This window comes from Kogia breviceps, chromosome 2 (assembly GCF_026419965.1).
Source record: "Kogia breviceps isolate mKogBre1 chromosome 2, mKogBre1 haplotype 1, whole genome shotgun sequence".
In the NCBI taxonomy this organism is placed as follows: Eukaryota; Metazoa; Chordata; class Mammalia; order Artiodactyla; family Physeteridae; genus Kogia; species Kogia breviceps.
The window spans coordinates 169,219,425-169,693,859 of record NC_081311.1 but is presented as its reverse complement, the minus strand read 5'-3'; the positions used below and the strand labels follow the sequence as shown (position 1 = coordinate 169,693,859).

At 36.6% G+C, this 474,435-nt stretch overlaps 5 protein-coding genes and 1 non-coding gene across 24 annotated transcripts; 2 read left to right on the top strand and 4 right to left on the bottom strand.

Annotated features, from left to right (window-relative positions):
* Positions 1-7,906: 7,906 nt before the first annotated feature.
* CYP20A1 (cytochrome P450 family 20 subfamily A member 1) lies at positions 7,907-75,790 on the bottom strand. 3 transcript variants are annotated; one of them, XM_067026604.1, is made up of 13 exons: positions 75,220-75,364; positions 70,848-70,897; positions 70,061-70,227; positions 67,391-67,533; positions 45,785-45,952; positions 38,711-38,789; positions 34,890-35,005; positions 33,999-34,053; positions 31,183-31,303; positions 26,691-26,802; positions 25,229-25,293; positions 10,086-10,175; positions 7,907-9,936 (listed from the first exon to the last, which is right to left on the bottom strand). In XM_067026604.1, exons 4-13 carry the CDS (start codon positions 67,514-67,516, stop codon positions 9,786-9,788), a joined length of 1,083 nt encoding a protein of 360 aa, XP_066882705.1. In that variant the 5' UTR covers positions 67,517-67,533; positions 70,061-70,227; positions 70,848-70,897; positions 75,220-75,364; the 3' UTR covers positions 7,907-9,785. The 3 variants fall into 3 exon arrangements, with proteins under 3 accessions (XP_066882705.1, XP_058909436.1, XP_066882703.1); XM_059053453.2 differs by lacking the exon at positions 75,220-75,364 and adding an exon at positions 75,451-75,790 and having other exon boundaries at positions 8,777-9,936; XM_067026602.1 differs by lacking the exons at positions 7,907-9,936; positions 10,086-10,175; positions 75,220-75,364 and adding exons at positions 19,051-20,281; positions 75,451-75,754.
* Positions 75,791-86,127: 10,337 nt separating this feature from the next.
* On the bottom strand, positions 86,128-267,019 carry NBEAL1 (neurobeachin like 1). Of its 8 annotated transcripts, none has more exons than XM_067026594.1 (56): positions 266,906-267,019; positions 265,510-265,789; positions 245,604-245,695; positions 240,927-241,088; positions 227,058-227,139; positions 226,364-226,491; positions 218,201-218,283; positions 213,707-213,792; positions 209,918-210,224; positions 207,920-208,026; positions 199,775-199,861; positions 197,590-197,673; positions 194,387-194,485; positions 193,720-194,300; positions 192,455-192,587; positions 191,715-191,834; positions 190,023-190,326; positions 187,505-187,590; positions 183,813-183,902; positions 180,494-180,662; positions 179,905-180,038; positions 179,277-179,436; positions 179,068-179,170; positions 178,310-178,466; positions 176,444-176,602; positions 174,854-175,013; positions 171,591-171,679; positions 168,698-169,273; positions 168,181-168,356; positions 167,194-167,347; positions 166,764-166,892; positions 161,674-161,979; positions 161,436-161,585; positions 148,091-148,248; positions 145,819-145,943; positions 142,954-143,080; positions 137,152-137,300; positions 136,436-136,569; positions 128,045-128,146; positions 126,532-126,627; positions 126,014-126,138; positions 123,717-123,857; positions 120,840-120,970; positions 114,114-114,223; positions 109,774-109,891; positions 108,611-108,708; positions 105,687-105,803; positions 103,144-103,233; positions 101,355-101,464; positions 100,530-100,702; positions 99,149-99,243; positions 95,952-96,068; positions 95,429-95,590; positions 94,611-94,759; positions 92,551-92,686; positions 86,128-89,620 (listed from the first exon to the last, which is right to left on the bottom strand). In XM_067026594.1, exons 2-56 carry the CDS (start codon positions 265,558-265,560, stop codon positions 89,519-89,521), a joined length of 8,169 nt encoding a protein of 2,722 aa, XP_066882695.1. In that variant the 5' UTR covers positions 265,561-265,789; positions 266,906-267,019; the 3' UTR covers positions 86,128-89,518. The 8 variants fall into 8 exon arrangements, with proteins under 8 accessions (XP_066882695.1, XP_066882693.1, XP_066882696.1 ...); XM_067026592.1 differs by lacking the exon at positions 266,906-267,019 and adding an exon at positions 266,643-266,775; XM_067026595.1 differs by lacking the exon at positions 266,906-267,019 and adding an exon at positions 266,634-266,657.
* Positions 144,314-144,386, bottom strand: TRNAK-UUU (transfer RNA lysine (anticodon UUU)). Its single transcript has one exon. It is a non-coding gene; the product is annotated as a tRNA-Lys (tRNA).
* A 47,531-nt stretch (positions 267,020-314,550) lies between the features above and the next one.
* On the bottom strand, positions 314,551-367,820 carry CARF (calcium responsive transcription factor). 7 transcript variants are annotated; one of them, XR_010839178.1, is made up of 18 exons: positions 367,751-367,820; positions 363,538-363,703; positions 350,765-350,876; positions 350,075-350,299; positions 344,424-344,544; positions 342,578-342,707; positions 341,568-341,652; positions 338,215-338,404; positions 333,383-333,503; positions 330,492-330,635; positions 328,605-328,838; positions 326,759-326,921; positions 325,728-325,791; positions 322,043-322,173; positions 321,286-321,655; positions 319,105-319,282; positions 317,019-317,047; positions 314,551-315,760 (listed from the first exon to the last, which is right to left on the bottom strand). XR_010839178.1 is itself a non-coding variant. In XM_067026600.1 (16 exons), exons 3-16 carry the CDS (start codon positions 350,831-350,833, stop codon positions 319,164-319,166), a joined length of 2,166 nt encoding a protein of 721 aa, XP_066882701.1. In that variant the 5' UTR covers positions 350,834-350,876; positions 363,538-363,703; positions 367,751-367,800; the 3' UTR covers positions 318,979-319,163. The 7 variants fall into 7 exon arrangements, 1 of the variants encoding a protein (XP_066882701.1); XR_010839179.1 differs by having other exon boundaries at positions 366,927-367,799; XR_010839177.1 differs by lacking the exon at positions 314,551-315,760 and having other exon boundaries at positions 316,102-317,047; positions 366,927-367,799.
* Positions 367,543-400,689, top strand: WDR12 (WD repeat domain 12). Its single transcript, XM_067026601.1, has 14 exons — positions 367,543-368,275; positions 368,371-368,626; positions 372,181-372,275; positions 375,366-375,460; positions 376,560-376,666; positions 377,587-377,702; positions 378,260-378,414; positions 379,717-379,762; positions 382,218-382,303; positions 392,631-392,771; positions 392,886-392,991; positions 393,154-393,286; positions 394,033-394,105; positions 395,166-400,689. Exons 2-14 carry the CDS (start codon positions 368,586-368,588, stop codon positions 395,241-395,243), a joined length of 1,272 nt encoding a protein of 423 aa, XP_066882702.1. The 5' UTR covers positions 367,543-368,275; positions 368,371-368,585; the 3' UTR covers positions 395,244-400,689.
* Positions 400,690-403,186: 2,497 nt separating this feature from the next.
* On the top strand, positions 403,187-474,069 carry ICA1L (islet cell autoantigen 1 like). Of its 4 annotated transcripts, none has more exons than XM_059053452.2 (13): positions 403,187-403,685; positions 432,838-433,006; positions 435,365-435,437; positions 440,446-440,569; positions 441,734-441,932; positions 443,684-443,809; positions 445,265-445,363; positions 446,624-446,709; positions 449,349-449,392; positions 460,632-460,706; positions 463,976-464,230; positions 467,174-467,263; positions 472,146-474,069. In XM_059053452.2, the coding sequence occupies exons 2-13, from the start codon at positions 432,845-432,847 to the stop codon at positions 472,259-472,261; spliced, it is 1,449 nt and encodes a 482-aa protein (XP_058909435.1). In that variant the 5' UTR covers positions 403,187-403,685; positions 432,838-432,844; the 3' UTR covers positions 472,262-474,069. The 4 variants fall into 4 exon arrangements, with proteins under 4 accessions (XP_058909435.1, XP_066882691.1, XP_066882689.1 ...); XM_067026590.1 differs by lacking the exon at positions 403,187-403,685 and adding an exon at positions 403,838-404,078; XM_067026588.1 differs by lacking the exon at positions 403,187-403,685 and adding an exon at positions 426,519-426,571.
* Positions 474,070-474,435: the final 366 nt, after the last annotated feature.

Below are 474,435 nucleotides of genomic sequence, written 5' to 3'. Positions count from 1 at the left end.
TTCTAAAATTAGCTACTTTTGTTCACATTTTGTCTTAAATTATGTTAAAGGTTCTATAGAGCATCAAGCCTCAAAATGTACTAACTAGGTTTTTATTACTGACAACTATCTTGACCTTCACTTAATAACATGAATTGCTAAGAGTTTGAAATATACCAGTTTTTCTGATTATGCTTTAATACCATTAGAACCTGTATGTTGAATATTCACTGCAGCATGTATGATTTTCAAAGCTGCTAACTTTTTTTTTATAACAAGCTGTTTCTTATCAGTTTCAGTAATATTGCAAACAAAGAGGTTATACTTTGACAAAATTGCTAACTAAACATCATGGTATATGGTAACAAGTCTCACTTGTATAGTACAAGGTTGCTAAGAATATCATTGACCACCGATTGCTATGTTCATGAAATGGAATGTAGAAGAGGTTAACAGCAAAAAAAGTGACTCATGATTTTCCTTGTCAAAGTAATTTTATGTAGCCTCTTGGAAAGAAAGGAGCAAAAGAGAATAACTTTGGTATTTTAAAATGGCAAGGAATACTGAATTTAACTACACTTAAAATACATCAGTAGGATTTCTTCCTTCCTCCTCCACAGGAATTAACAATATATTTCTCACAGATTTCTATTATCTAGATGTCCAACCATATGAATAAGTGAATGACTCATATCACTGAAATATTTCATAGGGTTTTATAATGATATTTCAGGGAAAAATCCCATTTTACCTTCCAGCAGAAAATGTTTGGCAATTATTAAAATACAGGAAAGTAAGAGCTCCATCAGTGAAATGGGGCTTCAGATAAGAGACTTTTAGTGTACTGTATCACTTTTGCAACTTTAATAAAAGTCTGTATTATGAAATTGCTTTTAAGTTTGGCATCTATTTGTTGCCTATTTTGTAAATAATTTTAAGACATCCTAGAGAGTTTTAAATTGCTTGATGATAAATCATGAAAAAGACATTTATGGGTATTTGCAAGGACAACTAGCATACCACCAGGGGCACAGCCCTCAAAAACCACTGAGTCACAGCACCATGCTGTGTAAGGTCAGATGTGTCCAGGGCTAGCTTCATGGGCTGCAACCAACGTAGTCCCACAGAAGCCCACACCTCAGAAGGACCCTATGTTGGGGTATAACACTTTGAAGGCACTGCAGTGCAATTCTCAAATTTTATTTGTGAATTTGTATTTTGTAAGTGAAGTCCAATGGGACCCTGGAGTATATGCCCAGGGCTTAGAGTTTACTTCCTTGCCTCCCTAGACATGTTCTCAGTTACCAGCTTCCTGCTCCCTGGTGCCCTGCACCCTGCCTGGCCTCCCTCTAACCATCCCTGCCCATTACCACTGCTGCCTTCTACCCAGAGCAGCAGTAAGATTGCATTAGGAGGAGAGTTGATGAGGGAGGCCCACTTTCTGCCACGTCACCCTCCAATGGGGGCCTGGGAGCAGGTGTGGGGAGGGCTGGAGTCCAGCCAGCAGTTTGCTCTGCAGCATCTTGAGGCAGGGCAAGGAAGAAGTCACCTCTGCTTTGGGCTGGCCACACCACAGTATGCTTACCAGGTAACTGGGCGGGGCTCCTCTGCCTACCCCTGATCCAGGTAAGCAACACTGTTCCAGCATGGAGACTTCAATCCCTTAGGGGTGGGGTGGGGAGGGGGGTCTCTCATCAACCACAGGTTAAAAGAGCAGACCCAACGGTGGAAGGGGGGAGACTGACTTCATCCCCAGCTAAGACCCCATATTTTCATTTTGCACTGGGCATACAAATTATGTAGTTGGCCCTGATTGTGCCTCTTACAATAAAAATAAGCCCCCAAACCTTTATAAACATCATAGCATGTCCCATCATAGATGGGACATCTCTTCTCAAGTGTTTGTTTTTAGGAGACTACCAGTTATCAATAGCATAGTATAGTAATTTAGGCAGTTCTTTTTGCTTAGGGGGCCTTTCCTTGGTTTTAAATTCATCCTTTAGAGAATAATATGAAACCAAAAGGAAATCACATTCTGAACAAGTTTGGGGAAAAAAAATTGTGCTGGCCTGGGCAAATTCTCATATAAACTAAGTTCTCTCAGCTTTCATTTCCCCCTTTTATAAGGCTATTGGATTAGAACATATCCATGGAGTCTCTTAAATGTAACATAGTTTTACAAAGTCTATTAAGAATAAAGTAAATTCAAAGCTAGCACATTAGTAGATCATACTTCTAATCTCAATTTAATTAATTATCGTCAGGTTCTTAAATTGCAAAAAAAAATCATTATTATTTTTTACTATACCACAGAGGAACTAAAATATAAAACACAAACATAGCTCTTTAGCAAGCATCTCAAAATCTCAGGCAGCCATGTTAAGAGATCTCAAATTCAAGTCATAGTTACCAGAAGGTACCAGTGACTACCCCCTTATTCCACTGCTTAATAAATTCATATTTCCAGAATTGAGGATGAGAATTCCTTCCTCCTAAACTTTGGGTGTCCAAAATCCTAGTACTCTTCTCCTGGCCCCTGACATGCAAAAGAGAGACTGATAGACAAGTGCATATGAAGTGAGGTAAAAGTGAGTGAAAAGGTCTGATAATGGTATCTCTCTAGGATTACTGGATTGGAGTTCAGGCCAGAAGGAGTCTCTGGGGTGTCTCTGTGCACATGGCTGGCCATTGTAGAGCTGTCTCTTGTGGTTCTGAGTCAACCTATACTATGGATTAGATTTAGATGATCCCAAGGAGACTGGATCAGTTTGGGGGCTATCCAAGAGATTTAGTCCAAAATTTCCCAAACCTCCTAGGGCCCTCGTACAAATTCCCCAAATATGAAAAAAACAGAAACTCAGAACAGACTCATGGTTCTATTTCAATCCAGAATTTCATCTTAGGTTTGAAGCCAGATCAATATGATCATGGAGAGAACAAGATGACATTTACCTTGGTGGGATCACCATGCTACAGAACTGCTCTGATGCTTGACTTGCATTTCTCAAAATTATATAATTCCCACAGGGCACCATCTAGATAGAAATACACCACAGTGCCCAATTCTTGTGATTAAACCCTGTATTGAGAAAGATGAAAACCTCAGAGACAGACATAAATTTTATACACACATTAAGAAAGGTTGTCATGGCAACTTCACTTGAAGATATGTATTTTTAAATCTAAGTAAATTTAACATTCAAAACACATTTGCATCTCCCTCAAAGGCTCTGTATCAAGAATATTAAACAAATTTTTTCCAATTCCCTTTGAATCCACACTTCCTTGAAAGCTTAACAAAATCCTATGAATATAATAACAGCATTGACTTAAGCACCTATCTTTGGAAGGCTATGAGAAAATCCAAAATGAAAGCCAAATAATGTTACTCTTCTACTCCCAGAGGCCCTAGATTTCCCCCTCTAAAATTGTAAATTGTGAGCAGGCTACGCTATATAATCTCTACAAGGCCCTTTTAAGCTCTAAAAATCAATTATCTATTAGCTGCTGACCTTGCAACACAGCAACAAATAATGAAAGATGAACACACCTAATGCTGCAGTATAATTGAAAAATTCATACAAATGACTATAATCAATATTACTCTTTAACTTAGTCAAACCAATTCCTAGCTTTGTTTCTTCTCACTCTGAACAATCTCCAGTATTTCTATTCAGCATCAATGTTGACAGTTTTCCTTGATAAGATACGTAGTTTAATTCTCTTGCTCATAAACTAAAAGTAACAAAAATAATGGTTTGACTCCCAACCGTTCCTTGTGCTTCTTCCGCCTCTACAGCCTGTAACTGAAGCCTTCTGTTCTTTGTCATGTAGTCAACTACAAGTTCCTTCCTTTGTCCCTTTCAGCCACTAATCTAAAGGGTCCTTGAGTTGCTTCCAAACCCAGGACCTAGAGAGCTCAAGTGCTAGAAAGTTAAGCTTTGGCACATGAGACTGGGGTTCTTCCTCCTGGGGTGCAGCACAGAAGAGAGAGAACACAGTAAATTCCATGTCTGTTTGGCTCAGTGCTATATCCCCAGCGTCTGGAATAAGATCTGACACACATTAAGTGACCAATAAAAAAGTGTTGCCTAACTAAATGGGTCACATTTCTTTGGACAGAAATGGAAGTCAGGAGAAGGAGAGAGTCAGGAGAGTAAGAGGGCTCTGTCCTCTGACAGGGAAAAGAGGAGGCAGTGAGGGAGTGAGAGACCATGGAATTCAGGTGCCTTGGTTCTAATATGGTCACTCCTAGTCTGGAGAATCTCTGGACCACGCATAGGTTAAAGAACTACCTAAGACAGATGTTTCTTTAGACTCCTTTTGTCTGTAGATCATTTTGGACACGACATCTATAGATCTACTGAACACTACATCTCCATGAAATGCTGGTTATTCAGGATAATAAGTATAACTTGGAAAAGGGGTACCTTCATCAAATACATTTGGAACACTCAGTGTTACACCAAGTTAAAATAGGTTTCCTTACACTAGAACTTCTCAGCTCTTCCAATATATTAATATGCATTCTGAGAAAGAATATATGTATATAAACTGAGAATGAATACTATCAAGGAAACTTTTTCTCAGAGTATTTCATAGGATAGGGTACCATGAGACACACTTTGGGAAATAATGCTGTTGCTAACCTAATAAAAAAACTCTGATCCTTAAACATTTCCTAGTTTTAATGATGATCTAAGTGATAAGATATAGAAGGAACAAAGGACTACTTGCTTACCAACTATTTTGGTTGATATTTTGTAGAACTATAGGCTGTTATAAACCTACATTCACACCTAATACAGGCATCACTGAAAGATGTCCATACAACAAAGTATTCTTAAAATACTTCCAGCAATGGGGTACTTAGCATATCACAAAGTGCTATTAGCATTAGAGGTAGTTTGGCTATCTGGAAATCTTTTTCAACTATTAAGTAACTTCAATAATCTCCTTTATTCTATATGCAGAGAAAACCTCAATGAAAATTTCATTCACTTATTCAAAAATATTTACTGATTGCCTTTTTAGAGACAGGCACATTACAACTTTATCTATGATATAGTTACAAAGCAAGTTTCATTCTCTACTATCATGTGTTAAAAATTAAAACAAGAATTTGCAAGTATTTTAGATGTATATAAAAGTAGATTTTTTAAAAAACTACCAAACAGGATTGTGACTTATTTGCTCCTGGCAGTTTATCCATGCTATAACAAGATCCATTCCCAATCTGTAGAAAGACAGCCACCAAGCTGTAAACTGACTGAATGGGAAGCAGACTGGAAGAAGGAATGTCATTTCCTGCCTTTTGTTTACTGTCTGGATATTTTACAAAATGGCTCCCAGCTCAAATTTTACAATTATCCATTCACTCAGTGTCATAAAAATAAATAAATCAAACATGAAATTGATTTCTATTGTATTTTAAAAGTCTACTCCCACCCCAAAATAAGACCTTACAAAACTGAAGTAACAAAAGAAAATGTCTGAAATGCATTAAATGAAAAGTAGACCAAATTGTTCTGATTGCAATAGGTAAAAATATACGTATGCAGGAACAGGAAAAAATTTAAACAGTTGTACAAGTGACAGTTGAGTTGGCAGTATTTAGTTTCCTTTGAGATTTCTTTAAATACTGCTGTTACATTACTCTTTTAATCATTTTCTTTAGCTATTATGAACTGTTCATCATTTGAAACTATTGCTTGGTTCTCTCTTAAATAAGAACAAAACCCCACTAAACCCCACTGAAGCTATTAAGATAATCTGAAGTTTAGATCTTTTACTGTTTCTTAGCTAGTATTTGCTGTCCTTATTTACAGTATTTCTTCTAGCAGGAATGAAGAACTATTTTAGTTAGTCCTACCTGTGCCTATTACTTTCTAAGGACTAAATGAGATGGGTATATAAAGAATTTGGTTTGTAACAAATGCTCATTCCAGTCCCTTGTTCTATTTTGGCAAGTTTCACTCTCACTCCTTTTTATCAGTGCAGATCACTGACAATGCTCAAAGCAACAAACACAGTATCCAGCGTTTTTGGCCATGCTGATTTTCTGACTTCTGCAATAACAGCAACTGCTTTGTTGTCACTGCCTCCCTTCCCCCAACTCCTCCCCTTCTACCTTCATCATTGGTCTTAGGAACTTAGGAAACAGGCACTGGACTGGCTAAGAAGAAAAATAAGGTCGTTAGGATCAACTTGACAGTATAAAAACCCACCCTTGAAAATACTGTCCGTTTCTCTCGCAGCTATCTTCTCACAGCTACTAAATGACTCCTTGATTCTACCGGCCATGTCTTCACTTTTACATACTCAGTAGAATTATGTTTTTTTAAGCAGTTTTCAATGTGTCAACATAACCGTTGCATGTGAAAAAAAGGTACATTTTATAAAGAGTAACAGTACTTTTTATGGGTCTGGAGAAAAAAATAAACATGTCTTCAGGGAAGAATTTTAATCTGTTTCCCCCAGAGTCCAAAAACAGCAACAAAGATTCCTAAAATGTCCTCTTAAAAGATGAAATGCTATCCCAATTTGAACTTAATTATATTGAAGAGTTTTCTTAGGATAATGGAGTAATTTCATTTCTTAAATGCTCATTGTAACTCCTAGATTATGCTAGGACTTTAGCAACTTGGTTCTACTAATATATAACTGTTTTGATAGAATAGATGGAGCAGTAAGGCCATTTTTAAAGTTGAAAAGAATAACAATATTTGAGAAGGGAAAGAGGCAAAGAAAAAGATTGACAAGTCTGTGCTTACATTCTGAGTGAGAAGAATAGTAATGTTCTAGCTGTGGAAAACACTACTGGTTCATAACATATTAAATGAAGAGAACAAGGTGTATAATATGTCTGTAAAAATTACATGTGGATTAAAAAGTAGAAGGATCCACCTCAGAAGCTTAACAATGCTTTAACACGGCTTAAGTTCAAATAGTGGTGATGGAGTTTCCTATTTTTGTGCTTCTATGTTTCCTAGATTTTTCTACAATAAACCCATATAATTTTCTAATAAAAAATAGAGCATTTTGTCTTTAAAATGCAAACATTTTAATATAAAGAAAACAAATAAATTTTGATATTGAGTCTATAAGTAAGATAGAATCTATTTATATAAAAAAATGAAACTGCACATTTGTGGGCCAAACAGCATGTGAGTTTTTCATTTTTCCCAAACATATGCACAGAATTGTTTTGAATTTTATTAGCACAAAGTGTGGAAGAGCCCTTTCATTCCATAAAAAATGCGTTGTGCTGACGTTTTTAACAATAAACTTCTGAACTATCAAAAAGAATGTAGATCAAAATCAGTGAAGAAATAGTTTTTAAAAAAGCCAAAAAGCTATAAAATTTAAGAGTCCTGCTGGAGCCATGCTATGAGCCATCAGTAACACTAAGGCTACTAAAATTTAGGTCATTTGACAAATACAAAGGGCCACATAAGAACAACAGTGAATGGATAACTTATTTTACATATGATTAACAGTAATTTTTATTTTTTAAAAATCCTCTAGAAAAATGACTTATTTTTAATGTTTCAAGTTATTTATGTAACTCTGGATAAAATGTTTATTTACCTGATTCTTCTATGCTTTATTTTCCTCAATTCCATCATTATTATACATTGTCTCACTTATTGGCAACATGCCAACACCCTGACTCTGGTTCAGTTACCCTGTTTTTGCCTTGATCATGGCTGATAAGGTCTCACTTGCTTTAAAATTCCACTGATCTCATCTGATTTTACTGACACTTGGTTTACATATCAACTGGCTACTCTGACCTTCCAGTGCCAATTTCCAAACCAATTAAGGTACTTGGATAACAAAGGAAGATGCTCTTTATACCCAAAACCATAGAATATGATAGGCGACAGGGAATAAATGTAACAACAAGCCTTTGTAGAAACATGATGCTAGGAACTAAGAATATATTTCACTTAAAGTTTCAGAGTTTAAATTATTCCATAAATTAAATGTTTTTGTCAGAAATAAAGGCTGCATCTAGTTACTTAGTTTCTATGTTTAACTACTTATTACTAGGTCTAAAATGTTAGCTATATAACCATAAACACAACATAAAATAACTCAATTAATAACTAGGGTAGGGCTTCCCTGGTGGCGCAGTGGTTGAGAATCCGCCTGCTGATGCAGGGGACATGGGTTCGTGTCCCGGTCCAGGAAGATCCCACATGCCGCAGAGCGGCTGGGCCCGTGAGCCATGGCCGCTGAGCCTGTGCGTCCGGAGCCTCTGCTCCGCAACGTGAGAGGCCCGTGTACCACAAAAAAAACCCCAAAAAACCAAAAAAAAGTAGGGTACATTCTTGAAACTAAAATTACAAGAGAAATTCAGCAGTGTCTAAAATAAGCCCATATGCAAATATTTATCACTATTCTTTCTTTCCTATCAGCACTTGGCATATTTCCTACATATGTCCTTTTATCTTTAAAAAAACATAATTCTTCAAGAACAGTATAACCAAAGAAAGCAAACTAAAATACAATGCTGTCAATAAAAAAGCATCAAATATAAAACCAGTACTAAAATGTAAATTTGAAAGATACTCATTTTTGAAAAAGCCCTAATATTTCTATGCTTACTAGTGAGACTGACCATTTTTCTAAAAGTTTATTAGCTGTTTCCCCTCATAAAAGCTGTTTTGTCCATTTATCTACTGTATGTTTTCTTAACAATTTGTATGACTCTTTATATGTAATATGGATATTATCCCTTTCTGTCATATATTTTGCAAATATTTTCACCCCTCTTTGTTTTCTTTCTTTTAAATTTGGTTTCAGTTTTTAGTTAATGCTCTCTCATTTCTTATGGTTAGGATATGACATAATAATAAATAAATTCAGGAATTTTTTTTTTCCACAAATGATGATTAGTTGAGTAATATAGTGCTACTGCAATTTCCAGCAAAAAAAGGACAGACAAGCCTCACTCTTAGTTTGCTACTTAGGAAGGACACCACTTCAAAACACATTCAGAACTAACTGTATTATTTTCCAAATGATTCAGAACTGTTCAAAATGATGAGCAATGTGTAAGTAATGAAATAAACACTGTTGTCTGGGAAGGCATACAAGCAAATACAAAGTATGTTATTCACTGAATTACTCAAACCTAATAACAATGATTAAACACAAACTAATTTATATTCAGAAAATAAAAATATTAATCCAATAAATAAAATTATATAAAGTCCTTTTTTCCTTTTTATGTAAAGTCCCCTTTAAGAGGATTTACTGAAAGTGTGAAAATGAGTTTTCTCTTTTATGAATATTTAAAAAACATTATTTTGAAAAATAATTTCTCTTCAAGAATATTAATTTTAGCGATCAAACTAAGGCTAAGAATATGAAAACAATGACACAGAAACTGATAAAACAAAAGTTAAAACTAGAAGTCCTCCCATTAAAATTAGCACTATATTGATGCAATAAATATAAAAGTATATGATGCGGGCTTCCCTGGTGGTGCAGTGGTTGAGAGTCTGCCTGCTGATGCAGGGGACACGGGTTCGTGCCCCGGTCCGGGAAGATCCCACATGCCACAGAGCGGCTGGGCTCGTGAGCCATGGCCGCTGAGACTGTGCGTCCAGAGCCTGCGCTCCGCAACGGGAGAGGCCACAACAGTGAGAGGCCCGCGTACCACCCCCCTCCCCCAAAAAAAACATGATGAAGTACTAATAGGTGTTTATATTATACAATGATGCTTGGCTTATAAAAGGATTCAATACATATTTTCTAAATGGTCATTTCCCTCAACAAGTTAAGTGTATACAATTTTAATATCTCTTTGAGACAGTGATCCAAGCTTCCTCCTTGGATGATGTTACCAGTTCATACTTAGTTTCAATAACTTGTCCCTCCACAGAAAGTAAGTGCAGTCTCCTCACCAGTACACTCAAAAGTACTGTGGTCACCATATATGCAAACCTAGTCAGGAAGAAAGTCAACTGGTTACTAAAGATTAACAACTATACTTTAACTATATAGATTGTTCATTCTCATCATCAGTGATGAACAAAATTATAAGTACAAAGTCTAGCATTTTTCCTTTCCTTTTCATTTCTCTATCATCTCACCTCAGCTCTGGGCATTCCTGTGTGCCTGAGAATCCAAGCAAGGAGAAAGTCTTCATTACCGATTCATCATCAAACCGCTCTGGATCAAACCTAAAAAGAAGATTTGGGCCTGATCACAACAGAGCTCCACTGGCACAGTACATATCTACACTATAAGAACACGGGTATGTAATAAAGTTTTAAAACTACTGAAGATAGAAACTGCTGGCACATTATATTTAACTTTGACCTTTTATGTTCCTGAACTATTGAACATATATTACATCTCTTTTTGCTTACTTTATTACTTCTATTTTATTTATTTATTTATTTATTGGCTACACTGGGTCTTCATTGCTGTGAGCAGGCCTTCTCTAGTTGTAGCAAGTGAGGGCTACTCTTAATTGTGGTATGCAAGCTTCTCACTGTGGTGGCTTCTCTTGTTGCGAAGCACGGGCTCTAGGTGCATGGGCTTCAGTAGTGGCAGCACGCAGGCTCAGTAGTTATGGTGCACAGGCTTAGTTGCTCTGCGGCATGTGGGATCTTCCAGACCAGGGATCGAACCCGTGTCCCCTGCTTTGGCAGGCAGATTCTTAACCACTGCACCACCAGGGAAGCCCCTACTTCTACACAATAGATGCGAAATACATTTCTCTAGAATCATCGAGGAATGAAACTGTAACATGCAACTACATCATTTATGAGATTTAAGGATAAATCATACCAAATCACATAATGAATATTTACATTTAAGAGTGTTCAAAATACGTTACGTGAGACCATTAGATCAATATGCGAGGCATTTTACATTGCCTCTTAAGTCAAATTTTAGTTCTTAAGAACGGAGACACCAGACTAAAAATTCTATTCATCAATTACATGAGACCCAGATTAATAAGTGAGGGAAATGAAGAGGCTAAGAAGGGTCTTTTATTGTACAGAGGTTTACCCTGTAAAAAGTAAATGGGAGCAATTACACTCTAATAAAGATGTTTTAAAAAGTCAATGGGGAAATGGATATATTAAATGAAAACAACCCACCCACCAAGGAGCATAAAAATTCCCCTCAAAAACAAGTGTTTTTAAAAGAGCTAAACTCTGAGAAAAAAAGAAAAGAATCCTGCTTTCATTGTCCTTTTTAAAAAGTGTAAATTACCTTTCACTTTTGGAATATACTATATATACATTAGTCCATATAAAAAACTGTATCAAATTTAATCAGCCTTTCCTTTTGTAAACTATCTTGAAAATTGAGACCCTAAATGTTTACTTGAAGATACCTATGTTTCCAGATTAAAAGAGAATCAAACTTGATTTTTCCAACTACTTATTTTAATCTTTATTTTATATTGGAGTATATAGTTGATTTACAATGCTGTGTTCAATTCAAGTGTACAGCAAAGTGATTCAGTTATACATACACATATATCTATTTTTTTAGAATCCTTTCCCATATAGGTTATTACAGAATATTGATTAGAGTTCCATGTGCTATACAGTAGGTTCTTGTTAATTATCTATTTTACATATAGTAGTCTGTATATGTTAATCCCAACCTCCTAGTTTATCCCTCCGCCCTGCACCTTTCCCCTTTAGTAACCCTAAGTTTGTTTTCTAAGTCTGTGAGTCTGTTTCTGTGTTGTAAAAAAGTTCATTTGTATCACTCTTTTAGATTCCACATATAAGTGATATCATATGATATTCATCTTCCTCTGTCTGACTTACTTTATTTAGTATGATAATCTCTAGGTCCTTTCATGTTGCTGCAAATGGCATTATTTCAGACTTTTTTATGGCTGAGTAATATTCCATTGTATATATGTACCACATCTTCTTTATCCATTCCTCCATCGAGGGATACTTACTTTGCTTCCATGTCTTGGCTATTGTAAACAGTGCTACAATGAACACTGGGTGTATGTATCTTTTCGAATTATGGTTTTCTCCAGATATACGCCCAGGAGTGGGATTGCTGGATCATATGGCAACCCTATTTTTAGGTTTTAAGCAATCCCCATACTGTTCTTCATAGTGGCTGTACTAATTTACATTCCCATCAACAGTGTGGGAGGGTTCCTTTCTCTCCACACCTTCTTCAGCATTTATTGTTTGGAGACTTTTTGATGATGGCCATTCTGACCGGTGTGAGGTAATACCTCATTGTAGTTTTGATTTGCACTTCTCTAATAATTAGGTATGTTGAGCATATTTTCAAGTGCTTTTTAGTCATCTTCACTAACAACGAAAGATCAGAAAGAGAAATTAGGTAAACAATTCCATTTACCATTGCATCAAAAAGAATAAAATACCTTGGAATAAACCTACCTAAGGAGGCAGAAGACCTGTACTCCAAAGACTATATGATGCTGATGAAAGAAACTGAAGATGACACAAACAGATGGATATACCACATTCTTGGATTGAAAGAATCAATACTGTCAAAATGATTATACTACACAAGGTAATCTACAGATTCAATGCAATCCCTATCAAATTACCAATGGCATTTTTTGCAGATATAGAACCAAAAAAATTTTAATTTGTATGGAAACACAAAAGACCCCAAATAGCCAAAGCAATCTTGAGAAAGAAAAATGGAGTTGGAGCAATCAGGCTCCCTGACCTCTGACTATAAAGCTACAGTAAGCAAAACAGTATGGTACTGGCACAAAGACAGACCAGGAGAGCAATGGAACAGGATAGAAAGCCAAGAAATAAACCTGAGCACCTATGGCCAATTAATCTATGACAAAGGAGGCAAGAATATACAATGGAGAAGAGTACTCTTCAACAAGTGGTGCTGGGAAAACTGGACAGCTACATTTAAAAGAATGAAATTAAAACCTTCTCTACCCCCATACACAAAAATAAATTCAAAATGGATTAAAGACCTAAATGTAAGACCAGATACCATAAAACTCTTAGAGGAAAACATAGGCAGAATACTCCTTGACATAAATCACAGCAATATCTTCTTGGCTCCACCTCCTAGAGTAATGAAAATAAAAACAAAAACTGACAAATGGGACTTAATTAAACTTAAAAGCTTTTGCAGAAAAAAGGAAACCATAAACAAAACGAAAAGACAACCCACAGAATGGAAGAAAATATTTGCAAATGATGTGACCAACAAGGGATTAATCTCCAAAATATACAAACAGCTCATGCAGCTCAATATCAAAAAAAGAAACAACCAAATCAAAAAATTGGCAGAAGATTTAAACAGACATTTCTCCAAAGAAGACATACAGACGTCCAACTATTTTATGAAATACCTCAGTTTTTTTTTTTTTTTTTTTGGTTTTTTTTTTTTTTTTTTTTTGCGGTATGCGGGCCTCTCACTGTTGTGGCCTCTCCCGTTGCGGGGCACAGGCTCCGGACGCACAGGCCTAGCGGCCATGGCTCACGGGCTTAGTTGCTCCGCGGCATGAGGGATCTTCCCAGACCAGGGCACGAACCCGTGTCTCCTGCATCGGCAGGCGGATTCTCAACCACTGCGCCACCAGGGAAGCCCAATACCTCAGTTTTTAAGGATTAAAAATAAAATTAAAATACAAATGAAAAATAGATAATTTGGCCTCAGATGCTGAAGGATTTTTTAATCTGAAGTTTTTCAGCTTTACTGATTTATAACTGCAAAACTGTAATACATTTAAAGTGTACAATATGATGATTTGATAAGCATACACATTACAAAAGGATTCCCACCCTCAAGTTAATTAGCACAAGTTAATTAGCACAACCATCACATTACATGTTGTTACCATTTTGTGTTTGTGCGATAATAATACTTAATTTCTACTCTTACCAAACTTCAAATATACAATATCGTATTATCAACCATAATCACCATGTCATACGTTAGTTAGATCCTCAGACCTTTTTCATCTTATAACTGAAAGTCTGTACCCATTTGTCAACTGCTCCCTACTCCTCACCCCCTACCATTCCAGTTCCTGGCAACAACTATTCTACTCTCTGTTTCTTTGTTGGAAGTTTTTTGTTTTTTTGTTTTTTCAGATTCCATATGTAAGTGATATCATGCAGTATTTGTCTGTCTCTGTGTGGCTCATTTCACTTACCATAATGCCCTCCAGGTTCATCCATGTTGTGCAAAAAACAGGATTTCCCTCTTTTGTGAGGCTGAATAATATTCTATTGTAAGTATATATACACTACATCTTCTTTATCCATTCACCCGGTGACAGACACACTTAGGTTGCTCCCACACTTGTGAATAATGCTACAATAAACGTGGGAGTTCAGATATCTCTTTAAGAAATCATTTTGTCTCCTTTGGATATATACTCAGAAGTAGCACGGCTGGATCACATGGTAGTTCTATTTTTAATTTGTTGAGAAATTCCATACTATTTTTCACAGTGGCTGTACCCATTTACATTCACACCAACAGTGTACAAGGGTTCTTTTTTTATCCATATCCTCTCCAACATTTGTTATTTCTTGTCTATTTGACAACAGACATCCTAACAGGTATAAGGTGATCTCTCATTACAATTTGATATGTATTTATCTGATTAGTGGTATTGAACACCTTTTCATGTACCTGTTGGACATTTCTATGTCTTCTTCGAAGAAAAAAAAAAAGTCTATTCAGGTTCTTTGCCCATTTTTTTTCTTTTGTCCACCACGCGTGGCTTGTGGGATCTTAGTTTCCTGACCAAGGATTGAACCCGCACCCTCAGCAGTGTAAGTGCAGAGTCCTAACCACTGGACCACCAGGGAATTCCCCTTCTGCCCATTTTTTAATTGGGTTGTTTCTTTTTTGTTATTGAGTTGTAGGAGTTCCTTATATAGTTTGGGTATTAACTCTATATCAGATATTTGCTTTGCAAATATTTTCTCCCATTCCATAGGTTGCCATTTCATTTAGTTGGTGGTTTCCTCTGCTGTGCAGAGCTCTTTAGTTTGACATAGTCCCATTTGATTAGTTTGACTTTTGTTGCCTTTGCTTTTGGTGTCAAATCCAAAAAAATCACTACCAAGACCTGTGATAAGGACGTTAGCACTATGTTTTCTTCCAGGAGTTTTAGGGTTTCAGGTCTTACATTCAAGTCTTATTCCATTTTGAATTGATTTCTGTGCATGCTGTAAGATAGGGATCCAGTTTCATTCTTTTGCATATGGATATCCAGTTTTCTGAGCACCAGTTATTAAAGAGACTAAATCTTTCTCCATTGTATATTCTTGCCTCCTTTGTTGGAAATTAGTTGACAACATATGCACGGGTTTATTTCTGGGCTCTCCATCTATGTATCTATATTTTTTTGATCTACATCTCTGTTTTCAGGGCACTACCATGTTGTTTTGGTTACTAAAGCTTTGTAACATAGTTTGAAATCAGGAAGTGTGATGCCTCCAGCTTTGTTCTTTTTTCTCAAGATTGCTTTGGCTATTCTGGGTCTTTAGTGGTTCTGTGAATTTAAGGATTGTTTATTCTATTTCTATAAAAATTGACATTGGGATTTGGACAGGGAATGTGCTGAATCTGTAAATTGCTTTGTCTAGTAGGGACATTTTAACAATATTAATTCTTCCAATCCATGAACACAGATTATCTTTCCATTTTTTGGGGTCTTCTTCTATTAACTCTCATCAATATTTTAGCTTTCAGAGTACAGATCTTTCATCTACTTGACTGAATTTAATCCTAAGTATTTTACTATTTTTGATGCTATTGTAAATGGGATTGTTGTCTTAACTTCTTTCTGATAATTTGTTGTCAGTGTATAGAAAAGCAACTGACTTTTTTATACTGGTTTTGAATCATGAAACTTTACTGAATTTATTTATTAATTCTAACAGTTTTTGGTGGAATCTTTAAGGTTATCTATGTAAAATATCATGTCATCTCCAAGTAAAAGCAATTTTACTTCTACCTTTCTGACTTTATTTCCTTTTCTTTCCTAATTGCTCTGGCTAGGACTTCTAATATCATGTTGAATGAAAGTAGTGAGAGTGGGTATCCTTGTCTTGTTCCTGATCTTAGAGGAAGACCTTTCATCATTTCACCCTTGAGTATGCTGTTAGCTATAGGCATGTCATATATGGCCTTTATTATGTTGAAGCGCATTCCTTCTATACCTAATTTGTTGAGTTTTTATCATGAAAAGATATTTAATTTTGGCAAAAGCTTTTTCTGTATTTACTGAGATGATCATACAGTTTTTATCCTTCATTTTGTTAATGTCATATATCACATTGATTGACCTGCATATGTTGAAGCATCCATCCTAGATTTACCCTAGGAGTAAAACCCACTTAATCATGGTGTATAATTCTTTTAATGTACTATTGATTTTGGTTTGCAAATATTTTGTTAAGATTTTTTCTATATATGTTCATTATGGATATTGGCCCATAGTTTTTTGTAGTGTCCTTTTCTGGCTTCCGTCAAGGGTAATACTGGCTTCATAAAATGAATTTGGAAATGTTCCCTTCTTTTCTATTTTTGGGAGGAGTTTAAAAAGGACTGGCACTAATTCTTCTGGAAGTGTTTGGTAGAATTTACCAAGGAAGTTATCTGGTCTTGGACTTTTCTCTGTTGAGAGGTTTTTGATTATTGACTCAATCTCCTTACTAATAACTTGGTCTGTTGAGATTTTCTACTTTTTCATGATTCAGTCTTCTTGGTAGGTTTTATGTTTCTAGGAATATACCCATTTCTTCTAGGTTATCTAATTTGTTGGCATATGGTTATTCATAGTAATTTCTTACGATCCTTAGTATTTATGTTCTCAGTTGTAATGTCTCCTCTATCATTTACAATTTTATTTATTTGAGCCTTCCCCTGTTTTTTCTTATTAAGTCTAGCTAAATATTAGTAAATTTTGTTTACCTTTTCAAAAAAACAGCTCTTAGTTTCACTGATCTTTTCTATTGTCTTTCCAGTTTCTGTTTCATTTGTTTCCACTCTGATCTTTATTTTCTTTTACTAATTTTGGACTTTGTTGTTGTTGTTGTTTTTTCTAATTCCTTGAGGTGTAAAGTTAGGCTGTTTATCAGATATCTTTCTTTTCTCTTAATGTCGGTGTTTATTACTATAATCCCCCCTCCTAGAACTGCTTTTGCTACATCCCATAAGTCTTCTTATACCATGTTTTCGTTTTCATTTGTCTCAAGATATTTTCTGATTCCCATTGGTTATTTCTTCTTTGACCCACTGGTTATTCACAAGCATATTCAGTAGATTGTTTAATCTCCATTTTTTTTAATCCAACAAAAAACTCAATTACTCCCACCCAGGATTTTGAAACATTTAATCAAAAAAGAATCTGGCATTTTAAAAGTTAGGTTTACAAGCTTGACACATTCTTAATATTAGCAATTTATCTATTTGTACGTTATCTAAGAAAATGAGGTCTATGAAGACATCAACAAGATATTTAAGAGTTCATTATAAGCTACAGTACCTTGCAAGTAAGTATGCAGTTTAACTGTAATAAACCACTATAAGTAAATTTAACTACATAAAAATATTAGTTAAATGCAATTCTATGGAAATACACATTATACTTACAGCTGTTTTTCAGTGAGATTCTTACTGCTTTCTTCCCCTTTGTGGTCAGAAAGATCTGTGATATGACTTCAAATTTCTTATATTTATTAAGATTTGTTTTGTGGCCTAACATATGATATATCCTGTAGAATGTTCCATGTGCACATGAGAAGAATGAGTATTCTGCTGCTGTTGGATAGGATGTCCTAAATATGTCTGTTAGTTCCATCTGGTCTACATGTAGTTTAAGTCCGTGGTTTCCTTATTGATTTTCTGTCTAGGTGATATATCCACTGTTGAAAACGGGTATTGAAGTCCTTTACTATTATTTTATTGCTATTTCTCCATTCAGATCTATTAATATTTGCTTTATTTAAGTTGGGTGCATAAATATGTACAAGTGTTATATCCTCTTGATGAACTGACCACTTTATCATTATATAATGATCTTCTCTGTTTCTTGTTACAGTTTATGGCTTAACATCTATTTTGTCTGATGTAAGTATAGCTAGCGCTGCTTTATTTTGGTTTCCATATGCACAGAATAACTTTTTCCATCCCTTCACTTTCAGTGTGTGTCTTTATAGCTGAAAAGACTCTCTTATAGGGAGCATATAGTTGTGTCTTGTTATTTTGTCCATTTGGTCACCCTATGTATTTTGATTGGAAAATTTAGTCCATTTATGTTTAAAGAAACTATTAATAGGTATGGATGTACTAATGCCATTTGGTGAACTGTTTTCCAGCAGTTTTGTAGTTCCTTTGTTCCTTTCCTCCTTTGTGATTTCATGATTTTCTACAGTGGGATGCTTTGAGTCCTTTCTCTGTATACACTGTATATTTACTCTAGGTTTTGCTTTGTGGTTACAAGGATGATTACATAAAATATATTATGGTTATAACTGTCTATTTTAATCTGATAACAGCTTAATTTCAAATGCATTGAAAAGCTCCACATTTTTACATTTCCCCCCAATATTTTATGTTTCTAATGTCACGTTTTACATCTTTTTATACTGTGTATCATTAATAAATTATTGCAGTTTTAAACACTTTTGTATTTTAACCTTTATACCACAGTTATAGCAATTTACCCACCACCATTACAATATTTGAGTATTCATATTAACTATATATTTACCTTTACCAATGAATTTTATACTTTTATATGTTTTCATGTTACTAATTAGCATCCTTTCATTTCAGCTTGAATAATTCCCTTTAACATTTCAGCTTTTGTTTGTCTAGGAGACTCTTTACCTCTCCTTCAATTCTGAAGGACAATTTTGCCAGATAGTGTATTCTTGATTGGCAATTTTTTTCTTTCAGCACTCTGAATATATCAGCCCACTCCCTTCTGGCCTGCAAGGTTTCTGTTGAAAACTCTGCTGAGCATCTTATGTGGGTTCCCTTGTACATAACATGTTGCTTCTCTCCTGCTTCTTTTAAAATTCCCTCTTTGTCTTTAACTTCTGACAATTTAATTATGATGTATGTCAGTGTGTGTCTCTTTGGATTCATCTTTTTTGGTACTCTTTGGGCTTCCTGGATCTGGATATCTGTTTCTTTTCCCAGGTAGGGAAGTTTTCAGCCATTATTTCTTTGAATATACTTTCTTTGTCCCTTTCTTTCTCTCTTCTTTCTTGGACATCTATAATGTGTATATTGGACTACCTGATGATATCCCATAAGTCCCTTAAGCTATCTTCACTCTTCTTCATTTTTCTTTTTGCTCCTCTGATGAATTCCACTGCCCTGCCTTTAAATCTGCTGATCCTGTCTTCTGCTTCATCTTATCTGCTGTTAAACCCCTGTAATGAATTTTTCAATTCAGTTACTATATTCTTAAGCTCTGTGATTTCTGTTTGGTACATTTTTATATTTTCTATCTCTTCAATGAAATTATCATTTTGTTCATGCATTGCTCTCCTGACCTTCGTGAACAATCTTTATGACCATTATATTGAATTGTTTTATTAGGTACATCACTTATCTCCATTTCATTAAGATGTTTCTGGAAATTTATCTTGCTCTTTTGTTTGGAACATAGTCCCCTGTTTCTACATTTTCCATGACTCCTTGTGTTGGTTTCTTTATATCAGATAAAACATTCTTCTACTTTATAATGCACTGTGAAAACTTGGAGAAAATGTCATTACTGGGCACCTTGGAACTGAGCACTTGTACAGGATGGAACATCTGTCGGCAGATCTCAGGAAACTGGAAGCAAAGATTTTTCTTAGGTTTAAGGTTCGTAGTCCTGATATTGTTCCTCAGAAGGTATTTCATAAGCCTCACTGTCAGGATCCAAGGGCATATGTTCCAGAATTCCTTCCTGGGGGGCTCCTTCTTCACTCGGGCTAATATGAAGGTGTCAGCAGGGCTGCACTTCTTTCTGGAGGTTCTAGAGTAGAAATCATTTCCTTGTGTGTTCCAGCTTCCTATGTTTGCCCACATTCCTTGACATATGGCTTTTCATGGAAAACCAGCAATGGCTGTTCCAGTCTTTCTCCAGTGTCACCACCTTATAGCAGACTATTCTATCTAATAAAATAGACTGCTGTCACAGTCTTGTGTAGGAGATGAAGCTCATTAATTAGCCCAGCCTGCCTTCCTGGTTGCCTCTTAAACTTCTGTGATTGTCCAACCTGCTGTCTTTGTTCACAGTTGCTCCCAGTAGTTGAGCATATGTCATGACCTGTCAGTGTCCAAAAGGAGAGGATCACAGTCAGCACCTATACAAATGCTGATTAGAAGATGGACTGCCAGGCAACAGGTAAGGATGTATGTAGTCAAACTGCTTCCAAGGAGAAACTGGGAGATGGACATTTTTATCTGCTCCCTCTGTGCTGAGCCTGGGTGTACAGCCACAGGGGGTGTTCCTGCACCCATTTAAAAATTGTTTGTTTCTTTACTATAATCTTGTGGAACTTGTAAATGCAAGTCCCATAAGCTATCACAGCTGGGTGATGGGGGCCTGTCCCTTGGGTGGCAGATATAAAAGCTGGACTGCTAGATGTGTGGACAAGCTCCTTCCTGGGAGATACTTGCAAGCTGGATTTATTGTTGGAGTAAAGTTGAGGGGAGAAGGTGAGGAAAGTACCCATCAGCTCTTCTGGGGTCTGGAAGATCACAATCAGTCAACACCTAGATGGTGGTAATTAGAAGCCAGACCCTCAGCCAACAGCTTGTGAGGTATATAGTCAAACTCCTTCCAGAGAAAGACTGGGAGATGGGCATTTTTGCCTGCTCCCTCTGCACTGAAAGGTGGGGGCTAACCACAAATACCTCCATGCCCATTAACATATGCTTCTTTGTTTCCTATAGTCCCATAGGACTTATGAATGCAAGACGTACTAGCTATCAGAGCTATGAGGTTTAGGGCATATCCCTCCCTCACATGGCAGCCATAAAAGCTGGGACACTCGGGCTTCCCTGGTGGCGCAGTGGTTGAGAGTCCGCCTGCCGATGCAGGGGACATGGGTTCGTGCCCCAGTGTGAGAAGATCCCACATGCCGCGGAGCGGCTGGTCACGTGAGCTGTGGCCGCTGAGCCTGCACATCGGGAGCCTGTGCTCTGCAACGGGAGAGGCCTGCGTACCACAAAAAAAAAAAAAGCTGGGACACTAGATGTCTGTGCAAGGAAGACACTGGCAACTTGGTTTTATTATTGGAGTGAACCAGAAGGATAAGGTTGGGGGTGTGTCCACTGACTCCCACAGGCTCCGGGGAGGATCACAGCCAGTATACCCAGACGCCTGCCAGTTAGAAGCTAGACCTTCAGGCAGCAGCTTGTAAAGTATGTAGTCAACCTCCTTCAGAGAAAGACTGGGAGACAGGCATTTTTTCCTGTTCCCTCTATGCTGAGCCCTATGGGGACAGCTATGATGAATGCTTGTGCTCACACTATGCTCCCATTAAGAACTGCTTCTTAGGGCTTCCCTGGTGGTGCAGTGGTTGAGAGTCCGCCTGCCGATGCAGGGGATACAGGTTCGTGCCCCGGTCCGGGCAGATCCCACATGCTGCAGAGCAACTAAGCCCATGTGCCACAACTACCAAGCCTGTACCCTACAGCCCTTGAGCCACAACTACTGAAGCCCACGTGCTCTAGGGCCCCTGTGCCGCAACTACTGACACCCGCGCACCTAGAGCCCATGCTCCTCAACAAGAGAAGCCACTGCAATGAGAAGCTCATGCACAACAAGGAAGAGCAGCCCTTCCTCGACATAATTAGAGAAAAGCCCGCATGCAGCAACGAAGACCCCAACGCAGCCAAAAATAAATAAATTAATTAAAAATTAGGGCTTCCCTGGTGGCGCAGTGGTTGAGAGTCCGCCTGCCGATGCAGGGGATACAGGTTCGTGTCCCGGTCCGGGAGGATCCCGCGTGCCGCGGAGCGGCTGGGCCCGTGAGCCATGGCTGCTGAGCCTGCATGTCCGGAGCCTGTGCTCCGCAACGGGAGAGGCCACAACAGTGAGAGGCCCGCGTATCGCAAAAAAAAAAAAACTGCTTCTTTGTTTGCTACAGTCTCGTGGGACTCATGAATGCCAGGCCCAGATGGCTTTCGGAGGTAGATGTTTTAGGAGCCCACTCCTCATGTGGGAGTCTTTAAAGCCAGGGCACTAAATGTGTGGTCCAAAGCCTTCAATCCTCAAGGAGAAGCTGAGACTTGGGGGTTCCCTCCTGACTGTATGGCACTGGGCTGGGGGTGGGCTTTATGGCAAGAATGTGTCTCAGTCTTTCCTACCTGTTTCAATGTGGGTATTTTCTCATTTGCCCAATGTGTAGGAGTCACTCAGCTAGCTCCTGGATTTTTCTCAGAGGGAACTGCTTCATGTGTAAGCTGTACATTCAATGCATCTGTGTGAGGAAGGAAATTCAGAAGCCTGCTATGTCACTATTTTGGTCCCAGTCCATACTGAGGTTTTGAATGTTTGTCTTCATTCTTTTTTAAAAAAAATTTTTATTTATTTATTTTTGGCTGCATTCGGTCTTCGTTGCTGCACGTGGGCTTTCTCTACTTGCAGCGAGTGGCAGCTACTCTCCATTGCAGTGTGCGGGCTTCTCATTGCAGTGGCTTCTCTTGTTGCGGAGCATGGGCTCTAGGCACACAGGCTTCAGTAGTTGCAGCACGTGGCTTCAGTAGTTGTGGCTCGCGGGCTCTAGAGCACAGGCTCAGTAGTTGTGGCACACAGGCTTAGTTGCTCCATGGCATGTGGGATCTTCCTGGAGGGATCAAACCCATGCCCCCTGCATTGGCAGGTGGATTCTTAACCACTGTGCCACCAGGGAAGTCCTGTCTTCATTCTTTTCCGTTGAGAATTCTATTTCAGTCTGGTTTTTTAAAGTTGATAATATTTCATTATTTGGTATAGAGTAATATTTACATTATGATCCATTTAAATCATAGAATTTGACCCAGGGTTTCTTCCTCTGAGATACTGCTAATACAATAACAGTAATAATGTATTTCCATGCATTTATTTCTGTAAATAAATCATATCTAGACATTTTTCTATAGGGAGAATAAGGTAATGTCAGCTACTCACTCAAAAAAAACTTATAAAAACCACAATGAAATATCACCACATACTTATTAGAACAATTAAAATAAAAAATAGTGACAATAGTTAATGCTATTGAGGCTGCAGAGAAGCTGGATATCTCAAAACACTGCTGCTAAGAATCTGAGAAAAATAGCCTGGCAGTTTCTTGCAAAATTAAATATGCACTAACCACATAACCCAGCAATTGTACTCTTGGGCATTTATCCTAAAAAATGAAACCCTATGTTCACACAAAACTTGTACTCAGATGTTTATAACAGCTTTATTCATAAAAGCAAAATATTGCAAACAAACCAAATGTCCTTCAGTGGGTTAAAGTTGAACAAACCCTGCACATCCATAGGATCAAATACTACTCAGCCGTAAAAAGTTATGCAACATCCTTTGTTGAACTCAAGAGCATTAAATACAGTGAAAAAAGTCAACCTCTTTATCTTCTTCTGTGTGACACATATCTAAACTGTAATTAATCAGTTCTCTCTACAGGGTCTATCTCAGTCTACGAACATTTTTGCTACTGTGAATTAGTCTCTCAAGGATCCTCTCAAGGTGCTGACACAAATGAATCTCTGGACTTTTCACAAGGGATGGGTGATGAGCTGCACAACCTAAGAAAGCTTCTCCTTGGTATACAACATTATTAATAACATTTCTTAAGTTTGACTGCATTTGATTCATAAAAATGATTTCCACACTTTAGCATATATTCCTTTCAGTATTTTCAATCTGTAATCTAGATTCTCTGAGTGCTCTGAGGATAGGAATAGTGTCAAAAGTTCCAGCAAAGTTCTTATGCTTTTCTCATTACACCTAAAGTTTATCAAAAACTTGGCATTTTTCCACGTGAAATTTTTTTAAGGTTTTAAAATTTGAAATTTTAATGTTTTATAATTATAAGCATACTTTTTTAAACCAATGTATATCTTTAATTTTGCTACAAAAGCCCCTTGTAATATAAAATTTACTTAATTTTTACAGAAGATTTTGAAGGACTGCTATTTCATTTATTAACAGATTCCCCTTTAATGTCATTATAATATTAAAAACTAAAATGATAGGAACACTTAAAATGTCCCATCCTTATATTCCAGAAGTAGGTTTTTCTACTACTTCAACCATGCCATCAACTCTGTCCCCTGCGTTTCACACAGCTCTTAGTCCCAATCAACTCAACATATAACCTTCTTCCAGGGCAGTAAATCTTAACCCATTTCTTTAAGGTGGACTTACCAGATGCCTACCTAGGAGGCAAACAATATCAGCTTTATTCTTCACCTTTTCCCTCCCTTGCTATTCTCACACATAACAATATACACAGAACACCTATTTTCTGCATTCAACTAAAGAGCTTAATAATTGAGACCAAAAGAAGGAAAACAAAGAAACTGCACAACCAATACCCACTTACCAGGGCTTCCCTGGTGGTGCAGTGGTTGAGACTTCTCCTGCCATTGCAGGGCACATGGGTTTGAGGCCTGGTACGGGAAGATCCCACATGCTGCGGAGCAACTAAGCCTGTGCGCCACAACTCCTGAGCCTGAACTCTAAAGCCCGTGAGCCACAACTACTGAGCTCACATGCCACAACTACTGAAGCCCACATGTCACAACTACTGAAGCCCACATGCCTAGAACCTGTGCTCCGCAAAAAGAGAAACCATTGTAATGAGAAGCCCGTGCACCAGAACAAAGAGTAGCCCCCACTCGCCACAACTAGAGAAAGCCCACGTGAAGCACCAAAGACCCAACACAGCCAAAAATAAAATTAAGTAATTAATTTAAAAATACCCACTTATTAGTAAAAGAACTCCAAAATACCATTGAAATTAAAGAATAATTGTAGAGATTAAGTAATTAAATAGATCTTAGGATAGAAGTGGTAATAGGAGAGACAACAGGTACCAGAGAGTAGACTCATGAAAGAAAAAGCAGTGAGCAGAAGATACACAGGGAAGACAGTGGCTTTCTTTTGTTATATGCTTGTTACATATTGAATTTTCTCCTCAAAACTTAAAAAGGAACACAAAACATGCAAACACATAAAAAATCAATTGCAAAGACAATGACAGAAATTTCATACTTGTATGGTGATGGCCAAGTACTGGGATCCTGAAGCACCACTCCAAGGGCATAAAGGACAAGGGTCTGCAAAAAAGAAATTACTCTAGTTATTCAAGGTCTAACAGAGACAAAATGCTGCCCAGAAAGCCAACTTATCTAAATGCTCTTTTAATATAGATAGTCAATACAAAATAAAAATATAAAATAATAGAAGAAAACACAGGCCATTATTTTGGTGATCTCATAGCGGGTAGGATGAGCATGTCACAAAATATCGAAGCCATAAAGGAATAACAGACTTCACTATATGAAAATTTAAAACCTGTATCCAGTAACAATAAAACAAAAAACACACCATAAAACAAGGAGAAGATAAATAACAGACAGGAAAAAAAATTTGCCATATAAGTGACAGAATTAATATGTATAATATACAAAAAGACATATAAACTCACTAGAAAGAATTTAAAGGAAATACAAACTGTTAATATATATATGAAAAGCTGTTCAATCTCTCCAATAATCAGGGGAAAGCAAATTAAGAGACAATTTTTCATGTAAGATTCATAAATCCAGATGTGGTAAGAATATGGAGAGGGAAAGCATTTTCATACACTGTTGCCCAAAGTATAAACTGCCCTAGAGAGCAATTAAAATTGTATACACATGTGCTGTTTGGTCCCAAAACTCCTTTTCTAAGGCTCTCCCAATACCAGTACAAGTATACAATTTGTAATAATGAAAAAAATTAACATCAATCTAAATTTCCATCAATGGGGACTGCTTAAATAAATTATGGTACATTCATGCAATGCAATACTATGCACCCATTAAAAATAATGAGTTTGGGCTTCCCTGGTGGCGCAGTGGTTGAGAATCCGCCTGCCGATGCAGGGGATACGGGTTCGTGCCCCGGTACGGGAAGATCCCACATGCCGCGGAGCGGCTGGGCCCGTGAGCCATGGCCGCTGAGCCTGCGCGTCCGGAGCCTGTGCCCCGCAACGGGAGAGGCCACAACAGTGAGAGGCCCGCGTACCACAAAAAAAAAAAAAAAAAAAAAAAAAAAAAAATAATGAGTTGGATCCATAGTAAGTGCCAGTTGTATCAATTGCCATGGTACACTCAATAAAAGAAGAAAATTAAAGAATATATAAAGAGTACTCTTTCACATATGAATTTGGTTTTTAGAATACATACGTATACATGTATATACACACACAGAGGAATACACATATACAGAAAAAGACCTACAAAATAAACACTAAACTAGTCACAGTAGTACCTGTGGAGAAAGGAGCCTTACTTTTATATTGTTTGAACTTTAAAACAAGCACATATTATTTTGTCATTTAAAACACTTGTCTTTGATTTAACAATAGGCAACACTTATTGGACACTTTAAACAATAAAATTTAAAAACACACACTAACAGAGTTGAAAAGAATTAACTGAATGGGTTAAGTATACCAAATGTTTCCTACCTCCCTAGGAATGATAAATTTGTCAATCTTTCCTTCAATATCTTGAAGCCGGGCAGAAACTGGGGTCAGTCTGGCAGTCCGAACAGTTTCACAAAGTACTTGCCGACAATACCTGTTTAAAAAAATTTTCTTTTGAAGGTCTTTATTTTGGGAGAGGCAGTTTGAAATGTATATACATTTTAAAGTGTCATCCAACAATTTTCATAACCTTCCTAATTTGAAACAGTCATATCATAATTCTTATTTGCTTAAAATACATTATATATTAGAGGTATATAAAGTCTGGGTAAGTAAGGATTTAAACAAATAAAAACAACTTTAAAAGTACCAGAAGAAAACTTGAAACAATATTTTTAAAATTTTTAAGTAGAAACATCTTTTATTTTTAACAAAGGATTTAATAAAAATTTTAATAAGAGTTTTCTACTTAAAAATTATAAAAATACTGAAACAATGAAGGATACCATAAAGAAAAACAAAAATATTGAATGATATGACTATGGAAGTTTTTTTTTCATACTTGCAATCATCATAAGTAAAACTAAAAGCTAAGTAGGAAAAATATTTACAGTAAATATATCCTTAATGCATCAAAGCTCTTTAAAAATTCATAATTAAAATGATCAAACACCCCAATAGAAATATGGACAGAAAATATAAAAAAGCAATCCACAAAAAAAAGAAAAAATGCAAATGGCCTGGAAACCTAAGAAATGATACTCAACCTCATTAACAATGGAAAGATTGCCAATCAAAGCAAATTTTGTTTACCTGCCAGATTAGCAAAGATGAACAAGAGTAATGTCACAGACAAACACTAACAAAAAATAAGGAAAAGGACATTCATATTCAGCTGGTGGAAGTATAAATTGGTACAACCTTTCTGAAGGATAACTTGGCAATATATATGAAAATATGAAGTGTGACTCCCAATGAGAATAAAAGCTAAAATGCATTGAAATCTTGTTATGAGCCAGTTCTGTTAAATACTTTCTATGCAGTGTCTCATTTAATCCTTATAAGAAACTCATGGATGCTATTATTTTTTAATTTTAAAGATTTTTTAAATGAGGCAATGGTTTAAAAGTGCACAGCAGGTAAGTGGTATTGGTAGGATTCAAACCCAAGTCTGTTACTCCATAGCCCCTAATAGTAAACACTACACTATTGCGTATACTCTTAAATAATTATCTCATACAATGCAATACTATGCATCCATTAAAAATAACGAGTTGGATCCACAGTAAATGCCAGTTGAACCTTATTAATAGAAATTATCAGAAATATCAGCAAAGATGTAAGCATAGGAATGCTGATTTCTGTAATTTCTAAAGGTAACAAAAACAAGAGGAAACATCCTTTCCTCTCTGAACAAATACTTTTGCGGTACCTACTACATTAGAAGCACTGCATTAGATATTGAGCTACAACAGTGAACAAGACAGATACCCTCAAAGAATTTCAAAGTCTACTTGGCAGGGGAAGGGACGGAGGAAGGGACATCAAGAATGAACAATTAAAAAAAAAAAAAAAAAAAAAAAGAATGAACAATTAAAAAGGCACAGTATAGGGCTTCCCTGGTGGCGCAGTGGTTGAGAGTCCACCTGCTGATGCAGGGGACACGGGTTCATGCCCCAGTCCGGGAAGATCCCACATGCTGCGGAGCAGCTGGACCCGTGAGCCATGGCCCCTGAGCCTGCGCGTCCGGAGCCTGTGCTCCGCAACAGAAGAGGCCACAACAGTGAGACGCCCGCGTACCACAAAAAAAAAAAAAAAGCACAGTATATTAAAAACGTAAATACAAAAAAGAAAAAGGCACAGTATAAAACAAATGTAGTTTATCATATGTAAATTATACTTCAATAAAGTTGATTAAAAAGATGGATGGCAAAGAAGTCAATGTCAGATCTCCTCAGCTTAGTTTAACATGGCTGTTCTACACAACCAGTTGAGTGTATTCCTAGAAACACAGCTTCTTATTTAGGGTGTTATAGTCAGGAAGGCTTTGAAATTACTAGTGGAGCTGCTCCATTCCAGAAATTTCTCTGATTGTTCTTTTTATTGACATCTGTTCTGGTTTCAGTGAATGCAATAGCTCGCAAATTATCTGATGATATTAATTAGAATTTTATAATAGTTCTCTCCAGCCTCTCTTTAACCTCTATTTCCTCTCTGGCCATAAAAGGTAAGTAAAAGAAGTAAAAAAAAAAAAAAAGGGGGCACAGTAACTGTTATGATAAAGGAAGTTCAGGGTGTTAGGGAACACATGGCAAGAGCACCTAACTAGAAAAAGGACTTTGCAGAGAAATAAACATTTAGGCTGAGACCTGCAGAAAAATCTGGAGTTAGCTAGAGGAGGGAGGAAGAGAGAATCTCGACAAAAGCGAGAAGATAAAAAAGAGTGCTCTACATTTGAAGAAACAAAAGAATTTCAGTACAGCTGAATCCAAGGGTATGAAGAGACACAAGTAATGAGATAAGGTGGGAGAGGAATGCAAGGCCTAGCTCCTCAAATGCCTTATAAGCTAAGCTGGTGAGTTTAAATTTTATCTTAAGCGCAACCAGAAGTCACTGAAGGATGTTTAGTCCGGGAGTCTGATCAGATATGACTCCCCAGATATAGAAAGATGACTAGCACAGTGATTCTCAACTTTGGCTACACATTAGAATCACCTGAGAAGCTTCTAAAAATTTCTGATGCCCAGAGATTGTTGGTTTGGGATTGGTCACAGGTTATGTGTATTTTTAAAGTAGCTGAAGCAATTACAGTGTATAGTCACAGGCTCCAACAGCAATCTGGAGAACGCACAGAGGGAAGCAAATCCAAGGCTGTTGAAATATCCCAGACAAGTTGATGGTGCTCTATGCAGCGGAGGCAATGGAAAGAACTAAAACTAAACTTCCAACTAAATGTTGTTTGGAAAGTAAAATCAACAGAACTTAGTCACTGGTTGGATGTGGAGTTACTACGTATAGGAACGCTGTCCACAGCACACTTAGAGGAAAAAATGCAATTTACAGAAGAGTTACATGTTTTGTATTTTTAAATGGTTTTAATTTTTTTGTGTTAAATACATATATATATATATATATATATATATGCATAGAAAAAGTCTGGAAAAACAATACAGATAGTTAACAATTATTATCTCTGTTACAAAGGACGGTCACCTTCTACTTAATACACTTCTGTATTATAAAAACTTCAAAAAACAAGTATGTGGGAGGGAGGGAGATGTAAGAGGGAAGCGATATGGGGATATATATATATATATATATATATATATATATATATATAGCTAATTGACTTTGTTATAAAGCAGAAACTAACACACCACTGTAAAGCAATTATACTCCAATAAAGATGTTAAAAAATAAAATATAAATTTTAAAAAACAAGTATGTATTACTTTTAAAATTGTAATAAATAAAGCTTCCTACATTTTAAAGAATTGGTAACAAAAGTCTCCCTGTGAAACCCATAGCTTCGAGTTCTTTCTAATGGCTGTATCCTTATCTTCTTTTCTATAGTTGAAAGATGATCCAAGGTAAGGTTGCTTGCTACCCAGTCTCAGACTTCCAACCCCCTAAGAAGTCACAGCTGCTATTCTAAAAAATCTTCTAAATTAAGGTATCACTTACATATAAAAAAGTATCTATTTTACCTGTACAGTTTGATGAATTTTAGTAATTGTATATAATTGTGTGAACACAACCACAAGAAAGATATAGAGCATTTCCCTCACCCTAAAAAACTTTCCTCATGCTCCTTTGTAATTGATCCCCTCCCCATTTCTGGCCCCAGACAACCACTGATCTACTTTCTATCACAATAGTTTTGCTTTTTCTAGAATTTCACCTAAATGAAACGTATTGTAAGCAGTTTTTGTGTTTGATTTTTTTTTTTACTTAGCAGATTTTTTTTTTTTTTTACTTAGCATAAAGAGATTTATCTGTGTTGTTGTGTGTATTGATATTGTGTTACTTTTCATTACTTGGTAACATTTCCTTGTATGGCTATAACACAATTTACCAGTTGATGAACATTTGGACTACTTCCAGTTTTTGCTATTATAAACACTATTACTATAATTGTTTGCATACAGGTCTCTGTGTGGACATATGTTTTCATTTCTCTCGGGTAAATGCCTAGGAGAACTGCTGGGTCATATGGTATGTTTAACTTCATGAGATCCTGCCACATTGTTTTCTAACAGAACTGTACCATTCTGCATTTGTACCAACAAGGTGTGGATGTTCCACTTATTAGATATCACTGATACTATTTTACACAGGCTCATGTAAAGGTTTCCCAAAAGTACCTTAAGATTTTAAAAAGCAAGTTAAGTTATCCATTATAATCTGTATGTAAATACTTTAAGTCCTGTAAAAATATACAGCTTTCCTAGATATTAGCATTAGCTTTAAATTAGATAAACCAATTCAAATTTACCCGTTAATGATCTCCTCTTTCCTTTTATTGTGTTCTTACCTGAGCTCCTCAATTTTCTCTGGAGTTACAGGTCCCTTCCCAAAAACTTGGTCTATCTCTTCATATAGTTTTTTCTGAACTTCTTCATAGGTGGTTAAAAAACAGACTGCCCAGGTGCACACTAAGCGAAAATTTATATTAATAAAGCAGCTAATTCATAGTTTGGGTGCAGAATAAGAAACAAATTTATTATTTTTTGGTATTGTCCTTTTTTTCTGATATAGAAGATACATAAATGCTACCAAAAGATAAAACAAGATTGTTCACAAGATTTGTACTTCACTGAACAGAACATGAATATTTACAGAATATTCCCAAAAAGAGATAGTGAAATCTAGATTTCTTTCTTAAAACTGGCAAGTAATCAAAGGCACTTAATACATTTTACCTTAGATAAAATAGTAATGATAATAAATAAACTCCACATCTGGGGAGGTGTTAAATGTTGATAACTGTGATGAACTGTTTGGTTCAATCGACCTTGTAAAATCAAAAAACTGATTTATCAATTTCCTCAGGAGCTTTAATTAAATGATTCATACAAATCAAAGTAGCAGGAGATTTACCTACAAATCATTACTCTATATTTTTACTTGTAAAGGTAGATACACTGGTTCAAGAACTGAGACTGATTATTGCTTAGGACAGTGGTTCTCAAAACTCTTCTGGGAGGTGGCTGATGGCACAACCCCACCATCCACAGATCCTGACTCAGTTGGTTTAGGGTGTGGTCCAGGGATCTATATTTCTAACAAATACCACAATTATTTTGATGAACACCAACACTGGAAGATCACTAGCTTATGGCTTACTTTTGCTTAAAATGACTATGGATTATAATCACTGGAGAAATCAAAAGGTAAGCGAGTTAATTACATGATGAACATAAAACAGAGGAAACAGAGTAGTTATATTCCCTTTAGGAATCCACTGGGATTACAACTGTTCAAATGGAACCATCCAGACACATAACATCTCTTTCCCTAGATTATGCTTGATATGACTCTATGTACAGCTCTACTTTTTCTATGTCAAGTACTTCTTAAAATGCATTTAATAATTTCTACTTCTGCTTATTATCTCTTTCCTGAGCTAAAGGGCTGGCTTAAATTTATCTCAAAGTTAATTTTTTTAAATGTTCGCCTAAGTCACTTATCCAATTCCAATGCATAGAAAATACATAATTCACTTTCTGCACTAAATATTATCAATAAAATCAACAGCTACCTCATGCTCAATTATTTTGATAATTTACTCACACCCAGAGTTCATAAAATGCATAGGAGTAGTGGACCTTAACTTTTTCCTACATATGTTTCTTTATTATGGCTTTTGAGTTAACTGCAGAATTTCTATTTCACAAGTGATATGAAAACTTACATGGACAGTGTACAATATGTACATGTATGCAATTTTAAAACAGTATGTAGTAATATATAATATTGAAAGATTTAGCACAAGGATTTGCATACAGTAGGCACTCATATACACTGATTGACTAGATTATCACTTAAAATTAATTTAACTGTATACGCTTAATAACCTCAAACATTGGTTCTTTTGTACGACTCTATTAAAGAGTATGACAGAGGGGATAGCTTTAAAATGGGATTTTAAGTCACTTAATGTTATTTAATTATACTATTGAACCAAGACACCATTTTACAGTTGAAAGATACCTTGGAGGTCACCCTTATTTTAGAAAAGGAAAGAAATGCAGAGTTCAGTATCTTGCTCTAGACTAAGACTTGCTAAGTCGAAGAGGAGGGGCTTTAATTAAGGTTTCCTGCCGATCTTGACTCTCAAAATTTCAGAGGTGCCTTAAAAAATAACCAACCCACATGCAAAGAAATAGCAATACTCTGAAAATTCCCCCTAAAAACTGCAAAAAAGATTAAGATATTAAATCAACCTTGGAAATGGTCACTTTTTATGGTACCCAGAGTATAACTGATTCAGATTTTTTGAAGGTCTTCAGCAAAGATATATTTTAATGTAATAAATTTTTAAACAAGTATTTAAAAGGTTTGATACATTATTTTTGACACATGCTTACCTAAATTCCATTTAATCTATACTATCTGGACATGTCTAGATATCAAAAATTTTACAAAGAAGAAATACAGAAGTTTACATTTATACTCATCCTTTTTTAAATTTTCTTAAACAGAGTTGTGAATGAAATCCTTCAAGTTAACATAAATTCTTTAGATTTTAAACTGATGTTTTAATACCTCCTTTAGCATTTTATGTCAGTATATTTTTATGGATATACAAATTTTTACAAATACTGTATAAACAAATGGTAGTCTGATAAACTAAAAACCAGTAAGGAAACTAGAAATATATCACCCATTTTAGAATTTTAAATAATAATCACCTTCAATTCCACCAGGAGAAGAGTTCTTTTTAAATCATGATTTCTGTGGCCTATATCCTCTGTTGGTAGGTCTTAATAATAGCAGACTAGATTGAAGACAAAGTGAAAAGCCACAGCAGGAAATTGAAAAGCTCACAGCTCTGGCTGGAAAGGTGTCAATACCAGTTCATTTTAAAGGCACTAACTAGAATTCACAATCTATAAACTGTGTCAAGAAATTTATGGCAATGTTCAGAGGTGGCACAGAGCATCTGGGGTTAAAAAAAAAAAGAAAAAAAGGTGCCTGTGTGAATCAAGCCTTTCAAACAAGAATAAAAAAAGAAGAACAAAGGGAAATTATACAGAGGTCTTGCAAACAGTGTTTCCTTTATTTTAGAAAAGCTTTATCCTTGTATATTTTATAACCTATCTCAAATAGAAATCAATTTATACTTACATTTTGCGGTTATTATGCAACTGGCCAGAGAAAATATCATACTGTCTTCTAGGATCTAGGAAACAAAACTAAGTTTAGAAAATGTGAAATGTAAGGTGGCCTATATTAGGCCCTAGTAAAATCACCTAGAATACAAAATGGGAGTTAAGGAAAGGGAAAACATGTTATTTCTTTATGAGGTTTTCATTTAAATAAAATCTATATAATGAAAAAACCAACTGAAACACTGCATTGCATTTTTGATAGAGTGAACACTTACCCAGTAATATTACTGGCTCATGATATATCAAACAAACTGGTTCAGTGCTATCATTCTAGCTTGGCCTAGAGCAGCAATGAAGACTCAGGAACAGTGAAGAGCCTGCCACTGTCCTGGATCCTGAAATAATTTCTGTACCCACACACACCCAGAAAACCGATTTTGTCTATGAGGACTTGCATGCATAGAGTAGGGCAGAAGATTCCCACATTGAACAGGCAGGTGTGGCAGTAACAGCTCCACTCCTGTCCTTTGCCTGACAATACCACAAACACACCATGTCCCAGTGATGTGCTGGGGTGACAGACACACACTGGGAACAAGCCAAGCTGCCACACCTGGTCATGTAGGCAAAGCAGCTTAGTCAGTACAGGCTTATCCAAGTCCTCTTCTTTTACAGTCAGAGAACTTTGGTTCAATATTTGCTTACTCAAATATTAAATACTATATAGCTGCTTCAAATAACTAAATAACAGGAGACTAAATACTAAATACTATTTATGGATGATGTACAATAAAAAAGAAAAAAGCCATTGAATTCTAGGAGGGCATCTGGGTTAAAGTGGATAAAAAGCACACTCCATAGATGTCTGATTATCTTTTGTTTCATAAACATTTAACAATTACATCACCTGTTGGTCATTAAGGTCCCCCTGTACTAAGGAGTCAATGAAAATATGTTCACTGAAGTTCCTTCCTTTTCGTTCTTTTATGATTTTCTTTAAAATAGATTCCAGTTGCATAAGGGCTTAGAGAAGAAAAACAAAAAAAAAGTTTAGAATATAAGCATTTGTGAGGATTGAACATTTTTCTGTATCTCTACAATGTTCCTATGTGCAGAATAAAACTTTCAAAGTTAAAAGTAGTAACCAATAATGCTTTAAAAGCTAATTTATGTTTAAACTCATCTACTTACTTTTCTTCTTTCTGCTAAATTTAACACATACCCCAAAAAGTGCATAAAATATACACGCACAATTTAACAAACAACTGTAAAGCAAACACCCAGATCGAGAAATAGAACAATGCTAGCCCCTTAGAGGCCTTTTACACATGTATCCCTCCCCTGGTACTATTCACCTTCCTTCTAAATTCTGTCCTCTTAACTCCACTGTTCTCCCAAATCAGGCATCACTCATTTAGAGACTGAAACAGATGTGAAATAATCAGAAAAGTAAATTTCTGATACTTGGAAGATTAATCCAACTATCAAGAAAATTATCCACAGGCCCCACCTTACTTGACCTTTCATAGCATCTGATGCTGGTCACTCACTCTGTAGGAAGCACTTTTTCATTTGGCTCCTAGGATTCCATACTCTCCTGAACTCCACACTTTCCTCCCACTTTACTGCCAGCTCATTCTCAGTATCCTTTGTCGATTCCTTCTCACCTCTAAAATTTCTTAAGGACAGAATGCCCAAGGTCAGGGATGTCTTTTCTTGGACCTCTCCTCTTTTTCTATTTATATTCATTACCTTGGTGATCACCATTCTCAAAGCTTTAAATACAATCTATGTACTGAACACTTCCTAATTTATATTTTCACTTAGGATCTCTTTCCCCTGAACTTCAGTTTCATATATCTGACAAGCAACATCTCCACTTCGACGTCTGAAGCACACTAAACATAAACATATCCAAAACTGAAGTCGTGATCTTTCGCCTCAAAACTGGATCTTTCTACAGTCTGTCCCATCTTATTTCCTATTAATTTCATTTTCCAATTACTCAGGCCTAAAACTCTGGTGTCTCCTTCTCTCTTATACCCCATATCTAATCTGGCAGTAAATGTCAGTGGCTCTAATCTTCAAAATACAGAATTAATCTCTCTTACTCTTTTAAAAAAATTTTTATATTTTCTGCTACCTGCCACCTAGTCCAAGCCACATTATTTTTCTTGCCTGGTTCATTGCAGTAGTCCCCTAATTAGTCTCCCTGCTTCTGCTCTGAGCCCCTTTATGACAGCAGCCAGAGTGAACCTTTAAAAATACAACTCAGATTCATAATTCTGCTCAAAATCTTCCAGTGGTTTCTTCCTATCTCATAATAGCAACCTAGTCATACCTAAGCCAGACAAAATCTGTTCCATCCCCCCAGTCTTTCTGGTCTCATTTCCTTCTATTTTTCTTCTGACCCATTTCACTCCAGGCACACAGCTCCCTGATGTACCTCAAATATATCAGGAAGAATCCTACCTCAAGGATTTTGCAACTACTTGCTGTGGATATATACATGATCTGCATGGACTGGTTTCCTTATCTCTTGCAAGTGTTTGCTCAAGTCACCTAATCTTGGTGAGGCTTTTCCTAATAATCTCCCCACCCCTAGCACTTCCTATCCCCCTTCCTGATTTAATTTTCTCCATAGCAACTTTCATCTTTTAACACACTATTCAGTTTACTTATTCAGATTCTCATCTGCCTCTTCCCACTAGATATGGTGCCATAAGGAGAGGAATTTTTGTTTGTTTTGTTCACTGACATGACCCCAGGACGGAAAACAAACCAGGATATTCTAGATCTTCATTATTTATAGAATTGAAGGAGTCTAATAACACGTTAGTGATTAAAATGAGAAACTGTTAACACTGTACTGCAATGGTTCACAAACTCTGCTTACATTACAATCACCTAGGAAGCTTTTTTTAAAAAAAAATCATAAAATATAAACCACACCTCATACCAATTAAATCTCAATGTTCAGGAGCAAAAGCCAAGCTTCAAAAAAGTTTAAAAGATTCAGTGTGTAGCAAAGTTTGGGAACTACTGCTGTACATTCTCAATTCTACAAGTACATGAGGATAATCTGGAGAGCTTTTTTTTTTTTTTTTTTTTGAGTTTTTCATGGAAATTTATTTTCACTTTTCTGACCATTATATAATTTTCCTAGCAATACAAAACAATTCCCTGCAGTTCCTCCCATTTACTTGTTGAAGTAGAAAAGTACATTAAATCTTAATTAGCCATACTACCTATAGTAGCATCTGGTGTTACTGAATTTTTGCAGGCATCTAAAAGCAGTGTAGTAATCATTCCTTACCTGGAGGAAAAGATTCCAGCATTTTTATAAAAAAAAAAAAAAAAAAAAAAAAAAAAACCAAATCTGACATCCAAAGCACCTCTATCCCATATTCTGAATAAACTGACTTAGGGTGGGGCTTGACCTTCAATATTTTTTGTTTTGTTCTAAGTTCCCAAAGTGATTCTAATGTACAGACCAGTTTGAGAATTACTCACTTAAACAGAAGAAGAAGGGACCCAGCCATGAGTTCCCACTCATATAAATACCAAAACATAATCATTTTCAATAAAAGCTCAAATTTGATCTATGCCCATGTTACAGTTCAAGGAGCATATCATACTAGACAATCTACTTTTATTTAGAATCAAAGAATATAAATTATTAATTTTCTTTGTATATTAATTAAAACCAATATTTGTAAAATACATTTTTAATTAAGGGTAATTAATCCAAATGCATCCATCAAGATAGTCAGAATGGTAGACTACCAGATAGCAGAAAACGTGTCCATTAAATTGGCTTTTCTTGACTTATGCTGGACACTGAAGGAATCACCAGAATGGTAAGCCCCACGAGGATAGGGATTTTTTGTCTCCTATACATACATAGAATAGTGCCTAGCACGTAGAGACCTCAATAAATATTTGTTGAAAGAATAAAGGAAGAGAATCTTGGAAAGCAATACTATTATCCATGAAAAATAATCCATTATTCCAATGCAGCCTATGTATTTTAATTTGCCCTGCTTACTTCCAAAACAGAAATTGCAGCAGCTCAGAATAAAGGTATTAAAGGATTATAATCATTAAATTACTGACAGAAAATATAATACAAAAGAAAAAAGGGGGAGCACAGGTTGAGGAGCCATCTTAAACTAAAATTGCTATTTTTCTGTGTAGATTTTATAAAGTTGTAACCAATGATAAATAGTTTTGAAAATATCTTTACTCAATGTTATAATGGCCAAGAATTTTTTTATGTTGCTACATTTCTTACAGATTTATCATGTTGATATTATTTCCTATATTGTTGGATATTTAGGTTTTATTGGTTTTCTACTTGTAGAAATAGCACTACAAAAAAATTCATGAATATTTTCTTATTTTAGATAATTTCACTCATTATTTATGACTCTTAACATGTATTTTTAAGTTACTTTCCCAGGATTGTACCCTGACACTTTCCATTAATCCTGTAGGCTATACCAGCTCTCCAGCACCCTCATTCTGCAGTGAGTGCTAGAGTTTATTTACTAATTCACTGCTTTTTCCTCTCTTTCAAGAAAAACTTTCACAATAGGAAATGTAGGAAAAAAACATAGAGGAAGAAACTATACATGACCTATAAGTTCATAAATCAGACATAGCCCTATTAAAATTAGGGCACATCTCCCTTAGTCCTTACGAAAAATTAATAGTGGTAAAACTTACCATCTTCATATTGTTTTTTCCGAGTTGTACTTTTATCAAGTGATCCATCTAGAAAGCCTTTTCCAATCTCCGACCAAACCTGAAAATAGGAAAACATATCTATTACCTAATATGTAAATTTCCCAAATAATATCAAGCAATCTAAGCTAACAGCTGGGGAACCTCTGTCTCACCAACAGAACTGTTAATTAAACTCTCCCTTTCAAGTGGGCTGCATAATCATTTACTCCATAGTCTTTAAGGACAGGGAACAAATATATTTTAATAATTTCATTCAAAGTACTTCCAAACTAATTATAATTAGAAAGTCAAAAGTTCCTTCCTTTCAAAGAAGTATATGCACAGGGAGGAAAAGAACATTACGGTAGAGTCAATTCTCAATTTTTTATTATAATGGCACCAGTGGATAAGTAAAATTCATCGGGAAGTCCAAATTTTTCCTTCACCTGCAATACTGATAAGCTTTGGCTGAGATCCAGAAAAAGGTTAAAAATTAGTCTAAGGTTTATAGAGTGTAAACAACAGAATAGACTTCCAATTATTTCAAAATTGGACAATTAGCCCTTAAAAAAAGTTCTGAAAGAACCTGGGAAAGGACAAAACACATATTAATCAATGCCAAATATTTTTAAAATTATTAATAGAGTTAAGAGTCCTCAAGTCTTATCTTACAAAGATATGCCTTTCATGTTATTTAAATGTAAAAAATTAAACTACTGGGCTTCCCTGGTGGTGCAGTGGTTGAGAGTCCGCCTGCCGATGCAGGGGACACGGGTTCGTGCCCCGGTCCGGGAAGATCCCACATGCCGCGGAGTGGCTAGGCCTGTGAGCCATGGCTGCTGAGCCTGTGCGTCTGGAGCCTGTGCTCCGCAACGGAAGAGGCCACAACAATGAGAGGCCCCCGTACCACAAAAAAAGAAAAAAAATTAAACTATTAAAAGTACTGTAGGGCTTCCCTGGTGGCACAGTGGTTACGAATCCACCTGCCAATGCAGGGGACACAGGTTTGAGCCCTGGTCCAGGACGATCCCACGTGCCACGGAGCAACTAGGCCTGTGCGCCACAACTACTGAGCCTGCACTCTAGAGCCTGTGAGCCACAACTACTGAAGCCCGCGTGCCACAACTACTGAAGCCCGTGCTCCACAACAAGAGAAGCCACTGCAATGAGAAGCCTGCGCACCGCAACCAAGAGTAGCCCCCGCTCTCCACAACTAGAGAAAGCCCGCGCACAGCAATAAAGACCCAATGCAACCAAAAATAAATAAATAAATAAATAATGAATTAAAGTATAGAATCTTTAAAAAAAAAAAAAAAAAAGTACTGTAAAAATGTAGGAATACCCTTAAAGTGAGAAAGAAGTTTCTAAGCACAACACAGAGCGCTGGGCAAAAATTCACGATGAAGAAGTTGAATTCATTTAGCTATTCCACCCCGAGAGCAAAAAGCTGAACAGACTGAGAAATCAACAAGTCTTCTTGGATCTCTGAGACAGAAGAGGACCCAGGGCAAACTGAGGCCCCCAAGACTGGAGAGACAGGTGAAACCAGGGAGTCACACTTTACTGGAACAGACATACAAGTGGAAACTACCTCAGGAACCCGCGCTGGGATAGGAAACTCTGAACTGTAATCGACAAATGGCTGGAGATTCAGTATGCCAACTCTGACAGTTAAAAACTCCCGGGGACCCAGACACAGGGCCCCCCAAGTAAAATTTACCTCTGGGAGCTTGACCAGGTTCCCACAGTAAATATAAGAGAAAAATCCCCTTAGGCTTCCAGCAGGGGGACTGAAAAAGGAACCCATTTAAAATAAGCCAGAGCACTCTGCTCTTCTTAACAAGGCCTGTCCTCAGAGGGAACTCATTAGCCAGTGTCTAACCTTCTGGGGCATTAACAGAGCTGGGAAAGGGATATTCAATCCCAGTCAAGTCTAGTCTTCCACGTGGGAGAAGGGAAGTACCGAACTCCAGCCTATTCTAGCCATCCTTTCCCACCTAAGGAGGGAGAAAAAAAACCGGGAAACACTTGTGAAGTTCACAGTCCAGATGCATAGGCTCACAAAAAGACAGACCTAATCACAGGATTATGGAATGCTTCCCCTTTCCCCTCACCTCACCACTGCACTGCTAAAGGCCTATATACACCAGTTTCTTTTACACAGTACATCATGTCTGGCTATCAAGGAAAAGTTACGAGGCATACGAAAACGCAAAAAACACAATTTGAAGAAACAAACCAAGCATCAGAATGGCAGGAATCTTGGAATTATCAGATCAGGAATTTAAAACAACTATGATTAATTGCTAAAGGCTCTAAAGGGTAATAGGCTAAGGGCTCTAAATGATCCTTAAGTAAAGGATAAAGTAGACAGCATGCAAGAACAGGTAGGCAATGTAAGCAGAGAGATGAAAATCCTAAGAAAGAACAACAACAACAAAAAAAAACTAGAGATCAAAAACACTGTAACAGGGCTTCCCTGGTGGTGCAGTGGTTGAGAGTCCACCTGCCCATGCAGGGGATACGGGTTTGTGCCCCGGTCCGGGAGGATCCCACATGCCACGGAGTGGCTGGGCCCGTGAGCCATGGCCGCTGGGCCTGCGCGGCCAGAGCCTGTGCTCCACAACGGGGGAGGCCACAACAGTGAGAGGCCCACGTACCGCAAAAAAAAAAAAAAAAAAAAAAAAAAACCAACAACAACACTGTAACAGAAATGAAGAATGCCTTTGACAGGCTTATTACTGATAGTACACTGGTTTTGGTTTAGGAAAGAAGGTGTGATCTACAGGATATATCCATGGAATCCTCAAACATAGTTTCTTACAAAAGAAAAAATACTCTTTCAATATGATCCAGCAATCGTACTCCTGGTATTTACCCAAAGAAACTGGAAATTTATGTTGACACAAAAACCTCCATAAGATATTTATGGCAGCTTTATTCATAATTGCCAAAATTTGTAAGCAACCAAGAGGCCCTTTAGTAGGTAAATGAATAAACTGTGGTACACACAATGGAATACTATCCAGCTAAAAGAAACGAACTATCAAGCCATGAAAAGACATGGAGGGGGAATTCCCTGGTGGTCCAGTACTTAAGAATCGCCTTCCAATGCAAGGGACATGGATTCGATTCCTCATCGGGGAACTACGCTCCCACATGCTGCATGGCAACTAAGACCGCATGCCCCAACTACTGAGCCCAGGTGCTCTAGAGCCTATGCACCGAAACTACTGAGCCCACATACCACAACAAACAGCCCGTGCTCCGCAATGAAAGATCCCAGATGGCACAACGAAGATCCCATGTGCCGCAGCTAAGACCCAGAACAGCCAAATAAATAAATAAATATTTTTTAAAAAAAGAACAAAAAGAAAAGACATGGAGGAAGCTTAAATATTAATACATATTGCTAAGTGAAAGAAGCCAATCTAAGAGTATATACTGTATTATTCCAATGTCATACAATATTCAGGAAAAGGCAAAATTATGGGTACAAGAAAAAGATCAGTGGTTGCTGAGACTGGGGGGACGATATTATAATGATGGATATATGTCATTACACATTTGTCCAAAGCCACTGCATGTACAGCATCAAGTGTGAGCCCTTACATAATCTATGGACTCTGGGTGATTATTATGTGTCCAATGTAGGTTCATCCTTGGCCAAAAATGCACCATTCTAGTGAATGATATTGATGATGGGGGAGATTATGCATGTGTGGAAACAGGGGGTATATGGGAAATCTCTGTACCACACTCTCAATTTTACTGTTAACCTAAAATTGCTTAAAAGAGAAGTCTTTTTTAAAAAGCACTATAGGAGACTTCCCTGGTGGTCCAGTGGTTAACGCTTTGACTTCCAATGCAGAGAGTGCAGGTTCGATCCCTGGTCAGGGAGCCAAGATCCCACATGCCTCGCAGCCAAAAAACCAAAACATAAAACAGATGTAATATTGTAACAAATTCAGTAAAGACTTTTAAAATGGTCCACATAAAAAAATAAGTAAAAGCAAATGAAAATTGAGATAAAAATAAAAAATTCTTACAGATTAGTAAGAAAAAGAAACACATTGATAGAAATATGGGTGAAGGACATGAGAAAGCATCCCACAGAAGATGAAACACAAGTTGTTCAGCAAAAATATTAAACAATGTTTAACCTCACAAACAATAAAAGAATTATAAATTTTAATCATAAAAAATCATTTTTTACGTACAAGATAGGCAAATATTTAAAAGACGCATAACTCTAAATGTCAAAAGCACAAGGGAAGAGCACGCTAATGTTGGTGGGAAAATAACTGGACAAGGTTTTTGGAGGGCAGTTCAGAAACAGTATGCAACTGGGTGTGAGGCGAACATTTTTCACATGTTAACACCTGTGAAATTGGTATGCATCTTATGACTGACAACATCTCCCAAGTGCTGTGAGCAAAGCAACAGTCATGGTGCAGCTGTCACTGCCTCTGCATTCACAACCTGGTTAGTGCTCCTGGTGGCATGGCTGGACAACAGCAGCCCCGGGGTGTTTCAGACATTAAAGATCATTTAAGGCAGGATTTTAAGTCACGTTTATGGTCTGAAAACTTTCCTTTGACAACTTCCAGTAATGTTAAGAAAATACCAGGGCTTCCCTGGTGGCGCAGTCGGTTGAGAGTCCGCCTGCTGATGCAGGGAACACGGGTTCATGCCCCGGTCCGGGAAGATCCCACGTGCCGCGGAGCGGCTGGGCCCGTTGAGCCATGGCTGCTGAGCCTGAGCGTCCGGAGCCTGTGCTCCACAACGGGAGAGGACATAACAGTGAGAGGCCCGTGTACCGCAAGAAAAAAAAAAAAAAAAAGAAAAAGAAAATACCAGATTGCTGCCAAAAAATACATAATTTAAATCAAGTCACACCCAAAAATATGTAATTTGAATCTAGTCAGACCCAAATGAGGGACAGTCTACAAACTAATTATCCTGTACTTTAAAAAAAATGTCAAGGTCAAGAAACAAAGAAAAGTTGAGAAACTGTTTCATATTAAAGAGGTTTGACCACTAAAAGTAAAGAAATCTGAATATGGCCTCTGGATAAAAGTATGGTATGAATGCTAAAGTTCCCAAGTTTGATAACTATGTTGTTGCTATTTGAGAGAATATCCTTGTTTTTAGGATATACAGACTGAAGTATTTAGCGGGAAAGAAGCAAAACATCTACTCTCAAATGGTTTGGGTAAGGAGAGGAGGAACGGATGGATGGATGGATGGATGGATAGATAGACAGAGAATGAATGACTAAAGCAAATGGGGCAAAATGTAAACAACTGGTGAACCTGGGTGAAGGATATTATGGGAGTTCCTAGTACTAGCTGCAACTTGTCTGTAAGTTTGAAATTATTATTTCTACTTTGAAATTCTAAGGAAAGAAAGGTAAAGAAAATGCCAGCATAAAAATACCCAGAATAGGAATAGGTATCAGTAGCTTGGAATAAAATTCTGGAAATAATAGTGGAGGTCCCGTTTTAAAATTGCTGTCTCAGCAACATGAAAAAAATCAGATATCAACAACTGAGTCAAAAATTGATTCTTCATTAAAATATGAAAACATTTTAGGAATGCCTTAGCCAATCTGTTTTAGCTGGGTAACCTGAGTAGTTTACTCTAGGAAGGGGAATTAGAGTTATTTTTCCAGCTTTATTTTTACGCTACTGAACATGTGAACGTTTTCTAAGAAATGTATATTTTTCAATCATCAAACACAAGTAACAAAACCATTTTAAAGGGAAAAAGGATAATATTAAACAGTGACAGAGTGTTAAGCCACAGTTCCTAGTGATTTTGTTTTACACACATTATACTCATTATTTAACCTGCTTTTATAGATTTGAAGAAAATAAGGGACTTCTCAGAGATCCAAAATGCAGTGAAGTAAATGACTTAAGTATGATTTGAAACAAATAAAGTAATATAACATTGAGACTGATTAAAATAGAGAATAATAAAGTCCATATATGAGTTCAGAAAAGGCAAACAGTAAGCCTGTTTTCAACTGCATTAGCCTTTCTTCAAATCATATTCATTTCATTAGTATTTTAACACTCCATCAACTTTAATTTCTTTCTATATAGGATGTAGTCTCTGTTAAGTATGGTTTTTCTCTTTATTCTAGAAATTAGTATTATTTTATAACACACTTGGTTTTCGGTTTTTTGCCACACCACGCAGCTTGCAGGATCTCAGTTCCCCAACCAGGGATGAAACCTGGGCCACGGCAGTGAAAGCCCGAAATCCTAACCGCTAGGCCACGAGGGAACTCCCGACATACTTGCTACATATAAAAAGAAAATTTTTTTAGTCATTCATTTTTTAAATTTCAAAGAGTAACTGCTTAGGGACTCCCTGGTGGTGGTTGAGAATCTGCCTGCCAATGCACGGGACACGGGTTCAATCCCTGGTCCAGGAAGATCCCAGATGCCACGGAGCAACTGAGCCTGTACACCACAACTACTGAAGCCCACGTGCCTAAAGCCCGTGCTCAACTAGAGAACAAGAGGAGCCACCACAAGGAGAAGCCCACGCACCGCAACGAAGAGAAGAGTAGCCCCTGCTCTCTCAACTGGAGAAAGCCCACGAGCAGCAATGAAGACCCAATGCAGCCAAAAATAAATAAATAATATACATAAATTTTTTTACAAAAAGTTAATTCTTGGGCTTCCCTGGTGGTGCAGTGGTTGAGAATCTGCCTGCCAATGCAGGGGACATGGGTTTGTGCCCTGGTCTGGGAAGATCCCACATGCCGTGGAGCGGCTGGGCCCGTAAGCCATGGCTGCTGAGCCTGAGCGTCCGGAGCATGTGCTCCGCAACGGGAGAGGCCACAACAGTGAGAGGCCCATGTACCACACACACACAAAAAAGTAATTCTTAAATTTTTTAAAAAGGCAACAATTAACCTTCTTGCATTGTTGTTTTTAGCCCCAAACAAGGAAATTCTGTACTACAGAATCTTAAACCTTCTTCTTAAGAGGCAAAGTATACATTATTCAACTATCCAATTTGATGAAAGAGTAATTTTAAATTTGGCCCTAGACTTACTGTGCCATGATTCTTCTGGAAGCGAATGACTTCTTGTTCATCTTCAAATGTACTACCCATTACCATCTGCATAACAGACTTCATTGCAAAGCCAAGCATATGCTGGCAGAGAGGGACATGTTGGGACTCTGGGTAGGAGAGCCATTTATCCAGTAATTCTTCCGAAAGCTGAAAGAAAACAGAAAACCACAATGATTTACTATTTCCTCCTACTAAATCTTAGAAAAATCCATCAAGTATACTCATTTCATAGAGTATACAGTTCAACTCCTTAATCAAAGCAAACATTCAGGTGTTTACTGACCTGTCAGGCTAACACTGGCTCCACCAATAATTACATCCCTAATAGTTTAAGTTCAGATTCTGTCAAAGGGCTGATTTGGAAAACAAAACAACCACAACAATGAAAACAGAAAATATAAGTTAAATGTTCAAAGGCTGGGAAAACCTTAAACCCAAAGGAAATTAAGATATTAAAGTCTTAGTATCTAATTAAAAATGGTAAAGGTTCCCCACAGACTGGCTGTGATATAGTAAACAATCAATAAGTATATGAATATGTAAAAGTCCCTCTCAGAGTCTCTTTGTCATTCCTTCATCCAACGAATATTTATCAAATCCCTTGTGGAATAAAAAACAATGTGTAGGGGCTTCCCTGGTGGCACAGTGGTTGAGAAATCCGCCTGCCGATGCAGGGGACACGGGTTCGTGCCCCGGACCGGGAAGATCTCACATGCCGTGGAGCGGCTGGGCCCGTGAGCCATGGCCTCTGAGCCTGCGCGTCCGGAGCCTGTGCTCTGCAGCGGGAGAGGCCACAACAGTGAGAGGCCCGCATACCGCAAAAAAACCAAAACAAACAAACAAAAAAACAATGTGTAGGGACTTCCCTGGGGGCGCAGTGATTAAGAATCCACCTGCCAACGCAGGCGACACGGGTTCAAGCCCTGGGCCGAGAAGATCCCACATGCCGTTGAGCAATTAAGCCCACATACCACAACTACTGAGCCCATGCTCTACAACTACTGAAGCCTGCGCACCTAGAGACCACGCTACACAACAAGAGAAGCCACCTCAATAAGAAGCCTGCACACCACAAAAAAGAGTAGCCCCCACTTGCCGCAACTAGAGAAAGTCCACATGCAGCAACAAAGACAACGCAGCCAAAATAAATAAATAAATAAATAAATAAATAAATCAAACAATCTGTAATAAAAAGATCAAAAGCTTTGGAGTCAGAAAAACCTTGGGTTTACTTCTGGCTCTGTCACTTAGAAGTAATGTGACTTGACTTTTCCAAGGTTCAGGTGTCTCAACAGTTAAACAGGCATGACATCTCCCACTTTTCACAGTTGCTGTGATAGGGATAATTGTACTTACATCACACAACACAGTGAGGGTTTTGTGAAGTAAAATATATAAAGCCCCTTTCATGTTAGGAACTCAAATTTAAGCTACTTTCCCATATCAACTCCATGAAAGTTTTGTCACAGTGTAAAGGACTTCACTGATCTACACATATGCCACTAACATAATTTTGAAAATTTATCATATCTATATAATATTTCCCATTACAGTTCTCTTCAAAATGTTCCAGAAGACAGACTGACTTCTACAATGGTTGAGTGAGGACTTTGGTGACCTCACTCTCTCTCTAAAACAGTGAAAATATGTGCAAAACAACTAAACAACTAACATCAACCATTTCAGCACTTTGGCAATTAACCAAAGCCCAGTACCCACTGAGAAGTGTCTATTCAACAGGAACAACTAAACCTTGGTAACATAGTGGGGTCTTCAGTGTTTTAACTTAAGGTTACTTCATTTTCCTTCTCTCCCCAGCTCAACAGTAGCCAAAAGTCAACAGCATTGCAGAAAACAGAGCTCTATTAAAAGCACCATCACCATTGGTCATCAAAATGGTCACTGAAAATGGAGGACAGGGAATCCCAAGACTCTAACCCTCCCCAAAAGCAAGTAATGAGCTGGCAAAAACTGTCAAAATCAACTTCTGAAAAACTCTGGAATACAGTCAAAGACTTACAGCAACCAGGGGAAGCCTTGATGAAGAAAGAAGCCGTTGCTTTGTGGTAAGAAAGCACTGTGGCATTTTAAACAGCCTGCCTATAATTCCCATATCCCAGAGAGGCAGCAGCTAGGAGAACAGCAGCCCATACTCCTGGTGCAAACTGCTAGGAAGCGATACAGACATTTTTGTCAAAAAATGGCTGTGGGTCTCAACCTGTCTAGCAACTCCCATCAAGGACTGGTGCAAAAGCTGCCCTTGTTTGGCCCAACTCTGAGCATTTCCAGAGCTAGGACAGGTTCCTAGGTGGCTTCTGCTGAAAACATGTAAAGGTGCAGGTATTGGCTGCAAGAGCTGGGGCATGAAACAACAGCTGGGACAAGCAATGAAAAGACCAAGAAGCCAGGGAAGGAAGGGGTTGGGAAAAGAGATAAATGTGGGAATGAGAGCTTTTAAAAGCTTCTGCAAATACCAGGGAATTAAGAAAGTCATTGGGCTCCCCTGGTGGCGCAGTGGTTGAGAGTCCGCCTGCCGATGCAGGGGACGCAGGTTTGTGCCCCGGTCCGGGAAGATCCCACATGCCGCGGAGCGGCTGGGCTCTTGAGCCGTGGCCGCTGGGCCTGCATGTCCGGAGCCTGTGCTCCACGACGGGAGAGGCCACAACAGTGAGAGGCCCGCGTACTGCAAAAAAAAAAGTCATACACGTGCCAAAGACCAGGATACATGCTCAGAAAAGGTCTGAGAAGACTAGGCTTTCACATCTGGGGTCTTCTGGCTCCATACAAGCAGGAAGTGAAAACAAAGGCAGAGCTTTAAAAAGCCTGGATAAGTGTTAAAGGAGAATTCCAACACAAAGCCAATCTGCAAACACTGGGAAAGTTTTTTTATTTTTCTTTTGTAAGCTTCAAGTGTTTAAGGTAAAATTTGTCAAAACACCAGCTGACCATTAAGCTAACAGAACAGATGCTTCAGTGGCCACACATGACAAAGAATACAGACTTTACAAAAACAGTTTAGAAAAGACTAAACAAGTGAACAACAATAATCCACAACAGATAGCAAGAACAAACTCTAAGGAAGGTGAAGAATCTGATTTCAAGATTGCATCCATAGGTGTGCCCCCTCCGGCAGAGTATGGATATCAGTCCTGGGAGCATGGGATCCTCCTTGGGCACTCTGTCTCAGCCCTAGAGTTGGTGACTGCTCCTTTTACCAGTTATTCCTGTATTCTTTAGAGTTATCTTTACTTCTGACTAGCTAATCTCTCATTAATCCAAATCCCCTGCTGTAGTTAATAATTCTTTATATTAAACTTTCCCTATTTAAATAATTGTGTGCTTTATCTCTCCTGACTGGACCCACACTGATAAACACTTTAAGAAACACTAATCAAGAAAAAGAGAGAGAAGGTACTAATGAGGCTAATGACATTAAAAATATAACAGAGGTACTTCCCTAGTGGTCCAGTGGTTGAGAATTCACCTTCCAATGCAGGGGATGCAGGTTTGATCCCTGGTCAAGGAACTAAGATCTCACATGCCACGGTGCAACTAAGCCTACATGTCACAACTACAGAGCCCACGCGCTCTGGAATCCGTGCACCACAACTAGAGAGCTGGTACGCCACAACTAGAGAGAAGCCCATGCACCACAACAGAAGATCCCACATGCCGCAACTAAGACCTGACACAGCCAAAAATAAATAAATAAATATTAAAAAATATATATGTATAACAGAATAATTGGCAATAAAGCATGAAAAGAAATGAAAGGTATTAGGATTGGAAAAGAATAAAACTGTCACTAATCTCAGATATCATGATAAACCATTAGAATTAATAAGGGAATTTGGCAAGGTTAATGACTACAAGGTCAATATGCAGAAATCAAGTAACAAACAAACAATGAAATTTAAAAACTGTAGTATTGGGGCTTCCCTGGTGGCGCAGTGGTTGAGAATCCGCCTGCCGATGCAGGAGACACGGGTTCGTGCCCTGGTCCGGGAAGATCCCACATGCCGCGGAGCAACTGAGCCCGTGAGCCATGGCCGCTGAGCCTGCGCATCCGGAGCCTGTGCTCCGCAACGGGAGAGGCCACAACAGTGAGAGGCCCGCATACCGCAAAAAAAAAAAAATAAAAAAAAAATAAAAACTGTAGTATTTATGATAGCATTTTAAAAATACCACCAAATATCTAGGAGTAAATTTAATAAAAGATGTACAAGATCTCTACACTGAAAAGAGAAAAAATTATCGAGAAAAGCTAAAGACCAAAAAGGGCGAGGGTATTCTTCCATATTCATGGATTGGAAAATTCCATAATATTGTGGACAATGAATGTTGCCTACCATTCCAGTAAACAACAAATGTTGCCGCAAACAAGCCATCAGCCACTGCCGTCCCTCCTCCCCACACGGTGTACCCTGAAGGGATTCAGAATGGAGAAAAACAGGATACTGGCCCTAGATATTTAAGATGTATATATAAGGAATAATTTCAATGAGCCCAGACTCTTACATCTTCTCATACATAGAAAAGCACTAAAATCACTAATTTGAGGTATCTGGTTTTTGCGATTACCATTAGTCTTCTGATGTTTGACTACACAGTTTTTTTTCTCAGAATATATAGGAATATATCCTGGCTCCTCCCTTACCTCTTCAGAACAGTTCCTCAGAGCCATCTGAGAGGCTATTTCCCAGGCTACTTTTCTCAGTAAGGTCCCTGAATAAAATATAACTCACAACTTTTAGGTTGTGCGTTTTTCCCCAGTCGACAATATGTAAAAGTAACTTTAGATACATCAAGTGACTGACACAATTACTTGGTTTTGACAAAGGTAACATTACAGTACAATGGAAAAAGGATGATCTTTTCAATAAGTTATGCTGGGTCAACTGGATAACTATATGGGAAAAAATGAACGTTAACTCCCTTCCTCATTCTTTATACAATAATAAACACTAAATAGATTATAGATCTAAGTTCGAAAGGTCAACAGTAAAACTCTCAGAACAAAACTTAGATGAATATATTCATGACATTAAGTTAAATAAAGATTTCTCATGTAAGATTTAAAATGCAGTAAACATAAAGGCAAAAAAAAGTTAGACTACACTAAAATTAATATCTGTTCATCAAAAGACAAGTTTAAGATCATATAAAATCAAGCCACAGTAGAAGATACTTGAGATATACACATATATAATATATATGCACACAGACATGCATCCAATAAAGTTCTTAAATACAGAATTTTTAGAAACCTCTTAAAAATCAATACAAAGAGAGAAAACCCAAAAGAAAAATGGGCAAAAGACTTGAAATAGCACTATACCAGAGTGACTATCCAACTGGTCAATAAACAAATGAAAAAATGCTTAATTTTATTCACCATCAGGAAAATGCAAATCAAAATCACAATGACAAGTCCCTCCTATCAGAGACCTTGCACAAGCCTCTTAGATAGCCTCATCCACCAGAGGGCAGACAGCAGAAGCAAGAAGAATTACAATCCTGCAGCCTGTGGAACAAAAACCACATTCACAGAAAGATAGACAAGATGAAAAGGCAGAGGGCTAGGTACCACATGAAGGAACAAGATAAAACCCCAGAAAAACAACTAAATGAAATGTAGATAGGCAACCTTCCAGAAAAAGAATTCAGAATAATGATGGTGAAGATGATCCAGGACCTTGGAAAAATAATGGAGGCAAAGATCAAGAAGATGCAAGAAATGTTTAACAAAGACCTAGAAGAATTAAAGAACAAACATAGATGAACAATACAATAATTGAAATGAAAACTACGCTAGAAGGAATCAACAGCAGAATAACTGAGGCAGAAGAACGGATAAGTGACCTGGAAGACAGAATGGTGGAATTCACTGCCACGGAACAGAATAAAGAAAAAAGAATGAAAAGAAATGAAGACAGCCTAAGAGACCTCTGGGACAACACTAAACTCAACAACATTCGCATTATAGGAGTCCTAGAAGGAGAAGAGAGAGAAAAAGGAACAGAGAAAATATCTGAAGAGATTATAGTCGAAAACCTCCCTAACATGGGAAAGCAAATAGCCACCCGAGTCCAGGAAGCGCAGAGAGTCCCATACAGGATAAACCCTAGAAGAAACATGCCGAGACACACAGTAATCAAACTAGCAAAAATTAAAGACAAAGAAAAATTACTGACAGCAGCCAGGGAAAAATGACAAATAACATACAGGGGAACTCCCATGAGGTTAACAGCTGATTTCTCAGCACAAACTCTACAAGCCAGAAGGGAGTAGCATGATATACTTAAAGTGATGAAAGGAAAGAACCTACAACCAAGATTACTCTACCCGGCAAGGATTTCATTCACATTCAATGGAGAAATCAAAAGCTTTACACACAAGCAAAAGCTAAGAGAATTCAGCACCACCAAACCACCTCTACAGCAAATGCTAAAAGAATTTCTTTAAGTGGGAAACACAAAAGAAGAAAAGGACCTAAAAAACAAACACAAAACAACTAAGAAAATGGTAATAGGAACATACATATTGATAATTACCTTAAACGTGAATGGATTAAATGTTCCAACCAAAAGACACAGGCTTGCTGAATGGATACAAAAACAATACCCATATATATGCTGTCTACAAGAGACCCACCCGCTTCAGATCTAGGGACACATACAGACCGAAAGTAAGGGATGAAAAAAGATATTCCATGCAAATGGAAATCAAAAGAAAGCTGGAGTAGCAATACTCATGTCAGATAAAATAGACTTTAAAATAAAAAAATGTTAAAAGAGACAAGGAAGGACACTACATAATGATCAAGGGATCAATCTAAGAAAAGATATAACAATTATAAATATATATGCACCCAACATAGGAGCACCTCAATACATAAGGCAACCGCTAACAGCTATAAAAGAGGAAATCGACAGTAACAAAATAATAGTGGGGGACTTTTAACACTTCATTTACCTCGATGGACAGATCATTCAAACAGAAAATCAATAAGGAAACACAAGCTTTAAATGACACAATAGACCAGATAGATTTAATTAATATTTATAGGACATTCCATCCAAAAACAACAGATTACGCTTTCTTCTCAAGTGCACATGGAACATTCTCCAGGATAGATCACACTTCAGGTCACAAATCAAGCCTCAGTAAATTTAAGAAAATTGAAATCATATCAAGCATCTTTTCTGACCACAACGCCATGAGATTAGAAATCAATTACAGGGAAAAAAACGTAAAAAACACAAGCACACGGAGGCTAAACAATACGTTACTATATAACCAAGAGATCACTGAAGAAATCAAAGAGGAAATCAAAAAATACATAGAGACAAATGACAATGAAAACATGACGATCCAAAACCTATGGGATGCAGCAAAAGCAGTTCTAAGAGGGAAGTTTATAGCAATACAAGCCTACGTCAAGAAACAAGAAAAATCACAAATAAACAATGTAATGTTACACCTAAAGGAACTAGAGAAAGAAGAACAAACAAAACCCAAAGTTAGCAGAAGGAAAGAAATCGTAAAGGTCAGAGCAGAAATAAATGAAATAGAAACAAAGAAAACAATAGCAAAGATCAATAAAACTAAAAGCTGGTACTTTGAGAAGATAAACAAAATTGATAAACCATTAGCCAGACTCATCAAGAAAAAGAAGAGGACTCAAATCAATAAAATTAGAAACGAAACAGAAGTTACCATGGACACCGCAGAAATACAAAGCATCCTAAGAGACAACTACAGGCAACTCTATGCCAATAAAATGGACAACCTAGAAGAAATGGACAAATTCTTAGAAAGGTATAACCTTCCAAGACTGAACCAGGAAGAAATAGAAAATATGAACAGACCAATCACAAGTAATGAAATTGAAACTATAATTTAAAAGCTTCCAACAAACAAAAGTCCAGGACCAGATGGCTTCACAGATGAATTCTATCAAACATTTAGAGAAGAGCCAACACCCATGCTTCTCAAACTCTTCCAAAAAATTGTGGAGGAAGGAACACTCCCAACTCATTCTACGAGGCCACCATCACACTGATACCAAAATCAGACAAAGATACCACAAATAAAGAAAATTGCAGACCAGTATCATTGATGAATATAGATGTAAATATCCTCAACAAAATACTAGCAAACTGAATCCAACAACACATTAAAAGGATCATACACCATTGTCAAGTGGGATTTATCCCAGGGATGCAAGGATTCCTCAATATACACAAATCAATCAATGTGATATACCATAATAACAAATTGAAGAATAAAAACCATATGACCATCTCAATAGATGCAGAAAAAGCTTTTGACAAAACTCAACACCCATTTATGATAAAAACTCTCCAGAAAGTGGGCATAGAGGGAAACTACCTCAACAGAATAAAGGCCATATATGACAAACCCACAGCAAACATCATTCTCAGTGGTGAAAAATTGAAAGCATTTCCTCTAAGATCAGGAAGAAGACAAGGATGTCCCCTCTCACCACTATTATTCAACACAGTTTTGGAAGTCCTAGCCACAGCAATCAGAGAAGAAAAAGAAATAAAAGGAATACAAACTGGAAAAGAAGAATTAAAATGTCACTGTTTGCAGATGACATACTATACATAGAGAATCCTAAAGATACCACCAGAAAACTACTAGAGCTAATCAATGAATTTGGTAAAGTTGCAGGATACAAAATTAATGCACAGAAATCTCTTGCATTCCTATACACTAATGATGAAAAATCTGAAAGAGAAATTAAGGCAACACTCCCATTTACCACTGCAACAAAAAGAATAAAATACCTAGGAATAAACCTACCTAGAGAGACAAAAGACCTGTATACAGAAAACTATAAGACACTGATGAAAGAAATTAAAGATGATACAAATAGATGGAGAGATATACCATGTTATTGGATTGGAAGACTCAATATTGTGAAAATGACTATACTACCCAAAGCAATCTACAGATTCAATGCAATCCCTATCAAATTACCAATGGCATTTTTTATGGAACTAGAACAAAAAATCTTAAAATTTGTATGGAGAAACTAAAGACCCCAAATAGTCGAAACAGTCTTGAGGGACAAAAACGGAGTGGGAGGAATCAGACTCCTTGACTTCAGACTATACTACAAGCTACAGTAATCAAGTCAATATGGTACTGGCACAGAAACAGAAACATGGATCAATGGAACAAGATAGAAGGCCCAGAGATAAACCCACGTACCTATGGTCAACTAATCTATGACAAAGCACGCAAGGATATACAATGGAGAAAAGAGAGTCTCTTCAATAAGCGGTGCTGGGAAAACTGGACAGCTACATGTAAAAGAATGAACTTAGAACACTCCCTAACACCATATACAAAAATAAACTCAAAATGGATTCGAGACCTAAATGTAAGACCAGAAACTCTAAAACTCTTAGAGGGAAACATAGGAAGAACACTTTTTTTTTTTTTTTTTGGCAGTACACGGGCCTCTCACTGTTGTGGCCTCTCCCGTTGTGGAGCACAGGCTCCGGACACACAGGCTTAGCGGCCATGGCTCACGGGCCTAGCCGTTCCACAGCATGTGGGATCTTCTCGGACGGGGGGGCAAACCCATGTCCCCTGCATTGGCAGGCGGACTCTCAACCACTGCGCCACCAGGGAAGCCCAGGAAGAACACTCTTTGACATAAATCACAGCAAGATCTTCTTTGATCCACCTCCTAGAGTAATGGAAATAAAAACAAAAATAAACAAATGGGACCTAATGAAAATTAAAAGATTTTTGCACAGCAAAGGAAACCATAAACAAGATGAAAAGACAACCCTCAGAACGGGAGAAAATATTTGCAAATGAATCAATGGACAAAGGATTAATCTCCAAAATATATAAACAGCTCATGCAGCTCAATATGAAAAAAACAAACAACTCAAACCAAAAATGGGCAGAAGACCTAAATAGACATTTCTCCAAAGAAGGCATACAGATGGCCAAGAAGCACATGAAAAGCTGCTCAACATCACTAAATATTAGAGAAATGCAAATCGAAACTACAATGAGGTATCACCTCACACCGGTTAGAATGGGCACCATCAGAAAATCTACAAACAACAAATGCTGGAGAAGGTGTGGCGAAAAGGGAACCCTCTTGTACTGTTGGTGGGTATGTAAATTGATACAGCCACTATGGAGAACAGTATCAGGGCTCCTTAGAAAACTAAAAACAGAAATACCATATGATCCAGCAATCCCATTACTGGGCATATACCCAGAGAAAACCATAATTCAAAAAGACCCATGCACCCCAATGTTCATTGCAGCACTATTTACAATAGCCAGGTCACGGAAACAACCTAAATGCCCATCGACAGATGAATGGATAAAGAAGTTGTGGTACATATATATAATGGAATATTACTCAGCCATAAAAAGGAACGAAACTGGGTCATTTGTTGAGACATGGATGGATCTAGAGAGTGTCAGACGGAGTGAAGTAAGTCAGAAAGAGAAAAACAAATATTGTATATTAACGCATATATGTGGAACCTAGAAAAATGGTACAGATGAACCGGTTTGCAGGGCAGAAGTTGAGACACAGATGTAGAGATCAAATGTATGGACTCCAAGGGGGGGAAAACTGCAGTGGGGTGGGGATGATGGTGTGCTGAATTGGGCGATTGGGATTGACATGTATACACTGATGTGTATAAAACTGATGACTAATAAGAACCTGCAGTATAAAAATAAATAAATAAAACAGAATTCAAAAATTCAAAAAAAAATCACAATGACATACTCCTATACATATGCCAATACCAATACCAAGGAATGGTCAGGATGCAGAAAAAGCAGAATTCTCATATGCTGTGTGGAACTGTAAATGGTAAAACCACTATGAAAGACTATTTGGAAGCACCTACTAATGTGTCAGATCATTTAATCCTTAACAGTATGTGACAAATAACTGCTATTGTCCCCATTTTACAAATGAGGAAATGTGTCACAGAAAATAAGTAACATGCCCAGGGCCACACAACAAAAATCACAGAATTCCTATTCCAAGCCAGGCAGCTCGATGAGGAGACCAAGCTCTCAACCACTATGCCTCTCTATGTGGAAGAAGGTAAAAAATGTATCTTTAGAGTAACCAACTATGTTCATGTTGGGTAAGAAGGAAACTAAAACCAGATCAGTGAAGTTCAAAAACAGAAGGTGTTCTAAGATTAAGGGTCAGGATGTGGGCCAAGAGTAGATTTAGGAGTGAGAGAAATACAAAGTGATAAGCAGTTTGCTGTCAGAAACTCAGAGTTTGAGACTGGTTCCAACATTTAACAAAAGGAATGTTTTTGATTAGCATCGCTCTAATATTTGGTTAAAGAGCCAGTACCTGATAACCATTAGACCTAAACCTTCTTGAGGGCTGCTTTTTACATTGGTAATCCTAGTACCTAGCAGTGTCTGGTAAATCGCAGGTGCTCAATAAATATTTAGTGAGTTTACCAACCGTTTTTTTAAAATGACTGTCCTGCCTCTACCTCAAAAAATAAGTTATGTTTCTAACAGACAGTAAGAACTCTCTCAAAAGTTACCACATACCTCTTTAAATATTCAATTCTGTCTTACTAATAATGTGTCATAACTGTATATGTAAAGTCATTGAACATTATTAATGCTTTCTCTTTATGAAATTTGGCCTTTTACAGTTTTGGGGTTTTAAAAAAGAAAAAAAAATCTGATTAAAAATACTGAACAGTACAAAAACAATAGCAGGGAACATCATTCTCCCCAAATCAACTCCTGCATATTAGCATCTTCCAGAAGAATAAAAGAAACCAAATACATAGTCCTAAAAAAGTCCATGAATAAAAGGCTTTGTTAGAGAAAATTAAATAAATTATGAATTTTGGTTTTAATTAGTCAATGAATTATTAAGCTTTGCTCCTAATGAAAATGTAGTGACTATTCAGACTATCACTGATAGCTGAGTGGTTCATTGTTTTTGACTTGTACAGTAATACAGGTTAGTGTAAAAGAAAATTAATATGTAGAAAACAATAAATAACTTAAAAATAAATGAAAATATAGAAATTAATTTAAATCACCCTAAATTCAACCCAGTAGCAGTAATTACTGATAACTTTTTTTTTTTTTTTTTTTTTTTGCGGTACGCGGGGCCTCTCACTGTTGTGGCCTCTCCCATTGCGGAGCACAGGCTCCAGACACGCAGGCTCAGTGGCCATGGCTCACGGGCCCGGCTGCTCCGCGGCATGTGGGATCTTCCCGGACCGGGGCATGAACACGTGTCCCCTGCATCGGCAGGCAGACTCTCAACCACTGCACCGCCAGGGAAGCCCAATAACATTTTTTTATATAGCTTTTCATGTTTTCCTATAGGTATGTGTATCCATGTATATGTGTACATACATGTGTGCATAAAGGTATACTTTGGACAATGTATTAATACTCTACAAACTGTCCTGTATACTGGTTTTTTCACTTACCAACTGTTATGGGTTGCATTGTGCCCCCCAAAAAGATCTTGAAGTTCTAACCCCCAGTGCCTGTGAATGTGACCTCATTTGGGAATAGGTTCTTTGCAGATAATCAGTTTAAGATGTGCACATTAGGGTGGGCCTTAATCCAATACCACTGTGTCCTTATAAAAAGGGGAAATTTGGACAGTGAAACACACACAACAAACATATACACACACAGGAATACATCATTATAAACATGAAGGCAGAGATTGGGGTGATAAATCTACAAGCCAAGGAACACCAGAGATTACCAGCAAACTACTAGCAGCTAGGAAAGAGGCATAAAACAGATTTCCCTCACAGCCCTCAGAAGGAACCAGCTCTGCTGGCACCTTGATCTTGGGCAACAGCCTCCAGAACTGTGAGACAATAAATTTGTGTGTTTTTTTTGTTTGTTTGTTTGTTTTAATTTCTGTGTTTTAAGCCACCAAGTTTGTGCTAGCTCTAGCAAACCATCTCTCCCCATGTCAGTAAATAAATGTCTTTGCCACCTTAATGTTTTCATTCTAATCCATTGTACGGATTTACGATCATTCAAATAATCCTCTACTACTGGACGTTTAAGTATTATCCAATTTCTGCTACAATAAACAATGCTTCCACAACCATCTCTGTACATACATCTATTGCCATTTGACTTCCTTAGATATGAAATTTCTGAGTTAAGAAGTAGTTTTTAAGCTTTTGCTTTATATGGCCATGCTGCCCTACAGAAAGCCTGTATCAGCTTACACTCTTACCAGCAATCTCAAAGTGTCCGTTTCCCATACTTTGGACCGTACTAAGTGTTGTCATTTTATAAAACCTCTGTCAGTCTAACAGGTAAAAAATAACTCAACATTACTTTAATTGGCTTATTTCGTTCTAATTATTGGTAGGGTTTAAACAAGTTTCAAATATTTAATAGCCATTTCCTTTTTTTTTCCACAATGTACTGCATGTTCACTTCTTTAGCCATTTTTCTACTGGGGCTTGTTTCTTTTCCTTAATAATGTGTAAGAGCTTTTGTACATAGCTGGTTTTTAAATGAAATCCAGGGTGTGTATTTCCTCCGTTCTAAGTGATAGGTAGTCAGTTTTCTGGTGACCTTTCTTCTGTGGGATATTACATGTTCAAAAAAAAAAAAAAAAATCTACAAATGGTATTCCTAAACATTGGACCTATAAATGGTATTCCTAAATTTGGACCGTTTGGGTCCAAATTTAGGACCCAAATGGTATCCTAAAAACCTATTAGGACAATTTGTGACTTATCAGAGATTTTAACTGTGACTATCTCCCCACAGTACCAGATCATTACTGATTATGCAACTAACCGAGGAAATGCTTTCAGCCTATGCTGGTAAAGCCTATTTTTTCCCCCTTTTCAGCCATGACCATAAAAATTTTATTATCAATACTGTCATTTGTATCACAGAACTGTGTTATGATTTGCTCATCCATTTTTTTTGCACAGTACTCTACAAAACAATGCAAATATTAGAAACGATCTGTGGAGGTTTTTACTCGACATACATATCTAGTATATCTGCTAGAGGCTTATATGAATCTCTTTTAGTTTATGAATCTTGACTATGTATATTAGATGGGAATTCTAAAAACCTGTTGATGAGCTTCACTTGATAGCGTTAAACCAACGAGTTCAATAATTTTGGCTATTATTACTAAGCTGTCAATTAAGAGGGTTCTGGAAAACTGCCGTAAATTCTAAAATCCAGAAAATACTTGTTAAATCAGAGTTTAACCCAAAAGTCATAGGAGCATACGGGGCTGAAGCACACAGAAGAGAGAAATTACACTCAGAGAACTAAAGTGGACGTTTACACACAGCCTTGAAGCAGAGACAGTCAGGGCAGGAAGGAACCAGAACTCACAGGATGAGGTTTGAGAGGATTAGAGAAGGGTCAGAATACAGAATTCAGATCTGGACCAAAATAAAAATAAAAAAGGCAAAAGATTTATTGTGTCAATATGAAGTACAGCTTATTTTGGAGTGATAACTCTGATAAACAGCCCTGTTCTCTTAAAGAAAAACCATTAGTAGGGAGGAAGAGGATGCTCTGACTACAGCCCTCTTCAATCATGTTCTTGCTGATTAAATACTAATTGGTAATTCTGACTAATGAATAAGCTAAGTAACTGGCTTGTGCTACGGGGTTGAAAACATAAACCTGAAACACATTTCTCATGTATGGACCCAGTCTATGAACCAAAGCTTGAAAATATGAGGGCAAGAAATGTGAAAACTGGGAAATAATTTTCCACTTTGATTTGCCTTTGATCAGACAGGAGGAGAAAAAAATGCAATACAGAACAGGGACAAAAAAGATTGAAAATTTGGGAAATAGAGCCTACTATAAAAGATTAAAGAAGTTAGAATTACTTAGTTTGAAGCAGAGAAGAAACACTAACTAAGGCTTCTAACAATAAAGATTACTGAAAAGCATAATCACTGAAAGCAAAGCAAAGAGAAACAGGTTAAAATTCCCTGGAGCTATACAATTAAATACAAAGATTCTTACAGACAAATGTTAGGTGTTTAAACAGAACAGAGAGAAAGGTTCTGGCTGGTGAATGCTTAGACAGAGGCAACATAACTGCTTTCAGGTAGGACATTCAGGTGTGACAGGACCAGCTATGACAACCCAAGCAGGCAGCCTGAGAGGCCCAGAGAACATGATGATGCAACACAGTACTGACTGGGACTTCTCTGGTGGTCCAGTGGTTAAGACTCCGCACTCCCAACGCAGGGGGCCTGGGTTCGATCCCTGGTCAGGGAACTAGATTCTGCATGCCACAACTAAAGATCCCGCATGCTGCAACTAAAGGTCCTGCACGCCACAATGAAGATCTCGTGTGCCACAACTAAGACCTGGCACAGCCAAATAAATAAGTATTTAAAACAAAACAAAACCAAACAGTAATGACAATAATGAGAAGGTGGAAATTTGATATACAGATCTCCTGATGGCCCTGTGAATAATGGCTATCAGTTAGAAATAGGAACTGGAAAGGAGAAAGACTAATCAGCAGCTGGCCACGGTTAAAGGCCTTGTTCGGTTAGTTTTTGGAAGCAAAACTGTGCAGAGGAGCTAACATGTTAATTAATGCTTCCGGTAAACTCAACAAGCCAGCCTCAAATCTTGAATGAAAAGTGTGAGCTTCAAACAGAATTGAAGAATAAGGAAAATATGGCATTAAGCATTTACTGAATGTAATTTTTAAAAAGTAGATACTGTAGGATGAGTCAAAATGGCATCTAACTCAAAAAAGTCACAAAAGTCTTATAATGCGCAGTCTGAACATTTTTAGGAGGAATGAACAAAGTTACAGAAGGTGAGAAGGAAAAGAAAAGAAACCTGACCAAGTAGCTGTTACATGCTAAATACTGTTAAGCCCTTGAAAAAGTATGTCCTCATCTGTATGATGTCTGGAATCTGTTTAAAAATAATCCAGAGAGAAAATAGGGGAGATAAGTAGGGGTATAGATAAAGTAAGATTGCGTCTAATTTGATAACTGTTAAAGTTTGGTGATAAGAATACGGATGTTCATTATACTATTCTATTTTTATTTAAATTTTTCATGATTTTTACACTAATTATTAGAGGAATGCAAATCAAAACTACAATGAGGTATCACCTCACACCAGTTAAAATGGGCATCATCAGAAAATCTATAAACAACAAACGCCAGAGAAGGTGTGGAGAAAAGGGAACCCTCTTGTACTGTTGGTGGGAATGTAAATTGGTACAGCCACTACGGAGAACAGTATGGAGGTTCCTTAAAAAACTAAAAATAGAACTACCATATGACCCAGCAATCCCACTACTGGGCATATACCCTGAGAAAATCGTAATTCAAAAAGACACATGGGGATTCCCTGGTGGCGCAGTGGTTGAGAGTCCGCCTGCCGATGCAGGGGACCCTGGTTCGTGCCCCAGTCTGGGAAGATCCCACGTGCCGTGGAGCGGCTAGGCCCGTAAGCCATGGCCGCTGAGCCTGCGCGTCCGGAGCCTGTGCTCTGCAGCGGGAGAGGCCACAACGGTGAGTGGCCTGCGTACCGCAAAAAAAACAAAAAACAAACAAACAAACAAAAAGACACATGGGGCTTCCCTGGTGGTGCAGTGGTTGAGAGTCCGCCTGCCAATACAGGGGACACAGGTTCGTGCCCCAGTCCAGGAAGATCCCACATGCTGCGGAGCAGCTAGGCCCGTGAACCATGGCCGCTGATCCTGCATGTCTGGAGCCTGTGCTCTGCAACAGGAGAGACCACAACAGTGAGAGGCCCGCATACTGCAAAAATAAATAAAATAAAATAAATTAAAAAAAAAAAAAAAAAAGACACATGCACCCCAGTGTTCACTGCAGCACTATTTACAACAGCCAGGTCATGGAAGCAACCTAAATGCCCATTAACAGACGAATGGATAAAGATGTGGTACATATATACAATGTAGCCATAAAAAGGAACGAAATTGGGTCATTTGTAGAAATGTGGATGGATCTAGAGAGTGTCATATGGAGTGAAGTAAGTCAGAAAGAGAAAAACAAATATCATATATTAATGCATATATGTGGAACCTAGAAAAATGGGACAGATGAACCGCTTTGCAAGGGAGAAATAGAGACACAGATGTAGAGAACAAATGTATGGACACCAAGGGGGGAGAGTGGGGTGGGGGGGTGATGAATTGGGAGATTGGGTTTGACATGTATACACTGATGTGTATAAAATGGATGACTAATGAGAACCTACTGTATAGAAAAATAAATAAAATAAAATTCAAAAATTCAAAAAAATTTTCTTTTCCATGATTTTTAAAATTATTTACCATATATAATGTGAAAGTCAGTGGGGGTGTATTTGTGTACTTGTGAGTGAATGTGGGTTTAATCTACATAGAACAGAAAGGACTCCTACATAACCCTCCAAATGGGACAGATATAGGCTCATCAACTATAAAAACCCTGCATGAAAGAAGGAACGCATTAACTAAATTGGAAGCATTAATAAGGAGGTGTAGTTTCAGCGGAGCAGGAAAAACGTAAGAAAGAAATTTTAGCAGAACAGAAGAACGTTGGGAGGTGGGGGGGAGCAGCAAACAAACAGCAGGAAAATCTACTTCTCAAACAAAGGAAGGAAAGGTATTTTTTTGAGTAGTTACTGTGTTCTAAGACCCGTTGTTAGGTACTTTACATCATGACCTCATATAATCCTCACAGCAAATTTGTAACGTGGATGCTATTATCCTCAATTTAAGATGAGGCAATAGGACCTCCCTGGCGGTCCAGTGGTTAAGACTCTGTGCTTCTAATGCAAGGGCCACAGGTTTGACCTGATTGGGGAACTAAGGGATCCCTGCAGAGTGGCCAAAAAAAAAAAAAAGAGGCAATTAAAGCTCACAACGGCCAAGTAACACACGAAGAATCATGCAGACACTAAATGACAGAAATAAGATTCAAAGCCTTTTGCCCAAGCTTAAAGTCTCTGCTCTATACAATACTACTACTTCCCAAGAAGCTGCATTAAACATACAACAAAATAAAAACTTTCTTCGAGGTACACAGATTAGAGGAAAGGGGAAGGAAAACACAATATAAGAAGGGAGATAAGAAAGTCAATTTAATTTTGTTATGTAAGTATGGCCAGGTTGTCATGGTAGTAAAGAGGGTGAATGGCAGAGGGTAGGTGACTAAACTGGATATTGGAAGATGAGTTGGCCAGGAGTTAGCTGAGGATAAAATAGCAAGAACAGACCCACAGAGATGAGAGAAGAGACTATGAACTGAGGACCTATAAGTTGGTCGGTATTCATTCACTGATTTAATAAATATTTACTGAGGGCCTACTCTACACCAAGACCCACGGATACAGTAGAAGTCAAAACAGAATAGTGTCTCTCTCCATGGAGCATACAGCTTAGGAAAGATTATTCAAAGAATTACACATAATATAATTACAAACTAGGACGTGTTGCAAAGGAAAAGCAAAGGGTGTTATGACAGCATCTAAAAGGGGGACCTTCCTAGGGACAGTGGGATGATCAGAGATGGCTTCCCTGGGGAAGTGACATCTAAACTGAGCTGAAGAATAAACATGCATTAACTAGGTGTGTGGATGGTTAGAGGAGACAATCCAGGCAACAGGAACAGCAATATACAGAGCCCTTGAGATAGGAGAGAACAAGGTATAGAACTAAGAGAAAACCAGGGTGGCTAGAGTATAAGCACAAATGAGAAAGTGGGAAACAAGGCTGGAAAAGTAGGCAGGTCAAACCACATACGGTCTTTAAGATTACATTCAAGACTTCGGAGTTTGTCCCAAGAAGAAAGGGAAGCCAGTGGAGGTTTTTGATCAGGGACTGATAAAATAAGAATTGTATTTTGAAAGTGTCTGTTCTCAGGGGTTATGAACATCCAGTCCGTAGATACCAAAGGGTCAGTACATAGAATCCAGGAGTCCATGAACTTGGATAAGGGGGGGGGGAATCTTTATTTTTCACTAACCTTTAAATAAAATTAAGCACTTCTTTCTGAATATAGGCCTTTTAACTTTGTCGCAATACAAATCTCAAATACGTTCACATTATATTTTGGTTATTGTAAAACTCTCAAAATAATGATTTTGTCTCTCATAACATCATTACTTTAAAATTGTGGAAGTTTGGGGAAGCACTGCTAGAGTTTGTTATTTAATACATTAACAATAAAGCACAGATATTATAATATCACAAGTTTTTAAAAAATAACACTTTGATAACTATATTGGTTTCCTTTGTAGTTACACATTTTCAAATGCTATTCCCCGAAGGAGTCTGTAGGTTTCACCACAACTGCAAGGGGTACATGTCTTAAAAAAAGCCTAAGAATCCCTAACAGAAGGTAGAAATTGGAGGAGAAGGGCAGAGAGAAGGCAGAGAAACAAGCAATCCACATAAGACCATGGAAGCTTAAACCAGGATGGGAGCAGTGCTGGTGGAGTAGAGCAATTTGAAAGATATTCAGAAGGTAAAAGTGACATTAGAGACTTTTCAAATGTAATTTTCTAAGAATATTTACTGTTATAAAAATACTTTTCATACAATGGTAAATAAAAATGCAGAGTCTAAAACTATACAGTATAATGCTGACTGAAATTCTACTGTGCACAGAAATGACTGGAATGATACAAAGTATTTTAAAATGTTAAACATGGTTATCAACGGGGAATGAACAGCAGTAAAAATGTTTATTTTTTTTCCTTAGGACTTCTCTAAATGTTTCCATATTTTATAAAGTGACTAGCAGAAAAAGCATAATTTTAGTTATTTTTGGAAATTTTCTTCTCTTTTCTTTTCTTTTTTTTCTTTTTGGACAAGCCACAGGGCATGCAGGATCTTAGTTCCCTGACCAGGGATGGAACCTCGAAGCCGTGCTCACCCCACCCTCAACCCACGCCCGCAGTGCAAGTACAGAGTCTTCACCTGGACGGCCAGGGAAGTCCCTGCAAAATTTTAATGATGGGGAAACGCTTATGATACGTTTTATAGTGAAAAAGTATATAAAATAGTACATATAATATCTCAACCATATGAAAAATCTATAGTCAAATTATGGGTGATTTCTTTATACTATCAGATTTTCCACGTTTTCTTCAGCAATCATATATTACTTGTATAAATTACATTATTTTTAAATGGCACGAAAGGATAGATTAGCTTTGGACAGAAGGAAGGATTCTTCAAGATTTAAAATAAGAAAAAAGAACCGAGGTTTGCGATGGACAGAGTGTACTGGTAGGGGAACAGGCTATTGAGGGAGTTCACACGTAAAGGACTCCATAGTCTCAGCAAAGCGGGAGGCTAGGACATCTACAGCAAGCAAAGGGGCTGGCAGGACTAGAATAAGGGTGAAGGTCTGCAACAGCCCTGTGGGAGCACAGGGAACTGTGAGGCAGTGCACAGGGCTCGGCTAAGGGTCTTTAGAAACAAAAAGGAAACGGTATGGATTAGTATTGTTCTCAACCTTTGTAAATGATTTGCTGAGCTTCTTAAAAATGTCAGGTGCCCCTTCCCAGTGATTCAGTTTGTCCAAGTAAAGGTCCAGTAATCTGCACCTTCAACAAGAGGGAGTGTTTCAGGTGAGTTCAGACCATATTTTAGGAAATGCTGGTTTAGAGTCTGGTCTGAAAACAACGGACAAATCTACTGATACATAAAATGTCCTCAGGTTCTCTCTGCTCCCATCATTCCAACTTACATAGGGAGTCTAGATGTTAAGATTTTTGTTTTGTTTTTGTTTCGTTTTAGAATTTCAGGAGAATAAAAATCAGCTTAGGGGGACTTCCCTGGCGGTCCTGTGGTTAAGGCTCTGCGCTTCCACTGCAGGGAGCATGGATTCAACCCCTGGTAGGGAAATAAGATCCCACAAGCCTTGCAGTGTGGCCCGCCCCCGCAAAAAAAGAGTAAAATTCAGCTAAGAAAGACAGGTAAGAAAAGAGTAGGAAAGACAAAGACACACTAATAGTTAAAATATACAGATGGTCCCCGACGTACAATTTTTCAATGTTACCATGGTGCAAAAGCCATAAGCGTTCAATAGAAACAGTCCTCTGAACTTATCTTGATCTTCTGCTGGGCTAGCATATGAAGTATGACACTTTGTGATGCTGGCAGCAACAGCAGCCGTAGCCCACAGCCAGCCTGCGCCCATGAGAGCAAACAGCCCATAAGCTTACAACAATTCTGTACCCAGACAACAATCTATTTTTCACTTTCTGTACAGTATTCAATAAATTACACAAGCTAGTCAACACTCTATTATAAAACAGGCTTAGTGTGAGATGATTGTGCCCAACTGCAGGCTAACGTAAGTGTTCTGAGTATGTTTAAAGCAGGCTAGGCTAAGCTATGATGTCCAGGAGGTTAGGTGTATTTAAATGCATTTTCAACTTGTGATATTTTTCAACTCATGATGTGTTTATCAGGACATAACCCCATCGTAACTCGAGGACGATCCATATACTATTATCTGTATGACAGAACTCCAGGCCAAACTACCTTACCTTTAGCAGGAGAGCAAAATTACTCCGCAGAGAATTAGTCACACCATTTTCGTACAATTTTTTCCTCATGAGGTTTTCACTCACGTTCCCACTATCAGACTGATACCTTAATAATGACTTTAGCATGGTTTCAAAAGGGTCCGCTGAAACAGACAAATTAAACATTTCAAAAGCAAAGTAATCACTCAAAAAATAAATAAATAAATCTCCAGCAAAACAACAGAGATCAGGGAGGTACGGGACTGTAGCCAAGAGACTATGAACTTTTTTTCACAACTCCCTTGTCTTTCCTAAATGTGAACAGTTCTAGAGGCAATAAAAATTGGCAAGAAAACAATATTCTGACTGGGCATTCCACTGTAAATCATTAATACTTACATAAATTTTCTACTCACATGACAGCAATGACAGCAATATCTTTCACGTTGTAAAAAAAAAAAAAATCACACCACTGATTTTTAAAGCAAAATTGATGTTGTGTATGTAATTGTCAAGTATTACAGTTAAAATTATTTAGCTGAATCCAAAAATTTCTTTCTTTTCTCCTTCATTCACTTTTAAGTGTTTCTTTTTTGGGGGAGGCAGCAGAGCTGTGAGGCTCACAGGATCTTAGCTCCCCAACCAGGGATCAAACCCAGGCCCCTTGCAGTAGAAGCACAGAGTGCTAACCACTGGATTGCCAGAGAATTCCCTAAGTGTTTCTTTAACGACTATATTGTTTCCACATACGCAAAAATATACTGTCATTGTGAATAATTAAAACAACATAGATACAAAGAAAATAAATTCATCTAAATCTCACCAAACAGAGATAGTCACTGTTAAATATCTGAGATTTTTTTTTTTTACAGCTGTTAATATTTCTTACCAGAGACAGAAAAATCTGTCAGATTTTGCAAAGAACTACAGTCCCCTTCTTTCAGAGCACATCTCTCAGTTCATTAGTGTGATCATTCGAACACCATTTACATGCTCCCCCACTTCCCCAGCACTAGACTATAAATTCCACAGGAGCAGAGGCCATGTCTGGTTTTACCCATCTTTGTATTTGTGAACAGAGCCATCCTTCCACAGTGAGGAAATTTTGTGATTGAGAAAACAGACCCAGCCCAGAGAGCCTAACTTCAAGTCCCAGCTCCATCACTAATTAGTTGTGTGACTTTGGGCAAATGACTTAGCCTCTCTGTACATTTTTCTCTTCTGTAAAGTGGGGATAATCTTAATATGTACTTCATAAGGTGTTCTGAGGATTAAATCAGTTAACGTGTGTAATGTCTTACAATAGTGCTGGCATATAGAAATTGCTATATGAGTATTTGAAGAACAAAATAAAATAAACCTATATCACCATATTAATGCCTGAATGTATCCTTTAATGCAGCCATTAAAAATTTTTAAGTTTTACGTTTTTAGTATGAATAATATGAATGTCTTTTCTCATCTATGTGATTATCAGTTTACGATAATTCCTTAAGATAAGTCAAAGGTCACTGCCAACCTTCTCTCCAGATAGTTTGTAAAACATTTATACTCCATGTTTCTCCGTTCCCTCACCAACAATGAGTTTTGCCAACATTTTTCATCTCTTTTAGTCAGATAAGTGAACATCTCATTTTTATTTGCATCCCACTGATTATTAGTGAGGTTGAAATCTTTTAATTTGCTTATTGGCTATTATTATTTCTTTTTTTTTAATTACCTTGTTTTTGCCCATTTTTCCACAACTGCATTTTACATTTACTTTCTTATTAGTTTTCATTTACTTTACATATATATATATATATATATATATATATATATATATATATATATATATGTGGTAAATAGTTCCCTCATCTCTCAAACTTTTTCATGGTACCTTTTTATTTTACAGAAATATAGTATGTGGCCAACATTTTCCTATCTCTCTTTTTCCTGGTGTTTTTTACTATACTGAAATTTTTTCATTTTTATGTAGACAGATTTACCCATCTTGTGATTGCTGGCTCTTAGATCTCATGTCATGGTACAAAAGGGCTTATCAACAACCCCCTAAAAAAAATTTAAGATTTAACCATTTTTTCTTCTATTACTTTTATGACTCCAAATTTTAATCATTTCTAATTTATTTTGATATAAAGAGTGAGACAGGGACTGAGATTTATTTTTTCCAAATAGCTAACTAGTTTTCCCAAACCATTATTACCTTTCCCCTTTATCATAAAATGCTACCTTTATCATATATTCATACTTGGTTTGTCTTGGTTTGTCCATTCCATCAATCCGTCTAGTCCTATCACAGTACAAGATTCTTTAAGTTAATCAAGTTTTATAATACACTGTTCGACCTGATGGTACAAGAATCTCCTGCACTAATGTTCTTTCTAGATGTTTCTTAACTGCTCTTGTACCTTTACTCTTTCAGACGTACCCTGGAACTATTTTTTCAGGTTCCAAAAAAATCCTGTTGGCATTTACACTGGGATTTTTTTCATACATATCTATAAATTGAAGGACGAAAATAATCATTTTATAATACTGTGTCTTAAATGAAGTAATTAATATAAAGACTTTAGCACAACATCTGGCATATAATACAAAGTATTTAATAAATGTTAGCTATTCCTAAGAACAATGTATGGATCTTCATTTATAGATATCTACTCTAATTAAAAAGAAAATTAAACTTACATGTCTTATTGGGGTTGATATGCTGCTTTAGCACATCAACAGTGCCCAAACTAACCACAAGGCGCCTGCCAAACCAGAAAGAGACCACAGGCCCATATCTCTCATGCAAATTAACCAGGAACTCGTGCAAACTTCCACTGTTCACAATATCTGGAAGATTACCATCTCTGAAAAAAGAGCAACATTTGACAAAATAATCAATTTAACATGGAAGAATCAGAAAAACAATACTAGTTGATTCTGAATTAACTGTGTCAACAGATGAGAGCAAATATACACAAAATTCAAATTACTGCAAAATCCAAAACTGAATTATATTTGACTTCTCTCTTTCGGTAGTTGTATTTGGATACGGATTTGTCTGATATTTTGAGAATTCATAACACTTCATACCAAATAAAAAAGCTACACGAGGAACATCTGACTTAAGACACTGGAAAACTATCCAATTTTTGCAGCAACTCATTCTGAGATAGCAATGGACACCGTCATTGGCTATGAAATCACAGGCTAATTTAAATCAGCTATGGCAACTTTTTCTTATTTCCTTCTATCTTAATCCTTTCTATTTTCAACACTCTCTGGCTAACAGAAGTGAAAGAAATTAAAGGTTTTGATTTATACAGGCTTCCTTTCTGTTCTTAACAAAGTTTAGGTAGTATGCCCAGAGATAAGTTTAGAGAAAACAAGGAATGAAATAAACTGAGTAATCTAAAGATATGGTTTAGTTTTGATCCAAAATTAAGAGTTGACTCTACTTGATTTAAAAAAAAAAAAAAAAACTCACTTTTCTTCTGTTGGAGTAATCCCTGGAATTCCTGCAGCTTGTCTGGAAGCCTTAGGGAAAAAATTTTAAAAAGTTTAGTATAATGAATTATCACATATCCTATTAAGTCAGATGTATTTTCCCAAGACATCTTCAGGACCTTAAATGATGGTTTTCCAAATTGGTTGAATCTCAGAGATTATACAACAACTGGATTCTTTGTATTGAAAAGAATTATCCTAATATTCCTCCTCTCTATCAATTAAACTAAGGTGTTTGAAGAATTTAACATCCATTTTTCATCAATTAATATATAATCAAGTACATTTTTCTTTGTTCTGAGACTATACATGGTCCCATCTGGCTTGGCTTTCAAAAAAAAATGTCATGATTATAATAGTTTCATTCCTAAAATAGTTCTCCTCTTTCTAGTCAAAGAATTTACCAAAATACAGTGTGATATTCATCATTTGCTTTAATGCAGTTATTATTATCAGGGTCATACAGAGAGGTGTCTGGTGTAGAAATAAATAACAAAATAATTCATAGCAAATTGTTAAAGTGACAACCTCTGAAGAATGAACTATGAAAAAGTTGGGGGAATTTTCATTTTTTACAATTTTGTACTGGGTTTACGGTCGCTGGGCTTAGAGGTTAGGAAAAATAACCTAAAATAGTCAACTCTAGAATCAATTCTGAATTTTGTCAATGATTTTAGCTAGTATTAATCAGAGTTTATTTGTCTGACATTCTGCCCTTTTCCCCCTTACTTAACATTATACAAATAAATGAATATTTATTTATTTGAACATTTAAGGCTAAACAGTGTTCCACTATGTATCCAGAATTGTGTAATCATCTTCCTGCTATAGTGTTGTAAAACATCTAGGCTATTTCTTTCTTTCATTTTCTCATTGTTAAAGGTAGTGCCATGAAAATCTTTGTACAACTTTACTTTTTTCCTCCTTTGGGGTATGTATGCCAAAACAGAGATACTAGGTTGAATCATGCTAACTGAAGAGTTTTACAGTTTGTACTAAATCCTATAAGAATACTATCTAGGGGCTTCCCTGGTGGTGCAGTGGTTAAGAATCCGCTTGCCAGGCTTCCCTGGTGGTGCAGTGGTTGGGAGTCCGCCTGCCGATGCAGGGGACACGGGTTCGTGCCCTGGTCAGGGGAAGATCCCACATGCCGCGGAGCGGCTGGGCCCGTTAGCCACTGCCGCTGAGCCCACACGTCTGGAGCCTATGCTCCGCAACGGGAGAGACCACAACAGTGAGAGGCCCGTGTACCGCAAAAAAAAAAAAAAAAAAAAAAAAAGAATCCGCTTGCCAATGCAGGGAACACGGGTTCAAGCTCTGGTCTGGGAAGATCCCACATGCTGTGGAGCAACTAAGCGCGTGCACCACAGCTACTGAGCCTGTGCTCTGCAGCCCGCGAGCCACAACTACTGAGCCCGCGTGCCACAGCTACTGAAGCCCATGCACCTAGAGCCCGTGCTCCGCAAAAAGAGAAGCCACCGCAATGAGAAGCTCGTGCACCACAATGAAGAGTAGACCCCACTCGCTGCAACTAGAGAAAGCCCATGCGCAGCAACAAAGACCCAATGCGGCCAAAAATAAATAAATAAAAATAAATTTAAAACAAACCAAAAAAAGTAGTAGTCTGAAGTGATAATCTTTCCAAAAAAGAGAATACTATCTAGGTAATAGTATGTGCAACTTGCATTTAACTGATGACAATGAAACCTACAACGTAAAATTTTGTCCTACAGTCTCATCAATAATGGAAACTTGTCAAGTTTAATATTATAAAAAGTGGGGAAAAGGATGGAAGGAACTCAATTAGAAAAAGTCAGTCATATAAAAAAAGCCAACTTTTTATTTTCTAGGCTGAAATTATTGACTGAAACAAGTTTCCTGACTTTCTTTAAACATGGTAGATCGATAATACTCATCAATTATCTCTTCCTGAAATCCCACAAAATGAAGGTGAAGATATAAAAAAGGAGAAAATATGGATAAAGAGAATGGGAGAGGAGACAACAGTGGACGAATAATCCAACCAATTTTTTTGGAAGTGTTAAGCTGTTGGAGCAGTGATTAATTGACGTAGTTGTGAGGCCTCCTCTGGGGGTCTGCAGAGGAGAATTCCCACAAGAAGCAATCAGATTTGCACTCAGTAACCAGAAAGGCAGGGTAAGACTCAAGATTTTAACAATTAGCAAAAAGCCAGTATACAGATCCCTCAGACACCATTCTTGTGATTAGCATCCTTCTGGAAAGAGACCTTGAGACTCCAGATTCAGGAACAACCGGCTGGTGGGTGGTGGCCCCTGTAATTCTAAGGGAAAATTATTTCCAACTCCGAATTGTATACTAAGCCAAACTATCATTCAAGTGTGAAGCTAGAACAGAAAGATTTTCACACAAGCAAGATCTCAAAAAATGTATTTTCCATGCACACTTTCTTAGGAAATTACTGGAAAATGATGCACTTGCAGCAAATAAAGGAACTGAACGAAAAGAGAGAGAGAGAGAGAGAGACTCATGTGGCACCTAGGAAACAGGGTATCTAACACAGGCAAAGAGAATACCAATTCTGATAGCAAAAGGACAAGAGCTACACAGCCGAAGGAGATGATAGGCACTACTGACTGGGGAAGGATGATGGAAGGCTCCATAATGGATATTTTCATGGGAAAGAAAATACAACTGATGTCTCTGAATACCTGAACGAGTTCACTGAGTGTTAACGACAGAAATGTCGAAATATCTGCCGAAAACTACTGATAGGCAGGAGTGAAGGACCTCTACAAATGTGCAAATACTAACTACAACCCCTCCTCACCGCACTAATCATGCTTCTACAGCTCCAGCAGCAGGCATGCAGAGGGGAGCCTCAGAAGTCTGGGCGCTTTGGATAAGAGGGCTCCTACACCAACCTCCACGCTGCAAGAGGAGAAATGAAGAGTGAGCCTCCGAACACCAGGCAAAATGCTGTCCTGCCCTTTACTATATCCACACCTTCCACATAGCTAAATTGATGAGATCCCCAAATTGGCATGCACCTGGCAAGACCCTGCCAAACTCCCTGATAATCGTAGCCTCACCACTATCATCTACCTTGAGACCATCCAGAACGTTACTATGACCTTTTTCCTTACCTACATTAGACACCACACTAAGCCCAGGACTACCATCCCCAGGTCTTCCCTCATGCCCCAGACTCCTATTCCTCCAGAAGTTTATCTTCTTTCCCGACCCATCTGTCCCCGACTCAAAACTCCACCTGATCTCAGCCTCTCATTCCCATGCTTGTACACTAGGTCTTGACATTACCAATAACTTCTCCATCTCCAGAGTTTTAACATCAAGCAACCAAATCTCCAAGCACCTCCTATTTTTCCTTTTCACTATTTTTAACATCTTGACGCCAAAAACTATTTTTACCCCAAAAGGACTTTTAACCCACCCACTCATATACTCATTTACCACTCTGTCCAGCTGAGATTCCATGGTCCATTATAACCACTCCCTTGCCCTGTATCCTTTTGTCAAAAGCACCTAGTAAAACACCAATTCTAATTAAACCCATTATTCTGTCAACTGCCCCTGATTCCAAATAGACGAAGAAAAACTGCTGGGGAAAAACACACCCATGCTGACTAGTCTTATATTAATTTCATGACCCTCAAGTGAATTGCCTGGAAATCTCATTTCCCTACTCCCGCACTCTCCTAATCTTCTAGATGGCTATTTCTCAGAAAATAAGATTAATTGAAAGTTCCAGATTGTGCAGTTGCAATACTCCAATCCAATCCATTTACCAGCGAGAATATTTAAAGTGTTCTGTCATTGCCAGTAATGTATTTGGCACTGTGCTGCTGCTTTACAACTTCTACAAAACCACCACTTTGCTTTGTAGATGATCCCTCATCCATTAGCTCCTTTGTTTTCAGAACCACCTTCTGAGGCTGAAAAAGGCAAGAAGAGAAAGAAGGCCGGAAGTAGATTCAGAGATAAAGCACTCGGCTAGGTGAAGCACACAGCTAACCTCCCCCTGCACAAAGCTCCTTCCACGACCCCTTTATTTAGCCCGTGAGGCCCTGCGAGGAGCAAGACCCGGTCTGGACCTTAAGGACTGTGGATTTCTGGAATGAAAGTCGAAAGACAGATGGAAGAGTAGACGACAAAAGAAACACTGGGGGAGAATCCTCGGGAAAGGGGAAAGGCGTGGAGCAGCCTGTGGGCAAACTTACTGCCCGAAAGCCACCAAAGCGCTTCAGACCCGCCCTTAAGAGTGGCGTGGCAAGGGCAGGCGCAGGGAGGCAGGGACCCGCGGACCAGCCCTCAGCCCCCGGCGGCCGCGCCCGCGCTGCTAAACCACCTGCCTGCCTCACTCGGCGTCGGAAGGCGGCCGTGCGGCCCGCGCAGCTCCGTCCTCAACGCCAGCCCCGCGCGCGCCCGCGAGGCGTCACATGCCCCGGGAGCCTGGCCCGCACGGGCCCGGAGCTGGACGGAGCAGGAGATTTCCCCGCCCCACCCCTGGGCCCGCCCCCTGCGGCCCGCCGCGGGCAGGGCGACGTGGATGCGGGCGAGACCGAGGCCGAGCCGGCGGTTACCGGGTAGAGGTAGAGCACCGCTCCCACCAACGCCAGAAAGAAGGTAACGGCGAAGATCGCGAAGTCCAACATGGCTCCTCCGCCCGGGAGCCACGTCTCGGTTCCGCGCTCTGCAGCAGCGCCTCAGCCTGCTTGACCCGCGCACCGGAGGAGTGTGCGGAGGCGCCTGCGGGACGAGCTAACTAATGGGCCGCTAGGGGCGTGGCCTGGGCCGCCAGGGCTGGCGAGGGGAGCAAGGGAGCGCGTAGGAGCTCTGGGAGATGGGAGCCGCGCCCCGAGGCGGGATTCCGGCGGACGCGACTGTAGACGCGCCCGAGACTCCAGACACGCCCACGACTCCGGGATCGAGTGCTGGGGGAGGAGGAACCCTGGCTTGAAGAAAACATTAGGAGTTAGCGTCGCTGTGCCCCGACCAGCACTTTTCCAAGTAGATTTAAAATATATATAATAACAAAATGTAGCTGAACTTCATTATTGCACATGTCTGGGTGTTCTATAATAATCTAGTGGTGTTTGGATCAAATATAAAATATAGATGCATAATTCACACATTATATATTTATTTCATAAAATTTATTTTTCTTCCCTTTACTTCAGAAGAATCTCTATTTTTAAAATCAAGATTTTTGACATCATTTGTCTTCTGTCTGCAGAAATGCCAAATTATCCTGTCTTCAGTCATTGTGGTTCTTGGATAGATTTTTTTTTAAAACAATCTCAGGTTTATTGAAGCATAATTTATATATAGAATAGTTTTTTTAATTCCTTCAAATTGAAGAAATTTTGCTCTGTTGAGGCAGTAGCAACTGGAATTGTCAATAAAATTTTTTAAGTAATCTTTAGCTTCAGAAATGAACAATGACTTTTATCTATTGTGTTCAACTGTATGTAGTTGTTGCATATGGTAACATTGTTATTGCAGCAAATATTATAAAACAGTTTAAATTTATCATAACAATTGTATCACATATTGTGATTCTCACCATCTCTTAAAGCGATAACTAGATCTGTAGGGTAATACAAAGAATTGATACCACACTTTACTCACATCATATCTAGGCCTACATATATATTATTTTAAAAGGAACGGTAATTTAATATGGAAAAGTGTTCCTAAGCTGCCAATTGCAACCACCGTGGTCACCACAATAATTGTTGAGTACTTTCAGTCCACTAATGGAACCCTAAAATAAGAAATAATGTTTCATTATGCAAAAATCTATTGTGTTTATGCTGAGAACAAAGATTGGCTAAAGTAATTTGTCTATTTTTATCAACTTGCTCAAGCTCAAATACTCTTTCCACTGTTATATTCTCCTCCAGTTTTATGGCAGCACAGCCTACAAAGCTTTATAGCATTTAGATGCAGTCACATTTTATATTTCAAAGATATAGAATGTGCAATATGAAGAATTTCCCTGGAGCCTGAGCAGTATTAGCTATGAGAGTGGATGTTAACAGTTTAGTTGACCACAAAATCCTGATTAACCACCAAATCCTGATTGACCATCGAATACTGATTTGCCCGTGCGTTCTTTAACTTTTTTATGGATTTGTGGTATGTGGAAAACTCCCAAGCATGGGCCTATCTTGCTCTGCTCTATAGGTGCTACTGTCCATATAAAAGGACACTTAGTGGGTTCCCTAGCCCTCTGATCCAAATTCTGGTTGGATTTGGCCAATGGGAAGCAGTAGCATAAGATGCGAGGATGAGAGGAAAGTAAAGTCAAGATATTCATTCTACTGGCTTTCATGCTGTGGACTCACAGTTTACCACAGCTCCTGTCATATGACCCTTCCCATACAGATACCCTTTCTAGGAAATGGAACTCCCTTCTTGCCACTTCAGGCTTAGGGTTGGTGATGGCTCACCTCTGCCTCTAGTCTTGGAGCACTGAAACCTTGTGATTTCCTTAAACCCTTCCCACACCTTCATAAATATTTCCTTTACTGAACTCTCTTTTAATTACTGGTTTCAGCATGCCATCTGTCTCCTGCTGGGATTCTGATCCACATGGTAATTATTATTGCCATTAAATTGCCTGTTTGGTGGGTGCAAATTTTTTTTCTCAATTCTAATGAATAAGGATAATCAGATAGAGGTTGCCTTTACCTAGTGGAGACAGCATTACACCATCAGTGTTTTACTCCAGGACTTTGTCAGTTCTCTGTGACATAATAAGATAAAATTTCTAATTATTTGTAATAGTATTCCACACAATATCTTGCTTTTCCATTACTCTGATGACATGCTATTGAGACCTGGTGAGCATAAAGTAGAAATTTCCTAGATGCCTTAGTAAAATAATACATGCCAGAAGTTCAGAGAGAAACCTCAAAAATTATTTAGGAGTCTGTCATATTGATAAAGTTCCTACAGGTTGAGTGGTATGGGGTACGTGCACATGTATCAGCAGAGTCTGAGATGGAGTTTAAGATGCAAGATATGTAGTAAGGATTAATACATGTGAAGGAAGGAATCTGGATTGGGCAGAAAGAGAAGTGGAACTGATGCAGGCCCAACAACTCCTAGACCAACCTAGTGGGGAGTTTGGAATGAGAATTACCCACGATGATTGGGCTTTGCTGGGCCTTTTTCTACACACCCACTTTACTCTCTTCCTGAGAAAAAACTTAGAAGGGAAGTTAGCCTCTGTAGTTTTTCTGAGGGCCACAAGTGATACTTATAATCTTCTTTCTCCACTATCCATGGTAGATTCTCTTTACTCAGCTACCAAGTGTTGAGGCTTGGTTAGTCTGGAAGAATGACTGGATTATTCTGAACTGCCTGAGTACTTGGTAATCATGTACTTCTCAGACTATGGTTTTTCTCTTTGCAGTCACAATTGGGCAAAGAAGTACAACATAGCACCCAAGTAAATCACCTGGGTTCTACACTATTACATATTCCATTATGTAATGGCAGCTGTATATCTTCCTAATTATCCAGGTCACATCAGCAAGCTATTCTGGTGCTTTATCTGGATGGCAGGTTGTGGGTGATGTATGTGATATGACCAGTAAGTGCCACTGTCATGGGCTTCCTCCAGCACTTATTTACTGTAAAGTGGGTCCTTTGGTCTGAGGTGATGTTATGTGGAATCCCTTGCCAATGAATCAAATACTCCACTGCCCTTAAGATAATGGTGCTGGGGCTTCCCTGGTGGCGCAGTGGTTGGGAATCCGCCTGCCGATGCAGGGAACACGGGTTCGTGCCCCAGTCCGGGAAGATCCCACATGCCGCAGAGCAGCTAGGCCTGTGAGCCGTGGCCGCTGAGCCTGTGTGTCCGGAGCCTGTGCTCCACAACGGGAGAGGCCACAACAGTGAGAGGCCCGCATACCGCAAAAAAAAAAAAAAAAGATAATGGTGCTGGTTAAGGCCCTGTAGACATAAAGGGCAAGCCATGTACATAAAATACATGTCTGTTCCTATGAGAATGAACTTGCCCTTCCAGAATGGAAGGGGCCCAAAACACATAACTTGCCAGCATGTGGCCCATTGGTCTCCTTGAGAAATTGGGCACTAAGCATTTATCTTTGTTTTTGGTAAATTGGACATTCAGTGGTGGCAATAGCTAGACCAGCCTTGGTAAGTGGAGGGTTCATGCTGTTAAGCCCATAGATAGTCTCCATTTTCGCCACTGTGGCTACTTTGTTCATGTACCTACCCATTGCACCGGCCCTGGAGTGCCCAGTACAGGGGCTGCCTGACATGAATTGGATTGGTTGGTTGGTCCACTTGATTGTTTAATGCCTCTTTCATGGTGGGTGCTAATATGTGATTCAAAGATTTTCATACTTCTTTCCCACTCTCATTATGTCCATGTACCTACCTCTATCCCAGACCTTCTTGTCTCCAATCTTAAAATCTTTTTCCATTCATGTCTCTCAGCAGCTGGCCAGGCCTTTCATCACTGCCCATGATTCCATATATATGTATATATTCTAACTTTGGGCCTCTTATCTTTCCACATCTTATCTTTCCACACCAAGTAAATGACATGGTGCACCACTAAAGATCTGCCCATTGAGGTGGTTTTCCCTTGCCACTGTTTTTCAAAACCACCCATAAGTAATAGCATTGAAGCTACCCATTTTTGGCTTTACCTACATACTGAGCCATCCCATCTGTAAATGAAGCTTTGGTCTTTTTCTTCCTCCTCCATCTGATCATACAAGATCACTTATAAAACCAAAAGTGTTAGCTGAGAAAGGGGCACTGGTATGACAGTGGTGGATACTCTGGGGATCTGGGCTACTTGCTCATGCAGCTTATGTCTTCCCTATGGTCCTTAAGACTTGGTGGTCTGACAAGGCCTAGCGGATGACAGGCAGTGTTGGAACTGAGTCCCTTAAGAGCAAGGTATCAACTGCCATTTTGTTCTGGACATATCTTTTCAAGGATGTTCGTACAGCAAACAACTTGGGAAGGCAGAAATAGTCTCCTTCTGGAATAGAAGGCAGCTTTGCTTACTCATCAGTATTAATGTTTCCCTCCAGGGCAAAGGTCAGGAAGGTGTGCTTGCAGCCCATTATAAAAGATACAGCTTTCCTAAACTCAGATTCTTTAGCTGTGACATAAGATTGTAAAATGTATTCTTATGAGTTCATTTGCAAGTTTATAGTTGTAGGTTTTACATTTAGGTCTATAATTCGCTTCAAGTTAATAAATAATCAGTTCCAGCACCATTTGTTGAAAAGACTGTTCTTTCCTCATTTAATTATTTTGGCACATCTGTGGAAAATCAATTCATCATATACATGGCCACATCTAAAGGCCTTCTATTTACTCCTTTTGACCTACATGTCTATCCTTATGCTGGATAATCCACAATGTCTGATTCCCGTAGCTCTAATTCTTGAAATCAGAGTGTGTTAGGTCTTCCAACCTTGTTCTTTTTCAAATTGTTTTGACATTGTGTCCCTTGCATTTCCCTATAAAATTTAGAATCAGCCTTTCAGTTTCTTCAAATCTATTTTTTATTCCATTTTTCCAGCCATATTCTGTAGTTTCAGTGTACATGTCCTGCAAATATTTTATTACATTTCCTCCTAAGTATTTAATATTTTCAAGATATTGTAAACTGTATTGTTTTGAATTATAGTTTTTGTTACTAGAATACAGAAATATGATCTATTTTTGTATTTGACCTTATATTTTGTGACTTTGCTTGGCTCATTTATTACATTACATAAGTTCTACTGTTTTGTGTACATAGATATCTTAGAATTTTCTACATGCTTGTTAACCACAAAAGGATATTTTTACTGTCTCCTTTCCAATATGTATGCTGGTTTTTTTTCTTGCATTATTGCACTACCTAGAGTCTCCAGTACAATGTTGAATAATAAAGAGAAAAGGTATTCTTACCTTATTCCTAATTTAGGGACAATTCAGTCTTTTACATTAAATATTATGTTAGCTATAGGTTTTTCATAAATATACTTTATTAAGAAAGTTTTCTATTTTTAGTCTACTGAGAATTATCTTAAACAGGTGACATTTTAAACATTAACCCAATCTTAAATTCATGGGATGAACCACACTTGGTCATGAGGCATTATACTTCTTACACATTGCTAGAAATGATCTGCTAATATTCACTTAAGGATTTTCGTGTCATTGTTCATGATAGATAATGGATTGTAGTTTTTTTATTTTAGTTTTGGGAAGATGAGGGTGAAGGGTAGAATTACATCTCTCTCAGTATTTTTCTCTCTTGCATGCAGGATCCTAAATCCTAAATTTCCCCCATTTTTTCCTCTTTCACCAACTAGTCTACAAAACAATTGCATTTCTACATTCTTCTTAAGAATGTCTTCTGAGATTGCCATGTCAAATCCTGCACACTAAGTCCACTTTTTGTATGCAGTACTCTGATCCTCTCAAACTCTTGTTCAGTATTTTTGCACTTAGGATGGGCTTTCTCTTTCTGGGAGTCTTTTTTTTTTTAACCTCAATCTTAGGTTCTCTAATCAACTACTCTCAAGTTTTTCTGGACTCTCCTTGCTTTCTCTAAAGGCTTACTATAGAAACATAAGAGATAGCTGTGTTGGAATTTGCTTTTTATATTTCTATTTTTAAGTAATTTGATGTTTGTCGTGTTATCTGTCTTCTTGATATCTTGAAGGCATGGGATTTTTGAGGATACAGTTGTTTTTGTTTATCTGTAGTTTTTTGGAGGACATGTGGAGAGATTTAGACTTAGGTACCTATGTTATCTTAGGCACCCTGTAAGTCTAGATTCATCCAGTTTGAATCCATTAATTTTCCACCTTCCAAAATTGTACTGATTATCTTCTCTATTTTCTTTGTCCTTTTAGGCTTATGCCCTCATCCTTATAGGTTTATGCCTTCACTGTTGTTCTGCCAGAATTTTAATATGGAGCAAACTAAAATACAGTTACTTACATTCAATCTGTTACCCTTATCCACAAATGTAAAGTGTATAGGATAGGAATAAGTCAACATCTAGACTGTCAAAGTTGATGAGTAAAAGATTTTAACTGTGAAAGGTAAATGTTTTTTAAAAAAACAATCTAATGTATTATTTGATTAGCTACAAATGGAGATTTCTAGCTCATAACCATGTTTCTGAGGTGAATTTAAAATGAAAAGCTTAATACCTGTTGTTATATACAACAAACATTGGTTAATTAACATAACATTTATCTTGTACACATAGGGCTACAGAAGAAATTCTGCTCATATGAGAAAGAAGCAGTGATCAATTTGCTGCTTAAATACTGTATTCAATCCCTTGTCTACTCAAATAACTTAGCCAATGCTAAGTTCTAATCAGACTCTATAAAATTGAGAATTACAAACCACCTGAAGAAAACATCATTTTTTATTTGATTCAAACCCATTTTCCTATACAAAGCTAAATTTATTATGTACAAAATAAATGCATATTCTTAAAAACTGTTAGGATACAAATTTCCAAAGGACTAAAAAATGTGCAAATTTTTCAATTATTACCTTCATTCATGCTGTACAGAAACAAATCAAACATTAGCTCATATACACACACTGGAAAATTTTAAAACAAAATTCAATGTTATAAAACAAAACATACATCTTATATATTTAATTTTAAAAGGATGAGAAAGGGAAGAATGTATTGCACCAAATTAACAGTAGCTTCATTATAATGAGAATACTAATCAAAATTATTTACACATCTTTATTAAGTCTAAAACTTTCTCAACTTTAAAAACTTTTTTTTGGCATACAAATATTCATTGAGTCACAGTTTGCACAGTCAATAATTAGATATAAATAAGGCTTAATATTCTTTTTCATGGTCAGTTCCAGTAGAACAAATGACAAGGAACACTTTACAATAACTACATAACTTTTTGAATTCCTTAAATATTTAAGTAGCAGCACGATTTGCAAGTATTTTTTTAAACAATTCCAATTTTTCATCTATCCTCTGAATTGACTATTGTGCGTGTGTGTGTGTGTGTGTGTGTGTATGCATTCAAGTCACTGTCACTTCTATGATAACACTGAAATGCTCCTATTTAATCTGGGTCCCAGAAAAACTGACATGAGACAAATCATATGTGTTCAATATTTTTCAGTCTTAATGAATTCACTTCTATAGCAATGCATCTGATAGAAAATGACTGGCTAGATCTCTCATTATTTTTTGCTAATTTTTTTGCTCTAAGTCTATAAAAGCAAACAGCTGGGGGAAGGAAAGCCATACCCGTTTGGAATTCCTGAAGAGAACAGACCAGCCATATGGTTAAAGCTAACTATAAAATAAACTGTAGCCACAAAAAATTTTTGGTGATGGTATTTATGAATCGGTGAGAGCAGTAAAAAGCATAATAGGAAAAAAAGTCAAAAATATAAAAGATCTTTAACAGTAAGATGTACTGTAATATGCCATAATTTTGGAAGAAATGTAGAAACTATTATAATACTTTGAAAAATATCCAAGAAAACCAGTTAAAATCCCAAAGGAATAAAGTTATTCTCTTTAATCCCTATATAAGAAACTAAGAGGTTGAAATTTTTTCAGTTAAGTCCGACAACTGACGTCTCCTTACCAGAACTACTTTCTAAAGTGTTTATTGATTAATATAATTTTAGCATTCTGAAGAGCAAAATATGTTTATCATAGGTAAGTTTTTTCCTCCAAAATGCAAAAGGAGTATTTGTTGAATTCGTAGGTTGAGCCCAATAAATCTTAAAACATATTGCTTAGATATTGTGGGGAAATGTTTCCAAGATAAGGAACAACAAAAATAGCATTTTAACAGTAACTATTTATTTAGTACACTGGCTACCAGAGAAACTCTAGTTTTATACACATTAAGTTGCAATAATTATTACAAAAATAAAAATTTAAAAGGTCCAGTTGGAATAAGACTTCTTTTTTAAATGTTTATATTTTAATCAATAAAATATAATTTTATTTTTCAATCCCACCTAAATCCTAACTTGTTTTCTTATTCTCAAATTACAATGCTATATTATAATAGTATTATAAATAGCTAATCAGTTTGTACACTCAAAAAGTTATCAATTTTAAATAATGAGACAGCCATCATATTATAAGTGAAAACACACACACCCACACAAACACCCAAAAGTCCACTAGCAGTCAACTTTGAAAATGAATGGGTAACTTTTTCAATGACAATATTGTGGTGTTATTATTATTATGGTAATATTTGCAAAATAAGTTTCCAAGGAAACATATTAAAACTAAACCACAGAAAACAAATGTTGAATTAGTGACTTTCTACTTGTTCTTTTCCTCTGAATTTTCAGTTATAAGATTAAAGGCATGAAGACAAAAGTAAATACAATTTTATCTCTGTCCTTTTATTTTTCACTAAAACCGTTAGCTTCATAGGTCCAAATCCTACAATGTGTTTAGAAATCACCCACATGTGAAAAATGTCAGTGAGATAATCTAAGAAGACGTATCTGATGAATTACTACAATGTATCAGAAAAGTACCTGATAAGACAGCCACTTTTACACAAGCTTCTTATAGTGAAGAAAAGCATAATTCCTATAATCTAAGATGACCTTATATTTTTAATGTAGAAAATTTGAATCATTTCCAGTACAGACCTAAATATCTTAAATGTTAATGCTTTATTTTTTTGTAATACGAAGACTTTCTATATGAAAAATTAAAGAGTATTTCCATACAGAGGCTATACCTACAAAAGTCCTCAGAAGTGCTTAGGGAATTTATCCAATGCTTTTAATTAGGAAAACTACTGATTACTAGCTTCAACACTGTAAGAGATCTAAGTCTACGTTTTAAATCTAGCATTTTGTTACTCGTGTTTTTTATTAATAGTTTAAAATGTTACCTAACTCAGATATGCAAAATATTCACTGACAGCCACTAGGAACTAATATAAGCAAACACTTTTTTGGAGGCAAATTTTAGTTATAATTTTGAAATGTGAAAGGTTTGAAGAGAGTTTATGATAAGAATAATGCAAACTGAAAAGGAAATTTGGTTGTTTCCACGGCATGCAAAACAAAGATAAGAAAGCCATTCCAAGCAAATTTTAGAAAAAATGTCTTCAAGGATAATGATTAAACCTATTTCCAAATAAGCCTGTGAATATCGGATCTGATTTATGAAAATGAATGGATATAATTTCTATAGCAGAAAATATTTTAAGATTTAATATAATAGCCCCGAGACCATTTTTTATCCCAAGAATATCAAGTAAAGGGATTCAGAGTATCCAGAGTAGTGCCTAAACTTCTGTCTATTTATAAAACTTCACAGAGAAGTCTGATCTACAATCTCAGTTAAGAAACAATGGCCTTGAAAATGCTAGATTCAAATTAAAGAAGTTAAGTTGTGGTCAACATTTTAATAATATTGAAATGATGACTGATAACACTATATTGTTGCCTAATATCATCAGAAAAAACACAACAAGGGCTCTGATACAGGAAAACTCTCTATAACAATGTTCTGGATGATCAAGTTTAAAGCAAATCAAATGTACATATGATAAATGAATTAGGCAAAAAGAACACTGAGAACAGTATTTGTTTAAAGTGATAAAAATGTTTAAGGCTGGTCACTTACTGGGAAAGAACAGTTTTAGCTGATGAGAGAAACAGTAATTAGGACAAGCTATGAGTCTGCCTGATAAAGGAAAACAACAGATTAGATTTAGAGAAAAAAGAAAAAATATATTTCATTTCTTATATCAGTCAAAAACGATATCCTAAAGACAGGTTTAAGAACTTATTTATGGATTACATATTTAATGATGTATTTTAAAAGACCAGCCTTCATATATACACACCCCCACAGGACATTACATATTATATAATATTATTTAATATTTATATAATATTTATATATAGTCCATGCACTTGCATCTTTTCATTGGAAAGGTGATAAAGACAGTGCTATTCACTTTATAAATATAAATATATAAAAGGAGCTAACCTCTTTAAATTCAATTAAAAGATTTCCAGTAGTGATTTCTTTAGTAATAGCAATAAAATATACTTAAAGGCAAAGGCCATGTGTCATGTGTCATCATTAAATAAAATTAGGGCATTAAGTTAACAATTTCTTCTGCTTACTCCTATTAAAGCAAAATACCAAAAAATCTTCAGTAAAGATTTAACTTTCAAATCTAAATTCTAATTAATTATGAGGGCACACTTATTCCTTCAGATGAATTAAACTGATTTTCAATAATAGTTCTGGAAGGATAATTTTTATATGCTTTACAAAGAGAAAAAAGGAATCCTCACTGTCATTCCTTGTTAATGACAAAAGAATACTTGGCATTTTCTCTCCTACAAAAGGATGTGACCTGCAAAAGCACTGTGACCTAAAGGAAACTAATAGAAACTGATTCATAGATGACATGAGCTTCACAGGCTTATAAGATTTTAAACAACTGGCCAAGCTTCATTCATGCCCTACTCTATTTTTTCTTCTCTCCTCCAATTTTATCTAAGTAATGACAGAATACTGATTGGGAAGAGTTGAAAAAATAAATCTTATAAAGTTTCTTTATTCTCTAAATGAGTACCTCTATTGTATGTTTTAATACTTGACCTCACTTTCTAAAAAAAATCATCTCCTTAGTATAAATTGCTCCACATCATCAGGATGCTGACATTTTTATTTCCAGCACGAGTGTCAAGAAACAAAAGCAGATGCAAAGTTCTTCAAAGACAACACACTTCATATAACAGCTAAGATTACATTCATCATCTGAAATGTCCACCTGTTACTGCACTTTAATGATACTGTTTATTTCTCCCATTATACAATACAGAAATAATTTCTATGGGTAACATGTAAATACACCATAATCCCTCAAGATATATCTTTAGAGTGATTTTTATCTAGTGACTTTTAATCAGTGGTCTAAACTGTTTAAAAGAGGAATTATTCAGCCAATGCTACTACTATATTTGATTATTTAACAAACTTTAAGTTCCATTCTTCTAGACTGTTGCTAATATTCTCAAAGATTTTCCTCAAAATTTTACATTTTGGGGGCTTCCCTGGTGGCGCAGTGGATGAGAGTCCGCCTGCCGATGAAGGGGACATGGGTCGTGCCCCGGTCCAGGAGGATCCCACATGCCGCGGAGAGGCTAGGCCCGTGAACCATGGCCGCTGAGCCTGCGCGTCCGGAGCCTGTGCTCCGCAACGGGAGAGGCCACAACAGTGAGAGGCCCAGGTACCGCAAAAAAAAAAAAAAAAAAAAAAATTTACATTTTTGGTTTTCACTTTTTGGAAAATATTATATAAGGGTTAAATCCCACTGCTCTGAACATCTACTGTTACTCTAGGTAGGGTATCTACTGTGAAAAAAGCATCTTCATATTTGTGCTATAAAATAAATACTGCTTGTTTAGCTCCTCCATCTAAACAGCAGCAAAGTAAAATACCAAAAATTTAGGAATTTTCCCCTAATAATCTAAGTTAAACTTTTTTGTAACTTATAATCATCCAAAATAACTTCCAAAACCAATATTAAGTGACCTTAAAAATAAACATCCTTACACCAAAATCTCTAAATAAATAGGCAAAAGAAATGTTTCCAAAGTTATGATTTAGAAACAGTTTTTTAAAAATAAACATTTAAAATACCAAAGCCCCATCATTTTGTTTCTCTTGACTTGAAACTTCCTAAAATATATAAGATAAAAAATGAAAACAGAATGAAAAAACTAACAGAAGAAATAAATCTTAATATATGATAATTATCTCTATTGACTTGTTTTGAGACATTTTCACCACTAGTTACTGAAGTCCTCAAAAAGGAAACCTTCACATTTGCATATGTTCTACTTTACACTTGCTGCATCAGTTTATTTCAGTGTGATTTATCTAAAACATAATGGGTTTTTACTGAATAAAACACAGAATTTTAAATAACTGGAAAGAAAATTCTTCTATAACTTTTTATAAGTCAAGCCAATCAAATCTATCAAAAAGTTTCCCTAAACAAAATCCTTTACTTCTCATAAATTTTGTACTCACTCATACGATTATAAAGAAGAGGGTACTAGATACCATGGGCAACAGGAGAGGATTGCAAAGGAAAAATTTCTCAAAGATTCAATTGAGAAGACAATTGGATATAAGGAAATCTATAATTTGTAGAAAAAAGAATATTATTATTTTTAAAAGGTATTGTTGTAAAAAGTCTTTTTTTCCCCCAATCGCAGACCCTTTTAAAGCCACCCAAACATTCATTCCTGAAAAAAAAAAAAATGCAGCTAACATACAGAATTTCCACACAATTTTAAGGGATTCATAAATTCCCCCCAACCTGTGGAATCTCAGATTAAGGACACTCGTAGTTGTAAAAGCTTTCTAACTCAAAATATGACCTTATAAAAGTATAAAGTTTAACAATCTCTTTGAATTCCAAAATAAATCTATCAGCCTTTTAGTTTAAAAGCATAATGTAACATCTAGCTATGTATAATAAAATTAATTGTAATCCTGAAAGTTATACATAACATGAAATAGAAACGTGTATTTAAAAAAATTACTATATCCAAATGACTAGTTTAAGTTATGCATATCTTTTCAGTTCATCAATCATACGAAATAAGTAAAAATGTAATATATTTGGGTATCATTGCCAACTCCAATAATTATTGGGGGAAAACACAGTGTTTAATAAAGAAAAAGCCAAGAAATTTCATACTTTGCACATATAAATTGAGCTGCAGATGCTACTTAAAGGACCCAGCTGTCAAAATCATAATGAGCATTTTTCCTTAACTCTACTACTAATGAAATATATCCACAAAATGTGTCTCTAGTTTCTCTTACTCCTACTCAACATTTATTATTTAAGGATAATAATACATTGCAATAAATTCTCATTAGTACTATGCTAAGTATTAGTGGGATGAGCCAATATACCAGTTTCAAAAGTCTTGTTTTCAACTTATCATGAAAACCTGTAATTTATACTGAGTTTTAAAAATCCAAGTATGCAACAAATGCTTTTAAAATATTACCTCCAATCAGAAGTTCCGTAATAAAATTGATGTATTTAGGATGATTTATTCAGTAAATAGGAGAATAATTAACTAAAGAATGTATTGAAAGCCATATCTCTCAACTGTCCCATTATCGCTACTCTTTTATTAGAAATACCTCAACTTTTGCTGTTTAGAATAAGCAAATTGAATTCAGCTTCTTTATTTTTAGAAGTTTATTCTTTAAAATGGATCTAATGATCTTTAGGAATAAGCTACTAAATCTAATCAAATGTATTTTCTCAAATTCATCTTAGTGTAGGCCAAGAATTAGTTAATAAGATAGATTCAGCGATGTTAACCAGAAATTTTTTTAGTGGATAATAATAATATAACCTACGACTTTATACACATACGATACCAAATTTTGGTAATCCCTAAATGATTTTCAGGGATAACAGCCCTGAAACATTTAAGATAGTTGAGAGATGTGACATTAAAGTGATTTAACGTCACATTTAATCTGTCACAGATTAAAGTGACAAAGCAATAAATAAAATTTCAGTTATCCATGACAGAAGGCAGAAATAACAATCACTTGGAATATTGAGGATTATATTCAGTCTCTCCAGCTGAAATCTGGCTGAGCCGCTTGCTAGAGCCCCACAATTTTCGAGAAAGCTGACCTGAGCGCATCTGTTTAAAGTAATCCAGAAAAATGAAGAAGAGATGTTATTAAGAAAGAAAAAAAAATAACAAATAAATGAAATTGATATACAAGACAATGATTCTGTAGAATGTACAAGAAATAGGTTTTGTTAGCAGAATCATTAACATTTTAATGATTCTTAATTAATAATAATCAAAGAAAGGCTTTTCTTCATTAGTTGTCTTTTAGTTGAGAAAGATCTAATACCAATATACAAATATTTAAATTAAATGTGCCACTATATCAAAATTACAAGACTCCCTTACTTTATATATTTACAAAACTACATTTCACTTAATTAAAATAATCTCAAATTATACTTAATCAGGCAACAAGACACATAGTTTTGGGGAATTTTCTCCTCTTATATTTGCAGTACTATTAATGACAATCACAATGATAAGAAAAAAGTAAAATAACATTTTGATGAAAAGAAAGTAACTTTTAAATAGTTTGATCTAAGAATGTAAAAAAATCTTTAACAATAGCATGATAAGTAATTTAGAAAATAAGAATAGCATAACATCTTGGAAGGTAAGAATCACATTTTTCCACCACTAAATTTTTTATCACCTAGCACACTTCTCAGCATATAACAATTATTAATCAAAATTAATTGAATCAGTGGGTTAATGCCCCTCTAAAAGTGCTTATACTTCTGCATAGGGCAACAAAACTCCACATGGGAAACATTTCTCAATCTAACCATATGCTTTGTTGGAATTACTTTCCCAAGAGCAATCTACTTTTTAATGGTGCTTCATCTGCTTCCCTTTTTTAATGGTTACTTTTCTAGGGTCCATTTATTGGAGCGATAAAAGATAAGCCTCAGGCAAAGACACTTTGGCATGTTTGCTCTGCATTTTCATTTCCAGATGTATTTCCAAAACCATTATTTCCATTAATCTAGTTCCACTTTAGCATCTAATTTATAAATATGGATTTTATAATGACAGTATAATATATAAAACTGATACATGATTTAAAAATATACATTAATCAGTATTTTGATATTTTAGATAAAAATAGATGTTGAAATAGAACTCTTTTCATAACTATTGATCTACACATTCACATAAAGTTGTATTTAATAATTATGCAAAATTCTGAGTACTCAATTAGATTTATTACTAAAGTAGATCCATAATTCAGCCAATGGAAAATGTATTTTACAAAGATATAAAATAGATAAAAAATACTTTTATTCAAAATCTATACACAATTCAAATTCTATGTGTTGTAGACTATACATAAATCTTTCAATGAGGACCAAAACTTATTTGGTAAATATTACAAAACACTGATTTAGGCCTATGAAATGAAGCTACGTAGGTATTTTTTTTTCCAATCAATTTTTTTTTAATGTGTGCACATAACGTCATTTCATTTTTTTAAAATTCAGTAAAATTGTAAACTTAACAAATTACCTAAGTTGGAGGGCAGGCAAATTTAAAGGCACTTGAGTAAGCCACAGAAAGTGAAACATACTCAAAGAGTAATGTCTAAGCAGAGTTCTCAAGTGATCATCACATTAGCAAAGGACAGAAGGGAAATCTTTACTTGGGAAATATATTAATCAAGAAATTCTACTACTGAATGTAAAAATGCTTAAAATGTTTTAAATGTAAGTGAAATATCAAGATAGAGACTTGCCGACGTTATTTGGGGAACCATTACACCTGAAATTAAATGTTGTTGCAATCACTTTAATTTTTTTTTTTTTTTAGATTTTTTGATGTGGACCATTTTTTTAAAGTCTTTATTGAATTTGTCACAATACTGCTTCTGTTTTATGTTTTGTTTTTTGGCCAGGAGGCATATGGGATCTTAGTTCCCCGACCAGGGATCGAACCCACACCCCTACACCGGAAGGCAAAGTCTTAACCACTGGATACCAGGGAAGTCCCAATCACTTTAATTTAATAAGGCCTCTCTTGTTAAAATAATATCCTGAAAAAGAGTATAAGGAACTAACAAAATCTTAAAATATTTATTTTAAAAAAAGGTTCCTATGATCTGTAATAGATTTATTATAACTACTGACAGTATGTTATTCAGTAATGTCTTCTCTTGAAATAACCCCTACAGAAGTCATATTTTAGATTTTTCAGAAAAGACCAATGATACCAATAAAAATTTATAATGCTTAAATATTAGTCTATGTAACAAAATAAATTTTCTAGAAGAATCACTAGATTACTTAGAGTATAGCCACTAAGTTTTCTTAGGAACAGTGTTACCTTTATATCTGAAGATTCAATAATTAATAAACCACTGGCAAATAAATTTATAGGAACTACAGGAAATTCATTGAGAATTAGCACATTTATATGCGGATATTTGTAGTTCCAAGTTAAAAAAAAAATGATGCTTTTTACAAAAGTACAACTGACATATAATCATGCTGAATATTTGTTGAAATTAAAGTAAGTATATAGTTTGGGGAATTCCCTGGCAGTCCAGTGGTTAAGACTCAGTGCTTTCACTGCCTGGGCCTGGGTTTGATCCCTGGTTGGGGAACTAAGATCCCACAAGCTGCGCACCATGGGCAAATTAACAAAATAATAATAATAAAGTAAGTAGTTTTGTTGTTTGAGTCTATATTTCATTTTTTATAAATGCTTTTATGTATTAAAAATTAAGTATGTGGTCTAAAATCTAGATTTAGAAAAACAGAATAAAAGAACTTTCTTCTTCATATAGTTATAAACTGTTAAATGTGTGATTTCAATAATATCATAATATAAACATCACTCTTGAATACTAGCTTTATCCTCTTTCATTTACTGTAGTTTGAAAAATCAAATTTGTTTTTCAATTTGTTTATCCATGATGGAGACTTCTGATTCAGCTGGAATAAAGAACCAAAGGAATCGCCAACAGTACGGGAAACTAAATTCTTGATGCTAGGTTTTACCTCAGCTGGCTTGCCAACACCCACGACAATCAATTTGCCATCTTCTAATCCTACAAGAATATGGCTATATTCTTTGGTTACATAAACACAGTGGATAGGCGATCGCATGGCTAATGGGTTGATGCTGAGATTCAAACTAGAAGAGAAATAAAACACACACACATAATTACATGGATATACAATGGATTCACAGAATTTTATACCTGGAAGATAACTTAATGATCATCTAATTCTGCATTCTAATTTTACAGATGTGGGAACTTAGGTTCAGAAAACCTGAGTGACACAAAAGCCCACATTTATAGCATTACTTAAAATACTTAATAGATTTTGTTTTTTCTATTTCCAACATCTGTTTGCCTTCTAACCATATATATGTGCTCTCACGAAATGATTTTCACCTTGTTGATTAATGAGCGAAAGTTGGATAAAAAGGGCAAAAGCTCAAACAGTGTGTGTTGGTTGGGGATAAGGTAAATAAAATTGGTATATTTGCTTTGTCTTAAAAGATGTAATATACAATATAAAATATCTTAGGGCTTCCCTAGTGGCGCAGTGGTTGAGAATCCGCCTGCCGATACAGGGGACACGGGTTCGTGCCCCTGTTTGGGAAGATCCCACATGCTGCAGAGCGGCTAGGCCCGTGAGCCATGGCCGCTGAGCCTGCGTGTCCGGAGCCTGTGCTCTGCAACGGGAGAGGCCACAACAGTGAGAGGCCTGCGTACCTCAAAAAAAATAAAAATAAAATTTAAATATGATATAAAATATAACACTCCATTATGAAAAATGCTCACAGCTTTTATGATTAGAGAATGAAGAATCTTAGGATGTACATACTATGGTCTAGACTAACCTGCTGAAAGATATCATTAAATTTTTTCTAATTTGGGATTCTCCTAACAATAACCTAAGACTAGGGCTGTAATACAAAATGTTGGAAAGACATTACTGAAATGTGGCCTCAAATGCTCTACCACATGAGAAAGAATGACAAAAATGAGAAGGAAAATACAAAAGCAGGGAAGTGATGTTGGTACAGAAGTGATTCTGATATGAATGTAATAACAGAACACTCTGGATCAGGAGATTCAGAAAAAAAGGGCTTTGGGAGGGGCCAAGATACTTTGAGGAGTATAAATATGTCACAGTAAGATTTTTAAATGAGAAGAAAAGAATGTATTGGGGCATGCAGGGAATAACAGTGCCTTGTGTATATAAGTTGGTAAACATGAAGAATACCAAACTTAAAAACATATCCATTTTTCAAACATCTTTTCCTTCACTGGGTGAAATAAGAAAAGATTCCTCACCGATTTTAAACACAGACTTACAAAATCATGAACAGATATGCTAGCCTTAAAAATACTTTATTTTAGCACAATTAAAAAAATTTTTTTAAACCTAACTTTAGTTTCTAAAAATTTAAACTATAATTGTACAAATTTCCAAATCCATAATCCAGGCTTGGCACTATGAAAAAAATTTTTCTGGCTATTTTAAAATAATTGTTTTAATTGTGGTAAAATGTACACAACATAAATTTTCTGCATTTTAAAAATGTACATCTAGGGCTTCCCTGGTGGCACAGTGGTTGAGAATCTGCCTGCCAATGCAGGGGACACGGGTTCGAGCGCTGGTCTGGGAAGATCCCACATGTCGTGGAGCAACTGGGTCCGTGAGCCACAATTACTGAGCCTGCGCGTCTGGAGCCTGTGCTCCTCAACAAGAGAGGCCACGATAGTGAGAGGCTCGCGCACCACGATGAAGAGTGGCCCCCACTTGCCACAACTCGAGAAAGCCCTTGCACAGAAACGAAGACCCAACACAGCCATAAATAAATAAATAAATAATTTTTTAAAAAAATGTACATCTATATTTCATTTACCAACCCAGAAATACTTCATCTTCCCCACTTTTTTCATAGTTTGCCAAAAAAGACATGTTCATAATAAATGATAAACAAAAAGATTAGAAATCTTAGATTATAGATTTTACTCTCTCTGGGCTGAAAATACTACCATCTTTTCCTAAGTGATACTTTAATAATTCTTATTATTTACCTGTGGAGATCTCTTATGGACAGAAATCCTTGTAAGCTGCCTGTGACAATGTGCTCTCCAATTACACATATATCTGATACTTGTTCCTTCAGGACTTGAGACCGCAGATACTTGCCATTTACAGAAAACAAATGCAATGCATTCTTATCCTGCAAAGATTAGTTGAAGAAAATTTAATGATCTCAAATTAAAACTATGACCATCACAGAATGATGACTGGGTTTAAAATTTTGGAATAAACAAATGGTTATACTTAAAGAGAAAACAGGTAGACAATATTGTTAAAGTGATTTCAGTCAGATTGCTAAGTAAATAAATATTAAACAAGTACTCCTCCTCTTCTTTAATAGAATTAAAAATCTCACCCCTCCAAAAGAATTTAAAATCTCATCCAGCAAAACCCACATTCTTAAAACAAAACTAAAAAAGTTCTCTTAATTTTTTAAAAAGCTTTATCACCAAAGGGAAATAAACATATAAAATTCACAGTTAGAATAAAAAATCACAGTTTATTTATATCCTGTCTTGTGCAAAAAGAATTTAATTCAGTTGTAATTTCCACCTAAGCTTATGAAGTCCCACATAATCAGAAATTATTTTTGAAGTCATATAGGGCTATGGAAAGCCCTAAAACAAAATCAAACATGAGGCTAATATTGTGATAGGGAATGAACAAATTGAATGATGAAAGGAAAACATCTTTTTCAAAATATGGTGTTCTTTCCTTCTTCAGAATGCCTCCTCATATGTACACAATGTGGGAAGGAGAAGACAAGCTTATAGATAGTCTAGCCCTACTACATGAAACTGTTATATACCTTGAGGGTGGTACTTTCTTCAATGCTGGAGTAGATGACAATATGTCCTTCCCAAGATATAGCCAAATTGGGAATGGTCAAGAGCAGAGAACTTTCACAAGGTGGTCGTAAAGTCCGCATATACTGACCTTTCTGAATGGTATGTATAATCACAGTGCCATCCTACACACAGAAAATATTAGAAAATGAGAAAAGAAAAGAAGAACAAAAAAGAAGAAAAGAAACTGAGCAAGAGAAAGATATATGGTAAAGGAACTAAGAAAATGATTGTTCTACCTAGGACACATGTACCTTAGGAAAAATTCCAATCTTGAAATTTCAAGTCTTAACTACTAAAGCCAGTAAAATCCCCAAATAGAATCTAGTCTCTTTTTTTCTGTATTTTTCTACTTTTTCAAAGTTCAAGACAAACACAGTATAAAATTTCTATGCTTTTACCAATTCTTCTAGAAAAAAAATTAAATATAAATATTACCCCTGAATTTGTATAAAGAAATCAGTATTTTTAAAGGTGAAATCTTACCCTTGATCCTGACACTGCCATGTCTAGCTCAGTGCTGATGCCAACACTCAATACCTCATCAGTGTGTCCGTACAGAATCTGAAACGGTTTAGATGCTAGGCCCACAGGAACACCTCCCTAATATAAAAACAGAAAAGCAAAGGTAATTTTCTTGTACGCTATTTTCTTTAAAAAGGTTTATACTGTATTTAAACTGTCTAATCACAAACTGACATTGCAACTAGTTCTTACCACTGAGTCTACTCATACAAGTACTCATTCTTGGGTTTCTCCTTGGATTCTCAAATTATTCTCAATCTTTTCAAGCTCAAAAACTTAATCTGAAGAGTTTCAAAGTTGATTGCTTTGGATTAGTTTTAACAGGTATATTATTTGCCCTTTTCATCTACAGAATTTTTCTTCCTTTACTTGAAAGAAACTTCTTCTATTACATCTCTGAATACTTTCTCTTTTTCATTTATTGGAGTCCTTATTTCAAGGACATCAATTATCTTTATGCTGACTTGTCTTTGATTTCTATAGCTATCATTCTTTTTCTAATTGCTTTAATCCTTTTGTTTTTTCATTTCTATTCACTTTACTTTAAATCTTTTTTCCATGCTAATAATTTGATTTTCAGTCACATCAAATTTGTTCCTTGATGCCTCTGCATTGGGTTTATAATTGTAATGGTATTGGTTTTAGTCTCAGCTTGATTCTTCTGAAATCTCCCATTTCATCTTATTATGCTAGTTTATAATTTCATATTTGAGTTCCTATTTTATTGAATGATATTCTTATTATATTCTTCTAATAGCACGATTTATTGCAGGGAATCTCTCTGCACTTGAGTTGTTTCCTTCATCTGTTTTTAGTGTGCTTTGTTTGATACAGTACTTTCTATGATATATAATGATAGAATGTTTAAGTAGTTTCCATGGTATTTGGTTTATGATTATCAGAGATAAATGCCCAGACCTTCTACAAGCATTATATAATGTAAATGAATTCTCCCTGACACTCTGTTACTTGGGTCACATTTGTCTTCCTCTAAGAGTATCAGTCTGAGTGCTTAGTCCACTCTATCTAATTTTTAAATATATTAAGTAATTCCTATATTATTTAGTCAATTCAAGTTACAGAGGAAGATGGACTCTTCTCAAATTCATTTTATAAAGGTTGCGTATCTTAATACTAAACATGCAAAGACAAAATAAAAACAGATTTATTTTACTTATAAGTAAAGAAATAATTAAAGTACTAGCAAATAAAATCCTGCAGTAAAATATAACTATATCTCATGAATTATATGGGTTTATTATAGAAATTCAAGGATGGTTCAAACCTAGGACACTTCTCAACATAATACATTACATTAAGAAAAAGTAAAAGTATAAATTAAAAAAGGAAGAGAAACTGGGAAAAATAGCTGTAAAGAACATTACTAGGACTATTGACAAAATTAGAACCTGGACTGTGGATTAGATTATTGTATAAATGTTAAGTATTTCAGTTTTGATTAACTGCACTGTGGCTATGTATAAGAATGTCTTTGTTCTTAGAGAATACACACTGAAGTGTTTAGGGGTAAAGGAACATAGAGTTTCCAACTTTTAAAATATTCAGAAAAAGAAAAGATATTGAGAAAAAGATTGGGAGAGAATGCTAAGACAAATGGCAAAAAATGTGCTACCTTTGTATCTTTGCCGTAAATTGAAATTTTATTAAAACTAAAAGCCTACCAAAAAAAAAAAAAAAAAAGGAAGGAAGATAACTACTGAAATAAAATAAATTTTAAAAAACCTAGTGAAACCTAACAGCAAACAATATACTAAATGGTACAATAGTGAAGGTAATTTCATCAAAATCAAACATAAGACACGGAGGCTCACTATAATTTTCTTGCTTTATTATATTTGCTAATAATGTAAGAGGGTTAAGAAAATGAAATAATTAGTATATTGGAAAAGATAAAGAAAATCACTATTATTTTCAGATCACATTAATGTATATCTACCTTCTTTTCAGAAAATCCAAGAAATACTAATAATTATGAGAGCTAGATAAGATGATTTGGTAAACTGATTAGATATAAGATAACTGTATAGAAATCAATAGCTTTTTTTTTTTTTACTAGCAATAGTCAGTTACAAATAAAAATAATTTAAAAATCCCACTGAAACAGTCATAAAAATAGGATAATTAAAAGTAAATATTACAAAGTACAGGATCTAAATGGAAAAAAATTATTTAAAAAATATTATCAAAGGACATTGAAAAAAGACCTGAAACAAATATGGAAAGACATTTCCTATTTTTGGATACGAATAACTATAAACATGTCAATCCATACCAAATAAATATATAAATTAAATATGATTTCATTAAGACTAAAATGAAGTTTTCTGAGGAGGATATAGTTAAAGTATTTTTAAAGTTCATACAGAAGAATAAATATTCATATAAGAATAGCTGTGGTTAATAAAGGAAACACAGTGAGAGGGGATTTGCCTTACCAAATATTAAACTACTAACGTAAAAACATTTTGGTGTTGACACAGAAATAGATAAATGTAAAAGAATGGGGAATAAAGAAAAAGATCCAATTTAGTGGGTAATTGTTTATGCTGGCAGAAATGACTTTCTACATAATTATATATCTAATATTAAATATTCTGTATTACAAAATATAGAAATGCATTAAAGATAGAAATTTTAAAAAATAAAACAAAAAAAGTGTTACAAGAACTATTTTAGATAATATTTTTATAACCTTGGAGTGAGAAAACGCCTGTTTACTTTTCTAAGCAAGGTAGAAAATCCAGAAGCCATAAAGAAAAAAGACACTTCCTTGTACCAACATTATCATGAGAGTACACAATAAGGTTGATGAAAATTCTAAATCTATAATTTCTAGTAGTTCCACCTGAAAGGAAAATAGGAATATTATCATGTTAACAAAGACAAGAAAAATAATTGTTTTCCTAGAAGTTAATAAGGAGCTATCTTTGGAAGGTAATATAAGGTTATGAATCAGACAATAAACCTAGGGAAAAAGTGGTGATTAAGACAGAACAGAATGAGGAGTAAAAGGAGGCAAAGGAGCTCAAATAATCATTCAGTGTAAGAGAAAAATTCACTATTCTATTAGAACATCTTAATAGTATACCCAGGGTGAATCTCTGATCTAAACCAAGAGTATTTAAATGAGTGACTACCTGTTGGGTTATCTGCCATACCATACATGTAGTATCTCTGGAACCAGAAATCAAATGTATTCCACAGTAATCTGTAGCTAAACAAGTCACAATATCTGTAAGAAAAAGGAATGTAAAAAATTAAATGGCATAGTTTCGCTGGAACAGTCATAAGGGCAATTTTAGGTCATGTTTAAACTATTACTAAATTAGTTGTTCTAGCAGGGAGAAATATAGGAATGGCATTGGAAAAGCACTGGGAAAGACTGACACAAAAAAGGAGCAGCACTAAAATCATGTAGGAGAGCTTTCTTTGAGGCCACCCTTCTTTGACGGTGAAGAGTAGATATGAGGCAAGGGAATGCCTGTCAAAAATCTTAGCAGGAGATTAGGTAGCTTTTAAATGGATCCCCACTTAATTTTGATATACTTCTCTGCTCCCTTACTCTCTCATCCCCATTCACCTTCTATTCCCCGTGGAACTGCAATCCTACAGAATATGTGTCTGTAGCCAAAACAGTACATATTACACTGTAAATTCACAACATAAAATACATTTTTCCTAAACTGTAAAAACCTGAGCTAAGTGACACCTTGGGAGTCACTGGCGCAGGATTAGTAACAGACTCCATTCCCCTTCCCTAAAGGGTTTATTAGGAAAAAATCTACTCAATCTTTTATTCTTACATTGAAAAGACTGAGACACTAAGAACACCAGGTTAGGGACTTCCCTGGTGGTCCAGTGGTTAAGAATCCGCCTTCCAATGTTGGGGACATGGGTTCAATCCCTGGTCGGGGACCTAGGATACCACATGCCACGGGGCAACTAAGCCCATGCACAGCAACTAGAGAGCCCACGCGCTCTGGAGCCTGTGCGCCACAACTAGAGAGAAGCCTGTGCGCCACAATGAAGAGCCTGTGCACTGCAACAAAAGATCCCATGTGCTGCAACTAAGACCCAACACAGCCCCAAATAAATAAGTAAATAGATAGATAAAGGTTAAAAAAAAAGGAAGCACCTGGTTAAACTATATTCAACAATTTTACCTCTCTCATGCTTTACTACTAAAGAAGTAATAGGACAGTTGATTTCTTATTCAACTATGACAGATTTTTTTTTACCATTTTTTCATAAAATTCTTATTCTAGCAACCAATTTTTTCAAAGACTTAGCCTAGCATCTTTCAGATACTATGAAGCTGTATTAATTTATATGGTGCTTAGTATAACCAAAATACATTAGACACTCTTAAAGAATATAATATTCATAACACAACTCTATCAAAAAGTTCACTTAGCTTCAAAGGTAAAATTTATGCTTTTTATAAGGAGTATGTACTACTATTATAGTTAGGAAAAAAACAGAAAAAAATTTTTATGGGGAAAAAAAGTTAATGCTTACCCATATGTCTGATATTGTGTGAAACAATTTTGCCTTTTGTAAGTGACATCACTTGAATGCTATTATCCCAGTGTCCAGCACTAAAAAGCAACTTCGCATCATGTGATACTATAAATAGCTTAGAAGTGATTTCCAGCCCTGGAGCAAAAGGTCCATTCATACTACGCTGAGTTCTGTAAACACAATTAAATATTAGACAATTCTTTAAAAGATCACTTAGACCGATATCAACTATCTTTTTAATCTCTCCCAAAAGAAATAAAAGATGTCTGTTCAACTGTTCACTTTGAAATGTCTATTAATAAGTGATAAATATATTCATAAACTACATTAATCTTATATTATTCATTAAACAATAATACATGTAACAAAACAGTCTCAAGGGTTAAGTGTAAAGAAGTTGAGATTGGTGAAGGTGTGGAAAAGATTTAAATCTTGACTTTCAAAGCCAATTTAGTAAGACTGTCAATTCTGTAAACAGCCTCAAAGTAGACAAGATAAGGGTATGCCAGGATCAGGAAAGCTGGAAGTTGGAAAGTTTAATCTATTTGCTTTTCCTGGCAATAAGGTACTAGCTGTACCTGTTTTGCTTTATTTATTTATTTATTTTTGCAGTACACGGGCCTCTCACTGTTGTGGCCTCTCCCGTTGTATAGTACAGGCTGCGGACGCGCAGGCTCAGCGGCCATGGCTCACGGGCCTAGCCGCTCCGCGCCATGTGGGATCTTCCCGGACCGGGGCATCTGCCTGCATCGGCAGGCAGACTCTCAACCACTGCACCACCAGGGAAGCCCCCTGTTTTGCTTTAAATGTTCACTTACTTACTTTGGATTTGTCACAGTTTGATCCCTGATAAATGTAAAGTAATTAGAAATGTTTCTGTCATAAGGCAGCCATCCATGGGTTCCAATAACGTAATTCATGCTTACTGTTATCTGGAAAAGAAACATATGAAGACAAACATTAAATAAAAAATTAAAGAAAGTGACATAGAATAATCAAACGCTCACATGATGTTAGCATTTGTCACTTAGGGAATAATGTGGGATTGTGTATTTAAAACATGAGACTCAGTAAGAAAGTCTTAAAATAATTCAAATGGTTGAAAAGCTCATTGTTATCCTACTGCAAGAAAAGCTGCCCCAATGTATCTTTCTTTAGTATAAGATTATTTTCCTCAAAAATTCTCAAAGTTTACTAGCATCTATTAGTTGGCAGTCAGAAGAAAATAAGGATCAAGTCTTACCATAAAAATAAGATACCTATCATTTAGAACATAAATCATAAGTAGATCTTATGAAGAATTATTAAGAAGGTCTCCCTTTATCAGGGACAATAATAGTGAATATTTGCATTAAAAAATGGAAAGCTTTATTCTCCCTTGATAAAAATAACAGACTACCAAAAATAAATTCAGATAACTTAAAAATATACAGGTATTAAAAGTGAAAAATCACAAGAATTCTGCCACTCAAAAGTACTGATGATTTTTGTATATCTTTCTAGATGTTTTTTCTAAGCAAACACACAATATGGATAATTAGAAAAATAGGTTTAACTCTGGAATCTCTACTAGTCACTGTGCTATGCTCAATTTTTATCATTTCTAAGTGACAGAATTAGAATCAGACAGACCTAGGTTTGGTCCATTTGCCAGGGTCCCTTGCTTGCTAGCTCTGTGACTGTGAGCAAGTTACTTCTGAGTTTTAATTCCTCATCTGTAGAAGGGAAATAATAATTGTGCCTATCTCACAGAATTGTTAGGTGGATTAAATGACGGAATTCATGTACTCACTAATATGTCCTGCATGTGGACGGACCTTTATCAATTCTGTATTATATCTCATTTTCATTATTCTCACTGCTTATGATAAATTTTAACATCTAGTAAGAATTTACATCACAATTTTCTTGTACAAAATTTCCTGGTATTTTCACATATTTATTATTCCAAATAAATTTTAGAATTACAGAACTAGGACTTCCCTGGTGGCGCAGTGGTTAAGAATCTGCCTGCCAATGAAGGGGACGTGGGTTCGAGCCCTGGTCCAGGAAGATCCCACGTGCCGCGGAGCAACTAAGCCCGTGAGTCACAACTACTGAGCCCATGTGCCACAACTACTGAAGCCTGTGCACCGAGAGCCCATGCTCTGCAACAAGAGAAGCCACTGCAATGAGAAGCCTGCGCACCGCAACAAAGAGTAGCCCCTGCTCACCGCAACTAGAGAAAGCCCGCGCACAACAATCAAGATCCAATGCAGCCGTAAATAAATAAATTTATTTTTAAAAAAAGGATTACAGAACTACTTAAAAGCTCTGTAAATAAAAGATACATTTTTATACTTGGTCAAATTAATTCTATTTAAAAATTTTCTCTTTTTTTTTTTGGCTGTGCTGTGCAGCATGTGGGATCTTCGTTCCCCCACCAGGCTACCAGGGATTGAACTCAGGCCTCCTGAAGTGGAAGTGTGGAGCCCTAACCACTGGACCTCCAGGGAATTCCCTTACCTATGCTTTTAAAAAAGACTTTAAAAAAGTTTTTATTTCCTCAATTTTTTTCATAAGTTGTAATGGGTATAGACATGGCAGTGTGAAAAAGTATAAGTCAACTTACCAGTAACTCAGGACTGCCTTGTGAAATAAAAGAACGAGACTGATTTTTGGGGACAATGGCCTTTATTAGTGGAATACCATCACTAATTCCCTATAAAATAAAGGACAGAGGTTTAGTGGCTGGTTCTACTATCTTTATTAGGTACAAATTATTGAAAATTTCTATTTCTTTAAAGATAAACCCTGAGATATAGCCTTTTACTCTATTAAAACATATCATCACTTAATCTTAAATATAGGAAAGGAATTATATACCATGTTTGAATGGCAGACTTGAAAGTTCTGAAACCCATCACCTCTTGTATTCCACTATGCTGCTGTTAAACAGGGATGTAGATTTCAAGGAGTGTCAACCATTTAAAACAGCCAGTGATTTAAAACCTTTCCTTTTCCCATGCCGTACTGACATGAATATAAAGTAGAAAGTACAGACCATATAAGAAAACATTTCTCAAATAAGTGAAATGGGAAAACTAGTTATATTTTATGGAATGTTCCTTTTGGGTTTAGCTTTCAAAAAATAGATCTATTCCATTACCTGAGGCCCTTCCTGAAAGCTACAACAAAGGACCAGAAAATAAAGACAGTCCTCAGAAAACATCCACCATTATCTTATTACAGTGTGAAAGAGAAAAACGATTTGAAATAAGTTTTTTGATGTGACAATAGTTCATAAATTACACCTAACATTTATTAGATAAATTATAACCTAACATTAGTGGGTACATACAACGTGCCAGGTGCTTTTCTAAGAGCTTCATATGAACTAAATAATGATGTATAACCAAATGAAGTTAATGTATATCTTTTCTCTTCATACTGTGAATTAATCAAGAGAAGACAACTGACATTTAAACAAGCATAAATGGAAATGGTATCTGAAGAAATCCATTTAATAAGCCCCTTGCTTTCACTGCTACGTCAATTTTCTTCACCATTTTAATACCTAGGAAGAGAACTAAAAGAGGCCTTCTCTTTTCATATGAGTAAGTGCGAAACACCTTCTTGTATGATGATGAAAAGGGATTAACAACTATTGGTACCCAAGGATATCTACTGTGTTTATCCTGCTCCAGACACTGGCCCTGAGGAAAGCTACCCTGTGACTTGGGGTGGGTGCAGAGAGGGGCAAATGCCACTGCATCTGCAGACAGAACTCAGAATGTATTGTACTATAAAAAACAATGCCACAAATGATTAGACATGATGAAAATACTTTTATCAGCATTACATAATAAATATCTTATTACATGTCCATCAGTTTAGGGGTCAAATAGGGTTTTGTGGGTTGCCCTATGTGTAGCAAAAATTTAACATAGCAGGACTGAGACTGCTCTCCTTAGAAAGGCTACTTGCAAGGTTGGCCATCGGCTGGCATCAGGGAACCTGGCAGGCAAAGACATCCTTACACTGATATAAAACTTGTCTTCAATAATACACGTGGCTCACTATGCCTAGACTATTTGTGCAAACATCGTCTGAATACAGGCTTTTCTTTTGGGAGTCTAGAATTTTGGAATGTGCTAGGCAGAGCTGAGTCTCTAATGAGCTTCCCTGGGAGACAAAATCATGTTGTCACATTTCATTACTGGAAGAATTAAGCACCTTCAAATTATATGTAGGTGCAAAGTCCAAAATATTTACGATCTGGCCCTTTAAGAAAACATTTACCACCCTTTGCTGTACGGCATGAGAGTTATTCCTTGTTCTATGCACATCTCCAATCTATTCTTAGTAACTTTTTATCATTTTGTATTCTTCCAAAAGAGTTAACATTATCTGTCCTAACCAAACTTATAGGTATTAATGCATTTCATATACACATTCTGAACTATTCAAAGAACAGCTGACCCTTGAACAACTCGGGGGTTTGGGACACCAACCCTCCATGCATTATTATATAATTTATAGTCAGCCCTCTGTATCTGTGCTTCCTCCTTATCTGCAGTTCTGCACCCACAAATTCAACCAATCCCAGATTATGTAGTACTGTAGTATTTACTATTGAAAAAGAAATCCATGTATAAGTGGACCCACACTGTTCAAACCTGTGTTGTTCAAGAATCAACTGTAATTCAATATGTATATTTAAACATGTGAATTTGAAGGTACTCTTTCAAGAACAGTATTAACTATCTATCTTGCTCCACTTGACTATTCCTTCTGACATCAATTTAACAATCTGACTCTTGGGCCGTATTTTATGTATGAGTAGACATTGTAATTAAAAGTTATTTTAAACTTCCTCTACGTATCATCTCAACTGACACAAAAAGCAATTTAAATCAAATTATTCTTCCTCTTTATGTTTCCTTCGGGAGAACGTGAAGTTGGAAGAAAGAAAGTCAAAACAAACATTACAGCAGCAAACAAAAGCTTTCAACAAGGTTGTTTTAAAAAAATCTAAGAACATATTACTGAAGTATTATTTACTATTTTGGATTAAGTATTAAAATCCACCCTCTCCATTAAAGAACAAAAGGAACAATGAAGTGTACAGAAATCACAGAGAAAATCCTTTGATATTATCAAGTTGGATATTACCTCTACAAAAAATGACTTGAGTTCAGGGAGGTGTTGAAATAAGTTAAAGGTTGAAGTGTCTGTTTTGGTTTGCTTCTGCACTGCTTCCTCTGCTGATAATCTAGAAGGGTGTGGTTCCTTCCAAAAAAAAATTAAGAAAAAAATAATTCCATAATTACATTAAAACATCTCTCACTATATTCCTTCATACATACCAGACTCTAGCTATGATGGATTACATACCATGCACTATTGACAACTCCTGGCTTTTGCTCAATTTCCTTGGCACAGTTCAGGCCCTCTTCATTCCTAGAGAAACCCTACTTCTACTTTAAAGTAGAAGTTTTTTTTCGTACTGATCTCTCTCTTGAATTTCTAAGTCAGAATTAACTATTCTATTATTTTTCTCAGTATACTACATTATTTAGTATTTTATTTAGTACTTATTTCTTCCTATGTTGGATTACATATAGTTGGTTATGGTCCTTCCCAACTAGACAATAGGTACCTTAAAGTCAGAAAATAAGTCATATTCATTTTTGGATTTTCAACACATAGAAAAGTATAAATATGGTACATGTTTATGTATATGTTTAGTGAAATTAAATACATTATTCAAAAGTCAAAATTTATAATATGGGTGAATCTTTAATTCCTGAAATAAGATTTGAATGTCAGTATTCTCAGAATCAAATTATAGATATTACTGCATTGCTTTTCCAATAAGTTATTATTATTCCTTACCTTTAATGTCAGAAACAAAAGATATTATCACCTTTTTAAATGAGAAAAAAATTACAAGTCAAATTATATTCCAATGCCACAGTTAAAATGCATAATAGAAATCTAGCTAAAGAGGATTCTATCTCCATTGCAAAATATTAGATTATGGGAAAGAGATTTGACAGCTCTAATTCAATATTTACTTCTGAATTATCCATGTGAGTATTATTCACTTTATTTGAAATCAAAAGCTGATTTTTTTGTCATTTTTTAATCTTAAAAACTAATTAGCACCGCCCTTGTAAAAAAAAAAAAAAGTAAAGCTGCTGCAAAAATATTATAGAATCTATTTCAAAGTCCAAAGAAGTGTTCTGTTTTATTCTGTTACTTTTGCCTTCTGACTATCAGCAGGTAAGGAATAAAGATTGATTTCACATATGAATACTCTGCAAAAATCAATGTTGGAGGATTCAAACAAACTACTGCTAAGGAACAGTAACAATTATAAATCTTGGTCTGATAAATGAATTAACAGAAGTTCATCTATAAACCAGAGTTTAGATATACTGTTGCTGTTATAGCTGTGGAGATTTCAATTCAACAAATACTTATTGCCCACAAACTATATGCAAGAAAGATACAAAAATGATTTTTAAAAAGTTGCCACCTTTAACATATTATAATATAATGAGGCAAATGGATAAATATACAACTAACTAAGGTGGAAAGTGTCATAATTAGGATATAAATAACAGCCCATAAGAATGGAAAAATGATGTACAAGTTCAACAAGGGGGCTTACAGCTATTAATTCAGAGGAAATATGGCATGGAAGAAAGGATTTGGCATTAGATGATCATGCATCCGAATTCTGTCTCAGTCACATTCTAGTTGTGTAAAGCTGGAAAAAAATATTTGATTTTTCTAAGGTGTTGTAGGCTAGGTATTGATTTCTATTAAATATGGCTTCATCATGTAAAAAGTAAGGATAACTGAATATTTACTGTGAAGGTTAGGTAAATCACTTAGCACAGTGCTTGCACAGGAAAGTATCAACTTAATAAATGGTATATTATTATGTAGTCCTCATTTCCAAATTCATATACTAACAAAGATCAAGATGTCTTTGCAAACTAATATTGGATTAACTTCTATGAATGCAAAGTTGTATGCAATCAGGAAGACAATAACTTAACTTCAGATACTAGGATGGGAAAAGAAATACAGTAATATTTATACTTCAATTTTATATATTCTGCAATTTGATTTTTAGGACTGGGTTTGGGCTCTGGATGGTAAGAGCCCTTTGGGGGCAGATGTCAACTACTAAAAGTCTTATACATGCAATAAGTCCCAGTATTAGAACAGCTTTAATGGTATAACCTAACTGGTACTCAGTTAGAGCTACTTCTCCATTTAATAAAGGAGGGAGTAATAGCTCACCTGACAGGGGCCTTCAACCTCACCTTTTCCCTATCCAGAAACAACAAAATAAATGTGATTGGCATTCTGAGTAAATATAAATCCTTTGTGACTTAAGACAAATTGACTGAATATGTGGATTTTGACTACAATAATTTGACATTCAAAATAGGAACAATCTCGTGCCCCGGTCCAGGAGGATCCCACGTGCCGCGGAGCGGCTGGGCCCATGAGCCATGGCCGCTGAGCCTGCGCGTCCGGAGCCTGTGCCCCACAACGGGAGAGGCCACAACAGTGAGAGGCTCACGTACCGCAAAAAAACAAAAACAACAAAATAGGAACAATCATGGGCTTCCCTGGTGGCGCAGTCGTTGAGAATCTGTCTGCTAATGCAGGGGACACAAGTTCGAGCCCTGGCCTGGGAAGATCCCACATGTTACGGAGCAACTAGGCCCGTGAGCCACAACTACTGAGCCTGCGTGTCTGGAGCCTGTGCCCCGCAACAAGAAGAGGCCGCGACAGTGAAAGGCCCATGCACCGCGATGAAGAGTGGCCCCTGCTTGCCACAACTAGAGAAAGCCCTCGCACAGAAACGAAGACCTAACACAGCCAAAAACTAATTAATTAATTAATTAATTAAAAAATAGGAGCAATCTTTAAAATGACAGTATAATTTTTTCCAAATTCTAGATAATCCTGAAATAAGGTTTTAAATCATTAAAAGCCTTGAAAATACTGGTAGTACTATTCCTTAGCAATATAATTCTGAACTTCAGTAATCAATAACTTTTATGCTTTACCTTTAACAGTTGACAAGGTGTTTGCCCAAAATTGTTAATCATCCCTTCTAAGGCTTTTCTTTCCTTCACATCTGTTAAGGCATCCAGATCCACAGCTCCTAAAACCAAGAGAAGTAGTCAATTCACTATAGAGCAAAAACAAATCAGCAAGCCACACAACTGTTTAACATATCAGAGACTGATTAGTATATTTTCAACAAAACATAATTCCATTCATTAATTTATTAAAGTACTGTAAAGAGATAATTTTTTAAAAATCAGTAAAGCTTCAGATATTAAATATGTACAAAAATAAATTCCACCCACTGTTTAGAATTAAAATATTTTAAACAAAAGTTAACTGGTAGTCTATAAAAGTTTCTCTTATAAAAATGCACACTATACTCATAGTACACCTGATTGCTTTCTTCACGATAGTTAAACTGAAACAAGTGTAACAACCACACAAAAATACTGCTATAAATTAGTTTATCTAACAAAAGTTGGGCAAGGTGATATTCTGGCTAACTGATTGCACCAGCCATACTTAATCCCTATTGTTACATAGCTAGTAATTGACCAAACTAGGTAAAGTCTTATTTCAAAGTCTATGCTCCTCACCACCATGCTATACTACCTTCCTATAAAACTGTTATCAAATGAATACAGCAAGGTAAAAATCATGCTTGTCTATTTACTAAAAGTCATGTGGGTTCTGCTCAAATCCATAAAACTTCACACTATTTATAATCTTTAGAACTATTAGCTCTATGGAATGATTAGGAAAGAACTCCTTCTTAAGCCTTTCAAAGCCTTCAGAAAATGTTCTTGATCCAGAGCTAAACATTAGAATAATGTCATCTTATTATAATTGGAAGAATTTGTTATTTTAATTCTAAAAAGTCTTATTTAATGTCTGCTAACAATTTAATACAGAATATTCAGATCCAACTGAATAGGACACATATGGCCAGAGATCAAAATCTTTTATGCCACCAATAATTGACATTTTAACTACTATTTTTTTAAAAAGCAGCAGACTTTCAAATAGAAAAGATCACTAAAACTATTTTTTAATGTAGTCTTTCTTGTGTTAAATAGTTATGCCAAAAATACCATGTATAAACACATATTAAATAATATTTTTATTAACATAATGTAAGAGAAAAAGTATAGGCTTATACCTTCATAACTACAGTAATAGAAAACATTGAGTGCCTCCACTGCAGCTGGCCCCCTCTGTTTATAGCCAAAAATCAGATCTATCCATTCATGAAGATGAGCAGAAACATATTCAGACTCCTAGAAAAAAAACAAATTTAGCAATTAATATAGAGATACCTTCCAACTACAACATAATGATAGGTCCTTTAAAAAAATAAGAGCATTTTAAGCATTTCCACACACAAATCTTATCACTGTTAATAAAATTATCTCAAAATCATGTTAAACATTGATCCAATTTGACTATATTCTATCTAGTAAAATGTAGACATATTTATTAATATTTACTACATATACATCTCCTAAATAATGGGTGAAGAAAATAACAAATATTCTTATAGCCCAAATATAAACAACAAAAAAATTAATGATGGCTGTGGAATACATCCTTGTTGTGAAAATTCCACTGAAATAGTCCAGAAATTCAATTCAAGGAAACAAGGAAACCGCACTGGGGTGGATTGAAGATAGCTGAAAAATCACTCCCTCACACAGACCTACTAGAGCATGGACTTGAGGATATGGGGAGGGGGAAGGGTAAGCTGTGACGATGTGAGAGAGTGGCAGGGACATATACACACTACCAAATGTAAATTAGATAGCTAGTGGGAAGCTACAGCATAGTACAGGGAGTTCACCTCTGTACTTAGTGACCACCTAGAGGGGTGGGATAGGGAGGGTGGGAGGGAGGGTGACACAAGAGGGAAGAGTTATGGGAACATATGTATATGTATAACTGATTCACTTTGTTGTAAAGGAGAAACTAACCCACTATTGTAAAACAGTTATACTCAAATAAAGATGTTAAAAAAAAAAAAAAAAAAAAAATCACTCCCTCCACACACCCCCACACCGCCAACTAAGCGGTGAACTTGGTGGCAGGCAGAGGCTTAAAGAACCCTGAGCCTGTTAGTGAGGAATTGAAAGAGGTAAGAAAATTGTTATTGGAGACAGGAGAAAAGGGAACTCATGTTTTCATTACATGAAAGATAGAAAGGGTACCTAATGAACTCTTGGATCTGGGGACAGAGATTTCCAGGCAGAATGTTTTTAAATGCTAATTGGCTTCTTTTACCTGCCTGTGATTATGTGTGGGAGGAGCAAGGATGAGCTTTAAAAATGAACTGTTTGAGTTTTAAGCATAATTTTTTTTTTTTTTTTTTTTTGTGGTACGCGGGCCTCTCACTGTTGTGGCCTCTACCATTGTGGAGCACAGGCTCCGGACATGCAGGCTCAGCGGCCATGGCTCACGGGCCCAGCCGCTCCGCGGCATGTGGGATCTTCCCGGACCAGGGCATGAACCCGTGTCCCCTGCATCGGCAGGCGGACTCTCAACCACTGCGCCACCAGGGAAGCCCTTAAGCATAATTTTTAAAATATATAAAGGAGCTGGGTCTTGCTGGGTATGAAAATTATTTCTCATTTCCAGGATCACTAGGAAAGCAAAGACTCTCAAAGTGAGAAATGGCCTAAGTTAATGCTTAAATCAGAATGTTTCCAGTAAAATATGGCCTTGGACAAAAGTTTAGATCAGGAGTGTGGCTAAAAAACAATCTACCGAGATCTCAAAGATTTTAGGTTGTGTGTCACAGACCCACTCAACTAGACAATAGAGCATCTTAACCTTAAGAACATTTTCCCATTGTAGCCTCCCACTCAGCCCAAAGGAGATAATGAACTATCTCCTAAAGTAATGTGGAATGGTTTTTGCCCAACAGAGTTGATGCATAAGAAACCCATAACATTTTAAAAGAAACTGCATTAATTCAAGCTGAAAAAGTTAAAAACTGTTCAAAAAACAAGCTTCCAGCTTATCACGGTTAGGAAAGAGGCTTGCAAAGATACTCTTGTAAACAATGTTTTTTGTTTTAGTTTTTATGGAAAAGAATGACTCAGAGTGAAAAGCCAAGAGCCCAATGGTAGAACAAAAAGATCCATGGGGGCTTCTCTGGTGGCGCAGTGGTTGAGAATACGCCTGCAGATGCAGGGGACGCAGGTTCGTGCCCCGGTCTGGGAAGATCCCACATGCCGCGGAGCGGCTGGGCCCGTGAGCCATGGCCGCTGAGCCTCCGCGTCCGGAGCCTGTGCCCCGCAACGGGAGAGGCCACAACAGTGAGAGGCCCACGTACCGAAAAAAAAAAAAAAAAAAAAAAGATCCATGGAGAACCAATATCAAGGAATAGCACTGGGCCCTAGTAAAGTAACTGAGAGCATGTCCCTACTGGAGTTCTGAATTGTTATAAACAAGAGGCTAGGTGCCTCTGTTTTCCCGCTTCCTTTTGAATGTTACTGTCTATTATAGTTTTCCTGTCCTTTACACCACTGTTACGTGGGGGGAGGGGGGCAGATAACTTGTCTCCTTACTTCAGTCTTCAGATCCAAGAGCAAACACTGGAGTAGTTTCATCCACACATGGATTTGATTTAGATGACTAATAAGATTCTGGACTTCAGGCCTCATGCCTTTATGCAAGGATCAGCAAACTACTGTTCGTGGGCCAAACCTTACCAGCAGCCAGATTTGTAGATTAGCAGAACACAGCCATACCCCCATTTTCTTCTGCACTACAATGGCAGAATTTCAACACAGACTAAGTTTACAGCCAATGAAAATATTTACTAGCTGGTCCTTTATGGAAAAAGTCTGCAGAACCCTGCTTTAATGAGCTGCAACTTTGGGAAGGTCTTGAGAGGAAGTATGTACATTTTGCGTATAGAAGGAATGTAAATACTTCGTGGCCAGAGGGCAGTCTGTGTATGGTGGATTAATGATAGCTGCAAATTCTTTCTCACTCCAACCATTAAGATATGGAGTTTACTTTCTTTCCTCTGGAATCTGCACTGATCCTGTTACTATTTAACCATGACAAGAAGGCAGAAGTGATACTGTGACAGTTCACAGCCTTAGGCCTCCAGAAAGTGTAGAAGCTTCCACTTTTACATTCTTCGGGGGCCTTGAGCTGCCCGGTAAGAAGTCTGGCTAATCAGTTAGAGACCACATGAAGAGGAGATATCCTGAGACTACAGGGAGAGGGAGAAAAGTCAGCATCCCAGTGTCTCAGTGCAGCCTCCAGATGACTCCAACCTCAGCTGCCATATGACTGCAAGGGGATGAGAACCTTAAGCAAGACCAGAAGAAGTGCCCAGTTGAGGCAAGTCAACTCACATAAGCGTGAGAAATAATAAAATGGCTATAGTTTTAAGCCACTAAATTTTGGGATAGTTTGTTACATGGCAATACGTAACTGAAACACAAACTTCCAACCTTTTATTAATGAGGAGTATGTCTTCCTAAAATCCTGAACCCCTACTTACTGTCATAGATAACACAGAAGGAAGCATCTGAGAAGTTCTTGCCTAGTTGAAATGTAATGGATTATTTTTCAGAGTTGTTTTATTTTTCCCAATTCCTTATTCATGCATAGGGTTATTGCTTACAAATGTTATAATGTAATCCTGAATTTTGTAAACTTGACTATGTACTAATGACAAGGAATGTTTCCAAGTATTGGCCTATTTAGTTTCAGAATCTGTAACATTTCAGTTTAGATAGAAAGCTAAGTGGGCTCTTGTGGGGGGAAAAAGCATTATCTGCAAGATAATAACACAATAGCAACATTAAAGTAACTCTCACTAGTCCTTCAATTCCAAAATTGAAATTTCGCTAAAACAACTAGTTTTTTTTTTTTTTTTTTGCGGTATGCGGGCCTCTCGCTGTGTGGCCTCTCCCGCCGCGGAGCACAGGCTCCAGACGCGCAGGCCCAGTGGCCACAGCCCACGGGCCCAGCCGCTCCACGTCACGCACGATCCTCCCGGACCAGGGCACAAACTCGTGTCCCCCGCATCGGCAGGCGGACTCGCAATCAATGCACCACCAGTAATATTTTTAAGTGGCATTTAGGATTTATTTAGCTGTCTTATTAAAAACTTACTGGAATCCTTCAGAGGAAAAAAAATGTACTTATTCTTGTTAGATTCGAAACAAATGTGGGAACTGTGAAAATCAAACTATACCAGCTTGGTGACCAAAATAGTTTCACATACAATAGGTAGATATCTCACAGAAGTGAAAAAAATTTTTTTTGCATACATCCATGGGACTGTACTACTATAGTCTCACTATATCAGAAGATCCATAACCTCAAAATAAATTACTATATTATACTTTCTAAAACAGCACATATAATAGATTACAAATTAATCCAGGAAAATAATAGATATACTTTATTCCATCATCCTCTGGAAAACACATATATCTTTATCTTATTGATTTGCCTAATAACTAAACACAAAAATCTTACCAGAGCTTTCCTATGTTTATAGATGAAATCTTCAGCTGACTTAGCCCATTTGGGGAGAATGACATCATTTACTAGTTCTCTGGAAACTTGTAGACGACCCAAGTTAAATTCTAAGACATGTAAAGGATAAACGTATCAAATCATTTTAGATTTAAATAAATCAAGTAAAACAAATAAAAGGGTACATTCCTTAGCAAAACTGAAGGCTTTTCTTCTTTTATTAAGAGTAAAAGGTGAGAATCAAGTTCCTTTCTCTTTTTAAAAAATTTTTATTTTACATTGGAGTATAGTTGATCAACAATGCCATGTTAGCTTCGCATGCACAGCAAAGCAACTCAGCCATACATATACAGGTATCTTCTTTTTCAAATTCAAATTCCCATTAAGGTTATTAGAGTATTGAGCAGAGTTCCCTGTGCTATACAGCAGGTCCTTGTTGGCTATCTATTTTAAATATAGCCTTGTGTACATGTCAAACCCAAACTCCAAATCTATCCCTCCCCCCCATCAAGTTCCCTTCTTGCTATAAATTTATGGAAGAGGTAAAAATAATTCTTATTTATTGGAATGCATTTTATCAGTTGATTTAAAAGGTAAATGAAAATAAGATAGTTTAAAATTAGTTATTAGAATATAAATCAGATAATAGTTTATTTTTGCTGAAAAAAGTGGAGCAAATTATAGTTATGACCAAAACCCTTAACCTGAACAAAAATGCAACAGTAAGCATTCTTCTTACATTAAAAATAATTAACATAGTCTTTCTAATGGTTAATTTACAAAATAGAGCTCCTTAGAGCTTTTTGGTGTAACTTACAACTTAAAATGACTTGTCTTATGGAAGAACAATATATTTATATTCCACTATTTTAAGTAGATACAGACATAATAAAGATTTGCTCATTCTAGTTAGAACACAGTACTTTTGACAAAATTGTCCCAAAGATGAGATTTTCTTATTCATACAGTGTGGAAAGGGAAAAGTGTTAACACAAAAGACATTCATTAAAGATGCTGCCTAAAACTATCAGTGTGTCCTTAAAGCTGAAGAGAGGTTTAAGTGTCACAGAATGATAGGATGCACAGGGTGTGTGGCCTTAACCCAACTATTGTATAGCAGATATTGTTGGCCACCGATAGCCATTCCTCCTTATCTGGTAGAAGAACCTTCCTTTTATTCAAGTGTCCATCCTGCCCTGTATTTCATGTGTGTTGCAGATGACTGACATAGGAGTTGGTATATGACCCAGCTCTGGACAGTGAAGGGAGATTATGAGAAAGGGTTTCTCAAACTTAAGAAAGGACACATATCTTGGGTCACAAATCTAGCCTTGGTAAATTTAAGAAAACTGAAATGGTATCAAGTATCTTTTCTGACCACAAAGCTATGAGACTAGATATCAATTACAGGAAAAGATCTGTAAAAAATACAAACATATGGAGGCTAAACAATACACTACTTAATAATGAAGTGATCACTGAAGAAATCAAAGAGGAAATCAAAAAATACCTAGAAACAAATGACAATGGAGACATGACGACACAAAACCTATGGGATGCAGCAAAAGCAGTTCTAAGAGGGAAGTTTATAGCAATACAATCCTACCTTAAGAAACAGGAAACATCTCAAATAAACAACCTAACCTTGCACCTAAAGCAGTTAGAGAAAGAAGAACAAAAAAACCCCCAGGGTTAGCAGAAGGAAAGAAATCATAAAGATCAGATCAGAAATAAATGAAAAAGAAATGAAGAAAACAATAGCAAAGATCAAGAAAACTAAAAGCTGGTTCCTTGAGAAGATGAACAAAATTGATAAACCATTAGCGAGACTCATCAAGAAAAAAAGGGAAAAGACTCAAATCAATACAATTAGAAATGAAAAAGGAGGGCTTTCCTGGTGGCACAGTGGATGAGAGTCTGCCTGCCAGTGCAGGGGACACAGGTTCGAGCCCTGGTCTGGGGGGATCCCACATGCCACGGAGCAACTGGGCCCATGAGCCACAACTACTGAGCCTGTGCGTCTGGAGCCTGTTCTCCGCAACAAGAGAGGCCGCGGCAGTGAGAGGCCTGCACACCGCGATGAAGAGTGGCCCCTGCTCGCCACAACTAGAGAGAACCTTCACACAGAAACAAAGACCCAACACAGCCAAAAATAAATTAATTAATTAAATAATTTTTTAAAAAACACCTCACTCACTTAAAAAAAAAAGAAATGAAAAAGGAGAAGTAACAACTGACACTGCAGAAATACAAAGGATCATAAGAGATTACTACAAGCAACTCTATGCCAATAAAATGGACAACCTGGAAGAAATGGACAAATTCTTAGAAATGCACAACCTGCCAAGCCTGAACCAGGAAGAAATAGAAAATATGAACAGACCAATCACAAGCAATGAAATTGAAACCGTGATTAAAAATCTTCCAAAAAACAAAAGCCCAGGACCAGATGCCTTCACAGGCCAATTCTATCAAACATTTAGAGAAGAGCTAACACCTATCTTCTCAAACTCTTCCAAAATATAGCAGAGGGAGGAACACTCCCAAACTCATTCTATGAGGCCACCATCACCCTGATACCAAAACCATACAAAGATGTCACAAAGAAAGAAAACTACAGGCCAATATCACTGATGAACATAGATGCAAAAATCCTCAACAAAATACTAGCAAACAGAATTCAACAGCACATTAAAAGGATCATACACCATGATCAAGTGGGGTTTATTCCAGGAATGCAAGGATTCTTCAGTATACGCAAATCAATCAATGTGATACACCACATTAACAAACTGAAGGAGAAAACCATATGATCATCTCAATAGATGCAGAGAAACTTTCGACAAAATTCAACACCCATTTAGATAAAAATCCTGCAGAAAGTAGGCATAGAGGGAACTTTCCTCAACATAATAAAGGCCATATATGACAAACCCACAGCCAACATCATCCTCAATGGTGAAAAACTGAAACCATTCCCACTAAGATCAGGAACAAGACAAGGTTGCCCACTCTCACCACTCTTATTCAACACAGTTTTGGAAGTTATAGCCACAGCAATCAGAGAAGAAAAAATTCCAAATTGGAAAAGAAGAAGTAAAGCTGTCACTGTTTGCAGATGACATGATACTATACACAGAGAATCCTAAAGATGCTACCATAAAACTACTAGAGCTAATCAATGAATTTGGTAAAGTAGCAGGATGCAAAATTAATGCACAGAAATCTCTGGCATTCTTACACACTAGTGATGAAAAATCTGAAAGTGAAATTAAGAAAACACTCCCATTTACCACTGCAACAAAAAGAATAAAATATCTAGGAATAAACCTACCTAAGGAGACAAAAGACCTATATGCAGAAAATTATAAGACAGTGGTGAAAGAAATTAAAAGATGATACAAATAGAGAGATATACCATGTTCCTGGGTTGGAAGAATCAACATTGTGAAAATGACTCTACTACACAAAGCAATCTGCTGATTCAATGCAACCCCTATCAAACTACCACTGGCATTTTTCACAGAACTAGAACAGAAAATTTCACAATTTGCATGGAAACACAAAAGACCCCGAATAGCCAAAGCAATCTTGAGAAGGAAAAATGGAGCTGGTGGAATCAGGCTCCCTGACTTCAGACTGTACTACAAAGCTACAGTAATCAAGACAGTATGGTACTGGCACAAAAACAGAAATAGAGATCAATGGAACAGGATAGAAAGCCCAGAGATAAACCCACGCACATATGGTCACCTTATCTTTCATAAAGGAGGCAAGAATATACAGTGGAGAAAAGACAGCCTCTTCAATAAGTGGTGCTGGGAAAACTGGACAGCTACACATAAAAGTATGAAATTAGAACACTCCTTAACACCATACACAAAAATAAGCTCAAAATGGATTAAAGACCTAAATGTAAGGCCAGACACCATCAAACTCTTAGAGGAAAACATAGGCAGAACACTATACGACATAAATCACAGCAAGATCCTTTTTGACCCACCTCCTAGAGAAATGTAAATAAAACCAAAAATAAACAAATGAGACCTAATGAAACTTAAAAGCTTTTGCACAGCAAAGGAAGCCATAAACAAGACCAAAAGACAACCCTCAGAATGGGAGAAAATAGTTGAAAATGAAGCAACTGACAAAGGATTAATCTCCAAAATTTACAAGCAATTCATGCAGCTCAATATCAAAAAAACAACCCACCCAATCCAAAAATGGGCAGAAGACCTAAATAGACATTTCTCCAAATAATATATACAGATTGCTAACAAACACATGAAAGAATGCTCAACATCATTAATCATTAGAGAAATGCAAATCAAAATTACAATGAGGTATCATCTCACACAGGTCAGAATGGCCATCATCAAAAAAATCTAGAAACAATAAATGCTGGAGAGGGTGTGGAGAAAAGGGAACACTCTTGCACTGTTGGTGGGAATGTAAATTGATACAGCCATTATGGAGAACAGTATGGAGGTTCCTTAAAAATCTAAAAATAGAACTACCATACGACCCCGCAATCCCACTACTGGGCATATACCCTGAGAAAACCATAATTCAAAAAGAGTCATGTACCAAAACGTTCATTGCAGCTCTATTTACGATAGCCAGGACATGGAAGCAACCTAAGTGTCCATCAACAGATGAATGGATAAAGAAGATGTGGCACATATATACAATGGAATATTACTCAGCCATAAAAAGGAACGAAATTGAGTTATTTGTAGTGTGGTGGATGGACCTAGAATCTATCATACAGAGTGAAGTTAGTCAGAAAGAGAAAAACAAATACCATATGCTAACACATATATATATGGAATCTAAAAAAAAGGTCATGAAGAACCTAGGGGTAAGACGGGAATAAAGACACAGACCTACTAGAGAATGGACTTGAGGATATGGGGAGGGGGAAGGGTAAGCTGTGACAAAGTGAGAGAGTGGCATGGACATATATAAACTACCAAACACAAAATAGCTAGTGGGAAGTAGCCACATAGCACAGGGAGATCAGCTAGATGGTTTGTGACTACCTAGAGGGGTGGGATGGGGAGGGTGGGAGGGAGGGAGATTCAAGAGGGAAGAGATATAGGGACATATGTATATGTATAACTGATTCACTTTGTTATAAAGCAGAAACTGACACACCATTGTAAAACAATTATACTCCAATAAAGATGTTAAAAAAAAAAAGAAAGGACACAAAGAATTAAAAGTCCCACTTCTTTCTAAGACACTGTTGTATCTGCCTATGATGCCTAGAATTGCTTTACTTATTTGTAATCATGACAGTAACTAGCCAAGAACAAAGCCAAAACACCCAGACCAGCAGAGTAAAAATACAGAAAGAACTTGGCTTTGATGATGTTGTTAAGTTACCATATCTCAGGATTTTTATTATGGAAAGTACTAAAATTTTCCTGCTTGCACAATTTTGAGTTGGTTTTATTAACATTTGTTGTCATTCTAACATACTTTGCTTTCTCCTACCCAGCTCATTTCAAATAAAGAGGCAATGTATAATTAGAAATGGAGGCCACCAGGACAGTAGTACAAGACAGCAACTAGCTGTGGTGAATGTGAGTAATTGTCAAGCTAGGCAAACCTTAAATTCTGCATCCAAATTTAATCTGCTCATTCCTACTATCCCAGATACCCTGCTTTAGATGACTCCAATTCTCTGGCTGACTAAGAGTCTAGGATCACACTTAGTCAACAGTTGCATCTGATTTTCTGAAGGTGACCACTTCTAACTGCCTTACTCTGAGAATTAGATGCCTTGCCTCCAACAACCTGCCCCAGAGTGCACAATTGAAGGTCATGAAGTCCTGGATATGCTTTCACCAGCAGGACAAACAATTCTACCGAGCAAGCAAAGGGTCAAACATTAACACTACGTGCTGAGGGACGAAAAGAAGTTGTAACAGCCCTTTGACACTGGAATTTCCCTAAAGAACACCAGTAGTAAGAACCTTGCCAATTTCCTTATTTGTACTTAAAATAAATCTAAATTACCTCATAGAAAAAGTATTTGGATATTTTTAAAGACCATATTTCACTCTATGATTCTTTTCTTCAGAAACATTATATGGTTTTTCAAATACTGTGGTAACTTATACCCAGTCATTATTTTCAACTTGCCTCCTGTCTTCTGCTGTAAAAGGAGTCAGCAAATTTCTACAAAGTGTCAAAGAATAAATATTTTTGGCTTTGTGAGCCCTATGGTCTCTGGTGCAATTACTCAAATCTGCCATTATACTGTGAAAGCAGCCACAGTTTATGTAAATGAATTGGCTAGTTGTATTCCAATAAAACTTTATTTATAAACACATGGTTCTGCCCACAGATTTGGCCCATGAACCTACAGTTTGCCCCTGGTGTAAATCTTCATCTTATCTAACTTAAACACTTTTAACCCATGGAGCTTTATGGCTGAAATAGCATATAGCCATTTTTTGCTTCTCTAGTAAACACAGTACTCTGATAAATTCTCTTACCAATTCAAATTTGACTCATTTATCTTATTCACTGTAGCACTTCTACTTCCATAGAAGATAAAGACTAGTACCTGAACATCATTTAAGCCCTGTCACTGAATAATACACAGACAGAATGAACCTTAAATAATCTAGAGGTCATCACAAAAATGTCCTAAAAGATATTTTTCAGGATTCTCCATTGGGACCTGTTCAGTCCAATTTTTAATCTATTTCTTACGATTTTGATTTTCCAAAAATTCTGGGAAATAGAAGAATTCAGGAATAAGTTCCTTCACATCATATGGATTGTCCATGAGAGCCTGCCAGGTAGCAGGAATGGAATGGAATTGTCGATCTGCACAGTCAAACCTGCAAGTGGAGATTGAAAGAGAACAGTGAATACTGAATGAGAGCAACAACAGGCTAAAACAAACCTTTAGTCTTCCTTCAGGTTTCCTCATGATTAGTTTCTCTTTATTTAACCTTTCTCTTTAACATCTAAAAACACAAGTTGCTCTCATGACAATCTTTCTTATTTTGTTGCCAGGAACTGAATACTATAATTTTAATCACTAATATCACCTTAGTTAAAATAGATGAAAATGGCATAATTTTAATCAGTAAGATTTATTACAGAAAGTGAATAAATATTATTTGGATATTTTTAAATTACAGAGTTTAAATATCACTCTAAGTATTATAATATTTATATACAAAGTTAACAGATCTATGGAAATGCTGCTGATTTAATACTTGATACATAAGTATCTTTACAAACTCTTTTGCTAAAAACCAGAGGGTGAGTTGGGGAAATAGTTCTGTAGCTAAAGCTTTTACACTTTACTTGCATATACTATTATCTTATTTTAACTTTATTTTCAAGTTCCATCATGGGCCTATGGTAGTTGAAAGAAGCTCACGTGGTCATGCTGCAATTTTATTGTTTTGGCTAATCACAAACAGCATAAATCCCTTCTGTTTCATCTCCTTTGATAGTGTTTTCCTGGATTTATTCCATAAATGATGATTTCTAAGTGACAGTTAATGACTAATATGACTCTTTATGCCTAGCAACCTTGTTTTGAAGCAGAGCTGAACTTAGCAGAACTCTAAATTTAATTATAGTCAATGACTGTGTCATCAATAAAGTCTAATAATGGTATATTCAAATTGAAGGAGAGGTACAGCTTTAATGGCAGAATCTTTTTGTTTGAGTGGGGGAGAACAGCTTTACTGATACATAATTAACATACATATAATTCGCTCTAAGTGAGCAATTCAATTGCCTTCAGTATATGCAGAGTTGTGCAGCCATCACCACAATCAATTTTAGAACATTTTCATCACTCCAAAATGAAACCCTGCATCTAATAGCAGTCACTCTCCATTCACTCTCCCTCCACCCCTGAGCAACTACTAATCTACTTTCTGTCTCTATGGATTTGTCTATTTTAGACATTTTATGTAAATCATACAATATATGGCATTTTGTGTCTGGCTTATTTTATTCAGCATACTGCTTTCAAGGTTCATCCATGTTGTAGCATAAATCAATCTTTCATTCCCTTTATTAACTCATGCCAGATAATATTTTATTGCATGGGTATACCACATTTTATTTATTCCTTTACCAGTTGATGCATATTTGTGTTGTTTCCATATTTTGGCTATTATAAATGATGCTGCTAAGTACATTTGTGTACAAGTGTTTGCATGAACATATGTATTCAGTTATCTTGGGTATATACGTAGGAGTAGAAGTACTGGGTAATATGTAATTCTATCTTTAACCTTTTGAAGTACTGCCAGACTGTTTTCCACGGAGGCTGCATCATTTTACATTCCCACTGCCAGTACATAATTATTCCAATTTCTCAACATAGTCATCAACAGCAGGTATTATCTGTCTTTTTTATTATAGCCATCCTCATGCGGATAAAGAGGTTTCTCAATTTGGTTTTGATTTTAATTTTCCTGATGACTAACGATGTTAATCATGTGTTTATTGGAAATTTGTAATCTTCTTTGGAGAAATGTCCATTTAGATCCTTTGTCCAGTTTTTAACTGGGTCATTTATCTATTTATTATTGTATTGCAAGAATTATTTATATATTCTAGATATAAGTCCCTTATCAGATCTATAATTTGCAAATATTTTCTCCTACTGAATTGGTTGTCTTTTTTACTTTCTTGATGATGTCCTTTGAAGCACAAACAGAATCTATTTTTGAAGCTTTATAAAAAAATCATTTATTCATAAAATCACTAAAAGCTGAAAAGACTCAGTTATACTTTCCTGGAAGGAAAATTACCTGCATTCATGACAAATGTAACATTTGGAGATGTGTAGTGATCAAAGCCTCTCCTTGATAGCCAAGGCTTGGTGTACTGAAGACAGGAATAAGGAACCCAGGCTAATTTTGGGAGATAAAATTTACATGGAAAGACAGGCAATGTTTACATAGTTTTTGATTGGGTAGAAGGCAAAATGATAATGGTAAAGAATAAGGCAACATGGAGACAAAATGGGAGTAAGTAGAGAGCTTCCTGGAGGATACACTGGGGAATGGAGGATTCTTGGAAAAGTTTCTTTCTTTAGGATCATTAAGAAAATGTGAAATTTAGGTAAGTTATAACACTGACAGGTGATACGATAATACAATGACATCACAGATCTGTTTGAGCTGCTACTAATAATGTAAGGGCACTTATTTCTCCCTATTTTTATTCCTATTGATTAATAAATATTTTTAGGAGGACTACATAGGCATTGGTTAGGTCTGAATCTCTGGGAAATGTCTTGGATCAAGGTCTAAGTCAGTTCCAACTCTAAATCTCTGGTAGATTCCTAAACTGAGTTGAAAATCACAAAAGTACACTGGATAGCAGTAAAAAGGAATTCACCTTAAAAGTCATTTGTGTAAGTCAGTTTTAGTGACCTGTTCTCAAACTAGTTTGGCTGCTTTTATCTAGGGAGCTAGTATATGAATCGAAACCTAACAGAGGAGAAAAAAAAAGATAAGGCCCTGTTATAACAGTACATGACATGAAGGCAAAGAGTTTTCAACACTATCATACAGTCTTAAGAAAATAGCTTATTTACCCAAAACATACCTTCCACTCTGAAGCTGGATGTGGAGGGTGGTGAATGGTTCTGTACGAATAAGATAGTGCATAACCCCGGCAGAATTTGAATAGTGAGTACCATAATGAAATTTATCAATAGTTCCCATAGGATCCTCAAAATTTTCATATCTAAAAAAAGAAACTAAAGTTTTATAACCACAGTAGTAAAATTAACTTAGAAAGACATCTGATTATATTGTATTGCTGAAAACACAGTTTTTAAGAAACTATGTATTTGTATCATCACGTCATGTTAGTAAATGAAAAAAAATTTATTAATACTTTTTTCTGAACAATAAAATAGCACTAATATTGGATTTTTGAACACTTTTGTATTATGCAATAATACATATTCACTATAGATAAATTAGAAACCAGAGAGAAACTACGAAAAATGAAGAAATTTAAAATCAATTACAACTGCACTTCCCAGAGATAATTAACATTTTGATGAAATGTGTCAATCATGAATTATGAATTAATATATATTTTAATATAAAAATATATTTTAATATAAAACCACTATGCATTATATATCATTCACAACTTATTTTTTCATCTAACAACTTTCTATTAATATCTTACAAAATATGTATAATTGATTCACTTTGCTGTACAGCAGAAACTAACACATTGTAAATCAACCACATGATAATAAAAAGTTTTAAAAATCTTACAAAACGACTGAATAGTCTATTTTTAACAGGTACACGGTATTTATAACAAGTAGATGTATGAATATACAACAATTTAACTATTTACTTATGGATATTTAGGTTGTTTCTATTTTTCTGCTTATTATAAGCATGTAATAATTAAACATCCTTTTGTGGCCAAGATAATGGAAAAAAATATAGAAGGTCAGTCAAGAATTGTAAAAATGAATGTCTAATGACCTAAAGGTAAAAGAAGGAGATGTGTATAGCACAGAGAACTCTACTCAATATTCTGTGATAACCTATATGAGAAAAGAATCTGAAAAAGAATGAATATATGTGTATATATAACTGAATCACTTTGCTGTATACCTGAAACTAACACAACATTGTAAATCAACTATACTCTAATAAAATTTTTTTTAAAAAGGAAAAAAAAAAGGAGATGGTGGAATAAAAGGTCTAAATCAGATTATCAGCAAATGATATATATAATAATTCTATAAGAACTATCACTGATCCTATAATTGTTTTGAATGATGACATCTGAGTTAGTGGGTATAATATTTAAATAAGAATGAACAGTTTTTTGGAAGCAATAAAAATTGAAATTTTTAAACCAAAATACTAATCAGTTCATCAAGCTAAGGTCAATTACCTTTTACATAGAAATCATTAATATTCAGGAGAATAAAGAAAGTTTTTGGGTCAAAGTCATCTGAACCTATGCAAAAAAAATACACTATTGAAATTTAAATTAAATTGTATCTTTGATTATCTATAAAATAAGTTAATTTATATGATCAGTATTCCCTGTGGAACAGTGTTAACAGTTTGCCTAATGGCGGTAGGGTAATATATACACAGCAAAATTCCATTTAGTACATCAAATATTAAACACTGCAAAAAGTCCTGGGGAAGATCTGCAAACAAAAAGGGGGGAAAAATAATATACCATCAACCCTCAAATAAATCTACAACTAAGTTTGTTTGCAGAACTGCTCTTTATCTTTATTACTAGAAGTTATAACTGACAAGTCATCCACAAGTTCACACGGAGAAAAAGGAAAATTAAAATTAGATTATTTTTTACTGTCAGCAGCTGGCTTTGGATTAAAAAAGAGTATGAGACGTTTACAGGGTGGCTCATAAATATATAGAACTATAAATATTTCCTTTCCTTATTCAAATATCACTTTCTAAATTTTCACACATTTCACTGTTCTTTATTCACATTATTGGTGAACAGGTTAGTATTATTAATTTTATATCCACCAAAATACTATATTAGATGGAATGTTAGATTTGTAGGTTATTAAGTCTAAAATACCTGGGGAGTAAAATTTCAAGAACCTATTACCATTTAGCACATACTTATTACAAGGTGAAAGAAATTCTAAACAATATCAATTTAACTTTGGTAATGAAGGGAAATACACAGACTATAGTTAAGATATTTGAAGGACAACTGATATATTTTCAAGAAAACTTAGTGAAGGAATTACCAGACTCTGATTAACAAAAGTAGTTGTGCATTTAAAAACAGTAACACTTGGTTGGCCACAGCAGAAATCAATACAAATTCAAACAAGCTATGAGCATCTTTCAAAAGGGATGAAAAGCACTTACTTTTCTCGCATGGCTTTGGCATTTTTATCATTAACTACCCCAATTGGTTTGGATAGATCTCGAAATACAGATGGGTTATTAAGATCCAACTCTTCTGAAGTATAATCTTGTAAAATCCAGGGGAACTAAAAGAGCCACAATTTACAATTTAGACATTCCTTCCTAGAGAGGCTACCATCTCCATATCTAATATAAATGTTTATCTAAGACAAAAAGGGATAGTCTTTATTTTTTCCCTGTTGCAAATGTTTACTCATCTTTAGTTCAATAACCAGAAGCATTATTTCCTGTAATTCCACTGGAATATTTTCAATGAAGTGAAAGAAAAAGGGTATTTATTTTTAAAATACTCTTCATATTTACATACTTCTTGAAAATAGCAGGGTAGAAGTATACAGAAAGGCAAAATCAGTTTTTATATCTTTTTAAAAATAAAAACTAGATATCATCCACATATATTTTGTGCATTAGAAAACTGAAAGGTAATTCCATATTTACAAGATTTATATAAAACTCACCACAGGATACTGCGCAAGGTCATTATAGGTTCGTCCTGCCATTGTATTTAATTGAATGAGGTAGTCAAAATTTGATATCTCTCTGTTTACCCATTTCTAGATAGCACAAAAAAAGAAAAAATCAAAATTAATCTATATCTCTTAGAAATCAGTAACTATTACTGACAGTACTAAAATAATATTTTGTTCCCATTATCTCTATCATCTTTTTGATAAAGGAATGAAGCTTTAAAAAATATTTAACAGGGAGGTAAAATCAATATGCTTTTCCTAAATTCACTTCCTTTTAAAAATTGGTCTCTAGAAAAGGAAAAGAAAGTTCCTACATTACAATCTAAAAAGTCTTCTATAAGAATTAAGTCTTTTCTTCAGTTAAAAAATATTTTGTTTGAATATCTTAAAACTTTTTAATTCTAGAAGGACTGCCCAAATTTGAAATTGTCATACATTGAAATTTTCATAAGTGTAAATATTAAAAAATCAGTATCTCAATGTACTAAAATGATCTACAAATTTTAAATAAACATTATATTAACTACATTCAGAAAACTACTTTTATAGAGCAAAGGTAAATGGGACTTTGCTATAACAGATATAAAAATTTTCTAAAGGAAGACATAAACATTATTTTTTTAATCACCTTACTGTACTTAGACTACTAATTACTCTACACAGTGTAGGCAAGCTCAAGCATTTTGCTGACAGATTAATACACACCTTTAAGTTTACCGTGTGCCTTAAACAAAGGACATACTTATGGGAAATAGTGAGAAATGAATCTATGTATACAGATTTTATAGAAATCCCAATTATAACTGTACTTGAGTGCCAAACTGAGGAAACACTACTTTAATGAATAAAGTTTATTCCACAGCAGGAAATATACTCTATTAAATAAAGCTTATTCCATAAACAATAGGAAACAATTGCTGATGGCTTTTGAACAAGAGCGACATTTAAAGATTAACACATATGTAGGAGGAAGGAGAGAGGAGGCAAGAGAACCTAACTAGAAGACTACTAAAACCCTAGAGAGCAAAAAACAAGGGGCTTTCTTTGGCTTTGGACAGTGTAAATTCAGGAGATGTTGGGATATATGTGAGGATAAAATACATGAAAGCATTAGCTTTCACAGATAGAAGGATTGGAGAATTTTATTTTTTTTGCCTTTTTTCCATGGGTGTCTTTTGTATTTTCCCATTTTTTGTCTTGTGCACAGATTATTTTTATTATTAAGAAAAAAAATCCTGTGTGCTATTTTTAAAAAGAATACTATTAAAAAAGAAGAATTTATAAGATATGCCCATGAACTGAATGACATGCAAACTGGAGACAGGGCACTGTTATGTGTGAGGGAAACACAAAGATTCAAAGATAATTCATAAGATCAATCTGAATGGAAGAAGAGCAGTTGCATAATTAAAATAAAATAATTGAAAGAAGGAAGTTTTACTTCTAAGCAAAAGTCTGAGATATAAAATGAACACCAAATCAGTGACTTCAAATTTCCTACCTGTGTCAATCCAGATGCTTTGAATAACTCCTGTGGTGATCTGGTTCCATAACTATTTGGAGAATGAAGTGACAACAGTCTGCTATATACTTTGTTCCTAACCTATTTAAACAAAAAAGCACTTTATGGCTTAAAAATTGATCAAGACAAACCAGGATTATGCCTTTATTAACAGATTTATTGAGATATAATTCATATACCATAAAATTCACCCTTTTAAATAGACATTCAGTGGGCTTTTTAAAATATTCACAGAGTTGTGCAACCATTCACATTATCTAACTCTGGAACATTTGAATCATCCTCAAAAGAAACTACATACTCACTAGCCATCACTCCCCAATTTCCACTCCCTCCCATCCCCTGACAACCATTAAACTACTTTCCATCACTATGAATTTGCCAATCTGAACATTTCATAAAAATAGAGGATTGTGCTTTTAACTTCTCTATTTTACAAGGCTTAATGAACTTATGACATGTATTTTTTTAAGAAATTTATAATATATAATGGATAATCTTCAGACATTGAATCAAAAAACTACTTCACTTCTATTTCAAATTTAGTTCTGTCATTTACTAATCATCTTGGCAAATCAATTAATTTACTGAGTCTCATTTGTATATTAAATATAATAACCTCTACCCTTACAGTAATTCTGGGAATTACTCAGGTTTATGCAAATGTAAAGAAATAAAATTAATCTTTGAACTTCAGTATCCTCATCTATAAAAAAAGGAATGGAATTTGCAATATCTAATCTGAACATTGTTATGAAGTTTAGATACCACATACAATGTGCTTTTAAAACAATTTACAGATTAGGAACCAAGATGGTGGAGGAGAAGGACATGCTCTCACTCCCTCTTGTGAGAACACCAGAATCACAACTAGCTGCTGGACAATCATCGAGAGGAAGACACTGGAACTCACCAAAAGAGATACCCCACATCCGAAGACAAAGGAGAAGCCACAATGAGACAGTAGGAGGGGCACAATCACAGTAAAATCAAATCCCATAACTGCTGGGTGGGTGACTCACAGACTGGAAAACACTTATACCACAGAAGTCCACCCACTGGAGTGAAGGTTCTGAGCCCCACGTCAGGTTCCCAACTTGGGGGTCCGGCAACGGGAGGAGGAATTCCTAGAGAAACAGACTTTGAAGGCTAGTGGGATTTGATGGCAGGACTTCGACAGGACTGAGAGAAAGAGACTCCACTCTTGGAGGGCACACACAAAGTAGCGTGTGCATCGGGACCCAAGGGAAGGAGCAGTGACCTCAGGGGAAACTGAACCAGACCTACCTGCTAGTGTTGGAGGGTGTCCTGCAGAGGCGGTGGGTGGCTGTGGCTCACTGTGGGGACAAGGACACTGGCAGCAGAAGTTCTGGGAAGCACTCCTTGGTGTGAGCCCTCCCAGAGTCCACCATTAGCCCCACCAAAGAGCCCAGGTAGGCTCCAGTGTTGGGTTGCCTCAGGCCAAACAACCAACAGGGAGGGAACCCAGCCCCACCTATCAACAGTCAAGCAGATTAAAGTTTTACTGAGCTCTGCCCACCAGAGCAACAGTCAGTTCTACCCACCACCAGTCTCTCCCATCAGGGAACTTGCACAAGCCTCTGAGATAGCCTCATCCACCAGAGGGCAGACAGCAGAAGAAGAACTACAATTGTGCAGCCTGTGGAACAAAAACCACATTCACAGAAAGATAGACAAGATGAAAAGGCAGAGGGCTATGTGCCAGATGAAGGAATAAGATAAAACCCAAGAAAAACAACTAAATGAAGTGGAGATAGGCAACCTTCCAGAAAAAGAATTCAGAATAATGATAGTAAAGATGATCCAGGACCTCAGAAAAAGAATGGAGGCAAAGAGAGAGAAGATGCAAGAAATGTTTAACAAAGACCTAGAAGAATTAAAGAACAGAGATGAACAATACAATAACTTAAATGAAAACTACACTAGAAGAAATCAATGGCAGAATAACTGAGGCAGAAGAATGGATAAGTGACCTGAAAGACAGAATGGTGGAATTCACTGCTGCGGAACAGAAAAAAGAAAAAGAATGAAAAGAAATGAAGACAGCCTAAGAGACCTCAGGGACAACATTAAACACAACAACATTTGCATTATAGGGGTCCCAGGAGGAGAAGAGAGAGAGAAAGGACCAGAGAAAATATTTGAAGAGATTATAGTCAAAAACTTCCCTAACATGGGAAAGGAAATAGCCACTCAAGTCTAGGAAACGCAGAGAGTTCCATACAGGATAAACCCAAGGAGAAACACCCCGAGACACACAGTAATCAAACTAGCAAAAATTAAAGACAAAGAAAAAGTACTGAAAGCAGCAAGGGAAAAACGACAAATAACATACAGGGGAACTCCCATGAGGTTAACAGCTGATTTCTCAGCACAAACTCTACAAGCCAGAAGGGAGTGGCATGATATACTTAGAGTGATGAAAGGAAAGAGCCTACAACCAAGATTACTCTAAATGGCAAGGATCTCATTCAGATTTGATGGAAGAAATCAAAAGCTTTACAGACAAGCAAAAGCTGAAAGAATTCAGCACCACCAAACCAGCTTTACAACAAATGCTAAAGGAACTTCTCTAAGTGGGAAACACAAGAGAAGAAAAGGACCTACAAAAACAAACCCAAAACAATTAAGATAATGGTCATAGGAACATACATATTGAGAATTACCTTAAACGTGGTTCGATTAAATGCTCCAACCAAAAGACGCAGGCTTGCTGAATGGATACAAAAACAAGACCCATCTATATGCTGTCTACAGGAGACCCACTTCAGACTTAGGGACACATACAGACTGAAAATGAGGGGATGGAAAAAGATATTCTATGCAAATGGTAATCAAAAGAAAGCTGGAGTAGCAATACTCAGATAAAATAGACATTAAAATTAAAAAATGTTACAAGAGACAAGGAAGGACACTACATAACGATCAAGAGATCAATCCAAGAAGAAGATATAACAATTATAAATATATATGAACCCAACATAGGAGCACCTCAATACATAAGGCAACTGCTAACAGCTATAAAACAGGAAATCGACAGTAACACATTAATAGTGGGGGACTTTAACACCTCACTTACACCAATGGACAGATCATCCAAAATGAAAATAAATAAGGAAACACAAGCTTTAAATGACACAAGAGACCAGATAGATTTAATTGATATTTATAGGACATTCCATCCAGAAACAGCAGGTTACACTATCTTCTCAAGTGTGCACAGGATTTTCTCCAGGATAGGTCACATCTTGGGTCACAAATCAAGCCACAGTAAATTTAAGAAAATTGAAATCATATCAAGCATCATTTTGGATCACAATGCTATGAGATTAGAAATGAATTACAGGGGAAAAAAACGTAAAAAACACAAACACATGGAGGCTAAACAATACACTACTTAATAACGAAGTGATCACTGAAGAAATCAAAGAGGAAATCAAAAAATACCTAGAGACAAATGACAATGAAAACACGACAATCCAAAACCTGATGCAGCAAAAGCAGTTCTAAGAGGGAAGTTTACAGCTGTACAAGCCTACCTCAAGAACAAGAAAAATCTCAAACAATCTAACCTTACACCTGAAGGAACTAGAGAAAGAAGAACAAACAAAACCCAAAGTTAGCAGAAGGAAAGAAGTCATAAAGATCAGAGTGTAAATAAATGAAATAGAAACAAAGAAAACAATATCAAAGATCAATAAAACTAAAAGCTGGTTCTTTGAGAAGATAAACAAAATTGATAAACCATTAGCCAGACTCATCAAGAAAAAGAGGAAGAGGACTCAAATCAATAAAATTAGAAATGAAATAGGAGAAGTTGCAACAGACACCACAGAAATACAAAGCATCCTAAGAGATGACTACAAGCAACTCTATGCCAATAAAATGGACAACCTGGAAGAAATCGACAAATGATTAAAAAGGTATAACCTTCCAAGACTGAACCAGGAAGAAATAGAAAATATGAACAGACCAATCACAAGTAATGAAATTGAAACTGTGATTAAAAAGCTTCCAACAAACAAAAGTTCAGGACCAGATGGCTTCACAGGTGAATTCTATCAAACATTTAGAGAAGAGCTAACACCCATCCTTCTCAAACACTTCCAAAAAATTGTGGAGGAAGGAACACTCCCAAACTTATTTTATGAGGCCACCATCACCCTGATACCAAAACCAGACAAAGATACCACAAATAAAGAAAATTACATACCAATATCACTGATGAATATACATGCAAAAATCCTCAACAAAATACTAGCAAACAGAATCCAACAACACATTAAAAGGATCAGACACCATGATCAAGTTGGATTTATCCCAGGGATGCAAGAATTCTTCAATATACAAAAATCAATCTATGGGATAAACCATATTAACAAACTGAAGAATAAAAACCATATGATCATCTCAATAAATGCAGAAAAAGCTTTTGACAAAATTCAACACCCATTTATGATAAAAACTCTCCAGAAATTGGCATAGAGGGAACCTACCTCAACAGAATAAAGGTCATATACAACAAACCGACAGAAAACATCATTCTCAATGGTGAAAAACTGAAAGCATTTCCTCTAAGATCAGGAACAAGACAAGGATGTCCACTCTCACCACTATTATTCAACATAGTTTTGGAAGTCCTAGCCATGGCAATCAGAGAAGAAAAAGAAATAAAAGGAATCCAAATTGGAAAAGAAGTAAAACTGTCACTGTTTGCAGGTGACATGATACTATACATAGAGAGAATCCTAAAGATACCACCAGAAAACTACTAGAGCTAATCAATGAATCTGGTAAAGTTCCAGGATACAAAATTAATGCACAGAAATCTCTTGCATTCCTATACACTAAAGATGAAAAATCTGAAAGAGAAATTAAGGAAACATTCTCATTTACCATTGCAACAAAAAAGAATCAAATACCTAGGAATAAACCTACCTAAAGAGACAAAAGACCTGTATGCAGAAAACTATAAGACACTGATGAAAGAAATTAAAGATGATACCAACAGATGGAGAGATATACCATGTCCTTGGATTGGAAGAATCAATATTCTGAAAATGATTATACTACCCAAAGCAATCTACAGATTCAATGCAATCCCTATCAAATTACCAATGGCACTTTTGACAGAACTAGAACAAAAAAATCTTTAAATTTGTATGGATACACAAAAGACCCTGAATGGCCAAAGCAGTCTTGAGGGAAAAAAACGGAGCTGGAGGAATCAGACTCCCTGACTTCAGAATATGCTACAAAATTACAGTAATCAAGAAAATATGGTACTGGCACAAAAACAGAAACATAGATCAATGGAACAAGATAGAAAGCCCAGAGATAAACCCACGCACCTATGGTCAACTAATCTATGACAAAGGAGGCAAGGATATACAATGGAGAAAAGACAGTCTCTTCAATAAGTGGTTCTGGGAAAACTGGACAGCTACATGTAAAAGGATGAAATTAGAACACTCCCTAACACCATATTCAAAAATAAACTCAAAATGGATTCAAGACCTAAATGTAAGACCGGACACTATAAAATTCTTAGAGGAAAATATAGGAAGAACATTCCTTGACATAAATCACAGCAAGATCTTTTTTGATCCACCTCCTAGAGTAATGGAAATAAAAACAAAAATAAACAAATGGGACCTAATGAAAATTAAAGGATTTTGCACAGCAAAGGAAACCATAAACAAGATGAAAAGACAGTCCTCAGAATGGGAGAAAATATTTGCAAATGAATCAATGGACAAAGGATTAATCTCCAAAATATATAAACAGCTCATGCAGCTCAATATGAAAAAAACAAACAACCCAATCAAAAAATGGGCAGAAGACCTAAATAGACATTTCTCCAAAGAATATATACAGATGGCCAAGAAGCACACGAAAAGCTGCTCAACAACACTAATTATTAGAGAAATGCAAATCAAAACTACAATGAGTTATCACCTCACACCAGTTAGAATGGGCATCATCAGAAAAATCTACAAACAACAAATGCTGGAGAGGGTATGGAGAAACGGGAACCCTCTTACACTGTTGGTGGGAATGTAAATTGATACAGCCACTATGGAGAACAGTATGGAGGTTCCTTAAAAAACTAAAAATAGAATTACCATATGACCCAGCAATCCCACTACTGGGCATATACCCAGAGAAAACCATAATTCAAAAAGACCCATGCACCCCAATGTTCAATTCAGCACTATTTACAATAGCCAGGTCATGGAAGCAACCTAAATGCCCATCAACAGATGAATGTATAAAGAAAATGTGGTACATATATGCAATGGAATATTACTCAGCCATAAAAAGGAACAAAATTGTGTGATTTGTAGGGACATAGATGGATCTAGAGACTGTCATACAGAGTGAAGTAAGTCAGAAAAACAAGTATCGTGTATTAACGCATATATGTGGACCCTAGAAAAATGGTACAGATTAACTGGTTTGCAGTGCAGAAGTTGAGACACAGATGTAGAGAACAAACGTATGGACACCAAGGGGGGAAAGCCGCAGGGGGGTGGGGATGGTGGTGTGATGAATTGGGCGATTGGGATTGACATGTATACACTGATGTGTATAAAATTGATGACTTATAAGGACTTGCTGTATAAAAAAGTAAATAAAATAAAATTTAAAAATTAAAAAAAAAAAAGAGACCAGAGAGCTAGCTCTTTCTCTCTCTCTCATCCTCTCTCTCCTTCTCCCTCTCTGCTCACCATGTAAGGATACAGCATCTGTTAACCAGGAAAAAGGTGTTCACCACCAAGAACCTTACTGCACTGGAATCCTGCTCTTGAACTTCCAGCTTTCAGTCCAGAACTAAGAGAAATAAGTATTTGTTGTTTAAGCCAACCAGTCTATGGTAATTTTGTCATAGTAATCTGGATGAACTGTGTCAGTGCAGTTGACCTCATTTTCCAATTCTATGATCTATTTTGGGCTTCATTCTATTGATACATGTCATTAGACCCTACTGATCAACCCCTAAAACTCTCCCCTACGTATCATCCAGGACACTACTCTCCAGGTCTTACATCACTCTCTGATCATCCTTCTCAGTCTCTCACCAACTCCTTTTCCTTTACCTGCTCCTTAAACTGACAATGGGGTCCACCATCATCTACTCCTTTTCTTGTTCTGTTCTGCTCATGAGGTGATATTATTTTCTGTCATAATTTCATCTGTTACCCATATGCTCCTGATTCCAGATCTATATTTACCACCCTAACGTCTACCTTACACTTATATTTCCAACTGGAAATATTTGTCATTTCTCCCTGGATACCCTTCTAGCATCTTATATCTGCCAATAAGAATTGAACTTATTATGCCCCGAATCCACCAAAAGAATGAATTAAATAAATGGAACAAAATAAAGACATACCACTAGGTCTAAAAACAAACAAACAAACAAAAAACTATTTACAAAAGCATAGTATTCAATAGGAGTGTGCTTGGTTTACTTACATAAAATAGCTTTCCAAAAAACACATACATTGCATTTTCCTATGGGGGAAAATTTATTTTTAATAGTAAAAAATTATCTTTTTGTAAAAATAGAAAAATGCTCTTTAAATGTCTGAATCAAATCATCTACAAATAAACCTGGAACTCACAAATGAACACAAACTTAGTTATTGACTATGCTAATCCAGGTCATCTGAGAAGAAAATGCTAAGACAGAACTGAACATGCAGGATTTTATTAGGAGAGATGACAGTGAGAGAAAATGGAGAGAAAGCTAGGCAAGGTGGAGAGAGCTATCAGACTGTGATACAAGTCTGACCTCAAGTATATGACAGAGGGAAGGAAGGCTGGGGGCAAGTAACAGGTCAAAGGTTACAGAGCTAGTGGTGGAATGATCTTGGATCCAGGTAACCTGGCTTCAGTGGCAATCTCTTAACCAATTACACTATTTAAGAATTTACTCTATTCCTAGAAAAACATGTTCCATTATTCCTCCTGATTACACAGGCTCCACTATTGTTGAATTGAACCCAACCTAATTTCATAAATCCAGTTATATCATATATATTGCATATTATTTCACAACTGGATACTGTGAGACACCTATTAGCTGACACTCAATAGTCTATTGACTTCTTTATCTACCTATATATAAAAACTGAAAACAAATATCCTCCAAACACTTGCATATAAATTCCAACAAAAATGCATATACTGCTTAGTCCCAAAGGTATGTATTTTTTTTCTCTAATGTATATTTTGACTCAATGAAAGAGTAGAGTTGTGAAGTTTCATTACAGCTCACTAGTTGGAAAATAATTTCAAGCTAACAGTCTGGGGCTTCCAGAAAGGTAGCATCTTACATACCTCTTTTTTGAAATTGAGAAAGTAGTTGGATTGGTCAACATGAAAAATCTCAAGGGCTGACCTCCTTAAGTTGTACCGTCGTAGGTGAATCTCTCGAACTTGAGAGTGAGGCCACTTGAAATCAAAGCCTACTCCTGAAAACAGAAACAATCTTGTGACTGGGGTATCACAAAAAGTTACTCATGCTATGCAGAAAATATCTCCTAGTTCCTGACAAAAGTAGCACTACAGAAAAGGAATTCAGTTTCTGTATGATGAAAACCATTTGTTAAATTTATTGGATGTTTAAATTGTTTCTTTAAAGACTATTTTAAAATTTTATAGCTTTTCTACTTCCTCTCCATTGGAATAGAGAATAACTCTGAATATTATATCTTAGAAACAGTTTTCCTTTTCTCTTTATGTTGGCAGCTTAGATTTAAATATCTTTTTATTTTCAGATAAAGGATTAGATGAAAAGCCTCTAGGAACAAGTATACATATAAACAAAAGTAAAACTGTATTTTATAACAAGTTTATAGCAATCCCCTCTAGCCAAACCTCTTCAAAAACATTGATAATAAAAAGGAAGCATTCCTTTCATTACATTGTTGATAATAAATTTAACTCCATACTGACTTTCCATGTCTCCTTTTACATGGTAGACTACAATTCTACAGTCCCACCTGGATACTTAACTATTGAACAACAGAAATTATTCCCCCAGAACTCCTCACCATCCTCTTTTTCAATGCTGCCATCATAGAAGTAAATGTGTTGAGTAGTGATTTCTAATCTGCCAGGAATTATGGCAATTATTGTAATGAGTTCACAGTCTTCCGACAACACCAATTTTTCTTTTTGATCCTGTTCTTCTTTCTCATCACTGTAAAAACAAAAACCAACCAAACAAAAAACATCCAACAATGTATTCTGTGTAAATGGAAAAGAACATCATATTCAAATACGAATCTCATGTCTGTAAAATCACTATCCAAGAAAGAGTACTTGAATTTTCTACAAAAACCATTCCACTTGCATATTAAATTACTTAAATATGTCCAAATATACTTATTACTCAATAACTAAGTTTCAAAAAACATATGTTTTACATTTCAATTGTACACGACCCATTAAAACAAAATATAGTGAATCTTCAGTACTACTGGTAGAGGATGGTTCAAACATGCAGCAATACTGGTCATGTTTTTTAGTTATACTTGGCAGATATGAATTGACCCAGGGAATAAATGAATCTGTGAACAAAGGACTGTATCATTAGTGGTGTTTCATAAATAATTATTAGAAGTATTATGATTGATTCTTAAACTGTAAAATGAGATGTTTCAAGAGCAACAAAAGCTAGAGCATCATCATCATAGTATCCCCTGATAGTGTAAATGGAGATAATACTAGGAGCCACTATTGCCACACCATACTTAAAGTGAAGTCATCTCATATTTGGAGGACTGTTATCAGTTATGTGTTTTGGAGGAAATAACTGGGAAGGGACAGTCTTCTGGTGGCCTAGGTGACTTTTAACTGCCAAGTACAGAAATGAGAACTCCTATGACTCATGGAATGTTAGTCAAGTATATCCTTCAAGACAACTGCTCTCTGGTCCTAGATATTTCACATTTGCCTCATTTCCAGGATAGCAATGACTAAATCTAATTTTGTTTCCAATGGATTTCGATGAGAAGTTCTACAAGTATCTCCAACCTAACTGGGAATATTGCAACCATTAAAGCTAAGCTTAAAATAAAAAACTGAGAATGTTTTCCTAAATAGTGAAATTCCAATATTCACAGTGATGAAATAGAGAAATAAGTGACCTGAGAGAGTAAATAGTTTGAAGGTTATTTCTATTCTATAAAACAAAGAGTATTGGCTTTTCATGTGAAAATGAATGAGACTGACATCCACTGAATTCACTAGTCCTTGAAGAAAATAAAATCCCATTAAAAGGCTGACTAAAAAAATCTACCAAAACCAAAGATAGCTCCCTAGATAACTACCCCATCCAGTTCCCTGAAAATAATCAAGGACATATTTTAAAATTACTAAAATTATATTAACAAAATACCTGCTTATGCCAACAAAGGATATTATTGAACCTGGTCAATTTTTTAAATAAATTTATTTATTCATTTATTTTTGGCTGCATTGGGTCTTCATTGCTGTGCATGGGCTTCTCATTGTGGTGGCTTCTCTTGTTGTGGAGCACAGACTCTAGGCGCGCGGGCTTCAGTAGTTGTGGCACGCGGGCTCAGTAATTGTGGCTTACGAGCTCTAGAGTGCAGGCTCAGTAGCTATGGCACACGGGCTTAGCTGCTCCACGACATGTGGCATCTTCCTAGACCAGGGATCGAACCCATGTCCCCTACATTGGCAGGTGGATTCTTAACCACTGTGCCACCAGGGAAGTCCCATGAACCTGGTCAATTTATAGTGTTAAAATAAGTTCTGAGAAATATTTGCCATGTGTTGTTTATAACCTAAACAAAGTGATGTCCAGAATAAATTATACACTTGAGACTTAGCTACTCATTCTTGGCTGAATGTGAGGCTTTACAATCATAACAAAAGTCTGGGTAGATGTGTAAATCATCAAATTTGAATGCATTCTCTAAACCACATACAGATCCACTGGCAAAGAGTGGCAGTCATACTGATCAAGGGGTTTAAACACAAAAAACAAACTAATCACTGGCTGACCACTAAGCTATGCTGACCCAGGGGCAACCCCTTGTAAGCAAGGCTTTAAAAATAAAACAAAACAAAAACCCAGTAAGTTCAGGTATCAGTGGCATTCACTGCAGATAAAACAAACTCCACAGACTTAATCTAGAAAAGTCACTAAACAAACAAAAATACAACAACAACCAGCATGAAGGGAGGAGATTAGAAACCAAAGTGGCTATAATTTATCTAAAATGTATGGTTTTCACAAAAATTATGAGACATAGGAAGAAACAGGAAAATATGGGCCATAAACTCAAAAGCAGTAAAAAGAAACTGTCTCTGGGGGACCTCAGATGTTCAACTTAGTAGACAAAGACTTCAAGGTAGCTATCATAAAAATACATGAAAAGAACTAAAGGAAACTATGTTTAAAGAACCAAAGTGCATTACGGCATAAAAGCCTAGTCAAATAGAGTATTATTGATACAGAGATAGAAATTATATATATATTTTTAAAAGGAACCAAACGAGAAATTCTGAAATTGAAAAGCACAATAACTGAATGAAAAATTCACCAGAGGGACTCAACAGCATATTTGAACTTGCAGGAGAAAGTAGCAGGGCTCTTGAAGATAGATCAAAAGAAACTGTCCAATCTGAAGAACACAAAGAAAAAAGAATCAAGCAGAATGAAAGAACCTCAAAGGGTCACCATCAAGCAAAACAACATATGTGCAAAGGGAGACCCAGAAGGAGAGAACAGAGAAAAAGGGCCAAAATATATTTGAAAAAAATAATGCTGGCAACTTCAAATATGAGAAAAATTAATCTACACATCCAAGAAGCTCAATGAACTCCAAGCAAGATAAACACAAAGATATCCATACATGGTCCTAAAGCCAAGGTACTAAAAGCCAAGGACAAAAAGAATAACCTAAAAGCATCACAATATAGGACACAATAAAAAAGGTTAATAGCAGAGTTCTCATCAGAAACAAAAGGTAGTGAAAACCAGAAGGCAGTGGAAAGACATATTCAAAATGGTGAAAGGAAAAAACTGTCAATCAAGAATTCTGTATCTGGCAAAACTATCTTCAAAAGAAAAAGCAATGGTGCTGGAGCAACTAGAGTCACATGCAAAAGAATTAATATGGACCCCTACATCACACCACATACAAAAGTTAACTCAAAATGGGGCTTCCCTGGTGGTGCAGTGGTTGAGAGTCCGCCTGCCAATGCAGGGGACACGAGTTTGTGCCCCGGTCCAGGAAGATCCCACATGCCACGGAGAGGCTGGGCCCGTGAGCCATGGCCACTGAGCCTATGCATACGGAGCCTGTGCTCCACAATGGGAGAGGCCACAACAGTGAGAGGCCCGCATACTGAAAAAAAAAAAAAAAAAAAAAAGGATCAAAGACCTAACATAAGAGATAAAATATAAAACTCTTAGAAAAAAATAGATGAAAGGAAATTCATCAAAATTAAAAATTTTTGTACATCAAAAGATATCAACAGAAAGCAAAAAAAAACAATTCAGTGGAAGAACATTTTTGTAAATCCTGTATCTAGTAAGGGACTTTTTGCTAAAATATGTAAAGAACACTTACAACTCAATAAATAAAAGACAACTCAATTAAAAAATAGGCAAAGGATCTGCATAAAGATTTCTCCAAAAAAAACATATAAATGGCCAACAAATACATAAAAAGATGTTCAGCATCAATAGTCATTAGGGAAATGCAAATTAAAATCACAAGATACCACCTCTAACATTCTAGGATGGTATCATAAATTTAAAAAAAAACAATAGCAGAGAATAATAGAAGTTGGGGTAGATTTGGAGAAATTAGAACTTTCATACATTGCTGAGGGAATGTAAAATGGTACAGTCATTATAAAAAGTTTCACAATTCCTCAAAAGGTTAAACATAGAATTAACAAATGATCAGCAAATCCACTCCTAGTTTTTTTTTATACCCAAGATAAATGAAAACATAAGCTGATACAAAAATGTGTACATGAATATTCAAGGCAGTATTATTCATAATAGCCAAAAAAAATAGAAACTACATAAATGTCCATCAACTGCTGAACGGATAAACAAAAACTGTATATCCATATAATGGAATACTATTCAGCCATAAAAACAAATGGATGGAAACATTAAACTGAATGAAAAAAGCCAGACATAAAAAACAACATATTGAATGAAATACATGAAATGTTCAAAATAGGCAAATCCATAGAGAAAGAAAGCCAGTTAGTGGTTGCTAGAGGATGTGAGGAGAGAAAATTGGGACTGACTGTTGAAAGGTATAAGATCTCCTTTTGGGGTGATGGAAATGTTCTTGGACTAGATAGTGGTGATGTTGCAAAACTCTGTGAATATCCTAAAAAACCACTGAACTGTGCACTTTAAAATAGTGAATTTTACGTTAAGTGAATCTCAATTTTCAAAAAATATATCTCAATTTTTAAAAAAGTAGTCAAAAATGAAGACAAAATAAAAATCTCCACAGATAACAAAAGACTAACAGAATTTGTGGCTTATAGAGCTTCCTTACAAGGAATACTAAAGGAAGTCCTTCAGGCTTAAAAGGAAATGGCACCAGATGGTAATCTGAATGTACACCAAGAAATGAAGTGTATAAGTAGGTAAATATGCAGGGAAAAATAAAGGAAACAATAATTACATAGTTTTTTCTTCTCTTAACTGATTTAAAGACAAGTGCATAAAACAGTAACTGCATTAAACTGTACTGTTGGGCTTAAAACATATACAGGTTTAATATGTATGGTAATAATAACACAAAGGAGAGATGAGAAAATGAATATGTTTTATATTTGTTTAGGGGAAGTTTTTAAACTACAAATTCAAAATTTTAAAATATATCTGAGGCTATTTTTTCCTGGGAGAGGATTGATAATTTATATCTTTAAAGGAATCTGTCCATTTCATTTAAAATTGTCAAATTTACTGGCATAAAGTTGCCATTTTTTAATGATGTCTGGAATTTTTAAAAAATATTTATTTGTTTAGGCTGCGCTGGGTCTTAGTTGCTGCATACGGGATTTTCATTGAGGCATGCAGGATATTTAGTTGCGGCATGCGGGATCTTTTAGTTGCAGAATGCGGACTTAGTTGCGGCATGTGGACTCTTAAGTTGCGGCATGCAATCTCTTATAGTTGTGGCATGCATGCGCGATCTAGTTCCCCGACCAGGGATCAAATCCAGGAACCCTGCATTGGGAGTGTGGAGTCTTACCCACTGGACCACCAGGGAAGTCCCTATCATTTCCTTTTAATTATTTTAATGTATTTCTTTTCAATCATTTTAGTATTTGTAATGTTATCTCCTCTTTCATTCCTAATACTAATAGTTTATGTTGTCTTTATTTCCTAACCAATCTGGCTGGAGGTTTATTGTTTGGTTATCTGATTTTTAATAACCAACTTTTGTTTTCTTTGATCTTTTTGTTTTTTGGTTTTCTCTTTCATGGACTTCTGCTTTTATCTTTATAATTTCTTCCTTTTGTTTAAAAGTTATTTCACACTGTACTTTCCAGATAAATACCTCAGCTGTATCCCATAAATTTGATACATTTTCATTATCATTCGGCTCAAAATATTTTCCAGTTTCAAGGTCCAGCTCCAAATTAACCCAGTCCTAAGAAGCCTTCTTCAATAGTTTCAGTTAACACTAATAGACTCCTAACAGCTGATATATAGTATCACAATTGTTGGATTCTGGGAATGCATAGTATTAGAATTTCAAGCAAATATTTTCTACAATTTTACAATCCCATTTCTCAGAATAAAATAATTTTAAATTCTTTCAAGTACTTATACATACATATTTACTCTGGCTGTTATTTCCTCTTCAGGAAGATCTAATTTATCCTCCTCCATATCACTAACTTTTACTTGTTTCACTACTTCCAAAAGCAGTGAATCACTGGAAGGCTGTGAGTGCTGGATACCTGTTTAAACAAAAAATGTTTGTTAAACACAAAGTAGGAAAATCATATCACAGTCCTTTTGTAATTTCTGACTGTTAATTATATGAATAATGTGTATTATAAGTAAAGGAGGTACTTGAAATTTTCAAAGATAAGTGACTTACTATAGAGAAGTTTTTATACATGATTTAGAGTTATCTGTGCTGCTTGACTGTGATTTTTAAAAATTATTATACATACAATATAAGGAATAAATGTTTTAAAAGATGGTATTTATCTTTAATGATGGTATTATTTATGTTTCAGAAACAGCCAAGTAATCTTTTTAATCAAATTTACTTCTTAAAGCATACCACTAAGTAAGTTAAAGAATTATTCTCACTATATTAATTCAATGGAATTATTTTTACTGTGCATTTGTACTACAGAAATATTAAGAAAGAATGTGACAAATTATTTTTAACTGCAAGATAATACAAAGACCAAAAGCTGGAGTGTTCCTTTCTGGAGTGCATGGAATTTAATAGATAATTCTGATACATATATATGCAACAAATGTCATGAACTATGCAGTAATGTAAGAAGGCAGAGCTAGTGTAATGGAAAGAAGATGGGCTGTGAAATGGTAAACCTAAATTCAAATTCTATTCTGCCATTTATTAACCATATGACCCCTCTGAATCTATGTTTTTGCAACTGTGAAATGGAGATACATCACATCACACATAAAATAAATAAATGGTAGCTATTCTTATTGCACATTCATCTCTCAATTATCTGGTGGCATAAGAATAGCAATAAAAATATATGCATAATGTGTAGGTAGGACTGGAAAAAATTTATATGTTTAACTATGAATAAAGACATTTCATGTGTATAATAAAAATAATTCATGCTAAATAACAAAACACTGTAAAGATGACAAAACCTCCCTGAATTTCTCAAGTGGTATCCTTGCTCTGACATACAAAATGAATTAACCTAATGTACAGCTGCATTTCTCTTTTATAAATCTGCTTTGATCACATACAAGTCTAGATAATCTGATACAAGTAGAAAAATACTAATGAAAATACTTATAAACAAACATATGGAGTAGGTAAAACATTCTGCAGTTAATTCTGAAGTAAACTTCAAGGAACTTTAAAGAGTTTTAAAGACTGAGGCCACTGGTTTTATAGTATTACCAATTTCACTTACTTACTTACATTCATTCATTTATTTAGCCGGGCGGTGCGGCTTGTGGAATCTCAGCTTCCTGACCAGGGATCGAACCTGGGCCCTCAGCAATAAAAGTGCAGAGTCCTAACCACTGGACTGCCAGGGAATTCCCCCAATTTCACTTTGAAATGTACGATTTTTTTCTTCTGTACAATTTTATTATCATCATTATTCTTGGGATAATTTTGAAAACTAGGTAAAGAAAGGAACAGAGATGGAAAAAGAGAGTTTTCCTGGACTTAAAACAACTGAGACCAAGAAGAAGAAACATAAAATTATACCTGTATACATGTGTAAGAGGGTTGAAGAAGGAGGGAAAGGGACAGGGAATTTCCTGGAGTGGGATTTATTGGCAAAAATGAAGAAAAATAGAGAAAACTCTTCCTTAAATATTACTATATTGAAGTCATGCACCAAAAGATGTTTTCTGCATGATAAGTATAAAATTTTAAGAGGTAGAGAAAGTATAATAGTCTCAGGACATATACTGGGAGGACAAGCTATAGGCACTGACCATTCCCGTATAAGACACTCTTTGTACCATGGACAAGGCCATTATTTTACATTAAGGGAAATCACTTACTGTGTCTGATTTATTTCAGAATATAAGACTAGATGGCAGGCATCATAGCTCTCAATTTTATGGCATTTACTGTACTGGCCAATATATTAAGGCAATTTTAAAAAGTAAGATTAAAAAACTGGTACTCATTTCACCTATAACTTAGTCACTAAACATAAGGTGCACAGATGCCCAGTCAGATGGCTATAAAGGAAGGGCTTCATAAGAATATTAGAAACTCTTTCAAATCTCTTTTGATATACTGCAAGGCTATGCATTTTTAAGCACTTTTTTCTAGAAAAAGGGCATTGGCCCATCTAGATACTAAATGTCTGGAGTTCTATAAGAAGAACAGGTCATAGAAGAAAGGCCTAAAGAGCTGCTAAGAATTCTAAATATTGAATATATTTAACATTAAACTCAGTTTTGGGGCTTCCCTGGTGGTGCAGTGGTTGAGAGTCCGCCTGCCGATGCAGGGGACACGGGTTCGTGCCCCGGTCCAGGAAGATCCCACATGCCGCAGAGCAGCTGGGCCCGTGAGCCATGGCCGCTGAGCCTGTGCGTCCGGAGCCTGTGCTCCGCAACGGGAGAGGCCACAACAGTGAGAGGCCCGCGTACCGCAAAAAACAAAACAAAACAAAAAACTCAGTTTTGGTAAGAAAAAGGCTAAGGTTAGAGGACCATGTTTTACTATACCATATACCATAATGGAAATAGAGACGATACATTTCACATCAACTACAGTATAATTTTATGAGTTTAAATTACATTTTTCTTTGAAAAACTGCAATCAATTGAAATAGGAAGTCATTTTAGATTTAGGCCAAAGGCAACATATACAACCACTTAAATATCAATTATAAAATGTCACCCATCTCTCATGAATAAATAATTTTGAAACAATGAAAACAATAACCAATCCCCACCAACACCCTCATTATCTTCAATAAATAATTAAACAGCCATTGAAACTCACCTAGATTATCTCTCAAAGCACTAGCTTCATCATGGGTTTTGAAGTTATAATTTGGTACCAATTTAAGTCTCATGCGGGAATAATTTTCTACATTAGCTAGCTTCCAGTGACGTGGATTTTGTTTCCTATGAATATTCATAAGTAAACAAATAAAACTATTTAGCTCAAAATTACAAAGACTGGTTGATTGAAATAGAGTAAGTATTGGGTACTTTACATTTTTTTGGCACCATATTATAAAAACATTCACATTCCTTATCTCATTTGACCCAAACAACCCCGAGAAAAAAACCAATGTTATTATGCATATCAACAGTTTATACCTGAGGAATCTAAGACAGGCTAAATTATTTGCCTAAGATGCCATGTGATTTACAGGTACAGGAATAAGATTTGAACATAAATCTTCAGACTTACAGCTTGATATATTTTACTCTTTCACTGTTACAAGGAAGTTCTTAACTAGCTATTTAGGAGTTTATTCCAAATACAGTTTTCAAAATAAAATAATAATTTTACTACAAAAAAAGATAATATAATTGCAAATGGATCAAAGATCTAAAGATAAGAGTTAAAACTCTTACAGGAAACAAAAGTCTTCATGACCTTGGATTTGGGAATGGTTTCTTAGATAAGACATCAATAACATAAGCAACAAAAGAAAGAAAAAGATAAACTGTACTTCAAAATTCAAAGCTTTTGTGCATCAAAGGCCACTATGGAGAAAGTGAAAAGACAAGCTACATATTTATAGACAATATATCCACTAAGGGTCTATTATTGAAAAAAAAAACTTACAGTTCAACCACAAAAAGTCAAACAATCCGATTTTAAAATGGGCAAAAGAATTAATAGACATTTCTTTAAAGAAGATATACAAATGGCCAACAAGTACCTGAAAAGATACTCAATGTCATTAGTCATTAGGGAATTGCAATGAAATCATAAGATACCACTGCACACCCACTAGGATGACCATAATAAAAAAAAAAAAAGACAAGTCTTGGTAACGTTGTGGAGAAACTGAAACCCTCAAATATTGCTGATAGGAATGTAAAATGATGCAGCTGCTGTTAAAAACCGTTTGTCAGGGCTTCCCTGGTGGCACAGTGGTTGAGAGTCCGCTTGCCAATGCAGGGGATATGGGTTCATGCCCTGGTCTGGGAAGATCCCACATGCCACGGAGCGGCTAGGCCCATGAGCCATGGCCACTGAGACTGCGCGTCCGGAGCCTGTGCTCTGCAACGGGAGAGGCCACAACAGTGAGAGGCCCGTGTACCGCAAAAAAAAAAAAAAAAAAAAAAAAAAAAAAACCGTTTGGCAATTCCTCAGTAAGTTGAACACAGAATTACCATATGACCCAGTAATTCTTCTAGTATATAACCAAGAGAATTAGAAACAGGTGTTGAAACAAACACTTGTCCACAGATGTTTACAGCAATACTATTCACAACAGCCACAAGGAAAACAACCCAATGTCCATCATCCATTCCATACAATGGAATATTATTCAGCCATAAAAAGGAAAGAAAGTAATGATACATGCTACAACACAGTGAAAACACTAAGCTAAATGAAAGAAGCTGGGCACAAAAGGCCACATACTGAATGACTTCATTTATATGAAATACCCAGAATAGGCAAATCCATAGAGACAGAGAGCAGACTGGTGGTTGCCAGGGGTCAGGGGAAGGGATAATAGCTAGTGACTGCTTAATGGGTCCAGGGTTTCTTTTTCAGGTGATGAAAATGTTCTGAAGCTGGACAGTGGTGATTACTACACAACATTAGCAATGTCCTTAATGCCACTAAATTGTACATTTTAAAATGGTTAAAATAGCAAATTTTATATTAAGTGTATTTTACCACAATAAAAAGGGCTGTTAAAAAATGTGTGTGTGTATAAAATATAATTCAGCAAAACAGAAGTGACTTAGGATCAAATAAAGAAATTGTAAAATATTCAAACACACATTGTCACTAACCCTAGCTCAAAGAGGTGGTGTCAGGAAGACAGAAGTAAATGGAATCAAAACAAATTCTATGTCACAGGGTAAGATAAAAGGAAATAACTCCATGGTGAAAAACATATACACACAAAGCTCTACACATACTGAACTTATAATCCATAAAAGGCAAGCAAATTAATTAAAAGTAATTTTTAAAAAACTGAACAGTTTAAAAATTGGATTGGAGAGGTCACTGATTCATAAAGTTCTAGATCAGAGTTCTAAAGAAAAAAGGGTATTTAATGAATGATAGACACTCCTACCTTTCAGCCCAAGGTCCCCTTTCACATGTAAGATAGAGCTTTATTGCCTTCCAGCGTCTTAGAGTGGCTAACCGTGGACTGTTAAGTTGTTTAAGCATATTGTTATACCTCAAGTTCTCTTGGCGTGCTTTTCGATTAAATGGCTCCACAAAAAACTCCTGAAAGAAACAGCAATAAATAATAGCACTGAATCATATATTTAGAGTCATATTTAAATTTTAATGTCTTAATTTTAAACATCTGACCCAATAAAATCAAGCAATGAAAGAAAGAAGCTGGTAACCAACAGGATTTTCTTATTCCATTAGAATCATTTCTTTAATATAATTCTAGCTATAATCTACTTGTATTTTTTAAAACTTAAGAAAACAACTAACCAACAATGAACATGTGAAGAACTTCAAAAATGTAAAGTGTCTCAACATAGGATTTTAAATCTCAGAATTATTAACCTTATACCATCAAGTAAAATGATTTTCTTTTGAGATCTTTTGATTTATAAGGCATCTGGAATGTGACTCAAGTTTAAATAAAGTAAAAGGAAAAGTAACCACATTCTACTCTACTGTTGATGGCCTGAAAGGCAATGCCAAAGACAAAAGAAATCTATGGGGGCAAATCTCTCACAATGAAAAATTCCATCACTTAAGAGTGCTATTCTCTGAACAGCATCCTAGCTAGCAAATGAATTCACATACCTATTCCAGTTTTCAGGATAAAATAGATTCTGATAATAAATTATACCAAGATATAACTCTAAGCCCTGAAATTAAAATTTTTAAGTTTTCAAAAAGACAAGAGGTAAGCCTGGCTTATCTAACTCACACTGACATTCATTTATTAGGAAATATTAGGAAATAAAATAGTATTTAACTTGTTTCAAACAAATAACACTGAATCACATTAAAATGAACAGTTAAAGACATGAATTAAAAAGACACCTTTTAGGGACTTCCCTGGTGGCGCAGTGGTTAAGAATCCACCTGCCAATGCAGGGGACATGGGTTTGGTCCCTTGCCCAGGAAGATCCCACATGCCACAAAGCAACTAAGCCTGTGAGCCACAACTACCAAGCCGGCACTCTGGAGCCCATGCGCCACAACTACGGAAGCCTACGTGCCCTATGAGCCCTGCCGCAACTACTGAGCCCACGTACTGCAACTACTGAGCCCGCATGCTGCAACTACTGAAGCCCGTGCACCTAGATCCCATGCTCTGCAACAAGAGAAGCCACTGCAGTGAAAAGCCCAGGTACCACAACGAAGAGTAGCCCCCGCTCACAGCAACTAGAGAAAGCCCACGCACGGCTATGAAGACCCAACACAGCCAAAAAAAGACATCTTTTAAAGAGGCAGCACAGCAGTGTGTGTCTATAAGCTTTGGAACTAGAGCTGGGTACAAATCTTAGGTACTTAATTCTCTGAAGCTCAGTACCATCACCTGTAAGATGGGGCTGACAGTAATTGTCATCATAAAGATTAAGATTTAATGTGCTTAATATAGCACCAGAAAAGTAGTAAGCTCTCAATAAATTATAGTTATTATTATAATTGTTACTGTAATTACTACTATATTTGTAGGAAATCAATGATTTGGGAGATGGTGTTATCAAATATTTAAAACAGATCATTGCTGAGACAACTGAAGAAGTCATGAGAGCTCCATGATAATTAAACATCAATTTCACAGTTTTGAAGTTGAAGCATGTAAGGATATATATATATATATATATATATATATATATATATATATATATATATATTTTTTTTTTTTTTTTTTTGATTGTGTTGGGTCTTCGTTTGCTGCACGCAGGCTTTCTCCAGTTGTGGCAAGCCGGGGTTACTCTTTGTTGCGGTGGCTTCTCTTGTTGTGAAGCATGGGCTCTAGGTGCATGGGCTTCAGTAGTTGTGGCACACGGGCTCAGTAGTTGTGGCTCGTGGGCTCTAGAGTACAAGCTTCATAGTTGTGGCACATGGGCATAGTTGGTGCATGGCATGTGGGATCTTCCCGGACCAGGGATCGAACTCATGTCCCCTGCATTGGCAGGCAGATTCTTAACCACTGCGCCACCAGGGAAGTCCTCATAAGGATATTCTTTTTTTTTTTTTAAAGGAAAAAGCAAAACTGCCTTTATTCTGAGAAAACGTGATCACCAATGATGAAAATCCAACGGCATCTACCAAAGAACTACTACAATAAGTGAGTTTAGAAAGGCTGCAGGATACAACACCTTTCACAGGAAGCTAACTCCTCCTAACTAAAGGCCTAAATGACTGTCCTGGAAGCAGTTTTTCTTCATTGATCTGAGACAAGGCCAGAAAGCCACAGAGATCCTCTTCGAGTGTTTCTCAATTGTTTGCTCTTGTCATACAAACCCAGTTTTTAAAAAAAATTTACTGAGGTGACCCAGTAGTGACTGGGATGTGGGAAACCAGCATTCTGGTGGGAGGGTACATTTTCTGTACAGTTTGGAGAGCAATTTCACACTGCAGATTGAGAGCTTTAAATATTTAACCAATTCTACCACTTGTAGTCTATCTTAAGAAAACAATCACTCAGGCAAAGCTCTATATACAAGCATTCCACTGAATCATTACCTATAATATGGCAAAAATTGAAAAGAATTTAAACATTCAATAATGTATCTTTTATGTATCCATTCAATAATGTTTTTGAAGAATTTTTAGAAAAAGGTTCATGTTAGATGAAAATATCAGGAAAAATGCTAAACTTGCAAAAATTATTACTGTTACATATTTACTACATAAATACAACTATAAAACTAAGACAATATTCCAAAATGTGGACAGTAGTTAATACTGAATGACAGGACCTATCCTCTTCCATTTCTTAAACTGTCTTCAATTACGCTGTACTACTTGAATATCTGAATCACAGAACCTCCCCTCCAATCGAACGACAAAGGCAAGAATATTTAAAGGAGCTATAGTTGAAAATAAAGTCAGACATTGCATCGTAGCTCAGTTTTATTTTCAGTAGTTAAGAAACATTTAAGCACCAAACAAAGCAAGTGAACCCTCAGCACCCAAGGGCCAGTAGAGGCAAAAGATGAGGCCCCCATAGTAAAGTGGCAACTACTGCAGGAATCACTGCCCTAGGAGGGATGCACTGTCTAGGAAGGGACACAAGTTTAGACCTTAACCCCTTTCTCTAGCCCTGGCTTAGTGGGCAACAGGGGGCCCAAAGCGCTGCATGGGCCGTTATCACTAGAGAAAGCCGGTCAAGAAAGTTGACGATGGAAATTCGGAGAAGGCGGGAATCCAGCTCTCCAGCGGACCACCAGGACGCTGCCACTATGAGCTTCTTCCCAACCGCCCCTTGGTGCAGTTCGGCACCTGGGGCCAGGGACCCACGGGCAATCTCCGCCTCCAAGGTGGACGGGAAAGGCACGCTTACGGTGAATACGTGTGGCCAGCTTCCTGGCCCTTTGGCCATGGACGCGGGGTGTCCGTCCGGCCCCGAAGAGTGCTGTGCCGGCGCAACACGCAAAGCTCCGTCGTTTGCAGCGGCAGCAGCATCCGCGCTGCGGGGGCCGCCCGGCCACCCCTGCCACCCCGGCTGCCCAGGACTTCAGTGCTGACGGCCATCCTGCCTGCGCTCCCCATAAGGATATTCTCAAATCATGTTTTTCTAGAAAAGCTAAGGGTGAAGTTACAAGGAAAATGCTGGTTGGTATAGTAATCGGTAGAACATCTTTGAGGGCAATATAACAGTAATTATTATCATAATTGCTCCATATCGGTAATTCCACTTATTCTAAGGAAGTCATTCTGGATAAGCATAAAAATATGACTACAGAGACGATCAATACTATTTATAATAAAGAAGAAACTGTTAAATTAGGTCTAAAACGGGGAAATAAGTTTAAATCTTCTAATACATAATATAATGGAATATTAGACAATCATATAATGGCACGGAAAAATGTCACAATACATTTTAAGAAAGTAGTAGCAAATGAAACTACCATTTTGGTTAAACCAAATATATACATAAAAATACAGGAAGGATAATATACCAAAATATTAGTAGTGGTGGATTACAAATGTTTCTTTTTATACCTAAGTTATGGAATAAACGTGTTTTTATTTGGTGTTCCCTAATTTGTTTCATCTGTGTTCTGTAGTTTTTAGCATATAGATTCTATACATATTTTGTTAGATTGATATCTAAGTACCTCATTCCTTTTAGACCTATTGTAAATAGTATTTTTTTAAATTACAGTTTCCAATTGCTCGTTGCTAGTATACAGAAATATGATTAAATTTTGTGTATTGATATTGTGTCCTGCAATGTTGCTAAATTCTTTAATTATAGGAGATTTCTGATAGATTCCTTAGGATTTTCTACACAGATAATTATGTGATCTGCAAATAGTTTTATTTCTTCCTTCCCAATATGTCTTTTTTTTCTTTTTCTATCCTTATTGCATTTGCTATGTCTTATAGTACAACAGTGACTAAGAAGAGTGAAAGTGAACAGTCCACCCTAGTCTCTATTTTATGGGGAAAGCACTCAGTTTTTCACCATTAAATATGAAGCTAGCTGTATGATTTTTGTAGAGATTTAGGTATTCCCTTCTAATCCTAGTTTACTAAAAACTTTGATCATAAATGGATGTTGAATTTTCTCAAATGCTTTTTCTGCATCTACTGATATGATCATGTACTATTTCTTGATAAGTCTATTAATGTGACTGATTATTAACTGATCATCAAATGTTGAAGCAGCCTTGCATTCCCAACAGACACTCTACCTGGTTGTGATGTATTTTTTTTAATACATTGCTAGATCTGGTTTGCACTTATGTTCCCAAGGGATACTGGTCTTTAGTTTTCTTGCACTGTTTATGTATGGTTTCAATATGAGGGTAATATTGCCTCATAATGAGTTGGGAAGTTATGCCACTTTTCAATTTTCTGAAGAGAGTGTGAGGAATTGGTGTAATTTCTCCGTTAAACATTTGGTAAAATTTGCTGCTGAAACCATCTGGGCCTAGAGTTTTCCCTTTTCGAAGGTATTTGACTATAAATTCAATTTTTTTAACAGAGAACTATCCAGGTTATCTACTTATTATTGAATTAGCTTGGGAAATTTGTAGTTGTCAAGAAAGTGAACCATTTCATCTAAATCATCTTATTTATGTGCACAGATTAGCCTGCAGTAGTCCCTTATTATCATGTTGATGGTCTGTGAAGTCAGTGGTGATTCATTTCTGGTACGAGTAATTTTTCACTTTTTCCCCTCAATTTGGCTAGAAGTTTATCAATTTTATTGATATCTTAAGTAGATTTTGGTTTCATTTATTTTCTCTATTGTTTTTCTGCTTTCAATTCCATTGATTTCTGCTCTTTAATAATTTCTTATTTAAAAACTAATGTAGGGAATTCCCTGGCAGTCCAGCAGTTAGGACTCCGCGCTTTCACTGTGGTGGCTCAGGTTCAATCCCTGGTCGGGGAACTAAGATCCCACAAGCCACGTGGCATGGCCAAAACAAAAAAAACCCAAATTAATGTAATTTAGTTTACTTTTTCAAGTTCCTTAGGGTAGAATGAACTTATACTAAAAAAGAAGAAAGTTCTCAAATTAATAAGTACTTTATGTTATAAATTTCCCTCTAAGCACTGATATATACTCAGTCTCCTTAAAGATATCTACTATCAGCTTGATAGACTTTTTACATAATCACTATGTATAGAATATTTTGATATTAATTTTTAAGTTGTTACTTATCTGTTTTTCTTCCAATTCTCAAATAATTTTCAGACAAACAATAAGAAATACTGTTCAGACTGAAGTGCCCTGGAGCCCAAGGGGAGGGCGGCCTCACTGAGGCTGCCAGCTCTGGAGGGGCCCCACCAGCCGAAGTCACAACAGTCCTTGGGACCGCGGGCCAGAGTGAATACAACTTGGAGGAGCTTCATGATGGCGGAAGAGTAAGATGCGGAATCACCTTCCTCCCCACAAATACATCAGAAATACATCTACTTGTGGAACTGCTCCTATAGAACACCTACTGAACACTGGCAGAAGACCTCAGACCTCCCAAAAGAAACTCCCCACATACCAGGATAGGGTAAAAGAAAAAAAAAAAAAAAAAAACAGAGACAAAAGAACAGGGATGGGACCTGCACCGGTGGGAAGGAGCTGTGAAGGAGGACAGGTTTCCACACACTACGAAAGCCCTTCGTGGGCGGAGACTGCAGGTATCAGAGGGGTGAAGCTTTGGAGCCATGGAAGAGAGCGCAGAAACAGGAGTACGGAGGGCAAAGCGGAGAGATTCCCACATAGAAGATCGGTGCCGACCAGCACTCACCAGCCCGAGAGGCTTGTTGGGGGCTGGGAGCTGAGGCTCAGGTTTCAGAGGTCAGATCCCAGGGAGAGGACTGGGGTTGGCTGCATGAAACACAGCTGCCCAGGAGGGAGCCCGGGAAAATGTCTGGAGCTGCCAAAGAGGCAAGAGACTTTTTCTTGCCTCTTTGTTTCCTGGTGTGCGAGGAGAGGGGATCAAGAGTGCCACTTAAAGAAGCTCCAGATATGGGCGCGAGCCGCAGCTATCAGAGCGGACCCCAGAGACAGGCATGGGATGCTAAGGCTGCTGCTGCCGCCACCAAGAAGCCTGTGTGCGAGCACAGGTCACTATCTACACCTCCCCTCCTGGGAGCCTGTGCAGCCCATCACTGCCAGGGTCCCATGATCCAGGGACAACTTCCCCGGGAGAACGCACTGTGCGCCTCACGCTGCTGCAAAGTTACGCTGGCCTCTGCCGCCGCAGGCTTGCCCCACATCCGTACCCCTCCCTCCCCCCAGCCTGAGTGAGCCAGAGCCTCTGAATCAGCGGCTCCTTTAACCCTGTCCTATCTGAGCGAAGAACAGACACCCTCAGGCGACCTACATGCAAAGGAGGGGCCAAATCCAAAGCTGAACCCCAGGAGCTGTGCGAACAAGGAAGAGAAAGGGAAATTTCTCCCAGCAGTCTCAGGAGCAGCGGATTAAATCTCCACAATCAACTTGATGTACCCTGCATCTGTGGGATACCTGAAGAGACAACGAATCATCCCAAATTGAGGAGGTGGACATTGGGAACAATGATATATACATTTTTCCAACTTTTTCTCTTTCTGTGAGTGTGTATGTGTATGCTTCTGTGTGAGATTTTGTCTGTATAGCTTTGCTTTTGCCATTTGTCCTAGGGGTCTGTCTGTCTGGTTTTCTTTTTTTTTATTACTTAAAAATTTTTTTTCTTAATTATTTTTTATTTTAATAACTTTATTTCATTTTATTTTATTTTATTTTATGTTTTTTCTTTCCTTCTTTTTTTCCTCCCTTTTATTCTGAGCCGTGTGGAGGACAGGCTCTTGGTGCTCCAGCCATGAATCAGGGCTGTGCCACTGAGGTGGGAGGGCCAAGCTGAGGACACTGGTCCACAAGAGACTGCCCAGCTCCACGTAATATCAAACGGCAAAAATCTCCCAGAGATCTCATCTCAATGACAAGACCCAGCTCCACTCAACGAGCAGCAAGCTACAGTGCTGGACACCCTATGCCAAACAACTAGCAAGACAGGAACACAATGCCATCCATTACCAGGGAGGCTGCCTAAAATCATAATAAGACCACAGACACCCCAAAACACACCACCAGACGTGGACCTGCCCACCAGAAAGACAAGATCCAACCTCATCCACCAAAACACAGAAACTAGTCCCCTCCACCAGGAAGCCAACACAACCCACTGAACCAAACTTAGCCACTGGGGACAGACACCAAAAAAACAACGGAAACTACGAACCTGCAGACTGTGAAAAGGAGACCCCAAACACAGTAAGTTAAGCAAAATGAGAAGACAGAGTAACACACAGCAGATGAAGGAGCAAGGCAAAAACCCACAAGACCTAACAAATGAAGAGGAAATAGGCAGTCTACTGGAAAAAGAATTCAGAATAATGATAGTAAAGATGATCCAAAATCTTGGAAAGAAAATGGAGGAAATAAAAGAAATGTTTAACAAGGACCTAGAAGAACTAAAGACCAAACAAACAATGATGAACAACACAATAAATGAAATTTAAAATTCTCTACAAGGGATCAATAGCAGAATAACTGAGGCAGAAGAACGGATAAGTGACCTGGAAGATAAAATAGTGGAAATAACTACTGCAGAGCAGAATAAAGAAAAAAGAATGAAAAAAATTGCGGACAGTCTCAGAGACCTCTGGGAAAACATTAAACGCACCAACGTTCAAATTATAGGGGTCCCAGAAGAAGAAGAGAAAAAGAAAGGGACTGAGAAAATATTTGAAGAAATTATAGTTGAAAACTTCCCTAATATGGGAAAGGAAATAGTTAATCAAGTCCAGGAAGCGCAGAGTCCCATACAGGATAAATCCAAGGAGAAACATGCCAAGACACATATTAACCAAACTATCAAAAATTAAATACAAAGAACGAATATTAAAAGCAGCAAGGGAAAAACAACAAGTAACACATAAGGGAATCCTCATAAGGTTAACAGCTGATCTTTCAGAAGGAACTCTGCAAGCCAGAAGGGAGTTGCAGGACATATTTAAAGTGATGAAAGGGAAAAACCTACAACCAAGATTACTCTACCCAGCAAGGATCTCATTCAGATTTGGTGGAGAAATTAAAAGCTTTACAGACAAGCAAAAGCTAAGAGAATTCAGCACCACCAAACCAGCTTTACAACAAATGCTAAAGGAACTTCTCTAGGCAGGAAACACAAGAGAAGGAAAAGACCTACAATAATAAACCCAAAACAATTAAGAAAATGGTAATAGGAACATACATATCAATAATTACCTTAAATGTAAATGGATTAAATGCTCCAACCAAAGACACAGACTGGCTGAATGGATACAAAAACAAGACCCATATATATGCTGCCTACAAGAAACCCACTTCAGACCTAGGGACACATACAGACTGAAAGTGAGGAGATGGAAAAAGATATTCCATGCAAATGGAAATCAAAGGAAAGCAGGAGTAGCAATTCTCATATCAGACAAAATAGACTTTAAAACAAAGACTACTACAAGAGACAAAGAAGGACATGACATAATAATCAAGGGATCAATCCAAGAAGATATAACAATTCTAAATATTTATGCACCCAACATAGGAGTACCTCAATACATAAGGCAAATACGAACAGCCATTAAAGGGGAAATGGACAGTAATGCAATCATACTAGGGGACGTCAACACCCCACTTTCACCGAGGGACAGATAATCCAAAATGAGAATAAATAAGGAAACACAAGCTTTTAATGATACATTAAACAAGATGGACTTAATTGATATTTATAGGACATTCCCTCCAAAAACAACAGCATACACATTCTTCTCAAGTGCCCAAGGAACATTCTCCAGGATATATCACACCTTAGGTCACAAATCAAGCGTTGGTAAATTTAAGAAAATTGAAATCATATCAAGTATCTTTTCTGACCACAATGCTATGAGACTAGATATCAATTACAGGAAGAAATCTGTAGGAAATACAAAAACATGGAGGCTAAACAACACACTTAATAACCAAGAGACCACTGAAGAAATCAAAGAGGAAATCAAGAAATACCTAGAAACAAATGACAATGAAAATACAATGACACAAAACCTATGGTATACAGCAAAAGCAGTTCTAAGAGGGAAGTTTATAGCTATACAAGCCTACCTTAAGAAACAAGAAACATCTCAAATAAACAACCTAACCTTACACCTAAAGCAATTAGAGAAAAAAGAACAAACAAGCCCCAATGTTAGCAGAAGGAAACAAATCATAAAGATTAGATCAGAAATAAATGAAAAAGAAATGAAGGAAATGATAGGAAAGATCAATAAAACTAAAAGCTGCTTCTTTGAGAAGATAAACAACATTGAAAAACCATTAGCCAGACTCATCAAGAAAAAAAAGGGAGAAGACTCAAATCAATAGAATTAGAAGTGGAAAAGGAGAAGTAACAACTGACACTGCAGAAATACAACGGTTCATGAGAGACTACCAGAAGCAACTATATGCCAATAAAATGGACAACCTGGAAGAAATGGACAAATTCTTAGAAATGCACAACCTTCTGAGACTGAACCAGGAAGAAATAGAAGATATGAACAGACCAATCACAAGCACTGAAATTGAAACTGTGATGAAAAATCTTCCAACAAACAAAAGCCCAGGAACAGAGGGCTTCACAGGTGAATTTTCAAACATTTAGAGAAGAGCTAACACCTATCCTTCTCAAACTCGTCCAAAACACAGCAGAGGGGGGAACACTCCCAAACTCATTCTACGAGGCCACCATCATTCTGATACCAAACCAGACAAGGATGTCACAAAAAAAGAAATCTACAGGCCAATATCACTGATGAACATAGATGCAAAATTCCTCAACAAAATACTAGCAAACAGAATCAAACAGCACATTAAAAGGATAATACATTATGATCAAGTGGGGTTTATCCTAGGAATGCAAGGATTCTTCAATATATGCAAATCAATCAACGTGATACACCATATTAACAAACTGAAGGAGAAAAATCATATGATCATCTCAACAGATGCAGAGAAAGCTTTCGACAAAATTCAAAACCCATTTATGATAAAAACCCTCCAGAAAGTAGGCATAGAGGGAACTTTCCTCAACAAAATAAAGCCCATATATGAGAAACCCACAGCCAACACTGTCCTCAATGGTGAAAAACTGAAACCATTTCCACTAAGATCAGGAACAAGACAAGGTTGCCCACTCTCACCACTATTATTCAACATAGTTTTGGAAGTTTTAGCCACAGCAATCAGGAAAGAAAAAGAAATAAAAGGAATCCACATTGGAAAAGAAGAAGTAAAGCTGTCACTGTTTGCAGATGACATAATACTATACATAGAGAATCCTAAAGATGCTACCAGAAAACTACTAGAGCTAATCAATGAATTTGGTAGAGTACCAGGATACAAAATTAATGCACAGAAATCTCTTGCATTCCTATATACTAATGATGCAAAATCTGACAGTGAAATTAGGAAAACACTCCCATTTACCATTGCAACAAAAAGAATAAAATATCTAGGAATAAACCTACTTAAAGAGACAAAAGACCTGTATGCAGAAAATTATAAGACACTGATGAAAGAAATTAAAGATGATACAAATAGATGGAGAGGTATACCATGTTTCTGGATTGGAAGAATCAACATTGTGAAAATGACTCCACTACCCAAAGCAATCTTCAGATTCAATGCTATCCCTATCAAACAACCACTGGCACTTTTCACAAAACTAGAACAGAAAATTTTACAGTATGTATGGAAACACAAAAGACCCCGAATAGCCAAAGCAATCTTGAGAACGAAAAATGGAGCTGGAGGAATCAGGCTCCCTGACTTCAGACTATACTACAAAGCTACAGTAATCAAGACAGTATGGTACTGGCACAAAAACAGAAATAGAGATCAATGGAACAGGATAGAAAGCCCAGAGATAAACCCACGCACATATGGTCACCTTATCTTTCATAAAGGAGGCAAGAATATACAGTGGAGAAAAGACAACCTCTTCAATAAGTGGTGCTGGGAAAACTGGACAGCTACATGTAAAAATATGAAATTAGAACACTCCCTAACACCATACACAAAAATAAACTCAAAATGGATTAAAGACCTAAATGTAAGGCCAGACACGATCAAACTCTTAGAGGAAAACATCGACAGAATACTCTATGACATAAATCACAGCAAGATCCTTTTTGACCCACCTCCTAGAGAAATGGAAATAAAAACAAAAATAAGGCTTCCCTGGTGGAGCAGTGGTTGAGAGTCCGCCTGCTGATGCAGGGGACATGGGTTCGTGCCCCGGTCCGGGAAGATCCCACTTGCCGCGGAGCGGCTAGGCCCATGAGCCATGGCCAGTGAGCCTGTGCATCCGGAGCCTGTGCTCCGCAGCGGGAGAGGCCACAACAGTGAGAGGCCCGCGTACCGCAAAAAAATTAAATAAATAAACAAATGGGACCTAATGTAACTTAAAAGATTTTGCACAGCAATGGAAACCATAAACAAAACGAAAAGACAACCCTCACAATGAGAGAAAATATTTTCAAACAAAGCAACTGACAAAGGATTAATCTCCAAAACATACAAGTAACTCATGCAACTCCATATCAAAAAAACAAACAACCCAATCCAAAAATGGCAGAAGACCTAAACAGACAGTTCTCCAAAGAATATATACAGATTGCCAACAAACACATGAAAGAATGCTCAACATTATTAATCATTAGAGAAATGCAAATCAAAACTACAATGAGATATCATCTCACACAGGTCAGAATGGTCATCATCAAAAAATCTAGAAAAAATAAATGCTGGAGAGGGTGTGGAGAAAAGAGAACCCTCTTGTACTGTTGGTGGGAATGTAAATTGATACAGCCATTATGGAGAACAGTATGGAAGTTCCTTAAAAAACTAAAAATAGAACTACCATACGACCCAGCAATCCCACTACTGGGCATATACCCTGAGAAAACCATAATTCAAAAAGAGTCATGTACCAAAATGTTCATTGCAGCTCTATTTACAATAGCCAGGACATGGAAGCAACCTAAGTGTTCATCAACAAATGAATGGATAAAGAAGATGTGGCATATATATACAATGGAATATTACTCAGCCATAGAAAGGAACGAAACTGAGTTATTTGTAGCAAGGTGAATGGATCTAGAGACTGTCATACAGAGTGAAGTAAGTCAGAAAGAGAAAAACAAATACTGTATGCTAACACATATATATGGAATCTAAAAGAAAAGAAAAGAAAATGGTCAAAAGAACCTAGGGGCAAGACGGGAATAAAGATGCAGACCTACTAGAGAATGGACTTGAGGATACGTGGAGGGGGAAGGGTAAGCTGGGACAAAGTGAGAGAGTGGCATGGACATATATACACTACCAAACGTAAAATAGATAGCTAGTGGGAAGTAGCCGCATAGCACAGGGAGATCAGCTCGGTGCTTTGTGACCACCTAGAGGGGTGGGATGGGGAGGGGGGCGGGGGGGAGACACAAGAGGGAAGAGATATGGGGACATATGTATATATATAACTGATTCACTTTGTTATAAAGCAGAAACTGACACATCATTGTAAAGCAATTATACTCTAATAAAGATGTTTAAAAATATAAATAAATAAATAAAATAAAAAACATAAAAGAAATACTGTGAGTTTTCAAAGTTCAGTCTTGTTATTACTCTCATTTGAACATTAAATGCTTGAGATCAACATAAAAAACTGGTATTAAAAACATTTAATAATTTTTACCTGAAACTTGAGCTTGCTCTCTCCCCCTTCCCGGTCTCGTTTATGCATATTCACCATTAAGGCTTCATAACAATCCTTCCAATAAAGTGCCATGCTCTCATGACCATCATAAAATGCATGGGTTTCATACTGCTTCATATAAGGTACAATCTTATAAAAAATATACATACGTAAAATTTAATGCATGCTTCTATAAAAATGATAATTTAGTAGATAATTTAACAAAGATAAAACTTACATATTTTTCAATGTAAACTTGCCATTCATTTGAACTGCAATATTCTTGAAAATCTTCGAAAAATGAAGAGCTTCCATTGGTAAAAGGTAAAGAAGGCAGATGCAAGTTCATGAAGAGAAGCTCATAAATTTTGGAAACGAGGGTACGGACAAGCGGAATCAGAAATGAGTATATTTCAGTCTGTTCCTTGATTGATTGACTTAGAACATGTTCCAGCTTCCCTAAAATGTAACATGCTTCATCCTGATTTTCAATCACCTTGGTCTGAAGAAGGGTGTTTAGCTTAGCTGATGCTACTGCACAAACCTGGAGTAAAATAGTAAAATAAAGCAGATATTTAGTGATAACAAAGTTCTTTGGCTCCTCTTGAACTTGCTTTTTAAAATAAATTATAAAAGTAACCCATGTTTAATTTGGAATATACAGAAAAATTAAGAGGTTGATAATTAATCACCCCAACATCCACTCTATTCCTTCAGAGTAGAGAGTTTGCAAGAATTCAGGGATGATTCCATCTCTAGTTCTAAAAGATATAAACCAAACAGAATATCCAACCCCCTGCCACAGTGACTGGTTCAGGTAACTCATCTTTCAGTCAACTCATGTCACTGTCTTTGTCACATGGATTCATTCAGGGATAGCTTCATCATGCAAAGACACAACTTTTATACAATAACTGTAAAGAACTGTGAAAGGGCTTGGATTTTATCAATACCTCATCTCCAAGCTGACAAGTTAGCCTATCACTGTTTCATAGATGCTGGCAGAAGAATGAGACTCCTGGATCAGAGACGAAGATCTACCGCATTAGCAACAGCCAGAATATCAGCATTTGCCCTGTTCCCCCAAATGTAATTCCATGGTGAGAAATGAACAGAACTAGATGATGCTTGAACACTCAGTGGTTGCATTATAAGAGAGGAACCCCAAGCAAAGTGAACACAAGTCTTTTAAATTGGGTAGTAAGTGTACCTGAACGTTGCCTTGGAAGGAGACATTATCTTTATTATACTGGACGGTAAACAAACCTGCTTTTGCTCTGGAGGGAGACATCATCTCTGTCTTCCCAAGCTGTTCACTATACATGCATGCTCAAAAAGACAGTCACCACAAAGACATCCAGTGTCTGTATTCACAAGAGATCCATGAAGAACTGTCTACCAACAATTACTCTAGGAAGAAGCACTCTCTTTCTCTGGATATGAACAAGGAAGCATGTAGCCTTAATTGCTGCTGGCAGTGATTTTGTGACAATAAGGGCAGCCAGCTTAAGATAAGCTGACATGATGGAGAGCAATGCTGTGAGAACAGCAAACAAATGGAACTAGAGCCTTGACTGAATCATGCCTTAAACTCATCTTAGCTATGGAATTTTCAACTATATGCATCTTCTTAACTAAGTCAGCTTGCATTGATATTTCTGTTATTTGGAATCAAAAGCATTCTTATAGATAAAGGACAGTGAACAGGCAACTGAGTAAAGTTCCCAAGGAAAATACATATCTAGGGCACAAACCCAGTCACAGGAATATGCTATATTACTCTTAAGCTCTGGCCTTAAACTCCATCCTAGAAAGGTAAATTGGTCACAAAGGGGCCTCCTTTCATCTAGACTAGAGAAAGATGGAAGTCTTAAAACCAAAACAGAACAAATGATATAAACTGTCTCCTTCTCCCTTAACCCTATAACCCAATTCTGGATCATATTACTTTCAAAATAAAGAAAAGCAAGAGAAAGAAAGGAATTATTAAAAACTGACATCACTTCAAGAATATATGTGTGACTATATACGGAATCTAAATCAAAAACGGTAATGAAGAACCTAGGGGCAGGACAGGAATAAAGATGCAAACGTAGAGAATGGAGTTGAGGACAAGGGGAGGGGGAAGGGTAAGCTGGGATGAAATGAGAGAGTGGCATGCACTTATATATACTACTAAATGTAAAATAGATAGCTAGTGAGAAGCAGCCACATAGCACAGGGAGATCAGCTCGGTACTTTGTGACCACCTAGAAGGGTCGGATAGGGAGGGTGGGAGGGAGACACAAGAGTGAGGAGATATGGGAATATATGTAAATGTATAGCTGATTCATTATGTTATAAAGCAGAAACTAACACACCACTGTAAAGCAATTATACTCCAATAAAGATGTTAAAAAACAAAAAGAATATATGTGTACCAAAAGCTATCTGAGCTTTATGCACACGTCTTTGCAGGCCAAGGCAACAATAAGGGATCTCAGGCAGTCTTTCCATGCAAGACTTAAAGAAGCAAACAACATTGGAGGAAACAACCTCTAAGATGGCTCAAAACTTTAATTTTTCTACTTTTAACTTAAGCCTCTACTAGTGAAGCGTCTCTATCCTTCTCAGGTTTTCCCCAAATCCCTTCGCTTTAGTCTTTGACTTTTTTTTTTTTTTGCAGTACATGGGCCTCTCACTGTTATAGCTTCTCATGTTGTGGAGCACAGGCTCCGGACGCGCAGGCTCAGCAGCCATGGCTCACGGGCCAAGCCGCTCCGCAGCATGTGGGATCTTCCCAGACTGGGGCACGAACCTCTGTGCCCTGCATCGGCAGGCGGACTCTCAACCACTGCGCCACCAGAGAAGCCCCACTTTAGTCTTTGAATCTCACTAAAGCAGCTTAGACCCAATAGAGGCCAACAAATGTGAGACAAAAGGTCATAAAATCTCATTATCCAGGAAATACCAATGTTAATATTCTGGGCTTTTTTGCTATATGTTTTAAAAATACTATTCACATGAAAGGTTGAATATTCAGTGCTTTGCTTTTAACTTAGTATCACAGTATTAAATAACTGTAAGTTTATATGTTTATTTAAAAGTATAAAGACACTTTCAGTGAATACAATGATTTACTTACCACTGACAACTTTGGATACACACACACAACCCCCCCCCACATAGATATAATCGCCCTGCCCTCACATTATAAACAGTACTACATTACGGTCATCCAAGAAATGACAAAAAAAATACCAGGGCCCTAGTTCCCCTGTTTAATTACTGAGTGATGCCCCACACAAAGGCATTTTTAAAAAGCTCCTCTAGGTGATTTCATGTGTAGCTAGTGAAGAGAATCACTGGCTGAGCTAAGACAACTGAAGGAGCAGAAACCCAGACAACGCGGTGACCATATACTGCATCTAAATAAATCAACAACTACTCAGTCCTGCTTTAAAGACAAGCTGGGAAATCCTGGCGTTTATGTGAAATCTCCTAATACTTAAATGCTGGCAATTAAATAATAATGTATGGGCCAAACAAAACAAATTTGCTAGCCAGATTCTTTTTGCAGACAACTCTATTTAAACCCCTATAAGGGAAGGGGTTCCTTCCCCAGCCTTTAACATGCACAACCTCGGGGAAATATGCTTTTATTCCTGCGAGAGTGAAACTAAACAAGTAGCTAGTGAGAAGTGTTATAGGTCACTAACTACTGGTTGATAGGATCAGTCTTATCTGTAGGTGCTGCACACTTTATTTCATAAGTATTTATAGAGTCCTAATGTGGTACAGGCACTAGATATTTAATCGTGAGCAAATTAAAACAGACATTTTACTTCTCCTTGGAAATCTCACCAAGGAGAAAAACACTGAGGGTGATCATGAGTGGAAAAAAACAGAGTTCTAATATCTAAAAAAAGAACTACCTGGTATGCTGGCTGCACGGGCTTTAACAGCCACCAGACTCATATTAATAAAAAAGCCAAAAAAGTTATCTTTGTTCTATTTCTAGATGGATAAAAAAAGAAAACTACAATGAACATCTATGTGTACAAATACTGTTTGGTATTTTAGATTATTACCTCAGGATAGTTTTAGAGTAGAATTACTAGACAAAACATATAATAACTTTTTTAAAGTTCTTAGTTCATATAATTTTCAAACTGTATTTAAAAGCTGTACAATTCAAATTTTTATCATCCATATATCAGAATGTTTACTTTTTGTTTAGCTTTTCTGCTTTTTCCATGTTTCTTACAATGACCATGTGTTACCTTTATGATTAGGGAAAAAACCACTGTCTTTAAAAAGTTAGTAACATGGGGAAATGAGTTTAATATAGTTGTAAGAAAAATAAAAAAGAACACAAAATTATCAAAATATATGATGGTTTTAATCATCTGAAAAATATGTACAGAGAAAAAAACATTAAAATATTGACAGTTGTTTTCTCTTACGCTATGGGATGAAGGATGTTTTATCTATTTTTTCTCTATGTTTTTTGTGTACTTTCCACAATGAGTATGTTTTCTTTAATGACTGGAAAAGAATAACTATTGAAAAATATGGTCTTTTTAAAACAGGGCAACCTTATGGTATTTTAACCTCCTCATGTTCTTATCAATATTATAGCAAGTTTATATTAGAAGCAATTATCAAAAGAAAATAAAAAGGGCCAGGTAAATAACCATGCGATACATGTCATGACTAATCCAATGCAGGTAATCACAAGCATCCAATGTAAATAGAAAGATGACAGACTAAAATCTGCATGGAACTTTCCTAACCTTTAAAAATTTTGAAAATAATAAATATTATGTGGGTCCATCTTTTATTTATCTTTATAACAGAAACCTAGCACAATGCTAACACTTGGTAGGTATTCAGTAAGAGTTTAATAAAGAAAAATGAGATAAATGTAAAACTGAATTTGTGGATTATTAAGTACAGAAAAAGATTTTGACAGAACAATTTAAAAAATAATTTTCCTAAAAATGCAAGCCCTAAACTTCACATGTATAAAAGTCTATGCAGGCTGTATAGCTCCTAGCTACACTAAAGGTAGATGATGTGAGTAATGCCCTCTAATAGAAGCTATGTATAAATCCTCTAAAAGGAAACCTTAAATTATACTGAATCATAAACATCAGGAAAAAAGAATCGATTAGCTGCCTCTCAAGCTTCTTTGTCATCTCACAAAATTGAAACTAGAGTTAAATCATGATATCTTTGAAACTAATTAAAAATTTAAAACGCTGAAAACATAATTGCCATTCAGTTACTGCACGAATTCCTATGTTGCACGTGAGTATATAAAATAATGTAAAAGAATTGACAAACCTGCAAATTACCCCTTCCAATGAAGCCTAGAAGCATCTGGATTTGAATCTGAGAGAGTTTCACCCATACTGGACTTTCAGAATACCAAACTGACAGACTATCGAAGAGCAGCATCATATCCTCTAAAAGCTAACACAAAGGAAAAATTGAGAAATAAAAACATTCCATTTTTAAATCTACTGATGATGAGTTTTCCCAACAGTAATACAAATCATAAATATTTCAAAACTAATTCAATGTTCAATTGGTAAAAACCAAAAGAATTATCCTAGTAAGAGTTACTTAACAAAATCTGCGACTATCACATCTTATCCAGGTTTATCGCATCTGATTAAATATTAATGCTCTGAAAAGAAGGGATACAAAATTTCTTTCTTTAAATAAATTCCTTCACTACCAAAAAAATAATTTCAAAGAGATGTTACTGCACCTTCTCAGTCCACATGTTCGAATTAACTAGTCCCTCTGACTGCAGAAAGTCCTGTATGATCAGCATGAGTCGGAAAGCATTTTCAGCAGTTACTGGATTAAATTTTGCTTCTCTGTTTTCTGTGATTGCCCATTCTAACATCTTCTGTAGCAAACTAAGTATAAAACAAAGTCCTCTTAAAACCATTTTATATTTATAAAAATAACAGGTCACCAAAAAAAACAAAAAGCAAAAACCCCAGCAACAACAAACCTCATTATTAATAGGAATGTACCTCCAAAGATACAGTATCACTGGCAGGTATAAGACACTGTGGATGGAATTTAGTAATAATGAAGCAACTTTTTAATCTTTGGAGTACTTATCTTTAATATACCTAATATTAAAAGGCAAAGTAAAAGTTACCTGTTTGACTTGACCTTAAAAAAGCTATGAAAATAATTCACATTCCAGCCTCCATGAGATACTTCAAAGTTTCCTTAAAACTGAAATTGGAAATGATAGGGAAGAAAGCCTTATGCCTTACAGAGAGTCTAGCCCTATGGAAAAACAAAAAAGTAATTCTGTTCTAGTGTGCTGTTGGTACAGTGTTCTATCATATGCAGGGAACTCAAAGCTTTAGAGAAGTAATTTTCATGAAAACACTACTACCTCCCTTTAGCATGGAAGCACTCAAATTTGGACAAGACTGTAGAACGCATGCGCCAAGTGCTTAGATACTGCAGAAAACAACTTAAACAAGGAATACATAATCACTTAGAATCCAAATTAATGTAAGAATTAAATCTCCTCACACTGGAGTTAGTTTTGGATTTCTCTCTAGATCCCTCTAGAATGGCAATAGACAGGAGAAGGGCTGAGCACAAAGCTTCTCCTTTTCTCTCTCTCTACATCCACTGAATACTGAATAAAGGTTCAATAACAAATATTATTTTGGACTCCTGCCCACTCCAAAAGGAGAGGGCATATCACCAACTGAATGCTTACATTAGTTTTATTTCTTCTGATGGTCGAAGTAGCTCACTGGATATTCCTGGTTTAGTTAGTGCCGCAAACACTTGTCCCCGTTCAATCCAAGTATCGTCATCAGACTTTTCTAGTCCCTTACACATTATACAGTTCAAAATATTTGTCAGTAATTGAATAAGCTCTTCCTCACATCTCTATAAAAAAGAGAAAGTAATATGAAATTATTAGAGGGAGGGGGTGTTAAAAGCACATCATGAGAACCATCAGGTACATGAATTATAATCATTCAACATATTTTTATTTAAGGTGGCTGCATGAACCTGGAACTTTACTACCAAGGCCCTAGAGATGTAAAGATGAATAAGACACAGGCTTTGCTCTCAAGACACTCACAATTTGGTGACTTCTAGGCTTCTAATACCTTTGATCATGAGACTTGGAACATGAATAATACATGAAATTGTTAACAATCACATATTTCTGAGGTCAGACATGAAAAAAATAAAACCACATTTGGACAAATAAGGAATCTTACCTCTTGGTTTTCAAGTAAAGAGAAGTCATCACTAAAGCCCACATCATTTGTGATGCTGCTTTCTTTGTCAGACTGCACAGAAAATGACTTAGTGGACTCTATCGGGGATGGCGTGCTAGGCAAGCTGTCTGGCATTTGACTTCCACTATCACTCAGTTCACATGAATCAATTCCACTGAGATCTAAACTCAAATGTGAAGGGTTATTATGCCAGAATTCTCCTCTATTCTCTGATTTGAAAGATAATTCTCCCATCAAGCTATCTTCTTGAAATAATGGTGTGTTCGAGTCTAGGGAGTGTCTATCCTCCAAACTCCACTGATCTGAAGACACATGAGCTGAGGCAAAAGAGCTGATTTTTTCCTCATCTGTCTTTTCATCAGAGTTCCTCTTCATATCTTCAGCTGATATATTTTTATCATTGTCTTTCATTACAACAGCCCTACTGTGCTTATGAAGAGTATTTCCATTTTCAAAATTTGCTTTTAAAAAAAGCCTAACTAAAGTGTCTTGCCAACCCACTTGTTGAGATATTTGATGTGCTGCATCTGGCTGAGACTGTAAAATATGTAAAATCTGTGAAGAGATTAAGAATGCAAAATTCATCAAAAAGTATACAATACTTTACATCAAAAACAGTTTCTTTTCAGCTATTTTAATGACAAAGTAATTTAATAAGAAACTTTGGAAGGATATACTTTCAAACGATTATATTCTTAACTAGATTAGAAACTATTTGGAGGGCAGACATTGTGTTATTAACTAATCTGCATATTACCCATTGTATATCTAGAGTTGGGATGTACTCAAATATCTGCTGAAAGATAAAAAAAGAAAAAAACATAAAATAATCCTCCACATATCAACACACTCACGTTATTAATTTAATTTGGTTGGAGAAAAAAATATAGATAGAATTAAGATATATAAAATGTAATAAAGTTATATCCTCTCAACTAAGTACTTTCCAAGAGCCTAGTATATTTGTTTAGTAAATACTGAACATCTACTATGTGCCAGGCACAGTTCTGGCACTATGGTTAGGGAGTAAACTAGAACACATAAGAAACTTTGACAGAACCTACGTACACCAAGAATGTTTTCCCACCTCATTTTTTCCCCAGGCAAAGTTAATGGCTGCTTTTGCAAAAACATTTTTTTTTCATTAACTCTACATGGTACAAACAAAACAAAAACTTTAGTTCCAGGAAACTATTTCCAATGAGATGGATGCTGAGATTTAGCTGGAATAAGAAACTGAAATTAAAGAGTAGACATTTACATGGCAATGTGTATGATCTCTAGTATCCCAACTGACTTCACATTTTTTGCATAAAAACAAGTTCTCAAACACTATCAGAAATGCTGTTAAGATCTTTAAGACATTTTAATCACAAAGTCAATAAACTTCTAAGTAGATGAAAAGAACTCTGGCTCCCAGTGTTTATAGTATCTCTTTTATCAGAATTTCTAACTCTGACAAATTTCATAGCAGGAAATGAGTTATGTTGGTGCAGACTTCAAAATTAATGGTTCTTATGTACACTGATGCTGATATAGAAAGCAGTGAGTTGCAGTGAGTCATGATGACACGTTAAGTTTCCTTCCTCACTTAATGCCATCAATCAGTGAGCTACCATTACTGTAGCAGTGCACAACAGCAATTTTAAACACATTAACTAAGTTGAACATATTAACCTTTGGTTGGCAAAGAAACTTTTCATGATTTCATGACTTTAAACTTTTCAGACTTATTTTACAGCTGTTTTATAATCACATAATGAATAAAAACTGGGCTGTACTGAAAGAGGTTTCTAATTGCACACAGAAAGGAAAAGGATCCATTTACATGACCTGCTTCAAGGAAAACATGGCAAAATCCATTAAAATGTAAAATGTCAATACTCTTTGACAGAAAAATTACATTTCATGAATTATGTCCTACATATGTATTACCATGGATAGGTAAAGACAGATGTAAAAAAATGTTCATAACAGAAGTTTGTTAATATGGTAAAACAGGAAACAATCTAAATGTCCATCAGCTGGGAACCAGATAATACTTTTATAGAATAGCCATAGAATAAAAAACTATGTAGCTGTTAAAGAGAAAGATACATCCAGATTTATGGAAAGGTACTGTGACATAATTAGGGAGTAAAATTAAAAAGAAAAACAAGAAGCAAATTAAATACTAGACTGGTCAGTGGTTGCCAGTAGAGGAGAGAGGAGGATATAATCAGGAAGAAGTGCATGGGGTAACAATTCATCGACTTAGAGGTTAAATGAGTGGACTGAAGGTAAATCATTGTTGGAATATACTCATAAACAAAATACAGAAAATCCTTTCCACAAAGGTTAAGAGATTCCAAAACTCTAAAATATGGTGTTTGAATTAAAAATGGTCACAACAGGGCTTCCCTGGTGGCGCAGTGGTTGAGAGTCCGACTGCCGATGCAGGGGACACGGGTTCGTGCCCCGGTCCGGGAAGATTCCACATGCCGCGAAGCGGCTAGGCCCGTGAGCCATGGCCGCTGAGCCTGCGTGTCTGGAGCCTGTGCTCCACAACAGGAGAGGCCATAGCAGTGAAAGGCCCGTGTACCGCAAAAGAAAAAAATAAAAAAATAAAAATGGTCACAACAAAAGGTTCTGAATAAAGAAAATATTCTCTGGTAATACATTTTTGACTCTGGAAAGGGCATTATCTCTAGGAGCTCGTGTATGGCTATTTCTTATGATTATATAAAGTTAATTCACCTCAAAAAAGGAAACTATAAAATTATGTCATATAAAAGATATTAAACTTACATCTGGTGAAAAATACTCAAACTAAAAGTTCTTCACAATACAACGATACTGCAATTTTTAAAGTATATCTTTAAAGTTTACTAACCTTTCTGCAGATGACCACCCTGACATTTATACGTGCTCTGTGAGATATATATACCACAGATAACAGATCTTTGAAATTAATAGCAGGATCTATGATGGGAAAAAAAGTTAAAATTAAATACTAGAGAAAACCAGAGAAAGAACTGTGGTAATAGTTATATATAGAGGCTGACAGTCATTTCATTTTTATTTTTTTCCTGCTGTCAACAACAGATGCCCTTTATTTTTTCCCCCAACTTTATTAAGATATAATTGACATAAAACACTGTTTAAGGTGTAAAACATGATGATCTGATATATGTATATATTACAAAATGATTACACAATACGGTCAGTTAACACACCAATTATCTCACATAGTTACTATACTTCTTTTTGTGGTGAGGACACTTAAGATATGTTCTCTTAGCAACTTTCAAATATGCAATACAGTATTGTTAACTATAGTCACCATGCTATACCTTAGATCCCCAGAACTTACTTATAACTGGAAGTTTGTACCCCTTGTACCTTCACCTGTTTCCCCCACTGCCCCAACTCTGGCACCTACCAACCTACTCTGTCTCAATTTTTTTTTTCACATGTAAGTGAGATCACACAGTATTTTCCTTCTCTGCCTGACTTGTTTCACTTAGCAGAATGCCCTCTAGGCTCTTCCATGTTATTGCAAATGGCAGGATTTCCTTCTTTTTTTATGGCTAATATTCCATTTTATATATATATATATATATATATATATATATATATATATATATACACACACATATATATACCACATCTTTATTATTCATTCATCCATTGATGGACACTTAGGCTGTTTCCATGCCTTGACTATTGTGAATGATGGTACAATAAACATGGGGTTGCAGATCATACCTCTTTGAGATATGATTTCATTTCCTTTAGATATATACCTGGAAGAGGGATTGCTGAATCATGGTAGTTCTACTTTCAATTTTTTTTTTTTTTTAAAGAAGATGTTGGGGGTAGGAGTTTATTAATTAATTTATTTATTTTTGCTGTGTTGGGTCTTCATTTCTGTACGAGGGCTTTCTCTAGTTGTGGCAAGTGGGGGCCACTCTTCATCGCGGTGTACGGGCCTCTCACTATTGCGGCCTCTCTAGTTGCGGAGCACAGGCTCCAGACGCGCAGGCTCAGTAGTTGTGGCTCACGGGCCTAGTTGCTCCGTGGCATGTGGGATCCTCCCAGACTAGGGCTTGAACCCGTGTCTCCTGCATTAGCAGGCAGATTCTCAACCACTGCACCACCAGGGAAGTCCTATTTTTAATTTTTTATGAACCTCCACACTGTTCTCCATAGTGGCTGCACCACTTACCTTCCCACCAACAGCACACAAAGGTTCCCTTTTCTCCACACCCTCACCACTAGCACTTATTATCTCTGTCTTTGATAACAGCCAAACTAATAGGAGGGAGGTGATATCTCACTGTGGTTTTGATTTTCATTTCCCTGATAATTAAGGATGATGAGCACCTTTGTCATGTATTTGTTGACCATTTGTATATCTTCTTTGAAAAAATGTCTATTCAGGTCCTTTGCTCATATTTTAATTGGATTTTTTGCTGTTGAGTTATATGAATTCCTTATATATTTTGGATATTAACCCCTTATCAGTTTTGACTTGCAAACATTTTCTCCCATTCCATAGGCTGCCCTTTCATTTTGTTGATGGTTTCTTTGGCTATGCAGAAGCTTTTTAAAAAATATATATATTTATTTATTTTTGGCTGCGTTGGGTCTTCGTTGCTGTGTGCAGGCTATCTCTAGCTGCAGCAAGTGGGCTTCTCATTGTGGTGGCTTCTTCTGTTGTGGAGCATGGGCTCTAGGCGTGTGAGCTTCAGTAGTTGTGACATGTAAGCTCAGTACTTGTGGCTCATGGGCTCTACAGTGCAGGCTCAGTAGTTGTAGCACACAGGCTTAGTTGCTCCACAGGGATCTTCCCGGACCAGGGTTCAAACCCATGTCCCCTGCACTGGCAGGTGGATTCTTAACCACTGCACCACCAGGTAAGTCCCTAGAAGCTTTTTAGTTTGATTTAGTCCCATTGTTTATTTTAATTTTTGTTGCTTGTGCTTTTGGTGTCACACACAAAAAATCATTGCCAAGACCAAGGTCAAAGAGTTTTTCCCATATGTTTTCTTGTAGTATTTTTACAGCTCAGTTCTTACATTTAAGTCTTTAATCTATTTGAGTTAATTTTTGTGGGTGGTGTAAGACAGGAGTCCATTCTCATTCTTTTGCAAGTGCATATCCAGTTTTACCAATCACATTTATTGAAGAGACTATCTTTCCCCATTAAGTATTCTTGGATTCCTTGTCAAATACTGGTTGACTGTACACGCATAGTTTTATTTCTAGGATCTTGATTCTGTTCCACTTGTTTATGTGTCTATTTTTATGCATACTGCAGCATACTGTTTTGATTACTATAACTCTGTAGTAAAGTTTGAAATCCAAAAGTGTGATGCCTCCAGTTTTCTTCTTTCTCAAAGAAAGAACTGTATGTAATAGTAATATAAATGCAGAAATAATCGTTTCATTTTAAATAGGAATTGTAGATATGTTCAAATTTTACAAAGACAATAGATTTAGAATGTTTTAACACCTTCCTGACTAAACCCTAAAAAGCTGTTCTTTTATTTCGATTGCCTGAATATACTGTCGATACTGCTTGGATCTTATACTTGTATTTATCTTTTTATGTACATGTCTTCTCAATGAGATGATAAACCACTCAAGACAAAGAACCTTATCTTCTACATTTCTGAACCCTTAGCGTCTGACAAAAATTCTATAGTTTGTAGGAAGTCCTTTAAAAAAGGTTCATAAAAGCAAAATTAGAGACAAAAAAATATATCTGAAATTAGTTTTCATTTTCCCTTTAAGAATTTAAGCTCTGAAAGGAAAAAGAGTATCTTGTACATATTTTCTCTAGTGTCCTTTTCTTTTTACACAGACTCAATTATTTACTAATCACTCAGTCAATAAACATTTACTGAAGGCCTACCAAGTAAGGTACTATGATATGCTCCAGGGAGACAAAAACAACAAAGGTACATTTGAAACAGTACCTAAGAAAAGCCCTGCTGAATCAAGTAATAGGTAATTTTAAAAGCAACCTGAGGAAAGAGAGGAAAAGAAGAAAAAATTTCAGAAGAAAAAAAAAATTCAGAGACATCAAATAGAATTATATGACTATGAAGAACATTTCTTAAATGTATCAATATTTAGCCTTAGTCATACCTGTATTTATAATTTGATTGGTGAGACTTTTAATGAGAGAAGTATTAACAGGTGCTTCATTAAGAAGGAGCCCTAATCCTGAGTAGCCAACTTCTCTAAGTCGAATACGTTGTTTACTTCGTTCATAAACGTTCGTGCATTTCAACATCTGTTCCATAACCTGGTCACAACAGTAATATATTCTCAATATAGAGAACTAAGAACAATTGTCACTTAGGTTAATATTGAATAAATATTAGTGTACAATGTTTCTAGAGCATCATTTTATTCCTCAAGTATTAAAAAATAGCACTAAATAGGGAAGAACACTCCATTATCTTGCTATCATTAAAAAATAAATTTAAAAATGAACTGGACTGAAATGCAACTGCATTTGAATAATTAGTATGTTTAAAACCCTAGTTTATATAAATTTCTTGGTAGATGAAAGGAATAATTTAAAATTTTCTTTTAATGGCTACGGTGTAGATGGAAACAAATCCTGTAGCTTGCAAGAGGAACAAAGAAAACAAAGATATTTCTAGATCAATCTAGTAATCTATGTGGCAGTTGTCAAAATAAATTTCAATAACGAGGAAATACTTTGTGAAGCAACCCATCCACATGCTAAAATGGAAGAATTATTTAGTAACCCCATACCTCTTGGAGTTAGATCAATCTTTTACAAAGTGAGATACTGGAAGCCTATAAGGAAAGGGTAATCTTGGCAAAATAGTATCATGAACAACCCCTGCAAGGCCATTTTTGAAGAAACAACATTAAATCTCCATAGAGGAACCCTGTTTGGGCAGATGCTTTAAAGAGTAGCCTCAGGGGTCACGATAACCAATATTCAAGAGAGACTATGTAGGACCACTTATAATTCACTTCTGTTTCCAAAGTTTAGGAATTCCAAACATAAGCAATCCAAACATGACCCCACAAGTAGACTTTATAATGTCATACTAATGATGTAAGGGGAAACAAATGTCACAGGCAATTTGGCATAATAGGAGAACAAATCATGAAAAAAAATGTATTTGCAGTAGAAATATGACTGCCTTCTTTAATTTTAGTTAACCAAAAAGGTGGAGTGGGCTGCTTCAGCCATAGTTCAAAGTTTGGGATATTTTGGAGAGCTTAATAAAATATGTCCTTCATCTTTTAACAAGTTATTCATTTCTCTGCCTCAGTTTCTTCACCTGTAAAATGAGGATAATATAATATCCACTTCATAAAGTTGCTGCAAGAACTACGTAAACTAATATATAAAAAGGGTTTAGTGCCTGATAAACAGTGGATGCTAAATAAGCTTAGTATGATCTGCCACACAGACCCACTGTAAGTCAAAAGGGGGATAAGAGGTTCTATGCTGGTATGGCAGAGTAGATTTTCCACTGAAATTATTGATAAGATTATAATATAATTAGTTTTAAAATACACAAACAACAAAAACATGATAAATATACATCAAAAAAACTGAACAATTTTAAATTAGATGGAAGTAGACATGAAAAAAAGAATTTACATTCATAGAATGGATATGTTCCATGTAAATGCATACACCCACAAATGTCCCCAAATATAAAGACTCTTAAGACATGTTTATACCTTAAAAATGATTTCTCTTAGTCTGTCAGAGTATTTCTGATTTAAGAGCAAGGCATAAAGTATGTCAGCATTTCCTGGTTCAAACAGCAGTAAGAAAAGTTGACCTCTAGTTGGGCTGGTACGGAGGAGACTGAAGAGTATGTCCAAAATTCCAAAAAGCTTTTAAAATTAAGCAACACAAACAACCACACTCATATACAGAAGCATAAATAAAGTCATAAACCACAAATAGTTATTTAAGTCCTCTATACCCTCATGTTCTAGCCTAACTGGATTATTTGATGTCTTCTGAACCCTCTTTGCCTTTCCTCCATTAGGCTTTTGGCTCATTCCATTTCCTTTTGTATATCCTCTCACTACTCACATTCACCTGCTGAACCATTCCTATCCTGCTTGGTCCATATGAAAAGCCATCTCTTCCATGAAGCCATTCCTAGTCTCCTCAACATGTAACACTCTCCAGTGAAAACCTCATGGGACTTCATATTTCTCTTATAGATATTATCATACTCTTTTTTGTTTCATAATTATTTATAAACATTTCTTATCCATCCCTGCCTCCATTAGGCTAAAAATAAGAACGATAATTCTTTCATCATTAAATACCTACAATATCTAGTATTACTCTATGTATATGTATAATAAAAGTATTCAATAAATAATTGTTTGACTAAATTGACCAAGAAAATATCATTGGCAATGAGTCAAAGCAGGTGACAATACAGCTATCATGAAATAAGATGATTATTCATTATTCTAAATATGAGAAGCTTTTTTTTTTTTTTTTTTTTTTGCGGTATGCGGGCCTCTCACTGTTGTGGCCTCTCCCATTGCGGAGCACAGGCTCCGGACGCACAGGCCTAGCGGCCATGGCTCACGGGCTTAGTTGCTCCGCGGCATGTGGGATCTTCCCGGACCAGGGCACGAACCCGTGTCTCCTGCATCGGCAGGCGGATTCTCAACCACTGCGCCACCAGGGAAGCCCAATATGAGAAGCTTTTGAAGTAGTTCAACCTTATAAGGAAATAGCCTAAGTTAACTCTTCTATATAATACCAATTATGAAGTCATATAACCACTGAGTACACAATGCATATATCATGATAGAGGGCAAATTATTTGAGTCAACATAAATTAAGGATGCTCAGATTTGGTGTTGAGAGTGGTATACCGAAAGAGCACAGAAAGAGCAGTAAATACACCTGGGTTATTTTTCCAGGTATATCAGCTGTGTAACTTTTTAAGTCACCTAATCTCTCTGAACATATATTTCCAAATGTGCACATGGGAAGAGTAATTCCTGGTCTGTATCAGTGGTCAAATTCTACCATGCATCAGAATCACCTGGAGGGCTTGATTTGGCCATATATTTGCATTTTAAAAAAATTCCCAGGTAAGTGGGTCCTTACATTGAGAACCACTGTCTTAAAGGGTAGTTCTGAGGTAAAAATGAATAGTGTACGTAGAAGTATTTAAAAATAGAAATACAGTTATAATTTACTCTTTATGCAAAATTTTTATGAACCTATGATATATTAAAATTCATGTTAGAAATCTGCCTATAATAGTTAAATATACATCATGTGGCCTACGAAAACAGATTTCAGAATTGCCAGAACAAGTATTTCCACATACTGTTTTCTAGCTAATATTTTACTATTAGCTAGAAAATAAATATTTTATTACACTGCCATTTATTTTATTAAACTTTCAGTTAGGAGATAAAATTTACTTCTTTAACTGCTTAATAATATTATATGTGACACTATAAACATTTTACTCTTAAAATGTTATATGACATATAAGTTTAAAAGAAGATGATATAGCAACTTAATTATTAAAAATAACAGATTTATCCAGAGAATACCTGTTCTTCTTCATTGATAGCAGATACATAACCCATAATACTTTGTATCTCTTCATGAGTTCCGCCTTTGCACAGAAAATATTTAATTAGTCCATACAAAGAAGTCCTTATTGTTCGAATATCATCTAGAGACAACTCACTATATTTACAATCACTCCTGAAAGAGAAAGTAAATGGGCAAGAATTGAAATTTGCAATTTTTATATTTTTGTACTTTTATATATAAAAGATTTCATAGTTTAAAAGAAGATGTTTCCATGTAATTATTAGAATTCATAGCATCTTTGGCTTCTTTTTCTTTTTAAGGAAAACCTTTTCAAGTTAGGAGTTGCAACGACAAAGACATAAATTGTTAAAACAGCTTATATTTATGCAATACTAAGACATAAATTGTTAAAACAGCTTATATTTATGCAATACTATGTAGCAGACACAGTTCTAAGTGCTTTACACATTATTAACTCATTTAATTTAATCCTCAAAACCACCATAGGAAGTCATACAGTTTTATTATCTCCTTGTCACAAAGCAGAAAACTTTAGCACAGAAAAGTTGAGTAAGTTGCCTATGGCTAGACAATTAATGAAACATAATATTCAAACCCAGTGTATGTGATCTACTGTTCATCATTTTAACCTCCACAACATCCTGGCTCTCTGAAGTTAAAGGTATTAGAATTGCTGGAAAATAAACAATCTAGATGTTCCAATCCAGTAACAGAAACAATATCAAACTGAGAAGCAGTAAGGATATCATACCCATAATAAATCCTAAGTGTATCTAGGAGAAACTGTACACCATACTTCTTTCGGAAAACTCTCCTGCTGTCCTTGATGATGGTGGAAAGATACTGTATGTGACCTAAAATAGAAAGTTCACTCTTAAATTATATACCTAAAATAAAGTCACGTAAGTAGTAATACATTTCTAAAACAACTATAAAATTTATCCAACAGCCTGCTCTCACCAATTCGAAAGGGAAAATCTCCACGGTTCCAAATACGGAAGTCAAAGAGTAAATACTGATACATTTGTTGCAGGAGTTGCATATTTTTCTCTAATGATACCTGCTCAATGAGCAATTGAATTGCCATCAATACATTAACATCCATCAAGGTGCTTGGCACCTGAAATCCAAATAGAAGATGGTTCTGTAAAGTTCAGTTTAAATAACTGTCATTAAGTTATAATTTGAAATGATTAATTCAGAACATCTACTAAATATAAAAATCTTGGTTAGAAAAATATAAACAATTTAAACATTATTTTTTCTGATGTAACTCTAGAACATATTCCTAAAATAGTGTCTTTAAATGATGAAATATCCCAAATACCAAAGTTAACACACAAGGTCCTTATATCAAAGATTATACACTGTTTTGTAAGATAAGTAGTTCTTATATAAGGTGATTCAAGTTTTAAAAGGCTGCTTGTGAAATAAATTATATCCACTAATATAACTTAAGCTATAATAGTATAATTTTAAAAATATATTTAATAATATATATATATTTATTTACTGGAAAGAAAAAACCTCAACACTAACTAGTAATTACAATCATCAGTCACATCCACATAACGTTAGACTAGCTCACCTTCTGAAGTAAGGCACCAAGAATGGCAACTCCATGGGAGTGAATAAGATTGTCCTGGTTAATAGGATGTCTTTGAATAAAGTGTTTCACAATCAAGATAAATGTTGCAATTAAATTTCTCTCTAGTCTTGACTCTGTGGAATTGTGAACATGTCATTAATTATCATAATTACGCTAATCACTTTTGTATCACATGTTCTATATCATATGCATATTGTAACAAACAAGGAATTTGGTTCAGGAATTTGCATCCAAAGTTCACTTGCAGAACATAAATATCAGAGAAATCGGTGACTGCATATTATATACTTATATGAACATGTAAATGTTTTCTCTACCTAAAATTAACGATGTTGTCCGATTTCTGCTAACAGTACAAACTAAGGATAGTCAAGAGTGTAGTCAACATCTTAGGTGTTTTGACTGAAGTATCGTGCACTTTTTGAACTCCATTAGTAAAATTAGGGATGGACTACTTCAGCTACAAATGGTTAAGTTTCTTCATCATGGTAGCAAGACATTTCAATCTATCTTTCAATTAATTCTCAAGTTTCTCAATGACTACTTCATGCTAATTTCAGCTTAATACCTGATGCCTTTGTGGAGTTCAATACCACCCAATCTCCTTCTACAGGTGTTATCAATTCAGGAACTGTGCTTTCATTCAATCCCTCAGGAATCTGTCCTTCACCAAAGTGGCTGATTTGTTCCATTAGAGGAAAGAGTACATTTACTCCACCTATGCAGTTTATGCTGTCCTGAAAGAGGAAACTACAATTTTTTAATCTTATAAAACACAGGCAATTTTCTCATTTAATACTTACACAGCATGTATGAGGTTACAATTTGCTAATAAACCTTTAAGCAAGGTATATGATGGCCTAAGCTAAAGGAAACGTGGTATGGGCATATGCTTTAAAGAGCAGCCTCAAGGGTCACTGAAATCTATACTCAAGAGACAAGGCCAGACCATTTTAATAAACCTTTGTTTTCTAAAGTTTATGAATTCCCAACATAGGCAATCTAAACATGACCCCAAGAGTAGACTTCATAATGTAACACTAGTGTTATAAGAGGTAACAACTGTCACAAGGCAATTAGTCACAACAAACAGGAGAACAAGTCATGAAAAAAAAGAATGTATTTGCAGTACAAATATGACTCCTCTACTTTAAGTTTACAAAAAAGGTGGAGTGAGTGGCTTCAACTGAAGTTCAAAGTGACTGACTATTCTGGATAGCTTAACAAAATATATTCATTATCTTAGACAAGTTACTAATTTCCCCAGCCTCAGTTTCTTCATCTGTAAGATGAGGATAATATTAATTCCCACTTTGTAAAGTTGTTACAAGGATGAGATAAGCTAATACATGAAAAGTGCTTAGTACCTGACATACAATGGGTGCTATATAAGATTAGCTATTATTAACTGCTAAAATGTTCTGAACTGCCGTGTTTACATACCTTAAGTCCGTAAACAACCTCTTCATAGTCTTTGCCTGTCTTTCATATTGATTTTTAAGGGCTTTTTACAGTAAGTAAACTAGAATTTTGGATGGGAAGTGGTTTTTTCCCAGTTGTCATTTCATTTAACTTTTTTGGGCTTTGATTTTGCTGCAGTATAAAAAAGCAATAGTCTTTTTCTTATTAATTCTGTTCCTTTTTGATTTCTACATATCTGTACTCAAGGCAACAAAGACTGCTTTGATTTTCAAGTATAATGTAAGACACAAATAATCAGCTTTTTCTATATAAGTAATCCATAAAACTAGCCTTATAAAACCAATCTTATACATGACATCAAACGTTAACTTACAAATTGGCAAACACGTCATAAATCTTACTATGTTAACAGGTAAGAATAAGTGTCCTAATCTCAACTAAGGATTAATCTCCAAAATATATAAACAGATCATGCAGCTCAATATTAAAAAAACAAACAACCCAATCAAAAAATGGGCAGAAGACCTAAATAGACATTTCTCCAAAGAAGACATACAGATGGCCAGGAGGCTCATGAAAAGCTACTCAACATCACTAATTATTAGAGAAACACAAATCAAAACTGCAATGAGGTATTATCTCACACTGGTTAGAATGGGCATCATTAGAAAATCTACAAGCAACAAATGCCGGAGAGGGTGTGGAGAAAAGGGAACCCTCTTGCACTGTTGGTGGGAATGTAAATTGATACAGACATTATGGAGAACAGTATGGAGGGTCCTTAAAAAACTAAAAATAGAATTACCATATGACCCAGCAATCCCACTACTAGGCATATACCCAAAGAAAACCATAATTCAAAAAGACACATACACCCCAATGTTCATTGCAGCACTATTTACAATAGCCAGGACATGGAAGCAACCTAAATCCCCATCGACAGACGAATGGATAAGGAAGATGTGGTACATATACACAATGGAATATTACTCAGCCATAACAAAGAACGAAATTGGGTCTTTTGTAGAGATGTGGATGGACCTAGAGACTGTCATACAGAGTGAAGTAAGTCAGAAAAAGAAAAACAAATATCACATATTAACGCATATATGTGGAATCTAGAAAAATGGTACAGATGAACTGGTTTGCAAGGCAGAAATAGAGACACAGATGTAGAGAACAAACGTATGGAAACCAAGGGGGAGAAAGCGGGTGGGGGGGATGAATTGGGAGATTGGGAATGACATATATACACTAATATGTTTAAAATAGATAACTAATAAGAACATGCTGTATAAAAATAAATAAATATAAAATTCAAATTTAAAAAACTTACAAATTGGCAAACAAGTCATAAATCTTACTATGTTAACAGGTAAGAATAAGTGTGCTTATCTCAAAGTCAAAGAGAAAAAAGCTTTATACCACATGAATAACATAAGATTAATACAAACTGATGGATTCATTTTTACATAGAAGAATTATCCTAATGATTTCTGTTCATTGAAACAATAAGCATATTTGGTATTAAATGACTAGAAGACAAAAGTTTTTTTTGTCATTATTTTTTTGCTGATTTATCAGCAAGTTCCAGTAAAACTATCTTTTATATTTATTTTACTTAGGCTATAATTTCTATTTAATATATCTTTTAAGGAAATCCTATATTTTAGAAATAGGATATCTCTGACTTTCACATTAGCCCAAATAATCTTTACTAGTTTAATCACTCAGTCAACAATGCTATTATGTATCCCTGTGCCAGGCACTGGGGGAAAAAGCAGTGTTCCCTCCTTTGAAGTTCTTAAGGACTACTGGAGAATCAAGCAAGCAAACAGTTAACTAGTCACCATGATAAGTGAAATAATAGAAACTGCTATAGGTACTCATGACAAGAATAGCTAACTCCATCTTGGGAAATAAGTAGAGGCCTTTAGATAGAAGCAAAGACATTACATCCAGCTAAGACATAAATATGAGGCACATGAAAAAGGCAGACAAGATATAATGGCTAGACGGGGTTATGAAGAAGACGAAAAATTACTCATCTTTAACCTCAGAGAGGAAAGATCTAAGTTTGTTTAAAGCTGATGGACAGGAGACTAGACAGGGAGAAGTATGTGATATAGAAGAAAAGGGATAATCAATGAAGTCTCTGAGGGGTTGAAATCTGTTACATAGTTTTAGGGATTAAATACCTTAAAAGTGGAGCTATTAACGAGGGCAGCATATTTTTCTTATGAAAACTGCTAAGCTCATGGCATAGTTTAAAAAGGTAACTACATTACAAACAAATCAAATAGTCATTCAACTACTTATTTATTTATCCTTCAAACTGTGTATCTGCAAACATTTTAAACAGGACTTATTCAGATCAATCCGGTGGTGCTCAAAAAACAAAAGTTTTTAAAGGATCAGTACACTTAAATAAATAATATGTTGCCCATCGTTCATCATTAACTTACCTTAATGTCCCAGTTTACTACTTTGTTTCCTGTTAACCTTCCATGCAAACAATTAGTAGATAAATCAAGACAGATTGAATTTTTGCAGGCCTAAAAATAAAAGAAAAATATGGCAAACAGCTAAGCACAATGAAGACAAAACATAACTTTAACTATATATGGAACATTTCACCATAATTTTAAAAGATATATAGTATAGTCAATGATAAGATGCTTACAATATTAAGTTTAGTATTACTATTCTCTGATTGTCTTTTAAAAGAATCAGGGACTAGATTCTAATGCACTCACTCATCAAATGCAGGTCACTGCTGCTTGTCATCTGACAGATAAGGATTAGCTAGAACTTACCATTTACCAATCACATAGTTTAAAATTCCTTCTATTCTAAACCAATATATGCAAACAGATTTTTGACTTTTTAAAAAATTCAATATTTTATTCCCATTAGTACAGAAAATTATCACAATACAAAAATCAAACCACAGGCATAAGACACTATTTTCCCTTATATTACTGACTTGACAATTTTAGTTATATTCAAATTAAGAGCTTTGTCTGCAACTCTAGAAATTGTTAAAGTTATTTGTTAACTTCCATAAAGGTTTATAAAGCAGGGAACCTCACATGTAACCTGTGAACTGGCAGATAATGAAACATCCTTGAATCTAATCCCCAGTCCAAAAGAAAATAAAGAAACCTACAAATTTTAGCACAGATGATGTGGTTGTTGCTTTTCTCTTAAGGCAACTAAGAAAACTTGATTTAATAAAGTAAATGTAAATTGAGTTTACATTTAACTCAACATAAACTATATTAGTCTCCGAGACAGAAAAGTCTTTCTCCTATTACCACCTTAGTTTGGTACTATGTATCTATGACCTGTCCAAACACAGTAATCTCCCTATGGTATGACTGCCTCCAGTCTCTCTCTCCAATCCAACTTTGACACTGTAGCTCAGGACCTTTTTCTAAAATGCAAACCTGAAAATAAATAAATAAATAAATAATAAAATGCAAACCTGATCATATCACTCTTCTTAAAATCCTATCCATTGCCTACTATTTAGCCTGGCATAAGAGGTTTGCTATGATCTGGCCTCCACTTGGCCCTCTAACTTCATTTCTGGACAACTGCTCCCACTCAGTGACCTATATACCCAAATACACATGGAATCCAGCTTTACATTCTATGCCTTTGTAGGTGTTGCTCACTGCACATCCCTCCCTTTACTCCGCCTTTTAAAACACAAATCAAACCATCTTTTCTATGATATTCTATCCTCCTGGAAGAACCTCTATGATATTCTATCCTCCTGGAAGAACCAACCACTCTTCCTTTGTACCCACACTGTATTTTGTATATAATTCCAACACAAAAATATTGTATAGTGGTTAAGGATACGCATTAAACAGGTTATGCATTCACTAGAATTATGAGGCTAGGCAAGTTACTTATCTTTCCTCAGCCTCAGACAACTAGAGCTTAGAAAAGATACAAAGAGTACAGTATAACCCTCAGAGATTTTGTAAAGATTAAGTGAAACAGTACATGTGAAACATTTAGCATAGTGCTTAATACATTGTAAACACCGAATAAATGGTAGCTAAAAAGAAAAATGCTTATAAAATTATATTGCACCTATTTTTTACACATTTATTTCACTTTAGATTGTAAACTTCTTAAAGCCAGAGGTTTTAACTTACTCATCTTTGTATCCTAAAAGTTCAGACAACTCTTGGCACAAAGAGAACACTCAAAAAATTTTTAATTGATGGTTAAACACCTCCTACAAATAAATACAAAGATGAAAAACTGTTGACTGCTAAAATTCCCTGGAGTAGCTTTTCCCAAACTACCACTTGTTAATAAGTGAAATGAAAATCAAAATGTGTTCTATGTTCAAATAACTGGTGAAAAAGTAGGATAAAACAAATGTGAACTAGTTTCTTTATAAGCAGAATTTTTCAAGTGTATGATCCATCTCCAAGAAGGATATACAGAATGCAACATTCCCTCAATGTTATTTAACCACAGAATTCTTGTATCATGATATGCTACCATTTTCAAGAAATGTTCCTCCAATAAACTGTTTTATTGTATATATTTGTCATATCCCGTTTTGTGAGGAAAAAAAGCTATTTTAAATATTACAGAATTTTTACTTCCAAAAGTAAAAATTCAACCTTAGTATTATTAAAATCAAAGTTACTTTGAAAAAAGGATATGCCAAAACGACTCAGTTAGTCATCACATGTCTAGACATGTCACCAATTAGTGAGATTAAGTCCAATTATTTCCTATCCAGCTATACGGAATAGTGGTAATGAAAATAAGTATAAGAGACAGTCCCTGGGGAAAAAAAAAAAAGAGAGAGAGATAGTCCCTGCCAGGAAATAACTTAAAATCTAGTTTGGTAAACAAACATGTATATCTTTGGGAAAAAGTATTATAAAAAGCACACAAATAAAAAATAAGAGACTCAAGAGATATTATAACCAATGCAATGTTCAAATGGATGCAAGATTAAATTTTTAAAAGGCTAAACAAATATTTTGGGGAAAACTGGAAAAATTTGAACATGGGTTGTAAAGGACATGAATTATTGATCATTTTCTCAGGTAGGTTAATGATTATGTTGTAAAGTTTAGGAGTAAAGTGTCTTGATTGTTATGTCGATCTGCTTTCACAAATGATTTGAGATAGATGAAGACCAAGTACAGCAAAATGTTAGTAACTGGTGAATTTAGGTAAAGAGTATACAGGATTTCACTTTACCATTCTTTCAACTTCTCTCTAGGTTTGAAATTAATCAAAATAAAAAGTTAAGGGGAAATACCACGTGACAAGTAAATTTTATTAGGTTACACATAAACAAGCATTCAAAGTAATAAATTATGACCATGTACTAGCTGGTTAAACTAGGGGGGAAAAGGTCTATGATGTATAATATCACACAACAGAAGCAACTTCTGGGTTATAGTAACATTAAATATAATGAAGGCAATTAATATTGTTTATGCCACTTCTCCTTTTCTTCCTCCCAGTTCTACCTTTGATCTTCTTTCCCTCAGCCCTTGCTAACCTCAATTACTTTCATTACATAAACGACTGTTCTTCAAGGAAAAAGGACTGGGCATGGTATGCATATACGTAGCTTTTCTTCTCCTTCTGATGTAAACATTTCTTTTGTTTTCTTGTTAACCACATTTTTAAAATAAACAGGGAATTCCCTGGCAGTCCAGTGGTTAGAACTCTGCGCTCTCACTGCCGAGGGCCCAGGTTCATTCCCTGGTCAGGGAACTAAGATCCCACAAGCCGTGCAGCCAAAAAATTTTAAAAATAAACAAAGAAAAAGTTGAGCACCGTCCTGTTTCATCTCTCCTTCCAAAAAAGGAGAATACATTTAAACAATTTCATTTACTGAAGTTGATTCATTAGTACAAATTCCCACTACAACCATTTCCATTCATACGACTGGGATAACATAATGATAACACTTGAACCATAGTTGAGAACTGCATCTTAATTTTTACTGCTTCTCATCTTCTTTTGAAAATTAATAATTTTTAAACAGTAATTCAAGCCCCTTCTTCTCAATTACCCACTGAAATGACAAAAGGAATAAAAATGGAATTTTAGTTCACAGCATAGTTACAGCTAGATGGACAGTCCATGCATTTACTCTGACCTTTGCAGTGTAGTGAAGAAGGATGTTACCAGGCAGGTCAGCCATGTCAGACTCTTGAAATTTCCAAGGGCTTAAACAGTTTGGACCTGAAAATTATTTATACACACATACACACACAAATCATTGAATATATATGGGCTCCTCAGGTCTGTGTAATCAGAAAAAATTTTTTAATTAAGCTGGTTCAAGCTTCTTATATAACACAGTTAAAACACATTAGCCAAAATGTACTTTATTTTTATATCACATCCAATTTGTCTAACACCTAGTAAAGTTCAGAGAGGGGGTAGATCAATCTCTACTACAGAAAGGAAATTTTATATAGCATTAAAAACTAATATAAAACATAACAAAGATTATACACTTATCAAATGTAAAACAATTCAAATTTGTGAGATAAAACAGCAAAAAAAACCAATCAATAATGTGAATAGATATCACAGAAATGGAACAGCAAATGAGTAGAAAAAAACTCTTGACTTTACTAAATAAAAAAACAAAACAAAACAAAAAATTAAAGCAAGGTTCCATTTATATCAAAAAATGGAGGAAACAGTATTTACCATTCCATCTTAATGAGGCTGTAGTGAGTTGGGTATACTTATGTGTTACTGGTAGGTACTGTCAATTGGTATATCCTTTATGAAAACTGAGTAGGTAACATGTATTGAGAGCTATAAAAATATTCACACCCTTTGAATATTTATCTTGGGAACTTATCATAAGCAAATCCATCAAAATACAACAACAAAAAAATTGGTACAATAGTTCATCATATTTAATGTTTGAAGTTTATAACAATATTAAAAATTATAAACAACCTAAGTAAGTCATGAATTATGAATCTAATGAAATATTATATAGCCATTAAAAATAATCATTATGAATAATATATAACAAATAATTATTGTTTATAAGAGTAGCATTTTAAGTAGGAAAATTGTAAGAGCAAAATCCAAACTATATAGCTATAATGACTACACTAAATGACTTATTATTAACTTGGAATTTATTTAGATTAAAGGTCAACTTCAAATACTTTGGTGAGTTTTAAAGTAACGACAAGGTTCTAATACAAACTTTTTAAGTGTGGACAGAGACATTCATCTCAAAACCCCATGTAATCTGAACAAAGACATTCTGACAAATAATAAGCTAATCTGCAGAGTTAATATACATAACTGCTTATAGGCTTAACTCCTGAATTTTGCAAATAGTTATGATCCAATAACAACCAGTGTGTATCTTTAAAATCAGAGCCAAATGAAAAAGAAAAAGCTAAAACAAAAACTTGTAATTTTATCCAAGAACTCCTAATTCTAATGCCTTCATGAATTCTGCAGATATATTAATATATAAATTACAAAAATGACAAATTTTGAATAAGACTCATATGACTCTAGAATCAGCTGTGTGACTTCTTATGAAGACAAACTTATAATTTGTTTCATCAATGTATTAAAATCTGCCAAAAGCACTGGCGGTATTATAGATTGAATTGTGTACCCCGCCCACTCAAAATTCCTATGTCGAAGCTCTAACCCCCAGTGTGACTGTATTTGGAGATAGGGCCTGTAAGGGGTAATTAAGGCTAAATGATGTCATAAAAGTCAGGCCCTAATTCAATAGGGCCCCTTCTAAGAAGAGGAAAAGACAGCAGAGATCTCTCTCTGCACATACACACAGAGAACATATTCCATGTGAGGAGAGAGCAAGAAGGCAGCCATCTATACTCCGGGAATAGAGGGTTCACCAGAGACCAAGCCTGACGGAAACTTGATCTTGGAATTCCAGCTTCCAGAATTCTAAGAAAATAGTGTTTAAGCTATCTATCTAGTCTAATAGACTAACACAGGCAGTATTATGGATGATATTTGAAATATTTCTCAAAGGTTTGTTTTTTATACATATCAAAAAATGTATAGTATACTATAATTAATTATAACATATAATGTACTTGAAAGTTGTGAAGAGAGTAAATCTTAAATGTTATCAACACACATTAAAAAATGGTAATTATGTGAGGGTATGGAGGTGTTAACCAACTTTATTACAGTAATCATTTTGCAGGGTATACGTGTATCAAATCAGCACATTGCATACCTTAAACTCATGTTATAATGTCAATATCTCAATAAAGCTAAGGGGAGTAAAAGTACTATATGTGGTGGGCTTTTTCTTCCCTTTCAGTTCCAGTTAAAACAAATATAGTTGACCCTTGAACAACATGAGGTGAACTGTGTGGGTCCACTCATATGTGGATTGTTTTCAATAGTAAATAGACAGCACCACAATCCGCAGATGCAGAACCATGCATACAAAGGAACTGCATATATATGGAGGGCCGACATAAGTTATATGTGGATTTTTGACTTCATGAAGGGTCGGCACCCCTAACCCTAGAGTTGTTCAATGGCCAACTGTACATTCTTTAGATCAAATATATTCTTCAGAATATATTTAGCCAACAGAAAAAACTATTTCAGTTTAATTAGGCAGTATGATGGTACATGCTCACCTGCTAAATATAATGCCTTCACCTGAAGAGGCTGCAGTGCTTCATAGAAGATGATAACAGACCCCAGTTGACCCTCCAGAGATGTGGGACACCCCCATTCACTATCTTGTGTTCCAGCTGATATCAATTTGGTAATCAACTTTGATTTTTCCATTGTTCCTCCCCAGGAAGCTGATGACAAAATTCCACCAAATGATGTTCGATGAGGGGTAACGGGAGAAGAAAAAGGTGGATCTGGGATTTGGGATGGTGGAGGAGTGGTGGTTCTTTGCCCAGCTGAACCAATGCAGCAAGAAATAAAAGGCTAAAATTAAGAAACAAACAAACATAATAAATTACACATTTTAATTAAATCTCTATCCTCATATTTAAAATAAAACAGTACATAAAATTAAGCAATACACTGAAAAACAAAGTTTTGTTTTTAATGGATCATGCTGTGTGCATATGTGTGTATACATAAGATATCATTACAGATGTTACATTTGGCCTATGGGATTTGGATGCATTACTTTTATAACTCACTTTACATCCTTCTGTAAATTTTGAATTTTTAATGAGTGTGTATTTAGTAAAAGTTGTTTTACTTCACTATATTCTAAAGTAGAGAAAACCACCTTTCTCCCTTAAAATTTATAAGCAGAGATTATAAAATTTATTATACACATCAGTATAATACTGCTAATTACAGATTACCGTGAAGTGATCATAGAAATGAACAACAAGACATTACCGGAATCCTAGGACTTGGAAAATAATCAAATAATCGAATCAACAATTCCATTATCTTCAGAAAAGGCCCTTTCAAAAATGTCCAAAAATTCTCAAAGAATTTTACACTAATGTTCCTTAAGAATCACCTCAGTAAATAAATTCTATCTTATCCCTAACTACAATGTAAATATTTAAGGTTTCTTCATTATTGTTTCAAAATCAATGAAAAATTTGATGATGGAAAGGAGTGCATCTAAATATTTGGTATACCTGGAGAGCTTTATTAAATGATCCTTTGTCCTGCTCTATTCAATTTCTTTGGCTTTCCTGTTACAAGTCTATTTTTCTAAGACTTTAATTACATTTGTTTCTTCCTTGAATTGTTTTTCTTTATTATATGTTGTCTGACTTCATCTAATGATGACAGGCTAACAGAATTAAATATTAACTTACTATATCTTAGTATGCAGAAAACACTAAAACTTACAGGCACATATTTAGAATAAACAGAAGCTTATACATTAAACTGAAAAAATTTTCAAGAGTTTGCAATCAATTGGTCCCATAAAGAGTAGGTTAGGGACTTCTCTGGTGGTCCAGTGGTAAAGAATCCACCCTATAATGCAGGGGATGTGGGTTTGATCCCTGGTCAGGGAACTAAGATCCCACAAGCCATGGGGCAACTAAGCCCGTGTGCCTCAGTGAGAGAGCCTGCGTGTCGCAAGCTATCGAGTGCACACGCCCTGGAGCCCACATGCCCTGGAGCCTGTGCGCGCCATAACTAGAGAGAGAAAACCCACACACCACAACTAGAGAGAACCCGCCTGCTGTAAGGAAAGATCCTGTATGCCTCAACAAAGATCCCATGTGCTGCAACTAAGACCCAACACGACCGCTCCCTGGCAAAAAAAAGGAAAATAAATAAATAATAAAATAAATATTTATTTTTTAAAAAAAGAGTAGGTTAGATGTGCTTACTTCATTTGTGGCAGGAAATCTCAGAGGGGCAGAGACCTTCTGCTGTCCATTGTCATAGATATATACGAGGCTCTGACCAAAGGGCCTTTTCCCAGGCATGTGAACAATGGTTATGTTGTGCTGGTAAAGTAAAACATATATTTTAAAAGTAAAAATTACATTAAGTCCTTGCAATAACAAATGTTTTCAGAGTATTACTATATAACTAGTTTGTGTGAAAGGTAGAACAGTAAGTTTAAGCATAATTAAATGCTGATTAAAATGATGCTGTTAAAGTAACAATTTTGCCTGTAGTACTTATAAAAAAGTTTCTGACTATTCTAGAAAATCTACACACAATTGTAACATAGTACTTTTTCTGCATTTTCCAAGTCTATGAGTGTTCTTTAGAATCAATGTTTCTAATGAGAAGCATTTTATTTTTTAAGAAAAGCAACAGAAATGCATTGTTTTTTAACAATTTCTGCTCTCATTTTGAATTGAAATTCAAAATCAAATTTGATTCTAGAAAACTTGAAAGAAATATAACAGTTCATTTTAATTTTTTTAGCAGAAAAATGACTACCGCTGAGATTATGATAAATGGTATTAACTCCTTTATAGGAAAACATGAATAGAACTTTAACATAAAATTAATCAACTCTCAACAAGCAAATGATAACACCTGATGTACACACACCAAATGTGTTTTTTTAAAAGGAAAGAACCCAGAAGTTAGATGTGATGCCCTAAAGCCTTACCCAGAGGGAATCACAGAAACTGTGGTCAGGAAGCATAACTGTTGCATATTCTCTTTTCGTGCACACTGCCACAACCAACATACCTGAATGGGTAATAAAAGCTTCAAACCCCATGCCACTTCCTGTAAAAAAGCTAACAAAAGTACGTATTATCAGAACTTTTGAAGTCAGTTGTACAGTTTCATCATCACTGGGGTACACAAAACCATAACTTCACCATGAATATCTTTACCAAATACACTGTGGCTTACATTCTATTGCCACAAACCATCAATCCCACCTTGCCTCAAAGTTGATTTTTAAATCATTTTTGGGCATAGCAGTTTAGTAAATTATAAAAGGTAGCCTTATACACAGAATGCTATTAGCAAACTCTAGCAAAACTATAAACTTTCAAATCTTCAAAATTCTTCCAAATAAGATTCAGAAAGAATGAATAAAGTCTTAAAAAATCACAAGGCATATTAAAATGTACTAGTTACTGAAGTAACTAAGTTTGGAAACACATAGGTTTTTCTGATCCTTTATATAAATATATAGTAGCATCCTCAATAGAACAGAGAAATCACCATTCATTTTCAAGTTTACTATTCCTTTTTCCTCCACTTTTACAATAGTTTTAAGAAGGAACTTTGTTTCCAAATTAGTTTCAGAACTTAACTAGCAAAATATTTGAGATATACAACTATTATTATGAAAGCAACAAAGCACTTATAATTAAACTGTGTACACCCTAAAGAGGAGAGGCTTCAGATAAACTGTTGTACATTTAAAAAGTAGATGCTTAGGACTTCCCTGGTGGCACAGTGGTTAAGAATCCGCCTGCCAATGCAGGGGGACACAGGTTTGAGTCCTGGTCTGGGAAGATCCCACATGCCGCAGAGCAACTCAGCCCGTGTACCACAAATACTAAGCTTGCGCTCTAGAGCCCACGAGCCACAACTACTGAGCCCACGTGCCACAACTACTGAAGCCTGTGTGCCTAGAGCCCGTGCTCCGCAACAAGAGAAGCCACTGCAATGAGAAGCCCGTGCACCACAATGAAGAGTAGTCCCCACTCGCTGCAACTAGAGGAAGCCCGTGTGCAGCAATGAAGACCCAGCACAGCCATAAATAAATAAATTAATTAAATTAAATTAAAGGTTAAAAAAAAAACGGTATTCGAGGAAAAAAGAAATAGATGCTTAGAAAAACGTTTTCCTGTTTAAGAATCACAGCATATATTATGACAGTATTCATTTATATTCCATAACTTGTACCAGTACCTGTACAATTGTTTTCTTTTTCCTCCTTTGTTAGCATTGCCAAGAGTCAACTGATCCTGATCTAAGCAAAACCAAGCATTGAAAGAAAAGGCAGACCCTGGCCATTTCTGTATGGAAGGCACAGAAATTCCTGCCATACTATGTGACAAATTAAAATACTGCAGTGCGCTCTCTAGACTTTGTTTTCGGGCCATTGTCAGGATTGCTCGAGTTACAAGAGTGGTATAGGGGTGAATGTACTCAGATTCATCCACTCTCAACAATCGTAGTAGTTGACAGATTTCTTCTGAGCTCACTGACTGACTCCCCAACGAACCATGGAGTGCAATCAAGTTCTCAGCACAAGTTCGATGGAGGGAAGAATGGGAATTAAGGGTTTCAATGATTCTAATTCCCATGTTTGCATTGACACAAGTAGTTCGACTCTGCCTGTTAATACAACAAATTCTTTTCAGCCAATCAGAGATGAAGATTTGCAGGTCATGGGATTCTAGCTCTGGAAGCCATTGGATAAGAAGCAAGAGAGGCTGGACATTACTAATGCCCAAAATTCCAACTGAAGTGTGATCACCCTCTACAGCCTGTAAAGCAACATAAGAGACAAAAGGTTAGTTACCATCTTTGATACAAAGATAATGGAACTTCTAATAAAGCTAAAAAAACTAACCATATTCATAAGTTCTTTAAGTAGTTCCAGTGGTGGCTGACCCAGTGATTTTAATACTTCAAACATATGTGTATAACCAATTCTTTCTTTAAATACTTCCTAAGAGAGGAGAAATCAATACATCAAAGCAGATTTTCAAAGACTGAATTTGTTAGATTAAAAATGTTGAATAATACCCATTTAAGTTAATTAACAATATTAAAAAGATTATGAGTTCAATATTTCTGTTTTCTTAAGTCAGATGTCTTCATCTTAAATAGATTCCATATACCTTCTGGAATACAATGCTACAATAAAATACCAAAATGTAAAACAAATGGAATTAGCAAAGATTGTGTATTATAAAATTGTTATACTACTTGCAGATCCCTTTACTTTCTTCACTTGATTTGTTATTAGTACAATATTACTTGAAATCAAAACAAAAATGGAGGAAAAAGTGAGGAGACTTTAGGAATAAAGGAGTAAGTAGCCTCAAAGAACTAGATTAAAGACTCCTGGCAATTTTGAGTAGTGGCCAAAAAAACTGGGTATGGTTTTCTCTCTGCTCTTTGTATTGAGTTGGCAAAAAAGTGCCTTCGGTTTTAAAGTAAAAATAAAAGACACATTTTTCATCTTCATCAAGAACTTTACTGAACAACGTATTCACCCTTTTGTTCCACTACCTTCTGCCATTTTTCAGGCAACTTCATAATTCCATCTTCCCAAAATTTTTATCTTTTTGATTACAGAACTCTTCCAAGTGCCTTTTAGAGTCTTCTGGGGAATTGAAATTTTTTCCATTAAGAGAATTTTGTAAAGACCTAAATAAATGGAAATCTGAAGGTGCAATGTCTGGTGAATACAGCGGATGAATCAGAACCTCCCAGCCAAGCTTACAGTTTTTGCCTGGTCATCAAAGAAACATGTGGTCTTGTGTTATCCTGATGGAAGATTATGCATTTTCTGTTGACTAATTCCGGATGCTTTTTTGTCAGATGCTGCTTTCAGTTGGCCTAATTGGGAGCAGTACTTGTTGGAATTAATCATTTGGTTTTCCGGAAGGAGCTCATAATAGAGGACTCCCTTCCAATCCCACCATGTACACAACCTCACCTTCTTTGGATGAAGACCGGCCTTTGGTGTGGTTGGTGGTGGTTCATTTCACTTGCCCCACAATCTCTTCTGTTCCACATTGTTGTACAGTATCCACTTTTCATCACCCGTCACAATTTTGCTTTTAAAATGGAACATTTTCATTACGTTTCAGTAGAAAATCGCATGCGGAAATACGGTCAAGAAGGTTTTTTCGCTGAACTTATGTGGAGCTCAAACATCAAAGCGATTCACATAACCAACCTGGTGCAAATGGTTTTCAACACTTGATTTGGATATTTTGAGTACGTCAGCTATCTCCCGCGTATAACGTTGATTGTTCTCAATTAATGTCTCCATTTGATCACTATCAACTTCAACTGGTCTACCTGACCATGGAGCATCATCCAGCAAGAAATCTCCAACATGAAACTTCGCAAACCGCTTTTGACACATTCGATCAGTCACAGCAACTTCTCCATACACTGCACAAATCTTTTTTTTGCATTTCAGTTGCGTTTTTACCTTTCTTGAAATAATAAAGCATAATATGCCGAAAATGTTGCTTTTGTTCTTCCATCTTCAATATTAAAATGGCTAACAAAAATTCACCAATTTGTTAAGTCCTTTTTAAAATGCATGCTGATATGACAGGTGTCACATACAATCTAGCAAAACTGTTTCAAATGAAGTTAAAGATAACTAAGTGCTACTAGAGCCATCTTACGGGAAAAAAACAAACGAACCTTTTGGCCAACCCAATATCTAAATGGTCTAAATTATCTAGAGCCCAAAGTTCAATTTAATAAGCTCTTGGACTAGTGGGTACCAAAAGCCATACATAAAATGTAAAGAACACAAAAAACATAGCAATACTAAATTGGTCCAGTAAATTGGGCAAAAATATATCACTCATTATAAAATCAAAAGATTTAAACAAGTATGACTAGTTGTCTCTAGGAAGGGGAATTAGTTGACTGTGGGCCAAGGATAGGAAAAAAATATTTTTTCAAAAGGCATTTTAAAAAATAATCTTTCAAATTTTAAGCCATGCAACGCATAACATAGTTTAAAAAATTATATTGAAAAAAAACCTGGACGTCATTTCAGGTTTGAATTTCATAATACAGTATAGGCAATCCATTATACTCATAAACCAATTACTTAGAACTTAAAATAATTTTTTCCTTAAGTAACTATTATAAATGGAGATTAGATTTCCATGCCAGCCTGTAATAGTTGTAAAAGCCTATTCAGCAGGAATTTGACCATGAGTTATATATAGCAGCATTTATAGGGAAAGTCAGTCTCCTAACAAAAACCAATGGAAAGTAAGAAATACAACTGAAAGCATGGCTTAGGGAACAAGGAATAATTCATTTATTTCTGGTACTAAATGAAATATATTAGAAGTGGTGGATAAGAAGGTAAAATGGTAAAAATAATTATAGACACATACTTATTAAGCACTTACCTTGTGCCTGACACTCTGCTTACCATTTTACACAGATGATATCACTAATCCTTAAAAGTACTCAGTGGGAAAACTACTAGCACAGAATCAGCCTAAGTGGACTGCAGGGCAGAGTCAGTGGTAGTGAATGAGAAGGGAAAGAAAATCCTGAGGGTCAGTGAATACAAAGAAGCAGAATTTCCAAGGTCATCTGGAAAAACAAGTCCCAAATTGACAGGGCTGCTCACATGTGAAAATTTTTCATATTCTAGATGGTTATAAACTGACCAAATAGTGAAAGAGTGATTATTTTATTAATGAAGAAAAATTATGATATAAAATTTAATTCTTTAAATGCACTAATCAAATAATCACTTAAAATGATCCTTTCAACATTTCAACACCAGAGCTCTCTTCCCATTCGTTGACTGATGCTGTAAATCCCTAGAGCTTGCAGTCAGTCATCAATGCTTTAAATAATCCCAAAGTACTGCCCATAGGCATCTGTCTTTTAAATTATCAGCAAAGTGATTCCTATACAAAGATGAGATATTTTGTGAATTATTTCATGAGTGAAACCATATGTATTTTATACTTTCATACATTACTTTGGGAATTATATAGTGAAAACAGGTATATCTACGATAACATTTTAGAGCTTGAGCTTATGTTTTACCTTAGCAGCTGGAGATTTGTTCATTACTGCTGTCAAAGCCTGAATGGTTGATACAGCCAAACAATCCAACTGTGCCTGAAACACCTACCAGAGGAGGAAAAAAAGGTAAGAAATTAACAAATGTGTTCAAGATTTGTATTCAGTTAGGAAGCCTTTCTTCTGAAAACCTCAAAAAAATATTTAACATGCAATACATTCCTCTTCCAATGAAATGGATCTCTGAAACACTAAAACCTGTAAGAAAAGTTACATACTTGACAGAAAATAAGCCATACGTCAAGAAGAATAAGATTACATTCACTCATTATATTAAAATGCTTTGGGGGGGAAAAAATCCACCAAGCTTAAACATGCTTTTAAAAAGTAATGGACAATCTCAAGAGGAAGGGAGGGAGGGTTATCATGGGAAATTCTTGTACATTTTAATTTTCCTTCAAAAATATACTTGAAACTTCCTAGGTTAAAATTTCATTAGCATGTATAATAAGATGTCTGAAACAGTCTTATCTATATAGTTTCCAAACCCTGTGTTATAAATGAAATGGTATGTGCATATATCAATCAATCACACTTGCAAACAAAAACATACATCTATTTTTATATAAAATGCAGAAATTTGAGGCAGAACAGAAAATGAAATATGTATCTATAAGCATTGTCATGTTTTTGAGAAGGCAAGCTTTAATGCCAGAAGTTGTAAGAAAAAATAAATACCAGCTCCATTTTGTCTATTTCTGTTTAAGCTTCATCATAAAGAAGAGATGTGTTAAATTTCAGGGCAGTACATTCATAGCAAAAGAAACAAAAACAAAAACAAAATAGAACATCAACAATGTAAAAAAACTGAACGTGAATGTTATATCATCAGACTTAGTCAACCATGAAAGCAAGTGTGAGGACTAGAAAGTTGTAAAAATTACCAGTCCCCAAAATCTGCTTTCGGTAATATATTACTATGACTTGAAGCTCATTACCCCACAAATAGAATTTTCCTCTCTGCCTCCCACTAAAAATGATCTGAGTAAAGAGGGACTGATTTGATCTTTGTCATTGTGAGCTAAGCTCTATCATCTTCAGGCAAGTTATTTAAGCTGGTATCTTGGTTTTTGTTGATGTTGTTTGTTTATTAAACATTATTACATAAAATAAACATATTACATGTGTAATAAACATATTATCATATGCATTAAACATTCTGCATACATAATATCATACAACTAAGATTTTTTTCTCAACTTTATCAAAGAGGACTAGGCATCACAGTACCTATAATCAGGAATACTAATTGTCAATCTCTAAGAGATTATTGTAACATTTTATAAATCTATATAAGAAGACTTTAAGAGAGACTAACACTTATATGGAAATCCAGAACGGTAGTCTGTAATTGATATTTCACATCCAGAAAAGAATAGATTATCACGTCTCTTTTTATACCACAGCTCTATTTATACACCTGGACATTAAGAAAATGCTGATAATATCTTAATAAAAGATATCACGTAAGCTCTCTCACAAACATTCTGGGAAAGACAAATAACAAAGCAATTTTTATAGGTAGCTTTTGCCAACCTAAATTGCCTAATGTATTGTGAAAAGCAAGATAAATTGTATATGTCTGCCTTATACCCGTGTAAAGGTGAATTTTTAGAAAAGAAAAAAGTTAAATTTTATGCTAAATTAAGACTCAAAGAGCTCGGCATCTTCTTCCCTTCCTCCAAGATTTGGGTTGTCCATTGAATTACAATAATCATTTGTCAACAAGAGGCAAAGAATCAAGATATTAAAACTGATCAAACATATTCATGAACAAAGCCCTAAGGTCCCAATACACCACAATGCTTAGAAAAAGAAGCCCCCAAAATATGGAGTCATCACTAGGTGGACAGAACTGATATTGGGATTCCATTCCTGTACTTTATATTTCCTCAAACTGAAAAGAAGACACACACACATAGATGGAATCCTGTCGATCGTTTATATCCCTCACCAAGATTTCAATATATTTATCTTTTAGATGAAAGCATTTATTTTTAAAATTTTAAACAATTTTCAAAAATAATTAATGAAGATTAGAAATAGATAATGTTTGTATACTTTAAAACATAAGAAAAGTACAGGAATAGGTGCTCCCATTGACTGATTTTGGACTTCAGCTGAAACAAGATGCAGGCTTTGTAGATACCTGGTCCTCATTCATTTCTGTCAGTAATTTGTTGGCAAGGTCTTTCTCGTTCTTGTCTGCCACCTTACTGTTAGCATTTAAAAATAGCTGTTAAAAACAGAGATAAGAATAATGGAGAAAGAACATTAAATTGTTACCTATAAGCAGAAGTGAAGCTTAAATGGATTTCCATATCTCTTGAAATAAATCCACGAATCCACTCATGAAGTATACCACTCTTAAAATGACAATCAACTGTCCACTTTTTGGATTACTAACTAACATTAGTTCATATACTATGTAATTAATTATCATTTATTTCTCTCTGAAACTCAAAGTTACCAAAATAAGAAACAACAGCAATAACTAAATAATTATTAGGAATACTTAGTTAATATTCCTGAATTCTTAAAAGAATCAGCAGGGAATGACCCATAGAAGAGAAGGAAACTGCTATTGAGACAGACTAAAGATATTGTAGTAAATAATGTATAGTAAGGGTTCTGCAGCCACGTAGGTGTGTGAAATGCTATTAAACTAACTTTAAAAAGTGGTCTTTCTGGAAATATGAGTCTCAAATATGCTAATGTGGGCTTCCCTGGTGGCGCAGTGGTTGGGAGTCCGTCTGCCGATGCAGGGGACACGGGTTCGTGCCCCGGTCCGGGAAGATCCCACATGCCGCGGAGCGGCTGGGCCCGTGAGCCATGGCCGCTGAGCCTGCGCGTCTGGAGCCTGTGCTCCGCAGCGGGAGAGGCCACAACAGTGAGAGGCCCGCATACAGCAAAAAAAAAAAAAAAAAATGCTAATGTGTACTTTGACAAGGGAGGTCAATGTATAGTATTTCGCAAATTTATCTGACCACACATTTTGTTAAAAATTTTGTTAACAGTATTCTCCAAAATTATCAAGAGTTGAGCATAATTTATATTAGATTGTACACTAGAAAGATGGATTAGGATTACCTCTGACATACATTGAGACTGCCCTTTTCTGAAAGAAATGAAAGAATCAAGTAGTTTGGCTTACATAAATAAAACCCAGCATCCCAAAAGATCTCAGTCACAGTTTGGGTAAAGAGGAAAATAATTCAAATGAGAGTGAAAATGGAGATAAAATCAGATTTATAAAGGGATTTATCAAGAGCATCCTAAGAAGGAAGTTCTTCTTAGGAACTACTATCATTTCAGAAATTGAAAACAAAAATCCAGTAATGTGCTGAAATAATGCAATATAAAATAAAATGAATAGTAAGGTATGCAAGAGCATAAGTAAAGCTGAACCTAAAAATAGATTAGTGTATGCAATACAGGCTTTGGAATCAGAAACCTGCATTTGAATCTTGGTTCTGCTACTTATTAGCTGTCTGGTTTTAAGGAAAACTACTTAAATTCTCCGAATTTGTTTTCTCAGAAATGAAAAGAATAATATATCATGAAATTGGCTTGCAGATTAAATGAGATAATCCATATTAGGTTATTAGCCTAGAAAGTGGCATACAACAAGGGCTAAATAAATGAAAGCTGGTATTATTATTATCAGCAAAGATTTTAAAATAGTAATATTCCATATTATCTAGGTGCAATAACACAGGACTGCTCAAAACTGATGAAAGTAAAAATAACTAAAGTCTTTCCAGGAAGCAATCCATATCAAGATTCTTTTAAAGAGTTCTCACTCTTTAAATCAGTAATTGTATTTCTAGGAATCTACTCAAAGAAACAGTCAGAAATTGACACTAAGATTTTGGAAAAGAAATGCTCACTTCAATTCTGTTTACAACAGCAAAAAATTAGAAACCAGTCAAATATCAACGTAATAGAATACATTAATAAATTATGGTTCATCCATAGGTTGAAAGAGAGATCCTCAAATTTTCTGGTCTGAATACCCCTTAACACTCTTTAAAAAATTACTGAGAACCCCAATGAACTGAACTTTTATTTATGTGGGTTACATCTATCAATATTTATCATACCAGAAATTAAAATCAAGGTGTTTAAAAATATTTATTTATTCAAAAAATAAGAAAAAATCCATTACAAGTTTATATAAATAACATGTTTATGAAAAATAACTATATTTTCCAAAATATACCTTAGTGAGGATGGCACTGCTTTTACATTTTTGCAAATCTCTTTAAATGTCTGACTTGAGAAGACAGATGAACTCTCCTATCTGCTTTTGCATTCAGACTTTTATAATGTTGTTTTGATTACAGTTTAAGAAGAAAATTAACTTCAAAAAGAAATTTTGTTAAGATTAGACTTTGCAGACTCCCTAAAATGATCTTGGGGATCCCATACTTTGAGAACTGCTGGGTTGAAATACTTGCAGTCATTAAAATCAATCTTCTGAAAAATATATGATGGCATATGGAAAGACTCATGGTATAACACAATTAAAAGCAGAATAAAAAAATATTCAGTAGTATTCCAATTTTGTAAAGGAAAATATATCCACATTAAAAATATATATGCAAATATTATGTATATTTTGCAACATTTTAAATACTATATATATGCTTTGTAAAAAAATATTTGTATGCTTCCTTTTTCCTCCAAAATCTCTATATTGATTGTGTATTGTTCTAGAAGTTAAATACATATCTATTTTTTTTAAAATGAAAAGAAACTTGCTCAAGGTCACTAAGACAATGTGTATAAATCCAGACAGGTATTATTACCAAAGTCAGGCTTTCAGCTACACCATTTTGTCTATTCACTCCTAACACTCTTTCCCATAAAGTATCCCTTGGTTGCTCCTTTCATAAGTTCTCATTCTTACTAAGACTGTCATGATGATAAATTTGTTGTAGTTGATTTTAAGGAGTAGATGAGAAGAAATTAAAGAAAACAAGTCAAAGAAGATGAGCGATACCACAATATCAAAAGCTTTCCAGAATCTTATGACTTAAGTTCTCAAATGGAACTTTATATATTTACAATATATTTTTGAAAAAATGATTTCAACAAGCAAAGTGATAAAGTCCCTGTAATGGACTTTATGTAATGTAATACTCTTTGCTACTAGAAATTTCCTGTTATTTTCTTCACATTAATTCACATATTTTTGAACAGCTTAAAAAAAAACTTACATTAACTCATAGCATATCCCCCTTTCAAAATTCAATATAGTAAAACAAAATAATTCTTAAATATTTAAAGTTCATCATACCTATCATAAAAGTTAAATATATGATTCCATGGAACTGTATTTTAAATATGTTATAGTATGATGAAACTCATTTTGACAAGCCCAGAAGTCTTTACACAAATATTCAAGGAAATTAATGTGTACTTAAACTGGTTGGTGAATCTCATGCAAAAAGAAGGCATAGAAACTACAACAGTGAGCCTAAAGATTTCTGTGAAATTCATGAATTGTTTATGACACTTTAAGCATTAGTTGATAATGCTTCCAATGTGTCTGAATATTTAAATGAGGAATTGTCTTGATTCTGTATTACTATATAAAAGAGTAAATGATTCATTCCTCATTAACAAATAACAATTTAAACAGAAATCAATCACAGACATCTGTAGCATTCTATAACACATCTGGGAACTTAAGTTTTCACAAGATGCCAAACATTTTTATATATTCATAAATCATATCACCTATCTCCATCAAATATGTTTGTATATACAGTAAATAAAACCTATAATTCTCTTATATTTAGTGCACAGAAAACATTTTTTCTACTGACTAAACAGTGACCTTAAGTACCAGTAATACAGTTACAAAACTACATATAACAATGAACTTAGGGTCAGAATACCTGGGTAAGAATCCTACCTCCATCATATATTAGTGTTAAACTCTAGGCTAATCACTTACTCTCTTAGGACACATTTCCTCATTTCTATAATAAAAGAGTTGGGCAGTTTATTTCAAAGGTTCCCCCTTGTTTTTATTATTTTTTAATTTTTAATTAAATCATCTTAACTAATTTATTGCATTTTTAAAATAAGTTTATTTATTTAATTTATTTTATTTTTGGCTGCGTTGGGACTTCGTTGCTGCACGCAGGCTTTTCTCTGGTTGCAGCGAGCAGAGGCTACTCTTTATTGCGGTGCACGGGCTCTGGGCATGCGGGTTTCAGTAATTGTGGCATGCAGGCTCAATAGTTGTGGCACACGGGCTTAGATGCTCCGTGCATGTGGGATCTTCCTGGACCAGGCGTCGAACCCATGTCCCCTGCATTGGCAGGCAGATTCTTAACCACTGTGCCATCAGGGAAGGCCCCCCCTTGTTTTTAAAACTTAATGAGTCTAGATGTGGCACATATATACAATGGAATATTACTCAGCCATAAAAAGGAATGAAATTGAGTTATCTATAGTGAGGCGGATGGACCTAGAGACTGTCATTCAGAGTGAAGTAAGTCAGAAAGAGAAAAACAAATACCACATGCTAACACATATATATGGAATCTAAAAAAAAAAAAAAAAAAAAAAAAACGGTCATGAAGAACCTAGGGGCAAGACAGGAATAAAGATGCAGCTCTACTAGAGAATGAACTTGAGGATATGGGGAGGTGGAAGGGTAAGCTGGGACAAAGTGATAGAGTGGCATGGGCATATATATACTACCAAACATAAAATAGATAGCTAGTGGGAAGCAGCCACATAGCACAGGGAGGTCAGCTGGGTGCTTTGCGACCACCTAGAGGGGTGGGATAGGGAGGGTGGGAGGGAGGGAGATGCAAGAGGGAAGAGATATGGGGACATATGTACATGTATAACTGATTCACTTTGTTATAAAGCAGAAACTAACACACCATTGTAAAGCTATTATACTCCAATAAAGATGTTAAAAAAAAAAAAAAAAAACTTAATGAGTCTAAAGTTTAGTGAGGAATCTACAGATAGTCTGACTAGAATATTCCACAAATAAAGACTACTGCCAGGAGAGAAGGCTCAGGTCCCAAAGCCTAGCTTTCCCCTCTGAAATGGGTTTCTTCTCTAGCATTTCCTGTTTCAAAACAAAATGTGATAAATGGTAACAAATAATTAAATTTTAAAATGGTATGACTATCAGCAAGTTTCTAGATCTAAATGATAAGAAACTTCGGCTTATAACAAGAAGAAAGAGTAAATATTAGCTCATCATCATGACAGCTATGTCAAACAGTTTTGTATTTTTAAAAAAGATACTGTTGACCATGATATGATAGAGATTTTAAATTATGTCTTAGTTTCATATACTATATAAATGCATTCAAAAAATTTTAGTAGAAACTATTTTATCCTAGTGATTTATCCTTCCATAATGTGTGACTGGCAGGTTCTTTACACATGTGAGATCTTGCCTTATTACTGAAGTTGTCTTTATAACTGATAAAGCCACGCTGCATTTTTACAACAAACAGAAGGTTTTATAAACATTTCTCTTATGCTGCTTTCACCTCCCTAGGATTTCTTTCCCAAGAATGATTTTTAAAAGGTGGACAGAGAGATCCTGACTCTACAGTGATAATTTGGTACTTTTGTTGACTTCATAAATATTCATCATGACTTACTTTATCAATATATTATTTCCTATTTTATGCTATTCTTCGCAATTTTACTATAAGTTAAGCAATACAGTGACATAAATGTTTTCAAGGATACCCCTCCTAACCGAGTGGAAAAATTCAAGGAGCTGACATTAAAATTCTTATTCTGGAATATTCTCACAGAATCAGAAGGGACCCCCAGTATTTTTCAACAGGGAATTCATGAAAGGAATACTTCAAATAGAAAGGTAAAAGCTCTTTGAAGTAGTTTTACTTTCAAAGGCTTCTCAAGAAGGTTCTCAAGATGGTGCCATCTTGAAATTTATGGAAACATATAATAATCAGAGATATTAGTTATTATGTACTTACAAATCTGCTACAAGTGTAAATTAGTAAAAACTTTTAAAAATAAGCAAATTGGAAGTATACATCAAGAACCTTAATAGTATTTTTATTTTCTACTTTTCTACATTTTCCACTTATTCATAAGTTTTCACAATGTTCCCTAATTAAAAAAATTTATGCACTTTGATCGAATAATTGTACTAGAAATAGAATTCTGTTCTATGAAACTTTAAAGAGTTATGTAATCACAAACAAAATTGGAAACAAATTAAGAATTTACCAATAGGGAATAGTTAAGTAAACTATGGTACATCCACTCAATATAATAACATGTAAATATTAAAATCATAACACATGAAAATGCTAATGAAATAATCTTAAGTGAAACAAAAGTGCAAAAACATATGCCATCAAATGCTCATACTAAACTTTAACAATGCATAACAAAAAAGACTTTGAAACTTAACAACAAAAAAGCTAAAAAACGCACCAAGGAAGGCTTCCCTGGTGGCAGTGGTTGAGAATCCACCTGCCGATACAGGGGACACGGGTTCGTGCCCCAGTCGCCGCGGAGCGGCTGGGCCCGTGAGCCTTGGCCGCTGAGCCTGCGCATCCGGAGCCTGTGCTCTGCAACGGGAGAGGCCACCACACACACACACACACACACACACACACACACACACACACACACACACACACACACACCACTAATAATAATGATTTCCTTGAAGGGCTTCCCTGGTGGTGCAGTGGCTGGGCCCGTGAGCCTTGGCCACACACACACACACACACACACACACACACACACACACACACACACAACACTAATAATAATGATTTCCTTGAAGGGCTTCCCTGGTGGTACAGTGGCTGGGCCCGTGAGCCTTGGCTGCTGAGCCTGCGCGTCCGGAGCCTGTGCTCCGCAATGGGAGAGGCCACAACAGTGAGAGGCCCACATAACACACACACACACACACACACACACACACACACACACACACACACACACTCTCACTCTCTCTCTCTCTCTCTCTCTCTCTCTCTCTCTCTAATAATAATGATTTCCTTGAAGGGCTTCCCTGATGGTGCAGTGGTTGGGAGTCCACCTGCCAATGCAGGGGACGCGGGTTCGTGCCCTGGTCTGGGAGGGTCCCACGTGCTGTGGAGCGGCTGGGCCCGTGGGCCATGGCCAGTGGGCCTGCACATCCGGAGCCTGTGCTACGCAGAGGCCGCGGCAGTGAGAGGCCCGCGTACCGCAAAAAAAAAAAAAAAAAATGCACCAAGGACTTGAATAGACATTTCTCTAAAGATGATATACAAATGGCCAGTAAGCACATGAACAGATGCTCAGCATCACTAATCATCAGAGAAAAGCAAATCAAACTACAGTGAGATACCACCTCACACCCATTGAGATGGCTATTATCAAAAAAAAGAAGAGGAAGAAGAGGAGGAGGAAGAGGGAGAAGAGGAAGGGGAAGAGGAAGAGGAGGAAGAGGAAAAAGAAGAAAGACGAGAAGAAGAAGAAAACAAGTGTTGATAAGAATTTTGAGAAACTGGAACCTTTGTGCACTGTTGGTGGCAATGTAAAATGGTCCAGCTACTATGGAAAACAGTAAGGTGGTTCCTCAAAAAAATTAAAAATTTAATTACTATATGATCCAGCAAACCCACTTCTGGATATATACCAAAAAGAATTTAAAGTAGGGTCTTGAAAAGATATTTGTATACTCATGTTCATAGCAACATTATCCATGATAGCCAAAAGGTAGAATCAACACAAGAGTCCATCAACAGATGAATGAATAAACAAAATGTGGTATATACATAAGTATACATACAATGAGATACTATTCAGTCTTAAAAAGAAAGGAAATTCTGTAATATGCTACAACATGGATGAATCTTGAGGATATTATGCTGAATGAAATAAGCCAGTCACAAAAAATCAAACACTGTTTAATTCCACCTATACGAGGTACGTAGTCAAAATCACAGAGACAGCAAGAATAGTAGTTGCCAAGGGCTGAACTTGAGAGGAGAATGTAGAGTTGTTTAATGGATATAGAGTTTTAGTTTTACAAGATGAAGAGTTATGCGGGATGGATGGTGGTAATGGTTGCGACAACAACATGAATGTATTTAATACCACTGAACTATATACTTAAAAATGATTAAGATGGTAAATTTTACATTACGTGTATTTTACCACAATAAAAAAATTTAGTTATAGTTATAATATGCTCAAAATAGAATCAAAACATAAACAAAATAAGAGCTTATTAAAATCAAAGACAACAATAATAGTAATAATAGAAAAATACCTTGCAGTTCTGTAGCAGTCGTATGAGATGTTCAAAGCAATTACTGTTAAGAAAAATAGCCTGAAGAACAGGCCTATCTCTGCAGTCTAACATGGCTGTAATGGTATCTAGGAAATTAAAAACAAAATTGTCCATTTAATAAAGTGGAAAATCTGGGATCACAGAAACAGTCACTCTAGCCATATATTTAATTTAGGCTTTTTGGCTAACAAACAGATGTAAATTAATAGGAAATAATAAAGAGGGGGAGTAGAAAACAAAACCTGTACTTATTACTTGATTAAAAAAGTGAAAAAAAAGTAAACATTTTTATAATTTATTATTAAAAATATTTATGTTTTTATATATAAGAATGATATATATTTCCCAGAGATTTACTTAAGTGTTCTTCCATTATAACTTAAGTGTAATAAACTGTGGTTCCCAACTTGCTAGGAATAAGCAACACTTGGTTATGTTTGGCAACATAGTCTCATTTCTATAGTATAAAATTAACATATGGCTATCATGAAAATGAGACTAAGGTAATTAATCCATTTGTGATGATGCTTTGGTCTTGTTTCCTACTGAAAGGATGTCCCCACTCAGAAATCAAGGGACATTTGACATAGGTAATATGCAAGTTCATAATAAAAAAGAAGTCCATTCAATATAGACTCAAATATCCTTATAAACTTATAACTTATAATAACTATAAAACATGACATGTTATAACATATAAAAGAATAGAAACTATATAAGATGAATCTTATTTTCCTACAAAAACACTGTTGTTATGAAATATTAAGTTTCACTGAGATTTTGATGTCCAATATTTTTAAATTGGACACCACACACATACCCACACAAACATTTTTTAAAGTCTCTAGGGCCATACAACAAACCATTAATGTTGGTTATGTCGGGTGGCAGGATATAAAAACATTTTTTCATTTATCTGAATTTTCTAGTTTAGCTATAATGAAAATATTTTACTTCTATAAAAAGGAACTCTCAGTAATATTAGTATCTATCAATCTAACAGGAATACAAAAAGAAATCACGTATATTGGTGAAGGAGCTTGCAGGGAGGCAGGAGAGGCAGAGAGAGAGAAAGAAGCACAGAATTACACAAAACAACCAACACAAAGAGAGGGAAAGAAAAACAAAACACATACACATAGAGGATCTGAGGAATCAAAACAAAACAAGAAACAAGAAACCCTCAAAAGGAAGGACATGCTGAAGTGATTTCTACAGAGATGTATTAGAAGCACATAAAAAATTGATCGTATGTGACTCTGCCATAGGTTAGAAACTACAAATGGCACTTTCTGAAAATTTACTTTTCCTAGAATTTCAAAATCACAGCTGATTCTCTTTTGAACATTGATGCTTTTAGTGGATTACAACTTTCAAAAGAGAAAAAAAAATCACGAAGAACCTAGGGATAAGATAGGAATAAAGACACAGACCTACTAGAGAATGGACTTGAGGATGTGGGGAGGGGGAAGGGTAAGCTGTGACAAAGTGAGAGAGTAGCATGGACATATATACACTACCAAATGTAAAACAGATAGCTAGTGGGAAGCAGCTGCATAGCACAGGGAGATCAGCTCGGTGCTTTGTGACCATGTAGAGGGGTGGGATAGGGAAGGTGGGAGGGAGGGAGACGCAAGAGGGAAGAGATATGGGAACATACGTATATGTATAACTGATTCACTTTGTTATAAAGCAGAAACTAACACACCATTGTAAAGCAATTATACTCCAATAAAGATGTTAAAAAAAAAAGAATATAGAGGCTCGATTTTGTCACTGTTAAAGCAAATATGTGAAAGACAAATCAATTCTGTATTATTTTGAAGTCAAATCTAAATAGTCACATATCTGAATTAAACAATCAATATTTTCTATACAATGGCCTTGAATTCTAAATGAAAATGGAGAATATAAAGGTAAAAAAAAAAAACTAGATTCAGAGAAAACTGAATATAATAAACTTCATCTAATACTCACTCAGCATTTTGATCTGTAGAGCTATGAACCGGCTTTCCCACAGTCTGGACCTCCTTTGATTAGGTAAAGCTGAATGATCTGAATTTAGCAATTTAAAATAGTTCTCCAAAATAGTGCTGGTTTCCACTTGACGCTGATCAGAGCTGCTAGTGAGAAGGATATGTACCACCTCTGTAAGGCACTTCAGAGTAAGTTCTACCTTCCTACCCACTTCTTCAGGATTTCCGTCCTCCCAAGAATCGCAATCAGCCAAAACTCTCATGAGAACCTCCATGGTGGCTGGAGAAATTGCTTGCAAAGCATTCCTCTGAAACATGAGAGACAATAAAAATGAAACCCAAATCTAACTGAAGTGCTGTACGTTTGCAAAAACAAAGAGAATTTAATAAATCTGCAGACTTTTTCTTTATAAATCAACATTGAAAAAATTTTACACAGATACTTTGACAGACACCGCTGGTGTTTTACACATTTCTTCACTACTAACAGAATTCTGATTTTATTCAGATAGTCATCTGCCCATGTAGAAAACTTACTTACCACCCTCCCTTGTAGCTAGGGGTAGCCATGTGACATAGTTCTGGTCAAGAATATATGCCAGTAGACCATGAAGAGGATATCACTTTACAAATTAAAAAGGGAAGGATCCTTTGCGCTTGGCTTTTTCACCCTTTTCCTGCCTGAAATGCAGACAAGAAGCTTGGATCCACCTTTATATCATGAGGAAACAAGCCCCAGAATTAAAGTAGCAGGCTACAGAGCAGAACAGGAACACAAGGACCTTAGTCCCTGATGATATCATTGAGTTGCTGTGCTATCCCAGAACCGCCTGCATCTGTATTTCTTATGCAAGAATAAAAATAAACATGTCGATTTGGCCAATCCTCTCTCAGGTTTTCTGTTGGTTATAGCAAATGACATATATCATTTATATCATATTATCCCAAATAATATAGATATATAAGAGGACTGGCTTGGCTCTGATTCTACATACATATTTCTGAAACTCTAAGTAACTGGTAGCTATTTGAGGTGATCCATTAAACTTGAAATAAATATGTTGCCCTAAATTGTTAAATTCATAAATAATAAATCAGAGTATAATTATGTAAAATCATCTGAAAGTAATAACACTTAGGCCATTTGGACTGATTATCAGTATAATAAATAATATCAGTAATAACAAGTGCTACTATGGAAGAAATTGCTGATGGCCCATCCAACATCAATTTTTCTCTGCTTCCTTATTAACAGAACCCCTGATGTTTTTGCTGGACACATGGCTACCAGGAATAAACATTACATTTCCTAACCTCCCCTGCTGTTAAGGAGGCTGAGGAAACAAGTTTTATAAAATTTTTAATCTGAACATATTTGCAACTTTGCAGCTATCTGATGGAGTTTGACAAATGAGATACTGTCAGCTTTTCAGTATCTCCTTCAAAGATAACTGGCACCTGCCATTTGTCTCCTTCTTCACCTCCCCCTCCATCTTTGTGCCCAAAATGTAGACATGGTAGCCAAAACTCTAGAAGCTATTTTGTACCTCAAGAAATAATAGTAAGGATAACAAACTGACATTCAAAAGGTACCTGAGTCCCTGAAGAGGTTAGAGCCACCAGATTAACTCTGGACTGCTTACAGCTATTTTTTTTTTAAACAAAAGAAAAAAGGTAAACTTCTAACTTAAGCTACTAGAACTTCAGTATTTACTGCTACTTTCAAGGAATCATAAATCTGATACCCCTGTGATATACTTCATTCTTATAAGCACAGGCACTTTGTTAAGTGTTTTACATATATTATATGGCATTTGGTCCTTATGACTGACCTATAAGTGTTACTATTTTCACATTACAAATAGAGAAACTAAACAAATGTAAACAGTTTATCCAAGGTCACACAACTAGTTAGAAATGACATAGGATTCAAACCTATGTCAGTCTGGCTCCAGAGCCCCTGCTCTTAACATAGCACAAAACAGCATAAATATGCCAGTGGGAAGCCAGGCATGATGCTTTGGAAAGGGAGACCAGTCATTGGACTTTTTTGACTCTGTGAAAAAGCCATTATTATGCCTTTAGCTATTCATCTGAATACCCTTGTACTGAGGCTATATTCAACAGCCTTCTGATTTCAATATATTTGTAACTATAGCTATGACCTGATTATAAGAATTTTGAGTATTTTCAGTACATAAAATAATAAATTGGGCTTCCAACCTATTTGATTTCCATGTGAGTTTTAATCACTGGAGTTCTCTCAGGGCTTGATTACCCCAGGCCCTAACAAGAACAAGTCTGGGTATACTAAAAAAGGGAACAGGATCCAACCAGTTTCGGCATCAGTCAAAAACGATGTCATTTCCAATTTTACTCATGTACACTTATTAATTCTTATTCTTAGTAGTGGAGAAATGATGGAAATGGGGAGGTACTGAAGCAAAAGAAGGCTATTAGCTAATAAAGGAAGGTGACAAAGCAAACAAACTGAAAAATAGGATTCTGGTCACCATCCCTCTCACTACAGAGACTCTAGTCTTCTACTAGAGTGCAGAGGAGAGGGCAACGTGGCCCACTAGGAAACCCAAGCAGTTTTATTAGCAATACCTGTGATTTCTGTCATCAATAGAAATCATATACATTTTCATGTATTATAGTTGTTGTAGTATCTTGAAACATCATTTAACCTCATCTCTTCTTTGAAATTACATTAGTCACTAGACTTGCTGCTGTATTTTTTTATTTGATGTGTTATAAAGAAGCACATTACTATGCTACAAACTTGTTTTGTTAATATTTTAGTAACTGCATTTCAGTATAGTTTCCTTTGTGATCATATGTATTTTATTTTAGGCCTGTGAAAACATTCTGACAAGGGGCTATATCAGACTGCCAAAGGGGTATGTGATATAAAACGTGTTAGAAACCTCTGATCTAAACTGTGTGGTTAAACAAAACAAGTAGAATATTCCTTCTGAACTATAATCCTGTTTTCAACTAGTACTTAGATTCAAAGTTTACTACAGGGCTTCCCTGGTGGCGCAGTGGTCGAGAATCCGCCTGCCGATGCAGGAGACATGGGTTCGTGCCCTGGTCCAGGAAGATCCCACATGCCGCGGAGCAACTAAGCCCGTGAGCCATGGCCTCTGAGCCTGTGCGTCCGGAGCCTGTGCTCCGCAACGGGAGAGGCCACAACAGTGAGAGGCCCGCATACCGCAAAAACAAACAAAAAAAAAAAAAACAAAGTTTACTACAGACAGCTTTTAAGATGTTCAATTTTTAAAAATAAATAAAATTACTAGAACTTCTTTCTTGTAATTTAAAAACTAGTTTAGTTTGTTGAAAAATGCATATAAGCCATGTATATATGCATTTAATAATTAAAAATAGACAGCAGAGTGACTAAATTTATATGTCTTAGGAAATCAAACGGCTAGAGTTTTATTTCATCAAATGAACTAACAGGGATGACTATCCTCTATATTCTAAAGTAAGAACTGGAAGCTGAAAGTTAATACAACTAAGAACTTCAAATACCAAGAACTGTTAAATCTAGTTATTTATGCAGTAATTTTATTGTTAATGCTAATATTATTACTTAGGTTTTTGGAACTTAATAAATAAAAGAAATAAGTAAATTAAGTTTTAAACAAGATCTAAACTCAAAAAAATATTTGTATGGTTCATGAAATTTTTAAAAAGACAAAGAATTCATTAAATAATCCATGGAAAACTTTTTGCACTGTTTATTATCGTCTTATAGGATAACTTTCAACATGTTCCTTACCTGCCCACCAGCTACAATGGCTCCAAAGAGATGCAATAAGCAACATTTAAGACTTTCCTTGAGATGCTCACTTTCTTGAAAACATTCTGTGAATATAATACACAAAATAAATAAATAAGGTTTCTCTTTCACAGTATGACTGATCTCTAAGGAATGTCTGACACAGAAACATCAAGAACGATTTGTGTAGCTCATTCACTTTGCTGCACAGTAGAAGCTAACACAACATTTTAAAGCAACTATACTCCAGTAAAAATTAATTATAAGAAACAAAACAAAACAACAAAATTTTTAAAAAAGATTTGTGAAAGGCTAAAATTTGTTAAAAGGCAAAGTTAACATGCATTTTTTTTTCATAGGAAAGGAAAAGAGAAACCATCAATCAGGGAGCATTTTAGATACTTTCTTTATGTTGCCTCATTTAATTCTCATAATACTCCATATGAAGATGATATTTTGACCTCATTTATAAATGAGCAAATGGAAGGTCAAAATTTAATACAGTGCCTAAAGTCATCGGGTTACTAAGTGACAGAGCTACAAATTAACCCAAATCTGCAATAAAACTAGATGTCTTTTTACTACTAGTACTACTGCTTATTAGTATAACTATTATTATTCAATTATAAAATTGAAAGAGTTAGATAAAAAGATCTCCTGGGTCCACTCCAGGGCCAATATTCTGAAGTTCTAGTACCACTAGTAACCTTTATTTTAACATAATTTTATTGTTTTTAAAAGGTTATACATGTACATTATACAGAAAAAATTAAACAGCATTAAAAAACTGACAAGGAAAAGCAAGTTTCCCTCTAAACTATTCCTCAATCCACCTTGCTCCCCACACCTTAAAAAAAAAAAAAAAAAAAAGCAAAAAAGCTTTACATATATTACTGCATTATGCTTTTATGCTTAATACATTCTGGGCATTATTACATCTTAACATATACATCTGCATTATTCATCAGTAGTGGAATGACTAGAGAGCATTCCACTACAATGACGTACCTTAAATTACTTAACCAGTTCTCTACTGATAAACGTTTATGCTTTTCCATTTTCTTTTGATATTACTAACAATCCAGTAATGAATATCCTTTTGCATACATCATTACACACAAAGACACGATTATAACAATAGAATTATATCCAACTTTTATACATAAGAAACATTACCAAAAAGAAACAATTTTGAGTTAAAGTGTATTGATAGAAATTTACATTAAAAAAATTAAGTCATTCCAGCTATGTTGGAATAACTGTCACTACACTTGTTTTCCTGCTATAAATAACTAGAAAATTGGAAAAAAAAATAGGCTCTAGAGATTTTTAGGTTCTAGAAATTGTCCTTCTATTGTGATACACAAGAGAAGGAAAGCAAAGTGAACCCAAGTATCACCTCAGCTTCTGGTTTGTAGACATATTCTGAACAAATGCAGAGAAAAGAGGAACCCTAAAAGAACATGGCTATTTGCTGAGTTAGGAGACAGATAATAAGTTTGGGGACGCCTAGGCAACTGGAATTTGTAAAGCAGTACTTGAATGGAGGAAGTTCTACATACAGAGAAAGCAATCCAGAAATGTGCAAAGGACTCACTTTGAGTCCAAGTACCAGTCCTAAATTATAGTATGAAATCCCACAAGACAGGCAAAAACCTACCAAGAAGTTGTAAACTGAAATTTCAGATTTCACACAGATGATAGAGTTCTTTTCAGCCACAGAGGACATACAGAAAACAAATTCTAATCATAAGATTGCTGGAGTGTCAGATACTATACTAGTATCTGACAAAATAGGCAAGGAATATCACCAAGGCAAGGCAAGGAATATTACCATGGATACGAAGGAACATTTCATTATCAAAAAACAGGTCATGAAGATAAAGCTTTTCAAAAAATTTGCAATAGTTTATTTTAAAGACTTTACATCTACAAGTACTTGGGATAAATATTTGGGGATAAATTAACAAAATACGTGCACAATCTATATGCTGAAAACTATGTAATACTGGTTAAAGAAATAAATAACATACAAATAAACAATGAGATATATCAGATTCATGAATTGGAAGTCTCAATATTCTTAAGGTGGCAATTCTCCTCAAATGGTTCCACAGATTCAATACAATCCCAATCAAAATCCCATCAAGCTTTTTTGTAACAATACTGAAAAATGGATTCTAAAATATATGTAAAAATGCAAAGGATCCAGAATAATGAAAACAATTTGAAAAGGAAGAACAAAGTTGGAGGTCTTAATGACTTAAGGACTTAGTATAAAGTCACAATAATCAATACAGCATGGTAACAGCATAAAGGTAGACATGTGAAACAAAAAAGAGAATCCAGAAGTCAACCCATGTTTTATGGTCAACAGATTTTTGACAAATGTGCCAAGGTAACTCAATGGAAGAAAGAAGAGCTTTTTCAACAAATCTTGCTGGAACAATAATGAAAAACGTTATGCTAGATAGAAAATACTAACTCAAAACAGGTAACTGACATAATAGAAGAAAACATAAGAGAAAATCTTCATGACCTTGAGGTAACCAATATTTCTTTGGTAAGGCACAAAAACCACAGATCATAAAAAAAATTTTATATATTAGATTCCATTAATATTTAAAGCTTCTGTGTTTTAAAAGACTCAATTAAATGAAAAGGCAAACTGAATAGGATAAAATGCTCTTAGTGATCAAGTTTGGAATAATTTTAGCTTCAAAAACTATAACCTGATTGTAACACTGAATAAATGAAAGTCATTGAGTCCACAGTGATACACAAAAAAGAGATAAATAAAACTTATTTGCCCCACTAGAAGTAACTATTATTTGAACTCATTTTGAAAAGACAGTAAAAGGGAAAGATTTAAGTACTTTATCCAGCCTTTTTTGGAACAGCTATAGTTTATCCCCAGTTGATGAGGGAAAATTCTTTTTTACAGAACACAACAGCTGATAGAACTGTAAGGACAGAATTTGAAGACCACAATACTGCAACCCTCAATAAAATAACTGATCCAGGCAAGTACCATCAATGGATGCAAAATGTTACATGAAAAAATGTTGAAAAATAAGATATTCACCCTATGCCACATATCATTCCAAGGATATCTTGCAAAATTGCAAAAGGAAAAACATCTTTACAATTGAAAATTTTCACTATCACTACTGTGAATACTGATTAACAAAGGGTAGGGAAAACCCTTTCTCCTTCTCTATAGGAAAATGGACCAAGAATTATATTTCTGGAAATCTGACAAATGTGGACCATCAATGAGTGACAAATGAGTTACCAGGCAACATTGCTTATGGTAAAAATGGTCCTTGATCTGGACTAGGAAAACTATGATAACTATAGAATAACATTGGGCTTCCCTGATCGCAACTTGTAATTTAGGCATTTCCCTTCCCAGGATGTGGAAATTACATTCATGGGTTACTATAAGCTATACATGCCTTCTAAGGGATACTGTACTTCAAAGCCAGAGTAGCTCACACACCCACCAATTTGGTTTCATACCTTCACTTAGAAAACCCAAGAAAAGCCCTTGGAATGTTCTGAGATCTCCTCCTGAAAAGAAACACCTACACTGTTCCACTGGCATGCTGGGTTTCCTACTGTGGACATGTGAGTTTGATTATCTAACTGAAGGCAGTATCACTACTGGTGGTCAAGCAAAGTGGGCACTGCAATCATCTTCACCAAGCAATCAAACAAAGGACCATTTGGTTAGGAGACATTTGGTCCTGTCCGAAATGTCCATAAGATATTTGGTCCATGCCAAAAAGTCCCTGACATTTGGTCCTACCCAAAACCATGTGGCATGAACCAAATATGCTCATTTGGATAGGAGCAAATTTCAAGGACCTTTTGGCATAGCCAAGTGTCTTATGGACTTTTTGGACAGGACCAAATATCAAGGATCTTTTGGCATGGACCAAATGTCATATATATTTTGGACAGGACCAACTGCCCTTCCAGGGACTATTTGTCTTATTTTATTTCTTAGGAAAAAAAAAAGAGTGAGAGAATTCAAGCAAATATGGCAAAATGGCAAAATGTTAAGATCTGACCAATTTGAGTGGGAAACACAAGGTGTTCCTTTTATATTCTGAAAAATTTTCTACATTCTTAAAATATGGCAAAATCATTTTTTTAAAGAAAGAAAGCTAGAGTCCATATAGGTCATACAAATAGGGACCAATTCTCTCTAGTTTATTTTCCGTAAAAATTCTAAAGTTTTAAAATATACTACCGTCATTAAAACATTCAGCTCTTCTCAAAAGAAAGACACTTTGAGAACAATGAATTAAATAAAACCAAGAAGAATAATCACAACAAAACATGAATCAAGTACTCCAGTAATAGTTTCTTAGAATCTTTATCTTATAAATACACAAAGCCTGAATCAAGGTCAGAATCAGAAGAAGAATAAGGAACAATCAAAGTAACATCAGAATCAAAGCAAGAGAAATTAGGGCTGTTACTTACGATAAAAGAAAGGGACAAACTCCACTGTGAGAGAAGCTGGTTTGTATTTCTGTCTGCTCTTTTCCACAGTACTAAGGATTCGTCTATTGTTAAAAAGAAGTTAATACCAAATTACAACATGGGCAAGTAGAGAAGGCACAATTACAAAAACAATTATAAAATAAATTTAATATTTTACTTTTGATTTGTGTACTGAATAATACATCACCAGGATTGGCATAATCTTGAAAAGAAGTCTAGCCACTAATTTAAATGCTCACCAACTGAAAGGATTTCTTCTTTCGAATTACACAAAAATTTAAAACAATTAACGGTGAAACGTAGCAGTCACATTAAGTTTCCTAACAACTGGAAATAGAAAAAGGAAATAGCCATTTAAAATTTCCAAAATGTAAAAGAACTAGTTCAATAGTACTGCTAATTTGATACCTAAGGTAGTAGCATATTCCTACAGTGCAACTGAAATTCATCAGAAATCAAGCTACTCTGTGCCACTTTCTGAAATTTTATCTGGACACAAAGACTCCATACCACTGGCTTCTTCCACGTGAAGGATACAGATACAGAGGGCTGGGATTATTTTTGTTTTTAATCACAATTTCAGTAATTTTGATGGCTGAAATATTTCTACAGACTTCAGTAAGGCCAACACAAACAGCATGTGCTTTTACAAAGAACGTTTCAATTCAACACAAAATGAATCTCTTAGATGGGCATGGTGGGTGTGGGGGCTTAGGGAATAAAGGTTACTGTTACAATGACATATCAGCAACTGGTGGACTGCTGAAAATCCAAAAAAGCAAAAACAAAAAACAGACTTTTCTGTCACCTAAACAAGCTCTTAACACTGTTAGAAACCTAGAAAAATGGTACAGGTGAACCAGTTTGCAGTGCAGAAATAGAGACACAGATGTAGAGAACAAACGTATGGACACCAAGCGGAGGAAATGGCGGGGTGGGTGGTGGTGGTGGGATGAACTGAGAGACTGGGATTGACATGTATACACTAATATGTATAAAATGGATAACTAATAAGAACGTGCTGTATAAAAAAATAAAATAAAATTCAAAAAATTAATTAATTAAATTTAATAATGTATAAATATGCTCTAAAATCTTTTTGCTCTCACTTTAAAAAAAGGTAGTAAAATCATGCCTTTACAGAGAGCAAGTGATTTAATAAACTTTGTTAAATCTTAAAAAAAAAAACAAAAAAAAACAGTGTTAGAGCCAACAAAAATGGAAAATATTTGGAGAACAGCCACATAGAAATTCCATACATTTAAATACAATCTACTGATAAAGCATTGGATTAAGATGCCTTCTTCTCAACAATTTGAACAATATTCAATTAAGGTATTGAAATTATTTTCTTTATAATTAATACAATTGTTCCTTACAAATTATATAGAAAGAAAAGCCAGTTGATCACAGAATAATAAGCCGAACAGGATAGGCACAGCTGGACTTAGTACTGACACACTAAAGAGTTCTAAGATCCAGATCTAATATCCAGATTCACTAGAAATCATATCAGATACCATTTGCTACTGCACTTGCTTTCCAAATCTATGCCTATTTCCATTGCGTAGAGGGCTTAAGAATTCTCATACTTCTGTATTTATTTTAATTTCAAATATAACATCTTAGAACATTACTGGATCTTCCTATTTAAGATCATTATCAAAATTTTTTATGTGTTTCCAACAATACAAATATTACTAGAGTTTCAAATAAAAAACTGAGTCATGCCTTAAAAAATTAGTCATGTTGTAGAAAAATTAATTTTAGAAGGATGAAATCTGATTTAGCTTTCAGTTAGGTTTTTCCATGCGATTATTTACATTTTGCACATTTATTATAAATTATGATATTAACTAATACATTGGATATATCCTATCCAAAAATCCTGTGCTACAAACAAAAATAAAGTTTCTCATTTGATTAACAATGAAAATGTACTCCTGCAATTTATAATTAATGACTCATTCTAAAGGCTCTGTATTAGATGTAACAAATGAACATAAATAATTTCCATTATAACTGTGCTAAAATTTAATAAGCTAAATTAAAGAGGTGAAAACTATTATACATAACACAAATATTAAAGCATAAGTAGTTTGCACTGCATGTTTTCAATAGGATAAGAAAAAACAGCTAATAATATACCATTTTTAGAACATAGTATATTTGGTTGCTCCATTATTAGCTGATATTTGGGCCAAGCGTTTAGCACCTAGTTGATGCCAATACATATCAACAGGTTGCTGAAAGGGATGCAAAATGTTCGCTTGCATCTCAGTTTTCTAAGTTTATGTCCCCTGGTCAATTTTTCTGTGCTTTTGTGTGTGTGTGTGTGTGTGTGTGTGTGTGTGTGTGTGTGTGTGTTTTCCCATCATACCTAGAACGTAACTACTTTTCTTAATTTTTCAACTTTTTATCTGGAAATAAGTTCAAGCTCTTGCAAAAGCTGCAAGAAAAAAAATAGTACAAAAAACTTGAAGTATAGTCTACCTAGGTTCATTGTTAAAACTTTATCCTAAATGCTTTATAATTTTCTCACTCCCCGCCAAAAAATATATATGCACATATATCTATATGAGATATATATTTATATATACACATATTCAGACCTATAATATTTTGCAGAACATTTAAGGGAAAATTATGAATATTATAGCCTTTTACCTCTAAATACTTTAGTGAATAATTCCTAGGAATAGGGATACTGTCTTACATAATACTACAGTAGTTATAAATTTCAATATGCTTAACATTAATGTAATACATTTATCTAATCTACCATTCATAATCCAGTATGTCAACTGACCTAAGCATGTCCTATAGCATTCCCACCTTCCCACCCCTAAGTAGTTTCCTGTCCTGGGTCAGGTATTACATTTGGCTGTCACATCTCTTCAGCATCCTTTAATCTGAAACATTTCCACAGCCTTTCTTTAAGACACTTTTAAAGAATACTGTCTCCTAACCCCTCCTTTTACTCATTAAAATGTTGTTCATTTGGGGTTTGCTTGATGTTTCCATACACTTAAGATTCAGATTATGCATTCTTGGCTGGAATATTATACAAGCAATGATGGGTCCTTCTTAGAGTATCACAGTTTTAAGCACAGGATGTCCACCTGCTTCTCAATGACGATGTTAATTTTGATCATCCAGTCAATGTACTACCCAGTACTGTACAAAATAACTACTAATTTTTCCTTTGCAACATATAAATAATCTGTGGAGAAACATTTTAAAACCATGCAAAAGCCATGTTCCTTATCAAAACCTGCCCCTAGACTTAGCATCCTGATCCATATCTTTCCTATGATGTGTGCAAAATGCTGATTTTTTCCCAACACCAGCAGCCCCTATATATTACTAATTGGCATTTTGCCTTCTAATGTAAGCAAGAGCCCTCTCTTCTCCCTTATCTCTCTTTCCCTCTCTGCCTCTCTCTCTCTCTCAATCTTTATCAATCGCTGGTATGGACTCATGAATTCCTTTTAACCCCCAATGGTTTATAATTCTTTAATTAATTATTTTTGCATATATATTGTCCCAGATTTGGCCAGTAGGAGCCTGAAGACATAACTTAATATAAATTATTTTTCTCGGGACTTCCCTGGTGGTCCAGTGGTAAAGAATCTGCCTTACAACACAGGGGACGCAGGTTCGATCCCTGGTCAGGGAACTAAGATCCCACATACCACAGGGCAACTAAGCCCATGCACCACAACTACTGAGCTTGCATGCCTCAACTAGAGCCCATGTGCCACCAACCACAGAGCCCACACACTCTGGAACCCAACACCACAACTACAGAGCCCACCGGCCCTGGAGCCTGCACGCCACAACTAGAGAGAAGCCTGAGTGCTGCAACGAAAGATCGCGCATGCCTCAATGAAGATTCCACGTGCCGACCCAACGCAGCCAAAAAAAAAAAAAAGGTGAAATAATGTTTTTTAAAAAAACTATTTTAGTCTGTGGGCAGACAATGAGTCCTACTGAACTTACACTGGGCACAAAGTAGGAAGTTAATAAATACATTGTTTGTTTTTGTTTTTTGGCTGCCATGAGGCATGTGGGATCTTAGTTCCCTGACCAGGGATCGAACCCATGTCCCCTGCAATGGAAGCATGGAGTCTTAACCACTGGATCACCAGGGAAGTCCCAATAAATATATTTTTAAATAAATGTTTGAATGAATAAGTCATTTTCAGGAAAGATTTCTTTCCCTATACTTATTTTAGTTCCATTTGGAGAAATCTCTCTAAATATGACGGATTCTACAAATAAAATCAAAATTGGGCTAACAGATTAATCAAATCTATTAATTAAATCAAATTACACATGAAGATATGAAAAACATCCATATATTTCATCAAATAAGAAATATAATTTTAAATGGCTCTGTATTTGGAATTATGTTAATTTTAATTAACTCTGTTCTAATCTGTTTTAGCTGTATTGGTAAGCACAAACAATAAGAAAATATATACATTCCAAATTTCCATTTAACTTCAGAATCATATTAATATATAAAGTCTAAGTTATTGCTCTAGTTCCCCTGTACAGGTCTTCCATGAGCTATATAGATTTCTCCTAATTACACGATTTATCTCCACTATGTTTCATTTTTCTATCAAAGTCAAAGAAAACCAAATCTCACTCTCTGCTTTTACCATTTACCTCAGAAGTAGTTCATACTATTCCTGGCAAAATTGTTACACCTATTAAAAATAATACCTGGACAGCTTCCAGCATAATTTCTGGTATATATACTGCACTCATGAAATGCCACCACTGATCACCTACTCTTTGTTCTCCTTCTTGCTGTCATCTTACACTATAACTCTTTCTATATCATGTTATAATGTTTAAATGTCTTCTTGTTTTTGGCTCTCAAAACTTTATGGGGCTTTCCTGGTGGCGCAGTAGTTAAGAATCCGCCTGCCAATGCAGGCGACACGGGTTCGAGCTCTGGTCCGGGAAGATCCCATATGCTGCGGAGCAACTGAGGCCGTGCGCCACAACTACTCAACTACTGAAGCCCGCATGCCTAGAGCCTGTGCTCCGCAACAAGAGAAGCCACCGCAATGAGAAGCCTGTGCACCGCAGCAAAGAGTAGCCCCTGCTCGCAGCAACTAGAGAAAGCCCGCGCGCAGCAACAAAGACCCAACACAGCCAAAAATAAATTTTAAAAAAAACAAACTTGTTTTTGTTTTCAATTACCAATTTTATTTAATCTGTTTTAATTTGTTCTCAGGTCTACTTTTTCATATCTTCTCTCCTTCTCCCACCTTTAAATTCATTTTGCTCTTAAGGATTCCTCTAAAAGCCTCTCTTCTGTCATTTTCAGACTCCTCTCCTTATGTTCCTCCTTCTGTATGTCTTCCTGTCTATAAATAAAAATTCTTTGTCACTGTTTCAAAACTTAAAAACGTTACCTTAGATTTGCCATTGCTGACAAGGCTACAGTGGGGGATGGGGAAGTAGCAATAGTGGGAGGAAGAGATATAACTTCCTTAAGAAATCTCGGCATAAATGACAAAATAGGGGGAACATTGATTAGCTGAGAACCAAAGTGCTAAATGAGTAGAAAGGCTACAAATGCAGCACTATTATGTGCTCCTCTCTTTGAATCTTTATAGAGAGTTATGAGCAGTACATAGGCAGAGGGAAAAGGCAGTGACAGTACTGTCTGCCAACTATTTCCATGTCCACTCCTTTTAGTCACAGGGTAGAACTAACTTCCACCTTGGTCTCCCTTCTTCTGGTCTCACTGTGGTAGATGGGAGCATGTAACTAGTCTTGGCCAATGAGTTCTGAATGAAAGTGAAACGTCATACGTCATGACCAGACAAGAGCATTAAAACTGCCAATGTGAGACATTTCAGAGCCTTCTTTTCTCTTTCACATGGTAACTAGCAAAGCCTTAGATGCTTGCTGTTCTGTCAGTTTAGGATCTTGAGTGACTATGATGAGTAGAGGCTCCCTGCCAACCGTGGTAGACAGAGAACAGGAACAAGAAGTAAACAAGAAGTAAACAAACAAAAGTTTGTTATTCTAACCCCTTGTTTGTTACTGCAGCTTATCCTGATGGATAAATCTTTGCCAAGCAAAATGCAAAGCACTTTCTCACTGGAAAAAGAGACATATTAAAGTTCAATAGAAAAGGAAGTAATCAGAAGGTCACTAGTACCTTCCCATTAATAAACAATCAAGAAAAGTATTAGAACAATGTGATGGTTAATTTCATGTGTCAACTTGGGGGGTATTTTGGGATGAGATTAACACTTAAATTGGTGAACTCTGGGCAATGGAATGGCCCTCCAGAAAGTGCCTCAACTAATCAGCTGAAAGCCTGAGTGGAACAAAAAGACTGGCATCTCCAAACAAGGGGGAATTCTCCAGCAGACTGCCCTCTGACTTCATCTGCACCATCAGTTCTGGTCTCCAGCCTGACTGCTTTTGAACTAGGACTGGAACTGGAACACTGACTCTGTAGCCTCTGAACTCTAACTGCACCACTGGATTCCCTGGGTGGCAAGGCTGCCAGCCCACATCGCAGATTTGGACTTGCCAGCCTCTATAATCATGTGAGGCAATCGCTTACAATGAAGTTCTTCCTACACACACACACACACACACACACACACACACACACACACACGGCCTGCTAGTTTTGTTTCTGTGGAGAACCCTGACTAAAGACAACAACTTTCAACACATAAAGGAAAGCAAATGTATAAATAAGCAGATAGAATTGTTATATTTAATAGCTGGAGTATTTGTTCCTATTAATTCTATTAGACACTTCTTGCTTTACCTAAAGGATGTGTTATTTCAATAAAATATTACTATATAGAACATATAAAGTATTACCACATAGTCTACATAAATGTTCTCTCAGTTACCAATCCTTCACCATTATCTAACAGTGGCTATTCAAAGTGAGGATATCCTACCCTAAAAATCCTGAAAAGCCTATAAAAAAATCAAACATTCTAGTACGAAATGTTGCAGGAAGTAGGAATTGTTTGTAAGTGGGTCAGGTTACACTGAAAATGAAAAAATCTTGAGATTTAAAGTACAGCAGATTAGGGAGACCTAAAAAAGAGATCTGATTGTAGGTGATAACACAACTCTTCCTATTCTTTGCCCACAGGTAAGAAAGATACATGAGTTATTAAACTCTTCCCTTTGAGCTGTGTACTGGTAATTATGCCATTGTCACTAAGCTACAAATCCATCATCTTACATTCCACCCGCTTTGTGATGCTGGGACAGTCATTCTACAAACTGTATTTCCTTTTCTCCAGCTACCTCACTCTTGGGTTCATCAATAGTGGGTACTAAATGGAGCCTGGAAAGTTGAAAGAGTGAAAGGGGGACTGATGCCTTATTCTTTATTTTTTTACTGGCCAACAGTTCTTAACTATGGCATTCACAGTTGGTTTCTTTCTTCAGCTTATTTTTGGCAATACCAGAACCAGCCTCTTCATGGCTGCTCAGTGATAGCAGCACTGGCTTAGGACTCTTTCCTCAGAAGTCTCAGACCAGGCACTGCAGGACCTCTTCTCCAAAACTTCTAGTTTCTGATAACTCTAATCTCTTCCCTTTGTTCCCCCAGAACCAGGGAAGTAGCTGCTTCCTGAAGTTACTATCTCTGTATTACATCAGTGTCCCCCTTCTGCTTTTTGAGTTCTCTAATACCTATTTAACAATCTCTTTGTATTATCGCCTCTCTTTTTAAACACTGGTTTCTAACTGACACAAGCTCCACAATTAAAAATAAAAACACAAAATACTGTTAAAATTCTTTTTCAAATCATGAAATATGCTTTAAAAGAAGATAAAGTTCCTTGAAAATTATGTATACTCTACTTGATGCTACTGTGCTCTGAGATTTTACCATCAGATTATTAGCATTCAATTGCATTACAAAATAAAAGTTCAGGGTAAATTTATTATCTAGAAGTGGAATTTATCACTAATTCATTACCTCCAATGTAGTTCTCTACCTCAGAGATAAGGATGGGGTCTTAGACACATCTTACCAACTGCTTTCATAGAGAATGAGACCTGCTTTGAAGAATTGTATATGTTATGATATTTAGGTTTTAAATGAACATTATGATTTATAAGACATACCCTGAAATTCTATGCCTCCAATTCCGATATGGGTCATATAAACTTTCACAAAATGCCAACGCATGGATCACAAATTCTTCGATAGATGTCTGATCTGCCAATTCCTTCTCTTTTTTTTTGCTTTTTAACTGAGAATGTAAACATAAAATTATATGTACTTAAAAATGTTAAGCTGTAGAACATACTGACTAACATCATTAAAAGACTACATGTTTCATTCATCTAATAATAATAACTCATTTTTATTCAAATACGCCTAAGTTCCATTTGAGTGTGTAAAGGGTCAGTTAATCATATGGGTTGGATATAACCTCTCAAATTTTAAATATTTCCTAGGAAGGATTTCAAATGGATAGACAAACATCTTTCCAAAAAAGAAGATGCTTTCAATAAGAGGGTTATTTGATGAATAAATAATAAATACATAAAATGACAAATTGTGTCATTTAAAATTGCCATTTATAAAACACTTCAACTTTTAAATTAAAATAACAAAATGTATTAATAATTGCTTGTCTACTTTCAGATAATTGCATAAGATGCCTGAAATATGTAAGTACCCACTGATAATTTTAATGATCTCCTCAGTTACTACCTCCTCTGAAAACATTTAACTTTACTATGACATTTTAAAAAATAAAAACTAGTTACTCTCAGTAAAACAACAAAAAGGAATATATTAATTCACACCTACTTGTTGAATATAGAGTGTTGTCATAGTGATAACATGATTGATATACGAGCAAGTCCCAATTTCTTCTACATTAGATAGATTTCTGTGAGGAAAAAAAAAGAATTGCCATATATTTATTACAAATGAATAGTGAGAAAAATGCATGCTCATGAATTCAGGTTGGTTTTCAGAACACATGTTGGCAAATGAAATACTAATAACAGTCATTAAAACTTATAATCAATATGGTTATATAACTGCTTTCCCACTGAGAATGCAAAACACACCTCAACCACCATTTAACTACTATAAACAGAGAAGGTTTAAGAAAGACATACCAATTAGGATTTGTTTATTATAAAAAATTGGAAAATATCACTAAGTAGAAATAGAAAAGAAAAAGTCACTAATATTCTTACAACCCCAACATTAGCAACTATATACATTTTGGATTATTTCTTTCCAGGTTTGTTGTTATTTTCCTATGTACATTTTTAGCTTGGTTTTTTGTACATATCATTGCCTTTATAACTCATGTGGTGCAGTTTTATAGTTATCATCTTGCTTTCTGAAATTATAGTTCCCCTTTTAGACTCATAATATATCTCCTCATCTATATTAAAAAGCCTTGAGAGAAGGGTGGCATCTATACATACTCCAAGAGGGCATAGTGCATGCCTTGTTTAAAGCAGTGTGTCAACAAGTGCCTGGTGTTTAATTAAAATATGGCCCTCATTTTTATTCCATTTTTAATAAGACTGAGGTATGACACGTAAAATGCTAACATGTACTCTTACCTAATATCACCAGTCTTTTTCTGGGCATATTAAAAAAAAATTCTGTTAAGACAAAAAACTCTATTGTGTTCTGAGACATTGTGACCTTGAAAAATACTTTATATCTTAAAATCCAGTAAATGCTAAAGGAACAGGAAAAATTAACTAAATTAATGAACTTAGTGTAAGAAGTCAGAATGGCATGACATCTTTGAGAAAGCAAAGAGTAAAGGCAGAGGTAAAATTCAAAGCCCCTGTGGAGGATTCTGGGCAAATAGCCAGTGAGAAGAACCAGGAATCTGTCTCTCAACCTAGACAGTTACACTGTCCAAATCAGTTTGATGTAATTATTTTGGAACCCTTGAGTCTCTGTTGAAGGCTGGCAACTTCTATGGGAAGATCTGGATGATAAATTGCAATTAATGTCCTAAATTCTGTTCAATTTCAGCTATTAGCACAGTAGCAGCTAACAATCTGCCACCCCCAGACATGTGGTAAGCAGCTGTGCACATGGTCCAGGAGCAGCTTGCTAACAGCTTGAAGAAACCAACATGGGCAAAAAAGACCCTGTCCTCAACATATTGGAGATCGTGCTCTGATCACTGATTGCTCCTTCTGATTATAGAGGTGCAGACAAAGAGGCAGGCAGGCACTGATATTGCACATCCCCACCACTTGTTACAAGCCCCTCCCCCTCTGGCTGAAGTAATTTCCAGGGGACTTAAAGGTCATTTCCCTTTCCACCACCTTCATCTTTTTGTTTTTTCCCCTTTTGGGAGCCAGATGTTAAAGACTAGGACGTTCAAAAATAATGGCATAAATGGGGAAAATTAGAGAGTGACCACACATGCTGAGGGAAAGGGTCAGAGTACATCTGAGCAGACCTTATGTTTGCAACTCAGGTTGATCCTCAGCACAGAGACAATCTGTAATGATCAAAAAATAAAACAAATAAACAAAAATAACAACAAAAAGCAGCAAACCCCAGGAAAGGGGGTAAATCTGATTTTCAGAGTTACCACATTCTTAGATTCAAATGTCCAGTATTCAATTAAAAACAAAAATCAGAAGGCATACAAAGAAATAGGGGAATATGGCCCAGTCAAAAGAAAAACAGAGATCAACAGAAACTCCCTGAAAAACATCTATTAGACAAAGACTTGAAAATAACTGTCTTCAAGATGCTCAAAGTATCAATACTAAAGGAAGATGTGGAGAAAGTCAAGAAATTAATGGGTAAACAAAATGGAAATATCAGTAAGGAGATTAAAAAAAACTAAAAAGAAACCAGAAAGAAATTCTGGAACTACAATCACTATAATGAAAAATTCACTAGAGGAATTCAAGGGTAGATCTGAGCTGGCAGAGGAAAGAATCAGTGAACTTGAAGATAGCACAATGGAAATTATCTAGTCTGAACAACACAAAGAAAAAAGATTGAGTCTAAGAAAAAGAAGAGAAAGAAGAAGGGAAAGAGAGAATATTTAAAGAAATTATCACTGAAAATTTCCCAAATTTGATGAAGAACATGAATATGAACAGCCAAGAAGCTCAATGAACTCCAAATAAGGTGAACTCAAAGACACCCACACTGAGACACACGTTATAATCAAACTTTCAAAAGACAAAGAGACTATCTTGAAAGTAGGAAGAGAGAAGCAAATCATCACATATAAGGGATCTTCAATACAATTATCAGATTTCTACTAAGAAACTTAGACCAGAAGATAGTGAGAGGATACACTGAAAGTGCTAAAAGAAAAAAGCTGTCAACCAAAAATCCTGTATCTGGCAAACTATCCTTCAAAAGTGAGGAAGAAATAAAGACATTCCCAGAAAACAAAAGGTAATGGAGTCTGTGATCACTCAATCTACCCTACAAAAAATGCTGAACACTGTTGGGCAGGGTGAGAGGTAAGGACACTACCCAGCAACTCAAAGCTGCATGGAAAACTAAGATCTCAATGAAGGTAAATAAATGGGCAATTATAAAAGCTAGTATTATTGAAACAATGATTTGTAATTGTATTCTTTGTTTTTATATAATTTAAGAGATTATATTTAAAGGAAAAAAATTGTTCAGGTAAAAACTAGTATTACTGTAACTTTGGTATGTAATTCCAAATCTTGTTCCACACATAATTTGAGACTAATGCATTTAAAATAACTATTAGCTTATGTTTTGGGGCAAACATTGTGTAAATGTAATTTTGTGACATCAACAACCAAAAGGAGTAGGGATAGAGCCATAAAAGAGCAGAGTTTTTGTATGTTATTGATATTAAAGTGGTATAAATTCAAATTAGAATGTTATAACTTTAGAATGTTAAATGTAACACCAATGGTAACCACAAAGAAAGTATCTACAGAATGTATACAAAAGAGTATGATAAAGGGGACATCCCTGGTGCCAGTGGCTAAGACTCCACGCTGCCAATGCAGGGGGCCTGGGTTCGATCCCTGATCAGGGAAGTAGAACCCTCATGCTGCAACTAAAAGATCCTACATGCTGCAACTAAGACCCGGTAGAGCCAAATAAATAAATAAACAAATATTACAAAATAAATAAATAAATAATGAAATGCTCGTTATAAAAAAAAGAATGTGATAAAGGAATTTAAATCACCACAATGAGAAGCCCGTGCACTGCTACGAAGAGCAGCCCCCGCTTGCCACAACTAGAAAAAGCCCATGCGCAGCAATGAAGACCCCAAACAGCCAAAAAATAAATAAATTTTTTTAAAAAAATAAAAACTTTATGTTTTAAGGCATAAAGAAAACAAATAGCACAGTAAAAGAAGTAAATTCCTCCTTAGGAGTAATTACTTTCAATGTAAATGGATTAAAGTTTCCATTCAAAAGACACGAGACTGAATGGTGCTGATGAACGAGTGGCATGGCAGGAATAAAGACGCAGATGTTGAGAATGGACTTGAGGACACAGGGCAGGAAGTGGAGACTGGAATGTAGTAACAGAGTAGCACTGACATATATACACTACCAAATGTAAAACAGATAGCTAGTGGGAAGCAGCCACATAGCACAGGGAGATCAGCTCGGTGCTTTGTGACCACGTAGAGGGGTGGGATAGGGAGGGTGGGAGGAAGGCTCAAAAGGGAGGGGATATGGAGATATATGTATGCATATAGCTGATTCACTGTGTTGTACAGCAGAAACTAACACAACATTGTAAAGCAATTATACTCCAATCATGATGTATTTTAAAAAAAAGAAAAAAAAGAAAAGAGGTTGGCAGAATGGATACAAACTCAGGATCCAACTATATACTGTCTACCTGATGTCCAAGGACACAAACAGCTTGAAACTGAAGGCAGAGGAAAAGATATTCCATGGAAAGAGTAACTCAAAGAGAGCAGAGGCTGACATACAAATATCAGACAAAATAGGCTTTCAGCCAAAAAAGGTTACATGAGACAAAGAAGGACATTATATATTTTAAAAGGTACAGGAGGCAAAGTCAAGATGGCGTACTAGGAAGACGCGGAATACGCATCTACACACAACTAGGGCACCTACCAGGCACCGGCGGGGGACCACAGACACTAAGGAGATGGGAGGAAACCCCAGTGAGCGAGTAGGATGTGGGGCGTGGGGTGAGTGATGGGAGAGGAGAAGTGGAGGCAGGATGGGCCTGATGCTCCTGAGGGGCAGTTGGGGGAGGGGAAGGGAATCCCACACCTGAAGGAGGAAATTGGGGAACCACTGGGAGGGCAGAGGTTCAAAAGGGAGCATGGCCAGGTTTCTCCTGCCCACTTGGGCCCACAGAAACCTGCTGAGATCCTGGGCCTGATCCTCTGCACACCGAGGCCCCTTCCAGCTGTGCGGGTCCTGAGGGAGTGGGAGGGAGGGAAGGGGAAGCAAAAACAAAGGCTGGACCTCTGGGACCGGCACCCCTGAGGGGTGGCTGGGGGAGGGGAGGAGTTCCTCCACCCAGCGGGACCCACCCACGGTTAGGGGTCCAGCAGCGATGGGGGAGACCGTGGGGGAGATGGTGGGGAAGGGGCACGAAGGAATGGAAGGGAATGCAGTCTGTGCCTTCCTTGTCCACTTAGGTACCAGGAAGCCTGTTAGGCCCTAGGCCTAATCATCTGCCCTCAGAGCCTCTCTCCTGCCATGCAGAACCCAAGCTCCACCCCTACACCACAACCCAGGGCCGTACCTCTACACTCAGAGACCCCCCTCTGAGACCCCCTCCAATGCACTGGGCCTAAACCCCACCCACACACCCTCACTCAGGGCCCTACCTCCAAACTCCCTAACTCCACACTCCAGAGACCCTCCTTTCCATGTGCTGCCTCTCCCCTTCCAGCAAGGTCCTAAGCAGAGGTCCAAGCAGATGCTTGAACATCACCCTGTCTAGGCCCCACCCCCAGGGTGTTTCCAACTGCCTGGGTCCTAAGCTTAGTACCGGCCCCATGCTCAAAACTCATCCCCCCACCTGACTGGGTCCCGCCCCACCCTAAATCCAGCCCCTGCCTAAACTTTGCCCCCTACAGCCAAGGTTTTATTTTTTTTTCTTTTTTCCACTTTTAGATTGGGGTTCTGTTTTACCTTGTTGATTCGTTGTTGTCGATTCTTTTATATTTTTATTTTTCCTAAAAATCTTTTATTTTTCTAGTTTTATTTTATTCTTTATACTTTGTTAACATTCTCTCACTTTGGCTTGTTCCCCCCCTTTTTTATTTTTCTTTTTAATGTTGTGATTTTATTTGACGCCGTTGGATTTGTTTCAATTATAGTTTTATTTTTCCTAATATATTTTTTATCTTTCTAGTTTTATTTTGTTTTATATTCTTTCATATTGTACTGCTCCTTTTCTTCTTCCTTATTTTTTTCTTTTTTTAACCACACCACGAAGCTTGCAGGATCTTGGTTCCCAGGCCAGGAGTTGGGTTCCTGTGGTGGGAGCTCCAAGTCCAAACTGCTGGACTAATCTTAAACCCCAAGGAACATTAATCGGAGTGAGGTCCCTGGGGAGGTCCTCATCTCAGCACCAAGACCTGGCTCGATCCAACTGCCTGCAAACTCCAGTGCTGGATGTCTCAGGCCAAACAACCAGTAAGACAGGAATACAGCACCACCCATAAAAAAAAAAAAAAAAAAGAAACGACAAAAAAATATGTTACAGATGAAGGAGCAAGGTAAAAACCTACAAGACCAGACAATGAAGACGAAATAGGCAACCTACCTGGAAAAGAATTCAGAGTAATTATAGTAAAGATGATCCAAAATATCAGAAACAGAATGGAGAAAATACAAGAAACATTTAACAAGGATCTAGAAGAACTAAAGAGCAAACAAACAGTGATGAACAACACAATTACTGAAATTAAAAATATTCTAGAAGGAATCAATAGCAGAATAACTGAGGCAGAAGAACAGATAAATCAGCTGGAAGATAAAATGGTGGAAATAACTGCTAGGGAGCAGAATAAAGAAAAAAGAATGAAAAGAATTGAGGACAGTCTCAGAGACCTCTGGGACAACATTAAATGCACCAACATTCGAATTATAGGGATCCCAGAAGAAGAAGAGAAAAAGAATGGATCTGAAAAAAAAAAACAAACAAAGAATGGATCTGAGAAAATATTTGAAGAGAGCAGAGTTGAAAACATCCCTAACATGGGAAAATAAAAAGTCAATCAAGTCCAGGAAGCACACAGAGTACCACACAGGAAAAACATGCCGAAACACATATTAATCATAGAGAAACATGCCAAAACACATATTAATCAAACTATCAAAAATTAAGTACAAAGAAAGAATATTAAAAGCAGCAGGAAAAGCAACAAATAACATACAAAGGAATACCCATAAGGTTAACAGCTGATCTTTTAGCAGAAACTCAGCAAGAGAGAAGGGAATGGCAGGACATATTTAAAGTCATGAAAGGGAAAAAACCTACAACCAAGATTACTCTACCCAGCAAGGATGTCATTCAGATTTGATGGAGAAATTAAAACCTTTACAGATAAGCAAAGGTCAAGAGAATTCAGCACCAACAAACCAGCTTTACAACAAATGCCAAAGGAACTTCTCTAGGCAGGAAACACAAGAGAATGAAAAGACCTACAATAACAAACCCAAAACAATTAAGAAAATGGTAATAGGAACATAAATATCGATAATTACCTTAAGTGTAAATGGATTCAGTGCTCCAACCAAAAGACACAGACTGGCTGAATGGATACAAAAACAACACCCATATATATGCTGTCCACATGAGACCCACTTCAGACCAAGGGACACATACAGAATGAAAGTGAGAGGATGGAAAAAGATAATCCATGCAAATGAAAATCAAAAGAAAGCTGGAGTAGCAATTCTCATATCAGACAAAATAGACTTTAAAATAAAGACTATTACAAGAGACAAAGAAGGACACTCCATAATGATCAAGGGATCAATCCAAGAAGAAGATATAACAATTGTAAATATTTATGCACCCAACATAGGAGCACCTCAATACATAAGGCAAATGCTGACAGCCATAAAAGGGGAAATCGATGGTAACACAATAAGAGTAGGGGAAGTTAACACCCCACTTTCACCAATGGACAGATCATCCAAAATGAAAATAAATAAGGAAATACAAGCTTTAAATGACACATTAAATGAGACGGACTTAATTGATATTTATAGGTCATTCCATCCAAACACAACAGAATACACTTTCTTCTCAAGTGCTCATGGAACATCCTCCAGGATAGACGATATCTTGGGTCACAAATCAAGCCTTGGTAAATTTAAGAAAACTGAAATTGTATCAAGTATCTTATCCAACCACAATGCTATGAGACTAGACATCAATTAAAGGAAAAAAAAACTGTAAAAAATACAAACACATGGAGGTTACACAATATGCTACTAAATAACCAAGAGATCACTGAAGAAATCAAATAGGAAATCAAAAAATACCTACAAACAAATGACAATGAAAACACAATGACCCAAAACCTATGGGATACAACAAAAACAGTTCTAAGAGAGAAGTTTATAGCAATACAAACCTACCTCAAGAAACAAGAAAAATCTCAAACAACCTAACCTTACACCTAAAGCAATTAGAGAAAGAAGAACAAAAAAAAACCCAAAGTTAGCACAAGGAAAGAAATCATAAAGATCAGATCATAAATAAATGAAAAAGGAATGAAGGAAACAATAGCAAAGATCAATGAAACAAAAAGCTGGTTCTTTGAGAAGATAAACAAAATTGATAAACTATTAGCCAGACTCATCAAGAAAAAAAGGTAGGGCTTCCCTGGTGGCTCAGTGGTTGAGAATCTGCCTGCCAACGCAGGGGACACTGGTTCAAGCCCTGGTCTGGGAAGATCCCACATGCCACAGAGCAACTGGGCCAGCTACAACTACTGAGCCTGCGCATCTGGAGCCTGTGCTCTGCAATAAGAGAGGCCACGGCAATGAAAGGCCCACAAATCACGATGAAGAGCGGCCGCCGCTTGCCACAACTAGAGAAAGCCCTTGCACAGAAATGAAGACCCAACACAGCCATAAATAAATAAATAAATATTTCAAATTTCAAAAAAGAAAACAGGGAGAAGCCTCAAATCAACAGAATTAGAAATGAAAAAGGAGAAGTAACATTTGACACTGTAGAAATACAAAGGATCATGAGAGATTACTACAAGGAGCTATATGCCAATAAAACGGACAACCTGGAAGAAATGGACAAATTCTTAGAAAAGCACAACCTTCCGAGACTGAACCAGGAAAAAATAGAAAATATAAACATACCAATCACAAGCACTGAAATCGACACTGTGATTAAAAATCTTCCAACTGACAGCTTAGCCGGAGAATTCTATCAAACCTTTAGAGAAGAGCTAACACCTATCCTTCTCAAACTCTCCCAAAATACAGCAGGGAGAGGAACACTCCCAAACTCATTCTACGAGGCCACCATCACCCTGATACCAAAACCAGAGAAAGATGTCACAAAAAAAGAAAACTAAAGGCCAATATCTCTGATGAACATAGATGCAAAAAATCCTCAAGAAAATACTAGCAAACAGAATCCAACAGCACATTAAAAGGATCATACACCATGATCAAGTGGGGTTTATCCCAGGAATGCAAGGATTCTTCAACATATGCAAATCAATCAATGTGATACACCATATTAACAAATTGAAGCATAAAAACCACAGGATAATCTCAACAGATGCATAAAAAGCTTTCAACAAAATTCATGATAAAAACTCTCCAGAAAGTAGGCATAGAGGGACCCTACCTCAACATAGTAAAGGCCATATATGACAAACCCAAAGCCAACATCATTCTCAATGGTGAAAAACTGAAACCATTTCCTTTAAGATCAGGAACAAAACAAGGTTGCCCACTCTCACCACTATTATTCAACATAGTTTTGGAAGTTTTAGCCACAGCAATCAGAGAAGAAAAAGAAATAAAACGAATCCAAATTGGAAAAGAAGTAAAACTGTCACTGTTTGCAGATGACATGATACTATACACAGAGAATCCTAAAGATGCTACCAGAAAACTACTAGAGCTTATCAATGAATTTGGCAGAGTAGTAGGATACAAAATTAATGCACAGAAATCTCTTGCATTCCTATGAACTAATGATGAAAAATCTGAAAGAGAAATTAAGGAAACACTCCAATTTACCATTGCAACAAAAAGAATAAAATACCTAGGAATAAACCTACCTAAGGAGACTAAAGACCTGTATGCAGAAAACTATAAGGCACTGATGAAAGAAATTAAAGATGATACAAACAGATGAAGACATATACCAGGTTCTTGGATTGGTAGAATCAACACTGTGAAAATGACTATACTACCCAAAGCAATCTACAGATTCAATGCAATCCCTATCAAACTACCAATGGCATTTTTCACAGAACTGGAACAAAAAACTGCACAATTTGTATGGAAACACAAAAGACCCCGAAGAACCAAAGGAATCTTGAGAAAGAAAAAAAGAGATGGAGGAATCAGGTTCCCAGACTTCAGACTATACTACAAATCTACACTAATCAAGACGGTATGGTACTGGCACAAAAACAGAAATAGAGATCAATGGAACAGGATAGAAAGCCCAGAGATAAACCCACGCACATGTGGTCACCTTATCTTTGATAAAGGAGGCAAGAATATACAGTGGAGAAAAAACCAGCCTCTTCAATAAGTGGTGCTGGGAAAACTGGACAGCTACATGTAAAATAATGAAATTAGAACACTTCCTAACACCATATACAAGAATAAACTCAAAATGCATTAAAGACCTAAATGTAAGCCCAAACATTATAGAACTCTTAGAGGAAAACATGGGCAGAACACTCTATGATATAAATCACAGCAAGATCCTTTTGATTCACCTCCCAGAGAAATGGAAATAAAAACAAAAATAAACAAATGGGACCTAATGAAACTTAAAAGCTTTTGTACAGCAAAGGAAACCATAAACAAGAAGAAAAGACAACCCTCAGAATGGGAGAAAATATTTGCAAACGAAGCAAATGACAAAAGATTAACCTCCAAAATATACAAGCAGCTCATGCAGCTCAATATCAAAAAAAACAACCCAATCCAAAAATGGGCAGAAGACCTAAACAGACATTTCTCCAAAGAAGATATACAGATTGCTAACAAACACATGAAAAAATGCTCAACATCACTAATCATTAGAGAAATGCAAATCAAAACTACAATGAGGTATCACCTCACACCAGTCAGAATGGCCAACATCAAAACATCTACAGACAACAACTGCTGGAGAGCGTGTGGAGAAAAGGGAACCCTCTTGCACTGTTGGTGGGAATGTAAATAGATACAGCCACTATGAAGAACAGTATGGAGGTTCCTTAAAAAACTAAAAATAGAACTACTATATTACCCAGCAATCCCACTACTGGGCATATACCTTGAGAAAACCATAATTCAAAAAGAGTCATGTACCACAATGTTCAATGCAGCAGTATTTATAATAGCCAGGACATGGTAGCAACCTAAGTGTCCATCGACAGATGAATGGATAAAGAAGATGTGGCACATATAAACAATGGAATATTAGTCAGCCATAAAAAAAATGAAATTGAGTTATTTGTAGTAAGGTGGATGGACCTAGCATCTGTCATACAGAGTGAAGTAAGTCAGAAAGAGAAAAACAAATACCTTATGCTAACACATATATATGGAAAAATGGTTCTGATGAGCCTAGGGGCAGGACAGGAATAAATACACAGACATAGAGAATGGACTTGAGGACACGGGGGTGGGGAAGGGTAACCTGGGGCAAAGTGAGAGAGTAACACTGACATATATACACTACCAAATGTAAAATAGATAGCTAGTGGGAAGCAGCTACCTAGCACAGGGAGATCAGCTCAGTGCTTTGCGACCACCTAGAGGGGTAGGACAAGGAGGGTGGGAGGGAGACCTAAGAGGGAGGGGATATGGGGCTATACGTATGCATATAGCTGATTTACTTTGTTGTACAGCAGAAAGTAACGTAACATTGTAAAGCAATTAATACTCCCATAAAGGGCTTCCCTGGTGGCGCAGTGGTTGGGAGTCCGCCTGCCGATGCAGGGGATGCGGGTTTGTGCCCCGGTCTGGGAGGATCCCACGTGCCGTGGAGCGGCTGGGCCTGTGGGCCATGGCTGCTGGGCCTGCGCGTCCAGAGCCTGTGCTCCGCAACGGGAGAGGCCGCAGCGGTGAGAGGCCCACATACCGCCAAAAAAAAAATAAAAATAAAATTACTCCAATAAAGTTGTTAAAAATAAATAAAATAAAAGGTACAATATAATGTAATAAAAGTATATATGATGTTATATATAACAGGTATTATACTAGCAAAAAGATATAACAATTATGAACATTTACGTATCTAATGACAGACCATCAAAACATATGAAGCAAATACTGACAGAATTGAAGAGAGAAATATATAGTTCTCCCATAATAGCTGGAGAATTCAATACCTCATCCACAATAATGGATAAAACAACTAGATAGAATATAAGTAAAGCAACAGAGGACTTAACACAGTAAATCTAATAGCTCTAAGAAACATATACAGGTCACTCTACCCAACAACAACAGAACAAACATTCTTCTCAAGTGCACTTGGGACATTTTACAGGATAGACATTATATTAGGCCACAAATTAAGACTTAAGAGATTTAAAATGACAGATATCATACAAAGTATCTTCTCTAACCACAGCAGGATGAAGTTAAAAATCAATAACATACAGAAAACTGAAAAATTCACAAAACTGTGGAAATTAACCAAAATACTTTTAAATAATCAATGGATCAAAGAAGAAACCCACAAGGGAAATTAGAAAACACTTAAGATGAATGAAAAGGAAAACATGACTTACCAAAACTTATGAGAGGCAATGAAAGTGGTGCAAAGGGAGAATTTTATAGGTATAAGTGCTTACACTAAATAAAAGAATAAGGAACCAACTACCTAATATTACAACTTAAGTAACCAGACAAGGAAGAACAAACTAAACCCAAAGCTAGTAGAAAGAAGGAAATGACAAAGATCAGAGCAGAGATAAAAATAAATTTTTAAAAATAGAGAAAATCAATGAAACCAAAAATTAGTTCCTTGGAGACATCAACAAAATTGACAAATCTTTAGCTAGACAGACTAAGAAAATAGAGAGACGAATCAGGTTACTAACATCAAAAAATGAAAGTGTGGACGTTGCTACTGATACTACAGAAATAAAGAGGATTATTAGAGAGTACTATGAACAACTGTACAACAACAAATTGAATAACATAGATGAAATGGACAAATTCCTATAAACACAAAATCTGCCAAGATTAAACCATGATGAAATAAATAATCTGAATAGACCTACAACTAGTAAGGAAACTGAATCAGTAATCAAAACTCTCCCAAAAAAGCAGTCCTGGACCTGATGTTTTCACTCATGAAGTCTACAAAACATTTAAAGAAGAACTAATGCCAATCCTTCTCAAATTTTTACAAAAAACTGAAAAGGAAGGAACACTTTCTAACTCATTATATGAGGCCAGTATTACCCTGATCCCAAAGCCAAACAAGAGACTACATGAAAACTACAAGCCAACATCCCTTATGAACATTAATGCAAAGATCTTCAACAAAATACTAGCAAAGAGAATTCAACAGTATATTAAAAGTATTACACACTATGACTAAGTGGGATTTATTCCTGGAATGCAAGGATGGTTAAACATATGAAAGCTGATCAACGTAATATGCCATATTAACAGAATAAAGGGGAAAAAACCCAGATGATCATCTCAATTAATGCAGAAAAGCATCTGACAAAATTCAGCAACCATTCCTGATAACAACACTCAGCAAACTAGGAACAGAAGGAAACTACCTCAACATAATAAAACCTATATATAAAAATTTCACAGCAAATATCATACTAAATGGTAAAAGACTGAAAGCTTTTCCTCTAAGAACAAGAAAAGAAGACAGATTTTAAGAGGCATGTGATGCCCCCAACCCAACGGTTCTCAAATTCTTATATGCAGATTAATGGAATGTGTGAAAATTCAAAATGCCTGAACTCTTTTGGATCAGAACTTCCATACGTAAGGCTCAAACTCTGTATTTCTATTAAGCTTCTCAGTTGACATTTATGCACACCAAAATTTAAGTACCACAGACCTAATCATCTATAAGTCTGGAAATATAAGCTATGGAATAACTACACTTTCTTCAGTAAAATTATAAAATGAAACACTAGAAAAATACATTTCACAAATGATAACGCACAGTATAAAAATGTATATGTACATGTTTATTGGTAAGGACCATATAGAAAATACCAGTGCAATAAATTCTTAAGTAAAAACTCCTGTCATTGTCTTTACTCTAAAGCAATTATTTTTTATCCTGGCTGAATCTCTCTAAGTAGGTATAGTAAAAGGCTTTCCAATATAATAACAAACCACAAGCCTATTGCAAAAGCTGCACTCATCCTTAAAAGCTCCATATGAACAACAAACATCATTAATAACCAATAAGTGCATTATTAGTTTGCTAATTATTATTTAAAACAGATAACTAGTTATTTGTACCAGATACCTGCAAAGAATAATGAAGAACTTGACAAGCAAAATTGACAAGGCTTGTTGTTCTTCCTCTAACCCATCTGCCATTTTCTGAACACACTGTAGAAGCTGGGTCCTCAGAACTTGCAGAATATTATCAGGAAGCAGAGATATTCCTGGAGGCACATCATCTACCCTACAATATAAGGGGAACAAAATAAGAAGGGTGTTTAAATACAGGACAAAAATCTGTGGCACTTTAAAGTAACTACATTTTCAGCTCAAATCCTAAAGAAGCTCTTTTAGTCCATATATTCTGTGCCTTCCTCTCTGCATGGTATCACCAAATGGATAGTGACATTTTAGAAGATTATTAGAGCAGAGTGGTTAGTCTTACTTCAGAGGGGGCTTACTGAAAAGAGAGAGAGAAAAAGGCTATTTAGTATTTTCAATTGTGCTATTGTTAAAGAAAATATTTAAAATATAAGATTAGTTCACCTTCTACTATTTAGAAATACAATGTGTCTATACCATTTCTAAAAGAAACAGTAACTAGCAAATAAAAATGAAGTACCTATAACTAGTTTAGTATCTGTTAACTGCTTTACTAAATAAACAACATTCACCTACCTATAGGGTCCCTAAGCCATCTATCTGATCAGAAGAGGGAGAGAAGATAACTAGCAAAAGGAAAGGAGAAAGATAGAGGTGAATGTAGAGCCCCAAGGATGAGCATCAATAGAAGACTCTTTTAAAGCAATACATCAATATTTTGTGACAAGTGGTTTCTGTGTAAGAAGACAATATGGTTCCTTACGGGCAAAAGCCAATACCAGGTGTAACTGGCTCCTTGCATGTGCCTCTCACATTAAAACCCCCTAGATTCAAAGTCAGAAGCCTGCACACTAAGTTCCAACTCTGTAACATGAAGCACTTCATTTAATCTCTGAAGTTCCCTAATATAAAACTGTAATATCAGATATCCACCCTATTTCACTGGGCTCTGAAACCAGAAAGTCAATGTGCATTTTCAGCTTTAAAGTATGTAAAGAACTCTAAATATGTAATGCATTTTAAATATACTATCTCTAAAGCCTCAGAATCTCTTCATAAGCCACTGTATACTTATTTCCCTATCTCTGTTAAGAAAAATGCTCAAATAGCAAAGAAGCACTGTGAAGAGTTCCCATGATTAAATGACAATTACACTTTATAATAGTCTCTTCTTCAGATAATGCTTAACATCAAGTATTAGTACTATTTTTACATTGAGTAAAAGGTATTCACTGTAGACAAAGAAATTTGAAGCATCTTAGCAGCAGTCACATAAACACATATGTAAATATTATTAGCCTCTTCCTGAACCACCCTACAACATAAATTAATAAAGCATTTTATAAAATAAACACAAGTCACAAAGCATACTACCAAGGTTGCCTAATACTATATAACCATGTTCTAAAAATACATGTTTCATTTTAGTCTGGGCATCATTTCACTTGCAGCTTTGGATTCTTTCATTCTCTCTTATTTACAGATGGTATCAGAAACACTCATTTTTATATTTAATTTTTTTTTTGGAGAGCTAAAAAGAGGTGATTAGAAAAACCAGAGTAACTTCAAAATAATAAACAAACATCTAAATATAACTGATTTTCAAGACTAAGTGAAACTATTCCTCCGCACTTTTCCAAAAATGTTAAATCAACAAGTAAGAAGACATTAGATTTCTCAATATTCCATTTTAGTTATTTAAGAGAGTAGTTCCTTTTGTCCTTAATTGTCCCATTTTCTATTTACACACGTTTTGATTTAACTGGGCAGAAAAAAATATTAACTTCTACAAGAGCAAACTTTTTTTTTTAACTGACTCTCATTATAAAATTGGGGCTTACTTAGGGCATGGCATATAGACAAAGTTGGAATTTTTGGCCTTGTTCCTAATGTGATGAGGATTTAAGAATTTAGAAGAATTTTTCCCACCTCTAGGAATTTATTGTCCAAAATTCTAAGCTCCTTTTGCTGAAATTTCCCAAACTCCAGAAACCTTTTCAACTCCTCAATTTGCCTAGTCAACATCTATTGTAAACAGCTGCCAATTGTTCTCTCTAACATAGGAAAAAGTCCAGCTTAAATTTCAAGGCTTTATAATCTGGTAAAAGCAATCCTTGCCTTGTATGATGAATTCTCTAACTTGGAAATTCTAAAAAGTCAGTATACTTTAAATGAGGATTATCTGTGAGTTTCTTATCTTTAAGGTGACTAGACTAGTTTTACACATCTTACACATAATATTCACTTGAAAAATCGAAAGTTTACTACAAGCAAAATCTAAATTCATGGTTCAGTTTTCTGACAAAGATATGAAATATAATTTTAAATAAACCAACTAAATCACAAGTAAAAAAATGCTCTTGAGATTCTTCATCTTACTTTAAATATAGTGGCAATATAAGTCTACACAGTGTTTTTAGAAATGACCTCCCAAGGAGGAGACATTTATAATGTATGGATGATAACAAGTGCATCTTACAAAACCCCAAGCATTCAAAGGCCAAAATCCTGACTCCATAAGATCCTTAGGCTCATGATTTAAAATGAACTATAAATTTTTAAAATAAAAGCACTCCTAAGTATAAACTACAAGAGTACTCTTTTATGAGTAGAAATCAATAATACATAATCTTATTTTGAGTTCAAGATTTAATACTGATTTTCAACCTTTATAAACCTGTTACAAATTATCTAATGGGGAAGAACTCTGAAACTGTATTTATAAATGAAGTACTTGTGCTTTCTGAGCATAACCATATTGTTTCTTAAGTTCATTGCCTTGGTCCAAAGCTCTAATGACTTTTATCTCTGATTACAATTACCTCTTAACTGGGCTTCTTGCCTTCAGTCTCAACCCTTTCCAATCCAACCTCTATAATGCCACCAAAGTGACTTTTAAAAACCAAACTTGATCATGATACTCTTATGCAGAAAATTCTTTAGTAGAGCCTTGTATCTTCCATAACAAAAAGTCAGTCCATTAGCAATGCATTTGCGGCACTTCATCATCTGGCTCCTATGTGATTCTCCAGATTCAACTCACCTGTATCTAAACTCTCACTGCTTACCTCCACCCCCAAACTGCAAATATTTTCATCCTTGAACATTTTTAATTCACCAGATACTTTTTTATCCTCAACCACCACCCATTTCTTCCCTCCTCTCTCAACACATCTCTCTATAAACGGAGTTCCTTTTGTGGCTAAAAGTATGTCCTCATTTCTCCAGCTTTTAACCACAGCAAACCTAACCTCTCTTACCTAGGTCCACAAGATGACTTGAGATACAATACAAACTTTATCTGGGAAGTGGGTCTGGGAAAAGTGAGATTGCAGAAACAGATGTAGGCAGAGGAATGCGAGAAAATATTTGTACTTTCACTTATACATTTCCGTAAGATGTTAATTTTCCCTCATTTTATGATTTTCAAACCTAGCTTTTAGGGCTTCCCTGGTGGCACAGTGGTTGAGAGTCCGCCTGCCGATGCAGGGGACACGGGTTTGTGCCCCAGTCTGGGAAGATCCCACATGCCGCGGAGCGGCTAGGCCCACGAGCCACAGCCACTGAGCCTGTGCGTTCGGAGCCTGTGAGTCCAGAGCCTGTGCTCCGCAACAGGAGAGGCCACAACAGTGAGAGGCCCAAGTACCGCAAAAAAAACCAAAACAGAACAAAAACCTAGCTTTTAAAAATCTGAAAACTTAACCTCTTCCAAGATGTTTATTTTTCCCTCATTTTATGATTTTCAAACCCAGTTTTTAAAAATCTTAAAACTTAACCTCCTCCAAGATGTTTTCTAAGGCCCTTCTCTAAAGCCAGGAAAAGAAGTATAATAAGTTTCAACTACAATAGAATGCCTGTCATATAATAAAGAAATTTTATGCAAATGAATGAAGTGACGCATGGTGGACCCTTAGATAGTTTCAAAAAAGGGGCTGGCCACATCTGAATAACTCACCCCCCCAACTTTCTGGGAGGGGAGAGGAGCTGGAGACTGAGTTCAATCACACAGTCAATGAAGTTATAAGACCCAACAAAACTCTGACACCCAAAGCTCAAAGAGCTTCCTTCTTTGAACGCACTGATGTTCAGGGAGAGCAACATGCCCTGACTCCGAAGGGAGACAGCATAGAAGCCCTGCATCCAAGACCCTTCCAGGCCCTGTCCTACATGTATCCTTTATAATAATACTGTAATCATAAGTATAGGACTTTCAGTGAGTTCTGTGAGTTAATCTAACAAATTATTGAACCTGAGGGAGTTATGACAACCCCTAAATTTACAGCCTGTTGATCAGAAATGTCAGTGGCTCCCAAGACTTGCTAATGATGTCTGAAGTGCGGGCAGTCTTGTGGAGGACTTTGCCTTTAACTCATGGGATCTGGCGCTAACTCCAGGTAGTGTCAGAATTGAAATGAACTGCAGGACACTCAGTTGCCAGTGGCTTAACAAAGTAAATAAAGAGGCTTCTAGAAGTCACATCTAGTGTCAGCAAGAAAGACTGTTGTGATCAATCAGAAATGTCTGCCATGAAAGCAGAGTTATGCAGGAGTAGCAGGTGTGTCACATAACTGCCATCCTTGTAATGTCATCAATGAAGTTTTTGTACCAAAAATTAACAAACTCACCCAAGGGTAGGAAATTAAGTGTTTCAACATACCTGGTAGGAAGCTTTTCAAAGTCAACATCTAAGAATTGTTCATAGCTAGAAACAAAATTGTCCAACCACAGCTTCAGGTAATCTGGATCTTTCTGAAATAAGAAAACCATTGTAATATTAAGTACACCTGTCAGGAATTTTTTTTAATGTTTTCACTCCTATTGAGCAGATATGAATTGATAAATCTAAAGAAGCAATAATATGAAATCTCTAAATGATATACAGAAGACATATGTGTTGTTTTAAAATGTATATTAAGTATAGTGAACCCATGGCACTCACACAAAGAGCTGCAATCTGAAAAATGTCCTATAAGATTCTAAACAATTTGCCCTCCCCTATCTCTGTGGCTTTATCCACTGTCACCCTGTACTATACTGGCTTCCTGGCTGTTACTGGGACATCCAGACATGCTCCCATCTCAGGCCTTTGTAATGGCTGTTTTCCAGGACACTCTTCCACCAGATAGCTGAATGGCTAATTCCTACATCTTCAGGTCATTCTTTAAATGGCTCATTCTCAATGAAGCCAAATTTTACCACTCTTTCTTAAAGTTACAAACCTTCTTACTACCCTTTACTTTCTACCCTATTCTGTTGTCCCACCTCATGGTGCTTTCTCACCTTCTAACATACTGTAAAATTTATTTATTTATTTATTTATTTATTTATTTATTATCTGTCATTTCCCCTAGACTGTAGGTGTCACAATTTCAAGGCCTCTCTAAGGGCCCACCACAAGTGATTTCTTTTGGTTTACTAATGGACACCAAGTGCCTAAAACAGTTCCTGGCATTGACCAGGTGCCCAATGAATTAATGAAAAATATAAAATGCATAAATAAAATAAAATAGTAGATGGATCATTAACCTAAACATAAAAACTAAAAAATCTTCTAAAAGAAAATACAGAATACCTTTGCAACCTTGGAGTAGACAAAGATTTCTTAGCTAGGACACAAAAATCACAAAGCAAAAAAAGGAAAAAATAATAACTGGTCTTAATCAAAATTTAAAACTTTGATTCATCAGAAGACACCATTAAGAAAATGAAAAGGCAAGCCATATGCCAGCTGAAAATATTCTCACTGCATATATCTGACAAAGGACTTGTACCAAGAATATATAAAGCACTCCTATGAATCAATGTAAATAGGACAACAACTCAATTTAAAAATGGGCAAAAGGCTCAGACATTTCACAAAAGAAGATACACAGGGCTTCCCTGGTGGTGCAGTGGTTGAGAGCCCACCTGCCGATGCAGGAGACGCGGGTTCGTGCCCCGGTCCGGGAAGATCCCACATGCCACGGAGCGGCTGGGCCCGTGAGCCATGGCCGCTGAGCCTGCGCGTCCGGAGCCTGTGCTCCGCAACAGGAGAGGCCACAACAGTGAGAGGCCTGCGTACCAAAAAATAAAAGAAGATACACAAATGGCCAAGTAGCATGCAAAAGCGTTCTCAACATTATTATCCAGGGAAATGCAAATTAAAATGAAATGGAATACCATTACACACCTACTAGAATGGCTAAAATTTAAGACTTTCCATACCAAGTGTTGGTAAAGATGTGGAGTAAATGGAACTCACATTTCTGGTGGGAGTATAAAATGGTATAATCACTTGGAAAACAGTTTGGCAGTTTCTTTTAAACATAAATTTACCACATGGCCCAGTCATTCCTCTTAAGAGAAGTGAAAACATATATCCACAAAAACAAGTTGTACAAAAATGTTCACCGAAGATTTATTTTTAATAGCCCCAAACTGGAAACAAACCAAAATTCTATCAACAAGTTAACTGATGAATTGTGGTATATTCACACAATGGAATGCTATTCTGTAATAACAATGAATGAACTGTTGATATGACAATGAATCGAAATTTCAAAAACATGTTGAGCAAAAGACGCCAGGCATTAAGCATATACAGTGTGATTTCACCTGTACAAAGTTCTAGAGCAGGCCATGGTGACAGAAATTAGATCACTGACTATCTTTCAGAGGACTGACCACAAAGGGGCACAAAGAAAACTTTCCTAGGTAATAGAAATTTTCCATTTGTTTTATTAGATAGTAGAGACACAAATGTTTGCTTGTATCAAAACTCATCAAATTTCTTTTTTTTTTTTTTGCGGTACGCGGGCCTCTTGCTGTTGTGGCCTCTCCCGTTGCGGAGCACAGGCTCCGGACGCGCAGGCTCAGCGGCCATGGCTCACGCATCTAGCCGCTCCGTGGCATGTGGCATCTTCCGGGACCAGAGCACAAACCCGTGTCCCCTGCATTGGCAGGTGGACTCTCAACCACTGCACCACCAGGGAAGCCCTAAACTCATCAAATTTGACACTTAAAAATCTGTGCATTTTAAGGTCAGTAAGTTACATCTCAAAGATGATTTGAAAAAAACCATGATTCCTCAGAAATGTCTTTTTAAATATAAATTGCATCATTAAAAATGATGCTCAAATTTGTTTCCTTCACCTCCTTAACGCTTTTTTAATCCAGTCAATTTCAACATGATACTCAGGAGTCTTACTTACTCATTAAATATCACTGGTTAGGCACTGCTCTTGAATAAAGGGAACTCAAATAATTTATTTCCCTAAAATAAAAGCATTACACACAAATCAGAATTCCTAAAAGAATGTTCCCAGAATATGCAGACTGCTGACCTTTTGTGTATTTATTTTTTCTCTTAATATACTGTTCCAAAATCAGAGCATAAATTATTATAATCCACATCATCACTGAGAAGACAGAAATATTTCAGAAAAAGAACTACCTCTTGTGAGAAATTTTCTCAAGGATTTCATTAATTGCTTTTTTCATTTCCAACCAGCACATCATTCACTCATTCATTCATTCATCAGGATAAGACTCCAGAAATACAAGTAGCCAGAGTTTTCCTTATCATGGTTCCTTTTTAATAAAGCAGAGTTTTAATAAACTCTGTAAAAGTTCAACACAAAAGAGTTTATAATGCCATAAAGAATTAATGTATTTCTCCTCATAGTTTATTTAGAAACTCTACCATATCTGGTTCAAAGTCTGAAAGTCACAGTTACCAGGTGTTTGGTAATTCAGAGTTTGGTAAGTACAGAGTTCTCCTATAAAGTTGAGCAACTAACTATAAAGAAAGAAATGGTACTTAAAGCTGGAAATGTTTTATTTAGTAAGAAGTGAAGCAGTTACATTTTTTTTTGAGATTCTGCAATGTGCAAAGTATTATAGCAGGTATTTAAAAAGTATACATCATCCCATTTACTCCTTACAACCATCTAGACAAGGTTTCATTTTTCTCCATTTTACAGGTTAGAAAAGCAAAGTCCTAAGGATATATAACTTATCCATAGTCATACAGCTAGCCATCGATAGTGCTGGGATTAAAATGCAAAGATAAATGAATCCAACTGTGCTCTTTCTACTACACTACACTGCACTGCACTGTCTTTGAACTGTGAGCAGGAATAAAATGGAGCTTAGTGGACAAAAAGAGGAAAAGAGGAACGAAGGATCAGTAAACTCAAGGCCATAAACAATTTAACACATAAAACAGCCACATTCCACATAGCCTGAGAAAACCCTTAAGAAGATCTATACTTTTCTGCCAAAGGCCATAAAAGGAAAAATGTCCACACACCCAGAAACAATATTAATTAAATCTCAAGCTTAGCCACTTTCATGGTTAAGAGAGTTGGGTACAATGAAACACCACAGTAGGGTCTATCTCTCCATTTGTATGATATTTACTAACACAACACACAAATGTATTAAGTACTGAAGGAGCACTGAGGCCAGATTACATGGACTCTAACCCCTGCTCCATCACTTTCTTGAACAAGTCACCCTATGTTTGCACAAGTTTCTTCTATACAAATGAAGATAATGGGGGCTTCCCTGGTGGCGCAGTGGTTGAGAATCCGCCTGCTGATGCAGGGGAGACGAGTTCATGCCCCGGTCCAGGAGGATCCCACATGCAGCGGAGCGGCTGGGCCCGTGAGCCATGGCCGCTGAGCCTGCGCGTCCGGAGCCTGCGCTCCACAATGGTAGAGGCCACAACAGTGAGAGGCCCGCGTACCGCAAAAAAAAAAAAAAAAAAAAAAAAAAAAAAGATGATGATAGTACCTTTCTTTACAGAATTGTGAGAATTAAATAACATAGTCAAGGGCACATAGTATACGCTAAGTATAATGTTACTTTTTAAAATTTATTAATTTATTTTTAAATTTATTTATTTATTTACTTATGGCTGCATTGGGTTTTCGTTGCTGCGCATGGTCTTTCTCTAGTTGTGGCGAGCAGAGGCTACTCTTCATTGTGGTGCACAGGCTTCTCACTGCAGTGGCTTCTCTTGTTGCGGAGCATGGGCTCTAGGTGCACGGGCTTCAGTAGTTGTGGCACACAGCCTCAGCAGTTGTGGCTTGCAGGCTCTACAGCACAGGCTCAGTAGTTGTGGCGCACCGGCTTAGTTGCTCCGCAGCATGTGGGATCTTCCCGGACCAGGGATTGAACCCGTGTTCCCTGCATTGGCAGGCGGATTCTTAACCACTGCACCACCAGGGAAGTCCCTAATCCTATTTTTATAACCTATTATGTGCCTAAATTACGGCTCACTCACAAAACAGGAATGTTCTATGTTACACATACATTTAAATATTTCATGATCCCTGTGCCACATGATTTTAACTGTATTCTTTTCCTTTCAAATCTCTTTGCATTTGCTCTCAGTGTGACTTTGGGCAAGTTACTTCTCTCTGATCTGTTCTTGATCTATAAAATGAAGGTAATACTTCCCCTCATAGGGCTGTTGAAAGCACTGAATGCGATAATACATGTAAGGCACTCAGCAATACCTGACATTTAGCAAATGCTGAATAAAATAAGCAATTATAAAATAATTAAAATCAACTTTATTGATCTTGTACTCAAATATTCATCCAATCATCTGCCGTTAAGACAGTCATTCATTTGCACTGTTATGTAGCTCCCTACAGGTCTCTGTAGCTTCAGTTTCTCTCACCTACACACAGTTACTAATGGGGTTTGTTAAATTTGAATCGCATCATCTTTTCTCTCCTGTTCAAATATTTTCAACGTCCCCCCATTACCAGAGGATGTGCTTAAACACTTAGATGTGCTGTCCAGTGCAGTGACCACTAGCTGAATGTGATTATTTAAATTACATTAAAGCACAGGAGGCTTTTACCTTCTTATAACATCCACTCCTCTACTGGGAGTCTTTAGTGGGTAATAGAATTAAGGGATCCATACAATTTCACCTAGTTCTTAAGGGCTAGGGTTACAGGTAAGAATGGGGGAAACACCTTACTTCCTCCACACAACGATATTTGGGTTGTAGTATTCTGTCAAGTTTTATAAACTTTTAGATACATACATATATTTCAACCATGTGTTGGGCAACTCACAACTTACATATGAGTTGCATTTTAAAAGTTCATTTCAGTCAGTTATATTCATAACATATTTTTAATGTCCTAGCAAAAGAAGATAAATTCTTCCCACAGAAACACTAGGCCAGACCTCAAGCTTTTCTAATAGCACTTAGCTCCTTCAAAGAACATTTAATAAGTACATGCCAACCATGTACCAACCAGGGGCAGTGCTAGACTCTATGGACATGAAGACAAAACATAATCTTATACCAATTATTCCTCAATTTTTTTAAAAAAGCAATCTTGTCCTCAAAGTGCTCTTTTTTCAGTAGGAAAGAAAAGCATAAACAAATAAGTGCAAAACATCATGAGAGGTAGAACAGTTGTGAAAAATATCAAAACAATACAGAGGGAGCTACTGAATCTGTCAAGGTTGGAGGTAACTGAGTAATAAAAGTACTCAAAAGTTTTCACAAATCATAAACAGATATTCTCAAGGAGAGAGGAGGGGAGAGGGGAATTCCAGACAGATAGAAAATACCAAGATATGCTCAGACAGATAGAAAATAGCAAGATATGCTCAAAGGATGCACAATATTTGGTATTGTCCCACCATGGAAAGAACAGGAAGCAGTGGGACAGGTGCATAGAATTATAAGACTGGATAAGTCACCATTTCCTAAGTACTTAACAATACCGTCGGTTTCGATGAGAACAAATACAGTTTGAAAAGTTTAAAAAAAACAAAGGCTTCCCTGGTGGCGCAGTGGTTGAGAGTCCGCCTGCTAATGCAGGGAACACGGGTTCGTGCCCCGGTCCGGGAGGATCCCACGTACCGCGGAGCGGCTGGGCCCGTGGGCCATGGCCGCTGGGCCTGCGCGTCCGGAGCCTGTGCTACGCAACGGGAGAGGCCGCAGCTATGAGAGGCCCGCGTACCGCAAAAAAAAAAAAAAAAAAAAAAAAAGGAAAGATGGCTATGCTTAATCAAGTTAGAGAAGCACTAGTTAAGCAAAATTAAACAAGATTTTTAAAAATACATTATCTTTAAGATGACATATGCGGGACTTCCCTGGTGGCGCAGTGGTTAAGACTCCACGCTCCCAATGCAGGGGGCCCGAGTTCCATCCCCTGGTCAGGGAACTGCAGCAACTAAGAGTTCACATGCCACAACTAAGGAGCCCGCCTGCCGCAACTAAGGCCCAGCTCAACCAAATAAGTAAATAAATAAATAAATTTTAAAAAGATGAACTATGCATTATGAACGCCATTGGAAGGGGTGAATATGAAATTTCTGAAACGCATACAACCGGAAATTTTATCTTCCTGACTCAATTTCATTAATTTTATCAAAGAACCAACTTTTTATTTGGTTGATCCTTTCTATTATGTTTATTATTAATTTCTGCTCTTTCCAAAAGCATTTTATTAAATGAAATCACAAACATACAAAAAAGGTGGAGAGAATGGTATGACTGAGTTTCAACAACTTTCAAATCATGCATAACGAATCTTCTTTCACCTATGGCCCCATCCTCTAATGTTACTTTTAAGCAAACCCAGATATCATATTTCATTCACAAATATTTCAATGTATATCCATAAAAGATATCTTTTCAAATATGACAATATTATCATATCTAAAAAAATTAGCAGTTCTGTAATATCAGTTGATGTTCAAATTTTCCTGACTTGCTCACAGAAGCCTTTTTTTTTAGATTTTTCTTTTTTTGATGTAGACCATTTTTAAAGTCTTTATTGAATTTGTTACAATATTGCTTCTGTTTTATGTTTTGGTTTTTTGGCCCTCGAGGCATGTGGGATCTTAGCTCCCCAACCAGGGATTGAACCCACACCCCCTGCAAGGAAAGGCGAAGTCTTAACCACTGGACCACCAAGGGTTCTTAACTGATATCAGGACCCAAATAAAGTCCATAAATTGCAAACTGCTGGTATATTTTTTAAGTCTTTTTAAACCTGTAGGTTTCTATTACTTTTTTTTTTTTTGCCCTAATTTATTTGTTGAAGACACTGGGCCATTTGTGATTTAGTATTTCTCGCATTAGGGATCTTGCTGACTGCACATCTTAATGTCATTTAACAAGTTCCTCAGTCCTCTGTATTTCCTGCGAAGTAGTAGATCTACAGGCTGTCAGATTTAGAGGGTTTTTTTTTTTTTTTCCCAAAAAAACACAACATAGGTGGTGCTATATATGTCCTTCAAAAGATAAATTTCTAGTTATCTCTTACATGATGTTAGAAGCTACCGATTCTTTTCCTAGATCCAGTATTTTATCATGAGTAATTTCTGTAATAAACCTTATAATTTCCTTATACCACCATGACTACTAGAAAGATTTGCAGAAGGAAGAGATTATTTTCAAACTCACTTCCAGATTCTTAATTAAAATTATATCGAGATACAGATTGTATTTGTTATTCATCCCAGGCTAAATAATGAATAATTTTTATTAAAATTAAACATTCCATGATACATGTCAACCTTCTAATGTACACTTCCTTCAACAACTGAAAAATAATAAATTTCAGAATTTTCACATCAAAGAAAAAAAGCCCTCACAATTTCCTTCACTCTACTTTGGACCTATTCTGTTCTTTCCTTGTCTTTTTTTTTTTGCGGTACACGGGGCTCTCACTGTTGTGGCCTCTTCGTTGCGAAGCACAGGCTCCGGACGCGCAGGCTCAGCGGCCACGGCTCCCGGGCCCAGCCGCTCCGCGGCATGTGGGATCCTCCCAGACCGGGGCACGAACCCGTGTTCCCTGCATCGGCAGGCAGACTCTCAACCACTGCGCCACCCGAGAAGCCCCTCCTTGTCTTCTTGAAACAGTTGATATATTAATAATATATTCCTACATAACAAATTAAATTTAGGAGCTTGAACAACAAATATCATCTCAGTTTTTTAGGGCCAAGAATTCAAAAACAGCTTAGGTGGGTGGCTGTGGCTCAGCATTTCTCCCAAACCTGTAATGAAGATGGAAACTAGGGCTGCAGTCATAGCAAAGCTTGACTGGGCTGAAGGAACTACTTTCAACTTCACTCAAGTGGTGGTTGGCAAGGTTTCAGTTGTTCGCAACATGGGCTTCTCCACAGGGCTGCACACAACACAGCAGCTTGCTTCCCCCAGAGCAATGATCCAAGGAAAAAAAGAGTAACTGAGATGGAAACAACAGTGTCTTTTCTAATTTCGGAAATGACATACCATCAGTTTTGCCAAATTCTACTGGTCACAGACAAACCCTGATACAATGTAGGAGAGGACTATAAAAGGGTGTGAATAGGCTGGCTACCACAAATGACTAGTTCATTTATTTTTAGCCTCTTTCTCTAACACATTTATAGTCATAAATTTTCCTAAGTAATGCTATAGGTGCCCCCCATTTAGAAGTTCTAAAATGCTTACTTTATCATTCAGTTCCACCTCCCCGAAATTCTAATTTTCCTTTACTTGTTCTTTAATCAAAGGTTTGTTTTAAAGTGTACTTCATGACTTTTTTTTAATCTTTTTGCTATTTCTTCCTTAGCAACATTTCTTCCTTAACTACATTCGTGTCAGAAAACATACTCTACTATTTCAATCATCTGAAATTTGTTGAAACTTGCTTTAAGGTCTCTCATAGCATCATTTTTGTAAATATGTGTGCTTGAAAGGAATGTATGTGTGTTGCTCTACATAAATCCCTTTTAAATTTGTCAATCCTATTGTTTAAATCTTCTGTATCTTTACTGATTTTTTTCTTTGGTCTGTTCATTCTATCAATTACTGAGAAAAAATACTAAAATATGATAAATTGAAAAAAAAACTGCCATGATTGTCATATGTTCATTTCTCTGTAGTTCTGTCAATGCTTGCTTCAGAGACTAGGTTATGAGGTACACACAAATTTAAAACTGTTATATTTTCCTGATGAATTGAACTGTTGTTTTGCTGAAAATGACTTTATTTCACTTTCCTCTTTGAAAAAATGTCACTTGGTTGGAAATTCTACATTAGTCTTTTCTTTAAAGATATCAATCCATTATCCTTTCCCTTCCATCATTATTACTGAAAAATCAGCTATTAATATGTAATCCCTTTGAAGATAATCTTTTTTACCTCTGGCAACTTTTCAGAATTTTCTCTTTCCCTTTGGTTTTCTGAAAAACCACTGTGGTTTCACTATGATGAATCTTGGTATGGAATTTGTTTTATTTTTTCTCCTTGAGTTTTACTATACTTTCATCAATCCTGGAAAGCTCTCACCTGCAACCTCTTCAAATATTAACATTTGCTTCATTCTTTACTCTCCTTTTCAGAGTCCAATTAAATATGTCTTAAATGTTTTCATACTATCCTTCAGAACCTTCCATATTTTCCAACTCTTTGACTTCCTAGGATATATTCTAAAAGAATTCTTGTGACCTCCCTCCCAACTCTCTAATTCTCTTCAGCTATCTAAACTCGTATCCAATTTATTAGTTTTTAAATATCATTATTGGGATTTCTTTCCTATTTCTAGACATTCTTTTTTACAACTGCTTTTTATACCATATTTCTCTAAGACATATAATTTTTTACATTTTGGCATCTTTGAAATCAAAATGCATCTTACAATTGCTCTCAGAAAGGCTGCTGTTCTATTTGTCACTGCCTGTGCAAACCTGGTAACAGGTGTTCATGGTGATGCCCTTTTGCTAGATTTATGTGCATAGCTGGTACTCCAACATGTTGAGATTACCTGCTGTTCAAAATATCTTCAAAATATTATACCAAATTAATCAGTAAAATGAAGTTATTGTGTACACAGGCATGAAAACAAAGCAGCAGGGTATAGTTTGACATTAACGATGACAGTCTATACTAAGATTGCTTTTTCTTTGTACTTTTTTTTTTTTTTTTTTTTTTTTTGCGGTACACGGGCCTCTCACCATTGTGGCCTCTCCCATTGCGGAGCACAGGCTCCAGACGGGCAGGCCCAGCGGCCATGGCTCACGGGCCCAGCCGCTCCGCGGCATGTGGGATCCTCCTGGACCGGGGCACGAACCCGTGTCCCCTGCATCGGCAGGCAGACTCCCAACCACTGCGCCACCAGGGAAGCCCTCCTTTGTACTTTTGTCCATGCCTTATATGTGTCTGGAACACCTTCTGTGACTATTAAACTATTAATTCTTTAAAACCTCAATCAAATGCTACCTCTTCAACTAAGCAATCACTGAGGACTTCATTCATCCTCCCTCAGGTCTCACATCCCACAATCTAAGTGGGAAACTGACTCTAGTTGGAATAGTATGACCTCAGATGAAGTCACAGTCAATTAACCAGATGAAAGTTATAAAATTTTGATGGAAATTCTGATAAAAGTCAGTCACATCCAGGAAAGATCTGGAAACCATTTTAACACAAACAAAAGAAGCAATATTCTAATAGAGGCCTGTACATAAAAATAGGCTTAAAATACACCAACCCCTAATAAGAAAGATTTTAATTTTTACTTTAGGTATTTCCTAAATTTTAAGTAACTATTCATTCAGATAACTACTTTAATGAAGTTCTACATTTGATCAATGGAGTGTAAGGAATTCTCAGTTAAAATTAGCAAGGCTGGAAAAGAGCAACATCTAGAGTATTGGAATGTTAGGTATAATATGTCCTGTTGCTTTTTGTGTTCATCTTGGAGTTTCACACATAGCTAAAAGGTAAAGAAATTTCTGCTTCAAGTGTTTTGGGGAAGTCGGTCAAGTGATCATGTAGCACTGCGGTGCAGGATGTCAATAATAGGGAAGGTTGTGCATATATGGGGACAGGGGGTACATAGGAACCTCCTGTACTTTCCGTTCAATTTTGCTGTGAACCTAAAACTTCTCTAAAAAAATAGTTTATTAATTTTTTTAAATGACCAAATTTTTTAAAAGAGGAAAAATATTAAATTCAAGGGATAAAATGACAGTAAATAACATGTACATACAGTAGGCATCCAATAAAAACTAGCTAAATTGGACTAAAATAAATTCCTTAGAAAGGAAAAGCATATCACTATGTATGCATTAATTAAATATAACATTGACACTTTCTAAATGGGACTTAAAAGTTTAAAACAATATTCAAGTTTCATATCAGATGGAAGTTTTTTCAAATTTGATAGCCTAATGATTTGTAGTAGGAAACATAACTAATTTACACAGACTTTTCGATCACATGCATAAAAGTACTTTAACTAAAAATCTATGAATAATGAAATGTTTACTTTCTTTTTGCATATCTGTATTTTCTAAATTTTCTGCAGTTAACTTGTATACCTTAAATTTAAAAATTTGTAAAGCTTGGTATAAAAGTAAAACATCTTTACTACTTTTTCTTAGAGCATAAATCTAAATTAGAAAGTCTATATATTGTCATGTTTCAAATGAGGTTCAGTCATTAGAAAAATGAAATTTTATATTTTAAAACTTAGTTAAATGTTATATTTTGACAAAAATCGTTAAGTCAAAATTATTCAATAAAAAAGTATAAACCCACCTCACAATGACATCATAAACTGAAATAGTACATATCTTTCCTATTATTCTAAACTTTATTATCAGGAAAGATCATGTAGTAGTTCAATTAAAGGCATCAAACAAAACCACTGGAGTTTTTTTTTTAGAGACAAACTGTTTTGAAATGCTTGAATGACTTTTGTGTGAAATGCATGGATCAGTTAATGCTTTGGTTCAACCACAGAATAATTTTACCAGTCTAAATCTAAGTCACAAGACAAATTAAAAGAAAATGCTGATATTCCTTAGATATAGTTAAGAATAAGTTTGAAAGGTCCTTGGCCAGATAAGTACAAAGATCAAGAGTAAACATTTTAAAACTTTAACAGCAATTTGTCAGTGATTTTAAGTCTGTTGAATTCAATTTAAAAATAAAATGGGGACTTTTATATATATATATATATATATATATATATATATATTTTATTTTTTTAATTTTTTTTATTTTTTTGCAGTACACAGGCCTCTCACTGCTGTGGCCTCTCCCGTTGCGGAGCACAGGCTCCAGACGCGCAGGCTCAGCAGCCATGGCTCACGGGCCCAGCCGCTCCGCGGCATGTGGGATCTTCCCAGACCGGGGCATGAACCCATGTCCCCTGCATCGGCAGGCGGACTCTCAACCACTGCGCCACCAGGGAAGCCCAGGGACTTGTATTTTTAACATCTTTTTTCCCCACTCTTTTTAGAACTACTTTGCTAAAGCCACCAATAATGTCTTAACTGTGGAATCCAATACACACTCCATAATGCTTTTCTTCAAAGCTATGCTGAATTTGACATCCCTCTACTTTCTGAGGCAACCACTCACTCCTGGCTCTCCTCCCATTCAAACTCCTCTTCTTCCTCTATCCTCTTCTTAAAAGATAATATTCTTCAGGACTCCCTGTCTATTGAGCCTTTTGCCTTCTTACTCTCATGTAACTCTTCAATAATTGCCAGTATGACAACTCTCAAATCTTTATTTCCAGCATAGACGGCCTTCTGAACTCCATTTCGTGGGGTGTTTCTCTACCTAGATATCCCCCAGGTACTGCAAACTCACATGTTTACCTGAAAACCTAGTGAACTTGCACTAGCTAACTTGGTGAATGGGATGACCTAGTATCAGTCTGTAAAACCAAAAAACCTGAAAATTATTTTAGGCTCTTCCTTTTCCCTCTTCCTCCACATCTACACATTGAAGGGCTATCAATTCAACCTTCTACCAGGGAAATTTAAATTTTGATATTCAAAAGGAAAGAATAATAAAAAAAATTCATGCATCTTAACAACTTTTTAGAGTAGTGCATAAGCTCCTCAAGTCAAACCACAAAGGTAGTAATATTCCCTTCCTAAGGACAAATCTCACATCTACTGACAAAAAATACTCATTTCTTGCTTTCTTTCACATCTAACTTCCTAAAATGAACATGTAATTGGTAACCAATACTACTAAGCTGATGATTTTGTTTTGTTTTGCCTTAGAGTCAAACATTACTTTCTTTATATACAAAGTCATTATTAAGCCAGAGTAAATTGAGAGCTATTTCTATCTACACTTTGCACATACCAGAGACTTATTAAAAATCGGTTGTGGTGGCAGGGTTGGGGGAAGGGGCAGCAGGCGCCATGTAGGGTCACGAAGGTGGCAAGAAGCAGCCCCTGAAGCAGCCCAAGAAGCAAGCCAAGGATATGGATGAGGAAGATAAGGCATTCAAGCAGAAACAGAAGGAAGAGCAAAAAAAACTTGAGGAGCTAAAAGCAAAGGCCGTGGGGAAAGGCCCCCCTGGTCACAGGTGGAATTAAGAAATCTGGCAAAAAGTAAACTGCTCCTTGTGCCTGAAGCAATGATGATCCTTAATTCCATTCCTGTTTAAACATCTGGATTAAACAACTGGATTCCCTGCCATAACATCTGTTGCCACCCATAGCTAGAAGAAGTGTTGTCTTGGAACCTACTGCACATTTAAGAATAAACTTTTGTTAAAAAAAAAAAAAAAATCATACAGTGGCTCATCTTGTCTTTAGTTCCTCTCAGCCATTTCTACCTCAGCTATGAGATCCGCATAAACCCAGCCCAGAATCCTGCCAAACTGTGTTCTTAAGCCCCTGTCCTATCCTGAATTCTGTACCACCTGGAATTAAACCAACTCATTTGAAATGAAAAAAAAAGGGCTAAATCATAAGGGTTGATGTATATTGGTACATCTTGCCAAAAGTTTCACTTACAATTACAACCAAAATTGTATAAATAAATTACAATTTTCTCATTAGAAGAATATTCATTCATCCGTTTTTTTCCAAATCTATATATAAAAAGAGGTACATGCCTTTTTATCTGAATAAAACACCTCTAAATTCTGTTTTCCTTATGAAGCAAAACTTTTATTCTGAAAAGGAAGTTTACTCTGAGCTCATTGCAAAACTATCTATTTTAGTCATATTCCAGATTTAGCAGGACAAAGGGCAACAGCAGGAAATGGAGCATCACCAAGATCTAAAACAAACTTGGTTTAGAGTAAAAAAAAATCCCAAATAATTACTGGGATAATTAAGCGTTATGCTTGAAAGCAAAAATAAATACAGATTAAAAATTAAGATGGTGGGACTTCCCTGGTGGTGCAGTGGTTAAGAATCCTCCTGCCAATGCAGGGGACATGGGTTTGAGCCCTGGTCCAAGAAGATCCTGCATGCCACAGAGCAACTAAGCCCGTGCGCCATAACTACTGAGCCTGCACTCTAGAGCCCACGAGCCACAACTACTGAAGCCTGCACACCTAGAGCCCATGCTCCGCAACAGAACATCGCAATGAGAAGCCTGCACACCTCAACGAAGAGTACCCCCAGTCACCGCAACTAGAGAAAGCCCATGTTTAGCAACAAAGACCCAATGCAGACAAAAATTAATTAATTAATTTAAAAATAAAATAAAAGGGCTTCTCTGATGTTGCAGTGGTTGAGAGTCCGCCTGCCGATGCAGGGGACGCGGGTTTGTGCCCCAGTCCAGGAAGATCCCACATGCCGCAGAGCGGCTGGGCCCGCGAGCCACAGCCGCTGAGCCTGCACGTCCGGAGCCTGTGCCCCGCAACAGGAGAGGCCACAACAGTGAGAGGCTGTACCTCTCACGTACTGCAAAAAAATAAAAAATAAAATAAAATAAAAAGACGTTCATGAGCACAGCTTCATGACTACTGGTAAAAAGACAAAAGAGTATTTCCTACTATCATTATACCATATAAAGACAAAATGGAAGTAATCTTGATACACATACTCTCATGCTCATATACATATTCTTTACATGCTAATAAAGATTACATTTTTATATTTCTTAGCTTACCCCTACAGTGCATTTAAATAGTCAATTCATTTTGTTCTCAACAACTCTGAAAGATACGCAAAATAATTATTTTTTCCATTTGACACATGAAAAAACAAACATAAAGAAACTAGGTAACCTGTCTTTGGGTCCTTAAAATCAGAAACAGAATTGGGACTAAACCTTGGCTCTAATTCTGAAGTTTCACGAAATTTTTCAGTGTAAACTGAATCTCAAAAAAAAAAAAAAATGCTCGTGACAAAAATGAACCATGAATTTCAACCCACATTACCACATTTCAAAATGTTACGTTTTTACTCACTTTTTATCTTTTTACTGAGTTAATGCATTTGATACTTTCCATAACACAGAACAAAAATGACTTAATCTTATCAAAGAATTTGAGGACTCAGTTTCTTCTGCATATTTTGGTGACCAACTATAGCACTACCAAAAGGCTAAATGTTGAACAGAAATATATCCTTATGCCTATCTAAGGGGAGCAGTTGAGACAGGGATACGGACGTATCTGTCCTATGCAACATATGAATTCCAAAAAGTTGTATGATAATGTAGAAACCAAAATTGTTTTCAGTGCCATCTCTCTTACCACAATCACATTAAGAAATATTGTGAAAAGAAACAGGGAATTACATGGTGCCTAACACAGATAATATAAACTAAAATCTTTAGATATTAAAAAATAAAGTTACCTTCTACACTTGAGAAAAGTATGCTCAGATGAGAAGTAGTTAACTACTGAACTAAAATCAGATACAAAATTAAACCTGTTTCCAAGTTAATGTTTAACTTATAAGAGCTATATGAAATGCACTGTTGATGAAATCCTTGACCCTGGGTGGGGATGACTGTTCGGAGGCAAGAAGAATTCAGACTACATAACTTAAATTAGTAGCCTAATACATTAGTGAAAGACCCTGTATAGAGCAGGAATGCTGGGTAATCAGAAATCACCCTGCCTCTATTATGTAATAACTACATGAGGTTAATAAATAACCTACTAGGAAGATGCATGTTCTTAACAATGCAATTAAATCCTATTCCTAGAAAATGAAAAGTTAGACCTGAAAACTTTGGTTAAAAAAACTGCAAAGTTTTTTTACCCAAATTCTTTTGAAATATTGCATTTAATATACGGGGACCCATCTGGTGAACTCTGAAACCAGGAATTTATTTTAATTCTACTTTAAAAACTTTAATCACTAGTATTTAGGCTTGCAACTAAACCCAGACTAATGGGAAGAAGACATATTTATATATCTCCTTAGTATTCCTTTGACCTAACAGTATTATCTAAGGGTTATTTCTGATAAAGTCCTATTTAAATACCTATTGAACTTTCATAATGCTCAATGGCAACCTTTAAAACATCACTTTACATAGAACTCTATGATGGCACCTTAATATTCATCTATTGCTAACACACTGTGGAATACACGTGCCGAGGTTAGCACTGTAGCAAATACAAAAGATGTCTTAACCATACATATTGCCCTGAAGCAGACCTTCATAAATCTTCAAAGTCGTCTTCTTTAATCAGGTATGTATGCAGTGTTTGATATGAATAGCATACCAAACAGGGCAGCAAATAATAGACAATGTTTAAATTTTAATCATTGAGGATGAACTTGATACTCAAGAAAAATAATTGGTCACTTTTGAAGGATGCTAGCAATCAAGTCATTATTCTGAAAACAAACAGAAAGAATCAAAGTTTATTTTGCCTGCCTTCCCTTCAAGGAACTGTCATCAAATAACTGATGAGGGGACATTTCTCTATATATGTTCTACTCATAAATAAAGAAATGATAAAATCTGAATATCACAGTTTTGCAAACTCCTAATGAAATAATTAATGCATGTAGGCAAAAGTCACTGATGGCCAAGACACTCATTAATTATTCTAGCCTCCAGCCACCAAGCAGAATGTGAATCAATCAATTCTCTAGATCTGCCAGTTTGCAGATACCAATAGAAGTAACAATTAAAATCAAGAGAATTCAACCAGCAAACCCCAGACTGAGGAAATTCTAATGTCAAAATCTGGTTTCTTCAACAAATAAATAGAAGGGATAAAAAGTGTGGTAAGGAGGAACCCATAGATTAAAAGACTTAACAAATTTTCAGCAAAATACAACATGTATGTTTTGTTTAAATATTGTGTCAACCAAACACTAGCAAAATAAGAACATTTTTGAAGCTACCAGGAAAGTTTGAAGACCAACCAGATATTTGATGATTTAAATAATTATATTGAGATTATGTTTTTAAGAAGAGTTCTTATTGATATATTTTTAAATATTTATGGATAAGATATGTTGTCTGGGATTTGCTTTAAAATAATTCAGGGGTAGAGGGAAGGGTAGTGGAGGGTTCTACATGAAACACCACTGAATATGAACTGATAGTTACTGAAGCACAGTAACAGATACAAAGGGTTCAGTACAGTATCCTCTCTATTTGTGCCTGTTTAAAATTTTTCACAATGAAAGGACAAAAAAGCTCCACGTCCCTCAGAGTTCAAAATAAATGAAAATCTTATGGTGAGTTAGACAAGAATTATCCTTGTATACACGCTACTACTTGACAAATAAGAAAACTGAAACCCAAAGAGATAAATCTTGCTCAAGGTCAAAAAACAAAGCAGCAACAGAGCCAAAACTAGACTCCACAATTGCAAGCCCAAAAAGAGATCTTAGTTGGAGCTAAGTTAAGAGAAGATCTGAGCAGTCCTGAAGTAGTCTGAAAGCCTGTCAAAGGTACAAAAAAAAAAGTCTTAAAAGTTAGGAGAAAAAAAAGAAAGTCAGGTGGTTTGAAGGGTTACATGCTAGAGTGACAGCAATAAGGCTAGAGAGAAAGTACCATAGAGAACCAGGTATTTGGTAATCGTTCTCACTAGGGAAAAGAAGTGTTAAATCTACGATGCATATTTGGAAGCTACTTGAATTCAAGGTATCGGAAGAAAAGAAAGTTGTTGTCTAGCTTACAAGTAGCTTCTTTATGAACTGGTGAAACATGAAATCATTATTTTAAATAATGATTCTTTTGAAAACAGTTGAAAAAAATTTTAATCTTATTAAGTGCACAAGTGATTTAAATCTTAAACATAAAAATGCGATTTATCTTCTTGTCCAAGAATAGGCTTCAAAATTTGACCACGAAGGTCCTTCATTATTCACTCAGACATTCTCATAAAAGAGTAAGGATTCACTTTTATGTTAAGTCATTAAGAACAAAATTCTGCGGTTGTCGAACAAACTACACTATCTTTTCAATAAGCACAGTGTCGCCTGAATAAAACATGAACTCGACCTAGAAACAATATAACTAATTAATAAGGCAGTGTAACCCCATTTACTTTTTGTCATTCTGAAAATGTAAAACCTAGTAAGTTTGATGGATTTTTCAAAAAAATAATTTTCAAACAAGTACTTGGCATGCATACTAAAATGCATTTTTAATATTTGGCTGACATGTGTTAGTGACTGTTTTCAAGAGTGGTGAATTGGATCCCTTTTTTATTGGAAGAGTGGTCTATTTTTAAAAATACATTTCTGGCATTAAATTACACAAGACTAAAAGCTATTTTAAAAATTCATATTAAATATTTCAAAGTATATGTCCTTCAGTAACTGTAAAAAATACCAAACCAGGAAGTCATAGAAAATTCCAGTATGAGCTCTAATATTTAATATTAAGATAACTGAGATCATCTGTTAAAGAATAACTTCAAAGAACTTTTAGTTCTTTAAAAAGCTGAAAGTATAGAAAGGGAGCCCTACAGGATAATGCAGAAACCGAAGCTGAGACTTGAGAACTTCACCACGCAGACCTAAAGTAACTTAAGGAGTAAGTTAGAGATGTTACTCTGACCCTTGCCAGTATCTTCAAAGTAGTAATATAGCTCCTCACTTGAAAAACATATTTTTAAGTAGTACCCTTCTTCTCCAATAACCTAAAATCAAAGCTAACATGTAAAAATTCACGTAAAGACGAATGGAGAAAAACTTATTTTTGAATGACAAAGAAAAAATAATGAGCAGTCACAATGGATAAGAGCATGGACTTGAATCAAGCAGTTGTGAGTTCCCGGCTATATACGGAAGCAGAAGGGGCTGCTTCTCACTAACCCCTTTAAACTCTGCATCAGTTTTTCTCATCAGTAAAAAGGATAATTACGATACCCATCTCACAGGATTGTTGTGAGGATCAAGAGAGACAATGTGCTAATATCAGGGCAAGCTTACAGTAACCACCTCAAATCAACAGCATTTTTATATAACAGTCTTTTAATTTAAAAGATTAATTATGAGAAAAATGCTTAATGCTCTTCTCATAAAAATATATCTGTACTCCCAATTGTGGGAGGAAAAAAAAATAGCACAAGCAAAAATACAAATGTTTTATTTTTCTCAAAGGTCATAATTTTACTTATATAATTTTAGGATCCCTGAAGACAAATATCAAATTAAAACCACATCCTACAGTTTTTAAGAGCATGCCAATATTGTGCATGTGTTCAGACGTGAAAAAGTGGAAAACAGAAAATCCTCTGTTTTTAAATTTGGGGTCATTACTATGAATAAATATGCTATTATCCATTAAATAAAGTGCTAATAAGGCCAGTCACAAAATTTTATAACTTATAAATAAAAAGGAAAGCAGTTACCTTCGCACAATAAAGCATCCAAAGTTCAAAGAGTCTCTCTCTGGATGCCATTCTGGCTTTCACTCTGGCACTTTAATTTTTCCTCAAAAAAAAAAAAAAGTTCAAGACCACAGCATGTTCATTTTATTTTCCAAGTTTTTCAGCCCTTACAGTAAAGCTCAAAGCAGTAGGGAAAACAAAAAGAAGTGAAACAAATGGACTGTCTTCTGGTCAATAAAATTCAGTTTCAGCAATTACTCCAACCTATCTTCATCAGTGGTCGTTGGGCAATTAGATAAATCTGTGAAAGAAAAATATGCATGGATTTGCTTTAAAAAGAGGCCATGTTAATAATTATAGGTTTATCAGAACTAAAGATTTATCTACCTCACTTCCCACCAACAACCGGCTAAGCTTTTACAACTCTAGAAACTTGTGTTTCAGGAAAATATCACAGCTAATACAATATATCACATCAACACAAAGTCAGAATCCTCTTGGGCAGAACTCAAAGATGAGTACTCATAACAAAAAAATGTGTCCAATGATAATAAACAGAAAAAACGCCGTTCCCATTCATACATTTTCTATAAACATAGAAAAAGTACACTTACTACTGACATATTTCAAAGACATAGAATCCCTCAGAATTCTCTAGTCTGCTTCTTCAAACTTGTTGGGAATGTTTGTCGTGTGTTGCAGGGCAGGGCGTGGGGAGGAGGGTGAAGAATTCCTGGTTTGTTTGGACAATCCTCAGAGAGTGAAAGTCGACCTACCCACCTGGCCTCTGTACCTCTCCATCCAGTAAGAAGAAAGGAGCACGCACCGGCAAGGAAAACACCCCGGGAAAGCCTCCAAATATTTTGGGGGACCTTTAAATTTCCTCCTCGCATCCCAGACAACCGAAAGGGAGGCAAACTTAAGACGTGCCAAGCTGCCAAGTGAAGCTTTGGACAGGGGGCAAAGCGAGCTTGGCGTCCCCCGACCCGCTATCCACGCCCTCCCGACCGCACCGGGACACACCCGGGTCAACCTCGCCCCCTCACGGCCGCCCCTCATTCTACTGCGCGTTCACCACCAAGCACCCGGAGCCCTCCCATTTCTGCCACGCGGCCCCCTCTTCCCTACGACCCGCTCCCCCTCACCGCTCTCACATTGGACGGTTGTGGTGCCGCCGCCGCCAGGCCGACGTCTAACTTGCTTCCCTCACCCCCTTCCCAAGCTCAAGCCCCGTATCACCCCGCAGCTAGGCAAGAGGGCGGGAGAGGGAGGCGGGGCTGGGAGGAGACAGGGGCGGGGCTGTCCTCACGGCTAATGATTCCGGCCTCTAAGGATTTCCCCGCCCCAGGGCAGTAGCTTATCATTGGTCGGAAGGCAGGGAAGGGGCGGGACGGTCTGAAGCCGCGCCCCTGCATACCTGCGCAGTCGCAGTCAACGCGGCTCTTGAAGACCCGGCGGCGGTGCGCGGCGGCGCCCGGCGGAGTGCTCCAGTCTTGCCCGAGGTAGACGCGTAGGAGGACCGACGTGCTTACGTCTACCCACCGCCGCTGCTGCGGACTAGCGGACAGCGTTCGGCTGATGGCGTCATTTCCGCGAGTCATCTGAGGGCAGAGAACCGTAGCGTGATAACTAATGGGGATTTCATTTTGATTTTTTTGTAAAAAGGAGATTGGTCGTGGGAGTGTATAGTGAGAACGGACAGCTGCTCCCACACCCCTGCAAAAATCCTTTCCCTTAATCGTGTTTGTGCCTCATACTTTCGCTGTCGCCGGGTGTCAAGTGCAAAGGGCTTATTTTACCACTAAAGGCTTCAAAAGGGTCTAGCTCTTACAAGAAAAGAAACAAAAGGAAAACGGCAGCATTTACTAGCTATAGGCAACTTTGGAGGGGGGATGTTTAACGAGAGGGGAAGACTCTTGAGATTAGTACACCTCAACATTTTAAAAACCTTTTATTGTGAAAAATGACAAGTATAGACAAAAGTAAACTAGTATAATGAAATCCTATATACCGTCGTTAATGTCCCATCTTGTTTCATCAATACCAGCAGCTGACAAACTGTAAAGAGTCAGTAAATATTTTAGGTTTTGCAGACCATCCTGCTTGCAACTTAACAAAAATCAAAATAAGAATATTTTATGATGTGCGAAAACTAGATGAAATTCAAGTTCCAGTGTTGTAAAGTTTGTTGGAACCCAGCCATGCCCATTCCTTCACTATTAATAGCTGCTTTCATCCCAAGGTGGCAGAGTTGACACTAATTTAAAGTAGTTGTTTGCAAATTAGGCCTTTTGAAGATCTCTTCTTGGTTCTTTAGCAGGCTTGTGAAACTTAATATGTGAAAACTTTGGGGAAGGGAGGGGGAGAAATTACTCTTGCTGCAGCGTCCCCCATTTTAGTAATTAGCAGCTCCATCTCCTAGCTGCTCAGTCTCAAGAATCTAGGAAGTATCCTTGCCATCTTTCTTTTATACCTCACATTCAATCTAATCCTTTCAGCTATATCTTCAAAATATATCTGGGCTCTAACCATTTTTCTGCACCACCACCACAACCACTACCACCCTGATGTGAGTTACCACTAAATCTTTTCTGGATTATTGCAGTAGCCTTCCAATGTGTCTCCCTGCCTCTGCCTATGCACTTTCCCCACCTATGGATTCTTCTCAACATAGCAACGAGAGTGATCTTTTAACGTAGAAATAAGATGTCACTCCTTTGCTAAAAACCCTCCATTGGTTTCGCATCCCTCTTAAAAGGGCCAGCAAGGACCTGTGTTTTCCTTCCACACTTCCCTCTCTAACTTCTCCAACTACAGTATTATTCTGGCCTTCCGTTGTATCATCCAGACACATGGCTTCCTTGCTGCTCCTCACATTCACAAAGCACACTCCAGTCTCAGGGATTTTACATGAGCTGTCCCTCTACCTAGAGTGCTGTTTCCCCAAATGTCCACACACAATCTTCAAGTCTCTGCTCAAGAATCACCTTGTCCGTTGCTATAGTCTGAATGTTTGTGTCTTCCCGAAATTCGTATGTCGACATCCTACCCACCAAGGTGATACGTAGTATTAGGAGGTGGGGCCTTTGGCAAGTGCTTAGGTCATGAGGGAGGAGCACTCATGAATGGGATTACTGCTCTTATAAAACAGATTTCACAGAATTCCCTAACCCTTTATGCCATGTGAGGATACAGAAGTCTGGGACCTGGAAGAAGGCATTCACCCAACCATGCTAGCACCCTAATCTTGGACTTCCAGCCTCCAGATCTATGAGAAAGAAATTTCTGATTATAAGCTACCCAGTCTGTGGTATTATTATAGCAGCCCAGGCAGACAAAGACATCTGTGAAGCATTCCCTGACATTTCTTTAGAAAGTAGCATCCCCTTTTCTCCCTTAATCTGTTTTTCACTATAGTATTTATCAGATGACATATAATTTATTTGTTTATTGTGAGCTTCCCTCTGGTAAAATTAAGCACCATGAAAACAGAGACTTTGCTCTCAGGTCTTTGTATAGTGTCTTATACACAGTAGGAGCTCAATAAACATTTGCATACTATATAATGAAATAAATTGCCTATTTCACTACATGTCTCTGTACTTATTCCACCTCCAGTTTTCCTCCCACTAAAAACTGTTAGTTTACAGCATGTTGGATTCATCATAAGAATAGCACTATAAAACATAAATTTAATCAAGTTATAAATTATACCGAAAATAATAAACATGTTCACAAACAAAGGTGATAACATTGTTGTACATGTTGCTTCTCAAACTTTCAAGTGCATACAAATCACCTAGGGTTCTTGGTAAAATGCTGATTTTGATTGAGTAGGTCTGGGATTCAGTGGGTCAGCGGTCTGCCAAACTCCCAAGTGGCACCAATGCTGCTGATCCACAGACCACACTTCTGAGCATTAAAGTTCCCAGAGTTAACAGAAGATGTATTTTGCTTTGTTTTGGAGAAGTACTGATAGGTTTGCATCCATCTACTCTCATCTTCTTCACCTTCCCCTTGTGACTAGTGACACAGATATCGAAGAGATATAGTATGTGACACAAAACCAAGCCAATTTGCTACATGTAGGTATTGAATCCTCAAGCATGACATTATTGCTGTTAGAGCCAGGAAGAGATAAATACATCATCTGGGATGACTCATGGCTGTTCCTACTGGGATACAAAGGAAGGTAGTATTTTGTTTTAGGGTCTGCATCATAGGGACAGGCCTCAGTTTTGCCACCAGTAAGGAGAATCCAGGGCACTGACTTCCCCTAGTTAACTCACAAAGGACTAATATATGTAACCTGTGTGGCAGTTCCCTCCTTTCTGTCCTATAGGTCTCTAGCTATGAACTGAAGAAGAGAAAGTCAAGGAACATATTGTCTCTGAGGAATCTGCTGGTTGATTCTCTTTTCCATCTAATAATTTCAATAATGGATAGGTTGGTACCCATCAAACTTCTGTGAATGAGGATTATCCAAGTCTAATTTCTCCTTTCCTTTTTCCCTCAGACAAAATACACACTGAATTGCAGTGGAGGATTAAGCAGTTCTTTTGCTGAAGGTTTCAAGTCTCCCAAAGATGGAGTCAGGGGGAGATCAGGAGTTATGTCTTTTTTTAGTTAATTCCTTTCCTTATACCACATAAAAGGAAACAAGCAGTTACTCTCAGCATAGACTTAAATAAAATGTGTCTCCTGGGCAATCCCCAGTTCCCTTAGCTCTTTCAATTCTTGGTTTTCTATGCACCCAATCTTTAAGCTGTTCCTCTCCAATGTCCCCATTATCCTCACACTATAAGTGTGGGACCCAGGCCCCTCTTGAGTCTGTTAAATTCTGCTGCATATAGATGCCAACAGTCTTCCTCTGCTGAGGCTTCTGAGGGCTCCCAGGAGTGGGGGGGAAAAGCTTATTTTGTCAGTGGGTCCTTCAACACTAGGTGTCCCTCCTCCAGTGTCTTTCTAGCTACCTTTCTCCTAACAAACCTCAGGTGAATACATTTTCTTAATAAGACTGTTACTCAGCAGCCTTCTTAAATAATATGGCCTTGTTATCTAAAATCATGTTTCTGACCAGCTTTTCATGGTAAAAGGCATACTCAAGAACTGAAATAGCCCTGCCTAAATCCACTAGATGGTTCTGTGCTCAAATAGTTTTGAATCTGATGGCAGAGTTAGGACTTTCAGCTCCCCTCACCAGATATAGCCTTGAAATGTTACTAAATTGATTAACAATGAAAATTACATCTGCCAAGATAACGGGAATATTCATGTCTCTCAGGGCATTATTTTGCCATAGAAAGAATACATAAGGAGGTAAAGTATAATCTCAGGATTGCTTTTTTTATCTTGATTCAGAGCAAGTTAAATTAATTAAATTAACTGGATGGGTAGTGACATCTTGTATAATAACCCACATGCAATCATTCCCACGATGGTAATCTGCCAACTGAAGCAGATACTTAATTGTGCTAAAGAGAACAAAGTTTTCCCTTGGACAGGGTTGGAGGCACATGAACAAATTTTTGCTTTTCAACCTCCCCTTTCATTAATTCTGTCCTGTCCATTTCCCTTCAATCCATACCTTTTTGGTTAGCAAGGCTAGAGGCTTATCGAGTTTATTGATCTTTTCCAAAAAACTAGCTTTTGGTTTTGTTGATTTTCAATATTGAAATATTGAATATTCAATATTCTTGCTCTTCTTTTTCTAGTTTCCTAAGGTGGAAGTTTAGATGATTGATTTTAGATCTTCCTTCTTTTCCAATATACGCATTCAATGCTGTAAATTTCCCTCTAAGCACTCCATTCGCTGCATCTCACAAGTTTCAACAAGTTGTATTTTCATTTTCATTTAGTTCAAAATGTTTTACCTTCTCATGAGATTACCTCTTTGACCATGAGTTATTTAGAAGTGTGTTGTTTAGTCTCCAAATATTTCAGGATTTTTTCAAGCTACCTTTCTGTTACTGATTTCTAGTTTAATTCCACTGTGGTCTGAGAGCAGACACTGTATAATTTCTAGTCTTCTAAATTTGTTAAGGTGTGTTTTAGAGCCAAGAATGTGGTCTATCTTGGTGAATGGTCCATGTGAGCTTGAGAATGTGTATTCTGCTATTGTTGGATGAAGGAACATGGATGTCAGCTATATCCAGTATGACTGATGGTGCTGTTGAATTCAACTATTTCTTTATGTCTGCCCTGGATCTATTTCTGATATAATGGAGTCTCCAACTATAATAATGGATTCATCTATTTCTCCTCGCAGTTCTCTATCAGTTTTTCTTCAGGTACTTTGATGCTCCCTTAGTAAGTGCATACACATTAAGAATTGTTATGTCTTCTTGGAAAACTGACCCCTTTATCATTATAATGCCCCACTTTATCCTTGATAATTTTCCTTGCTCTGATGTCCACTCTGTCTGAAATTAATATAGCTATTTCTGCTTTCTTTTTATTAGTGTTAGCATGTTTTATCTTTCTCCATCCATTTACTTTTAATCTATATGTGTCTTTAAAGTGGGTTTCTTGTAGACTACATATAGCTGGGCCTTGTTTTTTGACCTGCTCAACAATCTCTGCCATTTATATAGTGTATTTAGAGCATTAATGTTTAAAATGATTATTGATACAGTTGGATTAATATTTACTACATTTGTTACTGTTTTCTATTCATTGCCCTTGTTCTTTGTTCTAATTTTTTCTTCCTTTTATGGTTTTAAGGGAGCATTTATAATGCCATTTCCTCTCCTTTCTCAGCATGGGTTGTACTTCTTTTTTTACTTTGTGGTTGCCCTAGAGTTTGCAAAATACTTTTACGACTAATCAAATTCCACTTTCAAAAAACCCTGTACTTCTTCAAAGGCAGTGCAAGAACTTTATAATAAAATATTCTTAATTCCTCCCCCTTGTCCCTGTATCATTATTCTCAGTCATTTCACTATATGTAAGTAAACATATGCATATACACACATAAGCATACATAATGAACATATTGTTGTTATTATTATTTTGAACAATCGTCTGTTAGATCAATTAAGAAAAATAAACATTTTTATTTTACTTTCACTTATTCTTTCTCTGATGTTTCCTTTCTTTAAGTAGATCCAAGTATCTGATCTATATTGTTTTCCTTCTCTCTGAAGAAGGTTTCTTGCAAGGCAGATCTACTGGCAACAATTTCCCTCAATTTTTGTTTGTCTAAGAAAGTCTTTATTTCCTCTTCACTTCTGAAGAATAATTTCATGGGGTACAGAATTCCAGGTTCGTGTTTTTTCTCTCAACACTTTTTCTTTTTTATTTTTGGCTGCGTTGGGTCTTCATTGCTGCACATGGTCTTTCTCTAGTTGTGGCAAGCAGGGGCTACTCTTCGTTTTGTTGTGAGGGCTTCTCATTGTGGTGGCTTCTCTTGTTGCAGAGCACGGGCTCTAGGCGCATGGTCTTCCGTAGTTGTGGCTTGCAGGCTCTAGAGCACAGGCTCAGTTGTTGTGGCTTGCGAGCTTAGTTGCTCCTTGGCATGTGGGATCTTCTGGGACTGGGACTCAAACCTGTGTCCCCTGCATTGGCAGGCGGATTCTTAACCACTGCACCGCCAGGGAAGTCCACTCTCTCAACACTTTAAATATTTCACTCCATTCTACTTGCTTGAATGGTTTCTGAAGAGAAGTCAGATTTAATTTTTTATCTTTGTTCCTCTATAGGAAAGGTTTTTTCCTCTCTGACTTCTTTCAATATTTTCCTTTATCTTTGATTTTCTTTTTTTTTTTTTTTTTTGGTTTTGTTTTTGTGGTATGCGGGCCTCTCACTGTTGTGGCCTCTCCCGTCGCGGAGCACAGGCTCCGGACGCGCAGGCCCAGCGGCCATGGCTCACGGGCTTAGTTGCTCCGCGGCATGTGGGACCCTCCCGGACCAGGGCACGAACCCGCGTCTCCTGCATCGGCAGGCGGATTCTCAACCACTGCGCCACCAGGGAAGCCCAATATCTTTGATTTTCTAATTTTGAATATGATATGCCCAGGTGTAGCTTTTTTTTTTTTTTTTTTTTTTTTTGCATTTATCTTGCTTGGTGTTCTTTGAGATTCCTAAATCTGTGCCTTGGTGTCTGTCATTACTTTGGGGAAATTCTCAGTATTTATTGCTTCAAATATTACTTCTGTTCCTTTCTTTCATTTCTTTCTGATATTCCCATTACACACATATTATATCTTTTGTAGTTGTCCCACAGTTCTTGGATATTCTGTTCTGTTTTTGTTTTTTTTTCAGTCTTTTCTTCTTTTTGTTTTTCCATTTTGGAAGTTTTTACTTACATATCTCAAGCTCAAATATTCTCTTCTCATCTGTGTTCAGTCTAATAATGAGTTCATCAAAGGCTTCATTTCTGTTTCAGTGTTTTTGATCTGTAGCATTTCTTTTTTATTCTTTCTTAGAATTTCCATCTCTGTTTACATTGCCCATCTCTTCTTGCATGCTGTCTACTTTATTTACTAAAGCTGTTAGCATATTAATCATAATTGTTTTAAGTTTTCTGTATGATAATTCTCAACATCCCTGCCATATATAAGTCTAGTTCGGATGCTTGCTCTGTCTCTTCAAATTGTGTTTTTTGCATTTTAGTATGCTCTATAATTTCTGATAGCCAGACATGATATACTGGACAAAGGAACTGCAATTAAAGAAACCTTTAGTAATATGGCAGTAATGTGTTAGGGGAGGGGAAGCTTTCTATAGTCCTGGGATTAGGTCTCAGTCTTTTTAATGAGACTATGCCTCTGACCTGTGTACTTCACAAATGCTTCTCAGTTTTTCCCCTGCTTAGGTGGGACAGGATGGCTCAGCATATTGCAGTTGGGTATTTCCCTTCCCCCAAATCAGCTAGGCTCTGATAAAAACCCCAATAATTTCAGCTCTGGTAAAATAGTTTCTCTTGGTGGCAGACTTGTTGAAAAGAACAGAATGCTCTGCTTATTCGAAAATGGTTCTTTTTCCCCCTCCCTCTGTCAGAAACATGAGGGGATTCTTCTCCAATGTTTACTGTGAGAACCTGACTGACCTTCCAGATGCGCAGGCTCAGCGGCTATGGCTCACGGCCCCGGCCGCTACCGAGGCATGCGGGATCCTCCCAGACCGGGGCACGAACCCGTGTCCTCTGCATTGGCAGACAAACTCTCAACCACTGCGCCACCAGGGAAGCCCCCTCCTTCCTGCCTGTCTGCCTGCCTGCCTGGAGTTTTTAACTCTCATACTTGTTCACTCTACTCTGAGCCTCCAGTGTTTCGTCAATTACAGGTAAGTTTCTCCTACGCCAGTATGGATTCCTATGGAGGATTCTGCTCAGGGTTTCTGTTCTGGTAAGGTTTGGTTCTCTGTATTCACCTGTCTGTCGCTGCAGTTTTGCGGGTAGTGGTTTGCCCTGTGACCTCACATTTCTGATGGAGCTAAGAAGAATTGTTGACCTTTCAGTTTGTTCAACTCTTTACTTGTTAGGACCGAGTGGTAACTTTCAAGATCCTTACATGCTGAACCCAAAACTAGAAGTCTTATCCATACCTTTTCAGAAGGTACCACACAGTTGTCTAAACTATAGTCAGAGGGCTTCCCTGGTGGCGCAGTGGTTGAGAGTCCGCCTGCCGATGCAGGGGACGCGGGTTCATGCCCTGGTCCGGGAGGATCCCACGTGCCGCGGAGTGGCTGGGCCCGTGAGCCATGGCCGCTGAGGCTGCGCGTCCGGAGCCTTGCTCCGCAACGGGAGAGGCCACAACAGTGAGAGGCTCGAGTACCGCAAAAGAAACAAACAAACTATAGTCAGACATGCTAATGCAAACACTCTGATTCTGATCACACGGACTCGAATATGGGTGTTTCTAAAATTTTTTACCCATTTACAGATTCTTTTATTAAAGTTAATTACCTTATGTATTCTCCTTTAGAATCACAGAACTAGAAAACTGGAAGTTACCACAGAGATCATGTAATTCAATATCTTCATTTTAAATATTAAAGAATCAAGGCCTGAATCTGAATCAAACCAAGCCTCTAGACCAGCACTGTCCAATAGAAATTTATGCCATGATGGAAATGTTCCACATCTGTGCTGTTTAGTACAGTAGCCACTAGCCTTATGCAACCATTGAACAATAGAAATGTGACTTGTGCAACTGAGAAATGAATTTTTAGTTTTATTTACTTTTAACTTAGACACATGTAGCTAATGGCTACTGTATTGGACAGTGCAGCTCTAGAGCTAATTTTCATTGTAGGAAACACAGAGGAGAGATAAATAAGTTAAATGACAATTTATTAAAAATAAATTGAGGGACTTTCCTGGTGGCGCAGTGGTTAAGAATCTGCTTGCCAGTGCAGGGGACATGAGTTCGACCCCATGAGTTCATCCGGGAAGATCTCACGTGCTGCAGAGCAACTAAGCCCGTGCACCACAACTACTGAACCCATGCACCACAACTACTGAAGCCTGCGCGCCTACAGCCCATGCTCAGCTACAAGAGAAGCCACTGCAATGAGAAGCCCACACAACACAACGTAGAGTAGCCCCCACTCGCTGCAACTAGAGAAAGCCTGAATGCAGCAACAAAGACCCAATGTGGCCAAAAACAAATAAAATAAATAAATTTTTTAAAAACTTATAAAAAATAAATTGATGTCTAGAGGAGTTGACCAGCCCTGTAGCATACTGCTTATGGTTGACAGAACTAGAACTAAAACCCAGAACTCCTTAATTCTAGGCTTTTTTGACTATATTGTGTGCCACCTTTCAGAGTCCAAAGGTTGATGAATTTTGAGCAAGTTTTCTCAACCTCAGCACTATTGACATTTTGTACTAGATACTTTTTTTGTTCTGGGGAGCTTTATTGTGCATTGTAGAATGCTTAGGAGCATCTGGCATCCACCCAATAAATGCCAGTACTGTCTTCCAGTTGTGACAACCAAAAAGGTCTCCAGACAACGCCAAATATCCTGGGGACAAAAACTGGGGGCAAAACCATCCCCAGTTGAGAACCTCTGGTTCCCAGGATTTCCTAGGTACATAAGGTGTCCTTTAGGACCCCCAAAAGAGGCAAGGTAGGTCCAACTTAATAGTACAATGAGAACTTCAAGAATGTGATCCAGTTTTAAAACTACAAATTAGGGAATTCCCTGGCAGTCCAGTGGTTAGGACTCAGTGCTTTCACTGTCAGGGCCTGGGTTCAATCCCTGGTCAGGGAACTAAGATACCACAAGCTGTGCGGCACGGCCAAAAAAAACACCAAAAAACAAAACAAACAAAAAAAACTGCAAATTAACTCAAGACAGGGCTGCCTATTGGTGGCTATCACCAGAATTAAGACCAAAAATCAAGGAATGCATAATAATTGTTTGTTGAGCACCTATTATGCACACAGTACTATGTGCTTTACATCTTTTATCTCTAATTCTCAAACTAACATTTCAAGGCAAATAGAATTCTCTTCATTTTACAGATTAGATAACTGTGGTTCAGAAAGTTTAAGGAACTGGCCCAAGGTCACACAGGTAGCTAGCAAAAAAGAGAGGCAAAATTCATACCAATTAGCAATATCTGATTTTAACACCCATGTACTTTCTACTTGGATACCCATCTCTCTAACAACCTTTTGGTACTCAGGACTGCAGATCTAAAGCATAAGATAAAGAAAGGGGGAAAGAAAAGAATAAGGGGAATTCTTACTGAGGTAAAGGTACATTTAATGGGGAGAGTTGCGGGGAGATACTGCCAAATAATTACTACGATTAAAGCAGGCTTCTAGTAGAGAGTGGTACTTGAGCAAAGCCGTGAAGGAATGTTAGAATTCGGGTGTCCCGAAAGAAGAGGAGGAGAATTCTGAAAAAAGAATGCCTTAGGTAAAAGCTTGACTCTTGGGGGCTTCCCTGGTGGTGCAGTGGTTAAGAATCCACCCACCAATGCAGGGGACGCAGGTTCGAGCCCTGGTCGGGGAAGATCCCAATGCTGCAGAGCAACTAAGCCCGTACACCACAACTACCGAGCCTGCGCTCTAGAGCCCACAAGCCACAACTACTGAGCCCGCATGCCATAACTACTGAAGCCCACATGCCTAGAGGCTGTGCTCTGCAACAAGAAAAGACACTGCAATGAGAAGCCCGTGCACCACAACAAAGAGTAGCTCCTGCTTGTCTCAACTAGAGAAAGCCCGCACACAGCAACGAAGACCCAGTGCAGCCAAAAATAAATAAATAAAAATAAATAAATAAATTTATTTTTTAAAAAAGCTTGACTCCTGAGGAAATTCTCCCCCAAATTTTGAGGAAACCACGAGCAGTCTATCTTGGGTGGAAGAAGGAAGGAGATGAGGCTGGGAAGATATAGGTTGTAACTAGCTCACAAGGGGTCCTGAATGCTGGCTCAGATCTGGTGTAGGATGGGAAATATTATTTAATGGTTGAGTTGCAGTATGACATGATGAAAAGTTCTGGAGATGGAGAGTGGTGATGATTGCACAACAGTGTGAATGTACTGAATGGCAATAAACTGTACACTCAGGAATGGGTTAAAATGGTAATTTTTACCTTACATATAGTTCGTCATGAGAGGGAGAGGCAGGGGGAGAGAGAGACCGAGAGAGAGAGAAGCAACTTATTCTACTTGACTAGATTATGATAAAAAGGCAAGAAATTCTAAAAGCCAAATTACAGACATTTTATTTAATATTTTATACATAATACACTTTATTTCTTATCAGGCAGTTGTAATAGCTATTAAAAATAACAGAAGCTATGGAAGCAATTCCAAATTTCAGATACCTGAGTGACCAGGTGAGTCAGTATATGCATAATGAAAACAGCAACTTCCTTTCCCTTTCAGGTTCTTGATCCACCCTTTACAGCTTTTGCTTTAAAGTGATGTCTTGGTAATTGCCAACCCTGCCCACTTCCTAGACTGTCTCTCCATTCCTGTTCTTTACCTGTGTAAGTTAATGGGAGAATTAAGCTAATGCAACACAGATACCACAAAATACAGTGGATTAAATAAGACAGGAATTGTAAATCTTTCTCTTAGAGCAATCTAAAAGTAGGTAAGCTGTCCAGTGGAAGGGCAACTCCATTACACAATGAGATTAAATGATCCAGTTCTCCCCTTCTCATTGCTCTTCCAACCCCTAGAATGTTGTCCTTGTCAACCAGCTCACAGGAAGGGAGGAAAAGTGGAAATGAAGGGCCATTTCCTTTTGTGCAAGTGACATGGAAGTTGCATGTCACTTCCCATATTCTATGGGCAGGACTTTAGTCAATGGCTACATCCAACTAGAAAGGATAGAGGAAAATATTCTTTCTTACTAGGAATCCATGTGTCTAGCTAATACTACGGAAAAATGGATTTGGAGTGGACAACTTTCAGTCTGCCACTACCCTACTCCTGCCATCATCTGGATGACTAAACTTGGTTTGATTGTCTTTTAATATCAGTATCTCCAGAGATGAAAAACTATTAAGTTGCACTTGTCACAACATTCTTCTAAAAGGTCTTAGAAGGCCATAGTCTTATTCCATAATTCCTGTAAAACAAACCACCTCAAAACTTAGTGATAGGGGACCTCCCTGGTGGCGCCGTGGTTAAGAATCCGCTTGCCAACACAGGGGATACAGGTTCCATCCCTGGTCCAGGAAGATCCCACATAACGCAGAGCAACTAAGCCCATGTGCCACAACTAGTGAGCCTGTGCTCTAGAGCCCACGAGCCACAACTACTGAAGCCTGTGCACCTAAAGCCTGTGCTCCACAACAAGAGAAGCCACCGCCAGGAGAAACCCACGCACCACAACAAAGAGTAGCCCTCACTCTCCGCAACTAGGGAAAACCCACATACAGCAATGAAGACCCAACACAGCCAAAAATAAATAAATTAATTTAAAAAAAAAAAACAAACTTAGTGATATAAAACAACCATTTTATTGAACTCACAGATTCTATGGACCAGGAATTTGGGCAGAGGAAAGAAGCTTGTCTCTGCTCCACAGTGTCTGGGGCCTCAGCTGGAAAACTCAGAGGCTAGGAGTGACTTAATGGATGAGGGCTGAAATAATCTAGAGACATCTTCATTTATATGTCTGGTGGTTGATGTTGACTGTTGTTTGGGACTTCAGCTGGACTGTCAAAGTAACACCAGTCAAAACATACCACACAGTCAAACTGCATGGGTTCAATTAGGCTTCCTTATGGTGATTTCCTAAAGAAGAAACAAAAAGCACTACCCACGAGGGAAAAATATGATAACTTTAACTACATTAAGATTAAGAAAGCTTGTTCCTCAAAAGCACCATAGAGAGAGTAAAAAGACGTCGTGGAATGGGAAAATGTATTTGCAATACATATTTTATTTGGAATATACATTAAATTATTCGGAATAGATGAAGAGTCCTAACAAATAAGTAATACAGACTATCCAAAAATTTTTATTTTAAAAAATTTATTTTTTTTGATAGTTTAGTAAAAGAAGAATACACTGTGACCAATAGGATTATTTAGGGGCTTCCCTGGTGGCGCAGTGGTTGAGAATCTGCCTGCCGATGCAGGGGACACGGGTTCGTGCCCCGGTCCGGGAAGATCCCACATGCCGCGGAGCGGCTGGGCCCGTGAGCCATGGCCGCTGAGCCTGCGCGTCCAGAGCCTGTGCTCCGCAACGGGAGAGGCCACAACAGCGAGAGGCCCGCGTACCACAAAAAAAAAAAAAAAAAAAAGGATTATTTAGGAATACAAGGATGGCTTAAAATCACGAAATCAATTAACCTATTAGTAGGTTAAGGAGAAAAAAACACAAAGATTCTCTGATGTTGAAAAGTTTTCAATTAAAATCTACATTCCTGATTTTTTAAGGTTAAGCTATTGAAAAAATTTCCATAGAACTAGAAAGTAATCCCTTTCCATCATCAAGAACAGCTATCACAAACACACAGCCCACACCCTACCTTAACTGAAAAAGGAAAGGCATTCTCGTTAATATAATGAACAAGAATGCAAGCAATTGCTACTATTTTAGACTGTTATGGAGGTTCTATCCAGGTATGATTTTCTTTTTTATTAAATTTATTTATTTTATTTTTGGCTGTGCTGGGTCTGCGTTGCTGTGTGCGGGCTTTCTCTAGTTGTGGCGAGCAGGGGCTATTCTTCATTGCGGTGCGCAGGCTTCTCATTGTGGTGGCTTCTCTTGCTGCGGGGCACGGGCTCTAGGTGCATGGGCTTCAGTACCTGTGGCACACAGGCTTCAGTAGTTGTGGCTTGCAGGTTCTAGGGCACAGGCTCAGTAGTTGTGTCGTATGGGCTTAGTTGCTCCAAAGCATGTGGGAGCTTCCTGGACCAGGGCTCGAACCCGTGTCCCCTGCACTGGCAGGCAGATTCTTAACCACTGCACCATCAGGGAAGTCCCAGGTATGATTTTCTATCTGGAAAATCCAGGAAAATCATCCAAAAATGTGTCATCTGCTTTGGCTCAGCTAAGTTGGATTTGTGTCCCTGGGAAGAGAGGATGTTTCAGCTTCGCTGAAACTGTTCAGTTTTCAAATATATTCAGGAGTCCCTGCCTCCACGGGAGAGAAGAAGCTCACAGCTTGGCAGCTGTCAGCCACTGGCCTAAAACTTTTTAAATGGGCAAAATATTTGAATTGGTCATTCACAGGAAGGGAAATACAAATGGCTAACAAATATTAAAAAGATACTCAAAACCATTTGCAATTAAGGAAATGCAAATTAAATCCACAATTTAAAAAAACACCATATACTTATCACTTCACAAAAATAATAAAGTCTAACTGTCAAAAGTACTGTTGAAGATATGAAACAACTGGTATTATCACACACTCTTAGTGAGAGTATATTTTGGTACAATCAGTTTGGAAATCAGTTTGGCACTATCTGGTAAAAATAAAAATATGAATATTCAATGACCCAACAGCTACTTTGTATATATAGGCTTGAGAAACTGTGCACGTGTACCAGAAGGTATATACGACCTGTACCATTTGAATATGAATTTATGTATTTCACCAATTTACAAAACTAAGGGAGAAAAATCATATAATCATCTCAGTATATGCAATATGTGACAAAATTCAACATCCATTTATAATGTAAACTCTTGGCATACTAGAGAAGATCTGAAATCTAAAGAGCTCCAAATGTGTATGAACAACAGAATGTAATCTTCCTTTCCAATCAAATATCCTCTAAACTATTTGGTATATAAAAGTCTAAGATAATAGCTCAGGGACAAGGTTCCTTAAAGACTGTCCTTCTATTTACTACATCTTTATAACATCTTTTTAAAAAATATATATATTTATTTATTTGGCTGTGCTGTGTCTTAGTTGCAGCATGTGGGCTCTTAGTTGCGGCATGCATGTGGGATCTAGTTCCCTGACCAGGGGTAGAACCCTGGCCCCTGCATTGGGAGCATGGAGTCTTAACCACTGAATCACCAGGGGAGTCCCTATAACATCTTTTTAATGAAATATTTTGTTGCCAGGGATTTCAAAGATCAAGGTGGGTTGGAAAATAAAATTAAAATGTTAATACTATGCTGGAAAAAAATTAGTTCCCACATTAATATATTAATGCATATCCTACAGTCCCTTATCTGAAGGATCACCATTTAATTTATAGATGGTAATTCTCTAGATTGGCAGGAAGCTTACTCTTTCTTATGGTGAATTTTGATAGTTCATGAATTGTTTAATTTGGGGTTAAATCTGGCTATAACACAGACTGGAGTAAAAAAATCTTAGGTTTAGAGCTTCAGTTTTTGGCTTCCTCGCTGTATCTCTCTGAGTTTACTTCTCTTCCATAAAATTGGGATAGTAATACCCAGGCCAGGGCTTCCCTGGTGGTGCAGTGGTTAAGAATCCACCTGCCAATGCAGGGAACACGGGTTTGAGCCCTGGTCTGGGAAGATCCCACATGCCACGGTGCAACTAAGCCTGTGCGCCACCACTACTGAGCCTGTGCTCTAGAGCACGCGGGCCACAACTACTGAGCCCATGCACCACAATTACTGAAGCCTGCATGCCACAACTACTGAAGTCCACGTTCCAAGAGCCCGTGCTCCACAACAAGAGAAACCACCGCAATGAGAAGCCTGTGCACTGCAACGAAGACCCAACACAGCCAAAAATAAAAATAAATAAGATAAATAAATTAAACATAATAATAATACCCAGGCCAGTTGTGAGAATTAACTGATAAAAAGACAGCATCTGGCATTCAATAAATGCTAATTATTATCATATTTTGGAACTAAGTTAAGTAAACATATGTTAAATGAACACCTTTATTTTCCACCATTGTTGATAGTCCAAATGCTGCATAACTTGGGGAAGGGCAGGGCAGACAAGTTAAATAGAAGGTGCATGCTGCTAGGTAGCAAGGTATTATGTAATTCTTCCTTTTAAATGACTTTTCAAAGCACTAAAGGTTGTACTGTAAGCTCCATATACATTATTAGAAAATCAAATTATTAAACATATTGTCATTCACTGTGCATTTGCTTTTTTAACTATGTACAAAGTCCAGAAAATTCTTCATAAGTAAACATAATTCCTCTTTCATAACAAGTGATTCAGTTCATTTCTGCTCATTTTCTGTTTAAAATAAATGCTTTCAGCCCTGAATTGTGAGAATTATTGCAAAGCTAGGAAAAGTAAAGAAATTTAAGAATCCCAAGATTTAATGGTTGTGGCTTATCTAATCTCAAATTTTAAAATTACTCAGCTAAGTATCAGAAGGCTACTTTCAAATGATCATGTCTACTATATAATTTCAGCTCAAAATGATTTCACAATACAAAAAATGTCACATTCCCTACAATTTGGTGTCCTCAGCTATAAAATAGAAAAATAATACTTAGACTTGGTTCTATCACAGAAATTTTTTGAAGTTAAGCAACATGTGAAAACATTTAGAAATAAAGTGAATAATAAATCCTAACTATCTTGGAACTTCCCTGGTGACACAGTGGTTAAGAATCCGCCTGCCAATGCAGGGGACATGGGTGCAAGCCCTGATCTGGAAAGATCCCACACATGCCACGGAGCAACTAAGCCTGTGCACCACAACTACTGAGCCTGGGCTCTGGAGCCCGCGTGCCCCAACAAGAGAAGCCACCACAATGAGAAGCCCGTGCACCGCAACAAAGAGTAGCCCCCGCTCGCTGCAACTAGAGAAAGCCCACGTGCAGCAACAAAGACGGAATGCAACTAAAAGTAAATAAATAAAAATTTATTTAAAAATCCTATCTCGTGAGGGAAATATGAAGATCAGTTGAGATATTGTATATATAATGGGTTTTTCTACAGACTATACAACACTTTGCAAGGTATTACTTTGTTGTTATCATCATTACTACTACTACTGTACTACTACTATAAGGCATTAATCAAATATAACACTGTCTAAAGGTAAGATTAATGTAGAAAATCAGATTCTAGAGCAAATTTTTTTTTTTTTTTTTTTTTTTTTTTTTCGGTACGAAGGCCTCTCACTGTTGTGGCCTCTCCCGCTGCGGAGCACAGGCTCCGGACGCGCAGGCTCAGCGGCCATGGCTCACGGGCCCAATCGCTCCGCGGCATGTGGGATCCTCCCGGACCGGGGCACGAACCCGCGTCCCCTGCATCGGCAGGCTGACGACTCTCAACCACTGTGCCACCAGGGAATCCCTAGAGCAAATTTTTATACTGCATGGAAGAGTAGTAGGAGTAGTCAATTTTTATAATGTATGCAGTGTTACATTTAGTAGTAAATACATTTAGAGGTAAATGTATTACTTAGTAAATACAGTGAATGCTGATGTTTCACAAAATAGTGTCTTATTCGTTTGCTTTGTATCTATGAAAACTTAACTGCTTTATTCATCTGAATTATTTGCTCCTTCCTTTCAGTTTAATATTCTAGTGTTTTGGGCTTCCCTGGTGGCACAGTGGTTGAGAATCCGCCTGCCGATGCAGGAGACACGGGTTCGTGCCCTGGTCCGGGAAGATCCCACATGCCGCGGAGCAACTAAGCCTGTGAGCCATGGCCGCTGAGCCTGCGCGTCCGGAGCCTGTGCTCCGCAACGGGAGAGGCCACAAAAAAAAAAAAAAAAAAAAAGAATATTCTAGTGTTTTAAGTATACCATTGACCCTAGAACAATACAGGTTTGAACTGGGTAGGTCCACTTATACATACATTTTTTTCCCCAATAAATACTTCTGTAGCCCTACACAATCTGCCAGTTGGTTGAATCCGCCCATGTGCGAAGGGCAGATATGTAGGGCCAACTTGTAAGTTATTCTCGAATTTTTGACCTATTAGGTTTGCCCCTAACCACCTCCACCCCCAAGTTCATCAAGGGGCAACTATACATGTTTCGCAAAGTGCCCTAACACTGAAAAGTTGAGAAAAAAAGAAAGGAAACTTTCCCACTGATATTTTTTTAGCAACTAGTTGACTTCCTCCTAAAATTCAATAGTCATCATTACCATCATTAAACAAAAGAATTCACACTACTCACCCTAAAGAACAATACGTGGACTTGCCTATGTTAAGCCACTTGATCACCAATCAAATCTTCAATTTGGGACCTCTATTTAAAATCACTTCTTTCAGTCTTCTGTGTTAATGCACAGCATGTGTCACTGAATAGTCTTTTATTATATAGGTATCTCTGAATTTAAGCTGCTCTGGAAGATGGCTGATTATCTTTTTAATAGGCCCCTTTAGACTTCCTAGCATGAATTTTCTATGTACCACAAAACTTATAAGTTGGACCATCATAAACATACCCCCTAAATTTAGCAAACGTTTTTAGTCATTTTCGTATGATTCAACAACAGTACAGATCTTCCTTGACTTACAATGGGGTTATGTCCCGATAAAACCATCATAAATTGAAAATATTGTAAATCAAAAATACATTTGATACACCTAACCTACCAGACTGCACAGCTTAGCCAGCCTACCTTAAGCTGTGCTCAGAACAGTAACATTAGCCTTTAGTTGGACAAAATCATCTAACACAAAGCTTATTTTATAATAAAGTGTTAAATACCTCATGTAATGTATTGAATACTGTACTGGAAATGAAAAACAGATGGTTGTATGGGTACAGAATGTTTGTAAGCATGGCAGTTGTTTACCCTTGCGACTACATGGCTGATTGGGAGCTGAGGCTCACTGCCATTGCCCAGCGTCAGAAGACAGTACCATACCACAAATCACCAGCCTGGGAAAAAATCAAAATTCAAAGTACAGTTCCTCCATATTAATTTAAGTTGATCAACACAAGGGTAATTTATCTTGTGCTTGGGGATCCAGATTTATGCTTAATGTCATTTTCCAGCGTCAGGACTAGATTTTCTTCTCTGTTCCACTTAATTTTCAATTTTCATAACAGAACAAATAATTTTATAATCTTCTTTACCCACTAAGTCACTTGGTACTTACATGTGATTTCAATATAGGCTATTTAAGTGCCCCCCCCTTTTTAATTTATTGATTTTATTTTTGGCTGCATTGGGTCTTCATTGCTGCCCACAGGCTTTCTCTAGTTGTGGGGAGCGGGAGCTACTCTTCGTTGTGGTGTGTGGGCTTCTCATTGCGGTGGCTTCTCTTGTTGCAGAGCATGGGCTCCAGTAGCTGTGGCTCGCGGGCTCTAGAGTGCAGGCTCAGTAGCTGTGTCGCAAGGGCTTAGTTGCTCCGCGGCACGTGGGATCTTCCCAGATCAGGGCTCGAACCCATGTCCCCTGCATTGGCAGGCAGATTCTTAACCACTGTGCCACCAGGAAAGCCCTAAGTGCCCCTTTTAAGGCTTTGTATTCAGAGGGACAATTCTGCCCTTTCCAGATGACCTGGGAAAAATTATTTAACCTCCTTGAACCTCCGTGTCTTCATCTAAAAAATGAGGATAAGAATACCTTCCTCATAATATACCAAATTCCCCATTCCTTACAACCCACCCATCCCTTTCAAGATGAATTTAAAAAACGAAAAATTAATTTCATTGTGTGGGAGAACTGGTTACTTGAAAAAAAAATCCATTTAAACTTTACTTATCATCTGCACCAAAATAATTTCAATATATGAATAAAAAGACTTAAGGTACAAGAAATTTTAGATAAATATTTATCTGCTGTCTAGTTTTTGGAGAAGGACTGTCTAAACATAGAAGTTATTAAATTAGAAGGCAAACTAGAAACACAGAAAAATAACTATTTATAGACAGATGTAATACATTTAATACATAAAATATGTTGTGTTTTATACAATAACCTTAGGGAAAAATGAGACAGACTTGGTAATGCTAAGATAATGGTAATCAAAATGGTAAGAAATCTGAGACCAAAATAAGCATCCACAGTAAAAAGCAAACAATATATGGCACTACTGTATAATAAAGAATCTGACTCACCTTTGTCTCTGGTTCCTGGGAATCAATCTAAATTCTAGAATTTCACAAGAGGAGTGTCTTTGTTATCTGAGCCCTTCCAATCACACCAGAGTTTATGTAAATGAGGTAACGCACAGAGGTGGGCCCCTAGATAGCTTCTGGATCAGGGCTGGTCAAGCAGGAAAGACCAACCACATGATTAGAAGGTTGGGCTTTGAGCCATCTGATACAGGCCAACCTCCTGACCTCTGGGAAAGAGAGGAAGGCTGGAGAATGACTTCAATCACAGGCCAATGATGTAATCAATCGCTTCTATGTAATGAAACCCCAATAAATGCTCTGAAAACGAAGCTCAGTGGTGCTTCTTGGTTGAATACATTGATGTGATGGGAGGGTGAAGTGCCCTGATTCCGTGGAGAGAAGGCATGGAACTTCTGTATTCAAGACCCTCCCAAATCTTACCTTATATGTCTTTTATTTGGCTATTCCTGATTTGTATCCTTTCTGATAAAACGAATTGTAAGCACAGTGCTTTCTTGAGTTCTGAGTCATTCTAGGAAATTATCAAACCTAAAGGGGTCATGGGATCATCTCAGATTTGTAGGCATCTGGAAGTGCAGGTGACCTAAAGATCCCACTTTTGACTGGTGTCTTATTGGGGACCATGCCCTTTAATTTGTGTGGTCTGTGCTAACTCTGGATGGTTAGTGCCAGAAGTGAATTGTAGTATACCAGTTGTTGTCAGAATAAACATCAGTAATGTAAAATGTATTAAGAGATGCATGAAAGAATGGTTATCAAATGATTAATGGTATTTATTTCCAAACTAATTTCAGGTGATCTTTATTGTTTTAAAACATCTTTCATGTCTTAATCAAATTTTTTATAATGATTATGTGTTATGTGTATAATGGGAAGGAGCTTTTTATGCTGTGAGGGGAAAAGTAAGCTCTGGAAGACATAATATTAGGTGAAGAAACTAAGATGCTGAACAGTAGGTATTACAAGATCCATATTCATGTATAATTATGTATATTTAAAGAATATGGAGACATGTACATATTAATAGAATGAGAATAGGAATAATATACTAAAAAATGCTGTTGACAGAGGTAATCTATAAGGAAAGGTGTCAAGAGGGAGTCATTTGCTATGCATATTTCTATATTGTTTGAATCTTTTACAACTAGAATATTTATGTGTTACTCAACTAGCACAAAAAAAAAACACCAAACAATTCCACAAAAATGTTTTAAAAAGGCCAACAAAAATTGATTTTTGTTTGTTTTTGTTTTTTGTTTTTGTGTTATTCGGGCCTCTCACTGTTGTGGCCTCTCCCGTTGCAGAGCACAGGCTCCGGACGCCCAGGCTCAGCGGCCATGGCTCACGGGCCCAGCCGCTCCGCGGCATGTGGGATCTTCGCGGACCGGGGCATGAACCCGCGTCCCCTGCATCGGCAGGCGCACTCTCAACCACTGCGCCACCAGGGAAGCCCCCCAAAATTGATTTTTTTAAAAAAGTAGATTGCAATATAAAAATGGTCTAGTGAAGAAAATTGATATTTCACACAAGAAATATTTGAAAAACACCTCACTAATAAAAAATGTTAATCTTAACAAAAGTGAAATATCATTTCAAATTAGAAAAGCCTTTAAATTATCATATTTAATTCTCATGAAGACATGACCAGATGTACAATCAAAAATTACTTTGAGACAGAGTAAAACAACATAAAATGTACAGGAAGAAACTTGATAATCTTATCAATAGTGTGAAAATGCTTATTTTCTTTAAACAGCATTTCCAAATCTAGGAAACTAAACCAGAAAACATAGTAGTCGGAGATACAAAAAATGATTTTTATACAGAAAACGTAGTCAGAGATACAAAAAATATTTGGAATTAAAAATACTGGAAATATCTAAATGTCCAAAAAATGTGGGGAATGAATAGATAGATGTGAAAAACCTGTATTATGCAATATTATACATCCATTAAAATGACAATTTGGGGCTTCCCTGGTGGCACAGTGATTGAGAGTCCCCCTGCCGATGCAGGGGACATGGGTTCATGCCCCGGTCCGGGAGGATTCCACATGCCGCGGAGCGGCTGGGCCCAAGAGCCATGGCCGCTGAGCCTGCGCGTCCGGAGCCTGTGCTCCACAACGGGAGAGGCCACAACAGTGAGAGGCCTGCGTACCACAAAAAAAAAAAAAAAGTAAAATGACAATTTTGAAGAACCTTTAAGGCAATAAAAAAATACAATGTAGTGCTCAGTTTTTAAAAAGCAGTATTTATAACTGCTTATGATCCAAATTATGTTTAAAGAAGATACATTCCTCAATTTTGGATATAATTATTTTTTCTTTTTCAAGGTTCCTCAATGAAAGCTTATTATTTTAATAATTTTTTTGTTTTAAAATTATATTTACTCAGTAACATTTTAAGGCAATGTTTCAGACAACCAGTTGTCTGTTTAATCTTTGGTTTCCTGATAGAACGCTTATTCAATACAATAAAAATATTTTAATTTACTTGATAAAGCACTGAACCTTTAAAGTACACCTGGGGTTAAAGCTCTAAAGCTGACACTAACTGTATGATTCTGGGAAAATTATTTTTTCCTTCTGACCCAAATTCACTCATCTGTTTAAAGAAATAAAAAAGATTGGGTCAGACTTCCAGGGTCTTTTCTAGGTCTAAAAATATTATGATCCACTATCATTTACTGATACCAATGATAAAGTATAAATCTCTTTTTTCTACTCTAGTTTGATGGCTTATGCAAATGTGATAGATTTGTTCAGGAATATTAATAAATTTGAGGAGGGCTAGATTAGGATTTTAGGGTTAGAATGAACTTTATTAACCATCTGCTATTGTACAATCATACAAACTGAGACCAGGGATGGCAGCTGACTAATCCATGATCATAAAATAGAAAAACTGAAAACCAAGGACCGAAAGTAAAAATCTCCCAGAGCTAATTATTAAGGTCAATGGTTTACCATTTAGACACTCTTTGAATAAAATAAAGCAAATGCCAAGAATTAGTAATATTTTAAAATTAACACATTTTTTATTAATGTAGTTGAACAAATAGTCATATATACACTCAAATCATATTATTCATTTGTTTAGTGACAATGTTAAGATTCTCAGATCCCTCTGCAATTAATCTACAACACCTCAGGGGTTTCAGCCAATAGGAAGGGAACTACTGATAAAGACAACTAGCAAATATAAATAGGAAAGAAGCTAAATCTCAGTGCACAGCAAAATTCAAAGTGATATTTTAAATTGTATCTTCAAATGTTTACTGACACTTGACAGAATTACCCTCTTTTGAGTCTCAATTTCTCGTTTATAAAATGAGAACATTCACTGCTGCCAACAGGACTGATATAAAGACAGATGATTATGTAAAAACACAATGCATAGTATATAAGAGCTATTCAATGTCAGTTCCTTTCCCCTTGTCCTTCGCATTCTAAAAATTATCATGATCATATAGGACCAGAACCTGTAAAAGTTATATATCAGGAAATTTAATGATACAGAAAGAGAAAAGAAATAAAAGACTACCTAGCTATGAAATTTGCATCATACCCATTTAATGAACAAATTGTTCCATTTAATAGCTTTTTATTACTGGTCTGCATCCGGTTCCTTTTGATATCCATATTGATACCCATGTCATGAGAAGTATCATCAACTCTGGGGCCCATGTGTATAGCTTCCATAAGCCATGGGCTCCACAGAGCCAAGATACTTCAGAGAACCACTGAATTCTAGCACTCATTCTCACTCTCCCAGGTTGCAGATGAAGAAATGAATTGATTCACCCAAGATTACTCAATTAAGGATCAGAACTAGTTCTCTGCTCCTATTATTTCACATATCACCCAAACTACTTATTCTACCAGCATCCATTGCCGAGTGTTCTACTGTAGTTTACTTCCTGTGAAAATACTTCTAGCCAAAGGGTATAGACAAAAATAGAAAAATTAATTGGCTATAAAATTGCAGGGCACGTTTAGGTGAAATTAGAAATAATCAATATACAGCTACAGGTTGTAACTAAATGAAATTCATGACCATTTTAAACCATCTTTTCCTCCTTTATATTTTTTAAGTAGAAATGGGTAAAGCTCTATCTTCTGTGCTTACTACTACAGAGTTAAAATCAACGGAACTGTAAACTCTAGTGTAATTAAAAATTAAAATGACTTCAGTGTTTCCATGGAAATAAAAAGACCTGATGAATAAAAAATTACTATTACACAACTGATATAGAAGTCTGTTACTTTGAAAGTCACGCATTGTTTCTTAGCTACTACAAGCTAGATGTTTTTGTTTTGTTTTATTCTTGCCTATATCCTTTGGTTAAATTCTTCTTGAAGGTCTAAATACACCCATATTTTGTATTAATATAATTCTGATATCAAAACATTTCAATGTATTTTCAAATGTTAATCAAACCTGACAAGAGAGGAAAGATCGTCTTACAGTTAATATATTTACATAATTCTAATCACCTTCTTAAAGCCAGAATGTGTACTGTCACTTAACCATATTTTAGGTAAAAGCAAAATAAGTGAAAAAGTTTAATAATGTATTAAATATAAAATTGAATAAAGTATAAAAAGATAACAAAAAGTTGATAGTTTAAGGTAGTTAGTTCCAAAAAAAAAAAGAACAGAAAGCAGAAGACTAGAAAGAAAAAAGACTTTTCTGAAATATTTTTAAAATCAAGCCTAGAAATTCTGAATCTCCTCATGTAGGGGCAGTGTTATATTAAAGGGCATTTAGGCTGTAGTTACCTTATATTGCAGTGTCTCTTGGAGACCCCTGTTTATAATACACTGAATGTATATTTGTTGACTAAGGGACTGAAGAGATTGCTTCAATTAGCAACTAATCTGAGGTATTTCCTACCCCTATGTTCCTTCACAGGTTCCAAAGTGGACTCAATTGACCAGTGTGAAGCATTGTTGGTGTTCCTTTTAATTTCTTAGCCATTTTTGCTGCTCTACCTAATCTAAGTGTTGGAAGGCCCCAGGGCTAGATCCTGGTCATTCTCTTCTTTATCTACATTTCTTCTGTTTTCTGTTTTTAAATACCATCCATATGTTGATAAATCACAAAAATGTTTATCTAGATTTGTATTTCTAAGTGCCTACTAAACACTTCCACCTGGAAATCAAACTAACCAGTCCAAAGACAGCTCCTGCTTTTCTCTTCTGAATCTATTCAACCCCAGTCTTCCTCAACTCAGCAAAATTCACTATCATCCATACAGTTGCTCAAGGTTAAAACCCTGGAGACATTCTTCGCTCCTCCCCTTCCTTCACTCACCATCCCCACACCCCCTCCCCAACAGTTCCTCAATCAGCAAGTCTTGATGATTCTCTCTCTAAAATATATCGTGAATCTGTCCATTTCTCTTTGCTTGCTCTATCACTATCATTCTAGTTCCAAGTCACCTAAGCTCTCAGCCATGCAACTGCAATAACTTCCTAATTGCTCTCCCCGTTTCCATTCATGTCCTTCTATAATATATTCTCCTACAACACATAAAGCAAGGTATATCACTTCTCCACTAAAAATTTTCTAATGGTTTTTGCTGTACTCAGAATGAAATTGACCCTATGATTACCGTGGACTCCAAGGCCTTCTGTACATGACTGACCTCATCTCATACCATTTTCCCTATTGCTCTCTAAGCTTATGTCACAGTGACTTTTTTCAGCCCTTTAACACATTTTTTTTTTCCTACCTCAAGGCCTTTGCATTTACTGTTTCTTTTACCTGTGAAGGTCTTCCCCCTGCTTTTGAATTTTGGCTTCTTTTCATCTGTTGAATGCTATCTCCCTGAAAATACCACTAAATAACCTGTTGATAAAGCAAAACTAAGTTTCTTGCTTATTGTAGTAAGGAAAAATACGACCTTGACGATGTTAACAGTGTCTCTGAGGGGGAAGAACAAAGGGGAGATGTTTGTGAGTTTTGGGGGGTCTAGTTTGAGTTTTCAATGCAAGGATTTGATAGGTATTGGGTAAAGTCTGCAGGGCTGACAGGGAAACCCCAAGCCAAAGTTACCCATCAAAGAGTCCTTCTCACAGAAATGGGCCTGCTTTAGTACCTTTGCCATACTCGGCCACTGGCTGGGAGCAGCCTGTGAGAAGCATAGCCTCTGAACAAGCACCATGGTAGATCCAGAGCATAGCAGCTGGGGCCACTGGTCAATTACTCCACTTGAAGCAAAAGCTCTGAGGGGGTCATTTTCATAGCTGTCAAGGCTCACCTCTTGTGCTGAAGAGACATCTCTACCCACAGCTTCAGGGTACAGGTCTTCTGTGGTTCCTGTGGGCCTGTCTTCCTGAGGGGAAACTCAGATGGGACCTCTGACACTGCTGTTGATCTCTGGGGTCACAAGTGGTATGCATTCTCTCCCTCACCATCAGCTATCACCTCATCAGGTCTTGGTGGCTTACAGGTGGTGTGACTCAAATCTTAGCTCCTGAAAGATCTTAGCAATCATATTGTTCTCATGCTGACATTGCTGCATGAGTCTATTCACTGTTACAGTGGGGCACAGGAGTACCAAAAGGTGCCCAAATGGATCGTCTGGGTTCCACATGTAGTCCCCCTGCCCTACCTCCTCCAACTGATCAGGGTCCATCACCCCTGCCAGAATGCTGATGCCTCTTCTTATTTGCTGGCGCCTGGATACAAGGACTCCAAAGTGCACTGCCATCAGCATATCTTATAGTTCAATAAGAACTCTGTGTTCCTCTTGGCAAGAGTATGCTCCCTTTGGGGACCAGGACCTCCAACCCTGTAGGGCTCAGAATTAAAGGGGTGGGAAGCACAAAACCTCCCAGTGTGTCATTGGGAATGATCGTAAATGGAGCCACTCCTGCTTCTGCCCCTTGGTTACTAATTAATGTCCCATGTATTCTTCCTGTTGGGAACACAGCACCGTAAAGAGGTCTCTGATTTAATGCACCAAGGATGGCACTCAAACTTTCAGAATGTTGCCTCTGAGTTAATGCTGTAGCTCTGCTTTTAGAAGGCCATTTCAGCATTCTATGAACTTACCATCTTACGTACAGCAATTTCTTCAAGAAACAAACCATATAAATTACTTTGCATACATATTCATACCTCTTTGAAATTATACTAAATACAGTCCTGATTGCTGCATTAACCTAGGTGACCAAATTTGTCTTCCCCCAGACAAAATTAGAAGACAGAAAAGCCGGAACTGTTTAGCTATTTTTCTAATGGGCATGCCTGCCATTTTATCTTTATAAATTTTTTTTTTTTATCTTTATAAATTTTAAGGAGGCTATGTATATAACAAAATTCAAAGTCATTTTCACATCCTGTAGATCTATATCTGTTTTTAAATGTACAATAACAACAGTTAGATAAAACTATTTAGTGACCAGTGTTTTGTCTCTCATTTTTTTCTTTAGATTTTGTCTAAGTATTCAAAGATTATGTATCAATTAACTCAGTTTAATATTTGTCTAACCTATTTAAGTTACCTAAGGATCTAGATATTACAATTTTAGTTAAATATAAAGTTCTTAAGAATTTTGATATTATAGAAATATCATAAGATAATAAATCTTTTTAAGATAACCATCATTATAATTTTACCTAGTTAATCATGATTCTAATTTTTGTAATGTTAAACAATTTGTAGAAATAATAACTATGGGCTTCCCTGGTGGCGCAGTGGTTAAGAATCCACCTGCCACTGCAGGGGACATGGGTTCGAGCCCTGGTCCAGAAGATCTCACATGCTGCGGAGCAACTAAGCCCATGTGCCACAACTACTGAGCCTGTGCTCTAGAGCCCGCAAGCCACAACTACTGAGTCTACGTGCCACATCTGCTGAAGCCCGTGCACCTAGAGCCTGTGCTCTGCCACAAGAGAAGCCACCACAATGAGAAGGCCGCGCACCGCAATGAGGAGTAGTCCCTGCTCACTGCAACTAGAGAAAGCCCACAGGCAGCAACGAAGACCCAGTGCAGCCAAAAAATAATAATAAATAAATAAATAAAAGAAATAATAACTATAATGCTACCTCATCTGTCCCATCAAATCAATGCAAAAATACAGAAAGTTTAAATTATGGATGTTCAATCTTCTTGTATAACCTAGAATATTGTGTTGGCAGTAATTTCATATATTAAAGTCAGGAAGAAGATAAAGTTTTTCAGCCCTTCAAATCAGTACAATTAATTCACTCTAATTTGTCCAATGATTCAACTATTTATCAGGAATATTCTATTAAAATTTTCTATATAATATATAAACTTCATATTCAAAAGTAAAATTACAAAAACTCTTTAAATCCTGTTTCAAAGCCCTTCATCTTGGAACCAAGACCTCTTTTTTCTTTCCTTATAGTTTTAACCAGAAATATCTCTTAAAAGCAATTTTAAAGAAAAGAAACAAAAAGTTTCATTATTTTTCTTTCCATTTTAGAAATTCTTCATTAGATATTCCTAGAGTGAGCACATAATGACAGAATAATTGTTTTCATCAATTAATCTTTAATGTTTCCCTATGGAGGGAAAAGCAAAAGAGGAACAGACAGAAAAAATGAGAGGGAGCCAGCTTTAGTCAAATACAAAATTATCATTGTAAAAGACTAATTATCTTTCCTTAATTAAGGAGAAGGGAAAACTTAGATTCAGGAAAATTATTTTGACATGTGTGCACGGGGGAGAGGGAGGGAGGGAGAGAAAGAGAAAGGAAGCGAGAGAAAGAAAGAGAGAGGGAGAGAGAGGAGGAGAGAGAGAGAGAGAAAGAGAAAGAGAGGGAAAAGGTCATTATAATTTATTTAAACATTAATTCAGGTCCCTTGACAATCTGATTTGTATGATTAAAAAGCCAGTAGTTATTGATACTTAAAGTATAGAAATGAGAGGGAAGGGGTCTCATATTAAACAAAGTAATCTTTCTCTTTTCAATAAAGAAGACCATCTCCTCCTGAGCTGTTCTGAAGAGAAGAAGAAAAAGTCAAAGGTGAGACAGAACAGAGGGAAATGGAGGAACACAGGATGAAGAAAGTAGAATAAAGGACATTACATTCAAATTGTGATTTGAAGGGATCTGGAAAAGATGGTTTTAACTTTTTCACATTTTCCCCTTGTCTTTGCCAAGGAATCTTTTAAGGAGGCAATTTCATAATCCCTTGAATATATTTTGGAAGTTTCCCCTTGCCTTAAAATGTAGACAATTGTATGTTTGGGATATTGCTTCTTTTTTGCTTCAAAGTGCCTCCCAAAAGGAACAATTTTGTCCATAACAAAAGTTCCCCAAAGTAACCACTGTATTTCCAAATATCATTAGAAAGTTAAGATGACACATTCTGATCCTAGTATAAATACAGACAACATGCAGGAGTTCAGCCCAGAGTGGGTGCAGAACTAAAGATAAACCTATGAGTCTAGCAAGAGTAAGTCAAATCTTGTGCACATTGTATCTTGGGGACCCTCCCCTACAAAGAGAACTAGACTTCCAATGGAGAAAATAAAACAAGAGTAAGTAAAGTTCTGATAAGATTTTCATAAATGACCTGAGACAGTTTTTCCAAAGGATGCCAGTCTGAAGAGAAACCTTCTGAACGTACAAAACTTACTCCCATCTTCATCCCTATGAACTTCCTCTTATAGACGCACAATGAAGAAATGACGAGGACAAACAGTAGTACTGTTAGCAATAATGCAGATTTCTACCCAAAATAAGAGTTTTCCAAACTGATTAATCAATGGATTTTTTAAGAGTTTCTAATTCCTAGATATTACTCTCAAACTAAACAAACTAAACTTAGCATTTGTATTTGGAGTGTTTGATTTAAAAAAAAAAAAGAAATCAGATCTCAAACCCAATATGAACTTACCTCACCGTCGTCATTGGACAGACCCTGTGCAGGAGGCTCAAAGGGCCTCAGCAAAACACGCTGTTTCCAAGTTGACCATATTTTGATGGGACCTCCAAGACAGTCAAATATTGGCTCCTTTAAAATACCTCCAAAATAACCTGTTGATAAAGCAAAACTGAGTTTTTTGCTTACTGCAGTAAGGGAGAATACTGTCTTGATAGTCTTAGCAGTGTCTCACAGGGAAGTCAGAGGTACAATATTTATGAGTTTTGGGGATCTGGTTTAAGATGCGTTTCAAAGCAGAGGATCTGAGCGGGATTAGACAAAGGTTTTACATAATATTTTTTGACTGGACAAAGGGAGGTGAGAGTTTAGAAGTATTTCACAGTCTTCTGCCTTTTTAGACTAATCTTCTGCTAGTCCCTACACTACCTGAATTGTTCACCCACCTGGAAATTCTTTAATTTAAAATGGTTTTTCTTTTTTTACAATTGACAGTATCAATACTTACCACACCACTTTACAGTTCGTTGATTGTACTAACTGTCTGCCACTACACTGTGAGTCCCTGTAGGATTAAGATTAGGTTTTGTTAATCTTTCTTACAGCCAGCAGGTAACACAGTGTCTGGTTCTCAATAAATACTCAGTCACTGTTGCCCAGGAGTGGAGAAAAACACACAAACATGCTGAGGTTATTATGAACATAACCTCAGTTTAATCCTTAATCAAGCAGGGCTATTAATAATATTGTTGCCTAATCTAATTACTCTCCTACTAGCTTTTCTCAACTCCCTAACACACTTCCCCCCACATCAATCTCCACACTCCCCTAAGGCCCTTGCTTCTTATTTCACTGAGAAAACTGAATTAATCAGAAGATAATTTCCAGATTCTCACTTGTACCCACCTACTAGCATCTTTACCCATGTAGTCTGTCTTGTCATCCATCCATATAAGAGGTACCCATGCTTCTTTCTTCAGGCAGAACAAGCACGTCCCATTCTTGCAGTTCCCTCTTACTGCACTACTCTTCATGTATCTACATGACTAACTCTCCTACTCTCCAACGTGCTTACATATACCTTCTTAATGAGGCCACTCAGATTGCCTTATTTAAAATTGAAATTCTCTCCACACTGAACTCTATATTTCCCTTTCTCTGTTCCATATTATTTATCAACCTAACATATAAGTACTTCATACACATACATATAAGTACATACAATATACTTATTTAATATGTTATTTAATATGTTTATATATACTTACTTATTATGTTTATTATCTATCGCCCCCTACTGGAAAGTAAGCTCCAAAAAGGCAGGAAACATGTTTTGCTGAACGTCCATCTTTAAGATTTTAGAGGGTTCTTGTAGAATAGAAATGTAAAAAACACAAGAGTTTCTAAAAGCAATTACAGGGCTTCCCTGGTGGCGCAGTGGTTGAGAGTCTGCCTGCCAATGCAGGCGACGCGGGTTCGTGCCCCAGTCCGGGAAGATCCCACGTGCCACAGAGCGGCTGGGCCCATGAGCCATGGCCGCTGAGCCTGCGCGTCCGGAGCCTGTGCTCCGCAACGGGAGAGGCCCGCGTACCGCAAAATAAATAAATAAATAAAAGCAATTACAGATGCAATAGTCACAGCCAGAAAATTATTATACAATTTTATTATGGTAACCAGTAAATTACCTTATCACCTCCATTTGATCACCATATATATTTCCAGAAATCTGTGAAGCTTAATTTTTTTCATCCAGATTTTAGGAAAGCTTTTTGATTCAACAGGCTACTTTAATATATAATTTAAATAAGACTTTTAAACACACGCTAAGCAAAATGTAAAATTCTCAGCCTGGCCCTGTAGAATTATTACTATTTAACCTGTCTTATCTTTTTAATCTTTTCCCAGCTTCTTTCCTTCCCTGGATCCTAAAGTTCTCACCAAAATGAACTTACTAGCACCCCCAAATGTGCTGTATAATTCCTTCTACTTGTTCCTTGAATTCTATATATCTGCAATTTAATCTCATGTCCATATCCTGTCATGAAAGATTCAACCTGAAGATTCTACCATGAAAAGATCACTTGCTTTTCTGGACTGTGTAGCAAAAGTAATGTGGAGTGGTATTGGTCAGACTTTGGTACCAATATGAGCTTTATCACTTAATAGTTTATGTAACAACCTCAGGCAAGTTACTGAATTTCTGAATTTCAGCTCTCGCATTTGTGGGAGACACCATTAGTGGCCTAAATGATATTCAATGAATTCTTTCTCTCTTATTAAAACACAATTTTTCTTGGGGTGGTAATGTGCCCTTTAAAAAGAGCTACAGTAATAAAAGAAAAATACAATAAAAAATAAAAAGAGATACATTCCTAGCATCCTTGTAACTAGGGTGATTATACAACAGTTCTAAACAGTAAGTTAATAGTAGAAGTTACTGTTGGATCTTCTGAGAAAGACCTTTGGCTTACTCACCGAGCTCAGACCTTTTGCCTATTCTATTCTTCCTGTCTGAACTTTGATCAATGCTGGAGGTGGAGCAACCACCTCTGGCCAGTCTGGAAGGCTGCCTTTGGACTTAGTTTCACAGAAAAAAGAAAAAACTCTTTATTTGGTTAGGCCAACATAATCATGTCTCTATTGTGACCAGCCAAAGGTGCTCCCTAACAGGACTTCCCTGGTGGTGCAGTGGTTAAGAATCTGCCTGCCAGTGCAAAGGACACAGATTCGATCCCTGGTCCAGAGAGATCCCACATGCCGCGGAGCAACTAACCCTGTGAGCCGCAACTACTAAGCCTGCGCTCTACAACCCGTGAGCCACAACTACTGAGCCCACGAGCCACAACTACTGAGCCCGTGTGCCGCAACTACTGAAGCCCAAGCACCTACAGCCTGTGACCCACAACAAGAGAAGCCACTGAAATGAGAAGCCCACACACTGCAACGAAGAGTAGCCCCTGCTCACCGGAACGAGAGAAAGCCTGTGCGCAGCAACGAAGACCCAACACAGCCAAAATTTAATTAATTAATTAATTTTAAAAACAAAGAAACAAACAAACAAACAAAAAAGATGCTCCCTAACAGATACACCATCTTGAAAGTTAAGGATAATGCTTATGCTTCGGGATTTTAAAGCTCATTATTAATAAAATTAATTATAAAAATTAACATATATTGAGAAGCATGTATCAGATTCTGTTTAAGATCTTAACACGGGTTAACTCACTAAATCCTCATAACAATTCAGTTCGGTAGCTACTACTACTATTCCCTCAGATTAATAAAATGAAAAACTGAAAGTCTCAGTAACCTGTCCAGCTAATAAAGAGGAAGTAGGATTCAAACCCTAGCATATGCTCCTAACCGCAAGACCAAGCTATAATAATAATAAAACACTTACTTTATGCCAGGCAAAATGCCAAGTGCTTTAACCAAAAAATATAAAGCACTAAGTCCAATGTCCAGTGCTCATTAAAATGTCAGTTCCGTTCCTCGTAAGTAATGTCTTCTTCCTCGGAATTCTTATATAATTTTATCTATACTCCTATTATCAAATTTACCATTTTCTATATTGTATAAAGTTAAATATCTCATGTAACAGACATTTAGTTCCTTTGAGGAAAACTTTTAAGTCATTCATTTTGGTATCCTACATGGTACCTAACTCTGTCAGTGACAGTACACACAAGGTTGAGTCATTATGACTGGAGGAGCCATGACAGTGGGGACTGGAAACTATACCATCAAAGGTGTTGGTATACGAACAGGCTGTTCTTGGGAATTACTTTAGACCAATAATATACCCTAATTCCCACAATACTATACATGTTTGTCTCACCCAGATTTGTGATACCCTTTTCTGTCTCATAATCTATCCTTGCACTTCTCTTACAATCTCCTACTTCATCTTCCAACTTTACTGCTCCTGCAGAAACCCAAACGTGACATTATGTTGGAACTGCCTAGAGAACTTCCACATCTACTCAAGATGGAAAAAAAGTAACCAGATTTACCCTCCTGCCTGAAACAACTGCAAAACTGGATAACTTCCCTGGTGGCACAATGGTTAGGAATCCACCTGCCAATGCAGGGGACACGGGTTTAAGCCCTAGTCCGGGAAAATCCCACATGCCATGGCGCAACTAAGCCCTTGTGCCACAACTACTGAGCCTACGCTCTAGAGCCCATGAGCCACATCTACTGAGCCTGCATGCCACAACTACTGAAGCCTGCATGCCTAGAGTCCGTGCTCCGCAACGAGAAGCAGCCACAATGAGAAGCCCCCGCACTGCAACAAGGAATAGCCCCTGCTCACTGCAACTAGGGAAATCCTCCATGCCATGAAGACCCAAAACAGCAAAAAATAAAAATAAATAAATATTTTTTTAAAACTGGATAAAATATATGAAACAATAATTCTCAAAACATTGGACATCATGCAACAGAGGACAGAGATCCCTGAGAGATGGAAAACAAATGAGTTGAAGCTTATGTTACCTGAGATTACCACCTGAAGAGAGTTTTCAGGCTGTAGCACATGGAAATGTAGGCCAAGCCTCTCTGGGTAGAGAAGATGGAATCTGATATCAAGGAAGACCAAAGCAGCCAGAGTTTGTAGGATCAAGTACTGGAGAAGAGAGAGCTACACAGATTTGTGAAAATGACCATACTACCCAAATCAATCTACAAATTCAATACAATCCCTATCAAACTACCAACAGCATTTTTCACAGAACTAGAACAAAAAATTTCACGTTTGTATGGAAACACAAAAGACCCCGAATAGCCAAAGCAATCCTGAGAAAGAAAAACGAAGCTAGAGGAATCAGACTCCCTGACTTCTGACTATACTACAAAGTTACAGTAATCAAGACAGTATGGTACTGGCACAAAAACAGAAATATAGCTCAATGGAACTGGATAGAAAGCCCAGATATAAACCCACACACATATGGTCACCTTATCTTTGATTAAGGAGACAAGAATATACAGTGGAGAAAAGAGAGCCTCTTCAATAAGTGGTGCTGGGAAAACTGGACAGCTATGTGTAAAGAAATGAAATTACAACACTTCCTAACACCATACACAAAAATAAACTCAAAATGGATTAAAGACCTAAATGTAAGGGCAGACACTATAAAATTCTTAGAGGAAAACATAGGCAGAACACTCTATGACATAAATCACTGCAAGATCCTTTTTGACCCACCTCCTAGAGAAATGGAAATAAAAACACAAATAAACAATTGGGACCTAATGAAACTTAAAGCTTTTGCATAGCAAAGGAAACCATAAACAAGATGAAAAGACAACCCTCAGAATGAAAGAAAATCTTTGCAAATGAAGCAATTGACAAAGGATTAACTCCAAACTATACAAGCAGCTCGTGAAGCTCAATATCCAAAAAGCAAACAACCCAACCCAAAAATGGGTGGAAGACCTAAACAGACATTTCTCCAAAGGAGATATACAGATTGCCAACAACCACATGAAAGGATGCTCAACATCACGAATCATTAAAGAAATGCAAATCAAAACCACAATGAGGTATCACCTCACACTGGTCAGAATGGCCATCATCAAAAAATCTACAAACAATAAATGCTAGAGAGGGTGTGGAGAAAAGGTAACCTTCTTGCACTGTTGGTAGGAATGTAAATTAATACAGCCACTATGGAGAACAGTATGGAGGTTCCTTAAAAAACTAAAAATAGAACTACCATATGACCCAGCAATATCACTACTGGGCATATATACTGAGAAAACCATAATTCAAAAAGAGAAATTTAACACAATGTTCGTTGCAGCACTATTTACAATAGCCAGGACATGGAAGCAACCTAAGTCTAGCTTCATCTGTCATCGACAGATGAATGGATAAAGAAGATGAGGCACATCGGGACTTCCCTGGTGGAGCAGTGGTTAAGAATCCACCTGACAATACAGGGGACACGGGTTCAAGCCCTGGTCTGGGAAGATCCCACATGCCATAGAGCAACTAAGCCTATGCAACACAACTACTGAGCCTGTGCTCTAGAGCCTGCAAGCCACAACTACTGAAGCTCACGTGCCTAGAGCCCGTGCTCCACAACAAAAGAAGCCACCACAACGAGAAGTCTGTGAACCGCAACAAAGAACAGCCCTCACTCGCTGCAACTAGAGAAACCGCACACGCAGCAACGAAGACCCAATGCAGCCAAAAAAAATTAAAACTAAATAAATTGTTATTTTAAAAAAGATGTGGCACATATATACAATGGAATATTACTCAGCCATAAAAAGAAACCAAATGGATCTAGAGTCTGTCATACAGAGTGAAGCAAGTCCGAAAAAGAAAAACAAATACTGTATGCTAATACACATATATGGAAAATTTTTTTTTTTTTTTTTTTTTGTGGTACGCGGGCCTCTCACTGTTGGGGTCTCTCCCGATGCGGCGATGCGGAGCACAGGCTCCGGACACGCAGGCTCAGCGGCCATGGCTCACGGGCCCAGCCGCTCCGGGGCATGTGGGATCTTCCCGGACCGGGGCACGAACCCGTGACCCCTGCTTCGGCAGGCGGACTCTCAAGCACTGAGCCACCAGGGAAGCCCATATGGAAAATTTTTTTAAAAATGGTTTTGATGAACCTAGGGACAGGACAGGAATTAAGACGCAGACGTAGGGAATGGACTTGAGGACACGGGGAGGGGGAAGGGTAAGCTGGGACGAAGTGAGAGAGTAGCACTGACATATATACACTAGCAAATGTAAAACAGATAGCTAGTGGAAGCAGCTGCATAGTACAGGGAGATCAGCTCAGTGCTTTGTGACCACCTAGAGAGGTGAGATAGGGAGGGTGGGAGGGAGGTGCAAGAGGCAGGGGATATGGGGATATATGTATACATATACCTGATTCACTCTGTTATACAGCAGAAACTAACACAACATTGTAAAGCAACTAGACTCCAATAAAGATGGTAAAAATAAAAGAAAAAAACTCCAGAGATCTGCATTCAACAGAGTACTTACTGATCAGTGTATGAATATAAGGAAACTACATTAGGCTAGGGAATAAACAAGCTGAAAGGATTTGAGGAAACAATCCCTGAGGATCAAAAGGGACAGAAGAGGAGTGCTCGTTCCCACCAGCCAGAGTGGAAAGCCTCATTAATTGAAAAGCACAGTGTAGAGTACTCAGAAGTGTAAATTAACTCTAGATTAAATGCTACTCTGTTCCTACATAACAAAGCTTGAAAGCAAGACATTAAAGTTTCCAAAAAACTTAACTGTGTCCTAGAACAAAATTCAAGCGCATTTGTTAAGAACAAAAAGATCCAGCACCCAACAAGGTAAAGTTATGTCTGACACCTAGGCAAAAGTTACCAGGAATGCAAAGAAGGAAGAAAAAATATAAAATTAATGAGAAGAAAAATCAGTCAACTGTGACTGCCTCAAAAAAAAAAAGAATTAGTTTACAAAGATATTAAAATAGTTTTGTAGCGTCATTCCATATACTAACCTAGAGAAAAGATGCAAAATATCAAATAGAGACATGGAAGATACAAAAAATTCCCATGTTAAATTTTTAAATATGAAAAATAGAGAGAGCTCTGGACAAGATGGTGGAGAAGGACCTGAGCTCACCCCCTCTCACGAAAACACCAAAATCACAACTAACTGCTGAAGAACAATTAACAAAAAAGGACTGGAACCTACCAAAAAAAACCTACTTCCAAAGACAAAGAAGCAGCCACAATAAGACTTCCTTAGGCTCTAGTGTTGGGACACCTCAGGCCAAACAACCAAGAGGGTGAGAACACAGCCGCACCCATTAGCAGACAGGCTACTTAAAGTCTTCCTGAGCCCATAGTTGCCTCTAAACACACCCCTTGACACGGCCCTGCCCACTAAAGGGACAAGACTTAGCTCCACCCACCAGTGGGCAGGCACCAATCCCTCCCACCAAGGAAGCCTGCACAAGCCTCTTGGACCAGCCTCACCCACCAAGGGGCAGATACCAGAAGCTAGAGAAACTAATCCTGCAGCCTGTGGGAATGCAAACACAGAAAATTAGACAAAATGAGAGCACAGGAGGATGTTCCAGATGAAGGAACAAAATAAAACCCCAGAAGAGTAACTAAGTAAAAATAGGCCATCTACCTGAAAAAGAATTCAGAGTAATGATAATAAAGATGATCCAAGATCTTGGAAAAAGAACAGAGGCACAGACCAATAGGATACAAGAAATGTTTACAAAAGAGCTAAAAGATTTAAAGAACAAACAAAGTTGAACAAATAAAATAACTGAAATGAAAACTATACTAGAAGGACTCAACAGCAGAATAAATGAGGCAGAAAAATGGATAAGTGAGCTGGAAGACAGAATGGTGGAAATCACTGCCATGGAACAGAATAAAGAAAAAAGAATAAAAAGAAATGAGGACAGTTTAAGAGACCTCTGGGACAATGTTAAGCAAAACTACATTCCCATTATAGGGGTCCCAGAGGAGGAGGAAAAAGAAAGAATGAGCCTGAGAAAATATTTGAGGAGATAATAGCTGAAAAGTACCCTAATATGGGAAAGGAATAGTCACCCAAGTTCAGGAAGCACAGAGAGTCCCATACAAGATACAACCAAGAAGGAACACGCCAAGACACATAGTAACCAAATTGACAAAAATTAAAGGCAAAGAGAAAATACTAAAATCAACAGGGAAAAGCAACAGTTACCAGGGAATCCCCATAAGGTTATTAGCTGATTTTTCAGCAGAAACTTTGCAGCCCAGAGGGGACTGGCACAATATTAAAGTGATGAAACGGAAAAACCTACAAACAAGAATACTCTCCCCAGCAAGGCTCTCATTCAGATTTGATGGAGAAATCAAAACCTTTACAAACAAGCAAAAGCTAAGAGAATTCAGCACCACCAAATCAGCTTTATAACAAACGCTAAAGGAACTTCTCTAGGTGGAAAAGACCAAAACTAGAAACAAGAAAATTATGAATGGGAAAGCTCACCAGTAAAGGCAAACGTACAGTAAAGGTAGGAGATCATCCACACACAAATATGATATCAACAAGCAATCGTGAAAAGAGGGGAGTACAAATGCAGGATATTGAAAATGCACTTGAAATTAAGAGACCAGCAACTTAAAACAATCTTGTGTGTGTGTGTGTATATGTGTGTGTGTGTGTGTGTGTGTGTGTGTATATATATATATATATATATATATATATATATATAAATAATATATATGTTATATATTTATATATAATTTATATATTGATTTGCTGTATCAAAATCTCATGGTAACTGCAAACCAAAAATCTACAATGGAAATACACAAAAAAAAGAAAGAGAAAAATAAACACAACACTAAATATAGTCACCAAATCACAAGAGAAGAGAATAAAAGAGGAAGGGAAGAAAAAAGACCTACAAAAACAAGTCGTAAGCAATTAACAAAATGGCAACAAGAACATATATATTGGTAATTACCTTAAATGTAAATGGATTAAGTGCTCTAATCAAAAGACACAGACTGGCTGAATGGCTACAAAAACAAAACCCATATATATGCTGTCTACAAGAGACCCACTTCAGATCTAAAGACACAAACAGACTGAAACTGAGGGGATGGAAAAACGTATTCCATGCAAATGGAAATCAAAAGAAAGCTGAAGTAGCAATACTCGTATCAGACAAAATAGACTTTAAAATAAAGACTGTTGGACTTCCCTGGTGGCACAGTGGTTGAGAGTCTGCCTGCCGATGCAGGGGACACGGGTTCATGCCCCGGTCTGGGAAGATCCAACGTGCCGCGGAGCAGCTAGGCCCGTGAGCCATGGCTGCTGAGCCTGCGCGTCGGAGCCTGTGCTCCACAATGGGAGAGGCCACAACAATGAGAGGCCTGCATACCGCAAAAAAATAAATAAATAAAAAATAAAGACTGTTACAAGAGACAAAGAAGGACACTACATAATGATCAAGGGATCAATCCAAGAAAAAGATATAACAATTGTAAATATATATGCTGCCAACATAGGAGCACCTCAATATATAAGGCAATGCTAACATCCAGAAAAGAAGATATCAACAGTAACATAATAATAGTGCGGGACTTAAAAATCCCACTTAACATCAATGGACAGATCATCCAGACTGAAAATCAACAAGGAAACACAGGTCATAAATGACACATTAGATCTGATGGACTTAATTGATATATATAGAGCATTCCATCTAAAAGCAGCAGAATACACATTCTTTTCAAGTGCATATGGAACATTCTACAGGATAGTTCACAGGCTGGGCCATAAAGCAAGCCTCAATAAATTTAAGGAAATTAAAATCATATCAAGCATCTTTTCCACTATAACGCTATGACATTAGAAATCAACTATAAGAAAAAAATGTAAAAAACCACAAACATAGGGCTTCCCTGGTGGCACAGTGGTTGAGAGTCTGCCTGCTGATGCAGGGGACGCAGGTTCGTGCCCCGGTCCGGGAAGATCCCACATGCCGCGGAGCGGCTAGGCCCGTGAGCCATGGCCGCTGAGCCTGCGCATCCGGAGCCTGTGCTCTGTGACAGGAGAGGCCACAACAGTGAGAGACCCGCATAACACAAAAAACAAACAAACAAACAAAAAACAAAAAAAAACCCCACAAACACAGTATGCTATTAAACAACCAACAGATACTGAAGAAATCAAAGAGGAAATAAAAAAATACCTAGAGACAAATGAAGATGAAAACATGATGCTCTAAAACTTATGGGATGCAGCAAAAGCATTTCTAAGAGAAAATTTCTGTCAATACAATCTTACCTCAGGAAACAAGAAAAATCCCAAATAAACAACCTAACCTTACACTTCAAACAAGTGGAGAAAGAAGAACGAACAAAACCCAAAGTTAGCAAAAGGAAAGAAATCATAAAGACCAGAGCATAAATAAATAAAATAATGATGAAGAAAACAATAGAAAAGACTGATGAAACTGAAAGCTGGTTCTTTGAAAAGATAAACAAAATTGATAAACCTTTAGCCAGACTCATCAAGAAAAGAAGAGGGCTGAGATCATTAAAATTAAAAATGAAAAAGGAGCAATTACAATGGACACCACAGAAATACAAAGGATCATAAGAGACTACTAAAAGCAGCTATATGCCAATAAAATGTACTACCTAGAAGAAATGCACAAATTCTTAGAAAGGTACAATCTCCCAAAACTGAACTAGGAAGAAATAGAAAATATGAACAGACATATCACAAGTACTGAACTTGAAACTGTGATTAAAATACTCCCCACAAACAAATGGCCAGGATCAGATGGTTTCACAGGGAAATTCTATCAAACATTCAGAGAAGAGTTAACACCTATCCTTCTGAAACTATTCCAAAAACTTGCAGGGGAAGGAACACTCCCAAACCCATTCTATGAAGCCACCATCACCCTGATACCAAAACTAGACAAAGACACCACAAAAAAGGAAAATTACAGGCCAATATCACTGAAGAACACGGATGCAAAAATCCTTAAAAAAATACTGGCATGCTGAATCCGACAATACATTAAAAGGATCATACACCATGATCAAGTGGGATTTATCCCAGGAACGCAAGGATTTTTCAGTATCCACAAATTGAACAGTGTGACACACCATATTAACAAAACTGAAGAATAAAAACCATATGATCATTTTGATAGATACAGAAAAAGCTTTTGACAAATTCAACACCCATTTATGATAAAAACTCTCCAGAAAGTGGGTATAGAGGGAACCTACCTCAACATAATAAAGGTCATACATGACAAACCCACAGCTAACATTATACTCAATGGTGAAAAGCTGAAAGCATTTTCTCCAAGATCAGGAATAAGACAAGGATATACACTCTCGCCACTTTTATTCAGCACAGTTTTGGAAGTCCTAGCCACGGCAATCAGAGAAGACAAAGAAATAAAAAGGAATCCAAATTGGAAAAGAAGTAAAACTGTCACTGTTGCAGATGACATGATACTACACATAGAAAATCCTAAGGATGCCATCAGAAAACTAGTAGAGCTCATCAATGAATTCGGTAGAGTTGTAGGATACAAAATTAATACACAGAAATCTCTTGCATTTCTATACACTAACAATGAAAGATCAGAAAGAGAAATTAAGGAAGCAATCCCACTTCCATCACGTCAAAAAGAATAAAATACCTAGGAATGAACCTACCTAAGGAGGCAAAAGACCTGTACTCCAAAAACTGTAAGACACTGATGAAAGAAATTGAAGATGACACAAACAGATGGAAAGATATAGCATGTTCTTGGCTTAAAAGAATCAGTATTGTCAAAATGACTATACTACACAAGGTAATGTACAGATTCAATGCAATTTTTATCAAATTACCAAGGGCATTTTTTGCAGAGAACGAAAGTCTTAAAATTTGTATGGAAACACAAAAGACCCCGAACAGCCAAAGCAATCTTGAGAAAGAAAAACAGAGCTAGAGGAACCAGGTTCCCTGACTTCAGACTATACTATAAATCTATAGTAATCAAAACAGTATGGTACTGGCACAAAAACAGACTTAGAGATCAATGGAACAGGATAGAAAGCCCAGAAATAAACCCACGCACCTATGGTCAATTAATCTACGACAAAGGAGGCAAGAATATACAATGGAGAAAAGATAGTCTCTTCAATAAGTGGTGCTGAGAAAACTGGGCAGCTACATGTAAAAGAATGAAATTAGAACATTCTCTAACACCATAAAATCAATTCAAAATGGATTAAAGACGTAAATGTAAGACTGGATACTATAAAACTCTTAGAGGAAAATACTGGCAGAAGACTCTGACATAAATTGCAGCAATATCTTTTTGGACTCATCTCCTAGAATAATGAAAATAAAACAGAAGCTAATAAACGTCACCTAATTAAACTTAAAAGCTTTTGCACAACAAAGGAAACCATAAGCAAAACAAAAAGACAACAAAAAGAATGGGAGAAAATATTTACAAACAATGCAACTGACAAGGGATTAATATCCAAAATATACAAACAGCTCATGCAGCTCAATACCAAAAAGCAAATAACCCAATCAAAAAGTGGGCAGAAGATCTAAATAGACATTTCTCCATAGAGGACATACAGATGGCCAAGAGGCACATGAAAAGATGCTCAACATCACTAATTATTAGAAAAATTCAAATCAAAACTACAGTGAGAGGTGTGAGTACATACTCACACCAGTCAGAATGGCCATCATCAAAAAGTCTACAAACAAAAAATGCTGGAGAGGGTGTGGAGAAAAAGGAACCCTCCTACACTGTTGGTAGGAATGTAAATCGGTACAGACACTATGGAGAACAGTATGGAGGTTCCTTAAGAAACTAAAAATACAGCTACCACATGATCCAGCAATCTCACTCCTGAGCATATATCTGGAGAAAACCATAATTCAAAAAGATACATGCACCCCAATGTTCACTGCAGCACTATTTACAATAGCCAAGGCACGAAAGTAACCTAAATGTTCATCTACAGATAAATGGATAAAGAAGATGTGGTACATATATACTATGGAACATTACTCAGTCATAAAAAATGAAATAATGTCATTTGTAGCAACATGGATGGATCTAGAGATTATCATATTAAGTGAAGTAAGTCACACAGAGAATCTAAAAAATGAATTTAAACTGAATCTAAAAAAATGATAAAAATGAACTTATTTACAAAACAGAAACAAACTCACAAACTTAGAAAACAAACTTATGGTTACCAAAGGAGAAAGGTGTGGGGGGGGTAAATTAGGAAGTTGAGATTAACATATACACACTACAATATATAAAATAGATAATCAACAAGAACCTATTGTATAGCACTCAATTAGCACTCAATACTCTGTAACAACCTATATAGGAAACAGAATCTTTAAAAGAATAGATATATGTATAACTAAATCACTTTGCTATACACCTGAAACTAATACAACACTGTAAATCAACCATACTCCAATATAAAATAAAAATTTAAAAAACAAGGAAAATACAATGTCTTTGTTGAGAAATACACTGGGTCATTAATTACCAAGTTTTATTAAAAATCAACCAATAACTCAATTAATAATTTGGCATTAACAGATTAGATATTTCAAAAGATCAGTGAATTTGAAGACAGAGCAAAATGACATATACAACATGAACACAGATAGAAAAAAAGAATGAAAAAAATTAAAATGAGATATGGGATAACATCAAGCAGCCATATATATATATATTTGGAATCCCTGATAGAGCATAATGAAGGAAGACAAAGTTTTTTAAGGAAAAAAATTGTTGAAAAATTTCCCAATTTGATTAAAACTATAGATCCAAGAAGATCAAGAAACCCAAATACAAGAAATGTAAAGAAAACTACATCGGGCTTCCCTGGTGGCGCAGTGGTTGAGAATCCTCCTGCCGATGCAGGAGACACGGGTTCGTGCCCTGGTCCGGGAAGATCCCACATGCCGCGGAGCAACTAAGCCCGTGAGCCATGGCCGCTAGGCCTGCGCGTCCGGAGCCTGTGCTCCGCAACGGGAGAGGCCACAACAGTGAGAGGCCCGCGTACCGCAAAAAAAAAAAAAAAAAAAAAAAAAAAAGAAAACTACATCAAGGAATATCATAATGAAGTTGCTGAAAAATAGTGATAAAAAGAAAATATTAAAATCAGCCAAAGAAAAGAAAGACAAATATAAAAAAACAAAGATTAAAATGATAGCAGATTTCTCATTGGAAACACAGTGGAGCAGCAATTTTAAAATGAAGGAAAAAACTATTAACTTGTAATTCTTTATCCAGGGAAAATATCATTCAAAAATGAAGGCAAAATAAAGATTTTTTCAGACTGATAAGTCTGAAAAATTCATAAGCAACAGATCTACCAGAAAAATATGTTAAAGGAAGTTCCATTTAAAGGAATGTTAAAGGAAGTAAAAGGATAAATTACTCCAGATGGAAATATGGATCTACACAAGCGAATGAAGAACAATGAAAATAATAATTATGTGGCTAAATATAAAGATTTTTAATTATTTAAATCTCTTTATAAGATAACTGATTATTTAAAGTGTAAATAATAACAGTATACTGTGGGGTTGATAAGGTATATGGAAATAAATGTATGACAACAATAGCACAAAGGTGAGAAGGGAAAAAATGGAAGTATACTATTTTAAAAGTCTTAAACTTATGTGAAATGGTGGAATAGTACTTGAAGTTACACGGTGATAGTTAAAGATGTACAGTATAAGCACTAAAGCAATCATTCAAATAGTGAGAGTCACTGCTAATAAGTCAATAAAACAGGTAAAACTGAATAATAAAAAGTTCAATTGCACCAAAAGAAGGCATTAAAAAAAAAGGAACAAAATATAGATGGGACAAATAGAAAATAAATAGCAAGATGGAAGACTTAAACCCAACCATATCAATAATAACATTAAATGTAACTGAAACCCAACAATATATATAAAACAGGATAAGGCATCTTGATGAATGAGTATGATCTATTCCAGGAATGCAAGGATGCAAGGTTGTTTTGCCCTTTGAAATTCAAAGTCTCACCATATTGAGAAACCGAAAAAAGAAAAACCAAATAACCATCTCAATATATCCAGAAAAAGCACTCGATAAAATCAAATATCCGTTCTTAATAAAAACTCTCAGCAAGCTAAGAACATAAGGAATCTCACTCAATTTGATAAAGGAATTATGCAAAAATTATGGTTGGACTTATGCAAAAATTATGGTTAACATCACGCTTAAAGGTGAAAGATCAGAAACAAAGTAAGGATGTCCACTCTAGTCACTCCCAATCAAAATTGTACTTTAGGTTCTAGCCAGTGTTAATAGTTAAGAAAAATAAAAGGCATCCAGATTGGAAAGGAAGATATAAAACAGCATGACTGTCTACGTAGAAAATCTGATAGAATCTACCAAAGAGCTATTAGAACTAATATATGAGTTTAGTAAGGTTGCAACATATAAGGTCCATATAAAAAATCAACTGTATTTCTATATACTAATGCAAAAATCAGATGCTGAAATTAAAAATAATACTATTTATAACATCTTAGTGATAAATCTGACAAGACATGAGACTTCTACACTGAAAACTCTAATACATTGCAGAGAAAAATTAAAGCGTCAATATTAAAATATAAATTACCCCCAAATTGATCTATATATTCTACATAATTCCATCAGGTTTTTTGTTTATTTTTTAAGAAATTGACAAGGTGATTCTAAAATTCACATGAAAAAACAAAGGACTTTATAAACAAAGTTGAAAAAGAAGAATAAGATTCAAGGACTTACACTACCTGACTTCAAGACTTATTATAAAGCTACAGTAACCAAGACAGTTTATAAAGCTACAGTAAACAAGACAGTGTGATATTCAGTATCAAGATAGAACAGAGTTGTTCAAATCCCAGTACTACTTACATTTTAGGCCAGATAATTTTTCATTGTGGGAGCTGTCCTATGTACTGCACGATGCTGAGCAGCATTTCTGGCTTCTATCTACCAGAAACCAGTGGTATCTCCCCTGTTCTGACAACTGAAATTGTCTCTAAACTTTGCCAAATGTACCCTGGAGGCAAAATTGCCCCAGTTGAGACCACTGAGATAGATGACAGATCAATGGAAGAGAATAGAGTCCAGAAACTGACCCACATATATGTGATGAATGGATTTTTTCATCAATGGTATAAATTTAATTCAATGGAGAAAGTATAAATTCTTTCAAAAAATGATGCTGGAACAAACGGATATTCATATGCCAAAACAGTCAATCTATGCCTTGCTCTATGTATACAAAAATTAATTCAAAATGGATCATGGGGGCTTCCCCAGTGGTGCAGTGGTTGAGAGTCCACCTGCTGATGCAGGGGACACGGGTTCGTGCCCCGGTCCGGGAAGATCCCACATGCCGCGGAGCGGCTGCGCCCGTGAGCCATGGCCGCTGAGCCTGCGCATCCAAGCCTGTGCTCCGCAACGGGAGAGGCCAAAACAGTGAGAGGCCTTCGTACCGCAAAAAAAAAAAAAAAAAAAAAAAAAAACCACCCAAAATGGATCATGGATCTAACTGTAAACCTAAAGTTATAAAACTTGCAGAAGAAAACAAGAAAACCTTGCGCCAGGCAAAGATCTCTGATACAACATGAAAATATCATCCTTAAAGAAAAAAAAGATAAATTAGGTGTTATCAAAATTAAGAACTTCTGTCCTTTGAAAGATTTTGTTATGAGAGTGAAAAGATAAGCTACAGATCAGGTGAAAATATTTGTAAATCACATTTCTAATACTGGACTTGTATCTAGAATATACTTTTTAAACCTCTATAATGAGAAAACAACAATTAAATTTAAAAATAGGTGAAAGATTCAAACAGACAAAGAAGAAATACAGATGGCAAATGAAACATGAAAAGATGCTCAACAATACTGGTTATTAGAGACATGGAAATTAAAACCACAATGAGCTACTACTACACACCTATTATAATGCCTAAAATTTAACAGCCTGTCCATACCAAGTGTTGCCTATTAATATAGAGCACCTGGAACTCTCATACACTGCTGATTGGAATGTAAAATGGTACAATCACTCTGGAAAATCATTTGAGAGTTTCTTAAAAAGTTAAATTTATACCTACCATATGACCCAACCATTCTACTCCTATATTTACCCAAGAGAAATGAAAGCATATGTCCATACAAAGATTTACACAAATGTTCATAGCAGCTTTATTTGTAATAGCCAAGAAATGTAAACAACCCAATGTCCATCAACAGCTGAATGGATAAACAAATTATGGTATATTCATACAGTGGAATACTACTCAACAGTAAAAAGCAATGAACTATTCATACATCTTGTGACATAGATGAATCTCAGAATAACTATGCTGAGTGACAAAAGTCAGATTTTAAAAAGGCTCATACTACATGATTTCATTTTTATAAAACTGTAGACATAATAAATTGACCTCTAGTGACAGAAAGCAGTTCAGTAGTTGTTTGGGGATGGTGGGGTAAGGGTAGAGGCAGGAAGAAGTGAAAATGGATTACAAAGGGGCGCCAGGAATCTTCTGGGGGTGATAGATATGTTCATTATTTGACTGTGGTGATGGTTCACAGACATATACATACATCAAAACTTACCAAATTATATACTATAAATATGTGCAGTTTATTTTATATCAATTATATACTTAAATAGAGATATTTTAAAATTAAAACTCTGCGGGTATCTAACTCCCATTCTCTCCTCTGGTTTTAGAATTCTTTTGTTAATTGAGATATAATTGACATATAACATTTAAGGTGTACAAAATGTTAACTCGATAATTTATATATTGCAATACGATTACCACTGTAGCTTTAGCTAACACCTCTATCATGTCACATAATTATTATTTCTTTTTTGTAGTGAGAAAAATTAAGATCTAGTCTCTGAGCAACTTTGATGTTTATAATACAGTATTGTTGACTATAATCACCATGCAGTACATCAGATCTCCAGGAATTATGTATCTACTAGTTGCAAGTTTGTACCATTAAGCAACATCTCCCCTGCACTCTTACACCCATATCACGTTCTCAAAGGTTTTCCATATTAATCATACAGTTTATTTTTCTCATGAATCAATTTAGGGTTCATTAACAAATGTGATTTTTTTTAAAATTCTGAGTTTATTCCTTAAGTTTTTAGAATTCAGTCAGCAATGAATACTACATTATTCAACAGAATTCATAGCTAACATGTATGTGGCAAAAGTATACTAGGCTTTGCCATTACCATTATGTTAAATGAGTAGAATTACAGATATTTAGATAAAAATAATACACCATTTAAGATGTGTAAAGCCTAATCAGTTGATGGGGAAGAGACGATGCAGTCCCCCTCTGGAGAGAGAGTAAGATATTCTATGGTCCTGAAAAACAGGTAGAGTGGAATAAAGGGGAAAAAAAAGCAAAAAGGGAAAAAATTAATGATTTTGTGACTTTCAAAAGTATGTGACTTTTTAAATCACATACTCCTGTCATTACTCCAAAAATATAAAACTGTACCTGAAGATGTTATAATGCCAAAATATGGGGGGGGAAAGAATTACTTACACCCTATTAAACGCACTGTTTTAAAATGTTGATAGTTGGCTGAGTTGAGAGCACTGAATGCATATATATCCCCAAACATAATGATAACAGGAGTTACTGGTAGTTATGCTTAAAAACATTCAAGTTCCAAATTGAACATAAATCTCTAGCCAAAATTCTCAGGTACTAATGTGTTTATTCAGCATCTTCAAGATGAACAAAATTACCACTATGCTCAGGAAAAGTATAAAAAGGAAACTAACAAGCTTAAGAAAAAAGTAACAGGATTTTTTAATGAAAAAAATTACATTATAACAAGGACAGTAAACATTAAGTTACTATATATATATATATACACACACACATATATACACACATTTTTTAAATTTTTTAAAAAACCTGGTACAAAATTAAACTGCATCTTTCTCATATTCACATGATTAAGTATGTATTTTGACAGGATATAAAGATGAAACGCAAGCTGGTAGGCCTCAAGATTAGAAACTCTAATGCAGGACCATATCACCAAGACTATTTTCTATCAGTTTTGTGACTTTTAGAAAACATTTACCTTGTATAAGACATAAAAGCTTTTTCTTTTAAGTATGTTAACTGCTTACACAGAAAATCAATATTGAGGGAAGGACCCACCATGCCTGTGTTTAACTATAATTCACTGTAGTATATATAATGTTCACTTGGAGGCTTAGTTATAATGATAACTACAATAAAGAAACAAGCTCAGCTGTAATTATGAATTCTAACTGCTTATTTTTAACATCCAACTTTCTACTACAGATATTACACTTTGTAATACATGACACAAAAGAACATATGTCAAACTTTGCTGCAGAGCTGTTAGGAGAATGCCAAATACAGACACTGAAAACTTTATGTGCTGTGTTTAATACCCTGTGCATTTTAAAATTAACTGAATAGTTTTAAAATGTAAACATACTTTTAAAAAAGCAATGCTAAGCACCTTTAAAATACAATACCAATATACTGTTACTGAACATGCATTTGGAGGACAAATTAATTTTTAAAAATTAATTTAGAAACCATTTTTAAAGAGCTACTCATTAAAATACTTACATGAAAATATTGATAGTTCCAGTTCCTACCTAAAAACCAAAAGAGTATACAATTAGGGATTTAAACCTTCATGCTCTTTTTTTTTTCTTTTTGTTTGTGGGGAAGATTCACTGCAACTTTCTGTCCTCATAATAAAAGTATCAGAAGAGACATTCACATAGAATTAAGTGAGAAATGTTTTTAAACTATGTTTTATTCTTGATCAAGTGCCAAAGTCTGGATCCTCTGACATCTCTCATCCTCCTAGGTAACTGACTAGAGTTTCTATCTTAACAAGCATTTCTCCTTAGCAACTCAACATCAAAAAGCAAGGAATGTCTCCAAAGGAATATAGTTCAATAAACTATAATAAACTATTGTCATTAATGAAAGGTAAAGATTATTTAAAATCTTGAAAAAAGTTTCCATAAAAACTAGAAATAACAAATGAAATGAGTATTACCCACAATGCAACACTAAACTATATATTAATTTCGACTTATACCCTTTAAGTACACACAGACTAAGAGGAAACTGGCCTTGAGGTAACTAAGAGTTGTGTTTAACTTAGCATAACATAGATTTGGCAGCCTGCCTCTATAAATGCTGACATCAAGTATTTTCAATTCTTAGGAAAAATAAAAGCAATTCTTATTTAAAAATTATGTATATAACTGAATATTAACTTTGCATTAAATATAGGTATAAATAACTTTTATGTTAAATAGGGTATAAATATAAAGAGCAAGGAATTTTATAATTCCATCTGCTTCTAACATAACAGTGCTTTATACTTAGATACATGCTGTGTACCTAAAACAATTAAAGTGAATTAAGAATGGGAGATTGGACTTAGAAAAGCCAAAAAGACTCATATTTATATAAAGTATTAAGGTTAAATTTCATATTCTGCATGCTTTAAATATTAAACATTAATATCCATTGGAAATGCTTATTACTTCTAAATAAAACTTTAAATATACCCACAAATGATCTCCTGGGGAAAAAAAGGCTGTAGGTTGATTTCTTGACAGCTATAATTGACATTTCCAGTTTGCCAGCCTTATAGAAACCAGTAGCTTATAATGAATATACTGATTAGTACTTATTCAGTATTTGAAGTAAATATGCTTATTCAACAAGTAAATGTAACACACCAGTTGTTTTAAAGTTTTAAATATGAACTAAATTTTCAACTATAAATCTTTACCTTTAAATACTATAAATTTTAATACCATCAATTCATTAAGAACTCTGGCACAGAAAAGAAAACACAACTCAAATTCATTTCTAACCAGAGGTGAATCTTCAATACAAAATAGGAAAAAAAGAAAAATCTTCTGCTGATATCAAAAAGTTCCCCTAATTATCTGTTAACATCAGGGAATTCTATTGTTCTTTCTGAATTCTCTCAATTTCTACATTTTTCAACCCATAAGTAGTATTTTAACTACAATACTGTATAAATCCCTGCAAAATACATTTATTTATCTTGCTTATCTGATTCAAGTTAAAATTCTCAGTACTTACCAAGATACTGTAAATTTCTACTAGATGACCATTGGTATACTACTGGTTTGTAGTTTTAAGTATAAAAATTAAAATGGAAGAAGCTAAAATGCAACTACATAGTTTTCACAGATGTGAATGCTGGGCTTTATGTTATGATGTAAAATCTGTTGTTTTTCTTTCCAAATGAGACAGACCTCAGATATTCTCTCGTCTGCCAATTTTAAAATTTTCTTCACAACTTTAAAGAGGGAATAACTCTTTCAGAACTCAAAAAAATTCACCACACACACACACACACACACACACACACACACACACACACTCACATACTTTTTTTGTTGTTCTTTTTTAAGAATCAAAATTAGATATTTCCAGAGGATGAATTAGATAAGTGGATAAGTTCAGATGACCTTTTGAAATACTGGCCTTATCAGATAATCAAAAAGCATAAGAATTATACAAAATAAGAGGAATAAAATATCTATTAAGGTAAAAATAGGGAGTTAGCAACAAATATGTCAGTTTTAAATTAAAGCTGCTCATTAAACCAGTCTTCAGTCCACTTATCACAACGCTGTGCTTTGATAATATTCACCTTCTTTTTTATGACATCAGAAGTCACCAGAGTTGTAAATTCTGAAAAGCTTCAATAATTTATGTAGCAGACAATTTCTTACAGTCCAATTTGTTTTTTGCTTCCATAGATAATGCTGGTTCTTTGGGTTCTTGCTTAACTTGGTTCACAGAAATGGTACCTTCTGGACTTTCTTCAACTTTAAAACCGAACATAAAAGAGAAACCCCAAGGGTTAATATAATTTATAATACTGGAATCTTTAGAATTATACGAATTTAGAAGCAAGGCAAAAAAACAACAACAGTAGTTTGGAAAAAGAATCAAGTAATTGAGAAAATCAGTTGGTGTACTTGAGAACTCAGTGCTTCTGACATCTTAACGGTCATTCATATAAAATTCCTTCAGTACAGAAAAAAAAAAAGAGACCAAGAAAACTGCAAAGTTATACTCTTCAAAAGATTCTTTGACCAAAAATCAGTCCATAATTTGATAAAATTATGAGAAATCTCATATTTAAACTCGACTGCCTTTAAAAATATGTGTGACTAAAAGTCAGGAAGCCTCTCATTATTTGAAAATGATTTTTTTTTTTACAAACACCAAACATATATTACAAATCCACTGATGTGTTACCATTCTCATATGGTCTCCATACTCACTCAATGTTGTCTCCTTAAAGAAACCACACTTCTTAAGTACTTCAGAAAAAATATGCAACTTCTTAAATGACAGCTCTGACTTAGCTGCACGAGCTATGTGTTTGCTTATGGGAAACACTTCAGAATGTACTACCATTCTGATTTCAAAGTACTTATGACCAAATTAATGTAAATGTAGCAAACCAGCAACACTACTGTGATCTGGCAGGTGGGATACCTAAGATAAAATCTTTCTCTTTCTCAGGAATATCAGTTTTTCAGTTGCTATGGGGAATCAAGGTTAAGGGGACCGTACCTGCTCAGAAAAGTGTGTTGAACACACCTAATGCTTATCACATACAGAGAGTTTAGCCTACACCATATCGAGAAAACCAGCAGAGGATGGATTTGAGTGATCCTGAGAATTCATATTTAGGTGAAGTAGTCCCTAAAATCATGATCTAACTTGATAGATCATGCAAGTTCAGATTCAAAGAGGGTCTCCTTTAATGCAATCTGAATTACAGCTCCCAGAAAACCTTGGCACAATGGAGGGACGAGAGATCTTAGAACTGGAAGAAGCTTTGAAGGCAGACAGATCCGGGTTTAAATGCCCTCTCTGTCACTTACTAGATGTAATTTTTAGGCAATTACTTAACCTCCCAGAGCCTTGGTCTCCCCATCTGTAGAATGGGGACACTACTAGCTATTTCATGGGGTAGTTGTGAGGATTAGTTCATGTATATTCCTTTTCTCTCTCTTCTCCTAAAGTTCCTAAAGACAACTGCCACAGCCCTCTGGATAAATTTTCTTAAAAGTATGCTTCCTATAAATTTAAAAGACAATGATTTTTTTCTGGAAGGCACTATCTCACACATGGAGGGAAAAATATATGTTCTAAGGATAATTTCTATGAAGACTTTTGTTCTTCAAAGCAAACTGCAGATCTTTTCCCACAAAAATGCCCAATCCAGAACAATTTGTGTGAAAAGAAGTGACATAGGTCAAGTAGCAGTTAACAGAGTTTATTACTATGTTGACTGGGTTCATTACAAAGTGAAGGCAACAAAGTCTTGGATTAAAACCAAGTCCTCAAGTCTTACTAGTTCCCTCTCAATTTCTATAGAACTCAACATTTAAGTCTATAACTCAAAATCTTCCTTTTAACCTTTACATCTGCCAACTTCATCCCATTTTTCTTTGTGTGTGTGTATCAATTTTTCCATAATAACCTTTACACTAAATAGTTTTCCTTTTAGAGTTTCTCTAATTTTTTTTCATGCATTCAGAAATGACCTTCCTGATTTCACATCACCACAGATTTTCCATGTAAAACTAGGTAATTAGGGAATGAATAATTTTGATAAAGAAAAGCATTAAAAAGTTTAAAAGTTATTAAACTCATGCTCACCAAATTTCTTCCCTTTTTCTCCTGGTTTTACTTGATTTATTTATATATTATAAACCCACTGAGTAGAAATGACAGTTTTTTTTTCTCTAGTGTAATAGTGATGATAGTCCATAAAGGTTAAAAAAAATAAAATCATATGATTTTAACTTACTAAGAGCTGGGTGGCTGTCTATAATCTGTATTGGAATGGTCTGCACATTCCCCAGCAGAATCCGATGAACATTTCCTTCCAGATTCTCTGTATCCTCAACATCTCCAACTTCCACCAGCTGATCCACTGCAACCAGATTTTGATCTGGTCCTGGAAGGTTACCCATGGTAGAGGAAATACTACTGTTTTGGGTTAGGCATGTATCTGTTTGAAGGCAATGAGTCTGACCAAGCAGTAGAGAATTATTATTCACTACAGCACTTCCTACTGAATCCAGAAGTCTTGAAGGACTGGAGGAGGGGTGATTATTTACTGATATCTGAGCTGGTGATCCATCAGAAGAAGTGTATCTTGGTTGCAACTGCAAACCCTTTTGAACCGAAAAGAGTTACATCAAAATGTTTGAATTTACTATGTATGTTTTTCTTATCGAATATATTACTCTTTTGACACAAAATTGGAATAAAAGCTAAGAGTATAGTTACTAACAAATATTAAGTGAGGACAGAAACAAGAACCAAAGGAAAATTAGTACAACTAATTTTACTGCATGCATAGTCAATTCAAACTTTTCCAAAACATATTGTTTAAATTATCATCTTAAATCAAGACACAAAGAAGTCAGAAAATTAATGATGAAAACATCTTTGATCATCTTTATAATTCTATAATAATTCTGTTAAATCCCTAAGAAAAGAGGGAAGATTGAGGAAGAACGATAAGGGCCCCAAATTTGGCTATTACACTGGATACTTACCTGTAGTTGTGTGAATATTTTTGGCTGAAATGAAGAAAGTGAGGAGAGCAAGTGCACTGGCTCTGGAGACAAAGAACCCCTTGTCTGATTTGTTTCCACTTTGCTGGAAATTGCTTCTCCTTGTGAATTTCCTAAATTATATAAAAAATAAACTATTAAAACAAAGTAATTTTTATGGCTTCTAGGAAATACTTTATTACAATCCTTACTATCAGAAATGGAATAGGAAATAAGGTCAAAGGTTTGAAAAGGACTTTAAGAAGTTATCTAGTCTACTATTTCCAGAACCTGGTATATCATCAGAATCACTAAACTTTAAAAAATAAGTTCCTAGATTCAACCTCCAGTAATTTTAATTCAGTATATCTAGGAAGGGATGTAAGAAGCTATTTTTTTCCTTAAAAGATTCTATACCTGTAGTCCTAATCTAGTCCATTTTTTTCATGCTATAATGCTGGACCTAAGCTTCTCCAGATGTGGAACACCTATTGAATATCTCAGTTACAAAGACCAAACTTAATTCATCTTTGATAGCCCTAGTGCCTAGGACAATGCCTGGCATAAAACAGTCTTCAATAATAATAGTACTAAATTTCTTTCAATAACTCTTTTTTTTTTTTTTCCCTGTATGCGGGCCTCTCACTGTTGTGGCCTCTCCCGTTGCGGAGCACAAGCTCTGGACGCGCAGGCTCAGCGGCCATGGCTCACGGGCCCAGCCGCTCCGCGGCATGTGGGATCCTCCCTGACCGGGGCACGAACACGTGTCCCCTGCATCGGCAGGCGGACTCTCAACCACTGCACCACCAGGAAAGCCCAATAACTCATTTTTGAATAAATGAAGAAGAGTAAAAATTTTTATTTTCTAAATATCTCAATTTTTAAAGTAATTGCCCTTAGGGAATTTGAGTCCTTCTCATGTAATTCTTATATGTTAACCCAAATATATTCATCTCTTTAAGGTAATCAAAAACCAATTAAAACCAATCATCAACAGCTATTTACTGCTTCCATACTGCATATGGCACCCTTGTAACCGAGTAATTTTAAAAAATGGTCCAGGTGTCAGACAAGGATGGATTTAAGTGCTGGCTTTTCTCTGTAGCCTTCAACATTCTATTTAACTCAGTTTCTAAACTTCAGTTTCCTCATGTGTAAAATCAGGATAATAAGAGAATTTTCCTCAAAGGATTAACAGTACTCTCACATTTCTTGGCTGCTTCATTTCTAACTCTCCCACCTCACTATGCTGCAGTTACCCGCTACTATGATTATACCTGGGACTATTATTCCACATGTAAAATCTCTAATTCAAACATCCTATTCTCTGATCACAACCTCTATTCTTCCAGGGATTTTGCTCAGGTACTCTACTACAATTGTGCTTCAACTTCATGTGAACCTCCAGTTAACTAATTCCTCAGTTTTCTTCAGATCCATCACTGTCTTCCTTAATAAAATTCTCTCCCCATCCAGCTTAGAGTTCTGGGCTTATAATTTTAGTCACTCTCTTGCAAATACCTTAAACTCCATTTCCTCTCTGTCCTTTGGTCATAACGCCCTGGTAAAATCCTAATTCTGGATGAAAATGGCTTCCAGGGCCTATACATGTAAAGCTGAATGTCACTGAAGAAGAAATTCGCTGCCACTACTAATACCAATTCATGATCATCAGCCTCAATAGGACCTTCATGTATATGACAATCTTATAATGTTTCTCTCACTCTATATAAGGGAGGATATTAAATCTCCATTTTCCTCAAATCTTGGTCACCTTTCCTGTGATCTTTTCTCATTCTTAACACTTTTATTTAAAGAGAAAAGAGAAGCTATCAGATAGAAATGTACTCAACTTCCCATCACCAAACCTATCAAGTACCTTCATCTTCATCTATCTCTTCAGGTCTCTCCTGTCCTAACGTACCTTCCTTCAACCCCATACCCCCTTCATAGCAAACTTTTTTTTTTTTTTTGTGGTACTTGGGCCTCTCACTGTTGTGGCCTCTCCCGTTGCAGAGCACAGGCCCTGGACGCGCAGGCTCAGTGGCCATGGTTCCCAGCCGCTCCGCGGCATGTGGGATCCTCCCGCACCGGGGCACGAACCCGTGTCCCCTGCATCGGCAGGCGGACTCTCAACCACTGCACCACCAGGGAAGCCCCATAGCAAACTTTCTGAAGAAGTGGTCCAAACTGTCTCTGCTTCGTTATTCATCTCCCATTCACTCTTCAGCCACACCAATATGGGTTCCTTCCAATCCACCTCATTGAAATGACTCTGGTACTCACACTTTTCCAAACTTGATCTCAGGATCTTTTTCTCTCCCCTGCTACCAATACCCCACTCTTACGCCAGTGTTGCTGAGCTCAGTAAATGCCACTGTCAGTCAGCTGCTCATGCAAGAAACTCAGGAGTCATCCCAGATCATTCCCACTCTTTTACCTCCTACATCTATTTAATCAATAACCAAGGCCTTTGAATGCAATTTTTTAAATAACTCTTAAATCTGCCTAATTCTAGTATAAATGTCACCAACTGTAATCTATACCACTATCACCTTTCACTTGGACAGCTGAAAGGGCCTCCTAAACCTGTTTTGTTTAACCAGTTTTATCTCTAAGCATTGTCTATACTTTACACTAACTTTCTTAAGTTCCTTGGACACAGCAAGCACTTTCTTGCTCAGCCTTCAAACATGCTATTCCTTTGATTGGTAAATTCCTATTCATTCTTCAGTTCTCAGTTTAAAGGTTACTTTCTCAAGTGTCCCTTCCCTACTCTCTAGACTAAGTTGCATGTCTCTATCACCGTTCCCATACAATTTGGCACAATTCTCTCATGGCACTATTCATAAGAGTAATTCATTAGAATATACTGTAGTGCCTTTCTCTCTTACTAAACTTTAAATTCAATGAAGAAACTTACATTTTTTTTAGGCTCAGCATTTATCACACTGAGTTAATATACACAGAACAAATGAATAATTCTAAAGACTGTGAGTTATTTTATAGGCAAAGTGACTCTTAAAGGTTAATAAGCCAAAGAATAAAAAAATTGTACTGTATATAATTATTAATTTATTCTAAAGCATCTATTTAGGTGTTAACTTTTTAGAAGCCATTATGATAAGAACTAGGTATATTAATTTGAATAAAATATGATTCTCAAATCATAATGAAAGATACATATGCATAAACAAAGGATACCATGTTAAATACAGAGATAAATACAAAAGAGTGAATATCCATCTTCACATAGGGAGTGAAGTTAAGAGAGCATTTAAAGCCAAAGAGATTGCTATGTGAATAATGAGAGGAGTTTGCCATGCAGAAGAGGAGAAAAGACATTTCTAGAAGAGACATTTCTAGACAAAGACATTTCTAGAAGAGAGAACAAAAGGGTTGAAATAAGCTTGGAAAATTGAGAGAGCATAGGAGTAAGAACACATGAGAAAAAGAAAACCATACAAAAAAAAACATACCAAAAAAAAAAAAAGAAAGCTGATTATATAAGAGGAAATTTAAATAGCTGGAAGTATTTTGATAAATCCTAACATAGATTCTCTTGTCTCTTTAGGACATGGTTTCCTTATCCATAAATTAGATGAGATAAATTAGATAACATCTTAAATGTCTTCCAATTTTAACACTGTTTGATTTTTATATCTTAAAAGTATTCAAGATAACCTACCTTCTGCAAGTGTAACTGTCACAGTCTCTCTGAGAATATTCCCACTATCTGTAGTCCATTGAAGCTGAAATGGGAACATTTACTTCAGTAAAAAGAACAAAGCATTTATTTTGAAAACTATTTTAAAACAGCAATGCAACTGTCATATCTTATTCAGTCATAGTATAAATGTGCTTTATTCTGTAATCACTCTCTTTATTTGTTCACATTCTCAAAGCATTAAGTATATTTAACTATGCAAATAAATTAGCTTCCTAAGGTCAGATAGCAAGAATTTGGATAGCAAGTGTAGATGGCAAAGACTACTGCTAACCAAATCTGTTTTAGTTCCTGAATTTTGGATAGTGAATAACTAAGAGTTTGGACAGAAAAGAATAGTAGCTCTAGCTTAAAAAAATCTCAATCTATTCAGTTACTGAATTTAGAGAGTAAAAATGTATAGAGAAAAGGATACTGCTACTTGAGATTTTAATGCCAAAATCACTGCTTGTATTACAATTAGCAGTTCCTGGGTAACTACATTAATCTCTTCAGATTAGGCAAAATTTTCATAGAAATGGCCACTTTTCTGGAGAAAGCTACAGTATCACAGTATGAGGTAAACTTTATATCCATAGATGGCATATAGAACCAACATCATCACTTTGTGTATTCAAGTCTCAACTATTCTATTTAAACTTGCTTCTATTTAAATTTTAAAAAGAGGTGTAGATATACACAGTATGTACTCAATAAATATCTGTTAAATGAATAAGATATACTTTTTACAGAGATAATATGTGTTGATTTTTAAGTGAAGATTACTATTGTTATATAGTCAGGGTTGGAAATTCGCTGATATTTCTTCTTGTGAGAGTAATAAAAAATATTTTAGTCAAATCATCATCTGAGAGTTCATAGTGTTCACATTTTGAGAAAAGGATACTACCATTTTTCCTTACATCACAGTTACTTATATGGCCTAATAGCAATCACGCATCAGCTGAAAAAGACTACTGTAATAAAACAAGGAATTACAGTTGTAATCATACCGTTGCTGGAATAATCTCTGAGTTATATACATTATCTCCATTTCTCAAGGATTTCTGTACCTCATGGATGTGATTTTTTATATCATTTACAGTTGGAAAAAAGGATAAATTATGTCTTTCAGGTACCTCATCAGGTTTGAACAGTTCCCTTTCCACAAATTTTCTATGGAGAATATAAAATAGAATAAAAACATAAACAATCTAGCAATCTAATTCAGATCAAATGACAAAGGTTCTCTTTTAGTATAAACTTCTGTAAAGTATGGTTTACAGCTTTGTAAGTAATTTATATTTTTCTACTTTTTTCCCATACATTAAGTCATGGAATTCATGCAGATTAAAGAAATGTAATATTTTCATTGGTTAAACACCTATATATCTTAGAATGAGCTTTGATATTTCTATGAATTTAACGAAATCACTATTTTCAATATAAATATAATATGTTTTTGAATGCCAGGCACTGTACTGAACACTTCACATCTAGTATCTCCTTTAACCCATACTATAATCCTGTGAGGTAGGTATAATTATCATTCCCACTTTACAGATGCGAGAACTGAGGGCTGCAGAAGTTAAGTATTGCGTTGGCCAAAAAGTTCGTTCGGGTTTTTCGTAAGCTGTTAGGGAAAAATCCGAATTAACTTTTTGGCCAACCCAAACATTTTCCCAATGTTATACACCTAGCTAGTAAGTAAGAGAGACTGGGCCTATACCAAAGTTATACATATAAATATCATGTTTCATTGCTTTTAAAAGTCATCAATTAATATATGAAATATATCTGCTCAAATTTTACAAGCAGACAGATGAGAAGATAGAAATAAAAGGCAGCATTGCCATATGACGGTTATAAAAAATAAAGATATAAAAGAAATGATAAAATTCAATATATATATTCTTTGTGCATTATGTTCAGTAGACCATATTGAAGAGCTGTATCATACCTCTGTTTTTACAATATAGGTTTAGTAAAATAGTGGATGGCTTACCAAACCTTGGCTCTGTTCTAAGAATGCCCCAATGAAAATAAACATAAAATGTCTAAGAAAGCTGCTAAATAGAAAAGTCATGTATTAATTAAGAAATAATCCTGGGAAATACTCATTGTGTTGTTCAGATCAGACTACACAATAACCAGAAGGAATAAGGTCAGTTAAGTAGCAGAAATCATGCTGGAGAGCACGGGCTGCAGAGTCAGACCTAGAATTCAGTTCTGCCTGTATATCTTTAACCACCCCGAGTCTCCATTTCCTCATTTGCATAATGAGGATAAATATACAAACTTCATGAATCATAAGAATAAATGAGATCATGCCTATAAGTGCTTAGCACAATAGCTGGCACATACATACTAAGTGCCACATAATAATAATAATTATTACTATATCCTGAGTATCAATAAAATTAGACCAGAGTACTATCTATAAAATTTCATTAAACAAAAAAACTATACACATTCGTTTGTTGTAATAAAATTTAATTGCATTTCAAATAGGTTAAAACAAGTATCTTGGCCCACGTTTTAAAATCTTTTCTACAAATATTTTTTCTGTAAAGGTATTTGGTACATAATTCAATGTATATATCATTTAGAACTAGTCCAATTTGCCAAATGTGAATATGGAATACCTCAAATGAGTAATTCGAATCATTACTTATGGCTTGCCAGGCATCTGCAGAAAAATGATCAGTTCATAAATCAGATTATTTTAATCAATTAATAAACTATATTCCTTATCTACTCTGATAGCATATATCCTGGAAAATGTCTATAATGTTAAGTATATTATTTAAACCAACAAACAAATGTAAAATGAAAAAGAGCAATTTGTTTCTACTGTACCTTAGCTGTTTCCTTACTGCATACACTTGTTGTATTCCCTGTGATACTAATTCTTGAATTTTATGTGCTACTTGAGGATGTAGACGTGAAGGTAATGTACAGTTCTCATCTCTAACTGCAGTTTCCTCTTCTTCAAGAGAAGACATAGGAAAAGGGGAAGGTGACAAAGGGAGGCAGGGAGTCTCTAATTCGTGATACTGATGAGCTTGCTGCGTAGGTAACTGTACATACCACCTGACAAGAAAAAATATTTAAAATTATATTACTAGACAAAGGCAAGAATCAGGGCTTCCCTGGTGGTGCAGTGGTTGAGAATCTGCCTGCCAATGCAGGGGACACGGGTTCGAGCCCTGGTCTGGGAAGATCCCACATGCCACAGAGCAACTAGGCCCATGAGCCACAACTACTGAGCCTGCGCGTCTGGAGCCTGTGCTCCGCAACAACAGAGGCTGCGATAGTGAGAGGCCCGCGCACCGCGATGAAGAGTGGACCCTGCTTGCCGCAACTAGAGAAAGCCCTCGCACAGAAACGAAGACCCAACACGGCCAAAAATAAATAAATTTTTTTAAAAAGGCAAGAATCATAGTTACTTATGTTAATACTCATCAGGAGAAGGAATCATCTTTTAAGAAAAATTATGTGATTATATGATATTAAATAAATATAAATTTAAAATTTTTAAGTAAATTATATAAAAATAAATATAAATAAAAGTTAAAATGTTCTCTCTTAACTCTTCTAAGATTGGCTTTATACCTAATTAAGTAAAAATCTTTATAAACCTTTATAGACTTTCACTATGTCCTTAAAGTTAAGGAGGGTGCAAGATTTAGGTATACATGAAAATGGTATTTTAAATTTCATATTAAGTAAATTTTACCTCAAAATAATGAGATTTTAAAATCATCTTTTGAATTGTGTATTTTCCCATTCTTCTACCATTTTGTTCCCAAATTACAATTCTGTGTTGTATGTATAATCGTCCTAACCAAAGAGTGGATATAATTTAGTGCCTACGAAGACTGAGCTATGTGAGAGAATCTTCTCAGACAAGAACTCAACATACTGCCCCCATAGCACTCCAGCTCCTTTTGCCCCAATGAGCAAGAGAATCAACTAAAAGGTGAACACAGATTTCTTACAGCCATGCAGTAAAACAGATTCTAGGAAAATGAACTGATCTGATAAGATACAGTTTAAATAAATATCTTTATACAAAATGCTTGCACTGTCTGATATTGCATGAAACGGAGTCTACTTAAAAATTATACAAAATGTTCTCCAAACTGAAGTCTAATTATTGATTGTATTTATTTTTCATGTATCTGAAACTTTTTCTAAAGATCACATAAAAACTATATTCCATACACTTAACCCCCTTATAAATTCTTCACCTGGACCAGCACATAAAGAAAAGTAAGAAAGAAAGCTAATATTTCTTATTTAAAACCTGAAGCATAAAAGATATAAAATGGAATTTTATATAGGGCTTAGAATTCATATATGGTTGCCATAAGTAATCAAAGATGGGTTTAAAAAATATATGTAGGTGACTGCAAGTTCAGTTCCTAATAAGTATCTGAAAAAAGGTACTAAATATATAATAAAATGTGTTGCTAAATATGTATTTATCATTTGGGGAAACAACTTCCACATGGTATAAAGAATTCTTTGGTTAAAATTATCCACATTTAGATGATAAACTCAATGGCTTATACAGTGGCAAATCATTTTAATATCTAGGGAGCAACTAATAAGACATCTATCTACCTTATAAAAACCATTTCTTAATGAAATAATTGGAAAACATAATATAATTTCTCTTATTACAGAATTCTTCCAAATGGAGGGAATTTGTAAAACAAAAGAACAATATAAATGTCATACCTAAGAACACCACCAGCATCTACCAAGTTCTTCTTTAGCATGTTAAAGGCTTTTTCCTGCTCCATTCGGATTATTTTCCTGTCAATTTTGGGGTCTGTAGGAACTCTATATTCAGGAAATTTCTGTACCTTTTTAATGTAAATCCTTTTTATAAGAAAAAGAAGAATTTTTTTCATTATACTATAACCTCAAGACTAACTTATCAACCACAAGTTTACTTTAGTGTTAAAGTTTAGAGAAAATTCTATTAATCTAGAAAGCATTCAGATAATTATGTGAAAGATATGCCATATTTTCAGTGTGTAATATTCAGCAAGTTAACAATAATCATTACTTTAGTAAAAATGTCTAAATATTATGAATATTAACTTTTTTTTTCTGGATCTGTCTCTTCTACATTCTCCCTGAAGCTGTAAACGCCTCACACCTGGATTACTTTAATACCCGCCACCTTCTGGAGCCTCTAGGCCTCCAGTCTTCCATTTCTTAAATCCACTAGAGGTATCAATGCCACAATAATTCTTTGCATTTGTACTTCTCTGTTGAAGAATCTATCTGTTCTTTAATCAAGCACAAATTTCTTAGCAGCATTCAAGGCGTTCTATATGATTCTAATTTATTTACCCATCTTTTCATCACTTCAAATATAAAATTGTTTTTCCTGTGTTTATTATCTCAATGTTCCTTCCTCCTCTGATACCAAATACACAATCATACTATATCTTTCTTTATATCATTCTCCTACCCTACCATATCTTCCTTCTAATTCTCTACCTACCAAATTCAATCTAAACTTCAGTATCCAGGTTAAGTTCCATTTTCTTTCCTGTTAATGAGTTTGCTAGGATATATTCCTTCTCTGAAGACAGTTAGCTAATCCACACATTTAACATTATATACAATACTATTATGTTCTCTTATAGTTTGCTGCTTCCTGATCTACCCCAACAATATTTTAAGTTTCCCATGATTAAGTAAAATCATATACCTCTTTTAGTCTCCTCTCCTTCCCATGGCACCCAATGTTGTTTCTGGGCACAGAGCATATACGCAAAAAGTACTTATAGAATGATAGAGAATAAAATTATCTCTTCACGTATAGATATTTTCTCCCAAGTTATATCTAAAGTTCTACATTGCTCATATTTAAAAGCAATGTTTTGTTTAATGGTCTATACTGCTTATATTTAAAAGCAAAGTTTTGTTTAATGGTCAGGTTTAAATATTGTCTAAAGTTAACATTATCAGATTAAACATGAAAAGCCTTCTTAACTGACTTTATAAACTTCTTGAGAGGGCTTCCCTGGTGGTGCAGTGGTTGAGAGTCCGCCTGCCGATGCAGGGGACACGGGTTCGTGCCCTGGTCCGGGAAGATCCCACATGCCGTGGAGTGGCTAGGCCCATGAGTCATGGCCGCTGAGCCTGCGCGTCCGGAGCCTGTGCTCCGCAACGGGAGAGGCCACAACAGTGAGGCCCGCGTACCACAAAAAAAAAAAAAAAGGTGCACCAAAAAAGATTTTTGAAATGTTCTTTACTAATAATTCTTTTTTCACACATTGTTAGTGTTTCAAATCATAAGATAAATTTTTTTTTTTTTTTTTTTTTTGTACGCAGGCCTCTCACTGCTGTGGGCTCTCCCATTGTGGAGCACAGGCTCCGGACGCACAGGCTCAGTGGCCATGGCTCACGGGCCCAGCCTCTCCGCGGCATGTGGGATCTTCCCGGACCGGGGCACGAACCCGTGTCTCCTGCATCGGCAGGTGAACTCTCAACCACTGCACCACCAGGGATGCCCTTTGGTGCATATTTTTCATTCTCAGCCAGAGCAATGACTACTCAGTAGTCCTATTCTACCTAAAACTTACTGTGTTGGTCTTCTACATTGCTGGTATGAATATAATTGGTAAAATCACTCTACAAAGCAACTCTGCAACACCTGTCAACATTTAAAAATAATACAACACTTGCCCTAGCAATTTCATTTCAAGGAATTTATTTCGTCAATATACTTACACAAGTGTACAAAGAGGTACAATGTTATTTGCTGCAGTTTTGTATATAATAATAAAGAATATTTTCCAGAGCCTATATGTCCACTGTTGGAGGACTAATTAAGTAAATGATAATTCATCTATAAATGGAATATTATATGGCTATTAAAAAGGAACCATGAAAATAACATAATTTATATGTCAATTTTATCTCACTTTTAAAAATCAGTTGATCTATCAATAAAAAGAATTGGTTCATTTAAATACAGACATGGAGCCAACTTTGAGATATACTGGGAATGAAAAAAAAATAGAGTAAAACAAGGTCCTACTGTATAGCACAGGGAACTATATCAATATCCTGTGATAAACCATAATGGAAAAGAATATGAAGAAGAATATACGTATAACTGAATCACTTTGCTGTACAGCAGAAATTAACACAACATTGTAAATCAACTATACTTCAATAAAAAAATTTTTTAATGTAGAGTAGTATATACCTCTACATTCACACTAGTATGAAGCATAATATCTGTGCAGCAAATAACTACAATAAGCATTCAGAATGGAAATATATCAATGTGAATTCATAGCCGGAAAGAAGGTATGCTACTACCCAAATTTAAGGAAAGAAAATATTAGTAATCTTTACTGAGATCTTCAACATTTATGATGGTAGAGTATATACCTATATGCATATACACAGAATATCTTTGCAAGGTTACTCAAGAAACTGGTAAGAGCTGTTGCCTTAAAGTGGGACATAGGAAGCAAGGGTAAGAGGAAACAGATTTCACTGTATGCTTTTGGCACTGCTTAAACTTAATAAAAATGTGCATATTAGCTATTCAAAAATAAGTACTTAATAAAAAAGAAATAAAAGAAAATAAAGCTTACCGGGCTGGACAAGTAGCTTTGTAGAGCTGACAAGACCTGCTTTCCTGCTCACTGATCTTTTTTAACTGGAAACCTTTTCTTCTTGGCCCATACTGACACTCCATTACCACAGCTCTACTCCCTGTGGGCCAAAACCAACTATTGATATTTAATTCAAGTATCCATCTGTTCTGGATACTAGATTAAAAATAACTTGGTGGTGGCAATGACAAAATCTATACTTCCAATTATACAACCTTAAGGAAAGAAAACATCAGTAAGACTTACTAAGATGTACAAACACATAAATTTAAAAGTTTATTGTAATAGTTACCAAATGTACTGCATTACGGTAAGGAAATTAGCAAATACCACATTTACTGACTGTCAACTGGTATTTACATATATATGGTTTTTAATAATAAAATTTACTACTTTATAAGTAGAAATTAGCAAATGCTACATTTGTTAGTGAATATTAATATCATTTAAAATTTTATTTCCTTTTATAATTACTTATTTCCTTATTTCTATTTGAGCTGTTAGAATAATGTGATTACCAGCCTGTAAGATGGGTCCCAAGGATCCCTGCCTCTTAGTACTCATGTCCTTGGTAATCCCCTCCCCTTGAGCATGACCTAGACTTACTAACTTACTTCTACTGAACATGGCAGAAGTGGCAGGATGTTATTTTTGATATTAGGTTATAAAAAGACTGTGACTTATATCTTGGGTACTTTCTTGCTCTTGCTCGGATTGCTCTCTCCAGGTGAAATCAGATATCATGTGGTGAGACAGCTCTGTGAAGAGGCCCACCTGGCAAGGAATAAGGCCTGCCAACAGCCACATGAGTGAGCGTGGAAGCATATTCTCCCCCAGTCAAGTCCTGAGACGACGGCAGATCCAGCCAACATCTTAATTGCAGTCTTGTGAGAGAACCTGAGGCAGAACCACCTTGTTAAGCTGCTCTTGGACTCCTGACCCATAGAAACTGTGAGACAATAAATGTTTGTTGTTTTCAACCACCACATTTGGGGTAATTTGTTACAGTTCCATAGATAACACAAATAAGCAGCTGTGAAAACTATACAATTTAAGATTTTAAGTTGGATATCCTAATCTATGTAGGATACAGCAAACTTTTCAAATATAAAACTCAAAACCCCAGGGACTTCCCTGATGGCCCAGTGATAGAATCCACCTTCCAATGCAGAGGACACAGGTTTGATCACTGGTTGGGGAACTAAGATCCCACATGTCACAGGGCAAGCAACGACAGAGCCCACACACTCTAGAGCCCACGCGTCACAACCAGAGAGCCCACAAGCCGCAAGCACTGAGCCTACACACTCTAGAGCCTGCACGGCACAACTAGAGAGAAGCCCACATGCCGCAACGAAGAGCCCACGTGCCACAAGAAAGATCCCGCGTGCCACAACTAAGACCCAATGCAGCCAAATGAATAAATATATATATATATTTCTAAAACCCCCGAAAAACACCAATCATGAATAAAAATGTTCATAAGGCTGATAACTAACTTCTTCTAAATGATGGTAAAAGGAAAATCAGTTTGAGAAACAGTATTTTATAATACATAAAACAAAGAATTAATATGCAGAATATAAAGAACCATAAATAATTTAAAAATAAAAACTAACTACCAAACAGAAAAATGGGCAAAGACTATGAACAGGTAATTCAGAAAGAAAACAAAAGGATATTAAATAAACAATAAAAAGACGCTCAACTTCACTAGTTAACAGGGAAATGCAAATTGAAACAATACTAAGGACTTCACTGGTGGCACACTGGTTAAGAGTCCGCCTGCCAATGCAGGAGACACAGGTTTGAGTCCTGGTCCGGGAAGATCCCATATGCCGTGGAGCAACTAAAGCCCGTGCGCCACAACTACTGAGCCTGCACTCTAGAGGCCACGAGCCACAACTACTGAGCCCGCGTTACCACAACTACTGAAGCCTGCACGCCTAGAGCCCATGCTCTGCAACAAGAGAAGCCACCGCAATGAGAAGCCCACTCACTGCAACGAAGAGTAGCCCCCGCTCGCCACAACTATAGAAAGCCCATGTGCAGCAACGAAGACTCAACGCAGCCAAAAATTAATTAATTAATTAATTTTAAAAAATAAAACAATAGTAAGATACTCTCTCACTCTTCAAACTGGTAAACATAAAAAATTTGACAATGCTCTAAAACAACTGAATCCACTGATCAATCTTACAGTTAAAAATGCTACATAGGTAGTGATAAGAAGTACACAGCACACCTATGAAGTATTCTCGCAAAATACTTTAATCAAGATTAAATCTTCATTTAATCAAACTCATACATCTAACAGATTACAGGAAATACAGGAGATAAAAGAACATGTTAAAAAACACCAGAGATAGAATCAGCAAAATCCTGAATATGGCAAAGTGTACAGGACAAACTACCTGGGGGAAAAGAGGAGAGAAATTTTTAGATGAGAAGAAACTTAACCAAATTTGATCCATTAACTTGGTTTGCATGTGAATTTATACAGACCTCTGCAAAAAGAATTATGGTAAGCGGAGAAATGTCAACAATGGATAACTTATGATATTAAGAAATTACTGTTCGGACTTCTTTGGTGGTCCAGTGGTTAAGACTCCACGCTTCCACTGCAGGGGGCACTGGGGAACTAAGACCCCACATGCCACGCAGCATGGCCAAAAAATTAAAACATTTAAAAAAAAAGCAATTACTGTTAATTTATTTAAGTGGGATAATGGGCTATCCTTATATTTCAGATATATACTTTAATACCTATTATATACTTCAGTAATTATAGATGAAATGATATCTGGAATTTCCTGAAGAAGTGGGTAGGGGTATAAACGACGCAAGATTGACCACATGGTGATACTTGTTGAAGCTGGATGATGCATACACGGAGTTATGAGATTTCATACATTATTACCTCTACTTTGATATGCATATGAAAATTCCCGTAGCATAAAGATTTTTTAAAATCTGACAATGTCAAATCATAGAATGAATGTGGGAAAGGGAAATTTTCATACATTGCTGAAAGGACTAAAAATTGATACAGGGCTTCCCTGGTGGCACAGTGGTTGAGAGTCCGCCTGCTGATGCAGGGGACACGGGTTCGTGCCCCGGTCCGGGAGGATCCCACCTGCTGCGGAGCGGCTGGGCCCGTGAGCCATGGCCACTGAGGCTGTGCATCCGGAGCCTGTGCTCCGCAACTGGAGAGGCCATAGCAGTGAGAGGCCCGCGTACCGCAAAAAAAAAAAAAAAAAAAAAAACCCGCAAAATTGATACATGTTGTCAATCCCTCACGTATGATTCTCATATTTAAAAAGCATGAAAAACAATTTTTTGTAATACATTTGTCTGCAAAAACTGACCCGAACTTTATGAAGCTATTTATAGTCTTTATTCCATTTAGCGTGGTTACGCATAATGAATTACTGTGCTTGATTATGTGATATTGTCTATAGAATACTTGCTAGGAGTATTCTGTAATAGTACCATATTACAGTCCAAAAATACAGAATTCTGAAATACATTTGAGAAAAAAAGTTTAGAGATTTTGGACCTGAACACCACCTTAGAGAGCAACTTGAGATAATCTTGTAAAGTAATTCCACTTTAATGCACACACTCTAGTAAACTACTTACAACTTTCCAACAGAAAACATGTATCATGGAGATTAAACCATAGAATTCTTTGTAATATTGAAAAAGTGGAAACAACCTAAATCATTAGTAGAAAAATAACTGCAGTTTGATCATATGTTGGAATGACCAAATTTAAGTAACAGATTATTATATAATGTTAAAATATATAATAATAAATTGGGTTAGCTAGAATTTATAATTATCAATATGGATAGATTTCAAAAATAAGAATGAGTGAAAAGTTTACCTAAGAATATCTATAGTTTATTATTTACATATACTTTAAAATGTTCAAAACAATAAAATATATTATTATAAATACAAACATGTATGATAAAGTATAAAAATACACACCAAATTCATGTAGTAGCTGCCTGAGGGGAGTTAAGAAGGGATTTGAACTGAGGAGGAGAATAAAACCTGCACAGAAGGGGTTACATTTATCTCAGCTTCCTCTAAGTAGTTCTCTTTACCCTCAGAGGTCCAGGATGAGGCTACAACTCTTCTAGTGGAATCAGTGCCCCCATATTTCTGAAATAAATCACTTATTCTTAGGTTCTTTGGTGTCTGACTAGTCCTAGGGTGACTCTCTGGGAATTGTTTGAAACTCTACTGCTTTAGTAAACACTAGCCCACTGTTTGAGAATGCTGTATGTAACACACCTGATACTTGAGAACCTTAATATTAGAATTCTATATAATAACTCGATTGTATACCAGTTCCATACAGTAACTCCTGAGTTATACACTATATAAAATGGACACCGATTTTTTTCCCAAAAGACAAATCAAGAGAGAAGGAGAGACTATCAGGATTGGAAGGGGAAAAAAAAAAAGCCAACCAGCTATACATATTTAAAATAATAAAACTGCTCTATGGCTTGATTTTTATTAAATAGGTCTACCCAGAATTTAAATATTTTTTACTTTCTATTTTTCAGTATGAAGTATTATTTATTTACCCTAATATGCTAAAATATAATTTTACAACATAAAATAATTGGTTATATTTACTATAAGTTTTCTTTTTAGTTTAATATGCATTTTCACCAATTAACAGTCAGTTGTCATCTACCAAAATGAAAATGTTATCACCTTAGGAAAACCACATTTTCACAACGGATCATGGCTGCTGCTGAACTTTTTAAAATAAATCTTTTAAAAAGTACCTGCATTGACAAATGGGATTCCATCATATGGGACATACTGGGATTTCCACATCAAGCGTGTAGCTGGCTTGGCTGGGCTTGGAGATTGGCGGGTCCCCCAAACACTCTGTGTTTGCTGCTTGTGAAATGTTAGGACACTTTCTAATTCAGTCTCACTTACACAGTAGCCACGGTATGAATCTCCAATTTTCTGCATGTAGAAATTCACACAAATAACCCTCATTCAGATATACATTTCTTACTTCCATTTTATCGTTCCATTCTTGTTCTTTATTTTTTAGCTCCCAATTTTAACTTCCACCTTGCTAATATATTTTTCGGTATTTTTGTAAGCTATCTTAAATTCTTCCTGAAATAAGGCAAGGTATAAACAAATCATGTAAATAAATTGATATTATCTATCCACTACCTTGTGAGTATCCCTCAACTAGAAGAAAAGCTTTTTCTATACCCAGAGAAATTTTTTAACTGTGATCTCTTAAACTGAAATGCACTTAGACCTAGAATTGATTTCATGTATGTTTCTCCCTTATAGGGAATAAAAGCAGAGATGTGGAATAATCTTTTTCCTCCTAATTAGACTAAACATTTCACCTGGCAAGAATACATTTAACAAAAGGAAGGTATCAACATACTGTTGTAGGTATACTTTGAGCCATAATAAAAAGAGATATTGATTCCAAACAATACATTATCTACAATTTCCCCTAAAAATAATGAAAATGCCTATGCTTATGAATTTTCTTTTAGCCTAGATATTTCCTCATCAAAATATCCCTACAAATAAAAGTAGGAACATAAAGTCTAGCTATAGCATTTTTTTACAAATAAAATAAATACAGGGGCTTCCCTGGTGGCGCAGTGGTTGAGAGTCCGCCTGCCGATGCAGGGGACGCGGGTTTGTGCCCTGGTCCGGGAAGATCCCACATGCCGCAGAGCGACTGGGCCTGTGAGCCATGGTCACTGAGCCTGCGCGTCCGGGGCCTGTGCTCCGCAACGGGAGAGGCCACAACAGTGAGAGGCCCGCGTACCACAAAAAAGAAAAAAAATGAATACAGCATATAATGTTGTTAATGAAAGGAAAAATTCAGAATTAGTACAATGCAGTCAGGTCATATCAGGAGATAAAAGTTTAATGCAGTATTGAAATTTGTCCAACTAATAGATTTTGGTCAAATCTAAAAAATGCCTATAAGAAAAACACCTTTAAATGGAAATTCAAAACGTAAAAAGGACTACCTAAACAATATTTTCAAGCAAAATGCAGAAAATATTTCTTCAGCCACTAACCAAAAATGTTTTTCACTATTGATATAGCTTGGAGAAAAAGAATCCTTCAATCTTTGAGATAATTCAGGCTGTTGTACAGTTTTAACTAATTTCTTACAAGATATATGATGTTAGATAAGTTACATAATGTACCATGGTGTAAAATGAAGTAATTTGGCCACATAATTGCTAATGCTTTAATGTCCATAGCATTTCATGAAGTTTATAATAATGATTTTAAAAACCCTCATCAAACGACAAGAATAGTACCTTTAGGAAACGACTGAAAAACTATGACTAACAAAAAGTGTGAAGGGAAAAAAAAATCTTAATGTCTATACATACATACGTACATAACACTCAGAAAAGCAACAGTGATAATGTCCTAACAAATGTAATACATCATTAGACTTCATGATTAGAAATTTTCTCAAAATATTAAAACTCAAGTAGTGTTTTTCCTTGCCATATTTTAAGATTTGTTTAAAACAACGAAGCATTTTAATAATTAAATACTCATTACCATGTATGGTTTATATGTAGAAGCACATGGTCGTCTTCCTCAAAAAGTGTATAGTCTAAAAGGTATATAATAGTGAACAACCCAAGCTAGCAAAGAATTAAGAATGGTAATGGTAATAATTATCAAAGAATTTTAAGAGATAAATAGGGACTTCCCCAGTGGTGCAGTGGATAAGACTCTGCTCTCCCAATGCAGGGGGCCCCAGGTTCGATCCTTGGTTGGGGAATTAGATCCCACGTGCATGCCGCAACTAAGAGTTCGCATATCACAACTAAGGGGCCCGTGAGCTGCAACTAAGGAGCCTGCCTGCCGCAACTATGAGCCAGCACAACCAAATAAATACACAAATAAAATTTTAAGAGATAAATAGGTAAAAGATAAAGTAATCATTAGACTATTACAGAAAAGACATATAGGACTTGCATTGGGATTTGAAGAATAGTAGTTAGAAAGGTAAGTAGAAGAAAAAATAACATATTAGGAAATGGAAATAAACACAAGTGAAGGAGGAGATAAAGGAAGATTCTGAAGTATGTGTACCAAGTAGGAAGACTTGGCTAACATGAATGAAAGATGAATTGGAGAAAAGCAGGAAATAAAAAAGGATAAGATAAGGTGATACCTGATTATAGAAAGCTAGTAACAAGTGGCTAAATGATGTGGAAAAATAACACTGAGCTTATTGGGCAGTGAGAAAAGACAATGAAAGTAATATTAAAAGATAAGTAGTTTCAGAAAACCACACAGTAAGGACTAGAAATGGAAGAGTCAAAGAGATTAATGGGAAGGCTGTTACCATAATTGAGTTCAAGATAACAAAGGTCTGTGGGAAAATCTCCCTTTAAACCACTTTAAAGAAAAAAACTAAAAGAGTCAGGTGACTATCTGAATATGGGAAAGGAAGAAATTAGTCTAAAACTTTGTATCTAAGGAGACGGTATTTGTTATTACATAGACAAGGAATTTAGGTAGTAGAGCTAGTTGTGGTATGGCAGATAATTTCTCTTTAGATATGGTGAATTTGAGGTGAAATCTAAGTAAAGCTTCAAGTAAGTAGCTAGAGATCTGGGACAAAAGCAAGGGTAGAATTAAAGAACTGGTGATAGAGATTTGGGAATCATTTTTATAAAACTGAGAATTGAAAGTCAACAAAGCTGTTAAGGTCTACAAGGGATAAAATGTAGAGAAGTTAAGACAAGGTCAAATGGTGAACCTTGAAGAATTTCCGCTGAGAATATGAAAAGAAATAAATGCCAAGCAAAGAAAGAGAAGGAATGATTAAAGGATAAAAAGTAGAGAAACATGATAGTGAAGTTTTATGGAAGACAAGGGATAAGAGTTGTAAGAGAAGAAATGAAATGACAGTGAAGTGTGAAGGGATTTATAAGATCTCTGCTTTAACAGAGTTTTCAGGCTCTAAGGAATAAAAGAGTTAGCACAAACATGAACAAAATATTACAGATACAGCTTCTATTAGTTGTACTCAAAAGTGGACATTTTGGGATGAATTGTAGTTATAATCAACTAAGTGAATCTACATAAGGATTATTTTTTAACTCACCTCACAGCTCCTAAGACGACAGGCCCATATAGGTGTGTTAGAAGAAAGTGACTGGAGTGGAGCCAAAAAGGGTTCTTCAAGTATTCTGGGATGGGGGAGGTATATATAAATATATATTACAAGTTACACACACACACACACACACACACACACACACAGCATTCAGTTGCTTTATCCTCTTAGCCAGTCAAAGACAATACTGAGGTCATCAATTAGAAATTATAATAATAATGACAGATTGGTCTGATGGATATAATTAATACTTTTTAAAATCATTACTATTTTATCAATTGCTAAAGCAAAAGTCTAACTTTGTTCTTCCAAATACCTGTAGTTTCAATAAATTCAAGTGTTTTATATATCTTTCTCAGAGCTTATTTTGTATTCTTCTCACATAATTATTTTTCATTTAACAAAAAATGAGCAAATAAACCATCTTCAGGTGACTTATTAACAGTAACAAGATATTACGTCAAGTTCTAAAGTTAAATGTCACAAATATTATGTTACCTTTAAAGTATTTTCATAGAACAATTAAAATACAAGTAATACAAAACCCATGTCTGTATTTCCCTAAATTATTATAAACAGTGTTATTTTTAGGCAAAAATAAAAGCTGAAATAGACATTAACAAAAAACATTTTAAACACTTTACCACAGAGGAATTAAATGCATAAAAATGTGATGAACCATTAAAAATTATAGAACTTAGAATGGATATTTCTTTTTTTAAAAAACTCTATTAGTGCCAGATGTTTACAGATTGCTTCAAAAGATAACAGGCAAATGTCATTGAGGAAAAGTAGCACATTGGCCTTTTATAGATTCTAAAGTAACTCCCTTATTGCCAAGATGTTATTAAAATGATTAAGGATGTATTTGATGATGGTTTATTCTATTTTCTGAATTTCTGATCTTCTCTATAGCCAGCCAGCTTTAAATGTGATAATGTAAAAAGAGATTTCCATAGTGATATCCAAAGATGAGCTCCTCTTTCTCATTGACTCACCTGGTCACTGTCTTTTTGGGCAATGTGAGGGAAGCTTGTGGATGAAGAATGTAACTACTGTTATTGTCTGCTAGAGAATCCACTCTTACAGTTGGTAAGTTTCTGTCACTGGGTTTCTCTTCAGAGACATCTTAACAATAAGAACAAGAACAAAGCAACATCAATATCTTGAATAAGACCATGAGAATGTAATGAACTGCAACTAATACATTTGAAATAGAAAAGATATGCTCTAAAGCTACAGATAATAAAACTTATACTTTATTGAGAATTCCTCTGATAAACTTGTTTACTTTTAAACTGTAATATTGAATACTGAAGTTTTGGAACTTATATTGAATAGCTAGGATATAAAAGTGGTAGAAGTAATTGTTATATTAATATCACAATAGGAAAATGTAAAACTAATTCCTTTTAGTTTCTATACCATGTTTGTAATGTTTCCTGCAAACTATGTTTTTTTTCCTTAAGTTGTAACAACTGTTATCAAAGACAAAGAATCATAACACTAAAGTAAGAATATTTGCCCTAAATCATTATCTATGAAAAAATGACAACAGTGTAGCTATGATGTTAGAAAAGAGATGCAAATAGATGGAAAAGGAAGGGAAGAAAAAGGAAAAGAACTAATAGGGATATTATCAAATAGGTAGAAAAAGAATAAAATAAAAAGAAATAGGGGGACTTCCCTGGTGGTGCAGTGGTTAAGAATTTGCCTGCCAATGCAGGGGACACGGGTTTGAGCCCTGGTCCAGGAAGATCCCACATGCCGCAGAACAACTAAGCCCATGTGCCACAACTACTGAGCCTGCACTCTAGAGCCCGTGAGCCACAAAAACTGAGCCCACATGCCACAACTACTGAAGCCTGCACGCCTAGAGCCCATGCTCTGCACCAAAAGAAGCCATCGCAATGAGAAGCCCGCACACCACAACAAAGAGTAGCCCCCGCTCGCTGCAACTATAGAAAGCCCACGTGCAGCAACAAAGACCCAACGTAGCCAAAAATAAACAATAAATAAATACGGACCTCCCTGGTGGTGCAGAGGTTAAGAATCCACCTGCCAATGCAGGGGACATGGGTTCGAACCCTGGTCCAGAGAGATCCCACATGCTGCAGAGCAACTAAGCCTGTGCACCACAACTACTGAGGCTGTGCTCTAGAGCCCATGAGCCAGAACTACTGAGCCCACAAGCCTAGAGTCCATGTTCTGCAACAAGAGAATCCACTGCAATGAGAAGCCCGTGCACCAAAACGAAGAGCAGCCCTCGCTTGCCACAACTAGAGAAAGCCCATGCACAGTAACGAAGACCCAATGCAGCCAAAAAATAAATAAATAAGATAAATTAAAATAAATAAATAAATTTATTTTTAAAAATGAGGAGCATGATTCTTTCTGAATCTGAAGGAACAAAGAAGAAAAGAGCAAACAGGATGAGAATAGTTTAAAAAAAAGAGAAGTGTCGCATGTCTAACAACAACATTGACAAAAATATAAAATAAAAATTTCTCCAGTAGCTGTTAGCACTATATTCTTGCTATTGTTGCTGTCATTATTATTGTTATTAAAATTAAGAAGAATTTATTTTATGCTCACTGCTCATTTGGGAGGAAGCAAGAGTCAACCAGCTTCACAGAATTCCAAAATGAAATAGACAGCTAACCTAGACAGGAGTTGAAAAACGAACTTGAAATTTATTTGGGCTAAGATACTTTTTCTAATTATTCAGTTCACAATCTTACCCAAAGAGATCAATTTTAGCACTGACTTTCATGAGGTGATTTTCTGAATATACGTTTGTTCTTTAAAACGTTCTTTAATCCCCTATATCCCATGATTACTCACCCTGAGGACTATTCACATCCACAAGCTGCCCCTGAGGTACAATCACTTGTGTCGTTCCTGTCTGGGTAGATGGAATTACACGCAGCACCTGTCCATTTTCTGATGGGCTGGCAACAATCATCTTGGAAGCATTTTAAAAAAATCAAATGCATAAGTCTATAATGATTCAAAAGAATCATTACTTAAAAAATTATTAGACATGCCTACCTCTACAGCAGATACTATCATTTTCTTCGCTTTATAGATGAAAACACTGAGGTACCTAAAAATTTTTTCCCAAAGTCTCACAATTGATAAGTGGTAAAGCTAGGATTCAAAACAGGCAGTTTGATCCTATGTCCTATGATCTTAAACACCTATGGTCTTAATCATTACATGGACGTGAGGCCTAATTACTTAGTAACCTGAACAAGTAAGTCTCTGACTGTACTAAATATATTTACTTTTTTCTACTTACTGTATTATCCACATGTTTGAGCTATTTGTGTGATAATCACTGGTATCATACTTTAAGTCATTTTCATTTAAAAACAGTAACTTAGATGTCTAATTAAACAGGATTTATTTTTGTATCTCCGCATTTTTATATATCCTGTCTGGGTCTATAAGAAATACTACAGAGTGACCCAAAAGTCTGAAAACATAGGGGAACTGTATATTTATTATTTCCTTCGGTTTTTTGTTTGTTTTTTTCAGTTTAACAAATGAACTCCTTGCCTCAAATTTAGAGGAACGTCAACTAAGAAAGCATCTAAAGTTGAAGAAAAACATTTTGAACCTATGATTTAAAAATATAATTTATATATATATATATATATATATATATATATATATATTTTTTTTTTTTTTTTTTTTTTGGTGGTATGCGGGCCTCACTGTTGTGGCCTCTCCCATTGCGGAGCACAGGCTCCAGACGCGCAGGCTCAGCGGCCATGGCTCACGGGCCCAGCCGCTCCGCAGCATGTGGGATCTTCCCAGACCGGGGCACGAACCCATGTCCCCTGCATCGGCAGGCAGATTCTCAACCACTGTACCACCAGGGAAGCCCTATAATTAATATATTATTTAAAATTAAGTTTATCCTACATTTCCAGACTTTCTGGATACCTTATAAACGTTATTACCTAAAAACTACTCTTCTACTAACAGTTTTACTGTTTTACCTGAAATCCCCTGTCCTCAGTTTTCCCTAGGGCAAATAACTGTCCTTAATCATTCCAACCCACTTTCTCAAACTTCCCTTTTGCTATGTAAAACATGAAAACTTTGCTGATGGCCTGATAGAGACGGCATCAATTTTAGAGAGGGTCATTTGAAAAACTTTAAATTTGGGAAAAAAAAAAAACCCTTAAACCTCAATAAAACAGAAAGCTTTACATATAATCATAAACATTTCCCAGAAATTAAGAGTAGAAATTTTTTCCTTCCCTCAGTGTTTGTCAAGTTTCTTGAGATAAAAATATCTTGCCATATCTCTTATACCTCTTATTACTTCAGCATGAAAACCAACTGTAAACTCTGAGAATGATAATTCCTTTTCATTTGTGGAGTTCATACTAAGCAGCAGGACTTTACATGCATTGGGTTGGCCAAAAGGTTCGTTTGGTTTTTTCTGTAAGATGGCTCTAGTAGCACTTAGTTGACTTTAACTTCATTCAAAACAATTTTGTTAGATTTTATGTGACAGCTGTCATATCAGTGTGCATTTAAAAAAAGACTGATCAAAATTGGTGAATTTTTTTATAGATGTTTATTAGCATCATACTTTTTTTGTTTGTTTGCGCCGGGTTCTAGTTGCTGCAGGTGGGCTCCTCAGTTGCGTCCATGGGCTCCTTAGTTGCAGAATGTGAACTCTTAGTTGCTTCATGCATGTACGATCTAGTTCCCTGACCAGGGATGGAACCTGGGCCCCCTGCAATGGGATCTCAGAGTCTTAACTGCTGCACCACCAGGGAAGTCCCAAAATTGGTGAATTTTTGTGTAGCCATTTTAATACTGAAGGTGGAAGAAAAAAACCAACATGTTCGGCATATTATGCGCTTTATTATTTCAAGAAAGGTAAAAATGCAACTGAAACGCAAAAAAAGATTTGTGCAGTGCCATGGAGAAGGCGCTGTGTCTGACTGAACGTGTCAAAAGTGGTTTGCGAAGTTTCGTGCTGGAGATTTCTCGCTGGATGATGCTCCATGGTCAGGTAGACCAGTTGAAGTTGACAGTGATCAAATCGAGACACTGAGAATAATCAACGTTATACCACGCAGGAGATAGCCGACATGCTCATAATATCCAAATCAAGCGCTGAAAATCATTTGCGCCAGCTTGGTTATGTGAATCGCTCCGATGTTTAGGTTCCACATAAGTTAAGCGGAAAAAACCTTCTTGACCGTATTCCCGCATGCAATTCTCTACTTAAACGTAACGAAAACGTTCCATTTTTAAAACAAATTGTGACGGGCGATGAAAAGCGGATACTGTACAATAATGTGGAATGGAAGAGATTGTGGGGCAAGCGAAATGAACCACCACCAACCACCCCAAAGGCCGCTCTTCATATCCAAAGAAGGTGAGGTTGTGTATATGGTGGGATTGGAAGGGAGTCCTCTATTATGAGCTCCTTCTGGAAAACCAAATGATTAATTCCAACAAGTAATGCTCCCAGTTAGACCAACTGAAAGCAGCACCTGACGAAAAGCATCTGGAATTAGTCAACAGAAAATGCATAATCTTCCATCAGGATAATGCAAGGCTGCATGTTTCTTTGATGACCAGGCAAAAACTGTTACAGCTTAGCTGTGAAGTTCTGATTCATCCACCATATTCACCAGACATTGCACCTTCAGATTTCCATTTACTTAGATCGCTACAAAATTCTCTTAATGGAAAAAATTTCAATTCCCTGGAAGACTGTAAAAGGCACCTGCAAGAGTTCTTTGCTCAAAAAGATAAAAAGTTTTGGGAAGATGGAATTATGAAGTTGCCTGAAAAATGGCAGAAAGTAGTAGAACAAAAGGGTGAATACATCATTGTTCAATAAAGTTCTTGGTGAAAATGAAATATGTGTCTTTTATTTTTACTTAAAAACCAAAGGCACTTTTTGGCCAACCCAATATTACGTTATTTAATCTTCATGACATGTATACGAACTATATACATTTTATACATGAGGAAACTGCAACACAGTGGTTACAAAACTCATGCAAGGTAACTCAGAGCTATATAGTCCTGAGCTGAAATTCAAACCCAAGCAGTCTGACTCCTTTTAACCACTACTCTGTACTGTCTCCCAATAACTGATGATGTTACTTAACCTAAAAAAAGACAAAAATAAAACAATACGAAAACCCTAGTGGACTTTAAAAGGCAATAGTAATAATACTGTTGTTAATTCTTTATTCCCTGTAAATGAGATTAAATATGTGTGAAAATTTTTCATTCATTCTTAAAAAATAAGAGTGCTGTGGTTATTTTTAAATCCAAATAAAACACATATAATAAAGTTATAATTTATTCAATCGTATGAAAATTTCATAATTAAGACAGATCTGTGGAATATCCCCTTAATTTTGAAACTGTTTCCCAAGCACAGTGGAAAAGAATCTCCTCCATTTTCTGTTTCCTTAGCTTATTCCACCTGTTACCTAAAAAACTATTTTTAATTCATATAATTTGACAATGGTGATGATGATATTACTTTTTCTATTACCAAAAAAGTAATTATCTTTAATCTTTGCTATGAAAATAAACATAGTTTTGAAGAGTCATCTGCTGCAATACATTTTCTTTGAGCCCGACCATGAAAAACACCAGAAATTATTGGCTAATGAGTAGTTTTATATTTACTGGGCTCTTTGTGTACAATATTTCTAGTAAATGAAAAATATCATCCCTGCTTCACTACAAAACCTCCTCTCATCCACTACAGATTTACCCACTACAGAATCTTTACTAGTTCCGTGAAAAAAATCATACTTCAAAAAAAAAAAAAAAGTCACTTTTTACAAAAAGCTCCACTTGGTGGAGACTTTGATAATGGAAAGACTATGCATATATGGAGGCTGGGGGTATATGGGAACTCTCTGTATTTTCTTCTCATTTTGCTGTGAACCTAAAACTGCTCTTAAAATTAAAGTCTATTAAAATAAACAATAAAAACAAAAAAGCTCCACTAAGTTTCCCAGAATATCACCACCTTCTGATCTGTGGTTCTTTGGAGAAGATAGCTTCTTACACTTCATGTTCCTTACATTTATTTTTCATGCTCATGCCACATGTTTCCTATTTCACAACTTCAAGCAACCCTCTGTATCATCTCCTACCGCAAACAATGTAAAATCACCTTTATAATCACTTCAGATAGAACGTTTAATACAATTACAAAGAGAATGGGAACTCAAACTTTTTTCAGACCCAGACAAATAAGCAACTTTAACATGCTTTTTAGGAAGGGTATCATGTGTAAAATGATAACCCTTCATACATTTAGACTCTTTTATCCTTCCATTAGAACACACAGCCTTTCTAAATGTTCTGATAGAAACTAGAATAAATGTCAAATAAGGGGAAATTAAAGTATTTCATTTTGAACATGAAATATTAAAATGTATTGGTTCACATCTAGATTATCTGTTGCATATTACCCTCTGCTGGTGATGCAGTATGATTACAGAAGCTTACCCTAACTTTTCATTTCAGTCCTGAAGTAAGCCCAGAAACATGTTGAGCCTGAACATACACACAAAAAGTTGTCCAGTTAGCCACCTCTCAACCATTTACTCTCAATGCCAAAATTTAGCTGGATTATAAGGGAGCAAAAGGACATAGATTAACTCTAGAATGCTCTAGACTAGAAACAAAAACAAGAATTTTGGGTTAAATGGTTGCCCACTTAAGTATAATTTATAATTGACGTTATGATTTTAAAAATAATTTTTATTATTGAATTAAAATTTGTTGTAGAAAATTTGGAAAATACAGGCAAACAAAGAAATATATTATTCTTCATATTATTACTGATATAAATATATGAGCAATTTAGAACTTTTTCTCATTAATTTTATTTGAATCAAAACCATCTATCACCACATCTATTCAACTGTGAACTTGGTCATAAATATTTTTGGCTAACAGTTTAAAAGCAGCACTGTCAACTTTATGCATTGTTATTCACATGACACCTACATATCTACTTACAAAGATCAGTAAGGGTATGTCTACATTCCATTATTCCACTGGTACTTCCACTGCTTTCTTTTTCTTCAAGAAAGCATACCAGCATGTGGCACACAAATCAGTAACTGAGATGTTGATAGAGCAAACAACATCGAGTTCAGTCAAATGTATATACAAAAAATAAATGTAAGTTATATGTAAGCTCTGGCACTTTAGCACTAGTGACAGATTATGTTACATTTCCAACTGATCTCAAAGCACCAGTCTGCCTAGACATAGTAGCTAGGACGTACTGGTTTGAAGTACTCTGTAGTCCTGAAAGGAAATCTTTTAAAATCCTTATATAACTTAAAAATGAATGTCATGGAAACAGTATTTTCAAAGCAATGTAAAGCAATAGTGTCAAGAAATTAAGGTCATCTAGTAAGACTAATACATTTTGCTAAATAGCAGAAAACTGGTTATTTTTAAAATGTACTCACCATTTGCGCATTAGAATCGCCCAATGACTGAAGCTCATATTGAATAGGTTGCCCATTTTGGTCCACTAGGTGGAATTGCTCTGCAGAAAGAGTCTGTGTCTGAGTCAGAGGCCCTGGTATATTTTGTGATGTGAGTGAATTATCCACTGCAGTAGTAATGGGTAAAACTCTAGGGGAACCATCTTGTCCAAAAGAAGGCTCACTGGAGTCCATACAGCTTAGATGCTTTTGCAAAGAAAAAAAAAATCACTTGAGTGTTTGTAAATTAAGTCGCAATTTTTAAAAAATAGAATGTTTTTAATAAAAGATGGAAACGTATTCATTTTTCAGTTAATTATTCACTTTACTTTTTGCAAGGGTTATCAATTCACAGACTGATATAAACAGAAGTTCTTAAGTGAACCTGTTGATTTTTATTATATTTTATTTCAAATTGTCCACAGGAATACAATGTAAAATGAAATATTTATAATTCAATATGCAGATTTGTATTTATATATAAACTTTCATGAATACATTAAAGCTCTATATTATAAAATTAAATATGACAGAATTATTAAAAATTAAATGTTAAAATTCTAGAATACATAAAATATAACACTATTCCTTAAACATAAAAAATTGTCCAATTGCATGCCGCTTTCCCTTTAAATGGAAAAAAGTTCCCAGTTGAATTCCTACTTCAAATACCTGAGAATCGGTTTTTGACTCTTTGGAATCATTATGGTTGACTCTTAATGACTCAACAGACTGTTCCATGCTGGTATCATATTCAATTCCATTTTCTTCTATTACTCAATACCTGAAAGAGTTTAAATATCTGATCAACTAAAGCACTTAACATTTTAACAGAATGTTTGTCTTAAATAAATTTGTCATCTCTCCTACTGTCTTACTCTATACAATTTAGGTTAAATCATTTAGACCCTATAAGTTCAATAAAATAAACATTCTAGTTAAATAATTTGCAAAGGCATCAGAATAAATTCAAGACAGAGCAAAAATTAGTGTTATGTAGTTTCCTCACCTTATCCTTAATTGCACTCATGTACTGGTTTATTAAGATTGCTGCTATGTGACAGGTACTGTTGTTACACCCTTTCAAATTCTTCTAAAATTCTCATTTTACAAAGATGTAATCTAAATAAAAGCTTTTAATTTTATGAGGTGTGCCCTATGATAGTATTAGATAATTTTAAAAGAGATCTCTTGGTACAGGAGGACATTATATACACACTCTTACTATAACATACAATTATACCACTTAATATTAGCATGACAAGCTTTGAAAATGAAGAAATATGTATTCTAAAAAGGTTGAGCCACTTAGGCCTAGAACAGTGGCTTTCCACTGGTGGTGATTTTGCCCCCACACATACCCCCAATACCTCCTAATCGCCTGGGGATACTGGGCAATGTCTAGAAACTTTTTTGGTTGTCACAACTGGAAAGAGTGCTACTGGTATCTAATGAGCAGAAGTTAGGGGAACTGCTCAACACCCTGCATCACACAGCACAGTCCCCACATAAAGATGTCAATGGTGCTGAGGTTCAGATACCCTGGCCTAGCATAGTATAGTGACTAATGGACTCAGTATGATCTAAAAAGAATGATGTTTTATGACTCAAAATTGGAGTAAAGTCAAAATGAAACTTCTAAAGAACAACACTGGAAAATTTATAACATAAAATAAACTTCATAGAAGCTTTTTTAAGAATCCAACCCTATAATTTTATTTTTCAAAAGACAGTATAAATTCTTTTAAAAAAATCTTTAAGATTTTATTTTTAAATTAACATGCATTGGGCTTCCCTGGTAGCGCAGTGATTGAGAGTCCGCCTGCCAAAGCAGGGGACACGGGTTCGTGCCCCGGTCTGGGAAGATCCCACATGCCGCGGAGTGGCTGGGCCCGTGAGCCATGGCCGCTGAGCCTGCACGTCCGGAGCCTGTGCTCCACAACGGGAGAGGCCACAACAGTGAGAGGCCCACGTACCGCAAAAAATAAATAAATAAATAAATAAATAAAATTAACATGCATTAATTGAACTCTTTTTTTGATGTATAGCTCTATGAATTTTAACACAGATAACTGTCATCACAATCAGGATACATGATAATTCCATCACTCTAAACCCTAATTTACATTTATACCTGTATTTAAGACTTATTTAGTATATGTATTTGGATACACTGAAAACTTATTTTTCTGTGATAGCATCCAAACATACATTTATAAAATTAACCATTTCAGAAAATCTGCAAGGTTTGCTATTTCATATTTTTAAGATATTATAAATAATTCTTCTCAAATATATATTGTAAAATGCTATAAAATCAGTCTTATTTTTAATACATAACTATAAAATACCTTAAAATTGCTTCTCCTTAAAGATTTTTAAATTATCACTTGTATTCTAACTTAATGTATTACAAAAATTCCAAAAACCTGTAGTTACCTCTAGGACTATAAAAGTAAGAGCAATTTTATTTTATAACTTTCTGTTCTGTTTTGAATTTTTTATACTATACATATAATACTTAATATTAATATTTTATAGAAGGGGTTTAAAAAATAGAAAGGAAGTTTCACTAATGGCAATACAGCAGATTAGACACTGTAGAAGGCTCTCTTGCTAGAAAACAAAAAATAGAAAGTTGATCTAAAACAAAATATTTCGTGGCTGGGAGCTAATATAGAAAGTAACAAAAATCAGAGGCCACTCCCTGTCCTCTCCCACTCTGCCCACCCCCCACTCCCCAAAATAAAAACAAAAGCTGTGATCTAAAACCTAAGTGATGAGCACAAGCAAAGAGGAAAATTTCAAGAGCACTGCTGCTAATAAACACTGTGGCTGGGAAATGGGCTTGGACAAACAGCTGGTAGGGGAGGAGAACTTAAAACTCCCAAGGTAAGACTAGGAACCTGAAAGATCCTGGTAAGCCAATAATGTACCCTGGCTTCTGGTGAGAACAAATGCAGTTATTATTTGGAGGAACACAAACACAGTTAAGACTTTAATTTCCTTTCACATTAAGATCAATCAAATATAAGCTTACAATCAAAGAGTGCCAAAAACACAAAGAAATAAGCCACCATAAGAAGGAGTCAGCACATTTAGACACCCCCTAAAGACTTCAAATATTGGAACCATGTAATACTGAATATAAAATAATTATTTAATATTCAACGAAATAAAAGAATGAGTCACAGGAATAAGCAAGCAACAAGAGACTCTCAAAAGTTTAATTTGAAAGAGAACCAAACAGAACTTTCAGCAATGAAAAATGTAATTGCTGAAATTAAAAAGTCAATGGATAAATTAAGTAGAAAGTTAGATGCAGAAGAAAGAATTACTAAATTAGAAGACAGGCTTTAAAAATTACTCAGAATGCATCATAAGTAAAACAGAATATAAAAAAATACAAAGAACACACTTCAAACTAGGAAAATATAATAAGTATAGCATACCTATAATTGGAGTCTCAGAAGAATAAAAAGAAAAAATGGACGAGAGACAATATGTGACAAGATAATGGCTGACCATTTTTCAAAACTGAAGACATGAATCCACAAATAAAGGAAGCACAAAATGTACCAAGATAAATCAAAAGAAATCCATACCAAATGTAGTCAAAGTACAAAATTCTAAAGAAAAACAGAAAAAATCTAAAATGCAGCCAGAGAGATACGATCACCTACAGAGTATTAACAGTAGATATACATCAGACTATTCAATAGCAACAATGGCAGTAGAAGTCACAACAATAAACAAGTAACTTTCAGTATACAATTGTATATGCTTAAAGCTACTTTTTCACAAAAGAGGGTGAGAGAAAGACATTTTTAAGATTAAAAAACAGAGTTTATAATGAACAGATCTTACACAAAAGCAATTCCTAAAGAATTAGAAAATAAAAATGATACCAGAAGGAAGTCCTGAGATGCTAGAAAAATGGTAAGCAAATAAATTAATAACTCTATGAAAAACCTAAATAAACACTGTCTGTATAAATAATAATAACACTATTACAATTTTGTGTATCTGTGTTTTAATGATAGAAATAAAATACTGGAGAACTAAATAATTAACTCAAGGGGGTGATGACAGATAAACACAATATAACAAAACTTATAGGATGCAGGGAAAGCAGCTCGTTCTTCACAATTTCAAAACTCACTACAAAGCTAAGGTATACAAAAGAATGTGGTACTGACATAAGGATAGACATGTAGATCAACAGAATAGAATTGAGAGTCCAGAAATAAACTCATACATCTCTGACCAAATCATTTTCAACAAGGGTGCCAAAAGCATTTGATGGGGAATGAAGTCTCTTCAACAAATGGTGCAGGGACAATTGAATAGCCACGTACAAAACAATTAAAATGCACCCCTACCTCATAATATACAGTTGACCCTTGAACAACACAGAAGTTAATGGCACCAACTCTCTGCACAGTAGAAAATTCACGTACAACTTTACAGTTGGCCCTCCATATCTGCAGTTCTGCATCTGTGAACCAACTGTGGATTGTACAGTACTATACTATGTTTTTACTGAAAAAAGTCCAAGTATAAACGGACCCACACAGCTCAAACCCATGTTGTTTAAGGGTCAACTGTATACCAAAAATGAACAAAAAGGGATCAGAGACCTAATAAGAGCTAAAACCATACAATTTTTAGAGGAAAACATAAGAGTAAATCTTCATGACCTTGGATTTAGATATGACACCAGAAGGATAAATGTCAAAAGAAAAAAATAGATAAATTGGACATTAGCAAGATAAAAGCTTTTTTGCACAAAGGATACTGTGACATGAGTGAAAAGACAAGCCACAGATGGGAGAAAATATTTGCAAATCAAATATCTGAGAAGGGTCTAGAATATACAAACATCTCTTACAACCCAACAGAAAAAAGACAACCCCAGGGACTTCCCTGGTGGCACAGTGGTTAAGAATCCACCTGTCAACACAGGGGACAGGGGTTTGATCCCTGGTCCGGGAAGATCCCACATGCCACAGAGCAACTAAGCCCGTGCACCACAACTACTGAGGCTGCACTCTAGAGCCCGCAAGCCATAACTACTGAGCCCGCATGGCAAAACTACTGAAGCCCACGCGCCTAAAGCCTGTGCTCCACAAGAAGAGGCCACCACAATGAGAAGACCATACACGCCACAACTAGAGAAAGCCCATGTGCAGCAACAAAGACCCAATGCAGCCCAAAAATAAATAATTTAATTTAATTAAAGAAAAGATAACTCAAACACACCACTAAAAAATGGGCAGGGCTTCCCTGCTGGCACAGTGGTTGAGAGTCTGCCTGCCGATGGCAGGGGACACGGGTTTCTGCCCCGGTCCGGGAAGATCCCACATGCCGCGGAGCAGCTGGGCCCATGAGCCATGGCCGCTGAGCCTGTGCTTCCAGAGGCTGTGCTCTGCAACAGGAGAGGCCACAACAGGAAGAGGCTCGCGTACCGCAAAAAAAAAAAAAAAAAAAAAAAAAAAAAAAATGGGCAAAGGGGTTGAATAGACATTTCTCCAAAGAAAACACACAAGTGGTCAACAATCATATTAAAGATGCTCAAGTTCATTAGTCATTAGGAAAATGCAAATCAAACCAACAATGACATACTAGTTCATATCCACTGTAAAGGTTATACTTTACAAAATAAAAAGAAAATAAAGGTTGGTGAGAATGTGGGGAAACTGGAATCCTTGTGCATTGCTGATGGGTAAGTAAAATGGTGCAGGTGCTGTGACAAACAATTTGGCAGTTCATTAAGGATTTAAACATAGAATTACCAAATGAAAACAATTCCACTGTAGGTATATACTCAGAAGAACTGAGATGTAGAGAACAAATGTATGGATACCAAGGGGGAAGGGGTGGTGGTGGAAGGAATTGGAAGATTAAGATTGACACATATATACTATTGATACTATGTATAAAATAGATAACTAATGAGAACATCGAGTATAGCACAGGGAACTCTACTTAATGCACTGTGGTGACCTGAGTGGGAAGGAAGTCCAAAAGGGAGGGGATACACATATAGGTATGGCTGATTCATTTTGCTGTACAGTAGAAACTAACACAACAGTGTAAAGCAACTATACTCCAATAAAAATTAATTTACAAAAATGAAGTTTAAATAAACAGATAAAAAGAATCGAAAACAGGTGTTCAAACATAAACTTGTATACAAATGCTCATAGAAACACTACTCATAATAGCCAAAACTGGAACAACCATAATGTTCATCATATTCATCAGCTGATGAATAGATAAATAAAATGTGGTATATCCATATAATGGAATAGTATTTCACCATAAAAAGGACTGAAGTACTGATATATACCTCAAAAAAGTTATGCTAAGTGATAGAAGCTGGACACAAATGGTCACATATTGTATGGTTCCATTTATAAAACATATCCAAAATGGGTAAAATACAGACAGAAAGTAGACTGGTGGATGCCAAGGCTTGGGGGAGGGGAGAACAGGAAGTTACTGCCAATTGGGTACAAGGTTTTATTTTGGGGTGATAAACGTTTTTTGGAACTTGATAGGGGAATTAAGATTTTGCAAGCCACATGGCACAGCCAGAAAAAGAAAGAAAAAAAAGATATGCATCTAGCAAATAAACAATGAAAATATGCTAAACAGCATTAGTCATTAGGGAAATGAAAATTAAAACCACAATTATATACATCTATATACCTATTTGAATATTTACAATTTAGAAGATTGATTATATCAGATGTTTATGAAGATATGGAACAACTGGAACTCTCATGTATTACTGGTGGTAATGTAAATAATATATTCTCTTTTGAGAATCACTTTGGCAGTTTTCTAAAAAGTTAAACATGAACCTAATTATGATCCAGCCATTCCAATTTATGTATTTACACAAGAGAAATTAAAGCATATTTGCCAGACTTCCCTGGTGGCACAGTGGTTAAGAATCCACCTGCCAATGCAGGGGACATGGGTTCAAGCCCTGGTCCAGGATGATTCCACATGCTGCAGAGCAACCAAGCCCATGCGATACTGAGCCTGCACTCTAGAGCCCTCAAGGCACAACTACCGAGCCGGCGTGCCACAACTACCGAAGCCCACACACCTAGAGCCTGTGCTCCACAACAAGAGAAACTACTGCAATGAGAAGCCGGCACACTGCAATGAAGAGTAGCCCCCACTCGACTGAACGAGAGAAAAGCCCATGCGCAGCAACGAAGACCCAATGCAGCCAAAAATAAATAAATAGATATTTTTAAAATCCTATTTTATTTTATTTATTTATTTATTTATTTATTTATTTTTTGGTGGTATGCGGGCCTCTCACTGTTGTGGCCTCTCCCATTGCGGAGCGCAGGCTCCCGACACACAGGCTCAGCGGCCATGGCTCACGAGCCCAGCCGCTCCGCGGCACGTGGGATCTTCCCAGACCGGGGCACGAACCCGTGTCCCCTGCATCGGCAGGCGGATTCTCAACCACTGCGCCACCAGGGAAGCCCTAAAATCCTATTTTAAAATAAATAAATAAATAAAGCATATGTCCTCATATATCCCACAGAGGATAGTCTTTTTTTTTTTAACATCTTCATTGGAGTATAATTGCTTTACATTTTTGTGTTAGTTGCTGCTGTATAACAAAGTGAATCAGCTATACATATACATATATCCCCATATCCCTTCCCTCTTGCATCTCCCTCCTACCCTCCTCATCCCACCCCTCTAGGTGGTCACAAAGCATAAGCTGATCTCCCTGTGCTACGCGGCTGCTTCCCACTAGGCATCTATTTTACACTTGGTAGTGTATATATGTCAATGCCACTCTCTCACTTCGTGTCAGTTTACCCTTCCCCCTCCCCGTGTCCTCAAGTCCATTCTCTACGTCTGTGTCTCTATTCCTGTCCTGCCCCTAGGTTCTTCAGAACCTTTTTTTTTTTTAGATTCCATGTATATGTGTTAGCGTACAGTATTTGTTTTTCTCTTTCTGACTTACTTCAGTCTGTGACAGACTCTAGGTCCATCCACCTCACTAGAGGATAGTCTTTTTAACAAATGGTGCTGAATAAAGGGACACCCACATGCCCCCCCCAAAAAAAGTGAACCTAGATACAAACCTTACGTTCTTCAAAAAAATTGACTCAAAATGGATTATAGACACAAATGTAAGATGCAAAACTATAAAACTCCTAAAAGACAACATAGGAGAAAACTTAGATGACCATGAGTATAGTAATGATGTTTTAACTATTATATGCCAAAAGCATGATCCATGAAAGAGATTATTGATAAGCAAGACTTCATTAAAATTAAAAACTTTTGCTCTGCAAAAGACAGTATCAAAAGAATGGAAAGAAAAGCCACAAACTTGGAGAAAATATTTGCAAAACATGTATCTGATGAAGGATTTGTATCCAAAATATGCAAAGAACTCTTATAACTCAACAATAAGAAAAAAACCTAATTTAAAAAGTGGTCAGGGCTTCCCTGGTGGCACAGTCGTTGAGAGTCTGCCTGCCGATGCAGGGGACACAGGTTCGTGCCCCGGTCCGGGAGGATCCCACATGCCGCGGAGCGGCTGGGCCCATGAGCCATGGCCGCTGAGCCTGCGCTCCGCAACGGGAGAGGCCACAACAGTGAGAGGCCCGCGTACCGCAAAAAAAAAAACAAAATAAAAACAAAAAATAAATAAAAATTTAAAAATAAATAAAAAATAAAGTGGTCAAAAGACCTGAAGATACACTGCAGCAAAGAAGATATTCAGATGGCAATTACACATATGAAAAGATGCTCAACATTATATGTCATAAGGGAACTGCAAATTAAATCATCACTGAGGTATCATAACATACCTATTAGAATGGATAATATTTTTAAAAAACACCTCTATTAGATGTTGCCAAATATGTGGAACAACAGGAACTCTCATTGATTGATGCTTGGGATACAAAACCATACATACAGCCACTCTGGAAGACAGTTTGACAGTCTCTTACAAAGTTAACCATAGGCATACCATACTATCCAGCAATTGTACTACTACGTATTTACCCAAATGAGTTGCAAATTTGTTCCACAAAAACCTGCATGGATAGTTATAGCAGCTTTATTCATGACTGCCAAAACTTGAAAGCAACCAAGACGTCCTTCAATGAGTGAACAGGTAAAACAACTGTGGTATATCCATACAATGAATTATTATTCAGTGCTTGGGAATTCCCTGGTTGTCCAGTGGTTAGGACTCAGTGCTTTCACCGCTGTGGGCCTAGGTTTGAACCCTGGTCAGGGAACTAAGATCCCACAAGCTGTGAGGGGTAGCCAAAAACAAAAAAAAGAAACAGGCTATGAAGGCACAAAAAGACAGGAAGAAACCTTAAATGCATACTGATAAGTGAAAGAAGCTACATACTATATGATGCCAAATATATGACATTATTGAAAAGGCAAAACTATAGACACAATACCAAGATCAGTAGTTGCCAGAGGTTGGGGATGCAGGAATTCATATAGGTAAAGCACAAGAGATTTTTATGGTGATGAGATAATAATTTATGATACTGTTAAGAATACATGACATTAATCCATAAACCTGTACAACACAGAGTGAACCTTAGTGTAAACTATGGACTTCTGTTCATAATAATGTATCAGTATTGGTTCATTAACTTTTAGAAAATGGACCACACTAATACAAAATGTTAATAGTAGAGAAAACTGTATGCTAGGATGGAGGGGAGAGAAGGTAGGGGAAGGAATATGGAAGAAAGGAAGGAAGAAATCTTTATATTACCTGCTCAATTTTTCTATAAATCTAAAACTGTCAGAAAAAAAAAAAGTATTTTAGTTTAAAAAAAAAAAAGAGCAAACAGAGTGTCTGTAAACTGAAGCCAATAACAAATCATAGTATATGAACTCCGAAATTACCTTGAAATTTTAGGTTAAGTTACCATACTCTGAACAATACTGGAGTTAGGGTGGACAAGAAATATATTATTTTTTCATTAACTTTTAAAACAAAAACTGAGAGGGTTTTGTCAGTAAAAATGTATAAAATAGCTGAAGACACTGTTCTGTAGTCATATGCTCTGGGTTTGAATTTCAGCTTCATACTTACTTGACAAATTAGTTACCTACTCTGAGCTTTGGTTTTTCTCATGTGCAAATTGGCAATTATACTGCATCTCCCTCAGAGGGTCGTTACATTAAACAAAATAATGTGTGCAAAGAGCTTGGTGCAGTTCCTAGTACAGGGTCAATACTCAATATTATTTTTGCTACCTATAATTATGCAAACTAAGATTAAAAATTCACCTATCTATAAATAAATTACTTGGTTCCTAAGGACAAAAATCTGTTAAATATCAGTCATCTCATTGATGTAATAAAAACTTACCTGGGCTTAATATAAAGCTTCTAAATATATTTTTCTATACTGTCTTTAAAAAGTGCAAAAAATTTTACTTTCAGATGACCAACAAGTTCTATTTCAATATTACTGTTTAGTTTAAAAATTCACACATCTGATGAATGTACTAGAAAAAGAACATACGGTCAGTCTAGATTTGATGAAAAAAAAAAAAACAATATGTTAACTTTCCTGAACTTCAATTCCTAGTTTTTTTTTTGTTTGTTTGTTTGTTTTGCGGTATGCGGGCCTCTCACTGCTGTGGCCTCTCCCGTTGCGGAGCACAGGCTCCGGACGCGTAGGCCTAGCGGCCATGGCTCACGGGCTTAGTTGCTCCGCGGCATGTGGGATCTTCCCGGACCAGGGCACGAACCCGTGTCTCCTGCATCGGCAGGCGGATTCTCAACCACTGCGCCACCAGGGAAGCCCCCAATTCCTAGTTTTTTAAAGATCCCATTCAGTTCTTAGATTTTATGTTTCTAATAGCTGATTATCTTTTTTTTTAAACATCTTTATTGGAGTATAATTGCTTTACAATGGTGTGTTAGTAATTATCTTGATGACTTCTAAAATTCATTTAACTATTGTTTATTGGCTGACCTCTAATGTACACTGAGTATAAAAATAAAAGAACTCTATTCAAGGAGAAAACTTTTACAGAGTTAGATCCAATTGAAAATAAAGTCCTACTGAGGGACTTATTAAAACTGAAATAATTGCTGTCAAGAATGCAACTTAGGGCTTCCCTGGTGGCACAGTGGTTAAGAATCCGCCTGCCAATGCAGGGGACGTGGGGGGTTCGAGCCCTGGTCGGGGAAGATCCCACATGCCACGGAGCAACTAAGCTCGTGTGCCACACCTACTGAGCCTACACTCTAGAGCCCGTGAGCCACAACTACTGAGCCCGTGTGCCACAACTACTGAAGCCTGTGTGCCTAGAGCCTGTGCTCTGCAACGAGAAGCCACTGCAATGAGAAGCCCACACACTGCAACGAATAGTCCCCGCTCACCGCAACTAGAGAAAAGCCCCTGTGCATCAATGAAGACCCAACGCAGCCAAAATTGAATAAATAAATAAAATTTTTTAAAAACAGAATGCAACTTAATTTTTTAAAGTGTATTAAATACACTGAAATATTCACTGTCTAAACATGATGACATTAAGATTAGAAATATTTTTGAGACTTTATTTTGATTTTTAAATATAAGCACTATTATGATAGAATACATGAAGATTATGAATTTAATTATCATAGCTACAAAATAATTTAATGTTTATTGAATGCTTATTATACTTAATAATTATTAGACAGAATTATTAACAATCACTCTGCTATTGTGTGATATAGGACCCATTAACAACATTTTACAGAAAAGGAAACTGAGGCTCACCAGTAAAGGTTATAAGATTTTCATTTATTGAGCACTTACCATAGTAAAGCACTAGGCTCAGTGTTTTATACATGTCATTTTATTTAATCCTTTCAACAACCCTGTGATTCAGTTACTTGCTGCAATTTACACATAAGGAAATAAGATTTAGGCAGTTAAGTAACATCAAAGATTACAAATATACTAGGTGGCTGAGCAAGAACTCAAACCTACATGCATTGATCCCAAAGTCCACTCTTTATTATTACAATGGGAACTCTTTCAAGGTAACAGACAAACCTCCCTCCTTCATTAGTCATGGCTTTAAATATTTTTTTTTTTTTTGGATAGGTTAACAAATTAAAGATGCTAAAAGAAATTCTTTGTTCATTTTTGTTCTCAACTTTTCCTGGTTGAAATTTAATTATAGGCAGTCCCTAACACACAAAAGCCCTCCTGCAAGCAATCTAAAGATCTCTGAGCCCCTGAAAAAACTAGCATTCTAACTATGCAGGAATTACAGCCCCTGAGAAAATATTCTGTAAACAGATCCAAAAGTGGATCTCAGGACAGGAAGGTAAAAAGTGAAAATAGCTTAGGGGAAAAAAATTCTAAAAACTTACCCTCAGTTTCCTGGTAGATGCCCTGATTCCATTACAAATTATCCCTACTGATCTAAATTTTTTTCATTTTATTTACTTTCTCTTACCCTATCTGAATTTCATCAATGAAATTTTCATTGGAGTTAACAAGCATTTTTTCTTAAAAAGAAAAAACTCTGGAGAGATTATCAGTCATTATCAAATTTGTGTAAATTTATATAAATATAGCTTTCTTCCTTTAAGATGAGTTAAAAACAGCTACCCCGAAAAGTTTAACTTAGAGGTTAGAACGCAAGTACATCTGAGGCTCAGAGAACCTAAAAGGGATTCTGCAGACCTGAGGTAGATGCAGCAGTGAACAGGGAAGGCAGGATTAATGCCCTGGGGAAGTTCACTAGTGAAGGGGTGTGATAACACAGGAAGCTTGCCAAATATAAACCACTTACTTCAGAACTTTGCCCAGACTGGGAATCTGCAAATGGAAGAAAGAGAACTTCTTTCCTACTATCTTCTGGAAATTCAAAGCTCAAAATTTTCCTTTCTGTATGCAGTACCTCTATACTATGTGTTAAACAAGGTTTTCATGTTTATTATATGGAAAAGTGGGTTTCAATATCTGTTGACCTAACTCATTGTTGAATTGGAGATTAAAAGTACATTTTTAAGTTACAGACATCCTTTTCAAAAAATAATTTGAATGAAGTGAAAAGTATTACTCCTTCCTCCCCTAAATCTTCCATCAATTTGCATTATAATCCTCAGTCCTGATAACTGCAGGGTGACTTAAAATACCCAATTTTCCCACCTAACCTCAATGTCAGCACATGCTATAAATTATTATCCCTAACTTTCAATTAACTATGTCAAAGTAAAGTTCCAAAGAATGTAGATGTTAAGATTAAATAGCTAGGTATAAAATGTTCTTTTCCAACTGGTAACCATAAACGGAACAAAGTACCTATATACAAAGTGTAACTTGACTTTTTCATTAATATGTAATAGACAAGTTAACTTTTATAGAGCCGTTACTTTCTATCAGTTAAATATAAAATTGTTACCTTCATGAAGGAGCTTGAGTTTAAATTCAGGTCTCAAGCATTCTACTGTCCCCAGAAATGCCCTCTCTTTTCCACTGAAGTTCTTCCTTTGGGGGGCACTAAATCATGATGGTTGGGGCTTCAGTTATGTGAAAGCTATAATTATGTCTTCACAGCAGCATTTTTTCTGTAATGAGAAGGTATTCAACGTATATCTATTTTCCTACACATAAAGTAAGCTACTAGATTTTGTTCTGCAGGTTTTACTATAAAATAGCAATTACCAGCCTGGCATAGTTTACTCAGCAATTGACTCGGTTAAAGTGAAGTAAAGACTAGGACTGTCTTTATGGAAGACTCCATGTGTCCAGGGGTAGGTGACTTAACCTGTGTTGGGGATTTGGACTAAGGCCTTGTTTCAACTCTCACATTCTGTAACTACTACAAAAACAAAAACGTCCAGTGTAAACTGCATTTTTCTCCACAATGAAAATATTTACTAATTGAACATATATTTTGGAGCCATAGAAGCTTAAGAATAAGGGCTTCCCTCCTCATACCCCATCCCCTATAAAATCCTACAATTAAATTGATAAGCTTATTTCTTAAGTAAGTAGTATTGGTATTGGATAAAGAGAACAAAAGAAAAGAGAAAGTATTAAATATATAACCTAGACGGTTAGTAATAACTGGAGTTCAGAAAACACACTAAGGCCATTAAATTTTGCTGGCAAACTGCTTTCTAGAATGTTTCACATCACGTTTTAAAAAGTGGATTTTACCTTATACCAAAAGCAAAGATTAGGAAGAATTAGAAGTTCAATGTTTTAATTTATAGCAAAAAAGGGCTTTTATTTTTTATACATATTGAATACATGGCAGAGGGGAAGAAGACACTAGTCAGGCTGTAGTTACTCACATCTCTGTGGACCATGTTGAGGCGACTGTTTTTTGATTTTGTTCAACAGCAAATCTATTTGTTCAAAACATTAAAGGTAATTCTCAGCTGTAATTTCTTAAAAATTGTCTTAATATTTGATTTTTTTTTTTTTTTTTTTTTAGTTTTCCCGATAGACTTTTGTGTGGTAAAATTTATCTGTTAAAACCAATAATCTAAGAGTAAATCCCCAAACAGGCTAACTGAAGGATGAAGCCACTTAAAGTTTAGAGCTTCTCTTAATTCTAGGCACTTTGGTTAATGTCTCAAGATTTAAAGGATATTGAAATCTTATATTTAAAATCAGTGTCTGACCTTATTAACTACATTAAAAAATACTGCTCAAAAGTAGTTTAGAAAATAAAATTTCCCTCATCTTTTAGGGTAGGTAAACAACACAATGTTCCTTCTATGATGTATACAAAATTGCTATGAATCAGTGGTGTCAAAAATTAAATCAAGACTCCTGGGGCTTCCCTGGTGGCGCAGTGGTTGAGAGTCCGCCTGCCGATGCAGGGGACACGGGTTCGTGCCCCAGTCCGGGAAGATCCCACATGCCGCAGAGCGGCTGGGCCCGTGAGCCATGCCCGCTGGGCCTGCGCGTCCGAAGCCTGTGCTCTGCAAAGGGAGAGGCCACAACAGTGAGAGGCCCGCGTACCGCAAAAAAAAAAAAAAAAAAAACTCCTAAATCACAAATATTTTAGAGTAATTTATTTCTTAAAAGATGGGTTTTGCAAGTCGTATTGTGTTAGTTAAATCAACATCAAAATGTTAAATGTATGCAAATATATATAAACAATCTACTTCAACTTTTCATTTTTCAGTGAAAAAAATTTAACGCTAGTGTTCACAATGTCTCTTTTCCTTTATCTAAGGTTTGCCCTGTCTATAAACTTCCCTGTAATCTTGGTTTCTACCCATTTCTTACCCTGTACATACCTCTTTTTACCTCTTTGCGTGATTTACAAATTATTTCATTTAATCCTCACAATGACTCTAAGGTAGAGCTTATTATCTATTTATAGATAAGAAAACCAAAGCTGTCAAGTAACTTGGTTAAGATCACAGAACATTAGAGCTCAGATTCAAAACTAAGTAGGAAGAAATCACCAAAACCAATTAAGACTCCAAAACCCATGCACTGTCTTTATATCATACTACACCATGCCGTTACATACAGGAAAAAAAAAAAAACTATAATAAAGAGAAACATTTTCCAAGCTGTAGTTCTCCAGATAACAATGTGTCTTTGTAAGAAACCTAGTAAATGAATCATGTAGGAAATCATTAGAACCAAAAGCTTGAAGTTAATGTTCTAAGCAAAGTTAAGAAAAACACTCAAGAGTAAAAATACTAACTACTCTAGGTATTACATAGAGGGAACACGAAATACAACACATAAGCCACTGTTGAAAAAACCAAAGCCATCATACTAGGTGTTCAGGTATTTTGGAATGCTTGTTAACTAATTTTCCCTTAACTAAAGGTCTCAGTCAAATGAAAAGAGTATTTTAGTGAATTCAACATTTCTGCTTTGTAAATTGGAGTTTTATCTTATTAAGCACATATTTAAGTTCTGTATCTTACTGATCATAGAAAAATTTTCCATTCGAATTAGGATCAACCTGTATTGAATATCAGGTACAGTACTTTCTTATTTTGATAAATTTCAAATTAATGATAGTTAAACATGAATTAATCTGATTACAAATTTAAAAATATATTTTAACCAATGATATATTAACAATTAAAAATTACCTGAAAAACCTATTAGAAGTTTTATTTCAGGTTCTATGAAATTTAATTCAGACAATTTTACTGCTGTAACTCAAAAATTACTTATGATTAAAAGCAAATGATGTTTGAAACTGACGAATTTTTTTACTTCTACCAAATTCAAAAATTATGGATTAAATAACAAGATTTCAATTAAGAAAAAGTGTTTCAAACTTCAGGTGGTCTAACTTATGCATCCAATTCTCACAATTACAATGAATCACATGGTTAAATGACCATGGTTTCTATTTGCAAGCCCAATCCTTTCCCAGGCCCTCGGCACAGAGGTTTTCTCTTTTTACTCCTCTAACCATTAAGCTAGGTCTTTCTTACTTGTTCACGTTGCCATAGCTCCCAGTTAAACTGACATCTAAAGGATAACAATGGTAAAAACAGTTAACATCTACTATGTGGCACTTAATCTCACAGTTGACCAAGGTGTGGCAGAGAGGCTAATAAATAAGCAGCTGAGGCAGGATTCGAACCCAGGCATTCGGGTTCCACGGCCTGCATTCTAAGGTGAATAAACTGAAAATAGTCTTAGTTTCACTGTCACTGCGCACTATTAACAGATTATTTTTCGTTTACAATTGTTTAAATCCCTTCTCATAGTCTATGGTTGACTTAAATATCATGTCTACTTAATTGTGCTACATCTTGAAGCAACGTAACAAAGGAAAGCTTTAGCTGTCTTCACCTGCACACACCGCTTTGCTCCAAATTCTGCAATCCAGTTCTGCCTTACTCTAAACTGCCGTCTCTTTAAGAAGTACCCCTCTTGAAGGATTTCTGGCGAACGCCTTAAAAAGCGACTAGAAGAGCTGAGTAGTATCTCTCCACCCATCCTCCCTTAGAAAAACAACTAAACTCCATTAGAATTATTCTCGGGACCGTTTGAGAATAAGACATAGGCCTTTGGTTAACTTCAAGACGAAAAAAAAAAAAAAGTCAAAAAGCGTTGGGAGAAGGTGTGGGAGGACGCCTTTCCCCTTCTAAAACGAAGGTATAAAGGGGCTCATAAAGAGAAAAAAGGAACCCTAAAATGCGGGGCGGCGCATAGGACCACACAGCGGGCGCTCCCGCCCAGGGGGTCCGAGTCCTCCTCCGTGGTGGTGCGCCCTTGGGCTCGGCAGCCCTCCTTAAGACACCTAACCTCCACCTCCTCCAGCCTGCCGGCTCGGGGCCCGCGGACCCTGTCCGGGCGGGGGACGGTAGGCCTCGTCAGGAGGGGCCCCGAATACGGCCCGAGGCGGGGCGCGGAAGGCGCCACCAAGGCCCGGCAGCAGCAAGGGGCGGGAGCCGGCGGTTGCTCAGGGACCGGGCGGGTCAGGAGGTGACAGGAGGAGGAGACAGCAGAAAGAAAGGGGGATTGGGAAGCAGCGTCCCGTCCGTCGGCGCAGACAGCTCTGCCAAACCTCCAACTGCCCCGTCCCGCCGCCGCCGAGCGCCCTACAGGGCGAGAAGGGAAGTCCACAAAGTGCTGGAGCAGAGGGGAGAAAATTCAAAACGAGTCTACTCAACCTCGTCTTGGCTCCGAGGCCCCGCCATGGAGACCAGCACAGTGCGCAGGCGCGCCCCTCCGGGAGCGCGCAGCGCAGTCGCTTGAGATAAGACCACTATCAGCCACCGTCGCGTGTTTCCTTTCTGATTCGTTCTTCTTTTCGTATTCCCGCCTCTCACCTGGATCTAAAGCCTGAAGCTAGTGGCGAGAGCCCAAGAAAAATCTCGGTAGACTGAGTCTGATTGGGAGTATGTTTGAAAAAGTAAACCCGGAAAGTCTTTAGTGAATTAAAGCTGAAGGCAGAGGAAATATAATAGATAATTTGGCTGGAGTCGGAAGGTTTAATGCAAATAAGATAGCCTAAGGGCAGCGTGGGAAAGAAGACTACAATACCCAGTGGTTGCAGTGTGTGAGAAGCGCTGCTTTCTGGGGGTTGTGGTATCTAGGAGCTGTGTTTGAATTATCGTAACTGAGGATAACCTGCTAAAATTAAAAAAGAGAGAGAGGGAGGAGAATCGGGCCTCTCTGTATCTTCACAATCGATTGTAAGCTTAAATATATTTTTTTTTAATACAAAAAGGTTAAAGGGACGCGCCGCCTTTAAGACTATGCTTTACTAATCGATGACTCCTAAATCTAGGAATAGGTAGTTGATGTTTGTGGGCTGGGCCTTGTGGAAGAGAAGCCTCGTGGTGCCTCCTGGGTTAGAAGGCCCGAGGATAGAAAGCGGAAGCCCAGTGTTCGACTGCTGCTTTTCTCTGACACGTGCGGTCTAACTTTGAGCTGCCTCTTTTTGAAGTCCTGAGAGGCCAAAGCGCTGGTTGTCTATTACCCATACGTTTCTGTAGGCAAGCCATGGCTCAGCTCCAGACACGCTTCTTCACTGACAACAAGAAGTAAGCATACTCCCTTTCTCTCCCCTCCTCTCCTCTCCTCCCCGCTCCCCCCTCCCCCCTCCCGCCCCCCGGCCCCGGGATCCTTTCAAAAGACCACTCTGGTTTGTGCATCCCTGGTTATCTTTGCCATCAATTCCTTTTTTCCCTTTTTTTGGCTGGATTCCTCTCTTGAGCGCGTTTTCCGCTCAAGTGGAAGCGGTACCTTGCGAGGATTTCTCAAGGATCACCGAGCCGCCTTGCCTAGACTCAGGCTGTATATAATTTGAATTGTGAGTGTAGAGGGACCTGAAGGGCTTCACGTTTGCTTCCTGAATGAAGTGCATTATGTAATTGAACAGTGAACAACGGACCAAGTCGTCATAGGCTGTCTGCTGGTGGTGTTTCAGTGTCTGAAAACACAACTTCATTTTCCTACGTAGGTGATAGACGATGCTTTTCTAAACCAGGCAAGAAGGTGGAGCTCTCAATAGGGAGTTGATAGAACTGGTTTTTGATTAGTGTGAAGTCAACTCAGTTACAGATTTGTGTATTTATATACATAAATCTACGCGTGTACGTGTGTATATATATTCCTGTATGTGTATACCTATATGTATGTATACGTATTAGCAATTTTACAAATGGTCCCCAGGTATGTAGCAGTCATTTGAAACCTATTCTGCTTTGTGGCGTATATTACACTATTAACTTTTTTTTGTTTCACCTGGTCTCTTCAACTATATTGTAAGTCTCTTGATTGTAGAGACTGTGTTATGCTTCTTAGATTGAATGAGTCAACAAATGTTTGTCAAGTTCTTCTGGTACTGATGATAAGTAATAAATATTTGTATTAATGTCAGCTATAAACTAAAAAACTCCCACCTCAATTAAGGTTATATTTTTGATTCTGTGTAGCTTTATGTGTTGACCTGGTAAATCATATTCACTCCTCTTGAATTGTTGCTTACAGTATATTTAAATTGTATTATCAATACAGATGAGTATATATACTTAGTCGAAATGCTTCTAAAGGAATATGGTGATGGACTAGCATGATCACTGTATTTTTTCTAATTAAAAGTTTTATGGAGATTATTGTTGATTCACATGAAGTTTTAAGAAATATTAGAGCACTGTATTTTAACTCCTGTGTTAAATGGATAAACATCATATGTGTGTATGTGTGTTTGTGTTTATATATTTAGGTTTTCCAAAAAGGTAACAAAACCTAGAAATTAAACTTCTTGCTTCTTCCTTTCACGCAATACGTTCTCATCAGTAAAATGAGGGGGGGAAGTAGATTTATTCATGTATATGTGTATAATTTACATATGCATTTATATTCATATATGAGTATGTGATTATGCTACTTTTCCCTACTCATCTTGCTGGCCAAAATATCATAGTAAACCACAACTTTCAATTTCTAGGCTTTGTTACCATTTGGAGAACCTAAATAACTTTTTACTTTTTTCGGCGTGATAAATATATAACTATAGCCTTACTACTCACAGTGTAGTTTGAAGATCAGCAGCATTAGCATCACTTGGGAGCTGGTTAGAAAAAGCAGAATCTCAGACTCTACCTCAGACCTGCTGATTTAGAATCTACATTTTAACAAGATCTGAAACCTCCACCCCTCTCTCCCATTGTGACAAAAAGAGACTTATCATAGCATGTCTTGGTGAGCCCTGGAAGTTCTACCTTAACATCTTTTGAAACTTTTACATTCCCCACAAATATAGCCTAAATGCAGACCTTATGAAGACTTTTTTGTTTTTGTTTTTTGTAACAACTTTATTGAGATGTAATTCATGTGCAATAGAATTCACACATTTAAAGTGTCCAATTCACTAGTTTTGAGTGTATTTGCAGAATTATGCAACCATCACCACAGTAAATTTTAGAACACTTTTCATCATCCTTTAGCTGTTACCCCTCCCCCCCACACCCAAATACTTCCAAATCCCCCCAGCCCAGGGCAATCACTAATTTACTTTCTGTCTCTGTAGATTTGTCTGTTATGGACATTTCATATAAATGGGATTATACAGTACGTGGTCTTTTGTGACTGGCTTCTTTCACTTAGTATGATGTTTTTCAAGGTTCATCCATGTTGTTTTATATATATATATACCTATATATATATATTGGTATATATATATATATAAAACAGGGCTCATCAAGACATGCTGTAATAAATCTCTTTGCCACAATGGGAGTGGGGGTGGCAATAGCTTATATATATATATATATATATATATATGTATGTATATATGTATCAGTACTTCATTCCTTTTTTATTGCTCAATAATATTCCATTGTATGGATATACCGCATTGTGTTTCCATTGTTCAGCTGATGGACATTTAGGTTGTTTTCACCTTTTGGCTATTAGGAATAGTGGTGGTGTGAACATTTGTGCACAAGTTTTTGTGTGAACATATATGTTCATTTCTCTTGGGTATATACTCCGGAATGGAGTTGCTGGGTCAAGTGGTAATGCCATGTTTAACTTTTTGAGGAACTGCCAGATTTTTCCAAAGCAATCATACCATTTTACATTTCTGCCAGCAATGAATAAGGGTTTAATGTCTCCACATACTCACCAACACTTAATATCTGTCTTTCTTATTGTAGCCATCCTAGTGGGTATGAAGTGATATCTCATTGTGGTTTGATTTGCGTTTCCTTGATGCCTAACAGTGCTCAGCATCTTTTCATGTGCCTGTTGGTCATTTGTATACCTTCTCTGGAGAAATGTCTATTTTGATCCTTTGCCCGTTTTTAAAATGGGGTTGTCTTTATTATTGAGTTATAAATGTTCTGTATATATTCTAGATACATGTTCCTTGTCAGATACGTGATTTGCAAGAATTTTCTCCCATTCTCTCTTACAAGAGTTTCCTAATTTGCCTCCTGTTGTGTGTGCCTGTAATCCAGTCTCTGCAGTGCTGCCAAGAAAGAGCTAACCACACAAAATTCTGATAATGTTATTTGACGTAGACAGTGGTTCCTCATTGCCTAGGAAAAGAAGTAAAAAGTACTTCAAAGAGCATCTAAACTACTCCGTGCACATCTCTTTAGCCTTATCTTTGGTCACTGTCTAGAGTAAAGTAACACTTTCTGGAATAAGCTGGTTGGGCAGCTCTTTAATAACTCTTAGCTATTTTTTTGCTGCTCTCCCTGCTTTCCTGCATCCCTTCTTTCTGCCTTGCCACACTTCACCTGACAGAAACTCACTTTTCTAGATTTAGTGTAAGAGTGAATTTTTATGCATTCTTTCAGACTCTGCTCTCCCAGCCCCCTTTTCTCTGGTTGAAATGACCTACCACTTCCTTGTTCTCCCATTTTATGTATTACTTATGACACTGTTCTTACATACTTTCCTCATATTTGATTACCAGACTTTAACCCTTTCCAAGAACAGAGACCACAGGTTAATTCATTTTTTGTTAACCTCCATGTAGCAAAATGTCTGGCATGTATTAGATACCCAATAAATGTTTGTTGAATGAATAAATGCACATTTGTTAAAACATCTGTAGACTTGATTTATTGTTTCCTTTTTGTAGATATGCAGTGGATGATGTTCCTTTCTCTATACCTGCAGCCTCTGAAATTGCTGACCTTAGTAACATCATCAATAAATTACTGGAGGCCAAAAACGGTGGGTATATATACTCTGAAAAGTTAGGAGAAAGCACAGTGAAACTAACTAGACTGAAATACATCATATTATTATTTATACCCCTTTTGGGGCATTATTTTATAATATTGCATGGATTTTATCATGGTAAAATTTATAACATGGATTTCTCTGCTGTATGATACTTTGAAAAATGCTTTGAAATAAGTTTTCAGGAAAAAAGAAATTCAGTTTAATCTGCTTTTAAGGCAATATGGAGAGAAGGTGGTTGAGATTTAGGAATAAAGATTTTAGTGTAAAAGTTGTGAAGTAGAGGTAATGAAGACGTGAGGGCTAGATTGGGTAGGCATAGAATAAGCATCTTGGTGCTTCTACAAAGCAAAATGACAATATCTGTATTTGAGCATTTGTTTTGTATAATAACAAATGCCAGTATTAATACTAGTATTTTATTTAAGTATTTAAAATTCATTTAAAAATAATGGATAAAACAAACATAAACATGCCATAGTATCAAGTAAAATGTTTATAAAGATATAAATTATATAAATGTATGCAAAAAACTTTACAGGCTATAAATTTATATGTAAATTTAATGTAAAATTAATATGAACAATATGCAAAAATATTGATCAAACAAGATTGGTCATAAGTTGATAATGGTTGAAGTTGGGCGATAGGTATAGGAAGGTTTATTATTCTCCACTTTTGTATATGTTTGGAATTTTCTATAATAAAATGTTTCTTTAAAAAGTAATGAAACCATACATATAGTAGAAGATTTAAACATGAAAAATGGAAAATAAAGCATAATCTTTAAAAACAAAATTTGTCAATGGAGCCATCATTTAGAGGCAAGCATATTTTTATGCAGATGTTTCTGATGCTTTTAAAGCTCTTTTGATTCTACCCTAGTTGGAGGAATGGGGAGGTGAGAATTATAAACTAATGCCTAATATTTTTCACTTCCTCTTCCAATAATCTTATAACTTTTTTGTTAAGCTTAAGATGTTTTTGAACAACTTTTTTTGCAGGGGGACAAGGTCTTTTCATTGTTAGCAAGATACAGTTCTTGATATAGAGATATTCACGTAGCACTTCCTATCGGTTCTTATCTTTCATCATGGATGTACAATAGTGTAGAGATTCTGATGCATAGTTAGTTTTCTAAACTCCAAAGATGTCATATATTCTACTTGTTGAAAAACTCTGAACTAGCGTAAGAATTATTTTCTTGCAATATCAGTATATGGTTGTTGTTACCCAGATATTTGCATATTTTTCTAAACTTGTAGATGAACATTGATTTGTCCTTTTGTGTAAATCGATTAACTGAGTCACTGCTCTTGAGTTGAAGATGCAAAATGATTCAAATATTTTTAAAAATTTATTTTATTTATTTATTTTTGGTTGCATTGGGTCTTCATTGCTGCACGCGGGCTTTTCTCTAGTTGCGGTGAGTGGGGGCTGCTCTTCATTTCGGTGCGCAGGCTTCTCACTGCAGTGGCTTTTCTTGTTGCGGAGCATGGGCTCTAGGCATGCAGGCTTCAGTAGTTGTGGCTCACAGGCTTTGTTGCTTCACGGCATGTGGGATCTTCCCAGACCAGGGCTCAAATCATGTACCGTGCATTGGCAGGCGGATTCTTAACCACTGCGCTGCCAGGGAAGCCCAGATTCAGATTTTTTTAAAAGTAACAAGCCAAAGAGTCAATGAGGGGGCTTCCCTGGGGGCGCAGTTGTTGAGAATCTGCCTGCCAATGCAGGGGACACAGGTTCGAGCCCTGGTCTGGGAAGATCCCACATGCCGCAGAGCAACTGGGCCCATGAGCCACAGCTACTGAGTGTGCGTGTCTGGAGCCTGTGCTCTGCAACAAGAGAGGCTGTGACAGTGAGGCCCATGCACTGCGATGAAGAGTGGCCCCTGCTCGCCGCAACTAGAGAAAGCCCTCGCACAGAAATGTAGACCCAACACAGCCAAAATAAATAAATAAATTTAAAAAGAGTCAATGAGGAAATTCTTCTTTAAGAAGGATTTTATTATAGCTAATAAATCAGAAAGAATGAAGAATTTTTAGCATTTTGTAACTCCAAATGAAATAATGGATTTAAGAAGTGAATATCTGTAGCTACTAAAGCGATTTATTAGGTAAAAGGCTAACAAAGAACGTTATGATGGATGGGATCAGACTGATATCATCTGAACCCAGAGGTAGATCTTAATATCATAAAAGGAGACACAGTGAGATAGTGTGCTTTCTAATGTGATACAATAGGAAAAACAATGCAGTGTATAAATATTCTTGCCAAAACCAGACAAACCCAAAGTCTAATCAGGCATTTGGGTCTGCCTAATGTACAGGTTGTATGTAGGTGGTAGAGGAACATGTTAATGGATACCTTGGAGATATAATCAACCAAAGCCAGAATGTAAGAAGTATTACAAGAAGACCCAGTTTCTTCGGCAAATAAAAGGCAATGAAAAAAAAGGACGGAGAACTGTTAAAGATATTAATCAAATATAATGTGAGGACTTTGGATGTTGATCCTAGAAAGCTCACTGTAAAAAGACATTTATGAAACAAGGAAATATGAACATTGACTGGCTTTATAGTATTAAAAGGAGTAAGTAATGTTAAATTTTTAACATTGTGACTTTTTTAGTCTTTATATTTTAGAGGTACACACTAAAGCATTTACAGATGAAATTATATCATTTCTGAGTTTTGCTTTAAAAAAACCAGCAGGAGAGTGGAGGGAGGAGTATAGATGATTGTCCATGAGTTGGTAAAAGATGGGAATGAGGATTCATTATGTTATTCCTACTTTTGTATATATTTGGGATTCTTCTTAGAATACAAAGGTTTCCTTAATCAAAATGATTACACCATCAACAATAAAAATATTATACCAACAGAACAAAGTATTTCTGTTAGTAAAAATCACATAATATACTAGAGTACATGGTCTGATTGTGCCATGGAGAAATTCTGGAGAAACTTGGAGGCCACACTAGGATAATAGGTACCTGTTTGTTTGGGGGGTCTCTCATTTACCTCTGCCAATACCATTTCAGGTCCTAACAATGATAATTTTATTATGTATTTTCTTTAGAGTTCCACAAACATGTGGAGTTTGATTTCCTTATCAAGGGCCAGTTTCTGCGAATGCCCTTGTTCAAACACATGGAACTGGAAAACATATCATCAGTAAGTTCAAATGCTTACCTGCCCTATTTTACTTAAGGTATTAACCAGATAATGTAGGAAAACTTTATTTAGAATCAGCCTGAATCTACAGGAACCAAGAGCCTTTTGAGTACTGTTTTTTCCTAGAAACTGAACCTCAGTTTCTAGATCTTCAATGTTTAAATTCCCTCTTTTTTCCTAAGAGTATTATTCAAGAAATGCAGATGAATGAACAAGGAAAGATAACTTCATATTTGTGGAACAGTTGTCAAGAAAGGGAATAGCAAATATATGTTTACTACTAATAAAGGTATATAAAATGATTGTGTACATATATAAACTTAAGGGTTAGAGTATTGTGATTTATAGTGATTGCCCCTTCCTCTAATTTTCAAACTTTCCTTATTACTGCTTTTCTAATTTAAAATATAATTTATAATGCTTTTATGATTGGGGGCCAATTTTTGGAACTGTGGTAAAATATACATAAAATTTATCTTTTAACCATTTTTAAGAGTACAATTCAGTGGCATTAAGTACATTCACAGTATTATGCAACCATCACCACTGTCCATTTCCAGAATTTTATCATCATCCTAAACAGAAGCTTTGTATCGATTTAACAACATGCATTTATGATTTTATAGAGTTTCTTTTTTTTTTTTTTTTTTTTTTGTGGTACGCGGGCCTCTTACTGTTGTGGCCTCTCCCGTTGTGGAGCACAGGCTCCGGACGCGCAGGCTCAGCGGCCATGGCTCACGGGCCCAGCCGCTCCGCAGCATGTGGGATCTTCCCGGACCGGGGCACAAACCCGTGTCCCCTGCACCAGCAGATGGACTCTCAACCACTGCGCCACCAGGGAAGCCCTATAAAGTTTCTTATATTCTTTTTTTCTACTTTTAGCATAAGTTTTCCAAGGTCATTAATATTTCTTAATATTACTCTTAGCATACTGTTAGGTCAAATAAAGTTTCTCACTTTTTATATGACTCCAAAATTTCTGGATTATGAAGGAGAATTACATGAAGGAGATAAATTAAACCAGGAGTCCTTTATTTTCATAATGTACCATTTAAAAACTGCACTGCCTGATTGATTTCTGGTTTCTCTCTGTGACTAGGAAGAGGTTGTGGAACTAGAGTACGTGGAGAAATATACTGCACCTCAGCCAGAACAATGCATGTTCCATGATGACTGGATCAGTGCGATCGACGGGGCAGAGGAATGGTATTGCCAGATGAATGTTTTTGTATCCATTTTAAGTGTACTATATGAATATTTTTCTCTGATTACTTGTTCTTTGTGAAAGTAATTTTGTGATATATATAAGTAAATATATATATATATATATATATATATATATATATATATACTGTGACCATGCCAAAGACCTTTAAATTTAGTGTAGTCAAGAAGAAGCATATCTATTAATAGGTTTTCTTTTCTGTCTAAAGATGTTGTAGTGACATTTGTCTTCCAAATAGGTTGTATGTCTTAGGGCATTTACTTGATTATGTTGCTTTTAAGACCAAGAATATAATTTGTTTCATAGAGGGAAAAAAACCTTTTCTAGCCACAGATCTCCCAGCCTACTACCCTCAAGATGCAGATCATGCTATTTTTAGGGCTGAAAAGGGCAGAATGGAATCAAGAAGGTATGAATTGTTCAGAGCAAACCCCCTCTGGCCTTACTTGTAGAAAAACACCTCAAGAATGGATTTCAGTAGGAGCTTACTTTCAAAGAATGTCTCCCTGGAGTTATTACATAGTTATGTTTTTACTGGTTTTACTTTAAATGGTTCTACTGGTTTTTTATTTAATGGTTTTCACTGGTTAAATACAAAGGACTGTTAGGCTTTTCAAACAATTCTCTTAGCTTCCCTGGGAGTGGTAATATATTTACAATAATCGTAAAATTGAAATCTAGGGTTTATCAGTTACATTTTTATTTTAGGAGGTCAGGAAAAGCCAAATGTAACATCTTCTGATTTATTCTAGTGTGTTTTGAAATTTTAATCTTTATATTAAAGAAGAGTTTAAAATATAATCCTCAAGGTTTACTTTATCAGTGCTTTAGAAATATAATTGATTGCAGGGTTTGAAAAAAGCTTTTTTTTGTGTTTCATAGGATTTTTTTCTCCTCACAGGATCTTGACTGGTTCTTATGATAAGACTTCTCGGATCTGGTCCTTGGAAGGAAAGTCAATAATGACAGTTGTGGGACATACAGACGTTGTAAAAGATGTGGCCTGGGTGAAGAAAGGTTAGGACTCTGCCTAAATTGAGAGGAATCCTGGATAAGGAATTGGAAATAAGCCATTTTCGGTGCTGGGGCAGGATGGGGACAGGATAGGAAATTTCTCATGCCTTAGTTTTTATAGGGTCTTTCAAAAATATACACATAAATCCGTAAATCAGTAGAAGTGAATCCTAAAATTATATCACATAATATATATTTTCAAGTTAATATTGAGTGTGTTAAATGCATGTCTTTTATAGTTGTTGTTGTTGTTGTTTTTTGGCTGCGCCCTGTGGCATGCGGGATCTTAGTTCCCCAACTAGGGATCGAACCCGCTCCCCCTGCAGTGTAAGCGTGGAGTCTTAACCACTGGACCTCCAAGGAAGTCCCTATACTATTTTTGAAGAATCTTCCCTTTTATACCATAAGTTAGCTTCTTTTTTCAAAGGTGGCTATATGAGGTCTTTTACCTTTTTAACATCTTTATCAACAATACAAAAAATTCAGTTTTTTAGTTTTGGAACACTATTTAAAATTTTTGTACTAATTTGTTTCTTATCCTTGTGTTCTCCTTTCTCCAGACAATCTGTCTTGCATACTACTGAGTGCCTCTATGGATCAGACTATTCTCCTATGGGAGTGGAATGTAGAGAGAAACAAAGTGAAAGCCCTGCACTGCTGCAGGGGTCATGCTGGCAGTGTGGATTCTATAGCTGTTGATAGCACAGGAACCAAAGTAAGTAGCTATTGTGTTATTAGTACTGTGTTCAATTAGAATTTGAGCTTCTTGTGCAAAAATGTCTATTCTACATAAAGTCACTGTGATTGGCCTACTTCTGTAACAATTGGTGACTAAAGAATATGATTTCAAAACAAAAGTAAATATTCATAATGAGAGGTATGAAGAGTCACTCCCTCACTCTGGTATCTCTGGTTTAGAATTTTATATAAATTGCAGAAATTTTAAGAACTCAGGTAAACAAGTAATTTCTTTATGTAACCTCCTCAAATCATAGTGATTGACATTTTCAGTCCTTCAGCTACTCATAGTGCTGTCATTAATTGAAAATGTCTAGCTGATTACCTAAAACTTAGCATGCACTAAACTTAGCATTAATTGAGGTTGTTTTACTATTATTGCTGATCTACTCTTTATCACGACAAAATGGTAAAAGTTTGTCAAGCTATGAGGGCAATACAGTATTTACTTAAGAGGGGTTACAAACTCCGTCACCATTTGAAAATTCTCCAAACCACAATGAAGTGTTCTAGATTTAAGAGTGTTTCTTCAGCATTTCTTTGCCACTTAGCGTAACAGAGGACGTTTCTGCATTCAAAGTTAAAAATTTATGAGTATTCATATTGAGCCATAAAGAAGGTTTACATGTTGTTGAGTCCAAACTTAAGTGAATTAACTGTACCCTGTCTTTTGGCTATAAGAGATAGAAACTCATCCTGAAATTTTTTTTAGCTTAAAAGACCCAAGGAGGGAGTGATGCACCACATCATGAGCAGGGTGATGATGCATTTGGATCTCAGGAACCAATGGAGTAGAGGCTTGCATGTGGCCAGCACACCTCCTCCCTCTCGTCTCCCCAAATTGACTTCATTCTCTTACCTCAGTCTAGCTTTCTCCACATGGCAATAAAACCTGGCCTTCAGTATTCCCAGGTTTTACATCCTATACTGTCTATCCCTGGGAAAAGATTAACTTCAGCTCTCTAAAACACAAGTTTTCCCCAAAAAAGGCGCTGGAGGAGGAAGAGACCTATTGCCACAGTGTAGGTCAGTTGCCCACCCTGATCTAAGCAATCATGACCAGGGTATGGGCCCTTTAAAAATGGCAGCTCTTTCAGTTGCCATGAGATTGAGGGTACAACTTCCCAGAGACTAGGAAGACAGGCAGATAGGTGATGCCATAGTAGTAAGGATTTCAGGGCAAAGTAAAGATTTCAAGTTAAATAGCAGAAGAAAACCAGGCAAACAATATGATGGATTATATTGCATACTCTTTTTCCCTTCATATATATTTTTTTAGTTTTGCAGTGGCTCGTGGGATAAGATGCTAAAGATTTGGTCTACAGGTAAATGAAATGTTTCTTCTATGTTGACTTATTAATGATATTTCAAGAATTTCAGTGAAAAAAAGACTTTTTAGCCCACATTTTTCTATAAAAAGTGGACCAGAGCTTTTTAGGTCACAAATAAAGTACTATAGTATACAGAAAAATTAGTATATTTCTTTGTGTTTCAAAATGTTTTTCTAGGACTTCCCTGGTGGCACAGTGGTTGAAAGTCCACCTGCCAATGCAGGGAACACGTGTTCGTGCCCCGGTCTGGGAAGATCCCACATGCCGCAGAGCAGCTGGGCCCGTGAGCCATGGCCGCTGGGCCTGTGTGTCCAGAGCCCGTGCTCTGTGAAGGGAGAGGCCACAGCAGTGAGAGGCCCGCGTACCGCCAAAAAAACCAAAAAATGTTATTCTACTCTACCACCCCCTTATTTATTGGACGATGTCACTGAATCCCTGCAAGTACCAATAACACATCTGGTGCAGTGCGACGTAATTGCCTTAGTTCTCAGAGTTCCCTTACTCAAGAACGTGGAAATAAACAAATTACCTTCTGAGTCATTTTGATATACTTTACTATTAGAGAAATTTCTTAGTTTAGCTGGTTTACTTTTTTTTTCAAAGATTTTTTAAAAATTAATTAATTAATTAATTTAGGGCAGTGTTGGGTCTTCGTTTCTGTGTGAGGGCTTTCTCCAGTTGTGGCGAGTGGGGGCCTCTCACTGTCGCGGCCTCTCCTGTTGCTGAGCACAGGCTCCAGATGTGCAGGCTCAGTAGTTGTGGCTCACGGGCTTAGTTGCTCCGCAGCATGTGGGATCTTCCCAGACCAGGGCTCGAACCCGTGTCCCCTGCATTGGCAGGCAGATTCTTAATCATTGCACCACCAGGGAAGCCCTAGCTGGTTTACTTTAAAAAAATTTTTTTTTAAATACAATTTTACCAAACTTAATTTTCTCACTTTGAAAACGTAGATTAGAAGGAACAATTAAAGGAGACAAGGGGACTCTTAGAGGAAACTACCTTGATAATAGTAAGAAGACACTGCTAGAAGAAAAGAACGGGGAAAATCCACATATATTTTAAAAAGTAGTAGTACAGGGCTTCCCTGGTGGCGCAGTGGTTGAGAGTCCGCCTGCCGATGCAGGGGACACGAGTTCGTGCCCGGGTCCGGGAGGATCCCACATGCCGCGGAGCAGCTGGGCCCGTGAGCCATGGCTGCTGAGCCTGCGCGTCCGGAGCCTGTGCTCCACAACGGGAGAGGCCACAACAATGAGAGGCCCACGTACCACAAAAAAAAAAAAAAAAAAAAAAGTAGTAGTACAGAACTATTTATTGCATGGGTAAGCAGATCAGAATACCTCTGTTGCTTCTGAGGAAATTGCTATATTACTGTACAACACCCTAAATACAGTTCACAAAGTAGAGTTGTGGAGGGGGGAGATAATCACGAAAAGCTTAAACAGTTTTAAATAATTATGTGTAAAATGGCAGGAAATATAAATCCATTTTAGTTGAACCAAACAGTTTTGTTTTGTTTTGTTTTGCGGTACGCGGACCTCTCACTGTTGTGGCCTTTCCCGCTGCGGAGCACAGGCTCCGGACGTGCAGGCTCAGCGGCCATGGCTCATGGGCCCAGCCGCTCCACAGCATGTGGGATCCTCCCGGACCAGGACACGAACCCATGTCCTCCGCATCGGCAGGCGGACTCCCAACCACTAAACCACCGGGGAAGCCCCGAAGCAAACAGTTTTGAGGCAGAAAGTTGTTTGTGTAGGAATTTTTCCTTTGGTGAAATACTTTTTGATAGTGCTGGGTAGATGAGATATTATCTATGATTAGTTGTTACCCTTAAGGTACTTATAGTCTAGTTTGGGAAAAGCACATGACATTTGTAAAATAGTTACAAAACATTAAAATCTATGGTTCTTTTATCTGGGTTTGCTACCTAGCCAAATGATGGATAACGAAGATTTTTTTAATCAAAAAATAACTATCTATGAAACACTTCTAATTTATTGTTAGAAAAGTGAAATAGTCAAGAAGAATAAACATGGCTGGAATGTATGTCCTTTTAACATGTGTTTATTTACCATGTCATTCTCTTCTTCATAAATTTATTAATGCAATCTAGTCAGAACTCTCCTACAACTAATAGTAAGCAACTTTTCATAGATACGGTAAACTGATGAATAGCCATAATGATAATCTTTATAAGATACCAAACTGGTTAGGTTTTAGGATTTTAATGTGTAACACTTTATTTTTTGCTTTCTCCTTTCGAAGATTGGCAAGCCAGGTATTGTTTTTAGATATAATTTCCATTAACTAAAATAAGGAGAAATGTTAACTCCCTAACCAGCTGAGATAACATAGAGAAAGTATATACCTAGAAATATAAGAATTATTTGAGACTGTAATTAATATTTACCTTAAATTTTAACTCTATCAAATCTAATTCTCTGTGATATAGTCCCTACAGATGAAGAAGATGAAATGGAAGAATCCACAAATCGACCGAGAAAGAAACAGAAAACAGAGCAATTGGGACTAACAAGAGTAAGTATTTGTGATAACTGACAGTATTGGTCTTAGGGTTTTTTTTTTTTTTATAAATTGATTGATTGATTGATTGCCACAATGGGTCTTTGTTGCTGCACTCTGGCTTTCTCTAGTTGCGGTGAGCAGGGGCTACTCTGTTGCTGTGCACAGTCTTCTCATTGTGGTGGCTTCTCTTGTTGTGGAGCACGGGCTCTAGGCACACAGGCTTCAGTAGTTTTGTCTTGCAGGCTCAGTAGTTGTGGCTCGCGGGCTCTAGAGCGGAGGCTCAGTAGTTGTGGCACACGGGCTTAGTTGCTCCGTGGCATGTGGGATCTTCCCAGACCAGAGCTTGAACCTGTGTCCCCTGCATTGGCAGGCGGATTCTTAACCACTGTGCCACCAGGTAAGTCCCAGCTTAGGTCTTTATTGACAAATATATGTAAATTTAATATAATTGTTCATATTTAGTTTCCTTTTGTCTTGTCTTGCTGCTTCAACCATAATTAGGCTTTCTTTCAGTAGATTTGTAAATTTTTATTATAAATACTCTGCTGCATTTATTTGAGTTATTGAATGTAGTTTCATTAAGCTAGGTTTACAGCTAGGTTTACAGGTTGATTATTTAGCTATTATATTTGGCCTCATGGTGAATTTTTTTTTTTTTAACATCTTTGTTGGAGTTCCTCATGGTGAATTTTAAAGTAGGATCTTTTAATTGTTGAAGCTTGCACTAAGTTTAGTGAAATATCTCATTACCTGACTGTTTAATCATAATGTTGCAGACTCACAGACATAGAAAACAACCTTATGGTGACCAAAGGGGAGAAGGGGTTGGTGGGGGGCAAATTAGGAGTTTGGGATTAGCAGACACAGACTATTATGTATAAAATAAGTAAACAACAGGTCCTACTGTAGAGCACAGGGAACTATATTCAATATCTTGTCATAAACCATAATGGAAAAGAATCTGAAAAAGAATAGATAACTGGATCACTTTGCTGTATACCAGAAACTAACACAACATTGTAAGTCAATTATACTTCAATTTAAAAAATAGTAATAGTAATAATGTTTCATATACTGAGGATGTAATTCTAGTACATCTCCTAAATCAGTAGAAACCAAGAGTTTAATTGAGGTTTTGATTCTATCATTTTGCTATAGATCCAATTAAATCAAACTCAGAAAGTTAATCCAGATTCTTATTTGCTCTGTTCCATTAGAATGATATTTATCATAATACGATCTGACCTGTATTAATATGCTTAATGAGAAGAACAATACTGAGTCAGATTTAGGAAATCATGTGTTTCATTCATTTTCTAACAGCTGTAATGGATGTGCATTAAATCAGGCACACATTTGCACGTTATTTCTTATAGTCACCAATAACAAGATATCTTATAAAAACTGTTGAAAATGAGGAATAAGTGATTCCTCAAACTCACGTAAACTGCAGTAAACAATAGCACTTACTGTTTCCAACTGAAAGTAGTGGTTTATAATTTATACATTTAAACATAGACTGCTGAATTGCAAGTTGAATGATCTGGCGGCAATTCAGCTTCTTTATCACTTGTCTCATAAGACAAATTAAAGCTGGAAATGCCTTACCAATTGGATAATGTGCCAGTGGTAATTTATTGATGCATATCCCTGATCAACCATTAAAGAATATATCTGAGTAGAGAAAGACTTCTTGAATTATCAAAATACTTTACTCATAAGGTAGCTTTTTTTTTTTTAACCTTTATGTTAGTTGAAGTTTGGCATACATATAATTAAGTACACAGCTCAATGAATTTTTGCAGTTGGGTATACCCAAGTAATCACTATCTAAATCAAAACATCAAGAATTATAGACACCCTAGAAGATGCCCTCTAGGCTCCCTTGAAATCAGTAGCCTCCTAAAAGTGATCACTGTTCTGACTTATCCTAGATTAGTTTGACCTAGTTTTAAGCTTCATATACAGGCATACCTCATTTTATTTTTTATTGCACTTTACAGATAATGCTTTTTTTTTTTTTTTTTTTTTTTTTTGTGGTACATGGGCCTCTCACCGCTGTGGCCTCTCCCGTTGCGGAGCACAGGCTTCGGACGTGCAGGCTCGGTGGCCATGGCTCACGGGCCCAGCTGCTCCGTGGCATGTGGGATCTTCCCAGACCGGGGCACGAACCCATGTGCCCTGAATCGGCAGGAGGATTCTCAACCACTGCACCAACAGGGAAGCCCAGATAATGCATTTTTTACAAATTGAAGGTTTGTGGCAACTGTGTGTCAAGCCTGTTGGTTCCATTTTTCCAGCAGCCTTTATTCATTTCATGTCTCTGTGTCACACTTTGATAAGTCTCAAAATATCTCAGACTTTTAAATTATTATTATATTTGTTATGGTGATCTATGATCAGTGATCTTTGATGTTACCATTGTAATTGCTTAGGGGTGCCATGAACCACGCCCATATAAGACAGTGAACTTAAATCAGTAAATGTGTATGTTCTGACTGCTTCACCGACCAGCCGTTCCCCCATCTCTCTCGCTCCTCTCGGGCCTCCCTATTCCCTGAGGTTCAACAATATTGAAATTAAGCCAATTAAAAACCCTACAGTGGACTCTTAAGTGTTGAAGTGAAAGGAAGTCTCATGTCTCTCACTTTAAATCAAAAGCTAGAAATGATTAAGCTTAGTGAGGAAGGCATGTCAAAAGCTGAGAGAGGCCAAAAAGATAGGCCTCTTATGCCAGTTAGCCAAATTGTGAACGCAAAGGAAAAGTGCTACTCTAGTGAGCACATGAATGATAAAGTGAAACAACTTTGTTGCTGATATAAAGAAAGTTTGAGTGGTCTGGGTAGAAGATCAAACCAGCCACAACATTCCCTTCAACCAAAGCCTAATCCAGAGGAAGGCCCTAACTCTCTTCAATACTTTGAAGGCCAAGAGAGGTGAGGAAGCTGCAGAAGAAAAGTTTGAAGCGAGCAGAAGTTGCTTCAAGAGATTTAAGGAAAGCAGTCTTTATAACATAAAAGTTCAAAGTGTAGCAGCAAGTGCTGATGTAGAAAGAAGCTGCAGCAAGTTATCCAGAAGATCTAGCTAAGAAATTAAACGAAGGTGACTACACTAACTAACAGATTTTCAAAGCAGATAAAACATCCTTCTTTTGAAAGAAGATACCATCTAAGACTTTTATGAGAGAGGACAAGTCAATGCCTGGCTTCAGAGCTTCAAAGGACAGGCTGACTCTCTTGTTAAGGGCTAATGCAGCTGGTGACTTGAAGTTGAGGCCAGTACTCATTTACCATTCTGAAAATTCTAGGGACCTTAAGAATTATGTTAAATCTACTCCATCTGTGCTCTGTAAATAGAACAGCAAAGCCTGGATGACAGTACATCTGTTTATGGCATGGTTTACTAAGTATTTTAAGCCCACTGTTGAGACCTACTGCTCAGAAAAAAAGATTCCTTTTTAAAAACATTACTGCTCATTGACAGTGCACCTGGTCATCCAAGAGTTATGATGGAGATGTTCAAGAAGATTAATGTTATTTTCATGCCTGCTGACACAGCATCCATTCTGTAGCCCATGGGTCCAGGAGTAATTTCAGCTTTTAAGCCTTATTATTTAAGAAATATATTTCATAAGATAATAACTGCCATACTTAAGTGATTCCTCTGATGGATCTGGGCAAAGTCATCTGAAAACCTTTGGAGGGACTTCCCTGGTGGTCCAGTGGTTAAGAATTCGCCTTCTAATGCAGGGGACGCGAGTTCGATCCCTGGTCGGGGAACTGAGATCCCACATGCTGAAGGGCAACTAAGCCCACGCCCCACAACTACTGAACCTGCGTGCTCTAGAGCCTGCGCACCACAACTAGAAAGAAGCCCGTGCGCTGCAACAAAAGATCTCGCGTGCCGCAACGAAGATCCTGCAGCTAGTCCGGGAAGATTCCCACGTGCCGTGGAGCCGCTGGGCCCATGAGCCATGGCCGCTGAGCCTGCGCGTCCAGAGCCTGTGCTCCGCAACAGGAGAGGCCACAAGAGTGAGAGGCCCGCGTACCGCAAAAAAAAAAAAAAAAAAAAAAAAAAAGCTTTAAGAAATAAAAACCTTTGGAAAGAATTCACCATTTCTAGATGCCATGAAGAACATTCATGATTTATTGAGGTCAAAATATCAACATTAACAGGAGTTTGGAAGAAGTTGATTGCAACCCTCATGGATGACTTTGAGAGGGGTTCAAGACTTTAGTGGAGGAAGTAACTGCAGATGTGGTAGAAAGAATTAAAAAAACACTAGTACTAGAAGTGGAGCCTGAAGATGTGACTGAATTGCTGCAATCTCATTGTAAGACTTTAATGGATGAGGAGGTGCTTTATATGGTTGTACAAAGGAAGTGGTTTCTTGAGATGGAATCTACTCCTGGTGAAGATGCTATAAAGATTATTGAAATGATAACATGATTTAGAATATTACATAAACTTAGTTGATGAAGCAGCAGCAGGGTTTGAAAGATTTGACTCTGATTTTGAAAGAAGTTCTACTATGGGTAGAATGCTTCAAACAACATTGAATACTACAGAGAAGTTGTTCATGAAAGGAAGAGTCAATCAATGTGGCAAACGTCATTGTCGTCTCACTTTAAGAAATTACCACAGCAACCCCGGCCTTCACCAACCACCACCCCGATCAGTCAGTAGCCATCAACATTGAGGCAAGACCCTCCACAGGCAAAAAGATTATGAGTTGCTGAAGACTCAGATGATGGTTACCATTTTTTAGCAGTATTTTTTAATTAAGGTATGTACTTTTTTTAAATACATAATGCTACTGCATATTTAATATACTACAGTATAGTGTAAACATAACTTTTGTATGCACTGGGAAACCAAAAAATTATTGTGACTCACTTTATTACAGTGTTTGCTTTTTTGTGGTTGTCTGGACCCAAACCCTCAATATCTCCGAGGTATGCCTGTAATATCTGTGAGATTTCATTCATCTACTGCATGTAATAGTTCTTTTCAGTAATAGATAGCATGCCATTACATGAATATACCAGAATTTATTTGCTCTTCTTTTGATGGACATTTAGATTGTTTCTAGTTTTAGCCACCATAAATAAAGTTGCTGTACTTTTTTTTTGGTGCACATATATAGTCATTTCTGCATATGTAGAATTGCAGGAGTAGAATTGCTGAGTGGTAGGGTATGCACATGTTCAGTTTTCTAAATGTTTAATACTGCCAAAACATTTTCCAAGATGGTTATATCAGTTTATACTCCCACTGACAGTGTATGAGAGTCAAAGTTACTCCACATCCATATCACCATTTGATACGGTCAATTTTTTAGTACCATAACTGATTTTATTTTAGCACATAACATGTTTACATTTACTTACTATTAAAAGGTGTCTCATTTTGTGATTTCTGATGGTGTGTAGTGTATTTTAAGTCCCAGCTCTTTGATAGCTAATTTTGAAGTGCTTGTTCATGTTTTTAGCACTTTTTTTTTTTTTTTTTTGCCGCACCACACGGCATGTGGGATCTTAGTTCCCCGACCAGGGATCAGACCCATGCCCCCTGCAGTGGAAACTCAGAGTCTTAACCACTGCATTTTTTTTTTAAGTGTGTTGCTTATCTTTTTCTTACTGTTTTGTAAGAGATCTTTTGTATTTTGGTTTTTTTGTTCTTTTTTTTTTTTTTTTTTTTTTTTAGCAGTACGCGGGCCTCTCACTGCTGTGGCCCCTCCCGTCATGGAGCACAGGCTCCGGACACACAGGCTCAGCGGCCATGGCTCACAGGCCCAGCCGCTCCGTGGCATGTGGGATCTTCCCGGACCGGGGCACAAACCCGTGTCCCCTGCATCGGCAGGCGGACTCTCAACCACTGCGCCACCAGGGAAGCCCTGTATTTTGTTTTTATTTTTATTTTATTTTATATTGGAGTATAGTTGATTAACAATGTTGTATTAGTTTCAGGTGTACAGCAAAGTGATTCAGTTATACATATATATGTATCTACTATTTTTCAAATTCCTTTCCCATTTAGGTTATTATAGAGTATTGAGCAGAGTTCCCTGTGCCATACAGTAGGTCCTTGTTGGTTATCTATTTTAAATATAGCAGTGTGTACATGTCAATCCCAAACTCCCAATCTGTCCCTCCCCTCTTCTCTTCCCCATCCTCCGGAACCATAAGTTCATTCTCTGTAAGTCTGTTTCTGTTTTGTAAATAAGTTCATTTGTATCTTTTTTTTTAAATTCTGCATATAAGCAATATCATCTGATATCTGTCTTTCTCTGACTTATTTCACTTAGTATGATAATCTCCAGGTCCATCCATGTTGCTGCAAATGTCATTCTTTCTTTTTAATGGCTGAGTAATATTCCATTGTATATATGTACCACATCTTCTTTATCCATTCATCTGTCAATGGACATTTAGGTTGCTTCCATGTCTTGGCTCTTGTAAACAGTGCTGCAGTGAACATTGGGGTGCATATGTCCTTTCAAAGCATGTTTTTCTCCAGATATATGCCCAGGAGTAAGATTGATGGATCATATAGTAGCTCTATTTTTAATTTCTTAAGGAACCTCCATACTGTTCTCCATAGTGGCTATACCAGTTTACATTCCCACCAACAATGTAGGAGGGTTCCCTTTTCTCCACACCCTCTCCAGCATTTATTGTTTGTAGATTTCTTGACGATGGCCATTCTGACTGGTATGAGGTGATATTTCATTGTAGTTTTGATTTGCATTTCTCTAATAATTAGCGATGTTGAGCATCTTTTCATTTGCCTCTTGGCCATCTGTGTGTCTTCTTTGGGGAAATGTGTATTTAGGTCTTCTGCCCATTTTTTGACTGCGTTGTTTGTTTTTTTGATATTGAGCTGCATGAGCTGTTTGGAAATTTTGGAAGTTAATCCCTTGTCAGTCACATTGTTTGTAAATATTTTCTCCCATTCTGTGGGTTGTCTTTTCATTTTATTTATGGTTTCCTTTGCTATGCAAAAGCTTTCGAGTTTCATTAGGTCCCATTTGTTTATTTTTGTTTTTATTGCCATTACTCTAGAGAAGGATCGAAAGAGATATTGCTGTGATTTATGTCAGAGTGTTCTGCTTATGTTTTCCTCTAAGAGTTTTATAGTATCTGGTCTTACATTTAGGTCTTTAGTCCATTTTGAGTTTATTTTTGTGTATGGTATAAAAGGATGTTCTAATTTCAATTTTTTACTTGTAGCTGTCCAGTTTTCCCAGCACCATTTATTGAAGAGACCATCTTTTCTCCATTGTATATAATCTTGCCTCCTGTGTCTTAGATTAATTGACCATAGGTGCGTGCATTTATTTCTGGGCTTTCTACCCTGTTCCATTGATGTATATTTCCATTTTTTGTGCCAGTACCATACTGTTTGGGTTTTTTTAAAATTATTTTTGCAGTACGCGGGCCTCTCACTGTTGTGGCCTCTCCCGTTGCGGAGCACAGGCTCCAGATGCGCAGGCTCAGCAGCCATGGCTCACAGGCCTAGCCACTCCGCAGCATGTGGGATCTTCCCGGACCGGGGCATGAACCCATGTCCCCTGCATCGGCAGGTGGACTCTCAACCACTGTGCCACCAGGGAAGCCCTACCATACTATTTTAACAACTAGCTTTCTTTTTGTATTTTGTATACAAGGTCTTTGCTGGATATAGGTATTATAAGTATTTTCTCCCACTCAGTGTCTTGCTGATAACTTTTATTTTTAGGTGTGCACATTCATAATAAGCTTGCTTCCACTGTTCATTTTATTTGAGAGATCACAATATATTCATTTTTTTCACTTAGGTTTTTATAAGCTTTAAATCTGTGCATTCATAAGTTATTAATTGAAGTTATGCTAGAAACCCTTGAAGTGCTATTTGAATTGAAAATTAGAAATAATAGGAAAAGTTGGATTATTAAGACCAAAATAAGACAAATATCAAAAAGTTATTTTCTCTCTGGATTTCTTTCTAGTACCTGGCTTGTATTAATATGAGTAATTCTCTCAATCAGTTCATTTACTGGTCATTTGTTTCATATATTAACATACAATAAGGTTTTTTCCACATTTTCTCTCAAAATTGCTGTTTTTCCTGCAGTACTGTTCTTTTTTTGAGCATTTGTTCTTTTTTTAAAAGTAATTAATTAATTTGGCTGCATCAGGTCTTAGTTGCAGCACGCAGGATCTTCATTGCGGCATGAGGGCTTCTCTCTAGTTGTGCGCAGCCTCCAGAGCACGGGCTCCTCTGTTGCTTGCCCCACGGCATGTGGGATCTTAGTTTCCTGACCAGGAATCGAACCTGCGTCCCCTGCATTGGAAGGCGGATTCTTAACCACTGGACCACCAATGAAGTCCCCTCCAGTACTATTCTACTGAAGTTTGTTTGCAGCAACAATGCCAAAGTTGACTTTTCTATCTTTAAAAAAAAAAAAAAAAAATGTACATGTAGGAAAATTCACTCTTTCTGGTGTATAGCTTTTGAGTTTTGATAAATACATAGAATATGTAACTACTACATATTTAAGATACGGGAGAGTTTGCCATCCCCTGAAACTCATGTTGCCCATTTGTAGTCAACCTTTCCTCTCTATTTCTATCACCCGACAACCACTATCAGATCTCTGTTCCTGTAATTTCTCTTTTTCTAGAATATATAAGTGGAATCACACAGTATGTAGCCTTTTGCATCAAGCTTTTTTTTCACATATCATCATATATTTGAGGAGGGAAACAAAGAAAGATTCATCCAGATTATTGGGTATCATGGTTTATTCCTTTCAAATGCTGAGTAGTAGTTTATTGTATGGATATACAATAGTTGGTTTAATCATTCACCAGTTGAAGGATATTTGGGTTGTTTCTAGTTTGACAGTTATGAATAAAACTGCTATAAACGTTTGTGGACAATTTTTTTTTTTTTTTTTTTTTTTTTTTTTTTTTTTTTTTTTTGTGGTACGTGGGCCTCTCACTGTTGTGGCCTCTCCCGTTGCGGAGCACAGGCTCCCGACGCGCAGGCTCAGAGGCCATGGCTCACGGGCCCAGCCGCTCCGCGGCATGTGGGATCTTCCCGGACCCGGGCACGAACCCATGTCTCCTGCATTGGCAGGCGGATTCTCAACCACTGCGCCACCAGGGAAGCCCTGTGGACAGTTTTTTGTGTGAACCTAAGTTTTCATTTTTCTTGGGTAAATACCTAGGAATGGGATTGCTTATTCACATACATTTACCCATCATTTTACATGACATTTCCTATCCTGGAGCCTCTGATTATGTTACCTTACTTTTTGATTTGGATCACAGTAGAGGTGGTTCTGTTCCTCACTCCTCTAATCAGGTTGCTTTACTACTTTCAGGAAAATTTTAGGGCTGGAAGAGAGACCTTAGGGATCATTTGATCCAGGAGTTGGCAAATAACAGCCCCACAGGTGATTTGGCTGTGGCCTGATTTTGTACTACAGAGTGCTAAGAATGATTTTTACATTTTTAAGGGGATTTAAAAACAAAGAAGAACACAGAACAGAGACTGTATGTGGCCTGGAAAAGCTAAGATTTTTACTTTCTGGATCTTTATCAAGAAACTTTGCTGATCTCTAATCTAGTACAACCCCCTTAACGTTTAAGAAGGTTAAATGTAACAGAGTTACACAAGTAGGTTAACTGTCCCCCATTTCAAGAGTTTTCCTTCTTTCTTTTACATGTTTGTATTTAAGACAGATAGTATAACTAGTTTGATGATTTTAATTTGAGAGGGACATTAGACATTTTGGAATTCTAATCAATGAGCCATGGGCATTATTTAAAGATTGGATGCTGAAGAAATGAGGTGGTGAGAATAACCTATTGCAATTAATTAACCTGGAAGTGTTATGTAGAAAATAGCAGCACCTTAACTCAAACCTAGGTCTTTCTGACCCCAGAGCTTTTTCTACTAGCTTCTACATATAACATCTTTGTCAACTGGGAGAATTTAATTAGTGTTAATATTCCTCAAAATGAAAAGTAGAGCAGAAGGGGAAGCAACAGAATACTGTGGAAAGACTACAAATTTTGGAGTAATATTTGGGTTCAAACTCAGATCTGCCATTTATAAACAGTATGACCTTGGGCAAATTGCCTTTCTCAACTTCAGTGTCTTCATCTATAAAATAAAAACAGAAATATGTCTTGGAGAATTGCTATAAAGAAGAAATAAGGTAGGATACGAAATCTAAGGCACCTGACAAAATATCTGGCATATCGGCTTTAAAAGTAATAACTATTATTATTGTTTCAATCACTCTAAACCAAAAATGCTTTCCCTTTTGGGTGTCCTTCATTTCTAGACTCCCATAGTGACCCTCTCTGGCCACAAGGAAGCAATTTCCTCGGTTCTGTGGTCAGATGCTGAAGAAATCTGCAGTGCATCTTGGGACCACACAATTAGAGTGTGGGATGTTGAGTCCGGCAGTCTTAAGTCAACTTTGGTAAGACAAATTCAGTGCTTCTCTGATTAACTTGAGCTTTTAAGCTGTAAACTTCTAGGAGATGGTTACTTTTTGCCCACCCGGGTTAAATGTTCTTTCCTTTTTTTTTTTTAGACAGGAAATAAAGTGTTTAATTGTATCTCCTATTCTCCACTTTGTAAACTTTTAGCATCTGGAAGTACAGATAGGCATATCAGACTGTGGGATCCCCGAACTAAAGGTGAGTGTAAACTTTTGAAGGAAAAATATGAGTGAGTAACATCAGTTTCTCTTCTCACTAGAGATGTGTATAAAAAGATACTTTTCTAGAAATTTTTTGGGGGGTTCTGCCTACTTCTGTTTTCTAAAATTTAATAATGGTTGTCTGTTTTGTTTTGTTCAGATGGTTCTTTGGTGTCGCTATCCCTAACCTCCCATACAGGCTGGGTCACGTCAGTCAAGTGGTCTCCTGCCCATGAGCAGCAGCTCATTTCAGGCTCTTTAGATAACATGGTTAAGCTGTGGGATACGAGAAGGTAACTCCTGTTGATGACTTACAAAGGAAATCTATCAATTGCCCGTTGTATACAGAGAAAATGAACACTGAAATGACTATCCAAAAGCAGAAGGGTCAAAAAAAAGTTCTCGGTCATATATCCTGAAATGATACATATTGATATCAAAAATGAAGGCCAGGATCAAAGACATTTTCTTAATGTTCATATGTTGATTTTTTTTTTTGCATTCTGAATGAATTTAATTGTGATAAGTTTATCTTTTGCAAAAAACACAATTTAGGAAATCCATCTTTCTGACCTTGTTATATAAAATAGGAAAAAAGTAACCCGAACCTTAATATAAATATGATAATTATAGAATTAGAAGGCTAGTGGCCTGAATGAATGGAACTGTGGTCAAATTATAAATTATATGTTAATAGGAAATTAAAAATACAGAATTTTAAAGATAATCAAAATTTAAAGGTTCCTTTCTTATTCTTCAGTTAGTGCTATGATACTGATATATGCAGAGGGCCCCCAAGAGAACGCATATACAATTTATTTACATATTTCTACAAGTAGAATGGAGAGGCAGTAACCAAAACCACAGTCTGCTGATGATACAGGAGAGGTAGTCAAGTAAATGCTCAGAATTTTAAGATTAAGTGGTTATTGGGTCAAGGATGGTAAACTAAAATTTTCAGAAAATATAAGTGATTATTCGTATATGTTTGTTTAATACTATGAAATGCATATAACATGTTAATATTTTCATCTTTTAGTTGTAAGGCTCCTCTCTATGATCTGGCTGCTCATGAAGACAAAGTTCTGAGTGTAGACTGGACAGACACAGGGGTAAGAATTTATTAGTTATTTGGTAGAGAGGAAGAAACTACATTATATTTTTAGAATAAATCTGGTATTTGTGTTTACAGTTACTAGTTTCAATATATCTGATATTTATAATTCTGTATTCTAAGTTCCATTAATATAAAATCTCACATCTCATTTAAAGAAGAAAAAAATTGTCCTTTAATATTAGGAGTAGTAAAATTTGAATATTTTGAAGCACTTTTTTTCTCATGAGTTTGTTTTTGTATTTTTGTGGTATGTGGGCCTCTCACTGTTGTGGCCTTTCCCATTGCGGAGCACAGGCTCCAGATGCGCAGGCTCAGCGGCCATGGCTCACGGGCCCAGCCGCTCTGCGGCATGTGGGATCTTCCCGGACTGGGGCACGAACCTGTGTCCCCTGCATTGGCAGGCGGACTCTCAACCACTGCGCCACCAGGGAAGCCCTCTCATGAGTATTTTAATGAAATGTTTTAAGCCCCTAAACTTGCTACTTCAGACTAATTGGATCAAAGTATTTGCTACTTAGAAAAATCTTAGATAATATGGCTGTATGATAAGATGTTCTTAAAGAATTACAATTTAATTATACACACACATAAAAGCTCTTATTGCCTAAGAACGCTTTCCAAATGCAGCTCTGAGGGCTATTTTAAAAATCTGTAATATCCATTTACCTACAAACAATTAATGTGCCATCTTTTAAAAACTTAATTTTCTTAAACAGGTAAAACTATATTACTCTTCAAACTTTTAAATTTATTACATTTCTTAGCAAATGCTTCATAAAAGTACAGTAGCATATTATGCCTCAACCAAATTAAAATCACCACTTTTAAAGTTTTAATATAGTGTATATATATATATAGTATATGTGTAATATAGTAGTAAAATTTGATGCAATTGGCCCATTTTAGTATTAAGTATTAACTCTCAATGCAAGTTAATTGCTCATCCATAATTTCTTGTGTAATCAGAATCTTCAGTATTTAATTAGGTTCAGCAGTCATATGAAATAATTGTATTTACTTCTGTGTTTATGTTTTTTTCCTCTCCCTTTACGCAGTTACTTCTGAGTGGAGGAGCAGACAATAAATTGTATTCCTATAGATATTCACCTACGACTTCCCATGTGGGCGCATGAAAGTGAATGATAAATTTGGCTACAGAGATTCCTTCTGTAAATGAAATTGATAGAGAATTCTCAGATTACATCAATGCAGATGCAGGAAGCAGCCTTTTAGATTAAAGTTTATATACTATTTCACCCTTGATGATAGTTATCACTGTCTTTTTCTTTATTTTATATTTATTATACAAGTTATGTTTATTAAATGTAAAACATGGCCTGCATTCTCTACCTTATGAAAACCCTTGAAATTAAACTGAGTTTTTAATTTATCTTTTAAAGGTATTGGTTTGAATTAAGACTTGATTTTAAAATGCTATAAAAGCATTATTAAAAATTCAGTAATTGTTCGGATTTGTATCTCTAAGGGAGAAACTTCACTTTTTTAAAAGTTAGCTGTTTAAAAAAAAAGTATCTAAAAAAACTAATTTTAATAGAGAAAAAATTAGAAATACAATCTGTGTTTGGTAAAATAAGTTATGTCTAACTATAATAATGTTCTTTGTAGGTATTCAGAACATTAAAACATGTAGATATTGCCAGTTAATTAAGAATTTGTTGAAATGTTTTAAGTGAAGTACTTTGTATTAAAGATAAGTCAGGGAGGGGACTTCCTTGGTGGTCCAGTGATAAAGAATCCGCCTTCCAATGCAGGGGACGTGGGTTCGATCCCTGGTTGGGAAACTAAGATCCCACACGCCACAGGGGAACTAAGCCTGCGCACAACTACTGAGCTTGTATGCCACAACTAGAGAGCCTGCATGCCACAAACTACAGAGCCCACGTGCTCTGGAACCCACACGCCACAGCTACAGAGCCCATGTGCCCTGGAGCCTGTGTACCACAACTAGAGAGAGAAAACCCACGCACCACAACTAGAAAGGAGCCCGCATGCCGCAACTAAAGATCCCGCATGCCGCAAGTAAGACTGGATGCAGCCAAAAAGAAATAAATAAAATCTTTTTTTAAAAAAAGATAAGTCAAGGAATTCCCTGGAGGTCCAGTGGTTAGGACTCTGCACCTCCAGTGCTGGGGGCCTGGGTTCAATCCCTAGTCTGAGAACTAAAGATCTGGCAAGCTGCATGGTACAGCCAAAAACAATTTAAAAAAAAATAAAGGTAAGTCAGACTCCTTTAAAAATAGCATACAGATTTCATGGTAACCAGGAATCTCTCTCCCACACTTATCCTTGTATATAGATAAGAATTAGATTCTTCAGACAAAACCTTTCAGTCAGTATTAGATAAAAATATTCTAAAATTTTTTTATCATTAGCGTTTATCTAAATTCATATATACAAAATATTTAAAGTAAATGTCTTAAAATGTGACTTTAATGGATTGGTATTTCTTAAGCAGAGCACCTCAGCCTCTAAGTAATATATGGGAAAATCAGTTTGGTCTCATCATTAGACTCTAATGCCATGTATCTCACGTTGAGGTTCCTATCACAGAGGTCTAGCAAACAACTGCCATGACTTCGCTGCAATTGAGAGCCAGATTTACAGTGGATTAAACCAGGTGGAAGATTAGTTCTCTCATATGTACAGGTCCAGAGGCAGCCCAGTGCTGGTATAGTGGTTTTTTTCCATATACTCCTTAGGGCCTGGGCTCTCTCTGCCTCTGTGATATGGTCATCGTAGCTCACAAGAGCCAGAGCTCCAGGTACATCATTTCTTAAAAGACAGGAATATTTTAATGCCCAAGAAGTGAATAAAGGTAGTTGTAAAATTCACACACGAAGTCTGTTTTTCCCATTTTCTGCAGAATTGTGTAGATTTCATATTTGTAGTCTCTAGAAATATAACTTTCAAAGGACAAAGATGAATTTATATTCCTGTTCTGGATGGTCCCTGAATGAATCTTAAGGGCAGAGTTATTTAAAATGACTTTTTTTTTTTTTTTTTTCTTTTTGCTGTATACGGGCCTCTCACTGCTGTGGCCTCTCCCGTTGTGGAGCACAGGCTCCGGACGCGCAGGCTCAGCGGCCATGGCTCACGGGCCCAGCTGCTCTGCGGCACGTGGGATCCTCTCGGACCAGGGCACGAACCCGTGTCCCCTGCATCAGCAGGCGGACTCTCAACCACTGCACCACCGGGGAAGCCCTAAAATAACTTTATTAAATTCACCCAACCTGGACTGCTCACAGGTAGTATGCATACACTAGGTGCTTAAAGTAAATAGTCCTATTTATTAGATAAAAGACAAAGAAGGAAGTGGCATCAAGTCCTGGTCCTTAGCCTATTCTTAACTCTGGTTCCAAGGCAGGATACATTCATGGTTCAGGTATTCTCCTTTGAGATGCATGTAACGTTACTGTCTAAGTCTGTTAGAGGATTGTATGATTGATCTCTACCAAACTTCTCTTTTTGTGTAACACAAGTGATTAGATCTTATTCCCCAAACAGGAAGAACATGGGAGGCCAACAGAAGCCTAGAATACTTAAGTCCTTTTAAAACAGTGCTCTCCTACCTCCCATCCTCCATCTTTTCTTCAAAAGTAGGAGTCTCCCTTTCAATAGTCCATTTTCCTCCATTTTAGTCACACCAGAGACAGGGGCCTTACATGGACTTACTTGCTCCTAAGATTTGCTTCAGGAAATGAGTGGAGCTGCTTTTCTATTGCTGGGAGATGTTTGGAACCAGACAGTACAGAGTTCAGGACCTGCAGACCAGTACAGGGTTATTTATGCTGTCTTGCCATAGTAATGCAGTTAATAAGCCTGTTGATACTTGTTCAAATTCCTTTTCTTACAGTTTAACAACAAACTTCCTAATTTTAAAATTAGGCTCAAAATGTACCCTAATTGCTGAAAAAGGCAGTTCAAGGAATAAGGCTGACTTACCACCATGTACAGGGAGGGTCTCTGCTGGGGTGGAGGAAAGGGAAAAAAAAAAACCCAAATGTGTAAGATATGGAGACTGCCTTCAAAAAGGTCACATCTCACATGGGAGATGTTCAGTTAAAAATTGGTTACAACAGTATCCTATGTGCAAAGAAAGATGTAAATCTAAGGTAGAAAGGTGGGGAGCGAGTTGGCTGTCAAGAAAGGCATATAGAAGAGTGACATTTGAGCCAGGTTTGGATAGAAAATTGGTTGGGAAAGTGAAGATGCAGGTTATTTCTGGCAGGGGAAGCAGCACAGAAGCATTAGAAGTGATAGCTCAGAAATACTGTGAGGAAGAAAGCATAATATTTCTTCATATGCTGTTTAATTTTGTTTCCCTCTTAAATAAAGCGGCCTTCCAGGTCTTATCTAAGACATGATGATCTTATATTGGAAAACGAAAAAAACAAAAACCTGGCTGTTACGATTACCTAGAGATTATTAGGGTAGAAATCTGAGTTACTTAAGATTTTTAGGAGTTCCCTGGTGGCACAGTGGTTAAGAATGCACCAGCCAATGCAGAGGACACGGGTTCGAGCCCAGGTCCCGGAAGATTCCACATGCCGCGGAGCAACTAAGCCCGTGAGCCACCGCTTCTGAGCCTGCGCTCTAGAGCCTGTGAGCCACAACTACAACTACTAAGCCTGCGTGCCACAACTACTAAGCCCACGTGCCACTACTACTGAAGCCCGCGCGCCTAGAGCCCATGCTTCACAGCAAAGAAGCCACTAAAAGGAGAAGCCTGGGCACAGCAATAAAAAATAGCCCCCACTCGCCGCAACTAGAGAAAAGCCCATGCACAGCAACAAAGACCCAATGCAGCCAAAAATAAATTTATTTTTTTAAAAAGATTTTTATTCTACATAAAATGTTATAATAGCTTAACTGTCATTAAAAAAAGATTTTTATTCTACATAAAATGTTATAATAGCTTAACTCAGTAGCTGCCCAATTTTTTTTTTTTTTCATATTCTCCTTTGAATTTAGAATGACCATTTTGGAACTGTTGTCAACAATGCATAAAAATACATTGGAATGCTTCCTAGCATTACCAGGGGGAAAGAACAAATGAAAGTATTAATTGACATAAAATACACATAATTGAACAAACAACACTGCAAAATGAAATATACTATCTGGGAATTTCTGATAAGAACATTGAAATCTGTCTATAAAAATTATTTTGATGTATTATAGTTTTGAAAATTCAGTTGCTTATAAGGAGAAATACTAATCTTTGTGATGTACTACCATACCTCCTATTCTTAAAAGGGAAAAAAATGACACTTTAACACTATGCATGTGCAAGAGTATTCAATTAATATCTTTTTTATTTAAAAAGCCACTAGTTGGAATCAGGTTTCATTAGACAAGTGATACCCAAACTTTGCTAATCAGAAACTGCCAGCTATAAAAATAGCAGGAATTTTTAAGTCACTTTAATACTGACATTTTTTGACTATCACAGACTTCTAGTAGTAACCATATTAATAATGTTATTTTGTCCTATAAGCCAAATATATCTTTAATATAACTTAGTAGAAAAGGAGTTTTTTGGTTTAATAGAATTAGATTGGCTATCGTTGGCTATTAGTTCCACTGGTTCGCAGGTTTGAGCAAGTATATTATCTAATGGCAGTGTCTATAAAAACAAAAAATTATCCCATAACAATCATCTGACATTTTATTTTATTTTATTTGGCCGTGCTGTGTGGCTTGCAAGATCTTAGTTCCCCCACCAGGGACTGAACCCCAGCCACGGCAGTGAAAGCGCTGAGTCCTAACCACTAGACCACCAGGGAACTCCCATAAAAGATCTTTATTTTAAAGAAGAAGAATATATATGTTAGGTCAAGTTATTTGACCAGATTTCATGCAACCAGTAAAATGGCAGAGTAACAATCTGAATTTGGATTTATCTGAGTCTAGAGCTCAAGCTCTTAACCATTCTGCCTATTCTTCAGTCATGCATGAGAACAATGATTTTATACATGCAAAGAATAAATAAGAAAATGTCTTCGCCTACATGAAAGAAAGTTTATATATAAATTTAAGTGGCAGTTATTGGTACCAAACTACCATGTTATGTTCAGCTTTGCAGGTTTTTGCCTTAAAAATTAATTTCAATTTTAGTATACCACTAAATGTATTAGCATAATAATATGTAAATATGTACTTTAAAGATCCATTCCTGTATTTTCATATAGGAATCGTATATGAACAGAAAGGAACTTTAGAAATTATCCTGTTATTCATATCATTTTAATTATCATGTTATTCATGTTATTAAAGGAAAGCACAACCCAAACAAGTTAAATATCTAATGTGAAGGTATACAGTCCATTGGTGATAGAGATAGGAGACATGCTTCTGAGTAATAAAGACTACAGAGAAATGATCTTGGTTAGGTACAATTTGATAGAAAGTTTAGAAACATGTCAAACAATTTTACATACAGTCATATGCCTGGGACTTCTTAATACCAAATAAAGTTCAATGGTGGTTTCAGGGGGAGGAAATACTTTTTATATGTCTGTTGTAACATTTCACATTAAAAAATAATCACTTCAATAATACTGTCTAATTCTAGCCTTACTTGAACAAACAAAAATGCAGTATGGGAGAGCGAGCACGCTTACCTTGTCACGTTTAAGTAATTACTAGTATGAGCACCTGGGAAGATAGCGTCTCCCTACTCTGACTGCCACTTGCTTGATAAAATCAGATTACCGGGGGGGGGGGGGGGATGATGAATTGGGAAATTGGGATTGACATGTATACACTAATATGTATAAAATGGATAACTAATAAGAACCTGCTGTATAAAAAAATAAAATTAAAATTTTTTAAAAAATCAATTACAAAGTAAGTGGAACACCTTGAAGAAATGGAGCTATTTCCATGACAGCAGGCTCCATGACATCAGGTTTAACAGATCCCTAATCCTTAAAACAGTACAAAAGGGTAGAATTATTAATATGCTTTCTAATATAAGTTGAGGTTTTATTTAGGATATTAACCAGAGGTTTGCTTGATGGTGCAGAAATAAAAGTAAAGATCATTGCTCTAAGGAAATCAGGACTCCAGGTTGGGATCCCAGATTTGCGGATCTCCACATTCCAAGCCATTTAATGGTCTTTTCTAGTTAGCTTGTGGAAGCCTACAATGGAGGAAAACACTGTTTATACTAGGATAAATCTGATAATATGTTGACAGGATATTAAACAGCAGTTCTCTAAATGTTTGTACTTCTTAATGAAATTAAACCCTCCATATAAAGTGTTTTCATGGTGTTAAATCCTTTCATTTTCTAAAAAAGGTTTTTTAAGAAAAACTAAATTTTAACTACTGCAGTTGCCTCATTTGTTAAGAGACTCATACAATGCCATTTAAATAGTTCCTACCCATCCAACACCGTGAGTGAGAAGACCTGATTCTTGCCCTGGAAGAGTGTCAGTAGCTCTACCTTGTTTGCTGACTCCTTTCCTATACTGTGCCCCTACCTGCGCACTTTTCTTAGTGACCTATGAAGGAAGGTGATTATGTGCAAATGCTACATTATGTGGCTCAGAGACATTGTATATCTCTCGGTAATTTTCGCCAGTTAAGTGAACAAAACCAACAGGTCTAGCCCCAGAGTCATTACCCTGACTTCCTGCTGTGTTCCTTGGAGGCCCTTTCTCTGCTTCAGATCGAGTTAAACTTCATCCTGTTGGAACAAGCACTTCCTAAAATATCCCACTATGGTGCATAGTAACAATTGGGAAGTCATCTTGCTTACCATATTAGAATAATTTGTTTTAGGTAATTAATACTGTATACTTCAGTTGTCGGTTAACTATCTTTTTTCTGTTCATTTATTGATTGAATAAACATTCATTCAGAACCGAGTGTGTATTAGGCACTGGGCTAAGACAGGCTATGGAAATGCATAAGAGGGAGCATCTAATGGGGGAGACAGGCAGGTAAGTACTTACAATACAGTACAGTTGTTGAATCTGAGAGTAGAGGGACACCAAGCTTGGCATGAGTGAGTCAAGAAATATCTGAGGAAGTACAACAATCATTTGCCAAATACTAATTCTTACCCTTTTAAGGATCTGGACTTTGAGACTCTGAGAAAAGCTTAGATTCTTTGCTCTAAAAAAAAAAAAGGCAAAATTTTGCATATTATTTCATGTATCCACCTTGACACCTCATATATCTCAGAGTAAGCATTCCTGGTCTACAGACTTAATATTTTCAGTCCAAATTAACTCTGTAGCATAAATAGCCTACCTTTTTCCCTATTCTAAACCTGCTTTTTTCAGGTCTTTAAGTTAAATACTTTGTAATAATATTCTAGAATCTCACCACATCTTTATGTCTTTCATGTTATAGACTTTAGTTACCACCTCAAGCGTCGAAGCTTTTTTCCTTGCTAGCCCATATGTCACAGTTGTGATTAATTCGTATTTTGTAAAGTTTTAATTGATAATTTTTGTGTCACCTTTAAAAAGAAAGCATTTGGGGACTTCCCTGATGGTCCAGTGATAAGCCTCCGTGCTCCCAGCGCAGGGGGCCAGGGTTCAATCCCTGGTCAGGGAACTAGATCCCATATGCGTGACACAACTAGGAGTTCACATGCTGCAACTAAGAAGTCCACGTGCCGCAACTAAAGATCCTACATGCCGCAACTAAACATGCCGAAACAAAGATTCCCCAGTGCCGCAACTAAGACTGCGTCACAGCCTAAATAAATAAAAAATTTTATAAAAAAGAAAGCACTTTGGGTTTAATTAAATTATTTTCCACCAATAACATAATTTTACTTTTGCCTTATTTCCAATTTTTTTCTGAGGTTTTTCGGTGCAAATTTTACCTTTGACTCGAAGATTCATTTATGACAAATTATGGTTATGTAAATGTGCACTTGAGGTCAGCAATTAACAGTTATTAACTTAATCCTCTTTAAATCTTTAAAATAAGAGTTACATACAGCACATGAACGTTTACCGCGTGCGGCCACTGGTGCTGAGAAGCGCCCGAGAGTTCAGGAATGACCGAGGCTCAGAAGCTTCCGTACTCCGAGGGGTGGCAGCCCTGCGCCCGGCAGGTGCAGTGGGGCTGGGAGGAGGCGGGGGACCCGGGCTCCGGGCTCGGGACTCAGAAGAGGAGCCGAGAATTCCCTCCACTTCCCCACGCCTCGGAGGTCTCCCACTCAGTACCTTATACTGATGTTCTGACCGGTTTGGTGTTTGTCATTAAATGAAGAGGAATTCAGGAAAGGAGGAACAGAGAGGGTCCAGAGTTTCTTTAAGAACCGGCCGAGAGCCTGAACGGAGTGAACGCGGACGCCGGAGCCGGGGCGCCGAGGGCAGCGCGGGCGGGGTTTAAATCTCCCGCCTCCCGCAGCCGGAGCCCGACACCTCCACGCTCTGGTGCGGAGGGGCACCGGCTGCGGGTGCGACTCGGCAGCGGCGCAGGGCTCGCGAGCGGCGGCAGCGGAAACGGGCGCCGGGACTGACCTCCGAGCTGCCGAACGCGACCCGAGGCGGCGGAGGACCGGCGCGTCGCGCTCCGGCGTCGAGGTGAGTGTCTGCGGCCTCCTCTGGCCCCCTCTCTCCGGGCGGAGGAAGGGCCGCGCCCTCCCCGGCGGAGGCTGGGAGGTCAAACCCTTGGTTCCCATGGCTACGCCCCAAGGTGGAGGGGCGGCGGGAGGTGCCCGCCGCGCGCGCACGCGGTCCCTGGGGGCTTCGCTGGCCTTCTTGGTTCCCTTGGGGACCCCGGCCCCTGCTGCCTCTCCTCCCGGACGAGGTCCTGTCCGAGCTCCTCCGGGCTTACCCTGGGCAGAACGGGCCAAGAGTAGTTTTAGGCGTGGCAGCGTCCCCTCGGGCCGAAGGGAGCTTCCACCCACGCTCGCCACGGGTAGCGAGCGAACGAGCGCAGGGGCCTGAGGCTTGTTTGGGTGATTTCTCTCGAAGGTGCGGATCGCTTCCATTAGAAGCAGATGCTCACGGCCTTTAGGTGCTTTCCTGCTGACCTCCTTTTTATGTTGTGCTTATTTTCATGTTATTATTTTGTAGTGGGAATGTCTTCCTTACAAACTAAATGGCTAGCAATGGGTAAAAACAAAACACAAGTAAATGTGCGGTTTAAGACAGAGTGCAGAAGGCGCGAGCTCCCGAGGGTTTCGCGCACAAATCTCGTTGCTTTGCTTGAGCCCTTTATCCCAGCGCCACGCACCGGTCCGGCTCGTGGAAACTGGATCATCTGGTCAGATGCCCAAATGCTGTCAGCTGTCAGATACCTGATGCTCTGAGAAAGATGGAGGATGGAAAAAAATCCATCCTGGCAACTAACCCGCAATGCTGTGGATTTGCCAGTAGAGGGTGTGGGATTATTTTTCATGTAATAGATGATCTTGATGCACAGAGCATGAAAGCAATCATAAACTATGGGTCACTGTGAAATAGCTTATTGGGAAGATAACGTTTATCCATCGTTTGGGTTTTTTTCTAAGTATTTATGTATTGATTTATTTGGTTACGACTCAGGCAACGTACTGTAAGGTGATATTACTTTAATCATCTTCACATCAATATTTATGGAGTAGCCACAGGTGCCCATCCTTTAGTAGGAGTTAATTATACATTTACCGTCCAAATAAACATCCAATGGTATGTATATATTTTTATATGACCAACCTTTTTAGTCGTTTTATATTCGTTGTGTATGCCTAATGTACTCAGTATTCTTTGAAATTTCTGTGTTTATTTAATAGTGCAAAATGATTGTACATCTTGACATTAAAACAATTATGTGCAAGACAGTGTTCTAATTACCAGTAATTAATGTTAGAGTTAGGTGGTTGCTCAGAGATCAGCCAGTCCAAAGTGCAAAAACTGCAAACATAAGACTGGTGGAAAAACTAGGAAGCCATACTTTTATTAGAAATATTTATTATAAAACAAAATTTATACCAATGACTGAACTAGGGCAAAATATCAAAATATTAAATATCAGGTATTAAACAGTATTGTTTTGTTCTACTGTGCTGTCAAACTTTATTTCATTGTGTGGTACATACTATATTAAAATTTTTTTCCCTTTCCTTTATAGTTTACCTTTCTCAGTACTCACTGTGCCTCCTTTAAATTTTTATTCTTTAACAACAACAGATGGGGTGTGTGAAGGACTTTTCAGTATGTCTGTGACTGGAAAGATTTCCTCATGTGAACTGGCTTTTGTTATTTAATAACATCCTTATTCCCTTTTTCCCTTGTTTGTTTTTCATTCATCTGTTAGGTTTTTTCCTTTTTTCTGAAGTCAGACTTTTCAAACTTCTTGCATCCAATATTCACCTTCTATGTAATTATTATTATTATTTTCCTATTGTAGACTCATTTGTAAATAGCACTTTAGGTTTTAAAAGAATTTTTTTGTGTGGATTTAGTTTAGATTAAAAAAAAAAAAACCAAAGCCCAACAACTGAATAACCACAATAAGTACAGTTACAACAGCCAACATTAACAACTGTTCACATTGTGTCATATTTCTTTCAAATATTTTTTAAATAAAGAAATAAAACATTTCCAATAAAGCTAAAGTTGTTTTTGTATCATACCCATTCTCTTCCTGCCCACTATATATTGCTCATTTATATTATTCTTTTTTTTCTTAATCTTGCTAGAAGCATGTAAATTTTAGTAATTTTTTCAAATGAACCAACTGATTTTCTCTATTTGCTTGTTTTCTATTTCACTGATTTCTACTCTTATTTTTATTATTTTGTTTCTTCTACTTTGGGTTTACTGTGCTCTTTTTCTAATTTCTTTTTTTTTTTCTCTCTTTTTTTTTCTATTTTTTTTTCTAATTTCTTAAAATGGAAGTATAAATAATTGATTTTGTACTTTTTTACTTTCATATGTTGATAGGTATTTAAAGCTATAAGTTTTCTTCTAAGCATGCTTTAGCTGCATCCCACAAATGTGGGTGTTTTCATTATCATTTAGTTTAAAATATTTTAAAATTTCTCTGTCACCTGTTATTTATTTAGATGTGTTACGTTACTTCCAAATATTTGGGAATTTCTTTTTTAGATAGATCACTGCTATTGATTTCTAAATTAGTGTTGTTGGTGTCAGAGGACTACTCTGCACTATTTTGAAACCTTTAAATTTATTGAGTTTTTTTGTTTGTTTGTTTTCTGCCTATCCTAAGGTCTGTCTTGGTGAATGTTCCAGTTACTATTGGGGAAAAAAATTGTATTCAGCTGGTGGTGGTGGTGGAGTGGTCTATAAATGTCAGTTAAGTCAGGTTGGTTGAGAGTGTTGTTCAAATCTTTTAAATCTCCACATGTTTTATGTCTCCTTATTCAGTCAGTTACTCTGGGGGAGTGTTAAGTCTCTAATTATGATTGTAGATTTGTCTGTTTCTCCCTTTAGTTCTGTCAATTTTTTTCTCATATTTTGTGGCTCTGTTATTAATCACATACATATTTAAGATTGCTATGTCTTTTTGATAAATTGACCCTTTTGTTATTATGAAATGGTCATCTTACCTCTGAAAATACATTTTACCTGGAATCCTGTTTTGTCTGATATTAATATAAGCTTAATGTTTGTCTCATATCTTTTTTATCCTTTTCCTTTTAACTCATCTGTATTTATGTTTAATGTGTGTTTCTTATAAACTACATATAGTTGGGTTATACTACTTGTTATCTAGTCTTACAGTCTGCCTTTTAACAGTATTTATATCATCCACTTATGTTTTTGTAATTGTTTTCTGTGTTTGAATTAAGCACAAAATATTGGTGTTCTTTTTCTGTTTTCCTACTTACTCTTTGGTCCTCTTTCCTGCCTTCTTTCTAGTAAATTGAGTTTTTAAAAATATATTCTACTTCTTCTCTCTTGACTTTTTAGTTTTGCCTCTTTGTGTTATTTTATTTATTTATTTTTGTGTGTGTGTGGTACGCGGGCCTCTCACTGTTGTGGCCTCTCCCATTGCAGAGCCACAGGCTCCAGACGTGCAGGCTCAGCGGCCATGTCTCATGGGCCCAGCCGCTCCAGGGCATGTGGGATCCTCCCAGACCGGGGCACGAACCCGCGTCCCCTGCATCGGCGGGCAGACTCTCAACCACTGTGCCACCAGGGAGGCCCTGTGTTATTTTTTTTATTGATTGTGCTAGAGATCACAATATGCATCTTGAATTTATAAAGCTTATTTTCAAATATATTCTAGTACTTCATGAACAATGTAAGAGTATTACAGCTTAGACTTCCAATTATCATCTTTTTATCTTTTCTTCTGTTATATATTTTACTTCTACATATGCTTTATATTTTTTATTTTTAAAGAATCAATAATCTTTTAGTGAAATTTAAAGATGCACATGTATATTTTTGAAACTTTCTTTGTGTTTATCAGTATATATTTACCCTTTTTGATTTCTCTCTTGCTTCCTGTAGAACTGAGTTTCTATATACTATCATTTTCCTTCACCCTAAAGAGTATTTAGGATTTTTAGTAGTGTAGGTCTGCGTGGGATAGTCTTACAGATTTTATCTGTCTGAAATTTTATTTTCCTTTCTTTTTTGAAGGCTATTTTTATTGGGTATAGAATTCTTGGCCAACTTTTTTCAGGACTTAAAGATGTAGTTCACTTGTCTTTTGTCCTTTTTTTTTTTTTTTTTTGGTCAAGCAGTTTCCTTCTCTTCCTACTGTTCTGCCAAAGATGAAAGGAGTCATGAGTCCTAGGCAAGACTATTCACTTTCTGGATTTTAGTTCATTAGCTTTTTTTTACATCCTTAGCTCTCTGATTGGCTTTAAGAAAACACATAATTTTGTAGGTTATCGATCAATAGTTTATTCTCATTGTTAGGATGGGAGTTCTCTTAACTTCCTGAAGTAGAAGTGGAATACCAGTACAATACTGATTTAATTAATATTACTTAAAAATCCCTTTATTACTCTTATTTTCCAGATTTTTTTCTGGTTATTCTTATATTTTGTTTGCCCAGTGAACTTTTGACTTGCTTTGTCATTTTAAAAATAATTGTGGGCTTCCCTGGTGGCACAGTGTTTGAGAATCTGCCTGCCAATGCAGAGGACACGGGTTCGAGCCCTGGTTTGGGAAGATCCCACATGCCACGGAGCAACTAGGCCCATGAGCCACAACTACTGAGCCTGTGCGTCTGGAGCCTGTGCTCCGCAACAAGAGAGACCGTGACAGTGAGAGGCCCGCACACTGCGATGAAGAGCGGCCCCCGCTCGCTGCAACTAGAGAAAGCCCTCGCACAGAAATGAAGACCCAACACACCCCAAAGTAAATAAATAAATAAATAAATTTATTTTTAAAAATATGCACAAAAAATAAAAATAATTGCAATTTTTTTTGAAACTTTTTAAAAATTTTCTTTTCTTTCATTTATTTTTGGCTGCATTGGGTCTTCATTGCTGTGCGTGGGCTTTCTCTAGTTCAGCGAGCGAGGGCTACTCTTCATTGTGGTGCGCGGGCTTATCATTTCTGTGGCTTCTCTTGTTGCGGAGCATAGCCTCTAGGTACGTGGGCTTCAGTAGTTGTGGCTCACGAGCCACAGAACAAAGGCTCAGTAGTTGTGGCGCACAGGCTTAGTTGCTCCACGGCATGTGGGATCTTCTGGGACCAGGGCTCGAACCCATGTCTCTTGCATTGGCAGACGGATTCTTAACCACTGCGCCCCCAGGGAAGCCCAATAATTGTAAATTTTAATAATGATTGAGATTATATTGCATGCATAGATTAATTTAGAAACAAATGACTTCTTTACTTTATTGAGTCTTCCTATCCAAAAACAAGGTGTTTCTGTGCTTTTTAAAGTCAACTTTCTATTTTAGTAGTGCTTTTAGTTTTCTTCATATAAGTTATTTGGTATTGAAATTATTCTTAGGAATTTTAATAGGGACAAATTTTTTTCTTGCATTATATTTTCTAACTATTTTTTTGGAAATCAGTAGGAAAACTGCTCAGTTTTATGTACTAATTTTATAACCAGCTACCTTCTTAAAAAATCTTATTGCTTCTAATAACTTCTCAATGCATGGCTTTAAGTGTTCCAGGTATACTGTCACATCATGTGTAAAATTATACTAATCCCCCATTATGTTTTTTAGTCTCATTCTATTGTTTAGCACTTCTAGAACAATGCTAAGTAATAGAAAAATGGTGGCCTTCCTTGGTATTGTTCCTTGCTTTAACGGGAATGCTCTTGTGTTTTATAATTAAGTACTATAGTGCATTTGAGTGTGTGTGTATGTGTGTATGCCCCCTATTAAAGTAGAAGCCATATATTCCTGTTTTATGAAAAATTTCTTCTTAAGATACCAAGAAGGGATGTTAAATTTTATTAAATGCCTTTTTATCATGAAAGATGAAAAATTATCATACTTACCTTGCTTCTTACTAACATTTTAACAGTATGTTCTGGAATTTTTGTCACAGATGATTTTTATCAAATTTTTCTTATTTTTACATTGTGTACATTATGTATTTAAACAGTCATAACAAATAATTTGTTTTGTTTGTTATAATCACATTTAGATTTAACAGAATTAAATGCTCATTGCTAACCCATTTCTCCATTTTATAAATTCTTGATTTTTAAATATATTTTACTTGTATGGATTGTGGCTTCAAATAATTTTTGTTTTGTTGTTTTATTTTAGGAGGGGCTCATGAGTGCTATATTTCTGATTCTTATATATCTAAAAAACCCTTGTCTAGATACTCAACCTTACTCAAATACCATATTTTATTGATTCTAAGATGCACCTGTTCATATTTTCACATCTCTGAAATCTGAACTTTTTACCAATATGTATCTGACGATTGATGATTTGAAAGCACAGTTTACTTTGTAGCCCTTTTTCTTATATAGAGGTACATAGAATAATGGTTCACTTTTCAAATGATGGTATCTTCAATTGATGAAATATGATAATTACAAATTATTCCTTTACCTAAAAATAATTTTTTATCTCTAAGGTTGGCAAAGACCAGAAAATTGGTGACTTGTAGTGAACAAGCACTTTCCTACATTACTGGTACTGGGCATAAAAACTGGTACAATCTCTATGGAGGACAATTTAGCAAAATGAAAACAATTTAAAATGCATAAAGCCTTTGATTCAGCCCTTATACTTCCAGGAATTTATTTTATAGGTATACTTGCATGTATTTTAAATAATATATATATTTACTAATTTTAGCATGGTTTGAAATAATAAAATTCTGGAAGTAATCTAAATATCCATCAATAATAGACCAGTCAAGTAGATTATTGTACATCCATACACATGGAATGTAATATATCCATTAAAATTGTATTTCAGCTATGTAGAAAATTCCATGCTATATTCTTTTTCCCTTAGTACTGTACAGTCTCACTTTTATCCATTCTCTAATGTGGCTGAGGAGATGCCTGAGGCCAGGATAAACTAATTTGTAGGTGGCCCTCTTTCTGTCTGGATGCTAGTAGCATTCTTTCTTTACCCTTAAAATTCAGCAACATTCCCCAGCATGTCTTATTCTTGATCATTCTCTATTAATTTTTCTTGGAACACGGTGAACCCTTTCAATTTTCAGCTTTATATTCTTGAATATTTTGGCTGTTCCATATGTCTGTCTCTCTCTAAGAATATTTCTTACGTTAGCTCTCAATTGTTTATCTTCCAAATCTATACATCATTTTGTTCCATCTAACCACTTTGTTTGAATCTAACCACCTTTATCTTGTAATCTTCATTCTGATTGATTTTCCCAGGCTTGTCATCAATGTTATTCACTTAGTTTTCTGAAGTATCTATTCTACTTGGAATCGTTTCTAATGCAGTTTCAAGTTCTGTGGTATTTTTTTCCTCTTCTTTTTCTTTATATCTTTTGCTTCCTTCAGCTCTTTTTTAAAAAATCTCTTGGGCTTCCCTGGTGGCGCAGTGGTTGAGAGTCCGCCTGCCGATGCAGGGGACACGGGTTCGTGCCCCAGTCCGGGAAGATCCCACATGCCGCGGAGCAGCTGGGCCCATGAGCCATGGCCGCTGAGCCTGCGCGTCCGGAGCCTGTGCTCCGCAACGGGAGAGGCCCGCGTATCGCAAAAAAAAAAAAAAAAAAAAATCTCTTTTATGGAATATTATTCCATTTATCTACAGGCAGAGCAGTTTTTCTTTAAACCTGTTTTGTGAAGCAATTTTTCAAATTTATATATATTTTTCTCTTTCTCACGTTATGGTCCCTCCTTTTCTTATAGTGCTACTTTTTCATGTTATTTATTTTTCATGTTATTTATTGTTGAAAGGGGCAGTTCTATTTTGGCCTACTTTTTGCCCAAGAGTAGTATAAGTAGTTTTATATAACCCTGTACCTTGGAATAACTGCCTTAGAGGCTGAATAGGTAGGTGACTGGGTACATTATCATGATCTCTTCTTTAACTGGCTTCTTGGTGACAGTTTTCATATGCTCTCTTGAAGCAGTTTCCCACAGCATATGTTAATCACTGGTTCCAGAGGCAGGTCAATGCTGATATATCTCTGATTTTTCTAGGGTACTTTTGTCTGCTATACAAGGTTGACTACCAGCTTTTTGTTTCTGTTTCTCTACAGCCATGCCTTGCCCCTTGGCAGGGAAAATTAAAAATATCCTGGACATTGTAGGTTTTAGGGATCCCAGTACATAATACCTCTCACCTTTTTGTTCCCTCTTGAGATTGAAACCAATTCAGATGTAGTCAAAGACCTAGGCAAATGGAGATAAAATATCAGCTTTATTATTGAGAGAACTTAGAGGATGTGTATCATGTCAGTGGTCTTTTAATATTTCTGTCCCCTAGTCCAGACCTGGAAGAGCCCACTCAAGGGAAAGTTTGGGTCTTCATAATAGACACACTTACCTAAGACTTTTGCCTCACACTGATTAGGTCACAAGTGATGAGTAAAAGGTTAAAAAAGGACTAAATTCACTAATTTTATGACTTGATAAATTAGCTCTACCCAGTCAAGAAATGTGGACGAATGGTTAATTCACCCGTCAGGCTTCTTGCTGTAGGGGAGAAAGGGCAAGAGGCTGGGAATATTTATAGAAAATTTCTCCTCAAAGAAACCAGAAGAACTTAAAATGAAGCATTCCCCACCTTAAACATAATGATCTTTTTTTCAGTAGTTTTCTTTGCTATCCTGTGATAATATAGGGAAATAGACACCAAGTAAACTGCCTACCTCTTCCTTAAATCTGACTGCTATGCCTTTAAGAATTCATGTTTTCAAGTTAGTGATTAATTATTCAAGTTGCACTTCAGGACCTAATCTATTTGCCAAAACCGAATCTGCTTCAGACTAGAGGAGATGCATGTGAAATTTGGTCATCCTCTTTGAATCTGATGCAAACTTCATTGTATCTGACATTTACTCACTGCCATCAGTGCTATGAGATGTGGCAATTTTTTCCCCATGGGGGACCTGATTTAATGAATAGAGGGTTTTATTTATTTTTTATATATTATTGAGATATAATTGATGTAGAATATTATATAAGTTACAGGTGTACAACAATTTTTAAAGGTTATACTCCACTTATAGTTATTATAAAACATTGGCTATATTTCCTGTGTTGTACAATATATCCTTGTAGCTCATTTTATAAATAAATATTTTATTTTATAAATACCTCTTAATCTCCTACCCCTATTTTTCCCCTTTCCCCTTCCCTCTTTCCACTGGTAACCACTAGTTCTCTGTATCTGAGTCTGTTTCCTTTTTGTTATATTCACTAGTTTCTTTTATTTTAGATTCTACTTATAAGTGATATCATACAGTATTTGTCTTTCTCTGTCTGACTTATTTCACTTAGCATAATAACCTCCAAGTCCATCCATGTTGTTGCAAATAACAAATTTCATTATTTTTTATGGCTGAGTAGTATTGTTTGTATGTACACCACATTTTCTTTATCCATTCATCTGTTGATAGACACTTAGGTTGCTTCCATATCTTGGCAATTGTAAACAATGATGCTATGAATGTTGGAGGGTACATGTCTCTTTTCAGATAGTGTTTTTCTTTTTTTCTGATATATACCCAGGAGTGAAATTGCTGGGTCATATGGTAGTTCTATTTTTAGTTTTTTAAGAAACGTCCATACTGTTTCTTAAAACAGAGGGAGAGAGACAGAGGGAGATTAGACACATGCACAGAGGAGAAGGTGATGTGAAGACAGAGACAGAGATTGGAGTAATGTTGCTATTAGCCAAGGACTGCCAGCAGCCATTAGAAGATAGAAGAGGGAAGAAAGTATTCTTCCCTAGAGTCTCCCAGAAAGTACAGCCCTGCTAGCACCTTGATTTCAGACTTTCAGCCTCCAGAACTATGAGATAATAAACTTCTATCCTTTTAAGCCACTAAGTTTGTGGTAATTTGTTATAGCAGCCATGGGAAATTAATAAATTGATCATACCACTACATTCTTTTATATTTTCTTATCTCTTTGTGGATTTCTTTTCATTTGTTTCACTGCTCTATGGTTCTGGTGCCAGTACCATTCTGTTTTAATTAGTAAGATTCACATTCAGGCTTATTTTTTCAAGATAATTGTCATTTTGTTAAAGTTGTACATGTCCATGACCTTTAAAAGTCAAATATTAAAGGATTATAATGTTTAAAAGCAGTTCTTCCAATCCTGCTCCAGTTCAATCTCCAGTGTCATGTACCTTCAACCCTTTTGTTTTCTCTGGTATTTTCTAAATCACATGTTTATATGCTACATTTTGATTTATTAATTTAAAACATTATCTACTAAGACTTAGCTCTCCTTCACCACCACAATCTAACCCTATATTACAGTTTTTTATTAAATCAAGTAAGTGTTTATGTTACTGTGAACTAACGAGTATTTTAAAAACTTAGTCAAAAAAATATTACTGAGACTGATGTCAAAGATCATACTGCCTATATTTTCTTCTGAAGTTTTATGGTTTCAGGTCTTATATTTAACTCTTTAAATTTATTTTTGTGTATCATTGAGAAAGTAGTCCAGTTTGATTCTTTTGCACATAACTCCAGTTTTCCTAGCACTATTTATTGATGAGGCTCTCTTTTCCCCAGTCTATATTCTTGCCTCCTTTGTCAGATTAATTGCCCATGTAAGTGTGGGTTCATTTCTGGGCTCTGTGTTCTGTTCTGTTGATCTATGTGTCTGTTTTAGTGCCAATACCACACTGCTTTAATGACTGTAGCTTTGTAGTATAGTTTGAAATTAAGGCACATGATACCTCCAACTTTGTTCTTCTTTCCCAAGATTGTTTTGGCTATGCAGGGTCTTTTGCGTTTACATACAAATTTTAGAATTATTATAGTTCTGTGAAAAATGTCATTGGTATTTTGTTAAGATTGCAATGAATCTGTAGATTTCCTTGAGTAGTATGGTCTTTTTAATAATATTAATTCTTCTAATCCATGAGCATGGTTTATCTTTCCATCTGTTTGGGAAGTCTTTGGTTACTTTCATCAGCATCTTACAGTTTTCTGAGTACCAGATTTTTACCTCCTTAGTCAGATTCATTTCTATGTATTTTATTCTTTTTGATGTGATTATAAATGGGATCATTTTCTTTCTTTTTTTTTGGCTGCATCGGGTCTTAGTTGCGGCAGACAGGATCTTCATTGAGGTGTGTGGGATCTTTCGTTGCAGTGTGCAGGCTTCTCTCTAGTTGTGGCATGAGGGTTTTTTCTCTCACTAATTGTGGTGTACGGGCTCCAGGGTGTATGGGCTCTGTAGTTGTGGCGTGTGGGCTCCAAAGCACATGGGCTCTGTAGTTTGTGGCACACAGGCTCTTTCACTGAGGCATGCTAGCTCAGTACTTTTGGCATGTGGGCTTAGTTGCCCCACGGCATGTGGGATCTTAGTTCCCTGACCAGGGATCGAACCCACGTCCCCTGCATTGGAAAGTGGATTCTTTACCACTGGACCACCAGGGAAGTCCCTAAATGGGATCATTTTCTTAATTTCTCTTTCAGATAGTGCTTTGTTAGTGTATAGAAATGCAACAGATTTCTGTATATTAATTTTGTATCCTGCAACTTTACCAAATTCATTAATGAGTTCTAATAGTTTTGTCATGGTATATTTAGGATTTTCTATATATCATATCATGTTACCTGTAAACAGTGACAGTTTTTCTTCCTCCTTCCCAGGAATGATTTGGATTCCTTTTATTTATCTTTCTTCTCTGATTACTGTGGCCAGGAATTCCAATACTATGTTGGATAAAAGTGACAAAAGTGGGCATCCTTGTCTTGTTCCTGATCTTAGAGAAAATGCTTTCAGCTTTATAGGCACATGAAAAGATGTTCAACATCACTACTTATAGGGGAAATGCAAATCAAAACCACAATGAGATATCAAAATAACAAGTGTTGGTGAGGATGTGGAGAAAAGGGAACCCTTGTATACTGTTGGTGGGAATGTAAATTGGTGCAGCCACTATGGAAAACAGTATTAGGGACTTAGGTAATTCCTCAAAAAATTAAAAATAGAATTACCATATGATCCAGCAGTTCCACTCCGGGTATTTATCTGAAGAAAACGAAAACACTAATTCAAAAAGATATATGCACCCCTATGTTCATTGCAGCATTATTTACAATAGCCATGATCAGGAAGTAGCCTTAGTGCCCTTCAATAAATGAATGGATAAACAAGATGGTACACACACACACACACACACACACACACACACACACACACACAGGAATATTACTCAGCCATAAAAAAGAATGAAATCTTGCCATTTGCAAACATAACAAAACAGAAACAGAGTCATAGATACAGAGAAGAAGTAGGTGATTGCAAGAGGGGAGGGGTTTGGGTGGAGGAGAGATGAAGGAGGTGAGGGAGATTAAGAGGTACACATTTCCAGTTGCAAAATAAATGTCACAGGTATGAAATGTACAGTGTGGGGAATATAGTCAATAATTATGTAATGTCTTTGTTTGGTGATGGATGGTAACTAGATTTATCATGGTAATCATTTTGAAATGTATAGAAATAGCAAATCACAATGTGTGTAACATAGTACTGTAGGTCAATTATACTTCAAAAGGAAACAAATTCATAGAAAAAGAGATCAGGTTTGTGGTTACCAGAGGTGGAGGGTGGGGAGAGAGAAGTGGGATGAAGGCAGTCAAAAGTTACAAACTTCCAGTTATAAGATTAATAAGTACTAGTAATGTAGTATACAACATTATAAATAAAATGAACACTGCTGTATGCTGTCTGAAAGCTATTAAAAGAGTAAATCCTAAAGAGTTCTCATCACCAGGAAAAGTCTTTTTCTGTTTCTTTTTTTTTTTTTTCCTGCGGTACACGGGCCTCTCACTGCTATGGCCTCTCCCGCTGCGGAGCACAGGCTCCGGAGGCGCAGGCTCAGCGGCCATGGCCCACGGGCCCAGCCGCTCCACGGCACGTGGGATCCTCCCGGACCGGGACACAAACCCGTGTCCCCTGCATCGGCAGGAGGACTCTCAACCACTGTGCCACCAGGGAAGCCCTTTTTCTGTTTCTTTAATTTGTCTCTACATGAGATGATGGATGTTCGCTAAACTTGTGGTAGTTGTTTCACGATATATGTAAGTAAAATCATGCTGTACACCTTAAACTTATTCAGTGCTGTGAGTCACATATATATGTCACATATATATTTATATATATATAAAACTGGAAGAAAAAAAACCAACTTAGTTGGTTTAGTGCCCTATAACCATTGCTCCTTTTTTTGAATATCATTTCCCTTCCTTTTTATTGGAATTAATACTGGCCTTTTTTTTAACCTAATTTTCTGAATAACCATTGATTTTTTTTCCCCAATTGCTCTAACATTTCTGCTATATGGCTATGAGTAATATGCTCAAACATATCAGTTGTGTTTCCTAGTGATCTGCTTTCTAGAGTCATTACTCTTCCTGCTTGAATTTGAGCTGCTTATTCTGTGTAGCTGTCATCTTAGGTCTTCCCTTCATTGCTTTCCCAGATTTGATTTAGTTCTTCTCATCATGCATTGCTGCTTTTGACAAATCTGCTCTTGTTCTGACTCCCAGTGCTTTGTATGTGATCTAATTTTTATCTTTTAGAACTTTCAGGATCTTTTGTGTGTGTGTGTGTGTGTGCTAGGCGGGCCTCTCACTGTTGTGGCCTCTCCCGTTGCAGAGCACAGGCTCCGGACGTGCAGGCTCAGCAGCCATGGCTCACGAGCCCAGCCGCTCCGCGGCATGTGGGATCCCCCCGGACCACTGCACGAACCCGCGTCCCCTGCATCGGCAGGCGGACTCTCAACCACTGCGCCACAAGGGAAGCCCTCAGGATCTTTTTATCCCTGCTTTTCTGAAAGTTTACAATGATGCATTTTGGAGCAAATCTCTGTTTGTATGGAGATTTCTGTCCTTCAGTTACAGGAAATTTTCTTCAATTATTTCTTCCCTTAGTCAATCTTTACAATACTCTTTAGACAAATATTAGACTTCCAGGACTATCTTGAATTACCTTAACATTTTTTTAATGTATTTATTTATTTTTGGCTGCATTGGGTCTTCGTTGCTGCGCAGGGGCTTTCTCTCTCTAGTTGTGGTGAGCAGGGGCTACTCTTCGTCGTGGTGTGCAGGCTTCTCATTTTGGTGGCTTCTGTTGTTGCAGAGCACAGGCTCTAGGTACGCGGGCTTCTGTAGTTGTGGTGCGTTGGCTTCAGTGGTTGTGGCTCGCGGGCTTTAGAGCGCAGGCTCAGTAGTTGTGGCGCACAGGCTTAGTTGCTTCGCGGCATGTAGGATCTTCCTGGACCAGGGATCAAACCCGTGTCCCCTGCGTTGGCAGGCAGATTCTTAACCACTGCCCCACCAGGGAAGTCCCTAATTTTCTTAACTTTTTTATGGTTCTACTTTCTGATATATTTCTTATATTTTTCAACCATTTTATTAATGTTTTAAAATTTTCAACTATTCTGTTTTTTTCCCGATGATGATGATTCTTTTTTATTCCTTTATTATTCCTTTCTAAGGGATAGTCTGTTCATGAAAGCAGTAGCTTTACTTATCTCTCTGATAAGATAATATCTTATAAGACAATATTTGAGGGATATTAGTTAGAGAGTTATTTTTTGTTTTGTCCCCGCCCCCAAGACCCATATTGTCTTTGTTTCCTTTCAGATATTTTCTTTTTTGTTGTTGTTGGTTTAGGTCAGAGGTCTTTCTTGATGGAGAGTTTCCTCAGATATCTGGCTATCTTTGGCTCTCTATATTTAAGATTATAACAAAGCTAATTGGAGGCTTAGTATGTGGGAGTGAGCTTGTCAGCTGGTGTTTCGCCCTAGGGTGAAAAGGCAAAGATCTATCCTTTTAGAATGTCCAAATTAAGTACTCCTTTTCTCTGAAGCTTTTAATTTTTTTCAGAGAAAAGAATGTTCCAGTCTTCTCTGAGGAGTGGAGAGGTATGTGTGTAGTGCTTTGCTACTGGTGAGTAAGGAAGGGGAAAAGAGCTTGAAATTCAGTGATTCGGCATGTAAACTTTCACTTAATCATTTTGTTTTCAGGCCAAGCCCTCTGCTGTGTTTGCTTGCCAAAGACCAGAGCTTTCCATGTTTAATTTCTTCAGCTTCCATTGAGAGACATAGATTAAGGGGGTGGGGAGTTGCCTCAGGGTCCAGCCTGCTGTATACAGGCTTCAATGAATCCTCCATCCACTTGGAAACTTGAGTCTTTCAGATACTCTGCAGGGTAATTGACTCATTCCTCATTAGCATTCCTCAGTTAGTTGCTTAGGATACTACTTTCTCTGCCTTCTTCTAAAAATTTATTGAAATCTCGCATATGCTCTAGTCACTATGCTTATTTTCTCAATGTTTATGAGTTAATAAATAACTTTTTTGTTTTATACCTTTACTGTTATTTTAGTGGGTTTGGGAAGGGAACACAGATAAGTGCATGTAGTCGATCTGAAGTTTTGACAAGCCACCCTTGTAATATATTTTAATACCTGAAAGGGCAAGTTCTTTCAAGTTTTTCTCAGTGTTGAGTTTTAAAATTATGTCAGTCAAATAAAAAAAGTTTAGGGTTTTAAAGTTTTACATCCTATGCATTCTTGTTTACTGAGAGGCTGTATGTAATAATGTATTATATACAACTTTATATTTTTAAAAGCAATTTTGTATGTGTTATCCCATTTGAGCTTCATATAATGAGAGGTTCTGCACTTGGGAACATTGAGCATGGCAGAGGATTGGGAGAGGTGTTGGCCTGAAATTTCCAGTAAAGTTGGAAATACAATACTCAAGTTTTATAAGCAGTTAGCTTTAATATCATTTAAATTTTTTTTTTATTTTTTAAAATTTATTTTTGTCTGTGTTGAGTCTTCGTTGCTGTGTGGGCTTTCTCTAGTTGCAGCGAGTGGGGGCTACTCTTCATTGAGGTGCGAGGGCTCTCGTTGCAGTGGCTTCTCTTATTGTGGAGCACGGGCTGTAGGAGCACGGGCTTCAGTAGTTGCAGTACGCGGACTCAGTAGTTGTGGCGCACGGGCTTAGTTGCACCGAGGCATGTGGGATATTCCCAGGCCAGGGCTCGAACCCCTGTCCCCTGCATTGGCAAGCGGATTCTTGACCACTGCACCACCAGGGAAGTCCTAATATCGTCTTAACAGAAGAACTTAGTGTGATACTTTAAACTATCAAAAACTTTTGAAATATAGTTTTTCAGCCATTCTTTCAAAAAGATAAAATATTTTCTTCTCTAGTTCACTTCCTATTCTCTAATATATTGTTTATATTTTGAATGGTCTTATTGATTTTCATCAACATTTTTCAAGTCTTCTTTTCTTTTTTTTTAACATCTTTATTGGAGTATAGTTGCTTTACAATGGTGTGTTAGTCTCTGCTTGATTTATTTATTTAAGTATAGTTGGTTTACAATATTGTGTTAACTTCAGGTTAGTTTCAGCATAGTGATTCAGTATTTTTGTAGCTTATATTCTATTATAGGTTATTACAAGATAATAGGTTTAATTCCTTGTGCTATACAGTAAATCCTTGTTGCTTATCTATTTTCTATATAGTAGTTTGTATCCATGAATCCCATACCCCTAATTTGTCCCTCTCCCCCTTCCCTCTCCCCTTTGGTAACCAGAAGTTTGTTTTCTATGTTTGTAAGTCTATTTCTGTTTTGTATATACTATCATTTGTATTTTTTTTTAGATTCCACATATAAATGATATTGTATAGTATTTGTCTGACTTATTTCATTAAGCATAATATTCTCTAGGTCTATCCACGTTGTTGCAAATGGCAGTAAATGGCAGTATTTCATTTTTCTTTATGGCTGAGTAATATTCCTGTATGTGTGTGTGTGTGTGTGTGTGTGTGTGTGTGTGTGTGTGTGTGTGTGACATCTTCTTAAGTCAGTCATCTGTTGATGAGCACTCGGGTTGCATCCATGTCTTGGCTATTGTAAATAGTGCTGCTGTGAACATTGGGGTGCATGTAGCTTTTTGAATTAGTGTCTTTGTTTTTTCCGGATATATACCCAAGAGTGGAATTGCTGGATCATATGGTAGTCAGTTTTTAGCTTTCTAAGGAACCGCCATACTGCTTTCTGTAATGACTGTACTGATTTGCATTCCCACCAAAAGTGTACGAGGGTTCCCTTTTCTCCACATCCTCTCCAAAATTTATTTGTAGTTTTTTGATGGTAACCATTCTGACTGGTGTGAGGTGACACCTCATTGTGGTTTTGATTTCCATTTCTATAATAATTAGCAATGTTGAGCATCTTTTCATGTGCCTGTTACCCATCTGTATGTCTTCTTTGGAAAAATGTCTATTCAGGTATTCTGCCATTTTTTGATTGGATTGTTTGGTTTTTTTGATATTGAGTTATATGAGCCGTTTGTATATTTTGGATGTTAACCCCTTGTTGGTCGCATCATTTGCAAATATTTTCTCTCATTCCAAGGTTGTCTTTTTGTTTTGTTGATGGTTTCCTTTGCTGTGGAAAAGCTTTTAATTATCTAATAATCTATTTTTTTTAATTAAAAAAATTTTTTTTAACATCTTCATTGGAGTATAAGTGCTTTACAATCGTGTGTTAGTCACTGCTTTATAACAAAGTGAATCAACTATACATATACATATATCTCCATATCTCCTCCCTCTTGCGTCTCCCTCCCACCCTCCCTATCCCACCCCTCTAGGTGGACACAACGCACAGAGCTGATCTCCCTGTGCTATGTGGCTGCTTCCCATTAGCTATCAGTTTTACATTTGGTAGTGTATATATGTCCATGCCACTCTCTCACTTCATCCCAGCTTCCCCTTCCCCCTCTGCGTGTCCTCAAGTCCATTCTCTACGTCTGCGTCTTTATTCCTGTCCTGCCCCGAGGTTCTTCAGAACGTTTTTTTTTTTTTTTTTTTTAGCTTCCACATATATGTGTTAGCATACAGTATTTGTTTTTCTCTTTCTGACTTACTTCACTCTGTATGACAGACTCTAGGTCCATCCACCTCACTACAGATAATTCAATTTAATAATCTATTTTAAATGTTACTCATATGTTCTTTATGAAATGATATGACTAAAGTGGCATAAGTAAATTATATCTCTATAGTAAATTCATAATATGTCAGTCTAAAAAGTAAATAACAATCCTGAAGCATACCAGTTTTTTAAGAAAATAACATCTATTTTTTAATGTAACCTCTTCTCTATAGACTAAAATTATGTGGATTAATAAAAGTATAGACTACTTATAAAAAATAAATTTTATTGTAACTAGAAATGCAAATACAGTTTGCAGTATCGACTTTCTGTTTTGTTAATGACCTTTTTCTGTTTTCATTCTTATAAGCAACATTCTTTTTTATGTACCTAACTAGTTCTTGGAAACCTATAGGTTTTTGGAAGCAGGTTACCTGAAAATTAGGAAACTAATATTGTATGTCTCAGTTAACTCACTATAAGACAGAAGATAACTTTAATCATACTTTCCTCGCCTTCAAACTGCAAAAGAACACTGCTTTTGGAGTCAAAGTCTTGGATGTGTGCTAAATATCAATATGTTCTTAATGTATGTGTATCCTTGAGAAAGTTCCCTTAATTTCACAATGCCTTGGTGATCTCCTTTACAAAACTGGAATAATAAAATCTGCCATTTCTAGTTGTCAGGGTTGTCATGAAGATTGAAGGAGATAAAATGTATGAAAATGTTTTAAAAATTGTCAAGAGTTCTACAAGTATAATGATTACTATTTTAGTCAGTAGTAATACCAAGATTATCAGGAACTTTTAAATATCTTAAGCCCCCTCTAAGACTTTACCTTTTACATAATTTTGAATTATTTTTGAAAAACAATTAAGCTCTAGTCATGTTATAAGAATATTAGGTGGACATGGTATCCTCTCTGTGGGCAACTTACTTTCTTAGTATGGGATTTGGGGGTTTATGATTGAATGGCTGTAAGTAATTGCCATATTCTTTCTGTTTTAGATAAAGACAGAGCTGCATTTAATTTTCTCATTTAGTGTCTTATTGGTGTTATGATTGCAGTGTCAAGTGTAGCACCCAGAACAAAGCTGGCATTTAATATGTGTATGAAACTGACTTCCTTATTGGGACTCTCTGGAAATTTCAGCTAATTATAGTTCTGCCTACTTCTATTGTCTCAGAGTATTTGTAAATTTCAACTGCCCTAGTCCTGTTCTAGCCTCTCAGTAACCAAACCCACATTTGGCTAAACAACAGTTAAGCTCACCTATCTAAAAGGATTCGTATTTATAACCTGATGCAATTCTAGTCTAATATTAAAGCTGATACTGTATCAAATACATCCTTTAGGAAAGTTCGAGGGGCAGATTCTCAATCTGTGACTTAAAAGTTTGTCTTTCGTATCAGTAACCCCTAATAATTCCAGTAGGCTTCAGTTTGTCTCCATCTGTGCAAGGGGACATACAAATGACCCTGTAACATAATCTACTCATTGATTTGCCAGAGCCAAAAACTATTCCTGAATTAATGGACAATTGATGAAAGATTAGTCAGGCAGTACCTTTAAAACTTACATATATGGGGCTTCCCTGGTGGCGAAGTGGTTAAGAATCCGTCTGCCAATTCAGGGGACACGGGTTCAAGCCCTGGTCAGGGAAGATCCCACATGCTGTGGAGCAACTAGGCCTGTGCACCACAACTACTAAGCCTGTGCTCTAGAGCCTGCATGCTGCAACTACTGAGCCTGTACACCACAACTAATGAAGCCCACGCGCCTAGAGCCCGTGCTCCACAACAAGAGAAGCCACCACAATGAGAAGCCCACACACCACAGCAAAGAGTAGCCTCCACTCGCTGCAACTAGAGAAAGCCCGCGCGCAGCAACAAAGACCCAACACAGCCAAAATAAATAAATAAAATAATTTATTTTTAAAAAATTACATATATGATATATAGTATATATATATATGTGTGTGTGTACATATGTATGTATGTATACATACATATGAGCAAAGAATAAACATTAGCTTAAAGAGACTTATGACTCTTCAGACTATGCTTTGAGAACCATGATCTAGATCGGAGGTATGTAAACTTTTTCTGTAAAAGACCATGATAGTCAATATTTTGGCTGTGTAGGCCATGCAGTCTGCTGGATCTACTCAATTCTGCTGCTGTAGCAAGAAGGCAGCTAAGGACTAATTTGCTGGAGGACCATAGTGTTTGCCCATCAGCCTAGATCCCTGAAATGCAGTGAGATGTGATCTTGGTTAGGCACATCATTTACCCACAAAGCACTTTCTTCTGAGGTGAGTTGTTTGAGTTCCTTTTTTTAGGTTGAACCATATGAAATTGCTGATTTTGTAGGTCAAAAATGATCCTAGGGCTTCCCTGGTGGCGCAGTGGTTGAGAATCCGCCTGCCGATGCAGGGGACACGGATTCGTGCCCCGGTCCGGGAAGATCCCACATGCCGCGGAGCGGCTGGGCCCGTGAGCCATGGCCGCTGAGCCTGCGCGTCCGGAGCCTGTGCTCCGCAACGGGAGAGGCCACAACGGTGAGAGGCCCGCGTACCACAAAAAAAAAAAAAAAAAAAAAAAAAAAAATGATCCTAATGTTGGCAGTTTCATATTGGTCAATCAAAGACAAAAAGCTATTTTACTTATGAAAACTGTTTAATCAGCACACATAGTCTGTATTGCTATTGCTCTGGTGAATGATTTTATGGCAAATGAGGATAAATGACACTTTAATCTCTTTATAGCAGTCTTGTTGGGTGATGGAGTTAATATAAGCTTTTCACTCTAACTCTGTATCGAATAAATTTTCTCCGTGTAATTGTTTTATATTCTCAGTTATGATTAAGATTTTTAAATTTCTTTTATCGGTCTCTCATTTTATGGAAGTCTCCATCCCTTTTGAACTAGATAACAGAAATAGAAAGTTGAACTAGGTAACCTCTAAGGTTCTTTTCAATTTCTTTCAACTATGGGATTTAAGTATCTATTATATATAGAACATATTTCTCATTAACCTATTATTCTTATTATGGTTAATCCATAGCACAATACTAAGAACCTAGTACAAATTTGATTCACCTTCCTCAAACCTCCAAATTTTACCACCTTTCTGCTTTCTTTCTTGAAGTTCTCCTGTGTTCTCACTGCTTAACTATCTTCATATAGTTAGCTCCCAAATCACCATTTCCAATATAAAAATTAAAATGAAAAAGTATAAAATAATATGCTTCTTAACTGCCAACAATTTCTGTTCTAAGTGCTCTACATGTATTTTCTCTTTTGATTCTTATAGCAGTCTATTTACTTCATTATTCCTATTTTACCGATGAGAAAACTAAGGGTCAGAAAGATTAATGTAATTTGCACAATGTCCCACGGCTAGGAAATAGTGGAGTTGTTGGCTTCAAACCTAGGCAGTATAACTGGAGATCCAAGCTTGAAACAACCTTTGCTACTACAGTTTTAATTGGTTGTTAGATATTTCTGTAAACTCAGATGTCCCTTATCATTTCAAATTCAATATTTCAGGGATTCCCTGGTGGCACAGTGGTTGAGAGTCCGCCTGCCAATGCAGGGGACACGTGTTTGTGCCCTGGTCCGGGAAGATCCCACATGCCACAGAGCGGCTGGGCCCGTGAGCCATGGCCGCTGAGGCTGCGCGTCCGGAGCCCGTGCTCCTCAACGGGAGAGGCTGCAACAGTGAGAGGCCCGCGTACCGCAAAAAAAAAAAAAAAAAAAAAAAAATTCAAAATTTCACACATCAAATGCATGGTGTTACCACTTAAATAGCTTCTCCTAATTGCCCTTATTTTTCAGGGGCAAAACTTGAATCATTATTAACAAGTTCTATAGATTCTTTCTTCAAATATATTCTTATGCTAATGTTCCTGGTCCAGACTCCTATTAGATTATATCCGGAATATGGAAAGATTTTCCAAACTCTGTTTAGTCTTTCTGCTGCTCAAAAAACCTTCATTGGCTCCACGTTACCTATTAGGCTGTAGAGATAAGAATCCTCCTGCCAACACAAGGGACATGAGTTCGATCCCTGGTCCAGGAAGATGCCACATGCTGTGGAGCAGCTAAGCCCGTGCACCACAGCTACTGAGGCTGCGATCTAGAGCCTGCAAGCCACAACTACTGAGCCCGCGTGCCACAACTACTGAAGCCCACGTGCCTAGAGCCCGTGCTTCGCAACAAGAGAAGCCACCACAATGAGAAGTCCATGCACCGCAACAGAGTAGCCCCCGCTCGCTGCAGCTAGAGAAAGCCCACGCGCAGCAATGAAAACCCAATGCAGCCAATAAATAAATAAATAAATGTTCCTTTAAAAAAAAAAAAGAAAGAAAATTCATGGCTTGGGAGCTAGAGTAATCAGGAATACTACATTAATATTAAACAGCAACCTTGTCTAATGTATTTTCTTAATTACATCAAACGGTGATGTTGTATTTAGTCAAAAGTCTTCACAGATTATTTTTCTCAAGGGAATTTCGGTGCTTCAGTTTGTATGTTACCATCAGTCTGTTTTGCTTGTTTCTGTGTGATGTCATAGTAACGGGATGTTATAAGTAAAGTGAGTATAGAACTACCTCTAAAGAGAATATTGATTTGTTTTATTTTAATATTTGTATTCCATATCCAAGAGATAGCTACAAATACAAATTTAAATATTATATAATGCAAAAATGAGTAAAGTGTTCCATTTGGTGACTGTGTTCAAGTAAAAAAAATATTGTACTCTTTCTAGAAATAAAGGAGATTATGGACTTCCCTGGCGGTTCAGTGGTTAAGACTGTGCTCCCACTACAGGGGGCACAGTTTTGATCCCTGGTCGGGGAACTAAGATCCCACATGCCATGCAACACGGCCAAAAAAAAAAAGAAGAAAGGAGATTTCTAGTTAAGATGGCATGGTAAGTTCTGCTCCAAATTCATAGTAATCATTAAAAAAACAAACCCCAGAAAGTTTATCTTGGCTAGATAATAAGATAAACATGGACTAGAAACAAAATAGAAAGACAAAGAGGTGAGTGGACTGAAACAGATGTCTTGAGCTCTCAATATAGAAGTAGGTCCTGGCTTCTGGGAGTTCAGGTTCTGCAGGTTGGTAGAAATTAAAAGTGTTTCACATGCAATGCTCCTTCAACACCCTGCATAGATCAGTAGTATTTCAGATACCACTATATCAGGGTCCCTAAAATATCAGTATATGACGCTGTGAAAGTAGCAACCCTGAAGGTGAAGTGGAGGCAACTAGATTATAGATCTAGTGATCTATAATCACTAGATAAGGAGGAATAACCGGAGAGAGGAAAAAGGAAAAGTAAAGATTTTATACTCAAAATAAGCTTACAGAATTCAACCAACAAAATCAATATTTGGAAAATGAATTTACTCCAGATAAAAAGTCTAAGAATTCTATATATTTAGGGTGCCAAAGAGAAAAATTATGGAATGATGTCATTAAAAAGGATCAAAAATTAGGAGAATATTAAGAAGAACCAATTAGAAAACTTGGAAATTAAAAAAGAAAGAAAGAAACACTCACTGGATTAAAAAAAAAAACACCTCAATAGGTATGATGAACTCTAGACTGAACAGAGTTGAAAAGAGAATTCATAAACTGGAAGATTGTACTGAAGAACTTATCCAAAATATAGGACAAAGAGATAAAAAAATGAGCCATTAAGACATACAAAGAATAACACCCAATAGAAGATTCAGATAAAAGAAGAAATTACAGCTGAAAAGGAATATTTGAAAGGATTACAGCTTAGAATTTGCTAGAACTGAAGGAAGACATGAACCTCCATAATGAAAATACACTCTACTTAAATACATCTTAGAGAACCTCAGGACATCACAGATAAAAACTCTCTCCTAAAAGATTCAAAGAGAAAAAGGAGGGACAGTAGGAGCCCAGACTTCTCATTGACTGCAATAGACGACCTAAGGTATTAGGGCTTCTATCCTCAAACAGTTAAGGAACACTAAGGAATGTTATATAATGGAAACAACAAAACAGACACATACATAGCAACATACATAGAACTTAAAAACAAAGGACTGGGGACTTCCCTGGTGGCCCAGTGGTTAAGACTCCAAGCTCCCAATGCAGGGGGCCAGGGTTCAATCTCTGGTCAGGAACTAGATCCTACATGTTCCAACAAAGATCCTGCTTGCTGCAACTAAGACCCGGAACAGCCAGATAAATAAATAAGTAAATAAATAAATACTGAGTGAAAAAATAAAACAACAAAAAATCAGGAATGAAATCTACAGCACAGTATCATTTGTGTAGATTAGCATATGTACATAACAACACATTTTACAAGAACACATTCAAATAAAAAGGTACACATCAAACACATTAGAATGATTGTAGTGAGAGATGGATATGAGGAAGGGGTTAAAAACGAATGAATATACAAGTAACAAACAAAAGAATGAGTCTTCCATGGACCAATAATGATAGCTTTAAAAAAAGGAAAACTTGCCAATCTATACTTTTATATACAATTAAACTATCATTTATGAATGAAGGCAAAATAGAGTGTCATAGATACCAAAACTGAGAGAATTTCTACCCACCGGATTATTTAGGATTGACAGGATTTATTTAGGATAAGACCTAAATAAATGGAGATACATACTATGTTCATGAAGTGGAAGACTCAATATTATTAAGATGCCAGTCCTTCATAGATTGATCTGTAGATTCAGTACCATCCCAATCTAAATTCCAGAACTCTACAGCTCAATACTAAAAAAAGAAAGACAAACAAACCAATTTAAAAGTGGGCAAAAGACTTAACAACACAGCAATGGAGGATATACAAAAGGCCAGTTGGTGCGTGAAAAAATGTTCATTATCAGTTGTCAGGATAATACACATTAAAGCTGTAAGGAAATACCACTACACAACTAGAATAGATAAAACTAAAAAGTCTGCCAACATTAACTGTTATTGAGGTTGTGGAACAATTATAACTCTCATACATTGCTAATGGGAATGTAAAACAGCAATTTTTTATAAAGTGTACACCAATCCTTTGATAGAGAAAAATCCATTTCTAGGTTTATCGAAAAGAAGTGAAGACATTCATCCACAAAAGACTTGTATAGGCATATTCATAGCAGATTTATTTACAATAGTTAAAAATTAAAGCATACTGTTAACACTCATACAATGGATTACTGTTCAGTGATAAAAAAGAACAAACTAGGAAAGGAAAAACTAAGGTGAAAAAAAATCAAAACATTTATTATTTATGGTAGGCTAGGCATTGGCTGGAAAGGGATACAAGAGAACTTTCTGGGGAGTTGGAAATGTTCTATACCATAATACCTATTTGTCAAAAGTATACAGCTAAAAATTGTACATTTCAATGTATGTAAATATTATCAAAAAGAACCATATAATAATGATGATGATAATGATTATGGAGTAAGGTGGTAGGGAATAGGTGAAGGTATAAATGACACAGAAATGACAGAATATTGGGATGATTGAGCTATCACTTTATTGTTGTCTGCATATGTTAAACTATATATAACTTTTGAAGAAATTAAGAAAGAAAAATGTCTTATGTTTACCCAGACATTTACCAGTTCCAGTCATCTTCATTCTTTTCTATAGATAAATTACTGTTGTAATTTCCCTTCAGCCTATAGAATTTGTTAGCATTTGTAAAAGTTCCCTGGCCATGAATTTTCTCAGTTCTTTATCTGAAAATGGCTTTATTTTGATTTCAGTTTTAAAGGACAGTTACAGTAGAGAATTATGAGTTGATAGTTTTTCTTTCTTTCATTCAACACCTTAAATATGTCCTTCCATTGTAGTCTGGCTTTTGTTGTTTTTGTTGAGAGCTTGCGTCTTATTTATATTTTTGTTCCCGTTTGTGTAGTATACCATTTTTCTCTGCTTTCAAGATAGATTTTCTCTTTATCTTTGAATTGAAGCAGTTGGTCTATGATGTGCCTATTTGTGGTTTTCCTTGTGTTTATCAGTCTGTAAGTTAATGTCATTTACAAAATTTAGGATGTTTTATTCAGATATTTTTCATTCCCCTTCTATTCCTCCTCTCCTTCGGGGTCTTTTTTTTTTCTTCTCTGTTCTTCAGATTAGGTAATTTTTATTGATTCAGCTTCACTTCTTGTATCTCCCATCTTTAGTTTATCCAGTCAGTTTTTAATTGCATTTATTGAACTTTGCACCTTGAAAGTTTCACTTGTTTTCTTTTGATATTTTCTATTCATTTATTGTGCATATATCCTACTTTAAATCTTTTACATGTTTATAATAGCTGGTCTAAAGTGCTTGTCTGATAATTGTAATATCTGAGAAATCTTTGGAATCTATTTTATTGACTTTATTTCTTGGAGTATGGGTCACATTTTCCTGTTTCTTTGCATGTCTAGTGTTTTTTGGTTATATACTTGACTTTTTAAATGATGGATTTTAGAGACTCTGAATTCTGTTTCGCTTCTCTGAAAAATAATTTTTATTCTAGAAGGCAGTTAACTTGACTGAATTCAAATTCCAGACTCTGTCTCCGCTGTAGTGGTAGCAGTTGAAATCTTTACTTCAGTTTCTAGCTGCTGATTTTCTGCGAGGACCCCTAGGGTCCCCTCCTTCACCTCATGATTAGTTTAGTGAACAGCACAGGTCTTGGGAGCTCTTTGTGTACAGATTTCAGAGATCATCTCCTCTTTGGCTCCCTCCCTTCCATGATATTCTTCCTAAATTTCTGGTAGTTCTCCAGCCTTGAGCGCTATCATCTGATGTCAAGCCAGTAAGACTTGGCTTTCTACTCAACCTACCCACAGTGGCAAGCGGATTTAGCAGTGCCCTCTGCCAAAAAATGCAAATGTACAAATCTCACCTTTTGCAGATTTACCCACCCAGTCACTGTCCTCCCGTTGCCAGGGAATGTGTGCTCTCTGCAGGCAGGATAGATTTCAGAGAGGAAAGGGAGGACTAAGTTTATTGCTCTCAAATTCAATCAGATAAGTTACTCTTCCTTGCATATGAAGGAGCTAGTGAGGGAGTGGAGAGAGGCCAGGAGTATACTGTTCAAGCTACATCAGCAAGTGAGTTGAGGTAGGGAAGAGATATTCTCTTCTGATACTCCTAAGAAGTTTGTTCTCTTAACTGATTGGGCCTAAGCCCACGTCAGCGTAGTAGAAGAGATCAGCAGTTTGTCATACAGTTGGACTGACCCTCATGCTGATAACAATCTGGAGGGGAAAACTAATTGAAAACCATCAAAAGCAAGCAAAAGCAGACAGAAATTGGAGGGAAAGATAAACTGCAAGTTTTCCCTCAAGACTTTGTGTCAGACGGTATAATGCTTACATCAAATCCATTACCCCCCTGTACTATTTTCTATCCCAAATTATGTCCAACCAAGTTAGCAGCATACACATGAGAGTTGCTGCAGTTAAATGATGATTACACTGTCCAGGAATACAGGAGGATACCCAAAGGAGAATAGCCAGCAAACATCTGGAAGAGTGGCCACCTGTGGACTTTACATTTTGTCTTTGTTCTATATAATGCTTTTTATTTAAACCTACTTTGTCTGATATTAATGTGGCTAGCCCTGCTTTCATTTTCTTTCTACTATATTTACCTGGTATATCTTTTGAATATAAATTTATTTTATTTATTTATTTTTGGCTGCACTGGGTGTTTGTTGCTGCATGTGGGCTTTCTCTAGTTGCAGTGAGCGGGGGCTACTCTTCATTGCAGTGCACAGGCTTCTCATTGCGGTGGCTTCTCTTGTTGCGGAGCATGGGTTCTAGGTGTGCGGGCTTCAGTAATTGTGGCACGCGGGCTTCAGTAGTTGTGGCTTGCGGGTTCTAGAGCACAGGCTCGGTAGTTGTGGTGCACGGGCTTAGTTGCTCCATGGCATGTGGGATCTTACTGGACCAGGGATCGAACCCGTGTCCCCTGCATTGGCAGGCGTATTCTTAACCACTGAGCTACCAGGGAAGTCCCTACCTGGTATATCTTAACCCATAATTCTTTATCGTTTTGTTTTAAGCGGATCCCAAATAGCATATAATTAGGTATACTATTTTATTTTTTATGATTTGAGATTCTTTGTATTTAAGAGGAAGTTTGCGTTTATTATACTAAGTAATATAATTATTCTTATTCTGTCATCTTAGTTTACACTATTTGTTATGTTGCCTTACTCCTGTTTTTCCAGTCTTCTTTTGCTTTTGCTGGTTTTTCTCATTCTCTTGTTTTGCTCCTAATAACTTAGAAATTAGACATCCTATTTTTATTCGATTAGTAATTTCAAAATAAAAAGAAAGTGAACTTCTGTTTCTTTGCCAACATTAAGAATACATTGGTTATCTATTGATTCCCCTGGAAATGAATCACATATTTTAGTACCTCCCTTTGTTCCTACCTCCCACCATTTATTGGAATAGTCTGGGCTTTTAAAACTATTATTATTATTTCATTTTTTTACATTTCACTAATGCACACTTTTCACATTTGCATTTCCTTAATGTAGCCATCTTAACCATGTTAAGAACAATTACTTTGACATTAATTTTTAAGTTTACAAAAGGTTACAATTTTCATCTCTATTTCTTTTATAACATATCTCCCTTATACTTAAGATCTCTATTTTTGTTAATTTATTGGATACTAAAGTATTTCTTTAAGTAATTTTTAAAGAAGAGTATATATCTGAATCTTTGCATATCTGAGGGTATATATTAAATGTATATTCTTCTGACATAGTAGTTAATCCGTAGGAAATTTTCCTAAGGAAATGACAGCAGGATGCAAAGATGTGTGTACAAGTTCATTTTTCAGTATTATTACAAAAGCAAAAATCAGAAACTAATAAGTGTCTACAAATAGAGATTGGTCGAACAAAATAAAATTATTTCCAGCCATTACTGCAAAATCATAACAGTTTTATCACTTTGTCACCTAATTAATGTATCTCTAATCTTTTTGCCTATTACTTGTGCAAGTTATAATTAAAACATAAATTTAGACCATACAAAGTAAACATTAGCATGTTTAGCTGTCAACATTAATATTCTATTTAGTACCTTTTTGTTTTTCTATTAGATTAAATATTGGCTAAACAGATATTTATTATTGAAAATATTTTTTAAGAAATTTAATTTTAGTTATTTCTTGTAGTCACTCCATGGATTTTTTTGGGCAACCCAGACCAGAAGATAACCGGTCAGTAGTCAGCAGAATGCAAAAGAAATACTGGAAAACCAAACAGGTCTTTATCAAAGCAACCGGGAAAAAGGAGGATGAGCACATAGTGGCATCTGATGCTGAACTGGATGCTAAACTTGAGGTAAATTTTAGGATTCTGTGTACTGCATATAACTTATTATTATCTAGGATGACTATGACAAGCTTTCATACTGAAGAACTTATTGGGATAAATGCAAAATTTGGTAATAGAACAATTGTATCCATTTGTCAATCAGATCTTCTGGATAGGAGATCACAGATTGAGGATTGGCGGAACTGGTGTTCATAAATTAGATAAATCATGAACTAAGTAATTTCCCTGGCACAACTACTATAATTTTTATGCTGTTAATGAATTAATTATATTTCTAATTGGGACCATATACTCATTATATATCATGTCATAATATTTTATACTATTTTATCTGAAGTCTATACCTCACTGCAGTACATTAACTGAAATCAAATAGTGAGTGAGGATTTTACAAGTGGGAGTTTTTGTTTCTATTACTAAGGGGTGGAGTTAATTGAAGTATGTCATAGCGCATTTTTGGTTCTGTTTTTCTTTTTAAATAAAAGGACTAATTACCAGGAAACAACTTTAAACATATGTGTGTCTTATGCTTTTAAGTAATTAAGCTAATTAGAAGGAAGGTCTCATGCACATTAATGAAAAAATCTAGACTTTTAAATGCAGATTTGCTAATTCCATGTACATATACTAATGTAACTTTTACAAACATTTCCAGGCAGGAGTTCTTTTATGCTTGGAATGTAGTAATCTGTTGGGATTCTTAAATATTCTTTAATATTTTTAAATAGAGGTCTAATTAAATAGGTCTTAATCTACTAAGTAATTTTATTCTACAGAAAATAAACTTTCATAATTGCCCTAACAAATATGGAAATAGAAATTACTTCTATTTAACAAGGTTTTACTGTTTCTATTGAAAACTATTCTTCTTAGGATTCAGTGACAAATGTGGAAAAAAAGTGAAGGGACTTTATTATAAGTAATATGTTTTAGCACCAGGGGAGCTCTTCACTGTTGCTACATATATTCCCACAGATGTATATTTTTTTGTATTGTTTCACATCATTAGGTAATGTGTGGTTGACATTTTATATTCAGTGTAATTCTTGCCCATTAGACAAATATTTGGAATCAACCAAGAACTTTCTCCTACAATTGTACTAATTTTTTTAAGAATGAGAAGAAGTTTCATTTCAAGTATACATACAAGTATGCATACTTAAATTATCATGTTGTACACTTTAAATATATTACAGTTTTGTTTGTCAAATTATACCTCACTAAAACTGAAAAAGATATTTTTATTATAACAGTGAAAAGCAATAGTATGTAAATCTTTCAAGGACCCATGGGAAAAAAATCATAATCACTTCATCATAACAGAACTATCGTTTTTGTATACTTTTCTAATCCCCTTCCATATGGATTTAAAACAACTTTTTAAATTGCCAAATCCATATACCGAGTGTAATCCAAATATACTTAAACTTATGTGGAAAATTGATGGTTGCTCCTCCACTTAGATTTTAGTGTCTATTATCAGTCTTCCTTTGGTCTGATCAAACGTCAAAATAACAACAAAACTACATCAGAGATAGATCATTCAGGCTTCATGGTGAGATTGGAAGTTCATTTGATAATCAAAGGATTAGGGCCTAATATTATACCACAGTGCCAAGGTCTTTTTGAACTAAAGTCTCATAGCAACTCTTCAGAGAAGGACTTTGTGAGTCTTCTTTAGGCTGCACCCTAAAACCCATGCTGGCTTGTTTCTCTGGGGAAACCCAAATGTATAGATATGTGTGAAGAGTTACCTCACGTGTATGTGTCCTGATCTCAAATTTTCACTTGCTTGCTTTGAAATGGGAGCCTACTGGATATTTTATTTTTTTGTTAGCTATTAGCAGCAGTGATAATGAAGGGATTAATATTCATGGAAAATTCTAAACAAAAATAATCCAAAAGTAATTTATTTTTGATGTTGTAACACATTATTTAACTTTTATGGTAAGCTCACTGACCTGTTTTGCTTAGACCAATATTGGAGAAAAGTCAGACTCCGCGTTAGTGTTTTCTAAGGCTATCTATACTCTTTTCATCTGTGGTAAGCAATGTTTGATGTAGTTTATATTAGATTTACCTTTTTGCTATTTAGATAGTTTGGAGCTGAGGGGAGGACAGATTCCACAGTTATAAATTTTTATTAGCTCTCATGTATTTATCACCATTTCTTCCAGCCCTCTTGGGGGAAATCTAAATGTGCTTTTTCTACACCTGAAATAAAACCAGAACTGAAGTATATCACAGTCAAGGAAAATAGACATAATACTTATAAGAAAATGTTTTGCTTTTGAAGTGCTTTTTAAATATTTTATATTTGTTTATGGTTCTTTACATTGTCCTAATAAAATTTATATTTCAAAGGTTTTTCACTCCATTCAAGAGACATGCACTGAACTTCTGAAGATAGTTGAGAAATATCAGCTAAGACTCAATGGTATGAAATCATAGATATCTATCTGACAATTCCCGTTTAAAATAAATATTCATTTGCTTTTTTTTTTTTTTTTTAACGGTACACGGGCCTCTCACTATTGTGGCCTCTCCCGTTGCGGAGCACAGGCTCCGGACGCGCAGGCTCAGCGGCCATGGCTCACGGGCCCAGCCGCTCCGCGGCATGTGGGATCTTCCCGGACCGGGGCACGAACCCATGTCCCATGCATCAGCAGGCGGATTCTCGACCACCGCGCCACCAGGGAAGCCATGCATTTTTTTTAATGGAAGATTTAATGTAAAAATAGTAGTTTATTGAATTATTTTGTGGACAGTTTCTAATGACAAAAATGAGTATTTACAGTGACCTGTTCTCAAATCCCCCAGTGTCCTCAGTTCATCAAATCCTCTGACAGATTCATTTCGCTGAGTTTAGTTTTCCTTCCCAGAGTCTTAAGTGGATTTGTTTCCATCATTTAAAAGCTCTCTTTCTCAACCCCTACTTGCCCTAGCAGTTGCCATCCCATTCCTCTGCTCCTTTCACAGGGAATTTCGACATAATTATCTGTAGGCACAATGTCAATTCCTTTCCTTCCACTTTCTCTCGTACTCACTCCAGTCAGGTTTTCACCTCCACCACTCCACCAGATTGCTCTTGTCATAGTCATGAAGCAGTAAATCCAGGGACCAATTCTCGGTCCGTGTCACATTATTTAACATAGTTGATTATCCGCCCCCTCCTTGAGACACTCTCTGCGCTTGGCTTCCAGGTACCACACGTCCCTGGATTTCTTTTTAACGGTCATTCCTTCTCAGTATCCTGCCACTGCTGGAATCTCCTCTCTTCTATTTTTTTTTAAAATAAATTATTTTATTTCATCTGTGGCTGTGTTGGGTCTTCGTTGCTGCGCCCAGGCTTTCTCTAGTTGCAGCGAGTGGGGACTACTCTTCGTTGCGGTTCGCAGGCTTCTCATTGTAGTGGCTTCTCTTGTTGAGGAGCACGGGCTCTAGGTGCGTGGCCTTCAGTAGTTGTGGCACACGGGCTCAGTAGTTGTGGTGCACGGGCTTAGTTGCTCCGCAGCATGTGGGATCTTCCTGGACCAGGACTCGAACCCGTGTCCCCCGCACTGGCAGGTGGATTCTTAACCACTGCACCACCAGGGAAGCCCTCTCCTCTCTTGATCTCTTCTGGTTGGAACTCAATCTTTGGATCTCTTCTCCTGCCTTAATTACAGTTCCCTACTGGACATGGCCACCTCTCTGATTCTGTTACTTCTCTAACTCATCTCCTCTTGAGCCATGTTAATCTCCTTCACACTAGGCATATCTGCATAGTAGGCTCCCAATCTTCTTTAGGTATGTGGTCGTCATCTTTTTAGTGAGTCCTTCCCTGACCCCCATATCTTTCTCATAAGTCTGTCTACTTAACAATAGAACGTAACAGTATTCAACATTCTGTATATTTTATCTGTTGTTTTTCTTATCACCACTAGAATATGCTCTCCTTAAGGACAGGAATTTGTTTATTTCTGGTCTCCTAGCCTAGAAACAATGTCTAGCATACAGTCCATACTTAATACATATTTGCTCAATGAATGGTTTGCTTGTGTGGCTGTGTAAATTGGTCTCAAAATTTTACAATCAGAGTTCATGTATTGTCCCATTAAAGCAAGAAATCCATTATAGCATGATAATTTTTTGAGTGCCTGCCATGTGTAAAACTATGTCCTTTTCCCAAAGCAGTAGTTCAAGAAACAACTTTTTGTAACAAAATAAGAGACAAGAATAGTGTGTAATTGAATTCAGGATAGTGATACAGACATACCTCTGAATTCTCTTGAAGTGAAACTGTGTATTAAAGTGATTGGTAAAGGCAACCCCATAGATGGGAATTGAGGTAAAACGTAAAAGTTTTATAGATGTTGAATGTGTGGGAAGAAAGGGAATTGGAGTCAAGGAATAAGGTTAAAGAGTGAGAACAGTCTGCATGACAGAAGAGTTTGTAATTAGGACGAGTAGGGTGATACAAGAGCAAAGGAAGATTCGAGTCAGATTGCTAAGGACCTTAAATATTTTACCAAGCAGTAAAAAGGCATTGCAGTCATTGGAGCAAGGGAGTCCTGTGACAGAAATGAAAATGTAAAGAAACATTGGCAAGTTTGTGCATACTGCATTTTTGTCCTGGAATCACCAGATCTTTTAGCATGCTAGTGGAGCATTTCAGGGTAAGGAAGAGATATAAATATATAGATTTCATCATGTACTTTCTCTTCAAGATTGTGTATGACTGTGTGATTTCTTGAAGACTGTTTTATTAACAGATCGGACAATTGCAGTAGATTCCTCCATCACTATAAAGCTTTATGAGAATAACTTGGCTGGGGAAGAACACATAGGAGTAGGGTCTCTGTAGTTTTTGGCAGCAGGTCCCAACACAGAATTAGCACAGATTCAGCTTCATCTCCTCCCCTTTCTGCATTGATAAGGATGAGGCTCAATGATGGTTCATGTTCAATTGATATTTGTTAATGAGGTAGTCCGAGTTCTCAGAGAGCTTTCTGGATCATCGACAAGTTAATATTTTTTTCTAGTAGTTTTCATTGAGGTATATTTTATGAAGTTCTGATTCAAGGGAAATGTGTAATCTGTACATCTTTGAAGTAATGAGAATATTAAATTAACCAGATTCCTCAAATCCAATCCACTCTTAATCAGGTTAATTGTTCATAAAACAGCACACAGTTTTATTAAAGATGATACTACAGAATGTGTAGACACCCTCTCCCAAACACTATCGTGCTCTCCTAGGGCCTCCCTTGTAGGCACTACAGGGAGGACCAGGCTGGGGGGCAGCTAGCAAGTGAGAAGGCCTGAGTCCCCCTGCTGCCTCAGAGGTATTAAACGGGACTTCCCTTTCAGTTTTTAACTTCAGTTTTCCATCAGTAAACGAAGGTGAAATTAAGCATGACATTTGTCATATTTTTCACTTTTTTTATAGAATTCTTTTTAAAATTAATTTATTAATTAATGATTTTTTGGCTGCATTGGGTGTTTGTTGCTGCGCGCGGGCTTTCTCTGGTTGCGGCAAGTGGGAGCTACTCTTCGTTGCAGTGCACGGGCTTCTCATTGCAGTGGCTTCTCTCTCTCTCTTTTTTTTTTTTTTTTTTTTTTAATTTATTTATTTTTGGCTGCTTTGGGTCTTTGTTGCTGCACACGGACTTTCCCCCACGGGGAGCGGGGGCTACTCTTCATTGTGGTGCGCGGACTTCTCATTGCAGTGGCTTCTCGTTGTGGAGCACAGGCTCTAGGGCACGCAGGCTTCAGTAGTTGTGGCACACAAGCTCAATAGTTGTGGCTTGCGGGCTCTAGAGCGCAGGCTCAGTAGTTGTGGCACACAGGCTTAGTTGTTCTGCGGCATGTGGGATCCTCCCGGACCAGGACTCGAACCCGTGTCCCCCGCATTGGCAGGCGGATTCTTAACCACTGTGCCACCAGGGAAGTCCCACAGCGGTTTCTCTTGATGTGGAGCATGGGCTCTAGGAACGCAGACTTCAGTAGTTGTGGCATGCAGGCTTCAGTAGTTGTGGCGCACGGGCTCAGTAATTGTGGCTCACAGGCTCTAGAACGCAGGCTCAGTAGTTGTGGCGCACAGGCTTAGTTGCTCTGCGGCATGTGGGATCTTCCTGGACCAAGGCTCAAACCCATGCCCCCTGCATTGGCAGGCAGATTCTTAACCACTGCGCCACCAGGGAAGTCCTTGTTTATCACTTTAAGCTCACAATTTGAACACTTTATGGGCTCCCTCACCTGTTTATCTTACTGTGATTAAAGGATCATCTTCCACTAGATCAGTACTTCTAAAACTGTGATGAAGGGCCATTTTCTGTCTTGTGTTTTCCTTTCAATCTGTTGTAAACTGACACTTTTGAAAATACAATAAAAATGAATTTTCAGAAAAATGAAATTAAAGAAGACATGAAAAATATAGGCACACTTTTATTATTAGATTCAACAGATATGAAACAGTCAAATTGGTAAAAGTTTCTAAATAGTTTCTTAGTTTTGATATTTGTCACAAGCTGGTAGCAAATGGTTCTGGACTGGCATTGGTCCACAGACCACACTTTGAGCAGTATTGTACTACATGACAACTTTAAGGGTTTTAGGAATGAAATCGTGGACAGTTGTGGGTCTGAGATACTAAGCATAGGAAAATGAAGCCAGGATGGGAGACAAGAATAAGTTAAGTTTAAATAGAAAGCTAGGGGCTTCCCTGGTGGTGCAGTGGTTAAGAATCTGACTGCCAATGCAGAGGACACAGGTTTGAGCCCCGGTCCAGGAAGATCCCACATGCCACAGAGCAGCTAAGCCCGTGCACCACAACTACTGAGCCTGCGCTCTAGAGCCCGCGAGCCACAACTACTGAAGCCCGTGTGCCTAGAGCCCGTGCTCCGCAACAAGAGAAGCCACTGCAATGAGAAGCCCGCGCACAGCAATGAAGAGTAGCCCCCACTTGACGCAACTAGAGAAAGCCCACGCACAGCAATGAAGACCCAATGCAGCCGAAAATAAATAAATAAATAAATAGAAACCCCCAAATACTTTGTAAGAGGCAATGATCCTAAAATGCATCTCTGCACGTTTGAAAATGCATCATCTGTGGTTTTGTTTTATCTTATTATTTTGGAATTTTTTTTTTCCACTAAAGTTCAGTCTTTCCCCATGGAGTCAGTGCATCAGAATCATCTGGAGTGCTTGTTTAAAAAAAAAAAAACAAAAAACCCCAGATCCTCAGACCTGTAAAGTCAGAATCTCTGGAGATGAAGCCCAGGAATTTGCATTTTAAAAATAAGTGTCTCTCCTTCCACCCCCAAGTAATTCTTATGTATAGAGAATTATTGCTGTGAGAATTTTAGTCGTGTGTGTGTGTGTGTGTGTGTGTGTGTGTGTGTGTGTGTGTGTTTTAAACCAATGATGAAACAATGAACTATACTGTCATTTTTTTTCCCTAGTTGTATCGGAGGAAGAAAACGAACTAGGGCTCTTTTTAAAGTTCCAAGCAGAACGGGATACAACGCAGGCTGGCAAAATGATGGATGCTGCTGGCAAGGCACTCTGTTCTTCAGCCAAGCAAAGGTTTATCCTGGTTTTGCATCATCCTTAAATTTGTAGTCAGTATGACAGTTTTGATGTGTGTAGTTAAATTTGCATATTTGTAAAGGTTTCTCTTCATTCCAGTAGAGGGTTAAAAGAGAAGTATATTGCAGTATATAGTTGTTTTTGATGCCTAACTCTTATTTATTTTGAATTTAAAATAATTATTTAAAAATTGACATTCACAAGTTGCTTAACTCCTAGAAATAGACTTTAGGCCTGTACTTAAATTTCTTAAGTGCTTTAATGTAACAGAGGCACAGAATGGCTAAAATTTAAATATGTATATATATATTTTTCACTTTTCGGATATTATACTATCTATGAGTACATTGGAACTTTTCCTCTTTTTAGGCAGAGGAAATTTTGTCTTCTTAATTATATACTTTGCATTCATTATTTTACAACTTTTTAACATAAAGATACCTATACTGCAAAGAATCTCCTACAATTACTAAATAAAGCCAAAATCTTTGCATTTTCTAGAGAAAAATAAAAATAGACTTTATTGGACCTGTAATGGCAATGTATAACTTAAGTGGCTTTATTCTGAAACACCATATTAGTGCAAAAGTCCACCTTTAAGGAGGTGACAAAGAGACAGACAATAAAAGCCCCTCTATTGCCACTAAGCCAAAAGCAGACCAGAGGAGCTGCATTTGATTTGTGTTTCTTAAATCCTTTTTTCTCTTGTTCTCATCCTCAGCTGCTAAGAATTTTATCCTAATTCCTTCATCTAGCATTTTATCTGCTTTTCTATACCCAGGTTTTCCCTAAATTTGTCAAAAGAAAGGCTTTCTGCTTATAGGATTATGCTTTAGAAATATAGAATCTCTTTACTCAAGGAATTCTTTTCTAAATGGCAGATTTACTTGGCAGGTTATTTATTCATGGATAAACATCTAAAATGTTGCAAAAATGATATATTGATATTTCCTAAAACAAGAAAAGGGATCTTTATTAACATCTTTATTAACAGTTCAAAGTTAACTGTATGATCCTTATTTGCTTTCTGATTTTCTTAGGCATCTTAATAATTTCCTGTTTATAGGCTCATCTTGATAGCAAGTTATGCTTTATGGTTGTTTTTGTTTTATTTTGCTTATGGGATGTGCATGCCTCTTATTTTTACCTCTCTGCCATTAGATTGGCTCTGTATACTCCCCTGTCTCGTCTTAAGCAAGAAGTAGCAACATTCAGTCAAAGGGCAGTATCTGATACCTTGATGACAGTTAATCGGATGGAGCAGGCGCGCACAGAATATAGAGGAGCTCTGTTGTGGATGAAAGACATATCCCAAGAACTGGACCCAGACACCTTAAAACAAATGGAAAAGTTCCGAAAAGTATGAAAATACATCCCTTTTTTATGTTTTCTTGAAGCTCTACAGAATAATTTAATCAAGAGTATAAAACATCAGACTATTTTTGGAAAATGTGTTATATTATAAATTCTTGGTTGCTTGGAAATCTTCAGTTAACGTACAAAACGTTGTCACACGTTTTTTTTTTTTTCACTCTTTGAGTGGCATAATAGATCTACCTTTTAAATGTTGCCTACCTGGACTTTTAGGAGTTGTTTGCAGGAGGAAAACAGTTCATTAGTCAGGAAAAAAACTTAAGTAAAAACTCATGTAAAATGATTATTAATTATAAGTGAAGGTTATCAAATTTTTCATTCTGCCACAGTACATAGTTTGACCACAAACTGTTAAAGCAACTACATGTGTGAACATATATTTTGCTAAGTAAACTCCTTATTATAAACTGTATTCCCTGAATTTACCATACATGAAGAGCAAAATTCACTCTTTCATAAAGTACCTATAATAAAAATCCATATCTATATTTAGTATTGATGGAGTCTTTTTACTAGCCATTACAAGTTCTTTGCCTCGATGATTATTGCAATAGACTTGGGCAGTAGCTGGACACATGGCCTCAGGCAACCTATTATTCTGTCCCTTTTATAATCCTTGACAATTAGAATACAATCCAAGGGAGTGGTTACACAACATTGTCAATGCACTAGTGTCACTGAATTGTACAGTTTAAAAATGGTTAAGTATATGTTATGTGAATTTCACCTCAATTTTTTTTAAAAAGAATACAATCCACACCTCTCATCTAGACCCAAATAGCCCTGCACAGTCTGATCCCTGGTCCCTCTGCTGCCACATCTTGTACAGTACTTACTCTCTGTGCTCCAGCCCTTCCTTTGCTTGAGGAAGGAATCGGCTCTACCCTATTCCTTCCTGCTCTGGAAACACTTCCCACACCCAGGACTTTTGTCCTTCCTTTTCCCTGGGTCTAGAAGGCTCTCCTCAGGGTCTTAGCAGGGCCCACTTATCATCTTCCTATCCCAGTTCACACATCATGCATGAACTCACCAAGGGCTTCCCTGACCATCTAATCAAAAGTTGTCACCCATTTCTGTTGCATTTATATGTTATCTTTGTGACTGGAGATTATGTTACATATTTATTTTCTTTTTTCCTGGGCCTCCTCACTCAGGGATGGTGAGGAAGAACACTGTTCACCAGAGCATCCCAGTGCCTGGAACAGTGCCTGGCACATAATAGATACCTCATAAGTATTTGTTGAATGAATGAATGAGTGTATTTGAAGTTGAGTATTCACACTACTTGGTGATAAATGACTCATTTGTAAGAAATATAATGAGCCTGTATTTAAGTTTATAAATATATCTGTATGATTCAGAATTATTATTAATGCTTCTCAACACTTTTACTATGTCCTCTTTCCATTTATTCTTCTACTCTTTCTTAGCTAAATATTATCCATCAGTAGTTTTGGATGTTTGTTTTTATTTGGAATCTGTTTTTTTTTTTCTTAACTATGTACTTTCTATCTTTCATCACATAGTTTCTCAGCATAAAGATATCTGCTGGAAAGAGTCTCCTACAGTTACTAAAAATAGCCAAAATCTTTTCCATGAATTTTGAAATAATACAGGGAAAGGGAATTAGTCTTCTTTATTACAATGTCATGTGTCTGAAAACACGTATCATAAACCTGTGTGGTATATTTATTTCTGTATTATAAGCAATAATAACTAACATTTTTGTGGTTGCAGGTACAGATCCAAGTGAGAAATAGCAAAGCTTCTTTTGACAAGTTAAAGATGGATGTTTGTCAGAAAGTGGATTTACTTGGAGCTAGTCGCTGCAATATGTTGTCTCATTCACTCGCTACCTACCAGGTACCCACCTCCATGGTCAGCATGTCCTTGCAGTAAAGATGAGTGGTGAGATTCCTTTTTAAAAGTTGTCTAAAGGGTGCAAAAAAACTGTATAATTGATCAGATTCCTTTGACTTTGCTGAAATTGACTTATTGAGTTATGACATTCAGAATCATGAATGGAAAAGACTTTTCCAGTCTTTTCAGACTGGAAAAGACCTTAGAGTCTTTCTTTTCCTACTCCCATAGCTTCACATTATTCCCCTTGGTGTCCTAGGAGAGACAGACAGACATTTACGGACTGTCTAGGATTGAGGAGGGGAATGTGGAGAGGAGGCAGGATTCAAGGCCTGTTAGCCTTGGTTCATTCAGAGCTACTCCATTTTAAACTAGTTCTACATACGGTTTCATTTGAAGCAAATATGCTGTGGCCCCGAGCTGCGGAGCCTGTGAGCCACAACTACTGAGCCCAAATGCCAGAGCTACTAAAGCCTACATGCCTAGAGCCCATGCTCTGCAACACTTTTCTATCATTTTATGGATGAGGAAAGTGAGAATTAAATGGCAATGTTGGGCTTAAAAACTTAAGTTTTCTAATTCTAGGTCTTGTGTTCTTTTCATTCTGCCAAATTGCCATTCCACACCACTTTAATCTCACAAGTCTCATTTATGCTTACTTTATTCCAAATCATACATAAATAGCATACAATGAGTAAATTAGATATTAACAGGTAGCAGTTACTGATTTTATCATGTATTTGTAAATGGCAAACTAGGAGAATATGTTTTTTTACATGAGAAAACAATAACAAACTAAAGGAAATGGATATTCACTGCTGCTTTTAGGGAATCTACCTAATTCAGTTCAGTACTGTGGAATTCAAGAAATCAAGAGAGGATGTACTTGAAAATAAAAGTATGTGACAGGACTTCCCCGGTTGCCCAGTGGTTAAGACTCCATGCTTCAACTGCAGGGAGAATTACTTGAGTTAGCTTGATAACACATTTTTTTGACAAGTCTTTCTTGAACTCTAAATGAAAGTCCAAATTTAGTGGTACAAATTATTTTACTCCAATTAATAAAGGTTTGTATTATCTGCTTACCAACATAAAGATTTATACATATACTTCTAATGCAAACAAGATATTTTGGTGCTTTTACCATTTTTCTTTTGGATTCCTCAGAAGGTGTTCTAATCTGCCAGTTTCATTCTCTTGGCTGCAGTTACTCTCTAGCTGCCTCCAGTGTACATTTCAGTGCTGTATACAGATAGGCACACATACATGCAGATACAATGCCAATTCTTATGGAGAATTGCTGTTTACAGTGCTTGCTGGTTCCCCAAACTTGGAAATTGATTTTAGTTCCTACTTCTTATTATTTGACAACTATTCATCTACTATAGTGAGGAAAAATAGCACTGAAAAAAGAGGAGAGGAAGGAGAACTGTAGTGTCACCTTTTCTTTTTCTGCAGAGGACACTGCTTGGATTCTGGGAGAAAACAGCTCGAATGATGTCCCAAATACATGGGACCTGTATTGGCTTTCATCCATATGATTTTGTAGCTCTCAAGGTACATTTCTTTCAATGGTCTTTTCTTAGATTTACTACACTTCATTTGGATAATAACTTTGAAACTACTTTTTGCTAAGCCTAATTTCAACTTTACAAAACACTGGGAAACATTTTTCTACACTCTTTCAGCCATTTTTCTGAAGTTCCCTGATTCCAGATTATACCAGCAGCACTAAACAAATACATGGAAATACTGCTGGTGGGCTCAAGATATTAGTAGGGTGGGGGGAAGGGGGAATAAAAGAAAGAGAAAGTGAAAAGAAAATTAAAATACAAAAGAGAGAAAAGGTTATGGAAAGGAAAAACTTAAGAGGAATAAGTGATGGAAAGTGATAATGTGTTTTCAGAAATGACCACATTACCCACCTGACAATTTTAGGAGGTAAAGAAAAATCTCCTTGCTTTACTTTTACACTCATGTCATAGATGTGATTCATGATACAAAAATTATGCCAGTTTTGGTCATTATGTATGTGTGGTTGCCTCTGAAGAGATTACTGTATTAGGTCGGCTCTTTCTGTAACACCTACGTGAAAATGTACCCTTCCTGTCAACCTTCTGTGCATATGGCTTATCCAGCAGAGATGCACTGTGTTAATCATTTCTTCAGTTCTGGTAAGCTAGGTTTCAGTACCTTTGAACTTATCATTCTGCTTTATTTTCAGTAGAGCTTGAAAATGTTGAGTGTGCCTAAGTTGGATGTGATATCTGTGATGGGTTCATATCCTGCAACTGTATATTACAGGGGCTTAGTATGGATTTTTAAGTCAGGTTCTGACATAGCATCTTCTGTTTTTGGTAGATACCCTTGAATTTTGTTTTTTGTTGTTGTGTATGTGTTTGTTTTTTTTTTTACTTTTTCTATGTTAATGCTTTACTGTGTAGCATACTGTGTATTTAGGGAAATTTAATATCCAATTTCTGCTCAGACTTGAAGTTGAAAATCTTTAGTTGTATTTAGAACGTTGCAGTACCAGCTGGCGACACAGTGTAAGTGTTGTTTTTCTTTGGCATATCACAGAGTGGTGAACCCTGTGGCTGGCCCATGGTGTGCGTAGTGGCTACAGGCTGCCAGGATACAAAGGACACAGGGCTCGGGTCAAATTACATCAGCATACATCTCCCGTATCTCACACTCTCTACTTCATAACTCTTCCTGTTTTATATTGTTCTTTAGAATTTTTGTTCTCATTTTCGTTTGCTCAAAAAGAGAAACAGATTCTTTGCATCTACTTAACATTGAATTTCTTACCCTTAGCAACTACAAGACACTCCAGTCAAGCTTACTGAAGACCACAAGGAAGAACGAATAGAAGACAGTTCTCTCCCGGAAAACCTCAATAAGTAAGCAGACAAAAGTTATAGATCATGTTATGGAAATCCTGGATACCATTGTACCATATATTTGGAAAGAGTTGCTTCTTCTTTGGTTTACCGAATACTTATTTCTCTGTCATTTTTCCAATTAACGTTAAACGTTTGTTTTGAAACCTACCACCCTCCTCCCCCATTTTTAACATGGCAGGCAAAGTTGATGATAAGAATACAGAACAGTTTGGGTGATAAACCCAAATTCTATAGTGTGGGAGACTGAGCCATGTATTAAGAGCCTCTACCTGGTGAATCCCAGAAGGGGCAGCTTGAAAAAGAAAGGGACAGGTGTCAGCAGCTATGAGACAGAAGCTATTGAAAATCTGTCTCCAAAACAACACAGATGGGACTGGGATTGGTTACCTGAAAATGGAGGCTCTTGCTGTGCACATCTTTCATGTTGCCTCTTGCCTTCCCTTTAATTACATCTTACCTTTGTTTTCCTTTTAGAACTGCCACTTGTCATTTTAACCAGACTGCACTGAGTATAGTAGCGAACCCAGAAATAGGCCCAAACAATGACAACCATATATTGTTGAGTGGAAGGTGATCTGAAATATAAGTATTTCACCCTTTTCTCTAGGGGGAAATACAAATTTTTTTACTAACTTGGATATATACATGTTTTAGTATATAGATTATACAATCAAATGTATAGATATGAATTAAATGTATTAACTTAGTTTTACATTGACATTTAAAATTGTAATTAAGTATATTAAATTGGTAAATATTTCCGTTATCACGTTTTATGAAAGTTTTATTCAGAATCTTCGCATACATCTTCAGCATTATGAAAGCTACCTTTTTTAAAAAATTTTTATTTATTTATTTTATTTTTGGCTGCATTGGGTCTTCGTTGCTGCACACAGGCTTTCTCTAGCTGCGTCGAGCAGAGGCTACTCTTTGTTGCGGTGCGCGAGCTTATCATTGCGGTGGCTTCTCTTGTGGAGCACGGGCTTTAGGCACGCGGGCTTCAGTAGTTGTGGCTCGGAGGCTCTAGAGCACAGGCTCAGTAGTTGTGGTGCACGGGCTTAGTTGTTCCAGGCCATGTGGGATCTTTCTGGACCAGGGATCGAACCCAAGTCCCCTGCATTGGCAGGCGAATTCTTAACCACTGCGCCACCAGGGAAGTCCGAAAGCTACCTTTTGAGTTAACTAACAGATTCCAAAGCACTTCACCTTCTCTTCCATTCAGAGTGTTTAAAACACCATCTATGTATTCTGTCGTTGGAAATTTCATCCCAAATCAAAGTACCTGTTTGCTCTGTAGGCTTATTTTTGTAGTATTTGCAAATAAATACTATATTGCTTTTTAAAGTGTTTTTAAAGACTTATTTTTTAAAACCCTCCAATACTAGAGTTGTGAGGTTATACCCCTGGAATAATAACTAAATCTGGTTCAATTTGTTTATCTCACTTTTTTATTATTATACCAGATGGATGATATAAATTTCCAAAATTAGTATTGGTTCGGAATGTTTTAGGCAAATGTGCCTTCTTTTGTAAACATCACTTTGTTGTTCAAAATAGAGTACTCCATTTTTTCTGCATTTCTTCATTCCCTCTAGTTCCCAAGTATTCTTGAGCAAAACCTTTTTTTTATACATCTTTATTGGAGTATAATTGCTGCACAGTGCTGTGTTAGTTTCTGTTGTACAACAAAGTAAATCAGCCATATGCATACATATATCCCCATATCCCCTCCCTCTTGAGCCTCCCTCCCACCCTCCCTATCCCACCCCTCTAGGTCTTTGCAAAGCATGAAGCTGATCTCCCTGTGCTATGCTGCTGCTTGCCACTAGCTATCTATTTTACATTCGGTAGGGTATATATGTCAATGCTATTCTCACTTTGCCCCAGCTTCCCTCCCCACCCCCGTGTCCTCAAGTCCATTCTCTATGTCTGCGTCTTTATTCCCGCCCTGCCGCTAGGTTCATCAGTACCATTTTTTTTAGAGTCCATATATATGTGTTAGCATATGGTATGTGTCTTTCTCTTTCTGACTTACTTCACTCTGTATGACAGACTCTAGGTCCATCCATCTCACTACAAATAACTCAATTTCATTTCTTTTTATTTCTTCCATTATATATATGTGCCACATCTTCGTTATCCATTCATCTGTTGATGGACACTTAGGTTGCTTCCATGTCCTGGCTATTGTAAATAGTGCTGCAGTGAACATTGTGGTACATGTCTCTTTTTGAATTATGATTTTCTCAGGGTATATGCCCAGTACTGGGATGAGCAAAAAACCTTTTAATGCTTGAAAACTAAACTTCATACTTGATGGCATTGGTGACAGATGTTCTCTGTGGTATAGTATTTAGCACAGCGTTTACCATGCTGAACGCGGTGCTTGGTGCTTCATCAATACTCAGTAAATATACATTGAAAGAATAAGAAGTGACGGATTATTTTTACAGTCTGTGTAGCTCTAGAGAAGAAGATTTGTCTCAGACAGATTTTAGGAGATCTACCGAACAACTATTTTATATGTCTCCTCAGTTAAAAAAAAATTTTTTTAAGCCACATAAAACTGTTTGTAGAGTATAAGTCCCAAATATATTTTAACCAAAATCTTTGGATTTTTTTTGTCTTTACTTTAGGTTAGTTTTGTCAGATGAGGAAGTGAGCTTGGGAAGTGAACCAGGTAAGATGGTAAATTCATTAAAATGTGAAATGATCACATTTAAATGTCAAAACAGTTTGTTACAGCCTTTGGGGATTGTGTTAATATCCATTCAGTTAAAAAATGTTAAGTCCCTTTATAAGTCTCTTCTGTACAAACTTGAGTTTGCCTTTTTTCCCCAGCTTTATTGAGCAGCTGTAATTGACATGTAACACTGTAAGTTTAAGGTGCACAGTGTGATGGTTTGGTATATGTTAGTATTGCAAAATGATTTTCACCATAAGATTAGTTAACACATCTGTCATCTCACATAGTTACCATATTTATTTTGGGCATAAGAACATTTAAGATTTACTCTCTTAGCAATTGTTTTTAACTATAGTTACCATGCTATATGTTAGAGCCCCAGAACTTATTCATCTTATAACTGGAAGTTGTACCCTTTGGCCAATCTCCCCGTTTCCCCCATCCCCCAGGCCCTAGCAACCACCAGTCTACTCTCTGTCTCTAGGAGTTCGGCTTTTTTAGATCTCACATTTAAGTGAGATCATAGTGTCTTCCTCTGTCTGACTTACTTCACTTAACATAATGCCCTCTTGAACAGCAATGAACCAGTGCAGCAATGAATGTGAAGGTGCAGGTGCCACTTTGAGATAGTGATTTCATTTCCTTTGTATATAAACCCTGAAGTGGAATTGCTGGATCATATAGTAGTTCTATTTTTAATTTTTTGAGGAACCTCCATACTGTTTTTCATAATGGCTCTACCAATTTAGACATTCCCACCAACAGTACACAAGGCTTCCTTTTTCTCCACATTGCCACCAGCATTTATCTCCTGTCTTTTTTTTATAACAGCCATCTAACAGGCATGAGGTGATATTTCATTGTGGTTTTGATTTGTATTTGATTTCATTAGTACTGTTGAGCACCACTTCATGTCCCTATTGGCCATTTATATGTCTTTGGTTGGAAAAATGTCTACTTTGCACATTAAAAAAATCAGATTATTGTTAGTTTTTTAAATATTGAGTTATATGAGTGCATTATACATTTTAGATATGAACCCCTTATCACATGTATGGTGTGCAGATATTTTACCTATTCTGTAGATTGCCTTTCATTTTCTTGATCTTTTTTTTTTCCCCCAGAGATTTTTAGTGTGATGTAGTCCTACTTGTTTATTTTTGCTTCTGTGTCTTGAGCTTTTTGTGTCATATACCAAAAATCATTGCCAAGACCAGTGTCAAGGAGTTTTTTCTGTTTTTTATTCTAGGAGTTTTACAGATTCCGATTATTACATTTAAGTCTTTAATCCATTTTGAGTTAATTTTTGTGAGTGGTGTAAGATAAGAGTTTAATTTCATTCTTTTGCATGTGAATATCCAGTAAGTATAGGTACCCCTGCTCTCTTTTGCATTTCATTTGCATGGAATATATTTTTCTATCCCTCCACTCTCAGTCTTTGTATATGTATCCTTAAAGCTAAAGTGGGCCTCTTGTAGGCATCATGGATCTTGTTTTTTAATCCGTTCAGAGGGTAAAATGTCTTTTGATTGGAGAATTTAATCCATTTACATTTAATTATTGATATGTAAGGATTTACTAATGCCATTTTGTTCATTGTTTTCTGACTGTTTTGTAGTTCCTTTGTTCCCTTATTCCTTTCTTGTATCTTCCTTTGTGACTTGATGACTTTTTGTGGTGGTATGCTTTGACTCTTTTATCTTAACTTTTTATGTACCCTATTACAGGGTATTTTTGGTGATTACCATGAGGCTTACAATAAAATGTCTTATATTTATAACATTTTTTAGGCTGACAACAATTTAATTTGATAGCATACAGAAACTCTATACTTCTACTTCTCCTCCCCTCACATTTCAGGTTATTGATGTTACAGTTTACATGGTTTTTACATTGTGTTTCCAATAACAAATTATTATAGTTATTTTTAATGTTTGTTTTTTAACTTTTAAACTGGAATTTAAAGTGATTTATGCACCACTATTACAATATTACAGAATCTGACTATGACTGTATATTTACCTTTACTGATGAGTTGTACACATTCGTGCATTTTTACAAGGTTAATTTGCATCCTTTTATTTCAGCTTGTAAAGTGCCCTTTAGCATTTCTTGTAAGGCAGGTCTAGTGGTAATGAACTTTCTCAACTTTTGTTTGAGAAAGTCTTTATCAGGTCTTCATTTCTGAAGGACAGTTCTGCTGATACAGTATTCTTCATTGACAGTTTGGTTTTTTTTTTTTCAATATTTTGGATATATCATCCCACTCTCTCCTGGCCTGCAAAGTTTCTCCAGAGAAATCTGCTTATGGTTTTATAGGGTTTCCCTTGAATGTGACAAGTCACTTTTCTCTTGCTGCTTTCAAAATTCTGTCATTGACTTTAGACAGTTTAACTATAATGGGTCACAGTCTCTGGTTAGGTGAAGTTGCTGTCCCTGCTCTCAGGTGGCGGAGGTGGGCAGGCTACTTGCTGGGCTCTATGTTCAAGCAGTTCTGCTGGCTGGGCTCTGTGGTCAGGTGGTGCTGTGCTCTAGGGTCAGACAGTGTTACTAGCTGGGCTGTACAATCACCTCCAGTCAGGCAGGGTCACTGGCTGTGCTCCCTCACCAGGTGCTGCTGCTGCCTGGCCTCTGCATGCAGGTGGGGCTGCAGCAGGGCTTCACGATCTGATGCAGCCGAGCTGTGCTCTGGCTTTTGGGCAAGGTCACTGGCCAGACTTCCTGGTAGGGTGGGGCCTCATACTGTACCCCACAGTTGGGGGGTCTAATTGACTGGGCTCCCTGCCTAAGTGAGACTGCAGGATGTGCCCAGCAACTGGGCATGGACATAGGCTGGGCTCTGCTGCCAGGCAGGACTATAGACTGGGGTGTGCTGCTGGGCAGTACTGTGAGCTAGGCTGGGAGGCTCCGCAGGGTCCCTTTTAGGGCATCCTGGTCAGGTGGGCTGGGGCCATGCTCCCCTGTTGGGTGGGGCTGCTGACTTGCTTCCCTGCCTGGGCAGGCGGTAGGATATGCTCTGCAGCTGCCCCAGGTCTCAGTCCAGGTTTCCTGGTCAGGCAGAACTGGAGGCTATGCTCAGCAATGAGTTAGCTTTCAAGCAGTACCTAATTAGAGGGTCCAATTATCTTCTTTAGGGAATTCTGGTCTTCTCTAAGATAGGTGCTTTTAGTGTAGATATTCATTCCACAGGGTTGTATGATTGTTTCAAAATTATCCTCATATTTAAATTCGTGTTCTTATTTTTTGTGTGTTCTTATTTTTTAATAAATATATATATTATATGTACAGTCAACATATATATGAATTACTCTAGCTTTGGAGCCAGAAAAATCTGGGTTTGAATGCTGGCTTTTTTTTAAAACAAGTCATTTATGCCTCTCATTTTTCTTATCTGAAAAATGAGTCATACACTTCTGCCTTGCAGGACATTAGGGCTAGATATATTTATCAACTACATAGCACACAGTAGGCGTCCAATAAATGTGATAGGTATTTTTAAGTATACACATAAATACAGACCATATACAGACCAAGTATACACATAAATACACATAAATACATAAATACAGACTGAACTATTTAAGAAGCTATAATAATCATGAGCTCATATATCTAACATACCTTCAGACTTATGTTCCAAAGGTCAGCTAATTTTGCATGCATAATCCTGTACTTAAGTAGAGAACTTTTTTTTTTTTTTTTTTTTTTTTTCGGTATGCGGGCCTCTCACTGTTGTGGCCTCTCCTGTTGCGGAGCACAGGCTCCGGACGCACAGGCTCAGCGGCCATGGCTCACGGGCTTAGTTGCTCCGCGGCATGTGGGATCTTCCCGGACCAGGGCACGAACCCGTGTCTCCTGCATCGGCAGGCGGATTCTCAACCACTGCGCCACCAGGGAAGCCCGAGCACGTTTTTTTAACAGTCATAAATGAAATATAATGGACATTGTTGTAGTTTCACCATCCATCTATAGTATTATTTTGTCTTTTAAAGCCTGCTGTATCAGCAGTTATATCCCTTTTTTTTATTGAAGTATAGTTTATGTACAATATTATATGTTACAGCGTACAACGTAGTGATTCACAATTTTTAAAGGTTATTTATATGTAATAGTTGGTACCTTTTAACCTCATACCCCCAAATTGCACTTCACTCTTCCCTCTCCCCACTGGTAACTACTAGTTGGTTCTCTATATCTGTGTGCCTGGGGTTTTTTTGTTACGTTCACTAGTTTGTTGTATTTTTTAGATTCCACATATAAGTGACATCATAGTATTTGTCTTTCTCTGTCTGACTTATTTCACTTAGCATAATACCCTCCAAGTCCATCCACATTGCTGCCAATGGCAAAAATAAACTCAAAATGGATTGAAGACCTAAATGTAAGGCTGGAAACCACAGAAGTCCTAGAGGAAAACATATGCAGAACACTCTTTGACATAAATCATAGCAATATTTTTTTGGATTCATCTCCTAAAGCAAGGGAAATAAAAGCAAAAATAAACGCATGGGACCTAATCAAACTTAAAAGCTTTCACACAGCAAAGGAAACCATCAACAAAATGAAAAGGCAACCTATGCAATAGGAGAAAAAATTGCAAATGATATGACCAATAAGGGGTTGTTATCCAAAATACATAAACAGCTCATACAACTCAACATCAAAAAGCAACCTAATTAAAAAATGGGCAGGGCTTCCCTGGTGGTGCAGCGGTTGAGAGTCCACCTGCCGATGCAGGGGACACAGGTTCGTGCCCCGGTCCAGGAAGATCCCACATGCCGCAGAGCGGCTGGGCCTGTGAGCCATGGCCGCCTAGCCTGCGTGTCCGGAGCCTGTGCTCCGCAACGGAAGAGGCCACGGCAGTGAGAGGCCCACATACCGCAAAAAAAAAAAAAAAAAAAAAATAGGCAGAAGACCTGAATAGACATCTTTCCGAAGAAGACATACACTTGGCCAACAGGAACATGAAAATATGTTCAGCATTGTTAATCATCAGAAAAATGCAAATTAAAACTATAGTGAGATATCACCTCACACCTGTCAGAATAGCTATCAACAAAAAACCACAAATAACAACTGTTGGTGAGAATATGGAGAAAAGGGAACCCTTGTACACTGCTGGTGGGAATGTAAATTGGTGCAGCCATCGTGGAAAAAAGTATAGAGGTTTCTCCAAAAACTAAAAATAAGACCGCCATATGACCCAGCAATTCCACTCCTGGGTATATATGCAAAAAAACACCCCAAAACTGTTATTCAAAAAGATACATGCATTTCAATGTTCATAGCAGCATTACTTACAATTGCCAAGATGTGGAAGCAACCTAAATGTCCATCAATAGATGAATGGATAAAGAAGATGTAGTGTATATGTACTCAGTCATAAAAAAGAATGAAATTTTGCCATTTGCAACAACATGGATGGACTTAGAGGGTATTCTGCTAAGTGAAATAAGTCAGAGAAACACAAATACTGTATGATGTCACTTATACGTGGAATCTGAAAAATACAACACACTAGTGAACCTAACAAAAAAAAAACCCAGGCACACAGATACAGAGAACCAACTAGTAGTTACCAGTGGGGAGAAGGAGGAGGGGAGGGGAAAAATAGGGCTAAGGGATTAAGAGGTACAAACTACTGTGTATAAAATAAATAAGCTACAAGTATATATTGTACAACACAGGGAATATAGTCAACATTTTGTCATAATTATAAATGGAGCATACATAACCTTTAAAAATTATGAACCACTATGTTGTACACTTGTAACATATAATATTGTACATCAACTATATTGCAATAAAAATATTTTTAAATTAAAAATGGTCCTAATAATAGTTGGAAGATGTAAAAATCTTGGATTTTTTTTTTGTCATTCTTTTTTTTTTTTTTTGCCACACTGCATGGCATGAGGAATCTTAGTTCCCCCACCAGGGATCAAACACTGGCCCTGGCAGTGAAAATGCCAAGTCCTAACTCTTGGTCCACCAGGGAATTCCCTATCTTGGATTTTTTGTTTGTTTGTTTTGGTCTCTGTCTATACTGGGTTGCAAATTACGTAGAGATGTGGGAAACAGACTCTAAGAAACTGGCTCCTAGTGTAGTAATAGGGCATAATTTATCTCAATATAGGCCCAAAACTTAGAGATAATTTTTTAAAAAAATAATGTTTGCCTATGGGTTTTTTGTTTGTATGTTTGATTTTTTTCATGTTAAACATTAAACATTAAAAAATATGCTGTCTTTTAAGTACATGTGTTTGATCTTTCCCTTCATATGAAATCACTACTGTAAATGAGAAATGTGGAGATGCTGCTCACAGCTATGCACAGCTCTTAGAAAAATAAAGCAGCCTTTGAATTAAGAGTACAACATACCCTATTAGGAACACAGATTTGAGCCAGGCTGTCTGGTTTGAACCTGAGCTCCACTGTTAATTAATTGTGTGACCTTGAGCAAGTTACTCAACTTCTTGCCTTACTAGTGCCTCATCTGCAAGGTGGGGATGTCATGGTCATGGCACCACCCGGTAGGGTTTTTATGAGGATCACCATGGTTAACGTGCACCAAGCCCTGAGAAAAGCGCCAGGCACTCGGTAAGCTCTGTAGCCACATTAGCTGTTACTAGTTTCCAGGTCCCCAAACCATGCAGTATAGGATATGGAAGTTTGGCACAAAAATAGCATCAACTTCACAGTTTTGCCAAGTGTCAGCTCGTCTTAGAGCATCTGTCCAGGGCCTGTGCTAGGCCCAGGGAACACAGAGATGACCAGCTCCACTCCTCCACCAGGAAATCCTGAGTCTGATACAGACATGAGCAAATAAACCAGTAGAAGGCAGCATGGGGAATATTACACATGTGTTATTAACTTGAAAAAGTATAATCCTCAAGGAATAACCTCAAGTAATAATGTATGTTCAGTGTATTTGTTTTCTATTGCTATGTAATAAATTATCACAGATTTGAAAAAAAAGCACAACATATTCAATCATTTATTCCTTGGTCCGGGAAGATCCCACATGCCACGGAGCAACTAAGCTCGTGTGCCACAACTACTGAGCCCGTGTGCCGCAACTAAAGCCTGCGTGCCTAGAGTCTGTGTTCCATAACAAGAGAAGCCACTGCAATGAGAAGCCCACACACCGCAACGAAGAGTAGCCTCCGCTCGCTGCAACTAGAGAAAGCCCGCATGCAGCAACGAAGACCCAACACAGCCAAAAATTAAAAAAAAAAAAAAGAATATCTGTTGTGTCAGAGATGTGGAGAGCAGGCAGAACAAAATATAGTTGACCCTTGAACAACGCAGGGGTTGGGGACACCAACCGCCTCCCCACCCCTACCCTCTGGCCCCCATGCAGTCAAAAACCCACATGTAATTTTGACTCTGCCAAAATTTAGCTACTAATAGCCTACTGTTGAATGGAAGCCTCACTGATGACAATCAATTAACACATATTTTGTATGTTATATGTATTGTATACTGTATTCTTACAATAAAGCTAGAGAAAAAAGTTAAGAAAATTATAAGAAAGAGACTTCCCTGGTGGAGCAGTGGTTAAGAATCCACCTGCCAATGCAGGGGACATGGGTTCGAGCCCTGGTCCGGGAAGATCCCACATGCCACGGAGCAACTAAGCCCATGTGCCACAAGTACTGAGCCCTCATGCTGCAACTACTGAAGCCTGTGCGCCTACAGCCCGTGCTCCACAAGAGAAGCCACCGCAATGAGAAGCCCGTGCACTGCAACAGAGTAGCCCCCGCTCGCCGCCACTAGAGAAAGCCCTCAAGCAGCAATGAAGACCCAATGCAGCCAAAAATAAATAAAAATTTTAAAAAAGAAAATTATAAGGAAGATAAAATACCTTTACAGTACTGCACTGTATTTATGAATACCATACATTTACATTGTTTACAAGATGAATCATCTATCAGTACCTACATCAATATTGTCTTACATAATATAAAACACCGTAGATATATTATATGTGTTACACTAGACATCAAAAATAAAAAGATAATGTGAAAAAGAAATTCATATTTATTTACAGGTGTAACGATTCATGCGTCTCTAACGAAGCAGCAATATGATTGCATTATGGTAGCCTAGTGTAACTGCTAGACTGTTTGGATGCCTTCAGTGTTAACTCTGGGGCTCTGGATGGCCAGGGGCATTGTCCAATTTCAAAAGAACTTTAAAAGTCAGTCCCTTCCTGGCAAGGAACTTCCTGACTTCAGGGACAAAGCATCAGTGAAACCGATTCAGAAAAAGGGTTTTCATGGTCCAGTCCTTCTTGTTGTACAACCAGAAGACTGGCAGCTGGTGTTTACCTTTTCCCTTCAAGGCTTGGGGTTAGCAGCTTTATAGATGAGGGCAGTCCTGATCATGCACCTGACCACATTTGAACAGAACAGAAGAGTTAGCCTGTCTGTTCCTGCCTTGAATCCTGGTGCTCACTCCTCTTCCTTACTAATAAGTGTCCCTAGTGGCATTTATTTGCCAGAATAGGACAGTTTTGTCTGTATTAAAAACCTGTTCAGGGCTTCCCTGGTGGCGCAGTGGTTGAGAATCCGCCTGCCGATGCAGGAGACACGGGTTCGTGCCCCGGTCCGGGAAGATCCCACATGCCGCGGAGCAACTGAGCCCGTGAGCCATGGCCGCTGAGCCTGTGCGTCCGGAGCCTGTGCTCCGCAACGGGAGAGGCCACAACAGTGAGAGGCCCGCATACCAAAAAAAAAAAAAAAAGAAGAAAAAAACCTGTTCAGGCAGATATCCTTTCATATCAATGATTTTCTTAATGTCATCTGGGAACTCGTCTGCTGTATCTTTTTCAACCCAGTTTCTCCTGTTATCTTGAACTTTTTTAAGCCAAACCCCTTTTTAAAATTATCAGACCATCCTTTACTGTCATTGAATTCTCCAGCATTAGATCCATCACCTTGCTTTTGCTTTAGATTGTCATATAATGACTTTGCTTTTTCTCAAATCATATTAGTCTATAGGTATGCCTTTCTTATAGCAATCCTGCACCCACATAAAAGCTGCATTTTTTTTTTTTTTTTTTTTTTTTTTCGGTATGCGGGCCTCTCACTGTTGTGGCCTCTCCCGCTGCGGAGCGCAGGCTCTGGACGCGCAGGCTCAGCGGCCATGGCTCACGGGCCCAGCCGCTCCGCGGCACGTGGGATCTTCCCGGACTGGGGCACGAACCCGTGTCCCCTGCATCGGCAGGCGGACTCTCAACTACTGCGCCACCAGGGAAGCCCAAAAGCTGCATTTTTAATACGAGATAAAAAGGTACTTAACCAAATATGCGAGGTTTTTGCACCTGCTGGCATAGCTGCAGTGATGGCTTCATGAATTTCCTTTCATTTTTTTTTTTACAAGGGTTCTTACCCTGGATTCACTTATCTTGAAATGGGCAACTGCATCTGCATACCTCAATCTATGGTACATACCAAGCATATCAACATTTTCTTGTAATTTTCTGTGCTTCTTGGAAGCACTTCCAGCATCACTAGTGGCACTTCCTATGGGTCCCGTGGTGTTATTCAGAGTTTACAGTATCACCGCAAACATGAAAAATACGCAAGACTTGAGAGATCAGTTTTTACTGTGATACACAATTTATTGGAGAAGGGAAATGGTCGTGTGGCGATGATTAGTGTCACACGGCATTTTAAGCTGATACTCCCAACACTTGAACTCACTGCAGTAGCAACCAGAGGTGGCTATGAATTACTACAGGTAATTTTATGCAGTTATGATTTAATTACTGCATCTTTACATTTACATTTCTCTCAGCTGCAAATTGTGCCATATCAATGTTGTGTGCATAAGTTTTGATAAATTTTAACTTTTTATAATAGATTTGTGTGTATTTTATGGTAGTAAATGATAAAAATAGACTAATATGTACATATTTTATGCATTCATGACATACCTAACATTTTCTTAATGATTTTGATATTTCTTGACTGTGAGTTTCTTCTGTGAGTTTTTTCAAATTGTCACAAATCTCTAAATCTTTTTCCAGTGCATTTATTGAAAAAAATCCACACATAAGTGGACCTGTGCAATTCAAACCCTTATTGTTAGGGTCAGCTGTATAAAATGGCCTTTCGGAGACTATAGAATGAGAACAAATCCACCAGGGAAGGAATAGGCTTTGGAATGTGAAAACTTTATTTAACTGAGGTATAAATTGACATATAACATTGTGTTAGTTTCAGGTGTACAACATGATGATTGGCTATATGTATATATTGAAAAATGATCACCACAGTAAGTCTAGTTAACATTCATCCTCATACACAGTTACAAATTTTTTCTTGTGATGAAAACTTTTAAGATTTACTGTCTTAGCAACTTTCACATATGCACTACAGTATTAACTATAGTCGACATGCTGTACATTACATCGTCATGACTTATTTGGAAGTTTTGTGCCTTTTGACTCCCTCCGCTCATTTTGCCTCCACCCCTGCCTCTGCCTCTGGCCTCCAGCACTGTTCTCTACAACTGTGAGCTCTGGTTTTGTTTGTTCTTTAGATACCACATATAAGTGAGATGGTACAGTATTTGTCTCTCTCTGACTTATTTCACTTAGCATAATGCCCTCAAAGTCCATCCATGTCATTGCAGATGGTAAGATTTCATTCTTTTTTTATGGCTGAATAATATTCTATTGTATATATGAACCACATTTTCTTTATACATTCACCCATCGATGGACACTTAGGTTGTTTCCATATCTTGGCTATTGTAAATAATGCTGCAATGAACATGGGGGTGCATTTAACTTTTTGAAATAGTGTTTTCGTTTTTTTTTTTGCATAAATACCCAGAAGTGGCATTGTTGGGTTATATGGTAGTTCTATTTTTAAATTTTTTGAGGAAACTCCATATTGTTTTCCATAGCCACTGCACCAATTTACATGGAATATGAAAACTCATAACTTTCAAGAGGGCATATATATAACAGAGGACCTGAGTACCTGTGGGTATTACAAATTTATTTGTATATATATACATATATATATATATATATATATATAGTGTTATATATATACATATGTGGTTTTTATATATGGTTCTTTAAATTTTTAGATATATGTATTATAATCTGATGTGGTCAATTGAACAGTTTGGTCACATTATCATAAAATACTATAGTAAATAAGCATGCTAAATTTCTTCTTGTTCAGCTATCTTTTATGTGCTTTTGTTTCAGCAACTGAAGATCACAGGGAAAAACATTCTGGAATAAGAGAACTTGGAGCACCTCAGTTTTCTAACTCTGAAAATGGTAAATTATAATTTTACTATATATAGGGATAATTTATTATTTAAAATTCTTTAGTTTTTATTTAATATTTATTTCCGTAACATGAAAATCTGTATAGGTCTCTACACAGGAGTACAATCCTATACTTCTACTTTGTTTGTAGCACATGCCAATGGAAATTAAATAATTGCTTATTCTGTATGTTTCAGCCCTGTGGAGTGTATCTCTGTAACTGTGAGGACATGTGGCACTGTGTTTATCTTAACTATCTCATGTGTCTCTACCATCCAGCAATGTAGGCGCTCAGTAAATACTACCTTGAATGTCTCTGCCAAGCATTGCAAACATTTTCTCCTAGTTTGTCTTTTGACTTTTCCTATAGTTGCTTCTTGCCATGAAAAAATTTTACACATTTTATGTAGTCACATTTATTAATCTTTTATTTTGTTGGATCTGGTTTTTGACATATGCAAAACCCAGGTTAGAGGAGTTCATTTATGTTTTCTTCTAGTATTTGTATAGTTTTATTTTTTATATTTAGATCTCCAATTCATTTTGAGTTTATTCATGCATATGGCATTAACAATGGATTAAATGTTATCTTTTTGCAAATGGCTATCCTTTATATTATTTTTTTAAATGCCATGTTTGCCCCAGTAATTTGAGATAACTTCGAATCATATGCTAGATTTCTATACATATTTGAGTCTATTTCTGGACTTTCATAGAAACTTTTTTGTGTGTTTTTGTATCTGGTGGGACTAATATCTTCCTCTTCGTTTCATTATTTTCTTAACTATTCTTGCATTTTTCTTTTTCTTTTTAATTAATTAATTTATTTATTTTGGCTGCGTTGGGTCTTCGTTGCTGCACACGGGCTTTCTATAGTTGCAGCGAGTGGGGGCTATTCTTCATTGCGATGTGCTGGCTTCTCATTGTGGCGGCTTCTCTTGTTGTGGAGCACGGGCTCAGTAGTTGCAGCATGTGGGCTAAGTAGTTGAGGCTCACGGACTCTAGAGCTCAGGCTCAGTAGTTGTGACGCACGGGCTTAGTTGCTCCGCGGCCTGTGGGATCTTCCCGGACCAGGGCTCGAACCCGTGTCCCCTGCATTGGCAGGCGGATCCTTAACCACTGTGCCACCAGGGAAGCCCACGTTTATTTTTCAATATGAATTTTATATCAAACTGTCTAGCTCCATAAAAAAGCTCATTGATACTTTTATTGTGATCACATTAAATATAAAAACTGACAGCTTGCTAATGTCAAGACATCCTAAGCAGAAACAAAGGGCATTTTTCTATTAAAGTTTACTTGTCTATCTTTCAGATATAGTTTTTTCTTATAGGTTTTGAACATTTCTTGCTAAGTTTATTTCTGAATATTTTATTTCTTTTATTGCCATTATAAATGACATTTTCTTTCCATTTTATCTTTTAACTGGTTATTATTTTGTGTATTGATATAATTTTTGCATGTTAACCATATATCCTGCTACCTTGCTGAACTTGCTTATAGTTTGAGTTAGTTTTATCATTGATTTTCTGGAATGTTCCAGGTATACCATCATGTCTTCTGCAAATAGAGATAGTCCTGTTTTTTCTTTATCAATTCTTGTGACTGTAGTTAATTTCTTTTATTTAACTGCATTGGTTACTACCACCAGAACAATGTGAAATAGTATTGTTCCTGATCTTAGTGTCGAACCACTGTACTGTTGCTGAATTAATTAAGACACTAGCTTTTGGACTGAGGTATATATTTTACAGCGTTAAGGAAGTATCCATACATTCCTGTTTTCTCAAGAGTTTTTATTAGGAATGATTGTTGAATTTTGCCAACAGGTTTTTCAGCATCTGTGCCCTGTGAAAACATCTAGGCCTGTGATTTTTTTGTGTTTTCTTCTCTATAGAAATTGATCTGTTTAAGCTTTCTATCTGTACTGGGACCAGTTTTAGAAAATTATATTTTTCTCAGAAATTATTCATTTTTTCTAGGTTTTCTAAGTTATTTACATAGAGTTGTACAAAATCTCTTGATTTTTTAACAGCTTTATCAAGGTATCATTTAAGTACCATAAAATTCACCCATTGTATAAGTATAAAATTCAATGACTTTTAGTAAATTTATAGAGTTGTGCAACCATCACAATTGACTGTTAGACTATTCCCATTACCCCCAAATTCTCTCATGCTTGTTTGCAATTAGTCCTTCTCTCACTCCCCGACCCCCGCCAGCCTAGAGCGAATTTTCATCTGGCTGAATTGAGAAGTGGGTGGAAGAGATTGGTTCTTAGTTCAAGTACAATAGTCTTTCATTCTTTCTAAATTTTAATAGATTTTCTTGAGTAAATGTTTCTTCACTTGGTGTGTGTCCTTGGAACAACTTCCAGAGACTTTAAATGGTTGTTTTTAAAATCATTTTCACCAGTTACTTAAAACTGATGTGAGGGTCCCTAGACTTTATCATTCTATCATGCTGGAAGCCCCTATCTTTCATTTTTATTGATAGTGATAAATAAATATTTATTAATGATAAGTATTTTATTGATATTTAGGGTCATGATTTTTCATGTTAGTTGTTATTTAAATATCCCATGGATTATGATATGAAATGTCTTCTTTATCATTTTTCAGAAATTCCATTACCCTTCCAACCAAGAATTGTTTAATAGAAGGTATTAAAAATGTGCAAGTGGAAGAGATTTTTATCTTTCTGGTTTCATTAAAGAGTCTCATTTTATTGCATTATAATCAGAGTATGTTGTTCATAATATTTCTATTTTAAGAAACTGATTTGTGTGTGTGCCTTAGTTATAATTAATTTCTGTGTATTTTCAGTGTGTGCCTGAGAAAAAGGTACATTTTCTATTAGGGTTTGCTTATATTCAAAAATAACTACTGTGTTTTTTTATGCTGTTTAGATCTTTTATATATTTACTTTTGTCCTCTTGGCCTGTTTTTTTTACTGAGAGTGGTATATTAAAGTCTCCTATTTTTAATTTGTTTCAATTTCTCCTTGCATTTCCTGTTTCTGTCTTACATAGATGGTTGCTTAATTATTTTATACATAAATATTCATAACTATTAATATTTTCATTGTGAAATGTCAGTTTGATCTATAGCCTACCTAATTAGAAATTATTTTCACATAAACTCCTAATCAGTTTAATTGTTCATTAAAAATTATGTTAATAAAGTATGAGAACAATGAAACAAACTTGATTTGCCCTATATCCTACTCTCATTTCCTCAAAAGAAAAAAAAAACATTGTTTTTATGTTCACTCAACAGTTGAAAAAGATGTACCAGTAGATTCATTGGAAGATGATTTTGAGAAGGAATTCTCATTTCTGAACAGCCTCCTAAGTCCTGGTTGTTGGAGTGCTAGTGAATTTTCCCAGGAATGCCAGGCTGTCTTTGGGAGCCCCAAGGCCAGTCTTACATCCCAGGAGCCTTCTGGGGGATCTGAGCCTCTTCCTCACTCCTCACGATTCCTTCCTTCACAACTCTTTGACCTTGGCCTTCACGCTGCTGGAGCTTTCAACAGTAAGTGTGCAACATTTGGATACCCTTGAATTGTATCTTTGTGAAGCAAAAATATGTGCCTGTGGATGCTGAAATCAACAAGGAGATTGAGTTAGCTTCTGTACTACTGGATAAAATCTGCAGTCACACCAGTTAACGGGGAAAATAACAAATATCATTGGAGTCTGTCAAGGAGAGTGAAATAAGGGCTGCTTTCTGCCACCTCCACTAAATGCCACATTTTTTCATTGACTTTCCCAGGTGTCTTCTCTACATAGAAAATCAGTGTCTTGTTTAAAACTCTTGACCTGCTAAGTTACCCCTGCCTAGGGCAGGTGATACTGTTTCTTCCACCTAGCAAAACTTGGTGTGCTCTCTTCCTATGGGCTCAGAGTTAACAAGAGCAAAAGGAATAGGTCTGGAGCTGGTTCCACAGCAGCCTTCAGGACAAGGCAGCGGGAATGGAGGACTGTGGTGGAAAGCTGGGAGCAGGAAAGGGTCACCTGCTTTGCTTATATGTCAAGGACTCTCTCTCCACTCACCTGCTGTTCCACCATCCTGTGTCCAACCCAACACCTTGGGAATCATTTTGCTCCCCACTTCCATATTGGTTCCAAAGTCCTGTCAATTCTGTTTCTAAAACGTGTCTCAAATTTCCCACTCCTCCTCCTCTGCCATTTAGAACCTCATTTGGTTTCCTGGGTTACTGTGACTCCTCCTAACAGGTCTCCCAAACCCCAATTCATCTTCCATGTTTCCTCCGAAGTTCTCTCTCTATGAAGCAGATTCAGATGTCAGCACCCTGTTTACATTTTTCAAAAATAAAGCACCATTGGCCCCAGGGTCAAACCTGCCTGTGCCTGCATTTCCACCCTTATCTCCTACCTTATTTCAAAATACCTGCCATTTTCGGTAACCGTACTGTTTCCAGACCCTTCTGAGGCATCTTTGCTCATGCCCCTCTTTGGCTGTAATGTTCCCTAATAGAGCGTGGACTTGGGCCCAAATATTAGGTTCCCATCCAGTGTTTCCTCTGCCACACCAACCTGGAGGACTCCCTCAGTACTGCCAAGTGGAAGTGCTTTCTCCCTCCTCTGGCCTTCTGCAGTGCTTCATTGGCTTTCATGGCTGCAGTCATAGTTTTTTATTAATATAGATTTTATTTTTGTTTATCTTGGGCTGCATTGGGTCTTCGTTGCTGTGCTAGTTGCGTTGAGCGGGGGCTACTCTTTGTTGCGGTGCACGGGCTTCTCATTGAGGAGGCTTCTCTTGTTGCGGAGCACGGGCTCTAGGTGTGCTTCAGTAATTGTGGCTCGTGGGCTCAGTAGCTGTGGTTCGTGGGCTCTAGAGTGCAGGCTCAGTAGTTGTAGTGCACCGGCTTAGTTGCTCCACGGCATGTGGGATCTTCCCGGACCAGGACTCAAACCGGTGTCCCCTGTGTTGGCAGGCAGATTCTTAACCACTGCACCACCAGGGAAGCCCTGCAATCATAGTTTAGCCTGCCTTATATCCCTGTCTATCAGCCTCATAGCACCTCACGGTGTCTTAATGCATTGTACTTTGTATTAAAATACTTATGTTCATACTTTATCTGCAAGACCATCATGCTTTATCCAATCTTCAAGCACCTCAAGGGCATGATCTGTGGGGTGATTTATCTTGGTGCTTTCTATGACAGCAGCATAAAAGTTAGCTCAATAAATAAAATAAATATCAGTTAAATAATTACTCAGTAAGAATTGGTTAAATAACCTAAAAGTAAGAATGGACCATACTATTTGATAACGAGTCCCCCTGTCTAGGATAATTCACATGTTTTGCTTGTGGTAAAATTTTAGACAACAGTTATTCTCGTGTGGCATATCAATGGCCCAATGGTTATAAAGATTTACAAACTGATTCACTCTCTGCTATGAACTCTTGCTCTTTCTCCTTCACTTGCCACATCGCTAGCAGCACTGGACTCTTCTCTTATTTTCTGGCAGTACAATATCAACAGGATTTCTGCACTATTCAGAACGTCTGTCTTGGTTCCTGCCTGCAGGCTGACGGGATATTTCCACGTAATAGCCAAGGCAATTAGTCCCCGTGTTTGAGTGTCTTGCTGAGTCATCAGGCAGTTTAAACTGTTAAACTGCTCCCAGCACAGGACTCTTCCTACTTCACTAGTCTCTCCTTTATGTCTACCTCTTTTTCTCCTGTGATGTAGACCAGGAAGGTGAGCTTCCCTGAGAGTTTAAAGATCTATGTTCTAGGAGCCCCAGGTAGGAACTTGGGCCTCAGGTGATCTCTACTGTACAAGGAAGGTAGTAGGCCAGATAATCTAAGTTCCTTTCAAGTGCTGTGTTTTAATTATAGCATAAATAAGTTTTCATGTTACAGCAGACACTGCCCTGTGTTACTAGTATTCATAATGATACTTTTTAAGGAGTATATCATATTTCATCACATTTGTCCACCATAATCCACTTAATTCCTTCCTTATTGTTTCTCCTTTTTCATGTTATAGATAATGCTGCAATTAACAAAATCATGCATGTACTTTTTCCTTCAGTTAATTTATTTCCTTAAGATAAATTTCTAGGAATGGGATTACCAAGTCAAAGGGTATAAACCTATTCATAGGTTTCAGGATTCTAATTGTCATGTTTATTTCCTCTCTTCCGGACTCCTTACAGCTTCTCTTTCTACACCTTATCCATTTGCCATTGTTTTAAAGAAAAAAAGCTTATATATTTATTTCAGAACCACTCTGCAAAATGTAAGAAAGTCTAACTCTAGCTGGGACTACACTTAGATGATTTGAATAAAATTCATAATAGCAGATGTATGTCTTATACTGTGGAATATTACCCTGGTACAAAGATTGAGGACTTTTATTAGATATTTTTCCCTTTTCTTGTTTTGCTGATGCTACTCTCTATTTGATTAATAATGGATAATTCATTATTTTTCTTTCCCCAGGCTGGGCTTCCCAAGGGGGATTAGAACTTCCTCTTTCACACATTGATAACCAGTCAGTGCCTTCACAGAGTCCAAAGAAATTAACAAAATGTAAGTTATTTATTTATATTCTCATAAGTAATATGCCATCATATTAACAATCAGTCAAATTCAGGTAAATTTAGAAAAGGACCATGTTACAGTCTTCACCTCATATTGTCCAGAAAAGTACTTTGTTAATAATGAATTAAAATGAAAGCTGTATCTAGCTATCCCTCACTGTGGAAAGAATTGAACAGAAATTGTGAGCTGCCATAGTAAACTAAATTCTGCACCTTAATCTTTTATATTTTGTGTTAAGGTTTGTTGATAATGGATAATACCATTAGGGATAGAAGATGCCCTTTGTTTACAGAATGCCTATTGACAAAGAACGCACACAGGGTCTTAGCATAGGGCCTGGTACGTAGTAATTGCTAATATATATTGAATACTTACTATATATATGTATGTATATATATATATATGTGTATATATATATATATATTTTTTTTTTTTTTTTTTTTTTTTTTTTTTTGCGGTACGTGGGCCTCTCCCGTTGCGGAGCACAGGCTCCGGACACGCAGGCTCAGCGGCCGTGGCTCACAGGCCCAGCCGCTCCGTGGCATGTGGGATCTTCCCAGACCAGGGCACGAACCCGTGTCCCCTGCATCGGCAGGCAGACTCTCAACCACTGCGCCACCAGGGAAGCCCTACTATATATATTTTTAAAATTTATTTATTTTTGGCTGTGTTGGGTCTTCGTTGCTGCGCCCGGGTTTCCTCTAGTTGCAGTGAGCGGGGGCTACTCTTCATTGTGGTGCATGGGCTTCTCATTGCAGTGGCTTCTCTTGTTGCGGAGCACGGGCTCTAGGAGTACTTACTATATTTTGTCTGCAGAGCTGGCCCATGTTGTAATTACCATGTAGGATATACATAGAAAATTGACACATTCTCCATCTTGCAGGATCTTAGATACATATTAATCTTAGTCACTGATGCTGATTTAACTTTTTAATTGGACATAATTTCAGACGTACAGAAATATTTCATAAATGAAAATGGCACAAAGAACACCTGTATATCCTTTACTCAGATTCACCTATTGTTAGTATTTTACCCCGTTTGCTTTATGCAGGCTTGTGTGTGTGTGTAATGTGTGTTATTTTATCTGAACCAGTTGAGGGTAAGTTACATATACCATGACCCTTTACCCCTTAATGCTGCAGTTTGTGTTTCCTAAGAATAGGTATATTCTCTTGCACAACCACAGTATGACTGTTAATATTAACGTAATCCTTTTCTATGATCAACCATGTATGTGTATTCCATTTTCGTGAGTTGACTCATAATGTCCTTGATAGCACTGTCCCCCTCTGGGACAGTGAGTCTAGGGTCATGTATTATTTTCAGTTGCCTGTCCCTTTAGTCTCTTTTAATCTGAAACATTTCCACAACTGTTCTTTGATTTCTGGACATGGGCATTTTAAAAGAATACAGTCCCTCTGCTCCACTGTGTTTTAATAGAATGCTCCTTATTTCAGTTTTATTTGAGGTCTCCTTATAAGTAAATGTAGGTTATTCGTTATCCTGAATATCTAGTCAGGTTATCCTGACTAGAATACACATAGGTGATGCTCCTTTCTCAGGGTTTCACATCTCAAAGTTGTCCCTCTGTCCCTCATGGCTGTTGTTAATGTTGACCACTCTATCAAGGTGTTGTCCAGTTTTTCTCCTATACAATTACTATTTTATTTGTTCCTCCCTTGCAATTACTAAGCAGTCTGTGGGGAGACACTTTGCGACCTTGTACACGTCCTGCTGTTTGTCGGAACTTCCACATAGATTTAGCATCCATTGTTGCTTTTTGCCTGATTCAGTCTTTATGTGATGGATGAAAAGTGATGATTTTTCCAACCCTAGCACTCCCTCCACTTTTTTTAATTGTAAAAACACATAACAAAATTTACCATCTTAACCATTTTTAAGTGTACAGTTCAGTAATGTTAAGTATATGCACATTGCTGTGAAACGGATCTCCAGAACTTTTCATCTTGCAAATCTGAAACTCTACAACCATTAAACACTAACTCCCCATTCTCTCTCCCCAGCCCTGGTAACCACCATTTTACTTTCTGTTTCTATGAATTTGACTACTTTAGATACCTCATATAAGTGCAATTTATTTGTCTTTTTGTAACTGACTTATTACACTTAGCATAATGTCCTCAAAGTTCATCCAGCTTGTAACATGTGACAGGATTTCCTTTCTTTTTAAAGTTGAATAGTATTTCATTGTATGGATATACCACATTTTGTTTATCCATTCATCCGTTAATCACATTTTTTAAACATCCTTATTGACATATAAGTCACATGCTATACAATTGGCTCCTTCCACCATCCCTCAATACCCTGCTGTAAACAAAAAGAAACCTCTCTTCTTCCCCATTTATGTATGTATTTATTGTCAGAATAGATTCGTATTTTTTCCATGGTTTATAATCACTACTGTACTTAATCATTTTGGTGCTCAAATTGCCCCTGTGTTGACCAGTGGGAGCCCTTTCAGGCTGACTTTTGAATCCTTGTGGTATCAATATTTTAAATTTTTCAAATAATTTTAGTCCTACAGAAAGGCTTGCAAAAATACAAAATATTCCTATGTTTTCACCTAGATTTTACCATGTTTGCCTTAGTCTCTCTCTACGTGTATAATATGTATGTAATTTCTTCTGAACTGAAATTATTCCGAGACTAAGTAGCAGGCATAATGCCCCTTCACCCCTAAATACTTCAGCATCTGTTTCCTAAAAACAAGGACATTCTTTCACATAATCACAATTCAGGGATCAAAATCAGAAATTAACATTGCCATACTGCTATTATCTAATCTATAGACCTTATTCACATTTTTGTCAATTGTCCCACTAATGTATTTTGTAACAAAAAAGATTTTTTTCCTAGCCCAGGATCCAAACCAGGATCACACATTATATTTAGTTGTTAAGTCTCTTTAGTTTCTTAATCTGGAAAAGTTCCTCAATCTTTGTCTTTCATCGTCTTGGCTTTTTTTGTGGTGTACAGGCCATTTGTTTTGTAGAATATTCCTTGAGTTGGGTTTATCTGATGTTGTCTCATAATTAGATTCGTGTTATGCATTTCGGCAAGACTAGCAGCACAGGAACGATGTTGTGTGTTCTTAATAAACCGTATCAGGAGGCACGTTATGTCTATTTTGTCCTATTGCTTATAATGTTAACTGATCACTTGGTTAAGGTGGTGCCTGCCAGGTTTGTTCACTATCAAATTACTATTATATTCTTCCCTTTGTAATTAATAACTATCATGTGGAAAAATATTTTGCAACTGTGTGAATGGCTTATTTCTGAGTATCAAAGTTGCACCTGCTAATTTAGCATTCACTGATAATTCCTGCACGAATCGTCGATTGCGGTGGCTGTTGCCAAATGGCGGTCTTCCATCTCCTCTCCCCTCCGCCTTTATTAGTTACATTCTACTATATGGAAAAGCTTTGTCTTGTCCCTCATTTTTTACTTATTTGTTGGTATGTATCATTGTGGACTCCTGGAACCCTATTTTAATTCTTCCTAATGCTTTGGGATAAATCGATTGGGGAATCCATCAATTCCAAGCAAATCACAGATTCACAGCAGCCAATTCTGAATACAGCCATCCCTTAGGGATTCAGACTATTCATAATTATAGTTTTCTCTTCTTAAACTCAGTAAACTTAATTGTGCTAAATCATTAAAAATAGAGAGTATAAAGTGAGTAAATTTCAGAATTTAACACGAGAAGGCTGAGGTATTGGGAAAGCTGTTATTTGCCTATAATCCTTTGCTGTACAGTAGAAACTAACACAACATCGTAAAGCAATTATACTCCAATAAAAATTTTAAAAATAATAAATTATATGACCATTACTTTACAGGTGAGGAAGTAAGGGCCCCTGAAGTTAAATGACTTGCCCATTATTACTTATTTGTAGGTAGTATACCCAGGACTCAAAGCCAGAACTTGTGTGAGTATCACTGACACTACCATGGGGTTTCCAGAAGCGGAACTGGACACACAGTGCAGCCTTTCACTCTGTCCTGACCCCTGAGGCTTGGGATCCCCACAGCCCAAACTCCAGCCCTCTGATCTGTGGAAAGTGGTAACCATGACTGATTGTGAGAGGGTTGCCTTAGACTCTTCTGAGCAGGACTGCCTTCCATCCTTTGCCCACTGCGTCCCTGGTCTCATATGCAGGTCTTTAGATTGTCCCCTGGCTCTCAGCCCTGCTTTCTGGACCCCTGGCCTTCAAGAGCCTAGCTTTCTGAGATGACCCACTGTCTGTGCCCTGCACAGTTTTTTACTAGTCCCAGCCTTCAGCATAGATGTGTATCCTTGACTATCTGCCACACAACTTGTAGACTACTGATCTATGCAGTTTTCCAGTCAGGTAACAGGAAGTCGTATCCGAGACATAACCCATTCCATAATATATTTATCAAACATTTTAAAGTACACATGAAAATGTTATACGATTAGGGGATTTTTTCCCCCTCTATGTCTAGTATTTTAATATTACTTTTATAATAAATATAGATTTTAAATACTAAGTTTACAAGTGTAATGTTCCTACTTTGTAGGAACAAAGGTTAAATTTTGAACCTTATCTGAGAGCCTTCTACTACTTCCTGCCTTTTCACTTTTAATCAAGTCCTTTCTCAGAGCAACATGCAATTACTTAAATAGCCTCAGCAAAGCATGAGGTATCTGCATTAGCTTTTCAAAATTATCCTCAAGGAGACGTCACTGATGTTTATTCTTGTCAGCTGTCTTAAATTTGTTTCAAAAGAAGCATCTACTTTAAAATCATAAAAGTGGTACAATAATGTGATTTTTTAAATCTGAGACTCTAATGTGTTTTTTTCTTTTTTAATAGCTCCCAACAGTGGTAACCAAGACATGTCAGCCTGGTTCAATCTATTTGCAGACTTGGATCCGCTTTCAAACCCAGATGCTATTGGACACTCAGACGATGAACTTCTTAATGCTTGACTGAAGTTATGATGCCACTTCAATGGCCTTGAGACACCAATTTTGCAACTTACTGCCTTTGTGGAAAGGAGTTTATGTTGTCACCCATATACGAAAACCTTGTGTTTTCAAGGTTAGACAGATGGAAAGGACGACGTTTTAATACATTAAGTATCTCTTTACTATCTTGGATTTGCAGCTGTTGATAATATATGGAAAATATTAGAAACTATTGAGTCTGAAATACATACCAAAAGTTAGTTCAAAAATAACAGCTAGGAATAATTATCAGTAGGAGTTGTGTTTATCTGTTTGGAAAGCCTTTTATGTATAAGTTGCCTTGCTGGCTGTGAGAATTCTATATCTAGAGAAAGGACAGCATGTAAACTGGGTTGTGATTTGGGGTTGGTTTCTAAATAAAATGGTGGCAGGGGGAATTCTCTGTTGTGGAAAATAGCACTAGAACCAGACCAGTTTTTTCCTTAGTTAGAATGGTAGAATAAGACTTGACAACTCAGTTTGCTTCAGTGAAATCACAGAGAAACTTGTTTTCTCCACTTGGAGGCTAAAATGTAATATTCCTTAGTTTTTTTCCTTCATACAAAATCATGGATACCCTCTGATTTCATTATTGAATTTTCCTGTGGAAGTAGCAGGATGATTTATTTGCTAAGAAGTCCATCCTCTGCATAAACAGAAAAATGTCTCTTACCATTTTATAAACCACAAGACTGTCGACCCTATGGTACTTCAGACATTGTCCAAGTGTCTTCAGGCCTGATTCTTCACACATTGCTACTACAGTGTACTGTATTCATATGCTTCCTGAAAGAAAACGAGGGGAGGATACTCCCTGAGCAACTGGCAGTAGTATTTCTGAAATGACCCAGAAACTTCTATCTGAATGAGGGAAAAAAATTCTAATTAACTTACCCTCGTACGGATTTGCAATACTTATTACCCCATATTTCTTGACATGATTTAACCCAGAATGCTTTCTGGCAAAGTTACAGAAAGCTATATACCATCAGTAAAGGAGTGTTTTTCCACTTTTCTGTGGGTGACATCATCTGAGGCTCTATTTGATTACTAAGGACAAACTTACCCTTAAAAGGTTAAGAGTCTAAGTATTGGAAGGAAGGCTATTTAATGAAGTTAGCATAAGCTAATGAAAACATAGCCACTGTATACACACAGTCACTCAGTTTCCTATTTTTTCCCATCCACCCTTTCGTTCTGAGGCAGTTCACCAGGTGTCGTGTTGCGTTGTCCAGTCCGTTGCATCTGCGTAAGAAAACATTTTAACTAAGACGTTCACAGTAGTTTTCATTGTACTCCTAGTTCTAAACAGGCTTATTATTTACAAAAGAACTGCTTGTAATCTCTGAGTCTCCGTATACAGAAAAACATATTTAAGGACTGGACTAGGGCAGGTAAAATGCAGTCCACTTCCTGTCCACAACAGTCTGGCCTAACTACAATCTGAACTGCCCACAAGCTATTTAGAAAACCACAACTACGGTCAAGTAGTGTGTAGGCTGGAAAGACCTTATCTGAGGGTCAGAAACATAGACTTAAGAAAAAATTATGTAAATCCTTCCTTAAAATATTTTCACACACTTATTCCTATTTCTTTACTTGGTTAACCATTAAGAAGCATTTTGTAACTCTCCCTTTTTATTCAGTTTAATGCCCCAGAATGCAATACTGTCTTTGTTCCACCAAAATTCAATCACCAGGGGTTATAATTATGAATCACTATCAAAATTCTATACCCATGGTTGCTCTGTGCTTTCAACTTTGAAGTACCTCAGAAAATGTTAACTTTATGTCTTGCGTTTTTGCCATTTTTCTTTCATTTTCACTAATGCATTAGTTCAAAAATATTTGTATAGCTTCCTCACATGCATGCAGAGCAGTCCTTGTTATTTCATGTAAACAAAGACACTCGACGCAGAGGAAAATCACTAGTCTCTCCAGGCCCAAATCCAAGACTATGAATGTGAAGGGGATACTAACCCCAATTTTCCAAGAGCAAAGGTTATCAAAACATAGAAACATACAAGGATTTTTATTCTTCAGTTCTTAATTTCTCTAACATTTTCGCTTTCAACAGAGTATGTAGTTGCTCGTTTAGCCTCAAAGCAACGTTAACTGCCTTAGCAAGTCTAGTTGTAACTTTAGCAAGTCTGACT

Excerpts from the sequence above, each read along its gene's own strand:
- CYP20A1 (XM_059053453.2), bottom strand. The coding sequence starts at position 75,522 with ATGTTGGACTTCGCGATCTTCGCCGTTACCTTCTTTCTGGCGTTGGTG. Across the intron at positions 67,534-70,060 it reads TATCAACCCCAATAAGACAT|CGGACCCTTTTGAAACCATG; the intron begins GTAAGTTTAATT and ends TGTCTGTTTCAG. Across the intron at positions 10,176-25,228 it reads ACTTGGCCATCACCATACAA|GTTTGATCCAGAGCGGTTTG; the intron begins GTATGAAATTTC and ends TCTTCTTTTTAG.
- NBEAL1 (XM_067026594.1), bottom strand. The coding sequence starts at position 265,560 with ATGGCATCCAGAGAGAGACTCTTTGAACTTTGGATGCTTTATTGTGCG. Across the intron at positions 245,696-265,509 it reads GGATGCTTTATTGTGCGAAG|AAAGATCCAGATTACCTGAA; the intron begins GTAACTGCTTTC and ends TTCTTATTTCAG. Across the intron at positions 180,039-180,493 it reads GAACTCCACAAAGGCATCAG|AGTCAAGACTAGAGAGAAAT; the intron begins GTATTAAGCTGA and ends ACAATTCCACAG.
- CARF (XM_067026600.1), bottom strand. The coding sequence starts at position 350,833 with ATGGAACAGTCTGTTGAGTCATTAAGAGTCAACCATAATGATTCCAAA. Across the intron at positions 330,636-333,382 it reads AAAGCTACTTGTCCAGCCCG|GATTTACATTAAAAAGGTAC; the intron begins GTAAGCTTTATT and ends TCTTATAAAAAG. Across the intron at positions 322,174-325,727 it reads GACAGTTACACTTGCAGAAG|GAAATTCACAAGGAGAAGCA; the intron begins GTAGGTTATCTT and ends TATATAATTTAG.
- WDR12 (XM_067026601.1), top strand. The coding sequence starts at position 368,586 with ATGGCTCAGCTCCAGACACGCTTCTTCACTGACAACAAGAA. Across the intron at positions 378,415-379,716 it reads TTGATAGCACAGGAACCAAA|TTTTGCAGTGGCTCGTGGGA; the intron begins GTAAGTAGCTAT and ends ATATTTTTTTAG. Across the intron at positions 379,763-382,217 it reads GCTAAAGATTTGGTCTACAG|TCCCTACAGATGAAGAAGAT; the intron begins GTAAATGAAATG and ends TCTGTGATATAG.
- ICA1L (XM_067026588.1), top strand. Across the intron at positions 441,933-443,683 it reads AAATGGAAAAGTTCCGAAAA|GTACAGATCCAAGTGAGAAA; the intron begins GTATGAAAATAC and ends TTGTGGTTGCAG. Across the intron at positions 445,364-446,623 it reads ATGATTTTGTAGCTCTCAAG|CAACTACAAGACACTCCAGT; the intron begins GTACATTTCTTT and ends TCTTACCCTTAG.